We start from the raw sequence: 576,716 nt of genomic DNA on the forward strand, positions 1-576,716 counted from the left end.
TTGTGCAAATGTAAAAATTCTCTCACATGCAGCCCTGCTGGGTTTTTGTTTTTCATATGGTTTGCTGGACTAAACTGGTTTATGCTGGTCTTCAAGCTTGTCCAAGCTAGTTTTAAAGATGTGAAGCTGGTCTTCAAGCCTGACCAGCTAAAACCCCTTTGAAAACCAGCACACCAGACCAGCAAACCTAGGATTTTTTATATTTTTTTTCCAGCAGGGAGAGTTGTCTACTTAATCTTTAAATTATATTTATTGACATGTTTTTAGTTTTTTCATGTTAACTGAATATTATCACATTTCAGAGTTTTCTGACTTTCCTTTTCTTTCCAAGGATCATTTATCAGCCTTCCAGGTGAGTAAAATACAGATGACCTTAAGAACTTCATCTACCAGCAGCCCTTGCCTTGCAGAGATGAGCGCAAGGTCACTTCTAAGGTCGCATCCAGTGGATCATACAATTATTCCATATCTTTGTTTCTATACAAACCAAAAAACAAAAAACAACCTAGAGCATATGAACCCAAAAACAGATCCTCGACTCTCCGGTTTCCTTATTTCCTTGAATTATTTGAGCACCGGCAATGAAAAGCCTGTCTTAGGTCAAAGAACCAGTAGACAAAGAATGAAAAAATAAAAAACAAAGATCACACTGAAGGAAAATAAAAAAAACAGAAGACAGTCCATTATGATTACGGTTTATTTCTTTGTTCCATAAATACTGTTTAGGTCTACTGATCAGTGCTTTGTGCCTAATGCTCTGTTATGGTTTATTTGTCATCCTTACTGCAGTGGGACCACACCAATATGCTTCGACAGACACCAATGAATGATTTAGAAAGCAAGACGTGATTAAAGTTTAAAACAAATATATAATTGTGAACTTTCCACTTTTTTAAATCCTGAGATTTAAAAGATTTGACTGAGATGGGTAAAGCCCTAGTGTGCCTCACTCACACACATACTAAACATTAAAATATATTTTTAATGTAAGCAGAAATAACCTTCTTGACCTCTTATGTAGAGCTCTGCACTATCTTATATTTGCATGTGTTAGGTTTTGCCTCACAGAAAAAACAAACCTTGAAATCTTATTCTATCTGAAAGAAAAATATATATTCTATGAATTTTTTTTTTTAGCCATGGAAAGATGAAACTATAAATAAAGTGAAAAATAAAAACACACATAATAGTTAGGCAAAATATTTTTTTCAAAGAATCCAAAAGCAAATTCTCTAAGAGAACAGATTTTCTGATACCGAGTGTAAGATCATATCAAAACAATCTTTTCTTCCTCATTAACAAACCTATAACAATACACAATTATCAATCTATCATTTATCTAACACCAACACATTTCAAAACAAACATTGTATTTCCTTGATCTATGAAAAAAAATTAGATTGCATTTTGTAAACATTCAATGTTAAATGTTAAATTCAGGCCAATAACATTTCAACAGCTTTTACCTGGAATTAATTTCCTTCAAGTACTAATTTAAATTCAACATTTCCATGATAAACCAGAAAAAAGAAAAATCAGCGACCAAAATCAAAATTATTATATGCCAACCAAATGACAGCACCTGGAAAACATTTTGCTTAAAATAAATAAGCCTGACCAGTATCTCAGAATGGAACATCCAAAGGACCAATAGGTGATTGTGAAATAAAAATAAAAAAGGTACTAAAAACGACCAAGCAGCAGAGCAAAATGTAACACTGTAACAAATCAGCTTTTAAACCCAAAATCCATTCAAAACAGAATACTGAGCGCATAGAGGTACATCTGGTTGCAAAAATAACACTTTGGCCCTGAAATCATCACAGTATTCCAAACAGTACACAGCAATAGTTGAAGGCACATGCACATGCATACATTTGTCCATACAGGGCTAAACCTTGTGTGGGTTAATCTCATTAGATGTCCCAGATCATATGTCATCATTAGCCTAAAACACACAATAATGCAGTTAACCAGAAGGCATACACACTCTAGAGAATCATCCCTCTATACACACACACACACACACACACACTCTTCTTCTGTTTGTGTTGTGAGCTTTAATGATTGTACAGTATATGCATGCACTTATGGATGATTAACGATGGCTGAGTGTGTGTGACGTAACTGCACAATTTATCATCTAAAGTCATTTATTGCATATGATCTTAGAACACTCAGCCCTGCATAAATGCACAAGCACTAACACACAAATGTGAGGTCTTATTGTGCCTTTTACAGGGCTTTCAAGGCTTTGATTCATGTAGTTTGTTCTCTTTTAGTTGTAGTTTGTTCTCCATCCCACTGTAGTGTAAAGTCTCTACATCTTGCAAATACAAGTGCTGTGCAAATACACACAGCATGCTGTTCTTTTTGGAGGGGGTGTGATAATAAGCAGGATAGGCTTTAGTGACCAATGGTGCACCCACAGACACCCTGGATTTAGAACCCGTAATCATCATCTCCCTCAAAGCCATAATCTATAGAAGATAGAAGAACACAGAAAGGTTAGCACACTTAATGCTCTTTTCTAAATTACATATAAATTCAGTAAAAAGTGTAAGTGATAATGTACAGTCAGCCGGTCACATTTGAAAAATAAACTCAGACAGGGTGATCAGGAGAAATTTATTTTGCGATTATAACTCTGTATTAACCAGATGGCTGTAGATTATCCTGCTTATTACACAGCTACTTGCCAAATAGATAAATAAATGGAATGAAATATGTATTTGATTGTTGGAGTTTAAATTATTTTAAGGAACTAGTGCATATATTTATGAAATCGGTTGCCATGGTCTATTATACAGTTCAGTGGTCATTCTGCAATAATATTTGACTGCAGAATGATGTGATTGACCAATCAAGAATTCCAGGGGTAATTTAAATAATTATTTTTGCTAATCTACAGACTTCTTCAATCAAAATGCTCAGCTTTGTGGTAAAAGTCTAGTCTCGCATAGCCGTATTCATAGGTCTGGGCTCTATAGGAGCTTCAATTGGACAAGAAATACATATTTAGTCAGGAAAAGACATCTAACGGACATGTTAAGCAGCCAATCACAGTCGGTTTTGTCATTTCGTGGTGTTTAGGGTTAAGGTTATCAGAGGTGTATCACAACAAAATAAAATTATAGAGAATTTCACAGACAGAACAAAGAAGAACTCGCAACTCTGCTCATGGATATCTGCTTCACTTTCTGCTCCGTGACTCAATGAAACTCTGAATATCTTGCTCATTCTATCAACATGGAACCTTATGAACACAACTTTGCTTCCAGATAGACTGATAAAACGGCCAGTGTCCGTCTACTCACCGGACATTCCATCGAACCAGCCAATCAGATGTGTGCTGAATTGGCCAAGAAAGCATTTTCCAATTTTGTGTTCTATATGCATCAAGCGGTTAGAGAACAGGCTATCTGAGGCTGACACTAGTAAAAGTCTAAAGGAATACAGTAGCTAAAAGGTGAAATGGTCATCTTACAGGCCAAAGTAAGATTTAGTTGCATAACTTACCACTGGTGCCCATTAACTGCACGGCACTGACACAGTGTTCGTCCTCCTCATCGTCATCTTCCTCATCCGCAGGGTCTTCGTACGCCACTGGTCCACTCTCTACAACAACAGCATTCTGGGTAGGAGCAGCAGGGGTGGCCACTGGGGTGTCTGACCCTTTCTGGAGGTAGAGGAGACGAGAGAGTGTGAATGAATAAAGGGTCAATTTTTTACAAATCTTCAATATTTAAACTCCTTTAAAAACATCCATTATTAACTCCTTGACAATGTCTGATTGCTCGAGCCTATTGTCGTGCGCCTGTTTTCTGATTGTCTATGGTGTCGCATCGTGCAGCAGTTTTACATTCAGTGCTGTGAACAAGATTCCTACAATAAGCAATTTACTTGTCAAAACTTGCCTGGTTAGAAAACGGAATAAGAGGTAACAAATAATCTTGTGATGAACTGTTTATTTTCCAGAGGGATGAAAGGAATGCTGACAATTACAATCCTTCATATCCCCGGTTGCCAAGCGATGGCAAGGGGTTGCCTAGTCACAGTACTGAGTTTTGACCTCTTATGACAGTCTTTTTGCTGTGGGTTCAAAATAGAGAGATTCTTAACTTTTAACTGACAAACAAGAAGTTTATAGGTAGTTACACAAGACAAGTGTGAATATGAAACTTTGGATCAACATCCAAATATTAATGTAGTCCTTCACTACTGATACTACATTGATACTTTAGGCAACAAATAAATGACATCAGACGACTAATGACTAGTGCTGTCAGTCGATTACCTTTTTATAATCACAATTAATAGCATTTGTTTTTAGCTAATCACGATTAATCACAGATTTCGAAAGTGCTTAAATTTGACACTATATAAATTTATTTTCCTGTCAAAATGCATTTATTTCCATCTTAGGAAAGAAAACAAAGCAATATTTAACAATATAATGCTTTATTAACATTTTCAACTTTAATTAATCGCATGCGTTTATACACACAATTATAATTTTTGTGTGAACTATGCCTTTAATAACAGACACATTAGGCACTTTAATAACAAACATACAGCCAGAGGAAGTGACAGAGCCAATAGGAACTACAATAGTCTATGGGCCAGAATGAGAGCGAGGCATCAGCAAAGAGCACGTGTCATCAATGACTACTCGCACCCAGAATTAATTAGCCACCGTTCTGTCACATTCTGAGGCAGTATATTAACTTATGACACGCCAACTCAAACCAGGGCCATAGAGTAATCTAGGACCAGGGGCCGGATTCACAAAATGTTCTGAAGAAAAAATTAAGAAAGTTCTTAGGATACTTTATAAGAAAATCGTTAGAATGTTCCTAAGTGCAATTCTTTAAATATTCTTAAGTTCTCAAATATTTTCTTAAGAACATCTTATTTTTTTTTAAGAATAAAAAGACAGGATTTGACATTGTCTGATCTGCCTGCTCATGGGCTTGCCTTGTCTAACAGCCTACAACAAATGCAATACTTCAACACTGGTAAATTGTAACAATAAATGTATCTATTAACCTTTTTTTTTTTTTTTAAAGTAGCAAATTTTTACTGACTTTTATTTAATCTAAAGTGCATGAGATGTGTTAGTTTAGCACTATCCGTCATAGGGAATTTACTTGCTTCTAACCATTTGATAACTTAATTTAACATGAAGGAAAAAAACTAAATATTCAGTAGACATAAGATGGATGTTCTTGAGGAAATTACTGCAAGGAAAAAGTTCACCTTGGGAAGCTTGATATCACTTCGAAAAGAAAAGGCGGGTAAATGGGAAAATGTGGCGGAGGCTGTCTCCGCTGTGCCCAACTCCGCTTTCTAATGTTATAATTATTATGTTTCTATGAACTCTAAAAATCACGGCAAGAGCACGCTATGCAGTGCATCCATTTGTATAAGCATGATTGGTCACCACATTAAGAAGCTTCAAAACAACATTTATGTTTGAATTTGGTGATAAAATGTACATGGTTTGAAAGCTGAAAATAAAAATATCATTAAACAAAAAACAAAACAAAAAAAGTCAATATTTTTTGGTCTAAAATCACATAATTTCATTGTGACTTCAAACTCAACATGAAAATTCAGTTAATTCATAAAACATCTTACCTTATAGAATTTAAGACAAATGTGAGGTTATCCTAACTATAAGATGTTATTTACAACAATGTTTTTAATGTTTAATTTTCTCTTAAGAACAATATTTACAGAAAATATAACAACTTCCTTAAGAAGTTTTTTTGGGAATACAAAATGGTAGAAAATGGTAGTTAAGATGAAATTTCTTCAGAAAGTTTCGTGAATCCGGCCCAAGCTCTCTAGCTCAAAATAATTATTTAAACTTAAACATTAAAGGGAAAAACTTGCTTCTAGGTCAAATTAATATACTTCGCTGTGAATGAACTAAGAGCTGAAGCTCTGGGCCAGAGGGCCATGTGAGGGTTAAGGAAAATTGGTTTAATATATGGAAAGGCATGCCAATATTCTGTCCTAGTGTGAAGGACTGAGATTTAAACTCACTCACCTGATCGAGGGCCAACTTCTTAGAGGGCTGTGTACTTATCAGGGGCTGTAACCTTGGAGACAGCAAGTGTGTGTGTGAGAGAGAGAGAGAGAGAGAGAGAGAGAGAAAGAGAGTGTGAGAGAGAGAGAGAGAGAGAGAGAGAGAGAGAGAAACAGACAAGATTATTGAGAGAAACTGGCATTTTTCTTAATAAAAGCTTCTAAGAGCTTGTATTCAGGATAAATTAAAGTTTATTGGCTTGTATGAGCTGACATATATTACAGATTATTCAGGCAGAAAAATAAAGTAATATTTACCTCACTTATTCTCAGTTCACTCCCTGAGTCACTGATTCATTATGCAAATCTTGAAACATTATTTAAATTAATTCCCTAAATGTATGCAATTTAAAATCTATCAACCCAGAAAAGCAAGAGTTTACAGACCCACAGAGATTTTAACAACCCCCCCACTTTCTAATGAAGGTATTTCTCCATTTTCAGTAAAAATGTATTTGGTCTCTTTTTAAAAAAGCACAAGCATTAAGCACACATTTATGGGTGGTAGACAGGAAAGAGATAGAAATCCCCTGTCTTGAATTACCATCAACCTCAAATCTCTCACTGCAAAATTCCGACAGGAATAAACATGGCATTTGAGCTCAACTAACAACAGAAAGTGGGGGGAAAGGGGGAGAGTTAGACAAAGAGATATGGCAGGAAAGGCATAGAAGAATCCAGAGAGTGAGAGAGAGAGCTTTTTCACAATATCAAATTTTTTTTGGCAACACTGCAGTGGCACAGTTTGAATAATGAGTTTACTCATTATTTCAAAGAATGTAAGATATGTTAATGAGGTATGGATGTGATGCACAAAACCCGCAGCATAAATACACACTAATCAGAATCATATGATTCTCCTGATGATACATCTACATTTGCAGAAGAGATTCTGCTCTCATGGGAGAAGTTCTATCTTTATATAACCACAAGATGCCCCAAATGTACTCACACACAACAAACTAAATTCAAACAATTCTCAGACAGACAGATTAGTAGATAACAGTAGACGGACTGATATATGATAGATAGACTGACAGATATTTGGATATATACAGTAGATAGATGGATGATAGATAGATGGATGCACGGTTGACAGTCCTTCACAGCCCAGCATGAGAGTGTCCTATTGATATTGCAGTACATTCTGGGATAGGGAGAAGTGCTTGGCAAGGCAACATGCAATCAGTGCCAAAACACAGCGATTCCTGCTATTCCTGAGAAACGGTCTGTTCCACTCACATACTGTATACACATATACAAAATTCACACATATCAAGGGCTGTTAATTTGTACATGCCACTGAATGAGTAGAACTGGGTTAAATATATCGTTTTTCCGATGCATCTTCATTTGAAAGATTTTTATATCAATTCTCTTACATTCCAAGATCGATCTTTTACTATATGCACAACTCTATACACAAAAATTACTATGAGATCAAATTTTGCACTATGCGACTACAAAAAAATCATTTGATTAGCCACTGGCTGGTAAATGTTCTGATTTCACTCACCAATTATTGAATAGTAAATTTGCAAAGAAGTTCAGCATCATTTCAGTGCAAGTTGAGTGCTAAAGTTTGATTCGACTCGTTCCGTGTAATAATCAAAAACTAGAAAAAATAAGCATTTATAGCATGGATGAGGTAAAGATGCCATTCGTGTCCTCATTTATATGTGCTCATTTACAGACAGTCTTAACAAAAATGCAGGTTTTCTTAAAGAGACATTACGATTGTTAGCACATGGTCTACAAACCAATGTAAATAGTATAATTTATGCCTTAAACCATAAACGTGTAACAAAATATAATATTTGAAAAATAACATCATATTTATCGATGGAATGGATTTTTTAAAAGCTCAAATGCTACCAAAATGCTGAAAAACGAATAAAATATAATTAGTAAAATAAATATTTTGTACCTAGTTAGAAGGTCCCCTGTATAATTAACAGCATTAGCTGGGAGAGAATTTCTTTCATATGTAAGCAATATGGACATCATAACTGAAATATACCCATATGAATCATTGAATCGGATGGAATTATTATCTAATCGAATCAAAACTTGTGAACTGGAACTAAATAGAATCTGAAAATCTGTATCAATACCCAGCCCTATGAAGGAGTCAAATATTTAAAAATAATGTGTATGGCCTCATTTCAGAGTGATTGGTTTGTGGTTTGAATAGCTTGGACTGCTTTCTTACAGAAAATGGCGACATCTGTACATTTTTCCATATTAAAATACCTTATTGTATGAGTAAGCTTGTAGGTTGTTTCCCTGAAAAGTGTAAGCAATGTGTACATTGAAATCTATGATTATTTTTGAAATTTTTTAAGGTGAAGCAAGTGGTGGAAAAATGACATACTCACCTTTAATATTTAAAATCATTCACCATTTCCTCTGGCCATCTATATCACTTCTTCACATTTCAGACACTGCAGTATTCTCTGAGTGTGACTAAATGTCAAAAAAGGGTTTTAATTTTATTGAGTTGGTGTGTGACATCAGGCTGACACTGTCACTGCTGAACACTGCCTTGAGGCCAAAGTATACTTCATTTATCTGCATGCTGTTATATTTTGCACACAGTATGTGTAACGTAAATTTCATCATCAGCAAATTGTGCCGGCACTGTCCACGTGCATTTTTTCTAGACACATGGACAGTCCATATATGAAAGCATCGAACACATCTGCATGCACTCACGGTCAAAGGAGAATATTCTGAAAGGCTGAGCACTCTACAATGCGTGAAAGGGAACAGCACTAGGAAAAACACGGTATACCCGAGCCTGAAGAAGACCAACTCAAAAGCAAGCTTATGTCCCAGGCAGAGCCATAAGGCGCTCTCTTTTTCACAAGGAAGACGATAAACTTACTCCCCTTTTTGGATCAATTCAGCCTTGAGAAAATCTTAACTTTCTTTCATCTCCCAGACAGCTCATCTCTCTCTCACTCTCTCAAGAGATGCCGGTTTCCTGCCAGTAAGGTGATTAAGAAAGAGACTTCGAGCCCACAGCAGAATTAATCTCAGAGGAAGAGGGGTGGAGAGAAAGTTGAGGCTGAGTCTATAGAACAAGACACTGAGGTAGAAAGTGAGAGGGGGTCGGTTTAATTATCAGATGTGTGATGTGTGCGATGGCGATTTCTAGCACTCCAGGTGTGAATGTCTTCATGTGACAGTCCCAAGTTTGGTACAGAGGAAGTGTTGAAGAACAAAGAAGTAATGCGCCACAAAAATAAGAACAATCCAGTGTTATTATTAACGAAAACTAAAAAGAAAACGAAATGAAAACTGAAGCCAGATGACTCCAAAGCTCACCAAAATAAAACATATATTGACCATGAAGACACATGGTATATTTAACCATTTGAAACCTTTACACCTTCTTTTAACACAAATATGCAGTGTTTAGCTTCTCATTTTTTTAAACCATGTCAGAAGACATATCCTATGGTCTTGGAAAAGATGTTACCGTGTTTCAGAAGGGGCAAATTATTGGCCTTCATCAAGCAAAGAAAACAACTAAGGAGATTGCTGAAATCACTGGAATTGGGTTAAAAACTGTCTAAAGCATAACTAAGATCTGGAAGGATAGTGGTGAACCGTCAGCTTCACAGAAGAAATGTGGTTGGAAAATAATCTTGAATGATCGTGATTGGAGATCACAAAAATGCTTTAAGTCACATTGTAAAAAATCATCCGTAGAACTCATGGCTACTGTATATTTAATAGTGAATGTAAGAACATTTCCACATGCACAATGCAACGAGAACTTACAGAATGGGACTACACAACTGTGTGGCCACAAAAATGGCACTTGTGACCTCACAAGTGACGCCATGCGAGGAGCAGACGTGTGAACGGCGAGCACTTTGCTAGTTTTGATAATACGGTAATGGTTTTATAAACCGGTGAGATTCGATACACACGGATTCTTAACTGTTCTAGGAAGACAATATGACAAAAAATTTAAAATCCTCAGGATCTGTGATCACACCCACCAGCAGAGCACGCCATTCATACGATAATTTGCTGGTGCACACCCAGACGGTGTTCAGAGGTTTAATGTAAACGCATATATATATATATATATATATATATATATATATATATATATATATATACACACACACACACACACACACACACACATATATACATAAACACACACATATACAAACGATACATTTAAAAAAAAGCAAATGTCCCAATTGTAACCATTCAATTTGACAATGATGCAATGATGATATTCTTGGATATTTGAGACAATCTACATAATTTAAATAAACCGTATCACTCTGAACTGAATTAGAAATGGCTCAGGAGACAGCTTAAAATATAAAAATGTATTTGCAGATATGTCAAATTTAATTTAACATAGTACCAATCAATTACATATTGAATGCTATAGGCATACTGAAAAATCAGGCCATGACTGGAAAAAAAGCCATTATGTTTCTGTTTGTGTAAATTGTACCGCCATCGAATACACGTGACCTCCTTCAACTATAACCACAAATTCTATTAGTCTGGGACAGTGAAGGAAAAACTCTGAAGGAACTTTTTAAGGCTGGAAATTAATGTATGCAAAATTAAAGTGCTACAGAAATTACATAGTTTTAACTTTGTGTAAATAAGATAATTAATCCATGTGCCTTAGTTCGCTCACTTTTAGTTCCAACTCTGAGTCAACATTTTTCAATTAATTTCATTTGTCCTTGTATCTCCTAGTATCGTCCAGATTTTAACTATTTATCTGGAGGATGTTTTAACTTGTGCATTTTGGCAATGGTCAGAAAGTTATTCTTTCCATTTTCACTCAACCAAGCCTTCCATCAAACACCAGACTAATGCTGGGAAATTTGTCAGCGACTGTGTCATTTTAAATAAATCAGTAGTCAATTATCTTGTTTGCGTTCTTGACAATAGCCTAAGTGGCACAAGTATGGCCTAAGAAATTTCTAGGCAAGGTTAATGCCAGACATGCAACTTGCTAGACATGTTGGTTTTCTGGCTAGAGAATGCTTAAGATTTTCTTGCATTTATGTTTAGTGCATTGTTATTTTAACAAAGCTTGTAATGTCTAAAGGTGTCTTGGATGTGGATGGGAAGGTTACAAGCATCTCAAAATAAATAAATTTGATTTATTTTAGACATCTTGGTTGGTTCCCAATTTAATGTAGAGCAGTTCACCTTAAAGTGGACCTATTATCAAAAATGCACTTTTACATGGTGTTTGTACATAAATGTGAGTACACAACCACCCTACAATGTTAAAAGTCTACCCACTCCTCTTTCTTATATTTCTATTAATCAACAGTGCATCAAAATGAATGGTTTACATTTCTGCTCTAACGCAACTTCAAGTTAGAGCAGGCTTAGCCCACGACTGGTGACAGACTCCACACTATTATCATAGATCCTCCACTGAGTGATCTACACACAGTCCAGCATTTTTTTCTGCACCGGAGCAGATACAGTGAGAAGAATAATGTCTCAGCTTCGTAAGCGTCATAAGTGTCCTGTTGCTGGCTGTAAAAGTTAACATAAGAGACTTCATGTACTCCCGGCATCAACTGATCATGTTTCAGCTTTATATCCTGAAGATGTAAGTATTGCTCTTTCTATATTGTGAATGTTTGCAAATCGCCTTTCCTAATGTGCTTGTTAGCTGATTCCACGGCTAATGCAGCTATAGGGGGCGGGGAGCAGCAGCTCATATGCATTTAAAGAGACACACGAAAACAGCGTGTTTTTGATTCCAACCAAAAAGGGGCATCCATGGGGTATTTTGAGCTGAAACTTCAGACAAATTCTGGGGACACCTGAGACTTATATTCCATCTTGTAAAAAGGGGCCTACTTGGTCTCCTTTAAACTTAATATGGTACATAGAATAATCAACCAAAGAGCTCCAGTTTATTACAGGCAGAGTTTATACTCTGCCTGTAATAAACTGGAGCTCTTATGGAACTTTATGTCACTTTGAAACCACATATGGCCAGATGTCTTTTGAATACTCAGGAGAACAGGAGTGGAATAAGTTACCTATGCATATTAAGTGTATAACCAATATGGCTGATTTTAGTCTGAAAGTTAAAATACTTTTTTTTTTTTTTTTTTTTTAGATAAATTCACTTATTGATGAATTGTGTTTTTAAATATTGAGTATATATATATATATATATATATATATAAAATTGTGACATTGTATGTGTAGTAGTACTATCACTGCCAGTGTATCTGTTGCCAGGAATGTCATCTACATTATGTAATATCAAGGACCACAATGGAAATAAGTTTTTGACTTTGTGTTATCCTTGACAATTTAAGTTGTGATTGATTTAACTTTTTATTGTCAAATAAATCCAATCCAATGGAAGCGTCAGTGTAAGAAGGGAAGTGCATGAAGCAATGCACCTGTCATGCATAGTGCCCAGTGTACAAGACTCTGGAGGCAGTATTAATATCTGGGGTTGCTTCAATTGATCAAGTCTAGGGTCAGCAACGTTATGCAGCAATAAAATTAAGTCAGCTGACTATCTGAATGTACTGAATAGCTAGGTTATCCCATCAATGGATTTGTTCTTCCCTGAGGGTACGGGCATATTCCAGGATGACAATGCCAAGATTCATTGGGCTCAATTTGTGAAAGAGTGGTTCAGGGAGCAAGAGGAATAATACCGGGTATATCAGGTGGTAGAGCGGGTTGTCCACTAATCGCAGGGTTGGCGGTTTAATTCCTGGCCCACACGACTCCACATGCTGAAGTGTCCTTGGGCCAGACACTGACCACCAAGTTGCTCAATGGCAGGCTAGCACCTTGCATGACAGCTCTGCCATCATTGGTGTGAGTGTGAATGAGTCACAGTGTAAAGTGCTTCGAAAACCACTAAAGTTAAAAAAGTGCTATATAAGTGCAGACCATTTACCATTTTCACGCATGAATTGGTCACCAGAGTCCTGAACTTAACCCCAATGAAAGTCATTGGGATGTGCTGGAGATGACTTTACGGAGTGGTTCATCTCTCTGGTCGTCAATACAATATCTCGGCAAAATATTAATGCAACTCTGGAAGGAAATAAATGTTGTGATGTTGCATAAGGTTGTCAAAACAATGCCATGACGGATGCACGTCGTTAAGCTAAAGGCGGTCCAACGAAATAGAGTATGCAACTTTTCTTTTGGCCAGGCACTATAGTAAAATGAACAGTGAACACTGAAACCAAAAATGACCAAACAAAAATAAAATAACTCTGGTGGAGCAATACATCTCACATTCTCACAAACCTTCACTTTGCACACAGAGACTGTAATGCAACTTAAGACCTTTTAGGAAAAAAAAAAAGATGTCTCTCACACACTTTTATAATCTCCATGTGCCGTATAAATGCTGAGCTGCAGGTATTTGAGAGGAAAAAAGGTGGGGTAAGGTCAATGGTATAACAGAAGGGGCAATTATCCAGGCTATTTCTGGAAGAAAGAGTGAGAGAATGTAAGAGACTTATTAAATATAGAGTACAGAAGCACAGAGGTACAGAATGGGTAGATGTTCAGGCAATTGCAGGAGGATGTCAGGAACAGGTTGTAAAATAGCAGAGAGGCAGAAAAGGGAGTTTGCTTGAATGTGTCTAAATATGAATAACGGAATACAATGCAGTGCATCCGGAAAGTATTCACAGTGCTTCACTTTTTCCACATTTTGTTACGTTACAGCCTTATTCCAAAATTGATTAAATTAATTCTTTTCCTCAAAATTCTACAAACAATACCCCATAACGTGAAAGAAGTTTGTTTGAAATATTTGCAAATTTACAAAAAGAAAAAGAAAAATTACATGTACGGAAGTATTCACAGCCTTTGCCATGACACTCAAAATTGAGCTCAGGTGCATCCTGTTTCCACTGATCATCCTTGAGGTGTTTCTACAACTTGACTGGAGTTCACCTGTGGTAAATTCTTTTTTGGACATGATTTGGAAAGGCACACACCTGTCTATATAAGGTCCCACAGTTAACAGTACATGTCAGAGCACAAAACAAGCCATTAAGTCTAAGGAATTGTCTGTAGACCTCCGAGACAGGATTGTATAGGGGCACATATCTGGGGGAAGGGTACAGAAGAATTTCTGAAGCATTGAAGGTCCCAATGAGCACAGTGGCCTCCATCATCTGTAAATGGAAGTTTGGAACCACCAGGACTCTTCCTAGAGCTGGTCGTCCGGCCAAACTGAGCGATCGGGGGAGAAGGGCCTTAATCAGGGAGGTGACCAAGAACCCAATCGTCACTCTGACAGTGCTCCAGCATTTCTCTGTGGAGAGAGGAGAACCTTCCAGAAGAACAACCATCAATGCAGCACTCCACCAATCAGGCCTGTATGGTAGAGTGGCCAAACGGAAGCCACTCCTCAGTAAAATACTCAGTATTTGTATTGGTTTGTTTATGCACAATGGGACGTTTGTGTGCTCATCCTGGATGTCTCAACTGAGAGAAAAACGTGAGATTACATCCTTAACATGTCAATACAAATGTCTCATGAGAGAACGTTTTAACTCTGCCCTCTCATGAGTGTGCATACTGCTGCTGACCGGAAACATTGATTTGTTAAAAAGTACTTAAATATTTATCTGTCTTATATTTATTTAGCTGTCTTCAAGTTCTCTATGGGGAGGCTCACTTTCAACCAATTTGAAAACCCCTTGTCTAGCTGATCCCACAAAATCTCAGTGGGTTTAAGATCTATAACACTCTTTTCCAGTTATCTGTTGTCAAATTTCTGTTTCTTTGCCCACTCTAACCTTTTCTTTTAGTTTTTCTGAAAGTGGCTTTTTCTTTGCAATTCTTCCCATAAGGCCAGCATCCCTGAGTCTTCTCTTTACTGTTGTACATGAAACTGATGTTGAGCAGGTAGAATTCAATGAAGCTGTCAGCTGAGGACATGTGAGGAGTCTATTTCTCAGACAAGAGTCTCTGATGTATTTATCCTCTTGTTTAGTTGTGTACATCTGGCCTTACACATCTCTTTCTGTCCTTGTTAGAGCCAGTTGTCCTGTGTCTTTGAAGACTGTAGTGTACACCTTTGTATGAAATCTTCATTTCAAGCATTGTATAGACTTCATTCTTCAAAACAACGATTGACTGATGAGTTTCTAGAGAAAGCTGTTTCTTTTTTGCCATTTTTCACCTAATATTGACCTTAAGACTTGCCAGTCTATTGCATACTCTGGCAACTCAAAAACAAACCCAAGACAATGTTAAGCTTCATTTAACAAACCAAATTTCAGCTGTATTTGATCTAATGACAAGTAATTTTCTAGTACCAAATTAGCAATATAGTATGATTACTCTAGGATAAGGTGTTGGAGTGATGGCTGCTGGAAATGGGGCCTGTCTAGATTTGATCAAAAATGACTTTTTTCAAATAGTGATGGTGCTGTTTTTTTACAACAGCATTGTCCAGACTATACTTTGTGATCAGTTGAATGCCACTTTGGTGAAATAAAGTACAAAATAAAAAATAAAAAATTAAGTAAAATTTCCTCCCAAAACAGCTAAATCTGCCAGTGTAGGTTTAATTAAATTACATGTACCAGTTAGTTTAAATTGTCAATTTCAATTGCATTTGTGAAAAATGTCTTTATTATTTTTTTTGCTTCTTTCACTAAACATTTAGAATCGAATTAGCTGCAAAGGCTACAAAAAGCCTTTTAAGTAATTTCAGAGCAAATACATACTGACGTGTACTGTATATCGAACATTGGTAAAAAAAACATTTATTTTAGCTATATCACCCACCCCAAGAGTGAGCCTATAAATTAATGAATAAAAAAAAAGAAATCAGGGTCATTTTTGTAAAAGACATGCTACTGAATAATACAGACACTCCCATTCAGAAGGACTGCATTCAGTGCACAGACAGCATGCTGTTATTATTTGTGTGAGAAAAAGAAGAAAAAAGTGGGATAGAGGGGTAAAGGGAAGGGGAGAGAAAGACACCGAGCTGCTCTGGTAACAGCATAATGGCTTTTAAAAGGTTGTTCAGGTTAGGAACTCACCTTTCCATTCAGAAAAACAAAACAGAAAAACTACTTTTAGAATGAATGATTCAACAGATCTATCCTGTTCACCTAAACCATTCATTCAGCAACAGAAAAACACTAGACAGAGATTAACACAGCCACTCAAAGAGAGAGAGAAAGAAATGTTCATTGTTCCATGATGTTGGCATTACTGTCACAAAAGTAAGGTGGAGCACTGTCCGGGGAGAGAAAGATTTTTCTCTCTATAATAATTTTTTTTGGCTCACTATAAGCCAATGGCAGGTCACCTAGGGGAAAGAAAAACACTGAACCTCTCAATAGCCCGTAATTATCGAGCAAAACTCAACACACTGGGGCAATTAACACAGGAGAATTTGCTCCAAGCTCAAGAACGACAGAGCCGGCTGTATAACAGGGGAACTCGGCTGCGGGAATTTGCACTGGGTGATAAGGTAAACGTATTATTCCCAACATCAAGCTCTAAATTACTCGCCAAGTGGCAAGGACCCTTTGAGGTCACACGACGAGTGGGGGATCTCGATTATGAGGTAAAGCAAACCGATAGAGGGGGCGCATGTCAAATATATCACCTCAACCTCCTGAAATTGTGGAGGGAGGCAGTCACTGTGACGTTGGCTACTGTAGTTCCGGAGAGGGCGGAGCTCAGGCCAGAGGTGAATACAAACCACAGTCAGTCATCACACCCCAATCACTTGTGGAGACCACCTCTTGCCATATTAACTCAGAGGTTGCAGAGTTGCAACAGGAGTTTGCAGATGTGTTTTCCCCTCTACCGGGTCGTACGAACATCATCCAGCACTACATAGAAACCGAACCGGGAGTGGTGGTTCGTAGCCGTCTCTTTTGCTTGCCTGAACTCAAAAAGAAAATAATTCGGGAAGAATTGTATGCAATGCTTGATATGGGGGTAATAGAGGAATCCCACAGTGATTGGTCCAGCCGGTTGTTCTTGTTCCCAAGAGTGACGGTTCCGTGTGGATCATAGAAAAGTCAACACGGTGTCTAAATTTGACATCTGAGGGCGGTCCTGAGATCGCTGCGGCGGGCGGGGCTCACAGCAAACCCCAAGAAGTGCGAGATTGGGCGTGTGGAGGTACGGTCTCTGGGGTTCTACTTGGGCCACGGCCAGGTGCGTCCCCAAATTGACAAGACTGTGGCGATTGCAACCTGCCCTAGACCCAAGACCAAAAAGGGGGTGAGGCAGTTTCTGAGGCTGGCTGGCTATTATAGGAGGTTTGTGCCTAATTATTCGGACGTCACCAGCCCGCTGACTGACCTCACTAAAAAGGGGGCTCCAGACCCGGTCCAGTGGTTGGAGCAGTGCCAACAGGCGTTCACGGAGATTAAAGCCGCACTTTGTGGGGGGCCGCTTTTACATGCACCTAACTTCTCTCTCCCTTTCTTATTGCAGACGGACGCTTCAGACAGAGGGCTGGGGGACGTACTCTCGCAGGTGGTGGAGGGGGAGGAGCCCGGTGCTGTACATCAGCCGTAAGCTCAACTTGAGGGAAACCAAGTACAGCACCGTGGAGAAGGAATGTCTGGCCATCAAGTGGGTGGTCCTCACACTCTGATACTACCTGCTGGAGTGGGCCTTCACCCTCTGCTCAGATCACGCCCCACTCCAATTGCTCCACCGCATGAAGGCTACTAACGCCCTGATCAAACCGGTGGTATCTGGCCCTCCATCCTTTTAAGTTCAAGGTGGTCCAAAGACCAGGGGCGCAGATGGCTGTCGCTGATTTCCTTTCCAGAAATGGGGGGGAGTGGTAGGCAGGCCGGATGGCGCCCTGGCCTGAGTTGGGCGGTGGGGGTATGTGGCAGTGGGGGTGTGGTCAAGCGCCCGTCCAGGGAGAGAAAGTGGTAAGGGCGCTTGCACCTGAGCTAAATTATGTCTAACACCTGTCTCTAATTTCAGTGAGCATGGGGAGAGCGGCATATAAATAGCCACAGAACCTCCAGACGGGGAGAGAGCCAGAGACTGAGAGAGCCCTGTTGTGAAGCTGAGTTCTGAAGTTGTAAAGAGCTGAATTAAGTTGTAAAAAGTTACAATTGCTGAGTGACTAATTAAAGAGCGTTACCTTTGTTTGGAGCAACCTGCCTCCCATATCCTCACTACATAATCCTCCACAAGCACATTTTGTGTTCAGGGCCTTCCCTTAAATACAGAATACCCATAACTGGTGACAACCTGGAAGAATCTTCAATTTAAAAAAAGGCTAACAACAAGTGTTGAACGGAAATTACATCTTAAACTCAGGAGTACAACACTCACAGACACACACACACACACATGCACAAAAGAAGGGAGGGTGCTAGGGAGCGGCCCAAAGCTGGGCCTCACTTTAAATTTGTGCTCTAAACATTAATGTCTTCCATACCAGCATTTAGAGACTAAATATGGAGCAGACGGGGCTATTCTAACTGACCATACATATGGGACTTTCTCACACACCCACAGTTAATTTAGCCTTGACTGAGCTATTCTTAACATTCATTCAGACCTGCCCAGTACTTGAGGGCACAGGACATAAAATGAGAGAAACAAACATAAGGACCTTTCACACGTCTAGCCCAACCAACAAACACTCCAGGAATTATCCATTTAGGGGTAATGAGTGAAACCCTAATAAGTTTTTTCCAGGAAAAAGGTCCATCAAAGATTTGGGAAGGCTTGAGGCAAATCAACATGGTTCAGGTGGCAAAAACACACAGAACCTCTACAAAACAGTTCCATGTTGGTTTACCATCATGTTTAGATTACCATCATGGTAGTGTCCAGAAACCATGCTATTGCCATGGTACCATGTTCATAAAAAACAACAACATGGCAATATGGTCTATTCTGGCAGCATGGACCAGCATCACCAAGAAAGAGCAACACAAACACATGTGGTCAGAGTGACTGAAAACCTGCAACACACAAAGCCACAGCAAAGCATATATGGCTCATTTGAAAAAAAATTTTCAATGAGTTTTGAAGGCAAACTCTGTGTAGCAAGTAAGTGTTTGTTCACTAAATCAAACCTTTATGCACCTTGTTTGAATATTATCTAAATGTTAAATCAACAGAAAATCATGTTCATGTGAAAAGATGGTATAAGAAAATGCACAGTTTCAGTCTAGTAATGTACCTTGCCTTTGTGTAATCTATATAGACTACAGTTAGCAAAAGGGAGAGAGAAAAAGCTGAAGTGGAGTCCAGTGAAAAAAAGGTTTGGGCAAACGAATAAAGATGAGGGTGTATGGAGTGAGAGAAGATCTGTTTTAAGACTGAACACACCAACAACCCTTTCTAAGACAGATCTCTCAACATTTGCTACATTTAATTGAAAAACTCTTCACTATAGTAAAGAACTACAACGAAAGTTTGAACTCCTACTCTGAATAAAAATGTGACTGTGAGACTTCTAGACACAATAAACAATAGAGCTTTTGGTGCAGACCTAAAGTAAATCTGTTTGACGTCAAATTTTTTTCAGAATGGCCTTATACATATGTGTAAAAATGTGGTGATAAAATGTAATTCCTTTCAAAAATTACAACCAAAAATGTATTTTGTTTCGATATGCCTTTTTTAACTTTTTCAAATAGCTGCTAAAAGCTGACTGGTCGATGGCGACAATGTTTTTCAAGATATGCGACTGTCCTCATAGACATGGTGGCACCTTGGACAAAGATGCTGAATGCAGTCGATCAGACCAACAGTTCCATAGTTAAGAGCCATTTTTAAAAAAAAATATTATAGCGCCACCAAGAGGCAAAAAAATTTCATTTGTTTTTGTCCTCAGAACAACCCCAAAAATAAGTGTACCTAATTTGGTGATATCAATCCGTTGAAAAGTTAAAACCATTTTAGTAAAAGTTGCCAAACCCACGTTTTGGCATAATGTTTGACGAAAAATCAAAAGTTCAGAATTCCTTTAACAACTTTTCATATATTGAAATATTTCTGCACTGGTTTGGTTCTGATCAGGCGAATGGCCTAGGACGATTTCATTTAGAATTTTTTTCAAACAATCAAAAATAGTGGGAAAATGAGGGGCCGGAGCAAAAATTGGCTCAAGAGTTATGGCCCAAACTGTGATTTTCTTTCCACTAAAGAGCCACCTATGGGCTGATTCCATGTATATGGATTGGCTAGTCAGCCGGAGTACTACCATCCCTGAAAGTTTCAAGTCGCTAGGCCTTATTGTTAGGTCTGCACGATCGGTTTTAGGGCACGAAAAATAATAATAGTAATAATAAATATCCTGACAAAAACAAACAGGTTTCAAACCCTTCAGGCTTGACCCATAACTAGAACAGAATGTGAAGGAACAAGTCTGAGTAAAAATTCCTGCAAGACAGGAAGGATGTGAGAGAAAAAGAGAAGAATCATCCCCATACCTCTTGCCAAAGCTGCTGATATGTGTGCCCTTCTTGGGGGAAAGCAGTTGGGGTTTCCGCTGGCAGGTCTGGGGGGTTCTTTTGGCTTTAGTGGAAGCTTCTTCAGGCTGATGGGTGGGACTTTTGGGGCTTGCTTTATTCAAGTCTTTCAGGACATCGTAGTTTATTTTTGTTGAGATGCGTTTCTGCTCTAGCATCTTTTCAATGGCCTCGTCTGCAGTGCTGGCATTGATGGGCTCACGCCTCCGTGCTGGCTTTTTAGGCTATGAGACAAACCCATATGGAAATGAGGAAAACACACATACATTTGTGACCCTGGCACCCACAACTCTATATTAAAAATCTTTTTACCTTCCGCTCCTTATATATACCCTGCTCCTTTTCCTTTGCTATCCTTTCTTCCTTTTCTGAAGAAAATACAAAGAAAACACTTAGTGCCATGAACAATTAAAAGTGCCTGCTTGGTTTAAATGAATCTGTCAAGGGTAAAATGAACACCAACCTTTTTGTTCTTTGAGGTAATCTGCATTTTGAATCATCCACAGCTGAGTTTTCACCTTAACCTCCTTCTCATTGAGGATATACTGAAAAAAAACACTCACTCTGTCATGGGAGTGCTGAATGCTGTAACTTTAGCAGATTATGTCAAATAGGACAGCACAGAGACTTGCAATTCTGCAACTCTCTATTTCGTATCAAAGCACATTAACATGCCTTTACCATGGTGAGGTAAAAACTCACCCGATCAATCTCGTCGTCATCGATACCACTCAGGTCTAGCTCACCATTTTCCATCTCCACATCTGGTAACAACAAACAAAACACTTAAGCATTTTCATTTTCAGTAGACATGTAATGCTGACTTAAAACTGACATCCCTGTTGAGAACATCAGAAAGCAGCTGATATTTGAATACATTTGTGCACAGATGTTTAACTCTGATATGAATTTAAAAATCAATGTCCTAACTAGGGATGCACCGATACCACTTTTTCTCTTCCGATCAGATTCCGATATTGGAAATCTCTGTATCGGCCGATACCGATCCTAGTGTTGTTTTTTTGCATAATCAGTTTAAAATATCTTTACATTATTGTGTGGAACTAATTGGGTGTGCTCTTTAATATGTAAAGAAACACAAACCTCTAACTGCACATTATATCAATATAAATGTATAGCTTATTAAGAAACACTTAATTATTAACTAGAATACTGGATAATGTAGCAGCAAAATTAACAGTAAACTCAAGTATAAGTCATCAGTAGAAAGTAAGTCATTTTGGCAAATATCTTTCAACTTGTATCTGTACTTTAAAGGATTCAGATCTCTTTTTTGTTCAAATTAGTTGTAAGATATCAGCTCACTTTTCGTTCACAGTTATTTTTTTGGAACCCATTCAACTTAAATATTATTAATATTTGTAAACAAATAATAATAATTTGTAAACATAAAATGCTGCTCCTGCATTTTATATATTTATTTATTAAACACCCTTTTGTGATTCACAGAGGTATCACATGTCTTCAAGTGGCTTTGAATAAAATGGATGAGTCATATTAACTACTTTAAATGTGATTTATGGTTCTTTTATGTCATTTTTTTTTAGCTTGACAGTAACAAACATGACTAACACAGTATCGGATTTGGATCAGGCTTGTCCGACCGATACACAATCAGACTAAATGCTTCAGTATCACAGCCGATACCGATCCAGGTATCAGAGCATCCCTAGTCCTAACACTACACAGCTCTATGATGCAACATCAATATAGTATTTCAAAGCCAAAAAACATAACCATTTTTGTAAAAGGAAAAAACGAAGAGCACTGACTATTTAATCTATCTAGATTGACTTTAAAGAGAAACACATAATAGTTATGCTTCAAGGAATAGTTTACCCAAAAATGAAAATTATATATTTATATAATGTATGGAATAAAGCTGCAATGAAAGTGAATGGTGACTGAACAAAACATTCTGCCTAACATCGCCTTTTGTGTTCTAAAGAAGTCATATGAGTTTGAAACAACATGAGGGTGAGTAAATGAAGACAACATTTTAATTTTTGGGTGAACTACCTCTTAAAAATCACCCTCTCTAAAATCATGTTGAAAGCAGGGCATACGCGTGCGTGTGTGTGTGTGTGTGTGTGTGTGTGTGTGTGTGTGTGTGTGAGTGCAAGAGAGATTCTCTGTGGTCTCTGGCCTGTAGCTAGTCTTAGTGCAAAGTCCTCTGGGCTGCTGGGATCAGTATAACAGAAGCTCTACAGTAGCAACTTCCAGTGTTATTCTCCCTCCTCCTCCTCCCTTTTCCTATTTTCCAGGTCCAGTTCCTCCCTTCCCCCAGTCCAACTCTCTTCTCTTGCTGCCTGGAGATTGTTGGCAACGCTTCAGAGGTTTGCTTTATAGAGCCTCTCTCTTATGTGTCGTAATGGGGATGGGGTTAGTGGAGAGAAAAAAAAAAACTGAATGTGAGGGAAATTCTGGTTTTCTCGCCTTTGAGCAGGGGCCCTAAATGCCAGAAGATCCCGTGAGTCAGGAAACCTGACCTCCTCTTAGCACTCAGATCTTCACACACACAGACAAAACACACACAGAGTTCTCCAACAGCATGCATTAAAACATACTGTGACTGTGTCTATGACTCATATGTGTCTGATGTGGTGAGAATGTGAATAGTGTGGATTAGTTACAACAGGAGAAATAAAACCACAATAGACGGAGACTGTACCAGGTGCAGCTGGATGTAAGAAGAGTAGATGGATAAAGAGAAAAAGGAAAAAAGGGGGTTTCTCATCCCTGTGTAATCTCAATGAAAAACTACAGCTCAACTACAAATCCACCTACCAAATGGGTACTGGTACCCCATCAGACAGAGAGAAAGACAGCGAGAGAGACTGAATTCACAAGTGTTCGATTGGCACATTTGAACACACTGTGAGTGTTGAGTCTATGGGAGTTAAACATTTTTGATCATCCGCTGTGTGAAAACCATAAAGGGGGTCGCATAACGGACGCATCTGGCAGACGACATTGTTCATTCTAAAATTCAAAACAATTGTTTTCTATGAATGTACGCACACTGCTACAACTCCAGGGGATGCTTAAATTTCTACCGCACCACAAAATGCAATATTTTCCATTAAATTCAACCCAAATCATTATCAAAGGACATTATTTCATCTAGCCTTGTTCATTTTTGAAGAAGGGAAAAACCTTGGTTACTTTTGTGTACTGTCTGCCACCTGATCCGCATCGACATGTGTTTGAAATCTGTGCAGTGTCCTAGCTACGATGCGGCGTGACGCTTCTTGTCTGTTGTGTGACTGAAAGTTGATCAGTTAAAAAAAGATCTAAAATGTCTGTGTGGAGTTTGGTGGATGTAGCTTGAAAGCTATAGGAGTTAGGGTGAGTTTCACGAACCAGGATTAATCATAAATTAAGATGATATCAGTTTATCTGAGAAGTTTATCTGATAATTCTGTTGCACCAAACTTTAAACAATGTTTTTTAAATAATCAGGGTTAGATTTTAACCATCGATTTTATCCCGATTTAAATTTCACAATCAATCTGAATTAACTTTAGTCCTGTTGCTCCAAAACTTTAATCTCTTATTTAAATCTCAGTTAGGGATTAACTTTAAACTTGCAGCAGAGGTGGTTTAAATAAAAAACAGACCTATAATTAAACATGAATGACTAGGTAAACGAACAATAGAGGTGCTGTCAGTCCTTTGAGAGACGTTTATCATATTATTTACATGCGGGGACACAGAATAGAGACGGGTCTCTCAAGGAGAAGTGAGAGAAGAGAGTTATTCGGCATTTAACAAGAGTGGTAACAAGCAACAGGTGATCATTATTGCTCCCCTCCTCTCTACTTGTTTCAGTCGGCTGCTAGGGCTGTTCATTTCTGGCAACAACAGTGCTGATGAGGGGAGGTGGTCGATCAGAGACCCGTTTGTTCCTTTTTTCTTAAAATATGATCCCATATTTGTTGTTAGCCTGTCGTAGGACTCATATATTCTATTCTATTTTCAAAATAAATGTTTGGAAGTCTAAAATTTATATTTCCTATTAACACATTAAAGATGAAGATATAAATAACCATTTTAAGACAAATGTTTTTGTGAAACCTCTTATGTGCCCAAGACTTTTGCATAGTACTGTGCCTTGCAAAAGTATTGAGACCCCTGACCAATTATCTCATGTTAGTGAATTACAACTGGTGCAATTAAATTTCATTCTGTTTGATATATTATTTTAAAACACTGGAACTCAAATTAAATTATTTTTAGGTGACATTGGTTTTATGTTGCTTGCATAAGTATTCAACCCCTGTGCTGTGGAAGATGCCAGGTTATACCGATGAAAGAAATTGCCCTAACGAGGACACAGTTGCTCTCCGTTGGCATCCACCTGTGAATCATTAAAGTTGCAATCACATTTTCTGGATAAAAACCCCATTGTTGAAGGATTATTGTTCAGGCTGTGAATCTGAAGGAAAATGATGACCAAAGAGCATTCCACAGAAGTTAGAGATAAAGTAATAAAAATGCATAGATTAGGGAAAGGGTACAAAATAAATGTCCAAATGTTTGGATATCCCAGGGAGCACAGTTGGATCAATTATCAGGAAGTGGAAGCTGCACCACACCATCCAGGCACTGCCAAGAAAAGTCTGTCCATTGAAACTCAGCAGTCTAACAAAAAGGGGACTTGTGAGAGAAGCCACAGAGAGGCCAACAATCACTTTGAAGGAGCTACAGAGTTCAGTGGCTGGGAGTGGAATAATGGTACACCAGTCAACCATCTCAAGAGCACTGCATAACGCTGCACTGTATGGGAGGGTGGAAAGAAAAAGCTGTAACTCAAAGTACCATCCGAAAGCATGTCTGGAGTTTGACAGAAAGCATTTGAGTGACCCGGCAGTGATGTGGGAGACGGTTTTGTGGTCAGATGAGACCAAGATAGAGCTTTTTGCGAAAACACAAAGCTATGTGTTGCGCAAACCTAACGCTTCCTATGCCTCAAGACACACCATCCCTACAGTGAAGTATGGCAGCATCATGACGTGGGAATGCTTCTCATCAGCAGGGACTGGGCATCTTGTTTGAATTGAAGGACTAATGGATGAAGCAAAATATAGGGAAATACTGCAAGAGAACCTGTTTCAGTCCACTAAAAAACTGAAGTTTGTGAGGAAATTCACCTTTCAGCATGACAATGATCCCAAGCATAAGGCCAAAGCAACATTGGAGTAAATCAAGAACAAAAAGATAATTGTCCTACAGCGGCCCAGTCAAAGTCCTGATCTTAATCCTACTGAGAATCTGTGGCACTATTTGAAAATTGCAGTCCATAAGCATCACCCATCCAACCTGAACAACCTGGAGCAAATCTGCCGAGAAGAATGGGCCAAAATCAATTCGTCACTGTGTGCAAAGCTTGTACATATGTACCCCAAAAGACTTAAAGCAGTTATTGCAGCAAAAGGTGGCTCAACCAAATATTAATGTGTGGGGTTTAAATACTTATGCAAGCAAGATATTTCAGCTTTTTATTTTCATAAAAATATTTCCCAACAAAAAAAACAATGTCACCTTACAATAATTGATTTTGAGTTTGTGTTTTAAAATAAAACATCAATCAGAATTAAATTTCAGTGTACCAGTTGTAATTCATCAATATGAGAGAAATGGTCAGTGGTCTGAATAATTTTGCAAGGCACTGTGTATACACAGTTAAGACAGAAGTTTACATATGCCTTAGCCAAATACATTTAAACTCAGTTTTTAACAATTCCTGACATTGAATTGTAGAAAACATTCCCTGTCTTGGGTCAGTTAGGATCACTACTTTATTTTAAGAATGTGAAATGTCAGAATAATATTAGAGAGAAGGATTTATTTCAGCTTTTATTTCTATCATCATATTCCCAGTGGGTCAGAAGTTTACATTGACTTTGCTAGTATTTGGTAGCATTGCCTTTAAATTGTTTAATTTGGGTCAAACCAAAAAGTTGCTGAAATTTTGGCCAATTCCTCCAGACAGAACTGGTGTAACTGAATGGCATGTGCCTCCTTGCTTGCACACGCTTTTTCAGTTCTGCCCACAAAATCACACTGAGGTCAGAGCTTTGCGATGGCCACTTCAATAACTTGACTTTGTTCTCAATTAGCCATTTTGCCACAATTTTGGAGGTATGCTTGGGGTCATTGTCCATTTGGAAGACCAGTTTGTGACCGAGCTTTAACTTCCTGGCTGATGTCTTGAGATGTTTCTTCAATATATCCACAAAAATGTCCTTCCTCATGATGCCATCTATTTTGTGATGTGCATCAGTCCCTCCAGCAGCAAAGCACCCCCACAACATGATGCTGCCGCCCCCATGCTTCAAGGTTGGGATGGTGTTCTTCGGCTAGTAAGCCTCACCCTTTTTTCTCCATAACATAACGATGGTCATTATGGCCAAACAGTTAAATTTGTGTTTCATCAGACCAGAGGACATTTCTCCAAAAAAGTAAGATCTTTGTACCCATGTGCACTTGCAAACTATAGTCTAGATTTATTTATTTTTTTGGTGGTTTTGGAGCAGTGGCTTCTTCCTTACTGAGCAGAATGTAAGGTTATGTCGATATAGGTCTCGTTTTACTGTGGATATAGATACTTGTCTACCTGTTTCCTCCAGCATCTTCACAAAGTTCTTTGCCATTGTTCTGGGATTGATTTGCACTTTTCGTACCAAACTACGTTCATCTCTAAGAGACAGAATGCATCTCATTCCTGAGCGGTATAATGGCTGCGTGGTCCCATGGTGTATATTTTATTGTTTGTACACATGAATGTCATATCTTCGGGCATTTTGAAATTGCTCCCAAGTACGAACCAGACTTGAGGTTTTTTTGAGGTCCTGGCTGATTTATTTTGATTGTCCCACGATGCAAAGCAAAGAGGCACTGAGTAGGTAGGCCTTAAAATACATCCACAGGTACATCTCCAATTCATTACACTGCCTATCAGAAGCTAATTGGCTAATTGCCTAAAGGCTTGAAACTATTTTCTGGAATTTCCAAAGCTGCTTAAAGGCACAGTTGACTTAGTGTATGAAAATGTCTGACCCACTGGAATTGTGATATTATCAATTAAAAGTGAAACAATCTGTCTGTAACAATTGTTGGAAAAATTACTTATAGCACAAAGTAGATGTCCTAAACGACTTGGCAAATCTATAGCTTGCTAATATGAAATCTGAGGAGTGGTTAAAAAATGTGTTTTAATGACTTCAACCTAAGTGTATGTAAACTTCTGACTTCAACTGTATCTATCTATCTATAATAAACATTATACAGAGAGTTTTTTGGTGTAAGCCTAAATGTGAAAATCTCTTGTGCTTATGCCTGGCTGGTTACTGCATCCGTTTCTATGGTTAAGGACGGTGTCCACGTAGTGCTTCGCCAGGCATCTCAGACAGAGTTTGAGTATGATTCCAAGTAAAACTGGGGCTACACATGGACTTTCAAATATAATAGAGGAATTCGAACTATCAGACTCATATCCAACAAAAACACAACTTAAATCGGCTGTATAGGAGAATTTTAATAACCAAGGGTTACTGAAAATTATGGATATAAACATGTAGAAGTCATATAAAAAGGTACACATCCTACAAATGGGACAGGATGTTCCACTAGTCATCCAACAACCAACTAGTGAGTTTAATATTTTTTTAGCAGTGGTGTTTTTAAATGGATGAATTAACTTTTTGGAACGTTCAAGCGTGCAGATCAGCGTGGTAAATTTCGGGAAGTTGCATTTCAATTAATCCTCTTCATTTAAAGCATTGCATGTGTACAAATTCACCTCATTCAACGATTCATTTCAACTTTAGTTATTATCATACTTTAAATCATCTATTGTAAACATAAGCAATGTTCCCATTAAAATGCATTGTTCCCAGATTTATTTGTGAGGTGTAGTGGACAGATTAAAAGACAGTATTTTTATGTATTCTTTATGGTGGAGCGTATGACAATGGATTGCTTAAAAAATTGTAGAAGAAAAATAAATGGTGGATGCCGTAAATACTTTTGAATTCAGAGCTAGCATCTCCCTGCGAATCCAAGCATTCCGTTACATTGCAGCTCATCATTCTGCGCCCAGTGTGCGGATAAGCAGTGTTGTGCCCTATATTGAGGCATCTCTTATTATATTCCTATTTACAGGGGTGAAAATTAACGAATTGCAAATACTCACGTTCCTGTAACTACTTTTTTCCCAAGAATTGTACTTATAGTTTAAAATTTGTTTAAGTGCTGTAACTGTATTTTTACTGCACTATTTTCCATCTGTGTTCACTACTTCCCTGTCCTGATTTTATTTTTATCTATCAACATGATTGGCTAGGGAGAGTCTCGTGACTCCCGTCAAATCAAATCACACACAAAAAACTTGAACGGTGCCAACTGTTATGGATCTGGAGAATGCCTCAAGCATAGTTTACATCTCAGGGGTGCCAAAATTGTCACACTTCAAAAAGCATATAAAGGGGTGCCAAATGTCTGATGCTCCATGACTTCAGAATTGATATGACAGGTGTGGGTGAGAAATATATAAATATTTAAGTCAATTTTTGCTAGAAATTCTTCTCTCTGCCCATCGGGGGCGATATGTATGAAGAATGTGAATCACCAAAAACATAAGAAAGTGAAATTTAAAGTGGAGATTGACTGAACAGGGATGACAATTAGTAAAAAAGAATGAAATATTGAGTTTCTCACCACATCTATCATATCGCTTCTGAAGACATGGATTAAACCACTGGAGGCACATGGATTAGACTACTTTTATGCTGATTTATGCGATTTGTGGAGCTTCAATATTTTAGCACCAATTCACTTTCATTGTATGGACCAAAAGAGTGGAGATATTCTTCTAAAAATCTTAATTTCTGCAGAAGAAAGTCAGTCATACACATACAGAATGGCATGAGGGTGATTAAATAAGAGTACTTTAATTTTGGGGTGAATTATTCATTTTTAAGCGTTATGTAGCCCCTGTACCAAACAACTTTTCCCATGACTGCTCTACCTCCTCTATTGTGCAGGACATGACGTGCCATGTGATCCTGCTTATTTAGCATTTTTTTGCATTCCTTGCATTGTTTGAACATGTTTTATGCACAACAATAACGCTCAGTCGGCATTAAGGGAAATTTAGTCCTTACACAATCTGATTTTAATGTAATTATTTCAAACATTACGATTTAAAATGGTGATCAGTGTATTGAAAATTATTTTTTTATCTTTTTATTTCTGTTACATGTCTCCCTTTTATTTTTTGGAATCAGATTAATGTAGTGTTTGGCATAGTTGGCATACAGTGTTCATTATAATGGGGCATAGGTTTTGCAACTCATAAGTACTTTTAAATGAGCTACTCGTTTACTCTTAATTGAGTAACTTACACATTTTTAGGATAGCTAATTTTACTCCACTCACTCTACATTTTTTGGGAAGTAACAGTACTTCTACTTGCGTATGATTTTTCAGTACACTTTCCACCCCTGCCTATATATTTGTAGTGCTTTTATCAGTTTTCAAATGTTATGGCAGCACATAACATCCATTCAGGTATAGCCCTAAAAAAAATTGCATTTATTTCCAAATATTTTTCCTCAAAAGAAATCACTTTAATGGAACCATTAAGGAATAGTTTAGAGAAATCTGAAAAAATTTGGAACCAGAAACAACCCTAGCTGGCATGACACTGAATTGAAAGACATAATCATAAGTTTCTCTAGTAAGTGGAAAACGCAGGGCCGTTCAGAGAGGGGTACACAGACCCCCCCAACAGAGCAACAGACGAGCACCACCTTGAAACGAATATCAGCATGAGTTTGGTAGAAAAGAGCCAAGTTAAAAAAAAATCAGAGAAGGAAACAAATGAGAGACTACACCTAACACCCATCATTCTTTTTTCTTCATCTATTCCTCTCTCTGTTCTTCAATCAAAAAACCTCTCCACCCTGAGGCCACATTTTTCAATGATGCTGTCAACCCACACATTAGTGCTTCTACGTTTGTTCAGTGTGCATGTTCAAAGGCCATTCTTTTCTCTGCTGTGGTTTCACTAACACCAACACCTGTTCAGCGTCAAGCATCGTGTCCGACTAAAGACATAAAGATACTTCCAGGTAATACAGACAGACACACAATTTCTTTCTCTCCCTGGACAATCTTCACTATTCAAAACAAGCAGGGCTCACCAAATGTAATCATTTGATAACGTCACTCAAACTGACATGGTTGGACAGAAGAACAAGCACTGAATCCTGGGGAAAGGAAAAGATGGACAATGGAGATGCAGAGACATGGAATAAGAGTGGAACGGGGAGGATTGTTTTTGGAGGAGAACAGGCTCATTAAAAACTGACCCCTTCTTACCCCTTTGACTTCCCCAGGGAAACCCCTCGCCCACTCACACACCTGCTACAAACTGCCTATATAGCCCAGAGGCTGGAGAGAGAGAATGAGAGTGCAAGAGAGAGAGAGAGAGAATATGCATGTGCCTTTTCACACTCTACTGTATATCCAAACATGGGGGAGGGCCAGTCCCACACACACACACACACACACACGATAAAATTTAAATGTAATAGTGGAATAGAGAAAATGGTATGAACAGACTTTATTCATGAGCTTTCACACATGTTCATGAGCGCTTCAGGTGTTAAACCTAGACAGGAATTCAGCCTCACAGGGGGCTGCAAGCACAGATTTTTCTGTCAGCGCATGTTATCGGTACAATGAATGTGTCTATCACATGGATAGTGCCTCCTGTATTCATTAGTTTTTTCTCTTCTACACTCCTGTCAGTCAGTCACACACTTATGTTGTCATATTTCACAGAGATCGCAGTAACATCCCTGTAGGATGACATCACTTCACTGTCAGTGCTTTAAACTGACACTTTGGTGAATTTAATTAGGAGAAAACAAAGCAAATAAAATTAGCAAAAGATAAAGAAAACTATGAAGAGCATTAAACAACAGGAAAACAAGAGTAGACAACATAAATCAAGAATTTGTCATGATAATAATTAAAACAAGTAGAAAGTAGCTATGACAATAATTTCTTATCTATAAAAAAAAAAAAAATACTTTCTAAAATTAGACCCATATTATCAATCGAAGTCCTACGGCTTGGGGAAATATTGAATATTCACAATATATTCACAACATTTTGCTGTTGATTTAAAATATTGTAGGTATGTGAGCATTAATACAGATGAATTAATAGTATATCTCCACTAAACTTAAAAATTAGAGTTGGGAAGTGTGATTCATTTTTGTAAATCTGTTAAAATATATCAGATTTAAAAAAATTGTATACGTATACACGTTCAAAAATGTGGAAAATGCCTTGATTTTTGCGTATTTAATTTCTTGCAATGTCAATTTAAACTTACTTGGCTACAATGGCTGTTTTGTCAAGCATACAGTTTGTATGACTGAAAAATAAAAAAATAATTCAGATCCAATACAAATATATTGAGATGTAATCTATATATTGTAGGGATGGGCATTTTACGTACGTTCGAATACTCTAGCAGATAACAAGTAATCGACTACTTGAAATTAGGAATTTAAGTTCAACATTCAGTTTTTTCTTATATAAAAATTAACTATGCGTCAATGGACTTAAAAATGACAAAACGCAAAAACATTTGCACTCATAGAAACACACATTCCAAGCCTTCTGAAGCAATATGGTCACTTTAAATTACAATTTTCTTTTTAGGCCAACTACTGAGTATAACAGCAATTTTTAGGAGAGAGGCAGTTTAATTATTGCCAACGCCAGGCAAAGGCACAAAGGAAAATCTAAATGTAATATTCGAGTAGTACTAATCAAATATTTAAAGCTGAATTACTCTTCTACATTCCTAATATATTGTATTGAATACAGTCAAAAAGGTGCAAAACATATACTGTAGTCTCAAATCACACAAATGGACAGGGCACCTCAAATCCATGTAATCTGTGACATGATTCTAAACATGGTGTTTAAGAACATGGTATAAAAACTGACAAAAGCACATCTGTGTCTGTTATAAAATCCTTATGAATGTGCATTACTGCCACTTTTGGCCCATCTGTCCAACAGCTGTCCTGAGGATATGTTCAAAACGAGCTAAAATAATAAATGTCACTCACAAACTTACTCGGCCTTTCATTCTCTTTTGAAAGGCACCTCTCCCTACCCTCCTCTCTCTCCATTTCCTCCCACTGTATTCCCCTTTCCTATTGTAAATGAACAAGTCTATTCTCTTCTCCTGGTTTGAAGATCCAGGAAGATTGTAACAGATGGGGAGAGTTTAAATAGATCGGGGAGAGGGGGGGAGCAGATCAATCCACTTTCCTTCTGTTAAAAACAACCACAGAACAAGAAAATACTGTGACAGTAACAGAAACCAGAGGGACGAAAAAACAAACAAAAAATTTGTCTAATTTATTGACTAATCAATAAAGTGAAAGGAAAAACTGAAACAGACATAAAGAAGCTCAAAAGGTGAGAATGCTGCACAGTGAGTGACCATCTGGAGACAAACACACACCCACACACACAAACTGCTTTGCCATTACCCCTGTGTATTGTTAAAATCACAGGCCTTCCCAGAATTACAAAGCATTACACAGCAGCACTGGGTCTCTCTCTAAAACACACACAAAAGGGGAATCCCTCTGACAACCTCCATGAACAGAATTTACTTTAGAACAGAGAAAGCCCAAGAAACAAATTATAAAAAGAGAGACAGAAGCAATAGGAGTGGATAAAGAAACACCCATTTATAAATCTATGGTCATGTTTAAACCTGATATTAACATCCAGCTCAGGTGATCCGATCACGAATGCTTCGAACTGGCATTTCCATGCATCACCTTTGATCTGATTTCATCAAGGTTGCGACACGCAAATTTAATCTTACCACATACGTGAGGTTTTTAGCAGAATGCCCATCATTTAAATCGAGTACCTGCATTATGAATGTGGGATGTGCTTTACATGTTCTGTGTCAATGCATTTTTTACATCAAGCATACCTGGGTTGAGAACAAAGAACCAGTTCTTATTCAGAACCAGTTCCATTTTGAAAAATAGAACCAAACTTTTATGACTTTCGGTTCTGTTAACTGTGTACATTCTTCTCATGCAAATTGAAAACCATAATTAAAACTCTTACAGTGTTTCCTGCACTACTACTCATTGGTATTGCAACACTGCTACTAGATCAGCAGCAGGCAACCCAGCACGAGTGTAGTTCGAATCTCAAACGAATGACTGAGCCAGTTCTTTTGAATCTACAGCACGATCAGTGCAGCTTAGTTCCCGAACTATATCAGCTGATGATGACTGTGACATCATGACGATGGTTGTGCCCTCTCATCGTCTCTAGTGAGCAGTGCTGAGTACATCAGATCTGATCTTTCTATGCTGTATTCTTGAATGTTATTATGCCCTGTCCTGCTCTGCACACGTTGCCTCTTTTCCCCTGCATGTGAGTACACTTGAGGCATCACATAAGTTAATGTGGTTCCAGAGCGCCTTTAGACCATAATATTTTTCCTTCTACATTTGGCTTTATTAATCAGCATGTTACAAGCCTTTAATAACAAACAAATATATTACTGTTTTAATTTTGTGAAATTAATCAGATGCCATTATCTCTGACATGGATGACAAGGAAAGAGAAGAAGAGTTTGTAGCCTAGTTTTTACTCACTTTAATGAAAATATAAAAATGGTCCATTCAGACTTTTACATTTTCAAAATTTTCTCTCAGGGAGTTACTCCTAAACCCCTATACAGTATCATTCTTCAGTCACAAGGGCTTCTATGCCCCCATACTTGCTATCTGAATGTAACGAAATACAAAAATAATTTGAATGTAAAAATGATATGCTGTCATTATGCTTCAAAACTAACAAATAATTTTTTTAACATTCATGTCCAACTGCGCTTGATTGATAAACTCTATAAAATATTTTTATATTTGGTAGAAGGTCTATCAGACACCACTGCTTTGGCTGTCTCTGGGTCCTAAATGCAGTTTTGTATTGACTATTTAGTTTTCTTCTTCTGCCAACTTGGAAATTCCCAAACATTTGCAAATGCGAATGTATATCATGATAATATCGATATCGAACGATATAAAAAAGAATATTCTGATAATATTTTTGGCCATAAGAAAATAAAATGATCTTATCATTACTCACCCTCATGCCATCTTAAGACATGTATGACTTTCATTTGCTGAACACAAGCAAAGATTTTTAGAAGAATATCTCAGATCTGTAGGTGATCAGGCCTTTGAAACTCCAAAATTAAATAAAATCAGTATAAAATAACCCATATAACTCCTGGTTTAATCAATGCCTTCTGAAGCATTCCAGATGGATTTGGGTGACAACAGATCAAAATATAACTTTTGTTTTTTCACTGAAGTATAACCATGCTTAACCGTGATCACCAAGGAGACTACTGTCAAGATGTGATCTTATACATTTATTCCTCTAAAGTACTAAAAGAATCGTGAATGGAATGGAATCTTTAAGAAAAATCTAAAATTCCAAACGATTCCCATCCCCAAGCACACCAAATATATTCAGTGAAGTCTCGTGCATGTATTTGGCTTTAAAAATTATTTTTTTGATTGAACAATAATTATTTTAAAGCCACCTGTAAATTGGAATCCTTTGTTTTAACACAATAGTTGATTGAGGAGAGGATGCTTTGCTGCGATCTTCAGTAAGATGCATTAGAATTTACATTACAATTATAAATTGGGTCACATGAATTTATCAGTTGTAAATGTGCCTCTTTTTCTCTTACTGATCCAACACTTACACTGCACATCACACAAACACTGCATTTTCAAAAAAGAACATCCAGCTCTCACACAAACATTCACACACACACACACACACACACACACACACACACACACACACACACACACACAGGAACTTGAACATTTTAACAAGCATCTTATTGTCTGAAGTTCAACAATGAGCCCACCTAAAAATAAACAGTGCGAGCAGACAGAAAAGAGCTAGCCTAGAGCAAACAGCCTGAACACCAACCAGGAGCCCACAAATCTATATGTTAAAGGCCCAAATAAAAAAAATATATTTGACAAGTTTAAATAAATGGCAGATTGCTAGAGATCTTCAACATTAGTTTTCATGTGCAATCCCCTGTATGTGAGAACACATGAGGCGCCACATTAAGTTAATGTGGTTCCAGAGCGCCTTCAGACCATAATATTTTTACTTCTAAATTTGGCTTTATTAATCAGCATGTTATGAGCCTTTAATAACAAACAAATATATTTCTGTTTTCATTTTGTGAAATTAATCAGATGCCATCATCTCTGGCATGGATGACAAGGAAAGAGAATAAAATTACTAGTTTGTAGCCTAGTTTCTCCTCACTTTAATGAAAATATAAAAATGGTCCATTCAGACTTTTACATTTTCAAAATTTTCTATCAGGAGTTACTCCTAAACCCCCCATACAGTATCATTCTTCAGTCACAAGGGCTTCTATGCCCCCATACTTGCTATCTGAATGTAAAGAAATACAAAAATAATTTGAATGTAAAAATGATATGCTGTCATTATGCTTCAAAACTAACAAAAAAAATGTTTTTAAATATTTTGGTAGAAGATCTTTCAGCAGGATTCTTACACCTTTTCCAAAGTCACATTCAAGCACTTTTCAATCATTTTCAAGGTGCATTTTCAAGCTTTTCCAGCACCTTACAACTGTGGTAAATTATACGTTTACATACATATACATACTTCATCATATTAAATCAGATGTTATTGTGCTATTAAAAAAAAAACATCATGCAACAATGTGAAAACTGGTCTCTAGCGTGCAAGCAAATGTGAGTGGAAATTACTTTGTGAATGTGAAAAAGTATTTGGTAAGCTTATGAACTTATACCATTAGAATCAAAACTCCTTATGCATCTAACCTTAAATACAAATTACGTTTTAAACTGCGAAAAAAAAAAAAAAAAAACTAAACTAAAATTGTGGATGACTGATATGTGCGACTCTGGTTAAACAGTGAAGTATTTTACTTGCTATCACTAAGCTATGTCACCTAGCAATGTGCCTGGCTGGCAAAAAAAAGATACTCGTGTAGCAAAAGATTGAGTTATTTCATTGCATATTTTTCTGACATTTATGACAACTATTTTGGTGTTTCTACACTAGAGGGCACACAAAATAATTTTTGCCAGTTAGAAATACATGAACTGGGTTTGAATGTTTTAACCGTAATTTGTATTTTTCTTTCTCAAGCCAACACTCATTGAACACTCAGCCAACCTCCCGGCATGTTGTCATCTCCCACTCTGTTCCATCAGAGGGCGCACATCAAAAAAGACCAGCAGATCACACCATAGCCACACGAGCAGACTTGTGTGGAGTTGTTTTCGTTTTATGCAAAAGGCAAAAGCAATTAGGCTTATTTCATCTAAAAAGTTAACTATTCAGTAAGATAGCAAATTATTATGAAAGCAATGCAATTACAGTTTCAAGCACTTTTTCCAAAATCCAAGCACTTTTCAAACCTTGAAAACACTATATTAAAATGTAAGCATTTTCAAGGATTTCCAGCACCCATACGAACCCTGTATCAGACACCACTGCTTTGGCTGTCTCTGGCTGTCATTGGCTGTCTCTGCATTTTTGTATTGACTATTTTGTTTTCTTCTTCTGCCAACTTGGAAATTCCCAAAAATTTGCAAATGTGAATTATATAGTGATAATATCGATATCGAACGATATAAAAATTGAATTGGGCAACCAAGCACAGAAAAGCCCTATTCTCCTATACAAGTCATGATTTCGCTTCAGAGGTAAGCTCCACTCAAAACCAAACCAAATAAATACACACTACACAAGCTAGGGTCTCGCTGGCAATCAAATCACAACATCCCCAAGTGGGTGGATGAAAGATGTGCGCTAAAGACAAGGTGCTGCGTATAATTAGTACTTCAAGAGCAGAGGGGGGCTTCTACTTACTCCGCCCCATACAAATCATCCACAAACAGCACAGCCAATCAAACACATGACAACCTGTGCACACAGCCAATCACGAAATCTGGCAACCTGCCAGAACTCTATCCCCAGGCACTAACCAGCTCCAGCTCATCTGCCTGAAATTAACAAAGTCTTATTCTTGCTCTTTCTCTAACATTAATGCAATAACCACAACTAAATCTGTAATGATTTCACAACTAAATCTGTAAAGTCACTCTTCTTTTCTGTTCTCCATAGGCTGGGTAAGTGTGAATGTCTGTGTTGGATTGAAAATGGATAAACAGAATATTTTGAAAAGAAGTAACTTCAGTTCCACTTGCCTTCCTATACTCATGTCATAATAGCACACATGTGAATGAAGGGTGAATTTGGAATGAAAGTGCATTAATTGTAAAAGGAGTCAATTCAGTTCCACTCCTCTTCCTTCCTTTATTTGTTTGCTGGTCAGTAATTAAATAAAGTGTAAATGTGGAATAAGCTTGAATGCAATTGGAAAGTGGAATCACTCTTACCATTCTCTTTCTCCTCTCCCATTTTGGTGATGGACTCCGACAGGCCCAGACTGGCCGCAGTGGGCAGTGTCCCAAGCAATACCGCTAATGACGGCCGTTTGGATGGAGAGACTTTGTCTCCATCTCGCTGCTGCTCATTCCCACCTCCATCCTCCCCTTCAACAAATACAGATTCACACAGGTGAGAAGCTGCTGCCCTCAGCTCTTCATCCTCTCCTTCATTATCACCATCAAGGACACTTGAGGATGCCAAGGAAATTACATCATCTGTAAAGAGAGGAGCAAGAAAGATGATTAACACACAAACAAAAAAAGGTATGTCTTTTTTTTGTACAGCAAATCAAAACCCGTCAAATTACAATTATGACAAAGTAGACATTGCCATACCACCTTTTGCATCACAAGCTTAAAAATAAACACCCCTCTGGGAAATTCTGCCATTGATCACATTTAGAATTTACCTTCAAATAATTAAGTCACAGTAAAAGATCAATTTACTCAATACTCAACACAAACATTGCATCTTCTCAGCTGACTTGAACACTTTTGTTACCAAGGGTTTACATAGATCGATATGGCTGCCTGAATAAAAAGAAGGGATTTATTTTTGTAATTATAAAATGAATCATCATGGTAATTAAAACAGGAAGCTCTTTTGCCCATTGATTTTGAGCGTTGCTGTGATCCAGCTGACATGGGGAGAAAATAATTACACAAAAACACGTAACCACACAAGTGCACAAATACAACAAAATGAAAATACATACAGTACGTGCAGACACGCATGAATAGACAAACTCAGATGCGCGCACACACAAACAATCCCACGCGCGCAGTCTTAATTTGTTTCCTCCTGTAATCACTCCATAAGGGATATCACGCACTGGATTGCTGGCACTGTGGGTAGTGCCGAACATGGAGCTAATTGGACAGAAATGTAAACAAAGAATTTTTGCAAGAGGGATGTAACACTTTCTGGAGATAATGCTGTGTTGTTCTTCAGAAGAGCAGCAGTTCTTGCCAAACAAAGAGCAATTCTGAAAACAGGATGATCATTTGACAGCAAATGCTTTCAACAAATACACTTTTTGAATGAGAAAGCTGTACCTTCTTTGCTATGGGATGCATACATTCCCCTGGGTTTGGGCCTACAGCTTTCCAGTTCTACTTCAATCTCATCCTGATATCCACAGATTTCACCTGCAGAACACACACAAATGTGCACACACAGTAACACGTCATTAGTCAATCTTCACATTGCGTTGAGTTTGTGCCAAGATCCATTACGTAAATTAGAGCTTAAAATCCTGTGTGAATTTTTCTATGTACCTTCAATATCATCAACTTTCTTTTCAAGCTCCTGCTCAATCTATGGGATGTTGAGGAAAGCAGAGAACGTTTTAGACCAATGTTTCAGGACACATGGATGGATGGATGGATGGATGGATGGATGGATGGATGGATGGATGACTAGTAAATGCATTTGGATGGATGGATGGATGGACATGTAAACTAGTCAATGCATTTGGATGGATGGATTGATGGGCGTATAAACTTGTTAATGCATTTGGATGGATGGATGGATGTGTGGGTGAGTTTAAAATTATGGAGTAAAAGTGCCATGTGATCCATGACCTGTTTTAGTTTTTGCTTCCTGAGTCCAGCTGTGTAAGACGGCGGGTCACACTCCTGCTCCAGATCAACTCTCATGAACTCTTCAACAGTCAGCTCACTGGTGGGTGTATCCTCAAACTCATTCAGCCTGTCAATCAAACACACCATGGGTCAAGACACAACAGAAGAGCAAAATGGGGCCTAAACACAAGTGTCACAAAAGAGTAAAAAAATGATAAATGATATTACATAAAAATAGAAAGCCATACTGCGATTATGAATATGGTGATTTTCTGAAAAAACACTTGATAGATTCCTATAATTTTAACACACTGCCACATTCTGTGCACAATTTACCCACAATATTTGTAATTCTGAAGATGGAATCTCACCTTTTCCTTAGTGTAGCCTCACACACTTTCACCACACTGATAACTTCCTTAACTGTGCGACAGAACTCATGCATACGAGCGGCAACCAAGAGAGCTACAGGGAACAACAAACACACAAACTTTCAACCAATAGAGAGGGAGAGAGGAGGCATGGTGATATATGAAACTTTAATAGGACTTAAGAAATGTGTGTCCTCTGTACCTGGCCCCCGACTGACTCACCTCAGGCAGAACAAACAGACTAAATGCACCTGTAATACTGAAAAGCTTCTGTTTGTTGTTTCACTTCATTTCATTAAAAAAACATGGAGTCAGATGCACTTCTGAACAAACAAACTGAAGAATGCCCAAAGCCACACAGGATGTGTCTGTGTGTGTGTGTGTGTCCAAATGAATGTGCATAAAACACGGAAAATAGAGGTAGAGTTTGAGATATTGAACACTTTTTGTGAACAAGTATCTTCATGCTATGAATTAAAGTGATTCGTTTACCCAAAAATGAAAATTCTATCTTTATTTACTTCTTCAAAACCCACATGACTTTTCTTCTTTCATGAAACACAAAATCTTATTCAACATTCACTTTCATTGTATGTAAGAAAAGTTGCAATGAAAGTGAATGTGAGTAAAATTCTGCTAAGCATTTTCTTTTGTGGTCTACAGAAGAAAAAGTAATACAGGTTTGAAACAACATGAGGGTGAGCAGATGATGACAGATCTTTTATTTTTGGGTGAATTATCCCTTAAATATATATATATATATACACTCACCTAAAGGATTATTAGGAACACCATACTAATACTGTGTTTGACCCCCTTTCGCCCTCAGAACTGCCTTAATTCTACGTGGCATTGATTCAACAAGGTGCTGAAAGCATTCTTTAGAAATGTTGGCCCATATTGATAGGATAGCATCTTGCAGTTGATGGAGATTTGTGTGAAGCACATCCAGGGCACGAAGCTCCCGTTCCACCACATCCCAAAGATGCTCTATTGGGTTGAGATCTGGTGACTGTGGGGGCCATTTTAGTACAGTGAACTCATTGTCATGTTCAAGAAACCAATTTGAAATGATTCACGCTTTGTGACATGGTGCATTATCCTGCTGGAAGTAGCCATCAGAGGATGGCCATAAAGGGATGGACATGGTCAGAAACAATGCTCAGGTAGGCAGTGGCATTTAAACGATGCCCAATTGGCACTAAGGGGCCTAAAGTGTGCCAAGAAAACATCCCCCACACCATTACACCACCACCACCAGCCTGCACAGCAGTAACAAGGCATGATGGATCCATGTTCTCATTCTGTTTACGCCAAATTCTGACTCTACCATCTGAATGTCTCAATAGAAATCGAGACTCATCAGACCAGGCAACATTTTTCCAGTCTTCAACTGTCCAATTTTGGTGAGCTCTTGCAAATTGTAGCCTCTTTTTCCTATTTGTAGTGGAGATGAGTGGTACCCGGTGGGGTCTTCTGCTGTTGTAGCCCATCCGCCTCAAGGTTGTGCGTGTTGTGGCTTCACAAATGCTTTGCTGCATACCTCGGTTGTAACGAGTGGTTATTTCAGGTAAAGTTGCTCTTCTATCAGCTTGAATCAGTCGGCCCATTCTCCTCTGACCTCTAGCATCAACAAGGCATTTTCAGCCCACAGGACTGCCACATACTGGATGTTTTTCCCTTTTCACACCATTCTTTGTAAACCCTAGAAATGGTTGTGCGTGAAAATCCCAGTAACTGAGCAGATTGTGAAATACTCAGACCAGCCCGTCTGGCACCAACAACCATGCCACGCTCAAAATTGCTTAAATCACCTTTCTTTCCCATTCTGACATTCAGTTTGGAGTTCAGGAGATTGTCTTGACCAGGACCACACCCCTAAATGCATTGAAGCAACTGCCATGTGATTGGTTGATTAGATAATTGTATTAATGAGAAATTGAACAGGTGTTCCTAATAATCCTTTAGGTGAGTGTATATATATATATATATATATATATATATATATATATATATATATATATATATATATAGTATATACACTTTTTTTTTATTATTGATAAATGTCAAGTGGCATCAGCTACATCTAACTGAGAGAAGCTATCTTGGGCTTAGATCCTTGTGGATCATGATGTTCATTAAAAATCATCTGCTCTACTCCTCTACTGTTAACCCTGCAGGACATCAAACCAATGCGCATTCCAGCTACTACACAAGGACCATTCAACAATCTTTCATCGCACTCAGCAGTGGTCTTCGCCTCTCTGTTTGTCTTAATTCTGAGTCTCTCTCATTTTCATTCAGTCTCTTTGTAGGTCTGACTTTCTTTCTCAAGTCTCTGATCTCTCACTGTGGAACAAACTCTTAGGCTCATGCTTCCTCTTTCTCAGCACTGCTCCTAAAAGATTAATGGCAGATTAATTATTCAGGTTTTGCAGTGAAGGGGGGTGGCAGAGACACTCCAGCTGAGAGGCAGGAGGAGTCTGTTATTCTAAAAGCTTAATTACTGTACGGAGTGAAACTCTACCTTAGTGGACTGTAAAGTTACACAAGATGGAGACTGTAGCAGGAAAATAAATGGTTACTGACAAAATCTCATCAAAACAAAGTACAGAAATGTCAAGGCAGAAATTAGGCAATTACAGTGCAAAAATAATTATTTGGCCTCACTGAGTGTGAAACCAACACTCTGCCAAAAATCATTCTCTTTCATCAGGAGTGAGTTGTGACTTGGGAGCTGCATTAGATGAATGACCTGATCTAATTACACATCATTATGTGGTGCACATCAGTGAAGAGGAAGTTAAGCAAATGTGTGAGATGAGACCTTGAAATGTTGCCTATACCAGGTACAAAACTTTTAGTTCCAGATGGGTTTTCAGGAGTGTCAATTCAAATTTAAGTGATTCGACCCATGGATGTTGCACAGTGATGGTGTATGAGTGTTTGCTTTTCCGAATATAAAAAAGCAACCCTATACTAGCTCACATCATTAAAGAGGTTGAACCGTTAGGGGAGGGTTTCCATGGTTACCTGCTCCGCAGAGGCCCGAAGGCCTTCGTCCCGTGTGCATCCAGTCTCTCTTCATTCTCTGCAGAAGACGCAGTGCTGTCATTGAGACCTCATGGCTCTTCTCTCCGAATTCCAGCATTTGTGCAAAACGTGGAATATAAAGACACGGATCTGTACCAAAGCAAATCTTAAAATCATTAAGCCATACAGAGTATATCTAGACCTTTTTTTTTAGCAGGTTGTTAAGTTTACTTAATTAAAATGAACTAAAGCAACACAATCCTATAACATTGTCACAACTTGATTTCATTGCGTTTTATCCAATTAAAATAGTTAAAATGAATTTACTTAATCCATTTGAGTTTGGACTACATTAATACTTTTTGTAGCATTGAAGCTGGGCAGGGGATTTCCATTTTCCAGCATGCTTTGCATTGGACTGGATGGGGTGAACAAATGTTGAAAATAAATGTTATGTTATGCATTTCTTTAATGTTTTGATGATTTGTTAATGTTCTGCTATATTGGTATTTAACCCTTATATTGTGTACCGGGTAAAGCTCATTTTGACCTGGAACTTTTTCTTTTTTTACTTAATCCAATTGGAAAAATGTACTTTGTTCACATATGGTATCTGAAAACACACACAAAAAAATAGATTTATTTGATTTAAAATGTATATATTTTTGGTTTTATTTCAATTTATTACACATGTTGTGTTCCCGGTGAAAATGTACCTGCCATTGGAAATTAATGTATTGGACTACAAAATAAATTAATATTAAGTGTTCAGGAGCATACCAATCCTTTAGATAAGCACATATGTGGATGTTATCTGTATAACACTTCATGTTATAAAAAAATGTGACAAAACACTCCTGATTATATTTGTTAGTCTGTGGGAATTTCATAAAGTACAACTCACTGCAGTTTGGCCTCTGAGTGAAACAAATTTGCTCATTGCATCCTAAATGTATACCATTCCAATGATATATAACACATGGCTCTCTCATCTTTTTAGTTTAAGCAACTGTGAATATAATTGTTGTGATAACAAATTTGCAAATGATGAGAACAAAACGGTTCTTATTTGTCAGCTAATTAAAAAGCATTATTTAAGTATTGGCAGGATCAGCTATTTGAATTGTAAAGTCCATATTGTAAATAAAAAAAAAAATAACTATGTTGGCTGAATGAAACTGACTTAAATTGATCGAAAGAAATTCAAGTAAGGTTAATGAGGTTTGAGTACTTCTAGAACTCTGTCGCATTTTCTGTTCAGTAAAGTTTTTATGATTTGTGTCAAATCTGGCTTACCCACACTGGCTTGTCCTAACCAGCCGTGACACGCGATGAGCAACATCGGCAGGGCTTTGTATTTTTTAAATGGTTTCTATTTCTGCAATGTCGTAACAGTCAGCACAGTCACCAAATGGGTCTAAAATGACTCTTATTGCTGTATATTAAAGTCAGTTCAGAACAACTTGATTTTGGCCACGGGTGTCAGACACCTACGGAATGTTGTGCTTAAAGTCATGCTCTCTTCAGCCAGTGTGAATAAAAACAATCTTAACAGACTACAGGTTGTGCTGAGTGACTCCAACCTGGTCTCCTAAGCAACCAAATTGGCCCAATTGCTAGGGAGGTTTGAGTCACACGGGATAACCTCCTCCTGGTCATTATTAGTGGTTCTCTCTTTCAATGGGGAACGTGGTAAGTTGTGCGTGGATCGCAAAGAACAGCATGAGCCTCCACATGCAGAGTCTCCGCTGTGCACAACGAGCCACGTGATAAAATACGTGGATTGACGGTCTCAGATGCGGAGGCAATTGAGACTTGTACTCCACCACCCGGATTGAGGCGAGTAACCGCGCCTCAATCCGGGACCTACGTACTACGGGACCTACGTACTAAGTAGGAATTGGGCACTCCAAATTGGGAGAAAAGGGGATAAAAATAATAAGAATAAAAAAAAAACACTGCAAATTGATTAGAACAGTGAAACAAGGCGTTTCTCAATGCATAAAATGTTTTAACAGCAAGAGAATTAATGGTAACATGACCAACATTTTCTGATCATTTCCCAATAACACTGGAAAAAAGGATGTTCACATATGTTCACAAAACCGCTTAGATCCCTCTGTACTGTCTGTGAGGGGAAAAAAGGAGCTACAGAGAGAGAGAGAGAGTGTATCATACTGCGTTAGGACATTAATGGTAATCCGGAAAACAGTCGTGCGCAGCAGCATTCCCGAACCAAGTCCATCCCTCGTCCCGTTTTAGACTCCATCACGACCGACATGGACCCTGAAGCCGGAGCAATAAATCGTTGACATCGCTGAGTCGATCACATTGCGTGAGATGAAAACAAACAGCTTGTGCAATACAGGATTTGAAGATATTTCACTTCGACCGTGGTAAGAGCACACGTTGTCTTTTCTATTATTCGTTGTACTATTAAGCCATTTGTTAATGAAATGTTACGTTAACACAGCGCAAGTTTCTTCGTGAACATTTTCAGCGCGCAGACACGCGAATATACAATTAACACGCGAAACATTTCCGGTCATCATTATTAAACTCTATAGGCCTTATGATATTAAGTGATATATTTACCTTAAATACAATATAAACATATTTAAACTAAATTGAAATAGACGGCAAATAAATACAGGAACTTTTGATGTGCAAGAAAACACTCGGATCATTAGAGGAAACGTCGAGATAACGTTTAATGTACACTTACAAACAGACATTGTGTAAAAATAAAGAATAAATATCCTCATCCCCACATAGCCCACAGAGAACCTTAAAGAGGGCAGATGCGATTTTTGGGAGGGATGGAGAGACAACCCTACACTCCTGACGTCAGAGAGAGAGAGAGAGAGAGAGAGAGAGAGATTAAAATAAACAGTCAAACTTCATTTCGTGTGAACACGGCAGAGAGAAAGACTTACTTGGCCATTTTAAAGGCTACAGCAGGAAACATCGGCAGACTCTCATTTCTTGGGGTTTGATGGGGGTTATATTTTTCGATCGGATAAGATGTGATTGAGGAAAAGAAAAGGTGATCTCCGCGAAATGGTAGCTGAAATCCTAAATGTTTGTCTTTCTTTCAACACCTTTTAAGGATCGTGGAGGCTTTTAATTTTTTTTCCTAAAAGGAAGGCACGGAATACTTCGGAATCACGGACTACGGTTGTTGATATCATCGATAAAGCCTGCTGATAATTGTTTTTAGATATTTTGGCAAATTCTTTTTTGTTCTGATGCCCGCTGCGCCGGAATGCAGACTGTCCCATCATGGTCGGATAATGAAATGTGTGTCTTTTTTACTCTTGCTTCCCGAAACGTTAAAGAAGTTGAAAAGGGCAAGCAAGCACCCTGGCAGGCTGTCTGTATGCTATAACATCTTAAATATTTCCCTGAAGCAAAGGATGGCAGCAGAACTATATTCAGTGAACGATTCTACCACTGTGCCGAAGAACGGGACCGTGATGCTGAACTTACCCGAGAAGAAGAGCGTGGAGCCGGTTACGCATACCACCACGTCCATCGCCACGACACCGACGACAGAGCAAAACATAAACAACAACAATGTGGTGATTCCCAGCTGGCAGTCCGCGCATCCCACGTTACGCGAAAGGCATGCCTTTTTTTTTTTTTTAAACAATAAGTGATATAGCCTAAATGTATGAATATTCATTAAAATGCTTTATTATATTTCTTCACATTAAATATATTCTGTTTAATAATGAAATGTAACATTTCGCTATAGTTTTCTACCTATAACATTAAAGCTAATTTTTTTTTTAAATCCAGAAATGCACTAATGTTCAATAATGAACAAATGGCAGACGTTCATTTCATCGTTGGTCCCACCGGTGAATCCGAGAGGGTCCCGGCGCACAAGGTGAGTCTACACATCCTTCCCTTTTGTTCCCTTAAGACCTCATAACTAGTTAAAACACTGACTTCCGTCTCTCTTTTTCAGTATGTGCTGGCAGTGGGGAGCTCTGTTTTCTGTGCCATGTTTTATGGGGATCTCGCAGAAGGGGACTCTGATATCCATATTCCAGATGTGGAACCCGCTGCGTTTCTCATCCTGCTCAAGTAAGACTCACTCACTAATCACATCTGGGCATTAATAACAGGCTGACTCCGCTTTCATGCCATGCAACACAGATGGGTTACAGAGGCCCCGACACTGATGTCGTGGTTTAAGAATTGCCTTCTTTTCAAAGCAATCACAGATCGTTTATTGGATTGTGAATGTGAATGATGTACCATTTTCCCTGAGAAAGCCCAAAGTCGTCACTATTTAAAGAAGCAGAATGTGGACGGGCATGATTGCCTGTATATACGTTAAACAGATTAGCTTTGGTCAAAGGCAGAGTTCACCCAAAATTTTTAATTCTCTCATCATTTACTCACCCTCATGCCATCCCAGATGTGTATGACTTTCTTTTGCTTAACAAAAAAGTTGATTTTTAGAAGAATATCTCAGCTCTGTTGGTCCATTCATTGCAAGTGATGGTGGCCAGAACTTTGAAGGTCCAAAAAGAAATAAAGGCAGCATAAAAGTGATCCATATGACTCCAGTGGTTGAATCCATGTCTTCTGAAGAGATATGATAAGTGTGGGTGGGAAACAGATAAATGTTTCCTTTTTTACTAATAATCTGAACTTTACCTTCCACATTATTTTATTTTTGGTGATTCACATTTTTTCGTGCATATCGCCTTCTGGGCAGGGAGGAGAATTTATAGTAAAAAAATAAATAAAAAAAAGTGAAATATTGATCCGTTTCTTACCCACACCAATCATATCTCTTCTGAGGATATAGATTAAACCACTTGAGTCTTTGAAAAACTTTATGCTCCATTTGTGTATTTTGGAGCTTCACAGTTCTGGTCACCATTCACTTGTATTGAATGAACCAACAGAGCCAAGTTATTCTTCTAAAAATCTGTTCAGCAGAAGAAAGTCATACAAATCTGGAAAAGTGTGAGGGTGAGTAAATCATGAGAGAACTTCCATTTTTGGGTGAATTATCTCTTGAATTATAAACTATAGGAGACCATTACTGCAATAAAACAGATCACCCACCCAAACAAATTTTGTTAACATTCACTCATCCTCATGTTGTTGGAGGTTCACTTTTTTTGAATGGAAAATAGATTCAATGAAAGTGAATTATGACTGAGAACATCCTTTATGGAAAGTCATAACAGTTTGGAACAACATGAGGGTGAATTATTGATGACAGAATTTTCATTTTGGGGGAAATAACCCATTTTGGTGTAAATTTTGCCATAAACTCTCCCTCCTAATCCCTTCTTTCTCTTCTTTATCAGATACATGTACAGTGATGAGATAGAGCTGGCTGCAGACACAGTGCTGGCTACTCTCTACACTGCCAAGAAATACCTAGTGTCTGCACTGGCTCGAGCATGTGTGGGTTTCCTCGAGACGAGCCTGGAAGCACGAAATGCGTGCATGTTGCTATCTCAGAGTCGATTGTTTGAAGAGCCGGAGCTCACTCAGAGGTGTTGGGAAGTGATCGACGCCCAGGCAGAACTTGCGCTGCGTTGCGAAAGTTTCTCTGAGATTGACCTGCCCACGCTGGAGAGCATCCTACACAGGGAGACGATGAATGTGAAGGAGGTTGTGGTGTTCCAGGCGGTGTTGTGCTGGGCCAAGGCAGAGTGTCGGAGGCAAGGCCTAAGCCCCACTGCACACCACCAGCGTTCTGTGCTGGGGAAAGCACTGCACCTTGTGCGCCTGCCTGCCATGACACTGCAGGAATTTGCAGACGGAGCTGCGCAGTCAAATATTTTAACCCTTGATGAAATAAACAAAATCTTCCTCTGGTATACGGCTGCTACAAAACCGTCGCTGGGATTCCCAGTTACCGCAAGAAAGGGGCTGGCACCACAACGCTGTCATCGGTTTCAATCCTCCGCCTACCGGAGCAACCAGTGGCGCTACCGTGGGCGATGTGACAGTATCCAGTTTGCTGTGGACAAATGCGTGTTTATCGCTGGACTCAGTCTCTATGGCTCCAGTGGCGGGAAAGCAGAATATAGTGTCAGAATTGAACTGAAGAGACAGGGAGTGCTCCTAGCCCAACATGTGACCAAGTTTGTCTCAGATGGTTCTAGCTTGACGTTTCCCGTGTGGTTTGAGCACCCAGTACAGGTGGAACAGGACACATTCTACACGGTTAGTGCTGTTCTAGATGGGAGTGAACTAAGTTATTTTGGACAAGAAGGAATGACAGAAGTCCAGTGTGGGAAAGTCACTTTTCAGTTTCAGTGCTCCTCTGACAGTACAAATGGTACAGGGGTGCAAGGGGGACAAATTCCAGAGCTGATATTTTACGCATGAGTACTTGGACTGATCCATTAGAGAAAAGAGAGCAGAGGGATTATCCTCTGGAGTAAATAACTTTTCTAACAATGTAGCTGCAAGACACTACAGAATTGAGCCTAGTGAGGAGGAAGAATTTCCTTTGATCAGACTCTTATATGATTCACATATAAAGGAATGCTCCTCAATATAATTTATTTCTTTAAACATATTGTTTTAAAACATATACAGCTGAAGTCAGAAGTTCACATACACCTAAGCCAAATACATTTAAACTCAGTCATTCACAATTACTGACATTTAATCATAGAAAAACATTGCCTGTCTTAGGTCAGTTAGGATCACTACTTTATTTTAGAATGTGAAATGTCAGCATAATAATAGAGATACTGATTTATTTCAGCTATTATTTCTTTCATCACATTCCCAATGGGTCAGAAGTTTACATACACCTTTGTTAGAATTTGGTAGCATTGCCTTTAAATTGTTTAACTTGAGTCAAATATTTTGGGTAGCCTTCCACAAGCTTTTCACACTAGGTTGCTGGAATTTTGGCCCATTCCCCCAAACAGAGCTGGTGTAATGGAGTCAGGTTTGTAGGCCTCCTTGCTCGCACACAATTTTTCAGTTCTGCCCACAAATTTTGTATCGGATTGGGGTCAGGGATTTGTGATGGCCACTCCAATAACTTGACTTTGTTCTCCTTAAGCCATTTTGCCAGGACTTTGGATCTTCTGCTTGCAAGCCTTACCAATTTTCCTCCAAACATATGATGTAATTATGGCAAAACAGTTACATTTTTATTTCATCAGACCAGAGGACATTTCTCCGAAAAGATCTTTGTGCCCATGTGCACTTGCAAACTGTAGTCAGGCATTTATGGCTGTTTAGGAGTAGTGGCTTCTTCCTTGCTGAGCATCCTTTCAGGTTATGTCGATAGGACTCATTTTAATGTGGATATAGATACTTGTCTACCGGTTTCCTCCAGGATCTTCACAAGGTCCTTTGCTGTTGTTCTGGGATTGATTTGCACTTTTTGCATCAAACTACATTCATCTCCAGGAGACTGCATGCGTCTCCTTCCTGAAGGGTATGATGGCTGTGTGGTCCAATGGTGTTTATACTTGCATACTATTCTTTGTACAGATGAACGTGATACCATCAAGCATTTGGAAATTGCTCCCAAGGAGAATTTTTTTTTTCTGAGGTCTTGGCAGATTTCTTTTGATTTTCCCATGATGTCAGGCAAAGAGGCACTGAATTTGAAGGTAGGCCTTCATAAATTCACAGGTACACTTCCAATTCATTACACCTCCTATCAAAAGCCAATTGGCTAATTGTCTAAAGGCTTGATGTAATTTTCCAAGCTGCTTAAAGGCACAATTAACAGTGTATGTAAATTTCTGACCCACTGGAATTGTGATATAGTCAATTGAAAGTGAAACAATCTGTCTAAACAATTGTTGGAAATATTATGGTTATATATGGTTCAAAAAATTGTTTTAATGACTTCAACCTAAGTGTATGTAAACGTCTGACTTCAACTGTACTTTAATTTAAGCTTATTTTATTTCTAATCATTCATAATCTGCCTGTGTACAGTAGAAAATGGGCAGTTTGCACTTGAAAATAGACAGCTCTGTCATATCATTTAATGGTTATTTGTTGACATTTGTTGATGCTGTATGTTGAAAAACTGAGGCTTTAAGAGCCTGAAAACATAAAACATTTTGCTTCTATACATAAAACAGTAACACCTTTTGTTTGATGTACAGATAAGACTTGTTTAAACGGTTTAAAACTGGGAAAGTGATGTCCTTTTGAGTCTAAAATGTTTTGGCTTTAAGAATCTTAAAACATTAGACGTGTGTTTGTTGTCTGAGCAGAACAACTGAACACTGGAGTTGCACAAATCTATCTAGTGTTTATTTCAGGTCAAAAATATGTATTTACACTGCAACCTAAGCTTGATTTGCAGTTGCACAGCACCCTCCGGATATTAAGAACAGCACTGCAATGACTCTTTCACAGGCTCATACTCAGCACCAGTACAAGTGAAAGAAGCTCTAATTTAGTAAGACTGCAATGTTACCTGTTTGTGATATTTGCAACTTACCAATAGCTGGTGCATTGATGCACAGCTCTCTGGCTAAAACGAGGAAGGTTCTTCCCAATACATACACATTCACCTAAGGTAAAGAAAGAAAGGATGAAATAGATGGACACACATTTTTAGTAAAAAGAGAAAGGAGAAAGACAGAGACAGAATGTTCACTCACTGAGCACTTAATTTGGTACACCTGTACAGCTACTTATTTATGCGATTATCTAATCAGCAAATTGTGTGGCAGCAGTGCAATGCATAACATCACGCAGATACGGGTCAGGAGCTTTAGATAATGTTCTCATCAACCATAATCCAAATGTGGAAAAATGTAATATCAGTTATTTCGATTGTGGCATGACTGTTGGTGCCGGACGGGCTGGTTTGAGTAATTCAGTGACTTCTGATCTCCTTGGATTTTCATGCACAACAGTCTCTGTAGTTTACGCTGAATGGTGCCAAAAACAAAAAACATCCAGTGTGCGGCAGTTCTGCGGATGGAAATACCTTGTTGATGAGAGAGTTCAATGGAGAATGGCCACTGGTTCGAGATGATAGAAATGCTAAGGTAAACCAGATAACCACTCTGTACAACTGTAGTGAGCAGAATAACATCTCAGAAGGACCTAATAAAGTGCTCAGTGAGAGTAAAAGAGAGAAAGTAAGAACAAAAGCGTACAAGATAGAGTAAAAAAACATGAATAAAGAGAAAGAAAGCCGTGTGATAACACAGTATTTTAACAGATGCTCAGGGTTGCTGAGTTCAGAGCTCTGTGGGGATTGGATCAGCACCAGCATCGCTGCAGAGTCTTGACTTTCTCACAAACTTTATATCTGTCTCTTTCACTTAGAGAATGAACTACAATAACAAAATATTTCATAAAACAAGCTTTAAACATCATATAATTAATTGATTTTCTTTTTAGACCACCTGCAGTATTAAAAAGGATATCCATAAAGAATGTGCTTACACACATACACACACACGTCGGCCTAGTTTCTTCCATCTGGGCCCCGCCACATTAAAGCGGACTTTTTTAGTTGATGTCAGAGGTCATGGCCACTGAGAAGTGGAATGACCCTCACACACACCTGACCCGAGAGAGGAGGTGACAGCCTTATATATACCTCAAAAGAGCTCATCTGTCTGGGCAGAGTGAAGGCATTTATGGGTCCTTTCTCTGGTAAAATCCCCTAATGACTCAAAGACCACAGAGGACAGGGTCTGTGTGTTATGTATGTCTGTGTGGGGGGGGGGGGGGGATAATAGGACAGCTGCGAGGGTAAAAATATAAAACGGCCACACCAGCTGGAAGAAAATGCCTTTCACACACTCATGCATGCACAAACATTAATATACCTAAACACTGATGCATGCAGACACACATATAGTTTAATAAAGTGTAAAAAAAAAAACCCTGCACTAACCTGCAGAAGGTCACTCAGGTCAAGCAGCATGTCTGAGAAAGTGCATTGAGGAAATCATACAGGATTATTTATTTACAGATTTGCTATGTCTTCATTTGATGTCTAATGCATTTATAAGTATTGAGGAAAGAGTAGAAGGACCAAAGAAATATAGCAATAATGATATAAAATCCACTGGGGTAAGAGACTGACAGGCAAAAGGGAGAAGGTACAGGCTGTTTGTTTTTAAACAACCTTTAAATTAATGAGATTTTGGTCAGATTTTCTCTCTGAGCAGAGCTCCATTGAAACGCCACCTCCTGAACTCTGGAATTACCCGTCTCCTGGCAACTGAATACTCAGTGTCCATGGAGACATGCTCACCTGTCCAATAAGGTCTTGGGAGTATTAAAAACATCCCATAAAACATAATTGTGGGATTTATGGTCACCCTGGCAACAACGAGAGATAATCCTAAAATGTGGGATAGCATCAGGATTAGATTTACCCTTGGAGGACTTTCACATATTGCAAAATTAGCAAAAGGCCATTAATGTTGTCCTTAATCAATTGACTGATAACAAATATCAGATCTGTGTGGTGGGAAAAAATCTCTTACAAATTATGATTTAAAATATGAAAGATATGATTAAAGGGACATCACCATTTACTCACCCACATCCTATGATTCACTTTCATTGAATGGTGGCAAAATGCTAACTTCTCCTTTTGTGTTCCACAGAAGAAAGTAATTCAGGTTTGAATCAAAAACTCATTCTTTTTCATTTTGGTTCATTCTGAGCAGAAACTGTATTTTTTCATTTCGGTGTTCCGCAGCCTCTTTTCCAATTGGTAACGGGTTAGAACGAACTAAAATAATGTTTAATAATGTTCTTTTAAAATTATAGTACTCTGAGCTAAGGGTGGGGGATATACCAACTGCAGTGTTGCCAGATCTCACAAGAGAAACAAGCAACCTGGTCTGGAAAAACATGCTCAAAATAAGCGAAAATATAAGAAATTATTTTGTTCCACATAGAAATCATAGCAAGCATAGTAAACAAGACTAAATAAATGAATGTCTTTACAATAAATATATTCTTAATATCAAATATATCCCCACAAATATTTAAAATATATATCTGGCCATCTAAAATCAATTAATAACCTAAATCTCTCTCTACTGCATAAACCCACACACTGTGTGGGCTGTTTGGACTAAAAGTCACCTTATGCTAATAATTTTAATTATTGACTAATTGTTTAACTATTTTATTTTACTTAAATTATTTGTTTTAATTACAGATCTGGTACTCAGTCAAAACCCGGAAGCATCAAATCTGAATTAATGCGTCACACTGCAAGCTTCCTTCAGAATCAAAGCATATGCTTGTGTTCTACTAAAAAGAATGAAGTTGTGTAGTTCCAGAAAGTTCCTGTAATAAACTCATTGGTTTTTGGTTTCACAAAATGAACCAGTTAACGGCATTTAAAAATACATGTTTTACTTTTGAACAACTGAAAGTTACTTTGATCTGGTTTTAGACCAACTAACAATGGTTTCCCCCTCTCTCACACACAAACACACCCACACACCTTACCCTCCTGGGCAGAAAGTGAAGGCTCTCTCATGGAGTTCTTATATAACCCCACCAGATGTCTGACTGAACACGTATATTATGTAATCTCTGAGAAATGGAAAGATAAACAGTGTCTGCTTCTGTCATTTTTGGGACAAGTGAATGTGAGCATCATTTGCCATGGATATTCAAATTCACACTTAAAAGAGAGTTGCAGGTGCATTACTGTTAGAAAGGAAGATGAAAGCTGAATAAAGCTAAAGAAAATCACCCTGTATTTACATGTATATTTATATTACAGAATAAACGAGAGTTTATTAACTAAAAGTCCATCCATCCACCAAATGCTATTGCATGTTGTGTTGCTGGACTGCATTTTTATTTACGTTCATGCATTAGGCAAACACGTTTATCCAAAGTGACTTAGTCCATTCAAGGCATTTCATCAGTTTGTGTTCCCTGCAAATTGAACCCATGATCTTGGCCTATTTTATTTGGCAATTACCACAACAGAAGAAACCTGAAGATCACACGTTCACATCCACTCAAAATTAGTGAACTAGTACTTTTCTTATGTAGTTCAAAATGTTTGCTTTTAGACACTTTTTATTAAAGGGACAGTTAGGAGATGACAAAAACTTATTTGGAGAAATGGGGGAATGTCATAAGGAAATGTTGCAAGCTGGATTCAAACTTAACACAAACAGCTAGGCCACATCTTCAGAACTTAAAGGATTATTACAAAACTACATCCTTATACTGTATAGCTAATATATATAACTCAAATCAGGGTGTTCCAGACCACGTTAACATCAACCCAGGCCTAATGCAGTCTCATGAGAGACACACCCTGCCTCATTTCCTGCCTCTCTTTGAAAACACTGAAAACGCCAACTCTCATAGAATCAAGATACTCTCTCCGTCTCAGACACAAGATTAGGTTTTCTTGGTAGAGATGGCTAAACAGGATGCAGACTATTTTATACACATACAGTACATGCTAAAGATAACAACCAGGAGTGAGTCAGTGTGAGAGTGCACGATTACATTTAAACACACAGGAGATTCAAAGCTGTATGACTAAATATCAGACACTGTGTGTGGTGTGGAATGCAGACACTGGAATGAGGAGACCATCTCAAGATGGCTGACTCACACATCCATCCCCCTTTCTACCCTCACAGAGGACCTCTCTTGCTCAAACGTCCTTCCTCTGTTCCCCATTCGTCTCCTTTCCATGAACTGGCCTTAGATCACACTCTTCCTTGTTCTTTTACCCTATTCTGTACATTCTCTTCCTGCATCTATCTTATTATTGCAGGGTAAATCTAACAAACATTTTTCATTGCGAGTAAACCTATTAAACCTATTTTGCATTCTCTCAAAAGGATACGAGGTGTGCCCTCCGTCCGGCAGACAAGGTACAGACAGGCAGCGATGACATGGGAGGATTTGCGCCCTCTGGTCAGATGCTTGCAGAGTGCCATCTTGTAAAAGTTGAAGGCAGTGTCCAAACAGTGCTGATTCATCTGTAGCTGATGACCTATGTGGATTATCTGCCGCTTAGCTGAACAACACACAATCAAAACACAGTTTTTTTGTCATGGTATGTTCACTGAAGGTTCAATCTCCCCAGAGTAGCCAGGAGCTAATAGCTGAAGGCACAATAGTGTAGGTTCACTGATCACCCCTTCTTTAGGTTAAAGGTATATTCCGGGTTCAATACAAGTTATGCTCAATCGACAGCATTTGTAACATAGTGCTGATTACCACAAATACGAATTCAGTTTCATCCATCACTTTCTTTAAAAAAAAAAAAAAGCATAAATCTTGGTTACAGTGAGGCACTAACAATGGAAGTGTATTAATAAATAATTTTTGTTGTAATCAACATTATGCCATAAATGCAGTCGATTGAGCTTAATTTATATTGAACCTGGAATATTCCTTTTAAAGCACTCTTTGACCACCAAGCTATCACCTCCATCACCAGCTGTAATCTTTATTACACTTATAATAACATTTTCCAAATACTTCACATGAAAACAATATCAGACCATGTGGATTACTAGTTAATGTTGTGTCTTAAAAATTTAACAGCCATATTTGAAGCACTTTGTTGTAATTGTTGACCTTGTTTCATTATTTTCAAAAAGACATGCTGGAAGAACAGTGCCGAAACACAAAGTAAAAAACTAGTTACTGTATATTCAATATGAGCACCTGCTGTTTGAAAACATAAAGCCCTTTAGTGGGAGGGAAGTATATTCAAGCTGAAAACAGGTCTGTTTATTCAGACTCGAGATCCCACAGAGAAACTTTTATTCTCTCACCACACACAGACAGTATAAATCTCAAATCAGACATAAGGCCATTAATCACATGTATACATTCCCACACACTCACACACAAATAGAGTGGCCTCTTCATTCCCACCCTGCATACACAGACCATACGGTTGTCTGGCCAAACGAATTCATCGTTTAATACACAAAGCACATAAACCTATCAAACCTTCTGACTTCTCTTTTGAACACAACCATTACCATCTGGCTGAAGCTAACAGACACACACTTAACTAGAAGCCACATAACTAACGCCCACAATTTCCAAAAAGAAAACAAAAAAACACTTTCTAATATACACGATGAGCCAAAACATGATGACTACTCACAGGTGAAGCAAATAAAGTTCATCATTTCCTAACATTTTCCAAAAAAAAAAAAAAAATTTAATTAAAATTTCTAATATACACGATGAGCCAAAACATGATGACCACTCACAGGTGAAGCAAATAAAGTTAATCATCTCCTAACAAGTCAACATTTTAAGGTATGGGTAGATTAGAAGGCAAGCGAACAATCAGTTCTCATACCCGACGTGTTTAATGCAGGAGAAAATGGCAGGAGTAAAGACCTGAGCGACTTTGACAAGGGTCAAATTGTTATGGCCAGACGACTGGGTCAGAGCATCTCTGAAACGGCAAGGCTTGTGGGGTGCTCCCGGTCAGCAGTGGGGAGTTCCTACCAACCGACAGAGGTCCGAGGAGTGACAAACCACAAACCGGCTTGGGCTACAGAGCCCAAGGCTCATCGATGCGCGATGGCAATGAAGGCTTTCCAGTCTGGTGCGAACCAACTGAAGGTCTACTGTTGCAGAAGTCAAAGAAAATGTTAATGATGATTACGGAAGGAATGTGTCACAACACACAGGGCATCGCACCTTGCTGCGTGTGGAGCTGCATTGCCGAAGACAGGTCAGAGTACCCATGATAACCCCTGTCCAATGTTGAAAGCGCCTACAATGGGCTACAAGCATCGTAACTAGACCTTGGATCAGTGTAAGAAGGTCGCCCGGTGGGATGAGACCCATTTTCTTTTACATCACATGGATGGCCGTGTACGTGTGTGCCGTTTACCTAGGGAAGTGATGGCATCAGAGGGGAAGACGACAAGCCAGTGCTCTGGACAATGTTCTGCTGGGAAACCCTGGGTCCGGTCATTCATGTGGATGTCAATTTGGCACGTGCCACCTACCAAAACCACCTACCATTGTTGCAGACAAGGTACCCCCCTTCATGGCAATGGCATTCACTGATGGCAGTGGCCTCTTTCAGAAAGATAATCCACCCTACCTCACACCCTGCACACATTGTTCTGGAATGGTTTGAGAAACATGATGAAGAGTTCAAGGTGTTTCACTGGCCTCCAAATTTCCTAGATCTCAGTCTGGTCGAGCATCTGTGGGATGTGCTGGACCAACAAGTCCGATCCACAGCGGCTCCACCTCGCAAATTACAGGACTTGAAGGATCTGCTGCTAATGTCTTGGTGCCAGATACCAAAGGACACCTTCAAGGGTCATGTAGAGTCCATGCCTCGGAGGGTCAGTGCTGTTTTGGTGGCATGCAGTAGGGATGGGCGGATCGATACTTCCGATTCTAATTTGGTATCAAGAATATCGATCCTCACATAAAAACATTGATTCTAAAGTTGTTGTTTTTTTAAACAAGTGATCTTATTATTTAGATTACATGAATATGAATGCATCTCATAAGCTTCAAAGTGGAAAAAAGTATTATATGAGCAAACAATTTTTTCTTCTGCTCATCTTGACGCACCAGAACTACTAAAATACACTAGCAGTCACAGACAGCACTTACCCTTTCAGCCATAGCACTTGTTCAGATAGGGAGCAGTGCTTTCCTGAGGTAATGACAGAAAAACAGCATCTGGAGTTATTTACACTAAGTAATGACAAACCTAGATATGACATGTATTATAATGGGCTTGTGTGCTAATTTTTACAGGATTAATTAATTTCAGAGTTGTTAAAATATTTATAACGATATTTAATCCTCGGTATTAAATGATAGCCTTATGAAAACTACCCATGGATTTACTGTAGTAATATTGTATTAACAATGACTAGTAACCACGACTGTAGTAACCACGACTTTTTTTGTTTTTTTTTGTGGCAGTAACCAAAGTTTTGATACAATTCACCATGGTTTTACTACAGCATTACTGTAGTATCCATATAGTAACTTGGGTTTAGTAATAGTAACCATAAAATAATAATTATGGTTAATTTTTGAGGTTTTATATGTGGCTTAGACTTACTAATTTTTAAAAGGGTAAACAAAGCAGTCTAATCATTTTCTATTTAGGCCCATAAATATATACAAAATGGAAGTAATAATAAAGTTACTCATTTCATCATAAAGATTTTATGTAATAGGAGGTATTGATATCGGCAATATTGGCCTAAATGTACTTGGTATCGGATCGAAAATAAAATAAGTGTTATCGCCCATCCCTAACATACAGAGGATCAACAGCATATTAGGCAGGTGGTCATAATGTTTTGGCTCATTAGTGTACACAACCAAATAGACCAATGCTTCAGAATAACCTCCAATCTGCGCAAATATGTAATTAAATGAAATTAACAAAATAAATAATTGTATTGCTATATCGAACACACACAATATTCTGAACAAGTTATAAATTGTCAGTGACACAGTACTTTCTAATATTTAGTGGAACTCAGTAAAAATAAAACGCTTTTTGATATACAAAATTTAGGCTGACCCCTTAAATCAATAAAACCCTGAACAAACAGCACATGGTTTCGAATACAAAGAATGCAACTTGTTATTTTACATGATCACTCAAAGACGGAAAGCCAAGTTTACATCATACAGGCTCTAGAAGAACAGAATGAAAGTCATATGAATGCTATAAAGATACCTTAAGTTTGTCATAAAAAGTTTATGTAGGTCTATTTATGGTTGATGTCTGCTTTTTTACAGTGATGAAGGGTATATGAAGATGTTATGAATGTTGTATAACTTAATGAATGCCAAATAAAGAGCATATTTATGAAAACTCACCTTTCTGTAGTGTGGCAGCTCTGGACTCTCTCCCTACACCAGTGTGGAAGTTTCCTCCTAATGATGGAACATTTCCAGATGCTGCAACAACAAAATATTATATATTACATTAGGACTGGATTATGAAGAAAAGTCACTAAGCATATCTTATACAGAAATACAGTTGTGGACCAAAATATTGGTACACTTGGTAAATATGAGCAAAGAAAGCAGTAAAAAAATCTGTATTTATTTTTTATTCTTATGAGCTTTCATAAAAAAAATTCAAATAAATCTAGGGATGCCTGCTGATAGTCGACCAAAGTTTAGTCGATGAGAAGAGTCTTGGTCGACTAAGTTTTGATTGGTCGGTTGGTTTCCACATAAAAACGACGAACAACGGTATTACCGCTGGTTGGACGCTATGTGGTACTATGGGGTCATTTTCATTAATCAGGTTTAGGGTTAAGCCTACACAATAAAGCAACACACTTTGATTTAAAACTTAGGACTTTATTTTTTTATTTATTTTAACAAAAATTAAACTGGAAAAAAAAATAAGTGCAATTAAAATGTGTGTAGTTTTACAACAGTTGTCAACATCTCTCTGGCAAAGAACCTACTTCATCTGTGCATTCTCCACCGGTCGGGCATTTTATTGTCAGGGAAAATGCATCACGTGTGTGAATACATTTTTTTTGTTCCTCCCTCCATGATATATATACACTACCACACCTCATAATCATGGAATTAAGGTTTCATTCAGTCCCATTGCCACAGGTGTATAAAATCAAGCACCTAGCCATGCAGACTGCCTTTACAAACATTTGTGAAAGAATGGGTGATTCTAAAGAGCTCACTGAATTAGAGCGTGGTACTGTAATAGGTTGCCACCATTGCAAAAAGTCAGTTCGTGAAATTTCTTCATTCCTAGATATTCCAAGATCAACTTTAAGTGGTATTATTGCAAAGTGGAAGCATTTAGGAACCACAGCTTCTCATCCACAAAGTGGCAGACCACGTAAAGTTACAGAGTGGGGTCGCCGAGTGCTGAGGGCCATAGTGCGTAAAAGTCACCAATGCACCAGTGTTCCAAACATCCTCTGGCATTAACATCAGCACAAAAACCGTGTGCCGGGAGCTTCATGGCATGGGTTTCCATGGTCGAGCGGCTGTATGAAAGCTTTACATCACCAAGCACAATGCCAAGTGTCAGATGGAGTGGTGTAAAGCACGTAGCCACTCGACTATGGAGCAGTGGAAACATGTTCTGTGGAGTGACAAATCACTCTTCTCTATCTGGCAGTCGCATGGATGAGTCTGGGTTTGACGAATACCAGGAGAACGTTTCCTACCTGCATTGTGCCAACTGTAAAGTTTGGTGGAGGAAGGATAATGATATGGGGTTGTTTTTCTGGGGTTGGCCTAGGTCCCTTAGTTCCACTGAAGGGAAATGTTAATGCCACAGCTTACCAAGACATTTTGGAAAATTCTATACTTCTAACGTTGTGGAAACAGTTTGGGGAAGGCCCTTTTCTGTTCCAGCATGACTGTGCCCCCGTGCACAAAGCAAGGTCCACAAAAGCATGGTTGGAGGAGTTTGGTGTGGAAGAACTTGACTGGCCCGCACAGAGCCCTGACCTCAACCCTATCGAACACCTTTGGGATGAACTAGAACAGAGATTGCAAGCCAGGCCCTCTCATCCAACATCAGTGTCTATCCTCACAAATGCTCTTCTGGAAGAATTGGCAAAAAATCCAACAGACACACTACAATATCTTGTAGAAAGCCTTCCCAGAAAAGTGGAAGCTGTTATAGCTGCAAAGGGGGGACCAACTCGATATTAATGCCTATGGATTTAGAATGGGATGTCATAAAATCTCCTGTAGGTGTAATGTGTGTAGGTGTCCCAATACAGATACATAAATGTTGTTTTGCAAAGTTTTCTGCTTCAGTTGTTGTGGTGTTGATTTGCATTGTTTCTATATTATTGTGAGAGTAATCAGATGCATTTTAAATAATTGCAAAAAGCTTCATTGGCCAAAAAAAAATTAACTATCACAAAAACCAAAATTTCACTGTTTTTTGGCCCTGGCACAAAATGACCAGCTAACATCATTTCACTAATCATATAGCAGCACCTGGGAAAGCACCTTCTGATTGGATTATAAGAGCAGACTGATTAATATAACAGGAGGGAAGAAGTGCTTCAAATCATTGTGTTCTTGTTAGCAAATGGTTACCTCTAAAAGAAGACATGCAGCCATCATCGCTTTGCATTAAAATGGACTCGCATGCAAGCAAATTGCTGTAAAGAATATTGCACCTGAAAGAACCATTTACCGGATCATCAAGAACTTCAAGAAGGGAGGTTCAATTGCAGTGAAGATGGCTTCAGGAAGTCCCAGAGTGTCTAGCAAGTGCCAGGACCATCTCCTCCGGAGGAGTCAGCTACAGAATCGTGTCACCACCAGTGCAGAGCTTGCTCAATATTGGCAGCAGGTTGGTGTGAATGCATCTGCACACACAGTGAGGCGAAGACTTTTGGACAATGGCCTTGTGTCAAGAAGGGCAGCAAAGAAGCCACTTCTCTCCAAGAAAAATATCAATGACAGACTGAAATTCTGCAGGAAGTACAAGGATTGGACAGCAGAAGACTGGTGCAAAGTTATTTTCTCTTGATTGAGCCCCCTTCCGACTGTTAGGGACATCTGGAAAATCAATAGTCCGGTGAAGAAAAGGTGAACGCTACCATGAGTCATGTGTCGTGCCAACAGTGAACCATCCTGAGACCATACATGTGTGGGGTTGCTTTTCATCCAAGGGAGTGGGCTCTCTCACAATTCTGCCCAAAAACACTGCCATGAATAAAGAATGGAATCAAAACTTCCTGCAAGAGCAACTTTATTTTTTCTTCAATATCCAATTACATCGGCAACCTCCGGGCTGAGGGATTGGTGAATATTCTTGCTTTAGTGATTTTGCCTTGAAAATTATATTAATTTATTTTAAAAAAGAAAAACTTAATATATTTCTACATTCAAAATGCACTCCAAACGAAATAAAAAAAGCAATTAAAATAGTGATAAAAAAATAAAAATATGAAGGTGAACGTGAACGTGTTATTGCATTAATTTATGTTTCAATTCGCAGATGTATAGGCTGCAGAGTTGGTCACAATAAACTGCTCTGTGGAAATAAAGTGAACTGAACTCAAAGCACCTTCTGAGATGTCTGAGGTCATTTGCAGCACTCATAGATGATACTGTTCTTGCAACAAAAAATCAGAAGACAGAAAGAAAGAGTGAGAAACTTTTACATGCGCGTGTTCCACGAGACTGAAACACCTAAAAAAAACTTGCAAGCGCATAGACTGCTTTTCTGTCATCTATTCTTAATAATATAATAAAGTCTTTCTTAAAGTGAGTGTCTGTGTGCCACTGAGCAAATTATTTGTCATATTAATTTAATAATAATAGCCTAATAATAATAATAATTATTTAATACATGGGAAATGAGCCAAATATTGTCTTGACACAAAGGCATCAGCTATTGGCAATAACTCTGACCATCGTCAATCCCCAATATCATCATCTGTCGGCACAACCCTAATGTGCATTTCTATCTACAAATTAACAAAATGTTCAGACGGTCTCCTTGCTGGTTTTTCCGACACATTCAGAATCATTACCTTGTAAAATGTACGGTTTAGTATTTCTCTGTAGAGAACAGTGTTAGCAATGATACTTATAACATTCTTTCTCAGCCCTGGAACTCAAACCATTTTCTGAGATGGGTTTGGTGCACACAGAGGTAGCCGCATGGAAAAGTACCTCATGGCCACGGTTACATATGGTGGTGATCTTTAATGTTGTGGGGCTGATTTTATCCCAAAGTCCTGGACATCTTGTTCGGATACATGGCATCATGGACTCCATCAAATACCAAAAGATAAAAAAATCTAAACCTGACAGCCTCAGCCATCAAGCTAAAAATGGGCCCTGGATGGATCTTCCAGCAAGACAATGATCCAAAACACACATCAAAATCAACACAGAAATGGTTCACTGAACACAAAATCAAGGTTCTGCCATGGCCATCCCAGTCTCCTGACCTGAAACCCTTGAACTGAAGAGGAGTGTCCAGGCCCTTAGAATTTGAAGGACCTAGAGAGATTCTGTATGGAGGAATGGTCTCAGATCCCTTGCCATGTGTTCTCCAACCTCATTAGGCATTATAGGAGAAGACTCAACAGCAATCTTGGCAAAGAGTGGTTGCACAAAGTATTGAATAAAAGAGTGCCAATAATTGAGCCACACATATGTTTGACAAAAATATTTGTTTCTTATAAAAACTTGTGTTGTGTTGGCAATTTTTTGATATCCATTAGAGGATGTATTTTTGTGAATATTTTGAATGAAAGATCAAAAGGATAAACAATAAAGACATTTTTCACAGCCTTCTTTCTCACATTTACCAATGGTGCCAATCATTTTGGCCATAACTGTATGTTTTGTGTTTGGATTTATAGACCTATCTTGTTCTAATTACTGTTTCTCAAACAAGTTTAAAAGCAGCGTCTTTTCATTATTGCAAGTCATAAGACCAATATTCCTTTCCTAAATACAAATCAGCTGAAATATTACAAGAGCATGAATAAAATATCTATTATAAATAAACTTTAGAGTACTGCTAAAGTAGATATCCTAATAATTATAACAGATCATATTAACAGAAGGTAAAAATAACACATATATACAAATTAAAGTTTTTAAATTAAAGACTTGCTATATTAAAAGTAAAATGTAACTTCTATAAAAAATCATATTACTACAGGGGTAAAAAAAAAAACAAAAAGAAGCTCGTGTCTAGATGGGGGAAATACTCGACAGCTCTCTGCTGGTCAAAGACAGTACTGCAGTTCAAGAAATGCAGTCTTGAGAAGTAACTGGAACTTGGATATTTGTTGCTAATTACACTAATTCTGTATTGATTATAAACCAACAACCCCACCTTTGATTTATTATACTAAGTCATTAAAAAAATTCCAAGCAATTTCTTAACACAAATTCCTTGAACTGTTTAAAAGGGAAAACCCAAAAAATTAATTTCTGAATAATATTTTCTTTTTTTTTTATATATATATATATTATTTTGTGATCATTTACAGTAAAGAGGAAAAGAAACAGGAACTGTTTGAAATCATACTTTTTAGTCAAGGTTCTGAGTAACCCTATCAAATAATGCCACTGTATGTACATTTGAGATAGTAACTCAACAAATACTGTATATACATATGTAAATCCCTATGTAACACAACATGAGAAGACAGAGAAGGAAAGTGACAGAAACCATAAAAAGAAGATAAACCATATAGCTCCTGTCTGTGTGCTTTTTATTCCGATCTTCTCAGGGACACAATAATATATTACTTTCTCTTAAGCAGGTTTCCCAACTCAAATTACTTGGGTGTCACAAAGTACAGGTGGTGTTCTTCATTGGCGGCTGGTTAAACTGTTAGTACAGAAACATAAGTGTTTTGACAACCACGATTTTAGCTATATACAGTGGTGCAAATACTGTATATAGATATTGTTTAGAGTGATCCTGTACGTATCCTGAGTGTATCCTGTACTTTATGTAGCCAAACTCTTTGGGATTATGGTAATTTATTATTAATATACTACTGTGTCACAATCCTTTAAGAAAACTACAGAATAACATTAAAGGCCAATCCAAAATTCAGAGAGTGAAAATAATTTTTGCAGGCCAGATTTAGGAATAAACTTTAAACCCTTTAATACCTGGCCTGCCAAGAAAAAAAAGAATTATCAAAATATTAATAACTAGTCTTGACCAACACAAAACAAATGTCTTTTTAAAGATTAGAAACTGTACTTTACAATGCATTTAGGCATAATGACCAAAATTGAACAAGTGATTTGAAAGTTGCAGATAAATCATAAGTGTTCAGTTATCATTTTTAATAATTCTGCACTGTATATATGATTGTAATCGGTAAAACATCAAAATGATCAAAAAGCCATCTGTCATTGGAAATTCCTCAAAGAGTAGAATACAACCAGCCTGCTTGGTTATATAATATATATAATATATATATATATATATATATATATATATATATATATATATATATATATATATATATATATATATATATATATATAAAACCAATATATAGTGAGTAGTAGATAACTGAATGTATTTGACAAACATGTTACTTGTAAACAGTGTTGCTTATATGCCGTGTTTTCGCTTAGAAATTCACGAAAAATAAACAAGAACATAAAATATCACATACCATTATTTGAGGAGGGGATTCCCATAAATCAAGTAAACTGGATGCATAGATCATTAGATAATCCACATGAAGCAAAATGTGTACAGAGAACATAATGTGCTATCTGGCTAAAAAGACGTTAGATTTCCTGGAACAGATGACTTAATCAGAAATTATGTAGTATGTTGTCCAGCATCATGGAACTCTAAACCAAACATATGATTCAAATCACAGCAACTGGAAATCATCCAAACATGGGCAGAGAGGATCATTCACTCTAATTATATATGGCCACCAGGTGATGGCACCAAGTACATGACACAGACTCAATGATGGCTCAAATGTCACAGAATGGAACTGAATAAGATCTTGTTACTCATGCCTGCATGATTTGGAAGGAGAACATTTCTTTATACATTGTTGTATTTGCATGTGTCATAAGTTCTTATGTACCATTATTATGTTTTATTTGTTTGGAGAGCCTTTTAGACACTTGGGAGAATTTTTTGGACACTACGATAAATTATTTTTGTAATGCTTTGATACTTTTGATTGCTTTGTTGTATCAACACAAAACATTTTTGGCTCAAGTCATATTTCTTTTTTTTGTGATTTTTTTCAGCAGCTTCTTGAGAGTCTCGTACTTAGTCATAATCTATATCATTAAAAAAATGTAAAAGTTTTCTTTAAAATGATACCAAACAATTGACCCCTTTGGGTTTTTTTTATTTTTTTTTTATAGCTGCTATAAATTATTACCTTGATTAAACATGAACAGCTTAATTCAATCTATTTCGGTCCAGGGAAAATTATCTATGTGTGTTGTAGATGAAGTTTCACTCACATTGATTGGAGACAAACTGGCCAACGGCGGATGATCCTCCTCCACTGTTCTCCACAAAGGTTACCTCAGAAACGATGATGTTGTCCTCCAGCACAGAGCCACAGCCCATGCACACAGCATCACCTCGGGCCTGGTCAACATCGATGTCCGTCCCCCCACAATTCTTACACTTTCTCATGGTGATGACCAATCAGCTCACACAACACAAAGAATGTTCCCTAACTCCATGTAAAAAGACATGAGAGAACACAGAGTGAATCCTAGGTAGCGCTACACATGAGAGTATCCTTAGAGGTAACATTGAAAGTTTTCAGTGGCATTAGATTTACTTAAAACTTTATGCCAGTCTAGCCTAGTTTAGTCAGACATATCCCATTACATACATACAGTTGAAGTCAGAAGTTTACATACACCTTAGACAAATACATTTAAACGCAGTTTTACACAAATCTTGACATTTAATCATAGAAATCATTCCCTGTCTTAGCTTAGTTAGGACCGCTACTTTATTTTAAGAATCCAAAATGTCAGAATAATAGCTGAGAGAATTATTTATTTCAGCTTTTATTTCTTTCATTACATTCCCAATGGGTCAGAAGTTTACATACACATTTGTTAGAATTTGGTAGCATTGCCTTTAAATTGTTTAACTTGGGTCAAATATTTTGGGTAGCCATCCACAAGCTTCTCACAATAAGTTGCTGGAATTTTGGCCCATTCCCCCAAACAGAGCTGGTGTAATGGAGTCAGGTTTGTAGGTCTCCTTGCTCGCACATGCATTTCAGTTCTGCCCACAAATTTTTATTCGGACTGAGGTCAGGGCTTTGTGATGGCCACTCCAATACCATGACTTTGTTCTCCTTAAGCCACAATTTGAAGGTATGCTTGGGGTCATTGTCCATTTTGGAGACCCATTTCGACCGAGCTTTCACTTCCTGGCTGACGTCTTTTGAATCAATATATCCACACAATTTTCCTCACCCTTTTTCCTCCAAACATAACTATGGTCATTATGGCCAAACAGTTTCATTAGACAAGAGGACATATCTCCAAAAAGAGAAGAAGATCTTTGTCCCCAAGTGCACTTGCAAACTTTTGTCTGGCATTTTATGGTGGTTTTTGAGCAGTGGCTTCTTCCTTGCTGAGCAGCCTTTCACGTTATGCCAATATAGGACTTGTTTTACTGTGGATATAGATACGTGTCTACCTGTTTCCTCCAGCATCTTCACGATGTCTTTTACTGTTGTTCTGGGATTGATTTGCACTTTTCGCACCAAACTATATTAATCTCTAGGAGACAGAATGAGTCTCCTTCCTGAGCGGTATGATGGCTGCGTGGCCCCATGGTGTTAATACTTGCGTACTAATTTTTTGTACAGATGAACAAGGTATCTTCAGGCATTTGGGAATTGCTCCCAAGGATGAACCAGACTTGTCAAGGTCCACAATTTTTTTCTGAGGTCTTGGCTGATTTCTTTAGATTTACCCATGATGTCAACCAAAGAGTCACTGAGTTTGAAGGTAGGCCTTGAACTACATCCAGAGGTACAACCTTCAGTTCAGTACACCTCCTATCAGAAGCTAATTGGCTAATTGTCTAAAGGCTTGACATCATTTTTGGAAATTTTCCAAGCTACTTAAAGGCACAGTTAACTTAGTGTATGTACATTTCTAACTCACTGGAATTGTGATATAGTCAATTAAAAGTGAAACAATCTGTCTGTAAACAATTGTTAGAAAAATTACTCATTTCATGCACAAAATAAATGTGCTAAACAACTTGCCAAAACTATAGTTTGCTAATATTAAATCTGTGGAGTGGTTAGACTTTAACCTAAGTGCATGTAAACTTCTGACTTCAACTGTAGAAATGTTACACACACTTTGTAATTTGTAAGCATTCTGCAGCAATTCAAGCACTTGTGCATATTGTACACTGTGTGATGCATGAAGTATTGCATGTATATTGTGAGTATAGTGTGCATATAATGTGGACATTGTGTATTATGCTAGCGCTTAAAATTATACATCTAATAATAATAATTATAATTATCAACACTATTATATTTTAAAAGTGGACTTAGTTCCACAAAAACACCACTAGTGAGACAGTGTGAATGCAAAATGGACCAACCAGTTACAGGTAATGTGGCACAAAAAGTGATCTGAACCCACCTTTAAGGCCACGGACAATGTGATTGCAGAAAGAACTGGCTCCTTTTTCACTTGGCTCACTTTAAAGGTGCAGTATGTAAGATTCAGAAACCCTTATTATTAATGACACCTGTGGCCATTAAATGAACTGCAGCCAGCTAGCTACCTGTTGCTCGTGCACACACTACATGGAGACACGAGCGAGTGAGCATCCAAAACAATGACATAACGTACAAAGAGACAACGTGATTCACCGGCATCATGCGACAGATGAGGTAGCATAATTAAAATTACACAGTTATTATTGTATTACTACAAACTTTGAGACTGTATATTATATTTGATTCTTCAGTGCTGGAACAGGGCTATAGGTGGATATAGGTCTGGCTATGCAATACTGTAGTTTGAAGTAATCACTTTTGTTTGCATGATACATTGACTGCATTTATACGATAGTCTATGTCAGCATTAGCTAGCTAGCCAGCTTTATCAACTGCTGTTAGCTACATTTGGTGGATGATGACAATATTGTCATTTTGCATTATCTTGAACATTGTCTCGCATTAATTTCATGTGTTATTGTAGTTTATCTAAAATTACACGGATAAATCCTTATGGTAGTATAATTCACATGCTTTGCAGTTATGTAAGCTTACCTATCCAACAAGAAGAATGCCTACACAGGGGCGGTTCTGATCCTCAAAAATGAACGAAGGTCACTCCAGAAATCAAATGCCCTGGCGAAGTTCAATCTAGTTTTCGCTTGACTACGATCACGTTCCTGATAGCCAGATGGGATCAAGTAGATAATTTTTTTTTTTTGTGCTTACTCTTTGAGTTTGTGTAGGAGTCATTGTTGTGCTGGGAGCCAGACATTTGCTGGATACCATATCTAAGATAATGTTACCTAGTGTTGCAGACAGCTGTCACTGTTGAATAGCGGAGTCAAGGCTCTCAGAAGTGTGCAGAAAACATCACATCCTTTGGATTTTCCCAGCACAACGACCTGCTCCCTTCGCATGAAAATCAGTCTACAGGCTTTAGTAGGCAACATTTGTTTAGTTGCGTTACAAGCCGTTCCACACGTTGGCAAAAAAAAAGGGAGAATATTACATAAAAATTGTTACATATTGCACCTTTAAGGTGTCTGAGTTTTATTCTTTTAAAGAGGGCTTAAGTGTGAAATCAATCAAGATAATATGCTGAATTACAGGATACACACTAAATTAATAGAGCAGCAGCGCCGCTGTGAGGCCCTAAAGTGAACTACAAATAAAAATAACAATTTTTTTTTTTTTTAAAGCCCACTTTGAACTGATGCCCCAGTACCGATATCGAACAGACTCATATCAAACAACTGAGAGCCTGTATATTAACAAGATACGTGAGAGTCAATGGAAGTTACTCTCTATTATTCACTGCTGTGCAATAAGCAATGTTAAAGCCAATATGCAACGTGGCAATTAGCTTACTTTAAAAGCAACTTAGGACATTTTCGAAATGTTTAGAATACCAGTAAAGTTCTATGCATATGTCTTTGCCCCTCGCTTGTGAATTATATAGATTAAAAATAAAATATACGTTGATCTACAGGAAGATTTCCAAGCACAGGCTTACCTGCCAGCCGAACAGGTTGAGGGGCCTTTCCGTTCCAATCTGACGAGACAACAACTGTCTATACTTTATTTTTAAACGTTTTATATAATGTATCACTGTCTTTAACAATGCACCCATAAAGATGGATATGTTTCTCTACATGACAAGCCGGCAAATGTGGCTCTCATTGCAGTCTCTAAAAAATACAACCACGTGTTTCCAGTCAGTATGAGATATGGGTTATTCCAATGTGAGCTCCGAGGGAGGGGGTTTCAATAGTTTTTGTCTATTAACACAATGTGTGAGACAATATAGTCTAGTTGGAAACACGTATTATTGTTTTATTAAGAATAACTACTAGTGAATCGTTCATATAAAATCATAGGACTAATATTAATTAGCTCCGTGACTGATGAGCTTCACAGTTTTCCCTGTGACAGCGCTGAATAATGGCATGGCCTGAAATGCACCGATCAGTTCACTGACGTAACATGTCAACGTAGCATGCAACTGACCAAATAATAAGAAGAATAGAACCCAATTTAAAGCAAATCAAATTATTACACATTGAAGTACATTGTCCTGCCTAAAACTTAAACGAAGGGGTAAGGCCTGTTAATTTTTACACATATGTATAAAGTAATGTGAACGTAAATTACCATATTTCTTATTATTTCTTATTATTTACTGTATGTTTATAAATCAAGTGACTTCTTGTGGTCAGGTAATCTGATAATGTCATTACAGGGGTTTGCCCGATAAATACCTGATAGGTCGAAACGTTGAATAACGTTTTTGAATAAATTGTGGAGCAATACTGTAATAGTAGGCTACTGTGAAGACGTACTCTATTCCCTTACTGCACTGTGCAGACTTATTTTTTTTATTGTTTTATGAACCCTTAATCCAGGGCCGGCCCAAGCCTTTATGGGGGCCTAATCAGAATTTGATTTGGGCGCCCCTCGGTGCCACCAATACGATTGACTATTGTCAATGCATGATTACGCACACTATAAAGCTAACCCATTATCAATTTTATTATTTGTAGCTGCGTTGCTTACATCATACCAATGTCTGCCTGGCATGTTTCTACCCTTCTACAGTTTTTAATTGTAATGGCAAACACACAAGAATGGTCAGGTGTTAATTTGCATATTAATATTCAAAGTCTTACAGTACTAATTGGCATACTTAATGTGGTGTACAGAAAAGTAGCAAAATAAACCAAAAGACAATGCATTTACTACAACAAGTTAACCACTTTAATTGCTTTTGGTTAAAAAAATAGCAATGTGCAAAAGTGCAGAACAATCAACTACAAGTAAAATAACTTAAGATAAACAGCATTACATTAATAATTATAATTAGAAATATTAATCTCAGGATATTCTACAGTAAACTGAGCAAAGGCTGCTGTGCTATTAACTTACATGCCACATATGCTGAGGTTGAAACAGACATGGAAAGAGCAGTAGGATCAGTGGATGCAAGTGCAGGTAAATGCTCTCCTGCAGAGGATGGACCTGATGAAAGCTGATAATAATAATAATAATAATTATTATTATTATAAAGAAAGCCATGTTAGATGTCATATTAGAAGGTAATGCAACTGTCTGTCAGTTCTGAAGGTTTTCAGAAAACGCATGGTTTATCCATATAGATATATTTATCTGGGATTGTTGAAAACTCTCCTGCTGTTTCCTCATCAGCTTTAGCACTGGCACTTGGGGCAGGTGGCATTGGTTGTGCCCCACCTCCTAAATATTTTAACAGTGCTTCTAAGGAAGTTTCATAAGAGTACATAGTTGACAGAACAGAATATTTAAACAACATAAATTATTATAAACAGCAGCAAGCCATCTGTATACCTACTCTTATAACTAGCTAATTGAGGCATAATGATACGGGAATATAATAGCAAACACCCCAAAATGTTATAGGCTTATGTAAATAATGTTAAGCTGTTGTCAGTACCACGTTTATGGAACAGAAGCTTATTTTTATTACAGAAAAATATACCCAGGAACAAGTTATTTTTACACAGAAGACAAAAACTTTTATCTAAAACTAGCTAAGTAATATGTTGTATTCTAATATATTACGATGTCAAGGCTATTACAGATGTTTAAACAACCCTGAAGTTTCCTAAACTGATAACTAACTAGCCAGCTAACATTAGATCGCAACAAAGCCTAGCTAATTAACATACCTTTATCTTACTGTTTTTTCCTCTTCTTCTGTTTTCTTCTTTTTCCTTTTCTCTGCACCAGAGTGATATGTCCTATTTTGTGACATTACTGTTTTGCTGCAATGCAGCTGCCTCTTCAATCAGCTAACTGTCTGACTGTGCTTGCATCCTGTAGCCCGTTAACATAATATTGCGTTTAATGTTACGTTTTTGTATAATTACCATTGTCCATTGACATAATATACCCCCCCACCCCCAAAAAAAATTTGCAATAAAAAAACATTCACGCTGTCATTTCATGCGATATTGGTGGCCCCCTGGTGGCCACGGGGGCACTAAGCAGCCACTTAGTTCGCTTATGCCTTGGGTCTTAATCACTGTTCATTAGAGGTTCACCGTTTTACTGTTCGTGTCAAACCCTCATGTTGTTCCAGACGAGTATGACTTCTTTCTCCTACAGAATACAAACAAGGATTTTTAGAAGAATATTTCAGCTCTGTGGACCTTTCAGTGCAAGTATGGTGGCCGGAAATCTGAAGGTCCTAGAAGCAGATAAAAGCAGAATAAGAGTAATCCATACCGCTGGAGTTTTATGGGTTACTTTTATGCTGCTTTTATTTGCTTTTTAGAACTTCAGATTTCTGGCCACCATTAATTTGCATTTTAAGGACCAACAGAGCTGAGGTATTATAACAATCTTAATTTGTGTTCAGCAGAAAAAGTCATACACATCTGGGATGGCATTAGTGTGAGTAAACGACGAGACTGTAATATTTATGCATAGGTGGTGCTGCGTCCAAATGGGATTAATCACTCTCCAAAACAAACATGGTACTCAAGCTGTAAGATCTCTTCTAACAGAATTTCCAATAAAAAAATACTTAAAAAGTGACTTCCGAATGACCATTTTGAGCCCAGCAACTCTTAGCCCTCCTCCAAAGCTCTCACAGTGGAAAGTCTTCGAAGGGAATCACTTGATCACTTCTATATGGAACGCAACTAGGGACTTTGGCATTACTGCGCGTTCAGAAAAAAACAAGTTGAAGTCTTTGGATACGTCTACGTATATCAATCTTTATTCATCTAATGGCCGTGATTTTATCAAACCAGTGGGTATGCGCTATATGCGGCGCATAGGGGCGCCGCACCATGGGGACGCCAAAGCGATCGTAAAAAAAAAAAAAACGAAAAAAAATTCTAATTTATATAAGTTTTATAAATTTATATAAAATTTATATAAAAGTTATATAAGTTAAATATAAAAAAAGTTATATAAATTTTAGAGGACTAACAGGCTAGAGTAGGCGCCGGCGCCCTCATAAGATTCCATCATAGAATTTATTTTGACAGAAGGGTAATATCGCGACGCGAGCGCTGAGTGAGCAGCAGGAGTGAGTTGTCGTTAAAACTCAAAGATGGATAAAGCAAAAAAGCTGTCGCGGGCTAGAAACAGAAAAAGAAAGAGGGAAAAGGAGATTGCATGTCAAGAGATACGACAGCAGCTTAATAAGTGGATGGTGAAAGGCAACAGGTAGGATTTATTTGTGACGTCTGTGCTTGGAAGCTTGCAAATATTAATGTTAACAGACTTGCTAGCGTTTGCTAAGACTGGGAATGTAGCAGCCAGAATATGTAGCTAGCTAGCTTAGAATATGCAAAACCGAGGTTGCTGAGCTGAAAACTGAAAAATATAAGGTAGCATAAATGACAAGAATCTGGTAAACAACTAATGCAATATCTCTGGTTTACCATGGAATCATGCATAGATTTGCTAGCAAATTTGGAGGCTTGGAAATATTAATGTTAACAGACTGGCAAGTGTTTGCTAACTTAATGCAAAATAATGTTGCTGATATTTACATTTAGATTTTGGTTAAACCCTATGGAAGGGTCACATCTCTCTCTATCTCTCTCTTTAAAAATCTGTGCTATGTGTGTGTGTGTGTGTGTGTGTGTGTGTGTGTGTGTGTGTGTGTGTATACATATATATATAGCACAGACCTTTAAAGGGAGAGAGTGATGTGACCCTGTAATTACTCTATATATATATATTTGTGTGTGTGTGTGCCAAATTTATACTTTTTAAAATCCAAAATGTTAATGTAATTTCAACAGCAGCACAACCTTACTGCATAATAGTTGTCTTATATGATGCCATCACTAGGCTGATTTAAGAATTTATTTTAGGCTGCTTTATTTAACAGTGAGTTCATTTCTTTCAGGTGTGAGGATGGTGGATCAGGAAAGACAGGGGAAGGCAACAGGTAGGTCTAACATTAGGTGGAAGTGTAGAGGGAGCCACTTGATACCAACAGATTAATTTATTAATATTATTGATATGGAAAAAGTAATATAGAAAATCTATTACATAATGTTTGTTTGACAATGTCTTAGTGGAGAAGAACACAGGCAAGGGGTAAAAGAGACTGACATGATGTCGGCGATGGCATCAAGTATAGAGGAGACCAGTGATGACATCAGGTAGGAGTTATATTAGTTAGACTACACAAAACTAAATGTCCAGTATGGTTTGAAGTTATGTTGACCAACCTATTCACTGTGTCCTTTTTGGGTAAAAATTAGTGCAGACAGATATGGAAAGCCACTCACCACTGAGGAGGAATTGGAGTAGAATGTGGAAAAGGGAGGTGAAGATGAGGTGGAAGAGAATATGGAACAGAGAGGTGAAGATGAGGTGGAAGAGAATATGGAACAGAGAGGTGAAGATGAGGTGGAAGAGAATATGGAACAGAGAGGTGAAGAGGAGAGGGCTGAAACAAGGCATTACTCAGAAGATCCATCTAACTGGCCACCACCACACCAGATTGGGGACTCATTTAGGCAGTGTATGGTTAAGAATGGCCCACAGAAATGTCCTGATGGGCCGTATCCAAGATCAGACAAGAGTAGAAGGTGTTTTTCCAAAGCATACTGTTTTCGTTCAATGTCCAATGGAGAAAAAGATACACGCTTTGTGGTGGGGTACAATAACTGGCAGTGTCTTTCAAAAACACTGCAGCACCATGAAACCAGTGGTGATCACATCAATGCTTATCTGTTGTGGAAAGAATTAGCATCACGCTTACGCCTTGGTAAAACTATTGACAGAACATTGCAAAGAGCCATAGATGCTGAAAAGGCACACTGGAGAAGTGTGTTAACGAGAGTGATTGACTGCATACTCTTCCTTGCAGAAAGGAACTTGCCACTAAGGGGGAAGAATGCTAAGTTAGGAGATCCTAAAAATGGAAATTTCCTGGGTGTCCTTGAGGTCATAGCACGATATGATGTCACACTAGCAGAGCATCTTAGGAAGGTAGCTTCTAAAGAAACCACAGGATATCTGACCTGGTGCACTCAAAATGAATTTTTAGATTCAATTTCAGAATGTGTACTTGGTCAAATTTGTGCCCAGGTCAAAGCCTCCAAGTACTTTGCAGTGGAGTTGGATTGCACACCTGACTTTTCAAAGCAGGAGCAGGCCTCCATAATAATCCGGTATGTTCATACAGACGACAAGAAGAATGCCACCATCAATGAGTCTTTTGTTGGCTTCACAGTCATGAAGGACACAACTGGTAAAGGCCTCACAGAAACACTGACTGGGGTGCTGGATAACCTGGGGTTGGAGTTGGCTAACTGTAGGGAGCAGAGCTATGACAATGGCTCAAATATGAGGGGTATACACAAGGGTGTGCAAGCATTGGTGCAGCAGAAGTTTCCTGAGGCACTATTTATCCCCTGCTGTAGCCACAGTCTGAATCTCCTGTTATGTGATGCTGCATCATCAAACAGAATGTGTCTAACCTTTTTTGGCACTCTCCAAAGACTGTACACCATTTTTTCGGCTTCTGTGAAGAGGTGGGATATTCTGAAAGAATTTGTGGACATAACACTGAAGCCTCTGAGTGATACCAGGTGGGAAGCAAAAATAGACGCCGTCAAAGCTGTACGTTTCCAGTTAGGGGGGATTCTTGATGCTTTGGAAAAGCTTGAGGAAGTGGAAAAAGACGGCAAAACTGTCTCAGAGGCAAAGTCGCTGTCTGGCGAGATTGTCAGCATGGAGTTCCTCATGTGCCTCCTGGTTTGGTATGATCTATTGTCAGAGATCACCTATGTCAGCAAGGCAATGCAAGCAGTGAACATCTCGATGGACACTGCCATTAGAATGATAGACTCTCTTAAAGAATTCTTGCTTAAGTATAGAGTGGAGGGCTTTCAAAAATCCCTTGACATTAAACGCCGAATAGCCATTGAGATGGATGCTTCCCCTGAGTTTAGAGAGAGACGTTTCAGAAAGCAAAAGAGATTTCATGGTGATGATTCCAGCAGTGGCCATTATGAACAGGAACCTGAGACCCATTTTAGGTGCATGGTTTTCAATGCAATTGTTGACACAGTAATTCAGGAGTTGTCTGACAGATTTTGCAATCTTCAGCTTGTGTCCAAAAAGTTTAAGTTCATTTTTAAAATGGAACACATGACAAAAGCTGAGTTGGAGGAATCAGTGACAAGATATGCCCTAGCTACCAATGATGTTTCAAGGGATATCATTCAGGAAATTTACCCAGCGAGCCGTCTACTTAGGGGTCATGAAAAGGCTCTGGATAAATTAAATTTCCTCCTACAGGAGAACCCTGATTTGTTTTTTCCAAATGTAACAGCCCTGAGAGTTTTCCTGACAATGCCTATGACAGTTGCCTCTGCGGAGAGATCATTCAGCAAGCTAAAGCTGATAAAGACATACATTAGTTCCAACATGAGTAATGATCGCTTAACCCAATTAGCAGTCATTTTAATTGAAAACAGTGTGGCACGAACCATTTCATTCGATGCAATACTAATAAGGCACGCCATGTTACAATTTAGTAGAAACTAAAGAGCGCTTTTGAATGTTTGGTAGCAACATTGTTACTTGGATTGGGCATCGAGAATCGGTGACTGACTAGTTCTAACTGTTTATTCTGTTTGTTACTGTTTATTCTGTTTGTAACTTGTTTATTATTTGTTAACATTGTTAATAATATATATATATATATATATATATATATATATATATATATATATATATACCGTAGGCCTACAGTGGCTGTCTGATATACTTTCAAATAAACCTTTATTATTTGAAGCCCATACATGATGATGTCCGGCAAACTTGCAAATGTGTAATTATGTCCTCGCCATGTATCTACATGAATCAAGACTGCAAAACCAAAATGCTAAAAACTGACATTGGGGCCAAAATTATGGAAAGGAAATGAGACAAAGTTATAGTCACATTTGTTTCATTTGACAATTTTTCATGAACATTTTCAACCCTCTTACATGCAGCTTTTAATGAAAACAAAAGATGAACCGTGTAACTCAGAATACACAAAAACACAGGGAACAAATAAGACATCCACGATGGGAAACAAAACATAAATGGGCACGGGCACGGTAGGTCAAATACATTCAACTACATTCAACAACTGACAATACTGAACAGAAATCAGGGCATTAAATACACAAAGACTAATGAGAAAATTAAACACAGGTGAGGAACAATGAGGGACAGCTGGCAGTGATGAGAGCAGGGAATTATGGGAAGTGTAGTCTGGGAACAGATGACAGGGGAGAAACACAGGGCAGACAACAGTGAATCGTGACAGAGGCACTTACAATGGAAATTAACGGGACCATTATTTAAGGGTTTTAAAGGGGAAATATGAAGCTTATAATTGTATAAAAGCACTTGCATTAATTTTTCTGTCAAAAAAGTTGTAAAATCTTTACACAGAAACGGTAGGCGGTTTTATCACAATAAAATCGTGTTAGCGTGTATAATGTTGATGTCTTTTTCCCTTTACTTGACTTTTGAAACAGTGAGTATTTTAAAATGTACGTGTTAGCCCCATTCACTTCCATTGTGAATGCCTCACTGTAATCAATATTTGTGCTTTTTTTAAAGAAAAGGAGAGACATGTTGCAATACATTTTTGTGATAATCAACATTATGCCACAAATGCTGTTGATTGAGCTTAACTTGTATTGAACAGGGTATTTTGTTTTGTTTGTTTTTTAATTAAACACAAATAAGAATTTTCACTTTTGGGTGAACTACACTGTGACTTTATAGTCGAAGGGTGTTTGTGACACTAGCCCAAGAGAGCTGTCCCTGCAGGGTACAAAATGAAACACAACGTTAAAAATGACAACTAATCAAGTTATATTTACACATTTTTTCTTCTTGTAATGATGTTGCTCCATGATTTGAAGTGGATAATTGTGGAAGTGCATATAGGTTTTGTTTCATCAACAAGTAACTGTCAATAATTATTTCTGCCTTCTTCCAGCCTCTTTTGAGGTGAGAGTCCCACATAAGCATTTGGTGGCAATCCGGGATTGTCCAGCTGCACTGGACTGTATATTCACTCCTGATCCCAAGTTTTCGAGCTTGGTGGTTACCTGGCAGCGGCACGAGGATTCACAGGTCGTTCACAGTTTCTATTATCAACAGGACCAATTGGACAGGCAGAGTCCAGAATACCACAATCGGACCTCACTGTATATTTCAGAGCTTGGAAAAGGAAATGCCTCTTTAAAAATAGCAGCAGTAAGGCCAAAGGATAAAGGCTGGTACATGTGCTTAGTGAGCAACAACAAGGGGACAGAAAGAGCCCTATTAGAAGTGACCTATGGAGGTATGCATTTAAACAATATTCCAAAACCATTATTAAAAGTATAAAGCAATTTTTTCAGGAGCTCCCAGCTTCCTTTTCATTACCAAAAAATAGTCTAACTAGTCGACTATAATTTTTTATGAATCATATGTTTTGAGAAATTACTGGTAGTAGTTATTGTTTTTCTGTAACATTTTCTAGTTTTGTTTGAGGATTGAATTTAATTAATATTCAGAGTACAATACAAGTTAAGCTCAATCAACAGCATATGTGGAATAATGTTGATTACCCCAAAAATAACCTTTTGTTTAAAAGGTTACATTGAGGCACTTACAATGGAAGTGAATGGGACCAATTTTGGAGGGATTAAAGGCAGAAATATGAAGCTTATAATTTTATAAAAGCACTTGCATTCATTCTTTTGTTAAAACTTGTGTTATTTGAGCTCTAAAGTTGTTTATATTGTAATATTTACAGTCATTTTAGTGTTTTTAGTCATTTACAACATGGCATCGAAGTTTAAAATTTTTCTATAATTTTACACAGAAAAGAATTGTATGCAATTTTATCAGACTAAAATCATGTTAACATGCATATTGTGTGTCTTGTGGCTATAATTTTTAAACAGTATTTTACCATTTTTGGATTGGCCATATTCACTTCTATTGTAAGTGCCTCACTGGAACACAGATATTTATTTATTTTAAAGAAAACGAGGGGCAAGTCAAAATTAATCTTTGGTGTAATCAACATTATGCCACAAATGCTGTCGATTGAGCTTAACTTGTATTAAACCCAGAATATTATTTAGGTACCAATCTGTTTGTTTGTGTCCATTTCTTAGCTCTTTACTCCGAGGTTGAGCATTCATGTGAACACACAAACAGTGACAGTTCATTTTGAGACAGAGGGATTCCCTAAACCTGAGGTGAGCTGGCAAGGAGAACAAGGTCAGAACCTCAGTCATCACCTGGAGCTCTATGATCATCCAGAAGATGGACTTTATTCCATGAAGAGCAGCTATGAGGTCCAGAAACCAGTGGTTAATGTTACATTTACGCTAAAGAACCACCTTCTCAGCCAGATCCTTCATAGATCTGTGATCATCAGCTACGGTAAGGACTATAATTAACTCTTGTCCTAGAGTGTATTTTACATTAAGTGTCCTAGAGTGTATTTTATAATGTGCGCAAAGTAGAGTGTGTGCGTAGGTGTTCACTGTAGGTTAGAGCTCCTTGGGTAAACAGGAGCAAACTTACAGACCAGAGGAGCACAAGGGGCAAACAGACAGACCAAGGGAGTACAAGGGGAAAACAGGCAGTCCAAGGGGCACAAAGGGCAGAGAGGCAGTCCAAGGATGCACAGGGGGCAGACAGGCAGTCGAAGGGGGCACAAAGGGCAAGGACAGGTTCAGGTGGTCTGGGAGCTGGCCACCGGGCAAGGATAGGTTCAGGAGGCCTGGGAGCTGGCCACAAGTCAGGACAGGTTTGGGGGACCTGGGAGGAGGCCACAGGACAGGGACCGGGTCAGGAGGCCTGGGAGGAGGCCACGTAGGACGCTCCAGAAGCAAAGCCCTGGAAGGCTCGAGAGGCTTGAGAGGCCGAGCTAAGGGAGGCTCAGGGGGCGGAGCCGCAGGAGGCTCTGAGGGCGGAGCTCTGGAAAGCTTGGGAGGCGGAGCTCTGGAAAGCTCGGGGGGTACTGGCTCTTGGACGGTCGAGGCTACAGGCGCTGGCTCACTGACATCGGAGGCTACAGGCGCTGGCTCACTGACATCGGAGGCTACAGGCGCTGGCTGGTTGGCCGTGGTTAGCGGAGGCTGGAGAGCAGAGGCCTTTCTTCTCCTCCTCCTCCAGGCGGATGAAGTTAGCAGCGCTGGTTCATTGACCACGGCAGGCGTGGGGGTTGGCTCACTCACCGTGGCTGGCGAGGAAAGCCCAGAGGCGGGAGCTGGGATCTGGAGAGGTGGTTCCCCGGCAGCGAACTCCTCCAAGATGAGTCCCACGTACTCCCGCCAGGTGCAGTCTCCGGGAGTTCCCACCACCGGTGTTTGGGAACACCGAACCGGTATGCCACCTTCAGAATGTGGTCATCACAGCCGGTGCAACTGGCCACGTTGGTGAATAAATAGGAGAACTCCCGGACAGTCAAGTCCGCCTGTGTCAGCTCCATGAGGAACCCTGCTAGATCCATAGTTGGTCGTTCGTTCTGTTACGAATGCAGACAGCGAAGGCAGACGAGGAGAGTGGATCTAAGTGCGGCTTTAAACTTTATTAGAACACAAATAACACAAAGGAAAACCCACAATGGGGAAATAAACACAACACCGAAAACACAGGCAGGGAAGACACACCGGGCTAACAACATTCAACGAACGACAAGGAGTGAACAAAAAGCAGGGCTTAAATAACCAGGGAGTGATGACTGAATTAGACACAGGTGAGAACAATGAACAAAATGGCAGTGGTGATGGCAGGTGGATTCTGGGAATTGTAGTACATTTAACAATGACAAGTGAAACCCAGGGCAGACAACAAGGGAATGGTGACAATGGCAAACGGCATGCGATAAAAGGTATATTTTCTAAGGTAAGGAGTTTTTGTCCTAACCAGTAGTGACGAAAGACATCCTATCAAAGTGCATTCTATCAATCGGTTGTTTTCACACTATATATTAATATACAAGTATGATACAAGTATTATAATAATATATAAGTATTATTTACTTAAGATTCATGTATTTCAAATTAAGTGCAATATGTACCAAAATTAGCTGTAAAAGATAGGGGAGCACTTGCTTCTGTTTCACACATGACAATTAAAGTCTGAGCACAAGCTGGTCCTTGAATAAATTATTTAATCGATTACAATAATGACAATTGTGCATTTTATGTTTACTCTTTGCTTGTGCATTGTAGGATTGAAATTTATCCAAGTGACTCAAGTGTTGCCCTTGCGATGGACTGGCGACCTGTCCAGGGTGTCCCCCGCCTTTCGCCCAATGTTAGCTGGGATAGGCTCCAGCCCCCCGCGACCCTGTACACAGGATAAGCGGTTGACGATGGATGGATGGATGGAAACAAAGTGTTTTGATTTCGTTAACAAAAATTCATTCAGATCCATTTAGTGATTCGTTCAGTGACCATTTCTATTGATGCCACCTGTTATGTCGAGCAGATTCGGGAAGAGCTCGTCTAAGGAACTGCCTTCTTCATGCTCAGGAATTCCAACAATTGGGATGTTGTTTCGCCGATTATGATTCTCCAAATCCTCCAGTTTTTCCCAAACGCGTTCCAAGTCTATCTTGGTCACTAGGGGATTAGCATCTAATTAATCGACTCCAGATAATCGATCTGTCTCTCGACGTTCCCGATTCTTGTAACTAACATCGCAGTAATCGATCAACGTATTACAGCAAGGTCCTCTAAGTCAGCAACAACTTTCGTCAGCATCACAGACATGTTGGACAGTTGATGTTGAATTTATCCCGCCGCACCGTCCAAACCGAGTCCCTAGTCTGCGGGCCTATCTGAGGTATCAGCTTAAGCATGCAAGTGTCTTTAATATCTCCAGAGCCCGAGGATTTTGAATTCTTTGCCATGTTGACTTCAAAGAACAGATATGTAGCAGGGTGTATCGAATCTCATCGGTTTATGACATAAAAATTATTAAAATCTAGCAAAGTGTGCAAAGCTCGCCGTTTACATATTCACTCCTCGTATGGCATCACATGACTCCTCAAACCCTTAAGCTTTTCAATGCATGTTTTGGTTTCCATTCTACATGATTTCCCAGAGTATAATGTTTTCAAAGGAACGTTGTTCACTCACATTAACGCTTGCATGTAAGTCACAAGTCACTAGTTTGCACATATATTTCAAGCGTAGGATTTAAATAATGGACTTTCGACAACTTTTATACTTTCAACCATTTTCAAAATTCTTCTAGTATGACTAAGTTTAAATGTGTCTGTGCAGTAATTGCAGCCGTATAAGTGATGTACTATATAATTTAACAGTGTATCTGACATTCTCTCAAACAATTACCACATATTAAACTGAACTCTCTTTTTTGTTTTTCAAACCTGTGTGACGTGATCATCGCAGTTGTTGTCCTCTCCATACTTTGTTTTCTCCTGTTTATTGGCTTTTGTTTTTTAACAGTGTGGAGACGAAAAAAGTAGATATCCTACTTTTGATGAACTATTAAAATTATACATTGCTGTTAGAGATTTTACCTAGTTGTTTGTGCACATGCTTCGATGTATTACCTAGTGGTGCTTATGCAGGGGATGCAAGAATGTGTAATTTACCAGATCACTTCCCAAATACTGTCCCCAATTTTCTCTCCATAATTCCCTATACTTTATATGCCGATACAACATGTATAAATGGAAGAAATAAAAAGAAAGGGGAATTTTTTTTCCATTGTATAATTTGTGTTGAGTTAACTGCCCTGAACTACACATTTTGTGATAATAACTGAAACCGTATCTCTTAGACTATGATCTGTACTTTTACGTAGTAAAGTACATTGAAGTGAAGTTTGGCTTCACTATGCTCAGATTCAGAGAAAAGTGATAATGCACATTTGGCTAGGCAATCAAAAAACTTTGAAGCCCTTTTTTTCTTAATTTCAGTGTTAAGTTTTGGCTTTGTAGCCATTTTACATTTCACAGTATTTGTTTTTTTTCCTATTAATGCCATCTTATAAAAGAAAACATTTAAAACACAGGATTAACTACCCTTCAACCACAGGGATCACTGTCCTAAAAAATATTTTTTATTAAATATTTAATATAGGTTTTTTTTATCTATTACAATAATGATTCCATACTGTGCAGAACAAATTCCTTTTATTCATATAACTGATTAAAAAGTAAATTTAACCTTGGCAGTTTGATGCTGATTATAATGTTGATTTGTTTTGTATGACACAGTTTTTTGTTCCTTATTTGTAAATTGCTTTGGATAAAAGCGTCTGCTAAATGACTAAATGTAAATGTAAGCCTAACATGGCATGGTTAATGCACTGAACATTTAACTTAAGCATGACTTGTTAGACAGTCATTGGTCAGCGAGCGCCTAACTCAAGTCTATGTTTGTAGCCTGCTAGCTTTTTTGCATCGCTTATATATCTGTTTTTAGCTTTTAATCTTTAATATCTGCGATTTTTCAGCATGCATCAGGTTTCCCCCCACATTATTCTCTTATCGCATTTCAACTGTGTGCATTTTTTCACGTGCATCCGCTTTCTATTTTTATCGTTATTAAACTGCGTGCATTTTACAGCACGTGTGCATTTTTCCAAGTGCACCCGTTTTCTCCTCTGTGTTGCATGGACATTGTGTATCAATAACAACCATAACAACAAACAATTGTGTGAGAGATTCACATCGATCTCAAACCCTTGCCACTCAGGAACAACCAACAACAACAAACAATTGCAGTAAGTCATGGCATCGACTCATATTATTGCTTCCTGCATTACATGCCACATGTTTACTATAGCTTCTTCCGTCAGCAGTGAGGGATTCACATGTGATAAATGTAAGGAATCAGGAGTCAGGCTGACAGAGAAGGTTAATATGTTAGAGACCCTCATCCAAACCCAAGTGGAGGTCAGTGAGAAAGAGAAGCCGGTAGATACTGTTTTGGATGCGGGTAGTACAGCGAGCAACAAACACACACTTTGGTTCCGGATGTAGAGCCCCCGCAGCAGGGCATTTGGGTGGCGTCTCGGCTGCATACTTGCTCAGCAATGTGGCACCACTCTCCCATTCCTGTTAGGGTTTCCAATCGATTCTCCCAACTCAGTGATGCACCAACTGAGAATCATGTTGAAAGAGCCTTGGTCATAGGTGATTCTATTGTAAGGAACATGGTAATCGAGACTATAGCCACCATCGTTAAATGCATTTCGGGTGCCAGACCATCTGACATCAGATAAAATGGTGCTGGCTAATGCTAAATGTAGATTTTCTAAAATTGTTATTCACGTCAGCACTAACGATGTCTGGCTTCGCCAGTCGGAGATCACTAATGTTAAAGAGGTGTGTGAACTTGCAAAAACAATATCAGACACTGTAATATGCTCTGGCCTCCCTTCCTTCTTGTCATGGTGACGAGGTTTATAGTAAATTAGTGTCACTGAATGGCTGGATGTCTGAGTGGTGTCCAGAGAATAGCATGGGATTTATAGACAATTGGAAGAGTTTTTGGAGGAGACCTGACCTGCATAAGAGAGACCCTCCAGGGAAGGTGCTGCTCTCCTCTCTAGCCATTTGGCTCATAGTCTTAGTAATGATAATATCTGACTAACTGGGGCCCAGGACAGGAAGCAGGAAAACTGGCTAATCCAAACGTCTGCTAGCTGCCTTGAGACATCACACAGGTCACATAAACTATAACCCATAGAGACTGTATCACCTAGATATCATATAGAGACTGTGTCTGTTCCCCGAATTATCAAACACAAACTGCTCACAAAATCATTTAGAAAATATTTTATTAAGGTCAAACTTAAAGATACAACTTGAAGATAAACATCATATAAAGATAGGGCTACTAAACATTATATCTTTTTCAACCAAAGCACTAATTGTAAATTAATTTATCACAGATCATAGTTTGGATGTGCTCTTTTTGACTGAAACCTGGCTTAAATCAGATTAATATATTAGTTTAAATTAATCTACTACCCCAGGTTTATTGTTATAAAATGAGCTTTGTCTGAAGGGTGGAGGAGGAGGTGTTGCTACAATTTACAGTGATGTTTCTGGTGTTACTCAGAGGACAGGATACAAGTTTAAGATTTTGAACTAATAATGCTTAATGTCACACCATCAAATATAAATAATCTGTCGTTGTTTGCCCTTGCTATAGTATATAGATCACCCGGCCCTTATTCTGATTTCCTTGGTGAATTTGCAAATTTTCTATCAGATCTAGTAGATAGAGCTTTAATTGTTGGTGACTTCAACATTCACATAGATAATGAAAATGATACATTGGGATTGGCATTTATTGATATTCTCAATTCTCTTGGAGTCAGACAAAATGTGACTGGACCAACTCATCACCATAATCATATGTTAGATTTAATTCTGTCATTTGGAGTTGATTTTGATACTATAGAAATTCTACCGCAGAGCAATGACATCTCATTACCTCGTCTCTTGTATGCTGCGATCAGCTAATGTTAATCAATCTACACCTCGCTATTTTTCAGGTAGAACAATTCTTTCGACCAATAAAGATAGCTTCACTAATAAACTTCCATATTGTAATGCAGTTCAATGGAAAGGAGGAGGCGAGAACCGGCTTGAAAATATAAATAATAGTTTAATATAAAACTGAAAAAAAAGACAAACACACACACATGACGGACATGTCTGTAAACGATCTCTCTCTCTCCCGCACCACCGTCCGCAATCTGCCTTTATCCCTCTCAGAGGCTTAATTAGCCTGTTAAGGGACCGGGTGTGTATAATCAAGACCCGGCCCCGCCCTCCACCCTGCCACACATATATATCTCATACACTCAGTAAGCCCCAAAGTCTAGAATTACTTGATGAAATAACAGAAAATATAAATACAGTCTTCTCTAGCACTTTTGATAATGTATCCCCCCTTTGATTTAAGAAAATTAAAGAAAAAGGCTCTGCACCATGGTACAATGATCACACTAATGCTCTCAAGAGTGCAACTCGAAAAATGGAGTGCAATTGGAAGAATACAAAATTAGAGGTATTACGTGATAGTGTCTGTAGCTACAGACAGACACTAAAAACTGCCAGCTCAGCATATTTGAGCAAAGTCATTGAAACTAACCACAAAAATCCTAGGTGTTTATTCAGTACTGTGGCTAAATTGGTTAGGAATAAAGCCTCAATTCAACCAGATATTCTGTCGCAGCACAATAGTAATAACTTCTATAATTTATTTACTGATAAAATTTAAATAATCAGAAATAAAATTGGAACAATGCAATCATCTGTCACAGTACCTCAGAAAACAGTGTCTCATAATTTTACACACATGAAACTTCAATCCTTCACTGTCATGGGTCATGAAGAGCTAACAAAACCTCTTGAAACCACAAAAGCCACAACATGGGGGACCTGGGTAGCTCAGCTAGTATTGACACGGACTACCACTCCTGGAGTCGCGAGTTCGAAACCAGGGTGTGCTGAGTGACTCCAGCCAGGTCTCCTATGCAACCAAATTGGCCTGGTTGCTAGGGAGAGTAGAGTCATATGGGGTAACCTCCTCGTGTTCGCTATAATGTGTGGTTCTCGCTTTCTGTGGAGCGTGTGGTGAGGTAGATGCTGCAGAGAATAGCATGGGCCTCCACACACGCTAAGTCTCTGTGGTAATGCTCTCAACAAGCCACGTGATAAAATGTATGGATTGACGTCTCAGACACTGGGGCAACTGAGATTCATGCTCAGCCACCTGGATTTAGGCAAGTCACTACACCACCACGACGACTTAGAGCCCATTGGGAATTGGGCATTCCAAATTGGGGAGAAAGGGAGAAAAAGCCACAACATGTATGTTAAAACCAATACCAACTAAGCTCTTAAAAGAGGTATTCATAATATTATTAACTCCTCACTATCCATAGGACATGTCCCAAGAATCTTTAAAATGGCAGTTATCAAACCCTATATTAAGAAGCCACACAGGATTTAGGCCACACCACATTACAGAGACTTCACTTATCAGAGTTACTAATGACTTGCTCTTATCATCTGATCACAGTTGAATTTCTCCTCTAGTGCTTTTAGATCTTAGTGCTGGCTTCGATACAATAGGTCACTATATTCTCTTGAATAGGCTAGAGAATTATATTGGCATTTGTGGACTTGCATTAGCATGGTTCAGGTCCTTTTTAGCAGACTACTACCACTTTGTCTGTGTAAATGAGGAATTGTCAAATGAAACAAAAGTTAAGTATGGAGTGCCACAGGGATCAGTTTTTGGGCCTCTGCTTTTTTCCTTGTATATGCTTCCTCTGGTAGATATTATCCAGAATCATGGAATAAGTTTCCACTGTTATGCTGACAATTTTTATTATGGCTTGATTGTTGGTGCCAGATGGGCTGGTATGAATATTTCTGTAACTGCTGATCTCCTGGGATATTCAAACACAAGGGTCTCTAGGGTTTACTCAGAATGGTGCCAAAAACAAAAAACATCCAGTGACCAGTAGTTCTGCGGACGGAAATGCCTTGTTGATAAGAGAGGTCAACGGAGAATGGACAGACTGGTTCAAGCTGGCAGAAAGGTTACAGTAACTCTGTATAATTGCAGTGAGCAGAATAGCATCTCAGAAGGCACAACACATCGAACCTTGAGGCGAATGGGCTGCAACAGTTGAAAACCATGTCAGGCACTTTTTTAGAATCATAGTGTTCCTAATAAAGTTCTAAGTGAGTGTACAAATCCAGGATCACAACAAAAAAAAAAACTGTATTGTTTTGGGATGCAATTCATGCACAATTCCATTTTAAATGTTTTTATTTAGTCTCTCCTCGAACTGCTGTTAAACATCAGACTAAAATGAATCACTATGTTCTCAGTTGTATGTCCTCTTTCTGAATCAGCAGTTTTATTCAGATGAGCATTTCCCCATAATACCACAAGTTACTCCATGACCTGAAAGAAAAAAAAACAAGACCAGAAAGTGCTGTCGTAATGTTCCACAAATAAGTGCATTCAGCACACAATTGAAAACAGATTCTTTGGATTTGTTCATAGGTAGGGTGTCTTTATTCATTGTTTAACCTGTAAAAACATCAAGACAACAAACAGAATAACATACAGGCTATTGCGAGAAATATGACTGCAATCATGCTGAAGATAGGACTGTACATAACAAGCAGTTGCTGGAAGACAGAATCCTAATGTTTGGATAAAAGTCATTTGCATAGACATTTGCACTGATAAAGTAATTGCACAGACATGTCTGAAATTCAGTAATAGAAAGAAAAAATGCCCAAGCAGCTTGCGCATTGAATTCTTTGCATGGAAAAAAGGGGGGTTTTGTTGCCTTGGAGCAGCAGGAACACATAAATAGGAGAATTTACTTTTTATTTCTTACTTTTCAAACTTGAAACTCTTGAACAGAGCAGAAAACAGTCTTCACAAAGAAATATTATTGTTACATGTCATATATCTGATTTGCTAACTTAATCCAATGCTAATCAAACAGAAACTTCACTGGCTTGTAGAAAATATGTTGTCCTATGATTTTGTTGAACTTTCTTGTCCTAAATGTGATGGTAATATCTGCAAATAAAGTGCTCAACAATGTAACTAAAAGTATTTCAAAGTGACCTAATGACACAAAAAGAAAAACAAAGTCCTACAGTTGCAATTTTGCACAAACTAGGTTCCCTTTTGATTCAGTTCACTCAATATTGCTGTAAGCACTATGGGGAGTGTCCTTCACCTTGTTGAAACCCTTATAAAATCACAGCAATCCTCTGATTGACAATGGTGTCTGAGCTCCGCCCATTTAGCCACGCAGTAGGCCTATACAGGTGAAACTCGAAAAATTAGAATATCGTGCAAAAGTTCATTAATTTCAGTAATTCAACTTAAAAGGTGAAACTAATATATTATATAGACTCATTACAAGCAAAGTAAGATATTTCAAGCCTTTATTTGATATAATTTTGATGATTATGGCTTACAGCTTATGTTCAGACCCCAAATTCAGACTCTCAGAAAATTAGAATATTACATGAAATCAATAAAAAAAAGGATTTTAAATACAGAAATGTCGGCCCTCTGAAAAGTATAATCATGCATATGTACTCAGTACTTGGTTTGGGCCCCTTTTGCATTAATTACTGCCTCAATGCGGCGTGGCATGGATGCTATCAGCCTGTGGCACTGCTGAGGTGTTATGGAAGACCAAGATGCTTCAATAGCGGCCTTCAGCTCTTCTGCATTGTTTGGTCTCATGCCTCTCATCTTTCTCTTGGCAATGCCACATAGATTCTCTGTGGGGTTCAGGTCAGGCGAGTTTGCTGGCCAATCAAGCACAGTAATACCATGGTCATTGAACCAGGTTTTGGTACTTTTGGCAGTGTGGGCAGGTGCCAAGTCCTGCTGGAAAATGAAGTCAGCATCTCCATAAAGCTTGTCTGCTGAAGGAAGCATGAAGTGCTCTAAAATGTCCCGGTAGACGGCTGCGTTGACTCTGGACTTAATAAAGCACAGTGGACCAACACCAGCCGATGACATGGCTCCCCAAACCAACACAGACTGTGGAAACTTCACACTGGACTTCAAGCATCTTGGATTGTGTGCCTCTCCATTCTTCCTCCAGACTCTGGGACCTTGGTTTCCAAATGAGATGCAAAATTTGCTCTCATCAGAAAAGAGGACTTTGGACCACTGAGCAACAGACCAGTTCTTTTTTCTTTAGCCCAGGTAAGACGTTTGACATTTGAAGCCCATGTCCAGGACCCGTCTGTGTGTGGTGGCTCTTGATGCAGTAACTCCAGCCTCAGTCCACTCCTTGTGAAGCTCCCCACACATTTGAATGGCCTTTTCCTGACAATCCTCTCCAGGCTACGGTCATCCCTGCTGCTTGTGCACCTTTTTCTTCCACACTTTTCCCTTCCACTTAACTTTCTATTAATGTGCTTTGATACAGCACTTTGAGAACATCCAACTTCTTTTGCAATTACCTTTTGAGGCTTTCCCTCCTTGTGGAGGGTGTCAATGATGGTTTTCTGCACAACTGTCAGGTCAGCAGTCTTCCCCATGATTGTGAATTCAACTGAACCAGACTGAGAGACCATTTAAAGGCTCAGGAACCCTTTGCAGGTGTTTTGGATTAATTAGCTGATTAGAGTGTGACACTTTGAGCCTACAATACTGAACCTTTTCACAATATTCTAATTTTCTGAGATTCTGAATTTGGGGTTTTCATAAGCTGTAAGCCATAATCATCAAAATTATATCAAATAAAGGCTTGAAATATCTTACTTTGCTTGTAATGAGTCTATATAATATATTAGTTTCACCTTTTAAGTTGAATTACTGAAATGAATGAACTTTTGCACGATATTCTAATTTTTCGAGTTTCACCTGTATAAGCGGGCCCTCAGTCAACATTTATTCAGAATTTTCTTCCTTCAAGACTGCAAACTTCGTCTTCATCTTGGAACCCTTTATATACAGGTATATATATATAAACAAGAATATAAATTACTTTAGCCTGATTAAAATAATTTTTTAAAGGTGCATTCTCTTGGTCTTGGACGTTATACTGACACGTCCATAATATATCATATTCTGTTATATTGCCCATTCTCTTTTTCTGTTTTTATGGGGGCTGACATAAGTTCACAGGAGCAGCCGAGTACTACTCACTGTTTCTTTGTAATTACACTTTTGCTTGCAGAATAAATTAATCCTTTGTAATATTTATGACTGTGAATACAGTTTCTCTACAATGTTATCAGTAACCAAAAAAAGAATGCTTTGGCATGATGCTGCATTTATGCTAATACTGTATTAAGTTGAAGACCACTGTTGATTCACCCAGATCAAAATATAAATAAAGCATGTACACCTCTGCAGATCATGGACATTGACAGAAATTAGGGGAACAAAAACATAAAATAATATAGGCAACTTAAATATTTAAATACACCTTATTTTGTTAATTAATGTTTTTAAGATTATGAACTCATGTTGATGTACATTTTAATATTAAAATGGTATGTGTATAATATACCTTTTTGAGTGCAGAGTCCGAGTCCTATTTAGTAATGTAGGGAGCAATGTTGTTTGCAGTGGTTGCCTTGATTGACACTTGATTGGAAAGTTACAATAATGCAACACATGTACAGTAGCATACATTACACTGCAATAGTTATAATTGTCCTCTTGTAAAGTTAGGTTTATTTTGCTAAAAGCAGTGTTAACAACATTGAATAAATTAATATGTAAAAATATTTGGGGTTTGTATAACACATATTTATGGAGTGTCAAGCTTTTTGTTTACACACATAATTATTTGATGGAACTAACAAAAATTATGCTACATGTCAATGCTGCATGTGTGTGTGTATTTATCACTTTGTGGGGACCAAAATTCCCCATCAGGAAAACAGCTTATAAATCATACTAAAATATGTTTTTTGAAAATGTAAAAATGCAGCTTTTCTGTGAGGGTTAAGTTTAGGGGTAGGGTTAAGGTTAAGGGATAGACAATATCGTTTGTACAGTATAAAAACCATTGTGTCTATGGAAAGTCCCCATAAAACATTGAAACCCAACATTTGATATTCAGACATTATTTTCCTCTAAATCCGCCGTGCGCTGCTGTAGACGTGAATATAATAACTCCTGTTAATGTTCAGTATTTGTGAATTCAGGTGACGTGGTCCTCCAGTACGTAATTGGTTGTTTTTTCATAGTGACTCTGAGTGAGTGTAATCATTGCTCAAAAAGTTGAAGGCTACACTAGAAGAGTGAAAGCACTTTCATCTTAACCAGTCTGATAGTGAATTTTGTCACAGCAAAGTTTTTGTCAGTTAAATATTATTAAGTTAAGATTTAAATAGTGCTTCAAGATCTGTGAAATGTTTCAAAGTTCAGTTAATATAGGTTAATAAATATTTCAAGTTTCTGAGACAATAACTCATTAGAGAAATCAGTATTTTGGCATTGGGAGGTGATGCTCTTAAAACACTTTGCTTATAATAAGAAATGTATGTGCAGCGTAGTTCTAGCAGGAAGACTAGCAGCTGTACATCGTTGCACCATTAGCTGGGTAATTCTAGCCGATCACATGTAAGCCATTGTTTTATAAGTCTGCTCACAATCTATCACATTGCTGTTTTAGTGTGCTAACACGGCAACCTCCACCACCCCACCACCACCAGTTGAGTCCCGTTCTGCATGGGGATAGGCTCCTTGCCCCTGCCTCCTATCTCTGCCAGGATATGACGGTTCAGAGCACAACTTCTTCGGACCGCCTACGACAAAGACAGACATTATTTTCTGTTTTATATTTATCAAATAAATGTAATCTTAAATTCCACTAAGTCTGCGAGTCTTCCTGATCGAACACTACTTTCAGATAGAATAGCATTTGTGAAAAAAGTCACAAAAGGATTTCATTCATTTAGATGGAATAGTGCATATGCATGTGAAATATTAATGATCTAAGCCATAAAAATAGTAAAAGGCCTATAATTGAGCACTCATACTCATGGCTTAAATTGATCTTCAGGATATATGAAAAATTTCACAAATGTAGTTTACTCTTTTATTTGGCTTCATACATATTGACACTTTAAAATATTTAAATTAAAAGCTATTTAATCCAAAAAATGCTTTTTACTCTTAACAATGGTCATCCATATGGGTCATAGGCTTAAATTGATCTTCATGATTTGTGAAAACATTCATGAATGGAGTTTACACATTTAGTTGGCTTCATATGTATTGATTCAGTGAATTATGAAAACTATAAGCTGTATAAGCAATAAAATGTGTTTTACTCTTAACATTGGTCACCCATATGGGTCATACTAAGTTATTAATCTTCAAGAGTTGTAAAAACTTTCACAAATGGAGTTTACTCATTTAGTTGACTTTTACCTTAGCATTTTATTCGTTTTATGGCTAGATTGTTTTTATTTCAAAATAAGTAAGTAAAGTCGTTTTGTGAAAGTTTTCATAAATTCAGGTTTTTCTTTGCCTATGAAATTTATCAGTGTGAAACAAGAAGTTCATCTCCCATGTCCTGTACCACAAATTATGGTGAGCAGTTAAGCAGACTAAAACAGCTCTATGAAACATTTAATAAATCATGAATATCAATTTAAACCTAGTATGACCCATATGGTTGACAATTGTTAATAATAATAAGCATTTTATGGATTAGCTTATAATATTCATATTTACAGTGTCAATATGTATGAAGCCAACTAAATGCAAATATGCACTTTTCCATCAAAATGAATGAAATCCTTTTGTGACGTTTTTTACAAATGCAATTCTATCTGAAAGTGGTGTTCTATCAGGAAGACTTGCATGAGGATGGATGAGGAACAATCCATGCATTTGTTATGCCCTGTGAGTGTGCCACATGCATACGTTGAGTGCACCGGCCAGTTCAGACTGTCTGATAAGTTGTGTTTTATGGAGGATGCACGAAAGGAATGTCCGTCTCCAAGTAAAGATTTTCTCATTGGATTGTTGATGCGATTGCCTTGGCATCAGGGACGTACTGGGACTGAAATTCAGCCCGGGACTTTAAGATGGAGAGGCCTTTTACGCGAGTGCCCTTGGTGCACGAGCAGAAGGATTTTTTGCAGTTTAATTCTAATAGTGTTTTTATGGTATAAAGAGAATCAGATTACACTGAAGACCTTCAAGAAATTTTAGGATGACACCTGCCTCTTCAGGTTGTATAAGCAAGTCACCACTGCACTGAACACAACCAGGTCAGCAAAACCTAATTTCGAACACATAAGTCACAGTATAGTTAGTATACTGCTAACTACCAGCATGTCATGTGTACAGTCAGTCGGAGTGATAAAATGGTTACAAATACTAACAAATACCCACTCAGATACTCAAAAACCACAATGCAGTCCCATAAAATAGAGATTTGTGTGTGTGTGTGTGTGTGTGTGTGTGTGTGTCCTCACTTTCAACTCTCCCTGGCTCAGTTTCCCCTGTGCTGGACCCTGCCTCTGCTTACTGATTGTACAGCTGAGAAGAAAATGAGAAGAACATCAGTAATAAATATTACTAAGAATAATACATTTTCTAATTCAATCTGTGCTTCAGTCAGGTTATTATCTAGTATGTGGAACTATTGGCATTTTATCCTATATGTAAATATGTAATATTGTGCTGTATTTTTCTATTTTGTGTGTGTGTCCTTAATAAATCTTTGATTGATTGATTGATTGATATGCCTAATATGATTGCCTACCCAGCCTTGCACACTGCCCCTCTACCTGTCTGTTTCCTGGTTTCTGCTGCTCCTCCTCCGCCTCCTCCTCCTCTTCTCTCTTCCTACATTGGAATTCTACCAAGCCATGTAATAAATGCCTATATTTAAATGCAAATATAAACAATTTCAGTGTATAATAAATCACTAATATAACCCTAATCGTGCACCTGTCCTGTCCATGCTGCTGGGTCCTTCCTCATCTGCACCTCCGGCTGCCACAGCACTCTTTTCCACTACGGAAAAGGTCTGTTTTGGCGCATTTAGCTGCCTCTTGTGCCAAAATTTTTTTCTTTTTAATTCTTATTTTTTCGGCCCCACCCATTTCTTTCTCTTCTTTTTGCCATTTTTACCGTTCGTATATGTTGCATTCACACAAACCCGCCAAACATGACCAAAAGTAAACTCCTTTGATCGGCGCCTAGTTTGAGCCAATCGGATGTCAGGAAAAACGAGGATCATTCCAAGTTGGGAGGGGCCGCTCATATCCCCCCTCAGATTGAAAGTATTGGTCTGGCCCGGTCTGAATCACACACACACACAGCGTTCCGCTGCAGCTGAGATGCCGGTTAGGCCGGTCGCGTATCATTAAAAAAAAAACTCTTTGACCACCGGCCGGTCTTCGGCCTGAAATGGACCGGCCGTTCGGGATTGTTCCCGGTATTCCCGATGGCCAATCCGCCCCTGCTTGGCATATAAGTTGCAGGGTAAGATTTGCCCAATTGGTGTTAAAGCACACTCAACTAGAGGCATGGCCTCCTCATGGGAATGGATGAATGGTGTGTCTTTACAAGACATATGTTTTGCAGCAGGATGGTCTTCTCAAAACACATTCGCACGGTTTTACAACCCAGAATTAATGTCTCTCCCTTCACGAGTCCTCTCTGTTTAGAGTGCTTGCTATTTCATCTGCCAAACATATACTTATGCTACTCCCTTTAAGTACGGGCTCCCCATCATTTCCCCCTGCATTCAGGCCATTGTAATTTATCATGAAGTCACAAGCACTTTCATTACAAATTTCATTACTCCCTTCCTGACTGGGTTCGTGAAGGGGTTAATTCATACTATATTACTTTAGTTAATATATTCATTCTGAGTTCTACCCTACTGCCCAACATGAGGGTCACACACTTGCAGCATACTGGTCAGCTGCCATCCCATGGGACAGCAGTGACATATTTCCTCTCTGGAAGGTTATGTTGTGTAGTGCGGCATGATGGGATTCTGTTCCCCATATGCATTAGCAAAACGCAATGTCAAGTGTGAATATTCGTAAGGGAATGTCTTGGTTATGTACGAAAACTCGGTTCCATGAGACGATGGGAATGAGACATTGCGAACGCTGGCTACACTACAAGACTCAGAGTTCTTTTGAGGTGCTAGCGATGCACTCCTTGTCCCTCAATCAGAAAATTCTGAGGAATGGTGTTTGCGCACCAGCTTTTATAGCGGACAGCTTTGCGCTAAAAGGGCTGGGCTCAAACACCATAGCCAATATTCGAATATTGCCGTTATTGTAGAGAGGTTTCAACTAGGTCCTGTGGAAGGTCACTCTCCATATGCATTAGCAAAAACAATGTCAAGCTCCCTTTGTCTCAGGGAACCGAGTTTATATACGTAACTGAGACTTTCCCAATCTTAAGTACAATACCGCTGTGATATTTCCGATTCCACTTGAAGGGCTCATTAGTTCTATTTTATTTATTATTATTTATTATTTATTTTATTTTAAATCCCCACAGAGTTTAGGCTACAGAATAACAGCTTTTTCTTAGCCATGATGTCAATTTGTAGGCTAACCTGGAATTCAGTTCTGCTTTTTATGTTGTAGAACAAAAAGTCCACGTATCGTTGAGAATATATTGAAAGAATATCTCAGCTCTGTCAACTCATACAATGAAAGTGAATAGAAACTTAAATTTGAAGCTCCAAAAAGCACATAAATGCAGTATAAATACAATACGATAAGACTTATAAGACTCCATTGTTTTAATCCATGTCTTCTAAAATTATCTAATCGATTTTGAGTGAGAACAGACTAAAATATAACTCCCTTTTCACGGTACAGCTTGCCATTTCAGTCTCTAGGCATGATTTTAAGCTCAATTACACTTCCTAGCACTAGACGCATGCACTATATGGTGCTAGGAATGATCGCCAGGGAGACTACTGATGTAAAGGTTTATAGTGAAAAAGGAGATATATTTTGGTTTGTTCCTTCCCAAAACCAATTGGATCACTCTAGAAGACATTGATTAAACTGGAGTCTTATGGGTTACTTTTATGCTGCCTTTATGTGCTTTTTGGAGCTTTAACATTTTGGTCACAATTCACTTGCATTGTATGGACCCACAGAGATTAGATATTCTTCCAAAAATCTTGGTTTGTGTTCTGCAGAAGAAAGAAACTGATCTGGGATGGTATGAGGGTGAGTAAATTATGAGAGAATTTTCATTTTTGAGTGAACTATCCCTTTAAGTGGCTGGTGGTCAACCCCCGTATTATCTCAATATTTGCATAGTAGGCCTATTGCATGAAGTACAGAATAATCTTTACGTGAAAAAAATACGTTCAAAAGTACAAAAGAACGGAACAGCATGTTCATATGAAAGATTGTGCAAATAGGTCAATATTATGCACAAATCTATTCTCATCACCTTCACAACATGTCTTTTATTTTGAAATATTCTTGGCAGCGACAATGTGCGCATGCGCTCTTGTACACCGCTGTATGGTGCGGAAATGGTGTCAATAGGTAAGACTCGAATGTATATGTGTATATATATATATATATTTTATTTTATTTCAAAGGCCAACGTCCTTTGACCAATATGCACTGTTGAAGATAAATCGTGGAGCTCGCTGACTTTATTTCGAGTTAAGTAATGCTTTACACTCATAGAGCAAATTAATCGGGTTTGCATCTCAAAAATACATAATTTTGTGTTTTGTTTCTGAGGTGAGTAAAGCAAATGGTTGTTATAAATTAATCTTCTGATCCATGTAAAGCCTTCATGGTGCGTCATTGTTTAATAACGTTGATTTAGGCTATTTTTGTCGAATTGTCTTTCATAATAAATGTTATTTTCAGGCGAGGTGTTTTGTCTGTTGTTAGTCGCGATCTTGTGGGGAGGCACAAACCCATTCTTGAAAAAAGGCACTGAGGGAATTGAACAGGTACAGAGGGGAAGCAAGTTCCTTCAGTTTCTGGGAGAAGTCAAATTCCTGTTTCTCAACCTCAAGGTGTGTATTTCTTATACAGGTGAAACTCGAAAAATTAGAATATTAGAATATATATAGGTGCCTATCCTGGTAAAATAAAGGAAATGTCGTGCAAAAGTTCATTAATTTCAGTAATTCAACTTAAAAGGTGAAACTAATATATTATATAGACTCATTACAAGCAAAGTAAGATATTTCAAGCCTTTATTTGATATAATAATTTGTATATGATTATGGCTTACAGCTTATGAAAAGCCCAAATTCAGAATCTCAGAAAATTAGAATATTACATGAAATCAATAAAAAAAAAGGATTTTAAATACAGAAATGTCGGTCCTCTGAAAAGTATAATCATGCATATGTACTCAGTACTTGGTTTGGGCCCCTTTTGCATTAATTACTGCCTCAATGCGGCGTGGCATGGATGCTATCAGCCTGTGGCACTGCTGATGTGTTATGGAAGACCAAGATGCTTCAATAGCGGCCTTCAGCTCTTCTGCATTGTTTGGTCTCATGTCTCTCATATTTCTCTTGGCAATGCCCCATAGATAATCTATGGGGTTCAGGTCAGGCGAGTTTGCTGGCCAATCAAGCACAGTAATACCATGGTCATTGAACCAGGTTTTGGTACTTTTGGCAGTGTGGGCAGGTGCCAAGTCCTGCTGGAAAATGAAGTCAGCATCTCCATAAAGCTTGTCTGCTGAAGGAAGCATGAAGTGCTCTAAAATGTCCCGGTAGACGGCTGCGTTGACTCTGGACTTAATAAAGCACAGTGGACCAACACCAGCCGATGACATGGCTCCCCAAACCAACACAGACTGTGGAAACTTCACACTGGACTTCAAGCATCTTGGATTGTGTGCCTCTCCATTCTTCCTCCAGACTCTGGGACCTTGGTTTCCAAATGAGATGCAAAATTTGCTCTCATCAGAAAAGAGGACTTTGGACCTGCACTGAGCAACAGACCAGTTCTTTTTTTCTTTAGCCCAGGTAAGATGCTTCTGACGTTGTTTGTTGTTCAGGAGCGGCTTGACAAGAGGAATACGACATTTGAAGCCTCAGTCCACTCCTTGTGAAGCTCCTCCACACATTTGAATGGCCTTTTCCTGACAATCCTCTCCAGGCTACGGTCATCCCTGCTGCTTGTGCACCTTTTTCTTCCACACTTTTCCCTTCCACTTAACTTTCTATTAATGTGCTTTGATACAGCAATTTGAGAACATCCAACTTCTTTTGCAATTACCTTTTGAGGCTTTCCCTCCTTGTGGAGGGTGTCAATGATGGTTTTCTGCACAACTGTCAGGTCAGCAGTCTTCCCCATGATTGTGAATTCAACTGAACCAGACTGAGAGACCATTTAAAGGCTCAGGAACCCTTTGCAGGTGTTTTGGATTAATTAGCTGATTAGAGTGTGACACTTTGAGCCTACAATACTGAACCTTTGCACAATATTCTAATTTTCTGAGATTCTGAATTTGGGGTTTTCATTAGCTGTAAGCCATAATCATAAAAATTATATCAAATAAAGGCTTGAAATATCTTACTTTGCTTGTAATGAATCTATATAATATATTAGTTTCACCTTTTAAGTTGAATTACTGAAATGAATGAACTTTTGCACGATATTCTAATTTTTCGAGTTTCACCTGTAATTATATTTGACATTTATGCTCTAGTGCTCATGACTGTTGGGTTTTTATATATTTCTGTATTTCATATGTCTTAATAGTATCTGGTGCCATTCCTGTTGAACCAAAGTGGATCATTAGTGTTTTATTTCACTCTTGCTTCTACAGGTGAGAAATGTTCTTTCCTCTGCATGTTGTTAGGTACTTTCAGGCTATGTTTAGAGTAACATATCGCTATACTACTCTTGCTGTTGCTACAGTATAAAGTATGCATACTCAGCACAGTATTTACATTTTCTATGAGGATGGAATACCCATCCTGGATTATCTACTACATCTGCCAAGTATACAACAGATCATACACTTGATATACTGTATCCCACAATACAATGCACTCAACTTTAAACATAATTTGATTAAAAATGCAAAATAAAAACTTTTATGTACACAGTGATATCTGGATATCTCTCATGGAGGTAAACGTATAATGTGGCATGACAAATGTAGAGAGTTGATGTGACAACAACTGTAACATACTTCTGTAAGCACACACATAAATTAGCCAGCATTATAGTGAGTAGGGCTGTGTCGATATAGTAAAATATCGATATATCGCAATACTTTTTCTAACAATATTCTACCGATACTTAGATGGATGGATCATTGTGTACCGTGATATTTTCAATTCAATCAGAGCTGCTTCTATGAGGCACGAAAGAGACAAACTGGTCCTGCAGGATTCAGTTTCTCTCACGAACATACATGCTGGAACACTCTCACGTGTTTGGATCTCTAATATGAAAAACTAATGATAATTTACAATTTATATCTGTAATTTAACAAGTTAGGATGTCCCCTGTATAATGAAAAATGCCATTAGCTGAAAGAGAATTTCTTTCATACTGTAAGCAAAATGGACATTATAACTGAACTATACACAGATTAATTGAAATTAAAAGTGAAATCGAACCACAATGTCATGATGTATCACGAGTTATCGAACCGTGATGTGTATCACAATACGTATCGTGAGGTGTCTGGCAATACCCAGCCCTAATAGTGAGTTATTCTAATGTTTAGTTTTAAACTGCTCTTGTATGCTTTATTTTGTAGATCTGTCTCTGGCCGTGCCTGTGGTGAACTCCCTCACGTTTCTGTTCACACTGCTAATGGGTAAATTGCTGGGAGAAGAGTTTGGAGGAAAGAGTAAGAATCTTCAGTATTCTTACTTCTCTTTAACTCTTTCTGTAAAGGCACAAGTGTTTTACTCTGTCACTCTGTGTAGGAGCTGTGCTTGGTATGTTACTCATCATGTCTGGAGTGACTGTGTGTGTGCTGAGTTCTGTGTCCGAGACAGACAGCATGAGCTCCACAACATAATTGACAACTAAAACATGCTGCTGGACTGGACAGTGAATGTGGAGAAAGCTGGGCTTAAACTCCGGATCCGGCCATATTTTTACACACAGTGGCTAACAAACACATCTATGCTGCTGCATTTTCAATATGTGCCCTGAACTCGTGGCCTAAGAAGGAAAATAGGTTGCTTTAAGGAGACTTTGCAGATGTACTTATAATTATTTAAATATATATATATATATATATATTTTACTAATGTTTTGCACTTTAATTGCTTTTACCACAGACTGTGAAGTGTCACTTTTAAGTGTATGTGGATTGTGGAACCTACAAAATACTTATTCATATTGGATTATTAAAGGGATAGTTCACCCAAAAATGAATTCATGTTCTTCATACATATGCCCCCTACTAGGCAGGGAGAAGAATTTCTAGCAAAAATTTACTTACATATTGATCTGTTTCTCATCAACACCTATTATGCCACTTCTGAAGATATGGATTTAACCACTGGAGTTTTATGGATTTCTTTTATGCTGTCTTTGTGATTTTCAGAGCTTCTAAATTTTGGCACCATTCGCTTTACAGAGCTGAAATATTCTTTTAAAAATCTTTGTGTTCAGAAGAAGAAAGTCATACACATCTGGGATGGTATGAGGGAGAGTATATTTTTGGGTGAACTATTCCTTTAAGTGAATTTAAGAAGAATGAGTGTTAATAATGCATTTAATTAAATACTTTTATTTTAAATATCATTTACATTCAGGAGGTCATATTTTGTTAAACTGAAGTAATAATAAAATATCCTATCTGTGAGTTTCTGCATGTGATAATAATTGTTACTACTATGCAGGTTGTAACCTGATTTTATCTGCAATTTATCACCAAAATGTTAAAAAAAAAAAAAAACCCGCCAATTTTCATGTTCAGAGCATGTGTGTAGGAGGGGAGAGTTGTCTCTTAAGGTCCTGCATCATATCCAGCCTGGATAGGTTACTAAGGAACCCCGTCTGTCTGTTCCTCATGGGAACCCCCAGTCTGATAAACACATACAAAGAGTACACAGTGTTTAGATGGTTAATATTGACATGCATGCCACAGAAAATAAAAATATACAAGTATGATAGGGCAGCAACATCTAATTTCTCCTATCTGTGACATTCCAATATTGGACAATAAAGTAATATCAGTTATTATCACTATAGCTGACAAAATATTGATGTCAATGCAACAAATTGTCAGAAAAAACATAGGACTGAGAAAGTTAGAGTTGTGTCTTCATTGATTGACAGTGTGTGTTAACAAAATCCTCAAGGTTTAACTGCTATCTCACCAGACCTGTGATGCAAATTGCATTACTGTAAGAGGGAAAGCAATTTTCTACATACAGTAGTATCATTTTCAATGGATTATACACTATCAGGTTTCTTGCTGTGTGTCCTCAGTGACCTTGGGTGGTGGTGGTGGTGATGATGATGAAGATCTGGAATGTTGTATGACTGACTCCTAATTGGAAATAAAACAAAAGACCCTCAGATTACAAATGCTTTTGCTATTATATATGCCAAACCGTTTATAAAAAGCATGATTTGATTAGATAATGCTATAATTCATTCTGAGCTGCTTCTGTCACTGAAAACACAAATTGTAACATAGAACTACAATAAATGGGAAAAAAAAAAAGGCAATATTGAATGCATCGTATTTCACCCTGTTATGTTTGTTTGTATCATGCTGAGACTCTTGTTTGGAAATATATCCCTTTGGTGTCTCTCTCGCTCTGTTCTCACTGGAAAGATCAGGTGGTGGTGTGTGTTGTTTAGGTGTTTGCATCTGAAATGGATTAAATAGAAGGTTACTTCATTGCAAAGTCATCTATATTGGGTCAAGAGATACGTTTAATCTTCAAACATGCATTTCACACACTCACATGATTTACATCTGTGTCAAAAAGATTATTTTCAGGAAGCTCGTCCTCAACAATTTCTGCTTCTCTCTGAAATTATAAACATAATGTATCAGTTTAGATTATTTTAGTTAACTTGCTGTAGAGGAGAGGACTACCTGGTCAATGGGGAGCTCAACAGCTGTGTTTTCATCCTCTGCAACCTCCTCGGCACCTTGAACCTCCAGCCTCATCCTGCTATCAGAGACCTTAAACACACTGGGCTCATCTAACACACACATGCACACAGATAACTGTGTTCGGTTTACATACATAATACACACATGTACAATGAAAGTCATCTATACAGCACCTTTTACACACTTTTCTGGTCTGAAACACACAAACAGTTTGAGTGTAGCCAAATTCACCTGTTGTTGGCAGTGGATGTCGGTGTGTTGGAGGGTGTCTGCGGACTCTAACAGGTTTGGCAAAGAAAACAGAATTCTCCTCTCTCTCCCCTTTCCTTACCCTCCTCTTAACAGGCTGAGGGGAGCTCTCGTTCTCATCTCCTGTGGACTTCACACGCCTGCCCTCCCTCTGAAAGCGCACATCACTCAAGAATCACAGAATGTTAGCAGAATGATTGTGTCAGGTTGAATATTGTGTAACACAGGTCTGAAGCTTTAATGTTTTGGTTGAAGGGTTATGGAAAAACTATGGAACTTTATGGAACATGCTATAGCATGTACTGTAGGTGAGAGTATGAATAGAGAGCCTCCTTGTGGATTTAAAAGGAAATATAGTGGCAATAGAAAATCATCATACCCCCTTTGGAACAGTCAGGGTTTGAAAAGTGATCATACTCCCTGGATTTAATAATTCGTAGAGCTACCTTTCACTTTAACAACAGCCATTATTCTGTTTGGATATGTCTCTACTGCTCTCTTCAAGTCTTTCCACATGTTTTCATTGGATTTATGTCAGGACTCTGACTTAAGGACGTTGACCATCCTATCCTTAAGCCACTGCATTGTTTTGTTTTTTTGGTGGTGCTTCACAGTAGGTATGGTATGTTCTGGGTGGATTACGGTGTTTAGTTTTCTTCAAATATAGCAAATTTAGATAAGGGAATTTAGAAGAATTAGATCAGGGCTCTGACTTAGGTACTCAAGGACTTTGAACTTCTAATCTTTAAGCCGTTTTTGTTCGTTACATGAATGCTGTAAGGCACAATTTGTAAAACTTTTTAGGCAAAAAAATGTGATTTATGTAGGGATATGAAGATTTTCTATAGGCACTATACATGTTTTAACAGAGCTACAATCTGTAAAATGTATTGTATCATTTAAGTAAATTAGCAGGCAATGCATTTATTATTTTGAAAAAAATATGTGAAAATATACTTTGGGACTGAGTGTTTAGTTTTTACCTCTGGTGAATCCAGGAGGGTGGAATCACTGTAGCTGTCCTGAGGAAACATCTTCCTACTCTAAGTGACATCATCACAACAGAAAATAAAGAACTCCAATAGAACATATTAAATTCTGTCTAATAGAACATCTCTATTTCAGAACATAAAATTTCAATGATTTGATTCAATGAATAAAAAATAAAATAAGTTTCAATAGTACCTCAATTCTTCTCTGTAATCCTCTGTCCCCTACGTAGTGTCTATGGTTAAGATGGAAAAGATGATGTTTAATGTGGTTTAAAAATATATATATATATATACACACACATCAATGACCTTATTGTTCATCCCAATTAACCCCTATCATCACCTGTCCGCACTGCTCCCTGTTGCTTTGTTCAGGAGAATCTCAACATATGGAAGTTTCTTGAACCTTTCTGTTCCTACTGCAACATAGCACTGCCCACTTTCCAGCTCTTCTGTGGAGGTCACTGTTATTCCTTCCAGAGTACAAAGTCTATGAGGTTAAATGTAAAATGTTAGTAGGAAAGGATGGCTGATAAAACCAAAATGAGTTGGTTCTTAAACAGCTCAGCTGCTCCGACCCCAATAACCAACATCTGTCTGACCTCATTGATGCCCTTGTGTTTGAATGGGAACAAATCCCTGCAGCCCATCATCCCATCAAATGGAAAGCCTTTCCAGAAGAGTGGAAGCTACTATGGCAGCTAACAGAGGTCTCCCTATTACTGCCCATCGTTTTGAAATGTAATTTTCACAAGCATATATGAGTGTTGTATTCGTGTGTCCACATACTTTAGGGCATGTACAGTATGTGTGATTGATGTATGTTTTACCTGCGAACGGCTCCAGTGCGAAGCATGGCTTTTTCCGAAATGAGGCTCAGGATTTGCTCTAGATTTTTCTGCATGTGGCGGGGAATGATCAGACGCATGGTAGGACTGAGGATGTCCCCATTTCTAAATACACTACAGAAACAGACATAATGAAAGAGACAGAGAAAAAAGGGAGAATGTGTTTGTAGAACAAGTGTTGACTTCTGTGAAAGTAAACTGTAAAGTTAATCTGTTTTTACACAGGAAAAAATTAAAAAATGTATCCATATGTATAAATGTCTGAGCTCTCACTTTATGATGCAGGGTAGAGTGATGACTTTCCTCCATTTTGCTGACACGTTAAGTCTGACAAATGCTTTAGCCTGTGGAAAGATGGTTGATATTATTTATTGATGATTATATGTATTATTTAAGTTTATTACATGGCTCTCTGAAATTCTTGTTTCTGATTGGTCAATTGCATCATATTTATCAACACATATTTAAACAAAATACACTTATATTAAAATTTATAACTTTTAGACATAACAATCTGCTTATTCTAGAGATAAATTCAACTGGGATCACTTGATCTCTTCTTTAATGTCTGATGAATATGACTTTTGCATAGATCACAAAAGCATGGATAAGTCAACTTTAAGATTGGTGGGGGGGTTCCAGCTTTGACATATTTCCCCATGATGAAGAGTTATATGGTATATTTTAATTAGTGCTGTCAATCGATTAATTTTTTCCCAGTAAATCGCATTATATTTTTGTAGTTAATCGTGATTAATTGCAGTTTCTGAAAGTGCAGAAATTTGACACTATATACTTCTCTTCCTGTCAAAATGCATTTATTTCGTTCTGAGGAAAGAAAATAAAACAATGTGTAACAATATAGTGCTTTATTACAAGTTTCCCCAAAAAAGAAGCCTTCCACAGTATAAAGATAGAAATGCACTAAAATAGCATTTATTCAAGTAACATTACATGTTTCCCAAAGTCTAAGTGGGTGTTTGACTAATTGAAAAACTATTCTCCCCCATAGGTTGCAGCTTTATTGCAATGGGCATTAAATCTCTTAAACTCTCATCCCTCACAATATTAATCAGCTGGCAGACTGTGTCTATCCGCTTTCCTACAGCAAGCTTGAAGCACCAATTTAACATGAAAAGCGTTTGCAGACAAAAACGTTAAAACTTGAAGTCCTTCTGTGGTATTGAAATCGTGCCTTGCATAGGCTGAATAATACTTGATTTCTATCAAAGCCCCATCTGGGCTTGTTTTGTACATCAAATAGCATTAAGAGGTCCTTTCTCCATCATTATATCACTGACACCGAAGTGCTGTTGTGTATGTGTTGTGAAGTTTGCGTAAGCGTAATGACTTAAGGTGGACACATCGACGCATTACAAAATTTCTGCCCGTTCAACCAATGTTTTTGCTGGTTTATGCTGTATTAACGGTAAATGCGTTAATTGCAATTAAGAACAATTAAAGCGTTAAAGCTTTTTAATTAATCGCATGTGTTAACTCTAATTTATATACAACACAGTACGGATCCTAAAGTCTATAATGTATTTATAAAGCTCTGTCTTACTTTTGGGGTTACAAGTGGAAAAAAGTTATTTGCTTCAGTATTTCTTCTCAGAGTGTGTGTTAATGCAATCAGTCTGCGCTGCTTATAAAGTTATCAACAGCAGTTTTAGCAGCGCTGTGTGCAGCATAAGGGGTCAGGCACTAAAACATGCCCTAACAAGCTCTCTAATCTGATATCACTAACTGCGTGTCTCCCCTTGCCTTCCTTTGTTGGAAAGGACAATACCACACCCAATACTCCCTCGCCTCCGCTCTTTACGACACACATTGAACAATAAATAGGCTTCGGCTAAGCATCCACAGCAACAAAACACAACACATAATACACAAACAGGACACACTGACTGTATCTGGTACAATTTTAAATGGCTAATTACGTTTAAAATTCTAACTTCAGAAAACAGCGAAATGTTGGTGAATAGCATAATCAAATTAATTCAACATTCTACCAATAAAAATGGTCACAAATCAGTAATTAATTCTCACAGATGTACCTGTTCTCGTTCCACAGCTCTAGATTTTGGAGCTTTCTTCAGTCCTGCACTCAAATAACTAATATTAAACACATGGAAAGAAAAAAACAAACAAACAAAATCTGTTGCATGTGTTTTTCAATTCAAAATATAAATTTTAAGATAACTTTGAATTTGAGTTGACAGTATTCTCCAGAGTGTGGACCAGAAATCACATCGAGTGTTAAATCAAAATAATTTACCCATTAACCTCACATGATAAACACAATTTAAGATTAATTCTCGAAGAATGTATCTCAGCATCTAATCTGAACAGACAGCATAATGTTAGTTTATACTTCTTTTTAATGACTCCCCACTTACTCCAATTTCTTGAACCTCTCAAATCCTGCGGCCACATACTGCGCCCCCTGCTGGAGGTCAGTGAGGTCCGCAACCCGGTGGCCATAGTGTGGTGTGTAAAGACTTCGAACAGCCAGCGGAGCTCCAATATTGAGAGTGACGTCGTTAAGGAAAGCATCCATGGTGGAGATTTGCCTCTGGTTTACGACAAATCTCCTTCCTGATCCAAATACACACACATGTAAAATAAGGCACATGTAGTATAACTTCAGATGGTTTTTGTTTCGTTTTTTTGTTTGCCTTGATAGTGTTTGGAAAACAATAGTTAACGCATCGATATTGCACATTACCAGAGGTGGAAAGTAATTAATTAAAACTACTCTCGTTACAGTACTTGAGTAGATTTTTCTACTTTTGAAGTATAAATAAATAATAGTACTTTTACTTTCACTTGAGTTGATTAAAAATTAAGTATTCACCTTTGCTAGTTATTTTTCACCACAATTACAAAGTAGAGTTAAAAAAATACATAATATTTCGGAATTTTTGGGAAGAAATCAGCAAGTTATTAGCACTAAATCTGTTTATAAGATAACGCGCTGTGCACGGCACTACGGAATCCCATGGGGCACAGCATCATGAGCTGCAAGAGGTTTCTTGGGCCAGGTTAATATCAGTTTTTTCAAGTAGGTCTTTGGGGTTCGGGGCGGGTTTGAAATTAATAAAAAAATAAACAGGCTTACTGAACTTGTTTCGCTCGCATGCTCTCACTCACAGACACGCGCGAGTGGACAAGTCAGAGGCCGTTCACATCGAATGTGTTTTTGCTCACGTCTGTTCTGTTTTCCCATTGTTTAAACACATGCTGGACGAATGTCTTTGACATTCAGTCTTTCGGCATATTTGAAACACCATGTCAAGTTAAAAAGAACTTAAAATGTTCAAAAAAGAATGTTGAGACACCTGCGCTCTGTTTCATTCTTTGTGCTGCGTCAAGATTGTTTTTAGCGCAGTTTTCACAAAGACTCAAAATCCTAAACAAGTTCAGGCTGCATAGAGGGGAATGTTGCATTGTTTCATATTATTCAGCACTGCACAAGGTGAAGTTTAAAAAATTAAACACAAGTCAATGCTTTTTTCCCTTCTGCTTTAGTGTTCCAAGTGGCTGCCATGCCTTGTTAAAACTGTGTATTTTAACTGTTTCAGTACTGTTCACAAATTACATAGTAAGCAATTTCGGGTACAGGCTTAAAATCTGATGGTATCGTCCAGCCCGGGTAGGGTCGGGCCACACGGTCTCGGGAACGGGTCTTGTTTCATTTTAAGGCCCGTGCAGACCTCTATCATGAGCACAGCAGCTTGCATAAACTGCTGCTGGTGTCCTCTCTTCGCCAGCTTCTACAAGACTTTTTGCCCTGTCACTTTACAAGAACTGTAATACTGTGATTTTCTGCAATATCATAAAATATAATAAAATATTTAATTTTATTCTGGTTTCATTCATTCATATTTTGTTCATTCAGGTAGGAGGGAACCGTCTGAAAATGTTTAAACACTGATCAAACTTCACTTGTTTTTAAGGTAGGCAATGTTTTAACTGTCAAACATTAACACAAGGTAGTTTTACATATATGTGGTGATATCTTTTTTACTTGCTACTATGTCTACAATAAACTTTTTAGATACCTTAGAAAGATACATTGCCAATAGTGTCGGAAAATAACGGGGACCCAGTGGCAGAAATGTCACCGAAATTGTCTAAAATATCCCAGAAATTCTAAATATGGGGGCAGAAAATGCCCATGAAATGAGTTACCATGTTTTAATAATATCTGATATAGTTACAATTACATACATTGTGATCTTCTTTTGACTTCACTGAACATAATTGAAAATAACACTGAACATAATAATGCCGTCCCGTTCCTCACATCATCGCACGCACAGATGGGCTCTCTGATTCTATCAATCCGCATCAGTTCGGTATTGTACTTCTGTGATACATTCTGTAGCCATTCACCCCTCTTGTTCAAATTAAACTGTCCTAGTGGGTAACACTCTCACTCACAGTGCTGTACAGCACTTCCCTGCCATGTGCTGTCATTTATCATTCTGAAAAGCCTCACCAGCTAGAGGCCAAAAGTGCGCAAGGAATAATGTTATATAAAGAAGGTATAAGAAATCACAAAACATAACGTAACCAAATGCTACAATTTACTTAATAATATCTCAATATCATACGAGAAAAAGAATAAAACCTGAAATTGTCACGGCCCTGTCAATCTTTCAGTCTGTGTTTTTGTCTGACAGGAGCGTGACATCATCCCATATTTTGTTTGCTGCCTTTGAGTGAGCACATGGGTCTGGTTGTGAGTTACCGCCGTGCACTATTCGGTCAGTCTTGTTCATGCCCAGAACATGGTGTCTGGATCCTGACTTCCTGTCTTGTTTGTTTTCGGTCTGTGTCAGGTTCTGGACACTTATGCTCCATGTTCTGTCTGTTATTGACGTGGATGCATTTCACTTATGTCATCTTGGCGGCATGCACACGCGTCAATAGTTTGTCTGTCTCTCATGAACACGGGGGCGCCTCGCGTTGCGTGCCAGGGTTGCGAGTTGTCTTGTGTTTCATGTCCGGAGCATGGTGTCTGGATCCTGACTTCCTTGTCTGGTTTCTGGTGTTGGGATCCAGACACTCATGCTCCATATTCTCTGTGACTGTCTCTTGCGTTGCGACCACTTTGATCTGTGTGCCCGGGTCGTGACCTGTCTTCATGTTGTGCTGAGGTTCGGTCACTTCGGTCTTAGATGTCAGGTGTGTGTGTGGCCACGCACAACTCGCACAAGTGTCCTGTCTCATTTTGCCCCGTTTGCCTCGCGATGTACGCTCAGGTTGTTTAGTGTGAGAATGCGTGGCATCACTTTGTTTAGCATTGCTACGCATACTCTTGTCTGCTGTTTAGCATGTGCGTATATTGCCTTATTGTCTTGGCGATGTGTGTTCATGCCATCTCTGCATTGCCGCCTGTCTCTCTGTCTTAAGTCATACCCTGCCTCCTTGTCTGCCCATTATTAGTCACACCTGCCCTGTCTTGTTAACATGTTGATTTCTCTCCCTATTTTAGTCTCCCCACGTGTGCTGTCCAGGGCCAGTTCGTCTTGTGTGCTTGTATGTTCAGTCGATCAGGTTGTTTAGTGTGAGAATGCATGGCACTTTGTTTGGCATTGCTACGCATTCTCTCGTCTTGTCGGTCAGTTGGCATGGGCGTATATTGCCTTCTTGTCTTTGCAATGTGCGCTCATGCCATTCGAGTGTTTTGGTATCTTGTGAGAGCATGTGGCTTTGTTTCGTTTCTGCATTACCGTGTGTCTCTCTGTCTTACATCATACCCTGCCACCTTGTTTGCCCATTATTAGTCACACCTACCCTGTCTTGTTAACCTGTTGATTTATCTCCCTATTTTAGTCTCCCCATTTGTGCTGTGCAGGGCCAGTTTGTCTAGTGTGTTTGTATGTTCTGTCGGTGTGGGACTTGTGTTTCCAGTCGGTCTTGCTTCCAGTCGGTCTTGCTTCCAGTCCCAGTCAGTCCTGATTCCCCGTTACCCTCTGCCCCAGCACTGGATTATTCATTTTCCCCCTTGTGGGAGTTTTGGTTTGTTTTGTTTTTTTATTTATTTTTGTATATAAATCAATTCCTTGATTTTTTAATCTCTGTGCTTGGGTCCTGAGCCTCATTCTTCCACAACTCCGGTCACAGAAATAGGAATGTGTTTCAGTCACAATGCACATTATGTAGTTTAGAATGATTTAGAGGCATTTAGAGTGTGACAAATGGCTATTTCTATTTAAATGTTGTAATCTTAAATTCTGTTTGTCCAAGAATCCTCTTGCAGCAATGCATGTCTTTGACATTTAGAAGCTGCTAGTTTAGGACCTGTGAGGAGTCTGTTTCTCAAACTAGAGACTGTGATTTACTTGACTTTTTGTTTTGCCGCCCACTTCCCTCTCTCAAAACAGTAATGCGTGGAACAGCTTTCTTCTATATAAAACAATAGACTTTAAGAGAAAATAGAATTTCAGGAGAAATGTGTTTATTTTTGCCTATATTTAAAACCAAAATTTGACTTGCAAGTGTAAAGCAACTTGTAAGAACTCAATACCTCAGCAAATGGGGGAAAAGACCACTGTATTGTGATTTCCACATGACAGCACAATCATTTTCAATTGTACTAATAATAAGAACATTTTCTTGAGTACCAAATCAACACTTTAGAATGCTTTTGTAAGGAATAGGTGACACAGTATATGTTTGCCATGACAGGTAAAGAAAAAATGTGATAAATACCACTTTTATTTTCAACAATTATTTAAATTATTTCTAACCGTAATAATTTGCAATTAAGGATTTTGGCAGTATTTTTGATCAATTTAATGCATCCTTGGTGAAAGCATCAATTTATTTCAAGAACAAAAGTGTCTGTGTTCTAAAAATGGAAGTGCATATACTACATATAATTTTCATAAAGTAACTTGTAACGTCATTTTGAGTAAATTACTTGAGTAGTCTTTTTGGCGAACTACTTATTTACTCTTACCCGAGTCATAATATTGATCAGTACTTCTACTTATACTCAAGTGAATTATTTCTTCAATAGCAGCACTTTTACTTAAAAAAAAAAAAAAAACAACTAAAAAAACAGTACTCTTTTCACCAAAGCACATCACTGTATTTATAGAGAATATGAAAGTTTCTATATTTGAACACTGTATATGCAACAAAACAACCCACCAAAAAAACTTCTCTAACCTGAGTAGAAAGGGTCTCCATTTCTGTACACAACCACACTTTTGACTGGAGGAAGGTGAGTAGTCATACCAGTGGATGCCATGACCCTAAACCAGGCACATTAAAATAAACCAGGCACCTGTGAAATAAACACAAACACACAGTAACACGTATGTGTAATTAGTTTCTCCCACTACACAATAGTTAACCATAAGCTAGTTAATGAAGTCCAAATCTCTCCATCCCCACTGAAAACAAAACTTAAAAAACAAAAAACGTACAAACTGTATCACTTTCTGCTCAGAGACATATTCACATGCTTATTCAAATCCACAAACACTCACAAAAAACACTTACAAAAGGAAGATTACGTTATCCAGTGGATCACCTGGAAAAAACTCATAAGTTCATCTGATCTGTTATTTCCAGATGATAACTTTTTCTGTAATTATTTCAAAATAGAACACTGTGTGTGATATATAGCTGAATATCACTCAAGCACCTCGTACAAACTCCCTCCCTCTAGCTCACACACGAGAGTGTTTCCTGGTTGCCATGGGAGCATTACTTACTATGGCGGCGGCCTTTGTGGGCCTTATGATCAGCAACTACACGAGAGAGGGGGGTGAGGAAGAGAGAGGGTTGGAGAGAAGGCAACAGTAAACATTTAATTGTCAATGTATTTGGAACATCTAGTTAACTTCATGTCTATTCATAGAGAAGTTACAATTAATGTATACAATTTGAACAAATATAGATTGTGCAAAAAAAAATAGTAAGGCAATTTAGTCTTACATTTTAAATAGCTAAATCCAAGATTCTGCATACAAAGCTCTGAATGTGTGTGTGTGTATGTGGAGATTTATGTGTTTTCAGAGAATAATGTACCTTATCACCACCCAGCAGACCAAAGAACAAAAATATCACACATCCTGGATCACAGGGATGTAAAGAACCTCTCAAGATTGTTAAAGAGCAAAAACTGTCTGCTTTATTTAGCTTTTAAACAGCAAAAATAGAAGCCTGTCACACAGTATGACTTGCGCCACAAAAGGAATTAAACCATTTACTGATTGGAAAAATCTAGAAGAAACAGTTTAAAGTAAAACAGTTTGATTTGATGTATCTGAGAAAGGTTTATCTTGATGTTTTGTGGATTGTCTACTGGCTTTATGTTACATAAAAATAAAATCTCCATTCCATATTTGTTCATTTTATATTTATTTATTTAAAATGTTTTGTACAAAACTAAATAATAATTATTTAACAAATATACAAAAAGGAGCCCAGAATACAGGTTCATAAATATACATACAAATAATTCACAAACATTGTGAATAACATTAAAAAATATTCTTCCCTCCCAGCAGAACAGGAAATTTTACACAGGCTTAAAAGAATATTCCAGGTTTAATACAAGTTAAACTCAATAGACAGCATTGGTGTCATAATGCTAATTACATAAATATATTTAAACGGTTCCCTCTTTTTTTTACAGCGAGGCACTTAAAATAGAAGTGAATGGGGCCAATTTCTGGAGGGTTTAAAGGCAAAAATATGAAGCTTATAATCTTATTAAAGCACTTACATTAATTCTTCTGATAAAACTCATGTATTATTTTAGCTTTTTTGCGGTAATCAAAATTATGCCATAAATGCTGTCGATTGAACCCGGAATATTCCTTTTAAACTATTAGAATAAGATCTCTCATCACACAGTGGTGGATTCAGCTGGTCTAGCATCAGTGTGACACATCCATTCTCTGCTTGAGGGTCAGATACTACAAAAGAGCAGAGCAGCAGATTATGAAATGCCAACAGTATAACAGTATATAAAAATACATACATTTAAAAAACTTACAAATCATTTTCATGATTAGGATCTTTTTCTGTCATCTAACATGGTTTTTTGCAAGGATTTTAGAACTACCAGTGGCATAAACAAGCTCCAATAGCTTGCTGGTTTAGAGAGAGCTATTCTCAGTAAAATCAGTCTCTTTTAATTTAATTTATAAATTAGAAATGTTTCTCACTTTCTTTCTACTGCTAATGGCTTGCTGGATCCACAGAAGTTCCATGGCCAAAGCACTCCTCTGCTGTCTCAAAGAGTCAGAAGTATGTGCTCCATCTTTAAAAACAGAATGCACACGGGCTCCTGCCAGGAAAGAGGGTACAATTTAATAATAACAATAGTAGTAAATCCACAAGCAATGTTTCTTAGGAAAACCAAAACTGTATATGTATTGTTGATCGACAGTATTTTATAATTAATGTTACATCACCCCCAAACATATCCTGGGGGTTTCAACCCCCAATTTCTACTCAATGAATTTAAAAAAATATATATATTTATTGGCTTTTTGCTTTAATTATGACAGTGAATAGCTGACAGGAAAAGGAGAATGAGGGTGAATGGAATCAGGATATGATGGAGGCTGAATTCATCCCTGCAGATCCACACAGAATCTGTTGCAGCATAATCTTGCATAAGGTGCCACATATTAGAACGCTTATCATTACTATCATCAGCTAATGGGGTGAAAGGTGGTAATGATTCTAAGGGTAACAGATACAGTGGGGGCTACAGCAATTTCTAAAAACTTTTTTTTTAAGGATTAAGGGACCAAAGACACAAATAATTTTCTTTACAAACTGCATTCCTCAGAATTCTGCAGTTTCCCCCCAAAATAGCACAGAAAATGCCAAATATTCAGCATTTTTAAGGCCTGGCCATGTGTATATCCAACTGTTCCATTTCTCTGAAATCCTTTTACTCCTTGTTTTGGCCTCTCTTTCAAACACACCTTTCTGAAGTAAGCTACTGTGACTAACATCTGGATTCACAGCACTACAAAGTGTAGTAGAATCATCTGTCAGATTTTCACTCTGCTCCACATCACCATCCAAAATTGTAGAAGCTTCTGCACTGGCTGTTTTAGGAGCTTCGTCTCTCTCAGGTACCAGAACTTCAGATCGTAAGACAGATTTATCACTGGCCTCATAGTCTACTTTCAGTTCATTTGCTGAGTCATCAAGATGGTCATTGCACTGGATCCTGGAGCATCCATAATTCCGTAATAGGCTTTTCTAAGGGGTAACAAGACACCCATATTAAAATGTCAATTTTAAAAAGATATAGCCTATATAAATAATAAAATAAAAAAAACAGCACATGTTAATGTAAAATAACAGTAGACAGTTACAGATATGAGTTATGATAGGAGCTCACAGTGTCAGTAAAGTGAGGTTTGGGTATGATGTTTCCTCTCCAGTGCAAATGATCCAAATTTCCATCAATCTCTCGCACAATGTCCTCAAACTGGGTGCGGACCGAACTCAGATCTTTCCTCATTAAATTACCACGACAGTAAGCCTGGAGAGGACAAAACGGAATTACAAAATCAATATATAGCATTTTTTTTTTTTTTTTTTTTGCAGTTACAGCAAATATATTGAAAGAACAGCAAAACAAAGAAAAACGTGACATATATCTACATAAAAAGAAACCCACATATATGAAAATGACTCCTAAAACACAATAAAAGCACATTTAACTGTAAGGCGACGGTAAACAAACACAGCTTGTCAACTGTCAGCTTAGTTACTGATCTAAAAGATGGCGGGATAAACAATATCTAAAATCTTTCTGGAGAAAATACATAAAAAGAAATTCTACAAACTGAATCCTGTCAATTAACAAATAATACCTGAAAGTGAGTTAATTTCTGAATCCACTCTTGTTCATTCATTGCGCCAGTTCTAACTTTTTTTCAAAAGGCTGGGCCTGTGTATTTCTTCCCTAAAGACACACCGAGGATCAGACGAGTTTATAACTCACTACCGCCACCTGCTGTTTTAGGACACCTAATCACGACATCAAGTGACAGCCGATTTCAAGTTAAGTCAGTCCACTCGGAATACATCTTTGCAACGCACCCACCCGGACAGGCTGGGTAGCTACTTTCAATGTAAACACTTGGCATAAAATTACAGCTACTATCTTCTTGAATGGGGAAAGACTGAAATCTCTAAAATGGATGTTTAAGATTAAGAACAAAGAACATATTTCAAATCAGCAGTACTGTCTGACAACAATGCTTTCATAAAGTGTGCTTCTTTTGCTCAAATAACACTAAATATTCTAATTTATTGGGTAATTTCATAGACCCTGTGCTAACCAGCTGACCCCATCTTCACACTGATCTTCAATAGATCACTGGAGCATTGTGAAGTCCCATGATGCAGTGCTTTAAACGCTTAATCATCATTCCTGTCCCAAAGGAACCCAAAATCACATGACATAATGACTAAAGGTTTGTCGCCCTGATGTCTGTGGTCATGAAATAATTTGAGAGACTAGTGTTGGCCCACCTGAAGGACATCACTGGACCCTTTCTAGATCCCCTTCAATTTGCTTATCGAGCAAACAGGTCTGTGGAGAATGCAGTTAATATGGGATTGCATCATATCTTGCAACATCTAGACCAGGGACATATGCAAGGATCCTGTTTGTGGACTTTCAACACCACCCCCCTCTGGGAAAACACTTGCCAGTGTAAATATATGTTTAGTCTCCACATACACTCACCCTATTTTAAATCTCCAAACATATATATATTTTACACTCAAACAGATGGTTAGATTATAAGTATGACATAATTGTCCAACTTCAAAGAAACCTAACTGTTTTATTTATTTATTTATTTATTGCTTGCTTTAGTGAGACTCCAGAGTCATGTGAATGTAGCATTTAATTTTATTACTTAAAGCACACATATCAAAAATGCATTGTTAAACTAAAAGAGACATGGACAATAAAACAAAACATTTGTATATATTTGTATAAAAAAAATATATATATATATTTAAATAATGGAAGTTCACAGAAAGAAAACAAATGCAATTTTTTGTAAATTGACACAGCTTGTATATGCTGAGCCAGACCCAGACCCTTGCCTGGATCCATCCCTGTCTGATATAAATTGAAACACAGACCGCAGATTTGAATCTCTACTGTGAGAGTTGGAGGTAGGATAGCAGAGGTCAGCTGCATTACCGGATCATGAAAGATTAACTTCAAATTTGTGCAGATATTTTCCTGTCCATATATTGTGCTGATCAAGGCAGTAACCATGTCTTGAACATTGGGGGGAGGACCAAACCATTTTGGGGGTGGGGGTCATGGGTGTTGAGGTCACAAATATAATTGTCCTCTGTCCTTTAAAATAGTAAAGATGATACAATTTTCTGAATAAAGGTTTTAATGCATTTAAGTTTTTTTTAAATGCAACCAAAATTTGATAATTTTTGGTTTTAAAAGATATGTTTGAAGTTCACATAGTACAAGACAAACACTGTGTCTGTGTTTCAGTCATCTTTTGTTTCTTTTTTATGCTGTATCAAAGAAAATACGAATATAATTAGAATTTCTTTTCTTCACTGATGTATCTGTAAAATTACATGACTTGTCAGCTGGCTAGCAAAAATAAAATACACACAATTATTTACTGTCCTCAAGTTGTGCCTCATTGTTTTTTCCCCCATAGATTCTTAAATCAGTCCTTTCTTCAAGAATCCTAACGCTGCTCTTTTCATACAAAAACACTTAATTTTTACCACTGCTGTCAAGATCCAAAGAGAAAAAAAAATCATAATAAAAATACCATCAAATTAGTTCATACAAAACATAGCTGTTGTATGGCCCCAGAAAGCTTGGAATATAGTACACTTGTCATATGGACTACTGTTATGATGTCTTTATACTGAATCTTTAATAATGCTTTTTATATTATTTGTCCTTTTTAAGCTCGACAGCTCCTGCTCACTATAAACTGTTATTCTATGGAATAGAGCTGCTTAAAATATAAATTTTTATGTTCCAAGAAAAATTAACAGCATATGGGGTTTGAACAACATAGGAGTGATTAAATGAGTGCGTAAAAGTACATTTTTAGATGAACTACTCCTTTAACTGGTGGCTCATTTTTTGAGCACAGACCTGATAAGGACATAGTCAAAGTAAAATGGTCTCTTTTAAAAGCCTGCCTCTGGCCAGGTTTAAATTATTCCTTCACTTAGACCTAGACTAGCTCTGATCCTCTTTTTGGAAATCAAACTTTAAAAATCAAGATTAGGGAAAGTCTGAAACTATTTTAAACCATGTCTGAGAAATGCTTTTTCAATTAGTCCAGTTTAAATATGCATTTTTGTCTAATACTAATGTTAATCCCTGTCTGGGAAACCACCCCTAAAGTGTTAAAAATATAAATCCTTTAAAATATTAATTCAATTAAAAATTATTTAATACATTAACGTAATGTGAAACCAAATGAATGCCATGGGAGATTTTGTACAATATAATATAGGGTATTCATTTATGGTTTGTCCTCCTAAGATCATCTAATATGATTAATGTTTTATTAAGACACTATCTGTACTACTGATCTTTTGTAGTGTCTAGTAGTGGGTCTGTAATTTGGATCTGCCTTGATTCCATGCTTATGCGAGCACTGTGACTGGTTCCGCCCTGATAGTAAAACGAAGCGTGATTGGTTGAAAATAGTACGTGATACGATCCGAGTAATGTGGCCGTTATCTGATTGGCTTGAGTAGACGATGAGGGGAGTCCACATATTTGTTGATTTATGTGCATATCTTGATGCTATTTCAAAATCGACAAATGCGTGTAGCGATCTGCCAATGCACTGGAAGCTATCCACAAATAAATGTGCGCTATCCACAAATAAATGTGCGCTATTCACAAATGAATGCTGGATAGAGTTGTGCTTGTGAGTTAAAAAATATATTTGTAAATAATGTTTTTTATTTGGAAATCAAATTTTATTTATTTGTGAATTCACTTTATTTTTGTGAAACTCCTAACATATATTTATAAATCTCATTCTTTTTATTTGTGAATTAATTTCCTTTTTGTGAAACTCCTTACAGTTATTTGTTGATCTCATTAAATTTATTTGTGAACCAACTTTCTATTTCTGAATTACTTTCCATTTGTATGATACTATGTAATAATTCCATCTCCAGTTTAGCATCTTAAACTTGAGTCCTGCCTTCATCAATTTGATTGGTCTCATATGATACTGACCAGCAGTGTTAGACTACTGAGTGTGGTAAAAATGTAACTTTTTATGTTATGTTATGGCAATCTGGCCATATATGATTATTGTAGGGGACTTGTCCCCCTCAAAGTATATTGCGGTTATGGCCCTGGTGCTGATGTTCTATCGTTTAAACTGTTGTAAAATGTAAAGAATGGTTGTCATAGTTGTATTTGTGAGGTTGTACTATATATAATGTCCTACGCAGTGCTGTTTGTGTCTGTCACAGCAGTAGTTTTTAGCTGTTGTATATCTAACTCTGCAGACTGTCAGAACCCCCTGACCTACAGTATAGTAGATGATACTGCACTGCAGGGATGCCCTATGTTTGAATGTGCTTTGGTGAATTTCTAGTAGGCTGAAATACAAACTTCAAATTGTCTACAGTTCCATAATACCCCGCAATCCATGTTCTAGAATGAACTTTAGAAACTGAAATCCGAATGTAATTACTCTTTTATTATACAAATATAACACACACAAATACTGTATTTCCATCAGCGTCATCAAGAATAAACAAATTCTATCAGATTGTTTCTTGATCAAAATTAAATAGCTCTTTTAAAAACAACTAGTTTACAAACATGGTATATAACATATAGTTTAAAATTACTGTACATCTATTCCAAGTACAAACATCTACAAAAAGGTCAAGTTCTTTCATTTTGAGGGTCCCATGGAGAGTTTACTGTAAAGCAATCATTGTAATCTATATACTGAGAAGAGGCACTACGATCAATGGTCTCAGCAGTCCTGAGTGAGTTTGCAGTTACTCCAAAGTCATTTACAATAGGGCTGTTCGATTTCTAGTTTTTTTTTGTCAAATCCGATTCCTGACGACAGCTGCTGGAATCGACTCTTTGACTTCATATTTTCACCCCCCAACCTTGAAAATCAATGGAATTATAAAAATTATAGTTAAATTTTCACTCGTGTATAGCTCACTCAATCCACTGCTTACTGTGTCCGATTGCCTCCCCGTGATAAAGTTGAATTTCCCTTTTGTCTCAGTACACTTGACATTGCGTGCTAACGCATATGGGGAGTTGTCCTTCCACATGACCTAGTTGAAACCTCTCTAAAATAACACCAGTATTCTAATATTGGCTATGATGTTTGAGACCCAGGTGCATGTCTCGAACCAAGGTTACATACTTAACCGAGACATTTATCTGTAACAAAAGGTCAGTTTCTCCTACCCAAATCCAAACACTAACGTTAGTGGGACGGGAGAAGCTTACCTTTAGTCTAAATGGGTTTCATGCTGATGGAAAAACAAATCGCACATATTTTCTTGCTCGATTCACTTTAATAACTATTAATAGGTATATTATGGAGACGTAATAACATACAAAAATAATTAATTTGCTCCATTGTTTTTAAATGGAACATACAATATGGTACGTGAAATCTCTTTTTTATGGAATATATGCTGAAAATTTTCTGTGGTGTCACCACATTGGGCTATAGCAGTGGGTTTAATTAAGATATATTGGTGTGGTTATTGCTTTGATAAAATATCACTAGCTTATCTGTAAGTTAATAGTGCTTCCTGTTCCATATGTTCTGGCGATGTCCCTGTGAAGATTGCAGTCTTTAATCGCACACTAAATCTTTTTTTTTTCTCTTAAGAGATTTTAAAATGTGTGACATGAAACTCCTGCTATTATAATTAGAGACATTGCATAACTTTACCTTAAAATGACTATGTCATTCCCTAGTGGCTGCTCATATCAAATTTTAAGAGGGAAAATGACAAGAAATGTGCTGGGTCGGGAATAATTTCATCGTCATATAGAAACTAGACAATTTGGGAGAATCCACTTCTCCAACCACTGTCCCTTGCACTGATGAAATACTACACAAACTTCTGAAAAGTCACACCCTCTCTCTCTTTTGCACGCATGCACATAACCTCTCACTAAAACGCACATGATGAATGAGGTGGTGTCTCACCAACCAACAGGTGTTTTTTTTTTTTACCAGGGCTGAACCTATAAAATCAGCCTATGCAATTCTTAACTAAACTACAATTAGCATCTGTTCAAACAAATGTATGCTTTAAAGCACTGCAACAAAAAATTACCTTTTAGGTATAAGGACCAACATAACAAAAATCTAAGTAATCTCAAAGTAAGATTTCATATTGAAATGCAAAGATCAGAACGTTCAGAAAAGTGTCAAAAGAAATTAAATTCAATTTCATTCAGATTGTGAATGTGCTTTGATGTTGTTGTTGTTGTTGTTGTTACTTAATATAGCATTTAGACACCGATAACTATGATGGCACTCATTTTAGCTCTTGCAGATAAGTTTTAACCATGGCAACTTGGGATTTGGTTTGCACAGTGTTTTGATGGTCAGCTGAGTTTGGCTTTCCGCTCAGGTGTTGGAGGTCTTGGGCAAGTCTTGATTTTCTGCCAGGTGAAGTTTCTGTCTGGATACTCTGGATTAAGGAGATAGACAGCTAAATGTACAAGCATGATTAATCTCACAAGCACTCTGGAGAGCCAACTGTGTATAAAAAATCTGGCTTCAGATCAATTCCTTTCTACACTTCTAATCCATACATCCATTAATCTTTTAAAGAACACAACTGCTCGCACGTCAGCACTCTCAATCGGACAGTTTTGAGACACAATCCCTGCTTTTACCAACTCTAAAACTAAGTGCACTGGAGCTCTTAACTTTGCAACACAAACGTCTCTGGATAAACAGAACTTTCTGGAATCACATCATGTAATATTTTACAGTTAATACTTGAACAGGATTGATTAAGATTACCTACAACTTTTGACCATGACTTTTACATTTTTAGGGGTTTTATAAGTTATTTTAAAGAGATTTTCCTCAAAAATAAAATTTCTAGCAGATGAGATATTTTAATGCAAAGTTTAAAAACAAATTGTAGGAATTTAGAAATGTCTAATGACTTTTTAAGATTTTATGACTTTCAATGGCTTTCCCAGGCCTGGAAACACAATTTTAAAATTCCCTGATATTACCAGATTTTCCATGACAATGGAACGCCTGAAGTTTAAAAGATCTTTACAGCTCATTAAAACATTGTATTTAAGTATTTCATATAAACACCAAGTTCGCTCTTTAACCCTCGAATCTGTGTACACCTTTAGTATTCCCGAGTCAGTTTTGACCTGGTCGAATTCAAGCTTATAAATCATTCATAACCTGATGGTTATTAATAAGTTATTAACTATCCATACATGTAAAAAGATTTATATTTTTGGCATGTTAACAGACAAATATAAAAGTTATTAATTAATATGCCTTTATTTTTTAAATAATAAAATGTAGAAATTATTTGAAATTTAAAAAAACAGTGTGATCTTTTTTATCAACATTTCTGTGAAACTGAATCTAAATACATTATAATATAATATACAATTTATATTAACATCTAATGTGGGAATTACTAGTTATTCCTATTTTTTCTATTGCTCATAATTGCTCAATACAACTTGGTGGTAAAAAATTATGAAACTAACTTATTCTTTTTCAACTAAACTTCATCAAAACAACTGTACAACTTAAGTATACACCATTAATACTTATTTTCTTTGTTTTTAAGCTAAATCTATTTTATTTACCTGCATGAATAGCCGAATGTTGATGTGCAAGTATGCTGCAAGATGGTTCGGCATCAGATAGCTGCAGAGTAAAATGTGGACAATTTTCTCTTATAAGCCCTATTTAGACTAATGTTTGTATAAACTGTGTGTGTTTGTTTGACTGTGTGTGTGACTTGTATGTGTGAGTGCATGTTTGTAAAAAAGATGCAGTTCCAGTCAGAGACAAAAAGTGAGTGAGAGAGTATGAGAAAGAGGTTTTTAGTGTTTTTAAGTAAAAATCTTATTCATAGATGAAAAAAAAATCTACATAATATCATATGTAAAGCCTCAATTAAGGCCAGGGTCAAAATTGACACGAATATCCAAAAGTTGTTTTTTAAAATGGTTACTTCTCTTAAACAATTTTATTAAAATCTGATCTGTATTCATGTGTATTTTGTATTCGTAGAGAAACTCAATGATCAACTTAAGCTTGCGATGCTGTTGGGAAACACTGCCCTGATCTGTTAACAGTTTAAGAGATGCTGGATAGCTTGTCTGTGTTTTAAGCTGTCACTATCTCAGGGACTCTGGAGGTGAGTGGTCACAGTTACAAAAGAGCAGTAAGGTAAAATGCTGTAAATATATATAAACCACAGTTTGGTGAAGGATACATTGAGCTGCTCAATTCTTCCAGCTAGGGGGAGAAAAAAGAGAGATGCTTTCAAAACAATCTATATAATTTAAAAAGCCCAATCTATAATTGCTGATCTGGCAATGTCAATACAACAACAAAAATCCTGATGGACTGAATTGCAGCTTGTATATTGACAAACATAGAGCTGATTTGCATGGTACATGGGGTACAGATTCAGAAATCATTTTTACATCTTCTTGTACAGCATAAGCCCAAATATTAATTTAGTATATCCTAGATATTTTATTTTTTCTTCTTATTCAAATATATACACTTCTGTAAATTTCTGGACATCAGTAAATCATAAAATAGCCAAGGAAATATCTTACAAAAATCATTAAAAAGTGCAAATTATTAAAAAAAGGTCACAGTGCAAAACTATATATATATATATATATATATATATATATATATATATATATATATATATATATATATATATAGGTCGTAAAAGGCTAAATTTCCTAAAAGCAAAAAATAAATATATATTTTTTTCTTTTGATTTTGGGGTGAAATGATGATGACATGATGTAAACCACCCACATGTGAACTGGTTACATACATTATATTACAGTGTTCTGCTGGAATCTCTTGCACATACCATTGAGCTGACAGCTTGAAGGGAAATACTATCAATAGCAACTGTCCAGCCCTTCACAGACTGATGAAAGAATTCAGTCAGATAGTTGGATGTGGATGATAATGCACAGGAAGTCCTTGTATGTGTGTGTGTGTGTGTGTGTGTGTGTGTGTGTGTGTGTGTGTGTGTGTGTGTGTGTGTGTGTGAGCGTGTATTTATCACTTTGTGGGGACCAAATGTCCCCATAAGGATAGTAAAACCCGAAATTTTTGACCTTGTGGTGACATTTTGTCGGCCCCCATGAGGAAAACATCTTATAAATCATACTAAATTATGTTTTTTGAAAATGTAAAAATGCAGAAAGTTTTCTGTGAGGGTTAGGTTTAGGGGTAGGGTTAGGTTTAGGGGATAGAATATAAAGTTTGTACAGTATAAAAACCATTATGTCTATGGAAAGTCCCCATAAAACATGGAAACACAACATGTGTGTGTGTGTGTGTGTGTGTGTGTGTGTGTGTGTATGTGTGCGTGTATTTATCACTTTGTGGGGACCAAATGTCCCCATAAGGATAGTAAAACCCGAAATGTTTGACCTTGTGGGGACATTTTGTCGGTCCCCATGAGGAAAACAGCTTATAAATCATACTAAATTATGTTTTTTGAAAATGTAAAAATGCAGAATGTTTTCTGTGAGTGTTAGGTTTAGGGGTAGGGTTAGGTTTAGGGGATAGAATATAAAGTTTGTACAGTATAAAAACCATTATGTCTATGGAAAGTCCCCATAAAACATGGAAACACAACGTGAGTGTGTGTGTGTGTGTGTGTGTGTGTGTGTGTGTGTGTGTGTGTGAGAGAGAGACCGAGTGTTTGAAAAGAGGAGAACAATTGGACTGGTGTTCCATCTACATTAGAACTACAATACATTCATTTTATGATAAAAAGTTGTACAAATTTTTTTTTATTTTTTAGATTTAAAATGTACCATTTTTCCATATAATTACTGGTAAAAATGTATATTATGTTTAACAAGAGAATGTACTTGTACCTTTTATGGTAAACTATTGTTAAAATTACAGTGAAAAACAATCATGTTTCCTTCCTCCATTTTAAAGTAAAAAGCAGTCTTTTATAGTTCCAGAATTTAAGTATATTAAGTTTATTATATTAAAATGTATTAATATAAACGCAGTGAACCGTAAAATATACAGGAATCAAAATGACACTCTGTAAAGCCTGGAACATGGACAGTATTTTTTTCAACCTGGTCTCATAGTGAAAATGTGACTATATGTTTTTGCAAAAGTTGTTATGCGTGTCTCCAGGTACAATTCCCTGCAGTTTCCAGGTGAAATGAACTCTAGAGGTGCTACAACAACTGTGTGTTTTATTCACTTTCACTCATATCATGACTTCAATGGCTGATTATGACTTTATAAATACTTACTTTTCTCTCTTTTACTCAGGACCTGGTATTTTATGATATCGAGACATTTTCACTCTAACGCATCTTTTGAAAAATTATAAATGTTAACGCTTGTATTACAGACCCACCAACATACTGTATATACACTTATTCCAATATGATTAGCTTGTGCGGTACCTCACCTCAAAGAGCATTGGACTTTAGACTTGGAGGACCGTGGTTCAAAACCAGACAAGAACTCAAGCTGACTCGTGAAATGACAGAGACATAGAAGTGACAAGAATTGACATGGTTGCTTCAGAATATGTGCTTTTCATTTCACTTCTCATAAAACACAACCGGTTAAGGTTAGTGTAGGTGTCTGTTTTGTTAAACTTTAATTTCTCATTTCGGACACTATTGGTTAAGTGTAAGGTAAAGTTTTAGTTTAGGGAGATACATTTTATTAAATCCTCCATCTAAAATTCACCTTAAAAACTTGTCTGTTTACAACCTCATTTAGCTCAGGTTTGGCACCCCCTGCTGGACATTTCACTTGAAAAGTACAGTAAAACGTGTTATGAAGCACGTACTTTCAGTTTTTTTGAAATGTTGCAATGCTCATGTAAATTTCATTAGACCAGGCTGGTATTTTTACCGCATATTCTGTATGTGCCAGAATTTTACCTTAAATTTATCAGAATTCAAGTGGTGTTCAAGTGGAGTATAATGTCAAAAACTTTTTGGTGTGTAAAAGACCTGTCATATGAGGTTGAGTGAAAATACACAAAAGATGCATGAAAATAGTGGGTAGAATACTGTAAGTGTGTGTGTTTGTGTGTGTGTGTGCGTGTGTGTCTTACATTAGAGAGCAGGTGTTCCAGATTGCGATCTGATGCAGTTTTTCTCTGGTCCTCTGACAGCTCCTCCACGTGACTGTCCAGACTGAAGTGTAGTCGGGCCAGACGTTCCTGCATCTCCCTCACATGCTCTAGCTGTTCAAAGGAACACACCTTACCTACACACAGAATTACATGAATATATAGTTTCAGAATGTATTACGCTTTGATTAATACATCTACACACGTACATCGCAACAAAAACATAGAAGTGTTGCCATAGTGTGGCAGATCTCATGTAAATGCAAATTAAATGCATTGCTTGTGGACACTACATTAAGTGATCCGACTCACATAATTCAACATGAATGAATCATTAATCAATTCTAACCACCCTCACCAGTTTCTGAACCATCAACCTACTTATGAACTGGGTGGTGCCGTCACACACTGAACCAAAAAATATAACCCTAGTTTGTGTGTCAGTGCATCATACCAAAAGCCTGCAGTTTTCCAGAGTGAAAGTCATTGAGCAGGTTGAGGAGACCTCCTTCCATATCTCTCACATCAGAGACGTCTGTGAGAAATGAGTGCTGGAGGGGTGAGGAGGACTGTGACACATGGCTGGACCCAGCAGGCTGAGGAGCTCTGGGTTTCTCTCTGTGAGGCCTGAAATCGGTACCACAAATAGAATCAGAACCACTAAGGTTTTATAGAACAAGATACTACATTTCTCTTCTATGCTAAAATACCATTTAGTTTTAATTGATTTGAAAATATAGGAGAAAAGGTACTATGAAAAGGTACTACCTTGTATTTTTGGGGGGAACCATGGGAACAGCAAGGGCTTCTTTAGATGGACCCATTGCCCCCACCGATCTCTTGTACTTGCCCCTGTGTTTGGGAGAGGGAGGCTGCGGCAGACCCAGCGTGAATGTGGCACTCTTACTCGCCGGGAGAACAGAGAGTTTCCGAGGGTTGATCGGAGGAGGAGGCGGCTGGGGAAGGGACACTTTGGGACTCCTTTTCTTCCTCTTGTCCTCCATTAGTTCAGTGGCACTTTCTAAATGACAGTATCAAGAGGTCAAACACACTCACTAACATGTACAAAGATTGATATGATCTTATCCTTGACAAAAGTGGAATCAGTGGAATTCGAGTGATATGAGCGATCGTCTGTGTTCCGCAACTGCTTTCGGATCCTTGAATAACGTATAACGTGCAAGTAAGGGCAGACGGTGGACTTTCTGGTGCCCTCCTAGGGTAAGATGTGCCAGGAATAATATTTATACTTTTCATCAAATCTTTAGTTTTCTTCAGAAAAAAATACAATAAAAAATAGCTTTGCTGGGAACCGATGGCATATGATGCAAAACATTACTGAACATTTCTAATTTTCAACCAATACTTCAACCGATCCTTAAAAATTATAACAAGTTCCAATCCAAATGTTTAAGTTTCAAGGCATAAAACCAAATTTACAAAATCAAAATTTCAGATTTAGTAGCTCGATAGTGCAAGTGGCAGTTCTATCAACTGACTCAAAACTCTCTTGCAATGGTCCCGGGCCAGCGAGCCATGCTTATTGTTGAGCCCTGTTTTGTCCCAGGCCCAAAACATCTTATAGACATAATTGTTTCCAAAAACTGAGCTTTGGAATAAAAAGATCAGTTGAGTCATTACAGCAGGTTAGTGAGAGGCAGGCTAAACATTCACAGGTGAGGCAGCAATTATTCATATCTGACCTTGAGCTACTATGTGAAAAATGTTGTAAGTTTTGTGCGACTAGATGAAGGCACTTATCAACATCAGAGGTAACATGCTTGGTAAATATATTTATCAAGGCTACTATCTAATTAGCATCTGCAATCATTAAAATGCTAGACAATCAACCTGTTAAAAGTTCTGTTTGTGCAAAGTAAATAGGCATCATTCTTATATTCTGATTCATATTCCCATTCTGTTTCTCAGTCCTGTTTAAAGAAATACCTTGTTTGCATGCTGCGCTCCTGTGCTGAAAAGTTTTTAAAAGCTTTATAACTCTCTGGGACTCTTGGGTGTCTGATGTCCATATGCAAATAATACACTGATTTATGACCTCAGCCAAGTTTTCTTTTTAAATTAGAATATCAGATTATAAATGATAGATAAGTGCTTCACTGTAGTTGCTTTATCAGAACAGGTGAGAATTATTATTTTTTTCAATCATATATATTCTTAAAGGAATATTACAGGTTCACTACAAGTTAAGCTCAATCAACAGCATTTGGGGATTAATATTGATTACCACAAAAAATTATTTCAACCTGGCCCTCCTTTTCTTAAAATATAGCAAATATCTGGGTTACAGAGAGGCACTTATAATGGAAGTGAAGTGGGCCAATCCATAATTGGTTAAATACTCACTTTTTCAAAATTATAGCCACAAGTCATAAACTATATGTGTGTTAACATGATTTTATTGTGATAAAATTGCTTATTAACCTTTTGTGTGTAAAGTTATAGCCAATGTTACAATGTAATTGCCAGTGCAATGTAATGTCAACAAAGATGACTGTAAAAATTAAAGTTAAAAAACTTTAAAGCTCAAATAATTTATGAGTTGTAACAGAAGAATTAATGTAAGTGCTTTTATAAAATTATAAACGTAACATTTTTGCCTTTAAACCCTCAAACAATTGGCCCCATTCACTTCCATTGTAACCTCCTTTTTTGCTTTTTTTTTTTTTAAAGAAAAGTGGGACTAGTTGAAATTATATATATATATATATATATATATATATATATATATATATATATATATATATATATATATATATATATTTATTTGTATTTTTTTTTTTGTTTTTTTTTTGTTTGTTTGTTTTTTGGTTTTTTTGGTAATAAATATTATGCCACAAATGCTGTCGATTGAGCTGAACTTGTATTGAACCCCGAATATTCCTTTACTGCCTTTATAGTATCGCACAAGCCATGTTATATTATGATTACACAAGCATTAAATAGTTTATTCTGTTCTGTATAATACACGCTGTATAAATAATTCTACATCAATAGTAAATTATATGTATAGCCTAATGAATTAATTCTGAATATACAGAATTAAAATATGTAGAATATAGCGAGCTATTCTTAAAAGATATTGATAAGGTCATCCATGCAAATAGCTCATCTGTGTGAGCGCGCGGAAACACGGCAATCTGGGTCAAACCGGGTGTACATACACTATAAAGAATCAGCCTCTAAATCTCACATTTATTTAATGCACCTTATTTTATAACGCTAAAAACGACAATTGGTTTTTATTTGGTGTCTTTGTTTCATGCGACAAGCGATTTAATAATACTAATAAAATGTATGGTGCAATTTTAGATTTGACATATTGTATTTGACAAATACGCAAAAATTACAAAATTTCTCTTTGTCGATAAGGTTTTAAATAGAAAAGAGTGGTTTGAAAGGGATTTGCACAGGATGCCCCATAAAGCACGATGCGCACATCGTCATATGGGTGAACAAAATGATTTACTCACCGGCTAGCGGATAAATGTGAAGCTCTCTGAGCTTTCCAAAGCAAATTCAGCGCGCTCGTGTTGGTTTTTCCATTACAATTATACAGGAGTTTTTAAATGCAGATATCAAATGCGTTTTGTTTCCAGTGAGAGCTATCCTACTTCCCGACCCTAGCGCGATTTAGCAAATAGTACGATGGTGGAGCTTTGTTATTAATATTCATATATCAAGCTTTCGCTGGATACAGCGTTCCGAAAAGCTAATTAATATTCATGATCCACCCCTTCGCCATAGGTAGGTTAACAAGTAACGTCACATGATAGTTAATATTCATGAGATAAGCCTTCGCGCTAGTAGGATTTGAAATTCTGCCCCACCGCGGTCACAGTAAAAGAGCCAAAGAGAGACAAGTCCTCACGTTTACAGACACAAAACCTCACATTAATGGATCAGCGCAATAAAAACCTCAACCACACAGTTTACTGTTAGCACACTAGATTTAAATAAAACATCACACTAGAAAACTAAACTCAGCAAAAAAAAAAAAGGAACGTCCCTTTTTCAGGACACTGTATTTTCAAGATAATTTTGTAAAAATCCAAATAACTTTACAGATATTTATTGTAAATGGTTTAAACAATGTTTTCCATGCTTGTTCAATGAACCATAAACAATTAATGAACATGCAGCTTACAGAAGGTAGGCAATTAAGGTCACAGTTATAAAACCTTAAAGAGACCTTTCTACTGGCTCTGAAAAAATTCAAAAGAAAGATGTCCAGGGTCCCTGCTCATCTGCGTGAACATGCCTTAGGCATGCTGCATGGAGGCATGAGGACTGCAGATGTGGCCAGGGCAATAAATTGCAATGTCCGTACTGTGAGACGCCTAAGACAGCGCTACAGAGACAGGAAGGACAGCTGATCGTCCTCACAGTGGCAAACCAAGTGTAACAACACCTGCACAGGATAGGTACATCCGAATATCACACCTGCGGGACAGGTAAAGGATGGCAATAACAACTGCCCGAGTTAAACCAGGAAAGCACAATCCCTCCATCAGTGCTCAGACTGTTCTCAATAGGCTGAGAGGGGCTGGACTGAGGGCTTGAAGGCTTGTTGTAAGGCAGGTCCTTATCAGACATCACCGGCAACAACAACGCTTATGTGCACAAACCCACCTTCTCTGGACCAGACAGGACTGGCAAAAAGTGCTCTTCACTGATGAGTCATGGTTTTGTCTCACCAGGTGTGATGGTTGGACTCGCATTTATCGTCAAAGGAATAAGCGTTACACCGAGGCCTGTACTCTGAAGCGGGATCGATTTGGAGGTGGAGGGTCCGTCTGGGGCGGTGTGTCACAGCACAATCGGACTGAGCTTGTTGTCATTGCAGGCAATCTTAACACTGTGATTTATAGGGAAGACATCCTCCTCCCTCATGTGTTACCCTTCCTGCAGGTTCATCCTGACATGACTCTTCAGCATGACAATGCCACCAGTGCATGATTTACTGCAAAACAGGAATGTCAGTGTTTTGCCATGGCCAACATAGAGCCAGAATCTCAATCCCATTGAGCACGTCAGGGACCTGTTGGATCGTAGGGTGAGGGTTAGGGCCATTCCCCCCAGAAATGTGTGGGAACTTGTAAGTGCTTTGTTCAAGGGCACATTATTCAATTTCAGTTAGTCACATGTCTGTGAAACTTGTTCAGTTTATGTCTTAGTTGTTAAATCTTTTTATATTCATACAAATATTTACAAGTTAAGTTTGCTGAAAATAAAAGCAGTTGAAAGTGAGAAGACTTTCTTTTTTTGCTGAGTTTACATTGTCCTCATTACTTGTTGGCCTAGATGTGTAGCCATTCAGTAAAGTTTGTTGCCATCTGAAGGCGACTGAGGATTACACTAATAAGAAATACTACTATGGTAACCTTTTACAATAAGGTGACTAATGCATTAGGTATCAAAATACAACAGTTAGTTCTGGTCCTCCAATCTGATTGGACGAGAGATATTCCATCAGCACTCTGTTACTTCACTGTGTATATCACTCTGCTTGTGTACGTGCCGTTTTAAACTAAAGTGTAAGAGCAGTGCAGATGTGTTAAGAGCCACTGTTTGTCTTTTTTTACATGTATTTTTTGACAGTATATGTTAGTCAGCAGGAGGTGACAAAATATATTTTTTATGTGTAATATGAGCCAATTGGTGATGTGATGTGAATCCCTGATACTATTTTTGAATTACTAATGAATGCTTGGACGCATCATTTGGTTTGAACCAGCAATGGCAGATACTGAACCGCCATGTAACAAAGTAGTTCCATGCACAAATGCGTTTTTATGACCGTACTCAGTTTTTTCAAATTTTTTAAAATTTACTTGTTAATTGAACCGTTGAATATAAGCAATATCACACTCACAATCATGCTATATGGCCCTAAATCAGATGTAGGGCCATATCTCACTCTTGCTCATGTGAGATTGCTTAATTAACTAAGAGTGAACTAATATATATATATATTTACAGCATTTATTAATCTTTGTTAATGCTAGCTAATAAAAATACAATTGTTAGTTCATAGCGCATTAACTAATGTTAACATATACAACTTTTGATTAAAAATTGTATTACTATGTTGAAATTAACATTAAGAAAGATTAACAAATGCTGTAAAACGATTGCATATTATTAGTTAATGTTAACTAATGTTAACAAATGGAACCTTCTATTGTATACTGTTACCACTATTATACAGCTTGAGTATTTGATTTCAAATGATATTGAATTAAAAATGAAAAAGTGTAATTTTATCATATAACACCAAATGTATGACTAAGGCAGATGATTACTGTGGTGCATATACAAAGGAGGAACATACATAGTACAAAAATATTTTCCTTTTTATTTCATGGTAAGTCAGAACATTAACAGACCAAAACAAAAAAAAATGCATTTGTAGAAAAAATAAACGGCTCTCATGCATGTTTTCTGCTCATCTGTGATGACTTACAATAATTTATCCTTGCCTAGCTGACTTTCTGATTGGAGGCACTGGCTGAATACGAGTAGGCCTTTCCCAGAACTATTCTGTCTCGGAGTAGTTTGAAAAAGGCATAATAATTACTGAATAATATTAGAGCTAATGATATTGTCTGATGCCATTTCTCTGAACACATCAGTGAATATAGCTGGTAGAATATCATTGCACCCTCCAGGATTATGAGAATGTTCAATATTCGAAGAGGTTTATTGAAGAAAAACTGTAAGGAAAGAAAAAATAAGGGGAACAGTGGTTATTGACATATTGTTTATTTTTTTTTACCATGAATACATTGTGTTATTTCCAATAATGTTTCTAAAAAATACTTTTTATGAATGAACAAACTCCTGCAATCTTTAGAAACTAAAGTATTTTCTGTATTAAAAGTTCTGCTTACTTACATAGAAACGATAATGTGAGACATCTGAGGGAACTGCTACATTATAATGGCCCATGGCCTTATAAACATTTTTATTGTGTTTGACCAAAACTCCCTGTGGCCACATGTACTCTTCTGTCCATCTGTGGAAACCAAAAAGGAAAAGAGAAAGGAGAAGATTATACTATATAGAGAGTATATTATACTCTACAAATGTAAAAAACAAAAGCAAAAATATTTCAACAAAATATTTCAGCACAATTTAAGGAGCATATCACACACCAACATTCCAAAGAGTAAAAAAAAAAGGGTTTAGATAAACAGATTCAACTTTTCTGTATTTAGTCATATCCTTCTTCAATCTTGAAGCCACTAGAACTTCAAGCAGGGCCAGTACTAAGATGCAATCTTTGGGGGGACATTTTGATCATAAGGTTGGGCAAGTGTTTGTCTTTCATTGAAAAGTGAGGAGGGTGTCAGAAGTTTCAAAACTCCTAATTTTAGCGCTAAAACAATATTTATGAAGAACAATCCTATAATTTGTTTGATTTCATGAGAAAAAACAAACCATTTCAAAGTAATTTAGTCATAATCTTGCAAAAACACAAGAACCTCTACACAATACAAGTCTATGACTTCTAAACAGCTCCATCAGTGACCACAAGAAAGACATACATGTGCTGCAAGACGTTCGAGCAGAGGGAGGGGTCCACCTTCTGCCAGCAGCCCAGGTGAGCTGCAGCTTTGTGGAGCAAATCGCAGTAACGTGGAGGTAGAAGGTGCCGCATCAGAATGATAGATGTACTGACTGACACCAGGATGAACAGCTCACAGGACCAGCGTTTATCAACATATTGTGTGCTCTATACAAAAACACACACACAGAGAGAGAGAGAGAGAGAGAGAGGTGTAAAATAAAAGTAAATGCAGATGAATAATCTTCAGGCCCAAGATAAGTGTTCTGTGCCAGGGTTTACACATTACAAAATATGTAATTTTCTTTAAAACTCACAATCATAGGCAATTGCTATACACTTTTTCAAATTATAATGCTTATATTTGACATTTCTTTTTATGCGGCAGCTTGCACTTAAAACCTTAATATGCTGTCTCTGCCCAACACAGGACATGTTAACAGAAGATCACATAAAACTACATCCATTTTTGCTTTCAGACAGATTACTTGATACTAGAAACAAGTTACATCATGACACACCTTGTTAGGACACAGTGTAAGCCAATCAGGTCTGAATTAACTGACTTACTATACAGAAAGACATGCCATTCATTAATTGAACTAAACCTGGTCTCCCTGTCTAAACAATGTATGTGCTTATGCATATGCTTATTAGTGTATAAAAGACCATATGTCAGTACACTCACTTTGACGAACCAAACAGGCACAAATGCTACATAGTAGGCACTGAGCATAGAGCTAACCAACACCTCCTTCATCCTCCAGTTGAAGTCCATCTTCAGGTACTCCACCTCTTTGCGGATGAGGTCAGGAGAGAGACAGCAGGCATGGGTGGGGATGGGCTGAACACTGTAGAGCTGACTGGTGTGCTGTTTCCATGTTTCCTTTAAGACAGAGAAATAGTCCCGCCCCCCACGTCCCAAAGCCCCAGTCATCTCTTTTGTACCCACAGCACTTAAAGGGGACATGGACCCAGCCCTCCGAAAATCACAGCTGAGTCTGAAGAAAGGAATATACATTCCGAACCTGAGGGGGAACACAAGATAGATTAGGATGTGAATAAAGATGTGTATGCAAGGGTCATTAAAATACAATTAGAAAATAAATAGTTCTGACTCTAAATTCTGAATAGATAAGATGGATTCAAAGCCACTGCAAATGCACACTTCTGACAGCACATTCTATATTAATGAGCCAAGTTGCTATGTTGCTTGTCAACTTTAAACACCCTACAGTTAGACTAAAACTATATTTCCTGGTAAAATAATTTTGTATTCCAATTGATATTAATAATTAATGTAACTAGTTCACTACAAAACATTGGTGTATTTTATCATATTGTGGTTGCTGCAGCATAATTGCTTTAAATCCCTTGTTTTTATAAATCAATAAGCCACAGTAAGTGATTTTACCACAGTTAAGAGTTAAGCTTCTTCACATCGTGCCTAATAACAGCCATTAACCTTAATAAAATCACTTGTGGCTTGTTGCTTTATTAACCCCTTAAGGTCTGAAGGTGTTTTTAAAGAGTTCCTGTTTCAGTGGAATGCCTAAATTAAAGGTTTATAACTCTACAAAAAAAAAAAAAAAAAACAAAGAGGTTCATTATTTGGTATAATTTTCAAGACAAATATAAAAAAAAATCAATTATGATAACGATTATAATCAATTATGAGAATCTCAGCCAAAGAAAAACTTGTGTAAATACAAATACCAAAATATTTAATTTTGTTTCCAATCATGTCACCTGTAGTTAAGTAAAGTTTTGTGTTGATACGACAAAGCAATCAAAAGTTAAAGCATTACAAAAATAATTTCATCCAAAAATATCTCCAAGTGTCCAACAGCCTCTCCAAACAAACAAACAATAATAATAGTACATAAGAACTAATAAAACATGCAAATACAACAATGACTAAAGGTATGCTCTCTCTCCCTCAAACATACAGGCATCAGTAACGTGATCTCAGTCAGTTCCATTCTGTGTTTTTTTAACCTTCATTGTGTCACATACTTGGCGCCATCTCCTGGTGGCCATATGTAATTAGAGTGAACGATCCACTTTGCCCATATTTGGATGACTTCCACCTCTTGTTGCAGCTATCTGAATCCTAATACAATTGGTTTAGCCTTCCACGACACTGGACAACATATTACATAATTTCCGATGAAGTCATCTATCACATTATGTGCTGTGCACAATGTGCTTGGCATGGATTATCTAATGATCTACAATTACTTTGCATGCTCCTTTTGACAGGAATAACCTGCTCCAAGTAAAGGTATGTGATATTTTATGTTCTGTTTATTTTTTGTGCAGTTATAAGCAAAAACCCGGCTTATAAGAAACTCCTCTTTACAGTAGAAGTATTAGAGCAGTGGATGGGTAAAATACTACTCACGGATAGCAGAGGAAGAGGAGGCTGAGTACGGAATATGTCTTGAAGAGATAAATAAGTGAACGACACAGACTCCACCCTACAAGAGTCAGGACAGCAAAACGTGCCGTCACCAGGAAGACAGAGTGCGGGAAGGACAACTTCCCACTTTGTGATGCCTTGAGAGGGATGGGCAAAGAAAAGAAGAGAGATCAACAGAGAGAGTGCAATAGTAATTAATGGTTTAGGAAACTTCTCAAAGTTAAAAAACTATGAAAATGACATGCAAAGAAATGTAGATATTGAGCTAAGAGATAATTCACATTACCTCTTTTACGATAGCAGAAATTAGCCTGCGTGCCAGTACGATGATGATGAATACCAACATATTATAGTCAATGAGATGGAAGTTCTGTAAGGAAAAAGAAATTCAGGTGTCAAATCTACATTTTGAACAGTGACAAAAAGTTGCAAATAAAAAAAACTCTCTCAAAAAACAGAACATAAGGAAAACATATGTTGGCAATCAAAACATTATGGTAGCAAGAAGTTGCTTTAAGGGCGTTAGTTTAAAAATTAGTTTTGTTTTGGAGCACAGAATACTGCAATGGAGTTTAATTGTAAACTTTAATTGTGCAAACCTTGTGACATGAGACTCACCAGAGAGGTATGTGAAGGTGGGTGTGAAGCGGGGTACCACCACACGGTTTTGTAGATGTTGACGTAATGCACAAACAGAGCTGTGAGATGGCACACAAACAGATGAAGCTCAAACAGGACGTTCCGGTCCATGGAGAGTTCTGGAATTTTACAGTGCTTCAGTGGCACCACTGTCTGAGTGGCCAATGGAGGGCTGGACATTCCCGGTCCGGATCCATTCCTGATTATCGCACAGATTTGAAAATGTTTTCAATGTTACGTTTCTACATGGTTGAAACTGCTACTATAGCAACAGAACATCAGTATATTATGTATAGCATCATCCTCAAATGTTGCATTCACAGATTTCACGTTGCACTCACCTGGTCCGTGACCTCACACCTGTCACAGGTGAGCTGGTGGAGTGGTTGCCATTGCCTACAGAGCCTGTCTCACTGCTCAGTGGAGAACGACAATACGTCGTTCTATTTGCTCCTCTTCTTCCTCCGGCCATTACAGACTCTCTCAGATCCTAAACTGTAGATACCTACTGGAAAACAAATCCCAACAATTAAATTCCCAAATTATCCTCCCTACCCAGACAAAAAAAAAGAAGACGAATGTAGAAGCATAAAGTAAAAGTGGAGATTTATAGTAAAAAAAAAAAAGGACTTAAATAGTGATCTGTTTCTCAGCCACACCTATCATATCACTTCTGAAGACATAGATTTAAACACTGGAGTCTTATGGATTACTTGTATGCTGACCTTATCTCCTTTTTGGATCCTCCAAGTTCTGGTCGACCGATATATCGCCGAGGTTGATAAATCGGACAATATTCTGAGTTTTTTTAATTATCTGCATCGGTCGATACATTTTCTCGTTTGGTTCGTTTTTTTTCTTGAGGGTGCTGAAAATCGCCTGCTTGCGTGTGAATCATGAGACATGTAAACAACCAGTCGCGGTTTGTTTTGTTGTTACTTGCCATCGTGTTACTACAATAATAGACCGGTGTGTAACAGTCTTATTTAAACGGTCTGCATATCAGAGCTGTGGCAGACGCATTTGTGTTCATAATCAGGGGTGGACTGGCTGTCGGGAGCACCGGCCATTTTCACGGTGGGCAATTTAGGCCAGCCCATTGCTGCGAAAGTACCGGCCTGTCCTACAGGCGATAAAGGCGGCTGCCCTGGGCTCCAACATTCCTGCACGGACCCCATTACAGATTGAATATTCAAAAGACACTGTAAACTCAATAGACTGGCATTTATTTTGAAAAATAAAATGGCTTATATTTTGAAACAACTTGAAAATGTAGCGTATTTCCGCATGTACGCATTAACATCGTACCTCACGTGGACCTCATTATTTGACATACAAATCACAATAATGGTGACAACCAAAGACAACATATTAAGTATAAGATGAGCTCTGAATAAATCACAAAATGACAAATAACTGCAAGTTTCAGCTAATAAAATAACAGCAGTGGATATCAAATCTGCAAACTGTAAAGCTATGAGCAGTATATAGTAATTTGCATAATTTATTCATACTGCAGGGAGCTGAAGTGCACCTTGCTGAAGAATGCAAAATATGAAAAATATTACTTTGTGGCTATTTTAATCTTTTTTAAAAGGAGAGCAGAAACAGCGCTTGTCAAAGCAAAGGATTTTTCACTTTTTCAAGAATAATCTGGGAAAGGAATTAAAACACTGCAGATATGAAGATGCAACAAACTCACACAGACTGAAAATATGAGCAAATAATCTGCTAAATATCTGCAAAGTTCTACATTTTAAGAGGTATGTTTATTTATTTATGTACATATTCTGTCTAACTTTCATCAGTGTCCTGCTGTGTGACACTTTCTTCATCTAACGGTTTTAAACAAATTGTTATGATCTTGTATACACTCACCTAAAGGATTATTAGGAACACCATACTAATACTGTGTTTGACCCCCTTTCGCCTTCAGAACTGCCTTAATTCTACGTGGCATTGATTCAACAAGGTGCTGAAAGCATTCTTTAGAAATGTTGGCCCATATTGATAGGATAGCATCTTGCAGTTGATGGAGATTTGTGGGATGCACATCCAGGGCACGAAGCTCCCGTTCCACCACATCCCAAAGATGCTCTATTGGGTTGAGATCTGGTGACTGTGGGGGCCATTTTAGTACAGTGAACCCATTGTCATGTTCAAGAAACCAATTTGAAATGATTCGAGCTTTGTGACATGGTGCATTATCCTGCTGGAAGTAGCCATCAGAGGATGGGTACATGGTGGCCATAAAGGGATGGACATGGTCAGAAACAATGCTCAGGAAGGCCGTGGCATTTAAATGATGCCCATTTGGCACTAAGGGGCCTAAAGTGTGCCAAGAAAACATCCCCCACACCATTACACCACCACCAGCCTGCACAGTGGTAACAAGGCATGATGGATCCATGTTCTCATTCTGTTTACGCCAAATTCTGACTCTACCATCTGAATGTCTCAACAGAAATCGAGACTCATCAGACCAGGCAACATTTTTCCAGTCTTCAACTGTCCAATTTTGGTGAGCTCTTGCAAATTGTAGCCTCTTTTTCCTATTTGTAGTGGAGATGAGAGGTACCCGGTGGAGTCTTCTGCTGTTGTAGCCCATCCGCCTCAAGGTTGTGCATGTTGTGGCTTCACAAATGCTTTGCTGCTTACCTCGGTTGTAACGAGTTGTTATTTCAGGCAAAGTTGCTCTTCTATCAGCTTGAATCAGTCGGCCCATTCTCCTCTGACCTCTAGCATCAACAAGGCATTTTCGCCCACAGGACTGCCACATACTGGATGTTTTTCCCTTTTCACACCATTCTTTGTAAACCCTAGAAATGGTTGTGTGTGAAAATCCCAGTAACTGAGCAGATTGTGAAATACTCAGACCGGCCTGTCTGGCACCAACAACCATGCCACGCTCAAAATTGCTTAAATCACCTTTCTTTCCCATTCTGACATTCAGTTTGGAGTTCAGGAGATTGTCTTGACCAGGACCACACCCCTAAATGCATTGAAGCAACTGCCATGTGATTGGTTGATTAGATAATTGCATTAATGAGAAATTGAACAGGTGTTCCTAATAATCCTTTAGGTGAGTGTATACTGTACATATATATTATTATTATAATTGTTGTTTTCACAACCTCATATTAACTAAGACAATAGTCGTAGTTATTTATTTGCACTTCTAGAAAAAAGTTGAAAAGTGATTAAGATCTTTAAAAACTTTGAAGAAATCCTGACTTGTCACAGCACCTAAAATACACATTTTCCCTTGTGCTTTCAGGTACATTTTAACCTAACATCTGTATGTAGGGAAAAAGGTTTTCGGACATATTATTTGTCTGAGCTATATAGTGCTTTCTCTAAAAAAGTCCACTCATCACATTAACAGTGGATTTATATGTTTTAAATGTATGACCATTTCTGCACATTGTCATGACTAGCATTTTTCAAACACAAAAATTATGAAATTGAGCAATAAAATTAAATCAAAGAGCTGGTATAGTGTGTTGCGGACCGGGTTTGGTGGGCCGCTCTGGGCTAGAAAGTCCAGGGCCACACTTTAGTGCCCTGGATAATGCTCATAATGTTAAAAGTGCTCGCCCATTTCATTCTTCCTCCTGTCTCCTCAACAGTTCCCTGTAACATTTAACTGTCTTGTCTAATGATAAAAAGGCAAATATCAATAAATACAATATAATATACCGTCTGCAAATATGTGCATATCTCGTTTAAACAGATGTAATAAACCATCCTCACACATCCAGCATCCTGTGAAGTGCTCATAAATCTTCCTCTGAAGCTCGTATTCTAACAGTCTCTCCTCAACAGTTCCCTGTCACTTTTCTAATGATAAAAGGCAAATATCAATAAAACGTATATTATATACCATCCGCAAATATGCATAAATCTTGAGAAAACAAAAAATAATTATGTTAGTGGTCGAGGTCAGTTGTTGGACGACTAGTCGACCACCCAATCACATCCCTAATTACCATGGTACCACCATGTCCAAAAAAAACAAATACCTATTTGTAAGTGTGTATGGAGAGATTTAAAAAGAATCTTATTTGTTATAACATCCTGGACACTCTGCTGTCAACAATACTAAAAACCCAAACACCCAGGGCCTGGGTAGCTCAGTGAGTACCAACCCTGGAGTCGCGAGTTCGAATCCTGTGTGCTGAGTGATTCCAGCCAGATCTCCTAAGCAACCAAATTGGCCTGGTTGCTAGGGAGGGTAGAGTCACATGGGGTAACCACCTCGTGGTCACTATAATGTGGTTCTCGCTCTCTGTGGGGCGAGTGGAGTTGTGTGTGGATGCCGCGGAGAATAGCGTGAAGCCTCTACACACGCTAGGTCTCCGCGGTAACGCGCTCAAGCCTCGTGATAAAATTAGCGGATTGACGGTCTCAGACACGGAGGCAACTGAGATTCATCCTCCGCAAACCGGATTAAGACGAGTCACTATGCCACCACAAGGATTTAGAGTGCATTGGAAATTGGGGAGAAAAAAAACAAGAACCCCTACATGAACCCTTGATCTTAAACTCATTGAACATATTGATTATGTTTTCTTCCTGAAGTCGGCTACTTTCACTTGTGCCCTAGGCTCACTTGATTGGTTAAATTCCTCTGTTTAGACACATTTTAAAAACTTTTATAGCTGTAATTGTGAAGGCAGTGAGAAGACGCTTGCAGTCACAAACTGTGACTCCCAGATACTATCCAATAGGCATAGACTCGTGATCTAAAGACTTGTTTACATGGAGTCAACATGGATTGAATCACACCGGTTTGCCTAGAGTTATCAAATCTTGTACATAATCTTGAACTGCTCACTGCATTAGCAGATTGCAAAAAACAAAAGACTTTAACAGATTAATGACCACTGGTCTCACATATGCCAGATGAAAGCACAGCACATTTAAAAGGAAGAGCCACATGCACGCAGCACTACTAAGTTTAAAGCTTGCATACAGGCGGCTCAGTATTTCACGCAAAAAGAATGCATTCTTGTTATGGTGTTTGTATACTCGTTTGTTTCTAACGGATATTTGTTTTGAAACGGGAATAATGTTGCCTGTCCGCCCTGAGTAGTGTAGAGATTTACATTCCTTCCTATATTAAAAGGCAACATTTGCGGAAGCGTTGCGTTCTAAACATGTAGGTTGAAAGACATTGTTGCTTTTTTGTATATGAAACCAAACTGCATTATAAGACACCAAGGTTAAGTCTTGCCGACCAAAGCAGTAAATGCATGCTTAAATATAAGACTGCGGCCTAGTGCTTTTACATTTGCACCTTGTCTAATTTTAAGAAGTCACAAAAATATATCTTACCAGTTTAAACCACGAGGTTTAGTCCAGATAAGGCGACTATAGGACTGACGTTGAAATGAACTTAGTATTCGGGAAAGGAAATAATTACTTATGATCGTAAGTGATTTGTTACATTTCTGACAGAAAACGCGGAGGACTCATTCTGTTGATGTTGTACCGCACAGGCGCACGCACGCATGCAAGAGCGCGCGGGGGCGGAGGAAAGCGTGCGTGCTTGCGTGTTGAGTATGTGAGATTAAAGCACATCACGTAGTTACGCCTCAGGCACATACATGACATTACACAAAACCAGTTCGCATGGAGTGTTTTTATTCACATGTATTTAACTTAAATGCATTGTTGTTTTATGCATGTTCTTTGTTATGTCCAATTTTAAGGGCTGTATTTTCTGGACCTTTATAAAATAAGACAAAGCAAGCTTTAGTATGACACAGAATCGGACTGACTAGACCAAAAAAGGCACTTGAACCAAGCTGAAATAATTTTGATTAATAATAATTGTCCTATCTCTTCAATGCCATTGTCATGGTTTCTACAAACTATAAAATAAACAATAAAAAAAACATGGAAACATATTTTATGAGCCCTAAATTGTTAAAAATAACAATTAATACATTTTCAATTACCTTTATATGCTTGCCCTTTTAAGGGTTAATAATGTCAAGTTTGTAGATATGTATCACTCTTTAGATATTTGCATTTACACATTGTGTATTCATTCACGTGTCCTCATTTCTATGCAAAAAATAGCCATATCTCATACCATCAGTAGGCTACCACATATCAACATTTGTTCCAAATCAAGAAACACTCAGAAAAAGCCTATGCACATTATATTTAATAATACCAGTCTTAAGATTTAGATGGAAACCTTTTCAAATATGAAGACACGGAACTGAAGACTTATGAAAACCGTGAAACTTCTGAAGTTTATTTTATCATAGACTACATATTTATAATACTAATTTAAGATGTGTAATAGAGCAGACAGAGGAGTAAGTTTGAAGCAACAGAAAAATTGTCATGTGAAAATGTAGCTTTATGCTAAGCTAAAATGCTATGTTTAGCCATTTTACATGTAACTGTTACCAGGAACGATCATGTTTTGTTTTTTTTTTGTTTAATTAAAAAAATCCACGTTAGATATTTTATTTTATTTTCTGGTGAGACCTTTGATATCAGGGCAAAATCGTATTCTTTATGATAATGTTTGTATTGTTTTTCTGTAAAAATATCTCAGAATCCTTAAGACAATATCAATTTGCTTTATCTTGTTATAGAAGCAACACTGCATAAGATATTTAGGCTTTTTTTCAGCTAATGTATTTTTAACGTGTATTTTGTCTTACTGTACTGGCACAGTTTTATACTCAAAACAAGTGAAAAACATCAACCAGTGCTGAAGAAGTAATCCAAAGTATTTAGATTACGTTACTGACTTTAAGTACTCCAACAAATTATATTTTACAGCATGTATTCTGTAACCTGTAGTGGAATACATTTTATAACCCTCCCAACACTGATTGTTACACACAAGTCATACACTCAGCACCTCACATTTCTTCTTCACTATGACCCATTACTGGGCCATAATTCATGTAGCCTATTCTACATTAATACTGTATTAGAAATAAGTATAACATACTTAAAAGTAATTAAATTAATTGAAAGTCACTATTGGTAATCTGAGTATAATCATTTAAAATAAATGAAACGAATTAATTACCCTTCCCCCTCGCTAAAAAAAAGTAATTAGATTACAATATAATATTACTTTGTAATTGAATTATACAAAACACTATTAAAAAACGAAGGGGCGGTGTTACTTGTCTGACGGATTGTTCGGTTGCCCAATCAGAGCACAGACACCGAGACGCACGCGTGCTCACCGGAAGAGCGCTGCTGCAGAGCTCCTTGTTGGAAGCAGCAGCGCTGGAGAGAAATGGCGTAGCGCGTTGTCCACCGCCACAGTGCAACGGGGCCAGGCTCACGAGCCTACGAGAGCCTGGCCATGGTCCCTTCAATAAGCACGATGGAAATACCTTTGGGACACCGTTCCAGTTTTCTCGTTTCCGGGCCAGCACCAGATCAGGGGAAACGGTAGGTGCACGAACAGCGTTGACATGTACAGCAGCAGCTGTTGTGCTTGTGCCTGTCTTTGTCTGATCTTTGTGTTGCAGTTTCGCATTCCAGCACTTGAGTCACGTCATCATTGCGGTGCACATTATTTGATCGTGCAAAATCTTCATTAATGTCGTTTTATTATTATTTCTAGCCCCTTATCCATTACAGTCAGCACTGTTGTGCATTGGCAGTTAATAAACCTTGCGTGCTAGAACTAATGGCTAATGTCAAAATGCGGACCTTAATGAACTTGCAGTGATTCGTTTCATTTTATCTACACAGTGCCCCTCATATTCCATTTCAAGAAAAGTCACAACATCTTTAATCCGAACACGAGAAACTCGTGACCAGGTATGTCAGTTTGTTACATTGGACAGACCACAAGATATGTTCTTGCTTTATCTGATTCGTTTCAAATGTTCTTTCTGTGCAGATAAGAGACCATACTGTCTTGGTTCTTCAAACTACCCTCCATCCTGATTCTCTGCCCTTCCTCCAGCATTATGTCAGGGAAGTGTTCAGTCAACACACCAATTGGCATTGGTCTATGGGGATATCATCTCTGCACTTTGAAGATAACCTAAAGAAAACTCCTTTTTGTGTCCAAGCAAGTCCATAATTTTACCACAGTCTTCACCAGAGCAGTTATCTGGTAATTTTTTGTACAAAACAAAAATCCTGATAATTCCACTTAAGTATAAATATGATAGCTGGTTGTATTAATAGGAAGTGAACATTGAATTAGAGACAGACTGTACATCTCAATTAGCTCCCTATTTCGTAAATCAGTATATAGTGTACATGAATTCGGGCACTGCCAAGGGTGTGCTTCCACTAAGCATTAGGACTCTTATGACTCAAATACCTGCAACAGGATTAGGAGCTCACACATTAAAACACAGCTGGTATTAATCAACAACATTGCTGTTTAAATGACACTGTCAGGCATTTTCATTGTAGATATTCAAACGTAGTGTTATTATAAAAGATAAGTGAAGAAATAAATATATAAAGTTTGTTTTAAACCTTCTTCTTAAAACTCTAACAATTAAAAGATTGTTTCCCCTTTAATGTTCATTATGGATGAAAGACATTACAAACAATATCTCTTTTAAAGAGGAAATAAAGCTTTGACTTAATAGTTTTACACTTGTGCATGACTTGAAGGACTTCAGAAGACATAACAATGTTTCCAGAAAGAGAACATTGTGAGCAGCTATGCTCCCTGGTTTTTATGGTGCATTCTGGGAGTTTTTAGGCAGAGTTTGTTTCAGTACACTGGAACGATTTTGTGCTTGAGACCACCCTGGAAAAGGCTGATTCCCTGATCAGTGCCCTGACTACTGAACTAGGAGGCTGATTGAGATGCACACATAGCATACAGCATGCAGCACTTGCTTTGCAGGTATAAAGTTTGTATGTTAAAAAGCCAAATCGTGCATGCAACCTGCATTTCAGCTGAAGTAGCTTCGCCTAACTGTTTTATTACCTGCAGATTAAGTGCCTAGGTATTGTCTCTTTATAACAACTTGTGTCTCGAGTCTGTTGCCATGGTTTAGAACTTAACCCTACAGTTAAAACACTGCTTGGTCATTTAGTCTTTGAAATTGACAGTAAACTGTAGACAAATAACTGTTCTCTTAATTCAGATCTCATAATGGTGCTTCAGCAAAATCACGAACCATGTACTTTATGTACTTTCCATGTTCTGAACAAACCAAGACAGACAGGCATGTTGACATAACCCAAGCATACTTAATAGATTCCACTGGTAACCTTTCTATTTGGGGTGGGGTTCTAATGAGATGCAAGTGCTAATGATGACATAGAAATATTTTACTACCTCAGATGAGTAAAGTTACCACAGCTCAGACCCACACAGTGAGTACTTTAATAATCAGACAATATTCACCTGTTTTTCTTGCTGTAATACAAAAAACAACAGTCCTTGTCTGTCAAATGGTTTGGTGATCTGAGACCATGTGTGTTAAAGAGTAGTGAGTGTGTTTTGATTTTATGTAAATAGTTTTTATTATAAGGGTTGATGGAATACATTTCACAATATTAGTATAGATACCTGTTAGATTACTGGTGGCATATTTGACCTGGGTTACAGTGTGAGGATGCACTACAAATTAGACATGTGTCCCATTTTCATCCAAAATGGTAACATTCTCAAGTTTATTATCCTCAGTGAATAGTAATAGGCCTGAAGAAAGGCAGTAGAACAGTTAGATATTAGGGTCATAATGTGTTTCAACAGAGGTGTATGTCTTTATTCGGACATCTCAAAAAGAAAAAGGGGCCGTTCATACTGAATGCATTTTTTTCCCTGCATCCTTTTGTGCTATTTTTTTTTTTTATTGTATTTGCTTGTAATACAAAGACCGATGAATTTAGCTGCAGGAGTTCCATGTTTTTTTTTTTAGATGCAATGACAAATCAAAAAGAACTTCCAACTTCAAAAATGCATCTTGAGACACCTGCGTTTTGTTCTAATTGTTGCATTGCGTCTAGCTTTTTATAAGTGCTAGAATGTGTTCGTTCTGATCAGTGTTGGGTAAATTGCTTAAAAATAGTAATCCATTACAAATAAATAATTATTTTTCTATAAATTGTAATCATATTACTTTACTATTTACTTCATTGATAAATTAATCACATTGCTAATTACTTTTAAGTTACTTTCTTAAACTCTTTTATGCTCAACAAATATATTTATTTTTCTTTGTTAAACACAAGACATTAGAACTACAGATTAGAACTACTTTGTAATTGGATTACTCCCAACACTGGGTCTGATCAGCCCCTAAAATGGTCTGAATTTGTGACGGATTAGCTTGCACTGTGAAAAATAATTCCGCTTTTAAAGTCAGTTTAGCCCAGGACATGATTTAATGTATGCTATGAAAGTGTTCCCCAATGTTTTCCTAGTTAAAGTTTTGTTGAATAGGTATTTTTTATTCAAGGAATCGTTGGACTGCTAGAAATGAGTGTCGTGTACCCCATTATATGAGATGACTGAGTATGATATAATACATAATAGTAGTCAGGCCTCAGCATGGGAAATGTGCAATATTCGTTTCTTCCCTTCTGGTCTTGTTTTGAGATGAATATGTATATTGTACAAACAAGTGACAAGTTGTTCGCAAAAACAACAAAATCACCAATGTCTTCCATTAAATGATGTATAGTTTCATCCGCTTGCTTTAGGGTGGCGGGATTTGTAGTGCCAGCATTAAATGTGGCCATGCATGTACGGTAGCGATGCTTGCTGAGTTTAGTAGTCGTAGTGACATTCAGTATATGGTATAAAGTTGTTTAGAAAATAAATACAATTAGGCAGACAAAGATTTAGTTAGTAACCACCATGGATGCAGCATCCATACCTTGATCGATTTGATTCTGAGGCAAGTCATCTTCACTTGAACTGAGAGGTCAAGCTTTGTTCGAGGAAAGTTTATTTTCTGTTTTGCGATAAAGCAGTGGTTTATTGTTTGGGTATTCATTAGTTAATAATGTGTTGTAGCATCCTGAGGATTAGAAAGATGGCGGTTTGTATTAACGTGCGGCTAGCCATCCTAAAGTACATGTTTATGTTTCATATGCACTGTGTGAGTTTGTACTGTGCAAAATGAAGTTCTCGGCCCAAAATAGGTGACTCAGATTAAAATGCCTGTCAAAGGTATAGTTCACCCAAAAATGAAAATTCGGTAATTTACTCACCCTCATTTTGCTCCATACTTGTATTACTTTTTCTACTTTGGAACAAAAAGTAGATGAATGTTAGGAAACGTTTTTGTTGTGCCAAGGTATTTGTTTGATGAAATTTCTCCTGTTCACGCACATCTCTAAATTCTTGACCTAGGAGAACTCGGTTGGTCGAATAGCATTGAGGATTGGTTAAAACTTATCGTGGGTGTGGTATGGATGTGATATTTTAATTTTTTATAAACTTTCAATCACACGTGCCAATTGAGGGGTAGTTACCTAGGTTACAATTGTTAAAAATTGATAACTTTGAAGCCCGTCCCTCAGAGATAGTGCAGAAGTAATTTTTTTTTTTTTGTATGTGCTGTTTTTATGAAGTCAGATCAGATAATTTGTCTGATGGGACAGTATGAAAAATGCTAAAATAAAACAAAAATGGGTGATTTGAAAATAATTATGATGTTTTACACATATGATGTTTTAGCCTGTGAATTTAATTGTTTTTGGTTTTTAAATGTACATTAATACCAACCCACTCCAATAAATTGGGATATTTGAGAATTTACCACTGTGAAACATCACCATTTCTTCTAATAATGCTTATTAAGCATTTGGGCACTGAACACACAAGTTTGATAAGTTTAGAAAGTGGAATTTTCCCCCAATCATCCATAATGTATCCTTTAGCTGCACAATTTTACGGGGACTTCATTGCCATCGCTTAAGAGGATGTGCTTAATAATTCGCCACACATTCTCAATTGGAGATGGTCAGGAGGCAGGCCAATCTAGCATCTGCACTCTCTGCTTACACAGCCATGGCTTCTGCTTTGCATAGTAAAGTCTTAACTTGCATCTGTGGATGCAGCGGCGAGTGGTGTTTACTAACAATGGTTTCTAAAGTAATCCCAAGCACATGCTCATGATATCCATGTTTTTTTAAGACAGTGATGTCTGAGGGATCCGAGATAACGTGCACTCAGTAGTGGTTTTCTTCTAGCCCTTTACGCACTGCGATTTGACCAGATTTCTTGAAACTTATAACTATATTGTGCACTTTAGAGGGTGAAATGCCCCAAATTCTTCCAATTTGTCTTTGGGAACATTGTTCTCAAAGTGCTGGATTTATTTACTGAAGCATCTGTTGGCAGATTGACAAGTCTTGAACGATCCTTTCTAGGACTAGGCTGTTTTTGGAGGCTCCTTATACAGTTCTATGACACAATTGCCTCACCTGTTTAACATCTGTTTCACACCGCTTTATTTCAACTCGTCATTACATAAATTGTTATTAGTCTTAAATTGCCCGTCTCAACTTTTTTGGAGCATGTTGCAATCATCTGATTAAATTACTGTACATTAAAAAGAAAACTATACAATTCACAAGGTAAACATCAGGTTATGTGTAGTTGTAGTTCTTCAATATAGCAAAGGGTGAATATAATTTACAAATCACTTTTTTTTTTTTTTCTTTTTTTTTTATATTGTCCCAACTTTTTCGGAATTGGGGTTGTATTTGTGTATTGGCTTTGTTCGCCTAGGATGCTTTAGTTCATCCAGGAGAAAAAAATGTGGCTTCTTCCATAGTATAAATTAGGCTTACGTCATCATTCACTTTCTTTCTTTTTTCAAACATTGAAAATTAATGGCCACTTAGGCTAACATTTTGCCTAACATGTCCTTTTATGTTTCATACAGCTTTGGAACAAAATTAGGGTGAATAATTTATTAAAATGTTGGGGTGAACTATCCATTTAGCATGAATCTTATTAAGAAATATACTGGCCTCCATTTATAAGAAGATATTACAGGTATAGTAGAGACATTTAGTGTAGTCTCATTCTAGACCTATTTCATGGAAACAAAGTATTAACTTTGTTAAATCTTTTGCTAAAATGGAACATCTTGATATAATGTTTGAGCTGATCATGTTGTGACCAGACACACAGGTGAATACAGTAAGCTACTCCCTGATAAGATAGGGTAACTAAGAACTGTGTTTGTATAACTCATACCTCTAAAGTTGCATTCTCCATCAGGTAATGTTGTCTCAAACTAGAGTTGTAGATAGATTATACAAAGTAGTTTAAACTCTAGATTTTAAAACAAAGTGTAGAATAGTAAATGGCATAAAGCAATTATCAAAGCATTGTAATGTAGATAAATACCTCAATGACTTGAATGCAAACTATATTTTAAATATACTCTGAGATATGCAAGCCATAATGTGTATTAAGTTCATCGTTTAGTAGCAATAATAATTTTATGCATGAATTATAGTGTCAGGATAGTTCAGTGGTGTTTGTGAAATAGAAATCTGTAGCATTAGTGACAGTGGTAATTGTTTGATCCAGAACATCCCATTGCTCATACTGAAATATATACACATAAAGGCGTGAACTGGCTGTTAACAGCCTAATTTCATTACTCATTGACTCATCAAGTTAATTCACAAGGGTAGCACTTAAGGTCTTACAATTATTAAAAAAAAAATTGTTTTTTTAACTGGTGGGAAAATTAATGGAAAATATCTATATATGCAGGGCCTGTGCCCTCTTATTGACTTTGCATGTTTACATACAAACCATTGTGGAAGGCACAAGCTGTAAGGTGATTTGCAGTTTATTTCCATTAACAGCAATATAAGCAGTGTTCTGAGTGGCCGTTTGTGACACTCTGATGAATCATTATCTCCATGAATCCAAATTAAACAGGACACAACACCTTCACAATATTGAGAGGATTGTGGTGGAATCTTTTCATTCAAAAAAAGTATTTTTAATAGGAGTCCAAAAAACATTTACTGATGCATGGTAGAAGTGGGTAAGAAATGTTTTGTGCTGCATGCAATAATTAAGCTTTGCTTAAACATATTTATGCAGAAATGTGATGTACATAAATCTATGAGTGAACCATTTTTGTGATTTTTATTTTCAAATGCATGAAATCCCAAAGGTTTGTTTACTGTAAATTATTTACAGGTGAATATGTGAACTCATTAAGACGTAACTTTTTTTTTGGATTTGATTGTGTAACGAAAATGTTATGAATATGAAGAGGCAAAGTCAGATTCTGACAGATGCAAATGTTTTAACCGGAAAATACACAAATATAATTTGATTAGTTTTGATCCATGTTCACTACTAATGATACAAAGATAAAAGGCTTTGCTGGCCTGTTATGATTTGCATTGCAGATTTTGCCTCTGAATGTGAAACTCTATGCTTGGTCTGATCTATGCACTACAGATGCGTCCCGCATGATTTTGTACTATACAAAAATATGTATAAAATTTTAGCAATAAAAAAGCAGCATGTGCCAACAATTAAACTATTTGTTGTTTCCTTTGTTATAATCTTGGTGAAAGGGATTAGATTACAGGAACTTTATATAAAATGTTTTCAGTTATCTATAGTCTTTGCTTCAAAATAGGTAAAATAATGGTTTTATTTTACAATAACATTTTCTGAACAATATAAATAAAACATTACAAATAGAGTAATCAAGCTAGTCACTATTACATATGTCGTTACATAAAAATAAGAAAAATTCTTACAAAAATAGTTTTATTTCAACACCATTACAAGAGAGCTGAATTGTATTCAGTTTACATTTTGTATGTGCAGAATTTTTCCATCATTTCATCCAAAATCTTCACCTGCTTCAGCTGAGCTTCTAAATCCTGTTTCAACTTGAAAGATAAGAGAGAAAATACATAATGTCTAATCCAATTCCAATGAGAAGTAAAAATCCAAAATGAGTGAGTGCATGAAGGCATCATTATTACCTCTTTAATTTTTTTGTCCACAAGTCTGGGTTTGAAGGTAATTTTTGAGGCTTTAACACAAGTGCCACTTAGTATGTAGCTAAAATGTAAAACAAAACACATTTGTCATGTTAAAGTGAATGTCATCACAAAAGTGATGAAACCAGAAAAAACATTTACATGAGTTATGATTTACAATAGTTAAAATTTAGAATAAATTTATATTCCTTTCTGTTATTGTATGTATGCAATGTAGTGTATGATTAAAAAAAAATAAAAAAAATTACCAATTTAGCAGTTCTTTTCGTAAAAGGAAGAGATTTCGTAAAGCAGACAGGTGCTCTGGAGTGGAGTGAAGAACCAGGCCAACACGACCACGGCAACCAGCACAGTGAAGGCCTTGGTAAATGCTACACACACACAAAAATATATTCTGGTCAAAGTACAAGATGGGACATCCAAAAGAACTGAAGCCGTAGAGATTTCCATATAGGATCACTTACGATGAAGCCAGTTGACCATCCAAGCTCGTCTCTAGCTTTTTATCCACCCTCACATCCTCAGTAACTTCTGCAGGAGGACAAAAACAAGTTTTAGTGCATAGAATAGGACTCAATTTCCATTGAGTTTTCAGAGAACAACTTACTCAAACAAATTACAAACTGGTGGTTCTGGACTTCCCCACAGATACCGAGAGAGTCTCCAAGCACTGTGTTGCATGTCGTGCACTGAAAAACACTGCAATTCCTAAAGTCTACTACACATACTTCTCTGTCCTTCACTGCTCTTATCTGGTCTTCCATTGAACTTGTCTGTGACTGTGTCGAGTCACATGGACCGATATCATAAGAGCTTTCCAGTGAACTTGGATTTCTGGTCGACATTTTTACAGCAGCACGTTTTCGTTTTCTCTGCCCAGCTCGGAAAGCGCAACAAGTTCAACAATCGTATTATTTACGGTTTATACAAGAGGTGGCGTCTTAAACTGCACACTCAAACTCCACCTTTAAGCCTCCAAGCCAATCAAAGCCAATGATGAGTCAACGCTGCTTCTTATTGGATATAGGACAGTGTCGTCATAGTCTTCTCAGCCAATCATTTGGCGGAAAGGGATATTTTTGAAACGGGGTATTTTTCAAACGTCAAACCCACCTAAATAAACCGCTCAGTATCTTAGGGATAGTAACCTTTAATAGTAATAGTTGTTCAGTTTTCTGATAGTTTGTTATTACAATATGAATTTGGAGTCACTTAAATATGCGGAATTGCAACGCCTTGCGAAGGAAGTTGGTCTGAAAGCGAATATGAAGGTAAATGTAAAAAAAGAGCTCCCGTGCAGTAATGTGCTGATTACACTGTTCTCGCGTGTAATATGATGCTGTATGTGTAAAAATAAATTCAACATGCATATTTACTTACCGTTATGATTTGACTAGGGGAAATGTCTAATCACGAAATCAAATCCTTTTGTCGTTGTCTCTTTTCTAAATGCTCGGTTTTATTTTTCAATTAGGCTGATAAGCTGTTGAAGGCTTTAAAGCATCACTTTTCACAGCAGCATACATCTGAGAATGTAAGTAATACAAGCAATCTTGGTTTACAACTGTAATTATTTGGCTAATATTTGGCCACTGTCATTCATAATCTATGTGAAGAATACAGAACAGAAAAGACCCTGCATTGTTTGCAGGGAAATGATTCAGCCACTGCGGACGCGCACTCCGACTCCGTGCCCGTGGACGCGCAGAATGCTCACACTGCAAACTTTGTGACCGACCGCCGAGGGAAAGGCCGCACTGCCAAGAGAAAGCTCAGTGAAACCGCACCAGTCATAACTCAGGTATACAGGAGCATATACGGAATATTTCGTATGATATGGAAACAACAGCAGACTGTAAGATCTCATTGCACAGGAATGCACCTTTGTCAAAAGTGATGTCTTTTTAAAAACATACAAATTTGTATATTTAGATTGAGGAGAAGCTGGCACAGTCGGAGGAAAGCCGAAGGGGCTCCAAGAGCAGGAAGGTGTCCTCAACCAAGGACACACAGACAACAGTTCTGCCTAAAATGTCTACTACAGAGGATACTTTGGAGAAAGGTCGAGAATCTGGTGAAACCAATAAAGATGCTCATGTAGAGCCAAGTGAGAAAGGTGAGGCTTTGTCCTGTCCAGCCAACAAGAGTGTCTTGTACACAATCTGGACTTTTACTAATGCATAATAGTGATTATTAATCGTGAACACTAAAAGTCTCACAGGAGACTAGGCTGACTACAAAAACTGAATTTAAAAATCCTACAGGTACGGGAAGAAGGACAGTAGGTAGAATACCCCGTCATGAAGGTTTGATGAAGAGGAAACCTGCTCTGCGGCCGACAACTCCAAGTAATTAGATCCTTTCAACTTTATACACAAAAACAAAACACTAATTGTCCAGCTCAAGAAATACAGAAACTTGGGACATTGACATTTACTTGTTGACTGTTTAATCTGAGGAAAAGCATGCCTTTCATAAGCACACACATGCAGGGTTCTTCAAGCCAATATGATGTCTTCTCTCTGCCCCTGTGTAATGTATTTCTCCCCCAGACTTCAAAAAACTGCATGAGGCTCACTTCAAAAAGATGGAGTCCATCGATTCTTATGTTCAGAGAAAGAACAAGCAAATAGAGGTAATCAGGAGTCAAGGAACTGAAAGTAATGAAGAGAGGGGAACACTGGACTTTCAATTATTTATTTTTTTACAATGAATAATTCTGGGATTTATTCAAGAGTGGGTTGAACTGTTTGATGAGGTCCAAGTATTATCTCCCATTAGAAGGCACCTGCAAGCCGAGCAACATTCTTTAGTCCTGGAGTGCAGGAGAAGAAACCAGTTCCTGAAAGACGAAGGATCACTCAGCAGTCTGCCAGCAAACCTGCTTTGAAGGACAGCTCCACCTTCAGGCCAACCGTCCTTACCACCAGTAAAATCAATGTCCGGTAAATACATCAGTACCTCTTTAAAAGCATGGGTGTCAATTTAATGGGATAGTTCAACCCAAAAAGAAAATTCTTTCATCATTTACTCACCCTCATGCTATACTAGATGTGTGTGACTTTCTTCTGCAGAACACAAACAACCATTTAGTGAATGGTGGCCAGAAATGTAAAGGTCCATAAAGCATATAAAGGCAGCATTAAAGTAATCCATAAGACTACAGTGGTGTAATCCATGTCTTCTGAAGCAATGTGATAAAAGTGGGTGAGAAACAGATAAATATTTAAGTAATTTTTACTGTGAATCTCCACATTCACATTCTTTTGTTTTTGGCAATTCACATTCTTCATGCATATCGGCACTTACTGGGCAGGGAGCAGAATTTATATAAAAAATGACTTGGATCTGTTTCTCACCCACACCTACAATATTGATTCTGAAGATGTAGATTAAACCACTGGAGTCTTTAGATTCCTTTTATGCTGCCTTTATCTGCTTTCTGGAGCTTCAAAATGTTGGTACTCATTCACATGCATTGTATGGACCTACATATCTGAAATATTCTTCTAAAAATCTTAATTTATGTTATGCAGAAGAAAGAAAGTCATATACATCTGGGATGGCATGAGGGTGAGTAAATGATGAAATAATTTTAATTTTGGGGTGAACTATCACTTTAAATCCATATTCAAGTTGAACAAATGTGTAGAGACAACTGGCTTCTTTTCTACTGAAGATTTTTACTGTTAATTGCTGCATTATTTAAGAGAATATTTAATTTAGTTATTTCTTAATAGGCTAAAATGTTTTTTTTATATAACTGCACAATTAATTATGCCTAGTTATATGTTTTTGTTTCTTAAAAGAGTAACCCAGTCAGCTCCAAACAGTGAGGTATAGATTTTCAAAACTGATTTAGAAAAAAACAACTGGTATCGGGTCGGATGATACTGAGAGTTCAGTTATTTGAGTCGGGAGGAAAAAATGGTTACAATGAAGTTACCAAAGATGCTAAAGTCAAAGAACTAGAATTGCCAATTAAAGCGTCAAAATAGAAAGACCGATCAATGAACTGCTTTTTTCTTGATCTAGGTTCACGCAGGCCACTCAGGATAACGAATACAAGCGTTCCCTGGTAAAGACTCCAGCTCGTATGTCTCCTCTCGTCCCCCTCCCTTCCACTCCAGGGAGAAAATCTGACATTTACAGCAAACCAGAGCTTAATAAAACTATCAGCACAGTCAATAATACACCTGGTATGGGTAAAGCTATTTTGTTGCACTAATAATCTTTAATAACAATGTCTGAAGCATTGATTTCATGATTTTTAATTTTTATTTGCAGCAATAACTCCATATGTTTTTAGTGGAAACAACAGCATGTCAGCCACACCTGGCACCACCAAGAACACATTTGATCTGAAGGCCAGTCTCTCTCGCCCATTGAACTACAAACCACACAAGGGTAAGTCTATGCTCTAACAAAATTAGGCATGAAATGCTTTGTGAAAGAAGCAATTAGGAAATATCTCTGCCAGCTGTTAATTGCTGTGAATGTTTCTGTCATCCCCACAGGAAAACTGAAGCCTTTCGGAGCTGCACAGGAGAATACAGCACTTAATAAATCTCAGACGATTCCTTCTCACCAGAAAAACTATAAAGAGCACCAAGTTCAAACAAGGTAATATACTTTTTACTTTCATCAGATTTATTGTCTCCTATGGCTAATCAGCCATAAATGTTTTTTTTTTCTGGTTTTCTGAACTGAAACCCACATTGAATTAGCTTTTTTTTTTTTATTAACCTTCATTAAAGAGAGGAACGACGTGCCAAACACACAGATAACCGAAAACAGAAGAAGGAGAATATGTTGGGTGCCAGACGAGGCCTGGTTCTGGCTTAACTCCTGTGTTTTTTTTTTGTGTCTCATTATTGTCTCAGACACTCACTGTAAGTGTTTAGCTTTTGTCTTATTTTTCTGTTAAATTCCAAAAATGTTTACATTTCTACTCTTCTGCGAATGTCTGTTTTTTTTTATTTTTGCTAGGTAAGACTTCACAAGTCATCCAACAAGTTTCTATTTTTTAATTAATTGATTTATGTATGAAGAAGAGCAAGTATGTCTGCTGATAACTAGAACTTCATACATAAGATTTAATATGTAGTTGGCTTAAATCTATTGTAAAGTCAAAACTGTAAAGCCACTCTTTGGCACAGTCACACAAAATGTTTATTTGATCTTACAGCAATATGCATAAATTATAATTTTGTACATATGTGTCTTTTTATGTGGTTGTTTTGTGTGTGTGTGAGTGAATGGGTCTTCATCCACGTTTCTTTGTTTGTATAAAATGAAGCCATAGATTGTTTCTGTCATCCATTTCCTGAGTCCAGTCAGACCTCTGGGTTTCTCTTGTAAAGCTCATATGCAAACTCCTCTGTGTGGGCATGGTCATTACACAGTGCAATTATATCAATTTTAAGCTGAAATGGGCCATCAGCTTTGTCCCCCAACGTAAAACCAACACGGTTTACCTAAATAAAACACAAATTTTAAGACTTTGATGTACATTATTATGAAATATCTCTACAAAGCTCACATAACATTTAGAGAAAACAAGAAATATAAATTACTAGATGAACTGTAGAGCAAAAAGGAAATCATGCAAACCTTCTCTAACAAGAGGACGTGCTTATCATCTTGTATTCTTCCCAGGCTAGAAAGAAATAACTTAGAGAATGAAATCTGTAAAATAGATTAAATGTTTTACAGAAGCAATTTAGACTTTTCACATTACTACAACTACATAAGTATGTCCCAGATTATTGTGGATGCAAATGTTTTAAGACAACTTGACATCCTGCCAGTAAGGTCCACCTCTGGTGTAAAGAAAGTAGCTGTCAACTCTCAGATCAGAAAATAATGTCTTGTCTGAAATGTTTACCATCCATGGTCTTCCATCCTCATGGATGTGCATGTGTAACATGTTACAATTTGACCAATTATGGTGCTTTTTCTGTCAAAAGAGGCCTGTTGCAGATCAGATTTTAGAGGTCAAAATTACATGTTATTGCCCCTATAATGCTTATGTAAATATATGCAAATAACAGATCCTCTAATATAGAGCAGTGATTTTCAATGCTGCTCCCATGTAAAATCTCATTCTCAATGTAAAATGACTACAATACAAGATTGTGTTATTCCTGTCGAAATGCCAATTTTTTATGGCATTTTTACAAATCAGAGGGAGGTTTATATGAAAAGAAATTGTCTTGATGCTCTTGCATTATATATCCAAATCAGCCCTTTATTCCAGAATCCAGAGGCACATTAGGTGAATATCATAACTGGTATCAGATTATGGATAGTGACATTTTCAGTTGCTGAATCTCTGCTGCCCAGCAGTTGTTTGGAGTGCATTGTGCAGTATCCACTGTATCGAGTCTCTCCATCACGGTGACGTGTGGAGCACAAGGCACCATACAACAAACAGGTGAAATTGCTTTTTCCCAGTTTAAGATATGCCACACTGCGGCCCACAATTTCCTGATCGGATGACACGATACACTGATTTAGACTCTGGGGTCCACAGAACACCCACTGGACCCGGGTTTGCTCCAGAATGTGTTCTATTAATGGCTTTCCCACTGGCCCAGTCCAGTGCTAGACAAATTCATAATTTAACAGCCCAAACTGCTTCTTAATACCATCCACACCTTTAGAGAAATCAAACCATATTTTGTGGCTGGCCATGTCTGCAGTAATCTCGTTCATAGACACACCTGGTGCTCAGATTAGAGCAGGTGAGGATGGGTAGAAATGACTGTCTGCGAATGACACTATGAACTCCAAACAGTGTTTTGAATATTGTCCTTTATATAGCCATTTGATCCGTTACTCTTGTGATCAGATCAGACATCCACTGGTATGCTAAAGAAAAGAAAGCAATTTTATTAAATCTCTGCTTTTTCATAAAAGGTTTTGTATCCTGGAGGAACATTTGAGAGGTTGGGGAGAGGAACAATGAGTAAGTCAGTCAAATGTTTGTTAAAAATATTGAAAAGGAGGTCCCTGCAAATACTGAGGTCACATGACTGTCTATATAACTCCAGGATCAACTTGCAATCTTAAAGGGATAGTTCATCCAAAAATGAAAATTCTCTCATCATTTACTCACCTTCATGCCATCCCAGATGCATGACGTTCTTTCTTCTGGTGAACACAAACAAAGATTTTAAAAATCTCAGCTCTGTAGGTCCAAACAATGCAAGTCAATGGAGCCCAGAACTCCAAAAGATCCAAAAAGGAGATCAATTCAGCATAAATGTAATCCATAAGACGCCAGTGGTTTTATCAGTCTTCTGAAGTGATCTAGCTGGTTTTGTGTGAGAAGTTTCCAAATTATAACGCCTTTTTAATTGTGCATCTTGTCATCGCAGTCTCTGGGCAGTATCATGATTTCAAGCTTGATTACACTTCCTAGTGTTTTGCACATGCGCAGAGTGCTTGATGGCGCTATAGGAAGTGTAATCGATTTTAAAATCATGATTGCCAAGGAGACTGCTGTCAAGATGTACAATGAAAAAGGCGTTATATTTTGGTAACTTCTCACACAAAACCAGCTAGATTACTTACATTTACATTTATGCATTTGGCAGACGCTTTTATCCAAAGCAACTTACAGTGCACTTATTACAGGGACAATCCCCGGAGCAAGAGTTAGTGCCTTGCTCAAGGACACAATGGTGGTGGCCATGGGGTTCGAACCTGCAACCCTCTGATTAACAGCCCTGTGCTTTAGCCACTACGCAACCACCACTCCAGAAGGATTAAACCACTGGAGTCTTATTTTACTGTACATCTTGACAGCAGTCCCTTTGGCGATCATGATTTCAAATTCAATTACACTTCCTATAGAGCCATCTAGCGCTCTGCGCATGCGTGTACTGGTAGGAAGTGTAATAGAGCTTGAAATCATGATTGTCCCTAGAGATTGCAATGAGTGAAAAGGGAGTATTGGTCTGTTCTCACCCAAAACCAACTAGATCACTTCAGAAGACATTGCTTAAACCATTGGAGTCATATGGATTACTTTTATGCTGACTTCATCTCCTTTTTGGAGCTTTTTGAGTTCTGGTGATCACCATTCACTTGCATTGTGAGGACATACAGAGCTGATATATTCTTCTAAATATCTTTGTTTGTGTACAGTATAAGAAAAAAAGCCATACACATCTGGGATGGCATGACAGTGAGTAAATGATGAGAGAATTTTCAGTTTTGGGTGAACTTATTAATCTTAAAGTGCCATGGCAAATAGATTTAGATGGCAGGTGACCTCAATCAAATATTGCTCTCTCTCGCTCTCTCTCTCTCTCTCTCTCTCTCTCTCTCTCTCTCTCTCTCTCTCTCTCTCTCTATATATATTAATTACATCATTTTATACCAGCTATAAAACGTAAAACAAAAGCAATATTTTGAAGAAAAACATAAATTAATAATATTATTTTGGCCCTAATGTAAGTTCTGTAAAATAGCAACAGATTAATTGTCTGAGTTATTTTTATGTTCTTTACCTTTTTAGGGTTGATCATTACATATGATCAACCCTAAACAAATTATATTTGTCTTCACTAATCCAAATATAATTCTAAAGCAGTACAATTAAACAAACAATCAAACAAACTTTTCGTTTGCAAAAATTAACATTATCTCTTTCGCTAGTCGGTTGTTTAAATACACTCTGAATTATTATTTGATTATTATTGGAGTGAAGTGTACGCATGCGCAATACAGCTGTAGCGCCTTTGTGTGGAGGAGTGCGGCGCTGCTGTTTAAACACACAGGGAGCCAGGCAGGCAGCTAAAGATGGTGAATGTAAAGAAACGGAAAGGTCGGGTCGTGATTGACTCCGACTCCGAGGATAGTGCAAGCGACGATAATTTGGATCAGGTATGAATATCATTCATGCGATCCCAAAAATCTCTATGGTGTCATAATTGTCTGTGTGTGTTGAAGTCCCATGCTAAGTGATGTGGGAGAGCTAGCTGGTTAGCAGGGGCCTGTGTGGTCACATCGCTTTGGATTTGGGGCTCTTTCACCTGAAAATGTGGATATTTTATGTGCTTTTTAGTGTCACGTGCACCACATGTGTATTTTAGCTGCATGAAAATGGCCGCGCTTGTTTAGAACCTATTCTGGTTTAAGACGTTAAATTGCCGCGGCTAAAGTTCGTTTTCGTTTGTAGCTGTAGAATTATGACTTGAACCTAGAGCGGACAGGCGTTACTAAAACAAGGCTCTTCAGCCCTCCGAGAGAGTGGCATTTTGATTGGATATTTGAAAGTCACATGATGAAGCAACAAAGTGTACTGTTTTTGTTTTTGATTTATCAGCATAAATTATATTCGCTTTTGACATTGGCCTCTGTTTTATTGCTGTAGGTTTAGATTTGATAACAAACACTACGCTGAACTGCATTGTTACATTGTAAACGAATGCATGCTTAAATGTGTTATTTATAATATTAGGGGGTGTGCATACCTTTTGTATTTATAATACAACAAATTAAAAAACAAATGTGCATTTCAGTTGGTCTTAGTGGTGAAAATACTGTATTTGTTTGGGCCATTGGGTGCCCCTAATGAAGGTTCTCTCTCTAGCCCACAGCATCAAACAACCTGTGAACATCTTTGGTGTTGACAAATTACAGTTGGTGTGAGCTACCTAACATCTAAGCAGAACACAACTCAAACACTCACAGCAGTGTAAATACTGAAACCCTCAATTTCTCGTAGCCAGTATCTTGTATTGAATTAGGCCTGTACATAATTCTAAAGTTCTGCTGGGAATTTTAAAAGTGAAAAACTGAAATATCATGAATACTAAAGATTCAGTCACTGAAACCAATGGCTTGCCAATGTTTTTATACCTCAATGTGTTTTGACATCTCTCTGTGCTTTGAAAGTGTATAATTGGATAGTGGATGTCAGAGCATTGAGACTGTTGGGTTAAAGCTATGCCAAATCCCTCTATGTTATGTGCTAATTTTATCCTGCAGTACTAGAACACAAACAGTCACCCCACAGGCCTTTGTGTACATTTTCATTTTGTTTATCAACACTAGTAAGAGGGTCCACCTCATTTTAAATCTTGAGGAATTGCTGTTTATGACTGATACTGAGCCCGTTTACATGCACACCATATTGATGTGCATGTAACTCCCAAAAATCAGCTTATTTAAAAAATCTTGAAAGCAAGAAAACCACGTTTACATGATATTTTAAATAATCAAGTTATTATTTTTTTGAAGATTATTGAAGAGGCATGTGTGCAATACTTATGTACATTGGATAATAAGCTGCTAAAGGTGGTAAATTTACATGCAACGCGAAATCGGGGTAATGTGCTCAAATCTAGCATAAGAATGTAGGGGTAATGTGCTAAAATCCTTGTTGATCGCTTTGTTGTTATGCCGTTTATGACCTTACACTGATAAAGGAAATCCATTGCATTTACATGAACACACACAGTGACCAGATTGGATACGTTTACATGTACACCAATACTCTGATTATTTGCGGAGAATGTGTTTTAATGCTTTATTTTATAAATTAATAATTATTGCAAACAAACATCTTGTTGCAAATATGTATCTAAATACTTGGTATAAGGAAAATTAGTCGGTTTGTGAGTCTTTTATAATGATTTTTTTAAAAGAACTGGTTTATAAGAGTCATTTTCGTCGACACTAGAAGCTCCGTCTGTTTTTGATTCACTAAAAAGAATCTGTTCATAAGATTAATTTGTTTGTCAAACTACACTGGCTGCTCGTATTTTGATTCACTAAAAATAATCGTTTATAAGAGTCATTTGTTTGTGAATCGGAATACACACACTGGATAATGTTGTGTTCCGCCCACGAGGACAATCTCATTTGAAAGATGTGTTTCCTTGCCATTTATTTTTTTGGTATTTGGGCTTTTTATCTTGCTACCATTCAATTCAGACTGCAACCGGACCTTCACAACTCTGGAAAATATTTTGTTTAGTTTTTTTGCCATGGGGCTGTAGATTCTGCAGCAGGGGAGCACCACTGCTGGGAAATGGTTCAAGGAACTGCTGTTTTGTGATGCTTTCGAACCTGTCAGTATAACATCATCCGTCTGCAGCACTGGTGCAGGTGCACTTTGGTCAGAGTGGAAAAAATGCAATTAAAGCTTTTACATGCTTGTTTAAAGCGATTTAAATAGGAGTACTCCACCTATCTTAATGTGATTATCATTATTCTGATTATTAGCATAATTGCTATATCATAATCACGGCATTCTGTTTACATGAGCAACAGTTTACATGAGCGCAGTATTGCCTTAATAGCGTTGTATTTGCATTTTGAGGCACAATCACATGCACCCTCATAATGCCTTTATAATGCGATTAAGGCAATACTGCAATTAAACTGTTGCTCATGTAAACTGAATACTGTATTTGTTTTATTGCAATTATGCTAATAATCAGAGTAATGATAATTGCAGAAATATACTGTATGTAGAGTAATCCTATTGACCAAAGTGCACCTGTGCCAGTGCTGCAGACATTTTATGTTACACTCAAGAACGTGTTCATACACATCTTAAAACGGAAGAAACTGCACTTAATTCTCAGCTTCTCATTAAACGCCAGTTCCTTGCACCATTTTACAGCAGTGGTGCTGCCGCCATGCAGAATCTACAACCCCACAGCAAAAGAAAACATATTTTCTCATGATGTAAATGACCGTTTGCAGTCTGAATTGAATGTTTGTGAGATAAAAAGACTATATACCACAAAATAATGTAAGGAAACACATTTTTCTATTGAGGATGTACTCGCAGGCTGAACACAACAACATCTGGCACACCCAGTGAACTTTAGTAAATCAAAACAGACAGAGCAGCCAGTGTAGTCCAACAAACAAATGTCTCTTATAAACCGATTCTTTTTAGTGAATAAAAACAGACAGAACATCCAGTGTAGTCAAAAATAACTTTTAATCAATCATTCAAAAAGACTGACGAAATGACTGACTCATTTTCCTTATGCCAAGCTGTAGTTAAAGATACATATTTCACATTTATTATGTTATTTTTTGTTATAAATATGAATTTATAAGAAAACATAAAATTTCTCAGCAAATGTGAGGTTTGCCCAAATCATGCAAACAACTTAATCTAATTATTACTAATACTCTGATTATTGCAATAATGAGACTATTGCTGTGCATGTAAATTTAGCCATTGTCAGCTTATTCACCGGTCTAAGAACGTGCATTGAAACACGCTCAATGAGTCAACAATGCATTAGGGATGCTCCGATTAGGAGTTTTTTGAGCCTATACCGATCTTCTTATCACCTGATCAGACGATCCTTATCATTTGACCTTTTATCAGGATCTCTGTCATAACTGGCTATATCTAAGCTTTCTGCACACATTAATTAAATTTTCCTCTTCCCAGTAATATTGCTTTTCCTAGTTTTTGCTGAAAAAAAAAACTTCTGATATAAACGATTTCAAACAAACTTCTTTCACGTTGTCATTATGGGGTATTGTTTGTAGAATTTTGAGGAAAATAATGAATGTAATACATTTTGGAATAAGGCTATAACAAAATGTGGAAAAAGTGAAGTGCTGTGAATACTTTCCGGATGCACTGTATAAATCCGGCTGCTCATACTCTGGAAACTCCACAGACATTGAGAATAATTCACATTGTTTGAGATGAACCATGCAGCACATGTAAACTATATATTTATATAATTCAATCACAGCGTTTGCACTTTAATCTCAACTTTATTTATATTGCATTTAAAACAACAGAGTTGACCAAAGTGCTTCACCGTATTAATATTTAAAACATAACATTTAAACATTTCCTAAAATACAATCACTCAAACTGTGTCCTACATTTCATTTGTCAGACTCAAAAGACAGTGTAAACGGATGAGATTTCAGACATGACTTGAAAAGTCTTCAATGATCACACAAGGCCGTGTCGCTGTTTATCCGGAAAAGTGAAGCTTCTGGCAAAACACACGTCGTCATAAAAGCACAATTCAAAGTAAAGGCTAGATGCTTGAAATTGAAAAAATATATTACAACCCCAATTCCAAAAATGTTGGGACAGTATGAAAAATGCTAATAAAAACAAAAAGTAGTGATTTGTAAATTATATTCACCCTTTGCTATATTGAAACACTTAACTACACATTATACAACATTTTACTTTGTGAATTTCAAAAGAGCAATTTAAAAGAGCAATTTAAGACTAATAACAATTTGATGAGTTGAAATAAGGCAATGTGAAAAGAAGATGTTAAACAGGTGAGGCAATTATGTCATAATATATAAGGAGCCTCCAAAAACAGCCTAGTCCTTCAAGAGCAAAGTTAGTTCGAGACTTGTCAGTTTGCCAACAGATGCTTTTGCAAATAATCCAGCACTTTTAGAACAATGTTGCTCAAAGACAAATTGGAAGGATTTGGGGTATTCAAACCCTTGACAGTGTAAAATATAGTTAAAAGATTCAAGGAATCTGGTCAAATCTCTGCGTGTAAAGGGCAAGACAAAAACCACTTCTGAATGCGTGTGATCTCTGATCCCTCAGACATCGCTGTCTTAAACATCATTCATCTTTAATGGATATCATGAAAATGGGCTTGGGATTACTTTAGTAAACCTCTGTTAGTCAACACCATTCACCAGTGCATCCACAGATGCAAGGTAAAACACTATTCAAAGCAGAAGCCATACATCAACACTGTCCAGAAGTGCTGCCGACTTCTCTGGGCTACTTTCATCTTAGATGGAAAGTAGAACAGTGGAACTGTGTTTCTTGGTCCGATGAGTCCAGCTTTCAAAAACACAGCTCTCTGTGCCAGAGGAAAAAGACCATCCAAGCTGTTATTAGCGTCAGGTCCAAAAACCAGTGTCTGTATGGGCCAGGGGTGTGTCAGCGCCCATGGCCATGGGTAACTTGCACATCTGTTAGAATACCATGAATGAAGACCGATATGTACAGATTTTGGAGCAGCATTCACTGCCATCCAGCACCAGCTTTTGATGTGAGCAGGACAACTTTAAACCACATACTGGCCAAATAAGCAGAGAGTGCGTGTTCTAGATTTGCCTCCTTGCAGTCCTGACCATCTACATTTGAGAATGTGTGGTGATTCAAATGATTATTAAAAATAACTGAACTTATGTGTTCAATAGCACATGATTATATTAGCATATTTTTGCTGTGGTATCAAAAATAGGTATTGAGAACCGTGAAATTTCACTGGTGTTGGTACCGTGACAACACTACCTACAATGCATGTAAACAAAGCTTATGGGATATGTCACTGATGACATAATGACATGCACAATAACCCATGTACAACTGCATAACTGTCTTCACCTGTGCTCATTGCTCTAGGAGCTGCTGTCTCTGGCAAAGAGAAAGCGTGTGGATTCTGATGAACAGGAAGAACCTGTTAGTAAACCTGCCGCCTCCACTGACTCCGAGACATCAGACAGTGATGATGAGGTTTGTCCTTACTTTTAAAGCTCTGGCTATTGAAATATAGTCAAGAAATTATCTTAAACCATCTTGAAACTTGCTTTTGATTTAAACATCATCTTTTGATCTGTTAGTGGACTGTTGGAGGTACTAAAACCAAAAAGAAGGGAAAGCCAAGCAAAGGGCCGGAAAAAAAGAGCACAGTGAAGATAAAAAAGGGCAAGGCGGCTTCATCCGGCAGCTCAAATGGAGATGGTTCAGCAGAGAGTTCAGCTCCAGAGGAGGGTAGGGCAGCTGTCTGTGCTTTTTCCACATCTGTTATTTTTTTTATTTCTGTGGTATCACAACCAAGAAGTGAACAATTGGGCATCTTTCACATGTGCCAGCACTGTTTTTTCAGGCTGGGATTCGGCAACTACCTCAAAGTGCCCAACATGATCTTCTGCTGTTGTAGCCCTTCTGCTTTAAAGTTTGAAGTGTTGTGCGTTCTGAGATACTATTCTGCTCACTACATTTGTACAGAGTAGTTATCTGAGTTACCATAGCCTTTGTCAGCTCGAACCAGTCTGGCCATTCCCTCCGTTGACCTCTCTCATCAACAAGACGTTTCTGTCTGCAGAACTGCCACTCACTGGATGTTTTTTGTTTTTGGCACCATTCTGAGTAAACTAGAGTTTGTTGTGTGTGAAAATCCCAGGAGATCAGCAGATACAGAAAACTCAAAACAGCCTGTCTTGCACCGACAAACATGCCACGGTCAAAATCACTGAGATCAAAAATTTTTCCCCATTCTGATGGTTGATGTGAACATTAACTGAAGCTTCTGAATCGTATCTGCATTATTTTATGCATTGGACTGCTGCCACAGAATTGGCTGATTAGATATTCACACGAATAAGGTGTTCCTAAAAAAAAGTGCTCACTGAACGTATATATATTGATTCAATACATTGCAGTATTATAGTTGTATTGTGAATGAATCTGTACTAAATTGCAGATCCAGATTGTCTACAAGAGTGAATCTGGGACATCAGTTTCAATTTCTTTAGTGTAATTTTCTTCAGTTTTGTCCAGTGTGGTGCCTTATAAATGTGGCTCTGACTACACCAATATGAGTATTTTTCGCTCTTCATTCATTTTACAAAAAAATTATATGAATGCACAGATCATTAAAGCATTGGATATTTAATAATGTAACATTGTGAGGAAAAAGAAAGGTGATTTATATAGTTGTATTGCTTCGTAGGGCTGGCCGATAGGACGATGTAATCAGATATTGACGATATATGACAAATATACTGATGATCGACAATATCGGGAAATGACAAACCATGGAGCTGGGAAGTCAGCAAATATATAAAATAGTAGCCTGTAGTTATCATGCACTTACGCTTTTAGATATGAATCAAAATATAAACATTTTAAAAATCATTATGGATTAAATAAGACGATTGTGTCCATTTTCACTGCCAAAATTCTGAATGGCATGAAACATTTTCCAGTTATAACCTACTCAAACAGAAGGAAATGAAGCCTGTCGGGAAAAAGACTTGAGATGTCATTAAGGTGAAAATAATTAGTGACGAAACATCGGCCATTGTGAAAAACGTTTATTCAAAAGTTATTCAAAACATATTGCTGTGTGACAGCAACTTGTATTCATCATCCACTCCATAAAGAAACGTTTTTGATTTGTTGGTATGGAATTAAACAAAAGTTTTCTTTTTAATTATAATTATAACGTGCATAGGCCCCATTAAACAACCTTATGATTTATATAGAGAACGCACAGTAAAGTTTTCTTTTTTCTTTAAGCAACATAAACTGCATTAACGAAACACTATATAAACACAAATTCGATAAGATCACAGTGGAAATTATAAGGCAGTATTAATTGGGGAACACAAGGGAATTTATTAGGCTTACACCTAATAGGAAATCTGGTGTTTTCTATTTGTTTAAGCACAGACTGTGAAGTAAACAAACTCTTGTCACCATTTTATGAAAGTAGAAATTATGTGAGTTGTGTTAAACTTTCTAGAGGTAATGGTTTACTTATATTTCAATTATTATTATTATTATTATTATGTTTACATTTATAATTGTCTTTAGATCTTAATTGTATTGGTCATTTTCCACTTGTTATCGTGGGGTTGACGATGTAATCAGATATTGCAATTTTTTTTTTAGAAATATATTTTTACAATATTTCCTGCATATTGCCTAGCCCTATTTTAAGTTTTTTTTCCTCTTAATTTTTTCTTTCATTTCAAAATTGAAACTGGAAAAAATAAACAAGATGAAACGAATACAAATAAACAAACCGTTTCTCCCTGCCTTACTATTTCTAAGGTGAGGTGTCAGACTCCGAAAGTAACAGCTCGTCCTCCAGCTCGGATTCTGACTCCTCATCAGAAGACGAGGTTTTCAGGGATGGATACGGTGATGATCTGATGGGGGACGAAGAGGACCGAGCCCGTTTGGAGCAGATGACAGAGAAAGAGAGAGAACAGGAGCTGTTCAATCGAATAGAGAAGAGAGAAGTTCTCAAGAGGAGGTGAGACGGGATTCTAATATTGAATAAGGCATTGAATGACAGCATAATTAAAGTTTCAGTTATGTGAAATGATTAGAATGCTCAAGCAAGTTTCTTCAGAAATGTGTGGGGGGAAAAAATTTCTCCAAAAAAGACATTCCTTGAATCACCATTAAATGAATGGATGGCATTTCACCTCAAGTCCATACACCTGTGCATTAATTTACAGTGTGGAACTGAAGCTGTTAGAAATCTTGTGTGGAAATACACTGATTAATTTTGCATCCTAGAATGGTACATATTTCTGTTCTAGGTAGGGAGGCCATGCAGTATTATTTTTCTGTATTATTTTCCCAAGATCACAAGATTTGTTTGGTTGTGATATTGACATGACTATAGGTATACCGACAAAACAAGTGATCTTTATCAAGTTTTTATCTCGAGGCAACAATACCAATAAATAAGCGTTGGAATGCATGGCCTACAGATCACAGTATTATGTACTGTATAAAATAATATGGCCTCAAAGAGCATCTTTACCAAAATGTGATCGTTAGCCTAATATAGAAATTAACTGAAATTACATGATTTTTAATCAAATAAAATATTTGTAAACAATGGTTCTGTAAATATGGGTTGGCATGTGGGGAGTTTTTCTTTGTTCTGCTCATTTGAAAGGAAATGCATTTGCTCAGCAAGAACAAAAATTTGAAGGAGTCAAGAAAAGATGTTCATCCACACAGATGTTTTTGTCCCTCTAAGGTTTGAAATAAAGCAAAAATTGAAGACTGCAAAGAAGAAAGAAAAGGAAGAGAAAAAAAAAAAGCAGCAGGAGGAGGAGCAGGAGAAGAGGAAACTGTCTCAGGTCCCAGACCCTCAGGTGGTGAGTAAACCGTACAGCCAACAGGCCCATCCTTTAAAAGAAACGCAAATATGGTCCTACACACGTGTGGTTCCTGTCTGTTTATGCAGGTGATGTCACATAACAAAGAGAGACGGATCAAGAGAGACGAGAAGCTGGACAAAAAGTCACAGGCCATGGAAGAGCTGAAAGCAGAAAGAGAGAAGAGGAAAAACAGAACTGGTACCTTTCTTATCGTAGTGATATTTCACTTTCCAATCAACAGACAACTGTAACTGTGTTACAAGAAATCGCTATTATTTAAACGTTAAACTTTCAGCTGAGCTCCTAGCAAAAAGGCAGCCACTGAAAACCAGCGAGGTCTACTCGGATGATGAAGAGGAGGAGGAAGATGATGATGACAAATCTTCAGTAAAGAGTGACCGCAGCTCAGGATCTTCATCTTTTGATGATGAGGAGGAGTAAGTATAAGAGGATAACATCACATCTCCTTGGTTCGTAACACATTAATTACTGCCATTAAGACTTAAATTATCCCAGATCAAAACTCTAAACACACAACCTGTAAATCTCTATTTTGCTGTATTTTATATATTGAAGAATTCATATGGACCATTTTTTAATTTCTCCCACCTGTAATAAACCTATTTATTAACTGTGCACTTGTGCTTAAGAAAAGAGGAGGCTCCACCCAAGTCCCAGCCGGTGACATTACCAGATGAGCTGAATCGGATCCGGCTGTCCCGGCACAAACTGGAGCGCTGGTGTCACATGCCATTCTTTGCTAAAACTGTAACTGGATGTTTTGTTCGGATTGGCATTGGAAACAGCAGCAGCAAACCTGTTTATCGGGTCAGTGAAAAATTAAACTCTCTTGTTCTTCTGTTCATTTTATAACACCCTTTGTTCTAAAATGATTAATTGATTTTTGATTGCCAGTAGAAAGATTAAATGTATAAAATGAAATCCCACAGGTGGCTGAAATCATTGATGTGGTGGAGACGGCAAAAATTTATCAGCTGGGGACTACACGGACAAATAAAGGCCTTCAGCTCCGGTGAGTAAATGCAGAAAAAACAGATCCTGTGCATTCATCTTTTCTCTTTGTGGTACATTATTGATGTCTTTTGTATGTGTATTGTATGTTTATGCTTGCAGGCATGGAAATGACACACGAGTGTTCAGACTTGAGTTTGTGTCTAATCAAGAGTTTACTGAAAGCGAGTTTATGAAATGGAAAGAGGCGGTGAGTTTGAAATGTGTACTTCAACAAAATAGAAGAGTTTAACCAAAAGCAAATTAAACATAGAAATATGCTTATCTTATTCTTATGCATCTCTTATTTGGGCTTAACTATTCAGCAGATTAAAATTTTATGCCAGCTAAGTTTATTTGTTTCAGCAAAATTGAATTGGGGGTTGAATTACATTTTTGCCCTGTATTTGTTAAGTGTTAGGTTTATTTTAGAACTGCTGTCATACCAGAACGTAATGGGATGTGCATGTTTAGTAGTAACTTTTGTAACTGTTGCACCATAGATGTTTTCAGCAGGAATGCAGCTTCCTAATCTGGATGAGATCACCAAAAAAGAGCAGTCCATCAAGGAGGCAGTCAACTATAAATTCAACGACAAAGACATTGAAGATGTGAGTCCCACTGATGCCGTTTCTTGTTGTCCTTAATACATGAAACTGTAATCAGTTTTAGCAATATGTTAATAATGTGAGATTTTTGTTTGTTTGTTTATTTCAGATTGTCAAAGAGAAAGACAGATTCCGAAAGGCACCACCAAATTATGCCATGAAAAAAACGCAACTTCTCAAAGAGAAGGTTGTAATCTTTTTGTAGTAGCTTTTTCCTTGTGGATAGAAGTCTATTTATGTGCATACTTGCGTATGTTGTCTTCTGCTAATATGTGTAACTTGTGTTTACAGGCCATGGCCGAAGAGAGTGGTGATGGCGAGAAGGTGAAACTACTGCAGGATCAGTTGAATGAGCTGGAGGAGAGAGCAGAAGCACTTGACCGACAGAGAACCAAAAATATCTCTGCCATCAGGTTAGAAATGCACAAATGCTTTCATGAAAACGTGCTTTTGTGCACATACACAATAAATCCCTGATATTTCCAGGTTATCCATGACTGTGGGAACCCTGATGACTATTAAGAGGAGAGATGAGAAGATTTGTATGTTGTTAATTTCAGGCTTGAGAGTTCTGAAAATGTAATAAAACCCTAAACTCATGGAAATTTTATAGTGAATGGTACAGTATTTAAGTTACGTTCAGCTCTGAAATATTTTGTTGGCTAGAAATTGCTCTTTGTGAGTGTAATCTCTTTGGAAATTGGAAAAGTCATGGAAATGTATTGGTCGAATGGAGTCAGAACCCTGAATAATGTTTTTTTTCTGCCTAGCTATATCAACCAGAGGAATCGGAGTTGGAACATTGTGGAATCTGAGAAGGCTCTGGTGGTGAGTGATCTTGTTAGACTGTTTTTGAGCTGTTTGTCTGTTAGTCAGAGTTTGGGGGCCTCCAGGAACAGGGTTGGGAACCACTATGTTAGGTTTTCATATTGGGCACGTTTGCTGTGGTCCCAATCAGAGTGCGCTTGTTAGAACAAATCACGGTCCGGCCACGCCCTCCTCCTCGTCACACAGACCTACACCTACACAGATCCATAACCACAAAATATTTTTTTTTTAAAGTAAAATCATTAAAAATACAGCAAAATAAATGTTATTTTGAATTAAATCGCCTAGTACCTAGTATCACTATGTGGCGATTGTGAGTAGAATTTAATGAAAGTGACGAGGAGAAGCTAGCGGTATGGTAAGCTAACAGGCTAACCAATTAGCTTGTAAGCTAACTGGAGAAAATGGAACAGATAAATGTTTATCTTACCATTTATATATATTTTTTTAATATTGAAAAAGCAGATGCGGTTAACTAATTTGAACAAACGCAACTTTATTTTAAAGTATTACAGATACTTTTTGGTGTTAATGGATGAAAACTAAAATTTTACAAAAACTAAATAAAAACTAAAAAGTCATTTTCAATAACTTTTTCATCAAAATTAAAATTATTTATGCAAAATTTAAAACAAACTAACACTTTTTGGAGAAATGTCCTCATCTGATGAAACAAAAATGTAGCTGTTTGGCCATAATGACCGTCATTATGTTTGGAGGAAAAATGGGTGAGGCTTGCTAACCGAAGAACAACATCCCATCCTTGAAGCGTGGAGGTGGCAGCATCATGTTGTGGGGGTGCTTTGCTGTAGGAGGGACTGGTGCACTTCACAAAATAGATTGCATCATGAGGAAGGAAAATTATGTGGGTATATTGAAGAAACATCTCAAGACATCAGCCATGAAGTTTAAGCTTGGTCGCAAATGGGTCTTCCGGACAATGACCCCAAGCATACTTCCTAAATTGTGGAACAAAGGACAACAAAGTCAAGGTATTGGAGTGGCCATCACAAAGCCCTAACCTCAATCTGATAGAAAATTTGTGGGCACTGAAAAAGCGTGTGCGAGCAAGGAGGCCTACAAACCTGACTCCGTAACACCAGTTCAGTCTGGAGGAATGGGCCAAAATTCCAGCAACTTATTGTGATAAGCTTTTGGAAGGCTACCTAAAACATTTGAACCAAGTTAAACAGTTTAAAGGCAATGCTAGCAAATACAACAAAGTGTATGTAAACTTCTGACTGACCGGGAATGAATAAAAGCTGAAATAAATAATTCTCTCTATTATGATATTACTAAAGTAGTGATCCTAACTGACCTAAGACTAAGCAATGTTTTCTACAATTAAATGTCAGGACTTGTGAAAAACTGAGATTAAATGTATTTGGCTAAGGTGTATGTTAACTTCTGACTTCAGCTGTATGTAGCAAATTGCAGTTTAGTTGTTTAATTTTGCCCCCATTGATGAATGTTTTTTTTTAAATAAGACTCTTATTCCATAATGCCCGGTTTTTATTTATTTATGTAAAAGCACTCATAATGAACATATATTTAGCATTCATTTGACTTGACAGTCATTATTAGCCTATATCGCATTATTATGCAAAGTCCATCGTGTTTACAGCACAAAATAAAAACAGAAATGAGATGACCAGATTTTATCCAATTTGTCCAGCAAACTTGATCATTTCCGGACACATTAGCTGCCACCAAAATTTCTTAGCGGAAATTCTGGTGCACGTGTGATTTTTATTTATTTATTTATTTATTTTTTTAATAATTTTTTTTTTTTTTTTTTTATATATTCAACTGATGATGTCTTCATGCTTAAATCATCCAATATACATGCACATGTTATTTTGCTTCCTGAATAACTGCAGATCCGAGTAAAGATTGCTTTCTTACTCATGCAAACCATGTCACAGTTCCATTGTGACCAAAACAGCTTTCATATGACCACATTTTTATGTGAACCCTGCTCCATTTCGGACTAAATTGCCAGTGTGAAAGCTCCCTTAAAAGACATCTAGAATCTAAAACATCTTTGTTTGTCAATCAGGCAGAGGGACAGAACTCCAAGAACCAACAGATGGATCCATTCACCAGACGGCAGTGTAAACCAACCATGGTGTCCAATGTAAGGCTAGCATCTACTCTTTACTCCAAAACATCAAACACACACATAAGCTCCTAAGTTTCAGACAGGTTTTGGGTAGACTGCAAGCTCACTAACATAGCTATAGTAACTTTCACCCACACACATTCACACTCGCACACAATTAGCCTCTCTCCTCACAAATGGAGAACATATACTTTAATGCCTCTGTTGGCAATCCTTCAGTCACCTCCTGTGTTCTTCTTTACTCCTACGCCTATTAGACTATCTTTTATGTTTCTTAAAAAACGATATTCTCTCTTTCTCAGGCAAGAGATCCCTCAGTCCATGCAGCTATTCTGGCACATCTTAACCAGAAATACGGTTCAGGCTCAGGCCAAGATAACAGCCAGCAGGCTAACAAACAGGTAACATGCAAAGACACAAACAAGCCCAAAGCAAGAAACATGAGCCTGTTCTGATACTGAATTGTGTGACCCTGTTTATAATGCAGGGCCCGGGTAACCAGAAAGACAAAGATGCTACCAAGCCAACCAGCGACCTCTCAGAAGACCTTTTTAAAGTTCACGACTTTGATGTCAAAATTGACCTACAGGTTCCTAATGCTGGTAAGTGCATCTCAAATGTGGAGAGGACCTCAATTTAGTGATGTGGTTGTTCCTGCTGGTCTGGAATTAAGGAATTTTTCAGGTTCAATATAAGTTAAGCTCAATCGACAGCATTTGCAGCATAATGTTGATTTTAAAAAATATTTTAGAGTCGTCCCTCCTAAAAAAAAAAATTTTTTTTTTTGAGCTGTAAAGTTGTTTAAATCATAATTTTTACAGTTGTTTTAGGGTTTTATAGGGTTTGTTGACATTATATTGTCATGGTAAAGAAGTTGTAAAATTGGCTATAACTTTACACAGAAAAGGTTAGCAATAGATTTTATCACACCAAAATCATGTTAAAAACACATTGCTTGCATCTTGTGGCTATACTTTTGAAATTAGTGTTTTAATGTTTATGTATTGACCTTTTTCTTCTCCCAATTTGGAATGCCCAATTCCCAATGTGCTCTAAGTCCTTGTGGTGGCGTATTGACTCGCCTCAATCCGGGTGGCAGAGGACGAATCTCAGCTGCCTCAGCGTCTGAGACCGTCAACCCACGCATCTTATCACGTGGCTTGCTGAGCATGTTACCGTGGAGATATAGCGCGTGTGGAGGCTTCACGGCATCGACCGCGGCATCCATGCACAACTCACCACGCGCCCCACAGAGAGCGAACCACATTTATAGTGATCACGAAGAGGTTACCTAGTGTGACTATAACCACCCTTGCAACCAGGCCAATTTGGTTGCTTAGGAGGCCCGGCTGGAGTCACTCAGTACGCCCTATCGAACTCCAGGGGTGCTATCCTTTGTCTTTACCACTGAGCTACCCAGGCCTGATTTTTGCTTATTTTAAAGAAAAGTTGGGCTACATCTAAACAAATTTTCGTGGTAATCAAAATTGTCCCACAAATACTGTAGATTTATCTGATATTGAATCCAGAATATTCCTTTAAGTGCAATAATAAATCTCAAATCCTTTGTTTAAACAGTCATTACATTTTGTTTGTTGGCATTTGCAAGTGCCAAACTTTTGGGTCTAAAAATGGTTTGTATCAAACTTCAGATTAAAACACTGTGTAGTGGGAAAACGGAATTTAACAGTGTATGAATTAATGAACATATGAATTTGATCCTCAAAATACGGCCTGACATTTGGTAGGATGACTATGTAGGTCTTGAATGGACCATTTGAAATGTATTTTCTATATCCTCCACAGAAGCAAAGTCTTTAGCGGTGAGTTCAAACTCATTGCCTGTTAAAGATGGAGCACCACGCCGATCTCTCAACCTGGAAGACTACAAGAAGAGACGAGGACTCATCTGATCTCTGACTCCACCTGCGATTTTGTTCTCCCCTGAATGATTGGCCACCTTTGCTGGGGGGTCTGGGTCTAAAGCTGTGGCCACCCCTTGTGTGTGTGAGTGTGTTCAGGAAGTGTGTGGAAGTATGTGTGTGTTATATGTGTGATACAGAGAAAGAATAAGTGTGTGTGTGTGTGTGTTTGAGAGATTTTGAGTACTTGTATGATCGTTTCACCTGTACGTGAGAAGAAATAACCAGAAATATTGATAATTTTCAGGTGTTTTCCTGCAAAGAGTCGCATTTTGAAAGATGAAAAAGTCTACATTATTTACAGTGTGTGCAGACATGAAAGCAGGATTGTATTACCTCCTCCCGATTCTCCATTTCATACTGATGTATGTAGCACATTCTCTCCCTCTCAGACCCTCACAGAATTAACCTTTTTTTTTTTTTATACAAGTTTGTGAATAAATATCTCAAAGGACACTATTAAAAAAAAAAGACAACACAAATCTAGCTTTTTCTTTGGAAGTTGTTATTAGTTTTGAATAATGTGGTTCGGTCTGCCCCACTTACTCAAAAAAAAAATTTTTTAAACCAACGTTTAATGGTTCCAATGACAGCCCTACTAACTCTGCTTGCTGGCTAAGAGGCTGAGGGGAGGACCAATCAGAGGGGAATTGACAATGACATCACACTCCCTAAAGACTCTATTTAAGACGGTGATCAAATAAACGTATTTGCCATGGACAAAAAAAAAAAAAAATGGAGAATTGATGTTTTCTTCTCTTTCTTCCACATCCCTCTGTCTCCATCAGAGCTGATGTAAGTGTTATTGATCATAATTATTGATGATGTCTTTTAAGTCCGTTCTCGTATCTATGTGGCATGCCTTGTAAATAAGCGATCTCGAGTGAGTGCGGCTGAATAAAAGAGGAACCTTTTCATACCCTGTGTGTTTGTGTGTATCTGCTTGTTCAAGCAGCTGTTGTTTTTTGTGTACATTCAGTAATTTACAGTTGCTCAGATTCCTTGTTTTATCAGAGATTATTTTGCAGAGACTTATGTTAAAATTAATGGTAGAAATTGGAACGCTGAACGGATGTAGATACAGACATTGCTTGTCAATCAACTCAAGAACGTGCATAAGAATTAGCTATACAAGAAGGGAAAATTTTGTTTTTTAAGTGTAATCTGAGGCAAAGAAGAACGAATTATGAATCCAGTGTTGTCAGATTTTACTGCTGATTTGAAATGCGTTCTTTGATCATAATTTTGGCGAACCGTTTTTTGAGATTTCGGTGATCCAATCAAGTATATAGTATATTTTCAATATTATAGTATGTTTTTATATCAAAGTACTTAAATGAGTTTCCTGGCCTTTGTGTGACCCAGGAGAGCGAGCATATGAGGTTACTAAAAGTGTTGATGCTGCAAAAACCACAAAGAGCACCCAGCTGTAACAAAATAATGAGGCTATGGGCCTTGAAACACAGCTGAAGATAAAGAGTAAAAACAACCAGTGGTCAAAGTAATTAAAAAGATAGACTAAAGCCAGGTTTCTACCAGTAAAAAGATATCAAAAGGCTCTGTGAGATAATGGTGGCGAATAGTATCCATTGGTTACAAAAATAACGAAGGGGCGTAGAAATGAGGTAATGCCAGATAACAAACTGTATAGAAGATGAGGTTTTGGACTAAGAGAGTCAGAATGGACAGCTGACCTTCTCAAGTTTGTTGGTGACACAATAACCTTCAACTTTGGCATCTGAAACCCTGGACTCCGAGAGTTTTCTTGCATCTTAGAGATTCTTCAAAGATTTTCCACAACATAATTGGCGCCCAACGTGGGGCTGGATCGAGGCTGAAAGGGTGGAGAAACTGCTGAGGGTCCGCTGACACAGATTGCACAAAATCACTGGTGCCAAAACTGAGGTAAGCATTTAGCTTAGAAGTGTTTTTGTGTGATCTGATGTAAGTCTGACCTAGTAAGTGGTTACCCTGGAGGCCTTGCCAGCCCGGACATCAATATAGGTGGCCCAAGGAGGCAAAGAAAATTCCTATATAGGTGGCCCATGGAGGCATGGAATGAGTGAAAGTCCTACATAGGTGGCCCAAGGTGGCAGTAAGTAAGCAAAATTCCTGTATAGGTGGCCAAAGGTGGCAGGGAATGAGTAAAATTCCAGTTTCGTTGTCCCTGAAGGTGGCAAGAGAAAATTCATTTACAGGTGGCCCAAAGAGGGCATGGAGTGAGTGAAATTCCTACATAGGTGGTTAATGAGATATTTAAAAAGCCCGGGCTGAGTATAATATAGAGATTTATTGAAAAATGTATGCATGTGGTAATGAATTATGTGTAAAATCGTCTGCATTGTTTGCATATATAGGTGCTGGTCATATAATTTTATCGTCAAAAAGTTGATTTATTTCAGTAATTCCATTCAAAAAGTGAAACTTGGATAATGCATACATTCATTCCACACAGACTGATATATTTCAAGTGTTCATTCCTTTTAATTTTGATTATAACTGACAACTAATGAAAAACCCTAAAATCAGTATCTCAGAAAATTAGAATATTGTGAAAAGGTTCAATATTGAAGACACCGGGTGCCACACTCTAATCAGCTAATTTACTCAAAACACTTGCAAAGGCCTTTAAATGGTCTCTCAGTCTAGTTCTGTAGGCTACACAATCATGGGGAAGACTGCTGACTTGACAGCTGTTCAAAAGACGACCATTGACACCTTCCACAAGGAGGGCAAGACACTAAAGGTCATTGCTAAAGAGGCTGGCTGTTCACAGAGCTCTGTGTCAAAGCACATTAATAGAGAGGCGAAGGGAAGGAAAAGATGTGGTAGAAAAAAGTGTACAAGCAATAGGGATAACCGCACCCTGGAGAGGATTGTGAAACAAAACCCATTCAAAAATGTGAGGGAGATTCACAAAGAGTGGACTGCAGCTGGCGTCAGTGCTTCAAGAACCACCACGCACAGACGTATTCAAGACATGGGTTTCAGCTGTCACATTCCTTGTGTCAAGCCAATCTTGAGCAAGACAAAGTGTCAGAACACAAAAAGGACTGGACTGCTGCTGAGTGGTCCAAAGTTATGTTCTCTGATGAAAGTACATTTTGCATTTCCTTTGGAAATCAAGGTCCCAGAGTCTGGAAGAAGAGAGGAGAGGCACAGAATCCACGTTGCTTGAAGTCCAGTGTAAAGTTTCCACAGTCAGTGATGGTTTGGGGTGCCATGTCATCTGCTAGTGTTGGTCCACTGTGTTTTCTGAGGTGGAGCAGGCAAAAGGAGCCCCAACTAAGTATTGAGTGCTGTACATGCTCATACTTTTCATGTTCATACTTTTCAGTTGGCCAACATTTCTAAAAATCCTTTTTTTGTATTGGTCTTAAGTAATATTCAAATTTTCGGAGATACTGAATTTGGGATTTTCATTAGTTGTCAGTTTTAATCATCACAATTAAATGAAATAAACATTTGAAATATATCAGTCTGTGTGTAATGAATGATTATAATATCCAAGTTTCACTTTTTGAATGGAATTACTGAAATAAATCAACTTTTTGATGATATTCTAATTATATGACCAGCACCTGTATGTGTTGCTGGCTTTAACTGTGCTGTGTTTACGATGGCTGGGTTGTGTGCTTTTGCTGACAGCACTGTATTGTGTTGTATGTGTGAGTATACAGTGGAGTGTGCTGTGATATAAAGAAACAGGTGTATTAGGTTCTGTGGTTGGTAAATGGAAAATGAACAATGAAAGTAAATGAAGAGTTTGGAAAAAATCATTCCAAGAACTAAAAAGTGTTAAAAAATATTGGCTCTGTTGTTTATTTGGACACTATCCAAATCGTAGTTGGTGTGATTCAGATAAATAAACACAATTGTTGTTTGTCTTTTTCTCTCTCATACAGTACGCTAGAGACTGAGTGCTGTGAAGAGCTGTAGGGGAGGGGCTGGCTGAGCAGAGATGGAGCAGTAATGGGAGGGCTGTGAGCATGCACAGAAACGGAGAAGCCTTTTATTTTTATTTTTTTCTTCCCTAAGTTTTCCTCCTGAAACAGAAATCCTAATGTGGAAGCAAGCTGTTACTGAGTTTGAGAGGAGAAAAGAAAGACCAAGATTAATAATAGGAACACAGTGAGTTAGTGATCATTTCTGGAGAGAAGTTATGAACAAATGAACTACAATCAAAAATGTTAAGGTGATTTTGTAATAGAGAGAGTAAAGGAGAATTAGCACCAATGTAGAAATTGTCTTTAACAGAGACTCAAAATGGATGTGACAGCTGTGGGTGGAAGTACATGAGTTTTCATATAAAAAGAAGTAACAGATATAGCTATCAACCACTGTAAATAATGTGTTTTTTATGGAAATAAAGGAGGGAGAGGGATAAAAAGAGGAGAGCGAAAGGAGGGGCAGAAGTAATAGTTTTGTTTTAGAATTGTATCATATTTTTTGAGAGCTCTGTTTATAAAGGTCTTGTGTTTGTAAAAAGTGTGAAAGTTTCTGTGTTTGTCAGAGTATCTGTATCTGTGTTTGAAAGTGTGGGAAGTATGACTGAAGTGTGATTGCTTATGGAACTGTTTGATGAGTCCTTAACAATAAAAGGAAAGCAGAGTGTATGTTACATTATATGAGCCCAATAAATAAGGGGACAAGTGTGAATATAAGCCCTAAAAAGGATACGATGAATGGAGTAAATGTTGTCTAATAAAGAAAGATTGTCTTTTATATTGAATGGCTGTTGGGAATGAAAGCTGTCTCGTGAAACTTTGAAAAGGAATTTCCTTTGTTAATATAGAGAAAAGTTTACAAATTTTCAGAAATATTGGCTTTGTGGGTTTGGCCATTCTTCAAAAATTTTAGAATTTGTTGTCCAGATAGAGAGATTGAGCATTTGCTGCATAACTAATGAGGAGTATGTATGCAATTTACAGCAAAGAAAATCTGTTTAGGCTATTTTCAACCTTCCATCAATATAAGAGGCAAAAGAGGGCACTTAATAAATATTCTGGTTGTATATATATATATATATATATATATATATATATATATATATATATATATATATATATATATAGGATAAATATAATACAGTATAAACTAACAATAGGAAAAAGAATAGCTTTAAAACAAAAATGTGCATGAAATCAAAAAGTTAACTGGACAATATTTATTATTGGGCTGTTTTTTCATGCCATGCAGGAAGCCTGATGTAAGATTAACTAAACTGAGAAAGAGCAGCTGTTGAATGGACATGTGCAAGATCATAACTCCTAATCTAGAGTGTAGCATAGAAATTTATTTTACTTCATACAGAGAATTTATACATTCAAGAGGTATAACTGTGCTTAGAGTTAAAGTCTATATCAGAGTGATGAGTAAGAATATTTAGATTATAAAAAAGTGATCACTTTAAAGTGATTGAATTGCATTTGTGAAATCACATTATCTGGACAAACAATAAAGCTTTGAGTCTAGTTTATTGCGTTAAACTAAAGTCAAATAAGTAATTGGATTTTAAACAAAGGTTGTATTTAAGATAAGTGTTGTTATATTCAAGCAAATGGCAAAAGAGGACCAAAGATATGATGATAAAATAACTAATAAGAAAATTATATTTTGTAACTTATGAAAGTAAACCTTAAATGTGAAAACTTCACATTCACGTGTCTGTTTTATGTTCTGTTTGGTCCAGTTTATGAGAGAATGCTATTTTAACATTATTAAATTAAACACTAGAAAGTTGTTTTTGATTTTTCTGTGTTTAAAAATGTCTGGAGAACAATTTAAATGTGAGTGCAACGTTATCTGTGTAAACTTGATCAACCAACAAAAGATGTCTGATGAAGGGATTGAGGATGGCGGCAATGATACTCTGCAGACTTTGAGGGGAAACAAGCCTCTCTTGATGTCTTCAGACAGACAGAAATGGGCCCTGACTTTAGAAAAATATAGATAGCAGATAGATATAAAAAGATTATTTTATTTATTTTTAATTTGGTATACACAGAATAGGCCTTGTTTGATCATGGGTACACTGAGAAGCTGCCTTTGAGGCTAAAATGAAAGGAAAATAAATTTAAGAATGATTTGGATCATTTAAAAATTGGTCTTGGGGGCAGGTGAAGCCCATGGAGAAAGGTTAAGATTAAACTGAACATCATAACTTTCTCAAATATGAGAAAAGTTAATAACTTAATATTAATGCGTCTATTCTGTGTTTATTTTGTTATCATTATGTGTATGTTGTTTCACTAACTCATTCTGGAACTAGTTTCTCACCATTGCAGACGGCTGGGCCGTCCGAAATCCGGAGACAAATAAGACTGATTGATCCTCCTGCGCTCATTACTGCTGGTAATCATTACTGATTTGCCATTTATAATGTGGATTAAAATTTCTCTGTTTATTTCAGTCTTATACGATTACTTTATGATTTTCCAGAATGCCATCAATGGGGTTCAATACCCGTGTCTAAATTGTTCTGAGGGTCAAAATTTAAATCCAGCAGCTAACCACTGATTTATTGATTTGAAGAGTAAATATTACAAACTTATGGCAAAGTTATAGAGTTACCTATTGGATTGGTTACTCCCCCAAATTTTCCAGAGAGTACCCTCATTAAAAAAGAAAAAAGGTTAGTGGGTGCTACAAAGAGTTGATTGAGTGTCTATTTCTATTACTACTCTTTCCATTTGCCATAGTTAATATGTGAAAGTATCATTTTAGAGGTATAATAATGATTATTGTTAAATGATGCTGAAACATTTGGATAAAAAATAAGTCATGAGACATTAAATGTACGTAGTGTATTTTACTGAGCAATTATTTCAAAACACAAGTATGTTTGAATTTCCATTGTGCCTCTTTACGACTTTATTCTTTATTTTAAACAACTTTTCTGTTAGTTTAAAAACTTGATTTATATTATTTTATTAGAATGGAAGTTCCTTCACCTGAGAAAGTGTAAGAAATGGAGAAAGTAGTAATAATAAATTATTACTTAATAATAAAAAAGGGATTATAATAGATTAATAATAAGATTGTTGCGTTGTAAATGTAAAGCTCTGCTTGAACGGAAAGCTAAAAGTAAGTTGCATTGATTATATAGAGAATGTCGAAAAAGAAAGGTAAAGCTTCTGTTTTATTAAAGATTTGAAGGTTCTATGTATGTTGTTAGAATGGACAAAAGAAAGTAAGTTGAGAGCAGTTTTTTGTTTTTAAATGGTGTGGGATGGGATAGTTTGAAAGCCGTTAATATTTATTGAATTTACTGAATTATTATAAATAGCCTATCACTATTTTTAATGTTGAAGAATAAATTAAATATTTTATTGTGAGATTCTAAAATGAAAAAAGAAGAAAAAAGCTGCAATGAGATTAGATTAGAAACAGTACCACTGGAGGGCCAGAGAATAAGACATTGCAAAATAAAGAAAAGGATCGACGAGCACCACAGTGCTTAGCAGCAAGAGCAAGACTCTACTGGTGGTTTAAAAACCCGCTGTCTGCTCCTACGCACCACCAGATAGCGCTCCAAATATGACAGCCAGTGGACTGACTTGGTAGAAAGACTTGGTTTTATTAATTCTGGTTATTTGATTTTAACATCCATGTGAAGACCGACTATATGTAGAATAAAACTGCTTTTATATACTTACTGGAATGACTGGAGTCTTCATTTTAATGTGAGTGGTCATGATTTCCTAAATATATTGCAAAATTACAATTAATTCCTTTAGGAGCTAAACATTTTTTAATGAGGAAAAACTGACAGAGTGAAAAAAATATATATGATCATCATAATTGACTAACAAGGTCATTGGCTAAAAGGAGTGGGGATCCTGTATATTAAAGACTAGAATATTTCAAATACAGATGTGGGATCATATTAACAGCTGTATGGCACTGATGTGTTCAGTGAACATTTACATTCAGGCAGCGCGTATGACACACATGCAGATTTACAGTCAGGCGGCGTGTTAGGCGCACTGTTATGGGCCCTTCATGTAGTTCCTGGTCCACGTCGGACTGGATCAGAATGAGAAATAAGATCAAATAAAAGATCGATAAAAGATTTGCTCCACTGTTGACATCATTCGCTCCAGTATTCTCCAAAAATGTCCTTGCAAGATTTATTTACTGCTTTCTAAGTGACTGGAGCCCCTTCAGGTACTAAGAAATATGTCATTAAATGCCATTATTGGCTAGGTGAAATTAAACTGAGCTTGTATTGCTTAGCAGATTACTGTCATCATGTTTTTTATTATGATTTATTCGACACCTAAGCTAATTATAGTGGATACTGATGTAACTTTGACAGTTTTGTGTATTGAAAACACAGTGACTAGTTAAGTTACACGATTAATGCTATGCGAAATGCAAAGAATCCTTTTCAAGAAAGAATTGTGAGAGCTTAAGGCAAATGTCAATACACGATAGGTATAAAATGGTTCAAAATTAAAAACATGATAGATTTGTAACGATTTATACGATTGATATACGGTGTAATAAAATGTCATTTGTTTTTATACGAGGCTAAAATGATAGTTTAAAAGAGAATGAGTTGTACAAACGCTCTGTGGATGGATCCAGATTATACATTAAGGGATTGGAGGTGATGTCAGCTCATATTTGCTTTGAAGAAGTCAAACAATCATTCAGACATTTCCCGTTTACTACAGATCTGACTTCTCAATGCTTCATGTTGGAGGCTAGCGCTAATCTCTTTCTCTAAAATGTAATGTACTTTTGGAGAATGGAGAATTCATTTGTGCAGTTGTATATAAATGAAAATTCAGCAGCACTGTAATCTAATGTGACAAATCATGTTAAGCATTACAGGCTCTGTTTTGTATAAATTGATTGCAGTGTCATCTCTGCATGTGTATGTTATTCCATAGGATCTCAGGATGTCTTGGATTGTTGATCTTGCTGGGAAGGCAGAGGACTTTCTGAATAAAGTGGACAAGGGTGCAGCCACTGCTTTGACTCAAAATTCAGCTCCAAAGTCCTTGCTGCCCTACAACAGTTCTGACAGCATAGATTCAATCCAGTACGACTCTGCAGCTTACAGCTCCGCCCATGACCAGCAGCAGAGGGACTCACTCTCCACCTCATCCCATGGAACCTCAGCTTTCATCTCCACAGCCGCTGGGAACATCAAGAAATCCAAAGCCACAGTTTTGGCTGGTACAGCTAATGTGTCCAGCACCACGCCATTGGGTTCTAGCAGCAAGGCTTCAACCAATTTTGTGCGGCCTATAAAGCCCGAAGTGAATGATGATTTGCTCTTTGATTTCCTGAACAGTTCAGACCCACCGCAGAGTGAAAGAAAGGAGGTTAGGAGAGAAACTGTGTCTGAAGTGTTAGGCCCTGCATTGGGGTCAACTCAGACCCAGGTGTCACTCACATCTGTGGCCAGCGACCTCCAGATGGGCCCCTCTGTCACTGCAGCCTTGTCCTCCACACAGGGCCTGTCCAGAAATTCCAGCCTCAGCTCTCTCTCCAACAGCTCACACAGTGTTAAAACAGAAGATGGCACCACTCGAGACCAAAGCCACGGTACAAAAGATATATCATACATTTTTACATTATACAATGTGTGTTTTCATATTGGGCTTGTGTCAAGAGGTCTAAGAGCAAGAATTATGACTTATATGTAACGTTTATAACTCTGTTTTGGATTACTATTCTTGTGTAATAATATCCTAATATTAAATGTAGCAATAGTATGAAGATAAATTAATATTATAATTAATGTATAACTAAGAACAGTTTTAAATGCACCTTATTTTAATCCTAACTCCAAGTAAAGCCTCTGAAAGCAACATTTTCCAGCTTTTGGATGAACCCATTGATTCTCAATGTGAAAATGTAAATATAGGATATCTAAGGAAAAAATGCGCTAAAGTACACATTAAAGTACATTGTGTTGAGCATCGTGGCGTTTCGTGATAAATCACTCAAATTTAAAAAATGGCATGTTGGATGAAACTGGCGACTAATCTTTGACTCAAACTGGTTTCAATGTGAAAACTTAATTAGGCTTCTCACCAGATGTAGTTTTGTTTGCATCTCTCCCAAAGACAAACTCCACTGTGAAAGGCGCAATGTTGTTTTGTCACATGACTCTGTACGTCAAAAGTTTAACCCTTTAATGACAGCCCAGATTCTTATGAACTGAGATTAATTCAAATTAATTTAAATGCATTGTGTATAGCGAAGCTAAAATACAACATCCACTGATGTGCACACTGTGTAGCAGGGGGCTAAAGGCCAAGGACAGTTAAAATGCAAAGAGAATGGAGTTCTTTTTCATTTGGTTCACATTTTTGTCCTATTAAAGTAGTCTGAGTTTGGTTCATTTAAAGAGGATTTGAGTGTGATAGCACTCTGATTTATGGAAAATGTTTAACATAAAAGCTGCAGGTTCACACCTCAGTAGGACTGACCCATGACTGTTTGATAAAGTTTGATATATCCAGACAACTACGTTTTTAGACTCTCTCTTTGAACCACTTCAATCCATGTCTCCTTCCCAGCTGATGCTCCAGAGAGTTTGAACTTGGGGCTGGATGCTCCTGCAGAGCCCCAGGCAGCACTGGAGATCCCACCTCAAGAGCTGCAACAGCAGCAACAGGGCCAAGAGCAGGTCATTTCTAATCTTCGTCTGGAGAACCAGCTGTTGCGCAACGAAGTGTCTTCTCTCAACCAGGAGATGGCCTCTCTAATCCAGAGAGCCAAAAACATGCAGGAGGGTGAGTCAAAGAGATTTCTGGTGTGTCTGTTGAACTTTATGTAGATCTGAATTGTGTTGAATTGTACAACACCTTGTATACAATGATTAACGTTACAAGTGAGCACAAAAGCAAAAACAGACTTTAAATGAGTTACATTACATGCTTGTAGAAGTGAACCTCGCGAGAGCTCGTGCTGACAAGTGGAATTCGGACCAGTCTCACGTTGATCGCACAGTTCGAGAGCTGAGTGCGCAGGTTGATGACCTCACAGAAGCTCTGTCTGCAAAAGATGGTCAGCTGGCAGTCTTAAAAGTGAGACTGGATGAGGCTGATCAGCTACTGAAGGCCCGAAATGCTGCACTTGAGGAAGCGCACAACGAGAGGAGCAGGTGGGACTCCGTGACAACTCATGAAAACTGAAAAACACTTCTGGTTTAAATGAGGACCGGTTTATTGGAATGATGATACAAAATATTGATCTCCATACGATTATGTTTAGTGAACTTATTATATGTTACATGTCACGTGGCATTGGCTGATAATCATGTCCACTTGGCAAAAAACACAAGTGTTACATCCCCCTTGCCAGTTTCAAAATGTATAGACATCCTGTGTCTGTATCAGCCATTAAATAACTTTATCAATCAGCTATTACTACAAGGCCCAAATTGGACTTATTTACTAAACTTTCTCCTATGCCTTCACTTCTGTGAATAAACAAACCTCAATGCTGTATTGTATGTGTTTCAGGATACTGAATGACCACAGTGAGGGCAGCAGTCTTCAGTCTCAGGCTTTACAGACACTACATGACCGAGGAAGAGATGCAGAGGCTGCTCTAAAGAGAGAGCAGGAAAGCTACAGACAGATGCAGGTGAGTACACACACATGCGCATACTCAAGATAGATGCTACAAATTAATTTACAACATTACATACAACTTTTCTGCCATGTAGATGCACACAGAAAACCACATAGCTTTATATGAGGAACTCACTGAAATTGAAGTTATTTACTGACAATCCAAAATACTTAACTCATGTAATGGTCATGTAATTTAAAAACAAAGGAGACTAAATCATTAATCATGTGTTTGGTGGAGCCAGATGGACCAAACACCATCACTTCAGTTTTTGATGCATTTAGGTGAAGAAAATTCATTGCCATCCACTTTTTGAAATCATTAATACACCAGATAAGGGAATCTAATGCAGAGTGGTCCCCAGGCTTTAAAGGAAGATATTGGTCAATATATGGGTATTGTCAGCATAACAGTGATAGGAAATATTATGCCTTTAACAGATTTGGGCCAAAGGAATCATGTATAAAGAAAATAAGACTGGGCCCAAGATTGAGCCTTGGGGAACCCCACAGGTTATGGAAGCCAGGGATGATAAGTCCTCTAGTTCAACAGAAAATGTCCTATCTTTAAGATAAGTGGAGAACCATTTAAGAGCAGTCTGCTGAATCCCTGCCCACTGTCTTAAGTGCCTCAAAAGGATTTTGGGATCTATGGTGTCAAACGTGGCACTGAGATCAAGGAGAACTCAAATTGCATGACAACCTGAATCAACAGTCAGCAACAGGTCATTAAATACTTTTAAGAGTACAGACTCTGTGCTGTGTTGTGCTCTAAACCCTGATTGAATTATAAAAGGAGAGAGTTGATGGTAAACAACCTTCTCTAAACATTTTGATAGAAAAGGCAATTTTGAGATTGTTCGATAGTTTATTAATGCTGTTGGGTCAAGGTTGGGCTTTTTTTAGTAGAGGATGCACCACTGCATGCTTAAAGTAAGATGGGCTAGACTGCAATTCACTATTGAGAATAAACTCAAGACAACTACATCTAGAACCTGGCTGAGGAAGCAAGGAGGAACAATATCTGGTTCAAACTCACCAAAAGGACAGCAGAGGGAGGGGGATTCGGGGGGTTTGGTTATGGTCAGAAGATTAGATGCTAGCTCTAAAAGCAGCAATTTTATCAATAAAAAAAACTCTGAGCTGGAAAGTACTAATAACTGGATTTAGCAAAGTATTTATTGTGCTAAATAACGCTTGAGGCTTACTAGATGAACTGTTGATATTTAATTATGCTGTCTTTTAACATGTCATAAGACACTTGGAGTCTGTCCTTCTTCCATTTCCTCTCTGCTATCCTCCACATTTGCCAGAGCCCATGAGTACCATCATTTAGCCATGGCTGGGGTCTAGTTTTAGGTATTATGTTTTTAAAAGGAGTGCAGTTATCCATAATAGCCTTGCATGTAGAATTAAACATGAATACCATGTAATTTATGCCCAAGCCATAAGACAGTGACTCGATTGTATTAATCAGAGGGAAATGTTTATATGCCTCAGAGAGTTTGCTACCTATTGAGGGATTTATGTAACAAACTCGTTTGTCTAACAGTTTTGAATTAGTTTGACAATTCGGAAAATAAGAGGTAAAGACATCTGGCTTATGATCAGAGTGAAAAAAATCATCTATGTCCACATACCAACTCAAGATCATGATGGACCTTGTAAATCATACTAACGCTTTTATATCTCCTAGAATGAGTTTGCCATACGGATGGAGAAGGTGGAGGCAGAGCGGCAGACATTGGCAGAGTCGTTAACAAGTGCAGAGCGTCGTGTGACAGAGGAGAAACGGAGAGCTGATGAACTTCAGCAGCAGGTCAAGAGTGCCCGCTCCGCAACAGAGTATGCCAAACAAGAGCTACAAGACTACAGAAACAAAGCCTCACGCATATTACAGGTTTCATTCTCTACTACTTTCTTAATTTTCTATCCCTGTTTGATAAGTGTATGAAGTGTACTTCATATGATAATGCGTGTGTTTTTCCCCCAGTCAAAGGAGAAGCTGATCAGCAGTCTGAAGGAGGGCTCAGGTCTGGAGGTCCTGGAGGGGTCTGGGGCAGAAATTGAACTAGAGGAGCTACGACACGAGAAAGAACTGCAAAGAGAAGAGATTCAAAAACTACAGTCCCAAATACAGAGCTTACGAACAGAGATACAGGTACTACAGATGCACTCACATATAACAAAATTTATAAATGCAGATTTTAGGGATAAGAAGTACACGCAAATTCAAATATCCTCTGTGTCCTGTAGGATCTGGAAACTCAGGCACTCACGGAGACAGAGAACTGGAGAGAACAATTGGCAGAGGTACAGGAACAACATGCCCAGCAAATCAGAGCCAAACAGGAAATAGAGGCAGAGCGGGAGAGATCCAAACAGGTATGTGAGTAATGGAGAAGACAGCATTGGCGGATGTAGCACCATTCAGATTTTTTGCTGTGCACACATTTATTGAAAACCTGAAACTATCAGGAAAGTTAAAGAATTGATTTATCCAAGCCTGGAAATGTCAGGTGTTAGACATTTTTACAGACAATATGAATTTGACTGTGTGCTCACCATCTGGCTATAAATTGCTCATGTAAGTGGCATCTCTAAAAAAAAATGCTTAGCTAGAATTTAGGGATGCACCAATATTTGTCCATTACTGATTTTAACAAAAAACAATAGGCCGATAACTTAACTACCTAATTTTGTCATCAGATTATTCTAAAATGGAATTCTTTTCACTGTTCCTAAATTAATACATTTTCATTGAAGTTTGGATCTGTTAAACATATGACAGGTCAACATTTTAAAGAGAGCCGCTGTGGATTCAAGATAAAAAGATACAAAAATGACTAAATATGATAACATGATTATTGATATGAAAATAGTCTTTTGTTTTTGCAGCTTAAAACACAGCCTTTTAAGGTTTAGTAATTGCACAAAGCCATATTGCAATTGAAATCTTAATTCAATCAATCAATCATGCACCATTAATGGATATCATACCCATATCTCAGAACTCAGTCTGTTGGATTCAAAGCATTTTGAATGGTTTCCCTCATCATGTAGCCTATAGGTAAGTGCGCTTTCACAACTGCCACGTCCATTTATGGCGTTTTTTCCGTATTCACTTGAGAATGAGACAGAACAAAAACTTAAATATTACATGTTCTGAGTAGTGCCAACCCTTCTACATAGTGTTGCAATTATTATTTCTGGATTGTGCATTTGAAATCAGAGTTTATTTTTTACAAATTATGTTATTAATCAGTTATAAATAAACTATCGCTTCATGCATGTTTTCATGCCAATGGTTTTAATTTGGTTAATAATTGGCTGATAAATATCGATAGGTTATAGATACATCGGTGCATCTCAACTAGTAATCATGAATGCTTGAACAAGTCATAGAAGTTCATTGGTCAAAAGGGTGGGAACCCAGGCTGTATTGTTTTCTTTTTAATAGGATGAGTAATGAGTGAAAGTCTGTGTATTTTTACTGCAGGAACTTCAGTACGTTGAGGAAGAGCATCATCGCACTAAAATCACCCTACAGGGCCGCGTCAAAGACAGAGAGGAGGAGATCCAGAAGCTTAGAAACCAGGTACCACAAACACATATTTGTAGGAAAAGAGGTTTTTAAATTTGAAAGATAAAACAATTAGGGTTTTTACACCAAGTGTTCTTTTAAAAGAAACTTCTTTCCACCCTCTCCAAGTTTTCAGAAATTTGTACAATGCTAGTTTATTTGTAAACATGTTTTGCACTCATCTCTTCTAGCTGACCAATAAGGCTCTGAGCAACAGCAGTCAGACGGAGCTGGAGGGCCGTTTGCACCAGCTGACAGAGACCCTGATTCAGAAGCAGACCATGTTAGAGGCCCTGGGCACTGAGAAGAACTCGCTGGTCTTTCAGCTGGAGAGGCTGGAACAGCAACTGAAGAACCTGCAGGGTGGTCAGAACAGCAGCTCAAATATCAACATGGCTGCCTTGGAGGGACCAGGTTAGTGCAATCAAACCAAGCTTGTTTATTGTGTTGGAGCTGTTCTATTGGTGACAAGGGCTGTGAATAGAATTTCTATAACCATTTTGAAAACATTATATATCATTTTATGTATTTTATCTGACTAACAGAGCTTGAGGTCTCCACTTTTTATTCTGTGCCGATACTACCTACTTTATTCAGAGGGTGGAACAATTTATTTTATAAAAGTTGTATTCAGACAGACAATCTAACTTTTATTCTGTTTTAACGTTTAGGCACTAGGCAGAGGAACACACCAATCCTGTTTAGTTCTGCAGAAGGCCCAGGTACAGGAGTGTATGGGAAGGTCCGTAATGCAGCCAGCACCATTGACCGTTTCAGGTGATGAGTCCCTTGAAATTCTTTTTTGGGAAAACTTTACAATAAGGTTACATTTGTTAACATTAGTTAACATGAAATAACAATGAACAATGCTTTTACAGCATTTAATAATCTTGATTAATGTTAATTTCAACATATAGTAAAATGTTTTTAAAATCAAAAGATGTATATGTTAACATTAGTTAATGCACTATGAACTAATATGAACTAACAATGAACAATTGTATTTTTATTAACTAACATTAACAAAGTTAGTTCATGATACAAAAGGACAAATTTCAAACTACAAAGGACAGTCCGGTCTGCTTAGCAGATTATTGGTTGCCACCTTGCCCTCTCTTCAAGAACTGCACACTTCCAGAATGAAGAAAAGGGCTGGAAAAATCACTCCGTACCCCACTCACCTAGCCCACTACCTTTTTGAACTGTTGCCTTCTGGCTGGCACTACTGAGCACCAGAACCATCAGGCACAAGAACAATTTTCACTCAGGCTATCATCTCATGAACAGTGAAAACTATACTACAATTACGTGCAATACACTGCCTTGTCAATTATATTATTTAACATATCCTACCTCTTCTGGATTACGTTCCCTTTCACTGTATATAACTGATTTGTATTTGTACATACTATCTGTATATAGTTGTCTTATTGTGTGTGTGTGTGTGTATATATATATATATATTACTATTCGCTCTTTATTTTTATTCTATTTTCTTTCTATTTCTTCTGTCTTGTTGTTGTTTTGTTTGTGCACTGGAAGCTTCTGTCAACAAGGCAAATTCCTTGTATGTGCATGAATGTACATACATTACACATTATAGTATGGCTATAAATCTCATTCTGATTCTGATGATACCTAATGCATTATCTAATGTTAACAAATGGAACCGTATTGTAAAATGTTAACCTTTTTTTATATACTAAATGTCTTTAACAGTGGTCTGACAGAAAATTGATTACGTTATGCTGTTGTCTTTATCCTTCCAGTATACGTCTTGGAATCTTTCTCAGACGTTATCCCATGGCAAGGGTCTTCGTTATTATTTATATGGTGAGTTTCACAGCACATCAAGTAATGTTTGACAGTTAACTTTTTTTTTTTTAAGTTAAAAGTTAAACTTCTAGGGAAAAATTTAATGTTCTGAGATTGTTTATGGATTTGTTTGAATTTTTGTTTTTCTCTCCAGGCACTACTACACCTTTGGGTAATGATTGTGCTTTTGACGTACACACCAGAGATGCACCACAATTATCCTGATGGGAGATAAAGGACTTTCTGTAATAATACTTAATAATCTGTTTCTGATTAATGAAGGTTAAACTTGGGGAGCTCTCAGGCTGCTGTACAGTTGCTCAGTATGCATTCACCGTTGAGCTCAACAATTTGCACAGACATGCCATTGGGCAGTTTTTTCTCATTCTCTCACTCTCTCTCAATTTCTTTTCTGTCTTGGCCCAATTGATTGAATGATTTCAGTAAAGTGTGGTATGCGTGTTAAGAGCAGTATAAAGTGAAATATTTAAGGTATAATTAAAAGGTGTGGTTTAACTCAATTAAGAATCTTAATTTAGAATTTGTTTTATTAATCTTTTATTTCACATAATTTAATCATGATTATTTTTGTTACATTAAACGACAGATTGTATTTCTTCACACTGTAAAGCTGATTTATCTTAATAAATATTAACACACATATTCAATCTGTTGTCTCAGCTTTCCTCTCTCTCTCTCTCTCTCTCTCTCTCTCTCTCTCTCTCTCTCATATATATATATACAGCAACAAATTCATGAGCAACATTCATTTTACAAATAGAATATAATGGAAGTTGAATAAAGAGTCCTGCTACTGATGGGATGCCCTACAAAGAGCCAGAATCTCAACAGCAAGTCAGTCTAAGATTATATGAAGAGACGGAAGCAATTGAAACAGCCTAAATACATAAAACCATGGTAAATTATCTAAGATGCTTGGTACAACCTATCTGCCAACAACCTTGAAAAACTGTGAAAGTGTACCTAGGAGAATTAGTGCTGTTTTAAAGGCATACTGTGGTCACAAAATGTTTTTTTACTGAAATGAAATTAATTTATAAATAAAAAGTATTTATGCCTTTATTTTCAATACTCTATCTGTCCATTGGCGTCGCTGTTGTCCCGTGAGAAGTGTGAGTTGGATTAATGTTGGTCCTCCACCGTCCCACAATCCCTCAGTGCTGTCCACGTCCCCTCTGACGGATGATCAGCCAGGCTGTGATGGCCACGGTCGAGCTGGCACTTTATCGTCGTGAAAAACACAGCGAACCAAAACAAAACAGAATCCGAAACACACCCGACAATATATCGCTATAACCTGGTGACCAGCTCTTCATATTTCCCGTGAAGTTACTAGTATAATTCGGCGTTTCGTCGTTGTTTATGTCATGATGCTTTAAACAGCTGGGATCCGGACCCACTACTGATTTAGATTTATTAAACTTATTAAAAATAAACCAGTAGTTATTATTAGTTATTTTGGGTACATGATTCCCTCGTTTACTATAGTCTGTGCTGTCATATATTGTGTCTTTGTGAAAGGCCTGGTTCGGTGATTAAAGTTTAGATCCGGTACGGTCCGTCATGTCTTCCTGGCTAGGAGGATTGGGCTCCGGCCTGGGTCAGAGTCTTGGCCAGGTCGGGGGAAGCTTGTCTTCGTTTACCGGGCAGATCTCTAATTTTACCAAAGATATTTTACTGGAAAGCGCCGAGGAAGTAGGAGGTGAGTTCATATCAGCCATGAGAATTATATCAGTTGCCGTACAGGCTTTTTTTTGCAACTTCTAAAATGTTTAGATAATGAATTCGTGTGTTGATATTTTGTGCATTATGTACTGAGCATGTCTTTGTCATTTAGAATAAGATTATAGTGGTTTACCCATGACATTGAAATGTCATTATGCATTATTTACATTTGATGAGCACAAATGATTGTCGTCATGATTAGTTCATGAATGAATATATATATATATATATATATATATATATATATATATATATATATATATATATATATATATATATATATATATACACACATGCATATGTCTTGAGAATCTGGATAAAAGTGATTCCTTAAAGTTGTAGAGTTGGAGGTTTTGTTTGTTTGCGTACAGACATTGAATCCCCTTTAGATCTGCAGTTGTAGTTTGTTGTTAAGTAAATTATTTTATAGCAGCAGAGCCTGGAAGCTTTATTTTTATGTGAATGAATTTATGAATGACTTTGGTGGGTGTCTCTGGTTGTCCCTTGTTGTGTCTTCTCTTGAAGTTGACTGCTTATGTAATAACATAACTACCGGTGTTTGTTAACAGATAAACAACTTGGCTTTTTTGGCTGTTTGTGTAGTGAGCACACACAGCACACAAAAGAACTTTGATCACCAGCTTCCAGCAGAGCAAACTGACCCATAAGACACGTCTCAAGCCAATCAGATCTCCAATTCAAACCATCAAGTCTTAAAAATTTTGTAGAAATAGTTCACCCAAAAATGATAATTCTGTCATTAGCTACTCATCATGTGCTGTGGTTGTTTTTTTGTGGAACACAGGAGGAGGATTTAAAGAATCTCAATGCAGGTCTTTTCCAACAATTCATATTGACTTTGGGCTGTTAAGCTTCAACAGGACAAATCAGCACTATAAATATAGGTTAGTTCAGTTCATCCAAAAATGAAAATTCTCTCATAATTTACTCCCTCCTCATGCCATCCCAGATATGTATGACTTTCTTTATTCTGTAGAAAACAAATGAAAAACTTGAGAAGAACATCTCAGTTCTGTAGGTCCATACAATGCAAGTGAATGGTGGCCATACCTTTCGAGTTCCAAAAATCACATATAGGCAGCATAAAAGAGTTTTAATAAGATGAATCCAATGATTAAATCAATGTCTTCAGAAGCTTTGGAAGTTCTGGCCACCATTCACTTGTATTGTATGGACCTGCATAACTGAGATGTTCTTCTAAAAGTCTTTTTTTGTTGTTCTGCTGAAGAAAGAAACTCATACACATCTGGGATGGCATGATGAGAGAATTGTCATTTTTGGGTGAACTATCCATTTAGTAGACCTTATTCACAGTAGGACCATCTTTGATTTTTGACAGAAATAAAAATGTCAATGACGTTCGTATTCTAGAAGTTCTTTTGTATAAGGTCATATTGATGTGAATCCATCACTTGTTTTGTTTCACAATTTTAAGTAGTCTTTTAGCAGATGCTTTTAAGGAATTTACAATGTGACGTGATGACTAAAAGTCAGGCCATTTCAACCAGAAAATAAATAACTCTATGCTACACCTCCTTAATTGTGTTTTAAAGAGATGTTCAGTCATTTCCAGAGAGGTTAGTGAGCTGTCAGTTTCTTAATGGCCCAGTGTAGTGATGTGAGACTCTGGATGTACACTGACTCTGTTGAAGTTCACGGTTTGTAGAAAGACACTCTTGCTTTTGTGTAGAGGAGTTTAGCACAACTCTGTTTTACGTGAGATTCACTGAACTTTCCTTCCCAGTCTTGTCGTGCTGGATATCAGGTGAGCTGAAGTGTTTGTAAATTCATTCAAGTGTTGACAGTAGTAAATATGTCACCAAATAATTTTTATTGGATTGCTTGTTTTGTTTCCACAGTATTTGTCAGTCATATAGATAACTGAACTTGAGCCTCCACACTTCCTGTCCTCTGGAATGTTGGAATTTAAAGGGACAGTCGCCCAACAATTGACTTAACGCACGTCTCTCCAAACTATAGCCATGAACATTTCATACAGGCATAGTGTGACTGTTTGCTCAGGAAAAAATCTTAACAGAATATTTACCAGTGTGCACTTGGCAAAGATTGTTCACCTTTAGCATATTTATTCAGTGAGGCCTTGTGGTTAGGAAGTGTATCGCCTTCATCAAGAGTTGGAAGTGTTTGACAATTAACAGAAGTGCTTTTCGGCTATTGTTGCCATCAGCATTATCATCACCTACATAAAAAGAAAGTGCTGCTGAATGGCTCACAACTGAGATTGAGTGGCTGCTATGTAAAAATATAGAGCTGTTTGAACAGAGATATACTCCGCTTTTTTTTCTTCTTTCTTTCTTTTGAAACTATAGCTTTGGTGATTAGCAGTGTGGTGGTGTTGTTTTTTTTCCCTACAGATGCTGCCACTGTGTCCGGCTCTAGATTGCAGGAGCTGGAGACTTCAAATGCAACACAAAAATCTGAGGTGAATAACTGTGCACACAGTATCCAGGCCCAAGCTACATCCTCCTGGTGACATTGTCACCATGATCCATTTCTTTAATCACGAGACCAGATGTTTTGTGTTTTAATATGGAAAAGTGCCTGACTTTTTGTTGAAAAGTCTGCCTCAAATGTTTCCTGCTATTTACATTCTTTGAAAAGCCACGTTACACAACATTTTTTGTTACATTTTTCAAACTGTACTAAGAGTATAATTGTGCAAAGCACCAAAGTACAATGTAGATAAAAAGAAACAACTGAATAAAAGATTGCTATGTATGGGGGGGCCTGGGTAGCTCAGAGAGTATTGACACTGACTACCACCCCTGGAGTCGCGAGTGCAAATCCGGGGCGTGCTGAGTGACTCCAGCCAGGTCTCCTAAGAAACCAAATTGGCCCGGTTGCTAGGGAGGGCAGAGTCACACAGGGTAACCTCCTCGTGGTCGCGATTAGTTGTTCTCACTCAATGGGGCGAGTGGTAAGCTGTGCGTGGATCGCGGAGAATAGCATGAGCCTCCAGTACTTTGAGTATCTGCGGTGTCATGCACAGCAAGCCAAATGAAAGATGCGTGGATTGACTGTCTCAGAAGCGGAGGCAACAGTCCTCCACCACCCGGATTGAGGTGAGTAACCACGCCACCATGAGGACCTACTAAGTAGTGCACTGTAAAAAAAAATCCTGTTATATATACAAAAAAAGAAAACTGGCAGCTGTGGTTGCCAGAATAATTATGTAAAAAATACAGTAAATATGTAAACAACTTTACAGAACAACCTGTACATTTTACAGTTTAAAATAGTTGTAATTTACACACTGGCACTGTAAAAAAAAAAAACATTCATCAATAGAGGCTCTTCCACAAGCAATGACCAATAATTATGTAGAGACAGTGCTCAGTGTCACTCACACATACACTAAACACCATCATGGTAACACATGTGAAATTTAAATAATGCATTAACTAAATTACATCAAATATAAAACAGAACACCCCAGTGTACGTAACTGATATTAAAAATAAGATGAAACATAACTATTCCCATAAAATATAATGAAATGTAATGGATCACGCAGGGAATTCTGGGAACGCCCGATTATGTTTTTTTTACTGTAATTTTAACTATAATGTACTGTAAAAAGTACATGTACTCTCTTGTTAAACATAATGTACATTTTTAACATCAATTACACAGAAAAATCTTTTTACATCTAAAAAATAAATTTTTTACAACATTTTATTGTAAAAACTACTGTATTGTATTTTAAAATATATATAAAAAAATTTACTATATATTCTACAGTTAATATTCGTTAATCAATTAACGTTTTATTTCTGTAGCATTTTTACAGTATTTTACTGTTAAAATTACAGACATTTTTTACAGTGTGGGAATTGGGCATTCCAAATTGGGAGAAAAAGGGGATAAAAAAGAAATATTGCTATGTATTAGTTTTGAAAAACAAATACACAAACATAAAAAAATTCCAATTTGTTTGTATTGTGACCCATTTGTAGTATTTTATCGCCAGGTCGTGTCAGCTTTCCGCCAGCTACTGTTAAGACCTGTAAAAGAAACTTGGTGTTTGTGTGTTTGGTTTTACTTGTTTTAGTATGAGCGCTTGCTGAGTATAAACTCTGAGCTGGAGGAGAAATTAGAGGCAGCAGAGATTCAGATCAAACAGCAGTCAGTGGAATACAGAACCCTCCTGCAACAGAAAGAGGTTTGGACTCAAAATTACCTTAGTCCTACTACACACAGACAACAGCAGTGCTCACTGCTTACCTTGAAACCTCTAGTTTTTAATGGTGATAATGTGGTATTTTGTGTGTTGTTGTTGTGAAGGTTGAGATCAGTCACCTTAAGGCTCGTCAGAGTGGCCTGCAGGAGGAGATGCAGAAACTCCAGTGCTCCACTCAATCTCTGACCCACTCTTCCTCTTTCGACGCTGCTGTACTGCCTGTCACCGCTGCTGTCACTACCACTACTTCGTCTTCCTTCATGCATCAGCCCTCAGCTGTCCATCAAGGTTTCCATGGTGATGAAGTGGACATCAGTGATGTCCTGTGGTCACAACAGGAAATTAACAGGCTGTCCAGTTTGGTTCATCGTCTAGAAGCTGACGTGTCCCATTGGAGGAGAGTGGCTCAGGTGGAAGTCTGCTAGCGTGTACACAGAACCCAACAACAATTAAAGTTGAAGTGTGTCATTTCTTTGGCACTAATGGCACTGCAATTTTCAAATGGCTGTTTAATTGCTGTATAGAAACGCATTTCAAATAATCCCCCCGAATGACTTTTGTTTGTAAAAAATAAAAAATTATTTCGCCCCAAAGATATGCAGTTCGTTGAACCAATGTTATGTCCAGCCCATTTGGACCAGTTAAAAAAAAACATTTGGTTCCATTAGTGGTGCAGAAATTACACGCTTTTGTTTTAACTATTCGATGCATTTCAACATTGTAAATATTATATAATTGTAGAAATATTAATTTAGAATTCGATTTATTTATTTTTTACATTTTAACTTACTAGGCATCTAAGATACAAGGTTCTGATGAAAATGGAGACCAGGGTGAAGTTTTGAAACTGCAAAGAACGATCAAGGTGAAAAAACACAGATTTGTCATATGAACTTTGCTATTGGTGAGTTCTTGAAATCAGGTTCTATATTAAACCCAATTGATGTGCTCTGACCCAATCAGGAGCTGAGAGAGGAAATGGCACGGGAAGTGGATGAGCACCAGCATGAACTGGCAGCTCTGCAGGATGCCCAGCGGCAGAAAATGGCTGATATCTCAAAACGGCACAGAGATGAGCTGGCGGAGTATGAGGAGAGAATTGAGGAGCTTGAGGAGCAGCTTCAAAGTGGTAAGGAGCACTGATGGTCATTAAGAAGAGTCAGGAACTTTTTCAAACGGGATATGCAAAGGATATGTTTTTATTTTAATAGTTAAGTGATTGTTAGAATGGTTAGAATTTTACTTTATAATAGGCATTCAATGTTTTTCCTCGTTTCCACAGGAGGGGCAAACACAGTCAGCACACCAACCACAATGCAGGACTCAAAGCTTCAAGAGTTGCAGTCCACCATTCAGTCTTTACAAGAGGAGGTGAAGCTTCAGCACAAAAAATACAGTGACCTATTGGCCAGCTTGGAGAAAGTAGAGCATCATAAGGCTGAGCTAGAGCGGGAGAAGGAGGACGCTACAACAGAAAATGCAGAATTGTTGCAGAATTACAGTCGCCTTCAAAAGTCTGTTAACGAACTTCAAGCTCGAGTCCAGGAACAGGAGGGGAAGTCTATGTTGAAAGCCCAGCAGGACAATGAAATACAAACCCTGAGAAAAGCTTTGGCAGGTATACAGAATGGCAGAAATCATTATAGCTCAGCTTGCACCTGAATCAATCAATGTAAATGCAATTAATTTTTGTTATTGGATCTATATAACCCTGATTCTACTACACATGGTCTATCAAAGGTGTTGGATGTCAAATTCTTAAACTGCTCTTTCATATTTGGTTTTGTGTTTTGCATTTTTTAGCTGCAGAGCAAAATATTGCTAGGTTGAAGAGTCTAACTGAGGTACATTTGCTGACATCTTCCTTAAGCAGTTTATACACATTCAAATAAACATTGTAGTGTTGCAACCTTTCGTTCAGCACAGTTCATGAAATGCTTTTTATTTTGACTCAAGAGTGGCCCGCAGGAAGAAGTGGAACATGCTGACATCCTGGAGCTCAACACCATCATAAACACCCTCAGGAAAGAAAAGGAAGAAGTGGAGAGAGACAAGGTTTATATTGATTAACAATACTATACACAATAATATGTATTTCTTGTTTTTGAATGGAAATTACAGTTTGTCTTTTTAAAGGATTATTGTTATCATGCAAAGTTTTAATATTTTCTTAGTTTCCAAATTCTTTTCATTCACTTTTCCAATATATATTTTTTCTCTATCCTCAGTTTGTGCTTGTTGAGAAACTGAGGTTGTCTGGGGAGAAACAAAGTGCTGGTGAGTCAGAGAGTATGGAAGAACTGGCACAGGAAGTATCAGACTTAAAGAGCCAGCTGGATAGACGAGACCAGGCGCTAAAGCAGGCCAACCTTGATGTAGAAGCACTCACTGCTGAACTGGAAGAACTAGATGGGCAGAACCAGGAGGCCACACAGGTAACGATGCCTCTTTTAGACCAGTGTATTTGAACCCTGTTTCTGGAGGCACACCAACATTACAACTTTTGCATGTCTCCTTGATCTGATGTATCCATTTCAGGTCTTGGAGTCACTACTAACAAGCTAAAGATATGTGTCAGATAAGGGGGACATTGAAAATATGTACTATTCATGTGCCTCCAGGAACAAGGTTGAGAAACAGTGCTTTAGACCAATGTAGGTTTTCATGTGTATTAGACAGAATATTATTAGCAAAAATGTGATATTTTTAGTGTGCTTGATTTGCAGAATTGAATCAAGTATGCATCATGTTCTTATCTTGTGTACTTAATCTGTTTTCTTTCTCCAGCATCTTATTGCAGTTAAGGAACAGTTGTCCATGCAGAAAAGCCAGTCAGAGGCAGAGGTTGCCTGTCTTCAGTCAGATCTCACTGCCTCTCTTGATCAGAGACAGACTCTTCAGCTGGAGCTGAAAGCCCAGGGAGAGAAGCTAAGTCAGAGTGCTTTCTCCTTAAATGAACTGCACATGGCCAAGCAGCAACTGGAAACCACAGTAAAGGAGTTGAGGGAAAAGTTGAGCAAGTCTCAAGATCTGGGCAAAGAGCTGCGACAGAATTCCTCCGACCTTAAGAGGGTGCTGCAAGAAAGGGATACAGAAGTTACTGCACTTCGAGAAGAGTTGAAACAATCTGGGGAGCGAGGAAATGAGGTAGAGGGACACAGAAAGGTACTTGAGGCAAGGGATAGAGAGATCCAAGACTTGAGGACTGAGTTGGCAGAAGTGAAATCTTCCTATGAGAAGGCAGTTTCGGAAGGTTTTGAATTGAAAATTAAAACCAGGAAATTGGAAGAAGATAGCTCTCAGGCTTCGGACAAGATAGACTATTTGGAAGGGCAGGTCCAAGATACACAGGCCTCTCTAAGCAGGGTGTCCCTGGAGAAAGACACTCGTATTGACGCCTTGAAATTAGAAAAGAGTCAGTTAGAATTTGAGCTAGGTCAGTCTGAGAAGCGACTATCAGATCAAGACAAGCAGTACCAACATACCATTGACGAACTGAGCAGAGCACGCTCAATGGATGCATCTGCACTGCAGACAGAACATGAGCGAATGTTGAAACTCAATCAGGAGAAGGATCTCACGATTGCAGAGCTCAGGCGTGAGATGGAGCAGATAGTCTCTGACCACAAATACACCAGTGAGATGCTGGACATCACTGTGGCTGGCCAAAAGCAGCTCACAGAGCTTCTGCAGGAGAAGGACACCTATGTTGAAACACTGAAAGCTCAAGCTGTGGAAAAACAACAAGAGTTAGAGACTAGTGTCTTGAGGGCAACACAAGAGTGTGACACTCTTAAAAGGTCAGTGGAGGAGAAGGACAAGCAGCTTGGAGCAATGAAGGAAGAAAACAATCATCTCAAAGAAGAGATTGACCGTCTGAGTGACCAACAAAGCAGGCCTCAGCCGATGTCAGAGCCGAGGACACTGGATATAATCACCGAGCTTGAGACAGAGGTGAACCAGCTCAAAGCTGAAAGAGATCGACTTGAAGAAGAGGTCCAAGCTCTGAGGACAGTATCAGATGAACAACAGGCCACAGTACTACAGTCCCAGCATTCTGTACAGGTACTACAGAGTGAACTAGAGCAAGCACGGTCAAGACTCGACCAAAGCTCACTCAATTATGAAAGACTTATCAGTGCTAAGGATGAGGAGATCACACGGCTTCTGTCTGAAGTGGATGGGCTCAGCACACAGGGACAGAGTCAAATGCAGTCCGTAGAAATCCTACAAGAGGACAAGACCCAATCGCTAAATGGTGAAAATGGAAATGAGAAACATGACCTCTCCAAGGTGGAGATTGAGAGACTTGTGAAAGGCATTAAGGAAAAAGAGACAGAGATTAGCCAGCTAAATGAGAAGAACCTTACTCTTACTAAACAGCTCGATCAGCTTGTAGTCTCTCAAAATGAGGTGGGAAAACTCTCAAAGATTGTGCTGCAAAAAGATCTAGAAATCCAGGCACTTCATGCACGAGTGTCTGGTGGGCACAGCCAGGATGTTATGTTCCTCCAGCAGCAGTTGCAGGCCTATGCAGTGGAACGTGAACAGGTCCTGGCCGTGCTCAACGAGAAAGCCCGCGAGAACAGCCAGCTGCGCTCAGACTACCATCGAATTATGGACATTGTTGCTGCCAAGGAAGCGGCTTTGTTGAAAATTCAGCAAGAAAACCAGCGGCTCTCCACCATGAGCGACCCTTCAGGCAGTCAGGAGATGTTTCGTGAAACTATTCAGAACCTATCCCGCATCATCCGAGAGAAGGATATCGAGATTGACGCCTTGACTCAGAAATGTCAGACCTTGGTCTCTGTTCTCCAAACATCTGGATGCAACGATCCTGTGAGCGGCAGTTCAGGGGGTGTCAGCAGCAACCAATTTGAGGAGGTGCTACAGGAACGCGACACTCTCAAACAGCAAGTGAAAAAGATGGATGAGTGGAAGCAGCAGGTGATCACAACGGTGAGGAACATGCAGCATGAATCTGCTCAACTACATGAGGAGCTGCTGAAGCTACAGGGGCAGGTGTCTGCCGACAGCGACTGCAGCACCAAGCTCTCAGTGGATTATACCAGACTTGTTCAGAGCTATGAGCAGAAAGAGATAAAGCTGGGATTGTTGGGTCAGGAGCTGGCACAGGTGCAGCAGACCATCAGCCAGCTGAACAGCACCAAAGATGTCCTCCTTGGAAAGCTAGACAGTGTCAAGCAATCACCAGAAGTTGCTGCTACAACTACCACCCAGTTCTTTGCACCTCTAAACCTGAAGGGGGCAGCACCACCAGACCAAGATGAGAGTCCACATCAGGAATTACAGTCATTGCGGAGAACATTAACAGAGAAGGAGTGCACTATAAGAACTCTCCAGGAAAACAACCACCGTTTATCGAATTCTGCATCTCTTTCTGAGAGTGACCAAAGAAGCCATGTAGAGGAGGTCAAGCAGGCCCGAGACAAGCTAGAATCCTTGCAGCACTCCCTGAGAGAGAAAGATCTACTAATTAAGACCAAGGGAGACCAGCTCAGTCAGGTGGTTTTACAATTTTGTTTATTTGAAAGGGTGAAAGGGAAAACTACCATATGTACAATACAGATTGACCTGCAGTGGGAGTTAAATCTCAGCTTTGTATGAAAACTTGCAGTGAAGCATGAGCTAGATTTAGCCTGTTTTTTGTTCCAAAGATTGCACATTTAATTTCTGTGTCTAGTCTACACCATTGATTGGTATGCTTGAAAAAAAAAAAAAGTTAAATTCTGTTAATAAGGCACTATTTTTATTGACAGAGTTTCACTAGTTTTATTTAACCTTTGTTTAATAAAAAAGTATTTGTTGTGTACACTCTAGGTGAGCGAAAGTTTACGAAACCGTGAGAATGATAACGAGGTCTTGAAGCAGGCTGTCACGAACCTGAAGGAGCGCACGCTGATCCTGGAACTTGACATGAAGAAGCTAAAGGAGGAGAATGAAGCGATTGCTGCAAAAGCTCGTGAGAAAGAGACTGAATTCCGCGCCCTGCAGGAAACCAACATGCAGGTGTCGATGTTGCTTCGGGAACGAGAATTTCAGTTCAGTGCTGTGAACGAGAAAGCCTCTGCCATGGAGAAGATGCTAAAAGATAAAGAGCAGGTTTGGCAACTTTTTTTGATTGTGCGGTTGTATAGGCTAAACATTATACATAAAAAATCAGTCATCACCTACAGGTTTCTAACAGCTTTTGCTAAGTCTGTCATCCCTTTACTTTTCTTAATGATTTTATATGAATTTAAGTTAAAAAATAAATATAAATTTTTTTTGTGAAATGTTGTAAAGCATTATATACTGACTAATTGTAATCTTTACTATAAAAGTAAATATTTTGATTTGTTTAACTAAAATATATCCCCCTCCCCCTTAAACAAGCTGCAATGGCAACAATGCACTTGCATAATGTTTATAGACTCTTAACTTGTAAAATGTGTTCTGTAGTGCTCTGATTTTACATTTGGTGCTCTGTTCCACCTTCTTACTGTTCTGTAGGGTAAATCTGGTGAGCTAAACCAATTGCTGAATGAAGTGAAATCCATGCAGGAGAAGGCAGTTTTGTTTCAACAGGAAAGAGATCAAGTGATGATGGCCCTCAAACAAAAGCAGATGGAGACATCTGCTCTGCAGAGTGAGGTAGCAGAGACCAAGATTACACTTTCCGGTGCTTTACTGCATTTTAAGAAGTGCTTGTGTAGTGTGGGACTAAATGTTTCCTATCTTCCATTTCTCTATTGCATAGAACCCAAGATGTACACTTGGCAGACATGAATGTATTGTATTGAATTACTGTCAGCATTGACATGAACACAAACTCACTCCTATTTTCTTTTTGTGCATAGCTGCAGCACACACGTGATAAGGAACAGCGTCTAAAGCAAGAGCTGGAACGTTTGCGTAATCACCTTTTAGAGATTGAGGATTCATACACACGTGAGGCTCTGACGGCCGAGGACAGAGAGGGCGAGCTGAGACGCAGAGTGACACTCCTTGAAGAGAGGCTGGCATCGTCCTCCAATGCAGTGGAGAGTGCAAGGTGGGAGTTCAGTTCAAGGACTTGGTTCAGATGCTTTGTCCAAACCCAAACTTAATTCCACGCCCTGCCCCGCTGGTGTCTTTTCACACTTTGACAACAACCAAACTGATTTGAAATCTAGTCCGCTCCAAATTATGTTTTTGAAATGTAGTCGGCATATTGATTTAGCCTCCCTAATATATGTGTGTGTGTGTGTGTGTGTGTGTGTGTGTGTGTGTGTGTGTGTGTGTGTGTGTGTGTGTGTGTGTGTGTGTGTGTGTAGTCAGCAGGCAAGTCTGCAGGTGGAGTCTCTTCAAGAGCAGCTGAATGGTGTGGTGAGACAGAGAGATGAAGCTCTTATTCAGCTACGGGCTGCTCAGAATCAAATCAACCAGTATGCAGTGTCACTCTCTAACCTGCAGATGGTGCTAGAGCAGTTTCAGCAAGGCAAGAGCACAAACTCACCTTCAAAGATTCTTGGGGACATTTTATTTTCTTTGATATGTGTTACTTTTACTGTATTGTTTTGGGAGAATAGACTTTAGTATTTAAATGTGAAGTGTGTCATTTTTTCTGATGCTTTCTCCTATCCCAGCTTAATATGCATAGACAACTGTAAGTATTTTCAAAACATTGCTCTGTCCCAACCAGCCTGACATTGCAACATTAGCTCAACCAGTGGAGTGAGTTTGGGGTGGCATCTGTTTGTAAGAACCAGTGGCATACTGGGGGTGCAGAATTTACATACTTCATGTTTAAAATTTGAAGATTATTATTTATTAAAATGATTGAAGAATATATTCTTTCATGTATGGATTGATGACTGAACATAATTACAAATGTTAATTAGACTTTAATAAAGAGAAATCTAGGTATGTTTGTCTTAAGGGAGAAATCCAGAATAAGTCCATGTTCTTTAAAAGTTGACATCTGTGGGGGGCCTGGGTAGCACAGCGAGTTAAGCGACTACCACCCCTGGAGTCAAGAGTTTGAATCCACAGCATGCTGAATGATTCCAGCGAGGTCTCCCAAGCAACCAAATTGGCCCTGTTGATAGGGAGGATAGATTCACATGGGGTAACCTACTCATGGTTGCTATAATGTGGTTCTCGCTCTAGATGTGGTTCGGGGTGAGTTGTGCGTAGATGCCGCAGAGAATAGTGTGAGCCTCCACACATGCTATGTCTCCGTGGTAACGTGCTCAACAAGCCACGTGATGAGATGCACGGATTGACTCTCTCAGACGTGGAGGCAACTGAGATTCGTCCTCCGCCACCACGAGGACTTGGAGCACATTGGGAATTGGGCATTCCAAATTGGGGAGAAAATAAAAAACTTTGACATCTGTCTCTTTTCTTACAGAGGAAAAAGCCATGTACTCAGCAGAGCTGGAAAAGCACAAAAGAGAGAAGGCAGAGTGGAGAAAGAAAGCAGAGTATCTTGAAGACAAGACCGCAGCTCTGCAGGTCAGTACAACACAAAACAACACTTTATCCTCTGTCTTGCATTGGACTGTGCTCGACACAAGTGTGTTTTAATTCTGAATCTCTGTCTGTGTAATGTTAGATAAACCTGGATGAAGCAAACGCAGCTCTAGAATCAGCCTCTCGTCTCACAGACCAGCTGGACTTCAAAGAGGAACAAATAGAAGATCTTAAGAAACAAGGTGAGTTAACTGCCTTAACCACCTTACAGAATTTCAAGAGTTAAACCAGACCAGGTTAATTTCCTGAAAACCCTGCAGTGTTTAAATCAAAGCATGAGAACATTTCTCATCATTACCCTTCATTGTTTAACTAGGATCAAAATGAAGACATTGGTTTTTGAAACCAGTGCCCTAAAGGTCTTAATGCAATTTAAACATTTTACTTGACAAAAAGAGCTACCACCAAGAAGAGGTCACAATTTGTATAGGGAATTATAACATCAAGGACAACCATAGAAAAACTAGGGCTTGTTATTGGCACTTATTTACTGATTTGATTTGATTTGATTCTGATTCACATGCTCTTGATTTCATTCAATTTAGATGACATTTTCCATACATCCATAGATAGAAATGCATAGATTAAAAGATTACTCTTGGTATTTTAAGAATTAATATCAGATCAAGCCAATGAAGATTAGTTAATCTATTTATTTACCCAGTCTTAAAATAAAGTCTGAAACCAAAGTGACTGAATTGGAGCAATTTGATCCAGTATAGGCCTGTCGCTATAATTAAATAATCATCTGGCTATTTGATCTAACTGATTACTGTGAACTTCCAACTCCAATCACATTTTAATGCTCGAATAAGGGAAGTTTAAGTGAATATTTGAATCCCATCATTCAGTTGAACTCATTGAGCATCACTGAGCCACACAGCGGAAGTCAACCTGGGCAGTCTCTGTCCGGAAGAGCACTTGAAGCGCTTATTATGCGTACTGATGCATGCTCCTTTAGCAGAGGCTTGTGGCATACTCCCACAAAAATAGAAATGAACAAATTTAAACTTAGTAATATGCAAAGCGCTCCAGCTTCACTTTAAACGATTGTGTAATTGCAAAAGTTCCTGGTCATATTGGGTCCATACACGTGTGTTAATGACACGCAGTGACACAGAGAAGATGCACGCTTACTCTATTTCTGTGGACTGTGGAGTGATAAAATTAGAAATGGGAATGAGAAATAAGGGCTCTTGGTTTTGATCAAAGAGCATTAAAATAAAGTGTAAAAGTGATTAAATTAGGACAGAAATGTTTTACTATTGCATAATATTATATAATAAAAATATACAAAAAAATATATATTTTATAAAAACAAGTCTAAATGTAAAATTGACAAAAACTAAAGTTGACCAAAAAGAGAGAGATATTTACGTATTTAGAAATATTTTGATATTTAAAACATTATTTTTCATGTCATTTATATGTTTTTTAAGCCTTAAAAGGAAATCCTACATCCCCATTTTTTGTTTGTTTTATATATTTGAAGTTAAATATGTAAAAATTACTTCTTAAATATGACAGTTTAAGCCCTAAAAAGACAATTAATTGTCATAATTATTTGTTTGACTGTTAATCATCTTCAAATTTCATAATCGGGACAGCCCTAATCCAGTAAGAGAATGCCCTTAAAATCATTGTCTTTTTGTGCCGTGCACATTCCATTTGTTGCGCAACGGCACTTTTGTGAAAAAAAAAAGGCATGTACCTACAAAATTTTCTTTAAATTTAACCTTTTCGTGAGTAGGGTCTAAATTCCTCTGAAGTGAATTATTTTTGCATGTAGAGGGGGGCAGAGTGTCGACTTGTATTTTATTATTTATTATTATTTACATTTTCATGTCATAAAAAAAATACTATGTATAACGTAGTAAACATGTGAACAAATGGGTTATGTCTGCTGTACTATTTTTGTTTTGTTTTTATAGCTGTTAAAAACAAATCAACGAATAATATTAGCAGTTCGATGTGCGTGTGTGTGCGTGCGTGCGTGCGTGTGTGTGCGTGCGTGCGTGTGTGCGCGTGTGTGAGAGAGAGACACACAAGCGCTAGCCATGGCTGCCTGCATGGATAATCGTGATGCTTTTGTGATAGTTTTTCTCTTTCAGAAAACAAACGTATTATGTGCCTGAAAAGACTGTTTGAGTTGCTGTTTGTGTGAATGAAAACCAAATCTGCACCTAATCGGCAGACGTGGCTGCGTGCATGGGAAGATCCCGTTTAGATATGATGGCTGTGCATATACCTGCTGTGAACTTTTATCGTGGTACTTTGGTGAAAATGTGGCTTTTTGTTACATAAAACAAACCTATTGTGTGCTTGAAAAGACTCTTTGAGTAGCTGTTTGTTTAACAACCACTAATAATGTGAACAAATGGCAGCATGAATCAGAGGAAGATAGCCTTTGGTGTATATACTGTGCGTATAAGAGCTGTAAACTTTTTAGCGTGGTATTTGGTGATGAGATGGAAGTATGTATATAAACATATGCATATATAAACGTATTCTTTGGTTTGAAATTCTGTATGAGTATCCATTTGACCTAATATAAATAACAGACGCTTGAGCGGCACAACCTGTGTCGGCACAAAAGCCGATTTGAAACTGGCAGCTTGTAACGTAACTGGCTGTTGCAGGAACACATATGTGTTACACTACTCTTCGGGGCCCAGTTATTAACCGTCACTTATGTGTGACGGTACATATGAAAGGGTTTAAATAAACTGATCTGCACTTTTAAAAAAACACTATCTGCACATATATATGTGGCTCTTTAAACCATTTTTCTAAAGAAACATTCGTATGTCAATAGGAATAGGAACATTTAATCCACTAAATTATATTAGACTCTATGAAATTGTGCATTCTAATTTATATATAGCTCTTTAATTGTTATTAATACCTGTGCAGGGATTAAGGAACATGTATGCTCTATATCAGTGTGTTTGTGGGGGAGAGAAAAAGAGCAGCCAGGTCTGTAGTTGGTATGGATATTTTACATTCCTTCAACTCTCTGTCAGAGAGGTGATTTTTATGGCACATCAGAAGAAAAAGATTCTCTTTTTCCATCTACCCTGTCTCTCATTACCTAACTCTCTCTCTCGCTTTCACTATCTCAGCCAATCCTTTTCTTCTCCCTCCGATTATTTCAGGCCCCAAATCAGCAACATGGGGCTGTCTGTCTGAGAGGGAGAGGAGGGTGAGGGATGAGGCTGGGATTTTTACTGCATCTGTCACAGAAATGACTGAAGAGAACGTAGACTGAATGATAGAGAATAGGCTCATTTTGCTTAGCAGAGCACAAGTGCTGCCGACAGACATTCCTGGGTTTTTAGCACAGACAGGAACTCCTTCACTCGCTCTTATCACTCTGCTAATGTAGTGTGGTCTCTAGAGGTAAAGTCTCAGAGGAAAACAGTTCTCAGGAGAAAAAACACTAAACGGTCTGGACCAGCAAAAGGGTGAGATAAAAGCATTTAGAACAAAACACACACACACACACACACACACACACACACACACACACACACACACACACACTTCTCTCTTATTATTACATGAGACATTCCAAGACCCACTTAACCCCATAACACTGTTATTACTGCTTATGATGTTAAGGTGCACACACACATACTTGCTAGTCTTATTCAAACAACACTTCTCTACTGATTGCATTAACATAACAAAGTCATACCGCTGTCTTTTAAAAGGCCTTTCTTCATCTCACACTCGCACACATTTCTTGTTTTCTGCACTAATTTGGAGTGGAAAGCAACAGAATTCTACAGAATGGATTAAATTTGATAATTTTTTTTATCTGTTAAATGGAGCTGAGCTGACAGTACTACACTTTTAAAGGTAGCTAACAGTATTATTTAATTAGCCAAAATATTTAGTAAACAAACACACAAGGCAGAGGATGTGTAGAAATATATGAATCTGCAGAGCTCTTCGGCTGTATATTCTGGTCATGATCCTCACAATAACAACAATGATGAATGAAGTACCTGAGAGTGAGCGGTTTTGGAAACCACTAATACTCACACTTTGTGTGTATGCGTTTTACAGTGGATATGAGGCAGGAGATGTTGGAAGAGGCTCAGAGGAAACTGATGAACCTTCTGAACACCACTGAAGGCAAAGTGGATAAGTGAGTCCAAAACACTTTCCTTTGAAAACATATTTCTCGTTTATTTAAATAAAGATATTTTTAAAAGGGTGTTCCTGTGAACAATCATTAACTAACATGATTAACTCCTCATGCAGAGTTCTGATGAAGAATCTTTACCTGGGTTATTTTCATTCCCCTCGAAACAAGCGCTCTGAAGTGCTGAGGCTTATGGGTAATGTGCTTGGATTGGACAGAGATGGGGTTGACCAGGTAGGTCACAGCTCTCTCCATTGATTTCCTTTTTATTCTCCCCCATGCATTCACTCTTAGTAAATCCGCATAGCCACTTTAAAGGGATGTTCACCCAAAACCATCATTATTTGTCATTATTTACTCACCCTAATGTCGTTCCAAACTTGTATGACTTTATTTATTTCGTGGTACACAAAAGGTGAATTTCTGAAGAATATTTTGTCCTTATCCTGGTGAAGGTGGACTGGTAACTCCATAAAGGAGAAAAAAAACCCACCATAAATGTTATCCATTTGATTTAGGGGCTGCATATTGAAAGATTACAGAAGCCATGCAATAGCAATTGTACAAGGAACAGACCAAAATTTTACTTACTAACTGAAAATCTTAACTTAAGCGTGCTCATGAGAGAAGTAGCGATGTCCAATTACTGAATAAATCTCTCATTGGAATTTGAACTTTTCAATAACTTAATCGATCCAGTTCACAAAACCTTACCGAATTTGTTCACAAATCAGTTCATTGACTCAATAACCACGTTTCCACTATCGGGCCAGTGCGAGCCAGAGACATCAACTGGTCATCTGGGGCCAATAGCCTTTGACCTCGAGCCGCAAGTCCAAAATCAATCTGCATTCCCACCATTGGTCCAATAGCCCTGCAGCGTTGCCCAAAAACCCACGATTAATACGCTACCCTCATGCCAACGTCACACACACCGCCCATTTCACAAGCAAGAGGGAAGCTCAAGCTCAGCTATCAGAGACTGGAGACTAGATAGCCCTCGAAATTAACATGGTGGAGACTGAAGCTGCCGTTTGTATGCTTATTTGGTCTTTGCTTGGTGGAAAACAAGACCTGACTGAGCAAAAATTGGCCTTTGACATGGAACCTGCCTCAATCCCCAATTGGCCTACTTTGGCCTAAGGGTAATTGGCAGGCTAGAGATGCTCGGCTATTGGCCTTGTGGAAGCACCAAGGAGGAACGATGAAGCCTCAGAAGTGACAGTGGGAGCGCAACTTGCCCTGGCATGCAGTGGCGTGCCCTCATTTGGCTTGATAGTGGAAACACAGCTAATGATCTAGTCACAGTGGTTAATAGCTCTCTGGAAGGGTGATTATCAGTGAATGACAACTTGAATTTCAGTCAATTTCATCACACAATCACTGTCGTTTAGCTTCAGAAGTGTCACCAAATAGAACATGAGTCAGATGGACTTCCTTTATGATACTTTGGTGCTTTTTTGTAATTTTGGAGCTTGACAGCCCCTCACTTTTATTATATGGAAAAGAGTTGTTATGATATTCTTAAAAATGGAACTTTTGTGTTCAATGGAACAAAGAAAGTCAAATGGGTTTGGAATGACATGAGGGTAGATAATGACAAAGCATTAATTTCTGGATTAAACACAAATATTCTCCCTCACACACTCACGTGGCTGCAATCTTACATCATCAAACATCTTTTTCCAATTTGTCAACAAGGAGGAGCAGCCTACTTTGCTGTTTATCATTTCCTCCTTTCTATCTGACCCCTTTTGTGAAATTCCTCCCACCTTTCATCACTCTCAAATCTGGCTCTTCTCCAGTACTTGTTTCACCCCTGAAATGTGACAGAATAACAAGTGTGGCTTTAATACTTGACCTCTATGTTGTTCACTTCTTTCCGGCAAGATCCTTTAATAGACTGTAATCACATACTTTTCAAATTATCTCTTGTTTGATGACAGTGTGAGAGTATGGAGACCTCTGCTCTTGGCAGAACGGCCTGTACTAAATGAAACATCAGCTTCCCTGAAAACCTTGTTCACATAACACTGTTCATTTAGCTGAGTGCTAATAGTGCTGAATTGTTTTCTTTTGAATAGCTGTTTTTCCTTTTGATCCTGGGTTGAATTTTGGCCTGGGGGGTCAGACAAACAGAGGGTGAATGGAGAATTTCTCAATAACAGTGACTGATCAGCTGTGATGAAAAAACTTCATTCATTCTAGAGAAGGCCATAATGCTTTTAGGTGTGATCCTGGAAGATCACAATCAACACGTTATGGGATTCCTACATCTATCATGATTTGTGTGGTAATTGTCTAGAATTTATGTAAAATATGACCTTGTTGCAAAGGGTCATACCTCACGCCAGCAGATTAATGATAGTTTGTTTGTTTTTCATATCTTCTATATTATAAACTAAAAAATACACAATTGGGTTTTCCAGGCAGTCTTTGTTCACCTATTTGTATTGTTGCAAGATTGCAAATATGTGCTTGGCAGAATACAAATGTAAAATACAGTATCTCACAAAAGTGAGTACACCCCTCACATTTTTGTAAATACACTCAACTAAAGGATTGTTAGGAACACCATACTAATACTGTGTTTGACCCCCTTTCGCCTTCAGAACTGCCTTAATTCTATGTGGCATTGATTCAACAAGGTGCTGAATGCATTCTTTAGAAATGTTGGCCCATATTGATAGGATAGCATCTTGCAGTTGATGGAGATTTGTGGGATGCACATCCAGGGCACGAAGCTCCTGTTCCACCACATCCCAAAGATGCTCTATTGGGTTGAGATCTGGTGACTGTGGGGGCCATTTTAGTACAGTGAACTCATTGTCATGTTCAAGAAACCAATTTGAAATGATTCGAGCTTTGTGACATGGTGCATTATCCTGCTGGAAGTAGCCATCAGAGGATGGGTACATGGTGGCCATAAAGGGATGGACATGGTCAGAAACATTGCTCAGGTAGGCCGTGGCATTTAAACGATGCCCAGTTGACACTAAGGGGCCAAAGTGTGCCAAGAAAACATCCCCCACACCATTACACCACCACCACCAGCCTGCAGAGTGGTAACAAGGCATGATGGATCCATGTTCTCATTCTGTTTACGCCAAATTCTGACTCTACCATCTGAATGTCTCAACAGAAATCGAGACTCATCAGACCAGGCAACATTTTTCCAGTCTTCAACTGTCCAATTTTGGTGAGCTCTTGCAAATTGTAGCCTCTTTTTCCTATTTGTAGTGGAGATGAGTGGTACCCGGTGGGATCTTCTGCTGTTGTAGCCCATCCGCCTCAAGGTTGTGCGTGTTGTGGCTTCACAAATGCTTTGCTGCATACCTCGGTTGTAACGAGTGGTTATTTCAGGCAAAGTTGCTCTTCTATCAGCTTGAATCAGTCGGCCCATTCTCCTCTGACCTCTAGCATCAACAAGGCATTTTCGCCCACAGGACTGCCGCATACTGGATGTTTTTCCCTTTTCACACCATTCTTTGTAAACCCTAGAAATGATTGTGCGTGAAAATCCCAGTAACTGAGCAGATTGTGAAATACTCAGACCGGCCCGTGTGACACCAACAACCATGCCACGCTCAAAATTGCTTAAATCACCTTTCTTCCCCATTCTGACATTCAGTTTGGAGTTCAGGAGATTGTCTTGACTAGGACCACACCCTAAATGCATTGAAGCAACTGCCATGTGATTGGTTGATTAGATAATTGCATTAATGAGAAATTGAACAGGTGTTCCTAATAATCCTTTAGGTGAGTGTATTTGATTGTAACTTTTCATGTGACAACACTGAAGAAATGACACTTTGCGGCAATGTAAAGTAGTGAGTGTACAGCTTGTATAACAGTGTAAATTTGCTGTCCCCTCAAAATAACTCAACACACAGCCATTCATGTCTAAACCGCTTGCAACATAAGTGAGTACACCCCTAAGTGAAAATGCCCAAATTGGGCCCAAAGTGTCAATATTTTGTGTGGCCACCGTTATTTTCCAGCACTGCTTTAACCCTCTTGGGCATGGAGTTCACCAGAGCTTCACAGGTTGCCACTGGAGTCCTCTTCCACTCCTCCATGATGACATCACAGAGCTGGTGGATGTTAGAGACCTTGTGCTCCTCCACCTTCCGCTTAAGGATACCCCACAGATGCTCAATAGGGTTTAGGTCTGGAGACATGCCTGGCCAGTCCATCACCTTCACCCTCAGCTTCTTTAGCAAGGCAGTGGTCGTCTTGGAGGTGTGTTTGGGGTCGTTATCATGCTGGAATACTGCCCTGCGGCTCAGTCTCCGAAGGGAGGGGATCATGCTTTGCTTCAGTATGTCACAGTACATGTTGGCATTCATGGTTCCCTCAATGAACTGTAGCTCTCCAGTGCCGGCAGCACTCATGCAGGCCCAGACCATGACACTCCCACCACTATGCTTGACTGTAGGCAAGACACACTTGTCGTTGTACTCTTCACCTGGTTGCTGCCTCACACGCTTGGCACCATCTGAACCAAATAAGTTTATCTTGGTCTCATCAGACCACAGGACATGGTTCCAGTAATCCATGTCCTTAGACTGCTTGTCTTCAGCAAACTGTTTGCGGGCTTTCTTGTGCATCATCTTTAGAAGAGGCTTCCTTCTGGGACGACAGCCACGCAGACCAATTTGATGCAGTGTGCAGCGTATGGTCTGAGCACTGACAGGCTTACCCCCCACCCCTTCAACCTCTGCAGCAATGCTGGTAGCACTCATACGTCTATTTCCCAAAGACAATCTCTGAATATGACGCTGAGCACGTGCACTCAACTTCTTTGGTCGACCATGGCGAGGCCTGTTCTGAGTGGAACCTGTCCTGTTAAACTGCTGTATGGTCTTTTCCACTGTGCTGCAGCTCAGTGTCAGGGTCTTTGCAATCTTCTTATAGCCAAGCCCATCTTTATGTAGAGCAACAATTCTTTTTTCAGATCCTCAGAGAGTTCTTTGACATGAGGTGCCATGTTGAACTTCCAGTGACCAGTATGAGGGAATGTGAGAGTGATGAAACCAAATTTAACACACCTGCTTCCCATTCACACCTGAAACCTTGTAACACTAACAAGGCGCATGACACCGGGGAGGGAAAATGGCTAATTGGGCCGAATTTGGACATTTTCACTTAGGGGTGTACTCACTTTTGTTACCAGCGGTTTAGACATTATTGGCTGTGTGTTTAGTTATTTTGAGAGTACAGCAAATAAACACTGTTATACAAGCTGTACTCTCACTACTTTACATTGTAGCAAAGTGTCATTTCTTCAGTGTTGTCACATGAAAAGATATAATCAAATATTTACAAAAATGTGAGGGGTGTACTCACTTTTGTGAGATACTGTACATGTTTAATCTGAAAAGATAATTATATTAGTTTATATTCAGAATGTATGAAAACTGCAATGGAAATGTGTTTTTCAACTCTGTAAGATAGATTTAGTTGAACAGGAAAGAAGGGGGAAGATAAATTAAGTAATAAGAGGCAGAGAGATCAACAGACAGTCAGAAATCATGAGTTCGACATGCAGTGGAAGAAACAATTAGACTGGAAGACAGACAGAGACTGAATTCGATGACGGCTCCATGCCAACCCTGCACCAAAAGCATTTCCTTACCCACAATCCTGTAGAAGTTGGATGGAGTCTGGCAGGAGACTCTCTAACTATTCCGCCAGTGGTGAGCTGTTACCCTACAGCCCAGAGAGAGAGAGAGGGAAGGAAAGTAAATATATGTGTGTTTCTGGGTCATACAGTCCATTTTCCATTTCAACCCAATTTTTTTGCCTTTCCTTACTCCTCCCTGCACCTTTCTCACATCGTTTTCTTAATGCTGCAAATTACGTTTTCCACTCAAAACCTCTGTGTTTACAACCCTAAAGACTGAAAATAATCCTGCTCTCCTTTTTTGTTAACATTTTAAATTTGAGTTTGTTGAGGTAGTTTGCATCATGGGGAATAAACTGGGGTCAGATTCTACAGTTCTACTTTAAAGAAAGCATTAGTTTAAACCCTTCCAAGATATTTGAGGACTTTTAAGAGGAAGTTTCTGTATCAGTTACTTTCTGAAGCACTTTGAGTTATCTTGTTTGATTGTATGTGGGAGAGTTATAGTTTTCACTTACTCAAAAGATAAACATCCACACATGCACATACACAACCCCACTGAGAGCTGACTTGCTGACTATTTTCTCTGTTTGTTTTATTTCCTTGCAGTTGTTGCAAGAAGAGGGAAAGAGTGGGATGACCGGTTGGGTCTCAAGTTGGCTTGGTGGCAGAGCTGTTCAAAGTGTCCCCAACACCCCACAAAGACCTACACATGCACAGAGCCTCAATTCGGTGAGAAGTTACACATGCACGCACACACATTTATTGCCCACACATTATAAATTTGCACCTTTCACTTACCTTACTCTTGTGTGTTTTACAGTCATTCTCTGAGATGTTTGTGAAGTTTCTGGAGGTAGAGTCTAGTCCCGTACTTCCTGCCCCTAAACTCCCTGTTTATGACATCAAGCCACTGAGTGCGCCCCCACCTGGCCGGAGTACTGCTAGCACACCTGCATCAGGTATGAGCTCTTAAGGTCTGCTTGGGCCTTACAATGTAGCCTGTACACAAGACTGTGTGTCCCAACATGACTCATACCATCAGATTTTAAGCCTGAACTCGACCCGAACCCACTCTCTTTATCATTTCTTCCCCAAGCAAGTAATTTTGTTGCAGTAGGCTGTTGTATGCATTGTAGGCAACATCCGTAACAGTATAGTACATGGTCAGAAATGAACGTGCTTCGGGCAAAAATTCCACCAAATGTGACAAAAACAAATGTCATCACATTCCCAGTGGGTCAGAAGTTTACAAACATTTTGTTAGTATTTGGTAGCATTGCCTTTATATTGTTTAACTTGGTCAAATATTTTAGGTAGCCTTCCACAAGCTTCTCACAATAAGTCGCTGGAATTTTGGACCATTCCTTCAGATAGAACTGGTGTAACGGTGTCAGATTTGTAGGACTCCTTTCTCTTACAGTATTTTTCAGTTCTGCCCACAAATCAGATTGAGGTCAGGGCTTTGTGATGGCCACTCCAGTACCTTGACTTTGTTGTCCTTAAGCCATTTTTCCACAACTTTGGAGGTATGCTTGGGGTCATTGTCCATTTGGAAGATCCATTTGCGACCAAGCTTTAACTTCCTGGCTGATTTCTTGAGATGTTGCTTAAATATATATTCATAATTTTCCTTTCTCATGATGCCATCTATTAAGCACCCCCACAACATGATGCTGCCACCCCATGCTTCACTGTTGGGATGGTGTTCTTCGGCTCGCAAGCCTCACCCCTTTTCCTCCAAACATAACGATGGTCATTATGGCCAAACAGTTACATTTTTGTTTCATCAGACCAGAGGCAATTTCTCCAAAAAAGTAAGCTCTTTGTCCCCATGTGCACTTGCAAACTGTTGTCTGGCTTTTTATGGTGGTTTTGGAGCAGTGGCTAAACATTTTTGTTATTGACTTCAACCTAAGTGTATGTAAACTTCTGACTTCAACTGTATATTACTTAATATTCTTTTCTAGGTTAGATTTACATGTTATTTCATGAAACAAAAGGTATAATTAATCAGATATAGAATGCATTTTAATAAATAGATTAAATTGGGAATTTGACATTGTTTATGGTTAGAAAACATGAGCCCTCATTAAGGTAAAAAATGCCCCTACAAATCAAATCCAGGGGGTAAACATTGCCCCTTAATGTAAAAATTAAATTTCTGACACTTGTATAGTTAAAGTAAACATACAGTTTTAACAAAGCACAGCAGTGCAGAAGGGGAAAAACATTGGCTTACCATTTATCAAGCACTCTAGATATTTTTTTTTTTAAAAGTACGTTCTTTTTAACTTTAAAATGGCGAGTCACTTTGCCACTGTCAAAGATGTCTGTCCAGCACGTGTTTACATAGGAAAACAATTGAAAAACAGCGCAGACATGCTCAAAACATTTCGGTGTGAATGGCCTGTAACTCATCCGTTCGCGCATGTTTGCGCATGTTGTGAGTGAGGGCGTGTGCGCGAATCATTTATTAATTAATTACAAAACCGATCCGTACCTGAAATCGTACTTTTAAAAAAATTATTCAAACCCAGCCTGAAACCCTTCGGGCTCAGGTTGGGTTGCAGACCTAAGAGTTCAGAGGTAAAACACTGTGTCCTAACCAGTGTTGTGTGTACACTGATTACAAAGAAATTAGTTACTGTAATCTAATTTCTCTTTAATGAAAAAAAAAAAAGGTAGTGCAATGCATTACAGTTTAAATTTTTTCAATCAGAATACTAGTAAATCAATTAATTACATTTAATTATATTAAATAGGTTACACAATTCTATAGTAATATTTATGTAAAATACATTTAAACAAATGATGTTCATATGAATGTCTGTTTATGTTTCTGCGGCTGTTGAAGAAACAACAATACAATTTCAAAATAATCTCTTCTCTAATCTCACTGCAACAAAATGTTCCATACATTTTTTTTGGAAAGTAACTTTAGTCATTTGTATTGTGATTACTTTTCCTGAGAAGTAATCAGCAAAGTAATCTTATTACACTTATAGAGAGGTAACTTGTGTGGATTAGTGGATTAGTATTTTTGAGTAATTTACCCATCACAGGTCCTAAACAGACGTGACACAACAAAGCGACAAATGATAAGTTGTCTGTTCCCTTGTAATCTGAGTCTCCATCCAAACTACTGTCGAGCAACAATACACTACAATTATTTTTCGATATTGTGCTGGGTAGCCCATCCCACATAGAGAACTCACTGGGCCTTTTTCATGAAACACAAGCAGAACAAATTCAAGTGAAAATTGTTGGTAAAATTATTCTTGCATAAATTGTCCTATTCAGTTCAATGGAGAATGCATTTATACACAATTTTGTTCTGCTCATTTTTCATAAATAAGGCCCATTGGACCAAAACTGTGCTCATTTTAAACATCAAACATGTATGAGGGTTGATTGTAGAAGTTTAGAAACATTGGGTATTAATTGACAAATCCCTCATATTCCGCAGGGTAAATCATATAAAGGATGCCAAATGGACAAGTCTTACAGAAGTCATGAAAATACATGGTTCCTATTTACGCTCTTCAGCTGTGCAGTACTCTGAGAGCATGCAAACGGAGAACTCATCCACACACTGTTCTAATTGTCTGTTTTGCTTTAAGTGTTTACAGACAGTGCTTGTCGCTGGAAACCTGTTACATCCCGTCTTGTTAGGACACTGTGTAACTATGACTGTTTCTAATGCTGCTCATGTTCTGTCAGGTGTTTCAGGCTCTGGGAAGCGTGCTGGGGATTCAAACCCCTTCCTGGCGCCCCGTTCTGCAGCCGTACCCTTCCTCAATCCTGCTGGTTCAGGCAGTGCACAAGGTGCTGGGGGCCACCTGCTCATGAAGCCCATCTCAGACTCCCTGCCCTCCTTCACACCTGTGCCAGTATCTGCTGAGGCCAGTGGTGGTGCCGTGCTGAAAGATCTGCTCAAGCAGTGATTGTCCATCTGTATTGCCACTCAAAGCACTTTAGCTTATCAGAACAGTCAAGACACTATAAAAGACCTCAAGGATGGCACAGAAAACCAAGCCATGTACAAGAGTCATGGGTTTAATGATTTACTCAAAAAGATGTTTGCCATCTAGCACTAAACTGAGGCCTAAAAATGGACAGAATCGAAATCAGTTTGCATACTGGGAAGGAATATTCCTGTGACCTCCTCAACGTTTGCTAATGTACTACAAACTTTCAGCTTGTGATTTTTAGACAGAGAGGTGTTAAATGTTTTTCTAGTGTGTTGAGAGATTGTCTCATGCTGACTGGCTTCCACTACACCAACAGATTTATTAAACCTTTTCCGCTTCTGCAAAAAACCTTACAGCTTCTTTTTCAAAATCCTCCCATTTTTGAAGGCTATGAATGGTTGGCTGTATGGTGTGGCCGGTATAGTACAATAGCAGTTAATCAAGGAGTGACATTTTATCTCTGATTTAGACTGCTGCACTTACTCCCATACAGATTGAGTGTGCAGTTGTTGTATTTATTTGTACATCAGTCATATTTTCCACTGTTTGGGCCCTGGGGAAGAGCCAAAAATTATTTGCAATATTCAAACCTCTCTACAGTAAAAAGAGAAAATATGGGTATATACAATTTGGGGAAAAAAGGTTGCACAAATAATAGAAGTGTGAGATGATGAAAGTATAATTCAATGTAAAAATTACCTGTATATTAAAACATTTCTTGTCATTAATCAATTTATTATTTCGGAGGACCTCAAACTAAACTTTAGCGTTCCAACTAAATATTTAAGATGAATTCAACTGAGGCCCAGTATGAAGATTTTTCTTTGGAGTGAATGGCTTTAGTAATTCTCCTTTTTGTTGTTATATCTTTCATAACAGTTGGGTGCATTTGATTATACACATTTAGGGTATATTTATACATTTAGGTATATATTTTGGACGGGGGTTTATTTAAAGTTGATTCATCTTTTTGAGGTTTGAAAGACAGCTCTTGAAAGTGACATTCAACTAACAGTGTTTTTCTTTTCTGCAAAATAAACTCTTCTTTTGTCATATTTATGTCTTATTACTTCTGTCCAATCAGCAGCCTGAGTTGTCTTAACCCTTCTACAGTCTTTGTTACAGGTCGACATACTTGGTATTCCTGGTCAAATTTTATTGAATACCGTAATTGTTTTTTATTTTATTTTTTTAAAGATATAAAACTAACTTCACTGAAACTTATGCTTTTCTTTTGGAATTTTATTGTATTTAGACCTAATTTAGAGCTGAATTACACCATTTATTTTCATGTTAAACACATTTTATATAAATTTCAATTAATTAAGAACAAAAACTTCATTAAACTGAAAAATAAGAAAATATCTAAATGTGTCATGCATTTGGAGCATCTGCTGCCATCTGCTGGAGAAAAATATACACAGTAGATTTACATGAAATGACAATTATAACCAGTAGATGCTGTAGCGATCCACACATGCTGCAAAGTCGCTGTAGAGCAATGTAGTAAGGTTCATTTCTAAATATTAAGTTAGGAATTTGGATATACTATATTTAGATAATATCAAAGACTATTATTTGTTTAGCCAAGTTTAGCTTTTTTTAAAAATGTTTTTAAAGACTAAGAGTTAGTATTTTGTTAGAAATTCTATTCAAATTCAGTCAGTGAAGTAAATGAAGTATACAATTGCTAGATAACGAACATCAATAAAAACAGTAATAAACAGCGAAGAAGAATAAAGTCTTATACTAAATAATAAAGTAAAAAAAAATCACAGGCTCAGAATCAAGTTGGCATTTATTTGTGTGTGTGTGTGTGTGTTTTGAGATCATGAGAAAAAGTCACCATACATTGGACCATTCAGATGAAGGAAACAAAAGTCATATCGGTCAAAAATAACCATACAGTAATGTAAGGCACACTATTTCATCATTGTGCTATTGAAATAGAATTGTGAGCAAGGCCACAGAAAGCCAAACGTATAACTTAACCTATGATGAAAAAAAATAATTCATGTTAAGTGTTTTGTTCTGGATGGTGTGGCTCCCACACCTAAGGGTGTGTGAGTGTGTGTGTGTGTTTGTTCATTCATTCATTCTGAGGCTGCTTTAACAATATCAAACGTCTATGATCAGATTTATCATGATCCATCTTCATTCTAACAATTCAAAAGACTGGATGGCCCTTTGTCTAGTAATTTCAATAAAAGTAGTAGATCATCTAATTCTTAAATTGCATATCTCTCTTCCCTAAATTTTATGAAGCTGTTTTATAAGGACACAGTACATTTGTGATATTTTGCGTCTGTTTTCTTTTTTCCTGCAGACTATGTAATAGTAAGGCTGTAATTTAGAAGTGCTTGTGGAGGCAGTGGTCTAGAGTATTATTGGACCAGATTAACCTCAAAAGGGAATGTCCGTCTCTATACCAGTTGCTCTCTGGGGAAAACTCTGTCTGGAATTCCAACCGCTTCAAGTCTGTCTGTTCACTGTAATATGGTGCATAGATTCCTGGAACATTTGACCAGTTTAAATCTGTATTGACAGTTTTTGGATATACATTGGATGTACTCTTTCTTCCTTGGAACACAAAAGGAGATGTTAGGCAGAATGACAGACTCTGTCACCATTCACTTTCATTCCATCATCTTTTTTTTTCATACATGTTGTGGCTAACGCTGTCATATTGTTGACACCTCCTTTTGTGTTTCACACAGGAAATAAGGCCATACAGGTATGGAACAACATAAGGGTGAGTAAATGATGACAGAATTTAAATTGTTGCATGCATAGGCGGAAATCGCGGGGGGTCGGGGGGGTCAGGACACCCCCTATCTGAGGGTTGTCCCCCCCCCTAAAATATCATTAAAATATGTGTATTGTAAATAATATAATGATATATTCATAAAATAATTGTTTAAGAAATAAAATAATACAAACGCAAACGGGGCAACAACAAAAAAAAAAAACCTTGGTGTCCCCTTCAAAAATTGCTCTTGAGAATTGTTATGTTTATTGTCCCCCCCCCAACATTTTGATGAAATTTTCGCCCCTGGTTGCATGAATAATCCCTTTCAGTGTTACTGTTGATTCTTCTTGAACAAACAGGGACTAAAAACAGTTTAGGTAGTGAAAACAGAAACCGAAAATAAACAAAAGTTTTCTTGCAGAATGTAACCGAAAATGGGAACAAAGTTCCTTTCAATTGTTCCGGAGTGAAAACGTTATTTTTAAATGTCTATAACTGGTTAATAACCGGTTAGGTTCGTTCCGATTATTATTATTATTATTTTTTTTTTTCACGAAACCAAAGGCGGAAGGATTTATCAGTAATTTTCTTTAGAAAAACACCACTACCTGTTGCCCAAAAAATGGAGCTTCACTCTTTTTAGTAGAACATGATAAACATGTGCTTTGATCCTGAAGGAAACCGCTTCATCACACATTTCTTTGCCTAACTGCAAGTTGTCAATGTAGTGGTACATGATGAAGACCTTTAAGACAACTACATTACTACAAGTGTATACATGCATGATTAATTCAGGTGCAAGGAAAAATATTGAGGGGAAAAAGTACATTTCTCAGTTGCTTCCAAGTCAGGTATGATGCATTAAACAGATCTGATGATGACGGGTTTTGCCTGAGAAGCAGATCTGTAATTAAAACAAATAATTAAATTAAAAGAATTAAACAATTATTAAATTATTAAAATAAAATGATTCACACAGATGACGTTTATTCCAAACATGTCAACGCTGTGTGTGTGTGTGTGTGTGTGTGTGTGTGTGTATGCAGGAGAGAGATTTAAGCTATTAATTGATTTTAGATGGCCAGATGTATATTTGAAATATTCTAAATATTTTTGGGGCTGGATTTAAAATTAAGAATACATTTATTGAAAAGATTTTATTTTACATATGCTACTGTATACTATGCTCACTATGATTTCTATGCTGATAATTCTCAAACATGGGGGAACAAAAATAAATTGCTTATATTTTCACTTATTTTGGTTGAGGCAATTTCCTTATTTGAGATTGCTTATTTGACCAATTGGAAAGGAGGCTGTGGAACGCCGGAACCGTAGCAAAAAAATACAGTTTCTGCTCCGAAAGAATCAGAATGAAAAACTATTTTTTTTAGTCCCTATGTAGGAACGTTCATAATTGGATTTGATATTTCAATGAAATTCTTGTATGGATTATATAATATTTACTATTCTGTTGCAACACTATTGAATTCAAGCAAGTACATTGGCAAGAAAAAGTATGTGAACCTTTTGGAATTACCTGCATTTATGTATAAATTTGTCTTAAAATCTAGTTTGATCTTCATCTAAGTAACAATAATGAACAAACACAATCTGTTTGAACTGATTACACACATTATTGTTTTGTTCTTGTACATATTGAATACGTAATTCAAACATTCACAGTGTAGGTTGTAAAAGGTATGTAACCCCTAGGCCAATGATGCCAGCAAAAGCTAATCTGAGACAGGAGTTTACAAACCTGGCATTCAATTAATGAAATTAGATTAGGAAAACATTAAACAGGCATGGTGTCCATAGCAGGACACCACGAAGGAAGCTGGTGCTTTCCAACAAAAACATTTCTGCACGCCTGAAGTTTGCCAAAGACAAAGAAAAAGAATCATAATTTGGGGCTGCTTCGGGGCCTGGACAGCTATCATCGAGGGAAAATTGAATCTCCAGTATATCAAGATATCCTACAGGATAATATCAGGGTGGCTGTGCGCCAGCTGAAGCTCAGTAGAAGTTGGGTGATGCAGCAGGACAATAACCCAAGAAAATCTGCTACAGAATGGCTTTAAAAAAAGAAAATCCACCTTTTGAAGTGGCCCAGTCAGAACGCAGCCCATAACCCAATAGAGATGTTGTTGAATAACCTCAAAAGAGCTGGTCTGCACACCAGACATCCTAAGATTATGGCTGACCTGAAGCAGTTCTGTAAAGAAGAAGAATCCAAAATTCCTTCTGAACGTTGTACAGGTCTAATCCGCAACTACCAGAAGTGCTTGGTTGTTGTTATTGCTGCCAAAGGAGGATCATCCAGTTATTAAAACCACGGGTTCACATACTTTTCCCACAGTACTGTGAATGTTTGATGGGATGTGTTCAATAAAGACACAAATGATTATTGTTTGTGTGTTGTTATCTTAAGCACATTTTGTTTGTCCATACTACACTGATGAAAATGAGAGCACATTTTATGAGTAATTATTGCAAAAGCCCAGCTAGTTCCAAAGGGTTCACATACTTTTTCTTGCCACTGTATCTCAGCAGATCTGTTGTACTGGCTGGTGGAAACACTCTTGGGTGTTGGAAGTAGTGAATGTAAGCATGTGTCACATTTTAATGCAAACTCTTCTAACGCACCACCACAAAGTTAGACAAAATAACCCTGCCCTCAACAGGGAACACCTGCTTCAGACTCCCACATTCCTTGCAGCCGTTTTACTCCTGTTAGATTGTGTACGTTTGAACCTTAATAACTCTGCTGTCTGTTTTATCAGCGTCTGATCAAGCCTTAACCGCTTTTTTAAAGCACATAATCTCCATCCAGATGGCCTTTTGCCTTGAAGGTGTGTTAATCTGGCAGAACACCTGAAAAATGTTGAATTTAAGAGGCAAATGAATGTCTTAATTGTCTGTAACATTCTGTTGATTTATTCCATGATGAATAGAACTAGATTAGATACATATTTGCTGATAAATCCAGACTAATTACAGAAATCAGAACCGTCCTCCTTTTCTGCCACTCTGTAGTAGACCTACTGCCCCAGTTCAAACAGTTGGAACTGCAAAAGGCCAGATTTGAGTTTTGTTGAGAGAGCAGAGAGGGAGAGTAGCAGTGTGTCTCCCTGATAAAGTGTTTCAGTTTCCAAGTATTACAGTCTCCCCTTCTGCATTCAGAACATCTGGCCTGCTAGATGCTGCCAAACAAAATCTAATTCAAATTAATCAGTAGACAAAAACAAAAGCAACCTTACTTGACATACAACATTTGTTTGTATTGTATCCTTTTGTATGTAAGCAGCCCTCGCTCAACTGTGTGGGCAAAGTGTGTCAACAGCACAAAGGTTAGTGGTACAAGGATACTGCAGTATATTTACACTGGGGAACAGCTAATAAGATGCAAGTCAGAGCAACACTTGCTTGTGGCTGTTCTATAGTGCTATGCGAGTATAGTGTATATGTTACCATAATTTCAAATGCTACAATTGAAAGGCTTTAAGCTTTTTATAGTGCAGCTGAATAATCTCTTTCTTGCTTTCCAAGTAACATAAAGGACTCATTTTATGGTGGAGGTGGTTGGCAGGATCTGATACCCTTAAAGGGATAGTTCACCCAAAAATGAAAACTCTCATTTACTCACTCTCATGCCATCCGGTGTGTGTATGACTTACTTTCCTCTGCAGAACACAAATTAAGATTTTTAGAAGAATATTTCAGCTCTGTTGGAGCTTTTTAATGCAAGCAAATGGTAGCCTGAACTTTCAAGCTCCAAAAATCACATAAAGGCAGCATAAAAGTTATCCATACGTCTCCAGTGGTTTAATATACAGCAAGTCTTCTGAAGAGATGAAATTGATTTGGATGAGAAACAGATCCATATTGAAATCCTTTTTGAATATTAATCTCCACTTTCACTATCAGCATTGAATAGGACTTAAGTATTGATTTGTTTCTCATCCGCAATTCTCATATCACTTCTAAAGTCATAGATTCAACCACTGGAGTGATATGGATTACTTTTATATTTCCTTTATTTGATTCTTGGACCTTCAAATTTCTGGTAATCATTCACTTGCATTGCATGGACCTAAAGAGTCAAGATATTCTTCTAAAAATCTTTGTGTTCAGCAGAAGAAAGTCATACACATATGGGATGGCATGAGGGTGAGAGTAAATTATGAGATAATTTTCATTTTTCAGGGAAGTTTCCCTTTAAGTGTATGACAGGGCTACATGTGATGACTGGAGATATGGGTGAAGGCGGGTTTGTATTTGATAAGTCTTTCGAATTTATTATAGGCTACGTCATTTCACAGATTCTTTGCAAGTTTTTTCTCATCGTCGTCTTCATTCTCCTTTTCTTTGGGACTGTGGCAGCTCCCTGCGCGCGCTTTCGTTCCAAAGGGGGCTGTCTGTGTTTGATGGGATCCAGCTGTTGGCCAAGTGCTCCGGGGGCCCGTTTATTTGCATTGCTAAACAATCCGTGGAGTGGGCCGAGAACGCAGAATTACATCAAGTTCTCTCTCTCTCTCTCTCTCTCTCTCTCTCTCTCTCTCTCTCTCTCTCTCTCTCTCTCTCTCTCTCGCTCTCTCTCTATCTTTTTGTTAAAAGACCTTCACTTTACTATTGGTAAATGTTCTCACACGTTATTGCCCGCAGCGCGTGAGCAAAGCCAAGTGACTTACAACATTCAAGTGAACGCGCGTACGCGGAGGGGGCGGTTTGGGCACTTCGTTTTGCGCACTGGGTTCTGCGATCCCGCAAAGGTAGTAAGACCACAAAGATACAACTATTTTCCTATTGCGAGGAGTTTACGGCAAGGGAACCACAAGTATCCAAATAATCATGTTATTTGAACTAGGTGGCTTGAGTTGGTCGTACAACAAAAGGTGAGTTAAATTAGTCAGCTGGTGCTTTCAAATGGAGATGTTAATTTATTTCGGTAATGTGTGCTTTCGAGAATATTAATTTTAGAGCACACAGTGTTTGTCAGAATTTTTGGTCTTCAATGGGCATGTGTAGTGTTTATTTGAATGAATGGACCTGATGGATTTTGATGTCTTATATGGTTTTAACATGTTTGACAGAGATTGTTTTGTTTCTTTTTATAGAATGTTGACAGTGTTAATATATATCCTGTACTGCATTCACTCCGTGAAAACTCAGGTAAGTGTCTTTCTATTTAAAGGGATAGTTCACCCAAAAATGAAAGATTTCTCATAATTTACTCACCCTCATGCATCCCAGATGTGTATCAATTACTTTCTTCTGCAGAACACAATCAAATATTTTTAGAAGATTTTCTCAACTCTGAATGGTGACCAAATCTTTGATCTCCAAAGAAAACACATAAATGAAGCTTAAATTTAACCCATATTACTCCAATGGTTAAATTTGTAAGCGACCCTAACGGTTTTGGGTGTCATTACAGTCTCTTGGCACAATCATTATTTCAAGCTTAATTACACTTCCTAGTGCTTGATGCATGCGCAGAGTGCTTGATGGCGCTATAGGAAGTGTAATCGAGCTTAAAATCATGATCGCCAAGGAGACTGCTGCCAAGATGTACTGTGAAAATTTTTACAAAGTTACATTTTGATCTGTTCTCACCCAAAACCAACTGGATCACTTTAGAAGACATTGATTAAACCACTGGAGTGTGATGGATTATGTTTCCTGTATCTGCTTTTTGGAGCTTCAAAGGCCTGATCACCATTCACTTTGTAGCTTTTTCAGCCATTGTATGGCTGGAAAATTATTCTAAAAATCTTTGTTTATGTTCTGCAGAAGAAAGAAAGTCATGCACATCTGAGAATTTTCATTTTGGGGTGAACTAACCCTTTAATCCATGAATGAAAATGTCCAATATTAGGGTTTTTAAATTATGTTAAGCGAGTAGTATTCAGCTGGTCATGTGATCCTAACATGGCTGCCCCCATGAGGCACCCTCTTCATGTAGAATAAAACAGCTTTTATAAGGTTAGAGAAATGACTGGAGTCTTCATCTCATGTGAGTGGTCAGGGTTTTATACATATGTTTAAAATGTACTATGCATTTTTTAGGATTAAAACTTTTTTAAAGCCAAAAATTACAGAGTGCATCTTTAAGGGATAATAAGCACTATACACTCACCGACCACTTTATTAGGTACACCTGTACATCTACTTATTTTTGTGATTATCTACTCAGCCAATCGCGTGGCAGCAGTGTAATGTATAAAATCATTCAGAAATTGGTCAGGAGCTTCAGTTAATGTTTACATCAACCATCAGATTGGGAAAAAAATTAGATCTCATTAATTTAGACCATGGCATGATTGTTGGTGCCAGATGGGCTGGTTTGAGTGTAACTGTTGATCACCTTGGATTTTCATCCACATCAGTCTCTAGAGAGTATAGAGAATGGTGCAAAAAACAACCAGTGAGCAGCAGTTCTATGGACTGAAATGTCTTGTTGACGAGAGAGGTCAATGGAGAATGGCCAGACTGGTTTGAGCTGACAGAAAGGCTACGGTAACTCGAATAACCACTCTGTACAACTGTAGAGAGCAAAATAGCATCTCAGAATGCACAGCATGTCAAACCTTGAAGCGGATGGGCTACAACAGCAGAAGACCACATTGGGTTCCACTTCTGTCAGCCAAGAACAGAAAACTGAGGCTGAAGTGGGCCTACCATTTGTGTACCTCAGCAGAAATCCAGTTTTGTCAGACCAGGCAATGCTTTTCTAATCGTCTACTGTCCAGATTTGGTGAGTCTGTGCCCACTGCAGCATCAGTTTCCTGTTCTAAGCTGACAGTAGTGGTACCATGAGGGGTCTTTAGCTGCTGTAGCACATTCGCCTCAATGACGTGTTGTACGTTCAGGCATGTTTTTCTGCATAGCACTGTTGCAACATGTGTTTAATTGGGTTTCTCTCACATTCCTGTCAGCTTGGACCAGTCTGGCCATTCTCCTCTGACCTCTGTCATTAAGAAGCCATTTTCGCCCACAAAACTGCCACTCGTTTGATGTTTTTTGTTTTTCACGCCATTCTTTTTACACTCTAGAGAATGTTGTGTGTTAAAATCCCAGGAGATCAGCAGTTACAGATATACTCAAACCAACCCGTCTGGCACCAACAATCATGCCACTGTCTAAATCACTGACATCACATTTTTCCCCATTCTAATGGTTGATGTGAAAATTAACTGAAGCTTCTGACCCATATCTACATGATTTTATATATTACATTGCTGCCAAACGATTGGCTAATTAGATAATTGCATGAAAATGTAGATGTACAGGTGTACTAATAAAGTGGCCATTGAGTGTATATGATAGGAATATCAAACTACTTTTAAACACTTTAAAAGTAGTTTTCGAGGGTAAACGAATATGTTTAGTAACTGCTGTTTATCTATTGAAGTGATTATGACATGCCTGTTTCTTTACAGACATGCACAGATGGATTTACTTATGACCACCGCGCCAGACAGTGTATTGGTTAGTGGCTTATCTGCTGATATAGTCTTAATATTTTCATCAAGAACTTAGGCTGTAAATGCCACCTGTCACATATATTTTCAGACATTGATGAGTGCAGGACGCTGCCAGACACATGCCGGGGTGACATGCGGTGTGTAAATCAGAATGGTGGATACCTGTGCATCCCTCGTGGGCTCTACTCCCAGCCTTACGCCCGGAACAGTCAACGCTCTGAGCTGTCTTATCCCGAAGAGCCCTACCCTGACAGATCATTGGGATATCAAGAACCATTTCTTCCTAATCCTCCTCCAGTGGCAGCTGGCCCAGGCCCCGGTCCAAGCTATCCAATTGTGAGCCGGTCCACACCCTGCATTCTTGGATACACACTTGGAGCTGATGGCACTTGTGTTGGTGAGTTCGCCTCTTATGTACTGTACATTTCAGCATCCTGTACATTCGTAAACATTGATTGTGGTGGTGTTTTCTATAGCCGTTTCCCAAATTATACATATACACTGTGTACTTGCAGTATACACTATGTACTCTGTCAACTTATTATAAATTTTCAATGTGTAGTATCATCCCAAATGGAACACTAACTTTTTTTTTACTACGCTGAACTTGCTGTTTTTCAGCTGACGGATGTTTTGTTTCAAACTCTTGCAGTGTGTTAGCGCATTAGCGAAAACTCAGTTCAAAACTTATATCTCCAATAAAGTACATATTCACACATAGTGGGATGATGGTAAAGCACACAACTCACATTTGCAAGGTGCTGGTTTCAGTTGCCACATTTACCATTAATTACATTTGTTTGGTCTGACCAGAATCCAGGTAACTCTGACACCTTCAGCTAATAATGAAGTGTTCAACATTCCACATCATCCGGGTACTGGTTGTACACGACTTTTTGTTGCATTTTCAGCATGAACATACCATAATACTCGCACTACTTAAGACCAAAGTATACTTCGTTTGGACATGAACGCTTAGCATCTGCGTACAGTCAAACGCAAGCCTGTGAAAATATATTTAATTTGAACATGCGCACATACACAGGAGGTCGCCGCATGTTGCTACGATTGATATGAGATACTGGACTATTTTTCATCAGGAGTTTAGACACATAAAGATGTATGTTCTCCAGACTCGAGTTATATAAATGCAGGCATCTCCTGTCCTCCTCATAAACACACTCTTGATGTGTACATCTACTGTTGTTGTTTCCACATTCATCTCCTGTTTACCAGCAATTACATCATCTGCTTCGTGACAACAACTGCTCAGATGTGAGTGTTGTATCTTGTGGTCCCACTAATTAGTGTAAAAAAGTTATTCATGCACATTTTGCACTTTTAAAGATGCGTGCTTAGAAAAATCGTTAGTCTTTACACTACAAAATGGTGTAGAATAGTGCCAAAGTGTGCGATTTGGGATGCACCTTCCGACTGGCAACTGAAAGGATGTTGGTTCAAATCCACAGGGGTGATACATGAGCTAGGCTATTCATGATATTCCAAGTCTTCTGGAACCATGTGATAGCATTGTGTGAGGAACACACTTAAATTCTTTCAAGCTGTTATACGGTGAAAATCTTGTCTGAAAGCCGTGGTCACCATTCACTTTCATTTTATGGAAAAGAGCATTATAAATAACAATTTTCTTTGTTTCCCGAAAGACAGTCATATGGGTTTGAAAGAAATGAGGTTTGGTGAATGATGTCAGAAAATATATATTTTTGTAGATTACAGGTCAGACTAAGATTGTGGTTAAGGTTCAAGAAGCAATTTCAGGTGTAGACCAAAAGAAAATCTTCATGAATTTTGGCATTTGTAAATATAAATGCGCTCACTGAGCACTTTATTAGGAACACTATTGTCTTAGTAAAGTGCCTGATGTGGTCTTTTGCTATTGTAGCCAATCCACCTCAAGGTTCGACATGTTGTTCATTCGGAGATGCTATTCTGCTCACTATAATTGTGCAGAGTGGTTATCTAAGTTACCATAGCCTTTCTGTTAGCTCGAACCAGTCTGGCCATTCTCCGTTGACCTCTCCTGACCCATATCTGCATGATTTTTATGCATTGCAATGCTGCCAAACGATTGGCTGATTACATAATCACATGAATAAGTAGGTGTACAGGTATCCCTAATAAAGTGCTTAGTCAGTGTATATTTTGTTCTTTACAGTACTGTAGTACTTTGTACTACTAAGCAGAAATGTTGTTACTCACTCTGGGTCAGATCAGGTTGTGGTCTTATGTTTACTTCATTTTCTGCATTGGGCCATGTGTCCTCTTTTTCTAAGATGAAGCAAAGACCCAGTTCCAGGCTGAGATGTAATTTAGTAATGGCTGTTGTGGGCTGAGTGGCATTTTAAAGACTTAAGCAGAATGAATCTCATAATTTGGAATGGATCAGTCATTAGTGTGGATCCCCAAAATGCTTCAGAACCCAATAACAAACTACATCTCCTGATGGGAAGTTTAAAGCAGGAAGACACACAGGAACTGGAATTCAGCCATGCTTACTGGGATCCAACTTTAAAGTACTAAAAGATCATTTTAGAGGGTCTTATTCACTATAACAAATCACAGTTTGTAACTAACTATATGTGGTCTGCTTTTAAAGTTGATGAGCATAAGGTGTCACTAATATCTCCCATGGATAATTGCTGGATCCTAGACGTGTGTTATATATGAGTTTCAGTGTGGTGACCTATTTCACGTGCCATTTGATAAATGCTAGCACAAATGACTGCATGCTGTATTTTTCGATATGGTCTGCAGATTTGTCTAGAGTTGGTGCCAGCCTTTGCAGTTAATGCATTCTCCAGTCCCCTTCTACTCCTCTGCAGAGACACACAATGATAGATTTGTTACCCTTTGAGCCCATGAGGGTCATGTTATAAAGAAGATCGACTCACAGATACACTCACAAACATGTTTCTGCACACTTATGAATGTAGATGTTGTTCTAACCTGAGATCAACTTCGACTGAGTAATTGGAGATCATTTGAGATGAATAGTTGCCTTTGACTTGTGTTGGAGTTTTGATAAATGAATCGCCAAGTATGTATTATTCCTCTTTTATAAATCACTTTGGATAAAAACTTCTGCCAAATGAATACATTTAAATTGTAATGGACAGAGATAATGGTCTTGTAGAGGCACTGAAAAGTTTAGTAAGGGGCTGTTCACACACAACGTGTTTTTGCGAAAACATTTGCTAAACTGACTTCTTTGACTGTTGCTCCGTGTCTCTGTTTTTTCACTGTCTTGTGCAGGAGAGACACTTTTTTAGAAGACGTGTCAAGTTTAAAAGAACTGCAACTTAAAAAATGTGTCTCGAGGAATGTGTGTTCTGTTCTATTTGTTGTAATCAAATAGACCGAACCGTCAATAACACGGTTCGGTCTTTAAGGCAGTATTTTAAGATTTGTTTGGTCAAACCATGAAAAATCCTAAATTCAAACCATTGCAATCTCGGCATCCATTGTTGCTTGTTCCAAATGTGAGATCATTAGTTGTTGATCATTGGTCTGTCATTGACCAGCTGTGCTTTCCATCATAGGACTAAGGGGTGGTTTTGTGATATTCATTTGAGGGGTCTTTGTACAGTGTGTATTTTATATTTATGTGTGTATGTTAAGGTATTCTGTTATGGAACAGAATCTGTCAAGAAAGTGTGTGTTAAATCATTCCATCATTCGTCTGACATAGATTGCTTTTGTGTGAGTGTGTGCCTGTTCCCTGCCAATGGCACCAAAGCGTGAAGGACCAAAACAGTTGTCTCAGTCAGAGCCTCACATATGCCCATCATAACTCCCTTCAGCCCTGTGTTCCATCACCTGCCCCAGTACAGCTACTCACGACAGCTAGTCATTTCTAGAATTCATGCAGTTCTCTCAAATAGAATTCTAGAACCAAGTTTGTTTCTGGTGAAATTCAGAGGTGGTTGAGCAATCCAGAACTGTTTTTTTTTTTTAGATTTGAGAACTAAAACTGTTTTTCTAGAATGTGCATCAAAATCTAAAATTGTCCTTTGCATTCAGGAACTTGAATCTGATCTTTGATCATGGAATCTTTGATCTTTGTCTGGGTGGGTGAGCTAGAGTACTTGGGATACCAAAATTATCTTATTTGACAAGTTTAGACTTAGGCTGTGGGACTGTAACTGGTGTCTATCAGCAAATGGGGAGTGGCTCTAGACCTGTAGACTAAATGTGTTCTAGCTTAGTGGGATGTCTGGAAATTGAGGTATGAAGTCATTATTATTACAGTCATTACAGGAGTTTATATGTAATGCTATTTTTAAAAATATAGCAAATAAATAATTCATTCATTTACTAGAATTAATCTTGTGATTTTATTTTCTATGTGAAGATATACTAACTGTAGGTTGGTGTAGGTGGTACTGAAATAGTGAAGCAGCCTATCAGACCTTTGCAGCTCTTTTTGGATAGACTAGTTTGCCCCAAAATGAAACTTTTGTCATAATTGCTGTCCCTCCTTTTCTTTAAAAAGGCAAGAATTTGTGTTGCAGCCAGGCACTTGCAATGAATGTGAACAGGGCCAATTCGTAAATGTAATTTCCATTCCAAAAGTATAGCCATAGCACTCAGTAATACAAAGTTTTACTTCTAAAGAAAATATTGTAATTTTGAAACAGATGTATAATATCAAGACCACTCACACAGATGAAGAGAGTTGTCCCCTCATGGGGACTGCCATTTTCCAGCCGATTACTACTCACTTAAACTCGATAACCGGTATGTTATTGGACACTTTAACTCAGGGATTAAATTAATTCTTGCTGTCTGTGAATTGTACATTTCTACAATGACATCCATAACCAGGGTTGGGAGGGTTACTTTTTAAATGTATTCCACTACAGATTACAGAATACCTGCTGTAAAATGTAATTTGTAATCCGGGTTGGAAGTAATGGAATGCATATAATGTGATTACGTATTTAAAATACAAAATATAAGTAACTGTATTCCACTACAGTTACAATTTAAATAATTGGTAATTAGAATACAGTTACATTCTAAAAGTATTTTGATTACTGAAGAGATTACTTTGCAATTTATTGTCATGTTTCATTTAATATTTAGTCCTTTCAGATGAAAAACATTTATACATTTAAATTATGCGATCCTAAGTGCATTTGAACAGTGATGAAACACTTTCATATGAGCAGACAGAGATGTAAGTCTGAAGTAAGTTTGGAGCTGAAGAAATAGATATAAACTTTGTGTAAATTGTAATTTGATATTAGGGCAAAAATCACATTCTTTATAATAATTTTTGTGGTGTTTTCCTGTAAAAATATCTAAAAATCCTTAAAACAAGACCAATTTGATTTATCTTGTTTTAGAAACAACACTGCATAAGCTATTTAGGTTTTTCAGATAATGTATTTTTAACATGTGTATTTTGTCTTACTGTACTGGCAGAATTTTTATAGTCAAAACAAGTGAAAGAAATCTACCAGTGCTGAAGAAGTAATCCAAAGTATTTAGAATATGTTACTGACCTTCAGTACTGTAACAGAATACATTACAAATAGTGTTAGGAGGGTTACGTTTTAAATGTATTCCACTACAGATTACAGATTCAAATGCACATCTTTCCATCAGAATGGACAAATATTAAATGAAACAAATTACAATAAAATGAAAAGTAATCTCTTCATTAATCAAAATACTTTTTGAATATAACTGTATTCTAATTACCAATTATTTAAATTGTAACTGTAGTTGAATACAGTTACTAATATTTTGTATTTTAAAAACATAATCCTGTTACATGTATTTTGTTACTCCCCAAACCTGTCCATAACTGAATACTATTGCGTTTGAATGATGCTGCATCCAAGCCACTAGGTGTCAGTGTAAGTCCAATATGACATATTAAAAAAATTACTCAGTACACCTTTAAACCCTCCAAAGATTGGCCTCATTCACTTCCAATGTATGTCTCACTCTAACCTCGATCTTTGCTTTTTTGAAAGAAAAGGAGGGATGAGTCAAATAATTTTTTTCATTCAACATGATGCCACAAATGCTGTCGGTTTAGCTTAACTGGTATTAATCCTAGAATATTGCTTTAAGAGGTTGTGATCTTCCTGCAAAACTGGTTAATTTCAATTATTTCAAATGCTGACCTGATAATAGGCACTGTTTTATTGTACGTCTTCTCTCAAATAAGACTTTCATTACCTTTAGTAGCTGTGATTATAAAGGAGGATGATTTTCCAGGGGTGGTGGCAGGAGGTGTGGCGCATAAGCTTTTGCATTATGCAGATTATATTTTACTATTTGTCTCCGACCCTACTAGATCTATGCCTTGCCTCAACAGTATTATTAATCCCTTTTCTTCTCGGGATACGGAGTTAATTGCTCTAAATCCGAAGCTTTGGCTCTGACAGTGTATACTACCTGTATACTACCTACGTATATGTGTGTGTGTGTGTGTGTGTGTGTGTGTGTGTGTGTGTGTGTGTATGTACAGTATATGTGTGTGGAAGTAATTATTTTATTTTTTTATTTTTTATATCTGTGTACTATATCTTGGCCATATAGGGATGTTTGTTGGGGATTGGGGGGTGTAAGGGAAATAATGGGGTTTAAGGGGGATAATTGGTTGATTTTGTACATACATTTTTGTATTGTTATGTGTCATTCTTGAGGAGCAACCAATAAAAATGTAAATCGGAAAAAAAAAGACACTCATTGTCGCTGTCTTTTTACGCTAGACATTCCACACTAAACGTTATTTCTATCCTGGCATACTGTACACCTCACTTACTATAATGACTCTAGCAAAGTTACCTAATCCACAAAAACTGTGGAAGTGTTGTTTGACTGGAAGTGTAGTGGCTGCTTGAACCACCAGAGTGCTGGATTATAATTGTCTCTATTATGGATAGTGTGATACACAATGTAGATGTTTATTCATTGTTGTACTGTACACATAATAATTTTTCAGACAACCATTGCATGGCGAGAGATCACAGGATTTTAATCTCTGGAATAATGTTGTGCATAGAAGCAAGAGGTGAGTTGGTGCCAGATTCTTGGGTCCTGGATTAACCCCAGACTACTATAGCACTCCTGACTGTGTTTTTATACAGATCTTTGTGATTTTGTGGATCGTATGATGAACCGTTTTGTTGTAATAGGACAAGGATGTGTTGACTAATGGGCAATTGGATACATTTGATGTGAAGATTATATTTAATGACCTCATTAATGTTTGGTATCTGGAAGTTTGTTAATGAAATGTGACTTTAAAAAGTGCTGTAAAAGTCATCACTCTAACCACATGACTGATATTATCTGCCAACAATTATTACTACCCATTAAAAATGAAATAACCCTTAGGAGTATCCCTCTGCCCTCTTTAACATGCAGAGACATCTGATCTCTCAATTTCAACACCATATTTTTGTTCTCTGATACTCATCTAAATCATGTGTGAAGATATTGCACAGTCTCTTTGTCTTTTCCTGGATCAGATCTGATCCCAAAAGTGTTGGCATTCCCAAATTGCCCCATATCCTTTCACCTCAGTTCAGACATGTGCCTTTGATAAGACACATGGAAACCAGATGCTCTCCTTCTCTCTAGGGCCTTTTGGCAGGGTGCAATCCTAATCATTAAGCAGGGACTGGGCAGGTTTTCTGTCTCAATGTGGCCCCCATCTCTGCTATCAAACCTGGCACTATGTAGAGATGTAATGTTTCCAAATCACAATAACGCAACAAAAATAACGTTTAGAATATAAAATCTCTTTTTCACTTAGAGTTGAGACAGCGTAATGGTAAAGGATCTGGGCTGCTATCACAAAGTTGTAAATTAAATTCCAGGTTGGAGGTCATAGATTACTTATTTAATGAAAGTTCAGCTTTCCAGGACCCATTGCATCATTACAATCCATAGTAATGATGGGACTCTTGGCTACTTAAACCAAAAGAAACAATAATTATGTGGGTTTCACACAGTTTCACACAGTCCTCGTACCACCCCCACCCCATCACTTTCGTAGTATGATTTGCTTTCTCTTAAAACATCTGACTTCATTGTCTGAGAACCAAGGGTGCTTGTTCGGGTATTTTTAGGGATATGATGTCCTCATAAGGAATTGTGTTGATAAAGACTGAACAAGAATGAAATAGGGATGAATTCCAGTTTAGGAATAGTGTTGAGTAGTGTAGATTTGATAGTAAAGTAAGACTTATTAGTTCAGGGATGGATTTAGAGTTGTCACAGGTCTGCTAACACTAATGGTTGTGTCTTCGACTTTTGGCAATTTCATGTCCAAGGGGTTTATTTTTATTAAAACTAACAGATTTCATCTTTTTTCTTTGCGTTATTTAGGTCACGTTAAAACTGACATTATACCATGCCTTCATATATTTTTGGTACATTTCAAGTTCCTTTTATATATAGATTTTTTTTTTTTTAGCCTTGTCCCAAACCCAGACTTTCAATATTAAACTGTGAAAATCCATTATAAAAAATACTTCGTTTTTTTTCTTTTTTTCAACTATGATAATCTAAACAAATAGTGAAATAAACATAAACCATTTAAAAATGTAATGTGTGAAAATTATTTTTTTCGACAGTCATTTCCACCACACCAAACTTTCTTGCTCCTATTAAAGTTTTTAACTTTAAAAATAATAACTTAAATTTTTTTTATTTTATTTTTTTTATTTAGTGTACTTGTTAACCAAGCTGACAAAAATGTCACTGAAGATCATTCTTTAGATGAGACGTGATGTGTGAAGAAAAATAATCAAGATAAATATAACTTTTTTGGCTATCATTTCCAATCAAGCTGTAATTGTCAAATTATGCAAAAAGTATGAAAATATAATTTCATTGTGTGTGTTTAGGATGCATAAAATTATAGCTATTAAACTAATCTTAGCAAGACAAAAGAGTCAATCATTTTATTTCATATAATTTGGTGATGGAAGCAGTCATGAAAATTCCTACCACATCTCAACTTCTGTATTGTGTTTCAAAGAATTCCGTGTTGGGAATTTTCATGACTTTCAGAAAATAAAAAATGGCATTATCTCCTGTGATGCAATGTACATAAATGTTTGGACATTGTTAGTAGACATATTAAAATAAACTAGTGAGTGTTTTAAAACATTTTTAATGAGACTTTGCGTTCTAGAATTCCACTGTGCTAAAAGTGCCAAAACTCCTGGATATACTATATTAAAGGGGTCATCACATGCCTTTTTTATTATTTTAAAATGTTCCTAAAGGTTTGTTTATAATATTAGTAATGTTTTTTGCACAAAAAACAGACATATATTAGTAAAACATGATAATTTTCCACCCTCATTCTGACCCTCTGTCAGAAACGCTTGGGTTTGTTGCTGATTTTCCTTTAAGATTGACAGTACAATCGCAATGTTATGATTGGCTCTCTGCTCATGACTGACCTGCTCTCTCTACTTGCCATCTCACTGCTCACCACTACTGGGTGGGCTACGGAAGTGATTAAAGGTAATGTATGCATTGATGTGTTGTTGTGGAGGCATTCAGATGAAAATTTCTACCACTGCATGACATCACAATGTGGAGGAACTAGAGATCGAGTTGTTTTGGCAGATTGGTTTCTCAACAAAAGCTATTTTTGCAGTGAGGAGGAAGTTTTGAGTTCTGAAACTTACAGTATGTTTAATATGGTACAATGACCTCTTATATGACAAAAGATCAAAGAAACTTTGATTCCTTATGTCATGACCCCTTTAAAGGGTCATCCTTTATCAGTACTCAATCTGATGTTCTTCCAAACCTGTATGACATTTTTTTTTAACCCTAACTGAAAGGGAAATTACGTTGTAATGTTATCATCAGTCACCCTTCACTTTTATTGCATAAGATGTCATGGATGCACTGTTACAGGTGAGTTCCTAAAGTGGACAGTGGTGGGAACAACACATGGTGTGAACTGACAGTGGCTTTCTTTCTTTATTTCTTTTAGATGTTGATGAATGCGAAACAGAGTCACACCAGTGTAACCCGACTCAGGTTTGTTTTAATACGGCTGGCGGATATAGCTGCTCATGTACTGAGGGGTACTGGCTGGTGGCTGGACAGTGTCAAGGTAAGATATTACAATACCTACAGACATTGATGTTACATGCTTGAATTACTGCAGTCTATAGAGCACAACAGTGCTTGCCTACTTTTTCAGCTGTCTGGGTTCCGGAAGTATTTTCCCCATTAATTTTTTCCATAGACTTTTAAAAAATCCTTCATATAAGAGTTTAAAGCCATGAACCAAACCAACCAGCTCCGAGGAGAATCACAACTTCACAAACTTTGTTTTGGCGAACTTTAGAAAAAAGTATTTCAAAATCGGACATACTAACAAAGGTACAAGGCTGTAGTGTGTACTTACTGTCTTTAATGAGGTCATGGACTACAATCCCATGAAGCATTGCGAATGATGTAATGGAATGAAAAACGATGGGAATATATAAAACTACAGATTTTAGGTTGTTGATTATAAGTTTAAACAATATATTAACAATAAATGTTTACCTTTATTGCAAAATATGCTAATATGTACAAATAAATAAGTAGTTTAAGAGTGAAGGGGACTGACTCAATTACGTCACGGGAGTGCGCGGTTGCTCAGAGGCACGTTTTGAGGGTTTCGTTGGCCACGGTTCTCTGATTTGTGGATCTTTCTCTCCTTTAGCATGGGTAATGTAGTTGTTTACCTTGAAATCAACTATCAAACATGATTTTTAAACAATAAGGTTGAAATAACGCAGACGGATGGCTTCGACGGAAGCATATACCACCGATGAACAGCCTCGTAGCTGATGGTAGGTCTGTCTCTGAAAGGTTTTTAAGTTATCAATGTAAATCAATGCATCTATGGGATAAATTAATGGTATTTTTTCTTCTGGAACCAGACTGTTGTGCTCTATTGACCAAGAGAAACAACAATAATCCAGTGTTGTTATTTGCCATGAAATAATGCAATATTCTTTTTTGTTAGTTTGACGTTTATATAATGCAATAATCCTGTTGTTGTTATTTGACAATAAATTATGAATTTGTGTATTTAGTGCTTTCAAATTCATTTTTTTTTTTTAGACATTGATGAGTGTCGCTATGGTTACTGCCAGCAGCTGTGCGCTAATGTCCCTGGGTCGTACTCATGTTCTTGTAGCCCTGGATTCCTTCTTAATACAGATAGCAGGACATGCCAAGGTGCACACTTACACACAAATACAATAGCCCCTACTGATATTGCTCTGCTAAATATCAGTATAAATCAGATTAAAAAGTGAAAAGGTATGTCATCTGAAAGCCTACATATAAATTAAAGGCAGCACTATACTGTATACAATTATGATATCCAAGTAAACCCCCATAGCATGTCCTGCCTTTTTTTTATAAACATTTCATTTTTCTACTTTGTAAATAACACTACTTTCAAGGATGACGTTGACTTTGTCAGGCTCAATGTTTTCAATGGGTGTGAACTTGATAATTTTTTAACTTTGCAAATGTTTAAAATCGCTGCTTGTGTTACACAGTAGGCCTACACATGACCAGAATTCTGAGATTATTTATCTTTTGTGCTGATTTTGGTCTTGTTTTGATTGGCCATATAGGGATGCATTTGTCACACAGACCTGCATAAGACCAGTTCTAGTGGCTAATGCTTTTTGATTATCTTCTTGCTGTCATCTTCCTTCTATCCTTGCTTCCTCCTGTTTTAATCTCTCTCTCTTTTCTCTCCCTCTCTTTCCAGATGTGGATGAATGTGAAACAAACCTCTGCACTCACGGCTGTTTAAATACATACGGCTCTTTCATGTGCACCTGTGACGAGGGGTTTGAGCTCGCCTCTGATGGGACCACCTGCAACGGTAATCAGGGGACGGGAAAGAATGAGAGATGATTGCAGAGAGCAGAAATAGACAGAGCCTGAGAACATAGGAGAGGACTTGTACTTCTTGTCTTTTGAAAAATCAAAGCAGTAGACAGGGGACAGAGAACAGGAAGGTCCAGTTTACAAATGCATGTTACCTCTGTTTTTGTTTTCACTTGGGTTATATTGTGTGTAATATATTATTCGTTACCACTGCTTGTACTCAGATCTGGACGAATGCAGTTTCTCGGACTTTCTTTGTCAGCATACATGTGTGAACTCACCAGGATCATATTCCTGTGTGTGTCCACCTGGATATTATGTTTATGAGGATGGAAGGAGCTGTGAAGGTATCAGTACATTTTTAATTCGTTTTCTGATTATATGGTTTGTATTTGCATGTATTTTATAAATGTTCCTTTAAAGGTGCACTCAGTCATTTTTTGTTTATGTTCTGCTGGACGATACAGTAGAAAAGGAATTTGGGACTTTATACTGACATCTATCGACATCAATGCAGCATTACATTTACAGTACATCTAATGTTTTAATGCATTTTGCATTAAGCAAAAGCAAATGTTTTCAATCATTGTAGAAATACCCTATTTGCAGATGCATTTTTCACCTATTATTATTTTATACTGCAACAGAAAGTGACCGATACCAGGAGGGGTTACCGAGATACAATTAGGTGACCTGCCCTATGTAGCATAAAATAACTTTGTCTCATGTGAGCATACATGAATCTAATTTCTTTGTGTTCAACTTTAAAATGAAGAAAAAAATACAGAGTGCACCTTTAACTTTGTAGGTGACATTCAAGAGCTAATCTATAAATTGAAAATAAACCATAGCATACAACAAGCATATTTCATGTTTACTTCACCATTTATCATTCTTTATTTTATTACTGTTGTTATTGTTAATGCTGCTGATTATGAAGATGATAAAAAATAATAACTTGACTTCTACCTGTGTGTTTTATTTTGAAGACCTCAATGAATGTGAGTCTGGTAACAACACCTGTACAACACCACAAGTGTGTTTCAATTTTCGGGGAGGTTATACATGTCTGGACCCCCTTACGTGTGATTCACCGTACATTGAAGTCAGTGACAAGTGAGTTCATGAATCATGGCAAAAGATATCCTGTTTACTTTTAAGCAAAAAACATGAAATCAGCTATATGACTTATTACTGTAATTTGAGCAGTTGTAGCATGTTTGTGATGAGGAGGAGGGAGTGGCCAGGCAGTGAGGGTACACGGCTGGTGCTGAATCAGCTGATCAGCGGGAGAGTAAGATAAAGGGGAGCCGGAGACTCCAGTTCGAGAGAGAGAGAGAGATGCACGTGGCCTCGCTGCATGTGTCTGTGTGTGTGTGTGTGTGTGTGTGTGTGTGTGTCTGTCCATGTTTGTTTTATGTTGTTTAAAGTTGAGTTTTACCATTAATGGCCTTTATGTTGACTGTTCAGCCGGTTCCCGCCTCCAACTTGCCAACCTTTACCTGTTACAATGTTGTTAAAGGAATAGTTTGGCCAAAAATTTAAATCTGTCATTATTTACTCCCATGTCGTTCCAAACCCTAATGTCTTTTAGGGCCCTATGAGTTCAGCGATGCTGAAAACATGGACGGAATGTGAAATCCAGTCATAAAAACCGAATTAACTATTAAACTCTGAATTTGACATACTTGGGATAAAATAAATGTATTAATGCTCAATCAAATTAATATCATGATATGTACTAGTGTGATGATTAAACCACAATAATTTTATTATGATTATTATTATTATTATTAATAATAATAATAATGCAGTTTAAATATAAAAATAAATATACAGTCTGAATGTACTGCACGCTTCAATGAAAATGTGTGAATCTGGCCACTCATACAATATATACACTCTGTGTTTTTAATAGATTACAGAAGCATGCATTAAGCTTGAATCGCGCAGCACATGCAGACTATATACTGTATTTATGTAATTCAATTGCAGCCTATTGTGGTTTAATAAGCACATTTAAGCCATCTAGCAAACTGCTTATCCAGAGATGTGAAGTTGTCGTCAAAAACATACAAACTCTTGCTTCATTCAGCTTTCTGTCAAAATAAAAGCTCAATTTAAATATACACATGAAATTGGAGAAATTTCGACTGAATATTACATTTTACTATACAGTAGTAGTATATTTCTATGTTGTAATAAATTATAATAAAAATAATATATCAATAATAATTACATTATATTCAAGCAACAGTACTTTTGTACTGAATAAAATCTTTTATCAATGATATCATTAATACTGTGGTGCTCTACTCTGCAGCACTTTATTTGACAAAATATTGTTATTTTGCTGTGAGGATCTTTTTTATGTTTGATCAAAATAATGTAATGGTATGTTAAAGAATAATTGTTTTGTTTTCATTTGTTTAAAATTCTATAAATGTATTTTAATTAGACCGTTTTTTATGATCAAATGTAATTACATTTTAAAACACGGAATTCAGAAAAAAAATTATAAACAAAATAATAATTTGAAAAAAAAAAAATTGAATTTTGAAAATAAAACATTTCATAGGGCCCAAGTCTTTCTTTTTTATGCATAACACACAAATAGATGTTTTAATGAATATCACAGGCTGTTTTAGGTGTTTTAGTGACAACAAATCAGAATTGTAGTCATTATTCAGTGAAAATCAGTTGTGCGACCACGAGTGCTCTTAGAGAAGTTTGTTCACAGTGGCACATATGTTCATGTGAGAACTTATGTTGCTTGAAGTGCTGAAAAAGATTTTTAAGATTTTATGATTCAAGATTATAACTGTAAAATAACTTGCACCGAAAGCCTTCAGAACATTTTAAATAAGACACTGAAGTTGCATGGACTGCTTTTATGATACCTTTGGTTAAATCTTTAAAATTTTTCTCTCTCTCAGTCAGTGTATGTGCTCTGCGGAGATCCCCGCCTGTCGTGAAAGACCCTTCACTATCCTGTACAGACATATGGATTTATCTTCTGGCCGCAGTGTTCCTGACGATATTTTTCAGATGCAGGCCACCACGCGTTATCCCGGAGCATTTTATATCTTTCAGATCAAGTCTGGCAATGAGGGGCGAGAGTTTTATATGCGGGTAAGTGGGCTTCTGTCTGTATATGAGATTTTCTCTGGGTAAGCTTCAGCAAGGGGTTCATGACTCCCGTTGCGATATACCATAATGACAGTGTAAATGCATTAATATGGTACTATTCCTATGTTATTATGGGCTTGGCTTAACAAGCAAACTTCTGTTTTAAACATTATGTAATAGGTGGTTCTTATTCGGTCTCTCTATCCACCAAGGGGTTCCCTTGCCTGAAAAGTATGAAGACACTTTTCGATTATAAGTAACAAATATTACTATACCAAAATTGTTTGTAAAATGCTGTCTTTCATTTTTGGTTTATTTGCACACTTGCTTTGTTCATAAAGGACCACTGCAAATTCAGTGCCTCTTTGTAAAGTATCCACTAGAGGGCACTGTTGGCATGCTGAGAGGGGCACCTAGAGCAGAAGTACTCTGGAGACAAATCAGAAAGACTTTATTGGAACTTTGAGTCCCTTAGCTAATGAATAGCTACTTGAATAAAAAAAATTACAAAAAAGCTGTTGTGAGTATAGAATTTTTTTGCACACAATTTGTCCTGGTGTGTGCAAACAACGATTTGTCTGTGCCATTGAGGAGGAAGAGTGACGTAATCAGCATTAATTAATAAACATGAAGGACCGTATTTATTGAAATTTGATTGTGTGCTGTGAAATAAAATATTTACCTTATTAAAGATGTTTTTTAATATCCTCTTTTTCTTTCTTTCTCTTAACAACAGCAAACCAGTAATGTAAGTGCAACATTGGTTCTAGCCCGACCCATTAAAGGACCAAAGACAGTCATTCTAGACCTAGAGATGGTTACCGTTAACAACGTCATCCACTTCCGAGGCAGTTCCATTATCCGCCTCACAATATTTGTCTCCAGACATCCATTCTGAGGCTTTTCAAATAAACCTCTGACCTCTCACCTCTTCATGGCCCCTTACCTCTATCATGGACTTCCTGTTACTGCTCTACCAATCAGGCAGCTGCATTTCTTAATTTTTAATTTCTGGACTCCCATGTTGTCACCGTCCTTTCTGTCTGTTCTCTAGTGGACTGCAGAGGATATTTCATAATGCAGGTTTTTGATGATGCTGTGTAGCTGTCATTGTCATCCACATGTACTCATACAAATAATATTTATGTTGTGTTTCTTTGATTTTGAGTGAATTTGTATTTGCCATTGTGTTTTTGTCACCGTTTGTAATCATGAAATTGGATATTCTGTTTTCTTTTTTTCTGTAAATCTGAATTTGTTTGCTGATAGTCTTAGTGGCACTTATGTCATGTTTTCTCACTGTGAACGTGAGCTTTAATTTGTCGTTGACCTTTGAAAACCCAAAAGAGAGAAGCTTGCATATGCTACAAAACCTGTTTTAAAGATGTTCTAAATAACTATGACAGGAGCTTATTTGTAGCACACTCTTAGCAACTGTTACTTTTGGATGTAATAGGGCTGTTGTAGTCCAAAAACCCAGAGAATTAGCATTTTTGAGCCATAGGTTCCCTCTGGATTTCACTATGTTTTTTTTATAATAGTAGTTTTGGATTTCTAACATTACTTGAAAATGCGTGGATGTTTTGTTCGACAACATAAATTACACACAGTTGTACCTCAAACGTAAATTGTCAAGCCGCATTGAAGCAACATACTTTTTTTAAACACACGCCGGCTTCTAAATTCACATATGACGTATGAAAGTAGAACAAAACTTCCACATATCTTCAAGTAATGTTAACCATATACCTTATTTTACTCATAAATTCAAAACTGCAATTATAAAAACCAATAGAAAATTATTGTGGGAACCCATTGCGAATTAGCCTTCCTGATTCGCCTATAAATTGACGTCACAGCTGAACAGCACTATTGTCTTGTCATTGTATCTGTTCAGAATTTCCTCAGTTGTGTATCTGTTTTTATAAGTCAACAGAGCCTGGTCAATCAATAAACACAAATTTGTTGACCTGAACATTTGTGGGGTTGTATTTACTTTTAGTGAGCTCAATACTATTCAAAACTATTGAGAACAATAGTATTTTTATGAACTAACATTAACAAAGATTAATAAAAGCTTTAAAAATATATTGTTCATTTTTAGTTCATGATACCTAATACATTAACTAATGTTAATAAAAGGAACCTTGCTGTAAAGTGTTACAGAAATGTTATGTATACTGTATACAGTACTGTGCAAAAGTTTTAGGCACTGAAGATGTTTGACAAAAGCATTTGTCTTAAGATGGTTATTTATATCTTCAGCTTTAGTTTCTCAATAGGAAATATAAATTTTAGACTCACAAACATTCATTTTGCAAATAGAAAAGATTAGAATAGAAGATCAGGGCGCTCTGCAAGAGATGGCATTGCCCCGAGAAATCCCCCCACTGAATGTTGTGTCCATCTGAGATTACATCAAGAGACAGAAGCAATTGAGACATTTGTTTCTGAAATGTCAAACATTGCCAAAATAGATAGAAGAACTGTGGCAAATCTCCAAGAAGCTTGGAACATCCTATCTGCCAACAACCAAGAAAAACTGTGTCTAGTTGTGCCTAGGAAAATTAGTGTTGTTTTAAAGGCAACACTAAATATTGATTTAGCTTTTTTATGTTTACTGGACTTTGTATGAAGTTAATTTATAAAGGAAAACTATCGCAAAGCGATCATCTCCGCAACTGCTTTCGGGTCCTTGAATAACATATAATATCTGGTGCCCTCCTATGGGTAAGATAATGCCCCCTTAGGGAGTTGGTGCCCTACGCAGACTATGTAGTCTGCTTATTGGTAGTGGCGGTACTGCTAAATGCTATAGCCCTGCTTAGCATCAGTCGCTAGTGCACGTCTTCAGGTCAGGAGAGTGAAGTTTATACACTGTGCACATCTGCCTATTAGCTGGCTCCCATTACTCTTGTTCATTGATTGTTTTATGCTTAATTTATATTAACTATTTAAAGTTTGCAGATAGTTTTGTTTGTTATCTTTAAAGTATGAAGGCTACAAATACTGAAATACAACTTGGCCTGGTCTCCCCTATTTGTTGACAGATGCATACTTATGTACACAGGCTCTTCAAAGTGACTATTATGATTAACTTAACAGTTGAAATGTGTGTTGAGAAAAGAGGTTGTAACCCGGCGGACACTATGACCCAACAGAGGCAAAGCTTTTACTCACTGGAGGCACTGAAAGTTTTCACTCGGATGCACCTGCAGTACTCAAGACAGCTCTGAGAGCTTTCACTTCCCCGCGAACAGCAGCACAGGTATGTACAGTACAACAACCTGATTCAGCAGACATAATTTGTTTCATTTCTGAGGTAAAAATCAAGCAAAAATAGATTTTTTTTTTGTGGCACAAGGCATAGACGGTATTTAATCTTATTCCAGTTATATTACGCTAAATTTATATTTACTTGAAGTAACACAATGCTTAATTAAGAGTTCAAATGTATTTTCGTTTCAAAAAGACTTAAAGGTGTAGTTCACCCAAATAGGACAATTCTGTCATTTACTCACGCCCATGTTTTTCCAGACCTGTATGACTTTCTTCCGTGGCAGAGAAAAATCATGATTTTGCACAATGTAAGTCTCATTCATCATGATTCACTTTTATTGTATCTTTTTTCCATACAAAGAAAGTAAACGGTGACTGTGCTAAAGTTCCGTCTAATGTCCCCTTTTGTGTTCCACGGAAGAAAGTATGTCATATGGGTTTGAAACAACATGAGAGTGAACGATGACAGATTTATTTATTTATATATTTAATTCATTATTGAGTGAACTATCCCTTTAAACACTCTTCCTTGTTCTAAAGATTTATGAGTGAGACCTAATTAAAATTGAATGTTCTGTTATTTTATGTGACCCGTGGCACAGTTTATGCTGGAGTTAAGAATGTTTCAAATGACTCCAAGAATGACTTTTTCTGAATTTTTTTCTTCTTTTTATGATGTTTATAAATTGTTTTGGAGATCCACAACATGACGGAATGTATCAAAAACTGCTGCAGGACATTTATGTCCCAGCAGAAAGAACCAGAGATTCAGAGTGAGTCTCTCTCTCCCTCTTTCTCTTTCTTTTATATTTATTGTTTTCATTATGCATAGATAAAATATGAAATATATTATAATAGCATATTTCCAATGGATCTATTTACAAATACATTTTTGATCAGTAATGCATGTATTTTGCAGTGATTAGAGTCCGACCTCCCGGTAAATTATTAGTTGAGTCTAATTTGAAGAAGAGTGTTGGAGTATCAGAGGATTATCTCCTTTCTAAACTGCCCCCGGATGGCAAGGAGGTCCCCTTTGTCCTCCCAACCTTCAAGCCCTCCTACATCCAGCCGAGAGGGGCACATTACTCTGGCTACAACATTGAGCAACAGAGTAAGTTAGGAGTTCAATGTGTCATCTTAAGCATCACATTTTTAGCAGTCAATCGGAATCGTGATATATAATATTTTTTAACTATATATATTTTAATGAGATATTTTTTTGGCTCTGCTGGCATACCTAAGAACATCTAACCTGTAACTATAATGTTCTAATAATATAGGTCACAGTTGTCACCTGAACAAATGTGACTTTTTGATTTTAGGCTGCACTAGAACCACTTATGCTGACAGGAAGGCAGAGCTTGCGGGAGCCAATCAAATCGTGTATGACCCTGATTTGACATTTAACACCAGTCAGATCATCAGCTTCGTGTCACCAGGTTCAGTGAGACGCCCCAGTTTGAAAGGCAGACACAACATCAGCCCTGGCACAGGTGAGATTTCCTTCTTATTACCTGTGTTTTATGTTTAAGGTGTGGATTATTGTACTATGTTATTTCCTCATAGCATCATTCAGTACGTAATTTCACCTAAAATATTTACCCTTCTATCCAGCTGTCCTTAATCCTTTCGTTTTATTCCGCCCCTAGATCCCCTATTGTTCATGGCAGATTTGCATTAACTATGTTGTTGAGAGACCTCATTCAGATGATTCAATTAGGGTTTACATTTTGTGTTTTTGTAATAGTTGATTTAAATGGCTCATTCTATACTTCCTCCGCATTGTGATGTCACACTGTGGTAGACATTTGCATCTGGCTTCCTACACTACAGATCAATGCCTACTTTACCTTTAAGCATTTCTGTAGCCCGCTCAGTAGTGGTGAGGAGTGAGATGGCAAGCAGAGAGCAGGTCAGTCAAGAGCAGAGAGCCAATCATAACAGTGGGCATTTAGTCTTTAAGGAGAATCAGCACCAAAACCTAGCATTTCTGACAGAGAATCAGAATGAGGGTGGTAAATTATTATGTTTCACAAAATATTTTTTATAGAATAGATCAGAAAACTACAGAATGTACAGAGAATTTCACCATCTGAAAACCTCTTTTGTTATTTCTTTACCTAGTAATATTCAAATTTACAATCAGCTGCAACTCACTTTGGAAACTGTTTCAGACTCAAAAAATCTGTGAATTTATTTGTTTCTGTCTTTTTACAGGTGTGGAACACAATGGCAAACAGAGACTCAGTCACTCCATGTTTGATTTGTCAAACCCTCAAGGCCCTGTACAGGTCAGCTGGCACACACATACCACACTTAACGGCCCGTTCAGTCAGACTTAATTGCAATTAAAGATTCAAATTTTACAGTAACATGCATGTGACATTCCAAACACTTTATAACATATGTGAGATATTTTTCAACAAGTGTAATATACATAATATATAATAATTATTATTATAAGATGACATAGATATTGTAGGGATAATATGCATAATATATGAATTACTATACACAACCTAACAATTATGAAATGTCTAGTTCTTTTGACACTCTTTAAAATGTATTTTCCAGAACTTTTTTACATAAATCAAAACAAACAGCACTTAACCACATCTTTTTTTATTGAGGAAGTGAAACTTGAAGTGTACTGTAAATGATTAGTTATAAACTTGATATATTAATCTGAAACATTGTTTTGTTGCTTTTATTTTTGGAGTTACCCCTACAAGACATTTAGTCATATATTACTTTAATTGGCCTCCAGAAATCATATCTATATTTGCATTGTAAGTATAAATTGCAAATTATTCATGCTGCTATTGAGCATTTACAATGCAATACAAATATGTTTGGTCTGAGCAGGGTGAGGTTTCTATTATTATTTAAGTTAAATAAAGACACTCAATTTGTATTCTCAATCCTATTAATGATGGTGGATTATTGGATGGCCACTCAAGTGTGTACGAATGCAACAGAGCATACCTCAACCAATCAGAGCAAGCCTGACGATCATCTAAATTCTTGAAAGAAATTTGGTGTATATATAAGTTCATACTTTAATGTTTAATGATTAGCAATGCTGTCAAGCATTAACATTGCTTCCTCTCTTGTCCCTCCAAGCGTTATGATTCTGTATCCAGTGTTCAGAGCAGCACATCTTCCATTCAGGATTCCTTTGGGAGTAGCCGTAGTCTAGGTAACCATTCATGACGGAACACTCAAGTTGTAACTGCAGACAACCACATTCCTAAAGAACCCTCAAAATTTCATTGCAACGGAACTCTCTGGAAAGGGTTACCTGGAATTTCCAATATAGTTTCATTTGTTTGTTTTTTCTTCTCTATTTTTCAGGGTCTTTTAGGACTCTTTATTTCCCAACAAGCTTACCCCCCTCTTCCCACCCAGTACACACATAAACACAGTCTCTCAAACAACCTCACACATACACACTTGACTGATTCAGATCCATGCAGATTGTGAAATCGTGAAAGAGTAAATACTTCCAAATGTTTTCCCTGAGGTCCAGCATGCAAGTCCTTAGATAACTCTCAGAATGTAATTAATTGGTTTTCCAACTGAGGAGGTCCCAAAGGGAAGTTTGGTCAGATTATCTCCTTTTTGGACAATCTTGTCTCCAAACAATATCTAAGTACACCTAAACACACACACAGACACAAAGTGTTTTAGAACAAATTTAGCAAACTGGAAACATGTTATAAAGCAACTGGCATGTAGTGTCCACCACATTATATGCTTAAATACATCCTGCACACACATCTACTGATAGACATTAAGGTTATATCCACTATCACCATTTTGAAGGCATTATTCTTTAGCATGCTGACATTTATGTGTTTGCATATGTTTGTTTGTAGAGTCCATTACGCTGTCTGGCGATGAGAGGGATTGTGAGCTTGGAAAGGTGTGTGTACACCTGAGGTACGAGGAGGCGGTGGAGCAGGTGTGGATCACCTTGGTGAAGGTACGATTTCATCCAGGAAGGGATAGAACAGGCCATTGTGTCCCATTTCTACTCCAGCTGAATGGAGCCTCTGTGTCTCAGTAAGAGTCTAAGGACCAAACCTTTAACAAATGATCACATCTCTGACCTTCTTTTATAATCTCTCTATAAAAATATAAAATAAAAATCAAAATACTCTCCAAGTTTGTATTGTCTACACCTCTTTGCATAACACATCAGTTCACATATATAAGCTTTAGTTGGTGTAAAAGCTCTTAAACAGCTGCATTGTTCCCATGCTGATGGTTTCTCTGTTTATTCACCTTTCACTTTGATACTTTCTCTCCCTTAGTGTACAGACATGAGTATTTATACTGAAGGAGTGGGGCCGCAGAGGATTGGGGTCAAAGGGGTCATCACCATGACAAAGCTAGTGCGTTTCAAGAGCACAGTCAAGGAAGCAACAGCAGTGAGTGAAATCCATCAGTCATAAAACTATAATAACCAAGATTAAATTCAAGCTTCACCATTGTGGATATAAAAAGAAATATTTATTGCGATTGGCTATGATGATGCAAGTAATCATAGTGGATCAGTTAGCCTCCCATTAAAATTGTTTTTTTTTTTTGCATGTGCCTGTGGCATTTCTTGAACAATGACCATTTTGATGATATGCCCTGTCATGTAGTAGATAGATAGATAGATAGATGGATGGATGGATGGGTAGATAGAGTAGATAGATAGATCTAAAAACTACGTCCCCAGCTAGATAAAAACAGCATGTATTATTTTATTTTGCTTTAATAGCATGTTCTTCATAGATTAAGTATCTTTGTAACAATTTTCCCTCTCAATATTTTTCTCTCTCTCAGGACACTGAGTTCATGGAGACATTTGTGTTCACTCTTAATTTAGAGCAAATACGCAGGTCTGCACTGGTACTGCATCTGCAGGCTCATACACCACGCAAGCGCACACTGGGAGAGTGTGTGTTATCTTTCCGAACACTCGGCCCACAGGAAACACAGCACTGGCTGGAGTTCAGGCCTTACTCTAAAACTCACGTGAGTCTACACCAGTGTTGGGTGTAATGCATTACTAAGTAATTATTTACTATAATTAAATTACTTTTTCATCAAAAAAGAAAGTAGGGATTGCTCTTAATTTTTCAGTAATTTAATTACTATTACTTCTGATGTAATTGTGATAAATACTGTATACACTATATAACAGTTCTACATAAAACAATAGTGAATTTAAAATCAAAACTAAATGTCCAATGTTAAAATGTATGTTTTCTTTTCAGATTAACATTTTTATTGGTTGCTCCTCAAACATGACATAACAAAGCAAAACATTAATATACAGAGTCAACCATTATCCCCCTTAAACCCCATTGTTTCCCTTCCACCCTCCCCCCTCCCGATCCCCAACCCCACCCCCAACAAACATCCCTTTGGCCAAAACCCTCACAAAAAATACACACGTAGATAAAAAAAATTAAATTATAATATTTTTTATATACACTCACCTAAAGGATTATTAGGAACACCTGTTCAATTTCTAATTAATGCAATTATCTAATCAACCAATCACATGGCAGTTGCTTCAATGCATTTAAGGGTGTGGTCCTGGTCAAGACAATCTCCTGAACTCCAAACTGAATGTCAGAATGGGAAAGAAAGGTGATTTAAGCAATTTTGAGCATGGCATGGTTGTTGGTGCCAGACGGGCCAGTCTGAGTATTTCACAATCTGCTCAGTTACTGGGATTTTCACGCACAACCATTTCTAGGGTTTACAAAGAATGGTGTGAAAAGGGAAAAACATCCAATATGCGGCAGTCCTGTGGGCGAAAATGCCTTGTTGATGCTAGAGGTCAGAGGAGAATGTGTCGACTGATTCAAGCTGATAGAAGAGCAACTTTGCCTGAAATAACAACTCGTTACAACCGAGGTATGCAGCAAAGCATTTGTGAAGCCACAACACGCACATCCTTGAGGTGGATGGGCTACAACAGCAGAAGACCCCACCGGGTACCACTCATCTCCACTACAAATAGGAAAAAGAGGCTACAATTTGCAAGAGCTCACCAAAATTGGACAGTTGAAGACTGGAAAAATGTTGCCTGGTCTGATGAGTCTCGATTTCTGTTGAGACATTCAGATGGTAGAGTCAGAATTTGGTGTAAACAGAATGAGAACATGGATCCATCATGCCTTGTTACCACTGTGCAGGCTGCTGGTGGTGGTGTAATGGTGTGGGGGATGTTTTCTTGGCACACTTTAGGCCCCTTAGTGCCAAATGGGCATCGTTTAAATGCCACGGCCTACCTGAGCATTGTTTCTGACCATGTCCATCCCTTTATGGCTATATATAGGGGGTCAAACACAGTATTAGTATGGTGTTCCTAATAATCCTTTAGGTGAGTGTATATAGAGCAAAGCGACCTTCTGTTGATGTAAGAGTTTCTTGCGTTCCTTGAATAGATCACATTTATTTCTTGTCGAATTTGCAAAGTCTGGGAACAAGAAAATGTTGTGGTTCTTCCAAGAAAGCATTCCTTTACTCCTCACCTCGCGTAACATGAGATCTTTATCAGATGATCTCACAAATTTGGCCAGGATTGATCGGGGCCTGTCTCCCTCCGTGGATCTCCGAGCCGGGTCTCTGGGAGCTCACTCGATTTCCAGCTTATAACCTGTTATGTTGAGCAGACTCAGTAAGAGCTTTCCTCATGCTCAGGAATTCCAACAATTCGGATGTTGTTTTGTCGATTATGATTCTCCAAATCCTCCAGTTTTTCTCAAATGCATTGCAAATCTGTCTTGTTTGCTGGCGGTTTAGCAGCTAATTCGCTCCCCGATGACTCCAGATAATCGATCCGTCTGTCAACGACCGACAATCTTGTAACCAACTCATGGAAGTGATCGATCAACGTTTCACAGCAAGATCCTCCAATTCTGCAACAACTTTCATCAGCTTTGCTGACACATTCATCAATTCATGCCAGATTTCTTTCAGTTCACCGTCAAAATTGAGTACCGATCTTCCGGCCTGCCGCTGCAGGGAATCAGCTTGAGCATGTAAGCGTCTTTTAATGTCTCCATAGCTCAAGGATTTTGAATTTCCTACAACAGTTAAGAATCAGGGTGCATCAAATCTCACCGGTTTATGATACAAATAGTATTAAAACTAGTAAAGTGCTGGAGAAATGCTCCCCGCTCACACATCCGCTCCTCGCACAGCATCACGCGACTAAAATGTTTTTATCTTTTCTAAGTAAATGCAGCCCCCTTAAATTCTTTGGCCAGTTCATGAATAATTTATTTGATTTGATATTATTTATTTGAAAGAATTAAAAGAACAATTTCATGTCTATCCTTGTATTGTTCATCTTGTCGATGTTGATAAAGGTTTTAGAAAGCAATTAGTAATTTGGGTGAACTATCCCTTGAAGAACATTATAATATGATATTTATTGTGCACACCGTTTTATTGTTGTGACATTTTATAGGCCAGAATTAGAACTGTCATCTTCTGTACGTTGTTGTAAAATTCAGAAATATAATTCCAAAGTTACTGTAAAACAATATATATAATCTTTAAATCTGTTTACATCATTTGGTTATAACTTCCGACATCTCACTATAAGGAAATAGGCCCTTTAAAACATTGTTTGACTTTGTGAAAGCTGCCATACACACACAGGCATACACACATACAGATGTAATAAAAAAAAATTCCCATAACTTTGTACTCTTTGTGAGCCTGTGTCTGATGATTCTGTGTGTTTATCTTTGTGTGTGTGTGCATATGCCTGAAATCAAACACTTTAATGGGGAACATGGCTTTTTAAATGAAAAGGAAAGACTTTCTTGATAGACAGAAGGTCAGTGGAATTGGGTAGACAGGAAGTTTTTTAAATCTATAATGACTGTGTGTGTGTGTGTGTGTGTGTGTGTGTGTGTGTGTGTGTGTGTGTGTGTGTGTGTGTGTGTGTACTGTTGCAGAAATAGGTTTGTGTCTCAAACTATTAATCAGTAAATGAGTCACAGCAGGGAGTTTGTCCTGAAAAACCACAAACACACACATACTGTATGTACCATTACACAGAGCTCTGACTGGGATTAAATTGTGTGTGTATGTGTGTTCCTGTAGGTATGTCATGCTGAGCTTCAGCTGGCTTTGTGCTTTCAGCCTGTGAGCAGTCGAATGCAACTACAGATCCTCAGTGCTCAAAATATTCCGTCATCTTCCTCTCCACTCACACACAGTAAGTCTTTCAGCCTTGAGAACATAACTGGATAAGAAAACAATGCTTCATTAGTGTAATGCCAATCATTAAAGAAAACAGATATATTGTCAATTTTGGTATTCAAGGTACATTGTCACCCTTATTTACGTTTTACTTCCTTAATTAATCTTAGAAGATTTTTTAATACATTTTCTCCTTAATTAATTTATTTTAGAGTTTATGTGACAAATACAACACAATGCGTTTTGATAAATACGATGTTGATGCAAATGGATGTTTTTTGAAGGTTTCTTTGTGAAGGTGGACATGCTGAGAGATGGCCAGTTCTTACTGAAGAGGAAAACGAAGGCGATGAAGTCATCAGGGGGGCTTGTCCAATGGGGTGATGTACTTCTTTTGCCCATCAGCAATCAAGACCAGAATCTGCAGCTTTCCGTCAAACTCTACAGCCGTGGCTCTGTTCGAAGGAAACACCTTCTTGGACAGGTCGGTTTGAAGCAGAATATGTCTACCTAGTATGCATATCAACACACATTTAATAAATATTTCCAGAAAATATTTGGTCTTATATATGTTATATATGTTTGTGCTTTAAAGGTAAATGTAATGTTGCAGGTTCAATTGGCAGTATTTGTTAAGGAGCCTTTTAGAGGACGGGGATATCCGCACAATATTTTTCGTTCCCATGCAATGTGTTTTGTGTTCCCTTTCAACAGTTTGCATTCCCTTGCAATACGTTTTGTGTTCCCTAGCAATAGTTTGCATTACCTTGCCATATGTTTTGTGTTCCCTTGCAATACATTTTGCGTTTCCGTGCAATATTTTGCGTTCCCATGGAATATGTTTTGTGTTCCCTTTCAGCAGTTTGCATTCCCTTGCAATACCTTTTGTGTTCCTTTGCAATAAGTTTTGCGTTCCCTAGCAATAGTTTGCATTCCCTTGCAATAACGTTTGTGTTCCCTCAATAGATTGCATTCTCTTTGCAGTAAGTTTTGCATTTCATCTGCAATATTTTGCGTTCCCTTTGTAATAAGTTTTGCGTTTCCTCACAATAGTCTGCGTTCCCTCGCAATATGTTTTGTGTTCTTTTGCAATAAGTTTTGCATTCCTTCGCAATATGTTTTGTGTTCCCTTGCAATAAGTTTTGCTTTTCCACACAGTATTTTGCATTCCCATGCAATAAGTTTTGCATTCCCTTGCAATATGTTTGCATTCCCTTGCAATACGTTTTGCAGTCCCTTTCAATTCCATTTCATCACAATATTTTGCGTTCCCTTTGCAATACGTTTTTCTTTTCCGCGCAAAAGTTTTACGTTCCCTTTCAATATGTTTTTCTTTTCCTCGCAATAGTTTTGTGTTCCCTTTGTAATAAGTTTTGCATTTCCTCACAATAGTTTGCGCTCCCTCGCAATATGTTTTGTGTTCTTTTGCAATAAGTTTTGCGTTTCAACGCAATATTTTGCATTCCAATGCAATATGTTTTGTGTTCCCTTTCAACAGTTTGCATTCCCTAGCAAAAGTTTACATTCCCTTTCAATAAGTTTTGCATTCCCTCGCAATACGGTTTGTGTTCCCATGCAAAAAGTTTTGCGTAACCATATTTAAACCATGATATTCATAGTGAAACCATAGTGGTAATATAGTAAAATGAAAACTATGGTAATAAAAATCAATTTAAACCATGGTAAATTTATTGCAATGACACACAAAACTTATTGTGAGGGAATGCTAAAAATTCCTGCCTTGTCCTCTACAGGGCTCCATAATTTGTGGCATAATAATACATAATAAATATAATATAAATAAATAAATAAATAATATATATATATATATATATATATATATATATATATATTTATGTGCCACAAATGCTGTATATTGAGCTTAACTTGCAATAAATTTTATTTTTATGTTAAACTTCCCAGAGGCAATAGCTCTTCATACTTATACAGTGTAAAGTAAGTATGAGTGGTGTTAAAAGTGACTATGGGTGTACTCCTCCATTTCTAGGTCCTCTTGGGTTTTGACAGCTGTTCTCCAGAGGCATTGGAGCAATGGAGAGATTCCATCACACATCCTGAAAAAGTGGTGACTTCATGGCACAGAGTTAATCGACCCTGAAAGAGAGAAGGTGTAGAAATGAGAAAGAAAAACTTAATGATGAAAAAAGGAGCCTTTGTAGCTTTGGGATGGTGGAGAGGGGTGGTGAAATCACCAAACACTGTCTTGTATACGCTTCAACTTCACTGGACTTAGCAGTAGAAACACTAAACTTTTTTAAATTAATGTCTTTGCATGTAATTTGTCATGAATGTGTGTTTTTTTTAATGACGTAACCCTTTGGAAGAAGATTAAATCTGCATTATGGCACACAGTAATTAATTTTAGAGGTACTGTAGTATTGTGTAATTCAGAGGTTTAATCTGATCTGTAGATAGTCACAAGGTAAATAGTCACAATCTAAGTTCTTTATTGCTAACTTGAGAACATGAAACTACCCACAGAAACAGGATATATGCAAAATAGACATTATGTGTAATAAAATATACGTCAGATTGCAGCTCTTGATAATTTTAACCGTGTGACAGCATTTTAAACAGCATATTATATTAACAGAGTCGTACTTTTGTCAGTCAAATAATGTATTTTCAGAATTCAGAAATGAAGTATTTATGTTCAGTATTTTCTCCAGTCATTGATTTGGTGATAATAATTTCACTTGCATCAGCTGTCAAGAGTGCAATAAACCTATTTTTAAGTGCAGTAGAAACGCTTGTTCAGAAGTGTGTGTTAGTGTTTGGGTGAACACTTTGAAAAGCTTTTAATTTTAGAAGTTAAGAAGGTTTTAGGTTACATTCCCATCAAAATGGAATTCAATCTGTAAATTCGTCCCCTATGTTCTTTCATGGAGAAAAGGAGAACAAGAGAAAGGGAAAGACCACAAGAGAGTGCAACAAAGAGACTTTTGTTAACACAGGCATTTCTCTTCCCCGCATCCTTTGTGTTGCCCTTAATTCAAGGTGACCTAAATCTCTGGCAATCACCATTTCTAAGAATATATTTGCACCCTGGTGACAGTATAGCTTATTTAAGTGTTCATATTTAAACAGGTATATTGTGTTAAGTAATGCTGTAGTTAAGTTGTCACGTGGTATTATGTAAGAGGCTTTTTCACAGATATTTAAAAAGCAAACATTTTGTTCTTATCGACTGTATTTTGTGCCCATGCACACAAAGATTTGTTTGATCAGAGTCTGGTAGCCTGATGTGACCGCAATTACAGTTTTGATCAAATAACACTGGGAAAGAAACAGTTGTTTGAAATTAGTTTATGATGGGACATTCTAAGTTGTAACAGAACATGAAACATTTTCATTATGCTGTTTCATTGTGTAAACAGTGACAAAACCGAGACTGTCATAACAAACCCATTTGAACTAAACAGTGAATTGTCATACATGTTTCTGTTTAATACACTGTAAAAACTTTTGGTATTGTACTGTAACTTGAAACTTTTGATTTATGTGGTAACATCTACTGTATATCAGCTGGTTTTATTATTTAATATGACTGAATCAAACTGTCTTCCATTAAGACAAACCAACTAAACTAATTGTCACGGGTTAAATCAATTAAAAATAACTCCACTCATCTACTTTCCAGATTCAACCTGGAACAGGATGGTAAAGTTCTGATGTTTGATTATGCAGATTGCGGTTAGTTTGCACTGCTCATCTTCTTGAGGTTTTTGTTTTAACTACCCAAAAACCTGTTCAACCTATTGGATCACAGCACTACAGTTAACTGCAAACCCTAATAAGTTAGCAGAACTCAAAAAATGTGAGTTACATCCCATTTGTTTCATTTAATAAACTCCCAAGTTTAAGTCAATAGAACTTTCAGGTTTTGATTACACAAGGATATTTGTTGCTCTTAATTTGAAATGTTGAGTGAGCTAAACCAATTTTAATTGTCCTTAAGTTTACATTGACCTTGTAAGCTCATCTTAAATACTTCTATAAGTAGAAGGAACCCAACTAACTAGTCCTAGTCAATTCAGTGAATGCTAGCATGATATATTCATATTAATTGGTAACATTATGGTTTAAGTAGCACAGTAATTGCTGTATGAATAAAACAATATATCAGAAATTAGCCTTGAATCGTACCTGCCCTCAACCTAAGCTCCACTGTTCACCTTAATGGTAACCTCCAAAAACGTAAACATAACAGAAACTCTTCTAAATAACAGAACAACCCATTAAACCCTAACATGCCTCCCCTTTACATTCATCTTGTGCAACACATTACATGACACGTAATTTTAACAATTACTCTCCCTGTCGAGTGCCATTCAAAGCATGATAGGAGCATTTATGTTAAATAAAATTTGGTTGCTATTCCGTACATTACATACAAATCCACAGGAAATGCCATTAATGGCTGTAAACTGACGAAGGATGCCAGCATGAGTCTGATTGTTTGTGTTCCTTAACCCCTCTGATTGTGCACTTTCTTTAAAGGCCTCTTAGAGGAGTTTCTACATCCGGCTGTTTGATTTCATTTACGTCATAATTTACGCGATTTGCTGTTTGAACAGTGTTAATGGTTATTCTTAAAGACACACCCCCAGCACAATCCTAGAAAAACAGCTGATCTTTGTGTGTGAGAGTATTTGTGAGTGCTACTGTGTGTGTTAAGTGTTGTGTTTGTAGCAACCACAAAATCAGTTGCTAAAATTGGTCCTTGAAATGTGAAATTACCTATTGAAATAAACCCAAGGTCCACCAAAAGTAATATGTTTTTTTTTTCACACTGTGCAAAATATTATATAGGGAGACAGAGAAAGTAACTATATAAAGTAACCTGAACCTGAGAAGCTGTTCTCATATTAGCAGTCTAAGCCTTCATCGGACAATGAAGTTCATACAGTGTAAAATGTATACACTTTGTTGGCCATTACACAATTGATATATGGCAAACTTGTAAAATAAAAAGAATGGTTTAAAAGATTGAAAGAGTTAGAAGCTTTGAGACGTGTGAATGGAAAGTCCACTTCTTTACCACACAGGCAAACAGTTGCAGCTGTGACCATGAGATGTGTGTCTTTTGTGTGTTTTCGGTGTGTTTTTAATTAAAAAGGATCAACAGATCCTGGATTTCGGTGCTGTGTCTAGGATCTGAATTCCTAAAAATCTTCACCAGACAGAGTTATACTGTGAATTCACTCATCTGCATCAATATCCCAACTCCATCAACCTCACCCACCCAGCTCAACAAGTTTCAATAGGGCCCTTTTAAACTGATATTCAATAACATAAAAACTGAACTGCAGTCAGTATTTTACATGTGTTTAACAAAGTTGGGTATTACAGATTACGTTTTTGACCTGTTTAAAGGGATAGTTCACCCAAAAATGACAATTCTCTCATCATTTTCTCACCCTCAGGGGTGTTGCTAATGGGGTGAAAGGTGGTAACGATTCTATGGGCCCAAAGGTCCAGGGGCCCACAACAAATTCTAAACTGTATTTTTTAATAAGAAAGGGGAATAGTTTTAGTTTGGTCAAACTACTGTAGCATGAATCATTTAAGTTTCCATTGATAATTGTATAAATAATGTGTGTGATTATCAGCCAATCATGACATCAACCATCAGAATGGGGAAAAAATGTGATCTCAGTGATTTCGATCATGGCATGATTGTTGGTGCCAGATGGGCTGGTTTGAGTATATCTGTAACTGCTGATCTCCTGGGACTTCAGCAGCTAAAGTTCGGCGGAATGTACAAAACATCGAACCTTGAGGCGAATGGGCTACACCAACAGCTGACGTGGTCTTCTGCTGTTGTAAAAGTATTGAAAACTAAGACTAAAAATATTTTATGATAATTTCTATTTCATTTTAGTTAGTTTTGAAGCAATGCATGACAGTTTCAGTTTAATTTTAGAAAGTTTTAGTTTTTTATTTGTTTGTCCAAGTTATTTTTTGGAATTTCGTTTCAGTTTCAGTTAACTATAATAATCTTCTCAGTTGTCAATCAAAATTCCTCAATTCCACAATCAAAATCACTATTAATATTTATTATACTACTAATAGATTTTTTACATATATAAATGGATCAGACAACTACTTGTGTGTAGATTAGTCAATTTTATTGTCTATTAATGATCTAGTAATATCACTACACATAAGCCCAATTTTGTTTATGAGAGGGTCAAAAGTGTAGGCTATGTCATTAATCTCTATGAGGGGCCCCACCTCGTCACAGAGCCAAGGACAACATTCGACAGCCCTGCGTATTTTCCATGCAATGTGTTTCAATTTATTTTATGGGTTTTAAAGCAACTATCACAAGCATCAGAACAGTAAGTTATGCTAATCAATCTCAGTTTTGATTCTTAAGATCCTAAATATTCAATTGCAGCGAAAGTACACCATCTAGTGGTGTACAGGGAACACTTAGAAAAATTAAGACGTGTTATTCACACTGCGGTTTGGTATCCCCACCCTTTGCTTAACAATCACATCGTTCATGTAAGAACATTGGCCGCTTCATTTTACGCACATGACATGATCCACACAGATTGGGTAAGAATGTCTCTGCTCAACTTTGTATGCAGGGTTGGGAGGGTTACTTTTGAAATGTATTCCACTATAGAGTACGTGAGGTAAAATGTAATTTGTAACATATTCCGTTAGATCACTCAAGGTCAGTAACGTATTCTAAATACTTTGGATTACTTCTTCAGCACTGGTTGTTTTGACTATAAAAACTCAGTAATGCCAGTACAGTAAGACAAAATATAAATATCTTATGCAGTGTTGTTTCTAAAACAAGATCAATCTAATTGCTACTATATTTTTTTTACAGGAAAACAATACGTAACTATTTTTGCCTTAATATCAAAGGTCTTACAAGAAAAAAATTATTTATAATCCAACGTGAACTTTCTTTATAAAAAAATATGATCGTGTTTGGTAACGTGCATGTAAAATGGCTAAAAATAGCATATTAGCTCAGTGTAACTCTGACAATTTACACAAGGTTTATTTATATTTCTTCTGCTCCAAACTTAATTCTCTGTCTGCTCGTATGAATGTAACACATCATAAGAAAGTGTTTCATCACTGTTCAAATGCGCTTGGGATCACATCATTCATGTGAATAAATGTTTTCCATCTGAAAGGAGTAAATATTAAATGAAACAAATGCAAAGTAATCTCTTCAGTAATCAAAATACTTTTTGAATGTAACTGTATTCTAATTACCAATTATCTAAATTGTAATTATAGTGGAATACAGTTCCCCTTCTGTCACTCACTCGATGTTGTGTCGAATGAAGTGACACAAGGGGTCTTCTTGGGATGCCAATCGTACCTCTGAACATGAGAAAAGGCCAATGTCAAGTTGGCAGACAGAATTTGCATGCCCCGCCCCGGACATACGGGTATAAAGGGAAGTGCAAATGGTTGTGCAACAAGCAAGATGAAGTTCACCACTGTTTCACTCACCTCTGTCAGCGAGAAGCATTGCTGTTGGATCTACGGCGCGTTTCCAGCTGGCGTTCTCTCTCTCTGCACTCTGTGCAGTCTACGCCCCTGGGCACTTCGACAGCGCTTTTCACTGTTAAAAGAGTGTTCTCCTCCTAAAAGAGTTTGAGTTTTCCACTTACAAAAGAGCAATACACAGCGGCGTTGAACGTCCTTTTCAGGACGCGTCTTTTTCAAGATGCCTTTCCGCCCCAGTTTTGTTCCTGGATGCGGTCGATTTCTCTCCAAGACCGACAGCTACAGACGCTGCCTAGTGTGCCTGGGCAGCGATCACACTGTGGCGGTGTTCGTGGATGGCTCATGTACTCATTGCGAGAACATGACCATGGCAGCGCTGCGGTCGCGGCTCTCCTTCCTCAAGGTGAATGCCACTTCAGCCCCCCCCCCCGTGTCGCTCCTTCTTCCCACGGGATTGACAATGGCAATGAAGTTGATATGGGGATAAAGACAGGATCGGTTTCGCCGGGTAAATCCCCCTGAACCACCCGCCCACTGACACGCTCGCTTCTGTCCGAGCTCGAGATGAGTGCGGCTCACCTCACAGCCAGCTGGCATTCTCCCTCGAGCCCCTGGACTTGGATGATGACATCGCCACTGCATTGGAGAGCATCCAGGCATCTGACGCGGAAGACTTGACTGGGCTGCCGCCTTCGGGAACGCGCAGATGGCCAACATGCTTGCCCGGGCTACTGTGAGCGTGGGCTTTGACTGGAACCCTCCATCTTCCCCACAGCCTTCACAGCTTGATGACTGGTACTTCGGCTCCATGTGTCACTCACAGCCACAAGGTACCGTTCTTCCCGGAAGTGCATGATGAGCTGACACCGTCGTGGAGGGCTACTTTTACTGCCCTTAACAGACCCCTCTGCACGTCTGCACTAACTACCCTGGATGACAGGGCGGCCCACGGGTACACGGAAGTCCCCCAGGAGGATAGGGCAGTTGCGATCCACCTGTGTCCCGAGAACACCGCCACACTGGACCGCGCCGCCGGACAGGCCGCCTCCACCCTGCATGCCATGGCTCTCCTGCAGGTCCATCAATCCAAGGCACTTAAAGATCTGCACCTGGGTAGTCCCGACCCTGACTTGCTGCAGGAACTGCGCTCTGCCACCGACCTCGCTCTCAGAGCCACGAAGGTCACAGCCTAGGCACTCGGGCAGGCGATGGCCACACTTGTGGTCCAGGAGTGCCACCTCTGGCTGAATATGGTCGAGATGTGCGACGTTGACAAGTCACGATTTCTCAACGCCCCCATCTCCCAGCTCGGCCTCTTCGGCGACACTGTTGACGACTTCGGCCAGCAGTTCTCGGCAGTGAAGAAGCAGACGGAGGCGATTCCGAGGGCGTCCCCCTGCGACCAAACATCAGGTAGCTCCGCCTCAACCTGGGCCCAGCTCTCAGCACCAGGACGGCGGAAGCGCTATCGCGGCACGTTTCGCTGGCCCCGGGGGCTGCGCAAATACGCATTTCCCCAGTGAACCTTCTTGCACCGGTGCTGTGCAAGATCAGGGAGGACGAGGAACAGGTCATCCTGGTGGCCCCTTTCTGGCCCACCCGGGCCTGGTTCTCGGATCTTACGCTCCTCGTGACAGCACCTCCCTGGAAAATTCCCCTGAGGAAGGACCTCCTTTCTGCAGGAGAGGCTGGAGGGGAGGCTGTCCCCTTCCAACTTAAAGGTGTATGTAGCTGCTATCGCAGCCCACCACGACGCAGTAGATGGCAAGTCCCTTGGTAAACACGACTTGATTATCAGGTTCCTGAAAGGCGCCCGGAGACTGAACCCTCCCCGGCCTAGCATATTCCCCTCCTGGGATATCTCAGTGGTCCTCTCTGGCATCCAGAGACCCCCCTTCGAGCCACTTGATTCAGTTGAGCTCAAGGCCCTCTCCCTGAAGACGAGCGTCCTGCAAGCGTTCTCTGTCAGGGACACCTGCCTGAAGTTCGGTCCAGCACATTCTCACATTATCCTGAGGCCGTGACCGGGCTACGTGCTCAAGGTTCCTACGACCCTCTTCAGGGACCAGGTCGTGAACCTGCAAGCACTGCCATGGGAGGAGGCAGACCCAGCCCTTTCGTTGCTGTGTCCGGTACATGCTTTGCATATCTATTTGGGCCGGACGCAGAGCTTTAGATGTTCTGAGCAGCTCTTTGTCTGCTTCGGCGGATGGCGGAAAGGGAACGCCGTCTCCAAACAGAGGTTAGCACACTGGGTCGTTGATGCTATTTCTTTAGCTTATCACACCCAGGCCGTGCCCGCCCCTTTGCAGGTTCGAGCACACTATACAAGAAGTGAGGAGTCACAGGTGCTCTGTACTGGGGTCGGGCTCCATGGGCTTAGTTCCCTTTTCAGGCAAACTCCCCGTGATGTATTCCCCACGGTACGGTCCCCCTGTCGGTGGACCCGTGTTTCCCTTGGGCAGCCCTGCTGCCCCGGTCGCCATGCTTGTAGAGTCCCCCCTCATTAGGCTGGACCTACCATCGTGCCGTTTCCAACGTACGGCTTCACAACCCTCGTGGTGTATTTGCCACATGTTACCTCCCCCTAGACTGGGTAGGATGTGACCTCCACAGGGTCTTTTCTCCCTAAAAGAATAGGACCGGAAAAGACCGCCTTCCCCGACGCATTTCATAGCGTTAAGATAGCCCCAGCCGCTTCACGTCCTATGTGAGAGACATAGTGAGAGAGAAGGCCGCGGCTGCAGGGCTTGCTCCCTTGATAGTCATGTAGCACCTGCCCCCCTCAGGGATGCGGGGATCCTAAGGTCTGTATGTGACATCTCTTTGGGGGCATTGGGGAGGGCTACATGCAGCCGACACAGGTGCCTCTAGCACGCAGTAGCCTGCTTGCACCTGTCTCGACAGTTCACGTAACATGGTCAGTGCGTGGCATTTTTATATGGGACCCCTTGTGTCACAACGTCAAGTGAGTGACAGAAGGGGAACGTCATGGTTACTGTTGTAACCTCCGTTGTAACGAGACGTTGTGTCCCTCCTGCCACAGCACTAGACCTATCACTGTAAACGGCCGTACCTTCTGTTTGGCTCCTCAGTGCAAAATCCTGACTGGCACTCGCTGACCCGCTTCCCTTTATACCCGTATGTCCGGGGCGGGGCATGCAAATTCTGTCTGCCAACTTGACATTGGCCTTTTCTCAGGTTCAGAGGTACATTTGGCGTCCCAGGAAGTCCCCTTGTGTCACTTCATTCGACACAATGTCTCATTCCTTCCCTCGGGGAACGGAGGTTACAACAGTATTCTGTATTCTGTTTCTCCCCAACAATACGATTTCGAACAGTCATTCTGAGCAAAATATTTTCAGATTCAAAACTAACATTCTGAAATAACATTATACAGTACAATTTTAAATTCTGTGTACAAAGCAGTGTGTATATCATTAATCTTTTATTCAGAATAAAATCCTATTTTAAAGAACAGTAAACAGTCGTTGACAAATTTTTGCTTGCTGTTTAAAATGCTGAAAATTATTTATTTTTATGCATCTGATATAAGTATACAACTTGTGTTTATTTATGCTTTGGTACTGTTAACAAACTTTTCTTCAAAATGAATAAACATACTTGCGCTGTCATAAAAACTAAATGCTGAGATAAACATATTGATTCTTTTGGAAATAAATTCTAATTTCTTTCATTAATAGGCCTAAATCATTAACAAATATTAGGGTATATTGGAGCTAATGGCCCCCCAGGGTAAAAAGAAAACTTTATTTGATTTCCTCCCAAAACACTAAATAGCATCAAAAACTATACCACAGTTCTTTCCCTAACACCTGTTTGTCACTATGCACTGCAAAATTTGCCTGATCCATGAAATCATTCTTAAAATCAAAAGTTGATTTTGGGTAATTTTATCTACTATTTAATTATGTTTAAAATGTTGCAAATGTATGTAGCTAATGAAAATCCCTGAAATTATCACATTTATTTTTAGACAAAATACTTATTTGTCATTTTTAATGGTGTAACCTCCTCGTGGTCACTATAATGTTCTCCCTCTTGGTGGGGCACAAGCATGGATGCCCTGGAGAATAGTGTGAGCCTCCACATGCGCTGTCTCTGCAGTAACGCGCTCAACAAGCCACGGGATAAGATGCGCGGATTGTCTCCATCCGGATTGAGGTGATCACTACGCCACAGGTCCGGTTCCAGATCAAAATCACTGAGGGTGCTCTAATAAAGTGGAGTTGTACCATAATTACAAATTTTTTAATAGATTAAATCATGTTTAAATGCTACATAAACAATGTAAAGAAAAGTTGTTGTTTTTTCCATGTACAAAACGTTTATTGTTTCTGGGGTTTATTTCCCACATGATATGTCACTGAAAATGACAGCAAAATTCTGCTCCTGCAGATTTGGACATACTGATTTGCAAAATCATACACGTTTATAAGTTTTGATGCAGCATTTTGTGCATCCTCTAAATGCAAGGATTTTGTGTGTTTGCTGGTATTCAAGAAAATCTGCTTGCCAATTTACAGTATTAGACTTAGCCTATATATTCAATTGAGCAGGGGTGTGCAATTATTTTGGTACTGGGGCCACATCAGCCGTTAAGTAGAACATGGAACAGAGAAGTTAAAAAATTCTGCATAGTTTTATTTTTTAAGCCCAGACATGCACTCCATGCATGATGCACATTTTAACCATAAAGTAGTTTGCCCTGGTCTGCAATTGAGTGTGTCTAAGTTTTGTTTGAGGGTGCTTAAATGATCACATTAAAATTTTTAAGCCCAAACATGCACATATTTATGAAGTGTACACAGACTGGGACCATTCTGCAATTGCTTGAAATTTTGCTGCTATAATTTCTATCATGTGTTAGTAAAACTGAATAAAGTCTGAATAAAATTGATTATTTTAACATACTTCAATGCAATTATAATTTAGTATTCAATTTAACACTCTCTATATAAATAATAATAATAATAATAAATAAATATATATATATATATATATATATATATATATATATATATATATATATATATATATATATATATATAATGAAATATTTGTATTAAGTATGACATAAGGCGAAATATTTCCAATTCCTGCAAGAATAAATCTCTGATTTTGGTGTTGCATATATCATCTGGCAACCCAGCGCATATTAAAAGCTTGTTTATGCGCGATAGGTCCCAAAGCCAGATAACTGAAAGATCTAATAAAAAATGTTCATGATAAATCGACCCGCGGGCAGTAGTTTGCCCTGGTCTGCAATTGAGTGTGCTGTAAGTTTCGTTTGAGGGTGCTACCCCCGTAGAACCGGGACTGCTACGCCACCACAAGGACTTAGAGCGAATTGGGAATCACGCATTCCAAATTGGGGAGGAAAATGGAGAGAAAAAGATGTCTATAAGTCTTCAATAAGTGAAAGGATTGTATTTTGGAGTAAAAAGTCACTCTGTTACAGGGACTTTACCCGATAAAACACATTGTTTTTCTTAAGTGGGGCGAATAGATTTGCTATGAAACATTTTCAAAGTGGGCTCACATTGATTTATCAAATCACAATGGAGATTCATTAGGTTAATGAATACTTGAGACTGCCAAATGTGTTTGAATTTAACAAGAAATTATACATCCTTTTTTAAGTACGCATTATTTTAATTTGTTATTTAAAAAAAAGCATCTTGTTGTCTCAAAAGTATTTGCAAGTTGACCCCCCCAAATTTTGTGACCAAATTTTCCTTATGGTGTGCCGTTAGCCTCGTACATATAACAAAGCTATTGTTTTTCTCAAATGTGCCTTCTGTGTACATGAAAATCAAAATGAAATGATTTTATTATTATTATTATTTCCAACTCTAAACTGCCATAGCAACAAACATCCGGTCATGTTACTGATGATTCTCACCTGAAGTCTATGCGTCAGTGACTCAGTTTTGTCTGTCTTCTTGTTGACTCATAACAATAGAAGAACTTCCTAACTGTATACACTAGCCACAGGAACAGGCACAATGTATAATATAATTTCATTTTAACTCTATCTGACATTCATAAAACCTTACAACCTATTCGTTACTTCTTTATTTTATCCCAGCTGAAACAAGCCCTCCAGGCAAACTTGTATTGCTTAGTGCTGATAGCGCGTGCCCCAATCATTAAGCACGTCCGGAGGCGCAGAATCTGGCGCGGGGTGTGTAGCCGCGCAATGACGCATATTGTAAGGAATTCCACTGCGGCTATAAAACACTTGGAGCGCTTACTTACCTGCCATCAGTGACTTTCACACTACAGGAAGACTGTTGAAGTTAACATGGGCACAGAGTCAGAAGATATACCCGTCAAAGAGGGTTTTTTGGTGAAAAGGGTAAGATCATTTATTTCCCCTCCATGACCATATAGGCTATCCATTTTTTAGCAAATGAATTCCTAATCACTTGCAATTGAATTTATAATATGCAATTGAATAATGTTCAAAATATTATTTTTAGGGTCATGTGGTTCATAACTGGAGAGTTCGTTGGTTTGTGCTTAAGCTTGACAGACTTGTGTATTATAAATATGAGAGTGGCAAACGAGATTCTTGCCATCGAGGGACGATACCCCTAAACAACTGCAAAATCATCTGTCCTTACCTGGAGTACGAGAACAGGCCGGTAAGTGAAAATGTATTATGTAGTATGTATAGCCTACAATATTATATATTTCTTTAACAACAATACAAAACTTTTTACATGATTGACAATAGGCCTATAATTTCATAACGAAGATGTTGTGGCTACTTCATTAGTTGTCAAAGACTGACAGGGCCATAGCAAGGAATTCTGGGCCCTGTGAATATATATTGCTCTGGGCCCCTTACCTATTTAAATAATTCAGTTTCAAATTTGTTGTGGGCCCCCCCATAGAATCATTACCTCCTTTCACCCCACTAACTACAGCCCTGAAGAGTGATATATAGTTATTTTATGGTTCTGTTATGTAGTCCTCACATTAAGGGGCTTGATGTGCTGAAATCACGAAGTGCCCCCAGAAGTCAAAACTAAAGTGTTCTAGCTATACACATGCTGTTGATCCAAGCTTTTATTTAATCTCAAGATACAAACATTGGAAAGTGATATGAGTAAATGTGGTATGTGTTCTGATTGGTGCTTCTCCACACACATAAACTCTCTATTCTTCCACCCTTACTATCAGGGGTTTTGTTCAGAGTACCGTGAACACCTTTACTGGGAGTGTCTCTGTGTGTGCTTTAAATGTTCACAGCCTCAGGTTGTAGATGTTCCTAACATGTCTTATATGATTAAACCCTTAATTATTATATTTTGTAGCGCTTACATGCACTAGCTTGTCAGGAACACCGACTTTTGTTTCCCCCAGTACATCTTTGATGTAACAGCTGCAATCAAACTTGGGTTTGGAGTGGAATGTTAGTAAATGTTTTTTGGCAATTTCAGGTCACTATGATATTAAAGACTGTGCTGCACTTTACTTCACAACCCACAAAGTTTGTTTAGGGCCATACCTGCTTGTGTTTAAAGGAATATTCCTGTTTCAATACAAGTTAAAGGGACAGTTCACCCCAAAATTAAAATTCTCTCATCATTTACTCCCCCCTCATGCCATCCCAGATGTGTATGACCTTTTTGCTTCAGCTGAACACAAACAAGTATTATGGATTACTTTTATGATGCCTTTATTTGCTTTTTGGACCTTTAAAGTTCTGGCCACCATTCACTAGCATTGAAAAGACCTACAGAGCCCAAATATTCTTCTAAAAGCATTTGTTTGTCTACAGCAGAAGAAAGAAAATTATACACATCTGGGATGGCATGAGTGTGAGTAACTGATGAGGGAATTTTCATTTTCATGGGTGAACTATCCCTTTATGCTCAATCAAGAACATTTGTGGCTTAATGTTGTTTACCACTTGTCCGTCCTTTTCTTTAAAAAAAGCTAAAATTAAGGTTATAATGAAGCGCTTACAGTGGAAGTGAATGGGGCACATTTTTGCAGGGTTTAAAGGTAGAAATCTGAATCTTATTATCTCATCAAAACACAAATGAATTCTTCTGTTAAAACTTGCGTATTATTTGAGACGAATAGTTGTTTAAATCATTGTTTTTACGGTTGTTATGGTCACACTAAATCATTTTAACACGCATATTGTTTTGGTCTTGTTGCTTTTTTAAAAAAATCACATATTTTCACATTTACAGATTGGCCCCATTCACTTCCATTGCAAATGCCTCACTGTAACCCAGAATTTAGCTTTTTGTAAAGAAAAAATATTTTTTGTGGTAATCAACATTATGCCACAAATGCTGTCATACTGACATATTGAGATTTCACTGGCTTGTGAAAAGTGGTCTCTATATGACAGGTGGTTTGAGGGGAGGAGTAAAAAAATAAGTAACATTTTTATGGAAGATTATGAAGACAAAATAATTTTTTCTTCTGAAAAATGTGCACCGACGAATAATTCATGATAAGATTTACTAAGAAAGTACATATAGTGCCAATTTTGATTTCATGTTGACAAAGGCATTTCTCATAGTAAGTGAATGTTTTACATCGTGCAGCTGGTGCTGAAGTTGCAGACCAACACTTCAGAAGAGCACTTCCTTGAGGCTTGCACGAGGGAAGAGCGTGATGAGTGGGCTACAGCAATTGGTGCAGCAGTAAAAAATCTCAACCCAAAAGATGCTCAGACCCCGTCCCCATCTCAAAATAAAAGTCCCAAATCTCTCCAGCTTCACAATGTCAACCTCAGGTGACTATATGCACATAGTGTATCAGTAAATGTGTGTACTGTATGTGTTTTTGACATTGTTACATCTAAAGATGTGTGTCTGTTTATCAGTCAGGTGGTGGACTCCATGTATGATGTGCACACTGGTATTCGGCTGTGCAGTCATGTTGAGCAGGGCAGCTCTTACACCAACTGTTTCTCAGGTCAGACAGTAAAAAATGCACTGATTCCAGACAAGAACCCATTTTCATGTTATATGTGTATAATTTCTGTGTCTCTAGTGGCACCAAACAAAATCGCAAAGATAATGACTGTTTTCAACCAAGTTTCAAACATTCCCCTCACCCCAAACTCGCACCACTGTTTGAGCCAATGTTTGCCAATCATAAGCAGTTTGCAATTCCATTTGGTCCCACTAGTAGTGCAGAAATTACTTACTACATACATATTTCTTACATTTGAATGATGTATGATGATGGACAACTATGTATATACTTATGTATGTGTGTGTTCAGGCTCAGCAGTGGTGGATTGGCTGGTTTTTAACAAGCTGGCTCTGACCCGTGTGGAGGCGGTAACATTAGCCTCCACGCTCCTTGACGAGGGCTCCTTGCGGCCCATTGGGGTAAGGAGCGCAGATGCTCTCCGCAATGCAGCTCTAGGAGAGCAGTTCCTTGATGACTCCACTGCACTCTACAGCATTGTAAGTACTCAATCCCCTTCTCTTTTCTGTTGGTATTGTTTCCCCATCCTTTTCTAATCCTATCCCAACTGAACTGAATGAATGTGACTTCTCCATCAGTCTCAGAGCTTCCAGAAGCGAGGTAGTGTGAAAGCGGAGAAGTCTCTGACTGCGGCGGAGCTCAGTGGCAAGGTGGTAAAGAGGGGATACCTGCTCAAACAGGTGAGCACTCCACTATAATCAAATAGAGTTTCATCAGTCTGTGGTGTATTATTGCATTATAAAACATGAACTGTTAAAATTGGTACTCTACATAGCCAAGAGTATGTTTGGAAGTTCCAATTAACAGGTTTGGCTATCTCAGCCATGTAATCTACTTAAACAATTTGTTTTTGGTAGAATGGGGGCATACCTTTTCTGTTCCAATATGCCCCAAAAGTGAGGTCTATGAAGAAATGGTCCCTGACCTCACTCAGATCCCTGCAGCCATGTTCCAACATCTAGTGGAACATCTTCTTAGAAGAGAGGAAGCTGTTATAGCAGCAACAGGGGCCAACTTACTATTAATGCTTATGTTTAGGATAATTAAATGGTGGTGTTTGGGTTTCTACATACTTTTGGCCATGTAGTATAACAAGCTCAGAATTGTTTTGAACAACTCTAAGGTAGAGAACCACAGGGCTGGACTGAAATGTTTTTTTCTGTGATGTCACATGTCTATGTGTGTGCTCACCTATGTATCTGTGTCAGGGGCACAAGGTGAAGAACTGGAAGGTGAGATTGTTTGTACTGAGGGCGGAGCCTGGCTTTCTGCACTACTATGACCCCAGCAAGGTGAGACTGAGAGCGCTTTCATAGTTTAGGCAATTAAAAACGTATGTCCCAAATCAAGTAGTTATACAAATTTTGTAAGCGATGTCAAAGCTAAAACTAAAGTTAATGTTTGTGCTAACTTGTCTACTTCCTGCGATGATCCCCCTTTTCAGGATGACATCATTCCAGTTGGCGGGATATCTCTGCGTGGCTGTTTGGTGTCTGCCCTGGATGATAACGGCATTCCAACAGGTAAGTCAGACTTGCCTCATGCCTCTACTATGAAAGTCTTTGAGGTGTGATTACTACCTGTGTGTCTGTTGTTCCCAGACCAAAAAATATTTACATAGTAATTACAGATATTAATCAGAATTTGCCAATGACAGAACATTTTAAATATAGCAATGATTCAGGTCCTGCTGTAAACAGAAGCTAATGGTCACTTTCTTGTTATACAAGGTGTTAAAGGTAAAGTGCAGGGGAACCTCTTTAAAATTATCACTCAGATGGATACGCACTATTACATTCAGGCCCCAACACATAAGGAGAGGATGGACTGGATCCAAGCTATTAAACTAGTGACTTGAAAGAAACTGCACATTTAAAAATCTTATGTTTTCTTAATTGCAAACTGTACACTGTTGTTTTTACAAAACATTCTGGCAGCTGTGGTTTCCAGAATAATTATGTAAAAAATACAGTTAAAATGTAAACCACTTTACAGAACAACCTGTACATTTTACAGTTTAAAATGGTTGTAATTAACATGGTGGCACTGTAAAAAAAAAATATATATATATTTTGTTACATTTACAGTAATAAAAATTCATAAACATGCCTTGTGAAACTGTAGAAATCTGTTGTTTACTTTATAAGGTATTTGTTAATAACCGTAGTAACTACAGAAGTGCACATGAAGACATGAAGTTCATCAGTAGTGGCTTTTCTTCAAGCGATGACCAATAATTATGTAGAGACAGTGCTCAGTGTCACTCACACATACACTAAACACCATCAGGGTAACACATGTGAAATTTAAATAATGCAGTAAACATTAACTAAATTACATCAAATATAAAACAGAACACCCCAGTGTACGTAACTGATATTAAAAATAAGATTAAACATAACTATTCCCAAATATAATGAAATGTAATGGGTCATGCAGGGAATTGTGGGAATGCCTGATTACTGTTTTTTTTTTTACTGTAATTTTAACAATAATTTACTGTAAAAAAAGTACATGTACTCTCTTGTTCTTTTTTTACCATTAATTATACAGGAAAATCTTACTTTTTACATTTAAATAATTAAATTTTTTACATACATTTATTGTAAAAACTACTGTATTGTCTTTTAAAATATATTAAATATTTTACTGTATATTTTACAGTTAATATTTTTTAATCAATTAACATTTTATTTCTGTAGCATTTTTACAGTGTACCATTAATTAGTTCTCTCATCTCATAATTTACTCACCGTGATGCCATCAGAGATGTGTATGATTTTCTTTCTTCTGCAGAACACAAACTAATATTTTCAGAAGAATATCTCCGCTCCGTAGGTCCAGATGAGGCAAATGAATGGTGACCAAAACTTTGACCCTCCAAAAAGCACTTAAAGGCAGCATAAAATGAATCCATATGACTCCAGTGGTTTAAAATATAATTTTCTGAAGTGATCCAATTGGTTTTTGGGTCAGAACAGACCAAAATATAATGAATTCAGAATGTGGAAGTGAAAGGTTTATAGTAAAAAGGATTAAATATTAATCTGCTTCTCACCGCTATAGAAGACATTAACCACTAGATTTGTGTGGATTACATTTATGTGGACATTATGTGCTTTTTGGAGTATCACATTTCTGGTCACTGTTCACTTGCATTTTATGGACCTACAGAGCTGAGATATTCTTCTAAAAATCATAAACAAGAAGAAAGTCATACACATCTGGGATGGCATAAGTAAATGATGAGGAAATTTAAATTTTTTCATATCCCTTTAAGGGTTTTCAATTAAGGCTAGTTTTCTCAGTGCAGATGAAGCCTTATCCTAGTCAGCAATTATATGTTCATATAGAATACAATTTAAAAATGAGATCAGCCTTTTCCTTTGTAATGTTGGGTTGTATGTCCCTGTCTCTAAGTGCTGAAGGTTACCTTTGAGTGACCTATGTTTGATCTATTAGAATATACAGGTGGAAATTTTCTGTTTATACATTCAGTGAATGTAACTGTGAAAGAGATAACGTTGTTTTCAGTGTATTGTAAATTTTTTTCTTTTGTTATGTTACATTTGTACAATAAAGGTTTTATTTAAATAATTATCCTTTTTGAAGAATGTCTCTAATGTGCTTGCCTCCAGTTTTGTAAAGAACAAGCTGCATGTTTTTACCTGTTTTTTTTTTGTCTGCCAGATAATTAGGTAACAGAACTGCCTTTATATTGCACAAGTCTGTAAGCTTGTTGCTATGGTTCAAAACACACATTATGCTTATGTGTGTTTTTTTTTCTAATACTTGCCCTAACACACACACACACACACACACACTCACTCTCTCTCTCTCTCTCTCTCTCTCTCTCTCTCTCACTCTCACTCTCACTCTCTCTCTCACACACACACACACACACACTTAAAAACACAACTCAAATCAGATCTGTAAGAAAGGTTAAGAAAAGTTTACTGTTTACATATTGCGATTATTAGATGTAAACATTGTTATTGAATACATGCTAAATTGCAGCATAAGACTGTAGATTGACAGCACCATCTAAAGTACAGACAGAGCACAAGCCTTCAGACTTTGAGTCCATTTTCTTCAAAACAATACAATTGCATTTTAAAGAGAACATTCGGGAGACAATGCTTAGGTTCTTAATGCAACAGCGCAAAAGGCATTTCATTTCTCTGATTTCCCATCAAGCTGCTCAGCAGTACATTCAGATGAAAAAGAAAGAAAAATGATTCTCTTCTGATTCTCAGTTATACTGTTCATATTATGTTCAACAAAATAACATAACCATTTTTTTATGTAAATGCAAATCTAAGACAGGCAAAAATATATCATGTTATTACAAATTAATTTGTACTACAACAGTTAACTACCAACACACCCTCTTTTGTATAAGTGCATCTATAAGAACAAAAAAAAGGCACTTGCTGCCGAATCGAAGAGCCAAATTAATTGACCATACCTAAATCACAAAGCAAACAAAAACATTTAGGTATTAGGTATTTTAAAGATGTATAAGATTAAGATATCTCGTTGGGCCTCAATCTGAAATGATGACATGAATACCTTTACTAAAGAACAATAATATAAGCACAAGAAGACAGAATAACATGGTGCTCAGAAAAAAAAAAAAGAATTTTGGTTGATTCACTTACGAACATAAAATACATTATCTGTCTCAACTCAGTGAGTTGGGAGGTTATAGTACTGGAATGGATTGAATTGGGTTTAAAATTGGTTGTACATGAGTTAACAAAGCTTCTTTATAGATTCCCTAATACAAATGTTTCTAAACGTACAGTAAAGCCCTTTGTAACCATTTCACTGCAAATGACAATCACTGGAGAAATTTAAAAAGTTCAGTTATCCTACCAAAGCAAACCCAGAACCAACTGAAAAGGAGTTCTAGAAGTTTTATATCAACCGAGAGAGTTCTGGAACTATAAGACTTGTGTACATTAGGCTCAGGGGTCTAAAACCTCAGTTGAGTTGGTTACATGAAAAGTCTGTGTCATCATTGCAGGCAAATCCCATCTTGCTCAAGCCACTTTGGTGAGCTGTAGATCTCCATAGACTCTAAGAGAAGTGAGAGAAGCTAGCTGAGTCAGTCTGTGTGAAAAACCACACAAGGGCTGCCCATCCACCAGAATACGGAACTGCTGGTGCTCACACACAATCTCCATCTAAAAGATAGAATAAAATAAAAAAAAATTGCTGAAGAAAGTGTAATGCATGCTATATGAAACATCAGCAAAGATTTACTTATCAGCTGTGATCAATCCTTCCAAACACACACACACACACACACACACACACACACACACACACACACACACACACACACACTAGTCTACCTTAAAGGGCTCTCCTGAAGCAAAGGGGAAAAAAGAGAGGGCGGTCTCTGAAGCACCCCACTCCCCAGACAGACGAGCATTACGACGCACAGACTTTTCTGGAAAGTTCACCTTCAGCTCCAGCCCCACATCACCCTCTGTTTCCTCATCCCCCTCTCCTTTAGACTGGCATGACACTAACACTACCATACTAAGGAGACAGTCACACATTGAGAGAGAGAGAGAGAGATAGAGAGAGATAGAGAGAGGGAGAGAGATTTGTGCATTTAACACTATTTTGTGCATTTATAACAGAACAAATTGATTGAATTTGAGTGAAAAAAAAATTCCATAGGGATTTCATAAAACCTTCATAAAAGAGTTCTAAGCCATGAACCAAATAAACCAGCTCTGAGGTGAATCACAGCATCACAAACTTTGATTTTAAGTAAAAACATATTTGAAAATTGTCCAAAAAGACAAAGTTACCAGACTGTGTACTTTAATGAGGACATGAACTACAATCCCATGAAACACTGTGAATGACACAATCAAATTAAAGAGATAGTTCACCCCCCCAAAAAAAATTTTCTCATCATTTACTTTCCCTCATGCCATCCTAGCTGTGTAAGATTTTCTTTCTTATGCAGAAAACAAATATTTTTGAAGAATATCTCAACTCTTTGGCCAGACATTTAAAGTGCCAAAAAGCATTTTCTTGATAAAAAAATATGAATGGGACACAGTGTAAAGCGCTTTTGTAACCGCTAAAGTTAAAAAAGGTGCTATATAAGTGCAGACCATCATAACTATGGTTCCAATTTTCAAGGCCTTCGTCTCAGTGTTCCATCTTTGGCATGACTGTAGTGCTGGCAGGTAGCTGCAGATTAAATGTTTCCAGAAATTGTTTCCATCTCCATCTACTCAACATCTCAGACTCTGGATACACTACTTGGGGTAGAGAAGAGTCTGGCCGCCCCATCAGCAGCATGTTTGGGGTGACCGGATCAAGGTCAGCAAAGTCTGAGGAGGTGTAGCCGAGAGGGTTTGAGTTGAGAATGCCCTCAATCTCAACCAGTGCAGTCCGTAAGACATCTTCAGTCACAATCTGATCAGCAAGAGTAACACAGTGGGCAGTTCTGAGGGACTGTATTCCCTCTCAGGGTGGAGAGCTGCAAAGGTTTCTCAAATCTCCCGATCACCACCCTGGAGGTTTGTCCCTTGGTCGGAAATTATCTCGAAGGTCTTACCCCTATGCCATCAGATACGAATCAGCATAGATATTGCTCTAGGTTAGATTGTATTGTAAAAAAACTTAAATATAATGCCCCACCGTTTCTAATTTTTGCGTCCAATCTTAATTAGTTATGGTCCAAAACAATCCAGTGGAATAGAATGCTGGCTGAAACAAGCACAGTCTGGCCTTGGGCATACTGGGTTTACCCTTCCATGTTCAACAGCCTATGCATACCCTTTGATGCTGTTCCCTCTGAGTATCCAGTACTTGTGTTGCATTTCTGCAAAGGCATGTTCTGAACTTTGTGAGGGGTGTTGTGCATCAAGGACTATAGGTTGAATGGTAAACTCATCCAAATGTTCTGACCTTCTGAGACGACCACAGACTGTAATGAGTTGTGTAGTGCCATCAAACTCTGAAGCGAGGTGCAGGAGATAATTGCTCTTTGGTAAGGACTTTCCTGACTTGGGGTAGGCGAATTCTGTAGGAAAACTTTGATTTTGTGATTCACGGAGGAGAGCTAATTCCTGAAAGTTCTCTGCCATAAGAACATCTGTGGTTGAGGCTGCCCGTGCAATATCCTGGCAGTGGCTGCAACCAAGTGATCGTAGGTTTGAAATTGACTGCTATCAGGTAACGTGGGAATGGAGGTAGGAACTGAAAGTCTGCAGAAGATTCTTTGCATCAGCTCTTCATTCTCGCACTCTAGGTGGAGAAGAAGACTCTTAGGCCACTGACCAGGGGACTCAAGGAGGAATTTTGGACCACACATAATATCATCGGCAGGATTTCTTTTCAAGTCCACGTAGTGCCAGATTTCTGGGTCAGTCAGTTTATGGATCTCCGCCACCCGTGTTCCGACAAAAACTTTAAAGTGACACGATTCAGCTCTGATCCATTTTAACACATGGTGGAATCTGACCACAGGGAAACATGCCATATGGGAAGACTGAGTTCCAATTTCAAAAGCTTAGCTAGCTGGGCACCGGTTAAAGTAGCACACAACTCTAGCTGGGGAATCAACTGATGCTTCTTGGGGGCAACTCTAGACCTCGCTGCTAAGAATGCTACCTCTATGTGACCCTGAGGACCTTTGGTGTCCAGGTAAGTGACAGAGCCATAGGCTTGCTCTGAGACATCACAGAAGATGTGAATGTGTCTAACACTCTGGGAGGTATCAAAATCAGGAGTAACAGAAAGGGAAGAGAGATCAGTTGGAGATCTGGCCACTCTCTCTCATGCTTGCCAAGCCTGCAGCAACTCATTTGGTAGCTGGGGATCATCCCATTGCCGTTTCTTGTCCCACAGGAGCTGGACTAGAACATTGGCCCTTGTGGTGTAAGGGACAATATAACCAGAAGACTAGCCAAGACTTTAAAGATGTTTTGCATTGTAGGGACAGAACAGTCGATGGGACAATACTTGTAGGACAAGGTGTCCAAACAACAGTGCAAGTGTAGCCCAGTATTGATTCTTGAGGATCTGGTTGACCTTATGTTATTTATTTATTTTTTATAATTATTCTCCCAATTTGGAATTGACCAAGCCACACAACTTACCACATGCCCTATTGAAAGCGAGAACCCCTAATAGTGACCACGAGGAGGTTACACCATGTGACTCTACCCTCCCTAGCAACCGGGGCAACTTGGTTGCTTAGGAGACCTGGGAGTCACTCAGTTTGCCCTGGATTTGTGTGTTTGTGCATGTGTGTGTGTGTGTGTGTGTTGATCTACTGTTTGCTGCATAATTAGCAATAACATATGCTAGCAAGCATTGCACTTACACAAAGTAGATTAATAGAATAATTCTATTTCCAGGATTAGAGAGTAACAATCTCAAAATAATATTGTCATATTCACACAATGACTTCCTAAATCGCCACAATATGTAATTAAATACAAATTAAATGTTTAACTAGAATATTTAAGAACGTTCACTCACATATGAATAATGTACCAATACAATGGTGTTCAGTCAGAAATGAAACTATCTCATGTAACATCTGTAAAACTATATCTTCTCAATAATCAAAGTCAAGAATAATCTCAAATAAAGGTAACTTACTAGTGTATATGAACACACAATTTCTTAAGAACAAATCATGCAGCACAAACTCATCAGAGATCTACATCTGCTTCTTCACTGCTCCCTCAAAATAACCATTATCTAGGGATGGGCGGATCGATCCTAAAGTATTGATACTTCAGATACTAAAATATCGATCCTCACACAAAAATATTAATTCTAACTGTGGCAGGGCGGAGAGCGGGGCCGGGTCGTGATCCTACACACCTGGTCCCGTATTAGGCGTGTAGGATCACGACCCGGCCCCGCCCTCCGCCCTGCCACACTAACATTTTTTAAATTATGGATATTATTATTTGGTTACCATGAACATGAACAATAATCATAAGCTTCAAATGAAATAAAAAGGATTAGGCTATATCAGCAAATACTTGTGCAGGATGGGAACTATTTCTTCTTCCACTCGTCTTAACATGCATGCTGAAAGACACAACCAGACAAGAGCTTGCGCCTACACAAGGCTTGTTCAAACAAGAGGGATCAGTGCCTTGTAGAAGTAATGATAGAAAATCAGAGAATCAACTTCAAGACAGTAGTGTAGTCTAGGGAAAATGCAGGCACACACCGTATGCCCACCTATCTTTCTTAGGATTTTGCTTATGCCCACCTGAAATAAGTGATGACACATATGCCCACCAGAACAACGAGTAGTCTTTTGAACCAAAACTTTTTCAATGTACTAACGTGATGCCACAGCATCGTTGATTGGAGTGTGTGTGTGTGTGTGTGTGTGTATATATATATATATATATATATATATATATATATATATATATATATATATATATATATATATATATATATATATATTTAAAAAGATTTTTTTGTGTGTGTGTACAGAGATTCTCTCTAAATGCGCACAGAGCTGCTGGAGGCGCAACTGATGGCAGACTAAGCTGATCCATCAATAAGAACGTTAATTTCAGACACGATTGAATATTTGTTATATAATATATATATATATATATATATATATATATATATATATATATATATATATATATATATATATATATATATATATATATATATATATACACATACATACATTTAAATGTAACTTATGCAATTAAACTTGTTGCACGTGCTACACATATACAAACTGTTGTAATTCCTACACCGTTCACCTGATTTGGATGTAAATACCCTCAAATTAAAGCTGAAAGTCTGCAGTTAAAGCACATCTTGTTCGTTTCATTTCAAATCCATTGTGGTGGTGTATAGAGCCAAAAAGATTAGAATTGTGTTGATGTCCCAATATTTATGGACCTGACTGTATTTTGTCAGTGAATGTGACAGTAAAATGAATATTAGGTGATATCTTCCAAAGGTTTTTTTTTAATTTTACAGTTATTTTTTAACTTTACAGAGTTGAGATAGCACCAAGTAAACAAATTACATTTTGTATTACCAAGAAAGATATTTTATTGATACTGAAGGTCAATAAAATTAGTTTTTTTCAAAAACAGACACTTTTACTCATGCTGCTTGGTCTGAGCATTAAACATGTTTACTGAATTCCATAAGTTAATTTGTAGAGCTAATTGTTCTCTAAACTTTAAATACAGCCCTTATAATAAGAATTATAACAAATATTATATTTTTAAAAAGTGGGCTAGACAAAACATTTGTGAATACAAAATGGACTGAGACCATGTAACAGGTTAAGTGGCCCAAAAGGAGATCTGAGCCCAATTTGAAAGTTACGAACAGTGTGAATGCAAAGAGAACTGGGTCCCTTTTCACTCGGTTCACTTTTTGGTCCACTTAAAGGGAACTAATATGCTAAAATCGCTTGCTAATCTTTTCTTTGTAAGGGTAAATCCAATTATTGATATCGGATCGAAAAGAAAATAAGTGGTATCACCCATCCCTACCATTATCATTTAAAAGGGGAAATTCCAACCCAATCTCATGAAAAGTTGGCTATTTCGTATGGTCTCGCACAATGTTGTTCGCATAAACTCGTACGAATTCATAGTGTGAAAATTCCCTGATGTCTAATGCGGAAGTAAGAGCGAGTTCCGTGCACAAGGTGTTAAGGACATATTTATTAATATTATAGCCTAACCCAAATCCTTTATACATGTATAAACTTAACTGTGGCAGCAGGGGCGTGGTCAAGTGCTCATCTGGAGGGAGCGAAGCGGTAAGGGCACTTACACCTGAGCTAAATTATGACTAACACCTGTCTCTAATTCCAGTGAGCATGGGGAGAGCGGATAAAACCACCCACGCCACCAGCAGAAGGGGGGGAGAGAACGAGTCCACTGTTGGCATCTGTCGATGTTGTGTATTCTGCTGAGTGTTTGCCGAAATGTATGTTTATTTTGAGTGTCATTGGACTGAGTAAAAGCACAAGCGCATATGCAAAGGAAATAAATGGCCTTACCTGTCTCACTGTTCCCGTCTCCTGATTTACCTTTACACTGGTGCCGAAACCCAGGAGTGGTGGTACGTAGCCGTCCCTATCGCTTGCCCGAACACAAAAAGAAAATAATTTGGGAGGTATTAGATGCAATGCTTGATATGGGGGTAATAGAGGAATCCCACGGCGATTGCTCCAGCCCAGTTGATTTAGTGCCTAATAGCGACGGGTCTGTACAGTTCCGTGTGGATTATAGAAAAGTCAACGCGGTGTCTAAATTTGATGCGTACCCGATGCCCCGCATTGATGATTTGCTCAATCGGTTAGGTACTGCTCGATTTTATTCGACATTGGATTTGACAAATGGTTATTGGCAGATCCCCTTGACACCCATTTCCCGTGAAAAAACAGCCTTCTCCACACCGTTCAGATTGCAGCAATTTGTGACGCTTCCGTTCGGTTTGTTTGGGGCCCCGGCTACATTTCAGCATCTCATGGACCGAATCCTCAGACCGCATACAGCTTACGCCGCTGCTTATTTAGACGATATCATCATTTATAGCAATGATTGGCAGCGGCACATGCAACATCTGAGGGCGGTTCTGAGATCGCTGTGGCGGGCGGGGCTCACAGCAAACCAAAAATTCCAGTGAGCATGGGGAGAGAGGATAAATCCAACCTCGCCACCAGCAGAAGGGGGGCAGAGAACGAGTCCAGTGTTCACGTCTGTCGATATTGTGTATTCTGCTGAGTGTTCACAGAAATGTATGTTTATTTTGAGTAACATTGGACTGAGTGAAAGCACAGGAAAAGTGCATATGCTGTGCACAGGCAAAGGAAATAAACGGCCTTACCTGTCTCACTGTTCCCGTCTCCTGATTTACCTTTACATTAACCAATCAGTAGAGTGTGGGAACATGATGCTGAGGTGTGTGACAGAAGCAAGTAATTCTTGTGTATTAGATGGAAACGATGTCCAACGACATCATTGGCTGTAGTGGAAGTCATAATCAAACGAGTGCAGTCGCACAATATCATACGAATTAGCCAAATTTAGAAAAGTTGCATGAATCCTGACGATTTTGCAGTTTGAGTGTGTTGGGAAATTCCCACTATTGAAGTAATAAGCTCCAAAGCCATACTAAAGAGGAGCCTTTTCTACAGAAAGTCATTCACATCTGGGATAGAATGAAGGTGAGTAAATGATGAGAGAATTTTCATTATTGGGTGAACTTTTCCTTCAAAAATGTAAATTTTATTTATATAATTTTAAAAATATAAAAACTATTGTTTTAAATTAGCTTATTATGAGTGTATAGGAACAATATATTTGAATTGTATTTCAATTCAAATATACAAAATATTAAGATAAATGCAGATAGAAGAAGTATGAGAGTGTAGGGATACCGATGATGTGTCTTTCACATCGCATCTTGTTAGTGGGCAGTTCCTACCAGGCTCATCTGGCACACTTTGTTCTCAGCGATTCTCTGATTGGTGGATTGTTTCCCTTCAGGATCATGGGCAGTGAAGTGGTTCACCAGAAATTACACTATACATTTATTTATTTATTTTTAAAAATGAAGATGACATAATGCAGACTGTTGGCTTCAACAGAAGCTTATGCCATTGATGAACATCCTTTAGAGCTCACAATAGGTCTGTCTTTAAAGGTTTATAAGTTATTGTTAAAAATGTATTCCCCTATAGAGAAAATCTATACGATTTTTACTTCTCGAACCAGACTGTTGTGTCCTCACAGCCCTTGTCATTTGTGACATTCCAGATTAAATCACATTACATTATAACTATTATGAATAAGCAATTGATGGGTTATAGGTTATTTTGGCCTTCCTAAAGGGAAATAGATATGTAGTATTAGTCAGAGCAGTAATCACCATTGATAAGGACGTATCAATGCCCTCCTCAATAAGGGTTTTTATAGCTGATTTGTAAAATATAACATTTCCTCAACCTTGAATATTAAAGAATATATAAAGAAATTCTAGAAAACTAAAACATCTTAGTCACTTTTGTTTTTGTATACTGACTTTAACCCCTTTGCCAAATATGGCCAGAATTCTCCTATCACTTTCCCTGATCTGGCCGGCTAAGCCTTCATGGGAACTGATCCTTTCCCACGCTGGCAAAATGAAAATGGACAGCAACTGCTGGAAAACCAAATACTTTTCTCTGTAAACATAACATTGTTGACCAGTGCATATTTTTTCACCGGAATTATTTGACGCAATTCAAATCAGTTTGTTATTCTCAGTTGGCATCCATGTTTTCTTCTCGCCCTGTGTGAAGTAGAGACGTTAAAACTGTTTAATCCCGATACAACCGTCTCATTGTTTTACCGTAGAGGCGCGTCTGTGGTCTCATCCTCAATGAACACAGTCATTATGAACGTGCGATGTGACAGTAGATAAATGAACGCGAGTGTTGGCGAAGGCACAGACAGGTGTGTCTGATACGAACCTTTTTGGCTGCTTATGAACAATACCCATCACTATCATCCTCATGGTTGGCCGTAAACCCCCTTTGATCTCCCCGACATAGTCCTCCTCCTGCAGGAATAGTAATATAACTGTCATGCAACTGTCTGCTGCTGTACTTCCCAAACAAATGTATCAGTTATAAAAATGCACTAATTTAATAATTATCACGAAATCCCAAACCCTCGTTGAAGCATTGCGTGTTCAGAAAAGAATGGCTGTGCTGTGAGTAAAACCTTTATCCTTTGCTCAGTTTTTGATTACTGATTTACAATGCAGTTAAATATGACAATTTCTCTAAAATGAATTATTACTATGATTTAACATTGTAGCAGTCAAATTTATATGATTTGTAATACTGAGATATTATATTTTCCCAGTGCATAAGACATTGTTCCTAATTCAATCAGTTGTAACTCATGAACTCTAAAATCCTCGTCATCATTCTTACCTCTCGGATATTTCCCTTATCTGTCATGCTTTCCTCAATCGCAGTGGCTTTAGTTCTAGTCTTGTAGGTGTTGCGTTTGAAGCGCGAGGACAATAGCTGTCACGTACGGCACTGATCATCACAGTGCGCGAGACCGGCGTTGATTTCGAGAACCCCACCTCGCGCCTTCGCGTTTCCATAGAAACCGTCTCAGACAGGGCAGTGACGCTGTCAAAATACAACAGTGACTTGCGAATTATTTAAAAAATAAATTAGAAAATGAATAAATCCCCATTTCGCCTGTTTTATTATATTATTTTTGGTAATGATTTTATGACCTTATTTGATCTCAAACTTGAATAATATTGAGGTGCCTCGGTTTCAAATTAAACTTTTTAAAAAAATTAAGACTTATTATTACAGAAATATGCTACAAATAATTTTAAACCGGGTACGTTTTTATTTCACATCTTTGACATTGTTCTGGGTTTGAATACTCATGACTACATGTATCCTCATTCATTAATTAAAGATGTAATTTATACGAAGATAAAAACTATTTTATCTGAGAATAGGTTCATATGGTGGAATCACAAACAAGGACTACATACTCAAGAGACATAATTATCCCCAACAGGTGTATTCAGGGGCATAGATTTCAGGGGGGATAGCCCCCAATAATCAAAACAAGCAATTACAACACCTTTTTTTATGTTCAGTTAAGAAAATTAATTTCAAAGACGTGGGGGAACTGTCCATGATTTAATCAAATTCATCCAAAAAGCTATTTTTGATTTAGTGTAGACACATTTAGAAAATTACTAGATAATTATTTTAGATAATAACTAAATAATTTTAAGTAAATATTATAAGCTATTATAAGAGTTATTTTTTGTCTATGGAACACATGCAACCATCCTCCAGAAATATTACTATTGAAATAAAGAGGGAGAAATTACGTTTTGAGTCCACAAATGTCCACCAGGGGGTCGATTTGCGGCTCAGAAAGGTGAATCATCCTCACCCGCATTTCCCTCATAGGATTTTTTTTTTTTTTTTCCTTTACTGTGCAAATTTGTACACAATAAAGCACAGTCATTAAAATCTATAAATCATAAAAAAGTATTAACTGATATAGAAATCCACCCCAGTATTTTTTTAATAAAATGTATTAAACAAAAATACAGAGAAAAGTGTCAGATACCACATTATAACACCGTAATTTACACCCGCAAAGATCCGCCTATTCTTAGCTGGAGTGATGCTATTTTGCCATTCTACCCTATTAGTTTATTTCTATTGTTTTGACCCTTGAACTGACAGCTCCTGGATCAGCTGATCAGGTCACATGACTCGGCTCGCTCATGGCAATGTACAGCTGATGGAAAGCGCGAGCCACTATTTCAGAGATAAAGCCAAAACCCAACTCGTAAGTTCTACTTTAATTAATGCATTTTGCAGATCGGTGCAAAAACGATGCGCAGAGTTCTGAGAGTGTAGTTGGCTTGTTAATTAAGCTAAAATAAAACAAGATGACACTAAACCGAGAAATGAAGATTCATGTTTTCAAATATAATGCTTGGTAACCAATCAGTATGTCTTGTTTTGGGGCAGTTTTGTAACCTAAAAAAGCTGTTTTGCTATTCTCACATAGAAGTAAACCTATTAAAACTATTGTCTTTTAAATGATAGGCACATATTGTTCTAAACAATGTGTCTTGATAATATTCACATTAGAATACATGTGATTTCTCTCTTTCATCATATTGAGACAGTTATGAAAAAGGTAATGAGCTGGGAATCTGTTGCGACATCACATTAGTTTTCAGAAATGTTCACTAATACGTTCCTGCCAAAACAATTTGCATGAGACTAAACATGAAACCTAATCGTTGACCTAGACCTATTATATTTTTGTATTTCTTTTTTTTTATTAGATGTGGAACTCCCAAGAATACATATGAGGCTATCATCTCGCCGTGGACCGCAGACTGAACAAACAGACCGTTGAATTAAGCGGAATATCATGCATCCGTTTGGCCGTGAAGAGGAGACCTCCAGGAAGGACCTCTTCGGTTTTTTCAAGCAGTGTTTGCAACGCGAGGAATGGGAGCTCGCGGCAGCCTGCGTGGGTCAGCTCGGCGATGCGCGCGGCGGTGATATGTACAGTCCGCTTGACATCGTTAAAGCCATCGTCACACACCCGTACCCGCTCAGGTGAGCAAAGTGAACCCTTGAGGGAAGACTCATTCAGGGTCGGCATAAAAACACGTCAGCCACTTTTCGAGGTCAATTTTTTCTTGTTTTTTTTCTGCTGTGAATGTTGATAATGTTATCGCTTACAAATATTTACCAAGGTAACTGTTAAGTTTCTATGGGAGCCCATTTCCACCAGATAGGAACAAAAGAGCTTTAGTAAGTAAAATATTGTGATAAAGTCAATTTTAAAGAGAAAAAGTCATATTTATGAAAATAAAGAAATTCAAAATTATGAGATGAAAAATGTCTCTTATGATTTATTATTTCATAATGATGATTTAGTAACTAATAATTATGACTTAGCATCTCAAAATTATGAATTGGCATCTCATAATTACATCTTTTTATCTCATGAATTTGACTATTTATCGTATAATTTTGACTTCGTATCTCAGAAATATGACTTGGCATCTCATAATTATGACTTACCAAAGCACAATTTTGTTTAATATGGCAGAAATGGGCTTCCATATGTTTCTGCAAATAACAGTCTATATATTCACTAACAAAAACGTACCATGTGACTATTGTGTATTTTTAAATGATACCATAGTAACACCATATTTTTAGATGTTTACCATGTAGTGTGTTTTTCTTTAAAGCACCTGTGATGATTTGAGGGACACATATGTTATTCCTTATGTACTTATACACAGGTGGGAAACAGTGGGCAGCCCTCACAGACTGGCCTGGTATTGGCTTCAAGTCCTGGAGAAGCTGACTAAAATAAAGGTGTGTTTGCTGATGAATATCATTTCCCATCAGTGTTCCAAGTAGCACTGAACACTGTAATCTGTACTACTTTTTCCTGATGCTGATTTAAGTATGGTTACCTCTCTGCAGGTGAGCGGGTCTGTGAAGAGAGAACTGGAGTTCCTGTTGCTTTTAGAAGAACTGGGAGATGTTCCACAAAATGTGCTTAAGGTAGCACTTACGCAAACCAACAATTTTGTCTTCCACATGCATGCAAACCAAGTGAAATGATAAGCCCAGTCACTGTTTCAGGTGCATAGAGGGCTTCATTGCTTTCTATTGAGGAAAGAGTTTATTTAATTGCAGAGTGCTTTGAAATTTCATAAGGTTCCATTCTATCAGTTGCTGTTGTGCACCTGGACTCAGCTGAGCAAGACATTTAAATGTTTTGCCCTTTTTCTTTCAATACAACAAATAACCTTGTGTACCCTTGTTAAAGGAATATTCTGGGTTCAATACAAATTAAGCTTATTCGACAGCATTTGTGGAATAATGTTGATTAACACAAAAAACTATTTGATTCGTCCCTCCTTTTCTTTAAAAAAGCAAAAATGGAGGTTACAGTGAGGCACTTACAATGTAAGTGAATGGGGCCAATTGTTGGAGGGTTCACAGAAATTTGAAGCTAATTCTTCTGTTAAAACTTGTATATTATTTGAGCTGTAAAGTTATTGAAATCATCATTTTTACAGTCGTTTTAGGGTTTGTTGACATTGCAAGTGGTAAAATTGGCTATAACTTTACACAGAAAATGTTAGTAAGTGAATTTATCGTACTAAAATCATGTTAACGCATATTGTTTTTGTCTTGCGGCCATACTTTTGAAATAGTGAGTATTTTAACATCTACAGATTGGCCCCCATTCACTTCCATTGTAAGTGACACTCACTGTAACCTAGATTTTTGCTAAATAATATTTTTTGGTATTTAACATTATGCCACAAATGCTGTTGATTGAGCTTGATTTGTATTGAACCCAGAATATTCCTTTAAATACTCTAAATAGAGTCATCTCTGTCACATTAGATAGCAACAGAGACCACCCACGTTTTAAGCAGCCTTGGTTCAGTAGGGTTTTCCTGCATTAATTTAATCCAGTAACATTTCAGAAAATTGTTTCAATAATCTAAGTCTTAAATGAAACCATCAAGCTCCTTTATGAATCGCAACATTATAAAATTTTATTTGAAGTTTATTGCAAATTGCTGAAAGCGTAGTGTGACTGACTTGCTTACGTTGTTGGCAATAGTTTATGGGAGAGTGTTGTCACTGCTGAGATCTTTTGCCCCGATTACTGTTTCCTCTATAACAGCGACTTCTCTGATTGGTGGATCTCTCTTCAGGATTATGGGTAGTGTAGTTCTTCACCGAGTGTAGTTCTTCAGCAATTAACACAAGGTTTAAAATAAAATACTTATAACTGGTTTTCTACTTTAGAGCCCCTGTTACATCTGAAAGATAAGCATACGAAAATTACAAACAAAATAGAGTAATTTCCACTCTTGTTCCTCTACTTTATCCTCTATCCTATATCTTCCATAGGAGCTACATGACGCTTTCCTGAACTCGGAGGAAGTGAAGGCAAAGATTCCAGGTCATTCTTGCCGTCCGCTGAGTGCTAGCATTCTATCTAGCCTCTGTAACCTCTTATCCAGGCAGCAGCCGCACCTCGTCCATTCTCTAATTAGTTTCCTTCAGAGCGCAGACTGCTCCAGAAACCATGCCTTACAGGACGTATTTATCCAGCATCTCACTGACCGACTGAAAGTGCCTGTGGAGGAGAGGAATGAGAGATGGGTCGAGGAGATATGTGCAGCTCTTGCCTTAGCACCGTGGGGGTCGGAGAGATCGGGCACTCACCTGGAGACACTGTGGGAAGGTTTGTGGTCTGCGAGAGAGGGGCCCTTGACAGAGGAGAGGATCCTAGGATGTCTGCTGAGACCGCAAGGTCAGGCTTTGTTGATGGCTTACAGCTCCACAGCGCTCAGACTGCTTAAAGAAAAATTACTGACAGAAGCTCCACACTCAGAGGGTGAGACAGAGGAATTTTACTGCACTCATATAAACAACCAAATTGAACCTAATAATATGTACAGTTGAAGACAAAATTATTCGCCCCTTATGAAATTTCAATTCTTTTTCAAATATTACCCAAGTGCTGTTTAAGCAAGGGGATAACACAGTATTTCTTATTATATTTTCCTCTGGAGAAAGCCTTATTTATTTCAATTTGCCAGGAATAAAATAATTATTTAAAGGGGTCATATAATGCCATTTTTGTACAAGTTAATATGAATCTTTAGGGTCTAAATGAAAACTTTGTAATATACTTTTATTAAAATTTCTCATTAGTATTTTAAGAAAACACTAATTTTACCTGCTCAAAAACAGCTCTGTTTTCAGCACGCCATTTCAGAGCATATGACTTTAAATGATAATGAGCTTTGGTCACCCCGCCCCTCCATTCTGGAGTCATTCTCCGTATAACTGTTTTTTTGACATTACTTCTTAATCAGTAACATACAAGTAAACCAGGTGTAACTTAGTGTTACCATGTTAACTGTAACACCTGCGTACACAGTTTTTAATAACACAATAACCATAACGCGTTTTTCATTATAAACGTGGGATTATGAATTATATTGAGAACGTCGTAACGTTATGGAAAACATGCCGTAATGTACCCGGAGTGTAAACATTAGCCACATTCATTGTGAAGCGTGCAAGCGATTTGCAAAGATTAATATAAAGGTTAATAAAACGTTACACTTACTTCTGGAGGTGCAGAGGGAATATAAATAGTTGGTACCGAATCTTTTTTCAGCAGCAGCTTCTTAGCAAAACCAGCTTTATACTGACCCTCGTTTATAAAGCAGTCTGGTGAAAAATGATTCGCGCAAACATGAACGCATTGACGTTGCTCATGGGGAATATTCCCATCGTAAACAAAACTCAGCCACTGCGTCTTCAGCGGTTCAGATTTAGGAACATCAAAATGACTGCTGTGTTCGTTATTACACCGAAGAACAGAACACCACAATCACTTAGGCGCCATTCTGCTCCAGTGTATCAACAATAATGACGGACTATGATTGACAGCTCGCTCATGAGCGAGGGCGGGTCTGTGTTGAAACACTGCTGTCAATCAACAATCCTGGGAGGGGCACGATTTGAAGTCACACGGTCGAACGGCTCGATTTGAGGCAGGGGAAAATATATAAGGAGATTAAAACAAAAACACTGGATGGATTTTTATCATAATAGGATGGTTGTGTACAGGCACAGCCAACACACATTTCAGTACAATCAACTTGAAAAAGTGCATGTACCATTATATGACCCCTTTAAAAAAATGTAAAAACTGCTAAGGTAAATATTATTAGCCCCCTTAAGAAATTATCTGTTTGACTGGCTACGGAACCAACCACTGTTATCCAATGACTTGTCTAATTAACCTAATTAATCCCCCAAGCCTTTAAACTGCACTTCAAACTGAGGATTAGTATCTTGCAAAACAACTAGTGAAGTAATATAAAAATGTCATCATGGCAAAGACAAAATAATAATATTAAAAATAATGCTTATAATTTTGTTTCTATTTGTATTATAAACACTCTAAGTTGCCTAAATAAACTTATGTTTAGAAATACTGTGTTGACAAACATCTTTGCTCCATTAAACAGCACTTGGGAATTATTTGAAAAATAACTAATTATTTCAAAGGGGGCTAATAATTTTATATTCACCTGTATGTATGTAGTGCCGCCTTTGGATCTTATAGCCAAATCCTAACATTGTAGCTCTGGCTCTATTTTCTTTATTTTTTTTTGTCTGTTTTGTTAATTGTATAATGTATTTGGGCACTAAAGCTACACTTAAAAATGTGTTAATGGCAAAATATCGAGTCAAGTGGCATTTAAGCTAATTTAAAGAAAGATGGCACAAGTACACTTTTTAAGCAGAATGTTTAATAAAAAGAAGTTTGTTAGGTTTTAAATAATAGATAATACTGTACATAAAAAAAGGAAATCTCAGACACCATAAAGATACACTTAGACAATTTCTTTGTTTTGTGATTGCTTTCAATTCGTGTGCCAGTCTAGGTTTTAAGGAAGTGAACAAGACAGATGTTCAGTTGTGTGTGTTCACCATGTCCTCGTTTGCTCTTGACTACTCGTACTTCTGCTCATGTGGTCACAGTTCCCTCCCAAAACATTCTTGTTCATCACACCATTTGCTTGTGATATCATTTTTGTGTCTGACATCATTGTTTCAGTATATATCTGAAACTCATCTCTGTTCACTCCTAGTTAACTTACCTGATCTGGAAAGGGTCATGCTTGGCTTATGTTGTCATGATGACAAACGTCTGGTCTGGAAAGCCATTTACTTTGAATGTTTGAGCAGTGGAAAGCACTTTCTGGAGCAGGTCTTGGTAGGTGTATACAATCAGGCAAACAGTCTTGTAAATAAATGCCTGCTTTTTTAAAAACCTTTTCATTAGTATGTAGTTTGTCTGCCACACATTGTCTTGTGTCATATAGTTAGTAAATGAGAAGATGGCAAGTTAATCAAGTTTAATACATTTAAAAACACAATTTTTTTCATAAAAGTCTAAAGATGAAAGCAACACAAATCTTTCTCTAGTCTTCTTATGGGAGTATCCATCCTCTGTCCATTTAATAAATGCTTGATTGCTTGTTTTGCTGTGATTGCAGCTTACTGGTTTAGATCTCATAAAGAGAGAGGAATTCTCCAAACTGGAAGCATTATTGGAGTCAGAGTTTCAGCCGTTGTCTCGACTCTTGTTGCTGTTAGGCTGGATGTATTGTCAAAGCCTGGATTCTGCCAAGACCCTACTTAGAATCCTACATCACCAACAGGTCAGTAGTCTAGGATTGTCAGACTTTTTAATGTCAATATAAAGTCTGGTACACTTTGCAGCTTATTCTGGCCAAGAATGGACCATTTGCATTTAAATTACGTGTTTATCTGAAATAGTTTATTCCACAATAATAGATTGGTGAGGAACAAAGTCCTTGCACAGAAATTTCATTCATTTACAGACTGTAGAAAACACTCCAAAATATATAATCCACCCAAACATAATAAGCACTTATTACTTCACAGATCTTGCTCTGAAAATAAAGTGGAAGAGATTAAAGCAGTGGTGAATTCTCAGGGCCAGCAAAGCCTTCTCTGCTGGCCGAACATGCCAAATAAATACATATTTTTCATCCTTTCATTTTCAATCACCTTTTTGCATGTATTTTTAATCGCTTTCCACTCTTCATTAATCTACAAACAAATAGAAACAAAAAGTTTATCCAGTCAGAATTTATTCCTTCATGCGTACAAGCAATGTGTGACAACTGTTTCACAAATCGCATAACCGAAGCTGAGTTCATTAGCCAAAGTAGCGTGTGAGTCTGAGCTCCACCGCCTCAGACCTTCAGAATTTCCACAGAATCCCTCAACAGTGTAAGAGAATAGGCATCTAAAGTCAGATTGTCAGATTCATCAGCCGAATCAGATTGAATTATTTGTTCCTGGTGGTTGTGATCTTTATGATATGTCCCGGTCGAGGCCTTCTAGCTGGCCTTGAGTGATGCAATCACACTTTAAGTGATGTAACTTGAAAGCGAAGTGTGCGAGATCATGATCACTGCCACTATCTCCATTCAGAAAGAGATCCTTGTGCATTTAAAAACACGAGATGCTCTGCATGACCATGTGATTGCTTAATTTATTAAACAGGAAAAGAGGACTGATTTTCACTTCAAGTAAATTGCCAAGTCAATTGTTTCAAAAGTGCTTTTTGGATTGTTATAGGAACATCAGGAGTTTTCTAAGTGTAAATTAGGCTGCTTGAGCATTCAGTATCAGTTTTGAGAAGTAGTGTAGTGCTTACATTCATCTCGGAAAGTCGGATTTTACAACTTCCTGCTAGGAAAAGTGCAAAGGAATGCTTCTTGAAGTCAGAATTACAACTTGTAGGCTTGTGCAGACATTCTCAACTCCAAACAATCACTTTATTAAGTAATATCAATAAATGAGTTAGTTTCCACATTACATGATATTAAAGATTGTTTAACAAACGCCTGCAGAAACAGGTGTATAAAACATTGTAATCTCTTTTGATAATCGTACACCTGAAGCACAAATGCTACCGCTGCAGCATAATTTATCAGTTGGGATTGCTAGGAGACATCTCTAATGAGAGACAAACCCCTGCTAAGCTGACGGGAGCATTGCAGTTCCGAATATTGGGGAATGGAATGCATTTATGGTTGGAGATATCAAGTAGGAATTTCCCACATCCAGCTTGAATGGAAAGTAGCATAGCCATGTACCCTGATGAAATGAAATTTATTGCAAGCAACATTTAAATCGCAAATATTATTAGATATATTTTCCCAGGTATTATAGACCTCCTTGGAAGATTCATATGAAAAATTATGATTTTTGACTTTCATTTCACAAAACAGTCATGCTGCAGTTAAAATTAAGCTTGCTTGAGCATTGAGTTTCATTTCAAGTTCTGGCTTTCGTGCGTGGATATGTTTTTTTTAATTGTCAATTGGTATTACTAGTTGACTGCCACGTAATGTATGATGGGCATAAGGTGTCTTATTCATTGTGAAACTGTGTTTTCTTTATGGCATGAATAACACTGAAGGCCTAGACTTAAAATGCATGGCCCGCGGCTGACTTAAAGTATTTTTAAAAATAATAACCGCAGAAACTGTAACTTCCGGAAAGGCTTTACCCAAAGCCCTAAAGTTAGAGAGTTTGCAATACAGCTGCTTCGTGGTATCTGATAGGGGTTGCATATGCTCAGTACATTTGTCATTCTGTTTAATGAGTCCAGTGTGAATAATCTAATCTTGCGAGCCACGTTAAAACATTTACTTAAAAAAAAATAAAAATCCCCCTCCAGCAAAGGTGTGATCATGAACTCTGCTTGTGCATTTCTAAAACATGTTTGCCCACACAACACCCATGAAGTGTGATGCTTAGTTTGTTGGAAAAGTTTAATCATTAGATATGAGAGACAGCATTCAAGAAAAGTTTTTTTTAATGTATATACATTTAGTCTCATTTTAAATGAAAGCTACAGAGTATGAGGGCCTGAGATTATCTATAAACTCAAATAAATATTTATGTAAATCCATGAAGCCTTTCTCTTTCTCTTTCTCTTTCTCTTTCTTTCTTTCTTTCTTTCTCTCTCTCTCTCTCTCTCTCTCTCTCTCTCTCTCTCTCTATGTGTAGCCCCAGACCAGTGATTCAGTATTAAGCGAAGTGGCTTGCATTCTGTCATCTCAGCTGGGTGTTCTGGAATGGTGTGACCAAAACAACCTGTGAGTAAAAACACCTTCATACACACAAACTCACACATGCGCATTTAACTCTCATGGGGTAAAAACCCAACTGTGATCCAAGTTAATACTGTACTAACACATCTTTGATCTGGATACGTAGGTAAATGTATATTCAAATCTCCTGTTTTTTTTAATTCCAACCACTAGCTAAACTTCATAGAAAATATGTTCTAGTCACTATTAAAAGCGATTTGTAAGATATTGGTTTATGATCTATTATTGATGATTGCTTGAAATTCAAGCTACATCTAACTTTCCATGTATTTGTGTTTGTTGGTATGTAAATGTACAGAGGGATATCCCATAATGCTTTGCTGAGTCAATTGCACATGCTGGACCATCATTCTGCCTTGTATGTGCTGCACTGCTTGACACCCCTCGCCAAGTATGAGGACTGCCGAGTGCTGGAACTTTTGCAGAGAACAGGTATAAGATACACACATGACATGGGGGACTTTCTAATACACAAAGCCCCTGTCAGACCCTGTGTTTTTCGTTTTTAGGAGATCATTCATTAGTGGACTCTCCCAGCATCTCTGTCCAGCGGAACATCACTCTTTTTCGAGGCTTCTGTGCCATGAAGTATGCTCTGTATGCTATCTGTGTGAACTCACAGACTCATACCAGCTGCCAGGATGGTGAGTCTCAGCATCAGCAGCAGACTGAAGCAAGTCAAGGGGAGGAGCCAAATGAAGGTAACAGCTCTGTTGTATTTGTTTTTGTTTTATTTTGGGTTAGGAAGGCAAAAACAATATATCTGTTCCCATTGTGATTTGTATCAAATTTTATGACAAAACGTTTCTCCAGAAACGTATCTCCAGTGGTTTAATCCATATCTTCAGAAGCCATATGTGTTTTTTTTACTATATTTCTCACTTTCTCTGCCCAGTACGGTGCGATATGCACAACAAATGTGAATCCCCAAAAACAAAAGAAGAATGTTTCTCACTAACACTTATCATATCACTTCTGAACATATGGATTTACCCAATGGATTACTTCTATGCTGCTTTTATATGCCTTTTGGACCTTAAAAGTACTGGCCACCATTCGCTTGCATTGTATGGACCTAAATAACAGAGATATTTTTCTAAATATCTTCGTTATTGTTCAGCAGTAAATGATTAGACCTGGTTTTCACCATGAAAATAGCCATAGAAGCTGGCATGCCATTTAGAAACAAATAAACTTAACTTATAGGGGACCCCCCCCCCCTTAGTTGCTTCATAATAAATAAGAAACAAAATTGTATGACTTGGTTTACCATTCATTCCTCGCCTTTCCTAGGATGTGCTGATCTGTTCCAGCACTACCTGTCTGAATGTCAGCTGTACCTGGAAGCTGTTCCACCATTATTCCGTCTGGAGCTTTTGGAGAACATTTTCTCCCTCCTCTTCCTTTCTGACACAGACTTCAACCCACAAACAGATCTGACCAACACCGGCACAAAAAAACAACCAGACACTCTTAATAACATAAGCACAGAGAAGAATCCAAACAATACCAAAGGCATGAGCAAGGATGAAAACTTAATAGCAAAGGAGAAAGGTGAAAAGATGGAGGGTGTGAAAAAAGACAGCAATACTCCAACAGACTTTGAAGCCTGGGAGAGAAAGTCTAATCAGAATGCCCAGCAGGTGAACCTTGAGCTGGGCCACCTGATGTCAGGGTGCCGGGGGTTTTTGGTGGATATTTGTGTGATGGAGGGGATTCTGCGGCTGGTGAGGGAGGGCTTGGAGGGTGTGTGCGGGGTCGGGCAGGAGGACGGCAGGGCACTTGCGGCTGATGTGGAGTTAGCGGAGAGTCTTGGATGCTCAGTTACCGCAGAAACATTCAGTGCCCGGTTACAGAGACTGTCCAAATACACAGCAGAAGCCCAATGGAGACTGCAGATTGTTACCAGTAACCATAACACTGGGAATGGTGAGAGATGACACCGTGTGATGAAGGATTTTGAAGGGATCATGCTGCAAATGTTTAATGCACATGTATATTTGTACATTTGTGTGTGTTTAGAAGGCGTGTGCCTCCCATCTCCCCTTCCCAGTCCGGCTCTCCCTCTGAAATGTCAGGGCAGTAGCATCAGCAGTTCAGGTCTTCGGAGGAGGAGAAAAAACTATCGGCATCGCCCCGAACGTCAAGTCTCTCCTGAACTACAGAACGGGGAGGTCAGCACCAGCGCCTCAGGTTAGTTTACACACACACACACACACACACACGTGCAAAAGATGGCCATCTCATAGCTGAACTCTTGCTGTTTGTGATTGGCTTTGCTGTCTTGCAGATGGTGGCGTGTGTATTGGAGCCATATGTCATGGAATTGAAGTCTGTCTGTGTGGTGGACCTCACAGCTGGCTGGTTCCTGCAATGCTCTCCCCTCCTGAGTCTCTCCTCATTGCCTGTATACGCAGAGGGAACTACATAGAGGCCCAACAGGTGAATTACAATATGACATCATATCATAACACATCAGAGAGATCATGTCATTCTAGTGATTATTATGTCACCACTTTCTTTTGATATAGTGATGCCCCTATCGAGATTTTATACACAGACTCATAAACAGGTCCAGGCTGAATCTCTTGACTATTTGCATTTGTGTACCCTGATTGTTAATACAAATCTGCAGAATTTTGCAGATTGGATTTAAACATGGTAAAATGTCAGTTTTGTTTCAGATCCATGTATTTGTACTAATAGTATTATTTGAATCTACAAATGATCAATGTTATTAGAAGGATCTTTAATGGTGATTGTGTGTTTGTTTGTTTGTTTGTTAGGTCATTGCGATGTATGGTTTGGAGAACTCTGTGCATGGAGGTGAGCTGGTTTTTATGGACAGGTACCAGGATGTTCTGACAGAGCTGGCTCAGGTCGAGCAGAAGATTGAGAGCCAGTCACTTTCTTCATCATCCTCATCTTCAGAGGGGCTTGCTGCAGTGGGTGTTGCTCCAGGGAACAGGACCAGAATGGGCAGCAGCAGCAGATTAACACTCAAGAGTATCGGGAGTGCAGCAGCTGCAGGTATGGCACACACATGTATTAGAACCACAGCAAGTCCAGATCCAACAAACACATGAATACACTGATTCTATATCTTAAAATCACAAGATTAATCTTTCAGGCTATGCCTTTTTATGTTATTTGTACCTCCCATCCTGTGTATGTCAGTGTAACATAGCCAGATGTTACGTGATAGCTGTGCAGTTTGTAAACCTCACACTCCTGGCCTTAACAGACACACTAGCGACTAAGGCTAGAGGCCATGGCTTTATAGCCTTCTTGCTAGTGCGTCCGACTCCCATGCCAGGGATTGCTGGTTTGAATCCTGCTTGGGGTGGGTTGAGTAGGACCGGCGACATAATCATCCTACACGTCCCATGCTTGCCAATATATTAGTATTTTTAATGTACACCAAGTTCAAATGCACCCTGACTGTGCAATCCTCTTCAATTCTATATAATTGCTTTCATATATAAGCAAAATTGACACTATTACTGAAATGTTCTTTGAAATCATTTAAACTGAAATCAATTCTCGAATCAGTATGGAACAATCAATAATGAAAAACTGAATGCACATCAAATCGGAATGGGAGCTGAATCGAAATAAGACCATGTGATTCGGAGTTGATTTGAATTGAGAAATCAGTGCAAATGCCCAGTACTCAACATTGCACCTTCCCTTTCTCTTTCACTGCCTGTCTCTCTCCCCAGGAATGGCCTTCTATTCCATCTCTGATGTGGCAGAACGTTTGCTGAGTACCCAGACCCATCCAATACCCTGTCTAGAGGATGGCTACTGGCTCTCCCTGTGCTCTGTAGACTCCTCTGACCTTCTGTGCCCCCTGCTAGATGAGTTGAGCCCTGCTGCTATGGCAACCTTTGACCTCTCCTGCTGCCATTGCCAGCTGTGGAAGACTTCTCGGCAGCTCCTCGAGACTGCAGAGAGAAGACTCAGCAGTTTTCTGGAGTCCAGAGGTGAGAGAGGATGTGGAGTTACATCAAATGTCTGTATGTAAAAGATATCCAGTTTTATAGCTTTTTGTATCAGCTATTTTTAAATGAGACCCAGTTAAAAACAATTTAGAAAAAACTTTGGATGTTTTAGAAAGATGTTTTTTTTTTTTCCATATCAGGTGTACAGATAGATCCAAAAGTTCCTCACGCCAATGGTATTAGAGGCTTCCCTTCAGTACTACAACAAATCAGCAAGATTCTTTGCAGAACTTCTGCAAGCAAGGCCACAAGTAAAACAGGTCTGCAGAAACCACAAACACTAGTGTTCATGTTTATATTTTGAGTTTTATATTAAATCGTTTAGCCTCTCTTTCGTTCTCTAGACTGTAACGGAGAGGAGAATGTTGTTTTCAGCCCCTTTGGCTGTAGTGCCCAGGAAGTGCTGCTGTGTTGTCATCCAACTTTAACAGAGGAGAGTATTGCCTCCCATCTAAACTTGTACCAGCGCCTAGAGGTCACACTTCAAACCCTGACCTCTGCCACCAACATCTCAGGTATTAGCAAAATGATCTCCATGTATTAGCTTTATACAATCTAAAGCAGTTACAATAATATATATTTTTTTCTTGTGCTCCAGCAGTAGACAGTCTGACAGGTAGTTCTCTGCTGACAGCGCTAGTTGAACAGGCTGGTCTTAAGCAGTCTGAACTGGATTCCCACCCTGTGCGAACTGCTATGAAACAGCTCCTACATTATTTGGACCAGCTCTGCACCTTCGAGCCTAATAGCACCCCCATCAGGCCAGATTACATACGCAACTTCCTTGATTACATCAATGTGCTGGCTTCAGTATTGGTGCGCAGTTTGGGCTCAGAGGGTAAGATTTCAATAATCCAATTATTTTTAAATTGCATGTGTACAGAATGATATCTGACAGTGTATCTGATTTTGACATTTGCAATCTGGTCTTAGATCAGTCCACAGATGTTAAGTTGGGCAATCCTCTTTTACTGTTGCTGCAGTCGCCTACCCAGCTCCTCTCTCTCCTTCTGTTTGACAGACAGGTGTCACCTGACAGGTAAGGATGGATCTCGCCTCTCTCTGGCCCTTTTTGCACCTGGTATTATCATTCATCTCAGTTGATCTGCTTCCAAGTCGAGCAGCTGTAATAACTTACTGTTTCACATGATCTTCATTTAGTAGATGCTTTAATAATAATTCATGTCATTGCATTTAGATTCCAATTATATCTAACTCCTCATATTCTGTGAAGTGTTTAAGGGATATTTTACCCAAAAAAGGAAAATCCTCTTATCATTTACTCACCTTCACTCCTTCCCAGATGTGTATGAGTTTCTTTCTTCTGCAGAAAACAAACAAAGATTTTTTAGAAGAATATCTCAGCTCTGTAGGACCATACAAAACAATTGAGTAGTGATCAGGCCTTTGAAGCTCCAAAAAGGAGATAAATCAGCATAAGCATAATCAGTCAGACTCCAGTGGTTTAATCAATGTCTTCTGAAACGGTCCAGTTGGTTTTGGGTGAAAATAGATGAAGCAGAAGTTAGAAAGTCATACACATCTTAGATGACACGAGGGTGAGTAAATTATGAGAGAATTTTCATTTTTGGGTGAACTATCCCTTTAAGCATGTAATATTGGTCAAATATTTAGATAAGACATTTTTGTTGTTGTACTTATTCAGGAAACAGTTAAGCACTGTTTGATTGGCAGGTGTATTGGCTATTTTCTGTTGTTTGGGGTGTGTTAGGGCAAATAAATGGTTACACTAAAATCTGATGTATTTACATATCCGATGTTAATACCAGTTGTATTCTCTCCTTCCCATACACACACTGAAAATTCAAATGTATTGGCCATTAGCCATTTTTACCAGTTCACCGTAATCCACACTTGAGTGACACTGGATTATCAATTGCCATGTTATGTCTATTAAAATATTTACAATAAGTCTTATGTTTGTATCTTTGTTTCTCTTTCACTTTCTCTCTGCCTCTCTCTTTACAGGGTTCTGTCTCTCCTGCAGCAGGAGGGATTGCGTTTGAGTGTGCAACAGGTTGTAGTTCAGCGCTGCTGTGAAGCTCTCCCTTTCTGGAATTTTCGGGCTGTGACCTTTTATCAGGGGCAACCGAAAATAACAGGGCTCAATGGAGGGGCATTCTGCCCAGCCAACATTGCCTCTCTCCTCCAGCAGCATGTTCAGGAGTGCGCTCCTTCCCTTTGCCTATCTGACTCCACCGCAACCTCTGACCCTAGCTCTGAGTCTGAGGTCTCAGTGGAGGACATATCTGCTACATCCACCAACCTCTCCACCTCTCCACCCTCCCCGTCTTCATCCCCTCCCTCCTCTTCTTTTTTACTCACTCCATCTGCATTGTCTTTCCTGAAATCCTGTTCTCCCCTTGTTGCCGCCCTGGCGTGTCTGAGTGCCAGTAGGGGTGGAGTGACCAGGACAACCTCCTCAGGCTGGTCAGGGATACCCTCATATTTTCGCGGGTCTGGGCGTAAAGAAGGGGTTCTGGACGGAGACCAGATTGCAAAGGAAGGGGAAGCCCTGCTGAAAAACTTTCCTATCCTCAAAGTTTACCTGCGGGCAATGGCAGAGCCAGTTCTGGGGGTCTCTTTGGAAGCAGATGAGGGTCTTGGTCTGGCTCTTTGTGGGAAGCCTGTGGTGGGGATGCTGTTTTCTGGCCTTCAAGGCAATGTGGGACAAGCCATGTCTGCAGAGGCATTCCAGCAAGCCTTAAACAGCGGTGATTTGAACAGAGCATTAGACCTACTGGATCTGTACGCTCAACCCTGCAGCCAGGATTGGACACTCAGGGACAAAGTACTGGCATGCACTGCAGTGCAAGGTAAGATTCACCAGGGTTATTGCTGCCTTTAAGTTATGTTGAAATGATCATATTTAAGAGATGCGCACATATGAATGCCACAAAAATCGTATTACTGTTGCATCAATTATAGAATAATTTGCTTGATGAAGCGAATTGGTATTGGTCATAATTATCAAGTATAACTGTTATCTTTACACAAAATGCATACAAAATAAATTGTAAAGTACATTTAATGAAGAATGGCACTTGAGTTTTCCAGAAAATACTACCGATACATATTTAGATGGTGTGTAAGGTGACAAGACTGTATTTAGACTAAATACAAATTAATCATCAATTAGACAAATAATGTACATTCCTTAATTTTCATATGGTTATATTAGCTCTAAAAGCATGTGCCTTCAAGTCTGTCTGCTACTGATGAGGCTTTCAGATTTACTTGATCGGCAATAATCTGAATGAATAAGATGAAGCTGAGAAAGGTCATAAATAGGAAAGTATGAAAGTGTGATGAATTCGGCTCTTTCTATCTGTCTCTCTTTTTGTGAAGAATGCAGCAGTGTGGAGCAGTTGTTCCGTGTGAGGGACTGGGAATTGCGTGGTCGTGTGGTTCTGCAGGGTTTGGATAGGTGGCCTTTAAAAGTCTGTTTAGAGTTACTGCAGTTCTGTCTCAGTGACCAAAGCACTCAGGATCCGCTTAGAGAGCAGCTTCAGCTGAGGAAACAGGAGCTTGACATGTACCAAAGGGTCAGTCAGAACCCCTATTTCCCACTTTCTTGTAGATTACACTCAATGCTAGCATGGCTAATGGACAGATAAAGTGTAAATTACATATTCTAGAAGTTGGCTGAAGACATCACCTTGTAACAGTTCCTTGTTGTCATGCATTGTACAGATGTTGAGTTTGCAGCGACCGTTGCCATGGGAGGCGTGGCAGGATCTGAGAGAGGAGTCTGCAAGGAATCCTGAGTCTATATTCACTCTGATGTTGGAGGCCAGGGTGAGTCTATAGAAACTTAAACCAGCACACAATAGTCTAGTAATAATGGTCGAAAATAGAAACAGGGTGGCCGAAGGCTGATAATATACAGTGGATTCATCTGAATTCTATTTAAATTAATATATTACTGACTTTAAGTAATGGTGCGTGTGTGTGTGTGCATGCGCGTGCGTGCGTGTGTGTGTTTTCAGGAGTTTGAGTTGTGTACCTTGTGGGTGCAGCTGTACTCTGTCTCTGATCAGTCTTGCCTGCAACTGAAGACCGAACACCTGCTACACCTCCTAGAACAGGGTCACACAGAAGATGCCTTCCAGGTGTGTGTCTACATGCGTGTGAGCACTGTAAAAAGTTATTTTATGATTTCCTTTGGCTTCCAATGTATGAAATCATGTCAGTGATCATGTTAACAAACCAAGTCAATTGATCTATTTACTTCATCTATATTAAGTTGATAAGCCTAATACTAGTTATGTATATTCATTTGAGTTGTTTTCAAACAGACAAGGGGTTGGACATGATTTGAGTCCTGGTCTTTTAATTTGAATAATGCCACATGCTTTTGACTGTTATATTCTTTTTGACTCAACCTCTCGCCATATTCCTCCCCCAGCTCCTGGAGGCTCTTTCTGATTCAGTGGGTTTAGAGGTTAGTGAGCGAGCCCTAGATCGAAGGCCTGGATTGGCTGCCTGCCATTTCCTTTCTGATTACCTCACCCTACATTTCCAGAGTAAGATGACCCCAGCATGCAGACGCCACATCCATGCCCTGCACCTTGGCTCAAAGGTAACTATATGTCTGAGCTGGATCTGGGAGAGGTTTTCTTTTGATGATAGAAAGTTACATTCGGTCAGGCCAGTGGTTTTATGATTTCATGTTATTGGCAGGTAACTGTGTCTGCTTAGCCAATTAACAAAAATGCTGTATGTCACCTTTGTGTCAGTTCCAAAATCTAACACACATACAAATGTGTATTTTGAGTAAGTAATGTGTAAAATCAGAGTTAATTATTTAATTTTAGCAGTTTCGATTAAATTCCAATTTCGATTTGATTCTATATCTGTTTATTTGGAAACGCAGGAGAGGATTCAACACTGACTCTGCAACTTCTGCAGGACAGGTGGCGTAATGCATATAATGTTCAGCAAAAATGTTCATCCTTGTTGACCCATTCATTGTTTTCTTGGTATGTATACTTGTCACAGGTGTTACTGACTCTGCCAGAAGCATCTCGTCAGGATTATTTTTCCCTTCTGTCTGATCCGCTTCTTATGCTGGAGCAGCTGCTGATGAATCTAAAAGTGGACTGGGCCACAGTTGCTGTCAGTACGCTCCGGAACCTTCTACCGGCTCAGGACGCTGGAATCACCAACCAACACATAGACACTATACTGGAAGATTATGCACGGAAGGCTCTTGATTTCCCCTATGCATCCAGAGAGTGGTCACGGTCTGGTGAGTTCAAACCCACTGAAACAGACAAAATATCTGTCTATCTATCATCTATTTTTTTTTTTTTTAATTGTACAGTTTCTGGGTATTTTGTACATCAATTGTTTATAGAATTTTTTAAGTGAATATGTATGTGTGTTTAGGAAAATTACCACACATGGTTAAAGGTTTTGTACGGAATCCCATTTACAAAACAATGTTTCTTTTTATTCATTTTTATTTATTTGATAAACCAAAATTAGGAGATACAAAGTCATAATTTTGAGATACTAAATCAGAATAATGAGATTACTTTTTATCTCATAATTGTGTCTTTTTATCTTATAATTTGTACTTCATATCTCATTATTTTGTCTATTTATCATAATTTTTACTTTTTATCTAAAAATTAGAACTTAGTATCTCAACTGACTTTTTATTAGGGATGTCATCAAATATCGATATAGCAATTATTGATCTGCACATTATTTTATCGATATATTTTTGAGGCATCAAAATATTAAAATTAGCCGACATTTAAATTAGAAGCCTAATTTGCATGCTTTCCAATACACTCTAACCAAATAATCCCATTCATTTACCCTGCCGCTAACACTTTACCAAAGTTGTGTTGAGAAATATGTTTGACAAGACGGACTATTGTGCAAAGAGCAGCCCAATTTATATCTGAAACAAATCCAGACAAATATTTACAATTTTCTGATTATTGATTTGTGAAAAAGGCATCGATCCCAAGCCGCCACCTTTTTTATCTCGTAATTTATTTATTTTTTAATCTCATTATGATTTAGCATCTCATAATTCTGACTTATTATCTCATAATTTTGTCTTGGTATCATAAACATGACTTTTTATTTTCATAATTATGACTTTTGATCATAAAATTATGATTTGGTATCCCATAATATATGAACATGTGGCGGAAATGGGCTTCCATAGTTTTGAGAACATTATATGTAGTGCAACTCTTCACTTACAGTATGTATCTATGCCTTTCTCTCTCACTCTCTCTCACTTTCTCTTTTTTCGGTCTCAGATTCTGTCATTAGTTTGCAGGATGCATTTCTACAGTGTCCAGCCCAGGAGAGTTGCCCCTCCTCCCCAAGCCACACCCCTCCTCCATCAGCAGGTATTAGCCACAACTCTGCACACCCCATGGGGCCACACCCATTTTTCATGTAACAGTGATGGAAAATGCATTTAGTCCTTTAGTCGCATTTTTCAGGTAATAACAAAAACTGATGTAACACATGACATGCATTTCTTTTCAACAGCTAGATGAAGAGCAACAGAATTGAACAGAAGGCACATTTACAGTTGCATTAACTCCATTGCACATATAGCTAGACAAGGCACAATTGCCAAATATATCCATCTAGATCCTGTGTGGATAGACCAACAATAAAAATAAATAGAGTAGACACAGTGTTTAAATGATTTGTTATCTAACCTCATATCAGTTTAGAAGTCATGTTTGTAGTGGCTTTTTCAGGTAGCACACCCATGCACACGCCCTCCAGTGAGAGGCGCCCCAGTGCTAAGAAGATCCGCCAGCTGACCACACCTTTCACTCCTCCTGAGAAAACCCCTGAGCGCAAGGACTGGATCCCAGACCACAAACGGCACATCTGTATGGTCTGCCAGAGGGAGAGATTCACCATGGTGAGAGATGCAATTTAAGTGAAGGATTGTGAATAATCTGATATCATAAGATAAGGTTCCTGCCATGTTTTTCCCTTAAACTAAATTCAAGAGTCTTAACGTAAACCTTCTCTCATTTTAGTTTAACAGACGGCACCACTGTAGGCGTTGTGGCAGGCTGGTGTGTAATTCCTGCTCCAGTAAGAAGATGGCAGTAGAGGGCTCTGAAGAGCCTGTCAGAGTTTGTGATCAATGCTACAACTTCTTCCATCTGGAGTAAGACCCAAGAGCACACTTTTAAAAGCAAAGTTCATAAAAGCACAAGGGGTTGATTGTTAGTGATAGTACAAGTATAGTCATAGTATTTTTTCTTTGCCACAGTTCTAACACAGTTGTCTATTTTGGGCTTTAGTTATAAAAAAAAAAAAGCTAATCAGGAAATTTGATTTTTCTTACCCTTTTTCTCACGTTCAGGTCTTATATACCTTGCTCTGATGTTTTTATATTTTGTTTATTTGCAGCTCAGATGAGGATCTTGAGGAGGGGGGAGGTAATATATATTCTTAATTACAGTATCGCTACTCTGCTAATGTTCATGCTTAATTTTTATCCCATGAGGTTTAGAGGTTCTTTCTTTTGATTGTGTGGCAAAACATATGCACCTTTTTTGGGTTGATGATTACAAGGTTATAAACAAAGCTTTTCTCAGCAGCTGGCAGCCCTGAATCCATTGACCGAGTCTTGAATGGGCTCCTGAGTCTACCTGAGGTTCCACGAAAGCAGTACCGCCTGAGTCCAAACCCAGCTGAGAACCAGCAGCTGAAGAGCGAGTTTTACTATGAACAGGTTTGGTTCTCTTCTGTCACATTAGCAGTCCAAGCATTAAGATTTTTTTGAAACTACTTTTATACACAATGAAGTGGAAAGAAAGAGATTTATTTAAGTGACATCTCTTAGTTTATGTTTCTCACAATAATCTGTTTGTCAAAGGCACCCAGTGCATCCCTGTGTGTTGCCATACTGACGCTGCACAGCGATCATGCAACCTGTGGGCAGCAGCTGGTTGGCCACTGCCGCTCACTCTCCCGCAAACTGACCAATCCAGAGGTGGATGCACGTCTACTGACAGATGTGATGCGTCAGCTGCTATTTAGTGCCAAACTCATGTTCGTTAATGCTGGATGCACTCAAGAGCCAGCACTCTGTGACAGGTGAGGCAAAAATGCGTCATAAGAACTTTAATTCTGTATTAATATTTGTTTTGCAAAAAGAAGTAATGAAAAGAAAAAGTAGATGTTAGACTTTTTATTTATTTATTTTCTCTATACATAGCTACATCAGTAAGGTGGATGTGTTAAAGATCCTTGTCAGTGCAAACTACAAGTACATTCCATCTTTGGATGATATTCAGGAAACGGCTGCGGTAGCACGTCTACGTAACCAGCTGCTAGAGGCCGAACATTACCAGCTGGCCGTGGAGGTGAGAGTATAAACCTTAATCGGGGTAGATGCAATATTTTCACTGGACAACTCAGGGGGAAAATGGATTAGAAATTTAAATGTCACCTAGGTCCTTTAAAGGAATGTTCCAGTTCAATACAAATAAAGCTCAATTAACAGCATTTGTTGATTTTCAACTTGTCCCTCACTTAATAAAACAATTAGGTTGCCGTCAGAGACGTAAAATGGAAATGGAGACAGTCCATAAATGCTAAAATACACATAGTTTCAGAAGTATAGCTACAAGATGTAAACATTATACAGGATGTGTTAGTGTGATAAGTGATTATGTACAGTCAGCCAGTTGTTATCGCAAAATAAACCCTGACAGGGTGATCAGGACACCGACGTGAATACGACTGGCTTTTCCTGCTTATTACACGGCTACTAACAAAATAAATAAATGGACATGAAATGTTGATTTGTGTTACAATTATGCTATAATTTTAGAAAGAAACAGTTGAACAGCTGAATTTCACCTCTGGTGTTCAGTTGGTGTTTATTTATCAACTGACTGCTCATTATCCATCTTATTATAAGCCTACATGCCAAATAAATTAGTAAATGGACAACATACATTGATTTGCATTAAAATTATGTTATTAGCTTTGTTGTAGAGATTGCAGTGATATGAAAAGTAAGAAAGTCGACTCGCAATTCCCAGATGGCCGATCTGATGTGACTTAACCCCTGGATATTCGGTTGTTACTCAGACATATTAGACCGCAAGAGTATTCCAGAGAGACGTGTATTAACATAACTTACCTTATCTGTGTAAAGTTATATCCAATACTGGGATTGAAGAGTTTTATTGAGTATAGCTTTACACAGATTTTTGAAATTGTGTATTTTAATGTTAATGGACTGGCGCCATTCACTTCCATTGAAAGTGCTTTAAACAGACTTTACATCTTTTCCTCACAGACTCATACTGGATGGCATCTATCCTGACTCCATATGAAGTCTATTGCTCATGAGTTATGAACTGCTTAGTTGTTGGAAAAACATTTGATGCTATTTGGTGGTTACATTTGTTTTGCTACAGTTTCTTGTTCTAAGTGGTGTGGTTTCCTACTCTACTAAGTGTGATACGTATAAGAAACAGCTCAGGGACTCGATTCCCTATTTGTAGACTTTTTTTTTGTCCCTAGGGACATCTCAACTATTTAAACAACTTATTAATCTGCAATAAACAGTTGCATGACATGTTGATTTTTTTTTTTAAATTATTATTTATAATGCTTAGTTTCTCTCCTCTAGGTGTCGACTAAGAGTGGACTGGACCCAAGCGGAGTGTGGCAGGCTTGGGGTGTGGCGTCTTTGAAGGCTGGACTTCTGAGCGTGGCCAGGGAGAAGTTTGTCCGCTGTCTGAAGGCACCAGTTGATAGGAACCAGCTAAACCATGGAGCAAGACTTCTGCAGGAGATCGTTCAGCACCTGGAGTCCACAGTCAAACCCACTCTTAGCATGGTAATGCTACACATATAAAGATGGAAAACCGCATGCTTATTTCTTCAGGGTATGCACCATGCTTTGTCTAGCTATCACAGAGGATACAAAAAAAACAAAATGCAAGTTTGCTTGTTTATGTGGTGTCAAAAATGTGTCTGTTTTGAGAAACTCCAGACTTTTCTGCCTGATGGTGGCACTCTTTTCCAATGTTCCAATGATATTGAGTACATTTTGAGGAAAACAAGCATACACCTCTGGTCCTGTGAGTCTAGTGACAAACAGATTGTTTTGTGCCCTACGGTGCTTGGCATTAGAGCAAGTCTGGCACAACTGTTGATTGACTGATTACCCATTTGAATGCTTGTCACATTTGCCATTTTCAGTGAGTTGGCCTTTTAAAGCCATGTAGGGTAGATTTATTCACCAATTTCACATCACAGTTACTCTGGACAGTTTTATAGCACTGAGGACACTGGGATTGTGTTGCAGAATTTATAACTTCACTTGAAATTTCACAGAGGCACTGTTACATAAGCTACTGGAAAAATAGGCAGAAAAGAAAAAGGTTGTGTTGTGTTTTCTCAAAGCTAAAAGCCTTTACATACACATACATATCAGCCACAACATTAAAACCACCTGCTTAATATTGCATAGGTCCCCCTCGTGCCCCCAAAACAGCACCAACCCGCATCTCAGAATAGCATTCTGAGATGATATTCTTCTCACCACAATTGTACAGAGTGGTTATCTGAGTTACCCTAGACTTTTTCTGTTCAAACCAATCTGGCCATTCTCTGTTCAAGTCTGACCTCTCTCATCAATAAGGCATTTCCATCCGCAGAACTGCCACTCACAGGACGATTTTTTGTTTTGGCACTAGTCTGAGTAAATTTTAGAGACTGTTGTGTGTGAAAATCCAGGAGATAAGCAGTTACAGAAATACTCAAACCAGCACATCTGGCACCAACAAACATGCCACGGTCCAAATAATTGAGATCACATTTTGTTCCCCCATTCTGATGGTTGATGTAAATATTAACTGAAGCTCCTGACCCTTATTTGCATGATTTTATGCACTGAACTGCTGCCACATGATTGGATGATTAGATAATTGCATGGATGATTGTTGGTGCCAGACGGGCTGGTACATTTGTTTTGGTGGGATAAGGGGGACCTACACATAGGCAGGTGGTTTTAATGTTGTGGCTGATCGTGCATATTAACCCTTTAAGCTTGGATGAAAAAAAAAATATTGTCAAAATATAAATAACTTCAGTCTTGACCAACACAAAAAAGGTATAATTTGAAAGCATAGAAACTCTACTTTTCAATGCATGTAGGCATTATGACTGAACAAGTGCTTTGAAATTTGCAGACAAATCAGAAGTGTTCTGTTTTGATAATTTATGAAACATTTTGCACTGTACAATTTAACGTCAATCTCATCAAATAGCCATGTGTCATATGTTGTTGGAAAGCTATCAAAGTGTGGAATACAACCAGCCTGTTTGTTTTACTCACAGGCAAAATATAGTGAGTAATAGCTAAGTAAAATCTTTGCCATTTCATGTGAACAGGTGTTGCTTATATGCCGCATTTTGCTTATAATTTCAGGAAACCAAACATAAAATATCACAAACCATTACTTAGAGGAGGCAATTATCTTTCAACCTAGCCCACACACAAGGTAATCAGATACATATATCGTTAGATAATCCACACAAAGCACAATGTGCACTCCGTATTTGGCATCTTGCAGTCTGGCTGAAAACACATTAGCTTTCTTGGATCAGATGACTATCCAAGAAATGGACTTCTCATTTGGAAGGCTGCAGCCGAGTAAGGCTGTGTACTTCCTAGACTAGTCTTTCTAAGGCTGTAAACTAGGCTCCTTCTCAGCATTCAGCGCTAGAATGAGACAGTCTAGTAAAATCAAGTGGTAGTTTACTTTTAGAAAATCCATATACTTCAAAAATGAGAAAATATGCCCTTCATTTTTCAACTATTTTAGCAAAACATTTTATTCACAAAGCTAGTCACATTCCCCTTTCTTTTTATTTTTTTTTAGATTTGTGCCTTCTAATTAGTTTTATTGTCTTAAATATTATTTTCTACATATTGTCATTGCTGCAAATGCAAACAAAAACTTGAAGAGAGAGGAAAAAAGTAAGCCCACGTGGCTGCGTGATAAAGGTTTCTGCAGTCACTCGGCTCATTTTCCACCTTTTTTTATGATTTGGAACATAAGCAAGGGATTGTGTGTGATTGAAGGACAAGAATGATGCACTTAATGCATCCTCCAAAATATGGCAAACAAAGGCTGCGAAACAAGGCTGCCTTCCTCACAATTGAAACGGCCTTCGACGGTGCTTGATGACGTGACAGCCGAGAAATCAAGCCTATCGAGGCTGCAGCCTTCTGATTGAGAAGCACCCATAAACGTAAATGATGTAGCATCATTGAACGCTAAATCAATCGGATTGGGTTTAGATTGCTCCAACATGTGGTGATAGTCCTCCATATATGGACAGAGAGACATATGAACAGCCACTGTAATTACACATGGCCACCAGGAGATGGCACCACGTGTATATAACACAGATTCAAATGGCACAGAATGAAACTCGTTCTATAAAATCTCATTACTAAAATCATGTCTGCATGCTTTGCAAACCTTTAGTCATTGTTGTGTTTGCATGTATAATTAGTTATTATGTACAATAAGATCTTATGTTTAGAGAGGCTATTGGACACTAGGATAAATAATTTTTGTAACGCTATAACGTTTGATTGCTTTGTCATATCAACTAAATTTTACTCAAAGTTGACATGTTTTTTTGGAGCCACCTTATTTACACCAAGAGATGTATAAGGTTAAGAAAAATTATAATAATAAAAAAAAAAATTACAAATTATTATTATTTTTATTTTTTTTATTTTTTTCAGCTGTTTCTCGTACCGTGTATACACCAGATGCGAGCGTCGCTTCAAAAGCATTATAACCCATTCTAATCAGTGATGCTGTCTACACTAAAAGCGTCCGTTGTGACGCACCGACATTAAACGGTTGTCCCGTTAAATGTAACTCTGCACGCGGCGGCGCTACTACTCCCAACAACACAAATAAATGGTTTAGAATGTTTGCGTTGACGCGACCGCTGAAGACAGGGTGCAAGGCTGTGAGTCTCAGATTTTATCATAATCTAGATCCTTGACCATCCTTGTTTTGTTGTTGAGTTATAAGCCTTTAATTTTGGGTATGCCACTAATGCAGAAAATCTTCAAAAACACCCTCATAGCTTAAACTATACAAACAAGCTTTGATTCAACAGCACATAAAAACCCAGAAGGTAAGGTTAAGGTAACAGGAAGAATAGGCAGATGTTTCTAAACACACTTTGCATTTATTGTTATAGACAGTGAATGAGGACATCCTGGCCTCTCTGTGTGAGCTGGAAGATGCTCTGTCTGACTCTGCTCCTCTGGATGCCGCAGAGAGCAAGGTTCAACAGGGTGGTTATTATCAAGAGTGTCTGTTTTACCTGCTCACCTATGGCACACATCTGAGCCTCATCAGCTTTTACCTGCGCCATGACTGCCTGAGAGACGCACTCACCCACTTACACAACAAGGTGCTGCTCACACTCTGGCATTACAGAACACTTTATAGTGCAAAATGCTAAAACACCTAATGTATAAATTATCAAATTTTATTTAAAGGTATACTACATGACCAAAAGTACTATATGGGGAAGCCCAAACATCATACCCATGTCTGCTTGTTGAATATTTCATTAAAAAAAAAAAAAAAAAGTTTTTCCAAAAATTAAAGTTATTTCATCATTTTCTCACCGTCAAGTTTTCTGTCTTCTATCGATCACAAAAGGAAGTGTTTGGCAGATTGATAGTCTCCCTTTTTTATGGTTTCTAAAAATGATGGTGGTGGTGGTGGCTGAGGCTAATTTCCTAACATTCTGCCCAACATCCTCTTTTGTTTTCCATGAATGAACAAGTAAAATGGGGTTTGGAAATGATAGAATTTTCATTTTTAGGTAAACTATTAAGATTTATCTTCACTAGAATTTAGGGGCCTAGTCAAACCGTTTCAGTAGAGTACGTATGTGTAGTGTACACATACTTTTGGCCATGTTGTGTAAAACATATGGTAAAGGAGCTTGAAGTTTATGTTAATCAAAGTGTCTTTCGCTTACTTGCTGTCTTTAGGAGTGTACAGAGGATGTGTTTTTGGAGGGTGTTTTTCAGCCCTGTCTTGAACGTGGACGGTTAGGAGCATTGCAAGGTCTGTTAGAGACTCTGGACCCCACACTGGAGAGCTGGGGCCATTACCTTCTCTCAGCCTGCCAATTGCTGCAGCGCAAGGGACACTACCACTCTCTATACCAACTCCAACAGTTCATGATGGTATTGAACACACACACACACAGCTTACTTCAAAAGTTTGTAAAGTTACAGAACCCATTTTCACATTTGAAAATAATAACTGTATTTTCTCCCTGCAGGATCTTGTTCGTGCCGCTATGACGTGTATCCGATTCTTTTCTCATGGTGCTCAGTCTTACCTGCAGCTGGGAGAACAGCAGCGCTGGCTGATTCGAGCCAAAGAGCACCTGAGAACTTACCTACAAGAACAGCAGAGTCGTAGGAAATCAAACAGCTCTTCTTTCAGGAAGAAAATGAGCTCCACTGAAGTCTCCAGGTACTACTAACCCTCACCTACCACTGTTTCAAAGAGGTCTTACTGTATTAAAACTTTCACTTTTCAGCCTTGTGTAAAAATAATAACATACTATTTGCATTTTGTCAAGTTAAATACTGTATCTTGCAGACACATACACACAATTGAGCTGCAACTGGAGGTAACACGCTTCCTGCATCGCTGTGAAAGCTCATCCCCTTCCAAGTCAACTGTAGTCCCTGCCCCCACAGTGAATAGTGCCCAACCAACTCTGTTTGGGAACAGCCCCATGAAGGTGGATGTGGCCTGCAAGGTAAACATCCTGATCTTTTTCTAGTCCCTTCATCCTTTTCTATATCTTTTTTCTCATTGTGTAAATTGCACTTATTGAGATTTCTTGAAAAAACTTGCATTTATAGAATATAATATTTTATGGTGAGGGGAATATGTCCATATATACTCCAATTAGAATAGGATATATACATTATAACAGGATATATACATTATAACATGTAAATATATGGTACAGTATTAATTAAAAAAATATAAGTAAAAAGTATATTCTAAAACATTTATATTTAAATAAATTAATACATTTATTTTTTTCTGGTCTGTGTGTAATGTACGCACTGAGCACTTTATTAGGTACACCTGCATATCTACTTATTCATACAGTTATCTAATTAGCCAATCGTTAGGCAGCAGTGCAATGTATAAAATCATGCAAATACAGGTCAGGAGCTTCAGTTAATGTTCACATCAGCAGGGCCTGGGTAGCTCAGCGAATAAAGATGCAGACTAACACCCCTGGAGTCGCAAGTTTAAATCCAGGCTGTGCTAAGTGACTCCAGTCAGGCTTCCTAAGCAACCAATTGGCACATTGTAGGGGGGTAGATTCACGTGGTCACTATAATATGGTTCTCGCTCTCAGTGGGGCGCATGGTGAGTTGTGCGTGGATGCCGCGGTGAAGTCTCTGTGGTAAAGCACTCAAAAAGCCACATGATAAGATGTGCAAATTGACAGTCTCACACGCGGTGGCATCTACCACCTGGATTGAGGCGAGTCGCTGTGCCACCACAAATGCATTGGGAATTGGGCATTCCAAATTGGGAACAAAAAGGGAGAAAAAGTAAAAAAAATGAAATAAAAATGTTAACATCATGAAAAATGTGATCTCTGTGATTTCAGCTGTGGTATGATTGTTGTTGCCAGATGGGCTGGTTTGAGTGTTTCTGTAACTGCTGATCTCCTGGGATTTTCACGCATAACAGTCTCTAGTGCAGGGGTGCCCAATACGTCGATCGCGATCTACCAGTCGATCGCAAAGGCAATGCTGGTAGATCGCACAAAATTTAATAAAAATAAATATAATGTCTTTCCATCTTTTAGTTTCTGTCTGACTTGCACTTGACGAGTAAATATTGACCAGGCGATGTTTTGTTTATTCAGTTGCCATGACAACTATGTTTGTGCATACGCACCTTCCAAGGACTTCTGAGAACATAGCTGAATAAACAAAAACCTCGCCTGGTCAATATTTACTTGTCATCAGATTAAGGTAAATGCCCTGGCTATTGTAATCTATTGTGCTGTAGGTGTTTTGGGTTTAGTGTTAAAACTGAATGATATCAACATTGGACATTATTATATTTTATTTTATTAATTAGAAGATGAATTCCATGTAGGGATACATGGAGTAGTCCCAACAAGCATTTTCTTATTTTAAATGAAACTGTGTTTTTTTTTAGTTGGTAGATCTTATTGATTTGGTAATTTAAAAGTAGATCATCACACAAAAAGTGTGGCTGCCCTGCTCTAGTGTATAGAGAATGGTGCCAAAAACAAAAAACATCCAGTGAGCAGCAGTTCTGCAGACGGAAACGCCTTGTTGATGAGGATAACCATTCGGATAACCACTCTGTACAATTGTAGTGAGCAGAATAGCATCTCACAATGCATTACACATCGAACCTTGAGGTGGATGCGCTACAACATCAACTTCATCCTAATTGCAAAAAGAGCATTTATTAAAACCAAGCTACCAAAACAACTCATTCTATACTTCGTGAACATTGTGATGTCACACTGTTGTAGACATTTACATCTGACCGCCTCCACAATAACACATCAATACCTACTTTACCTTATCATTTCCGTCATAACACTGGCTGTTTACTGTCAAGGCATTAAGGAGAATCAGCTCTAAACCTGAGTGTTTCTGACAGCGGTTCAGAATGAGTGTGGATTTACACCGTGGGACATTTTTTTTACTGGTTGACAGTGGCCTAAATCTAAAAGACACCAAAGATAAATAATGTATGTCTGATTGGAACAAGCTATAAACAAAACTCACAAACTCTGTAACCCCTGTCTGTGCTTTGCACAGGTGATGTTGGGAGGGAAGAACATTGAGGAAGGTTTTGGGATTGCATATCGGGTAATACAGGTAAGAAGGTATGACACAGCATGTACAGAATTAGACCTTGCTCTGTGCACAAGTGGATCTGATTCTCATTTTCTATTATGTGATACAGGACTTTCAGCTGGAGGCACTGGCGGTATACATACGGGTTGGACAGCGCTTGATCCGGCAGCATCAGTATGCATCTGTGCGGCAGCTGCTGAAGTGTGTAGGGGAGTCTGGCACGGCCTCTAAACATGACTGTGATGCCATTGTGCTCAGCTGTGTGTCTGTGGCTGATAAGACTCCTGCCGATGTGAGTTTACACTTACTGATCTGAGACTAGCTTTGCTTTTTCTTTCAGGTCAGGCTTTGAGTTCATTGTTGTGGCTTGATGCTCATAGATCTATGTTGGTCACCCTAAGAGGTTCCAACTCACAAAGGGGCAATTCATAAATTACTAATAGTAATAATTTACTATCTAGGCCTAGATGGAATCTGATGATTTCTTAACTAATTTTGGCTGAAATTTTGTAATATGGATTTTACCACCTGAGACCCGAGCATGACTGCTGTTTGCATTTTCCATTTTACCTTTTTGATTCATAACTAGTAGCATCCATTAAACAAGTGAAAAACAAAAAAGCTGTAGAGCATATAGTTTTCCTAAACATGTATGTCCACATATGTGGACAGTTGGACTAATTTGTGAAATTTTAAATTATACCAAGTTAAATAAAGTCAAAAAAAGATTTCATCAAATTATTTATTATGTTTCCAGGAGTGTTGTTTATTCATGCTTTTGAGACATTACAGACATTACATCAGAAATGAGCATAATTTATTCTAATTTGAAGTAATGGCCAGCATCATCCAATCAATGCCTACCATGTTAAAATAACATTATGCATTATAAATTCTGAATTTATTTACTGATTACTTTTGTCCCATGTCTGCCAAACATGTTGAGTGGTTCAAACTTCATCTGCAGCCAGAAACTGAACTTTGGTTGGATTTTAGGTGTGAATGCACTTAGCTGCATAGAGAGTTATAGGATGCTCCCTTGCTCCCTTTTTAGTGAATTACTTAACCTTCAGTGTGCTCTGTCTGCACTGGTATCATAACAGTTTGAAATGCCCCTTATTTTCATCCTAACTCCCATATAAAGCCTCTGAAAGCAACATTTTTCAACTTTTGGATGAACCCATTGATTCTGCAAATATTCATGCATTTACTAATGTTAATAAATAAAGCGTATTGTACAGCGATCATAAAATAAAATAAAACAACATTTATATTCAAATGAAGCAAAATGACCCAACAGATGTTAACGTTAAATGTTATTCAAAATAGCTAACATGTTTTTTTATCTTTTGAGGGAATAATGTCCCAAAATCCACCTATATGAACATTGTTTATTAGCGCCCTGATATGCGGAAAATTTATGAATTTTTTAAAGCGGCATATCAAACGAAACTTGAGACACTACTCTTTATACCCAATAAGGTTTCAATTAAAATACATTTGTTATCAGAGGCACTGTGCCCATAGAAGTGCTTCACGGAAATCTATGTCATTTTATGTTACGTGACTGGGTGCGGCAGAAGTTTGAACTTTAAAGCATATTCAAGCCAACATGTTTAAAACGCTTATTGAAAACATTTGAGATTGAAATGGAAAGATGTGCTCCAGCTCAAATCATTTTTATGTTGATTGCAGTTTTGGTCTGATTTAAAAATTGCTACTTCTCTCTGCTCAGTCTAAAGAACTGGAGGCCCTGATTCTGGAGTCTAAGAGTCCAGAAAACAAGGTGAGGTTTCTCTCTATCTCTGTCTCGATCTGTATCTTTCTCTCTTGAACTCACCCTCACACAATTTTCTTTGCTTCTCCATGTAGATAAAGGCATATCTGCTGTGCAGTAAGCTGCGGGCAGCGTATATCCAGGCTGTGAAGCTGGAGCTGCTGAAGGCAACTCCTTTAGTACAGGACGTGATGCGGGCAGCTGAGAACTCAGGTGACACTGTCATGCAGAACATCTGTCGCCAATGGCTCTCTGAGCACCAAGACCAGTTGTCACAGCAACCACTACCATCACTTTCATGAACTCTAACTCTTAACTCTGGTCATTGAGGCATCCAGATCTGCTCTGATTGACTGGATTGGGTTTGTAATATGCAGCTCTTCGATCAAACAGGAAATGATGTTCCATTATGCCTCAGTGTGGGGCCAGTTCAAACCCCTATCCAGAATAAAAACTCCATCTTTCTCTTGAAGCTGATGTGGATCTGAGATTGTTAAAACAATTTCAGTTCTTAATGAGTGCTGAGACTGTGGATGGAGAGTCTGTATTATAAGATCTCATTGCATTCAAATTAATAATTACAGTTCTACAGTTTACCTTCCTTTTGGACGTATTTGTCAAACTTTATACTTAGGGATAGTTCACATTTTCTCACCCTCATGCCATCACAGATGTGGAAGACTTTCTTCTGCAGAACACAAAGGAAGATTTTTTTTAAAAGGATATCTCAGATCTGTAGGTCCATACACATCAAGTGAATGGTGACCAATATTTCGAAGCTCCAAAAAGCACAAAGCAAGAATAAAAGTAATCCATATGACTCTAATGGTTAAATCCATATCTTCAGAAGTGATATGATAGATGTGGGTGAGAAACATATAAATATTTAAGTCCTTTTTGCTTTAAATCTCCACTTTTACAGTCTTTCACATTTTGAAATTGGAGATTTATGGTAAAAAAAAAATATATTGATCTGTTTCTCACCCACACCTATCATATTCCTTTTGAAGATATTCATTTTACCACTGGAGTCTTATGGGATACATTTATGCTGCTTCTATGCAATTTTTGCCCCATTAGTTCTTATCTTTTCAGTATTAGATGGATTATTCTCCTACCTCAGAAAAAGGGACTTCTCTTTCTCCTCTCGTTTATAAAGACTAATATGTCTAAATCTCACCCTGATGGAACAAGGTCATATGCCAGTGAAGTTTGTTTGCAATGAAATTACGTTAAAACTTCTGTGAGATCATGGTAAATTTATAGTGGCATCACCATTAATTAATTGTATCTGTATAAGGAAACAGGGCTGTTTTTTAGTTGTCACTGAAAGTTGTATTTTCACTACAAGAGACATTATTAAAAGGGAAGACATGTGATCTGCCGAAATTATTATTTGCACGAAGTGTTCAACAGAACAACCGTAAACAATAGAACAACTGTAAACAGTTACAACTGGCTGGAAATTAAGGGAAACGGGGTATAACATGGTTCAGCCTTGCAATTTATAAGATACTGTATCAGTGCAACAGTGCTTACTGTACATGTTTGTCTATTACCTTACACTAGTAATTCACATTGTATAATTATTTGCTCTGTTTATGAATGCAAGAGGTGTTTTTTATGTGATGAGTGTATCAAATGGATTCAAATGTCTCTGACCCTCCTGTAACAAATTTATCTTAATGTGGAATCTCTATGAATGTGTGTGTAAATGTTTATATATGTTCTTGTGTTCAGTAAATCAAAGATTAAAATGGGAGGGTACAGCCAAGGGATCGTGTGGACAACATTTTCTCAACAACTGTTGTGTTTACAGGGCCTATGCACTTGTGAAAATGATAAGACTGTTACAGCTTGGTGGTTCTTGGTACTGTCTCTCTCTAATATGAAGTTATAAGCTTGTTGATTACAGATTGTATGTTTCCTTCAGTGTGTTTTCAAAGAGTGATTGGGAGATTTGTGCACAAATTTCTCAAACCAATTACTGTGAAACAGAAATGCATGTGTTTGTTCATACATATCTATACATTTCCTGAAGTGACATTTTGGTAATTATTAGATTATAATAATAAAATATGTTTATAGAAAAATGCTATTTTCTAAAAAACATAATGCTGACATTTAGTAACTTAATTATCACTGTCACTTTAATTTTCATAAAAATCTCCATATTCATAAACCTCTGAATTAATAATGAACCTCCTGATATAGTTTCAATAATTTGCAAATATTACCTGAAAACAAACCTGGATTTAAATGTGTGTTTGTATCTTTTAGCAAATAAAGGAAAATGCAATCATTATAAATCTTTTTTTTTTATTTCCAAACGTATATATTTAAATCTACATCTCTGGTCATGAATGTACCATAGTAGTTAAAAGCATGTTTACATCTGTATAAATGGCTTCAATATGCAGCTTCAGGTGAGAATACTGAGATGGGAATTAAAGCAGTGTTCAAAATAACAAAATAAAACCCAGTGAGTTTTAAATGGTCAACAGATCTGTAGTTAAATAAAGTTTATATTTGCTTGTCACAAAGGCATCTGGGAGAAAATTAACAAAACGGCAGAACAAGGTGGACTGACTGTGGGTTGTGTAGTTGAAAGTATAGATTTGAGAAATTGTACAAACTAAAGGAGATAAGTCTGATCACGAAGAATTTCTACAACAAAAGGATGAAAAATGACATGGATTGAACAAAGGAGAAAGGGTTTAAATAAAAGGTCAAAAGGAGGACTCGATCCCACTCGATTCCTAATAATTCACAGCTTACGCACCATCTCACTCCGACCCTGAGGGGTCACAAAAGCAGGGGCACAGTCACTGAGAGAGACAGAGAGAGTGATGTATCATAATATGCCATAACCAGTTTAAAAGAACCATATTTAGTCAAATATGGCACAGTTTGACATGTTGCATAAGGTTTGACGTCAGTGACAAAGGTCATTGGCTCTCTTGACGTCAAATGCCACCATATTTGATTTGAGGGGTACATTAGAGGGCAAGATTTTCAAGGACTGAAATTTCAGTCTGTTCAGACTTATTTGTGAATTTATTTGATGGACTTATTAAGACAGACCTACCAGTAAATCCCAACATTTATTTACTAAAAAATTAGGCTTACAAGCAAATTTGAATCTTAAAAAAAATTGCAATTTCTAGCCAAGGAAATATTTTAGAGCTAATCATAACTAGGAATGTTATGAGTGCATAAGTGTATGTTTGGCAAACGAAATAGCAAGCGCTCTAAACAGAGAGGACTTGTGAAGAGAGAGACGTTACGTCTAGCTTGTAAAACCTTGCAAATGAGTTTTGAAAGTACCATTCTGCTGCAAAACACATGTCTTGTGAAGACACACCGTTCGGCCATGCTCATGAGGAGGCCATGCCTCTAGCTGAATTTGTTTTAACACCCAGTTTGTCCCACCGCTGAGTATGCTCTTCCAGCCAGTGCGGACTTTAGTCAACACGGCTTAGATAGATGTTACTCGCCAGGCAAAAATGTGCCGCTACCACCTCTTCAGGGGGGTAGTTGGGCATAACAGTTTTCATCCACGTGATCCACATTGGAGAGGATGTAATCACTGAGGGAACGAGCTGAATTGGGCGCACGCCAGGATTTTGACAGTTCGTTATTAACTTCAGGGAAGAACAGGACAAATCTACAAGATGTGGTCGCTTGACGCCAGCAGGACTGCAGGAACCATTCATCAAGGTGAGATTGTGTAGGTTCCTCTGGAGGAAACCACTCGATATCAAGCTCTTCGACCACCCTTAAAGGACGTGAAGCCCTCGCTGGGTGGAGGGGCGGCTGCATCATCAACTGACCACTCGCTTATTTTAGAGAGGTTTCAACTAGGTCGTGTGGAAGGACAACTTCCCATATATGTTAGCACACATGTCAAGTGTACTGACTCATAAGGGAACTGATGTGTGCTGTACCTGAAATGTTTGCCTGAGATGGACTGGAGCTCCTCAGCAATGGTGCAGTAGATGGATGTCTGAGCTCCTTCTTTCTTTGTCTTCAGGAACATGGAGAATACAGCAAATAGCAGCGAAATCACGGAAGAATGGCGCCCCAGCTCTGACTTCACCGTTCCTGGGTGCAAAGAGTTTACAGTCACATTTGACCCTGATGAAATAGAAGTCAAACTGAAATTGTGAGAGATTTTTCCAGATGTCTTTTGTCATAGATTTTCTGAAAAAACAACAACAAATACAACTCACCATGGAGTCTGCATGCTAGCTCGCGTGTGAAAAGTATGTTAGCCAACTTGCTCTGGCAGTAGGTGAGGCCTCTGTTGTAGGTACCTGACTGCACTAAATAATGCACCAGTGAGGACATCACCACGATCTGCGCTGGCGCACTGCGCTTCAACAGACCAATTAGAAGATATGTCAACAAGAAGTGACCTAAATTAGAAGAGACGATGCAGAGGTGAGTTGTCAAATATCTATTTTAAGAAAAGACACAATGGAGATGTGGATGTGAATAAGATGTTTTAATTAATTTTCAGTGGTTTCCAGACTTACCCAAATGATTGACTTCAATTTGCATCTCAAAGCCATTGTCAGTTTTCATACAAGGACACATCATGGCACCAGAATTATTGATGAGAATGTGCAGATGATCAAACTCTGAATAAATAAACAGAAATAATTAATCTACCCCCAAACATAATTTATCCCATTAAATTTAATTTAGATTTATTTATTGCTTTTTGTCAGAGGCGTAGATTACAGGGGGAAGGTAACCCCCCAGAATCAAAAGAAGCAAGTACAACCCATTTTTATACAACGATCAATGGAAACATGTAAATGCTTCACACTGCTTCAAGTCTTTCTCTTCTGGGACTATGGACCAAAATATCCATGAATTACTAAATAAATATCCACTACATGGAACTATGTCATGTTAAATGCTCTCTAGAATGAGAAAGACACCCACCCCCTCCACTATGCATCTTTTATTTCTTTTTATCGGAATTGATTATGTTTTTGGGTCTTGTATAAGTTATCATAAGGCAGTACCTTGCATAAATCTATTTGATGGAGCAGGTGTATGCCATGTACAGCTCTCTCACCTCCACTTTAACTCCACCCACTCGTGTATGGTTTTCTGTCACCACCTCTTCACCTTTTTCCAAATCATGACATGCCAGAATCACAAGTGCACCTGTCAGCAAACAGGTCTCAAATGTAACTTCAGCAGTAAACCAACACTTGGTCACTGACACACATCTGATTATTCTGAAGATATACAGTATTTATTAATCCCCAAGAATATTTTACTATGGTAAATAGAGTTGGAGTGACCATGAGAGGCCAGGTCTAAAGCCGTTTCCTTCATGATTCCTGTATTTGCTCCTGTGATAAATGCAACCTTTCCATCTAACCGTATTGTGGATTGACACAGCATATATCCTGCTGCATATTTTCTGCACATGACATTCAACACAAAGACCATCACAAAAATATTTAACACAAGGAAAAGTAAATCAATAAAGACATCTATCTGAAAAAGCCTGGAATGTGTTCAGGTTAGGTGATTTGTGGCTTCTATACATTGGGGGGGGAATCACTGGATGTTTACGGAGCTCTGTGAAGCTTTCTAAATGGACTTCTTACTAGTAAAAATGCAATTATGGAGCTCTCTAATTTGAACTTTTACTAGTAAAAATACGAGTAAAGCTGGGAACATTAAAGGGTAATTTGGCATTCTGTATTATATAGTCTGGGTGTTATGAATTTAACATCATCCTATGTGCACTTCCTGTTTAATTGTATCCAGCTCGATTTTGTTTGAACTTTTATTGACACATGTACAGATAACTGAAATGTCTCATAACAAGTGTTTTGGCTTTGGTTAGCAAACATCAGTAAAACTTTTTTAAGGTTTATAAATAAAAACAAAATTTACACCACCTTTTTTCGCATCCCACAAGTACTTCAGCACCAATTGCACTGCATTACAGATGACTTTTTAGATTCTCGTTCGAGGGAACTGTGTATCAATTTAAAGTCCTTTATTTCAGTCTGTCTCTGGCTCCCCGCACATTCACGAAATGCATCGATGTGGCGCTTACCCCATTGAAAATGAACAGTGTGTGTCTTTTACCTCAGCAATTGTTATTACTAGCCAATCTGAGGCACTACTGAGCGAACACAGAGACTTGCTGATTTGCCATTTGGAAAATCTGGTCTAATCTCAACTGAGCAAAAGCACACTTTTCCCCAGCCAGTAAATATCCTTTTTAGGAGTTCATGGGTGTGCACCTCCTGAACGAGTGTGTACAGACCATTCTTCAGTGTCTGTTTCAGTTTAAACTGAAAAAACTTTACCAATGAAGCATTCTATTTTCATGCACATCGTGGTGACTCACCACTGTCTGGCTGGTCTAGCACCATGGACAGCGCCAGCCTTCTACCAAGAGGGTGTTGTGTTGGGTCAAGAAGGAAAGTGCTGACAACAATTGCATCCAACCCAGGTTGGGTCACAGTGTGTAATGGACGCCCGACTTTCAACACTTGGACAGGTGTGAAACGGCCGTGACTTGCCAACCGCTTAGAGCTACTGGCTGTCTTTCTGGCTTTGAGAGCTTTTCATTCCGATATTATGAATCACCACATTCTGATTAGTTCGGACAACACAACATTAGTGGTGTTTATATGTTGCTATGACGTGGGTTTGCGTTTACCCCAGTGCACCTCATTCATTCTGTCTTCAGCAAAGTCAAAGTGAACATGGAAACAGTTCTGTTAATTGCGCCGAAGTGGCCCAATCAGTCCTGGTTTCCGGAGATGGTAGGAATACTGGACGGGCCTCCATGGGAAATACCGATAAAGAAAGAGCTTCTCTCTCAAACACAAGGCATGGTTTGGCACCCCCAGCCATAGCTGCGAAGCATACACGTGTGGCCTTTGATCGGATCACAGCGGAAGAGCCAGAATTGGCTCGTCAGTTATGAACACCATATTACAGACTAGAGTGCCGTCCACGAGAAGCCTTTATGCACTGAAATGGAACGTGTTCACTAATTGGTGCTTTTCACATGGCAAAGACCCAGTGAACTGCCCCATACCTGAAATTTGTACATTTCTTAAGAGTGATCAGTCGCAAGGCTAACTCCGTCTATGCTCAAAATGTATGTGGTGATTATATCTGCCTATCACACCTGAAACCAGCACCTCTATTGGAAAACATGATTTAATCATAATTCCTAAGGAACAGCTAAATCCCCCTCGCCTGGCTACAGCCCCGACTTGGGACCTAACTTTGTCCTAAAAGTGCTTGCAGGGCGTCCCTTCGAGCCTCTGGACTATGTTGAATTGCTTGTGCTTTCTCTTAAGAACGCATCACTGCTGGCTTTGGCCTCAGTAATATGGTATGGTGATTTGCAAGCACTGTCAGTTGACAATTCATGTCTGAAGTTTGGTCCGGGTCTTTCTAAACCATTGTCAAACACAGAAAAGGCTATGTGCCTAAGGTTATAACCACACCCTTCAGAGAGCAGGTGGTTCACCTTCAAGACTTTTTTCCTCCTCCATTTAATTCGGATGAAGAACAGTCCTTGCATTTGATATGCCCTTTGCTAGCGCTACACACATACGTTGAGCACACAGGTTAGTTCAGACTGTCTGACCAACTCTTTGTGTGCTATGGATGATGCACGAAAGTAATGTCCATTTCCAAGCAAAGACTTTCTCACTGAATTGTTGATATGGCCACGATGGCTAGGAGTCACATGGTGCGAATTGCCCAATTGGTGTTAAAGTACACTCATCTAGAGGCATGGCCTCTTCATGGGCATGGATGAACAGTGTGTCCTTACAAGACATATGTTTTGCAGCAGGATGGTCTTCTTAAACCATATTTGCAACGTTTTACAACCTAGACATAACATCTCTCTCAAAAAAAGTCCTCTCTGCCTAGAGCGCTTGTTATTTTATTGGCCAAATATATACTTATTCCCCTCTTTTTAAGTACAGACTCCCTGTCAATTTACACAACCGCCTGCATTTGGACCATTGTGTTTCCAAAGTTACAGGCACTTCATTATAAATAAACTGTCCCTAAACCAGCCACAACAACAGCAAGCATCAATATCATTGAACTGTCTGTTATTATGCCATGGTTACTGGACACTCTCTGCTCTGCTGGTGGAAAATGTGTTCCGCCTCCAACTGACATCAACAGCTGCTGAGAGGAATCAGTTTTTCAGGGAAAACAACTTAACTTATATGCACCAGGCTGGGTATTTCAAATGCTTTTTAATGGCATATGCCATTATATATCACATTCTTAAATGCATATTGTTGCATGAGTTTTAAATGTTCATAAACCCATGATCACATGCTTAATGTTATGCCAATATAGTTTGGGTAACAAGCGTAATCTTCACAAGTTGTTAAAAGATTCACAATAATTGCACAATAATTGCAGATATGTGTGCTCTTTTCCCATGTCAATTTCCTAGAAACAACTAGCAAAACTATATATATATATATATATACATACAGGGTTGGAAGGGTTACTTTTTAAATGTATTTCACTACAGATTACAGAATACATGCTGTAAAATATAATTTGTAACCTATTTCGTTAGATTACTTAAAGTCAGTAATGTATTCTAAATACTTTGGATTACTTCTTCAGCAGTTGTGGATTTTTTTCACTTGTTTTGACTATAAAAAGTACAGTAAGACAAATTACACATGTTAAAAATACATTCTCTGAAAAAATCTATAAATATCTTATGCAATGTTGTTTCTAAAAAAAAAAGATAAATCTAATTGATGTTGTTTTAAGGCTCTTTAGATATTTTTACAGGAAAACAATACAAAAAATATTATCAAGAATATGATTTTTGCCCTAATATCAAAGGTCTTACTAGAAAAAAGAAATTGTGATCCAACGTGAATTTTCTTGATAAAAAAAAAATGATCATGCCTGGTAACATTGTGCATGTAAAAAGGCTAGAAATAGCATTTTATCTTAGTGTAAATCTGACAATTTACACAAGGTTTATTTCTATTTCTTCTGCTCCAAACTTACTTCAAACTTACTTCTCACAAGAAAGTATTTCACCGCTGTTCAAATGCACTTTGGATCACATAATTTATAAACACAGCAGAAAAAGAAACGTCCCTTTTTCAGGACACTGTATTTTAAAGATAATTTTGAAAAATCTAAATAAATTTACAGATCTTTATTGTAAAGGGTTTAAACAATGTTTTCCATGATTGTTCAATGAACATAAACAATTAATGAACATGCACATGTGGAACGGTCGTTAAGACACTAACAGCTTACAGAAGGTAGGCAATTAAGGTCATAGTTATAAAAACTTAAGACACTAAAGAGACATTTCTACTGACTCTGAAAAACACTAAAAGAAAGATGCCCAGGGTCCCTGCTCATCTGTGTGAACGTGCTTTAGCCATGCTGGAGGCGTGAGGACTACAGATGTGACCAGGGCAATAAATTGCAATGTCCGTACTGTGAGATGCCTAAGACAACACTACAGGGAGACAGGAAGCACTGCTGATCATCTTCGCATTGGCAGACCACATATAAGGACACCTGCACAGGATTGGTACATCTGAATATCACACCTGCGGGACAGGTACAGGATGGCAACAACAACTTCCCGAGTTACACCAGTGTTCTGCCATGGCCAGCGAAGAGCCCGGATCTCAATCTCATTGAGCATGTCAGGGAACTGTTGGATTGGAGGGTGAGGGCTAGGGCCATTCCCCCAGAAATGTCCGGGAACTTGCAAGTGCCTTGGTGGAAGAGTGGGGAACATCTCACAGCAAGAACTGGCAAATCTGGTGCAGTCCATGAGTAGGAGATGCACAGGAGTTCTTAATGCAGTTGGTGGCCCCACCAGATACTGACAGTTACTTTTGATCCCCCCTTTGTTCAGGGTCATATTAGCTGTGTCTCGTTTGGAAGGATGCGTCCTTCGGAGGTCACATTTGTCGCCCGCATACGTCATCGAGGCTGTCTCATTTCATTAAAAAAATACATATAAAATAATTGGGAATGCAAATAAGGTTAACAAATTTATAAATGTAAGTGCATATACATAAAAGACATTGACAATAGATACAAAATAAGAAGAAAAAAAAAAATGAAATTAGACAGCCTCAATGACGTATGCGGCCGACTAATGCAACCTCCAGAGGATGTATCCTTCCAAACGAGACAGCCATTATTCCATTTCTGTTCATCACATGTCTGTGATACTGTGATAGTTTATGTTTAGTTGATGAATCTTTTTATGTTCATACAAATATTTACACATGTTATGTTTGCTGAGAATAAAAGCAGTTGAAAATTAGATGTTATGTATAAACGTTTTTCCATCTGAAAGGACTAAATATTAAATAAAACTAATTACAATAAAATACAAAGTAATCTCTTCAGTAATCCAATTTTTAATGTAACTGTATTGTAATTACCAATGGTTTAAATTGTAACTGTAGTGGAATACAGTTACTTAGAATTTGTATTTTAAAAACGTTATCCCATTACATTTATTCCGTTACTCCCCAACACACACACACACACACACACACACACACACACACACACACACACACACACACACACACACACACACATATATATTTATATATATATTTTATTTTAAATGAGTGCATGTAAAATTTTAACTACATATCCCACAATGCAGTTATCACGCAAAGATGCTGTATGCTTGCCTGTTAAACTATTTCACTATTTTTGTGTATTTGGTTTCATGACGTACCTTCAAGTATAAGTAATATAAATAAACATTATTGACTGAATGATTTAAGGTGTAGATTCTTTTTAATTATGTATTAGATTTTTCTGGATCTTTTTATGTTAGGCAAATATAAAGCCACTGTAAAGGTGCTACACGGAAACATCGGCTGTCCTGAGGAATGTTTTGCCCGAAAAGCCGATTGTTTTCATGAATTTAAGACCATAACACATGCTAGGCAATCTGTTATTTTATAAACACTTCATTTGTTTAAAATATAGTATTTATTTGCTTTAAATTAATATCTTGAAAAGAGTGGCTAATTCATCCTCATGAAGGTGTATTAGTGTTTGTGCTTGGATTAGTTTAAGACACCAGGTGGCAGTAGTGCTTCGGAAAACTAGTGACGACCTCTGCAGTAAAACAGACAAACCAGTGTTCCAAGTGTCTTTAATCAGATGCATTGTGTGTGCACATTAATGTACACTTGTCCTCCTGTATTAGAGACCTGTGATGTTTCAAACCTATGATTTTAAAGCACAGATTTTCAGATTTCCTTTGTAACTGTATGACCAATGACAGGTCAAAATGTTAAGATAATTAAAATAAAAAAGACATCATCAAAAAGGTAAGTCATACATTTTTTTTTTTTTTTTTTTGTTTTGTTTTCTGACTCTTTTGTTTTCTGACTAGAGTCAGGAGTTGGCAAACCTGGCACCCAAATAATGAAACTAGATTGGAGGTGTGGATTAGAGCTACTTTGACTTATAAAAAACATTTTGAGTTTGCTATTCACAAGAAGCATCTGTTGACATAGACCATGAATCGCAAAAAAGAGACCACAGAAGACCTATGATTAAGAATTGTTGCTTTGCATTAAGCTGGAAAGGGTTACAAATTTATTTTGAAGAGCTTAGGTATTCACCTGTCCACAGTTAGACAAATATTCTGTTAATAGAGATGATTTGGTACTGTGGCTGCTCTCCCTAGAAGTGGCTGTCCAGCCAAGTTGACTCAAAGGGCACTCCGCAGAATGCTCAATAAGGAATTGCCACGGTATATAACACCAGTTATTCTGTGTTTTTGAAAAAATTAAAGGTTCTGTCTCTAAATATTTAAATGTAAAACATAATGCAAAATAAGATCAGGGGGCCTAAGTAGCTCAGAGAGTATTGTTGCTGACTACAACCCATGGAGTCGTGAGTTCGAATCCAGGGTGTGCTGAGTGACTTCAGCCAGGTCTCCTAAGCAAACAAATTGGCCTGATTGCTAGGGAGGGTAGTCACATGGGGTAACCACCTCATGGCCGCAATTAGTGGTTCGCGCTCTCAATGGGGCACTTGGTAATTTGTGCGTGGATCGCGGAGAGTAGCATGAGCCTCAACATGCTGGGAGTCTCCTCGGTGTCATGCACAACGAGCCACGTGATGAGTTGTGCGGAGACTTGTCCTCCGTCATCCGGATTGAGGTGAGTAACTGTGCCACCCCGAGGACCTACTAAGGCTGTGGGAATTGGGCATTCCAAATTGGGAGAAAAGGGGATAAAAAGAAAAATAATATTATAATATATAATGTTATAATAATATAAAGAGTTTACATTAGTTTTTTTATTTTTCATTTTAAAGAATTATTCAGTGAGATTCAGAGCCTCTTACAGACATTATATGTTTTCTGAAGTAATTAGATGATACAATACTGTTATATACAAGTTAACACAAGAAGCATTGTCTAAGTGAATCTGTAATTTATAATATTTCTTTCAGCTTCAGGGCATGGAACAGGAGCTGTTTGGTGCTCCAGCATCCTTCAGGAACGCCATGTCTACAAAGATTTGACTGTACCGCAAAGATCTGGCCAAATTGCAGAGAGACATAAGGAGCTCAGATGGAGCATCAGGGTTCTCCGGCTACGTTAGAGACAGCAGACAAGTGATTTACAAACCAGTGAATGAGCAGAATGTGAGTGGTGTCTTACCAGCCTTTTATTTACGACAGTGGAAAACATGATCACCATGATGTGAGCTCAGTGTTACTATTCAAAGTCATATTTTACCATGGCTTCTAGCTTTGCGAAAATTTTATTTATACAGAAGCACAGTGGCCTGTATTTTGAATACATTTCATGATTCTTCTGTCCCCTTGAATGATTATAAAGAAAAAGTCATTTTAAAATTAAGCCATTCTAGTTCTAAAGGATTATAATAGATTATAATAGCTTTTATAGTTTTTTCTTATGTTTAAGAGTGTTGAAATATAGCATTTGCCAGGATTCCTCTATTTTAGCATTATCCCTAGCCAGACTTTTAACTTTTAATTTATTTTTCCGACGAACAAAAAACATATTTTGAATTTATTTGGTGTTTATGTGCAATTTGTCTTATTTATTATGTTTTTTTTTTTTTTGCAAGAAAGAATCTCTGACCCCAATACTTCTGTCATTTACATTATGCAAGTTTTACCAAAATAATTTGGTTGTCATGGCAATGCGAATTGCCAGGGCAGCACAGTTTGAAGAACAGAAATGTAATTAATTATATTTTTTTACATCATGACCTAATATTTATTTGGTGTCATTACCAAATTGGTTCATACTTAAAACAAACAATTACTGTTTTATTTGTATAAATTCAAAGTATATTTACTGCTAAACAACTTTTATTTGCAAGTCCAAGTCTTATTAACATCAAACACAATATAAATAATGAACACCATCATATTATACCAAACTCCATTTAAGCTGATCAAGGCCATAATCAGATCTTTATTCCAGGACATGTAATAAATATTTTGAATATGGATGAAACATGGCTCAGTTGGTAGAGCGTTTCGGCCACTAATCGCAGGATTGGTGGTTCGAATCCTGTTCATCCCATGGATCTAGTTTCACTCAGGCTAGAACTGGTTTAAACTCCCATCTACACCAACGCAGATAGGAATTCTTACAGGAAGTGCCTGTTAAGTGAGTAGTTGTTTTTACACAACCTTATTGATCTCTATGTTTACTGTGTGTTTCCATGAACGACACACCTTAACCTGCATTCCACAACTGTTATGTGTTTTCACAGTACCAAACTGTCAAGGCTACACTTAATGCTAAGATGAAATGAGTTCATTGAATCTGGCTGCTTTTTCTCTGAATGTCTGTGACTCAGATGGTTAAAAACATGATTAGTCAGTCTCAGTTTAATAACAAAGAATCTTACTCCTGCAGGCTTATAAGCTGATGTACAGTGATATCTGACATTTAGTATACAGTGTGTTCTTCAATTCTCTAGTTAGAATGTGATCTGTTATGTAATCTTTAATGTAGAAATGCTGGCAGGTCACGGTTCATGGTACATCATCATCATGCGTGTGTTGGGCAAGTGTGCAAACTCTTACTCTTGCGTCAGAAATGCACTGATGTGTAAAGAAGAGATGTGTGAAACACTTTTGATTTGTCCTTTGTACTGTTCAATAAAATGATCCTGTAATTTCACAGAAAATTAGACTTGTTATGTTAGGATCGAAAGGTTTATCATTATAAAAGAGGAGGCTGGGTAAACTTCAACAGGAGATGACTGTCATTACTGTTGGTAGTTTGAATGTAACAAAATTGGAAGGATCAAGTCATGAATATTGATGAACTTTGCTTGCTCTGTTGATTGATGTTAGTCTTGTTCTGTTCATTTCTTTAGTTGCACCTGTGCTATCTAGTCATGATCCTTAAAAATATGTTGCCAAATTTTGTCATGATGGACATACACCATCAAAAAAAAATTTCTGGCCCTCTAAAAGTATGTATTGGTAAACTTGTATAGGTTAAACCCTACCAGGGCATAGCAAGGAATTCTGGGCCCCTGACTGTAAATTGGTTTGGGCTCCTTACAGTTTCAAATTGGTTGTGACTGCCCAATTTTTCAGCAGCCTTGGTTTCAGAAGTATTTTTCCTATTCATTTTTTCCATAAGCATTTAAAAAAAAAGTTCAAAATCAAAAGTAACTGTCAGTATCTGGTGTGGCCACCAGCCATCTCATCCTCATGGACTCTTGCTGTGAGATGTTTCCCCACTCTTCCACCAAGGCACTTGCAAGTTCCTGGACATTTCTGGGGGAATGGCCCTAGCCCTCACACTCCGATCCAACAGGTCACATAAGTGCTCAATGGGATTGAGATCCAGGCTCTTAGCTGGCCATGGCAGAACACTGAAATTCTTGTCTTGCAGGAAATCATGCACAGAATGAGCAGTTTGGCTGGTGGCATTGCCATGCTGGAGGGTCATGTCAGGATACCACATGAGGGAGGAGGGTGTCTTCCCTGTAATGCAGTGTTGAGATTGCCTCAGTCTGATGATGCTATGACACACCGCCCCAGACCATGACAGACCCTCCACCTCCAAATCGATCCCGCTCCATAGTACAGGCCTCAGTGTAACGCTTATTCTTTTGACGATAAACGTGAGTCCGACCATCACCCCTGGTGAGACAAAACCACGACTCGTCAGTGAAGAGCACTTTTTGCAAGTCCTGTCTGGTCCAGCGAAGGTGGGTTTGTGCCCATAGGCGACGTTGTTGCCGGTGATGTCTGGTAAGGACCTGCATTACAACAGGTCCTTAAAACTTACCCTGGCCACATCTGCAGTCCTCATGTCTCCATGCAGGAACTCTGGGCATCTTTCTTTTGGTGCTTTTCAGAGCCAGTAGAAATGTCTCTTTAGTGTCCTAAGTTTTTATAACTGTGACCTTAATTGCCTACCTTCTGTAAGCTGCATTTTCAAAACATTGTTTAAACCTTTTACAATAAAGATCTGTAAAGTTATTTGGATTTTTACAAAATTACCTTTAAAATACAGTGTCCTGAAAAAGGGAAATTTAAGAGTTTATTAAAATAGGGATATACTGTATGATTTACTTTTAAGGTTTTAAAACTTTTTTTAAATTAAAATATTACTAATTACTTAAAATATGTCTCTTTTTGGTCAAAGTTAATTTTGTTCAGTTTTACATTTTACTCTTTTGTTTTAGGAACTGATAAAACATATATTTTATTTATTAAAATAATATAATATAAAATATATATTTGTATTATTTATATACTATTATATTATATAATTCAATAGTAAAATATTTCTATCCTAATTTTTCACTTTCATATTTATTATTATTATGTTATTTTAATGTTCTTTGATTGAACCCCTGAGTCCTTATTTCTCATGAAGCAAAACCTTTGAGATTTCTTTTCATCATTTTATCACACCACAGAAATAGGACATTTTCCATTGCACGATCAGTGAAACTGGAGCGTTTTGTGTTCACTATCAAATTTGATATTTTCACGGGAGCGTTTGAGAAGCACTTTATGCTCTGGTTGAAATCAACTGTGAGGCTCAGTGACACTCGGAGTCTGAATGACACACAAACTCATGGTTCATTGCATTTATAATTTTGCTTAAAATTCCCTTAGTTGGGCATTAAACTGTGATTGGAATTTGAAGTGCTCTATAATCTCAGTTATCTTATATAACAGTGGTTAGATTAAATAACTGAGATCAGATGATTATTTAATAATCGCTAATAATCGCATAATTACGAATAAAAAATCAAAGCTGACAAATAAATCAAGAACGATAATAGTTGTTTATAAGCATACAATATTATACTTTAGAAGCTTATTACAAAATCAAAAATCAATTTGCCACAGCTTCTTTGATTGGTGGATCCCATTTTAGGATTGTGGGTAGTGTATTACTTTTCTGAGAATTTGCAAATCAAACATGATTCTTTTAAAAATGAAGTTGAAATTACACAAACTTCTGTAGATTCTGCAGAAATGTGTTCTATCTCCTAACCTTGAACCTTCAGGCTGCAGGTGGCATACACTGTTTTATTGTCAGCAAATATGTGTCAGGACAATTACAAATGGCTCTTGTGTTTGTTTGTACAGACACATCTTCAGTCCCAGCGTGCATTGCTCATCCAGGGGACAGAGTCTCTCATTAATGCCTCAAAGAGCATTGAACAAAGCCAACGCATCGCAGCAGAGACGGACCAGATTGGCACAGACATCATTGAGGACCTAGGAGAACAGAGAGAACAATTGGACCGCACCATTTACATTTATGCATTTGGCAGACGCTTTTATCCAAAGCGACTTACAGTGCATTTATTACAGGGACAATCCTGTAATAATGACCAGAGTCAGAGTAAACAAGACCAATCTAGATTGCAACCAATCACTGTTTGTGGTGGACAAGCAACTAAACATTACACAAGCTACATGCCTAGAATGTGCTAACTTTATTGTCTCTTCTCTTTTTGCTCAGCTGGTTCACACTGGAGTGAACCTGAGCCGCAGCAGAAAAATCCTGCATGCAATGTCCCAACGGTAAGGCATGTGAATTATGAAATGGATAATGATGTCATTATTTTACATAATTTGAAGGATTTTCAAATCTCTTCCTGTCTTATTTGTTTTCATTACAGGCTGATGACTAACAAACTGCTATTGGCAGTCATTATCATCATGTAAGTGGTCATCCTAGGGGCGGTGGTCTACCTTAAGTTCTTCCGCAAGTAGGCGATAAGGCTGTAAAATACAACTCTACATCTCCCTTTTCTTCCTGATGTTCACTGGTGTCTGTCCTGGTGACTATGTGCTGGAAACTTTTGTGATGGTGTCACATGTATGTGTATGGGTGTTTATTTTAACTATGAAATATGTATATGAACTAAACTGTATTAGCATAAGTACTGCTCTCAATGGGGGGGGGGGGTATGGTGACCATGCCATCAATGGTACTTTCAGAGTGCTAGGGGATCAGGACCTGATCTGAAGAGAAGAGGTGGCGTAACCCTCCCAAACTTAAATAAACCTGCCTGATGTCAAGTGGATAGACAGATGGATGGGATCCTGTGAAAGGAGAGAAAATATATACTGTATATATGTAACTTATCTGTATTTTTACTGTACCTCAACCACTTTAACTAATGAAATCTTTTTTTTAACTGAAATAAAATTTAGAAATTTCAGCAGAATATGTTGTTTATTTGATCTTTTTATAGTTGTCACATTGTATTAAATCAACAGCTACTGGGTTACGTACTTTTAAAGAGACTGGTTGTGTATTTGCCCTTTGTTGTTCCCTTATCAATCAAAACAGAGCTGAATACACTCTCAGCAGAGAGAGAGCGAGAAAGAGTGAGGGAGGGAGTGACCGCAATAAACAGTCAAGTCACTTGCTTCATAAGTCCTGGTTGGAGGGGAAAGGGGTGTGTTTGGCCATTTTGTTAGACTGTACGGTAAACATCACTGAGAACAAAGTGGCAGTAACACCTGCTACAGCGTATATAAACCAAAGCCCACCGCTTTAAGGTCACCTTGACATACTGACCTTTTGGCAGCTGTCTGTTTTTATTTATTGTAATGATAGGGCAAAACATCAGATGTATCAGTGGAGGCATCAGCTGTCATGCGCAGCAAGGTGGGACACCACTGGGGCATGTGATGTCATAATGAGGATTATGAATAGTGCATTGCAGGTGAATCAAGTGTTCAAGCCTTTTCAAATCAATTACATTCCCAAGATAAACAAGTACATTTAAGTGTTTAAAGGAATATTCCGTTTAATATAAGTTAAGATAAATCAACATCATTTGTGGAATAAGGTTGATTACCACAAAAAATATTTACAATAAGTTATAAGCTGATAGTTATAAGTTACAGTGAGGAACTACAATGGAAGTGAATGGGGCCAATTTTTTGAGGGTATAAAGGTGAAAATGTGAAGCTCATAATTTTATAAATGCGCTTACATTATTTATTGTGTTAAAAGGTGTGTAAAGTTTTTCAAATGGATATTTTGTCATTTTAGGATTTTATGGTATGTTGACGTGTTGCCATGGCAATGCAGTTGTAAAATGTCATACTTAAAGTTAAAGTTAGCAAGTGATTGTATCACAATAAAGTCATGTTAACACTCATATTGTTTGTCTTATGGCTATACTTTTGAAATAGTGAGTATTTTAACGTTTACAGATTGACCCTCTTTCACTTCCTATGGAATGCCTCAATGGAACCCAGATTTGTGCTTTTTTTTTTTTTTATAAAAGGAAGGACAAGTCAAAATAAATTTTTGTGGTATTCAATATTATGCCACAAATGCTGTTGATTGAGTTTAACTTGTGTTGATCTTGGAATATTTATTTAATATCAAATACCTGTTCAAGAGGAGTGGGTTTTGTGGTTTTCAGTTTCTGCTCTCATTAAAGGGATTGTTCACCCAAAAATAAATATTCTCTCATCATTTACTCACCCTCATGCCATCCCAGACGTGTTTGACTTTCATTCTTCAGCAGAACACAAAGATTTTTAGAAGAATATATCTGCTCTGTAGGTCCATACAATGCAAGTGAATGGTGATCAGACCGTCCAAGCTTCAAAAATAAAAAAGGAAACATAAAAGGAATCCAGACCAGTGGTTAATCCAGATCTCCAGAAGCAATATATGTGTGGGTGAGAAACAGATCAAAATGAAAGTCCTTTTTTTACTCTAAATCTCCACTTTCACATGTGAAAGCAAAACTAAACAGGCACCACATGTGGCTTTCAGATATAAATGTGAATGTGGAGATTTAGAGAGAAAAAAAAAAAAGGACTTAAATGTTGATCTCCTTCCCAACCCCATCTATCATATAGCTTCAGAATATATGGATTTAACCACTGAAGACAGATTTTTGGAGCAACAAATGTCTGATCACCATTCACTTGCATTGTATGGATCAAAAGAGCTGAGATGTTCTTCTAAAAAAAATGTATTTGTTTGCTGAAAAAATAATTCTATACACATCTGGGATGACATGAGGTTAAGTAAATAAGAGAATTTTCATTTTTAGGTGAACTATCATTTTAAATAAAGCATATTTTTGGATGACCACCTTAAACAACCTAGCAACATACTTAACACCTAATTAACAAAACATTTTCTTGTTAAAGAATATGTAAAAATATAGCTTTATAAGTGGTTTAAGGCAGACAGCCTGAATAAAACTGGAACAATGTAACACGTTTCTATGTTTAATTACTATAATCCAGTGTTTAAAGCATTATCATGCTCTCAGCTCTGACATGTCTCCTCCAATCTGTCTCAGACTGCATGTACCTGGGTAAGGTCATCAGAAGCTTTACCATGTAATGAGTCATGGACCATTCAGAATCCGTCTTCAGTACAATCGTTTATTGCGCAAAACATTTTTAGAGAAATAGGAAAATGCAATAAATCAAACTACACTTACTTAAAAAGATACTGTTACTGGTGGTGCAATCAAATCTGAATGAGTGTACAAAATATATTATTCATACATTTATTGTATCCAGATTTTCAAAGAAAATACTAAGTTTAAATATTAAGCGTATTCAAATAACTTACTTTAAAATCACTCAGTTTTAATCAAATCTTGGATTAGATTAGCCGTTAAAAGCAATTCTACTATATAAAAATACAGAACACAAACAAATACAATTAAAACCAGATCTGGTCCAAAAGTGCTTAAATTTAAGGACAATTCAGTCTGCCACTAAATTCCACCCACAGTCAAGGGTCACTTCAGCCTTCAAAAATATTTCTTACACATTTTGTTTGTCACCTTTTTTCTTTTTTGCGTAGCTGAAATTAGTGGTAGGTTTGTGCACTTAGCCCTCCTAGGGCTTATTAGAACAACAAAATAAGTGTCACCCATGCAGTTAATGCAACAAATTTACCAATGAGGATTTTTGTTTTGACCTAGACTACAGTAACCTTCATATTAAAGCTTTAGTCTGGGGCTTTGTCTCTGCAAACCTTTCATTGTTTTTTTTAGTGGAATGCAAAGTGGTTCATTAGTCAAAGTCCTCAAAAGTGGTTCATAGTATTTTGTCAAAGTCAATGTGCTTCACAGCCGTAGCTCAGTGTCCTCTTTTTGTTCTGGAATCTTCTGGAAGGCGACATGTGCCCCCTCACGAGTCTGACCGAGAGCGGAAGCGATGACATCAACAGCTAGGCTAGCTGTAACCTCAACAGCCTCAGGTGTTGCTCCCAGTGTGGGGTTCACTTCAACCACATCCATCACAGACAGTAAACCTGTATAGACCAGACAATTAGATTGTAATATTAGATTATACATTTTTAGAATTTGTTAGAACGGGTTGAACATATTATACTATTAGCACTTGTATTTGTAGAGCAAGCATTTGCTTGCGGATAGTGTTCCAAACTGCATGCTTGACATCTGTCGATTACAGTCTCACACATACATTGCTTTGGAAAAGAGCATCTGCTAAATCCCTTAAATGTTTCAAGCACATAAATTCTGTGAATTCTAGACCTGTACCTGTGTTGTGAATCTCCTCTGTGATGTAGATGCCTTCTCTGTAGGTCAGTCCTCCATTAACCGGAGTTCCAGTGGCAGGAGCCAGGGAGGGGTCAAATGCATCAATATCAAAACTCAGGTGGATGGGCCTTTGCTTCCTGAAATAAACCCAAAAATATTGAAATTACACCGGCTATTTTATTGTACGTTATCGTAAACAGATTAAAAGAATGACTTGAAAACCCCCCCAAATGCGTCAGCGCCTGAGATAAAGTGCCAAGTTGTATTTAAAAGGTGACCTCAAACATGCCACAAGTCCCCCATTTACATAATTCTAAAGTACACAGATCTACATTGAGCATACACAGCTACAAGCATGTTAGTGCTGGTTGTTTACAGAAGCACCAATACTAGTTATATTAGTGTGGATTATCCTGGAATATTACTATACCTTGCCAGGAGGTGATCCAGTGTGACCTCCATTACTCTTTGAATGCCCATTCTGTCAATGTCACGCATTGAGAAGTACTGAATTCCAAGGTTCTTCAGAATTATACTTAGAGAGAGAGAATCATCCTGGTTAGTACCAAAAAGCATTTAATTTAAATTGCTTTGCTCTATTTTGTCAGTAATTTCAGAGTACACCATTCACCAAATTACAATAACAGAAATGTATTTGAAGTGTACACTTTTTGACCAATACATTTCCGTGACTTTTCCAAACCACAATTTTAAAATTCCCTGACATTTCCAGGTTTCCATGATCGGGGGAACCCTGTCTCATACTGTCCGCACAGTAAACCTTTTTATTTTGATGCTACAATGCAAAACTTATTGTCCTGTTGGCAGTTATATTTATAAATAGTATTATACAAACATAAATGGGCCACGGAATGATACAGTTGGTGATTTAGCTACTTGAGATTGAGTGAGCAGGCAACTGGTGCCAAGTCCTAGGTGTCATTTTGGACAGGGACGGAACATAATTTGCTTACTGCTCTCCTGGATCAACATCTCGAAGGCCGATGTAGACCAGATCTCTGGCCGCCAGGAAAGGCTTCATCCAGGAAAATCCAGGAACTTCCGGCATCTGCAGTAAAAACATGAGAAATAAATGTTTTTAGAAGTTCTTTTTTTTATTTATTTTTTTTATTCTTTATTTTTGAAACATTGGGAACAATACAATAGCCAGATTTACATTACCTCATGGTCACAGGTTTTTAGAAATTCTAATGAAAAAGCTTATCAGTGTCTGAGTGGAAATATTTTTTTTCTGGGGCACAAATTATTTGCAAATGTACATACTATCGTCACAAATACATACTGGGATCTTTTGAGGAACCACATCTTTCTGAGAAAAGATTGTTCTCATTAACACATTTCCTGCCAGAAACCATGTCAGAGATTGCATCAAGCCAACTTAAAGTTCTGTCACACGTTCCCATCATGTAGCGGACTTAGTAGTAGGCATAGGAATTTAGGTAGAAACAATCAGACGACTGATAAAGATCTGGGGTCGAATTCACAAAACATTTTATCTTACCACTGAGAGTTCTCATAAATAGCAGTAAAAGTTAATAGGTAAGAGTTTCCTCTTAAAACCTATTCACAAAGCTGCTGAGACCAACTTTTACTAAGGAATGGGTAAAAATCTTAAGCTAAGAGAAAGGGTGAGGTTTGCATCGTTGCTATGGATGTCAAAAACCTTACTAACTATTCCCACAGTGACAGGAGATGGGTCTCTGTCAGTATTTTGATAATAGAAATATTGTAGAACGAGGTATCATGTTGCCATATTCACATAAAGATTTTAAAATGTAGGCCAAGTGTCACTACTTAAACAAGTATATGTTCAGCTAATTGTCAGCCTCTTACATGTCTGCATCTCGTAAACAATTAGCAGATATGCATATAAGCAGCCTTTTAATTATCAGACTAGAATAACCATGGCTGATAGTAAGACGTAGTGCAAACGTAAAAGAAAACCAAACTGGACGCAAGAACAGCCGTTACTTCTTGCCCAACTTGTACATGAAAATAAGGACATAATTGTTTGCGATTTGGTCTTAGTGACTTGGTTAGGAGTCCTTTTGACAACCCCTAACTTTTCACAGATTTAGGAGCTAGTTTTAGCACTAAAATGCTTTGTGAAATACTCTTTAGAGCAAAAATTAGTCCTAAAATTAGGACTGACAACCATTATTTGTAAGAGTTTGTCCTAAATCGGCAAGTTAGGGTAGCCTTAAACAGTTTTGTGAATATGGCCCCCCGAGACCTAAACTTAGTAAACTTGTTTACATATCTTTGTACTGTTGACACAATGCTGTGAATGGATGCTATTCACCTTATCCTGCAACTCCTTAAGCATGAATGCCACAGACTGGCCGTGGAGGTTTCCAGAAGGTGACGTCAGAGGAGTGTTGACATCAGCATGGGCGTCAACCCAGATCAGACACAGGTCAGGGCACTGCTGGGTGTGGCCTTCCACTGAACCAATTGCTAAACTGTGGAGATGAAAGCATCACAAATGCTATAGTTGTACTTCAGTTTTGATAATAAAAAAAAAAAAAAAAAAAAGCATTCTGAGATGCAATTCTTCTCACCAGAATTGTACAGGGCAGTTATCAGAGTTACCATAGACGTTGTCAGTTTGAACCAGTTTGGCCATTCTCTGTTGACCTCTTTCATCAAAAAGGCATTTCCATCCACAGCTCACTTGAAGTTTTTTGTTTTTGGCACCATTCTGAGTAAACTCTAAAGACTGTTGTGTGTGAAAATCCCAGGAGATCAGCAATTACAGAAATGGTCAAACCAGCCCATCTGGCACAAACAATCCCGCCACACTCCAAATCATGGAGATACATTTTTTTCCCCCATTCTAATGGTTCATGTGAACATTAACTGAAGCTCCTGATCCATATCTGCATGATTTTATGCACTGCAGCCACAAAATTGGGTGGTTAGATAATCGCATGGATGATTGTTGGTGCCAGACGGGCTGGTTTGAGTGTTTCTGTAACTGCTGATCACCTGGGATTCTCACACACAACAGCCTCCAGAATTTATTCAGAATGGTGCCAAAAACAACATTCAGTGAGCAGCAGTTCTGTGGACAGAAATGCCTTGTTGATGAGACGTCAACAGAGAATGGCCGGACTAGATCGAACTGACAACGTCTACAGTAACTCGGATAGCATCTCGGGTTAGTGCTGTTTTGGTGGCACAAAGGGGACCTATACAATATTAGGTAGGTGATTTTATGTGGCTGATCGGTGTATATATATATATATATATATATATATATATATATATATATATATATATATATATATATATATATATATATATATATATATATATATATATATATATATATATATATATATATATATATATATATATCTCTGGATTAAGGCTGTCAATTTAATGTGTTAATTCGGTGTGAATATATACAGACATACACACACACACAATTTATACTTCATCTTTAGGGTGTCAATATGAAATATAAATGTTAGACTCCCAAACATTACTACTGCAAACCTAGGAGAATTGGTGTTGTTTTAAAGGTGCCAAACAATACATTGACATCTTTTTTGTGTGGTCCAATAAATGCTTTACTCAACTGCCACAAAAATATATTCTTTGAACTATGAATTATATTTATTTGATAACATATTGAATTAGCTTTATTTGGAAGCATATTTCAGCAAATATTAATTAATTAATCACAATATCATGTAATTAATTAGACTTTTTTTTTTATTTATTTATTGCCTGCCCTAATCTGGTTACAAGTACTTTTTTCTTTTACAAGTAATAAGTATACGGTAGAAGTATTTTTTGTTGTAAAATGGTTGTCGTAAAAATAGCTGGGTTAAAAGGAATATATAGGTTCAATATAGGTTAAGCTCAATCGACAGCATTTGTGGCATAATGTTGATTAACTTGGATTTGTACTTTAATTTTTTTGTGGTACAGTAAGACACTTACAATGGAAGTGAATGGGTCCATTTTAAAGGGTTTAAAAAGCAGACATGTGAAGCTTATAATTTTATAAAAGCTCAAATTAATTATTCGGTTAAAACTCATATACCTGTATTATTTAAACTGTAAAGTTATTTAAATCATAATATTTACAGTCATTTTAGGGTTTGCTGATATTACATCATGGCAACAAAGTTAGTAAGCGATTTTATCTTGTGGCTATACATTTTAATGGAATATTGCTTCAAGTAAAAAAAAATAAAACCTGCTATCTGATAAATTAGATCAGCTTGTATGAAATTGATATGAAAAATTCACAATTTAAATTGGGTGCGCACCTGTGGTCTCCCCCCAGCATGATGCAGGTGTGTCCAGCCCCTACTGCGCCGCTCACAGCTCCAGACAGAAGCTGATTGGCTCGTCCGACTGTGCGTGGGAATGGGACGTGCATAAAGTGCTCATCCTTATCAAGGTGCTGGAAGCTCAGGTCTCCGAAGTCATGCAAGGGGTAGTCTGCAACAAGACAGTTGACCAGGACATGTAGTAGGTATATAGGCAGAAACTATCAGACAACTCCTATTAGGAAGACATTGTTGAAGATCTAAACAGGTGATGGGGCCCAGCTTGATAGAACCAGAACAAACTCAGTGACTTGTTGGTGGTGTTGAATTACTCAGCAGATCTTAAACCTACCAATGATGGCCTCCTTTACCATCCAGAGGCCTCCTAACAGAAATAGACTCGAACATTGCAGCCATGTTAAGGCTTATAAAATAACTTAATTCTAGATTTGTTTTCTGCTTGATTACAAGCCACAAAGAGAGTATTAAGGAATAGGATCTGATAAAAACTCAGCCAAAATGTGTTAAGATGAGGAGATAGAAGTTAGGGCTCAGATTTAACCATGTTTTAAGACTTTCAGATCTTGTTTTAGATTTTGGACCACGCAGAGTTTACGATTATTGCTCATTTGCACTTACTCAAAGCCTTGTGGTTTTGTAAGCAGAGCATCAGTCAGTTACAAGTCAGAGCAATTTCCTCTAATTAGTTAACAGTTTTGCCATATGCATTTGGCATTCATAATCAGCACTTAGAAAAGGGAGTAAGACATCTATATTTGTTGCAATGGATAAGTACTGATATAGTTTGGTCAAGAATTCTTTCCATATAAGGTGCAATGGAAAGGATTATTTTCACAGCTCCAAACACTTGATGCCAAACGTTTGTCAAAGGGATGCAACAATATGTTACTGCTTCATTAGGCCATGAAAAGACATTTGGTAAGCAACGAAGACATGTCAAGTTCACATTAAACCCCAAATAAATTAAAAACAATAAGATAAATTATTTTGAATAAAGAATATTACGCCTATTTTAGGACCTTTAAGATTTTTTACACTGTGACATTTTTTAAGGGCAATTAAGCAAGAGAGATGCGTTTGTGTAATTCTCATGGAAATTCGTAGTAAATTCTTACTATGTTATAGTATCAATACAATAAGTACAATAGCTGCATACAATATTTTTCTGTTTTAATAACAATTTTAAGTTACATACAGTACTAATGATGTGTGAATAATTTACAATTTAAATGTCATTATTTTTAAGAATTACATTTACCATGAACCCCATAAGCATTCAAACATCCAAACATGTAAACAACAAACATCTGTCCTCAATAGATAGAACTGGCTCCTAATAGGGAAGCCAAAAAGACAAAAATATACAGTGTTCCATTTTCAAGATAACAAGGGAAAATCCTCCACATCTAAGGTGAAACAGGGTCATTCAAAGCGATGTCAGAAGTATGTCACTTGTTCATATCTGCCGAAGGAAAAAACCTCAGGCTTAAAGATAGCAGGAACTATCGGATTACATGGAGAAGATGATGTTACGTAACCAGCTCGGCTCTATGTTTATGTGAATAACAGCAGACTGGCCGCTGGCGAGACTCTGAGGTGACTTGCAAATTCCAAAGAGCCACTAAGGACATAAGCTCAGAAGGAATTAGAATATTGCAACACTTTCTACTCCTTTATTCAATTACCATTATAAAGAATTAGTTGTCATATAGTAGCAGGGTTTCCTGTCCATCTAATTCCCTCCTGTCATTAAAAAAGTATTTTGCATTCAAAGTTAATTTACTTTATTAGGACCGATATATCGCTGAGACGATGAATTGACCGATATTTGTAATTTTGTTAATTATCAACATCGGCCACAAATTTTCCCCTTTGGCTGATTTGTTTCATGAGGATGCTGAAAATCACCTGCTTGCATGTGAATCAACTGAGACATGTAAACAACCAATCACAGTTCATTTTGTTGTTACATTCTATTGGGTTTCTACAATAATAGACCACGGTGCAACACGGTCTCATTTAAACGTTCCGCATATCAGAGCCAAGACGCGTTATATTGCTCGCCGGTTTCCTTCTCCATCTCTCTTAACTGTCTTGTGTAATGATAAAAAAGGTAAATATCAATAAAATGTCAATCATATACCATCTGCAAATATGTGGATCTCATTTAAACAATGTAATTCACGAACTTCACAAAAATCCAGCGTTATCTTCCCGTCCAGCGCTCATCTAATATCTTCCTCTTAAGCGTGTATTCTATCAGCCAGAATCAAAATCTTCAGAATAAGGATCAAATGTTCCTCAAATAAGTCACAAATCATGATGGTCAGTCCGTGACAATCCAAGCAGGTGATCCGGACCATTTAAATGGTCAGGAGTTTGCTGCTCGCCCTAGATCCGCACAAGCGCCACTTCAAAATAAAAGCACTTCACTTGTGCTATAAGTAAATGTCTAATTCACCATGCACTGTGCAATTGGTTTGATTTGGTATTTTTGTTGTAGTTGAGAAAATGCTATTGCTAACATGGACATGCCACCCATGGCTGTTGGACTACTGTGTGTACTGTTATTTACTTCTACCTAATATAATAAAAATGTCTTCATGTGCAAATAAATAAATAAAACTTGATGAATAAACAAAAATCAGAAGAAACTTCTATCTATCATTTAAAATAAAATATTTTTTTAGATTCTATTTTACAAAGTTAGTTTTGTGTGAAATTGAGTAAACATAGTGCTAAATAAGAGTTTATATTTTTTTTTAGCAATTTTATGTTTATGTTGTTTACTATATTAAATTGTGTGATATATTGGCATTGTATCGGCCAACCTGCTCTCTGGATATTGACATCAGCCAATAAAAAACCCATATCGGTCAATCACTAATTAGGACTACCTAATTAAATGGAAACTAGTCATTTAAACCACAAAGGCTATAGATGTCCTGTAATCTGAAGCCCACTGTCCCAAAGCTTTTGTCACTGACTTGGTGGGAACTGCCTTTCACATTACTGGCAGTGGTTAAACCATTAAAACACCACAGACATCCCATGACGTCATCACTTCAATTTCTGTCTAGCAGAATGGCCAAAAAAAAGAAAAAAGAAAAATCTGCATCTCATTCCATTTCAGAACTGTATTTAGGTCCACCCAATTTTTATATAAACAAATGTCTTATTTACCCAGATTCAAAGTCTTTTTAGTTGAAACATCTTGTAATATACACTCTCTTAAAAAGTAATATTCCAGGTTAAATACAAGTTAAGCTCAGACAGCATTTGAGGCATAATGTTTAGAGTACAATTAGCTCTACAAATTAACTTATGGAATGCATTAAACATGTTTAATGCTCTTAAAAAGAACTAGAAGCATGAGTAAAAGGTGTCTGTTTGAAAAAATAAAACACATTTTATTGATTTTCAGTATCAATAAAATATATTTTGTGGTAAGGTGAAACATAATTTGTTTACCTGTTGCCATATCAAAACTGTATAGTGAAAAAATAACAGCAAAATTCAAAAACCTTGGAAGATATCACCTAAATGTTCATTTAACTGTAAAAAGTTACAAATTCACACAAAAGGTTAATTTTCATCTCAGTTTTTATTGTTAATTTAAAACAAAGGCAAACTTGGTATCATTTTAATCTCCAGTCTGTTAGCAAGTACCTTACATAGACATTTAATTATTATCTAGCCAAGTTTAAATCCCTGTTGCACTGATGGGGCACATTGTAACTGCATTACATCTTGCCCCAATAAGAACAAACTATCTGTATTTCCATGCAGTCAGATATGTAATTTACATAATTCCCTTTAATGTGTTTGTGTGTTGTGTCAATCAATGCATTACTCTGGCCAATGCTGTTTGTTGTGCATTTATTTTTGTGACAAAATGATTGCTATAATATATGACAAAATTAATAAATGGCTTTTATTTACCTAATAATTTAGTTTATATCCTATTTATTTTTAATTAGACCAGTGGTGGCTCAGCGGTTGAGGCTCTGGGTTACTGAACAGAAGGTCAGGGGTTCAAGCCCCAGCACCACCAAGATGCCACTGTTGGGCCCTTGAGCAAGGCCCTTAACCCTATCTGCTCCAGGGGTGCCGTATCATGGCTGACCCTTCACTCTGACCCCAGCTTAACTGGGATATATGAAAACGAATACATTTCACTGTATATATGAAAACTAATACAATTCACTGTATATATGCAAAAAACTGTGTGTATAATGTGTGACCAAAATAAAGGATTCTATTCTATACAGTTGTTAGAGGGGGATTTACGTGGTCATGTTACAATGTGTCCCTCACCCGTTTCAACGTGCCCTATCAATATTGTATTCAGAATAGGCAATTTGATTTTACTTTCCCTCTTTCCAGATAGATGGTGTAAAAAGTTTTAATTTAATGAAATTAATGTGAAAAAGGAAAAACATTTTGAACCAAGTGCATTTACACAAACTTAAGAAAACCAAAGAGTATTAGTTTGTGCCTTGCTCTCCCTTAATAAGTGTATTATAGATATACTATATAATATTATTACATTTAGTTTTATACATTAAAGAGAAGAGTAAACCAGTAGACCTAAATGCATTGTATTTTTATGAAAATAGGCCTACTGTATCTAGGAGGCAAAATTAAACTTTAAAATTATGAAAATTAGTCATTAACAATAAAAAAAATAAGATTGATCACAATTAATGTTTAATCTACTTACAGCATGGGGCTACATCCATTCATACAGTAGTAATATATTCCTGTTGTAATCTATTAATGTTCAGCATTCCAAGCCAGTTAAACTCAAATCTTTATTTGCAGAGAGAGAATACTGAAAAAAAAAGACCTTTGGAGTTTGTGTTGTGTGGAGTTTCCATACATTTCATTAGCTAATGTATGCTTCTCTAAAGGCATAGATCCAAAAATGAGGGTGAGTAAATAATGAGAGAATTTTCATTTTTGGGTGAACCATCCCTTCAACGTCATAGAAACCATGTTGTCATTACCTGTGGGTCTTGTTTTTTTTTCCCCTCCCTCCTCAACTGCAGTGCTTACTCTTCTGTTTATGTAATGTTCCCATTTAAAAAAAATAAAAAAAACAGGCCACCTAAAACGTTATTTGCAACCCAGTTATTTACATCGACTGAACCAACCGTAACGATACTTAAAATAACTCTTTATGTGATGTCGCAAGTCTAGTGGTCAGGTTGTCTCGTGGCATCTCTGCTGAATGTGCGGAGAGCTGCAGTCTCAGTAACGCACGTTGGTTCAACGTGGCCAGACGCAACATCCAAAACTCTTGCATTAGGTAATCAGATCTTTTTCCACTGAATGTGTTTTTTTCTCCATTTAAAGTGTTTACATCTTAGAAATCTCACAAAATTGCCACATCCGCAATTATTGCTACGTGAAAGAGAATGTGAGCTTTGAAATGTATCGTTTTTTTTAAATAAAACATCCCCTCCTAAACCGGGAGAGTTGGATGATGTAACCTATGCAGTAGCCTACGTTGTTTCCGATTCACGTGCGTTGCATAAGAGCATGCGAGCGCTGATTTTACTTAATCTACAAGCACGTTAAATTAAATAAAGGACAAAAAAAGTACAATTATGTACTTACCAAGATTTGAAAGTCTGTCCACCAAACCCGCATCCCGAATGGCTTTGGGTCCATGCTCCACCCCTCTCCTTTTCTAAAGGAGAATCATAAAAATAGGCCTACCATCATAACACGGTTCACAAAATCAACTTTCCAAGTGCTTGACTTCTCAGTGAACAAACACGTGTTTCTCACCTGCCCTTTGGAAAACGGAGCACCCAAAATCGCGACAGAATGCGATCGGTTCTGTTGACAAAAACTCAACGTGGACCTCAATAATCTGGATAGTGATCCTCTCAGGGCCATGTTGCGAATGCAAAAATACAACGAAATAGAAGGAAGGCTTGATTTAAATAATAGACTGTCTCTTGGTGTTGCTTTCACTCGTCTAGCTCAAATGGCAGTAGAACCTCAAATCACTGGCGCGTCGGTTTTATTTCAAGTCTTCCACTTAATTCATATTCATGAGCCGGTGAAAAGCGGAAGGTGAAGCTAAATTACACGCTTTGTGTGAAACCTTGAGGTCGCCCCACAAAAAATCTAACAGTCCTCCACCATCCAATTGTTTGAAATAAATTAGATTATTTCCGCTCGCTCACTGCTGCGCGAGCCACGTTTTTCTATTCATGGAGCGACCAACCTGCGTCAGACCCGATGACACACCTTCCACCCGGCTAATCAGAAACGAATAGAGCGTGGGTTTGTTTTGAGGGGCGTGGTTTTATAAAGATCTGGCAGGAGAGATGGGATGCCTTTCTGCGGTGTTGGAAATTTCCATCTCTGCACTATCGCTTGGCTTGTATAAGTATTTTGGCTTGCCCGCTGTATCGTCAACAAATTCCCATCACACCACCATGTTGAAAACAGATCCAGTGTCCTTAGCATGGCTGTATGACAGATTATTTATGTTCTATAGAAATATCTGGAATACCAAGATCCAGTGTCCTTAGCATGGCTGTATGACAGATTATTTATGTTCTATAGAAATATCTGGAATACCAAGATCCATGATGAAGGATGTTGTACCAAGCTGTTGACTTCTAAAACAGTTGTTTGGCCTTATTTCTGTGTTTATTTCTACAGCTCTTGGTAGGTTTTTGGTTCCATAGGAGTTGTGGTAGGCCTATAAGGAAAAAATGCACCAGTATTGAACAGAGGCAGATTAGCTCTTTTTCGTGATGCTAAATCCTATTACGAGAGCAACCAACCTGCGCACAGACACCACGTAGATACACAATGATATTAAAAAATCTAGGCCCGACAAGGTAACAAATGCAATTATCAGAACCAAGCAAAATATTATTTTTTTTATTCATTTACATGTTTTTTTTTTAAAATTATTATAATTTTTATTATTTATTTATTGCACGAGAGCTTAGTTATTAGTCCATATTAGTACTTTGGCTCCATCTGGTGTTTTGTGAGATTAAGTCCGTCTCCATAGTTCACTACATGGGCTAATTTTAAATGTAATGCCATCCAGACATAGTGTGTTTATATCAAACTGTATTGGCAATGCATGATCTGGGATATATTATTGCGCCTTTAAAATAACTCATTATGTTTGCTTAAAGGGATAGTTCACCCAAAATGCCAATTCCCTCACCATTTACTCACTCTCATGCCATCCCACATGTGACTTTTTTCTTCTGCAGAACACAGATTTTTAGAAGAATATCTAATCTCTGTCCATATAATGCAAGTGAAATAGGTCCAAATTTTGACAGCACATAAAGACAGCAAAAAAAGTAATCTAAAAGACTCCATTGGTTTAATCCATGTCTTCAGTTGGTTGTGGGTGAGAACAGACCAAAATGACTCATGATTTCAAGCTTGATTACACTTCCTAGCGCCATCTAGCGCTCTGCCAGAACCATTCAACATAGGGGAGCCTACAAGTTTAGCATAAAATATCATTACGGGCGGTCCCACAGACATTCAGTGGGAAGTACACTGGCAATGGATGAGTTGCTTTAGGAACTTCTAGGAAGTGTAATCCAGATTGAAATCATGATCGTGCCTAAAGACTGCAATAGCAAGATGTAGGCCTACAGTAAAAATTTTGTTACTAAATACTTTGGTCCGTTCTCACCTAAAATTGATTGGATCTCTTCAGAAGATATAGATTAAACCACTAGAGTTTTATGGATTACTTTTATGCTGCCTTTATGTGCTTTTTGGACCTTCAAAGTTTTGGACCTCATTCACTTGCACAGTGTGGACCCACAGAGCTGAGATATTTTCTAAAACATTTTTGTTTGTGTTTAGCAGAAGAAAGAAGGTCATACACATCTGGGATGTCGTGAGGGAAAGTAAATAATGAGGAAGTAAATTCATAAATTGGCGTTTCACAATCTGTGAGCGTTTTCAAACGGGATGGGCGTTTTTCAATTTTCAAATGAAAATAGGGAATCTCAATATAGTAGGCATATCGTTATAGTAGGCATATATATCGTGTAAAGCGGTTTAAAAATGCACATCTCGGTTTGAAAATGCCCACTGATTTGTTCTGCAGAGACACAAGTGTCAAGTGATGGAAGAACTTAAAATTTTGGGTAAAATAGTCCTATAAAGCTGCACTATGTATCTTGTGCTCTCTAGCGCCATCTGTGTTTGAAATTTAAAATTGCAAGCAATTTATGGAAGAACATATTAATAAGTCAGTAGTGTTCTGGCACTGCTATTTTGGTGGATGAATCTCATGATTTGAGCTTAGCTGGACGTAGTTGCGTGTGTTATCATGACATGAGCCGGAGTCAGAACGTGCTATTTTCATGTTGATATTATTACATGGAAATATGACATGCTTTGATGAAGATACACTCTTATTTACATATTTAGAAAGAATAAATTAAACACTTCTGACACTACACTCAAAGCACTTTTATATAGAGAACAGGGGACTCTCCTCAGCCACCACCAGTAGATCTTAATATGATTATTCAAGTGTTTTATCTACTATTAATGTTTTAATTGTACTACAATTATCCAATCTCATTTACTACAATAGCATGTCTATGCAAAGCACACAATAAACTAAAAAAATAAAACGAGGATTCAGTAATGATGGGAATAAAACATACTTTATTAAACGTAAAAATAATATGCTTAAATATGCAATATATCAATTTCAAGAAGTAATTATCAGAAGTTATTTAAGCTTCAAGAACCCTACCAGACAACAGATCCAAGCATTATAGCAGGTAATCAACTTCGCCAAACAGATAACATCCATCTAGACCAGTGTTTCCCAACCTTTTTTTCAGCCACGGCAAATTTTGGATGTTCGATATTCGGCTATGCAACATGTCACGTTAGCTACTCTGTGTGATGTCACTGGTGGCAAAAGCGCTATGGGTAATGAAATGGGCTATTTTCTAATTTGTAGATTTGTTATTGCAATGCTACAACAAATTACAGGGATGCAAACTCATGAGTGGCGAAAAAGGCAAGACAATCACTGGTCCACGGATTTTTTTCTGGGAATATTGTTTTAAAGAATAGGGCTAAAAGCACCAATTCCGCTATTTTAGTGATTCTAGTTTATTCAAGTTTACAATTGTGCAGTATTAGCGGCGAAATAAAGAGTATTTTGGTGAGGCTTGCTTCTGTTTCACAAATTTGTTCAATTTTATTAACTGATTAGTTCAGTGACCCCTTCTGGAAATGTCACTAGGTGGCGACAAATGAGCGTCTTATGTGCTATGAGTGAGTCAGTGAATCATTTTGAGTGCTTCATGACTGAAATCTACCAAGAGATTTTAATGTTAAAGCATTAAAAGAACAAAGCAGATCTATAGTCTTCCTTCAGTCTGAGCATTATATTTAATCCAAAAAGACAACAATAATAGTCTAATAATAGTGTGTTTCAATAACATATTTACCTTCTCCTTTATTAAAACTTGCATGGCTACAAATCTACTGACTTCAGTATAAGAAATATAACACAAAGCAGATCTACAGTAGGCTATCATATATTCCTACAGTAGATATTTAAACCAGTAAGCCTGCTGAGCATGGCTTTTATCAGAAAAGACCACAATAATAGACAAATAATAATAATTTTGAGATTCAATAATGTTTTTTGTCATTGTAAAGCGCAGGCTGTTCAACACCAGCAAGCGCTTGCAGAAAGCGTCACAGAGGGGCGATTTTACCACTTTGCTGCGTAAAAAAGCAGGAGGTGCACAATAAACATTGAAAACATGTATTTGGAAGAGAGAAAAAAAGCTTGCAGTTGCTTTGATAGCAGAAGGTAATAAAATGACTGGTTTATGTTTAGGTCTAAGCGTTTTCTTGGTGAATTTAAATTAGTTCAATAACTGGGGTCTCTGATATAGGCCTATGTAAACGATAAGGTAATATTTAATTAAAATAAATTATGAGACATTCAATGTCTCTTCACAAATTTGGAAATTTTGTAAATATTTCTTGTTGCTTAGTACTTTCAAAGACATTATTGGTGAAGTAAAAACGTGTGTGTGAAAAACACTTTGGTGTAAAGTGACGTCACTTCATAGACTTCAATGTATTCTGCTGCGCTGACGCGAGTCGTATGAAAGACCCTTATAAATGTCAGTCACTCACTTTTGCACATTAATCATTGCTCTTCACAATCACAATTATGGTTTCAAAACGGCGAATTTTCCCGAAAGGTGAGGAGTTTGGATTATTATTTTTTTTGATGCATTTATTTATTTTGTGGAATTTTATAATTTTCCACGGCACACGTGACAATCTTTCACTGCAGCGATGCTGTCCTGAACTGTGTGACTGTTACTCAACTGAGCTGAACAGTGTAGTTAGTTTCTCCAGATGGTGTTATGGATTAACTTGATCGTGATGTGTGCGTGCATGTGAATAATTTTACTTGTCTTTTCAGCTGATTAATTCAATGTGAATTGTCAATGAGGAGTGATGTATTAACTGGAGCTGGGATGCTGGTTCAGTGGTTAAGTCACACTGGTACGTCACTCAGCGTAGCGGGTTAAAAACCTGGTTCATTAAGTGCAATTGTATCTTGCTGAAGGTTATGATGTACTTTTAATAGGTCTATTGAGAACTATTTTGTAAAACACAGACACAATTTATTACTTGTTTTAAACAAATCTATCAAAATTGCAACCGAATCTAACAGCATGACAGTATAATTTTCTGAGAATGGTTGAATCACAGAGAAGAAAATTAAGAACTATGCGGTCTATAGTTTGCATTTTTTTTTTTAAATGTTAAACAATTTAGAGATTTAAGATACAATCTTAAGAGCTTAATATTTTGCCAAACAAACACAATCATTGTTTCTGAAGAACTTTCTCATTCTTTCTCAGAGTATCATTTATCATTGGCCAGTTTGGCCTTTAAAATTGCACTTCTGAAAGATCATCTTTTGGCATGAGTAATCATAAATATATGATTTTTATTTTTTTTTTAAAAGTAAAGGATATTTTTATATCAAATTATTTAAATATGAAGATGTTTGCTGGGGAATTGAACCCAGGTATATTATTGTGGAATCAAACTCACTACTGCTAGACCAACCAGACTTTGAGCAAACAATCACTTATACTAATACTAAATGTATTATTATTATATATAAATGGAAGTAATTGAAGAGTGTATGTCTATTATTGGCACAATTTTCCTCCTATACTTTAGTTTTGAAAATAAAAAAATATAAAAAAATATATATATATATATATATATATATATATATATATATATATATATATTTTGATGTTCGATATTCGTATATATATATATATATTAGGCCTATATAATGTGCAATTTCTATACTCATTGACGATTCACATTGAATGAATCTGCTGAAAAGGCAAGTAAAATTAATCACATGGACGCGCACATCCCCAGTTGATCCATAACATCAGTACTGGGCGGATTGTAACATGCATGCTGAAAGACACATGCAGACAAGCGCATGCGCAGTTGTTGTGCCGAATTTTTTTCTGACTGTACATCGCGTGCACGCGAATGACGTAATTTGATCACGCTGGTGCGGCGAGTTTAGCACTCTTCTGTCTTCAAATTCGATTATAATCGATGTTTTCCACACAACTAACACTAAGACAACATAAACAAAGTGTTGCGGACGAATATTTAAAAGCATTCCCAGATTGCGCACGTATGTACTCAATCAATAATGGCAATTTGTTCATGTATAGACCTGTCCAGGGTGTCCCCTGCCTTTCGCCCGATGTTAGCTGGGATAGGCTCCAGCCCCCCGCGACCCTGTACACAGGATAAGCGGTTGACGATGGATGGATGGATGGATGTTCATGTATAACCAAAAAACTCTTACATAATGTATCTTAAAGAAGGCCAGCTAGACGTTTGGTGGCGCTGTAGCAATAATGTGACATTGTGCTGCCTATCGGAGGAGTTCCGGGAGATGGCTGTTTCTCATTGAGTGGCAAATGCTAATAACGTTACTCGATTGTGCATCCAGATTCTTCCTCCAGGGGGCTTTTGTCGGTTCAGATTCCCAATTCAAATCTAACTTCTGTTATTTGTTTTTTACTGACCACATTTGTACACTAAAAAGTGTATTATTTTTACTTCAATTAGATCAAGCAGTGTTAGCTGACATATAGGTGAAAATCCTAATGAAGTAATCTAGATAAATTACTAGATGCATAATGGAGTAATAACAAACGAAGCTGAGAAAAGCACAGGGTACAAAATAAGGGGCTGTTCACACCGAAACGTTTTTGCGTCTGCGCTGTATTTTAAAGTTTTTCTATGCAAACATGCGCTTGACGGACGTCTTTGACCATTGCACCACATCTCGATGTTTTTTGCGTGTCGTGCAGAAGCACCGCGTTTTTTTAGACACAGTGATATAATCGTTGTGCTACGCATAGCATTTTTTTAAGCGCAAGGACGACTTTGGTCTGAACGGCCCCTGACAATGCCGTCGTATTGACTACTCTAGCAACGATCTTGACGATATAGTTGCTTTCAAGTTACAATTTAATAAAAAATCCACTCTGAAACGTTAAAATAAGATAATTAGACCCACCGTAACAGAACAATTAGAGACAATGTTTGGGCCACTGAGCCCCGCCCATTTCTAAATTCTGTCTCATGCTGAAATTGCCATTCTACCCGTTTATTTCTTTGATTTTTCTCTGGACCCTCTTATTATCAGAACGCGTGACCAAAATCAGAGGAAAACACTGAACATTTAAGTATTTAACTAAACGTGGCATTATCTATACATACCTGCAACGGATAGAAGATCATAATTATCAGCAGCCTTAATCCTAAAACTCCTAATTTGGTGAGTCTTGATCAATAATTTAGTTAATGTAGAGCAATACATGTATTTTGAGCAATACATGTATTTTCCAGCCGGCCCTCTGCTTCAGGTTGGCTAAAATGCATTTATTTGGATCGCATAATGTGCATGTGATGCAGTGTGTGCTGGTTCATTATAAAATGTTGGATTTATCCAGCCCTGGAAAAAAAAGACCTTTTGCTTTGACCTCATAATGCAGAGCATTATGCTCAGATGAGGTTCTTACTGTTTTGTTGCAGAAACTGATACACCAATACCAATATTCACTGCATTATTATATAATTAAGACTATCTCATGATTTGCCCTCTGTAAACAAATGTTCTATTATTAGGACAATCATTGCTGGGCAGTTACAATGACTTTGCATGGCCAGACTCTTTGTTTATATTTTACTTTTCTGTGGAACTTCATGAGAATCTATCTCACAGATCGGTTTGTCAGAAGATGTCATTCCCTCCTCATCTGAACCCGATACCCCAGTTACCCCCTGGCATTTCTGCCACACAGTTTGGAGGGTTTCCCACCTCTATCCCTACAGGTATGTCCTAAATATGATTTAATCTCCATTTTCTCTTAAGAAATCTGAGAATTATATTGTAGTGTCATATTCAGAGATATGTAGCTGTATTTAAAAAATTGGAAACAAGCCCATATTAGATGGATATAGACATTTTATGATTGCCAAGGAGAAATTCAGCTATACAGAGTCCAGTTTATTCCTGATCATTGTATAGTATAAACAGTACAGCCACGTTACAGCTCAACTATGTTGTTCAATATTTCTTTTTTCCCTGGTCAGCGAGTCCAATAATTCCAATGCATATGGGAATGATGCCTCCATCCCCAGCGGTATGTACAGAGAGTTTCTAGTTTCATGGGTACTTATTGTGCTGTGTTTAATTCTCAGCGGCTATTGTATATTTATAGATGCTGTTAATTAGTTCAGAGCTGAACACGAGTGAATCCTTTTACTTGGGAATTACCTTTCCTTGATAATCAGGCTTTTAAAAAAATTATTTGAAAGATTCACTTTATTTTTATTTAGCCCAGTTTTTCTAATTCAATTTTAATTGGTATATAATTAAGTTAAAATCAACTTAAAGATGCTGTCAGCAATTTTAGCAGTTCTTTAATTTCCACAAACTGAGCCGTTGGATTAGCCAAGCCCCTTTCAAAAAAACTCACACTACCAAATGAGCTTTATTGAGACCCACACCAAGCAGAATTGTGTGTCAAATACAACAGCAGCAAAATAGCGCTCTCAACTGACAACTGTTATGAACAACATGGACTAAATATGGCATTAAGCCTTAATAATTTCCTGGAACTGCAAAACTATGAGAGTGCGCAAAATGAGCCCGCAGCCACTTTTTACAGAGTCTAGGGTTGTCACAGAGACAGGTGGGTTATCTCCGCACACTTATATCATTAACATCTTTCAGGGAATAGGTAATATTTTTGCATTTTTCCATGAAAAAAATCGCTTACAGCACCTTTAACTTTATGACATAATATTGATTACAGTGAGTACATTTAACTTAGACATTTCAGTTAATACAGTTACTTTTACTTACAAATCTGATGTACATTTAAGTAAAAATTTTATAAAAATACATTTTTATTGGAACATTTCACATTTTGAACTTTCCTTATAAACCCGTTTAATCGTGTAACACTTAGGAAGCCTTCCACAGGGAAGCTTAATGCATGCCATGTAGTCTATTTAAAAGCTTCTAAAAGTTATGTCAAATGTACTTATTTTTATTTACCTGTGAAATTTACTCAAATTAGAAAATAAATATGACAGGGTTTTCTACTTTAAGATTGATACATGACACAATATAAAGATAACAAACAGTCATGAATAAGCTAATATTTACTGGTAAGATAGACTACAGCATTAATTTTACATGTTTAAATGTAAGTACAAATGTAGAATTTACTTAGTATTTTAAAATGTATGCATTAACTTCTTAAATGAAGAAAGTACGTAAACGTTTCTGCTATATTTACTTCACCACAAAATATTTTTTTTCAGTGTGTATGTAATGTCTTAACTGGTACACTTGAAATGTAATTTTTTTTTTAAATGAACACCACAGGTTTTGGTACCAACTACAGTGCAATTAGTTCAGAAGCCACTGGGGCTGACTAGGGAGGCTATTGCCACCTGTACCAAGGAGCTAGAGGAAGGTACCGGTGCCAACACGGGGCCGACCACCACAGTGTTTGTGGGAGACATCTCAGAAAAGGCCTCTGACATGCTGGTGCGGCAGCTGTTGGCGGTAAGTTTATGTGCCGTAGAGTGCAAGGACATCAAGTGTTTTATTCATCCATTTATACCTGGCTGAGAGCTTAACATCTGGTGTTTTGAGACTCATTAAAATGTAAAAAAAAAAAACATTGCTGAAGAATTAATGCAAGTGCTTTAACAAAGAGCTTCACTTCTCTGTTTATAAAGCCTCTGGAACACTTGCTCGCTAAGCATTCATTGCAAGTGTTTTCTAGACCGCTTGTCACAGATTTAGCCTAGTACTTATTTTCCTTCTGTTCTGCAGAAATGTGGTTTGGTCCTCAGCTGGAAAAGAGTCCAGGGGGCTTCTGGAAAACTGCAAGGTAAAAAGTAAGACTAATAATCCTCAGGGTTAAGCCTGTCAGTCGTTTTTAATCCACCCCAGTCTCTAAATGTCTTATTGGTGAGCTCTATCTATGTCTGTTTTAACAGACTTTTTTTTTATTTTGTTTGATTACTTAGGCCTTGAAGTAGTTATTTATGTTTTTGAGACATTACAGACATCAGAAATTAGCATAATTAATTCTGATTCAAAGTAATGGCCAGCATCATCCAATCAATGCCAGCCATGTTAAAATAAAATTATACATTATAAATTCTGAATCTATGCACTGATTATCATTCATGTTGAGTGGTTTAAACATCATCTGCAGTCTGAAACTGAACTTTTGTTTGGATTTTAGGAGTGAATGCACTTGGCTACATAAAGAGCTATAGGATGCTCCCTTGCTCCCTATTTAGTGAGTGGCTTAACCTCCAGTGTGCTGTCTGCCTGCACTGATCTCAGAACAGTTCGAAATTCACCTCATTTTCATCCCAACTCCATATAAAGCTTCTGAATGCAAAATCTTTCAGCTTTTGAAAGAACCCACTGATTCTCAATGTGATACTGCACAGTAAATATAGGATTTCTATGGAAAACGAATTCCTAAAGTACACATTCGTTTACATTGTGTTTAGCAGCATGGTGTTTCGCTATAAATTGCAAAAATAAAACAAAATTGCATATCAGGTGAAACTAGAGACTAATCTTGACTCAGATGGATTTCAATGTAAAAACTAATTAGGTTTATTACCAGATGTATTTTTATTGGCATTTTTCCCAAAGACATACTCCGCTGTGGTCGGCACCATGTTGTTTTGTCACATTACTCCGTGCATCGAAAGTTGAACCCTTTACTGACAGAACAGATTCTCCTGAACTGAGATCAGTCAGTTTTAAGCACTTTGGATATAAGCTGTAGCTGAATGACAACTTTCTATATTTGCATACTTCACATAAATATGAACATGTATTTAACATATATTTAAATACATGACATTAATTAAATCAATGGATTCCAAAAATAACACCAGTGTTAAATGTACTGAATACCATACACCTATGTGTTATATAGGACTCATATATGCATTCAAGGGGTAGTGATGCAAATTGTCTAATAGTAAAAAAAAAAAAACCTATTAAACTATTCTGAAAATCTGTTTGTTTGATAGAAGACACTGGAGTGGAAGATCTTAAAAACTGGGCGCTGGGTAATTTTTTATTCCCATATGCGTGCGTTCCAGTGTTAAAAAAAACTCTATCTTCAGATTTTAACAGATGTTGTGACGCATATTAAACTTCTACTTGTGTTTGTGTGTAGCGTTTGGTTTCTGTGAGTACAAAGAGCCTGAGTCAACACTGAGATCTCTCCGACTTCTTCATGAGCTGCAAGTGGGAGATAAGAAGTTACTTGTGAAAGTGGATGCAAAGACCAAAGCTCAGCTGGACACCTGGAAGGCCAATCAGAAGAGATCAAATGGGGTAAATAGGCCTCTATGACTCCTGAACTGCTAAATCAATCAATACAATATGTCCTATAGTCCATAGAGGAGTTTGTAAACTGATAAATGTAAAATTTAATACAAAAACATGCCCCCCATATAGACTCCTCAGTTTAGAGAAGATGCTACAGCTGAAGAGGTTCTGGATGATGAGACAAAGCGACGTGATCAGATGGTGAAGGGTGCTATCGACAGTCTGATCCGGGAGTATTCCAGTGAGCTCACGGCCTCCTCACAGGATGCTGAAGCCCATCAACGCAAGAAACGTAGAGAGAAGAAGGAGGTATATTTTTACTTTTACCATGGTATACTGACTTGAGAAAAGCCATATCATGGAATCATCACTTTAATTACTGCAGCTTTCTCCAGAAAGTTCCAATTAACCTTGTGCAACCCTGCGCACACATGCGTGGATGCTGTATTCTGGCTTCGCTATATGAAACGCGTAATATAATTTTTTTAAACTGACTGATCTCAGTTCAGGAGACTATGGGCAGTCAGTAAAAGGTTAAACTAAGACGTACGGAGTTATGTGACAAAACAACATGGCACCAATCACAGCAGAGTTTGTCTTTGGGAGAAACACCAACAAAACTACATCTGTTAAGAAACCTAATTAAGTTTTAACACTGAAACCTGTTTGAGTCAAAAGATTCTCTAGATTCATCCGATATGCCATTTGAAAGATTTTGGGTATTTATCGCGAAAAGCTACGTTACTAAACACAATGTACACTATAGTGAACAATAGCACAAGGTTTTCATTCAAATTCCTATATTTACTCTGCATTTTCACATTGAGAAAAAAAACTGCTTTCAGTGACTTTATATGGAGTTGGGATGAAAATAAGGTGCATTTAGAGCTATTCTGAGACCAGTACCGACAGCATGCTGGAGGTTAAGTCATTCACTAAATGGGTAGCAAGGAAGCATCCAATATCTTTTCTATGAAGCCAATTGCATCTTCCTATCAGAAGTTCAGTTTCAGGCTGCACATGGGACAATGTTAATCTATATTTAGAGTCAGAATTTATAATGTATCTTTATATTTTAACATGGTTGGCAGTTATTGGACGATGCTCTCCATTACTTGTATTAGAATTAATTATACTAATTTCTGATGGATATAAAGCTTCAGCACTGGTTATCACTTGTTTCTTTGACAGTGCATTGAGATTGTGTTGCCAAAGAAGCAGCAATTATTGAAATATAAGTCACAAAGTCAAATTATTTTTATTTGTATAATTTATTTGCTTTCCGAATACACATTTTTCCAAAGCAGCTTTACAGAAAATCAGCTGTAATGTCTGTAACTTCTCAAAAACATGAATAATCAACACTCCTGGAACATAATAAACAATTTGATAAAACTTTATAAAATAATTTCTATAGCTTAGAATTATTTAAAGATTTCTCAGCTTAGTCCTGCAGTCCACATATGTGGACATTAGTTGTTAGGAAAACTATTTGCTCTTAAAAAAATGTTTTGTTACATGTGTACTAGGTGCCACAAGTTACAAATCAAAAAGGGAAATGAAAAATGCAAACAGCAGCACACTCTGGTCTCAGGAGGTTAAGATACAATTAGGCAGTTGTTGGACCACTAATGCTAATTATTGTTCTTAAAAGTCCTCTTCTACTATGGGTTGTTTTTCTGAAGTTACTGATATGGTCCTGTGTGTGTGTGTGTGTGTGTGTGTATATTAAACATTTTTCCAGAATGATATAAATGCCATGGAGATGGAGGATGACAAGCGAGACCTGATTTCCAGAGAGATTAGCAAATTCAGAGACACGCACAAGGTAACGCACTTTTGTTTTCTCCCCCCCTCTCTCTCCCTCTCTTAGCATAGTCTGTGGACTGAAGATGGCCACATCTAGAGATCTGTATTCCCACATAATTTTAATTGAGACTTCAAGAACCTAAAGAAAAGGCAGAGCAAATTCACACAAAAAAAATCAGTAGAATCATATTATATAGTCTGATGTATATACTGTCACTTTAATACATCCTTCCCATTTTAGACAGCTGCGTAGGAAACTTGTCTAAATCCAGAAACACCTAACAATCTAACTTATTTTAGTCAGGCTGCAGCTTTAGAAGCTGTTCTCTAGAAGAAATCATGGTTGTAGAAAAGGTAACATCCAAAGAGAGAAGACAAAAACCTTGTAGATTGTTCTCTGAGTGGGAACAATGACAGCAGATTGACAGAACAAGTTCAAGCTAGATTTACCACAAAAACAAGTGCATGAACAAACTGTAAACCTCCCTCTAAAGCTAATCTGTTCATTAAACCCCACCGTTACGGTAGAGGTCATATGGTGACTAAAGCAAGATGAATCTCAGAGCTTTGGAAAAAGTTGCTGGAATAGAGCATGTAAGTATGAGACTCCATTTCTACTCTACATATGTTGGGCGCCCCCTTCGGGAGGATCTGCAAAGGTGCAACTGGCTCTGCGCCTCGGTAATGTTGCACTTCAATGACAATACACTAGTGTTAAAAATGACCTGATGAAATATAACTTGTTCAGCAACAAGTTGCTTGATAAACCACATTTGAGATTGGAAAGTGTTGTGTGCGCAGAGCTGAGTGAACCATTGTGGGTCTTCTATGTCCAAAAGCATTTTGGTGAGGAATGCAGTACTGAATAACCACTGCAGTATTTTTCACTGCAGTCGGAAGGGGGCGCCCTTTCACAGCACGTGCAGAACTGAAGATTTCTCAGGTAAGATCATCATATTTCCAATTTTTCCTTTTCTATCTCTTTCTATCTCTTGCTTGTGTGTTAGTGTCCGTGGTTGTATTACTAATACATGTCGGCAGGTGTAATCTGCTGAAACCTGAATGTGTGTTTCTGAATGTTTGTAGCATCTGCTGCTCTGCATATCCTTCATTCCAGTGTTAGAAAAGAGTGGCTGAGTTTTATTTTTAGGAAGATCCCGGAGCATTTCAGTCTGGTCTTAGCGGTTTATGTATTACATTTAGAATGGATTGTTTAGTGAACATGTCACAATGTATTTCTGACTGCAAAAGAGAGGGCAGTTAAAAGCTATACTGAACCAGACAGCAAACTCGCAGGTCAAGAATAAGTATCTTATTTCACATGCGGTGAAGGCATTTAGATAGTAGTCTTAAAGACACAGCAGCAAAAAACAAACAAATGAAAAGATATTTAATTCTAAGGATCAGGGAGGGCTTGGAAAGTGGGACTTTTTGGCCCATAAAACTTAACCTCAGGGAGAAAAATACAAGCAATATATTTTGTTACATGCATAAAATAAGAGATGTAGTAAAATACATAGAACTGCCCAAACTGGTGTTTATTTTGAGGTAAGTTCACACAAAGTAACTTAAGTTATTAGACCTTTTGGCTCATTAAAATTAATTGAAATTAATGTCACTCCCATACTATCCAACCCCTTATACAGTATACGCATCTTTCGGTCCTGCTTCTCTTTATTTCTTTGGGTCTGTTTGCCTTGCATCTTATCTTTTCTCGGCGTTGACCATTCAGAGCTGAAAGTTGCTGTCCACAAGTTTGTAAAGAAAACATTTAGTAAAGTAGACATTGTCTCCTATCGTCAAAGTTATTTTAAAAATGTTAGTTTATTCTGTAGCCTCTCTGTCTTTGGATGGCCAGCATCTGTTTGTGTTCATGTTTACATTTGTTGGGTCAGCTGAAGCCTGAAATACAACAGAAGACGACGCTTTGGTGAGACTCCACCTCTCTGATTTCATTCATTTTGCCAAAGTCAATGTATTTCAATGGAATACAGTGTATTAATGTTTGTTGGAATATGTCTGCAGAACTGCTCTGTAAATAAATTGGTGAATGAAAATGATGAATCTTGCTTATAAATCTTATGTGGATTATGACTTAAAGAGACTGTATTTTTTTGTGGTAGGGTCCTTTGATACCAAGTTAAGATACTGGATGCTTTTGCACACTCGCATACATATCTTTGCAGTTGGTTTGTCTAAAGCCACGGTTTTCAAACTGGGAGGCGCAAATTATTGATGATAAATTCCCCAAGTTAAATCAAAATATACATAAAATAAATACCATCAAAATATTGATGGCAAATTAAAACGATTAGCTTAATAGTCCATAGTCCAGCTTAATACACCCTAGCTCTTTAGAGTTCTAAGTGAATGCACTATTGTAAATGTCGTGAACGCAGGCATATCATGCGAGAGCGCATCCATCTACCTGTTGCGTGAGCGCGAATCTCTTTTCTTGCACGCAGATGTCCTTGGCTCTCACTAAAAACTGGATGCTGCTTCATGAAATCTCTCTGCTCTCGCTCAGAGAGTGCGTGTGTGTCATATGCTTTCTTTAAAATGTCTATTTTAAAGCCACACAACTCTGACTTTGTTCATTCATACAAATATTCTGCCTCTGTAGACGTGTTATATCAAGGGAGAAAAGATACCGGAGTTTGAGTAATGTACTCGCCATTTGGCCGGCAACATTGTTTGTGGGAAATGCAGCATAATACATGGTTAAATTCGTATTGAAAGAATGACAGGCTACTGTGATGCTCGCTGATGATGCAAGTGTCTAGGATGCTGAAAATCCGAAACTAAATCACAACATGTCCATTATAACGTGTTCAACATGATATCGAGTCGACATGTTTTCAACAAGTGCAGCTTCATATTTGGACAGAGATTGGCTCATGTGATGCAAGTTTATCACAGATAAAGTCTAAAACGGTTAGGTAATCCCATTGTCATGAGGACAAACTGTGTTTTTAAGGAAAATAAGGCAAAATATGGTTTCATATTATTAATGGAAATAGTTATAGCCATTAATCACGCATCGGTGTAAAACACTGTCAGACTGAATTGGAAATGGACTGAAAAAAGTTATTGATCATCATTGGTGAATTTCTCCAACAACTGAAATATGAGAAATTTTTATATTACACAAGAGGACAATACCCAAAATAACTTCAAATAAATGTCCAGAATGTACCTGCTGTTTTATTTTTAGATTTTTTATTTTATTTATTTATTTTACATTTTCATAGGCTAAATTTGGGGGCTTGCTGTCCAAGATTTGAAAACCCCTGTTCTAAAGTAAATGTAAATTACAGGCAGGACAAAGTATCAGATCCGTTTAATAAGCCTTGCAGTGGAAATGCAGCCGCATAGACCTACCACTGTCTATTATGTTGTTAATATTATTCAAACAAAAATATTGACAAAAAAAGAGAAAAACAATCACTGCTTGTTATTAATTTATTTTGTTCTTTATTAAAAAAAAATTCCCCTTTTCTCCCAATGCGCTCTTAAGTCCTTGTGGTTGCATAGTGACTCGCCTCAATCCGAGTGGTGGAGGAGGAATCTCGGCTGCCTCCACGTCTGAGACTATCAACCCATGCATCTTATCACGTGGCTTGTTGAGTGCGTTACCGTGGAGACATTGCGCGCGTGTGGAGGCTTCACGCCATCCACCGTGGCATCCACACACAACTCGCCACCGAGAGCGAACCATAGTATAGTGTTCACAAGGTGGCTACCCCGTGTGACTCTACCCTTCCTAGCAACCGGGCCAATTTGGTTGCTTAGGAGACCTGGCTGTAGTCACTCAGCACGCCCTGGGATTCGAACTAGCGAACTCCAGGGGTGGTAGCCAGCGTCTTTACCACAGAGCTATCCTATTTACGATATATATTACGAATTATTAACTTAATTGTTTGAAAAAAAATTTATTCTGCGACTGCGTTTACTTAGTTGAGAAACACTTTAAAGCTACATGCCACTTTTTCATTTCATAAATCAGTATTTAATTAAAAAAAAAAGTGTGTTTAATAGCATAATAGTTTTTGCTGTGGTATCAAGAATAGTGAAATTTAACTAATATTGCTATTGAATAATGAAATTAGACATAACATGGTTTTATTATTGCAGAGAACATCATCTGATTTGTATCGTGCTGAGACACTGGCTTCCTGTGTTTTCAGCGAGATTGTAAAACTTTGCCCTTGTTCTATATGTGTGTTCTTACAGTTATATGAAAAAATGTCTCTCTTTCCCCATCGGAACCCTACAGAAACTGGAGGAGGAGAAGGATAGAGAACGACAGCAGGTTGAGAAAGACAGGGGAGACAGGGACAAAGAGAGGGAACGAGAGAGAGAACGACGTGATCGGGAGAGGGATAAGGAGCGTGAGAGAGAGAGGCAGAAGGAGAGAGAAAAGGAGCGAGAGAGAGAGCGTGACCGCGAAAGAACGAAGGAGAAAGAAAAAGAGCGGGAAAAAGAAAGAATTCGTGATCAAAGTACAGTCCGAAGCAGATCAAGGTGTGTGTCCATAATGTTTTTTAAAGATTACATGAAATCAATATATCCTATTTGCTGTCCAATAATTATTTTAAGCAATAATATCATAGATTATTTATAACAATCCAATTCAATCTTGAAAAAGGAATTGGATTAAATCCTGCCCTAAAATTTGTTTTTCCCATATTTCATTTAATTCAGAAATGTAACTTAAATGCATAGTGCACACCGTTTCATGTTGTCTTTAAAGAGAATGGCGCCTGCGCTTGTAAGACAACAAAAGAATAGTGTCAGATATTACAATGATGTAATCGCTGTCAGTTACATTTTGAATGAACATTGCTGAAAATTCTATCAATATAAGTCAGCGGGAGATTTTAATCTTATATTTCTTGAAAAGCATAAAGTTTACAATAACCAAAAATGGATGACACACCTAAGGCTGAAGTACAATAGTCTAACTCAAGTGCAGCCTTGCAAGCACTGTAACAGACTTCTCTGTTAAGAACATTTGAGAATCTTCTAATATGTTTGTCTAAAACCTTTGTCTTCCTTTGTAGGTGTTGTTTATTAGTGTAATTGCTAGTTTCAAAGGTTGTGTGGGCGCATTTGTGTTTTGAAGGGAGAGAAGTCGAGAAGAAAAGAAAAGAGAGCGAGAAGAGGACGAGGAGGAGACTTACGAACGCCGCAAGCTGGAAAGAAAGCTACGTGAAAAGGAGGCAGCCTATCAGGAGGTTTGGAATCTTTAACATTCTAGAAGATATAAAGGGATAACAGGATCTTTGTATTTTAGAGAATCTTTACATAGTGGATCAAATTCTTATTTCATACTCATAATCTTTTCTAATGCATAGCCCCCTCCCCAGTCTACCCAGGCCATTTCTGGAGCCACATCCACATTAATATGTTTTCTTTAGAAAACAACTTTTTCACTACGTTTTGGGCTTCCGTCCACAGTTTTTGAAAATGCTCTCAAGTGGATGCATTTGAAAACCCTGTCTTTGCATTGTAGTGTGGACATCTTAAAACGATGTATTTGTTGTCATGTGATGTATTAATGTCATCTTTTCAACCCACAACAATCAAGATGGCAGTCCATGTTGAAGTGCCGTTGTTGTACCCGTTATTCACTTTGATAGCGTTGTTAAAGATAAATGTTACTTTGTACAACCTTCAGATTGCATTCCTTCAAAGACGATGGGAAGTTTACTCAGAATTGCTTTCCGGCAATGGGGACAACTGTGTTTCAGACTGTACATGGAACAGCGATACTGCGTGTGTGGAAAAAGAGGATGTAAGAGTTTTCATACGTTTCAGTGTGGACAAGCAACTAATGGAAAACGCTTGAAAACAGCAGTGTGGACGGAGAGCGTTTCGAAAAAGCAGTTTTCAAATGTATCCGGATTAATGTGGACGTAGCCTAAACTTTAATAAGACGTTTTGAACATATCATGGTTGATGATGTCAGAACTATGCGCACATTAACATACGATCAGCCACATTTACTGTATATATCAATGTCTATTCAGCATTTAGCAGCTTGGCTTGCCCAGTAATGAACGAGAACTACGTTGATTTGTTTTAGCATGCAAAAACGTTAGTCAGTTATTGCAGAATTCATTTACACAGGGTAGTGTTGTCAAAAGTACTGGTACTTTGGGACCAAGTCAATACTAAAATAAAAAGATGTAACTATACCAGTGTTTCTGCAATACCGGTAGTACCAAGCATCGACTCTGTCCAGTACCAGCGTGCAGTATTACTGACACACGACTGCTTTAAAATGCTCACAGGCTTATTTTGAACGCATTCTCTGTTACTCCTTTTACACTGAAATGGAAAATGTATAAAAATTAAAATCGTGATCTGTGATTTATTAAACTGCTAATGGCTGCGTTCTTATCTTATACTTTTAATGTATAAAACTTACTGCTCAAACACTGGAAACTCCACAGACATTGAGAATCATTCGCGTTGTATCAGAAGACAGAGTTGAGCACTAATCCACTGGGAACCATGCAGCACATGTAAACTACATATTTATATAATTAAATCATAACATTTGGGCTTTAATCTCAGCCAGCTTTATTTATATAGCATTTAAAACAACAAAGGTAACCAAAGTGCATCACAGTAATAACATTTAAAACATAACATGTCCTACATTTAATTTGTCAGACTCAAATGCCAGTGTAAAGAGATGAGATTTCAAGACTTCTTAAAGTCTTCAATGATCACACTGGGCTGTGTTGCCAACTGTTTATCCGGTAAAGTGAAGCTTCCGCCAAAAAACACACGTCATAATAAAAACACGATTCAAGATAAAAGCTAGATGCCTGAAATTGAAGACATTGTGACAAAAATAAGTACAGTAAAATGTAATATTCACTGTGATAATAAGAATTAATATATCACAAGCAAGACAGCTGTTGAATAAAAGTTTGAAAAACAAATGCAATTAAATTTTTAAAAGTTCCATTTTCACTTGCTAAACGTTTTAACAATTAATTGATTAGACACCATTGTGATGATTAAAATAAATTAAACATCAAAACATGGAGTTCTGGAAAACAATTATAATGATTAAGTTATTAAACTGGTGTGTTCAGTAGCACATTATCATATTTTTGCTGTGGTGTCTAAATTGGTATAGAGAACTGAAATGTTACTGGTATCGGTAACGACTACTGAAATATTGGTACCGTGACAACACTAACACAGGGAAGTCTGAAAGGTATAGCTTGTAACAAAAACAAGTTTAAGCTTAATTACAAGGGTCAGAGAGAGAGAGTGAGTGGAAAATGGTTGTGTAAACCTAAATTAAACCTATATTATGTTAATACGTTTGTTTTGGTGCAGGAAACTTTGATTAACATTTCAAGTGGACTTTATGTGGCATTCTACAGCTCTGCTCTGGTGTCCTGTTTCTTGATCATCTGCCCTCCTTTATTCTCAAATGCATGACAAACAGAACTGCATTTGATGCAGAACACCGTAAGGTACTGTGCTTTTGTCTTTCACAGCGCCTGAAGAACTGGGAGATCAGAGAGAGGAAAAAATCAAGGGATTACATTAAAGATGAGGAGAGAGATGAGGAAAGATGCAGGGAGATGGTGAGAAATGATTAAAAAACCTGCCATTCAAAGTACTGTTTGGGATGATGCAAGGAAAACTTTGTATGTGTTCTGCAGAGTAAAGAAGCGAAGCGATTGAAAGAGTTCCTAGAGGATTATGATGATGACAGAGATGATCCTAAATACTACAGGTACAAACCCATATTAACAATGCTGCTCATTAACATTTAATTTTACAAGTGGTCATTTTACAGTTGGATATATGTGCTACTTACTTGCAGATTTTGAAAAGGAAAGCATGTATGGTTCTTGTGGATAAGAAAGAGAATATCTCTCACTTTCTCTATTATGCTTTTTCTCTCTCAGGGGCAGCGCGCTGCAGAAGCGATTGAGGGACAGAGAGAAAGAGCTGGAATTCGATGAGAGGGACAGAAAGAGAGAGAAAGATGAACTGGAGGAGATCAGACAGAGACTTCTAGCAGAGGGACACCCAGACCCTGATGCTGAACTTCAGAGGGTGTGTGAGCGTGTATTTATCACTTTGTGGGGAACAAATGTCCCCATAAGGATAGTAAAACCCGAAATTTTTGACCTTGTGGAGACATTTTGTCGGCCCCCATGAGGAAAACAGCTTATAAATCATACTAAATTATGTTTTTTGAAAATGTAAAAATGCAGAAAGATTTCTGTGAGGGTTAGGTTTAGGGGTAGGGTTAGGTTTAGGGGATAGAATATAAAGTTTGTACAGTATAAAAACCTTTGTCTATGGAAAGTCCCCATAAAACATGGAACCACTACGTGTGTGTATGTGCGTGCGTGTGTGTATGTGCGTGCGTGTGTGTATTCGTGTGTGTGTATTCGTGTGTGTATCTTAGTTTGTGACTGTTTCTAACTTACAGATGCAGCAGGAGGCCGAGAGGGTGTACCAGCCTCCTCAAAAGCAGGAGCAGAGCGAGGAGGTGAATCAAATCTCCTGTGAGGAGCATCAGAGAAAAGGATGCACCGAGCAGGAGGCATGCTCCTCAGACAATAATGTCACAGACCAAGAGGAAGATGAGGACAAAGATGATGACCGAGAGCACAAGCCATGCTTGAAGCCCACGCTCAGACCTGTTACCACAGTGCCCTCCATCTCTTCTACCAGCGGCAACGGCACACCACTTACACCCGAAAGTGAATCACCACAATGTGTCAACACTCTGCATGAGAACTCTTCACATGAGGCTCCGCCCACAGAGGAGAACAGGCCTAAAATAGGCCTCAGTCTCAAACTGGGTCTGTGTGCTGCTAAAATATTATCTCTTGGTGCAAGAAACTGACATTGAGTACAAAAAAGTGAAAGAATATTTTTTCAATTCAGTATTTCTATTCAAAAGGAAGACATTTTATTGCAATTGAGTTCTACATTTTGTTCCTATGAGCTCTCTAAATGTAAAATATATAATTTCTGCACCACTAATGGCACCAAATAGAATTGCAACGTTGGCTCAACCAATAGTGTGAGCTTTTGGCAGAACTACCTGTTTTTATGAACATTAGATGATTGGGGGAAGTATTTGAAACTTGATTGAAAAGTCATAATTTTTTTTATTTTCCTCCACTTTTCTCCACAATTAGGAATACCCAATTCCCAATGCAATCCAAGTCCTCATGGTGCCATAGTGACTTGCCTCATTCCGGGTGACGGAGGACGAATCTCAGTTGCCTCCACTTCTGAGACCATCAATCCACGCATCTTATCACGTGGCTTGTTGAGCGCGTTACCACAGAGACGTAGCGTGTGTGGAGGCTCACGCTATTCTCCATGGCATCCACACAACTCACCACACGCCCCACCGAGTGCAAGAACCACATTATAGTGACCACGAGGAGGTTACCCAATGTGATTCTACCCTCCCTAGCAACCGGGCCTATTTGGTTGCTTAGGAGACCTGGCTGGAGTCACTCAGCAAGCGCAGGATTCGAACTTGTGACTCTTGGGTGGTAGTCAGCCAACTCGCTGAGCTACCCAGGCCCCTTAAAGTCATTATTGCAGTGCTTGCAAACCGCTCTGAATTCATGCTCTGCATTCAAAATATAACATCACTGTAATGTCTTCTATAATCGTAATCTTCTGTCTTGCATCTATTTGTAGGGGTGGGTAAAAATCTAGATTATCCGATGCATCGTGATCTTCATTTGAACAATCTCGATATCGATTCTTATATACCAAGATTGAACTTTCACTCTATGCGCAACCCTCTACAATAAAAGGATATCACTTTTACAACCAAATTTCACGCTATGTGGAAACTGGCTGGCTAATGTTCTGATTTCACTCACCAGTGATTGTGTAGTAAAGTGGTGAAGTATTCAGCAATGAGGTCCTTTCACTGCGTGTTGAGAGTAAAAGTTGTTCCGTTTAATGTGTGTCCAAAGATGAGATCCACGTGAGCCATTTGTTATTGAATAATGTCTCTTTTAATAAAATTTCTGTTCTTAACAGTCAGTTGTTGATCAAAAACTATTTTTTTTGTTAAATTGTAATCGTAATTGTGCATAGCACATATGAGATAAATCCATTCAAGTCTCTCGTTAACATGCGCTAATTTACTGATGCTCTTTACAGTACAGCCGGTTTTCTTAAAGAGACGGTGCCTTTTTTTAAGCACATGTTCGACAAATCAGTGTAAATACTTGTAAATTATTGTAAATAAGACAAATTATGAAATTAAACAATAAACATGTAACAAAATATAATACATGCCATATAACATATTTATGGATTGAATACATGGATTTGTTCTTTTAAAAAAAACTCAAATTACCAAAATGATAAACTAATGTTCAAAAAAAAATGTTTTTTGTAACTAGTTAGAAAGTCCCCTGTATAATTAAAATCATTAGCTGGGAGAGAATTTCTTTCATATGTATGCAAAAGGGACATTATAACTGAAATATACCCATGTGAATCATTGAATCGGAATCTACTCGAGAGCTTGTGAATTGGAATCGAATCAAAATGGGAAATCTGTATAAATACTCATCCCTATCTATTTGCACACTAAACTGTGATTGGTCGTGTCTTCCTTGCATACAGTATATTTAACAATTTATAGCCACCATTACACTTCAAATACGGTGTTGATTCTTCTGCAGCTGACTGACAACAAGACATATGCTCAGTGTCATGACAACATCAAAGTGACACTGATGCAGCATTTTATTTACACTGAGCAAAAGCCTAAAACCTAAGGGTACCAAAATTATTTAATACCATTTTCTTTCGTCCTAAATCTATTTATTTTTGCAATTCTCTTTGGTGCTACTTGTGGTACAGAAATAAAAGAAAGTCTTTCATTTACCTTTTTCTTTTTTCTCTTCCCTTAACTTTAAACTGCTCAGGTGCTGCGGGCAGTCCAAAAATGCCCCAGGCAGTAAGACGAAAGGCTCTTGCTGCAGTGGACAGCGTCTTTAATAAGTTTGCTGAAGAAGAGGCAGAGGAAACACCCAAGAAGAGGAAGCTGGTACCTCTGGACTACAGTGAAGATGAGAAGGGAGGCCTGAGCTTGGATGGGACAGAGGTCACGGGGTCACAGCCTGGTGTAAACACAGAAGAGAAACGAAAACATATCAAGAGTCTGATTGAGAAAATCCCCACAGTCAAACAAGAGCTGTTTAACTATCAACTGGACTGGAACATGGTGGACACGGTGAGAGAAAAAAGAGAAAAGTGATTATACTTGGAGTATAAAAAGATATTGGTGTTGCAGTTTTAATTGGTAAATTGTGATGTGTTATTGCTCAGCCTAGATACTGAACAATAAGGGTGTAACCAAATATTCAGGATTGGTTTGGGCCAAATTTAAAAGTTTACGAATCAATCATTGAAATCCGCTTGTTTATCAACCACTGTTCTGTATATTGGCAAGGATATTTCCCCCTCAGCGTTTATAGTGATAACTCTTTTCTCCACACAGACGTTGATGGACAGGAGGATCCGCCCCTGGATTAATAAAAAAATTATAGAGTACATTGGAGAGGAGGAGGCCACACTAGTCGACTTCGTCTGTTCTAAGGTGTGTGTTGGTGTATATGGCTTGGTATTTTGTCTGGTCTACTTTGTCAGTATTAGTTTGTGATCTGTTTTATTGCAGATTATGGCTCACAGCACACCAGAGGGAATTCTGGAAGATGTTGCCATGGTAAGTAGCACGTTTAAAGATGTCTTGATATTTGCATGCACACCTTATTCGGAGTCTGAATATGCTTGAGCTCAAATCATTGGGTGAAGACCTTTATTCACATTAGCGCCATCTTTGATTTTTAATAGGAATGACAAGGAGGCTGTGTCATAATGCAAAACATAGGTTTAATTTTCTTCAAGCAAAATATAATTAGTAATTTTTTCTTTTGAATTTTGGGGTGAAATGTGACCTGGACAGTTTTTGTGAGATTTACCCTATCCCTGTGTAAATATTAAGCGATATTTGTGTGTTTTCGTGCAGGTACTGGATGAGGAGGCAGAAGTGTTTATAGTGAAAATGTGGAGACTTCTGATTTATGAAACAGAGTCCAAGAAAATTGGCCTGGTGAAATAACATGGAGTGCTGAGCTGGACTGAGAGGGATAGAAACGAGTAGGAGAGAGGATAGTGACCTTGCATATCTCTCCAACTCTTAAAGCCTTTAAATTAAAGTATGGTGGGTGAACACCACAGAGATACAGACTGCTGCACTTCCACTCTTCCTATATTCTCCAGGGAATGAACTGCACATCGTGGTGTGTGTGTGTGTGTGTGTGTGTGTGTGTGTGTGTGTGTGTGTGTGTGTGTCTGTCTGTCTGTCTGACTGCATTTCCAAAATTAAAAGGTTGAAAATGCTGCTTAAAAGGAATATTCCTGGTTCAATACAAGTTGAGCTCAATTGACATAATTTGATGCATAATGTTGATTAACAGAAATAAATATTTTGAATTGTCCCCCCCCTTTAAAAAAAGCACAGGGTTACAGTGAGGCACTTACAATGAAAGTAAATAGGGCCAATCTGTAAATGTTAAAATACTCACTGTTTCAAAAGTAAAGCCACAAGACGTAAACCATATGTGTGTTAACATGACTTTATTCTGATGAAATTACTTACTAACCTTTTCTATGTAAAGTTATAGCTAATTTTACAGCTTTGTTTCCATGACAATGTAATGTCGTAAACCCTAAAATTACAGTGAAAACAACATTTTAAACAACTTTACAGCTACAACAGAACACTTAATGTAAATACTTTTATAAACTTATAAGCTTCGCATTTCTGACTTTTTTTAACCCTCCAAAAATTGGCCCCATTCACTTCCGTGTTAAGTGCCTTACAGCCGTAATTTTAGCTTTTTTTTTTTTTTTTTAAAGAAAAGCAGGGACCAGTCAATAATTTTTTTTGTGCTAGTCAACATTATGCCACAAATGCTGTTGATTGAGCTTAACTTGTGCTGAACACAGAATATTCCTTTAATGTACAGAATAAATGGGGAGTCTAGTTTGGCTGGCAGTTTTCCTTTGATTCAGTTGTCTTAATTCATTTAGATTGTTATTTAATTCTGTTCTGTCTCCAAATATTTGCACAACCAAGTTCAATCAGAAGTTTTTCTTTAATTATTTAAGTGAACTCAGTTGGGTTTAACTGTATGCCTGCCTCATTACAAGATAGTATGAAGTCATTTTCTGTGCACTGTATTTACAAAAACATTGTTTAAATAAGAATTAATATTTCATAGCCTCAATAAGTAGGCTCAGTGAAGTCTTACATGGGAGTCTGTGATGTGGGATTTTCTGAAGGTTTTTGCACCAGTGGTTTTGAATGTAGAGTACTTTGCACATACCAGCCCAGTCAAAGATTTGTTTCCATGGTGATTGATTTGACTTTGAAATATTAAAATGTTTGATTTTGTAAACAAGTGGTGTTTTGGCTCATCTCCCTTTTGACTTTTATAGTTTTTAGATCTAATAAGCTTATTAGTAAAGCCTTGAGATTTTACACTCATCTTGATCACGTAATTCAACATAGACAGATCAATTGTATTAAAACTATTCTATTCTGTGCTTACATGCAGTACAAAAACTTAAAAAAAATAATAAAAATTAAAGTAACATTACATAATATATTTTAACAACTTATCAGTATGCAATATGCTAAGAGATCAGTACATTTAAAAGAATATACACTGATGAGCCGAAACATTATGACGACTCACAGGTGAAGTGATAACCTTGATCATCATCTAACAAGGCCACATTTCAAGGTCTGGGTAGATTAGATGGTAAGGGAACATCAGGACGTTTTGAATGCAGGAGTAAAGACCTGAGCGATTGTGAAAAGGGATAAATTGTTATGACCAAACGACTGGGTCAGAGAATCTCTGAAACAGCAAGGCTTTTGGGGTGCTCCTAGTCAGCAGTGGCGAGTACCTACCGACAGTGGTCAGAGGAGGGGCATCGATGTGCGAGGGCAACGAAGGCTATCCGGTCTGGTCCGAACTGACAGAATGACTACTGTGGCACAAGTCGCAGAAAATGTGTCACAAAACGCATTGCACCCTGCTTAGAATGGGGCTATGTAGCCTCAGACCGGTCATAGTGCCCATGATGTCCCCTGTCCACTGTCAAAAGGAGCAGTGGAATGTCGCCTGGTATGATGAGTCCCATTTTATTTTACGTGGACGGCTATGTTCGTGTGCACTGTTTACCTGGGGAAGTGATGGCACCAGGATGCACTGTGGGAAGACAACAAGTTGGTGGAGGGAGTGTAATGCTTTGGGCAATGTTCTGCTGGGAAACCCTGGGTCTGACAATTCACATGGACATCAATTTGACATGCACCACCTACCTAAACATAGTTGCAGACCAGGGGTACACTCCATGGCAATGGTAATCTCTGATGGTAGTGACCTCTTTCAGCTGGATAATGCACCCTGCCACACTGCACACATTGTTCAAGAATGGTTCGAGGAACATGATAAAGAGTTCAAAGTGTTGCCCTGGCCTCCAAATTTACCCAGAGCATCTGTGGGATGTGCTAGATCAACAAGTCTGATCCAAGGTGGCTTCACCTCGCAACTTACAGGACTTGAAGAATCTGCTCCTAATGTCTTTGTGCCAGATACCTCAGGACACTTTCAGGGTCCTTGTAGAGTCCATGCCTCGGCTAGTCGGCGCTGTTTTGCCGACCAGCAACATATTAGGCAGGTAGTCATAATGTTTTGGCTCATCGGTGTATATGAATCAAACTCATAACATTTTGAATGCTCAGTAGTCGTATTGTGAAATAAAAAATGTTTGTGTTACGCTATTATAACATTTATCAGCATGGAAATATTATGAATAGGTAAGATTTGTGTCAGGATTCGTACCTGAACCTTCAGACACTACTTGTAATTCTAATGAAATGACTAGAGGTGGCGCAGTTATCCTGAGATACAGATTTACGGTGGCCGACTCTCCCCAACAGTGGAAAAGGGAAATGTCGAATGGCTTCTACAGTATCAAATGCACTGTATTAAGTGTTTTGTTTTTTGTTTTGTTTTTTGAGCGCATACATTCTACCTGTGATTAATCATCGTGGACTTTGCTGAAAATATCGAACTTCCTGTCATCATTAAATGCTGGAAGTAACTTAAGGTTAGTGACGTAAACACAACTGTAGATTATCCGGTGTGGGAATGTCTCTTCGCGTTTTCGCTCAAATTAGTCTGTAAATGGGTTGGAAAGGGCAGGTAGACACTAAAAAAAAAAAAAAAAAAAATACTAGTAGAGATAAACTAGACAGATGCCCCATAATTACACTTATTGGAATAACGATCACTCAAATTCCGGACACACCTAAATTGAAGTTCACCTAACACTGCATCTTGAAGACTTAAAACCCAAGAGTTGAAGCCTAAAACCAGTCCCCTTTGTTATTATTTGTCTTGCCATTATCTGTTTTGTGTATTAATAGTTGGCAAGATTGTTGTTTATTATATGTATGTAAACACAATCATGCTAATAAAGTAATTTAAAGTGAAATTGAATTTAAAGAGAGAGAGAGAGAGAGAGAGAGAGAGGGAGGGGAGACCTCTTACTGCTGTGCCAACTGCGCTCTTCCACTGCGCCAAAGCGCACAGAAATTGAATCTACTCAAATCAAGTTATCATTCTTCTAATTCTTCTTATCAAAGAATTTACAAGAAAAAAATGATTTCATTTGACTTTTCAGTATTCAACCAATGCGCATCGTCTTCTGACATTAGTGGATCCTGCATCTCCATGCGTCTTGTTTCATAAAACTGTCCATTTCTAACATCTGACGCGATTTAGATGTTTTGATACTGGAACTGCGAGGATGTGGACGTTACCGAGGACTCGGTTCGCGCACTGTAACGGCTCGTCGAACAGCGATGAGAAAGAAATCGCAGTGAATATCGGCGGCGTGCGGCTGGTGCTCTGTGGGGACATTCTGAACCGCTATCCGGAGAGCAGGCTCGCCGAACTTGTGAACCGTTCACCTCGGAGTTTTGATGCCATTTCTTCACTTTGCGATGATTACGATCCCGGGAAAAGAGAATTCTACTTTGACAGAGACCCTGACTCTTTTAAATGCATCGTTGAAGTGTACTACTTTGGAGAGATCCATATGAAGAGAGGAATCTGCCCTATTTGCTTTATCAAAGAAATGGAGTTTTGGAAGATTGACTTGAGCTGCTTGGACGAATGCTGCAAGAGTAACTTGAACGAGAAGGAGGAAGAGCTGGCAGAGATTGCGGACAAGGTGAAACTGATCCTGGATGATCTGGACTGTGACCCTGCCGTGAGTCGCACGGAGAGGTGGCAGAAGTTCGTTTGGAAATTCATGGAGAAACCGGAGTCCTCGCTCCCCGCCCGCGTAGTTGCAGTCTTGTCCTTCCTCTTCATTCTAGTGTCATCTGTCGTAATGTGTCTCGGGACCATACCGGACCTACAGGTCGAGGATTCCGAAGGGAACCGAGTTGAGCACCCGAGCCTGGACGCAATTGAGACGGCTTGCATCGGTTGGTTCACGGTGGAGTACGTGCTGCGCCTCGCATCCTCCCCAAACAAGGTGCGCTTCGCTCTCTCCTTCATGAACATTGTAGACTTCATGGCCATCATGCCGTTCTATGTAGTGTTGATTCTAACGTGTCTCGGCACGGGAATGATGGAGCTGGTCAACGTGCAGCAGGCGGTGCAGGCGCTCCGTATCATGCGCATTGCGCGGATCTTCAAGCTGGCGCGCCATTCATCTGGACTGCAAACTCTCACCTACGCACTCAAACGAAGCTTCAAGGAGCTGGGACTGCTCCTTATGTACATGGGAGTAGGCATCTTTGTGTTCTCGGCCCTCGGGTACACCATGGAGCAGAGCCACCCGGAGACGCTGTTCAGAAGCATCCCGCAGTCCTTCTGGTGGGCCATCATCACCATGACCACCGTCGGCTATGGTGACATCTACCCAAAGACCACCCTGGGCCGATGCAACGCGGCCATCAGCTTTCTGTGCGGGGTGATCGCCATTGCGCTGCCCATACACCCCATCATCAACAATTTCGTAATCTATTACAACAAGCAGAAGGTGCTCGAAACCGCCGCCAAGCACGAGCTGGAACTCATGGAGCTGCGGTCGCTCGAGCTCGCAGTGAGAAGCGCCTCGCGCAGGTGTGACGCATCCGGGAGAGCGATGGAAGGTGCCATGCGCGCATCGCGTAGCGACACATACATTAATCTCCTTTCGGGAGCGCACAGGACTGAGAAGAATGTGAAGAAGAAAAGCCTGACTTAGGACAAGAATAAAAGCAACTCGAAAAGCACTTTAGAATTCACGAGAGATTGCGATATAATGGTCATTGTGCGCTATAAACTGCTGTGCTGAACCGTCCAAAGAGTTGGAATGTGACAGTCTAGCTGCCTGTATTGTTTTCACTGGAAGTCGTTTTTTTCATGCGTTTCTCTTTAAAGTGTTATATTGTCTTAATTAAATAAAGTGCATGTCAAATTCCAAATGCCTGTTTGTTTCGGAGGGGTTAAGCCAAGCGCAGAGACGTCCATTAATTATATCTTCACTAAGTTTAGATAGGGTGCATTAAGGAAATCTGGGACATTGTTTAATGTTGGACAACTAAAATCTTGTGTACATTTTTGCTCCAAAAGCAACAGAAGCATGTTAACATTGCTGTATGTATAGCCCTGTTGCTTTGTTGTGATAAAGTCTAATTTGTTTGTCTAAAGTTTTGAGCAGAGTCAAAGGTGCAAAAATGTCCCACATACCCTAAACCTACACTTTCCAACACATGTATATACTGTATATAGCCTATTTAATCATAGGCTAACCAAAATGCAGGTTTTTTTGGTTGCCAGGAAGCTGTGAGATTCTTGTGAACATAAATGACCTTACATTTTTTTTAATTGATTTGTTTTATTTTAATTTGTTCTATATTCATGATGTAGAAAAACTGTCATTCTCTCTTCTCTCGTATACACCATTTTCCTTATCCAACTTCTCTACTTGCCTAAAGATAGAAAGAGGGAGGAAGATGGACAGGGTGATTGCAGAGCTACAGGTGAGTCTTGCCTTCCAAGTACTCTGTCCTCAAATTAAATAATTCACACAGTCGTTTTTTGCTCTCTCTAGCTGTCTTGTACTCTTTCGCTACTCACACACTCCCAATGCAATATTTGCCCTCTTACAGTTTCGAGTAAAAAAAAAACATTGCCATTTCTACTACGAAGTGCATTTTTCATGTCCCCATCATAAATGGCTTAATATACACTCACCTAAAGGATTATTAGGAACACCATACTAATACTGTGTTTGACCCCCTTTCGCCTTCAGAACTGCCTTAATTCTATGTGGCATTGATTCAACAAGGTGCTGAAAGCATTCTTTAGAAATGTTGGCCCATATTGATAGGATAGCATCTTGCAGTTGATAGAGATTTGTGGGATGCACATCCAGGGCACGAAGCTCCCGTTCCACCACATCCCAAAGATGCTCTATTGGGTTGAGATCTGGTGACTGTGGGGGCCATTTTAGTACTGTGAACTCATTGTCATGTTCAAGAAACCAATTTGAAATGATTCGAGCTTTGTGACATGGTGCATTATCCTGCTGGAAGTAGCCATCAGAGGATGGGTACATGGTGGCCATAAAGGGATGGACATGGTCAGAAACAATGCTCAGGTAGGCCGTGGCATTTAAACAATGCCCAATTGGCACTAAGGGGCCTAAAGTGTGCCAAGAAAACATCCCCCACACCATTACACCACCACCACCAGCCTGCACAGTGGTAACAAGGCATGATGGATCCATGTTCTCATTCTGTTTACACCAAATTCTGACTCTACCATCTGAATGTCTCAACAGAAATCTAGACTCATCAGACCAGGCAACATTTTTCCAGTCTTCAACTGTCCAATTTTGGTGAGCTCTTGCAAATTGTAGCCTCTTTTTCCTATTTGTAGTGGAGATGAGTGGTACCCGGTGGGGTCTTCTGCTGTTGTAGCCCATCCGCCTCAAGGTTGTGCGTGTTGTGGCTTCACAAATGCTTTGCTGCATACCTCGGTTGTAACGAGTGGTTATTTCAGGCAAAGTTGCTCTTCTATCAGCTTGAATCAGTCGGCCCATTCTCCTCTGACTTCTAGCATCAACAAGGCATTTTCAGCCCACAGGACTGCCGCATACTGGATGTTTTTCCTTTTCACACCATTCTTTGTAAACCCTAGAAATGGTTGTGCGTGAAAATCCCAGTAACTGAGCAGATTGTGAAATACTCAGACCGGTCCGTCTGGCACCAACAACCATGCCACGCTCAAAATTGCTTAAATCACCTTTCTTTCCCATTCTGACATTCAGTTTGGAGTTCAGGAGATTGTCTTGACCAGGACCACACCCCTAAATGCATTGAAGCAACTGCCATGTGATTGGTTGATTAGATAATTGCATTAATGAGAAATTGAACAGGTGTTCCTAATAATCCTTGAGGTGAGTGTAGTTGGATGAAATATTAAACTCACTTTCAATCTTGGTAGTCTTTTTCAATATTCCTTTAACTAACAAAAGATGGGTATTAATGACACCATACTCCAGGTCATTTTGGAGGAAAAAAAAACAGCACATACTAGTGTTTTAGCTTTGGATTTCATGAATTCAGTTATGTTTTATGGTATTAGTTTGTTTGTCTTACTTTTATACATTCCATCCTGTTTGATAATATTATAGAAATTTGTATACATTTTGTTTTAAATCTAGGTCTCTATTTTCATCCTTTTAGGCTTCCCGTTAATATTCTTCCTATATTTTAATTAATCAAGTAAGAATAAATAAAGATTAAAGGTGCTGTAAGTGATGTTAAACGTTGTGAATCTTCCACCAAACCAAGTTAATGTAGCAGTTAAGACACCCCCCTCTTTCCAAAACCCCACCCTCCAAATATGGTCCAGATGGTGAGAAGGATATAGCTGCAGGCAGAGCTCCGAAAAGGGGCAGGAGCTCCAAACCACCAGCAAAGATATAGGGAGCCCCTTGCCCATGAGAGGAAGTTATGCCCAATTTTGGAGTTGGCGCAACCCCATTTTGGAATAACCCTGCCCACTTCTCCTTTTGGAGATTCTGCCCCCATTTGGAGGTCTATACTTGCCTAACCTTACTCTTTTTCCTAAACCTAACCTTGTGTGGTAGTGAGATTGCTGTTTTCAGAGAAAGAGCAGTAGAGTATCTCAGTGTCACTGTTAAGAAAAATAAAGTAAGAATGAATGATGTCAACAAACCTGAATAGTTATACTGACCTATTACAGTTATTATGGATAGTATGTAGAAACACTTATATATTAAAATAATAGAGCTGTCAAAATTAACGTATTTCCGTATGCGATTAATTAAAAGATTATCACGATAATTTTTTATAATTGTAATTAACACATTTACAGTTAACACAGCATTTCAACCAGTATAAACACTGGTTGCAAGGGCGGAATCTTTGTAATATGTCTGCCCAGATTCATTACACTGATGGACACACCACAAACACACACATCAGTGATTCAGTGTCAATGATAAAAGGATGGGGAAATGAGCTCTTAACAATATTTGTTGTACGAAACAAGCCTAGATGGAACAGGTGACAGAAACCAAGAATTTTTAAGTCTAAGTAAAGCGCATTTTAATTACAACAGGAGCATGTCAATTCTTAAATCTCACCAAAATGTAGATTGAAACGTTTTTGTCGGCAACTGCTTTTCATGTGGAGTTCAAAGCAACATTTGACGCTGGTGCTGACACACTGATGCTAATTACGAATGCAGCTTCAAGATTGTTGCAGCAGATCTGTAGCCACAGTCTACCGGCAGATTAATGTTGTTGAGGATGAGAGTTTAAGAGATTTAATCCTCATTATTATTTACATGAATCAGTTTAGTGCATTTCTATCTTTATGGAAAGCTTGGAAAATGTTTATAAATTGTTATTGTTACATATTATGTTGTTTTCTTTCCTAAGAAGGAAATCTATGCATTTTGACTGGAAAATAATTATATTTGGAGTCAAATTTCAGCACTTTAAAAATCTGTGATTATTCACGATTAACTACGAAAAACAATGTGATTAATTGTGATTACAATTTTTTGTAAAAATGTAGATTCAAATGTAGACCACTGCATAACAGGAATCTTCCTACAGATCTTGGGAGTGTGTGAGAGGGTAGAACAACAGATGATTGAAAAGAGAACTGAAATTTTAAAATATTCCTTGCTTTTTTTCACCATTTTGCTTCATATCTAGGGAGAGTTGTGTTTCTCTGATTCTTGATTTGCTATTTCATGTTTACCATTTCCTGACTCAACATTCCAGCACAGAGTTTAAAAACAAATGAGTCACAGATCCACCTAAACATGCAGGAATATTGAAAACAGCTACTGTAGGCTAAGAATAGGACCCTCAGCATGATGTGGGTTGGTGTCAGTCATGTGATACGGTGATACGGAGCGTTATTGAGAGAATGTGTGTCTACTTGTTATATAGAGAAGCTTGGCTGCATGGCGGGGGGTTCTCACATACACCCTCGAAACGCTCAGACAAGATGGCTGCCCTGACACTTAAAAGCGTGTTGAGATAGCTGACACAATTTAGATTTGTGAGGAATATGGGTGTACATCTGCGTGGGTTTGCGGGAACAGCTTTAAGTGTGTTCCTTACAGTTATGTTTTTTTAGTGTCTTTATGTCTAACTTTATATTGAATATTGTTGATGTCATCTGCATGCAGACTCAGGCTGTGTCCAAATTCCTGCCTGGTATATATTTAATTTTATGTACGAGTGTTGATGTACATTCTGTAGGTATACAGGTGTGTAGGATAGCCTAAATACATTCCTGGATATAGTACATCCACCATGTTGGAATTGTCCTTTGACCCATGTGTTCTTTGATCTATGGCATACTAACTATTACAACAAAAATAATAAATCAGGTCTTGGTAAACAACAACAATTTAAGCAGAAGTCCAACTTGAGTACCGTATTGAGTATTATTTTTATTTATATTTATTTTTCTGTAGAATCTTTCAGCTCATAAGCTCTCATGGCCTTGTAGGATAGCAAAGTGTCCACTGGCTGCACACTTAATCTTAGCAGATGCAGTACGCCATCCAGGCATTGTTTGCCTATTTTGAGTATTTGGACATCCTACTCATTTGACATACTGCTTATTGCATACTGTTTAGCATGGAAGTATGCATACTCAGACAAAGGGATACACACATGCATTTCCTTTCCACATATGTGCATGTTTGAAGCTTCAAGTGTTTTGTTGTTTTCTTGCAGAATTCTAATATTGTTACTGACACAGAATCCAGACTCACCTCCACCATTCTGAAAGTTGACGTCTCCTCCCAACTTGGAAACTTGTATCAGGTAGGCGCCCTGAAAGTTTTTGATTACTCCATCTGTCACAACTCTCAGCTATGATTGGCAGTAATGCTGAAGCTATTAGTTTAACTCTATTTATCAGCTGTAGTGTAGTAGTAATCCGAGCGATCACAGAGTGAGAGACAATTCTGGGTGATTTAGTAGAAACTTGCACACTTACTGACACACCCTGCCTTCGAAACCGCCACTGTCACAATATACAGTATACTGTATTTGGTGAAGCGCACACTTCTTGGCCAGTAAAACAGTGAGTTAAAGGCCCCTGTTACTCAGGTTCAATATTCCCCCTGGTCCAACGCCCCTGAATATTATAATTTCATCAGTCATGTCAAATTTAGGCTTCCGTGTATAAAATAGAGTCCACCTGTATGGAGGATCTGATTGGCTGTTCTCTGCCTGGGTATTCTCTAAATATCTATTCTGCCAGTCAGCTCTCTTTGGTCTCCATCACCATGGGAACATGGATGACTATGGTTAGCTTCTGCAGAACATCTATGCCAATTAAGAGGAGCTAAACAAAGTTAAGCCCTGTGTTGGGTGTATATGGTGTACAGATAGAGCTATTAACAATAATTGGTGTGTGTTTCCTATGAGTGAAATTCATGTATGCAGGGTTCCTACGGTCACAGAAAACCTGGAAATTGTGGGATTGCAAATTTAAGTGTTACTATAAGATCAGGCTGTCTACAATCTGCCAAATCGTGATTCTGTGAAATCATCTACACCTGCTGCATCCTGTTTGTCAACTTGAACAAGAGTGTATGTGAATGAAAACTTGTTTCTCATGCTAACTTTGTGGTGGCTCTAGGTGCCCCAGCTCCATTCTGTGAATTGGCGGCCACTGTTCTTGATTCAATCAATGTCAATGTAAATGCATTGCCATAGCTGTGGACCCTTCCTTATGTCTATAATAATGAAGTTGTGTGAGTGATATAGTTATGCTAATTGGATTAGGGCTAGTATGATTCAGTCTTCACCCATTGGATGTTATGGTTTCACCTGAATGCTTTGTAACCACCTGGAAGTACAGACCCCTGAATGCCTGTAAAAAATTTATGCCTCACTAAGTTAGACTTGATGACTTCAGCCTGAGACAGCACCCTCTGATTTGTAGACTGATTCTCATAAATTCTACAGTTAAGAATTCTGCTGAAGCATTTCCTGAGTTTCCTGGTCCTCTCTGAGAGTTTCCAACAACATCATGGACATTTCTATAGTGAATATATATTTTTTACCAGTTATGCTCAACTCTGGGAAAATATTGGCTAATTAGTTTTAAAATCCTAGTAATTACGAGTGACTGGAAAAGTCATGCAAATCTATTCGTCAAAAGGTGGTGAAAACCTAACTGCCTGAGTCTGTGCAGTTAAAAGAGTCTGAGTAAGCTTCATTCTGCATTGTGTAATTATACTCGGAAGTATGCATTTGGCTGAAGGTATGTGCATTATATGTACTGTATGAGAGTAGATGTGTGTCTAGGTGTGAGTGCCTTGCATGTCTGAGCTGTGCATTGGGCTGTGAGATTGAGTGACAGTGTTCTTGCGCTCTAATTCCTGTGGACACAAGGGCATTCACACATCACTCCATCCTCATAGAGGGAGTGCTTCTATGCTTTATATAAAGGTTTAACTTTACTTTTAATGCTAACCTGATTACAGCTTCAAAATATGAGTGTGTGTGCCTGCATGCTCACTGCATCCTCATTTCTGAATGTGCACAGGTGAGAGACACGGAAGTGTGACTGTATGAAAAGAGAGCAGCTGGGAGCCCTTTGCAATAGAGTCACTCACTGAAAGCCTACAGGAACATCCGCACACATTCCAAATGTCATCTATTTTAAAAATAAGAATTTTGCTCATGAATATTGATATAATTTTAGATATTTCTGTTACTCTTTGCTCATAAAATATTGGTAGTGTAGCCAAAATCAAACTTTTAATGATGTGTTAGTCCATGTCACAACTTTGCCATCGGATTGCGCAAATCCGGTGCTTCTATACAAATTTTGTGAGACAGAATTACACAGCAACTAAATTAGTCCATGTGACAACTTTGCCATCAGATTGCTCAAGTCCGGTGCTTCTATACAAATTTTGTTAGACAGAATTACACAGCAACTAAATTAACTTTTGCTCAGTTCAGTCGTACATTTAGTTCAGTCACAGCAGGATGTCTCAGGTGCTTCATGCAAAAACCTCCTGATGGTGATTGAGACCAAATGATGCCCTGCAGGAACATTTAACAAGAAATTTGTTAATCATTTAATTAATGTCACAACTACAATCCAAACCATACCACTCGTTTATCTATGCAATTTAATCATTCCATAATTATTTTGTCCTCCGGCAGCATTTACCTACCATTATGGGACTCAAGTGTTTGTTGACATTTAAACATGTTCAATTCCGTGTACTCAAGCACTTAATGGCTTTTAACATGTAGCTATAAACAAAACTTTTTCATGTTTCATGTGTGTTTTGGAATTACTCTGGATAAAGTCGAAATACACCAGTTTAGACATTTTATATCTAGTTTCTGGACACAAACTTTCTGAGTATTCTGTGGTAATAAGAATTCTACTATATCTGAGAAGGAAATGTTTCTTATATAACATATATACATTGAGTTGATATTTAACATTTAACCCCTACTATTACCCCTCCCCATTCACCAACTCCAACCGACCGTCAACGAACACCCCTGTGGTCACAAATAGAATATACACACACAAATTTGTTTTTTAATTATAAATAAAAATTGTCCCCCAAATTCATGACCGCAAAATGAAATTCGAGTACCCAAATGTTATATATAAAACTTTGAACCTTCAACCAAAACTCTTGGATCTTAACACCCCCCAAAAAACATGGGTTGTGTATCCATCTTCTGATTGGCATCACTGGCAGGTGGGTGTATCTTTAAGACCAAGCCTATACAATCTAGTAGGTGTCCAATAGAATCTATGCAAAAATTTAAATTTATAAGGTGAACCCATGCATCTCTACATCCAGACTTGACATTTTTTAGAATCTTAGCCCATACTCCCTTCTCCAATAGCAAGTTTAACTCTTTCTCCCATAATCTTTTAAGAGAAGTTGAGGTTCCGTCCCCCAGACTCTGAATTAGCAGGGAGTAATACACTGATGCCTCATGACCTTTTCCAAAAGCGGTTATCACCTCTCCCAGAGTATCTGCCACTTTAGGGGGTATATGCTACTCCCAAAAACAATACAGAGGAGGTGGCGCAGCTGTAAATACCTATAGAAATTAGATCTGGGAATCCCAAAATATTTTAAAAAAAAATTCAATATCTCAATACTTCACCCTCATATACACCAAGTGTAGTAACCCCTCTCACAATCCGGTCTGGCCAGCAGAAAGGGGACTTATTAATACATAATTTAGGTTTCAGCCATATGTATGTAGCAACATTTAAATAAATGTCAGAATTAAACACTCTGGACACTTGTCCATACCGAGTGCAAATGCGAGATAACAGGGTGTAACTTAACCTCTTCAGTTAGTTTGATAGAAAGGCTTTGCAATGGTGAAATAGGGGTAAGAACTTCCTGTTCAATACAAAACCAGGCAGGGGCTCTCTCAGGTGGATGCGACCAATGAGCCAAATGCCTGAGACTGAATGTATAATAATAAAATAAAATCTTGGGTAGGCCTAGCCCACCTTTGTCAGTTGGCCAGTGCAATTTACTGAAGTGTAATCTGGGACGTTTACCATTCCAAATGAAGGACTTCGCTATGCTATCAAATTGCTTGAAGAGAGGGGGACATCTACAGCGAGAGATCGTAGCAGGTAGTTACATTTTGAAATACAATTCATTTTAATAACATTAACCTTCCCAATCATACATAAATGTAATGAAGCCCACCTGTCCACATTGCTCGAAAAACGTTTTATTAAGGGGTCAAAATGAACTCTAACTAAATCAGACAAATTTGCTGGGAATAAAATGCCCAAACACTTAATGCCCTGTTTGGGCCACTGGAAGGTGCCGGGCTGGAAAGCCATTACTGAGCAGTACGCTGTCAGAGCCAAAACTTCGGATTTAGACCAATTGATTTTGTGTCCTGAGAACTTAGGAAAGGAATGATTAATTCTGTGGAGACAAGGCATAGATCTAGTAGGCTCGGAGACAAATAATAAAATATAATTGGCGTAAAGCAATGATAAAAAAATTAACCCCACGCACGACAACGCCAAACGGCATCCATTCGTCTAAACTCAAACAGTCCATGTACCCTGTGACAACTTTGCCGGTGCTTCTATACAAATTTTGTGAGACAGAATTTCACAGCAAAACATTTTCTATAAAACAAACTCCAGCCAATAAGCAAAATAAATACCAAAAACTTGTTGATTCATCCACATAACTGTCCCAAGGTGTGTTCCTCCACAGAACAAGCTCCAGCTGCTAGCGGAACCAGCACAAAAAAAAAAAGATCTGTTCAGTTCTTCAGGCAGTTAAATGAATGTTCAGTAAGCCGGCCTATTCGGCCAATACATGAGTGCAACAGATGACCCAATCACTTCAATGTCCTGCAAGAGATATTCCACAAAACAAACTCCAGGTGCTAGTTGGAACCAGCACACACTAAAAAGGCACTCAGCTTCCTCGGACAGTCAAGTGTATGTTTAGTGAGTCAGGCCCACTAGGCAGCAACATGAAAATCACCAAACAGCTTACTCGCTCCATTGTCTTTATGAAGGACAATGCTTGCTGTGGGCATATAAATTCTCTATGGCCATCCTTAGTATCTATTCTATGTTTGGCCACAAAAATCAGAGCAAAAGCGAAATGCATATAACACGTAATTTCAATATTTTTACTCTCTTCGTCAAGTTCCATTGCCCAAATCCCCTTGCCCATGTAAAATATTGGTTTATATTCACCCTACATAATATAATCTATTAAAGTGCATATTTTAGAGAATTACATTAATCAAAAGCAAAGAAAACAAGTTTATAAGAGAAACACAATTTTGTTGTGTAGATCACAAATTATATGACTTAGTAAATCAGACAACATACACCAGCCATTTGTATTGCATAAATAAGAGTAACCAGATTTATTCACAGACATCTCCTTTCTTGAAATAAAATGTTTGATTGTAGGCTAGCTAAAATTTGGTGCCTGTTTTGTATCCAGTTTGTGTATTGTTAGTCTCTATGGGAATAAAAGTTGCACTTTTCATACGAGTCATACGAAATCTTATAATTTCTCATCTCGTACAAATTATTACGGGTTGTCATGAGACTATGTTGAAATCTTCAGAGATCAAATGAATTATCTGAACTATATTTGAATAGTAACAAATTTGCTCTATACTGTATGTTAACAATTGTCTCAATGTATGTATGCCTCATAAGGAATTTTGAATCTAGGAAGATAAGGTGGATACAACCTGATAATGAAAAGAACTCATTAAATTTCCTCAACAATGAAAGAGCAAGCTTTCATCTATAAAATCTTGCTGTGGTAGTGAAAGATTTGTGTGACCAGACTTTAGTTCAACTACAGCTTGTCCTTGCAGCAAAGGTGACATTTCAAGCACTGTTGTGTGTTTATTTTTGCAATTTAGAGTTTGGCTAAATGTGTTTTCAAGGCAAAATTGAGGGAAGTATCTGATTATTAGTGATCATTTGTAACCAGTGATGGTGTTCTTTAAGGAGCTGCCAGCTCACGCCTACAATTCTGCTGCTCGTTAGGGATCTAACAGCAAAAATAATTAGCCCAACACTCTGGCAATTTCAGTCCAAGATAATTACTCAAACACAGTGCAGTCCTTCACACAGACAGAAAAACTTGACCTTTAACTTCAAAGAGTGCCAGAAGAGAAACAAGTAATCGTTGTCTTTAATGAGATAAAAAACCCTGCTTTTTCACATTTTGCTCCTAACCACCTCACCCAATAAAGAAATAATTAAATAGATGAAGGGAAATATGGAAGGGAACTCTTTATTTTAATTTCTGTTACTCCAGAGCGATGTATATATTTCTGTCTACTCTGTGCCTAAGGGAGAGGGAAAAAGGTACTTCACAGGGCCATTATGAGTACCAACTTTATTCAACCTCGTCTCATAGAACCACGTTTCTATACCTACTTTTGTGCAAAAGGATTTGTATGTGTCTCATTACGCATCCGTACTGTGACATTCTCCTGAAATGAAACTAGAGGCGCTGCTGACAATTAATTTTATTCACTTTCAAACAAGAGTAAAAACACATAAACACTTAATTTTCACCCTGTTCCTCACATAATGCTATCTGATGATAACAAAACACTTGTTCTATAACGTATAACTTGTTAGGCAATACATTTTAATGTTTGTACTATAAATAAACTACATTTACAAGCTTTTTAGAATGCAATCAATTTGTGCGGTAGCTCAATTGAATGGAAAGGACCGGGGTATGAGTCCTGAAGAGCATGTTTGTCGATGCACGAGGCAAAAGCGACATAAACGTGCCTCGAAATGATGTGGATACTTCAGCAATTGCATTTCTCAAGTCAGAATATTTTGAAAAGAATATATTGAAAATATTCTGTCAGATATTATGTAATTGTAGGCCTTTAATATTTGTTCACAATATACTGTAAGTAAAACATCGAGAAACATTTTCCAGAAAGAAATTCTGAAAAAAAAAACAACTAAAAGTCTAATAAAAAGTGCTTAAAAATTGGTCAACCAGACTGATACAAAAAAGAGCAAACAATAACAGTACATTTTGTTATAGATGCAATAATTTTAACTTTTGACTTTTCAAATAAAATGTTTTCTTGATCAAATAGATAGAACTTTTCTTTTTCTCAGAACTCAGGCTTGTCAGTTGTCCATAATTTTAGTTCTTTAATCTTCCAATTTACAAAAAAATATGGATCATAATTATTTGAAGCGCAACCTCTGAAACATCTAAAAACACGGTGCTCCTGCATGAGACACTGTAGAAACAACTTCTGTCTAGAGCAAATTTACATAGGAAAACAATTGGAAAAACAGCGTGATCAGACACAAAACGGGTTAAGTGTGAACAGCACCTAAAACATACTGTATGACAACCTCACGCGGGCCACTGAAATTTCAAACAGGATGGATTTGGCCCACGGGCCGCCGGTTTAATTTTCATTAGATCAGGCTTGAATTTTGCCTACATTGTGAGAAGCAGCACAACTGTCCTCACAAGGAAAATGGCTTCATATACATATTCAATAATGTCTTAATTAACGTTTCTTTAAATGCATAAAGTAGGGTTAGGGAATTTAAATTTTCATGAGCTCTGTATAAAAAAAGTCAATGGAAAATCCCCACCATGATAGAATAATGTGTGTATGCTTTTGTTGTGAAACAGAGATTTGGATGCATGATAGATGGCAAGATAGATGTGAGTGTGTGTGGGCTGTAAGAGAAAAACTGTCAAAATGTTCAACTCGTGGATTTATTGATTGTTTTCTGGACAGACAGGGCCTGAATAGCAAGCAACATTTCAATATTTATCTATTTAATCTGGTATGGTAAAGAGAGAGAGAGAGAGAGCGAGAGAGAGAGAGAGAGGATGTTATACACACTGAGATAACAATGAATAACTCTCTGATCATTTCCATTAACCTGTTTATTGGTGCATGAAGTGAGACTTTAGGGAGACTGATAGTAAGTCACATTTAATTGGTTCTGAGGACTGTGTGATTACTTGCTTCAGTTACCAGATGACAAGAGACAGTGAACAGTCTTGTCTGAATTCACTTTGACATGAAGATTCTTGTCTCTGGTATAAAAGAAATGACAGAAAACAACAGAAGTCTCATTGAACTGTCTAGACTTGGCAGGGCATCAAATAACAATGCATCTTTTAATATGAACACAGCCACAGGGATGTTTAGCTCTTCTTTCTAAAGAGGCGGTTTTGGAAACCTTTGTGCCATGAACGCTCAGAGAGGGCTGGGCTTAAACGGGAGGTGGGAAAGTGGGTGGGGCAATGGGAAAAATACATAGGGGCCTTGTTTATAAATGTTTGGGGCTAATGGATGTGCTTACATGTATCTGTTTCTCCTTGCTTGTATCTGTATCTTAGCAGTCCACATGGGAAGCAATTAATCCAGGATGATCAATATAACCTACTAATTAATCCCTAAATTCTTGGGAATTTCATCAAACACTCGGGTATATAATATTTCTTCCTCACAAATAGAAATCAGAGAAACAGGAAATAAAGACACAAAAGAAAATAATATAATGATGAAATCTATAGTTGTCTCTACAGGGCTGTTAAGGGACAAATAGTTAGCCTCATTTGACAATGCAATCAATAAGTTATATAGTAGTTACACATACCTGAAGCATATTGCGTTGAAGTGCTAATGCCTGCTGATGCTGTTTTACTTCTTTTTCACATTTTTATTTCAATATTCTAATAAATCTCCTCACCAAGACAAGTGCACACCTACGAACCATCTGTCTTAAAACAATTGAGTTAATTACATTAAAAATATCCAATCTCATTGGCTTGATCATAATATGTAACTTCTTATCGACAATTGGCCAGTTTACATGTCAGTCAGTACTTCTTGTTTTAATGTGTGGTTCTTGTTAGGAGTAAATTAATGTAAAAGGAGACACTGTTTGATGTGCGGAGAGCAGAATAGCGGATCTAATAGATTTTATTTATTTTATAAAAACTCTGTGATAAGTACATGGTTATAAAAACATTCGGGGGTTTTCCTGAAACATTTGGGGCTTAAGCCTGGTAAGACCACCCCTAGCTGGCCTGGTCATATCATACTGTTCATGTGTTGTACTTACTATAGTTTACTTCCACATTGCTTCTTTGTCAAATGTAAATCAAGTCATTCACAGAAACAACAGTGCCACATTGAGTAACAAACAGCATGTATAATATTTATATGCACACGCATATGGGATACTGATAATTCACCATTGTCACACAGATGGATTATGTACGGGGGTGGAATAAGGTCCCCGGTCACTAAAGACCTGAGGTATGTGTTTAAGGGTTAAGCATGCACAGACATATAACATATACGTACATGCAAAAACTCTCTGCAGTTTGTAACCTGCATCGTTAATTATTCCTTTGACTTCCTGGGCTTGAGGAGGGGAAATATTGAAATGAATTGAATGTTTGTTAATTTTGTTTTTCTGGTCACTATCACTTATTTTGAGTGCTGATTTAAGAACTTTTAATTGGTCTGTGTAGTCATGGATTATTAAATGCATAGGCTAGTTCAAACTCTAAACAATAGTGTCTTTTATGCATTTCATTTGCCACCATTTTATAAAAGCAACTTTTTAAAAAGATGTAGCACCCATTGTGTGCTTTCTTTGGATTTTTTGTGTATTATTTATTTATTTATTAAGAGATGGTTATCTGTACTGTTAATGTTGAGACTATAAATGGTCATATAATCATAATTAATATTGCATCAGACCACAGATTTAGCTATTGGCAAATTGGTTTAAAATGCCAAAAAGCCATTTTCATTGTTTCAGTGGAACATGCTGTTAAATTGTTGAATGTTAACTAAAAACTGAACCTGAGCCACATCTCTACTCTGCTCTTTGAGTCTGAGTGGAGTGGGTGGCCTCCCTTAAGCACTTTTTAGATTGTGATCGGCATCTTTAATCTTTTTTCAAAGATTACACATGTGTGAGTGTGAGAGAGAAGGAGGTTTGACAAGCTTTTCTGGGTGAAAGGTCATTTCTGTTGTGAAAGTGGAACATTGTGAGTTGACTCTGTCCACTGCCTTGATTGATTGGAATTGCCTCTCTGAGTCACCTCTCTCCTTAATCTCCTGCTGCAATCCAGACACACAATCCCATGCCCTCTACTGCATTGTAAGCAAACAGATCAGTTTTTAAAAGCTTTGTACATGAAAAGAAAACCTGAATATTACAGCTTTTGCCTTTCAGAGAAAAAAAACTCCTGTGCATCCCAAATGGTAGACAATAGAACAATTGTCTACCATTAGCAATTTATTTCATATTTGAGCAATTTATGTTGTTGAACCTAAAGCTGTTGAACACTTCGAAAAAAAAGGATTGTGCAAGTTGTAGGGCTGTCAATCTATTACAATCTTTAATCAAATTAATTATATGGTGTTCTGATTAATTAATCGCAATTAATCGCGTATATAAATATTTGCTGAAAGTCGCTCATATAACAATAATTCAATATATAATGATGAAATAATGACACATAGTTATCTTTAAATATATATATATATATATAAATAAACAATATTCATATATTCAAAATGCATTACATTCTTGTGGCAGAAGAGTTAATCATTGATAAAACAATATAAAAGTGGCTTTAGAATACAATGTATTGTTTATTACCATATTATTGATCATAAGTCAATCATTGGCATACAGTTCACAGCAATCCATTTCACAAGTGAATTTGTCAAACAGTTTGAGATTTATTATGAGGGCTTGTTTAAGAGCCCCTCAATGAACATCTGCGTCAGACATGCTTGTGTAGCGTCTCGGGTGTGTTGCGTCGTAAACATATAATCTTGAGATCCCTTAGTTCGAATTTGCGCTCCTTCAAGTGTTTTGAACGCAAGAATGTAACGAGTTTTCTTCACTGTATAAACTGCGCGTTGCCACACAGCTGAAATTTCACTTACTGCCCTCTGGAGTAAACAGGTGGTACTACAAGCTTGCATTTCTCAGGAATCATCCGTATTACGGTCCGGGGGAAGTGTGATTAATTCCGTAAATTTTTTAAACGTTATTTTTCATAAAATTAACCGCACTGAATTAATGCGTTAAATCGACAGCCCTAGCAAGTTGTAAGTAAAAAATAAATATATAGATAAACACACAAATTAAATGAAATAGTGGGTGCATCATATACAGTATGTAAATAGCTTGTTGAAAAGTAACGTGTAATAAATGTAGTATTGGTAAACTTAATATGTAATACACTCACCCTTGCCATTTTAGGTCTATACAGTTGCAATTCAATCCTCTGCATCCTACCAAAATAACAGTATAGTTTCAGTAACATTTGCTACAGATATTTTTGAAAAACCTATTTTAAGCAAATTAAGTAAAATCCCTTAGGTAGTTTTGGGGTTGGAATTGTATGTAAAATAGATCCAATCACATACCATTGACTAACAGTAGTATGTACACGTCAAATAAAAATATTCACAAAATAGATGTTTTTAATTTCCTTTTTAATTATCACATACCTCCGTTACAATACAGCCTTGTTGTTATGAATGTAACATCAGCTGTTTTTATTACAATTATCCCTGCTTTCACAGTATCAGTAACGTCTTCCATTCTCCAAATCTTCTATTTGCATTCTAATCTGCTGTGTAGATCATTTTCTGACTGTTCACTGAAACAATTAGATCCATTTGGGAGCAAAAATGCATCTAGAATTTTGTAAACTGGTGTCTCATTCTCTAAATGTGTAATTTAGAGAATGAGTGATGAAAAGCATTTACCATCTGGTCATTGTTCTGGTCTGGTCATTTGTTGGTATTTCATTTTATCTGTGATTCACTTGTGTGATCAGCAAACACACTTGACACATGACAGCAGCGGCATGTTCAGGTAGCCTATGTATTAATCAGAGAGTGGAGTTGACAAAGCAGACAACCACAATATGTTTGTGCATGTGAGTGAGTGAGTGAGTGAGTGTGTGTGTGTGTGTGAGTGTGAGTAAGACTTGCATATATCACAACAATTAATGCTGGCTAACAGAGAGAAAAGCCTATCACTCATATTGATTCATATATTAATCACTTTGACTCACACAGAAAATCACATGTCCACACTGAAAAAAAATGTCCTTGCTTCAGCAAATATTGCTCATTAAAATAAACAGATTTGACTGAAAACGTAATCTGTCAACTTTCCTTAATTACATGCTATATGTGTGACACAAGATATTGAGATTACGCTGTACTCATAATAATTAAGAAACTTTGATTGAACAACATTTTGAGTGAAGCGACAATAATCTGAAGTTTAGTAAACCTAGCCTTTTTTTTTAAGATTCCATGGGAAACAATGTGATGTAGAATGTGATTGAATTTTAAGCAAGTATATTTAGGGCTGAATGCCATTTTGGATGAGGAGAGCTTGTGGTGGACAACACAAAGTTTTTGCCAACAAGTTCAAAGGTAAATTACTTTAAACAGAGTGTGAAATCAGTAGAGTTTTTATTTTATTTTTTGCTATCAGTTTTCTGTGTATTCAAGTTTCTGTTTGCTTAAAGATGTTAACTTACATTACGTTTCATTTGCAAATCTACAGTATATTAAACGTTTGTCTGCATGAGGCTAAATAGATGTGTACATTTTCACAGTCGAACAAACACAATGCCCACACATTTTTTCACCAGACAGACTCTTCATCTTCAACCGCTGCTCAAGGGCCTTTACCTACAACCTACATGTAATTCCAGTAAATTAATTGCATTTTTACACCAATTTAAAAAATGTTATGCAAATTTTAAATTGTATATCTTGAAACCAGTTTACATTTTCTGAGTGTTGGTTTATATTCAGCTTCATTAATTGCATCTACACTTTTAGGGTTCTGTTAGTGTTTGAGATGACATGAAATACATCAATATCATGGGAAGAATACATTTCGGTCTCTGTAATGAGTTTCACTGTTGTGGTTGCCACTTGCCTTAAACGACATTGAGGATGTTATTGACAATAATTAATATTCTGTGTGTGGCACTTACACCAAACTTTTCTCATGGGAAAATACTGTGCTTTCTCATTGTTGGGCAGTGGCAGAGAATTCCTACGGATTTTTCACCGGAGAGACGGTTCAACCGCTGCTCAGGCATCACTCACGCGGCAGAAACTCAGCAGGCAACAAGTAAATCACCTTTCTACATGTTTCAATGCAAATGTCCCTTTGAACCCCTTCGTCTTAAAGGGAATCCAGCTTACATTAGCTGAGTGTTGGTGTATGCTCAATTTTCAGCTTATTCAAATGATTTTAGTAGTTCACCCAAAAAATGCTATTTCTGTAATTTGTCCTTCTCACCCCTTATGCCTTCTCAAACTCTTATGAATTCCTGTCTTCTGTGGAACTCAAACAAAAATCTCCACTCAAGTCATATAAACTACACTGATGCTGCCTTTATGGATCTTGAATGTTTTTAACCTCACTGACTTCCATTATGTGGACAAACACACATCATATATCCATCAAAATCTTTGTTTGTGTTCCCCTGAATAAAGTCAAATGAGTTTGACATTGCATAAGAATGCATAAATTATGAGAATTATCATTTTTGTTTTGCCTCAAGGAGACACCCTGATATCATCATGTGTAAGTTGGTTTGTAAAAAAAAGAGTCACATTATAAGTATAGTACTGTTGCAATATGTAGCAGGGTTTGCAGCTGTTGAAAATTGTCTCGCCATCATTCTTAAATGTAAACTAGCCATACATGTTGCTTATCTTGTCAGTCACAATTATACTATTTATTATTATTATTATTATTTTTGTCTTAACAGGATAGGGTAATTTAAATTATAGTCCTGGCAGGTCTACTGTCACATATTCCATGTTTTTTTGTCTTGACTTTTATGTTGAAATTCTTGTTTAGTTCCTGTTAGTTTTGTAGTCCTTCACTCGCCTGCCTCGTCACATGTACAACTATAACTGAAAGAAGAGTCATCAGAAAAAAGGTAGGAAACATATTTGGATGACATTATTCATATTTATATAGCATCATTGTAACATCCGCTGACATTCATGTATGCATTTGGTACAGTGGTTGAATAGCTTCAAATTAAAATTATCATTGTTTACTCACCCTCATGCCATCCCAGACTTTCTTTCTTCTGCAGAACACAAATGAAGATTTTTAGAAGAATATTTCAGGTTTGTAAGTCCTCACAATGCAAGTGAATGGTGACCAGAACTTTTGAAAGTACAAAAAGCACATAAAGGTAGCATTAAATGTATGAATACGACTCCAGTGGTTTAATCCATGTCTTCAGAAGCGAAATTATAGGTTTGGGTTTTAATATGAATTTTCCTTCCTGCCCAGTAGGTGGTGAAATGCTCAAAGAATGTGAATCCCCAAAAACAAGTGTAGATTTATAGTAAAAAAGTACTTTATTATTGTACTTTATTACCACACTTATCATATCACTTCTAAAGACATGGATTCAACCACTGGTGTCATATGGATGTCTTATGCCACCTTAATGTGCTTTTTGGTCACCATATCACTTGCACTGAATGTACCAACAGAGCTGAGATATTCTTCTAAATATCTTTGTGTTCAACAGAAAAACGTCATACACATCTGGGATGGCATGGTGGTGTGGAAATGTAAGAATTTTTGTGTGAACTATCCATTTATGCATCACTTCTCTTTTTACTCTGCAATCATTTATTCTGAGGATATTTAATTGTGCAAATAAATACAATGGAAACCGTTAATATACATTTTGACAAAGATTATTTCTATGCATTTAGGAAGAGGAGCTTGACCAAGCACAGAAAGGAGCAGATGCCATCAATTCTTTGGAGCAGGAAGAGAGAATGTTGTCTTTCAACCCACTGGATGATTGCCCTTAAAAATGAGCTGGGGACATTTGTCAAAACTTGGGTCAGTGCAATTATTTTTGGGCTACTTTATGCCCTTCACATCAGCTACCCAAAGCAGCTGACACTTTTTCTTTCTTTTTCTGATGTCATACAATAAATTATGTTGCATCTTGATGATAATATTTGAAAATATCTTTAGAATGAATAGATCCATTTATAAATGCAAACTTTTTCTGGTGTTTGTTACAGTATTAGTTCAGATATTTGTGCAGTCTGTTAAAATGCATTTTGAATTGTTTATTTAGATTCACTGAAATTCTTTAATTCATTGCATAGCCCACTTGTTTTAAAATGATTGTTACCATTTTTGTATTTGAGAAAATATTTTGGTTCTAGTAGAGCATGAATATCTGTTGTGTTGTAAATTTCTAAACCACAATAAAACCTTTTACATTCACCAGTTGTCTGTTATTTCTTCTTCATTTTATTTTAAAGTAAATTAACCGAACCTAGAATTTGAAGCTGCTAATAGCACTTACAATTGAGCTAAAGGAGCTTAAAACGCATAGTTGGGTAAACCGAGAATCTTGGGGTTAAAAACCCTAAAATGTAATAGCTGATGTGGCACAGTATTTTAAGTAAACATTTTTGAATGGAAGCTTATTAATTTGGCAATTGCACCAGCTATGTTTTTATAAAAATTTTTAGGTATTGCTTAAACTTCCTAGTGAAATTTGCTTAAAAGGTGGGATGCAAAAATGATGCACTATACATTATTTTTCACTGCATGGCTCTCCAAAAACTGGAAATGCATCATCATCAGGGTGAGGGGTGTGAGACTGAGTCTGAATGTTTGGCCAATTTTTGTCTGTTTGATTGTGTGTGCGTAAGCTATGCTGACCACGGACAACCTAAGCAAAATAATTTCTGAATTCTTCCACTTCTGGCCTTTTGTGTGGGGTTACTCTCCAAGAAAATGTGTGTTCACCAAAATTACATTATCTGTGTGTGTGCGCACCGGTAGGTTTAATTCCCTGTACTTGGATATATTCAGGGACAAATATTTCCTTAAGTAGTTGGCAAAATTGTATGAAACCTTCCATTGGGAAGATCCAGGGATGTCCTCAGCTGGAAAAAGTATTCATACATAATTTTTTTATTTCTAAAAAATACGAAGGGTTTTCTTTTAAGGGTGTAGTTAGGGTTAATCTGTGATCATTGTAATTATCTTTTGCATAAAAATGGTGTGTGAGAGAGAGTTTTGGTGAGATACAAACCCTTATCTTGAGAGTAAACTGAAAAACAGTTTTAACACATATACAAATAGGTATGAAAATGACAGTATGGGGGCAGAAAGCACGTCACACACACACACACACACACACACACACACACACACACACACACACACACACACACACACACGCGCACACACACACACACACACACACGTTGGTGTTGCTCTCCATAGATACAATTATTTTTAAACTGTATGAACTATAGATTCTATCCCCTACTCCTAAATCTAACCCTCACAAAGCTTTCTGAATTTTTACATTTTCCAAAAAACAGTTTAATATGTTTTGATTTGAATTATGATGACGCTAGAAATGTCATCATAAACCACATTTGTAGTATATTACCCTTGTAAATACCAGTTTGTAACAAAAAAAATGTCCTCGTAAACCACCCAAACCCGCCCACACACACACACATTCACTGTGAACAGGCTTTGAAGCCGTTTTGCCTGCAGGCTCTCTGTCTGCCCTGATGCACATTTATTTCTTGGTAACAAGTGGTCTGAGTGGTGTGTTTATGCCAGGGTTGTTCAGGCAGTTCATCAGCCTTTCTTTCCCATAACAATAGTGTATTGGTTTACAGTATATTCACACCAAAGCAAATATGATTTGCATAGAAGTCATCTTTAAAATAATCTAAGCTAATTACTAAAGAACAAATCAAATCAGCTAGGGACAAGTGCACAGCATTGTTCAAACATCTGAGATCACTAGTGAAAATGCTATTTTGCATTCTTTTCTAATTTAATGCAACACTTGTCATTACAAATGATTATCAGTTTAACAACTTGGCAAAAAGTCTATGATCAATACCTGATGATCCATGTTATTTCAGCAAGATTTTAGAATGTTTTAAAGAGCATCTTGTGTGCTTCTATGGAAGCAATGAAATCTGAGTTAAAATGGTCAGTGTCACAAAATTGCTTGGTTTTGAGCTAGAAAATAGTACAGAATAACAAATATTTCTACTTATTTTACAAAATTCCAAAACAGATGAATGCAGATTTTGAATCTTCTGGTCTTAATCTTTTTAATAGGGTGACCAGATTCCTGCTTGTGGAAAACAGGACAGACCCGTGCCAGCAAAAATGAAACTGACGTATCCTTAAGTATAGGGTACATCTGCATCTGTAACTGTTCTCACCATGTACTTTTCGCTGGCAGCAATTTTTCTCAGTGTGCGCTTGACTTTCAAGAGTTTATCGTAAAATGCAGATCAGTCCAGTCCAAAATTAAGATGTATGAAAAGCATGCCTTCATGACTGTTACACTGAGTCAACATTTATCCGGTGTCCATGCTGCATTCATTAGTGAGAACACACGCTCCACAGGTGCAGATGTCCCAGGCAGGCATAAAACAAACTCCACGACCTTGGCTAAGACTCCGAGGTTTATGGTCATGATCGCCAGCTCACAAAAAAGTCTGTCTATCTCTCAGACACTGCCATCTTGTTCATGTTCCACTCAGTGATGCGACGAGTGACAATGTTTTTCACTCACGCCCACTCATCAAAGAGCATGGTTTCATCAATCAAACTGAGAGCTGGGATTTTGGAGTAGAAGTGTCCGAGGCTCTGAATGTCTTTCCACTCTGGGATGTCCCTCAGTAGGGCCCACTCAAGTTTGAGTTCAAGAAATCATCCGCTTGCATGTCACCAGCTTCAACAATGGCATCCAACTGCTTTTGAATGTCAGAAGGTATGAATGATTCCTCCAGCCTGGCTTGACATGAATGTGCAAATATGGCTGTGTTTAACAGAATGATAAGCAAAAATTCCTTCACTTGCATGCACCTTGTCAGATTCTGAACTTTGCTTCACAAACAAATCGCTAACACTTGGTGTGGCACACTTACTTTCAGCAGCATCCAGATGCTTTTTTGTATGAACATGCTACACGATGTAGGTGCGGCCTCCATGGGTGATGGAAAAGTGAGCTCCACAAATCTCACACCTCACTTTACTAGGCTCTGTCTGTAACTACATTTTTTAGAAATTTAAACTAGACTGCAGTCGACCTTTATCCCTCACGGAGGCTTAATTAGCCTCATACGGGACTGGGTGTGTAGGATCACGACCCGGCCCCGCCCTCCACCCTGCCACACCTCATTAAATGTGCATGCACGCTTCCTTGACATTTTACAAGCCACAATTTCATCTGTGTGCTTTTTCAAACTGACTCTTCAATCAGTTCACTAACTGAACATCTACTGATAGGAGATTGTGATTGGATAGTTTAATCAAATCATGTACTTCAAATAACACAGTGTGATTTTATTTGGTTTTGCAATTCGTATTGTTGGCTACCTTTGATTAGAATACTCATGTGACTTAGAAAGCTGCATAGGCGAAAGAGTCATTTTAGGAGAGGGTAAATATGGGACAAAACACAATTTTTTCATTTTTGGCCACCCTATTTTTGACCCTGCAGTTCATCATCATTCACAATTCAGAAACATGCAGAAATCTACAGGTTTGTTTAAACGAAGCCCTGTGCTGAATAATTGTTGCTCATTGTCCTATGCTCTCTCAGCAGGGAGCAGCAGATCTCTGCCAGATTGTTTGGTGGCTCAGTGGGGTGCTAATGTTTTTTTTATGGGTCCTGGCTGATCCCTGGTTCTTCTGAGCAGGGTATGTGTGTGTATATATATGTGTCTGCCTTTTCAAGATAATGTGTATGATCAACCCACAGAGCCCTGGGAAGACAGCACAAGCTCTGTTGTTGGCAAGCCCGAATCAGATTTACTAATGTTTTATTTATATAATTATATTATTATTATTATTACTATCAGATACTCTTTCTGAGACGCCAGATCCATTAATCTCGGCACAGACTATTACATATGCAACACGCAACATAATAACCCATCCTGCATCACCAGCTGAGACTGTGCAGAAAATCAAATACTATTTCAATGTTCTTAACCTCCTGCCTGCTCCATTGTAGCCCCCTTATCTCTCAACAAACAGATCTCACTGTTTATCATTTGTCATCCCCTCCTCTCTCTCTCTCTTTCTCAACATGACTTTGCATTTGTGTGTTGGTTTGTGTGTTTGGCTATGTTCTCTGTTTTTCTATCTCAGTGAATGTGTGAGTTTTGTATGTAAGTGTGTATCTGTCATTTTCTCATTTAATGAGGGCTTGTTCTTTTCAGTTCCAATGGTAATGTCAAGATTTTGACATTACCATTTGTCTTGTTAAGATATCTGACAACCCAGTGGGTTGTCGGTGACATCCCAACTTACACGACATTGTGGGTCCCACGCAAACTTGGGAGGTGCAACCTCACTCATCAGTGAGGTAAGTAGAAACTCCAATATATCTGAGTGTGTTAAAAAGACAAAACAGAGATAGACAGAAGTAGAGACAATAAGAGAACTAGAGAAAAAGGTGTAGTAAGTCATATTCATTGTAACTGGTTTCAGTCTCACTGAAAGCTCTTCTTTGTAACTGCAGACTTCACTTTCAGTGTACCGCTAATACCTCTGTCCACATATGTGGACATTCATTTTTAGGAAAATTTCTCTAGAAATGTTTTTATTTTTTGCTTATTTATTTGGTGCTACTAGTTTAAAATCAAAAAGGGAAATGGAAAATGTACATAGCAGTAACACTCGGTCTCAGGAGGTTAAAGTGAGTCACTATCAGCCACTATTGTATTCAAAAGATGGATGGCAGTATTCATTCAATATACCTCCTAAGAAGGTCATACAGGATTGTAATGACTTGAGGGTAAGGAAATTATGACATTATCCATTATATATTATATGTATTATTAATTATGTCATAATTGTCAGTTTTGGGTTAACGATTATTATAAATACAAGTCAAAATAAAAGGTGCAACATCTACAAGAATAAAAGTACTGCTGTTGTGGAAAGTGAGCAGCAAAAATAGAGCATGATATTTTAAAACATGATGTAGCCTACAATACACAGAAAAGAACAAGAGGCTGAGTGATATAATAAGAGAGTAATGAGAGAGAAAAATCACCCACTTTTGTCATCTTTGGTTTTAAACTTCTCATTCATATATAATGAGCCCAGCTGACAATACAAAAATACAAATAGTCCATTCACACAGTCAGGCTGCTCGTACTGATCTAAACATCTGAGAACAAACCAATTCATCAACACACCGATATTAAACACTCTCCTGGGAGACAGAGAAAGAGGGTGAAGAACTCCAGTTTGTTATGAATGAACAGACGCTCAGGCAGAACAGATTGCTGCAAGTGGCCCACAGTAGTGTTGTATCCACAAGAGAATCTACAGTAGTGGCAATTTCAATGCACACACCCACAAGAGAAGAGGGAACATCATGCCTTGAGTGAATCTTTCATGGCTCTCTTCTCTGTTCCTCCTAAATAAAACTCTCTGCTGAAATATTGATGCTGCGACTTGTCACTGCTCCAGTTCTTTCTGAGATCCTCAACAGCCCTTAAAAACTCTTCCCCTGCTCCTTCACATTTAAAGCACCTTTCCTGGAGAAGAGAAAGTATGACTATAATAAAATACTGTAATAAAATCGGGCTAGGGGGTCAAAAACTAAGTAACAGAGTGGAATATTATAAACTGTGTCTTTTCGGTGACACTTTTGAGTTTTTTGAGTCCTTGAAGGGAAAGTTCACCCAAAAATACAATATCTAATTTGCTAAACCTCATGAGGTTGTAACAGAGAGTGCAAGAAACAGTGAGTAAAGCATCATGAAAGTAGTCCAACAATTTGTACACGATATACTTGTATGTATTTCCTCCCTCTGCCATAGCTGTCAAATATCATTAGTTATTGTGGATATTTAAACATGGCTCCATATTTGGCTTCAAGTAGCATTGGTTCACAACATTGAAGTAACACTAGTGTGAATAAGATTGAAAAGCCAAAACAAAGAGCAAGATTTTCAGCGAATCACAAATTAATTTTCTGTTCTGTTGAAATATAGGAAAAGAGTTGTGTGGACCCCTGAACTCATAAAATGCATAGCATGTTGTGAAAGACATGCAAAGATCAGATGGGGAGAACATCAAAATAACAATTTGCTTTATTTAATTGCAATATGGCTGAGAGTGCTACTCACAATGTTATGGTTATTTCCCACAAGTCCTCTTTCATCCTCTGCTTAGAGTGTTTTTAGAGATAAAAGCGTAGAGGAAAGGGTGGATACAGTTCGATGAGGATCAATTTAGTTGCCCATCTGAATACTGCTCAGTTTGATCTAATATTACCACATATATTAATCTGTACAATGAAGCCAGCATCATGTAGTAAGTTTACATTTAATGGAGAGTAAAATATTGAGTCAGAAGCATGATTTTCAGAATCGACGAATCTGTGGCCGGTCATTCATCTGTGTACTCACAGAACGACGCAGACACACCAACACAGAACTATAAAAACAAACCAACACAGGTCAGATAAAATGTCCACTCTATATATTGTGATGTCAGTTCATCAACAGATTAATACTCGATTGTTACTGCATTTCCAACATCACATGCCACACCTGCAGTGTAGACAGCTTTATTAATTATAACGAGAGTGGTTGCATCATTTTTAGTGATATAAATGTAATACGTCTTTTATAGAATACTGCCAGGCAAAGCCTGTTTGGTGTTTGTTTAAACTAGTAGACTAATCACTTATAATCACAAAATACCATGGTATTACCATATTTGGACATGTGGGCTACCCATTCAAAACCATGGTGACGTGGTCAGACTGGAAGCAGCAGAGATAAAATGTTAAAGTTAGGGTGCAAAGATGACAAAAGTGAAAAGAGTGATGAAACAAGAAAAATATTAGAAGAAAAATAGATAACAAAAACAGACCATTGTCACATTATCACAGACCATGTCTGCAAAATATGGTTCTTTTTGTTAGCAGTATAACAGAATAGGCTATTATTTGTCAAAAAAGAAATAATGAAAATAAAATGATGTTTATAATAAAAGAAAAATGCTTAAATACTCAAAAAGCAAAGAATACGTTAATTATATGTCAGTGCTACTCTTTAAAATAAATAAATAAATCAGTTCCCTTTTTTATCCTTTCGCCCCTGTCCTTGCTAACGTCTATGCACGCCACTGGTAATGAGCTTTGTATAAAAACTTGCCCCCATTTAGTAAGTGTATCAGGATTTGCCTAAATTGTGGGGTGCAACATACTAAAATAGTCAAACCTGATATCACCTACATTGTGGGCCCCAGTTAATGGTCCCTGTGAGGAAAATGGCTTAAAGTGATTGTTCACCCAAAAGTGAAAATTCTCTCATTATTTAGTCACCCTCATATTGTAGATGTTTATGATTTTCTTTCTTTCTTCAGCAGAACACAAATAAAGATTTTTAGAAGAATATTTCAGGTTTGTAGGTCAATAGGCAAGTGAATGGTGGCCAGACCTTTGTAGCTCGAAAAATTGCATAAAGAAAACAGTAAAGCAATCCATATGACTTCAGTGGTTTAATCCATATCTTCAGCGATATGATAGGTGTAGGTAAGTGTGGCGAGTTGCCGATGCTTCAGCCCCATTAGCCTCTAACAACTGCCACACTCCAGTATATGCCAGATTGCACACAGCTGAGGAGGATTAGACAATTAAGTGGATGGGAATATAAACACAAGTGGGAAAAACTTGAAAGAGAGGACATTTTCTCCAGAGGGAGCTGACTTTAATGATTCTCTCCTTTCTCCTTCAAAGAGCGACTGCTTACATCGCCCACCACCCTGACACTCACTGGCAAACCGCTGATCCTCATCTTCACCCGGAGCCACACCGCACCACATCGCCTTCGGCACCTCTAATAATTACTTTGAACACTTGCAATAAATGCACCCTCCTGGCTTTCCTTCATTCCTCAGGTCTGTTTTTTCCTTCCCCAAAGCCTGCTCGTTTACAGTAAGAAACAGAACAATATTTAAGTCCTTTTTTGCTATAAATCTCCACTTTCACTTTCACATTCTTCTACTTTTGTATTTGCCGATTTGCATTCTTCATGCATATTAAGGCAATGAGGAACATTTATTGTAAAAATATATATATATATATAGATATGGATTTAACCACTGGAGACATATGGATTATATTTATGTATCCTTTATGTGCTTTTTGGAGCTACAAAGGTCTGGCCACCATTCACTTGCATTGTATGGACCTACAGAGCTAAAATATATATTTTTTTGTGTTCTGCTTATGAAATTCATACACATCTGGGATGGCATGTGGATAAATAATAAGAGAATTGCCATTTTTGTGCGAACCTTCCCTTAAAAAATATAAAATAATGTCTAGAAAATCTAGAAATGCAAAATGGTTTCTGTGAGGGTTAGGAAGGTTTAGGGGAAAAAATATAATTTACTCAGTATAAAAACAATAGATGTCAATTCAATGTGTGTGTGTGTGTGTGCCTGTGTGTGCATGTGTGTGAGAGAGAGAAGAGGCTCACAAAGAAAAAGGCTTGTTCAGCTGAAACATTTGATCTCAGCATGACATTTGAGAGGAACTGTATATTATAATAAGGGCTTATGAATGAGAGCTCATGTTGTTTTTGCTGTCTCTGAACATCCAACAGGCCGAAAAACAAGTTCATCCTCTGCACAACAAAATAAATGAAAAGGACAGGGTGTGGAGAACAGGCCGAGTAATTCCATATAACCATCTTATTTCATATTTAGCAGGATGTCTCGAATAATCTTTGCACTATTCACACTATGTTTGTATTAAGATTTACGTGTGTACATACATGTGACCTCCTCTGCTAACAGCTTTAATCTTCGTAGAGCACCAACAACACCCATCCTTAGTGATCTCCTTTTTTTCTATAAGGAAGAGTTTATTATTAAATTAAGAGCTATTTAACCTCTGCTGGATAATATCTTAATTCAAATGAAACCAAACTGACAAGACAGTGCTTTAATTAAACTTTTTGTTAATCAGGTTGTTTGTGGTTTGTGTTTGATGACCACACTCTTTAAGTAGGAAATGTATCAATGGCATCCATGCAGATCAGATCAATTCCAATTAGCTATTTGACGATTTCTGCACTTTAAGGCCAATAAGATGCCCAGAATCTACACATCTTAATCACACATCTCAAAGTGCCCAACCTGAATCTGACCTCAGAAAAAGAGTTGTAAGTGCTCGCCATCTGCTCTAACCATGCCAGAGGAGAACAGGAGGTAGTGAAAAACACTGAACAATGAAGGCAAGGCACTGGTCATACTTAAAGATCAACCTCTCCTGGAGGACCAGAAGTACATGTTCTTTGTAGAAGTGTATCAGACTTAAATGTCAAAAGGCTGATAGGAATGATTGAAGGAAAAGGCTCTCTTTAATCTCTCTTTTTCTCCTGCATCCTCCTAGACTTCCAACCTCCATATTCACATTGTTTTCCTTTTCTTTTTTTCCCATTGCTTTAATGTCACCCTATAATGGCAACATTAAACAGCTGCACCCACAGCCAGTAGCTACAGGGAAGATACTCAACCACTCTCTCTCTCTTATGAAACTAAAAGGTGGACACAAAATTAAGAAAAACAAACAAACAAAAAAAAAAAAACACTAGCTGTTCCAGAGTACCAACAGCCAGAGGGACCAAACGGAGCTCTTTTTGTTCAGCGATGGGAAGGAGAAAAACAGAGAGAAACACATTAAAGGAATATTCTGAGTTCAATAAAAGTTAAGCTCAATCGACAGCATTTGTGGCATAATATTGACTACCACAAAAATATATATGGATTCAAAAATCTGGATTCCAGTGAGGCACTTACAATGGAAGTGAATGGAGCCAATCTGTAAACATTAAAATACTCACTATTTCAAGACATAAACAATATGCCTGTTAACCTGTTTTAGTATGATAAAATCGCTTACATTTCTTTTCTGTGCAAAGTTATAGCCAATTTTACAACTTCGTTGCCACGATGACAAAATGCAGAAACACCTAAAACCCTAAAAAGACAATTTTAACAACCTTACTGCTCAAATAATACACAAATATTAACAGAAGAATTAATGTTAGTGCTTTTATCAAATAATTAGCTTCACATTTCTGACTTTAAACCCTCCAAAAATAGGCCTAATTCACTTCCATTGTAAGTGCTTCACTTTAACATTATGCCACAAATGCTGTTGATTGGATTGAAGCCAGAAAAGAACAAAAGAATATCTTTTCAGTTCACTTTAATCACAAATTTTATTCAGTTTTAATTATGAAACATGGAGCATAATTCATGGGGGTTCATCAAACACTATTTGTGTAGTAGTGATCATAATAATGAATCTGTTATGCAAATCTGTTGCAGTAAGGAATATGGTATATTTTCTGAATTAGATGAGTATAATTATCCAAGCCAGAGGAAACGTAAATGGCAAAAAATGGTAGAAAAAGACTCTCTCAGCTTTATATATATAGCCTAAAGCTTCCCCCCTTTGTCCCCCTATTAGAGTGCCTGTGACAACTTTGCCATTGGATTGCTCAAGTTCCTGTACAAATTTTATGAGACAGAATTACATAACAGAAAATAATCTAAAAAACAAACTCCAGCCAATAGGCAGAATAAATACAAAAAACATGTAGATTCATTCACAAAACTGTCTCAAAGGTGTATTCCTCCACAAAACCAATTCCAGCCAATAGCAGAACCAGCATGCAAAAAAAACCCAATCTAAATATGTACTGTATGTTCATGATTCAAAAACAGAACCTCTTAATCTTAACGGGAGAGTCAGAAGTATCTTTGACAACCAATTACATTTTCAATTGATCATTTATTAAAATCTTATATAAAAAGTTGTGGAAATTATTATGAATAATTAATACATAATGTTTAACAAAACTATTAATTCGATAAATTATCAATCATTTCTGAAATTTCTGTTCTATTTTATTTTATTGTTGGCATTTGTATGATGAATTGCTTGTTATGTTCCTCATGTGTAAGTCACTTTGAAAGCATCTTCCAAATGACAAAATGTAAATGTATTATATAACATAAAATGTTTGGGAACCATAAAAGACATGGGTCGATTCTAGCACTGAAAGAACTAAAGTTTGTGAGAATTCTGACAGTAAGGTCAAATAGAGATCAACTAAACCACTAAATCAACTAATACGTGGAGTGGTGGTTGTGTAGTGGGCTAAAGCACTAAACTGTTGAGCAGAAGGTTGTCGGTTAAATCCCCACAGCCACCACTATTGTGTCCTTGAGCAAGGCACTTAACTCCAGGTTGCTCTGGGGAGATTGTCCCTGTAATAAGTGCACTGTAAGTCGCTTTGGATAAAAGCGTCTGCCAAATACATAAATGTAAATGTAAACCCACTCCTCCTCCAAATAAACACCATCTCGGGTGGAATATTGTTAGTGACAGTAGGTCAGCGAAACTCTATACATGATTCATTTTCAGTTTCAACAGCTCACAATTCATATACAAATTAAAAGCCTCTCTCCCTCATTCTCAGTTCCCTATCTCTCCTTCAGCCTCATTTATGGGTTTACATTCATAACTCAGTTCTGCCCCATATTCCCCACCGTATAAATAGATTTGAGTTAACTCTAAGTGCTGATCCACCATAGGCTTCCTCCCTGTTGCCATTCATTTGAACAATTCTGAATAGAATGCCATAACTGGTCTCAGATAAAAAAAAAAAAACAGAAACAACAGAACTAGCTGTTCTAAAACATATTCATATCAACTGTGAAGCTGCAATTCCAAGCTTGTATACTTGTTTGTGCTCATCTCATATGGGGCTGAAAGCCTTTCTGATTCACTTTCAAACAGTTTGGACAGCCATCAGTTTGGGCAAGTTCCTTTGTGGCATCTACAGTGGGCTTCCTATCATTTTGGCCACATTGCTTCAATGATTACTGACTCAGCAGTGTCATATATCTGCCTGGTATCAATGCCCAGAAAGCCAACACCACCATTAAATGTCTTCTAAATGACCTGTTCAAATTAAACGCTCACTTTCTAATTTTGGTCTCAGTTTCTGATGAATGTGTTAATGAGAACCTTTTTTCAAGCTGGTGTTGAGAAAGTTCTGTGTGAGAACATTAGCTTTATTCAATGTTTTGTTGTTACAATGACCAAGGCCTTGCACATCACTAACAAAAAAGTACCCAGAAGTATAATAGTACTAACAGTGTTGGGTAACTTACTTAAAAATAATAATATTAATCTTCTATAAATTACTAATTATTTCTCTAAAATTGTAACCAGATTACTTTCAACCAAAATTCCTGAATCTTAACACACCCCACAAAAGCATGGGTTGTGTCTCCTTCTTCTGACTGGCATCACCAGCAGGTGGTGTGTCTTTAAGACCAAGCCTATACAATCTAGAGGGGGTCCAATAGAATCCATGTAAAATCTTAAATTGCATAAGGCACACCCTTGCATCTCTAGATGCAGACTTGACATTTTTTAGAATCCTATCCCACACTCCCTCCTCCAATACCAAATGTACATCTTTCTCCCATAATCACTTGAGAGAAGTTGAGGCTCCGTCCCCCAGACTCTGAAATTACCAGGGAGTAATACACTGATGCCTCGTGGCCTTCCGAAGGACGTAATCACCTCTCCCATAGTATCTGCTGCTTTAGGGGTGTGTGTGCCACTCCCAAAAACAAAACAGTGCAGGTGGTTCAGCTGTAAATACCTATAGAACTGAGATCTGGGAATCCCAAAATGTTGAACCAACTTTTCAAAATATCTCAGCACTCCACTCTCATATAGGTCACTGAGTGTATTAACCCCACTCCCAATCCACTCTGACCAGCAGAAAGGGGATTTATTGATACTAATTTAGGGTTCTGCCATATGCTTGAGGCAACGTTTAAATAAATGTCCGAACTAAACACTCTTGACACATTTGTCCATACCAAGTGCTAATGCGAGATAGCGGGGTGTGATTGAACTTATCTGACTAGTTTGATAGACAGGCTTTGCAATGGCAAAATAGGGGCAAGAAATTTCTGTTCAATACAAAACCAGGGAGGGGCTCTCTCAGGTGGAAGCAACCAGTGAGCCAAATGCCTGAGACCGAATGTAACTTATTAAAATGTAATCTAGGATGCTTACCATTCCAAATGAAAGACTATGCTATCAAATTGCTTGAAGTAAGAGAGGGGACATCTATAGGAGGTGATTGTAGCATGGAGTTAAATTTTGGAATACAATTTATTTTAATATCAATAACCTTCCCAATCATACATAAATGTAATGGAGCCCACCTGCCCACATTGCTCAAAAACCTTTTTTATTAAGGGGTCAAAATTAACTCTAACTAAATCAGACAAATTTGCTGGGTATAAAATGCCCAAATACTTAATGCCCTGTTTGGGCCTATGGAAGGTGCCCGGCTGGAAAGCCATTACTGAGCAGTACGCTGTCAGAGCCAAAGCTTCGGATTTAGACCAATTGACTCTGTATCTCGAGAATTTAGAAAAGGAATTCATAATTCTGTGGAAGCAAGGTATAGCTCTAGTAAGGTCGGAGACGAATAATAAAATATAATCTGTGCAAAGCAAAAGCTTATACGCCACACCTCCCGCCCACCACCCTGTAAAATTATCCTCCTTTCTTATCGCAGCTGCTAATGGTTCCAGGGCAAGTCAGAACAATAACGGGAAAGAGGGCAACCCTGCCGGGTGCCCCTATCCAGAGGAAAATAATCTGAAATTAATCAATTTGTTTGTACCGCCGCTACCATGTATCTTTATAGTAACTTGATCCATCCAATAAAAGTATTCGCAAATCCGTATATTTCCAAAATATTATAAAGGTAATCACATTGGTAGAAAAAGACTCTCTCAGCTTTATATATCTAGCCTAAATCTTCCCCCCTTTGTCCCCCTATTAGAGTCCCTGTGACAACTTTGCCATTGGATTGCTCAAGTCCGGTGTTCCTGTACAAATTTTATGAGACAGAATTACATAACAGAAAATAATCTAAAAAACAAACCCCAGCCAATAGGCAGAATAAATACAAAGAACATGTAGATTCATTCACAAAACCAAAATGCTGTCTCAAAGGTGTATTCCTCCACAAAACCAATTCCAGCCACTAGCGGAACCAGCATGCAAAAAAAAACAAACAAAAAAAAAACAACAAAAATTAACAATTATAATAAAGTTATAATTGTTGACAGACAGTCAAAGGAAAGTTCAGTGAGCCAACTGTTCATGAGTGCAGGAGATGACCTAATCATTCCAATGTCCTGCAAAAAATACTCCATTAAACAAACTCCATCCAATAGGAGGCATAAGCACAAAGAACGAGCAGATTAATCCACAACTGTCCCAAAGGAGTGTTATTCCACAAATCAAACTGCAGCCACCAGGTGGAACCAGCACAAAAAGAAAAAAAGGCGCCCAGCTTCCTCGGACAGTCAAGTGTACAGTATGTTCAGTGAGTCAGGTTACTTGGAGGCATGTGAGAAACACACCTTTATGAAAGACATCACTTGTTGTCGGCATGTAAATATTTTGCAGCCATCCTTATTATCTATTCTCAATTTGGCCAGAAACATCAGTACAAAAGTGATCTTCCATTGATGTAAGAGTTTCTTGCATTCCTTGAATCGATCACGTTTCTATTTTGTCAAATTCGCAAAGTCTTGGAACGAGAAAATGCTGTGATTCTTCCAAGAATTTTTTTTTGCTCCTCGCCTCGCACAACAAGAGATCTTTATCGGATGATCTCAGAAATTTGGCCAGAATTGATTGGGGCCTGTCTACTTCAGCCGATCTGCGAGCCAGACCCTGTGAGCTAGCTTGATTTCCAGCTTATGGCCTGTTATGCAGACTCTGGAAGAACTCGTCTTGGAATTTCACCGTATCTTGACCTTCTTCATGCTCAGGAATTTCAACATCGCTGGCTACGATTCTCAAGGTCTTCCAGTTTTTCCAGAAGGCGTTCCAAATCTACTTTGGTTGCAAGCGGATTAGCAGCTAATTCCCTCTCCAATGACTCCAGATAATTGATCCGTCTCTTGGCGTACCCGATTCTTGCAACCAACCCAGAGAATTGTGTTTCCATCATAGTAATCGATCAACGTATTACAGCAAGATCCTCTAAGTCAGCAACATCTTTCATCAGCATCACAGACATGTTCGCCAGTTGCCGTTGAATTTCTCCTGCCACACCGACCAAACCGAGTCCTTGGTCTGCAGGCCTGTCAGAGGTTTCAGCTTGAGCATGTAAGTGTCTTTTAATATCTCCAGAGCCCGAGGATTTTGAATTCGTTGCCATGTTGACTTCAAAGAACAGATATGTAGCACGGTGTTTCGAATCTCACTGGTTTATGACAAATTTTAAAAACAACAGCAGCAAAATAGCACCGTCAACTGACAAATGTTATGAGCAACATGCCATGTAAATGGCATTACACCTGAATAATTCACTGCAACTACAATACGATGAGAATGTGGAAAATGATTCACTGGTCAAAAGTGTCAGAGACCGTGACCTGTGGACACATTTTGCTTGCTGTTTACAGAGTCTCGTGCTGTCACAGAGACCAGTGAGATACCTCATGACACTTATTTCATTAAAATCTTTCAGGGAGTAGGACCATTATTTGCATACCTTTCCATGAAAAAATCGATTACAGCACCTTTATGTCATACCAGAGACGGGCCACTTCTATTAAAATTATTGGGAGGGATTGGAATGCCCAACGCCAGACAATGCTCAACAGATGTAGAAAGGAAGTCCCACCTTACAGGTAAAAAAGCCAATCACATTTTAGATACAGACATTGCCTGTCAATCAACTTGAGAACAGGCATGAATATTTTGTTGTTTAAAGGTAGAGAAGCACAATTTATGATAGCAGTGTTCTCAAATTTACTGCTGATTTGAAATATGTTTTTTGATCATAATCTTGACCAACCGTTTTGGAGATTTAATTTTATCCATTTAAGTAGATAGGAGCTGCACTGTCATGATGGGAAATAGCCTTGTGAATGCATTCCAAACATGGTCGACAGTGAACTGACTTGCACAAAAAACTTTGGCCATACTTCATGAATTTGTATTTATAGCAAAGTCTTAAACAAATCAAATAAATGATGCTAGAGATTTTCTCTGCACTAACTTTTCTGAGCCTTTGTTTTGTAATTGTATCATTTAATTACTTTAAACTGGCTGGTCCCAAGATATTTTTAGTGGATGTTTATATACACAGGTACCTTAGCGGATTATGACCAAATACTTTTTTGGAGCCACTGAGTACCTAATATGGTTACTGTACAATGGTTGCACCAAAGTAATTCTGAGAATTTAGTTTATAAAATTCCCATTTAATAAATGGGAATTTTGTTTATTGTAACAGTAAGATTAAAGGCTTTTATCTTTTGATGATAGAAACAATTATCCTGTATCAATCCAGTATGAAAAGTGCAAATGTGCTCTGGTACTGAAGTATTATTGAAGGTCTAATTACTGTGACATGCAGTGGAGTGATGAAGCCAGCAGAAGTTTGCTGTCTATTGCAGCAACACTCACACAGAGTGTGAAAGTGTGTGTGTATGTGTGTGTGTGTGTGTGTGTGTGTGTGTGTGTGTGTGTGTGTGTATACGTATGTCTGTGGCCTTTAAAGCACTGTGTGTGTGTATATGTGTGTTTTGGATGTGCCAGATGCAGTTTCTTGCAGTGTATCAGCCTCTCGCATAGCAAAACATGCCGCAATGCAGTGTGTGTGTGTGTGTGTGAATTCAAATAGCATAATCTCTTTCAAATTTATTGCAGAACAAATCTCATTATGACTCTCCAGGCCATCTGTAGATATAATGAGTAAGTCATAATATTTAAATAAAACATTTATTGAAGTGGTCAGTCAATTTCCCCTCCTGCACAATGATTATGATGGTTTTTTAATGGTTACTTAGAGCTGTTTTTGCAACAGACATTTTACTGAGCGCTGTGTTTGTTGATTTTACTTTGGGTGCTTTTCTGTGAATGAGACTGTGGCAGATCTCTGCCTTCCCTTAGAAGGAGGAAGCAGGGACCAGGTGAACAGTTCACAGAAGACTTTACTTAAACACTGACACAACATAATAAGTGCTTTTCAGCACAATAATGCCAGCACACACACAGCTTTGTGTGACGCTCACACTGTTGACCTTCCCAGAGAAGAATGCAACTCAGAATGCAACTTTCTCTTTAGAAATGGCGTCACCGGCTCCTCTGGCACCCGGCACCCGGCACCCATCCTCATGGCACAGCCATGCCCTCCAACTCATCACAGAGATGTTCCATTATGAAGCTAGCAATTGAACATTAACCCATCACGTCCTGAGCATACACAACTAACAAAACAACAAGTTCATCCTTTTTATGAACTCATTAATTCTTGTGGAGGGCAGTAATTGTCTTTTCAAGGTTGAGATAAGAAAAAAAATCAAACATTGGTACCTTAACGCTGTAATTTCATTTAAGAAAATGCTTCAAAATCAAAAAATCTTTTAAAGCAACTACATATTTTTCCATCCATTTGCTATACATTTTTACAATGAGTTATAGTAAATATCTTTATTTTACTTTTTTGCATGTATGTATTTTACTTAGATCCATTTTGAGAAAACAGATTAGTTTATTTTAAATTTTATTTATTTTTAAATAATACATTTTAGTGGAGGAGCATATTCATTAAATCCCACCAATCACAACACAATGATACATGAAATGGCTTCTTAATTTACTCCCAACTGTTCTTGAGGTATCCTCCCTTCATTTTCCTACTAATTAAGAGATATCTGAACGTATTTTTTGCTACTGTGTGACAAAGGGATTGTGGATTGAGGGGCTCGAGGATTTGTGAGAGATGCCATATGGTGCATTATTAATTCAGTATTACGGTAATTATACAATCCTGATAATCAGCTGAGACATGAACACCTTGATAATTTTACATCATGGTCTTTACTTTCCTCTTTTCCTCTCCTCACATTTTACAGCTTCCATTTAGAGCTCTTTGGAATCAGGAATACAAATTGCCACTCACTCTCTCTGCAATAGGAATTAATTTTATTTATCTAAGCTTAATATGTACGGTGCCTTTCATTTTATTTTCAATTATTAGAGTAAAAGTGGTTTAGAGCTGATAGATTAGGATCCACAGCCAGTATACCCCTTTTTCTTGTAGCCTCTGCACTTATCTGTTGAATAATATTTCAAATGTTGATTAAAAAAATTTCCTTTTTATTCACTTTATTAACAGCAATCCCTGATGCAGTAACATAATGCAACTTGAGAAGATTCTAACCACATATGGAGGCTCTGTTGCTTAGAAAACTGAAATAGATCCACATATAGCAGTGAGTCTTATGTAAAGTTCATCTCATCCTTTAATATCCCTGGAAATGAAAAAAAAAAAAAAAAACACTTTTCACCTCACACCCTCACTGGAAAGATGTATATTATGAATGTTTCTGTATCTGTAATAATATAAGTCTAATGATCTACAATTCAAGGTCTTTTTTGTGTGAGAGGGGGCCAAAATGCAATTAAATGAAAGCAAATAAATCACTGAAGTAGTCAGCAGGAGAGTTGAAGTTAGCATGAAGGATTGCTAGCAACCAATTTTAGTTCATTTATTTGAAGTTTTTAGGATATTTATAAAGTTAATCTAATCTGATTAATTTTGAATTACTTTTGGATTACCTCTGACCTAACTCTTGGCTATTTGATGTCACATGCATATGGGTAGAATCATCTTTTATTTTAACAATGTTAATTAAGAAAACTTTCTTAAACTTAAAATACGAGAATTGTTATGTTTTTTTGTATATTATTTGCTTTTATGTGATACTGAGTGAAATAAAAAGGCACTTACTAGGTCATGAAACACAAAAACACATTTTAACTTGAATTATTTTAATTTAGATTTTTATTAGACTATTGTCATCCATGCTTGATTTTCTTTTTTTATCCAGACTTCTAGAATTAAGAATTAGTGAAGGTCGGGGCCTGGGTAGCTCAGCAATTAAAGGCGCTGTCTACCACCCCTGTAGTCGCAAGTTTGAATCCAGGGCGTGCTGAGTGACTCCAGCCAGGTCTCCTAAGCAAACAAATTGGCCCGGTTGCTAGGGAGGGTAGAGTCACATGGGGTAATCTCCTCGTGGTCGCTATAATGTGGTTCGCTCTCAGTGGGGAGCGTGGTGAGTTGTGCGTGGATGCCGCGGAGAATAGCGTGAAGCCTTCACACATGCTATGTCTCCGCGATAACACGCTCAACAAGCCACGTGATAAAATGCGCGGGTTGACGCAGAGGCAACTGAGATTCGTCCTCTGCCACCCGGATTGAGGCGAGTCACTACACCACTATGAGGACTTAGAGCTCATTGGGAATTGGGCATTCCAAATTGGGGAGGAAAAAGGGGAGAAAATAAAAACAAAATAAAAATAATATTTCTAATAATTAGTGAAGGTCACTGGATTTGATGTAGACATAGTATTTCACAGTAATAAATCAGCAGTGTTTTGTAACTTGCATAATTATTCATCAAGAGAAGTCATAGTCTAATCGAGTGCTGCTTTTGTCCAGAAAAAGATCTTAAATTTATGTAAAAATAAGAAGGGTGTTGCATGTTTCCCCATATGATGCTGACAGAGCTTTATGCCCTTTATCAGAGTTTCTAGAATTATGGACAGGTGCCATGGGTTGCGTTAAACAAACGTGGTCTTACTACGGCAGTTTAGATTTTTGTAAATCCAGTGATCAAATGCTGAGTGAGACTGTTCCATCTTCAGTGTAATTATAGCCAACTGGCTAGTGGCTAGTATCAGGTCTGTGGGCTATGTGCAATTTCACAACCCTCCCCCTCTCTTCCTAATCACTCAAAGACTTACTGATTATATAAATCAGCGATAATTTATAATACAATTTTTTTTAAAGATTAAAGAAAAGATTAAAAAAGAAAAAAAGGTGGGTATAAATAAATTATAAACAATTTACCATTTCTTGATTAATATGTAATTATGTAATCCATAAAAAGTAGCTGTAATCTCATTATGACTATTTTAAAATGTAATCTCATCTAATTACAAGTACTTATTTATTATTATCTTGTTACGTAGTTTGGATTACATGTAACCCATTACTACCCAGCACTGGGAGCCTGGTGGTTGAATACTAAGAGGTATTTGTGATGTTATCCAACAAAGAATGTCGTTCCAGAGGCAAAACTAATTATTACATGTTGATACAAAGACCAACTTTTTTTTTTTTTGGAATTACATGCACAAATGAATTGTGCATAATAACACCAGACACATGAATTAAGTAAGTAAATAAGGCAAATTGTGACCATTTTGATTTCATTTGTACAATTTTTTGATAAGGATGGATGTCAAGTGGATAATGCCGACACAAACAAACACACACACACACACACACACACACACACACACACTCCCTCCATTATTTTCTCTCTCCCTCTGTGTTGTTTGTTTGTACATGATCTGTCGGAGGACAGCAGGTGAAATGGAGGGCTATTATATTTTGACCTTTGCATGTACTCTACCCACCTCTATCTCTCTCTCTCTCTCTCTCTCTCTCTCTCTCTCCTTCCTTCCTGCCTCTCTTTCCATTTTTCTCTGTTCAATGGTCTGCTGGCATTTGGAATTTCCTGCTGAGCTGTTGGAGATGGAAAATGTTCAGAAAAGAAAGTGCTTTTTCTTTTCTTTTTTCTTTTTTTTGGAGAAAGGGTCTATATTTTGTGGCCTGTGCTCTTTACATTGATCAATAATCCATGGGCTCAGCGGAGAGGTTGTTGAATGAGTAAGTGTGTGTGGTCCATAAAAAAAAAGGATAAAGACAGAGAATTTCACATTGCAGATGGACGTGGGAAACAGCAGGAAGCCTTCTGCCGGTCCACTCAACCTCACTGTAGGCAAAATCACTCTTCATCTTAAAAACAGAGACAGATGAGTAATTTTACATGTTTTTAATATTTAGACACAGACACATTGTGCTGGTGACTGGTCAATAATTACACTTTCATTAGATAAAAAGTAGTGCCTTAGTGACACTCTAGCAGAAACAGCTGAGACACTTCATGAGAGACTTTATTGTTTCGCTCATCGCTAACGAGTGGATCATCTGCACCTCGTTTATTGAGCACGGAATGGTTTTGCACACAGCCATTTCTTTTTTCACAATTCGAAAGTCATGTGAACAAATAATACTGATATAGTGCTGTTGCTAACTTTAAAACTAGCAGGTTGATTTCACGTGTCAGAAATCCAGTGACTCTTTTAGTGACGATTCTCCCTGACAAATCAGTTATCTGCAGGATTTTTACGTCACATTTAGTATGAACCTCGACCGAGGTGGTACTAAAAAAATGACCAGGTAGCAGGTACTATCCACAGTGGAAAACCCCAAAAAAGCGAGCAGGGTCGAGTTGAGTCGAGTTGTACGTGCAGTGGAAAAGCTCCATCTTTCTCTCTCTCTCAGTTATCAATGAGGCTAATCAGGTTGTTCTGATACTGAACTTTCTGCTCCCACAGTCCACAGCACAATCAGTAATGGACATAAATCTGTGATTAAAGCACTAAATCATGCAAACACGCACATAAACACATATACAGACACACCATCATTAAATGCATATCAAACTTTTAAGGAATGCATAATTGATGCGGGAGCAAGCAAAGTGTATTACTTACCTTCACACACACACACACACACACACACACATATACACTCACCACAAGAGTGGGTGCAAATATGCATATCAGACAGCTGTGACATTAGTGGTCTGTAGTCGTGTTGATTTGCTTGTCAGAGAGATTATTTTTTTTAATAATATCATAAAGTTGTAACCTGCAATTGTTAGCTAAAGGATATTTTTCTGCTTGATCTAATACATACAAATGGCCTTTGTTAGATGTTACCACATGATGGATATTTTTGAGTTAATATTTTTTTAGTATGTACAAGTAAGAATAGATGATAGTCTAAAAGAGTTGATATTGTGAATAACAGGGCTGTGTGGTGGTTATTAGTCCAATGTAATCTTACATTTGATGTTTACACAGTTTCTGGAACAGCATTTACTTTACACTATCAATAAGAAACCATTTCTATAATATTGATGCATTTTTATATTAAAATGCTTTATTACATTAACATGGTGACTGAGGACTGAAAGTCATATGGGTTTGGAACAACATGATGAGAGTGAGTAAATTATGTCAGAAGTTTCATGTGAGCGAGATGAATTTTGGGCAAATTAGATGTTGCCTGCCTCTGAAGACTGTTTGTTTTGAATTATTTTTTAACCATTTATTATTTTCATTTGTAATGTATTTTTTGAGGAGACTCTGTCTCCCTTTCCTTTTTGAAGAAACACCCCTGGTGTATCAATAAACAAACAAGAAAAGTGAATGTATGAATCAATTAATGGATCACCTGAGGATAAACTTTCAAGAGTGTTTGTGTGCATATGCACTTGTGTGAGATAATATGGGTGTTATCCATGTGAGTGAAGTCCAGGGTTTTTAACAGGACTGTCTTTTCTCAGAGGAGTTTGGTGAAGCAGGTCGGCATGACGAGAGGTTAATGAAGGAAGGGAAGACTCATCTAAATTATTCACACCTTCCCCACTCCTTCTTTTCATCAATCTATCCATGACCTCCACCTCCCCTCTGACTGGCCACACAAATTGATACCGCCACCTAAGGGGTTGGGGGTTTGATCTGCATATGATGATTAATTTCTTGTTTGTTCTGATTGACTTCTTTTGTGTTTGTCAATTCAAACAAAACATCAATCCCTCCACCACTGGCTCCTAAGATAGGTTCAAGTCAGGCCTGTATCTGGTTTAGCATTAGTTCTTCGGCATAAAGAAAAACTCTCAAGAGTTTTTGAGGGGAGAATGGACACCTTTGAGCTGTGGAGACAGTGTGGATGTAAATAGTGCATTAAATATGTATTGAATCTGCTCTTCACAGATCGTCACCGGCCTTTGTAGGTACTGCTGGGAGATGAGAGCCATGGGATATGGCTATGGCTTAACAGTAGAGTGTTTATAAGGTTTTCTTAGTTCAGATTTAATCTCTGTGTTTGTTTAGAGGCTCTTTGAATCAGAGCCAGGGGACTCCTCATGGTGATGTGTACAGAATTCTTTGCATTTAATTTCCAACCCACCACCGATATATGTGGCATTACCCTGGTATTTTCATCAGAAGCAGCATTGTTTCTCAAAAACAACATACTGTAGATTCAATGGTTGACAATCTGGTTCTCATTAAGTAGTTGTGTTTTAATTCAAAGTGACTTGCAAGGAACTAATTAACGTCTAGTTTACGTATGTAACCTCCGTACCCCGATGGAGGGAACGAGACGTTGTGTCAGAGAAGCGACACTAGGGGTCTCTCTTGAGTGCCGATATTCACCTCTGAACTATGAAAAAAGGCCAATGAGAGTTGGCAACCAGTATTTGCATGTCCGGCCCCCGGACATACGGGTATTTAAGCGGCGCAAATACGGGAGTTCATTCAGGATTTTTCTGAGGAGCCGGAAATGGTCCGGCCACAACAGTGGCTCGGCTCAGCAATGTGGCAGGGGAGACACAACGTCTCGTTCCCTCCATCGGGGAATGGAGGTTACATATGTAACCTAGACGTTCCCCTTCTGTCGCTCTCTCCACGTTGTGTCAGAGAAGCGACACTAGGGGTCCACTTAAAAAATGCCATGCGCTGAGCCGTGTACGTGAACTGCTGATGCAGGAGCGAGCAGGTATTCCTACGTGCAGAACGACCAACTGCATCAGGCTGCACGTACCCTTCCCCAATGCCCCATTCAAGCCATCAGAATCCTTATCGTTACCCTGGAGGGGGGAACAAGGTGATGGCTGCCAACCTGGGAACGGGCCAGCCTGGCTGGGCCTCTTTTCTCTCTGTGTTTCTCGCATAGAGCAACGACGGCCAGGGCCCTTACACGCATTGAGGGAAGGGGGTCTTAGCCCTTATTCAGGGCGGAGAAGACCCTGCGGAGGCCACACCTACCCGGGAGGGGAGACAAAATTTAGTGGCAAATACATCAGATGGCCTAACTTAGGACCTATGTGGAAAAGTTGGTGCGGTGGTAGATCCAGCCTCGTAGAGGGGGGAAGCATACAGCACGGCGACCGAGGCAGCTGTGACTGCCTAAGGGAGATACGGGGGTCCGCTCGTGAGGGGACAGTACCGTGGCATTACACACAGGGGGAGTCCGAACAGGAGGCCTTACCTGTGGAGCACCTATACCAGTACAGGGTAGCTTGCGGTACCCGCAGTGGTTTGGGTCGGCGAGTTCCTCCGCTGAACTGCGACCCACGAGGGCTAGGGAGGAGTCAACCAGCGTCCCAAAGATGGGATCTCCTGGGAACGACGGCGCACTGTTTTCCCTTGGTTAGGGGGAAAGGGCGCTAGGTGCAAGCGGTTCACCCGGTCAGACTGACAGCGTGCTACCGCGTTCTACGGGCTCGGACCTGAGAAAACACGGGACGATACTGACTCGGAGATTATAGAATCTCGCAAAAGTGTTAGGTGTTGCCCAGCCCGCTGCTCTACAGATGTCTGCTAGGGCGGTGCCCCTAGCCAGTGCCCATGAGGACGCAACACTCCTGGTGGAGTGAGCTCGGACCCGCAAGGGGGGGGCACGGCCTGGGTGTGATAAGCCAGGGAAATGGCGTCGACAACCCAGCGGGCGAGTCTCTGCTTGGAGACAGCGTTCCCTTTCTGCTGTCCCCCAAAGCAGACGAAGAGCTGCTCAGAGCGTCTAGTGCTCTGTGTGCGGTCCAGATAGATACGTAAAGCACGTACTGGACACAGCAGTGAAAGGGTTGGGTCTGCCTCCTCCCGGGGCTGCGCTTGCAGGTTCACTACCTGATCCCTGAAGGGTGTGGTAGGAACCTTGGGCACATAGCCCGGTCGTGGTCTTAAGATCACGAAAGTGTCTGCCGACCGAACTCCAGGCAAGAGTCGCTAACAGAGAACGCTTGCAGGTCCCCGACCCTCTTGATGGAGGCGAGCGTGCAAAGCAGGGCGGTCTTGAGAGAGAGGGCCCTGAGTCCAACTGAGTCTAGCAGCTCGAAGGGGGGTCTCTGGAGTCCCGTGAGGACAACCGAGAGATCCCAGGAGGGGAACAGGTTAGGCCGGGAGGGAGTCAACCTCCGGGCACCTTTTAGGAACCTGACAATTAAGTCGTGCTTACCAAGAGACTTGGTAGGCCGGCTAGATGTTCCGCGTCCCGTCCAGGGGCCAGACGTGGAGGTTCCAGAGGCCTGGGTGCAGATGCCAGAACGTGCCCCGTCCCTGAGAAAGAAGCTCCTTCCTCAGGAGAATTCGCCAGGGAGGGGCTGTCGTGAGGAGCGTGAGATCCGAGAACCACGTCCGGTTGGGCCAGTAGGGGGCCACCAGAGTTACTTGCTCCTCGTCCTCCCTGACCTTGCATAGCACCTGTGCAAGAAGGCTCACTGGGGGAAAAGCGTACTTGCGCAGCCCCGCGGGCCAGCTGTGCGCCAGAACATCTGTCCCAAGGGGATCCTCTGTGAGGGCATACCAGAGCGGTCAGTGGGAGGTTTCCTGGGAGGCAAACAGGTCTACCTGGGCCTTGCCGAACCTGTCCCAAATCAGCTGAACCGACTGGGGGTGGAGCCTCCACTCTCCGCCGGGCAAGCTTTGTCTTGATAGTGCGTCCGCTATCACATTGAGGTTGCCGGGGATGTGAGTGGCGCGCAGTGACTTGAGTCGCTGCTGGCTCCAAAGGAGGAGACGACGGGTGAGCTGTGACATGTGGAGGGAGCGTACTCCGCCTTGGCGGTTTATGTAGGCCACCACCGTGGTGCTGTCTATCATGACTAGGACGTGCTTGCCCCGAATTAACGGAAGAAACCTCTTTAGGGCAAGAAAAACAGCCAGCAGCTCTAGGCAGTTGATGTGCCAGCGCAGCGGGCCTCAGTTCCACTGGCCTGCGGCTGCGTTCCTGTTGCACACGGTGCCCCAACCCAGTTTGGAATCGTCGGTCGTAACCAGAACACATCGGGACACCTGCTGCAAGGGTACTCCTGCCCTTAGAAAGCAGAGGTCTGTCCAGGGTTTGAAGGCTTGGCGGCAGGCAGTGGTAACTTTCACGTTGTGTGTGCCGCGGCGCCATGCTCGTCTTGGAACTCGAGTCTGGAGCCAGTGCTGAAGTGGTCTCATATGCATCAACCCCAGCGGCGTGACCGCTGCGGAGGATGCCATATGCCCCAGGAGCTGTTGGAAACGTTTTAAAGGGACCACGGCGCCTGGCTCGAAGGAAGCGAGGCATTCCAGCACTGACTGAGCACGTTCGTTGGAGAGACGTGCTGTCATTGAGACTGAGTCTAACTCCAAACCGAGAAAAGAGATGCTCTGGACCGGGGTGAGCTTGCTCTTCTCCCAGTTGACCTGAAACCCCAAACGGCCGAGGTGCTCGAGCCTGGTCTCTGTGTGCGCATAGTAATTCCCGCGAGGAGGCCAGAATGAGCCAATCGTCGAGGTAATTGAGTATGCGTATGCCAGCTCCTCAGAGCGGGGCCAGAGCCGCCTCTGCGACCTTCGTGAAGACGCGAGGGGACAGCGACAGGCCGAAAGGGGAGGACTTTGTACTAATACGCCTGGCCGTCGAACGCGAACCGAAGAAAGGGTCGATGTCGAGGGAGAATCGAGACGTGGAAGTACGCATTCTTCAAGTCTATCGCTGCTGACCAATCTATATGCCGGACGCCAGATAGAATTTGTTTCTGGGTGAGCATTTTGAATGGGAGTTTGGACAAGGTCCGATTGAAAACTCGCAAGTCCAAGATCGGTCATAAGCCGCCGCCTTTCTTGGGTACAACGAAGTAAGGGCTGTAGAAACCCTTCTTTGTTTCGGTTGGAGGGACAGGCTCTATCGCGTCCTTGATTAAAAGGGAGGCGATTTCTTCGCGCAGGGACTGAACGTGTCTGTCGTGCACTGTGGAGAAACGAACGCCCACGAAGGGGGGCGGAGACCTGGCAAACTGAATTGCGTAACCGAGTCAAATGGTCCGGTGCAGCCATCGCGATGGGTTGGGCAGTGAAAGCCACGCCTCTAAGCTCCATGCAAGGGGCACCAAGGGGATGGGTTTTTTGGACGTACCCGGCAGGGCTTCGCAGCGGTGCGGAACAGGTAACGCGGCGTCGGGGGGCAATGTGGCATCCCGAGGCTCTGGTGCTGAGAGCAAACTCAAAGCATTTACCTTGCTCCGCGCACCCGGCGGGGGGCGGGTTCGTGACTGAGGAGGAGTTCCGACGCTGGCGTCCTCTGGACTCGTCTGAACCGGCCAGCCGGGGTACATTCGTGGGGCTGAGGGTGGGAGCACCGCATCCAGGGAGCCGGGACTGTTGAGGCCTGAAAGCAGAGTGCCGTGAGAACGGCATTTGCGGGCCATGTGATCCATAGGTAAAGGAAATATCTCTTTTATTGAGAATTTGGGTACCGCAGCCCCTGTTGAGGGGTGCGGCAAATGAAAAAACAAAAGATTCTCCTCCCGGCCCTCCACCGGGGGACGGAGCGGTCTTACCACCTCCGGAGCTAACTTCTTGCGCTCTGGGTCCGATGTCTCAGGAGCGCCTGGGAGCCTTCCGGGTCCTCGATGGGGTCCGTGAGACAGGGGGCATACGCTTCCTGCGGTTTGCTCGACGCCGGGGCTGAGAGCTGGGCCCGGGTTGAGGCGGAGCAGAAGGAGACCGTAACGGCAGGCTTGCGGCGAGGCATGATGTGCGAGATGGCCTCCATCTGCTTCTTCACCAGGGAGAACTGTTGGGCGAAGTCCTCAATGGTGTCGCCGAAGAGGCCGAACTGGGAGACAGGGGTGTTGAGAAAGCGAGTCTTGTCGGTTTCACGCATCCAAATTCAGCCATTACTGACGTTCCTGGACCACCAGTGTGGCCATCGCCTGCCCGAGCGCCTGCGCTGTGACCTTCGTTGCTCTTAGGGCAAGGTCGGTCGCTGAGCGCAGTTCCTGCAGCGTGTCGGGATCAGGGCCACCCCCGTGCATGTTTAGCAGTGCCTTGGCTTGGTGGACCTGCAGGAGAGCCATGGCATGCAGGGCGGAAGTGGCGCGTCCGGTAGCGCTGTAGGCCTTCGCGGTGAGCGAGGATGTTGCTCTACAGGACCGGGAAGGGAGTACAGGGCGACCCCGCCAGGTGGTAGTGCTTCCGAGGCATAGATGGAGCGCAACAGCCCTATCCAACTGGGGAATCGCCGTGTATCCGTGGCGCGTTCCGCCGTCGAGGGTGGTGAGAGCGGCGAGGCCGGATGAGCAGGTGACGGTGCGACGAGCGGAGAGGGGTGCTCTCCATGAAGACATCAGCTCATCATGCACTTCCGGGAAGAATGGAACCGGGGGGCGAGGCTGTGAGCGGCGCCCAGCACCCAAGAACCAGTCATCCAGCCGTGATGGCTGTGGGGAGGATGGAGGGTTCCAGTCCAAGCCCACGCTGTTGGCTGCCCGGGAAAGCATATCGGACATCTGTTCGTCGGCCTCTTCCTGGGCGTGCAAGCCCGAAGGCGGCAGCCCAGAGGAGTCCTCAGCATCAGATCCCACACCCTCCGATGTCGCGGCGAACTCATCTGCTTCCATCGCAAGAGGGTAGGCAGACTGGCTGTGAGGCGAGTCGCCACAACCTCGAGCGGGGATGTGAGTAAACGAACGTGTCGGGGTGCGGGTGGTCCGAGGGGGCGTACCCGGCGGAGCTGCCATCCCCGAATCGCCTCCATCGCCAGCCGCATCGTCCTCAATCCCGTGGGGACAAAAGTCAAAAGTTATGTTGACTGTTCTGCCGGTTCCTGCCTCTTCCATGCCCTTCCCTTACCTGTTACATTGGTGCGAAAACCCAGGAAGGAGGAGGGATGCGCTGTCGTGGAGTGAGTAAACGAACGTGTCGGGGTGCGGGTGGTCCGAGGGGGCGTACCCGGCGGAGCTGCCATCCCCGAATCGCCTCCATCGCCAGCCGCATCGTCCTCAATCCCGTGGGAAGAAGGAGCGACGCGGGGGCAGCTGGAGTGGCTTGCTTACGGTTGTAAGCAAGCCGCGACCGCAACGTTGTCATGGTCATGTTCTCGCAATGAGAACACGAACCATCCACAAATGCGGCCTCGGTGTGATCAATGCCCAGACATACGAGACAACGCCTGTGGCCATCGGAAGCGGAGAGTACTCTTCCACATCCAGGAACAACACAGGGGCGGAAAGGCATCTTGAAAAAGACGCGTCCTTAAAAGGACGTTCAACGCCGCTGTGTTTTTGCTCTTTTAGAGGAAATTACTCTTTTAAATAAAATCACTCTTTTATAAGGAAAAAAGAACTCGAAAGAGATCTTTAATATCTGCACTGTCGAAGTGCTCAGGGGCAGGAATTGCACAGCCGTGCAACCAGGAGAAAGCCGCTGTTGTGCGTCGTAAGATCCAACAGCATGCAGCAGAGGGATAGCAGGAACTTGGTGTGTACACGCAGCAGTTGCAGACACGACCATCGGCTGCAAAGAAATTTTCTGAATGAACTCCCGTATTTGCGCCGCTTAAACACCCGTATGTCCGGGGGCGGGACATGCAAAGACTGGTTGCCAACTCTCATTGGCCTTTTTTCATAGTTCAGAGGTGAATATCGGCGCTCAAGAGAGACCCCTAGTGTCGCTTCTCTGACACAACGTGGAGAGAGCGACAGAAGGGGAACCCAGAATTCTCATAGTTGCCACAAGTTACTGAATACTGAATAGATGTTGTTGATTTATAAATGTGGGAGGTCATGTGTTAAAGGAATGCTATCCATTTCTGCAACAGAAAACAAATTAAGATATTTAGAAGAATATCTCAGCTCTGTAGGTCCATACAATGCAAATGAATGGGTGCCAACTTTTGAAGCTTAATAGTAAGCATAAAATTAATCCATATGACTCCAGTGGTTAAATCCATATCTTCAGAAGCTATATGATAGGTGTGGGTGAGAAACATATCAACATTTAAGTCAAACATTTTTACTCTAAAGTCTCATGCCTACTCAGTCAATCTCCACTTTAACTTTCCCATTCTTCATCTTGTGTTTTTGGCGATTCACATTCTTCATGCATATTCCCCCTACTGGGCAGGGAGATGAATTTCTAACAAAAATGGATCAAATATTGATCTGTTTCTCACCTACACCTATCACATCACTTCTGAAGATATGGATTTAACCACTGGAGTTGTATGGATTACATTTATACTGCATCTATGTGATTTTTTAGAGTGTAAAAATGTTGGCACACGTTAATTTGCCTTGTGAGGACATACAGTGCTGAGATATTCTTATACTATTAAATAAACTAATGTCAAAATAATCAATACTCAACCAGGGGATATGCAATTACATTCTTGATTGATTTTGAAGTTGTGTCAAAGCTTTTAGCATTTGGTGTTTATCATTTTTGCACAGTGCTGCTGTTGTTTTTGCAGTCCCTAAATGGGACGTTAATTTATTTTATCACTGCATATATTTTTCCCTGTACCATAAACAAGTAAGATCAGGTTTAATAATGTTTCCCTGAAACAGACATTTTGATTCTGATGTTAGGACCAGTAGAACGAAGGCTCTGTATTTAAAAACAACCGTTTTCCTAATAATTTTTACAATCATTTTTAAGATTTATTATTTTAAAATGTCTAAATCTGAGAAGTGATTAAAGAAATCTTACCATATGTATTTTTACTTGTTTCACTGCCAAATTGTTTTTAGCTTGTTTGAAGCATAAATCTAGCAAGAAATGTTTCGTTTATTTATCATTTATTATATATATTTTTTAGATATAATTATTGAATTTATTTTGTTTTCCCCATTGAATTGGTCCTTCTCATGTCTATATAATACTGCATTCTCTCAAACCCCTAAATTAACCAATTTTCCTCCTTCTCTCCTCTGTCTCCAGCCTACAAGACTGTTCAGCAGTTTCTAGAATCTACAGAGATTCATTAAAGTGATTAATTTTCCCAGTCTTGCTCTGAAATTGATTAGTCTCTGTACCGTGCCCGGGGACAGCACACATTACACCATAAGAGCAGTGGAAACCAGGTTAAAATGGATCAATACTAACAGAGATAAACATCCTTAAGTATAAAACATGAAATTCCACCATGTTACATTAATGCAGTCTTACAATAGATTGTTGTGTCGAGGAGGAGGGCATGGCCGTGCTGTGCACCCTGCGCTGAGTCAACTAATCAGTGGGAGAGAGAGATAAAGGGAGCCAGAGATGCCATTTCGGGACAGAGAGAGAGAGACATACGTGGCTGCGCTGTGTGTGTTTGTTTGTTTATGTTTGTTTTATGTTACGTTTCAGTTCTTTTAAAGTTATGTTGACTGTTCTGCCGGTTCCTGCCTCTTCCATGCCCTTCCCTTACCTGTTACATTGGTGCGAAAACCCAGGAAGGAGGAGGGATGCGCTGTCGTGGAGTCTTCACTGCTGCCGTCCACCAGGGGAGGAGCCGCGACCGTCCGCCAGGGGACTGTGGATTCGCAGCTGGTTGCCTGGAGTCAGAGGAACCGCTGCCATCTGCCAGAAAGGGGAGGAGCCGTTCTGTCCAACAGGGGTTGGAGAACTCGCTGCCGTCTGCCCATGGAGGAGCGGATGTCGTCCGCCACAGGGCAGAATGGCAGAGGACCGGGTTGAGGCATATCTGGGGACCGGCAAGCAAGTTTTTCTCTCCCCCCCCCCCCCCTCTCTCTCTGTGTCTCCCCCACTCGGCCTTTCTCTCTCCCCTCTCCTCCCCTCTCTCCAGGTTCCCAGGAGGCAGTGTGGACCATCAGCTGGCGGAATGTTCGGAAGTTCAGCGTCTCCCCTCCAGAAATGGGGATGTGTGTGTGTTTATGTTTGTTTAATGTTGTTTTAAGGTCAGTTACGTCATTACAGTTATGTTGGCGTCCTGCCAGTTCCCGCCTCCTCCTTGCCCATCCTGAAGCCGTTACAATTGTGTTGAAAGATTCTTCAGGTTCCAGGTTGCAATTTATAATATAATATCAGTTCCTCTCCAGTTGCTCCCAGAATGATAAGAATACAGACTCTGGAATGAAAAAGCCCTCAGGGAAAATGACTTTCCAGAGAACCTTTTACTAAGATCTCAGTGTGTTGCATGCCTACAGTGGTGGGTTCAAGGTCAGAATAATTTAAGAGGAAATAACAAGTGTGATGCAGCCCCTAAAGTGATTTATTTATTTATTTATATATTTAAACAGGAAAAGATTAAAGAAAATCGGGCCTGACTCAGTATAAAACTGATTTTCAGCAGGTTCCTTTTCTGCAGAACATAAATACCTCATACACAAAGAACTCAAAAACAAAACAGTAACAAACACACAAACCAAGAGAAAGCATCAGAGGGAAGCCATGAAGCCATCTCAATGGTCACAAATATACCTTTGATCATTAAGAGAAGGAGAAAGAAAGGAAACATTCTTTGTCACCCCAGAGGAATAAGCGGAGGTGAGAGAGGATTTTCAGTCTCTGGAGGGAGAGATGATGTTCCACAGTTGACTTTAAAGTGTTTATTTATATAGTAACCACACGTCTGACTTCAGCTTGATGCCACCAGACTGAGATCATAGTTTCTAGAAAGACTGAATTAAACAAATTTGCATGTAAAGTGAGGTGAGAAATTACTGCTTGAACACCATACATTTTTGGGGGCATTTTCACTCTTAAATTTAAAAGCTCACCATTCACACATACTGTGGGCTTATTGTTAAAAAAAAAAAAGAAAAAAGTTCTTTTCAGAGAACCCCCCCCAAATAAAAAATTCTTCCAATTATTCATAAATAATATTGCATGTTTAGAATCTTTTGATAAACAGATTTTGTTGTTGTTGTTGGTGCTTAATTTATAAACGTGTAATTCTGGTGCTGTTCACTCTACCTCACTTTGAAATGTCTAATTTCATTCCACTAGATCAGTGTTTCCCAAACTAAAGTACGCGTTACCCCTGGAGGTACATGAGGTGACAATGGGGGTATGCGACTAACATTCTGAGATGTACCCTTCTTTTAATTTCATCACAGTCTATAACATTCAAACCTAGTTCATGTATTTCTCTCTGGCTTTTAACACAAAAATTAATTACTAGTGTAGACACTCCAAAATGATTGTGTCATAAAGGTCAGAAAAATATGCAATGAAATAACCATATCGTTAAAAAAAAAAAATGCACCTACTCATGCATCACACAAGTATCTTTTTTTCCCCAGCCCAGCCTAGTGCTAGGTGACGTAGCTTAGTGATAGCAAGTAACGACTCGGTTACTAACGTAACCTCGGTTCCCTGAGAGGAGGGAACGAGTATTGCGTAAGTAGCTAACGCTATGGGAAAACTCCGTTTCGCGAGAAATATTGAAGTCTTTATGTAAAACGCATTGCAGCTGCACAGCAGACAGTAATGAGCGAGGCAGCTCGGTCATTGGCTGTGCTGCGGCAACTGCTCGAACCAATGACGGGCGACTCTGAACGCAGCGACCAATGGGCGCGCGCCTCGCGTTCGCACGCTCAGAGCCCGCCGAAATTAGCATAGCCAGGCTATATAATGGGCACCCTGTCATACGAGTTCCTTTAGGTTCAATCGACTGAAGCGAACTGATCAAGCACAAGCACGCCAGCTTACGCAATACTCGTTCCCTCCTCTCAGGGAACCGAGGTTACGTTAGTAACCGAGTCGTTCCCTATCGAGAGGTCTCTCCTATTGCGTAAGTAGCTTACGCTATGGGAACACCATGTAAAACGCCGTGCGTGCTGACTTCGCTCTATAAAGCCAGAGGCAGATGCCTGAGCCTTAAATCAAAGTGATTATTCCACGAGCCGGCCAACGGCGAGCTACATAATGGGATAGTATAGAGCGCCCTTCCAAGGTGGTCCATGGTGGGGCGCTCATAGTACAAACACAAGCACATATCTTATGTACTGAGTTTTCTATGTGCTGATATGCATAAAAAATCCTTAAAGTCAGTCAGAGACGGACCTTGTAAGGGAGGAGATAATGCTCAGCATATACATACTCCAGTCCATTCTACAGTCAGGCTGATAGAATGTTGGAATGCATTTTTCAATGTACTGATATGCATAAAAAATCCTCTAAGTCGGTCAGGGACAGACCTTATAAGGGAGGAGATAATGCTCAGCATATACATACTCCAGTCCATTCTACAGTCAGGCTGATAGAATGTTGGAATGCAATGAGGGGACCTGTAGGTTATAAAACCTGATAAATGTCAGGCTGAGGCCCAGCCCGCCACCGCACAAATATCTTAAATGGGTATCCCACTCGACCAAGCCCACGAGGAGGCCATGCTCCTCGTAGAGTGAGCTCTGACGCCTAAGGGGCATTGAAGGCCCTTGGCTTCATAAGCTAGCGCTATAGCATCCACTATCCAGCGCAATATTCTTTGCTTTGAGACTGCGAGACCTTTAGTGCGGCCGCCAAAGCACACGAATAATTGTTCCGTCTGTCTGAACAGGGCAGAACGTTCCAAATATACTCTGAGCGCCCTGACGGGGCAGAGTAAATTAGCGTCGCTTTCGTCTGCTGGGGACGATAGTGCTGCCAGAGATATCACCTGTGCTCTGAAGGGTGTGGAGAGCACTTTAGGAATATACCCGTGCTTTGGCCTAAGGACAACTCTGCAGTCGTTAGGTCCAAATTCCAGGCAAGCAGCGCTTGATGACAGCGCGTGCAGGTCGCCCACTCTCTTGACTGAAGCGAGCGCCAGCAAGAGCGCAGTTTTGCTGTTTAAGGTCCACGGTTCGGAGAGGTTCTAACGGGGCACTCTTGAGTGCGTCCAGGACCGTGGTCAGGTCCCAGATCGGCACCGAGGGGGGGCGAGGAGGGTTCATCCTCCTAGCGCCTCTTAGGAAATGAATGATTAGATCGTTTTTCCCTAATGAATGTCCTTTATCAGGATTGTGCGACACCGCTATGGCAGCCACAAAGACTTTGAGCGTGGAGGGTGTGCGGCCCGCCTCCAGCAGCTCTTGCAAAAAGGCAAGTACACTTGGTATCTCACACGATTTGGGGTTCAAGCTCTTGGTATCACACCAGTCACTGAACACTTTCCACTTTTGGGCATATAAGCGCCTCGTAGAGGGTGCTCGCACCTCAGTGATGGTTCTCAAAACTCCACTGGGGAGGTTCTTGGGAACCCGTTGAGGGGCCATGCATGGAGGGCCCTCCATAGATTGCAGGGAGCTCAACCTAAGTCCACCCTGGCGATTTATATATGAAACTACCGTCATGTTGTCCGTTCGGACCAGGACGTGTTCGTTTTTCAGGTACGGAAGCAGGGCTCTGAGAGCCAAGGCGACCGCCTTCATTTCCAGACAGTTTATATGTAGGCGCTTTTCCGGGTTTGACCAAAAGCCGGAGACAGGCCTGCCCTCATAAAGGGCCCCCCATCCTATTTTGGAGGCATCTGTCGTGATCATTTTTCTCCGCGTGTTCACGCCCAGACTCGCGCCGGTTTGATACCAGTTGATGGCTTTCCAGGGCGTCAGGGCTTTTATACAGCCGTGATTCGCTCTGATCAAAAAGTGGCCCGAGCGCCACAAGTGAGTGGGGACACGGCTCTTGAGCCAGCGCTGGAGAGGACGCATGTGCAACAATCCTAGCTGGAGTACAGCTGATGCCGAGGCCATGAGACCGAGCATTCTTTGAAATCGTTTGACGGGGGCGCGCGCGCCCTTTCTGAATGATGTTGCAAGGCGTCGAATAGAGAGCGTGCGCTCTGATGAGAGGCGTGCTGTCATCTGCACTGAGTCTAGCACTATTCCCAGAAGAGATATTCTGGCTGGGGGATAGCACGCTCTTTGCAAAATTGATTCTCAGACCCAGGCATTCTAGATGGCTGATAATCCAAGATCTGTGCGTCGTTAACTGACCCTCTGATTGTGCTATGATTAGCCAATCGTCGAGGTAATTCAGTATTCGCACTCCCGCTGTCTCAGGGGAAAGTGCCGCGTCCATACATTTCGTGAATGTACGGGGGGCCAATGATAGGCCGAATGGTAGTACTGTGTACTGGTATGACTGTCCCTCGAAAGCGAATCTCAGAAAAGGCCTGTGATGAGGCGCTATCGGAATGTGAAAGTAAGCGTCTTTCAAATCCACTGATAGAAACCAACCCCCGGGGCAAACTTGCGTGAGGATATGTTTGGTTGTTAACATTCTGAACGAGCGAATCATAAAAGCTTTGTTCAGATGTCTGAGATCTAGGATGGGGCGGAGACCACTGTCCTTTTTCGGGACGAGAAAATAGCGGCTGTAAAAACCCGCCTCGCTCATAGAGGGAGGAACAGTTTCTATAGTGCCCTTCTCTATCAGTTCGAGCACCTCGGTGCATAGAACATGTGACACATCTTTCCTCACTTTCGTCTCGACCACCGCTGAAAAGCGGGGTGGTCTGCGAGCGAATTGAAGTGAGTAACCGTGTTTTATTATGTTCAAAACCCAGTTTGGCATGTCGGGGATTTTTTCCCAGGCTTTTGCTCGCACAGATATGGGCTGAATGTTGGCTGGGGGCGTGTCGCAGTGACGTATGGGCCCCACCGGCAAATTGGCCCATTGGGCCAATTGGGGTTTTTGGCCATGCATACAGTGTTTGTGTGTAGGGGTGCGTGCAGGACAGCAGGCACGCGCGCTACATTTATAGTATTTCCCGCTTTTACTGGGGAAGTGGTTATAACTGTGGGAACAGTGCTTGTGTGTAGTGGTGCATACATGACAATAGGCACACGATCTACATTTATGGGGCGTCCAGCTCGAGCTGGGAAAGTATTCGGCACTGTTTGGACAGTATTGATTTGTGAGAGTGCGCACTTTAGTGTGGACACGTGACCCCTTAGTGACACAGGCAGAAAATTACTCTTATGATTTCTGTGTGTTGCTGTTAAAACGGCATTTGATTGCAGGTGAGCGAGTTCTGTGACTGGCCCATTGACTGCTGTACAGACATTTCCAGCCGCCTGTAAGGGGACTGGGTAATGTTTTACACGTTTTGCTCGCTGCAGTGAAGCGTTCAGCGAACTCTCTTACCGTGCTGGTGCCCGTGCTCGTGTCCGCTAATGTCAACGGCGCGGGGTCGAAGGCTGAGCCCGGCCAGTCGTCGGATGCAGCGCCAATTGGAAAGGCTGTCATCCTTTTCACCGTCGTCCCCTGGCGCGCCGAACGAGATGAGACCCACCGCTCTGTTGGAGGGGTGCTGGTCCGTCTGCATGAATTGGACTGGCGGCGGGGAGTTCTCGGGTGGTGGTGAAGCACGCAGGGACTGGCCCGGCGTGACGTCACTGAAGTCCGCGTGCTCTGGCGGCCTCCGTGAGCGGCGATTTTTCTTGCACGGCTCGAACAGAGGGGACGGCAGCACGGTGGTAGCAGGCTCGTTCACGGCGAAGGCGGCGAAGCGAGCGCGCGGCTCGTTGAGGCCCAGGGAGTCACATTCGGGGCATCCGCCTCGAGTGAAAGCAGCTTCTGCATGGTCAGGTCCCAGGCAGCGAGTGCAGATAATGTGATGGTCCCTATCAGGAAGAAGGCCTCTGCACGAGGCGCAGGTCGAAGGCATTTGGAACAACGCCTCGAATTTGCTCTTTTATTAAATACAAAAAGTGTTGCAAAGGCGAACACTTGCAAAGTAGCTTAGTAAAAAGGATATAGTGATGCGCGCCGGATGGCGTAGCAGAAGGCTTCGAAGGCGGCTGGAGGCGCCGGTGTCCTCTTAGCAGTCCAGCAGTCCTGCTGTAGGCTTGTCAACGGTGGGCGAAAGACTCCAACAATCCGGAGGATCCAGCGAAGAGGAGGTCTTCGCTGAAGGAGATTAAATCTAAAGGAACTGGTATGACGGGGTGCCCATTATATAGCCTGGCTATGCTAATTTCGGCGGGCTCTGAGCGCGCGAACGCGAGGCGCGCGCCCATTGGTCGCGCGTTCAGAGTTGCCCCGTCATTGGTTCGAGCAGCTGCCGCAGCACAGCCAATGACCGAGCTGCCTCGCTCATTACTGTCTGCTGTGCAGCTGCAATGCGTTTTACATAAAGACTTCAATATTTCTTGCGAAACGGAGTTTTCCCATAGCGTAAGCTACTTACGCAATAGGAGAGACCTCTCGATAGGGAAAGTAGGCTACTTCACTGTTTTACAAGACTCATTTTTAGATTTTTTTTTTTTTTCACAGTTTAAAACATAATTTGTATTTACGGTTAGATGCATAGGGAGTTTTGATTCTGATGGTATAAGTTCATAAGCTTTGTGTCAGACATTCAGCACCACCAAATAATTTTCCACATTCACACGCAGTCATTTTCACTCACATTTGCTTGCACGCTAGAGACCTGTTTTTAAGTATCTGCGCAATTGCACAGATACTTACCCTCAATGCTCGAATTCAGCCGGCAATGCCGTATAATGATGTGCAATTCCAGGCTCATTTTTGAAACGCTATTATTGCATACCACAACGCGATGAGGGGGGAGTTTTCAAGTTATACAGTTATATCATATCTAGCATTCCCATCTCAATCGGTAAGCAATTTATTCAGGATGTATATGATTAATATAACATGTACAAAACATGTACAAATATAACATGTTTAATATAAGGGCGCTGTTTACAAAGATAATTGTGTTAAACAGACATATTTTCAAATTAACTTGTGTGAATTGTAGCTATGATTTAGACAGGGGTACGTGAAAGGATGTTAAATGTTTGAAGGGGTACACCACTGTAAAATGTTTAGGAAACCACTGCACTAGATGAAATAAGCACTAAGAAAAAAAAATTCTCTATGACATTCCATCACAATATATCTGAAATGTGGGTGGCACTCTAACGCATTTTAGCCTTAAAGATCTGCTCATCCACAGATGTATATATAATGTAAATATTTATAATATTATATATAAATGTATGTATATATAATGTAAATATTTATAATATTTACATTATATATACATAACTTTTCGTTTGTTGAAATAAAATGTCGCAAGACCCTGTTTTCCCATGTTAGTGACCCCTACCCCCCTCAACAAAAGTTAAAGTGGTCTTGTCCATCAGCAGCACATGGTCCAAATTGAGTTCATGTTATGATGTAATTTGCTTAGTCTGTTAATGTATCTATATAAATTAATAAAAAATAAGTGAGCCGTACCTGTCAATGTAGCTGCTTAGGTAAATATTTGTTTGATATTCATGTAAACATGGTCCAAAATTAACACCCAGCATGCGCCAAATGTGAGAAAACAATGCTTTTGGTGAGAAAATAAAACAGAAATATTCCCAGGTGGTAGGTAATATTATTAGCAACTGTTGAAATGTTGTGGTGACTTTGCCAACAAGGAAACTCATAAATGTATACATGTATCATTTATTTTAGGCCTATAGTAGGCTTTTTTATACAATTTGTATGCCACTGATTAAGTGTCATGAACTAACAATGAACAGTGACTTTATAATGCATTTATTAATCTTCCTTAATGTTAATTAATCAAAATATGATTGTTCATTTTTAGTTTGTGTATACACAATTATATAATTGTATATATTAAAAAAAGTCATTTAAAAAATGTATTAGTATTATGTGCTGAAATTATCCAAGAAATGCAGTAAATGCAGAAAAAGTATTGCTCATGATGAGTTCATGTTAAATAATAGTTAACTAATGTTGACAAATACAACCTTATTGTAAAGTGTTACTGTTGTACCGCTAAAAAGGGGGAGAATATTAATAATAGAAGCACTACAACGATGTTTCCCACTGCAAAATTTATGTGGAATGAGGAAACCTCGCGAGAGCTCCCCCTACTGTATAATCAGGTAAAACTAATCAATCACGAACCTCTTTTTACTTGACCATTGATCTCAGATCTACTGGAAACCATGGAAATTATCTTTGATATCTTTTATCCTTTTTGGATTTAAACAATTATAAACACCTTTTAAACACATTTTCTAAACTATATGAATTTGAAATATTTTGAATGTATCTAAACAGTTAATTTGCATTCATTATGAATTTCTTTATCAAACTCTATGTTGACAGTTCTTAAATTTGAATACATTTCAATCTGTCACATTCCCTTTAAACTTTTATTATATAGAGTATTATATTCCAATATTTAATCAAAGGATGGTCCCATACGTATCCACAAAGGTCTGAGCTAAGCCCCGTATATCCACTGACCCTAGAACCTGGCAAGTCTTCACCATTTAATGAAAGTGAAAGTCATTGATCATTTTTAATTAATCTTTTGTGTTTAATGCCAATTAACTCAAAACAGCACTAGTTTCTGGGGCAATTTTGTACAAAGACACTTTAATGGGTTGTCTTTTTCTTCTCATTTTGGATCTCATCAGCCCCAGTACCGATTCACATTTGATTATTGTGGCAGCGGGGGCGTGGTCAAGCGCCCGTCCGGGAGAGAAAAGCGGTAAGGGCGCTTACACCTGAGCTAAAATTAAGCCTAACACCTGTGTCTAATTGCAGTAGCGTGAGGAGAGCGGATAAAAGCCAGCAGCCACAGAGCATCGAGAGAGAGAGCCCGACAACAAGGCCAAGAATACCTGTCTGTCATAGACATATTTATATATACGTAAATTAAGTGAAATAAAGCTTACCCCTTAAGCTGACGCCTGTTTCCGTCCCTTCCTTGGTCCGTTCTACACTGGTGCCAAAACCCGGGAATAGAAGGAACACCTTTTTTCCAAGTTATGGAACAGAGTCACCCCATAGAGTCCTCCCAGCTGGCGGAAGTCCTCCAGTCCCTCGCTACTCTCCATCAAGGCCACCAACAATCCCTGCTTGAGCTCCGGCAGGATCAAGATCGACGTTTTTTCGAGATCATGCGGGCTCAGGCAGAGGACCGACTCGCTATCCGGAGCCTCCTCAGCCAGGAGACTGCGTCGGCCCCAGCCGCGACCCCGGACACCCACGCTACGCTACCCCCGCCCACGTTACAGAAGATGGGGGCAGCAGATGATCCTGAGGCCTTCCTCCACTTGTTCGAGCGGAGGGCAGAAATCTGGGGCTGGCCACCCGAACAGTGGGCAGCCCGCCTAATTCCTCTCCTGTCCGGGGAAGCCCAACTCACGGCACAACAACTGCCGGCGACAAACCTCCTGGCTTACTCTGACCTGAAGAAGGCCATTCTGCAACGGGTCGGTCGGAGCCCGGAAGAGAATCGCCAGCTCTTCCGGAGCATGAAGCTAGAAAAGTCCGATCGCCCGTTCGCGTTTGCTCATCGGCTCCGGGACGCCCTGTCGGCAGTGGCTGCTCGCGGAGCTACCCAGGAGAACGGCGGAGTGGGTCCAGTGCCACCGCAGGGCGTCGCTGGAGGCAGCTGTCCAGCTTGTGGAGGACCACTTGGCGGTGATACCGAGGGCGGATGAGCCCTCCTCCTCTCTCTCCCCTTCCCCTGTGTCTTCCCCTGTTTTTTCACCTCCCCTCTTCCCTCTCGCTCTGCTCTCTCCCCAGGGTCCGTTCCTGCCCCGCGCAGGCGTGGAGGATTCGTGAGACCAAATTCCCGGCCGTGGGAGAGCCCGCCTACCCCTTCCCCGTCCTTCAGCCGCTCTCCTACTCAGGTGGGGGCGCCCGCCAGCACAGGTGCGGCCGTGGCGCCTGGGCCGGTCTGCTGGAGGTGCGGAGACCCGGACCACTTCCGGGATCAGTGTCCGCTGATGGAAGTAGGGACGGTGGTGCGGGTCTCCGATGTCCCGCAGGCTGCCCCCGATCGGGCTGGAGCGTACCGTATTCCGGTAAGGATTCAGGGGGGTACATACCAAGCTTTGTTGGATACCGGCTGTAATCAGACCACCATCCACCAACGCTTGGTTCAACCCGGGGCTTTGGGCTCAGCTAAATGGGTGAGGGTGAGGTGTGTGCATGGGGATATTCACAAGTATCCCATGGTGACTTTGGCGATCAAATTCCGGGGAGAAAAACATAGTGTGGAGCAGCGGTTAGTTCCCGCCTCACCCATCCGCTAATTTTGGGTACTGATTGGCCGAATTTTAGAAATTTATTGGAGGGAGTTTGTGCGGATGGGTCCTGCTTGAAAGTGAAGAGATGTGTGATGTGCGATGCTTTGGCGGGGGAGGCGGAGCCGGGGCCGTCCTCGGCTGCTCCGAATGACGAGGGAAGGGGCGAGGTTGTCGGCCCTCCTCTCAGGGAATTCCCGGAGGAGGACTTCCCCTTGGAGCAGTCGCGGGATGAAACCCTTAAGCACGCTTTTGACCAAGTGAGAGTAGTCGATGGTCAACAACTCTGGCCGGGTGTCGCCGTTTCATATCCATATTTTTCGCTTATTAAAGATCGGTTGTACAGAGTGATGCAGGACGCTCAAACAAAGGAGGAGGTGACACAATTGTTGATTCCACGGAGCCGCCGGGAAATGATTTTCCAGGCGGCTTACTATAATCCTATGGCCGGTCACCTAGGGGAACGAAAAACACTTCTCCGTCTAATAGCCCGTTTCTATTGGCCGGGCATTGGCGGTGACGTCCGCAGGTGGTGTGCGGCGTGCCGTGAATGTCAGCTGGTAAACCCACCGGCCACCCCAAAAGCGCCATTGCGCCCTCTACCACTGATCGAGGTCCCCTTCGAAAGAATTGGGATGGACCTCGTCGGGCCATTAGAACGGACAGCACGCGGGCATCGCTTCGTGTTAGTCCTAGTGGATTACGCGGCGCGATAGAGCAACATCTCCGCACGTAGTGTTGCAGGGGCACTCTTCAAGATAATCTCCCGGGTAGGGATTACGAAAGAAATCCTCACCGATCAAGGCACGACTTTTATGTCACGAACACTCCGCGAACTTTACGAGCTCTTGGGCATTAAATCGATTCGCAGTAGCGTTTACCATCCGCAGACTGATGGCCTAGTGGAACGATTTAATAAAACGCTCAAGAACATGATTCGTAAATTCGTACACAATGACGCTAGAAATTGGGATAAGTGGCTGGACCCCCTGTTGTTTGCAGTACGAGAGGTCCCACAAGCCTCCACAGGCTTTTCCCCGTTTGAGCTGCTGTACGGGCGACGCCCACGCGGGGTCCTCGACGTCATCTGCGAAGCTTGGGAGGAGGGACCTTCTAATAGCAAAAATGAAATTCAGTACGTTCTTGATCTTAGAGCAAAACTCCACACACTGGGGCGACTAACACAGGAGAATTTGCTCCAGGCTCAAGAACGCCAACGCCGGCTGTATGACAGGGGTGCTCGGCTACGGGAATTTTCACCGGGAGATAAGGAACTTGTATTGCTCCCAACATCGAGCTCTAAATTACTCGCCAAGTGGCAAGGACTCTTTGAGGTCACACGACGAGTTGGGGATCTCGATTATGAGGTTAAACGTACCGATAGAGGGGGCGCGCGTCAAATATATCACCTCAACCTCCTGAAATGGTGGAGAGAAGAGGCGGCCTCTGTGACGTTGGCCACGGTAGTTCTGGAGAGGGCGGAGCTCGGACCGGAGGTAAACGAAGCTCGCAATCTCAACACCCCGGTTACTTGTGGAGACCACCTCTCACCGCGTCAACTCACAGAGGTTTCCGATTTACAAATGGAATTTGCAGATGTGTTTTCTCCTCTACTGGGCCATACAAACGTCATACAGCAACACATCGAGACCGAACCGGGCGTGGTGGTACGTAGCTGCCCCTATCGTTTACCCGAACACAAAAAGAAAATAGTTCGGGAGGAATTAGATGCGATGCTTGATATGGGCGTAATAGAGGAATCCCACAGTGATTGGTCCATCCCGGTTGTTCTTGTTCCGAAGAGCGACGGGTCTGTTAGTTTCTGTGTGGATTACAGAAAAGTCAACGCGGTGTCTAAATTTGACGCGTACCCAATGCCCCGTGTTGATGAACTGCTCGATCGGTTAGGTTTATTCGACCTTGGATTTAACAAAGGGTTATTGGCAGATCCCCCTTGACATCAATGTCCCATGAGAAAACAGCCTTCACGACGCCGTTTGGATTACACCAATTTGTGACGCTTCCTTTCGTTTGTTTTGGGCTCCGGCCACGTTTCAGCGACTCATGGATCGGATCCTCAGACCTCACACTGCGTAAGCCGCTGCCTATTTAGATGATATTATCATTTATAGCAATGATTGGCAGCGGCACATGCAACATCTGAGGGCCGTCCTGAGATCGCTGCGGCGGGCGGGGCTCACAGCAAACCCTAAGAAGTGCACAATTGGGCGTGTGGAGGTACGGTATCTGGGGTTCCACTTGGGTCATGGCCAGGTGCGTCCCCAAATTGATAAGACCGCAGCGATTGCGACTTGCCCTAGACCCAAGACCAAAAAGGGGGTGAGGCAGTTCCTGGGGCTGGCTGGCTATTACAGACGGTTTGTGCCTAATTATTCGGATGTCACCAGCCCACTGACTGACCTCACTAAAAAGGGGGCTCCAGATCCGGTCCAATGGTCGGAGCAGTGCCAACAGGCGTTTACTCAGATTAAAGCTGCACTTTGTGGGGGGCAGCGTTGCGATCTCTGCTTTCTCTCATAGTGAGAGAGCCATTTCAGCCGCCCCCCGTGCCTCGCCTCCTTCCTACGGGATTGAGGCAGGCGCCACGGGCGATGGAGAACGATCTGGGGAGAATAACAGGACGTTTTCGCCGGGTAAATCCCCTCGAAAACCTCCCGCCTCCCCGGCACGCTTGCCTGCTTACCCCGAGCTCGGGATTAGTGCGGTCCGCTTAACAGCCTACCGTCCGGTCCCTCAAGCTCCCCGGCATTGGATGATGACATCACCGCTGCATCGGAGAGCGTAACAGCGGTGTCGGATGCAGATAACTCGCCTGGGCCGCCACCTTCGGGTCTCCGCCCAGTCTGAGCCTGACGCAAGAAGGTCCGCTATGCTTTCCTGGGCTTAATTGGTTCCGCGGGCATGTGCGCCGCTCACAGCCGCGCACCCACCCCAAATTCCTTCCCGGACGTGCATGATGAGCTGAGCAAGCCCAGCTTCCTCGCTCCTCCGCTCTCGCTACCCTCAGTGGTAGAAAGGTCCCAGACCGCTCCCCCCTGCACGCCATGGCCCCCTCCTGCAAGTCCACCGGGCCAGGGCACTTCAAAATCTGCACTTGGGTGGTCCTGTTCTTGACGTGCTGCAGGAACTGCACTCAAACAGGCGATGGCCACTCCGTGGTCCAGAAACGCAACGATGGACAGGCAGTACGGGAGGCAGACAAAGCACGCTTTTCTCAAATGCTCCCGTCTCCCAGCTCCGTCCATTCGGCGACACCACTTGCCGACTTCACCCAGCAGTCCTCAGTGGTGAAGAAACAGACGAAGGCTATTTTCAAGCAAAAAAAAGCATCCTGCCCTGCCGCAAACCTGCTGCCAGGAGCCATGCCCTGTCTGCTCGCCGAAGGCGTCCTCCTGCGGCTTTCAAGAAAGAAAGAAAGTGGTGCTCCGCCTCAACTAACAAGTGAGTGGGCCCAGCTCTCAGCCCCAGCATTGAGCTCCCCGCAGAAGTTGGACGCCCATCGTCTCACGGACCCCCTTGAGGACCCAGAAGGCTCCCAGGCGCTCCTGAGATGACAGACCCAGAGACCGAGATGTTAGCTCCGGAGCTGGTAAGACCACTCCGTTCCCCGGTGGAGGGCCGGGAGGAGAATTTTTGTTAAATTCTTTACACTCTATAGAGCTATTTCCTTGTTGTCTCTGGGGTCACCTGGCCCGCAAATGCCGTTCTCATGGCACTCTGCTTTCAGGCCTCAACAGTCCCGGCTCCATGGACGCGGTGTCCCCGCCTTCAGCCCCACGAATGTTCCCCGGCCGGCTGGTTCAGACGAGTCCAGAGGACGCCAACATCAGACCTCCTCCTCAGTCACGTAACCCGCCTCTGCCGGATGCGCGGAGCAAGGTAAGTGCTTTGAGTTTATTCTCAGCACCAGAGCCTCGGGACACCACGTTGCCTCCCGATGCCGCGTTACCTGTTCCGCACCGCTGCGAAGCCCCGCCGGGTACGTCCAAAAAACTCGTCCCCTTGGTGCCCCTAGCACGGAGTTTAGAGGCGTGGCTTTCACTGCCCAACCCGTCACGCTGGCTGCACCGGACCATTCGACTCGGTTACGCAATTCAGTTTGCCAGGTCTCCGCCCCCCTTCGTGGGCGTACATTTTTCCACAGTACACGGCCAACATGCCCATTCCATGCGCGAAGAAATCGAGCCTGTTAAAGGAGCCTGTCCCTCCAACCGAAACGAAGAAGGGTTTCTACAGCCCTTACTTCGTTGTACCCAAGAAAGAAGGTGGCTTATGACCGATCTTGGACCTGCGAGTTTTCAATCGGACCTTGTCCAAACTCCCGTTCAAAATGCTCACCCAGAAACAAATTCGCGATTCCTACGGTTCGCGTTCGACGGCCAGGTGTATCAGTACAAAGTCCTCCCCTTCGGCCTGTCTCTGTCCCCTCGCGTCTTCACGAAAGTCGCAGAGGCAGCTCTTGCCCCGCTCCGAGAAGCCGGCATACACATACTCAATTACCTTGACGACTGGCTCATACTGGCCCACTCCCGAGAGTTACTATGTGCACACAGAGACCAGGTGCTCAGCCACCTCAGCCGTTTGGGGCTTCAGGTCAACTGGGAAAAGAGCAAGCTCTCCCCAGTCCAGAGAATCTCTTTTCTCGGTCTGGAGTTAGACTCAGTCTCAATGACAGCACGTCTCTTCAACGAGCGTGCTCAGTCAGTGCTGAAATGCCTCGCTTCCTTCAAGCCAGGTGCCGTGGTCCCGCTAATACGTTTCCAACAGCTCCTGGGGCATATGGCATCCTCCGCGGCAGCCGCGCCGCTGGGGTTGCTGCATATGAGACCACTTCAGCACTGGCTCCGGACTCGAGTCCCGAGACGAGCATGGCGCTGCGGCACGCACAACGTAAAAGTTACCTCTGCCTGCCGCCAAACCTTCAAACCCTGGACAGACCTCTGCTTTCTAAGGGCAGGAGTACCCTTGCAGCAGGTGTCCCAACGTGTTCTGGTCACAACCGACGCCTCCAAATTGGGTTGGGGCACCGTATGCAACGGGCACGCAGCCGCAGGCTGGTGGAACCGAGGCCCGCTGCGCTGGCACATCAACTGCCTAGAGCTGCTGGCTGTTTTTCTGGCCCAGCAGAAGTTTCTCCCGTTAATTCGGAACAAACACGTCCTAGTCAGGACAGACAGCACCACAGTCGTAGCCTACATAAACCGCCAAGGCAGAGTACGCTCCCTCCACATGTCACAGCTCGCCTGTCGTCTCCTCCTTTGGAGTCAGCAGCGACTCAAGTCACTGCGCGCCACTCACATCCCCGGCAACCTCAATGTGATAGCGGACGCGCTATCACATTGTTCCCCTGTCTGCAGCAGTTCCCCTGTCTGCAGCAGTCTTTATGAATCACACACTGATTCACTGATGGTAGCTGAAAAGAAATGGAAAGCCTTGATTTCAGACATAAAAATATTCACAGAAAAACAGCTAATAAGAAACAGAACCTACGAGTGAGTCAAAAATGAACGGTTCACAACCATTCCTCATAATTCACAACAGTGTGGCTCATCAAGCTGAGAGTTGAAAGTATGGACCATGCTGACTTCCCCCTGTTTTTCCCTTTTTTGTTCCTGTGCTTTAAATAACAGCTCTTTACAAAGAGGTTCGTGCATGGCAAGAGAGAGAGACATGTTGTGTGTCGTGTTGCCTGGACAACGCCATTTGAGGAGCCGTTAGTCGTCATTTGGACTCCTGCTGATCTTCTATTAGACGCTGTGGTGGTCAGATGAAGGAAAAAAGGTGATAATTTGTCTCTGTTGTCTGAACAAAGTGTTCCTGCTGGCTGTTTTTCTGGCCCTGCAGAAGTTTCTCCCGTTAATTCGGAACAAACACGTCCTAGTCAGGACAGACAGCACCACGGTCGTAGCCTACATAAACCGCCAAGGCAGAGTACGCTCCCTCCACATGTCACATCTTGCCCGTCATCTCCTCCTTTGGAGTCAGCAGCGACTCAAGTCACTGCGTGCCACTCACATCCCCGGCAACCTCAATGTGATAGCGGACGCGCTGTCAAGACAAAGCTTGCCTGGCGGAGAGTGGAGGCTCCACCCCCAGTCGTTCCAGCTGATTTGGGACCGGTTCGGCAAGGCTCAGGTAGACCTGTTTGCCTCCCAAGAAACCTCCCACTGCCCGCTCTGGTATGCCCGGACAGAGGCTCCCCTCGGGGCAGACGCGTTGGCACACAGCTGGCCTCGTGGGGCTCGCTAAGTACGCATTTTCCCCAGTGAGCCTTCTTGCACAGGTGCTATGCAAGGTCAGGGAGGACGAGGAGCAAGTCATTCTGGTAGCCCCTTACTGGCACACCCGGACTTGGTTTTCGGACCTCACGCTCCTCACGACAGCCCCTCCCTGGCGAATTCCCCTGAGGAAGGACCTTCTTTCTCAGGGACGGGGCACGCTCTGGCACCCGCCCCCAGACTTCTGGAACCTCCATGTCTGGCCCTTGGACGGGATGTGGAAGATCTAGCCGGCCTACCATCGACCGTCTTAGATACAATCAATCAAGCCAGAGCCCCCTCTACCAGGCATCTTTACGCTCTAAAGTGGCGTCTGTTCGCGGACTGGTGTTCTTCCCGGGCCGAAGACCAGCAGAAGTGCACAGTTAGGTCAGTGCTCGTGTTTCTTCAGGAGAGGCTGGAGAGGAGGCTGTCCCCCTCCACCCTCAAGGTGTATGTCGCCGCTATCGTGGCCCACCACGACACGGTAGACGGCAAGTCTCTTGGTAAGCACGACTTAATCGTCAGGTTCCTAAAAGGTGCCCGGAGGATAACTCCCTCCCGGCCTAACCTGTTCCCCTCCTGGGATCTCTCGGTCGTCTTTACGGGACTCCAGAGACCCCCCTTCGAGCCGCTTGACTCAGTTGGACTCAGGGCCCTCTCTCTCAAGACCGCCCTGCTGATCGCGCTCGCTTCCATCAAGAGGGTCGGGGACCTGCATGCATTCTCTGTTAGCGACGCTTGCCTGGAGACACTTTCGTGATCCTAAGACCGCAACCGGGCTATGTGCCCAAGGTTCCTACCACACCCTTCAGGGATCAGGTGGTGAACCTGCAAGTGCTGCCCCGGGAGGAGGCAGACCCAGCCCTTTCACTGCTGTGTCCAGTACGCGCTTTGCGTATTTATCTGCACCGCACACAGAGCACCAGACGCTCTGAGCAGCTCTTCGTCTGCTTTGGGGAACAGCAGAAATGGAACGCTGTCTCCAAGCAGAGATTCGCCCACTGGGTTGTCGATGCCATTTCCCTGGCTTATCACACCCAGGCCATGCCCCCCCCCTTGCGGGTCCGAGCCCACTCCACCAGGAGTGTTGCGTCCTCATGGGCACTGGCTAGGGGCACTGCCCTTGCAGACATTTGTAGAACAGCGGGCTGGGCAACACCTAACACTTTTGCGAGATTCTACAATCTCCGAGTTGAGTCAGTATCGTGTTTTCTCAGATACCGAGCCCGTAGAATTCGGTAGCATGCCCACGATCTGACCAGGTGAATCGCTTGCACCTAGCGCCCTTCCCCCTAACCAGGGGAAACAGTGCGCCTTCATTCCCAGGAGATCTCAGGTTTGGGACACTGGTTGATTCCTCCCTAGCCCTCGTGGGTCGCAGTTCAGCGGAGGAACTCGCCGACCCAAGCCACTGCGGGTACCGCAAGCTACCCTGTACTGGTATAGGTGTTCCACAGGTAAGGCCTCCTTCGGACTCCCCTGTGTGTAACACCATGGTTCTGTCCCCTCTGGCGAGCGGACTCCGTGTTTCCCTTAGGCAGTCACGGCTGCCTCGGTTGCCGTGCTGTATGTTCCCCCCTCTATGAGGCTGGATCCACCACCGCACCAACTTTTCCACATAGGCCCTAAGTCAGGCCTCTGATGGTTTTGCCACATAAACTTGCCTCCCCTCTCGGGTAGGCGTGGCCTCCGCAGGGTCTTCTCTGCCCTGAATAAGGGCTAAGACCCCCTTCCCTCAATGCGTGTAAGGGCCCCGGCCTTAGTTGCTTTATGCGAGAAACATAGAGAGAATAGTGGCCCGGCCAGGCTTGGCCCGTTCACTTGGCCCGATAAGGAATCCTGATGGCTTAAATGGGGCAGTGGGGAAGGGTACGTGCAGCCTGATACAGTTGGTCGTCCTGCACGTAAGAATACCTGCTCGCTCCTGTATCAGCAGTTCACGGCTCAGCGCATGGCACTTTTATAAGTGGACCCCTAGTGTCGCTTCTCTGACACAACGTGGAGAGAGCGACAGAAGGGGAATGTCTAGGTTACGTATGTAACCCCCGTTCCCCGATGGAGAGAACGAGACTTTGTGTCTCCCCTGCCACGTCGCTGAGCCGAGCCACTGTTGTGGCCGGACCATTTCCAGCTCCTCAGAAAAATCCTGAATGAACTCCCGTATTTGCGCCGCTTAAATACCCGTATGTCCGGGGGCGGGACATGCAAATACTGGGTGCCAACTCTCATTGGCCTTTTTTCATAGTTCAGAGGTGAATATCGGTGCTCAAGAGAGACCCCTAGTGTCGCTTCTCTGACACAACGTCTCGTTCCCTCCAACGGGGAACGGGGGTTACATACGTAACCTAGACGTTTTCTTTGCTTGATGCAGGCCAATAATTTGCTCTTTCTGAAACACAGTAACATCTTTTCTAAGAGCACAGAATACATCTTCCAACATGGTTGTTTAAGAAATGAGAAGCTACACACTACATCAGTTAGGGTTAAAATAATTGTTGCCATCTGAAACATATTAATCACTGCAATAATTATCCAGTCATAGGCTCTTAAGTATCTGCTTATTTAAACCTAAATGACCAGGGGGGGGGCAGTGTATTTATAGAGCACATTTAAATACAACAAGAGTTGACCAATTGTATTCAATTGTACAACAATTACAGTAGAAAAATATGAAAGGGTTACTATATAAAAATAGATATTCAAAAACACAGTAAAATACAAAATACATTAAAACATCACAGTGTGTCTCTCTACACTGGCTGACAGGTTGCTGCATAAATCAATTCAAGGCTGTGATGATGGCATACAGAACAGTCATTGGGCCTGCTCCAGGATACCTAAAATCATTCCTGCAGAGCTACGTTCCCACAAGAAGCATTCGGTCCTCGAATGAGCCGCACCTTGTCGACAAGTTGCTGGAATTTTGTCCCATTCCTCCAGACGGAACTGGTGTAACAGAGTCAGGTTTGTAGGCCTCCTTGAACTGAGGTCTGGGCTTTGTGATGGCCACTCCAATACCTTGACTTTGTTGTCCTTAAGCCATTTTGCCATGACTTTGAAGGTATGCTTGGGGTCATTGTCCATTTGGAAGACTCATTTGTGATCAAGCTTTAACTTCATGGCTGATGTCTTGAGATGTTGCTTCCATATATCCACATTTTCCTTCCTCATTGTACCATCTATTTTGTGAAGTGCATCAGTCCCTCCTGCAGCAAAGCTCCCCCACAACATGATGCTGCCACCCCCATGTTTCATGGTTGGGATGGTGTTCTTCAGCTTGCAAGTCTCACACATTTTTCCTCCAAACATAACGATGGTCATTATTTCCAAAAAGTTACATTTTTGTTTCATCAGACGAGAGGACATTTCTCCAAAAAGTAAGATCTTTGTCCCCATGTACATTCATCTATAGGAGACAGAATGCTTCTCCTTCCTGAGTGATATAAAGGCTGCATGGTCCCATGGTGTTTATACTTGTATACTATTGTTTGTACATATGAACATAGTACTTTCAAGCTTGACTGACTGAGAGTAAGTATGTTATTATGAAAAGTGCAGAAATATTTTCAGTTCATTATGAAACTGTGGCGGGGCAAAATAGACTGTGGCATGCCAACACAGTCTAGGTAATTAATGCGAAACTTTTCTGATGCAATTGAAACATTATAATGCAGCACTTTTCATGCTACTGTCTCCTTAAGATGAATTGCTGATGTTGTGTTCTTCCTCTTTTGTAAGCCACTTAGGAAAAAAGCATCTGCCAAATGAATAACTGTAAATGTGACTATTCCTTTAACATTTTATCTTTCTATTTCTGTCATTTTATCTTTCTTTTTCATTCAGATATATTGCCTTTCTCATAGCATGTCCATTAGAATGTTTACTTTGTCTGACAGGTAGACAGAAAGGCAAAGACACAGCGAAACAATTAAGCTCAGAGCATGTAGTAGACACTCCCTCTAACCTGTCTGTGGGAGTCAGTTACCTGCTGACTGTACTGTATAAGTTCCCCTGTCTGCAGCAGTCTTTATGAATCACACACTGATTCACTGATGGTAGCTGAAAAGAAATGGAAAGCCTTGATTTCAGACATAAAAATATTCACAGAAAAACAGCTAATAAGAAACAGAACCTACGAGTGAGTCAAAAATGAACGGTTCACAACCATTCCTCATAATTCACAACAGTGTGGCTCATCAAGCTGAGAGTTGAAAGTATGGACCATGCTGACTTCCCCCTGTTTTTCCCTTTTTTGTTCCTGTGCTTTAAATAACAGCTCTTTACAAAGAGGTTCGTGCATGGCAAGAGAGAGAGACATGTTGTGTGTCATGTTGCCTGGACAACGCCATTTGAGGAGCCGTTAGTCGTCATTTGGACTCCTGCTGATCTTCTATTAGACGCTGTGGTGGTCAGATGAAGGAAAAAAAGGTGATAATTTGTCTCTGTTGTCTGAACAAAGTGTTCCCTGGTCAGTTGTCTACTTGAGTCATATTCAGAGAAAAAAAAGATATAGCCTGTCACATAATTGTATAGGTGACACCTGATGCATGTGACCTCCATATGATGATGGATGGTCTTTAGTCTTTTTTTGTTTTTTTATCCTCTTTTCTCCCAATTTGGAATGCCCAATTCCCACTACTCAGTAGGTCCTCGTGGTGGCGCGGTTACTCACCTTAATCCAGGTGGTGGAGGACAAGTCTCAGTTGCCTCCAATTCTGAAACCGTCAATCCGAACATCTTATGTTGTGTATTACACCATGGAGACTCTGCATGTGGAGTTTCATGCTACTCTCCGCAATCAACACACAAATTATCATGCACCCCACTGAGAGCGAGAACCACTAATCGCGATCATGAGGAGGTTACCCCGTGTGACTCTACCCTCCCTAGCAACCGGGCCAATTTGGTTGCTTAGGAGACCTGGCTGGAGTCACTCAGTACACCCTGGATTCAAACTAGTGTCTCCACGGGTTGTAGTCAGCATCAATACTCACTGAGCTACCCAGGCCCCCCAATGATCTTTAGTCTTGTGTATCAAGACCTTTGACTAAACAGCAAAAGATCTGGTCCACATGGCAGCTTTTTCTGGCAAAAAAGCCGCCCACTTGAGACCAAGACCTCTTGACAGAGTAAAGCGAAGTAAAGCAAACAATCACAGTTTGTTTATCTGAAAAGATGAAATAACAATAAACTATACACTGATTTGGGAAATAACTATGGCATGCCAGTTTGAAAATTTTGAAAATGTGTACAGAATTTGTGATAAGAATTTCTGCCTATCCAATGCAAACATCATGCTCATTGATATCAAGTTAATATGCTACGAATTAAATCAAACAAAACTCTTAATTTTTTCAATGTCTTGTTGTATCAGCTTAGTACCTTCTTTTCCAGGTGGACTGATAAAAAATCTTGTGTGCCCGTACTCCAGGATTTAGTTCAGCAGGATCGAGAAAGTACTTTCCAGTTTTGTTTGCAATATGCATGAGACAGTCAGAAAATGGACTGTGGATATAAAACATCAAACATGAAATTAACAAGGTCAGACTCAATATATATATGCTACATGGTCAAATAACATTGAAGTTAACAATATGTACATGTGAAACAAAAGTCTGCAAATGTTGCTCTTTTACTTATGTGCTGTGGTTAATGTACTCTGTGAAGATGTTGTTCTCATAAAAGTTTGATGCACTCGCCTGGACTAAAGATAGGAAAAGTATCTCAGTATCTGTCTTGGTGAGTTTTACTTTTTTTTTAAGCAGGGTTCTAAAATATTCTGAAATACAAAAATAAATGAATAAATGAGCAAAATCAAACAGTAAACAGTGCAGAACCTAACAAGCTTCTTGCTAATTATACACAAACTCATTGCAGAAAGAAGCATATTCAGCACATGAAAAAAGTGCAATATTTATAGGATATCTTATTAAATATTTAAAGTTTAGAGGCTTTAGGTTGGAGCCCTCTTTCAGACTGTAGAATAGCTCAAATTTGAAGGTTTTATTGCATCCAGGCCCCCTTATGTTCAGAACACGAGGTGTTGACCTAATGAATCCTACTAAGACTTGTCTAGTGTTGTGTCCTGCATTTTCAATATATACATTTCTCTGTATTTCATCAACCATCCAAAACAGTATTTTTATTTTAACTGAGTGTCCCATAATCAATCACTGTGCTATCTGAGAAGAATATATGATGCATTAGATACATTTATCAAACAATGTTCTGTCAGAAAGAGGCTTGTTGTGACACTGAAAGGCGTCTGGCAATGCTGATACTCCCACAGGCCCCTGTTCTCCAGTCTGTGCATGAGAAACTGTTCTGCCAGACTCTCTTGGAACATTTGTACACATGTCCCATTTGTACACATGTCCCACGGCCACCACCATTGTGTCCTTGAGCAAGGCACTTAACTCCAGGTTGCTCCAGGGGGATTGTCCCTGTAATAATTGCACTGTAAGTCGCTTTGGATAAAAGCGTCTGCCAAATGCACAAATGTAAATGTAAATGTAAAAAAAATCAGCAGTGGGGAAAAGACGTTTCTGAGTGAGACCCTGAGTGAGTCTCTGAGCCAGTGCCAGCTCACCAGTGTACTGGATATTATAGGCGTAGTTTGCCAAAAAAAATTACATTCTGTAATAATTTCTTTGACCTCATGTTGTTAAAAAATTATTTTGTTCCCCCTGTGGAACACAAAAGGAGTTGTTAGACAGTTTGTTAGTCTCATTCACCATTAACTTTCATTGCATCTTTTTTCATGCAATGAAATTCAGTGCTGACTGAGGCAAACAAACACCTGCTTTGTCACTGTCCATAGTGAGAAACATCAAATAACCTTCAAGCCTATTCTACTCTCCATGAGTTCTTCAAACAGCACATCAAAAGAAATCCTTCTCTCACCCACTAGAATAACATTTGTCTTTTTAGGATTACAGTTCCATCATCCTTCTGTCCTCTATCAGAGCATCGCTTGCTCTCTCTTGTGGGTTAATCTGTTTGCTGTTTGTCTTGGGAGAGATTCTTTCTGTCTTGGAGAGCTGGGAGCAGAGCAGGGTCTGGTATGGAGGTGATAACTCTAAACTGATTAACTTGAGAGACAGAGAGGGGCAAGGGTGGGGGTGGGGGTGGGCTGTTATATCTAATCCAAAAGTCTGAGAAGAGTAGTAACGTCTGTACCATACAAGTCTATTTAGCACTTTTTTAAGGCACTGATCCTACACAGGACAAGTGGCTATAGAAAATGGATGGATGGATGAAAGTGTTGTTAGACATTCTGGAAACTCTGCCAGATTAGCCACTGAATTAAACGCCCCAGCCTTTCCAAAACACCGTTCACTAAAGATACATCAAATAGTATCCTATTTAAGACATTAAACTTCTCATAGTTTGTGAAAAGTTATTTCTTGTAGACCATGGATGGACGGCCAGACTCATCTTACGGTGAATTTGTCTGGAAGTGTTGTTGAACATACAGTGCATCCGTAAAGTATTCACAGCGCTCCACTTTTTCCACATTTTGTTATGTTACAGCCTTATTCCAAAATTGATTACATTTATTATTTTCCTCAAAATTCTACAAACAATACCCCATAATGATACCGTGAAAGTAGTTTAATTGAAATCTTTACAGATTTATTAAAAAAAACAAAAAAAAAACATGTATATAAGTATTCACAGCCTTTGCCATGACATTCAAAATAGAGCTCAGGTGCATCCTGTTTCCACTGATCATCCTTGAGATGTTTCTACAACTTGATTGGAGTCCACCTGTGGTAAATTCAGTTGATTGGACATGATTTGGAAAGGTACACATCTGTCTATCAAAGGTCCCACAGTTAACAGTGCACGTCAGAGCACAAACCAAGCCATGAAGTCCAAGGAATTGTCTGTAGACCTCCGAGATAGGATTGTATCAAGGCACAGATCTGGGGAAGGGCACAGAAAAATTTCTGCAACATTGAAGGTCCCAATGAGCACAGTGGCCCCCATCATCTGTAAATGGAAGAAGTTTGGAACCACCAGGACTCTTCCTAGAGCTGGCCGCCCGTCCAAACTGAGCGATCGGGGGAGAAGAGCCTTAGTCGGGGAGGTGGCCAAGAACCCGATGGTCACTCTGACAGAGCTCCAGCATTTCTCTGTGGAGAGAGGAGAACCTTCCCGAAGGGGAAGAAACCGCGGAGACCACTCCCTGCCCAGAGAGAGGAAGTATGTCATGTGGAGAAGTCCCATGGTAGGTCCTAACCAACGGGGGAAGAGTTTCTACAAACATGGTAGAAAGCTTCATTGGAATTTAAGGAGGCTGGGGGGGAGGACCAACAAAATATTAATAAATGATTACATTGTAGTCAATATGCTTTATTTTTTGTGAGCTTTTGGTTTTTCTATGCATTTTTTCATATTAGAATTAAAAACCCATATTACATGACATGCTGTAGTTTGCTTTTTTGCCAAATAATTTTGACAATTAAATACCTATACCAACTGTAGTGTTTTCTTCTTCCCAATAATACTCCTCATATTTTGATGGTTTATTTGAACCTATTATTTGAACCTGAAAGCAAATATTGTGCATATATTCCCTCCGGACATTACTTTTTTCCACTACTGTAGACACATCGACATGGACTTTGGACTCAGTCAAGTATGCAAGCTGACACATGAGACGAGAGTGTCATAGAAGTGACACCGGATGATGTGGTTGCTTCAGAAATTTAGCTTTTCTCATTTAGCTCATTTCTCATTTTGTTTTTGAATACTAGCGGTTTGGTTTAGGCATTGGTAAAGGGTAAGAATGTCTGTTTTATTCACCTCTCATTTCATTATAGATCATAATTGGTTATGTTGCGATTTAAGTTTTAGTTTACAGAGGTACATTTTGCTCACTGAAGTTCATTTTAAAAACCACGTCTGATTACGACACAATTTCACTAGCTTTTGGCAGCCCCCACTGGACATTTTACTGGGAAATTGCAGCCAGATGTGTAATAAGGCACATCATTTCATTTTGCAAAAATGATGCCACGGTCACGTAATTTTCATGAGACCAGGCTGTTAATATGATATTTTACCTTAAAATAAAGCAAAATGTTGGATTAGCAAATTAATTATATCTTTAATCCAACTAATTACAGCAAGTCAGTTTAATCAAACTTCTCTATATTTGGCTAATTCTTATGATATCGTGCGACTGCACTCGTTTGAATTCCTATGACTTCCACTACAGCCAATGACATCGCTGGGCATCTTTTCCATCTAATATGTGACAATTACTTGGTTGTCACACACACCAACTTCCTATCATGTTTACACACTCTACTGATTGGTTAAGTTCAGATAAGCAGTCTGGGTAAGGACATAATATTAATTAGCATGTCCTTAACACCTCGTGTGCGGAACTCATTAGACATCTGGGAATTTGCACGTGATGAATTCGTTAGAGTTTATGTGATCAACATCGTGCGAGACCACACAAAAAAGCCAACTTGTAAATTATGTATGACTTTTCATGAGATCGGGTTGACTATTGGTGTCAATAGTCAGTATGGTTATGAAATGTATATATATATATATATATATATATATATATATATATATATATATATATATATATATATATACATACATACATATATTGATGATTTTCACAAAATTAGAACAAAAATCAGTTTGTTTATTATAAAAGGATTGTAACATGCTGATTAATTAAGCAAAATTTAGACAAAATATTCTGTATTAAAATATTTATTGGCGCCTCAAACCTGCCTTAGCTTAACCTGCGGAGTTAAATATGACACTTTCCACTTTGCTTCATTTTAGTTTCTGTTAAAATTACCACACCTGCAACTCTACTTATAAGAGTTTATGTGGCGCCTAAATATTAATTAGCTTGGTGTGTATAGCTCCGTAGTTTTGACATGCTGCTCACTTAAACTGTAGAAACAGTAAGATGGGGCAACCATTGTCATGATGTCTCATGGTCCAGATGAATCCAAGCTGGGGTCCGCTGCCTTACACCCTGGTTCCCTATCGAGAGGTCTCTCCTATTGCGTAAGTAGCTTACGCTATGGGAAAACTCAGTTTCTCGAGAAATATTGAAGTCTTTATGTAAAACGCATTGCAGCTGCACAGCAGACAGCGATGAGCGAGGCAGCTCTGTCATTGGCTGTGCCGCGGCAACTTCGACCAATGGGCGCGCGCCTCGCGTTCGCGCGCTCAGAGCCTGCCGAAATTAGCATAGGCAGGCTATATAATGGGCACCCCATCATGTGAGTTCCTTTAGATTTAATCTCCTTCAGCGAAGACCTTCTCTTCTTCGCTGGATCCTCCGGATTGTTTGAGTCTTTCGCCGCCATTGACAAGCTTACAGCGGGACTGCTAAGAGGACGCCGGTGCCTTCAGCCGCCTTCGAAGCCTTTACTGCAAGCGCTCGCCCCCGCAACGCATTTTAAAAGTAAAAGAGTAATTTTCCAAGGCGTTGTTTCAAATGCCTTCAGCCTGCGCCTCGTGCAGAGGCCCTCTTCACGACGGAGATCGGCACATCATCTGCACTCGCTGCCTGGGTCTGGACCACGCAGAAGCTGCACTCATTCAGGGCGGATGCCCGAATCGCGACTCCTTGGGCCTCGCCGAGCTGCGCTCTCGCTTTGCCGTTTTCACCGCAAACGAGCCGGCTTCCACCGTGCTGCCACCTCCGTTCGAGCCATGCAAGAAAAAGCGCCGCTCACAGAGGCTGCCAGAGCACGGCGACTTCGGTGACGTCACGCCGGCCCAGTCCCCGCATGCATCACCGCTACCAGAAATCTCCCCGCCGCCAGTCCATTTCACGAGAGCGGACCTGCACCCCTCCAACAAAGCGGTGGGTCTCGTCTCGTTCGGCACATCAGGGGACGACGATGGAAAGGATGACAGCCTCTCTCTTGACGCTGCATCCGACGACTGGCCGGGCTCGTTCGACCCCGTGCCATCGACATCAGCGGACACGAGTGCGGGCACCAGCATGGACTCGGAAATCGTCCGTATCCTGTCAAAAGCCGTGGAAGACCTCGGGCTCGACTGGTCTTCCCCGGAAGAACCCGCCCGCAGCCGGCTGGACGAGTGGTTCCTGCAGGGGCGCCGGCAGGCCCCCGACAGAGACCCTCTCCTTTCTTCCCTGAGGTCCACGACGAGCTCACAAAGTCGTGGAAAGCCCCGCACTCTGCTCGCCTAAAGCCTTCTTTTTCTTCCTCGCTCTCCTCAGTGGACGGCGCGAGAGAAAGAGGCTACGAGGCAACTCCGCCCCTCGAGGAGACCATGGCCAACCATCTATGTCCACCCTCCACCGCTGGATGGAAGGCCAGAGCTTCTCACCCCTCGAAGCCCTGCAGAACCACCTCAGCTCTCGCCGGTCGCGCATACGCCGCCGCCGGACAAGCTGCGTCAGCGCTGCATTCGATGGCGGTCCTACAATTTTTTCAGGCCAAACTCCTCCGCACCATGGACGAGTCTGGACCTGAACCCGAGGCTTTCAAGGACCTGCGCAGCGCTACGGACGAAGCCCGTAGAGAGAATTCTCTACGGTGAGAGAATTCACTGAGCGCTTCACTGAGGCTCGGAAGGATTTGCAAGCTATGCATCACTTCCTGCCCAAGCGCTCCAGCTCGTCTCAGAAACCGCCCCAGCAGCAGCAGCGAGCCAGGGCAGAACCGCCCGTCTCCCAGCCGAAGAGCAGACCTGAAAAGGACGCTCGACGCCGCTCGCGTTCCGCTGGCCGAAGAAAGCCGCACGAGCAACGAGGTCCTCGGCCCAGAATCACTCTGAACACGGAGCCTCGTAAGTCTTCCTAGCAACAGGAAGAAAAAGAGAGAGTACGTGTCTCGCAAAAGCCGGACCGCTCTCTCTCAAACATCTAAAACATTACCCAGTCCCCTTACAGGCGGCTGGAAATGTCTATACAGCAGTCAATGGGCCAGTCATAAAACTCGCTCACCTGCAATCAAACGCCGTTTTTATGGTGATACACAGAAATCACGAAAAGAGTCATTTTCTGCCTGTGTCACTAAGGGTTCACATGTCCACACTAAAGTGTGCATTCCCACATATCAATACTGTCCAAACAGTGCCAAATACCTCCCCAGTTCAGGCTGGATGTCCCAAAAATGTAGATCGTGTGCCTATTGTCATGTATGCACCACTACACACAAGCACTGTTCCCACAGTTATAAACACTTCCCCAGTAAAAACGGGAAATACTATAAGTGTAGCGTGCGTGCCTGCTGTACTGCACGCACCCCTACACACAGCTATCCATACAGTTTCAAACAGCTCTCTATTTCATGCCGCAAGCATCACAGATGCAATGCGCGAGCAAAGAAACTCCCCGCTAAATGCAAAAAGCTTTATGAATGTGGCGCGCATGCCTATTATGATGTATGCACCCCCACCCCAAAACACTGTTCATACAGTTTCAAGCATCTCTCCGACTCATGCTGTGAGCATCTCGGAGATAGCGCACGTGCCTGTACTCTCACATGCACCCCTGCACTCGGTACTCAATACGGCTGCTCAGCGTGCACCTGCGCCTCTGAGAGCCGTAGACTCTGTGTTAGCACAAAGCGATTTGCCGGTGGGGCCCATACGTCACTGCGACACGCCCCCAGCCAGCATTCAGCCCATATCTGTGCGAGCAGAAGCCTGGGAAAAAATCCCCGACATGCCGAAATGGGCTTTGAACATAATAAAACACGGATACTCACTTCAGTTCGCTCGCAGACCACCCCGCTTTTCAGCGGTGGTCGAGACGAAAGTGAGAAAAGATGTGTCACATGTTCTACGCACCGAGGTGCTCAAACTGATAGAGAAGGGCGCTATAGAAACTGTTCCTCCCTCTTTGAGCGAGGCGGGTTTTTACAGCCGCTATTTTCTCATCCCGAAAAAGGACGGTGGCCTCCGCCCCATCCTGGATCTCAGACATCTGAACAAAGCTTTAATGATTCGCTCGTTCAGAATGTTAACAACCAAACATATCCTCGCGCAAGTTCGCCCCAGGGATTGGTTTCTATCAGTGGATTTGAAAGACGCTTACTTTCACATTCCGATAGCGCCTCATCACAGGCCCTTTCTGAGATTCGCTTTCGAGGGACAGTCATACCAGTACACAGTACTACCATTCGGCCTATCATTGGCCCCCCGTACAGCGGGGAGTGTGAATACTGAATTACCTCGACGATTGGCTAATCATAGCACAATCAGAGGACCAGTTAATGACGCACAGATCTTGGATTATCAGCCATCTAGAATGCCTGGGTCTGAGAATCAATTTTGCAAAGAGCGTGCTATCCCCCAGCCAGAATATCTCTTTTCTGGGAATAGTGCTAGACTCTCATCAGAGCGCGCGCTCTCTATTTGACGCCTTGCAACATCGTTCAGAACGGGCGCGCACGCCCCCGTCAAACGATTTCAAAGAATGCTCGGTCTCATGGCCTCGGCATCAGCTGTACTCCAACTAGGATTGTTGCACATGCGTCCTCTCCAGCGCTGGCTCAAGAGCCGTGTCCCCACTCACGCGTGGCGCTCGGGCCACTTTTTGATCAGAGCGAATCACGGCTGTATAAAAGCCCTGACGCCCTGGAAAGCCATCAACTGGTATCAAACCGGCGTGAGTCTGGCCGTGAGTACGCAGAGAAAAATGATCATGACAGATGCCTCCAAAATAGGATGGGGGGCCCTTTACAAGGGCAGGCCTGTCTCCGGGTTTTGGTCAAACCCGGAAAAGCGCCTACACATAAATTGTCTGGAAATGAAAGCGGTCGCCTTGGCTCTCAGAGCCCTGCTTCCGTACCTAAAAAACGAACACGTCCTGGTCCGAATGGACAACATGACGGTAGTTTCGTATATAAATCGCCAAGGTGGACTCAGGTCGAGCTCCCTGCACTCTATGGCCAGGGAGCTCATCCTATGGTCACAACACCACCTGCGCTCGCTAAGGGCAGCGCACGTGCCAGGTGTCCTGAACCAAGGAGCGGACATGCTATCCAGAGACAAGGTTCTCCCAGGAGAATGGTCTCTCCACCCTCTGACGGTTCAGTGGTTATGGCAAACCTTTGGCGAGGCAGAGGTCAACCTCTTCGCCTCCAAGGAAAACGCGCACTGCCCTCTCTTCTTCTCAAAAAGCACGGACGCGCTCGCCCAAGTTTGGCCGAGGCCGAGGCCATGAGACCGAGCATTCTTTGAAATCGTTTGACGGGGGCGTGCGTGCCCGTTCTGAACGATGTTGCAAGGCATCAAATAGAGAGCGCGCGCTCTGATGAGAGTCTAGCACTATTCCCAGAAAAGAGATATTCTGGCTGGGGGATAGCACGCTCTTTGCAAAATTGATTCTCAGACCCAGGCATTCTAGATGGCTGATAATCCAAGATCTGTGCGTCATTAACTGGTCCTCTGATTGTGCTATGATTAGCCAATCGTCGAGGTAATTCAGTATTCACACTCCCCGCTGTACGGGGGGCCAATGATTGGCCGAGCTGCCCCTTGTATGCTTTTCCCCCGATCGCGATGCTACCTCAGGTCATCAGTCGGATCAGGGAGGTGAAATGTGCAGTGCTCCTGGTAGCCCCACTCTGGAAAAACCAGACGTGGTTTCCAGAACTGATACAGATGATGCAATCTGCCCCATGGCCGATTCCACTGAGGCAAGACCTCCTCGGACAGGCCAGCGGGATGATTCTTCATCCCCGCCCCGATCTGTGGGCCCTCCATGCATGGCCCCTCAACGGTTCCCGAGAACCTCCCCAGTGGAGTTTTGAGAACCATTACTGAGGCGCGAGCGCCCTCTACGAGGCGCTTGTATGCCGAAAGTGGAAAGTGTTCAGTGACTGGTGTGATACCAAGAGTTTGAACCCCAAAACGTGCGAGATACCAAGTGTACTCTCCTTTTTGCAGGAGCTGCTGGAGGTGGGCCGCACACCCTCCACGCTCAAAGTCTATGTGTCTGCCATAGCGGCGTCACACAATCCTGATAAAGGACATTCATTAGGGAAAAACGATCTGATCGTTCCTTTCCTAAGAGGCGCTAGGAGGATGAAACCTCCTCGCCCACCTTCGGTGCCGATCTGGGACCTGGCCACGGTCCTGGACGCACTCAAGGGTGCCCCGTTCGAACCTCTCCGAACCGTGCACCTTAAGCAGCTCTCGCTCAAAACCGCGCTCTTGCTGGCGCCGCTTTAGTTAAAAGAGTGGGCTGACCTGCACGCGCTGTCATCAAGCTGCTTGCCTGGAATTTGGACCTAACAACTGCAGAGTTGTCCTTAGGCCAAAGCACGGGTATATTCCTAAAGTGCTCTCTACACCCTTCAGAGCACAGGTGATATCTCTGGCAGCGCTATCGTCCCCAGCAGACGAAGGCGACGCAAATTTACTCTGCCCGGTCAGGGCGCTCAGAGTATATTTGGAACGTTCTGCCCTGTTCAGACAGACGGAACAATTATTCGTATGCTTTGGCGGCCGAACTAAGGGTCTCGCTGTCTCAAAGCAAAGAATATCGCGCTGGATAGTGGATGCTATAGCGCTGGATTATGAAGCCAAGGGCCTTCAATGCCCCTTGAGCTCACTCTACGAGGAGCATGGCCTCCTCGTGGGCATGGTCGAGTGGGATACCCATTGAAGATATTTGTGCGGCGGCAGGCTGGGCCTCGCCTTCGACATTTATCAGGTTTTATAACCTACAGGTCCCCTCATTGCATTCCAACATTCTATCAGCCTGACTATAGAATGGAATAGAGTGTGTTTATGCTGGGCATCACCTCCTCCCTTATAAGGTCCGTCTCTGACCGACTTAGAGGATTTATTATGCGTACCAGTACATAAAAAGCTCAGTACATAAGATGTGTGCTTGTGTTTGTACAAAGAGCGCTCGCCTTGGGCAAGGACGCTCTGTAATATCCCAGTATATAGCTCGCCGTTGGCCGGCTCGGGGAATAATCACTTTGCTTTAAAGCTCAGGCACCTGCCTCTGGTTTTATAGAGCGAAGTCAGCACGCACGGCGTTTTACATGGTTTTCCCATAGCGTAAGCTACTTACGCAATAGGAGGGACCTCTCGATAGGGAACGACTCGGTTACTAGCGTAACCTCGGTTCCCTGAGAGGAGGGAACGAGTATTGCGTAAGCTGCCGTGCTTGTGCTTGGTCAGTTCGCTTCAGTCGATTGAACCTAAAGGAACTCGCACGACGGGGTGCCCATTATATAGCCTGCCTATGCTAATTTCGGCAGGCTCTGAGCTGCGCGACGCGATGCGCGCTACCATTGGTCGCACGTTCAGAGTCGCCCCGTCATTGGTTCGAGCAGTTGCCGTGGCACAGCCAATGACCGAGCTGCCTCGGTCATCGCTGTCTGCTGTGCAGCTGCAATGCGTTTTACATAAAGACTTCAATATTTCTGGAGAAACGGAGTTTTACCATAGCGTAAGCTACTTACGCAATACTCGTTCCCTCCTCTCAGGGAACCGAGGTTACGCTAGTAACCGAGTCGTTTTTGACTCTCCCTCTGTCCGTGTATGTGGTCACGGTCAGCCTGACTTCAGTTACAATGAAAGTGCGGTTTAGAAAATTCTAAATGGTGCTTCCATTTTTAGGTGGTTCTAAAAATTTGTTGATCTGTTGACTTGGTACTTTGGTTTCTGTGTCTTAAGTCCAATCTAACATGGGTCAGCTTCATGGTGTGTTAGATGATTTAAAAACATACATAAAAAGCAAACAATTTGTTATTGAAGATGCCCCCCAAACCCAATGTTCAAGCCAAATCTACACCCTTGCGTGGGGCCAAAGTGATCATATGCAAGGTCCTTTGCTTCTACGCCTTACTGATTAACAAAATAAATACTCTGGATGCATCTCATTTGGATAGATTAGCAAAGTAATTAAGACGATTTTGAACAGAAAAAATAAGCCTTGTTTGTTTCATCGAATGTGCTATAACTAGGACAGTTTACTAAAACAGGAGGGCTGCCTTTCCTTGATTCGTGACTTTATTCTGTAGCTTGAATGTTTGTCAGCATAGTACTTTTGCGAGGTTATGTGCAGTTCTATGACAGGTCTATTTTTGCCTTTTTCATGAGGAAATCATGAGTTACATGCTGTTGATTAAAGTATGAAAGCTGGCTGGTCAATGTGAATGTTCTTCTTGCTGATACGTGTGCATTTTAATGTTCATATGATTTTGTTTTGGTTGCCTTGACGTCATCTCTTCCCTAATTTTAGAGCGTGGTTGGTAAGTTGTTGCTTAGTTACCAAGCTGTATGATCAAGCTTCCTGTCGCCTGAAGAAACTTGAGGCATTGGGAGAAAAATAAGAGGCAATACTCAACACACAGACAGAGAGCACAAAGGTAAAGAAAAAGAAAGTACTTCATATATGACATAACCTCTTACCTCAGTTACAAATGATACACTATTACTTTTTTTATCTGACAATGTCATCCTGATCTAAATCGTTTGACCGCCCCGTCTCTGTCATTCTTATCTCTCTCTTGTTCTCTTTCTCTTTCTTAATCTCTTAAACTTCTATTTAATTACTGCGTTCAAGCATATAAAAGCCCATAAATATGGAATGATTTTCCGGACATTATTCAAAAGGAATTTCAAATTGTATTTGCAATTGCGTTTTCAATTTGTGGACGCATAAAATGTGACATAATCCAAACGCAATTGCAAATCGCGCATTACCGTTTGCATTTTCGTTTAAGCGAATGCACAGTGACTGCCAGATTTCAAATGGAAAAGCAAAGTCCGTTTGCAACTGTGTTTCCCATATCTTACGAGTTTTGGCCCTGTCATATTTAAATAGCAATTTCAATTACCACGTCTGCTTTTTCACTTTCTCAGCGTCGCGTATGTAGCCAGCCAAAACTCAAATGGAATACTAATTCCCTTAGTATTTCCATTGATGCCTTACACGGAAACCTGTCAATCAGGGTCAAGGGTGGGATTATACTATGGGGCGTGTTTGTCTTGGGAAGAGACGTCACTCACAGTCACCTTTTGAATAATGTCCGGAAAATCATTCCATACATAAATGCTGAATACAAACAGAGGCCTGTGTAATTAAATTGCTGATTAGTCGTATCAAAGGGAAACTGGCAGGGGCTCAATTCAACCACCACAAGTTACAATGCAACACTACAAAAAAAAAAAAAATAAGAATAAATATATATATAGTATTTTGTCTTTGTAAAAAAACAGTACTCTACGTTAACATGGGCACACATGTATTTAATATTCTGTAGTTTTGCAAAAGTAATTAGAAAATCTAGCAAAGACAGAGAGAAGGACATAATGAAACAGAAGGAGAAAGAGAAAGAATAGCGAAATTAGGTTTTACCATCTCCTCTGCCAGGCGGGCAGCAGAAGCTCGCCCGTTTTGTCTGCTTTTCGGCAAGATAATTACAGTCATCATGCCTCCATCTCTCTGAGGAGAGGGTGTGGAGAAAAATAGCAATTATATAACAGCTTTATAGAGGGTCATTGGACTGAAATCCAAAAGACAATCCTAAAAAAAGGAACAGCGGAAGCAATCCCAGACTCATTATTAATCAGGGGGTCAATGGCTTGTGTGGTGGAAGCCTCCAGTCTTTTGTGTGGGAGGAACATCTAAGACTAAGAGAAGGAAGAACAACGTGAAGGGGTCTTTTTGGATAAAGCACCTCGACCCACCTCCTTGTTTTTTGTAATATTTGATAGAAAAGTTCACCACCTTATATTAATCTTAATCTTTTCTCTTGATTTTTCTGCTTGAAAGTGAGCCAAGGCCTCATCAGAGCGGAACAGTGTTCCTGTTTCTAAAAAAAAGGCAAAGTGATTTCCAGTCAAGTGAGCTCTTGATTGCAAGGTGATTTGTGTCACTCTTTGCACCTGCAAAGTTTAATCATAGTTTAGAATTCATGAAAAACACAGCAAGATTTGCTAAATAAATAAATAAATAAATAAAAGTCAGACTTTTCTAGAGTAGACTTTTTTAACAGTATATGTGTATTTGAATCACTGGTGGATTTGAATCCGTTGGTGGAATAGTGTTATCTGTGTATTTTTGAAAATAGCATAGAAAAACAGTAAAGCACAGGGCAAAAAGGAACAAAAGGGATCACTCGTGGCAGAGCTGTTGCAAAAAGATATTGCAATATTTGCCCTCAAAACATTACATATTGTGCATATTTACTCTACATTATACAGTCTGTGCACATGTGTTTGTACTGCTTGCATTTGTTCTAAATGTCTAAATATTATAAAGTTGGTATGAACTGTAAATTAGTTACACAGCTTAGCAAACTAATTAAAACTTCTTCTTCTGCTTTTTCGGCTGCTCCCGTTAGGGGTCGCCACAGCGGATGGTCTATCCGTGAAACACATATTTAACTTGGCACAGGATTTATGCTGGATGCCATTCCTAATGCAACCCCCAGTGGCTGGGGGTCTCTCACTCATACCTACGAGGCAATTTGGAGTTTCCAATGCATTTAACCTGCATGTTTTTGGACTTGTGGGGGAAACCGGAGCACCAAGAGGAAACTCACGAAAACACAGGGAGAACATGCAACTCCATACAGAAAGGCCATTTGAGCCGGGACTTGAACCCAGGACCTTCTTGCTGTGAGGCAAACTCATTAAAACATTGATTACATTTTTGAAGTTTACATATCCAGGTTAAGTCAATGAGAAGCAATTTCAGTGGTTCAGTCAAAAGCTTTATGAATAACACCTGGAAAACAGTGTTGCATGATTCGTTTCTGTGCACATTTCTTTTGTATTTTGCATAATTGTTACATTATGTGCAAATGTAAGTTCCAGAACTGTGAGATTATATTAAATTATAGGGCTGCCAGCACATTCTTTTATCTAGCACACCTGAGTCTGACCTGTGATTAGGTGGAAATGATGGGGGCAGAAGTATGAGCTCCAGGGGTGATCAGTAAATGTTTTATTCTCCATTTATCTCTCTTTTTCAGTGCTCACCTAACTATGGTCTGAGGGGTTCTATATTAAGCCTGTGTGTCTATACTGGGAGCAGAGTGGAGAACCATGTACTGCAGATGTGACACTGTGGTCTCACATAGGAGGTAGTGGTGGCTCAGTGGTTGAGACTCAGGGTTACTGACCAGAAGGTTGGGGGTTCAAGCCCCAGCACCACCAAGATGCCACTGTTGGGCCCTTGAGCAAGGCACTTAACTCCAAGTTGCTCCGGGGGGAGTGTCCCTGTAATAAGTGCACTGTAAGTCGCTTTGGATAAAAGCGTCTGCCAAATGCATAAATGTAAATGTGGTCTCAGTGAATAAAGAGAGAACCATTTACTTCTTAAAGCATATGTCATTAGCAAGTTAATTAAATCCTTGAAAGCATTTTCATGAACAATCTTTACTGGCATCCAGATTGGCTGTTAAATGGTCACTAGATTCAAAAGCATGTAATCTTCAGGACTTATTGCTGCTGTGTTTTTGTCTCTTAGTGACTGTTTTGTTTACTTAGTTTAGTAAATGTTCTGTCCTCCACAACCATTTATGATGTCCCTTGGAACACAAATGGATTGGAGTTATTGTTAAAATGGCAGAGCTGTGACAATAATAATTCATGGTGATCAGTGTCTGTCAAGTTAAGTTGCAAGTTTTAGTTGATGAAATAAGTCAGTTCCCCTCAGGTTCACACAGGTGTCCTGGCAGAGTAACCACAGGTGTAGTTCATCACTAACAATGGACATCTTCGAGTTTAACAACTAGAAAGTGTAAAGTGTGTAAGACAGTAACAGTTACACCTGTCCTGTTTATGTTTGGTTTAATAGCAGATTTTGTCTTGATTTTTAAACCTCTTATTCACTGAACTTTGATGCTGTTATGCTTTTTATTCGGCCATAAGACATAATGACTGACTGCTGTCAGATATGACCACACTGTAGGAAGAGAACCTGTGGGAAAATGCCACACATACACAGGTTGAGATTTTGGTGTATTTTAGTGCATTACATTTACAGATTAATAATAATAAGTATGGATGTTCTGTCTTCATATAAAAAAAACACTCACTCCAGTAGGATATATAGATATATAGGATACATAGATTATTGTTTCAGACATCATGTCTGTGGTCGTTATATGGTGTATTGTATGGTTATGTCATGTGGTTACATAGAGCTGCACAGTGTAGTGTTAAATTAAAATGTCTGAGATATTAATGATACTGAAGAACCACATCTCTTCCAAACACCCACATGCAATTTCTCATGCCAGTGAACATTTCTCAGACATATATTTAAGACCACCCCCCTCCACACACACACACACACACACACACACACACACACACACGCATGCACACACACACACACAAACACTCTATATACTTGTTTGGCTATCTTTTTTCTGCAGTTTTTTTCTCTCTTTTTATCTCACACACATACATACATACACATGCAGTTGGTATTAGCAGTGATTTTTTTTTCTCACCATCTGATCAAAATAAAGTCAGATTGTGAATGTGTAGGAGGTACTTTGAGGATTTAAGGATAAACTCTTTCTAAATTAATTAGCAGTCTCCATAGAGTAGAGAAAAAAAACTACCCAGAGAGCTGTTGGTCTACCATTCTGAATAATAATAATAATAATAATAATAAAAGAATGAAATTTTTTTTGTAATTTTACATTGGTAAAACAAGTCTGAAAAAGTCCTTCTCTGATCATATTGTGCTGAGAGGGATTTAGTCTCTTTTGTTCTATGGCTTCTCACTTTTTCCCACAATTGTCAGCTTGAACGAGGCTGTTGGGAAGATGTGTGTGGGCGTTGCGTGTCAGGAATCGGATATCTATTCATCGGAAAAATTGCCTCTAATCGTTTCATTAAATGCGTTCATGGTGAAAGGCAGTAATTGGTTGGGAATGATGAATAAACTGTGCTTAAAATGGACTCAAAGACGACAGCACCCTACAAGGGTCTTTCAAATCAATATGGAGGTAGGTAGAAAGAATAATTAAAAGCAGGAGCATACAGATGTCTAATCTGTTCTTGTGTTTGTGTGTGTGAGTGGGGTAAGTCTGTGTTAGTAGCTCTGACAATATATTTGAGAAAATATCAGTATTACACTTTATAAAAGATCAAACATCCAACAAACTCGTCAATATTTTCTGTAGGTCCAACAACCTGACAATATTACACACAGTATATCTTCACCAAAATCATCTTCTGCTATGTAATCTGTCATCATCAATACATATTGCATTTCTTGTGTTTTTTTGACTGTGGGATAGTTATGTGTATTTTTTATTTAGTGACAAATGTGTTTGGGTTTAGCATTTTGGGGGGATAAAATCTTAACAATTTGGATCTGTGAATGCCAGTCATTACCATAATGATCAAATCCATTTATTTGATATATAAATTCCAAACAGCTTAATCTTCAAAAACAAATGTATTTTAATTCTCTTTCATATGAAATGGCCAACTGATATGATACAAAGCTGGCCATTTCATTTGTTGAAATACACTGAAAAAAATATTTGTGGTGAAGTAGATATTGCAATAAGATTAAATACTTTCTACATTTTAAATTAGATTAAGTGTAAAATTGAAAATAATACATTCTTGAAAATAATAAATCAATTCTCAATTCAAACATGCAAAAATGTAAGTTCTATCTTATAAGTTAATATTATTTATGATTTTTTGTTGTCTTTAAAATGTGTCATCGTGTATCAATCCTAAAGTGAAAACCTTATCATATTTACTGGCTAATCTGAGTAAATTTCACTGGTAAATAAAATAAGTAAATTTTACTTAACTTTTCGAAGTTGGTGTTTCCAGCATGCACCGGGCTTGAATAATTATTGAGCTTGCATGGTTTCAAGTTGGCAAGTATATTTGTTTATTTTGTTGTTACTGTACACTGTTACTGTTAATTTTCTACCCGTTCATGATAAAAAAAAAAATGTATGTGTTGATTGTTTCCGTCATCGTGTTTTGTGTCTTGTGTCTAGTGTAGCGGTCTGCGTGCAGCTCTGAATCTTCACCAGTAAGTCAAGATGACATATTGTCTATATGAGTACATATCCCACATTATGTGGGAGGCATCGTATGTACTGTGGTATATTATTAAACTTTTGTTTATAAGGAAAGTTAAAAATGTGAAATGTTCACAAACAATTTTAGCAATATTATTTAAGTACTATGTACATCAGATTTTTAAGTAAAAGCCAAAATCATCTCGTATTAACTTAAAAGACTTACTTTAAGTATATTTTATATCATTAAAAATTATGCAAAAACTTTCCAAATAAAATTAAGTCGTTTTTTTTTTTCAGTGTAGTTAAATCAAAGATATATGGAAAAGTTAGAATGATCTATACGGTAAGTCTTAATCAGGTTATTCAAGTCCTGTCACATTTGAGGTTCTCTGTCTGATGTGGACACATCATTTCCATTAGGTGTTCTTCTATGTGCAGAACTGGACCGGTCTGTCACACTGCAGGTATGACATTCAACCCAAAAGCAAAAGTCAGATCTACTGTCACAGTGAATCATAGGCTTTACTGGAACTGGCTAAATTATTAAACACATGCTCAATTCAGTCCACATTCCAAGGCAGAAGCTGCTCTCTGAAAAAAGCCAGCAAAATACATTTGGTGTTACAACTCATAGAACATTTTATTATGAACTTGGATTCAAAAATATTTCTTGACCTTTCTCTCTTACTTTCATTTACATTTGTGTGATTAACCAACCTGTTGTTGCTGCTGCTTATGTGCTGTAAACTGCAAAATATGGAGTATATCGCCCCCTTGAGGGCAAGAGGACAACAAATCGACAGAATGTTCTCAGTGGCTAATTATTGAAAATAAGGTCAAAGACTTTATCTTATTCATCTATACTAAATTCTTATATGGAAGCAACATTACATAATTACATAGTATTAGTTAAATAGTAGAACAGATTTTAAAACAATGTTTTCGGACAGCAGATTTGAGATTCAACACAGTGTCACAACGAGACCCTGCGAAACAGAACAATACATAGCCATAACCAGGGACTAAAATTAGCAAACAAAATTTGCCGAAATCTGGAACAAAGTGATTTTCAATTGTTCTGGAGTAAAAAAAAAAATTTTTAAATGCCGTAAACCGGTTATAACCAGTTAATTTTGTTCTAATATTTTGTTTATAAAACTAAAGGCCAAAGGGTTAGCAGTATATTTTTTTAACTACACCACTTCTTGTTACCCGAAAAAATGAAACATGTTCTTTGATCCTGAAGGAAACTGCTGAATCACACATTTCTTTGCATAAATGTCTGTTATGGATGTCATATTCTGTGAATGAGACCTTTTTAACAACCATGTATAATTACTACATATACATGCACGGCTAATTCAGATACAAGTTGATGTTTGTGGCTAGAGTCTTTTATATTTTTGCTTGTTGATATTGTGCTCGAAATCAACTACTGTATAATCAGAATTATGCAATCATAATCATATATTCTCATTCATGTATTCAGTTTATCATTGTACTTCTGTGCCTTTACATTTATTTTACCAGATGTATATGTGGCCAAACTTTGTATTACTTCATATATACATTTGTGCTATGAGATGCATTCCTTATGTGCTCTTGTATATGTTTTTATGTTACTTTATGACCCAATGAGGTTTCAGAGCTGGAGCAAGTGAGCCTAGTTTATGGTTTTATTATTGTTCCAAGAAATGTACAGACGAAGTCTACAAACACAGGATGTGTCTAGGATACCTGTGTTCGTATCTTGCAGAGATTAGGAAATGTACAAGTACTTTGCAAAGATATAAGTACAAGCTAGTCTGTAGTCTACCCTTACCACAGTTTTTGCACTTCAATAAGTCATAACAATATGACCTGACACCTTGAATTACAACTTAACATCATGCAGAACTTTCTTTGTTTAAAAATGAAGTGCTTTCTGACACAGTCTCAAGAGAGTATAAAGATATAAATGAATCTTTGAGTGATACACTAGCTCTTTGCATATGATCTACAAATTTGACGCCTCATCTTGATTCATCTTTGTACTTTAACTTTTCCCTTTTACTTACTTAGACACAGACAAGACTTCGTGTTGTTAGGTTTATTTTAGGACTTATTCTTTGCGTATTTCCTTAGGATATATCCACTTAACATCAAACATTTATTTTCGTTTTGCATTTATTCGCAGTATTCATCATTTCATTTTTATTCATTTCTTAATTTTTACAAATTAAAGTTGTTATTCCTTCTACAAATCATCTGATTTATTGAAGTGATTTCCATCTGCTGGATCTCGCAGTATCACAAGGAAAATATTATTAGAGGTAATAAGTACTTTTCTCAGTTGTTTCCAAGTCTTCACTGAATTATTGTTAGATATGATGCATTAATAGAGATTTGATGCTGCCAGGTTTTGACACAGAAGCAGATTTGTAATAAAAATTATACTTATCTGTTAATTAACTGCTTGTTATGATTTCTATGCTGATAAATCCATCACACAGGGAAAATAATTATTGCTTATTTTGATGAGGCTTATTTTGGGCTTGTTTTTCCAGACCAGTTTGCTTGTTTCTTTTGCGAAATCTGGCAAAACTCTAAAGGGTATTTCACCCACCCCTTAGCACAGAGTACTGTCATTTTAAAAATAATATTATTAACCATTCTTTTATTTTGTTCTAACCGGTACCCTTTTGGAAAGTAGTCTGCGGAACTTCTGAACTGGAACGAAAAATAAATATATATATATTTTTTGTTTTTGCTCAGAACGAACCGTCATGAAGAACAAATCATAACTACAACACAATAAGTCTTTTGTATAGTCCTTCGTCTCAGCTGGTCTCTGTACTCATGCCTTTTCTTATAACATGTTTAGTGTCCATCTTTATCTCATTGGATCCAGTTTTTGGCCTGCTTCCTGGTCCTGGCTGTGTCTCTGATACCTTTTCTTAAACCTATATTTTAATCAAGCTGTTAATTGGTCTGTCCATTTTGAGTATCACGTTACACATCATATAATCCAAGAACAATACGCAACTGTTAGTTAATGTACTGACATTTTAAATAATACTGCACATGTAACATTGCAACACAAAGCTAACTTGACACTTCGTCTAAAAAAACGCCTGTTTACACAAACGCAAAAACGTTTTTGATGTGAACGCCCCCTTAAATGTTTTGGCTTTTCTTGACCTAATTTGCTGTAATTGTTGCAGCGGATGTCTTGCCTTCTCGTAAATCAACAAAAGCTTGAGAGTATCCCTGTATCGCCCGGCAACGGTCCGCGTAAACAAGAGAGACGAGGAATCTCCGCGCAACCGGGTGGCAGCAGCAGCTGCGTTGTGATTGCTGGTAACTGGCGCGCGCGAAACATCCATGCGCCTCAGACATAACAGAACAACGACAAGTTGTGGCACCGCTTGAAGTTGAGAGAATATTCAGAGCTTAATAGGTAAAAATGAATTTCACAGTAGTTTAATACAACAATGAGTTTGTATTTGATTGACACGTTTAACGAGCTTCTGTAAGTGATGGATAGAAAAGGGAACATGCGGCGCGCCACTTCGGATGGATACCGTTTACCAGACCGACCAAACGGTCCTATTGCCTCGCAGTCCTCTGTCTCAGTGTTCAGGCATTCAACAAGCAGGACACGAAACACCGAGATACAGGCACAAGACGATGACACCCGAGACCCGGTAAAACAGGACCAGGTTTGGAGAGAGTTTGTGCGCGCTGAGCGAACCGGAGTGAAGGAATGTAATTTTATTCACATTCTTAGAAATACAATCGCCGTTTTCTCACTCACTTTCTATGGAGTAACGCGACTAATGTACCATTGTTCAACCCGTTATTTGATACGGGACGGATTGTAGTTGACCAGGTGCCCCCAGGACGGTGTGCGTTACGGTTACTCATCTCTTGTTCTTTACTCACTATATAAAGCCGTGGTTACTGTACACACACAACCATCACACAGTAAGCTACAATGAAAATTCACATCTTTTATCGCAAATTATCTTAATTTCGTTGCTAAATAATTAATTGCATAGTGATGTCTCGAGATAGTAGAATGCATGTTGTAAAAATGCCTAACAATCAATGTTTCATCACAGGGAGAATAACTGGAGTTTCCTGAAGAACTTTGACCAGCAGGTAAAGTTGTCTCTTATGAATGACGACTGTATGGCAATAACCAACAATTATTTCTGCTATATAAGTTTTTTTTATATATATATATGTATATTATTATTATTTCTTTTTAAAAATAATTACAATATGCCTAATGTTAAGGAGATTAGATTATATTGTCCATATTCATATGCGTTACTAGACCCTGTCAGTGAAGTTTAACAGGGAAATGACTCAATTATTATGAGTAAAAGAAAATATTTGAAATACATAATTATGTTTAGGCTAATATAGTTGTTATTTTGTATGGTCTTGCACAGCAGTTCACAAAATGTTTTGTTTTCATTTGTGGGGTAAATACTTATGATGCTTAAACACTCTTCTGTATTATCCCAAAAGAGGCAAATTTGAAAAAAGTATAATTAGAATTGTTTCGGTTATGAACGACCAAAGTATGAATTGCTGCAGCCAAAACATCTCCAAACAGGGGCAGAAACTTCTAAAGAGGGCGGAGTAACTTCAGAAGGGGCGGAGTTACTCCAGAAGGGAGTTGGGCTTATACTTGGTGGGAGAAAGGTATATTTGCAGGCAAAATAACAGAGCTCCAAATCGCCATTAAAGTTATATGGAGCCAGTAACCTAACCCTTTCCCTTCCCCTAACCTTAATCCTTTTGGAGTTGGCGCAACCCACTTTTGGAGGAACCCCATCTACTATTGGAGATTCCACCCCCATTCGGAGGTCTCCAGCTTGCAGCTATACCAACTTGAATCGGGGTGACACTTTCTGTAGCGGCCCTTTGGTATCGAAAGAAGGAGGCAGAGAGTTTCCTACGGGTGCCTTTGTTTATTTAGCTTCAGGTGCAATAAACTTTAATGTTCAGCGATGCCTTTGTTTGATTTCAATCACCTTTATGCATCACATTTCTGCAGCACTGTATTGAACATTGTATTTCGTCGTATCACATCACTTCAAATCTCCTCCTGATACATCGCAAGCGCTTCAAAACACCGTAAAGCACCGTAATGCACCGTAATGCACCGTAAAACTACAAAGAAAGACAAATAAAGAATAAACAAATGTAAATACATATTCACAATATGATATTAAGCGTTCACAGCATAAGAAACATATTATTAGCCAAAGTTTAATAACAAATATTATGCTCGAAATAAGAAATCAAAAAGCACTATGAAATGATCATGAAATGAACATGAAACATAACATACCTCGCTCCGCTTTCCAAAGGGTTACTAAAACAAAATATATTTACATTTTTAATGATAATTAGAGCTTATTGACTGTTGACTGTGAGCTTGTGTAACACATGTGAACTCTCTTCTGTGTTGCAAAAAAAATTCCCTTGCATACCTTACGCCCTCTAGTAGAGATGTAAAGAAAAACAAATTAAAGGGGCCGGTCATTACACTCCCACCAATCATGTTATGATGAACAAACACATGAAAATAGAATAAATCATACATGATTTCAACCTTGATGACCGCTCTTAAATTTTGATTTAAGAATATGCATTGACAAATCTAAAACCAGTTGTCTGATACAAGTGTGTCACCTATGCCAGTCACTCACTCACTCTCAAGTAGCACCACTAACTTCTGAATTGGTCGCTCAATAATTGTAGGCATGGATTGCTCTGGCTTACTTTTTGATTTTCGCTCACTTGTTTGAATCTTTACTCTTCGAACTAAGCCATCACTCCCCTGAATTATTTCAACAACTCGACCTAACTGCCACTGCTTTCTTGGCAACATGTCCTCTTTGATGATGACTATGTCATTTACTTTGAGATTGCGTCGGGGCACATGCCACTTCTGCCTTATAGAGATGTTCATGAGATATTCTCTTTTCCAACGACTCCAAAACTGTTCAATCAGGTATTGGACTCGGCGCCACCTTTTCGTTGCATACATGTCTTCCTTCACAAATTTGCCTGGTGGAGGAAGAGCAATCTTTGACTTCATCAGAATTAGATGGTTAGGTGTCAAGGGTTCCAGTGACTTGGGGTCATTGATACCATCTACAGTTAATGGACGACTGTTGACGATAGCCATTGCTTCATAGAACAAGGTTCTAAGAGAGGAATCATCAAGTCTGCCTGGACACTGAGAAAGCGTAGCATTCAGTACATTTCGCACAGTCCTGATCTGTCGTTCCCAGACACCACCAGTGTGACTTGCTGAGGGGGCATTAAAGATGAATTCGCATTGTTTTTCAATTAGGAAAACTTCCAGTGCCTTGACATCACATTCTTTGAGAGCTTCTTTGAGCTCATTTCTAGCTCCCACAAAATTGGTGCCACAGTCACAGTGGAGTTGACGAATGGCTCACGAAGACTGATGAAACATCTCAGGGCATTGATAAATGTGTCTGTTGACAGATCTTCAAGCATTTCAATGTGCACAGCTCGAGAAGAGAGGCAAGTGAAGATTAGTCCATACCTCTTGTACTCTTTCCGACCCTTCTTTACGATAAATGGGCCAAAGCAGTCCATACCAGAGTAGGAAAAAGGGTCAGAGACTTCAACACGTTCTTTAGGAAACTCAGCCATTCGCTGTTCCTCTGTTGGCCGTCTGAGCTTTCTGCATTGAACACATCTGTATATCAATTTAGCAACTGATTTACTGCCACCGAGGACCCAAAATCCATTTGCTCTGAGCTCTATTAGTGTTTGATACCTCCCTTGATGGCAAGCTTTGGCATGGTAGTGGGCTAAAATAAGTCTGGTGATGTGGTTGTCTTTAGGCAAAATGACTGGGTGTTTAGACTCTTCACTGAGAGATGATTGCTTCAACCTTCCTCCAACACAAAGGAAACCACCTCTTAAAATGGGATCAAGGTGAAAGAGTGTACTTGAGTTCTGAAGAACTTTTCCTCCTTGAATTACCTTTATCTCTTGGGAGAAAACTTGTTGTTGGAGGAGATTAATCACAATCTCGGAAGCCCTTTCATTTTCTATCACAGTCACAATGTCATTGGGGTATTCTTGTTTTGAAGTCAGCCGTTTTATTCGAGCAATCACCTTAATGAGTGTTCTCCAAGAAGAAAAGCGACTGAATCGGCTAAGAAAGTCCAGATTATCATTACTTTTGCTTACAAGTACTTGAGCTGATCTGACTTCAGGGTCACCCACAAGTAGGTTATTTGAAGGGTTAAGCATTGGACACACTTCTCGTTCCCATAGGAATTTGGGTCCTGATATCCAGGTTGTTGAGGTTATGTCTGAGGCAAAAAGACCTCTTGAGGCGTGATCAGCAGGATTTTCACATGTGCTTACATAATACCACAGGTTTGTATCTGTGAGTTCTCTTATCAGCTGAACACGATTTGCAACAAACACATGAAACCTTCTTGCTTCGTTATTGACATACGCCAACACAACCTGTGAATCAGTCCAGAAGAACTCCTGATCGATCTTCATCTCCAGCTCAGCCTTTAACATAGCACTCATTTTTGCAGAAACTACAGCTGCAGTCAGTTCCAATCGTGGAATACTTTTGATCTTTGTGGGTGCAACTCTAGCCTTGGCCATCACAAGACTGCAGTGTATTTCATCTTTGTCATTTTTGAACCTAAGATAAGAACATGCACCATATCCCAGATTGCTTGCATCTGAGAAGTGGTGCAGTTCCGTCCTGACTACGTCACCAAAAGACTGAGGGTGGTAGCATCTTGGAATGCTGAAATCTTTCAGCTCCTGGAGACTACCCTTCCACTCCTCCCACCGTGGAAATAGATCATCAGGAAGGGAAACATCCCATCCAATATTTCTGCGGCACAGCTCCTGTAGAATACATTTTCCTTTCAGAAGGAAAGGGGCGATGAACCCAAGAGGGTCATACAATGAAGCAACGATCGACAGGATACAACGACGTGTTGCTGGCTGGTCTTTTAGCTTGACATCAAAGCTCAATGTATCATCTTTCGTGGACCACTGAATGCCAAGAACATGTCCTATAGCTTCAGTAAAACTCGACGCTCGACTAAATTCATCGCTGCTGTTACATCGCTTGAGTGGGACTTGACGCTGCATCTGAAGCTTTCAAAGCAACGCAGTTGTTTTCATCGCGTGAGAAAGAGACGGATTCCCCGCGAGGATTGTGACATCAGACAGTCAACTTGGAACGCCGAGCTCTCATGAACGATCAGAAAAAACACGACAGCAAAATAACCTACTGTTTGAGGCAGAGTTGAACTTAAGCTACAATGAAAGATAAGTGAATCAAGATCACAAATAGAGCTTAATTTCCCTGGACTGTGTGAGTTGAAATTTTCAATGACAGACTTTGGATGTTTTATAAACATCATTTTTGAATCTTGCAGTAAGATATTTGAAAGTTACACGTTTTAAGTGAAAGTTATGCAAGATTTGATCACCAAAGATTGATAGTATTGACATGGTGCATTTGATTTGCAAGGTACAGACTATAATAGATATAATAGTCAATGCTGGGTTGTATTCACTGTATTTATGCAGTATAAATCTTGTATAGGAAATTGTTTGAATGTCAATTTTATGGTGTTGTTGCATATAAGATTTGCCTAAATCCTGTTTGCTAAATATTTGAGTGTCTAAATTATAGATGTCTGATACGAGTAGGTCACTGCTCCCTAAGCCTGAAAACAGACAAATGGAAGACACAACTATGCAAACGGAAATACAAGCTAGTCAAATGTCAGCCTCTGCAGAGAAATTGAGCATTCCCTCAGAAACACAACAAATCAGATCAAGTTCACGGAAAGGAAGTCTTACAGAGAAAGGCCTAGAGATGCATAACCAGGAAGCAAAGAAGCATGAGAAAGCCTTTAACAAAGCTTACGACTCCTGGAAGCAGATAGCTAAGGAAACTAGGTCAAAACTGAAAACTTTCTGCTCATGTGAAGATCTTGACCAAATCCAAAGAGACATCCAAAGCAAACAAGATATAGTTAGTCAGCGTTATGCCCCTTTGCTGCGCAATCATACTACAACGCCAGATATTGTTAACAGAATGGATACCTGTACCACACTGACTACAGAGATCTGTGATTTGGCGAGCAAAAGAATGGAAACCTTCGTTGATATCCATAATGAAGAAATTGTGAAAGAAAGAGTGAGACAAGTACTAAATAAAGACGAGTATGAATCTATCTTTGGTGGAACAAACACGGACACGGTCATGTCAGAGTCATCCCAAAGTACAGAAAATAAGTCAAGGACCTCCTCCAAGGCTTCCAGTAAGCTGAGCTGATGCAGAAGCAGAACTTGCAGCCAAAGTAGAGCAAGCAAAGGCCATGCAAAAAATCTATGATCAGCAAGCTGAGACTACGCAAGATGGAGACTGACTGGAAGCTGAATGAAGCAAGAATGCTATCAGAAATGAAACAGAGAGAAACAGAGATGTGCCTAAGACTTGAGGAAGAGAGAACAAAGCTGCAGATGCTACAAGCAGATAAGGAAGTCAAAGTAGCTGCAGCTCGTGTGAAGGCATACAACGATTTTGAGAGCATTCTTGAAGATCATGAGGAGGGTGGAGAAAATGCAATTGAGTTCGATGCAAAGGAGGCTGAAAACAGATTCCAGCTAAATCCTGAGGCAGAGTCATTCCATCCAGAGGTGCAGACGTCTCAAGAGACTGCAAGCTTAGCTCAAGTATTAGTAAATTCCTTGAGTATAAGTCGACTACCTGTCCCAGAACCAACGACTTTCACTGGTGATCCTCTAAAGTTCATTGACTGGAAAATGTCCTTCACAGCACTTATTGATCACAAATTGATTCCAGCAAGTGAGAAGATGTTCTACTTGAAAAACTATCTTGTGGGGAAGCTCGAAAGGCTGTGGAAGGATTCTTTTATAGAGACTCTGAAGATGCATATCAGGGTGCCTGGAAGGTTCTTGAAGAAAGATATGGAAATTCATTCATTGTTCAGAGAGCCTTTCGTGAAAAACTTATGAAGTGGCCTAAAGTCGGAGCAAATGATCCTCTGTCCTTGCGAGAGTTTACAGATTTTCTACAAGGCTGTGTTGAAGCAATCCCTCATGTAAAAGGATTGTCTATTCTGAATGACTGTGAGGAAAATTACAAACTACTGAAGAAATTACCTGAGTGGATTATACGAAAATGGAACAAAATTGTAGTGGAAGAGTTGGATGTGTCTGGTGACTATCCAAGCTTTAAACGCTTTGCAGAGTTCCTGCAAAAGGAATCTAAGATAGCTTGCAATCCTGTAACCTCTTCACTTTTGATGAGCTTTAAAGTTTCAGATGAGAGATTCCCCAAAAGATGCAAGGCTCTCAACACAAAGGCTCAAGTTAAGGATTTTACACCAAAGAGACTAGAGTTCAAACCAACGTCACCATGTTCTGTTTGCAAGTGAAACGCACAACATTGCCAAATGTCCTATCTTTGCAGCAAAGTCTACAGATGACAAAAGGTCTTTCATTCGTGAGAACTCCCTTTGTTTTGGATGTCTAAGGAAGGGACACATTACTAAAGACTGTAAAAGAAGACACACCTGTAGCACATGTGGTCTGCGACACCCTACTTGCTTGCACGAAGAGAGGGGCAAAGGGTCTGTGAAAGCATCAAGATCAGACTCCGAAGTACACACAAGTCAAGAAGTCCAAAAGGTTATGTCTTATGCACTATCACAACGTGCTTCTGCTACTTCCAGCATAGTTCCTGTCCTTATCTCAACAGCGGAGGTGCCAAAAAATGAAATTTTGACTTACGCTTTACTTGACACCCAGAGTGACTCTACTTTCATCTTGAAAGACTTTCTTGATGAACTACGTGTAATCAGTCAACCAGTGAAGCTGAGACTTAGCACTATGACATCTAATGATACCGTCACCACAAGTTATAAGGTCAGTGGCCTGCGAGTTCGAGGACTCCAAGGTGAAAACTACATTAAAATGCAGCAAGCTTATTCTTGTGACTTTATTCCTGTTGACAAGTCTTATATACCAACCAAAAAGACTGCATTGCAATGGCCTCACCTCAAGCACATAGCCAAAGAGCTGTCACCACTCCAGAGCTGTGAAATAGGGTTGTTGATCGGATATGATTGTCCTTCAGCATTGGCTCCCTTAAAGGTCATTATTGGCAGTGAAAATGAGCCTTTTGCTCAGAAAACAGAGCTTGGCTGGAGCATCATAGGCCTTTGCAATCCCCATCTGGACCGACAAGGAGGCCAAAGCTTTGTTCATCGAGTCTCGGTGAAGGAAATGTCAGTCCCATCTGCTAATGATGTCTTAAAGGTACTGGAGTCGGACTTCAATGAGAGAAATTATGAGGACAAACATGTGTCCCAAGAGGATGTTCGCTTCATAAGTCTTCTTAGCGACAAGATCGAGCATAAAGATGATGGACATTATCAATTGCCTCTGCCCTTCAAGAGCAGTAGTCCTCCTTCACTACCTAATAACAAGAAGCTAGCCACTGCACGATTGCATCACCTAAAGAAGAGGCTGAACTCCAACCAACATTATTATGATAGTTATAAGGCTTTCATGGAAGAAATGTTTAGTAAGGGAGATGCAGAGCCAACCCCTACAACATCTGATGGAGAAACAGCATGGTACATACCACATCATGGTGTCTACCACCCTCTAAAGCCAGACAAGTTGAGGGTGGTATTCGATTGCTCTGCAAAATTCTGTGGCATTTCTCTTAATGATACTCTTCTCACTGGTCCAGATTTGATCAACTCCTTGGTGGGAGTACTTTGCCGGTTCAGAAAAGAAGCTGTTGCTGTAACATGTGACATTGAAAAGATGTTCCATCAGTTTCGTGTTCCTCCTGATGAAAGGAACTACCTGAGGTTTTTATGGTGGGAGAATGGAGATTTGGAAAGAGAACCTCAGGAGTATAGAATGGCTGTCCACCTTTTTGGTGCTGCCTCATCTCCTGGATGTGCCAACTTTGGTTTTAAGTACTTGGCAGAACAGTACAAGTCTGAGTACCCATCAGCTTCGTCATTTGTGAAGAACAATTTCTATGTAGATGATGGCTTGATCTCTGTTCCATCAATCCAGGAAGCTAAAGAGCTAATCATTGAAGCCCAAGCACTGTGCAAGCGTGGGGGTCTACGACTTCATAAATTTAATTCAAATGAGAAAGAAGTTCTACACTGTGTAGATTCTTCAGAATGGGCAATAACCACCAAACCGCTCAACCTTAATACTGAAGCTAAATAAACAAAGGCACCCGTAGGAAACTCTCTGCCTCCTTCTTTCGATACCAAAGGGCCGCTACACTTTCACACACCTCCAAAAAGGAGCAGGAGTTCCAAACCGCCAGTAAAGACAAGATGACATTTTTTTTAATGGATGTCTATGAAGGAGACGCTTCATCACCTAATGAATTCACTGCATGTCTGGTTATTTTCAACATGTTTTACATTAAAAAAAAAATCCTTTTAACAAGTTTACCATGATAAAGTTGGTGTTTTATAAGAAAAGACAGAGTCAATTTTGCGACAAGTATGTGTAAGTTAACGGATCTCCCCATTAATTTCTATGGTATCCACAGATGATTATTTAGCCTACTGCCTTAACACGCAAGTTGAGCATTACCTTCTCTCCTGGTAAAAGCGCAGAGGTTGTTATCTCGGTATAGGGGAACTCTGCCCTAACCTAACCCTAATGGAACTTCTCTTTCCGCCATCAACCATGGCCGATATCACAATGACTGCTGCTCTGTATCTGTTGTGGAAGTCCCAGATATGTCGAAATACCAATTGCCGTCGTGTTTGGGTGCATGATATTATACAATTATCCAGATTTCTTCTGCTACTACGTCAGTACGTCAGTGACATCCGGACAATCTCAATGCTGATAGGCTTTCTTGACAACGCATCATGTTGATATTTCCCTCGAGTTGAAAAATTTCAACTCTGGTGAACACGCAAATGAAGCGATTTAGCGTTTTCGCTTCACGGCATTTGCTTCATTAGCTTCATTCGCACAGCCCGCAGCGAATTTGCGTCTATTCGCATCTTTGCATTGACTTTGTATGTAATCGTGAAATGCTCGATTCGCGTTGTATGTGAACGTACCATAGCAGTGTGTGGAAGTGATGCCTCCTTTTGGAGTTGGCACAACTCCCATTTGGAGTAAGTGCCCTTATTTTGTGATTCCGTCACATTTGGAGATTTCCGGCCTGCAGCTACACCTACTTGCACATGGTAGGATTAGGGAAAGCATTATTAGGGGCTCTGTATATCCTTGAGATTCAAAAATACAAAAATAGTCACTGAATGCATCAGTGAACAAATTTAAATCTTTTTTTAGTTAACTAATTCAAAATACTCGAGTAACGAGTTATTGGCAGATAGAGAAACATCATTGGGAGTTAAAGGAATAGTTCAACCAAAAATTTTAATTCTCCCATAATTGACTCACCCTCATGCCTGATGTTCTTCTTCAGAACAAAAATTAAGGTTTTTAGAAGAATATCTTATCTGTAGGTCCATACATTGCAAGTGCCAAAATTTGTACGCTCCAAAAAGCACATAAAGACAGCATAAATGTAATCATAAGACTCCAGTGGTTAAAACCATATTTCAGAAGTGATATGACAGGTGTAGGTGAGAAACAGATCAATATTCATGTCCCTGCCCAGTAGGGGGCGTATGCATGAAGAATGTGAATCACCAAAAACACAAGAAGAATGTGAAAGTAAAAATTAGGGTGCTTCTCAGTCAGAAGGCTGCAGCCTCGTTAATCAGGATATCTTGGCTTCTACGTCATCAAGCACCATTGAAGGCCGTCTCAATTGTGAGGACCCTTGGAAGGCAGCCTTGTTTTCTAGCCTTTGTTTGCCATATTTTGGAGGATTTGTTTCCCCCACATATTGTCATTGCTGCAAATGCGAATAAAAAGTTGGAGAGAGAAAAAAGTTAATGGTTTCTGCTCTTTTTTTTTTTTTTTAATAATTAAGGGATTAAGAACATATTTCACATTCCTAAGTAAAATATCACTTGGTTCTAGGCATATAGTTTGCCATGCACACTTACTAGACCGTCTCATTCTAGTGCTGAATGCAGAGGAGGAGCCTAGCTTACAGCCTCAGAAAGACTCGTTTTGGAAGGACACAGCCTTAAGCTGCGTTCACACTGCCAGCTACTTTGTCACTGCATTTCGCCAGTGGCTGGCAGTTAGGTCGCTAGTGGTGTGTAAAGAGTCTAAACAGCACGGTTTTCTTTTCAATTAATATTATTGTTAAAGTATTAGGATCACGTGAGATCTACCATCTTTTCTCATATTGGTTGTTGCTCCCTATAGTCGCTCTTCAGTTGAATAAAGTTAAACATTTCTTGTGTCGCTGGACATGCCCACATCCGGTCGCCAACGGTAGCCACCGCTCATGTTGCCAGAATTCACCAGCTCTCATTGAAAATGAATGAGAAATTTTGTCGCTGCTTGTCGCTGGTAGTGTGAACACAGCTTTACTAGGCTGCAGCCTTCCATTTAAGAAGTACCCTCAAATTGGAGATTGACTGAGCAGTGAGGAGAATGTATAGAAAATGTTTTTACCAAAATTTTGATCTGTTTCTCACCCATACTTATTGTAACAAGGCAGACAAGGAATGAGGATCTAAATGCAGATTTTAATGAAAAACAACAGATAAACAGGGTAACTCAAACAAACGGAAACACAGAGAACCAGGCACAGAACATGACAACACATTAAGACTGACAAAGAAACCAGGGGCAACAAGGGCTTAAATACACAAGGGCAAACAAGGGAATGAAAAACACCTGGGGAAAACAATCAGGGGAAAACCAATCATGAAAGCAAACTACAGAGGACCACAAAACTGACAGGAAACAGGAACAGGGAACTAAACAAGAATTTCAAAATAAAAGTCTAAGCACAAATACAGGGAATACGTGACATTATATTGCTTATGAAGACATTGATTTAACCGTTTTTGGACCTTAAAATGTTGGCACCCATTCACTTGCATTGTATGGACCTCCAGAGCTGAGATACTCTTCTAAAAATCTTAATTTGTGTTCTGCTGAAGAAAGAAAGTCATACACATCTGGGATGGCACAAGGGTGAGTAAATGATGAGAGAATTTTCATTTTTGGGTGAACTATTCCTTTAATTCACAGTGTTTGATATAACTTCAAACTAAGAAGTTGCAAAATTATTGATTTGTGTTCTAAAATTGTAGTTAATAAATGAAGAACATAATGGAACGATTAGGACAGATTAAATTTGTTGCCAATAAATGGAGAGTTACAATAATATATGGAGTGTCTATATTCTTCAAGCTGGTTTGTAATATACTTTGAACTTTATAAATGTTTACCATAGAAAATGACAATATTCTGAATGAATATTAGCTGGCTAGCTTGAATGATGTAACAGTTAATTAAATGAAACACCATCTATGCAACAGAGTGGAATTCATTAAATGTGCACATCTTTGTGTCATTTGGGATTGAGCCCCAAGATTGAAATCCTAGATTTGCCCCTGGTCCATAAAATAACTTTAAGGTCAAACAGAGGGAATGGAATGAAATCTTGAGTTTGGAGCTCAAGTTTAATTGTTTAATTAGCTATTATAATTTATTTTTCCTGTTTTAATGGTGTCAATTAATGTCAGTTAGAGAAGATATAAAAGGAGGTTGAACTTAATTTATATGGCCTCTATATTAACATTACTCAATTAAAGTTTTATCTTAATTTTTATCTTATTTTTATACTTTTTATTCTTTTTATAATTTATTATTATTTTAGGTGAATATTTTCATGGTGAATTTCTATAATCGGAGTACCACATTATGAAGCCTATATGTTGTTCTTGTTAATTTATTTTTATTTTTACTTGTCACTCTCACAGGGTCATCCACGAATAGAGACTCCTCTACCCAGCGTGGAGTCTTTGCATTCAGATAGAGTCCCAAACACTACTAACCAAATGTTCGGCAGTGGTTTGTACACTGAGCTGGGCAAGGAGCTGATTCACATGGACAGTCTGCTAATCCTGACAACAAATTGCCGCAAGACCAAAAGAAATCCAGAGATTCAACCTTGTTGATGTTTACCAGGCACATGGTCTCTTAAGAAACACTCCTTAGCGTCCTAGTTTAGAGTTGTACCATTCTTTAGAGACCTTCCCCTGGGTCCTTCTGTTTGTCTTCTTGCCTCTGCCCATGCTTAGACAAACTCACACTGATGTGATGCTGCCAACCTCTGTTGTGTATGTGTAAGTGTGTTGGGAGCATAGCATAGGTGAACGTTTTGCATTTATATTCGATTTTGTGTTGTAATTACCATAGAAATACACCTACGTATGCCTCATTCGGCTGGTTCAGATACGTCAACCGCAGCGCCAACTTGGAAAGGTCAGTATGGAGTTTCCTTTGTGTCTTTATTATTCAATCAAACATACTTTGTTTGAGAGTAAAATTTATTATTTTGTAATTAAAAAAAATAAAAGAGTGCAAAAAGTCTTCTAAATGCTCAAAAATAAAGAAGTTGATAACAAAATTATTTGCAGTGCGTGTAATCTTTTGAAAACTTTTTTTTTTTTTTGTGCACTTCAAAAACTTTTCATCACAAACCCACACATTTTGCTCTCTTTTCTGCTGTCTTTTTTGCCGCTGTAAATATTTTGCTTGCGAGTTGAAAAGTTTTGCTTGCGTGTAAAGCTGTACCTCAGTGGGCGGTCTCTAACAACCAGATGAAAGGCCTTTTTCTATTGGTCACCCTCGATTGAAGTGACCGGTTGGCCACGCCCATTACAGTTTCCCGCCGCTGCTGCTGCTGCCATCATCGTCGCACTGCGGTCAAGCCAGCCGTGGTTTGAAAATACACGGTCAAGCCAGCCGCCAAAAAAAGAAGTGTGTGCGCCTATTACTATGAATACGGTAATTTCAGTAACAGCACAGAAAGAACGCGCTTTCAGAGCACTTGAGTTGCCCAGATCGATCCGTCCGTCTGTCTATCTATCTTTTTCTTTCTTTCTATGTCTTTTTTATCTATCTATCTATCTATATCTTTTTTCTTTATTTCTATCTATCTATCTATCTATCTATCTATCTATCTATCTATCTATCTATCTATCTATCTATCTATCTATCTATCTATCTATCTATCTATCTATCTATCTATTTCTAAAGGCCAAATTTCTAATAAGTAGAAAAAACTAATGGTCAGTTCTTGTAGGGGACGTCCCATACCATACAGTATACTCACCTCATATCAAACCAGTTTACTGTAGCATTTTGGAGAAATGTCACATTATTTGACTTCAGAGGCCCATTAATACCTCATTTCTAATAAGTAGAAAAAATAATGGTCAGTTCTTGTGGGGACGTCCCATACAGTATACACACCTCATATCAAACCAGTTTACTGTAGCATTTTGGAGAAATGTCACATTATTTGACTTCTGAGGCCCATAAAGACCTCATTTCTAATAAGTAGAAAAAACTAATGGTCAGTTCTTATACGGGACGTCCCATACAGTATACACACCTTATATCAAACCATTTTACTGTAGCATTTTGGAGAAATGTCACATTATTTGACTTCTGAGGCCCATAAAGACCTAATTTCTAATAAGTAGAAAAAAACTAATGGTCAGTTCTTATACGGGACGTCCCATACAGTATACTCACTTCATATCAAACCATTTTACTGCAGCATTTTGGAGAAATGTCACATTATTCGACTTCAGAGGCCCATTAATACCTCATTTCTAAGTAGAAAAAATAATGGTCAGTTCTTATACGGGACGTCCCATACTGGGCTGGCTTGACCGTGTATTTTCAAACCACGGCTGGCTTGACCGCAGTGCGACGATGATGGCAGCAGCAGCGGCGGGAAACTGTAATGGGCGTGGCCAACCGGTCACTTCAATCGAGGGTGACCAATAGAAAAAGGCCTTTCATCTGGTTGTTAGAGACCGCCCACTGAGGTACAGCTTTACGCGCAAGCAAAACTTTTCAACTCGCAAGCAAAACTTTTCAACTCGCAAGCAAAATATTTACAGCCGCAAAAAAGACAGCAGAAAAGAGAGCAAAATGTGTGGGTTTGTGATGAAAAGTTTTTGAAGTGCACAAAAAAAAAAAAAAGTTTTCAAAAGATTACACGCACTGCAAATAATTTTGTTATCAACTTCTTTATTTTTGAGCATTTAGAAGACTTTTTGCACTCTTTTATTTTTTTAATTACAAAATAATTAATTTTACTCTCAAACACAGTATGTTTGATTGAATAATAAAGACACAAAGGAAACTCCATAGGTCAGAAGAACATCCTCAGACCGCTGCATTAAACTGCTTTTGTGAAACAGTTCATTATGTAATGAACTGACTGACTGGGTGCAAATTTTCATGTTTGACATGATAAATTTATTTTTAGATCACTTTATTTGCAGTTTGCTATGTAAAAGAAAAATAGTTTTAGAAGTGAAGTAAGGATTTTTTAATATCATTTAAAATATTGCCCAGTGTTTATAGGAATATTTTGGCTGGAAAAGACAGCAGACTACTGCAGACTGCAGCTGTCAACCCTGCAAACATGCCAGTGCGGGCCCACTGTGGGTAAGTGTGGGTTTTCTGTGGGACAGTGTGGGCAAGGGCAAACCCTTTGGGGCCCCATGTGGGCATTCTGAAGAAAAACCCACACAGGCCCCCAGTGGGTTAGTCCATGCGGGGCCCATAGTCGTTTTGCCCATTTGGGCCCACATGAGGATTTACTGTGGGCAACCCACAGTGGGCTTGCCTACAGAAAACCCACACAGGCCCCCAGTGGGTTAGTCCATGCGGGGCCCATAGTCGTTTTGCCCATTTGGGCCCACATGAGGATTTACTGTGGGCAACCCACAGTGGGCTTGCCTACAGAAAACCCACACAGGCCCCCAGTGGGTTAGTCCATGCGGGGCCCATAGTCGTTTTGCCCATTTGGGCCCACATGAGGATTTACTGTGGGCAACCCACAGTGGGTTTGCCCACAGAAAACCCACACGGCCCCCAGTGGGTTAGCCCATTCAGGGCCCATAGCAGTTTTGCCCATTTGGACCCACATGAGGATTTACTGTGGGCAACCCACATTTAGCATATAGTTAAAAATAGTTACATTTTTAGTTAAAAAATTGTTAAAAAGTTAAATATTTTATGTGGGTGTTTTTTAATTATGTGTCTTTATGGTTGCCAGATTTTGTCACAAACCCAACTAATCTCATATGGTATAGCCTACAATTTTTTGGGTGGGAGATATAGTCCCATCCAATGATCATTAAGCTGTAAAATAGATAAAATCAATTCCCATGATGTTTTTTTTTATTATTATTATTTTGCTAAAATAAATGTTATTGTATCTGTTGTTATTAAAATATACAATTATAAACTCAATTATGCTCAAGAAACATTTCAGTTGTGCTGCTTAACATTTTTGTGGAACAATGATGAGGTAAGATTAAAAAAGACAGATATTCATATTTTTATTCATCAAGGATGCATTAAATTGATCAAAAGTGACAGAAGACATTTATAAAGTTACAAAAGATTTCTATTCAATAAATGCTTTAATAAAATTAATAAATGCTGTTTATTAAACTGAAAAAGTATAAATTTCTACAAAAATGTTAAGCAGCAAAAACAGTTTTCAACATTGATCAATTGTAATAATATTTCATAATTTTTACTTTACTGTTTGATGAAATAAATGCAGCCTTGGTGAGCACAAGACTTCTTATAAAATCTTAACTTCATACATGTTTAGTAAAACTTATGTTAGGTAATTGACTTCTTTGTCACAGGACAAAAATAGCCTTGACTGCTGTCATGAATGGGCCTACATATGTAGTATGAGAACTTAATATTAAAAGCCTAGTTTATGGGAGACAAAGAAGCAAATACAATTTAAAAATACAAGTATAGTAATATCTTCCACAATAAGAAAAAGGGAGGGGCCCCCACCACCACCACCACCAGGAGTTTACCGTTTAAAGAATTAACATGGATTATGGCAGTTAAAAAAACACTAGACACTTGCAGGCTGGATAATTTAAATTTATTAATTTAATATATTCATTTAAATATATTTTTTATTTTTCCTTATGCCAGGTAGACATAAAAGGTAGGATATATATATATATATATATATATATATATATATATATATATATATATATATATATATATATATATATATAATACATTAATATTGTAATATTATAATAAATTAATTTTTAAAAAATGATAAAAATATACTTTACAACTTTACACCTCGCGTGCAAGGCCCGCGAAAGAACCTGGAAGTCGGTATAAAAGCTCTGATCAACGGCAATCAAGTGCACAGCACGTCGACGACTCCATCTGTGGACATCCTGACTGTACTGAAGACATCCTGAAGAAAGAGGTTTCCTGAGGTAAAATACTTTTTAAACTATTGTATTCAAATAACTTAAAACTTATAACTCCAATACAAATATCAATGACAATTAAAATTATTAAGAAAACGTATATCAAATCTTGAATTATGAAAAAAGGACACAGGTGGTCTGAGGGAACAATTTGTTTTTCTTAGGCTATTGCAGTTTCAAACACATTAATAATAATAATAATAATATAACCCCTCTTCATATTTTATATAAAACCCAATAAATTATCAATTGACGGACTACCTTTTACCAACTCTAATGTTCACGTAAACGGGTTTTGCTACCGTCTACACCGTCAATAACCGTTAATGTCGTTATATCTGTGTGACGTCATTTGGGCATTTGCGCTAATGGAGAATATCTGGTCAAATTTAAAATATCATATTTCCAAATTTCACTAAATTAAATGTCAGTCATTTTTAAATACCAAGGAGTTGTTGTCATGGTGAAACCTCCAAACATTTACTGCGGTCAAGCCAGCCGCCACTTCGAAATGAGCGGCCGCACCTATATTTCGTGGTGCGCGTATACACTGGTTATTGCGGTATGACCGTCAGAACTAAAACAGGTTAAATTCCTGCGAAGGCAATTTCACATGCATTCATTTATTCTGTCTGTCTGTCTGTCAGAAAGAAAGACAGAACGAAAGAGAGAAAGATTTTAGCACACCTCACAACCTGTCACTGCATGATATATTGAATTCAAAAATAAGAACCCCCCCCAAAACTCATATATTACCTTTTTTGTCCATACATTCAGAAAATCATAAAAATAAAAGTCCTAGCTTCCACAGATCAATTTCACCTCATATGGGGAGGACACCTTCTCAAGGTGTGAACTACAATGTTTCAGGACATTCTGATGTTGTATTCCAAAATAAGAGCCCCCAAATCTCGAATATTAGATGTTTTGTTTACACATTCAGAAAATCATAAAAATAAAAGTCCTAGCTTCCACAGACCAATTTCACCTCATATGGAGAGGACACCTTCTCAAGGTGTCAACTACAATGTTTCAGGACATTCTGATGTTGTCTTCCAAAATAAGAGCCCCCCAAAACTCATATATTACCTGTTTTGTTCATACATTCAGAAAATCATAAAAATAAAAGTCCTAGCTTCCACAGACCAATTTCACCTCAGGTGGGGAGGACACCTTCTCAAGGTGTGAACTACAATGTTTCAGGACATTCTGATGTTGTCTTCCAAAATAAGAGCCCCCAAAACTCGAATATTAGATGTTTTGTTTAATAGTTCCAAAATAACGCCACAGCCAAGCGGTTCTGCGCCTGCATCTCCAGACAATAGAGTGGTGCGAAGAGTTTGAATTTGAACGATTCAGTGAGTCACTCCTTAACACACATATTTGGTATTTAACACCTCTTTAAAAGCCTGCTAAATTAATAAATGCATTTAAATAAATAAAGTTTTGTACTTTTTCACTACAGTTTCAGTATAGCTGTACTGTGAATATACTAATGTGTTACTGCTTTAATTTAGGCAAAGTATCTGGCAACAGTTGGGGGTACAAGCCCAACCTCCAACACCAGACGTATCCTGGTCTGCATGCTGACCACCTCACTTGCCCAGCAACTGTGCTGGAAGGGCTCTGGCCAGAAGATGGCCTTTGGGCAGATGTTGGTCTGCAAAGCAGTTAGGTACAGTATATAATGTTTATATGTGATAAGCCCGTATAACAGTAATACAAATGAAAAAAATTAATAAATGGGAAGGAAAAATCAGTAGTCAGGTGTAAATGTACAGTAAATGAACAATGTTTGATCTGTCTCCATGTTTCCTGTAGCCAGTAATCCTCGTCAAAGTGCAAAGGAGGTTGAAATGGCGTAACAGTACTTGAACAACCCTTATTTTGTTTTTAACATTTGTATTTCAATTGATCCTTTCTCACTTAGATGCTGTGACAAAAAGCAGCCAAGCCACTGCATGCGAGGTGGAAGCGTCCATAAAAACGTGGCTCCGTAATGCAAGGGACAGAGATGGGGGAAGGCAAGGAAGGGCCAGAACTGCAGTGAGGGAAATACCTGAGGGGATTGGTTTTTAATTTACTTTCATATGTGTTTTAAGTATTCTGTGGTTCAGTTTTTGTGTGTTTATTGCTGTTTTAAACTGCTCTATTGCTTTTTTTATTGCTGGTTAAAAATAAATCTCAATGTATTATTATTAATTATAATTATTATTAATGTCTGTAAATAAATTATTTAAAAAAAAAACATGACCCTCGATTTATTGCTGCTACCTTTAACAAGTGCAATTGTTCTGTATATAGTAAAGTACCCACACTCCGTGTGCTCAAACTTTGCACCTACACCCACAGTGTGCCCACATCCAGCCCACATGAGGGCCCACTCTAATTTGGGCTGTCCCACTAGGGCCCCACCTGGACCCCATAGTGTGGGGCCCACGCATGCCCCACATTTCACGCCCACGTGGGCCCCTAAAGGGTTTGCTGTGGGCCCACAACTGGCCCCAATGGGGGCCCACTCTACTTACTCTGGGCCTGCCCACAGTCAGCCCACACTTTGGGGTGTACCACTGTGGGCTGACTATAAGTGCGCGCGCGTCAACCGGGCTTCCCGCGAAACGCGAGCTCCAGACAAGTGGCAGGATCAGCGCGCGTCAACCGCAACTGGAAACAATACTTTGAATTTGATTAAAACTGAAAAATAAGTCAAGCTGTAATAAACTGTAATCAAACGATTGATTGTTTCATTTGAGGGCAAAAAAATTGCAATTGATTGTGTAAAATAGGCACATAATATCGGAATATCGATCGCAGGGCCCTGAATCGAATCAAATCGATATCGTCGTGTTGCGGCAGACTTTGAAGTATCGGCAAATATGGGACTGCAGGCCAAAATATCTATATAAGATCGTATCGTGATGAAACGTCCGATTCACACCCCTACTGCTAATAAGGCAGCCTATGTATAGATAGATATATATGGCAATTACAATGTAACTTTCAGAACTAAATGCCCCGGATTTGAGATACCTGCTGTATACCCTAATAGCTATGTCATATTTCTATGTGGAGGCAAATATTTTTTTTAGAATAGCCTAGTTTGTTTCAATATTTTTAGAGGAACACAAATGGTCTTCAATGTACAATTGCAAATTAGTTCAGGGTAGTTAAAGGTGCTCTCTTTTTATTTTTCTGTAGGCTACTTACATTAAGAGAATGTGTTAGTTAATTGTTCAAAACGTGTTAGTTACAACATAAAAGTTACGTTTACAAATAGCCCTAGCCAATGGAGACATTTTATCCATGGAACTTTAGGAGGAGTAGAACTGGAATATTTTGCCAAGACCTTCTAATGTTTGAAAAAATCTTGCCAAAATATGTTCCAATAAAGTTATTTTGTTCTTTAAAACTCTGAAGTTTTGTGTGCCTTCTTTTGAACTGTGTTTGTGCTTAGATTCAAAATAGGATTTTATCAATTATTTATATTTGTCTCTAATTTTTATTAAAAGTCTCCCATATTTCACACCCATTTCCCGCCCCCATACCGTTTTTGTTATATCTCCCGGGAAACTCCCGTAATTTGTATGGCCCAAACCGTTATATGAATAATCACACCAATATATACTTCCAAGGTTGTCCAGTTGCCAGATCTTGTATGAAACGCATCCTACTCACACAATCGACATCAAACAAATTTAAACGCATTTGTGACCTCAACCTGGCAACCTACAACCCAGTTGCAATGAATTGAATCCAGGAATTGAATCCCAGATTTTGGTACCCAAATGTTGACAGGTATGTTTTTTAGGCCTTTATTGAAGAGAAACAGGAGGGCAAGAGAAACGGGTGAATTGGATCAGGAAATGACACAGACCGGATCACTGCAGGTTCATTGTGTCTACATGTAATCAGACTTGCTCAGCCCACTCCAAGTGGGATTCGAACCAGCATCTGCGGCATTGGAGATGCGGGCACTAACGAGGAGGCTAAAGGTGCGTACACACTGCCAGCGACTTTGTCGCTGCAGGTCGCCAGTGGCTGGCGGTGAAGTCGCTAGTGGGTGTTCCCACTACTGGTTGCCTAACGTTTATAAATGACATTCACGGATGTCATTCCATTGCTGTTGACAGCGAATCTCTTTTCTTGCCACTAAAAACAAACAATTTGGAGGGAAAAGACTAAATATAAATGGAATCAGTACATAAAATGCTTTATATAAAAGATGAATGAGAAACAACGCGTGCTGTTTGCCATAGTGGCTGTTTATCTGCGGCGAAAATGCAAATGCCGGTCTGTCTGGGTCCATAAAATCCCTGCGATCTCAGATACACCTTTCCACGCAGTATTTTTTCTTAAAAATGTCCTTGTACGTGGGAAGAGACATATCATAGAGCACTGGAAAATTTCTAACAGCAAGAATTAGCTTTTCATCCATCTTTCCGTTACTGCAGGAGCTGAGAGAGAGAGAGAGAGAGAGAAGGATCACGTGAGCTCTCCCGTCTTCTCTCCTATTGGCTGTCGCTTCCGTTAGTCGCTCATCATTTGAATAAAGTTGAACTTGTCTCAACTTTGTCGCGTCACTGGACACGCCCACATCTAGTCGCCAACGGTTCCGACAGCTCGTGTCGCCGGAAGTCGTTGTGTTCTCATTGAAAATTAATGGTATGGAGTCGCTGTCGCGCGCGATGTCGCTGGCAGTGTGTACGCACCTTTCAGTATACAGCCTCTAGTGTCAGTCACTAGTGCGCCTCATGAGGCTAGAGGAGAGATGTTTACACTGCACAGAACATACCAGCTAGCTACCATTACACTAAACCCCCTAAACCTCACTCCCATCCGGGACACAGCACCAAGTAACTGGTCCTACTCAACCTGCTCCGAGCAAGATTCGAACTGGGTCTCCAGAATGGGAGGCAGGTGCACTAAAAAGGAGACTAAAGGCTACAGCCTTAGGTATGAGTTGCTAGTGTGCCTCTTGAGGTAAGGGGAATGGTGTTTACACACTGCACACCAAAAATGAAGATTCTCTCATCATTTACACAACTTCATGCCATCCAAGATGTGTGAACACAAACAAAGATTTTTATGAAATCTTTGTGAATAGTGACCAGAAGTTTGAAGGCCTAAAAAGCACATAAAGGCAGCATAAAAGAAATCCATACGACCACAGTGGATAAATCCATATCTTCAGAAGCTATATGAGAGGTATGTGTGAGAAATAGATACATATTTAAGTCCTTTTTTACTATGAATCTCCACTCCAGAACAATGTTCTTCTTTTGTTTTTGTTGATTCACATTCTTTGTGCATAATGCCACCTACTGGGCATGGAGGATTCTGATAGTGGGTGCTTCTCATTTCCTAATTTGTGCATCATCATTTCACTGGGTGTGTGGATTACTTTTATTTGCCTTTATGTGCTTTTTGGACCTTCAAAGTTCTGGTCACTATTAATTTATATTGTATGGACCTACAGTGCTGTTTTATTCTAGGATTGTATTCAGCAGAAGATAGAAAGTCATACACATCTGGGATGGCCTGAGGGTGAGAAAATGATGAGAAAATGTAACATTTTGGGTGAACTATTCCTTTAAAAAAGGAATAAGAAAAAAAAACACCCTCTAGTGGACAAATCGCCTCTCTCCAACAAACTTGAACTTAATAATTTACTAACTAGTCCCACAAGAGGTCACTGTAAGACTCCTAACGTGCATCAAATGCAGGAAAGGGCTCGACGTCTTTTGGAAGAGGATACTAATTTATGAATAAACTAATAATCAATTTATAGATATCAACTTAGCCTACTTAATTATTTGATAAAAATCAGAAAACAAATTTACCAGACTTTCGTCCTCTGCTTTGCCGCATGTAAATAACAGATTCACCTATTAAAAACTAATAAATAAACAATAAAACGTGTATTTATTTTGTGCAAAACTCATGTTCTAACAAAAAGTAAGCATTGTAATTATCGCATAACCTTTATTCCTTTTGTTTTGGCAATTACGTTAAGCATAATAATGTGACTAAGCGCTGATGAGTGCCATGTGGTGGGTGGCGAGAGCGTAAACCGGAGGGTATTTGCATTCTCCCGTGTGCCGCCGTGTTCGTGGGCGAGACATAGGAGAAGAGAGGCTTATGGGTAAAGATTGTCGTCGTGTTGATGTCAGAGCAACGAACTCGAGCTGCCTGCTTGAATACCGAGGAAGCGACCTAGTGTCGCTGAGGCGAAATGCAGAGGAGACACACTCTTGCAAAGCGCTCGCGAGGAACTTAAAATAATGTTCTCTGTAAGAAAATAATATTGAAAGTAAAATAAAAATCGCTGGTTTGGTTTCGTTTGGAGTTTGTGGTCTGGTTGATTCAATATATGCTCGGTTACGAAAAACTGCCTGGTTGTTTATGAACGGGGGAAGATTTGAAGTCAAGCACAGCCAGTCCAGAGAGCCCGGGAGAGGGGCGACAGGAGGGGTGGAGAGAAAGAAGAGAGGGGGGAGAGGGGCGCCCAGAAAACGCCCTGCTGCTGAATCCTCTCAAAATTAAAACTTTATCGCGCCATTACGGTACGGTACATCTCTCTCATTAAGGGATGTAAAGTTGGATGCCGCTTAGTTGTTTAAAATAAACACTCAGTACATTGTTTTGGGGGAAGTTTGAAAAATCTCCACTGTTCCCATTGGATTCTTTTCTTTTCCGCTTTTATTCTGGATAAGTCCGTGGTACTATTTTGGAGGGCGGCGAGTCGGAGGTTGTCTAGGCCCACGGCCACTGCTCGACAGCAAGAAAGAACATCTTGTATCTCTTTAATGTGAACCAGAAAAGTAGTGCACATCGCACTTTTCATTGCTCAGACTGGCGCCAGGAGAAGGCAAAAATGTCGCTGGGTGCGGAGAGAAGGATGGAAAATCGGCTGAGAAAACTGGAAGCCATGATCAAAGACCCGCGGTCTGCGATCAACTTGGAAAGTTTGCTGGTAAGTTCACCGTCCTTTTCATGAATGTTTAATGCGCCTCAAAGCTCCGTTGCCTGGTGCCACGAGGGAAATAAAGAGTTAGCATACGAAGGCTGCGATGTTGCATTGCAGCAATGAACGTGTAGTTAATGTTGCAATGCAGCTGTCACGTACAGTATGTCTGTTGGATTCCTTAATTTCAATATATTTGTATTTAAATATCGGTCACACTTCCTAGTTTATTGTAAACAACCCTTGGTCAAAATCTGCCCGTATTAATCTATTCTCCCATAGACTTGCCATATTTGAAAATCAGTGGTGCGTCAAGTTCTGACTTCATCTGTTACCTCACACCAAATATAGTAATATTGTTGGCCTGCAACATGACAATTTCGTAAGTCCCCCTTCCTGCTGTTGCAGGGTTGTTTGGTTCTGGAACGAGAGATTGCTGTTAACTGGCCTGTTCGTGCAGGTGAAGTCGTTTGACACATACTTGATATCAGAGCAGGACATTCACAGATTGATCTAATCTTTGGAAAGAGTAAATTCATATTTTTGTTGATAGGTGCATTGTTCTGTGCCCCTCTATTTTGTGGGCTCATGCACAACATCACTCTCCTCAGAATCGTCTGTGCCAAGCGACCGACCGTTCAGTGGTTGATTCTCACAAAACCTCTCAAGAAAAGGTCTTTGTCCTAGTCAATACAATTATTCATATATAATGAAAATGGAGCCTACATTTAAGATTTTGTGGCACTGTGTAATTTCTGCGCTACCAAACGGAATTGCAAAAATAATCATTGTTTTCAAACAGCTTTCTCTCAATACTTGCTCCTTCTGCCATTGGTCAAACAAACTGATAGTCCCTCCCCAAATTTCACTTCAAAGGTGTTGTGTCACTCAAACAGAGCAATATTTTTTTTAGTGCCACTGAGACGCAATGTTTACAGTTGCCCCTACATATAAAGCTGGGATAGGAGAAATTATTTTAACATCGAAAAAGTACACACTTAAGCTCTAAAGCTGAAGTATGTCATTTCTGCAACACAAAATGGAATTGCAAAAATAAAAAAAGCAGCTTACTGAATACGCCTGTCTACCGCTGGTCAAACAAATAGGTAGTCCCGCCCCAACACACTGCCATTGGTTGAGTAATGTTGTTGGTGTGGGTCTAAGTGGATCTCTCAAAAGAGAGCAATTTTCAAAGCTGGTGTGTGCTGTTTTCGAGAAAATTAAGATATAAATGGCTTATTTATAGTTGTCTCTGCATATTAAGCTGGTAAAGGAGAAAGTATGTTAATGTAAAAAGTTACATACTTCAGCTTTAAGTACATTCAGTTTACCATAATACTTTTACCATTCTATTGGTTTCAGTGGTGATTCTCTTTACGTGACAGTCTTTTTTTAAATTGTAATACAGTTAAGATAAAATCAGCTAAAATAAATGGCAATACCAAGGGAGTACTACTATGATGCGTAAATACTTTACAATTTTAGTATTAGTCCTATATAATGTTTTTTTTTACATTGTGGTTATGAGAATACTATAATGACCATCTTTATTCGCATTGCGGTGATGAACATTGAGGGGTAAAATGTGAGGAACTGTCATGAAAATAATATCACAATGTAAAAATTCTTAATTGCCCTAAAACAAAATATTATTTATTATTAGTTTCTTTTAATTTTGGAGTAAAATAGGACCAGGATATTTTCTTGCCTGGGTTCCATGAGAATGACCCCAGCTGGTTTATTTCCATGGATGCAAGTGTGTTTGTGGTAAGGAATAGTTGTGTATCTGACCTAGCTGTACTTTTGTGGACACAATAGCAGAAAAGTGTTCTCAGAAGTTAGGTAGATCTTCAATTTGGGGACCCACTGAAACAGAAAATTTGCTCGAAAATAGACGTAAGTAAATATAGACGTAAGAAAACGAAAAGTGTCCATTTAGGGGTCCGATTGGTTTTTCGATTAGTGTCTGTAGATTATAAATGGCTTTAATTGAGAAGAACAGAAGTCAGTGGTAAGTCCCCTTGTAGGTAGCTAGGTAAGATTATGTATGTATGTATGTATGTATGTATGTATGTATGTATGTGTGTACTCTACACATTTCATAGCAGATACACATGATTGAGTGTGAAAACCCCACAGTTCACAGATTCACAGTTGTTGGGAAGAAACATTTGAGGCAGTTACGCCAGAATCCTTTTAATGCATCACACAGGTCATAAATATGTATATTGGTAGCACATGTCTAAACTATATGTAAAATGAACTGTCAGATTTGTATGATTGATAAAAAGTACATATTGTTTAAAACCTATTTATATTCAGCAGAGGCTTGATGGACCATAATTCAACTTTCTGTATCTTTGCAAGCGTGTGGTCTAAACTCTGATTGACGAGAGGGAGAGACAGATGTGGATCATCCTTTCTGAGAGAAACCGTGTATATTTTCATCAAAGAAGTGTGTTGTCCAGAGAGTGTTGGTGACAGATTGAGAGTTTCTCCACAGCTGAAGAATGTATGCGTTTCCTGTGAAGGAGATGAGCAGAGAAGTGGGAGTGAGTGGAGAGAAAAGGCCTCTCTCCTCCTTTTTGCTTCTCTCTTTTTGTGCCATTTATAGCTCAAGTTCCTCTTCGGATTAGCTCAGGGCAGGAGATAGCTCTACGAGTGCGTTCAGCTTTATTGAGATACTGAGACACTTCTAGAAAATACAGCACTTAGAAACATTACATCAGTGCCGTAAATGAATCTACTTGCAGTAAGAAGTCAAGAATATCTTTTTACACCCATGCAAACACCAAAATACAAAACTCTTAACCTAAAATGCTCAATCTGTCTCTGCCTCAATGCTGTATTTTTCTCTTTGGTTCTCAACCCCTTATGAACTCATTTAACTTCTCATTAACTCTAGCTCAAGCTGATTACTGTCAGTTATTTAGAATAAAGCGCATGTTTTCAGGCCATTAAACCAAGCATTTCACCCTTAGATCATTCAGTCTTTGGCCAGTGTGTTTGTGTGTGTGGTAGTCTTGTGTAGCCAGCCCTATGACTGCTATGACTATAGCTGCTTCAATTAACCAATATCGGCCATTTAGACAGGAAAAGCCATCTAACTGACATGTAAGTGACCAATCAAAGTCGGTTTTGTCATAACGGGTGTTTAGGGACGGGGTTATGTATAATACCATAATAAAAGAAAACACAGATGACAGTTGCACAGAAAACACATGGGATAATACCAGAAAATGTGCAGAGAGTCCAAGTACAGCACAGAAAACCTCATTATAGAGAATTTCACAGACATAATTAAGTAAACAAAGCTGAAATGCAGTTCTGCTTGTGGATAGCTTCTTTAATTTCTGCAACATGCCTCAAATGAAACTCTGAGTATCTTTAAAAGAATTGATGTCACTAACCTGGCAAACTTGGACAAATTCTGGGATTATTTTGTCCTCAAAAGTGCTCATTCTATCAACGCGGAACCTTGTGAACACAACTCTGCTTCCAGACGGACTGATAAAATGTCCTGTGTGCATCTATTCGTGGAAGTTCCATCGAATCATCCAGTCAGGTTTGCGTTGAGTTGACCGAGAAAGTGTTTTCCAGTTTTGTGTTCTATAAGAATCATAAGGTTAGAGAACGGATTGTCTGCGGTACATGGGCATACCGTCTGAGGCTGAGACAATGTATGTGGTAGTGTGATGCCAAGTGAATTCATTAAGAATTTTTGGAATTTCCCAGGTAAGCTTCAAAAGGCATTTTTCCGTATTTTCATTGTAACAAAAACCTCAGTTTTGACCATGGTATGTGCCCTCTCCAAGAACAGTTCCTTAATGCCACATTGCTGCGGCACTACCTGGTCCATTAGGACCTGCACTTAGGCCTGTGAAACTGCTGCCCAAGAGCTGCTCTCAACAGATCTTGAATCAACTCCACAAATGAAATTGAGGTCAGTCTAAATTCAGATATGCAGTGTTCTAAACCAGATGTGACCTGTTGCATGGAAAATTCTGCAACCCCCATTTTGTTGTTTGTAGATTTAGTTAGACTTCTTTAGTTTGCAGAGGTCTAACATTTCCCTTCAAAAAAGGTTCCCTGCAATAATCAATTCCAGGCAGATTTTTCCACCCCTTCACCTGAAGATGATGTAATATACCCAGCTAAATAAAGAGGACAGTATTTGGAAAAGGAGCTACATTTTTTCAAACTTAGTCACCAGCTAAACCTAACTGCTTCCTCTGAAAGATAGTGATACTACTCCCTTTCAAGTTTATAACCGTGTTTGTTACAAACACTTACATGTTTAACAAATTGTCTTTTGTAAAACAGCATAATGGGCTGTATGCTCCGTTAAAATGGCCAGGTGGCAGCATGGCCCAAGAAAAAGGCCAAAGGTCAGGCTGAGGAGTCAAGAGTTAATGAATAACTTGTCTGCCATTTATTTAGAGACAGGTAATTCTTATTTGGAGAATTCTGTCACACACAAACCTACTGTAGGTCCAACAGCTTACACAAACCCAACCACAACACCACACGTCTGTTATTTATTCCTAGAAATCATCTCTGGAATGGGTCAATGTGGAATGTGTCTTAGCAGCTGTTGGGTGTTTGTTTTTTGTTTTTTTTTAGCCACTTGGTTTGCAACCCTGAACGGGTCTGGCTAAGATAACCAGCAGTCACGTTGCTGGCTGGAATGTTGATGGGTCTTATCTCTGTTCCTTTCTTCCCTTGAGGTGTGTGTGAATAGCATCTGCTCATATAGCTTGTGTAGTTTATGTGGTTGCTGAAGGTAAGAGATGCTGAACACAGTGTTAAAATTCCACCCTTATTACATACACACACACACACACACACACACAAAAGATGCAAGTTCTGTAATGTAAAACTAGCAAATAAACCAGGTTAAAAAGCAAACCAGGCACCTCTACTCTGAAACATAATGACTTTAGATCTTGTCTGAGCAGTCTTTGAATTGTCACTCTTGTTGTAAATGTATCTATCTGCTGTTGTTTAACAGTTGCATATTTTAAGTGGTGGTGTATTAATTAGAATTTATCCCCTTAAAAGCACCTTTGCTACAGCCATACACATTCAGATAAACCTCCTTTGTTGATGCATCACGTTTCATGCCGTTTTTATTTTTGTCCTGCAATGAGCATTGGATTGTTAAGATGGAATGTCAAGTTAAAAATATCCATTTGATAATGTTGGAAAAAATTAATCTTGAGACCTTGCATTCTGTTGGTGAACCCTAAATTAGCCTAACTATACAGAGCTTTCTGAAGACTGATTAGTTGATTCATCATTCAGAAAATTTGCACATGGCTATTAATAGAGCCGTAGATGATGGATCCACACTGTGACACAAATTTACACTCCTGTTGATTATCCAGGAACATCTGGGATAAGCAGATGTGGACCCTAATACTGTTATTATGTGTTTTCATTTTTGGATCTTATCAGTCCACAGCAGGTTTAATCTCATTTGGAGAGGATCTGTTCTGTAGCACGATAGGAGATGTGATTTCATACAGTAGGTCTAGCATCCATGATGTTCCTGTCCAGTGTTTTTCACTGTGTGTTGGATAATGGATGCTGTACTGTACAGGCCTTCTGATAAACTTCCTGTGATTTGTATTGGTAGAGCTGCATATCATATTATTTATGTCTCAACACTTTTAGCAGATGCTGCTGTATTGGCTCTACTTCTCAGACCGAGAGAATCATAGAAGCTCTTTCACAAGATCTGGTCCAATTTTGCAGTGTGTGTGCATGTGTGTTTTCTCTGTGGAGATCATGTTCAAGGTAACTTTGGCTGGTTAGTATGGTCCAGTAAGCGCCTTAAGATGGATGGTAGAACTTAACCATTCTGCTGGCAAAAAGCATCTTTCTGTTTGAAAATGAAATAATGTAAACATTTCGGAGCAAACAGTCTTTTAACCGAGCACGCAGAGACGAGCGAGCATGATTATACTGGGTGTGTGCATTTGCATGCTGCAGTGGCATAGTCGTGTGAGCACAGAAGTTCATGCAGACAGACAAGCAAGAGCACTGAGAGCGCTCTCCTAGTTCCAAGTGTCTTATCATTATCAATTTTCATTAGGTTGAAAATTATAGGAAATTATATAGGATCATTGTTTATAATTAAAAGTTGTGTTATGTACTAATAAATAAATATATAATATAATATATATATATATATATACACACACACACTCACCTAAAGGATTATTAGGAACACCTGTTCAATTTCTCATTAATGCAATTATCTAATCAACCAATCACATGGCAGTTGCTTCAATGCATTTAGGGGTGTGGTCCTGGTCAAGACAATCTCCTGAACTCCAAACTGAATGTCAGAATGGGAAAGAAAGGTGATTTAAGCAATTTTGAGCGTGGCATGGTTGTTGGTGCCAGACGGGCCGGTCTGAGTATTTCACAATCTGCTCAGTTACTGGGATTTTCACGCACAACCTTTTCTAGGGTTTACAAAGAATGGTGTGAAAAGGGAAAAGCATCCAGTATGCAGCAGTCCTGTGGGCGAAAATGCCTTGTTGATGCTAGAGGTCAGAGGAGAATGGGCCGACTGATTCAAGCAGATAGAAGAGCAACTTTGCCTGAAATAACCACTCGTTACAACCGAGGTATGCAGCAAAGCATTTGTGAAGCCACAACACGCACAACCTTGAGGCGGATGGGCTACAACAGCAGAAGACCCCACCGGGTACCACTCATCTCCACTACAAATAGGAAAAAGAGGCTACAATTTGCAAGAGCTCACCAAAATTGGACCGTTGAAGACTGGAAAAATGTTGCCTGGTCTGATGAGTCTCGATTTCTGTTGAGACATTCAGATGGTAGAGTCAGAATTTGGCGTAAACAGAATGAGAACATGGATCCATCATGCTTTGTTACCACTGTGCAGGCTGGTGGTGGTGTAATGGTGTGGGGGATGTTTTCTTGGCACACTTTAGGCCCCTTAGTGCCAATTGGGCATCGTTTAAATGCCACGGCCTGCATGAGCATTGTTTCTGACCATGTCCATCCCTTTATGGCCACCATGTACCCATCCTCTGATGGCTACTTCCAGCAGGATAATGCACCATGTCACAAAGCTCGAATAATTTCAAATTGGTTTCTTGAACATGACAAGGAAATTCGGAGAGTCCGAATTTCCACCTTTGAGCTGGAGAAAGTGCAACGGAATGACACTTTATATCGGACATTTAACTTGGAAACATGTGCGAAGATCTTCATTTCGTCGAGATGCAGGTGTGTGTTACGTCACACAGGGCAGGGAGGTTTACAGTCAGTGACAAACATTCACTTTTATTAAATAATATCCATTAACAAGTCAAAGTTCTTACATTAAATGATAATAAAACATGTTTAGCAAACGTTTTGCAGAGACAGATGTTCAAAACATGATTAATTACACTCTTTGTTTTGATGATTGTAACGATAGCATTGCAGCGTCATATCAGTTTGTTTGCTAAGAGAAGTCTCTGATAATACATTTTGGAGCTTTCACAACCCAGGGTCTGAAATAAATTTTTGATAATCTGTTCACATGGTTCACATCAAAGGGATTTACTAAATCCCTCCCATGTGAACTGATTTTCAAAATATATTTGTTATTATATATATATATATATATATATATATATATATATATATATATATATATATATATATATATAATATTTACAGCCTAAAATTCACTTTAATAGTCTACTCCAAGTTATTATACAAATGTAAATTAACATAATGACCTAGGTTTTTGTGGACAGAGATTGGAGCATTTCACTATATTTGGAATAAGATGCTCATTCAAAGGATGTTGTTAATGCGAACGCACACAGAAAGTTCCTGCATTTTCTGCCAAAATAAAGGTTGAAGGATTTAACTAGTCAATATTGCAATGTCGTGTACAAGTTAAGAAATGATTAAAAAATATTGCTTGTATAATATTAATACTAATTAGGGCTGGGTGATTTAAAAACAAAATAAAATAATCAATATTGATGATAAACTTGAGTAATTTTCAATATTTTTCCAGTTTTCTACATCTAGACAAATGGTTCGGGTGCGTGTTGCTTAAAATTATACACACAACTAGCTAACTGAATCACTCTTGAAATCAGCCTGTTAGGAAATATTTGCAGGCAGCCCTGCTGCCATGGGAACTGGCAATGATGCTCAGCATCCGCTAGCTAGCAGCTAAGCTATACGGCTAAGATTATATCGTTGTGTACTAGGGATGTAAATGGTTAACTGACTGACTGGCATTAACAATTTGTTCCGCTAATACTATCGGTTAAAAATTTACCTAGAGGTTAAATAAAGTAACAACAGAGTTACATACTGTAAAAGGATTCAATGGAAAGGAGGAGGCAAGAACCGGCTTGACAATATAAATAATAGTTTAATGTAAAACTGAAACCAAAAGACACAAACACACACATAGGAAAGACAGCTGCCCGTAAACGTTCTCTCTCTGTCTGCAGTCGGCCTTTATCCCTCTAGGAGGCTTGATTAGCCTGATAGCCCTCCGCCCTGTCACATTCCTCCCTCATTCTTTCAGGCTGGGGAGCCCCCGGCATGACGTCAGGTCACCCCCGTCTGCTGTGCAGGTCATCCACCTTCCTGAATCTGGGAGGGAAACAATAATGAAAAATAGGGGGGTACTCCCTGTAACAGTGCAGTACCCCCCAACAAAAAAACAGTACAATTTAAAAGAGTGTGAAAAGGCCAACACGGAGTGGCAGTGGGACAGAGGAGAGGGAGAGCGAAAGAAAGGAAAAAAAACTCTTTCTCGCCGGTTCTCCGATACACCGTAACTTGGTCCTCGGCCACTCCTCCACCCTCTATCCGTGCCTCCCCGGGTGGATCTGAGGCAGTCCTCCAGCCCCTGGTGGACATAACGCAGTGTTCTTGGGGAACAGAAGGGATCTCCCCGCTCGCGGTTGGCAGTCTCAGATCCCGCAGCGTTTCAGCGGCTGGTAGGGGTCTCCTCCAGGTGATTTGTTAGGAGCCCCTTCTCCCCTTGCGGTCTGCGGCCGTTCCTTCGCTTCCAGGCGGCCGCGGCTGCTCCGTTGGGGTGGATAGTAGCGGTGAGCGCCTTTTGGTAAAACGGAAACCAAAAGGCACAAACGCACACATGGGATGGACAGCTGCCCGTAAACGTTCTCTCTCTGTCGCACCACCGTCCACGGTCGGCCTTTATCCCTCTCGGAGGCTTGATTAGCCTGATAAGGGGCAGGGTGTGTAAAATCAAAATTAGTTTGTTACGAAATATAAGAAGGATGTATAAAGTTGTACATTCAAATGTTGATGTAATAACTATTACTAAATATGCACATCTGTGTTGTTTCAGCCAGTATAGAGCTTTGTCATGCCTGTTTGGTCACTTTGGTTTGATTCATGGCTTATTGGTTAACGGGTTAACTCGTGGTTAAGTGGGTTAAAGAATTTGCTAAAATTTGACAGGACAGCACAATGCAATATATATATATATATATATATATATATATATATATATATATATATATATGTAAAAATTTCACAATTCTATCAATTTATATGATGCCATGAAATCACATTTTTAATAATGATACAAGCTGTTGTCATTGTTTGAAATTTCGTACACATTTTTAACAAAACAATTCACAAGGTAGGAACCTAATAATGAAAATTAGGGGTCACGATTGTGAAATTTGGCTGACAATAAATTGTCCAACAAATAATTGTGATTATTGCCTGTTTTAGGTGTTTAACAAATAATTACCATACAAACTCACGATGTGTGCTTCATGCACACAACAAAGTCATTTATACAAATTTAGCTTGGTGCATATAATAAAATAAGGGTATATGATTTATTTTACATAGAACTATGACTTTTTAAATGAAATATTATTTTAATTATCAAAATATGCCTAAATATATAAAATATTTCTCTCTTATTTGTCCGATTTACTTTTGATCCATTGGACTTTTTCAGTGTTTTTTTTTTTTTTTTGGCTTCTTTTGTAACCCAGCCAACCTGTATAGCTATTATATTATATTATATTATGCAATAGTAAAACATTTCTGCCTTAAATTTTTCACTTTCACACATTATTTTAAAGCTCTCTGATTAACTCACAAGCCCTTATTTCTCATGAAGGAAGACTTTGAGATTCTGTTCTTGCATTTTATCATCTCCTCAAAAATAGAGCAGGACATCTCTTCTGTCTCACTGTGTGAATAAAGCCACAACGACCATGGATATTTGCAATCACATGGTCGCTAAATGAAACTAGCACTTTGCGTTCACAAAATTAATAAGTTTATACCTTGTTTATATTTTTGCGGGAGTTTGGCGCAAGTCTCTGTAGACGTGTGTATATCAGAGCTCTTGAGAAATGGTTCATCTTCACATGCTCTCAAGAGAGCTGCTCTTGTTATGTCTTCCCTGAGATGCTCGGAGTTCAACTGAATGAGACACAAGTGCTTTTTCCTGCTCACATGAGACAGCATGTAGGGAAAGAGGAGGCTGAATCCAGCTTCTTAATCAATTGCTTTTTATTCAGTAAAAGCGCCTTGGAGCTTCGACACTACACAACACTATCACTGGCGAATGAATTGCTAATATTTACTTGCCAGAGGCTAATAACCAGGATTGGGTAGTAACGAAATACATGTAAAGGGATTACGTATTTAAAAAACAAAATATAAGTAACTGTATTCCACTACAGTTACAATTTAAATTATTGGTAATTACAATACAGTTACATTCAAAGTATTTTGATTACTGAAGGGATTACTCTGCAATTTATTGTCATTTGTTTCATTTAATATTTAGTCCTTTCAGATGGAAAACATTTATACATTTAAATGATGTGATGCAAAGTGCATTTGAACAGCAGTGAAACACTTTCTTATAATGTGTTCATTCATACATTCATACGAGCAGACAGAGAAGTTTGAACAAAAGAAATAGAAATAAACCTTATGTAAATTGTCAGCTTTACGCTGAGCTAAAATGCTATTTCTATCCATTTTACATGCACATGTTGCCAGGAACGATCATATTTGTGTATCATGAAAATTCACGTTGGATCATAATTTCTTTATTTCTAGTAAGACCTTTTGATATTAGGGCATAAATCATATGTTTTATAATAATTTTTGTTGTTTTCTAGTAAAAATATCAAAAAATCCTTTAAACAAGATCAATTTGATTTGTCTTGTTTTAGAAACAACACTGCATAAAATATTTAGGTTTTTCAGATTATGTATTTTGTCTTGCTGTACTGGCAGAGTTTTTATATTCAAAACTAGGGATGCACTGATCTGATACCTGGATCGGTATCATCTCCGATACTGAAGCTTTTAGACGGAGCAGGTATCGGTCCGACGAGCCCGATCCAAATCCAATACTGTGTGTTAGTCATGTTCATTACTGTCAAGCTCCAAAAATGACATAAAAGAACCATAAATACACAATTAAAGTAGTTAATATGACTCATCCATTTTATTCAAAGCCACTTGAAGACATGCGATCGCTCTGTGAATCACAAAAGGCTGTGTTTTATAAGTAAATATATAAAATACACCCACAGCTCCAGCACGTCAGTCAGCGTGCTGCACTGTTTACACACACACACACACACACACGCACTCTCACAGCTATTTTTAGCCTTTACGTGGTGCAAAATGTTTGAGCGCTACTCACTTATCACTTATATGCATTTAGAATGGTACTGGAGGTGCATTTTATCAGAATTTTAATAAGAAGCGTAAGAAGTGTAGGCACTACTGTGTATGTGCCTACAAACAGATACACATACAGGACTTCCTGGAGAGTTCAGAATGTCAAAATAAAAGCATGAGGGTTTAAGTTAAGTTTAGTTAAAGGTGCACAATTGAGATTTATTATTATTATTTGTTTACAAATGATAATAATATTTAAGTTGAATGGGTTCCAAAAAAATAACTGTGTGAATGAAAAGTGAGCTGATATCTTACAACTAACTTGAACAAAAAAGAGATCTGAATCCAGATAAAAGTTTTAAAAAGTTTGCAAAAAAAAAAAAACATTTTGCTGCTACATTATCCAGTAGTTAATAATTAAGTGTTTCTTAATAAGCTATACATATTGAAATAATGTTTAGTTAGAGGTTTGTATTTCTTTACATATTAAATAGCACACCCAATTAGTTCCACACAATAATTTAAAGATATTCTAAACTCATTATGCAAAAAAACAACACTGGTATTGGATCATGATAGGTATCGGCCGACACTGAGATTTCTGATAACGGAATCGGATCGGAAGAGAAAAGCGGTATCCCTTGTCAAAACAAGTAAAAAAATGTACCAGTGCTGAAGATGTAATCCAAAGTATTTAGAATACATTAATGATCTTAAATAATCAAACGAAATACGTTACAAATTAAATTTTACAACATGTATTCCGTAATCTGTGGTTTAATACATTTCAAAAGTAACCCTCCCAGCCCTGCTTTTGGTCGCATAGTGCGAAATTTACTCACAATGTAGAGGGCTATATATATATATAATATATATATTAGTTTTATGCAAAAGTTTGGGCACCCCTGATAATTATTATAATTTCAGTTTATATCTGCTGGGCTTTCGAAGCAGCAACTTCATTTGGATATAATTTATACCTTATGGAAACAGTAACATTTCAGTTCTGAAATAACATTTATTGAATGAACAGAAATTATGCAATGCGAGTCATAACAAAAACCGACAGGTGCCAAAATTTGGGCACCTCAATGAAATTATCACTAATCAATAATTAGTAGAGCCTTCTTTTGCTGAAATAACAGTCTGTAGTCGCTTCTTATAGCCACTGATAAGTCCCTGAATTCTGGCTGCAGGTATTTTGGACCATTCTTCCTTGCAAAATGTCTCCCAGTTCAGTCTGGTTTGATGGTTTCCGAGCGTGGTCAGCCCACTTCAAATCATTCCATAGATTTTCGATGATTTTTAAGTCTTGGGACTGCGATGGTCATTTTAGAACATTGTATCTGTGTCTGTGCATGATTTGGAACAATGCTTTGGATCATTGTCCTGCTGAAACAACCAATCCCGCCGTAACCTCAACCTCTTGACTGATTCTTGAACATTGTTCTTAAGAATCTGCTGATACTGGGTGGAATCCATGCAAGCCTCAACTTTGACAAGGTTTCCAGTACCTGTGCTTGCCACACAGCCCCATAGTATGATTTACCCTCCACCAAATTTTTACAGTAGGGAGCAGGTTCTTCTCCTGGAACGCTTTTTCCGCCACACAATGTGCTTCTGGTTGTGGCCAAATAACTTTAACAAGTTTAGTTTCATCTGTCCACAACACATTATACCAAAATAATTCTGGCTTGTCCAGATGCGCCTTTGCATACCTCAAACGACTCTGCTTGTTGGCAGTATGCAGAAAAGGCTTTTTCCGCATCACCCTTCCATTGAGCTGTTCCTTGTGCAAAGTGCGCTGGACTGTGGAACAATGTACAATGACACCATCAGCAGCAAGATGTTCTTGGAGCTCATTGGAGATGGTATGTGGTTTCTCTTTGACCATTCTAACCATTCTTCGCCTTTGCCTTTTCAGATATTTTTCTCGGCCTACCACATCTTTCCTTCACAAGGAATGTTCCTGTGGCCCTCCATTTTCTAACTATATTTCTGACTGTGTAGACAGAGACCTTAAACATTTGGGATACATTTTTGTATCCTTCTCCTAATTCATATTGATGAATTACCTTAGTTTTTAAGTCATTAGGGAGTTCTTTTGAGGTTCCCATATAGCTGCTTTCCAGTAGAGAATAAAAGAGAAGCACAACTAGCAATTGTCTACCTTGAATATTCTATTTCATGATTGGTTGCACCTGTGTTTTCAGTCTAATGTTCATTGAGCCAATCAAATAAATGTTGTGTTGCAGTCAATCAGAAATTGGCAAAATGTAATCAAAAAGAGGTCACACACCTTATGTAGGATTAAATCCTAAACTGAGTGACCTTACCCTCTGGAGTTTAATTGTAAACAAACAAGTTATGTTTAATTCATTCTTGAGGTCCAGCAAATGTGGAATGATTTCCACCACCATTAATGGTATAAAATGTATATTGTGAAAAATATTGATATTGAACGATATTTTTTGGGGGGGCCATATCGCTCAGTAGGCTGTCAAATTAACATTTGAATATTCGTCAAATTTTAAGAAACAAAAGGCACGCATGCTAAAACTGTGTATTCGAATTTTGGATGTGTGCCAAGCACTGACAATGTCTATGGGTCAATCAAATTCTTGCGCTAAAAAATGCTAGAAACAGTGCAACAAATACACTAAAAAGCATCTTGAGACACCTGCTTTCTGTTAAAGTTATTTTTAATTAGACACAGCATCTAAAAAACAGCGCTCCCACACGAGACACTGAATAAATAAAAACAAAGCATAACAAAGACGTTCATCTAGTGTGTGTTTACCTCAAATCTTGTGGCTTGTTGGGGAGAGGTGTGAGATTTTGTTAGTACTTTTTTAACCGGTTAGACTTTTTATGGCTTGCCAATGTTTTTTTGTTTTTTTATGGTGCTGCCAAACTTTTCAAAACCCTTGTTGTGCATTGTCATTACATTTGATCTGATTGGCACGCTGGACACAAGTTATGCCCTTTTTTAGTGAATGTGTGTGCCATAAAATGCTAAAACTAATGTTTAGAAATAATCTTTATTTATTAAAATCTTTTAAATATATTTACTTTTTGAAAAGAAAAATGTATATTTTAAATGAATGTTTTCTGGAGCTGTTTCTTTGCAAGTATAGACTACAATGACCTCTAGTAATTTCTGTTTGATTAGTTTTGTAAAAGTTTCTAAAATTTCACAAGCTCTTTCCCATTTTGACTGACACTGATTGTTGCAGATGTAATTGACCAGATGTTTTGACTGTTCCTTGTCTGTGTCTTAATTTCCACTGACTTATAGTGCTTGCGACATGCTCTGTTTTATTGTTTTGTTTATTTGTGTGCAAATGTGTTAAAAGATGAGGCGCAATTTAACTGTACTAGTGGCATTAGGAAACTCGACTGATTAAAACAACATAATTGAGGATGTTGCGTTCATTCAACTTATGTGATCTGTAAGGGGTGCTATGTGATGCTGGTCTGCTTCATGCTGTTGAGTTTACAGTGTTGCGTTAGAATAGGATGTGATTCATGTTCTTAGCATATGATTCATGATTAATGGGAAACGTTGCATTACCTGTTAAAACCAGCTCTATATATTCTTACTGCGGTCTGGCTTACTGAAATGTAAAATAAATAGTTCACCCAAAACTGAAAATTCTGTTATAATTCTGTATGTACTCAGCCTCATGTTTTTCTAAACCTTTTTGACTTTCTTTCTTCCATAGAACACAAAAGGAGTTGTTACGCTGATTCTTTGGCACTGACAGTTACCATTCACTTCCATTTAATCTTTTGTCCATACAATAATAGTGAATGGCGACTTAGACTGTCTTTCTGACTGTCAGTTTGGTGCCTGTACATTTATTTAGGTGTGAGAGAGAGAAAGAGGGAGAGGTGGCGGGGGCGGCGTATCTCTCACGTTCCCATAAAGCCTTAAGTTAATGCATGTGCATTCATCTCTGAATCAGAGGGAGAAGGGTCTCTGCTGACGCTTGTAAATCTGCAGTAAATTGTTAATTAGTTGTTTATTGTTCTAATGTAGCACCAGTCACTTTTCATAAATAATGCAGCTGATTTTTAAGGGGTTACTGAATCTGTCTGCATTGAAACTGAAGTGTGGCATCCCCTCACACAGTGGCTCTGTTCCAAAACCTTAAGGCTGCAGCGAAACTTAAATAGAATCTCATAAGAGACAAATTGGGAATGGTCTGCCTATTTGCTTCATACAAATAGTGCTCTAGACTCGACTGCATTGACTATAGATATGCTTAGCTAACAATGTGGTAATCCACTCTTAGATTTAAGTCCAATTTTAATTAGATTTTACTATATTCCTATTAATTCTAAATATGATTAATAAAATATAGTTCAAAGTATATTTGTAAACAATATTTATATGCATTCACTGTCTTCTCTGCAAAGGATACATGCAATGTTGCCTTCGAGTTTGGCCAACAGAGTATCAGTATCTTAGGCCACATCTACACTAGAGCCCAGCGTATAATTCGGTCAGACGCGAACGCTGGACACGCATGAGGCGTGATGAAATTTAAGCATAGTGCTCGAGCACTGAATGCACACAGCCAGATTTGTCTTTGAACAGGAATAATGCCCATGTGCCTGGAATTATTTGCTCTTATTTGTAGGTCCACAAGGTGGCAACAGTACCATCTGAGCCGCTGAGGTCACGAAGATGATGTAATTGCCGGTAAACAAAATGAGACAAATGTAGGGAAAAAAATAAATGGTTGATGTGCACGTCAAGAGCATGTTTGAGAGGAGGGCAGGAGATACCTGCATTTGTATAACACAAGTCTGAAGAATATAAAGACATCTTTGTGTCTAAACTCCTGAGGAGAAATGGTCCATAGCAGTCGTAACGCACATGCGGCAACAGCCTGTGTATGCGCGCACCGTTATATACTCTGTGTATACTCTGACAGGCTCGCGTTCGACTGCATGCAGACACAAAGCATTCGGGTTAAAACCGAAGTATGCTTTGGGCTTAATACATTTTTGGTTGAAAACACATTGATGTTGCAATGTTTATGCTACTCATCCAAACTGGAATGGGGTTTTCCTCCACCAAAAATGGAGACTTCCCAAAATGCACTCCAGTACCACATACTTTGGAAAACGATGATGTTTGAGAAACATATTAGTGTGGCCTTAGAAGCTGGCATGCTTATTTTTTACAGCCTTTACATCAGGATGCAGTTATGATACCTTAAAATGAACCCTTGATAGGGAGCTCATTAGGGATTGGAACCAATGGTCTGACTTATCCCTTTCACACGTGAGTTTTTCCTGTACTGACGGATCCCCCAGCATGAGTTATTTTAATACATGCTATAATTAAAACAAAATCGTATCTTGCATTTCACAGCAGATGCACTGGAGGACAGATTACATATGATCAAACCTATAGATGTTTATAATGATTGTTTATGATAGATTAGATGCGTTGTGATTGCCGGCTATGCGCCACCATATTGTTTGCATTGCAATGCAGCGTGGGGTTCTGAGGACAAAATGGGAGAAGGCTCAAGTGGACTAACTAGTTTATTCTTTGTTTGACACTTAAAAAACATGGTCCCATTGCTGCATCAAAACCATCAGCTCTGATGATAACGGCTTTAAACTTTATTTAGTGATTATTTTGAATGTGTTTTTTTTTACATAAAAATAAAGATATGATGTTGAAAAGACCGTTTGAGCAGCTGGTTCATTATGACAAACACTTCAATCTCCCTTTGCTGGTAAACAGCAACACGAATGCAGATCGCAGCAATTTGATTGTACGCCTCTGAGCCCAGACCAGTGTAATCACATCAGTTTGATCGTATGTGCGAAAGGGTTAATTGTGCTGCACCATCAATAATCTAAACTTCGGAGCAGGAACCCTGCATTCAGTTCATCATCAGTACATTTTAATCCACTAAAAAGTCACTTCACGATGGATGGATTTAATTAATGAGTGGACCACTTTATTTCCATTACCTGGCACAATTGTATTTCACTTTCAAGAGAGACCCCAGGACAAGAAGAAATGGTTTATTGGACCATTTTCTAATTATGTTCCAAAGACATCAGTTACAGGAACCATTCCCATTTCTTGTCCTAAATGTGCTTTCTCACTACAGAAAAGTCTGATGAAGAGTTTGATGGATATGAATGTGTAAAATTCAGTAAAAGGGTTTGGAAAGAGCTTGGTCAGTTTTAAATAAATCGGGGCATATGGCGAATTGGATTTCCAAAAGCTCTGGAACCACCTTTCTGTAATTCCCAATGAATAACGGATGCCTACATCACAGTGTGTTGCCGCAAAAGTTTTATCAACTTTTCCACCTACTGATTTAGATAAACATTGATAGAAATATGCATGCAGTGTTGGAAACATGAACAAGCATCATTGACACCATTTATAGATCAATGTTGTAGGGCAAAACATCATTAAATGGTGTTTAACTAGATTTCAAACCTTCTTTTAGTTCTGTATGTCTTAATCAAGAAGAATAAAATTATTTTGTAACTTTTACTTTACAATTCTTTCCAGAACTTATTAGGTGCTTCCTTCCCTTAATACACACTCACTCACTCACTCACTCACTCACTCACTCACTCACTCACTCACTCACTCACTCACTCACTCACTCTCTCACTCACTCTCACACTCTCTCTCTCTCTCTCTCTCTCTCTCTCCCTCAGATAGGAGAAACACTGCCATATATGGTGGTGTGATAGTGGCTTTGTTAAATTTTACTCAGGAACAGCAGCTGTCCCTCTCGCCCCCTCAGTCAAAACAACTAGGAAACGTTTAACCAATGTTCTCCTAACGTTACAGAAATGCTGCCTTCTGTGACACTTTCTCCACTTATCCTCAGCTAACCAGGAAACATTAGGCCAGATTCAGGAACATTCTTAAGAAAAATCTTCTTAACTACAATGTTCTTCTTAATTTACAAATATTTTGTATTCCTGAAAAAACTTCTAAAGAAAGTTCTTATCTTTTTTCTTAATATTGTTCTTAAGGAAAAACTGAAAAAGCATTCGACTGCTCAAATTTTTTCTTTAAAATTGCCGTAAATAACACCGTACATTTAGGATAACCTCACAGTTGTCTTAAATCATAAAAGGTAAGATGTCTGATGAAATTACTGGGTTGTAAAAGGTTAACAGATAGATAGATTTATCATTACGATTTACCAGTGTTTAATTATTGAATTTGTGGTATGCTCTTTTTGTCCTTACAATGAAATGGACAATTAATCAAATTAAAATTGTGACATGTCCTTTTGTGGTTTATTAAATCGAGAAATACTGCAATCTTGGTGTGGAAGAGATGCATGCTTTGAATGTATAAATCCAACCGCTCATTCACTGGAAACTCCATAGACATTGAGAATCATTCAAATTGTATGAGATGACAGAGCAGAGCACTGATCTACTGTGACCCATGCAGCACAAGTAAACTACATATTTACATAATTAAATCACAGCATTTGCACTTTAATATCACCTCAATTTTATTTAAATGTCATTTAAAACAACAGAGTTGAACAAAGTGCTTCACAGTAATAACATTTAAAATGTAACATAAACAAATTACCACATAGACAAACACCAGTACTCTAAAATAATAACAAAAAGGAAAACATGATTTGGTAAAGAATAAAACAGATTTCAGTAGGGTGCTACTTGATAACACTAAGACAATGCATCCTTGATTGAGAAACACTTGAAGGAAACATGCATTTCTTTGAATGTATTATATACATTGAAATGTAACTTTTTAAAAAGGCTAAACAGGTGTGTTCAGTAGCACATTGTCATATCAGCAAATTTATGCTGTGGTACCGAAATTGGTATCGAGAACTGTGTCATTTCAGTGGTATCGGTACCGACTACTGAAATTGTGTTACCTTGACAACACTGGAATGAAATGCACAATTTTCCACACTATTCAAATAAATAAATTGGACATTGTTTAGGCTATTATTCATTGACAAGGCTGTTGGCTGTTTCTGGAAATGACACAAGGAAGAACTACTACTGAGGTTTTGACTGAAGCATGGATGGTAATTTGTCATTATTGCAGTTAGAGTTGGAGGTTGTTGTGTGTTTGTGGGTGGGAGTGACTCAGAGAGAGAGAGAGAGAGATAGAGAGAGAGTGTGTGTGTTGAAGTACAGAGAAATGCAGTATTTTTTTTTCTCCCACTCTTCAGTGTTTCCTTCGCCTATACATTCATTAGCATTTCTGTCTTTCATAACAATAATGTTTAGATATTTTTATAGTTTCATTAATGTGCAAGTTTCTCAACTCTAAAGTGATGATTAAAACCTAAGAAATAATGAGACTAAAATCTGTCAGGTTATTTCTAGAATTCAGCCATTTTATTTTTCAGTATGGCTGTAGTTTGTCAATTATTTGTTGACCCAGTGCAATGGGCGATACAAGGACTTACATGACTTATTGGGCCAAACACTCCATACTCCATGGAGGAGACCCATCTTCACATCTATGTTTGAATGACACAGAAACTGTTTTTCACCCCACCATCTGGATGCTCAGGGAGTCTGTCCAGATATTTTGGTTGTTTCAAGGCAACTTAAGTTTAATGTTCCCAACATATTTTTACTTTTGTAATGTGATTTACTTCTTTTTACTTTTTAGTAAAACAGAATATTTAATGAGAAAAAAAATGTAGGCTGAGACCTTTTTTCAGGATTTGATTTGGATTGTGAAAAGTAGGTGTTCCACTTCAGAATAGACCAGACCAGACCAGACCAGAATGCTAGTTTGCTGATGATTGTGGAGAGGAGAAAACTTAGTCCCAGGAATCAAGCCATATTTATTTTACACATTTCATAATTTGCAAATTGTGGCATCTGTAATCTTGAACATTTGATTAATTGCACAGCCCTATTTGTTGGATTAAAAATTGAGAAATAGTGTCTTAAATTAGAAGATGCATATCTCTGCATATTTCTTTGCATGTCCTATAAGGGTGTTTGTACAGGTGGACCACATGTGAGAATGTGTTAAAGTTCACATGGCCATTTTAATTTTGGAGAACACCTCACACCACGTTTTACAAGTTTAGTTTGGTGTGTTTTTGTACGCCATTATTGATGTTCTGTTTCATGTCTCTGAGATGGGTATTCAGGAGAGGGGGCCACAGGAACAAATGATGTCATCACTAAAACTGCACTATGACATTACAGCAATATCTTTGAAGCCTCTGGAAGCAGGTGGCATTTTCCGTGTTTGTGCTTTGAGATAAAAGGAGTGTTTTTTTTTTCCATAAATAGAAGTTTTATATTTAAAATGATGCCATTTATACTTTTTCTTGAATTTATATGAATTGACAGAGGCCCAGATGTATGCGATCAAAAAAAAATCTCTATTTTTCAGTCTTTTGACAATATTCAATTTATTGCTCAATACGTGTGTATTTGGTCTGAAATGCCTTTAAAATTATGTTTTTATATCATTGTAAGCATCTACCAAACATATTCATATGCATATTGAATATACATATAGTAATCACATTCAATATATCACCCAGACCTACTATAGTTAAGAGACACAGAGAACATTGGACTTTTAAAGAAGGAGACTAGTGAAGCAAGTGTTCAGAGAGATTTCACATCATGCAACTTCCAGTAAAGCTTTTGAAAGTTGAAGAGAGAGAGAGAGAGAAAGAGACAGGAGAGGGAGAGGTGTGGCCGTTAGACATATGGAATGCTTTTCCGGTTTGGGTTTCCAGCGAGACCATGACTGGTATGTCGGTCACATCAGACCTGGTCTTGCTTCAAACCACCTTTCAAGTGCAGCATTGCAGTAACTAGCAGCCCTCACACTGCTCTGCATGTGCAGGTACAAATCTACTGGCCTGGTGATCTTGTCCATGTCTGCTTAATAATTTTAAATGCATTTCTGTTATTATATGCAGCATTCCCTCAGTAGAGTACTTAGCCCTAATTTGTCATCTAGATGTCCAAAGAAGATGAACTATGTTCTGGGTAACAAAGGCTCTAATACTGTACAAAAATATATGAATGACTTGTCAGATTGGGCTTCATTGGCAGAAGTGGAAGTTCTTTTATAATCTACTGACTTTGTTTATATATATTTAACCTTGCTTGACTTATCAACTTTAGGAATTCTGCAAGCTGGAAGTTGTGCCTAGCCATGTAACTTCCTTTCGTCAGAGGATGCCTGCAATGGGGTCATTGTTCCTCCCTCATTCCAATTTATTGAGTCAATTGAAATAAAATGTAATGTACGCAAATAAAATGTAATGTTGAGTATGACTATACATTAATGAAGATTATTTTAAAGGCTTTGCAATGTAAGCATCTAATAGTATAAATCATAAGTGTCAATCCATTTATGGAACTATATGCATGATATTATAGGCCAGGCACAAATTCTCAATTTTTTACAATATGTAATGGGGTCCCTGCACTCTCTTTGTCCACCACGTTTTCCTTGGCCTGATAAAGGTTTAAGACCACTGGTTTTACTCTTAATTGTTTTTACTCTAAATGTTTATCTTTGTGTTTCAGGATTCCATGAATGCTCTGGTCTTAGATCTGGACTTCCCATCCCTGCGCAAGAATAAGAACATTGAGACGTTCTTAAACAGATGTGAGTATCTGCTTTTAAGAGGACACTGATTTTGTCTCTGGTGTTTGTTGCTTATTCTGTTAGTAAGGGAAGTAGCATCATAGTACCGTAAGGGAAGTAACATCATGTTTTTACAATTAGGCTGCTTCCTCTCAAAACATCAACAAAATGTATTTAAATTCAGTTGTGATTGGCTCTTCCTAATTTGGGCCCCTCGCAGTACAACATTTAAGGGTCATGAAACACTAAACTACATTTTCTGAGATGTTACCAGATATGTATGTGTTACACATGATAGAAGACAAAGTATCCATTATTTTTAATGACAAGACAAAAGAGGTTAATTTAGGGATTTTCTTTGCGCTATTTTTGTCTTCTGGCTTTAAAGTGAATATCGAGTCAGTGTCACACAATGTTACGTGTCCCTGCACTATAGTGCATCATCACGTCATCAGTGTCTCATAAATATAAATGAGACTCTGTGGCCTTATCCTATGAGAACGGGCTTTCTCATGATTATTAGCCTCGGTGTCAGTTGACAGAATTGATAGTACTGACGTGAGTCCCCCCCCCACGCACTGCTGACAGAGGGACAGGATAGTCTTTCAATCATTGCCAAAACCTTTTAAACGTTCGTGCAGCACACATTTATTAACATGAGTGTTTTGAGATATGTGGTGAGGTGGACTGTCTCTGACTGGGGCTCATTTGAGACGTGGTTTACACTGAATGTCCCGGACACACAAACTCTGTCCGTCCATCCATCCATCCATCCATCCATCCATCCATCCATCCATCCAATATATATATATATATATATACACACACTCTCACCTAAAGGATTATTAGGAACACCATACTAATACTGTGTTTGACCCCCTTTTGCCTTCAGAACTGCCTTAATTCTACGTGGCATTGATTCAACAAGGTGCTGAAAGCATTCTTTAGAAATGTTGGCCCATATTGATAGGATAGCATCTTGCAGTTGATGGAGATTTGTGGGATGCACATCCATGGCACGAAGCTTCCTTTCCACCACATCCCAAAGATGCTCTGTTGGGTTGAGATCTGGTGACTGTGGGGCCAATTTTAGTATAGTGAACTCATTGTCATGTTCAAGAAACCAATTTGAAATGATTCGAGCTTTGTGACATGGTGCATTATCCTGCTGGAAGTAGCCATCAGAGGATGGGTACATGGTGGCCATAAATGGATGGACATGGTCAGAAACAATGCTCAGGTAGGCCGTGGCATTTAAACGATGCCCAATTGGCACTAAGGGGCCTAAAGTGTGCCAAGAAAACATCCCCCACACCATTACACCACCACCACCAGCCTGCACAGTGGTAACAAGGTATGATGGATCCATGTTCTCATTCTGTTTACGCCAAATTCTGACTCTACCATCTGAATGTCTCGACAGAAATCGAGACTCATCAGACCAGGCAACATTTTTCCAGTCTTCAACTGTCCAATTTTGGTGAGCTCTTGCAAATTGTAGCCTCTTTTTCCTATTTGTAGTGGAGATGAGTGGTACCCGGTGGGGTCTTCTGCTGTTGTAGCCCATCCGCCTCAAGGTTGTGCATGTTGTGGCTTCACAAATGCTTTGCTGCATACCTCGGTTGTAACGAGTGGATATTTCAGGTAAAGTTGCTCTTCTGTCAGCTTGAATCAGTCGGCCCATTCTCCTCTGACCTCTAGCATCAACAAGGCATTTTCGCCCACAGGACTGCCGCATACTGGATGTTTTTCCCTTTTCACACCATTCTTTGTAAACCCTAGAAATGGTTGTGCGTGAAAATCCCAGTAACTGAGCAGATTGAGAAATACTCAGACCGGCCCGTCTGGCACCAACAACCATGCCACGCCCAAAATTGCTTAAATCACCTTTCCCATTCTGACATTCAGTTTGGAGTTCAGGAGATTGTCTTGACCAGGACCACACCCCTAAATGCATTGAAGCAACTGCCATGTGATTGGTTGATTAGATAATTGCATTAATGAGAAATTGAACAGGTGTTCCTAATAATCCTTTAGGTGAGTGTGTATGTGTATATATATATATATACTTTATTTTCTTTTTGATATTTCTGTATTGTTTTTTATTTTATTTGTTTTTTTATTTTTTATTTTTTTGTCTTGTTGCTGTTTTGTATTGTTGTGCATTGAAAGCTGCTGTCATCAAGACAAATTCCTTGTATGTGTAAGCATACTTGGCAATAAAGCTGATTCTGATTCTTCTGATAACTATCGGTATATATTTTCTCCGATCACTTATAGTTCCAAAAAGCAACTTTTGGCACAGACTAATTGGTAAAAACAATCTATCGGTCTGCCACTAATAATTTAAAGTTGTAAATATCCTTATCTGGTATTTGTATATGACCAGAAGGGTTATGGAAAAATCATGGAAATTCATAGGCCAAAAGTGGGAACACTGAAATGTTTCCATAGTCTTTCATACATTTCAACTGTGGTTCATTGTTTTTTTTTGTTTGTTTTTTTTTTCTCTACCCTTTTTCTCCCCAATTTGGAATTCCCAATGCGCTCTAAGTCCTTGTGGTGGCGTAGTGACTCGCCTCAATCCGGGTGGCGGAGGATGAATCTCAGCTGCCTCAGTTGACAAATCTGGAGTTGTCTCCACCGTGGAGACATAGCGTGTGTGGAGGCTCGCGTTATTCTCTGTGGCATCTACGCACAACTCACCACGCACCCCACCAACAGAGACCATGAAGAGGTTAACCCAACGTGTCTTTACCCACCCTAGCAACCGGGCCAATTGGGTCGCTCAGGAGACCTGGCTGGAGTCACTCACCACACCCTGGATTCGAACGTGCGACTCCTGGGGTGGTAGTCAGCGTCTTTACTTGACGATTTACCCAGGCCCCTGTGGTTCATTGTTAATGTCATGGTAACATAATGTAATTTGTAATGATCTGATTTTGTTTCTGATTCTACCTGTTGTCATGGAGACCATAGGGCCATGTGGCCGTTATAATGTGCAGTTTGGAAAGGAGAGTGTGACTCAACAATCCTCTCATCCAGACTGTGAACTCTCTCTGAACAGACCTTTAATCACTGTAATTGTCTGATGTAGACGTCAAACTAAAACATGCTCTGATTGTTTTAATGAATAACTAAACTTCACATACTGATATGAATTCACTCATGAAGTATGGAGAAGGTTTGTAGGTTTTTTTTTTTCTTCTTTACAGTATGTGAGGAAATTGACTATGGAGCAATGTTTTAATTAAACTTAATTGTTTAAACCTATTTAGTAGTTGTCGACCAAAATGGGTTTTTCATTTGCCAATGCTGATGTGTGTATATAGAAACCGTTGTGGCCAAGGGCCAATATAATCCAGAAGTATATAAAATGCATATACATTTATATATATCTTTTGACAAGGTTGCTGGTTTATTTTGCCATTTGCAAATTGGGAGTAAACACTTCTGTTAATCTGGCAAGTGGAATGTTTATAGGCTGATGTCGTTAATGTAAAAATGTCAAAATATTGGCCAATTAATTGAGCTGGCTGATTTATCACTACTATTAAGTCACCAGGAAGGTAATTTAAGAACACATTGTAGTTTATCATTGGCATGAAAAAGCAAATGGAGAAATTTGATTTTGGTGTTATTTTGCTCCGTGTACAGATGAGAAGGTTGTGGATTATATTCAGGAGATCCAGATGAAGCCCGAAGATTTTGACCGAGTGAAGGTGATCGGTAGAGGAGCATTCGGAGAAGTTCAGCTGGTGAGACGTGTGTGTGTGTGTGTGTGTGTGTGTGTGTGTGTGTGTGTGTGTGTGTGTGTGTGTGTGTGTGTGTGTGTGTGTGTGAGAGAGATTGAGAAAATATCAGGATTAGACATGCACTTTTAGGTGTTTACCTTTGAATAAAGGAAAAGTTCACAGAAAAATTAGAATTGTCTCGTCATTTACTCACCCTTATGCCATTTTAAACTTGTATGACTTTCTTTCTTATGCGAAACACAATCAAATATATTTTGCAATGCAAGTCAAGGGGGTCCAACACCTTCAAGCTCCAAAAAAGAACATAAAGGTAATACGTACGACTCAGATTATTTAATCCATGTCTTCTGAATCGATACGATCAGTTTTGGGTGAGAACAGATACAAATGTGAAATTGCCATCTTAATTACACTTTCTCACGCACAAGATTTATAGTGTATACAAATTTGTGATGGCATAAAGATTAAATATATTTAGTGCTGTTTAATGTTAACCGCAGTTAACACATTTACCTCATTTGATATTCCAACTATTTAATTCTGTCTGATTTCACACAACCTGTAGCTTGTTTATCAGTAAATTATGTAGAAAGACTAAAATTATTTATAAATCAAACCCAAATGGGACTTGTATCAAGAGTAAAGACTTTTTAAGTGTAATTTAATTATCATCAAAGCAACAAATTGGTTGAACTAAAGCTGGAGTCACCGAAGCAGACTGTAAACAATTTGATTTTGGCCGAGGGTATCACACTTACCGACCGTTTTGCTAAGATCTGGCACTCTTCAGTCGGAGACACACTTGCCGATTTTTATTTATTTATTTATTTATTTTATTTATTTATTTTTTTCTTCTCTCCGTTTCCTGTTACTTGGAGCTCGGCAAAATAAGAGCAGGAGTACCGCTTCAAGTTAAATAATTGAAATAGACTGATTTAGGATGCGATTCATGGAGTAACTTTACCTTGTGAATGTGTGTGAGTATTTATCCATGGATGTCCATTTAAAAGAAGTATGTCCATATGCAGCTTTCAGTTAATCATTTATTTATGTTCAACAAAAACAGACTGTTCTGCCTCAACTTTCTGATTTTATTAGTCATTTTTGTGTAGAAAAACTGCAGAAAAACACTTTGACAGAATCACTATTACAATCTGCGTTTGTGATGATGTGCATTGTGAGTGTGATTGCTAATGAAAACGTTCAGATGAACACGATGTCTTGTCGGTTCTTTAGTAAAAGAAGCTCACTAGTAACTTGACTGCAAAAGTTCACCCTGCAAAAAATTACAGAATATTTTTTTTCTATCAATTATGATGTTCTTTTCTAGTTCTCCCATTAACTCAGCAGGGAGTCCTGACGGTCAAGGAATTAACAACCTCCCGCTGGTAGATGCTAATGCACGTTCTGTCACTCACCTACTGGCTGCCAATTATGTAAATAAAGGTTACGCTTGAAAATCAGTGGAAAGACTGGCTAGTGTGATGCCGGCTTAATGTTACCGAATGCATTAAAGCTAGATGCAATACAATTTTAATGCAAAATGGGATTTATCATTTTAACCACAAAAAATCATGAGATTATTTGCAATAAAAAAATTTTTGTATTAAGTGCTGCCACTCTACATGTCTGTATGGATGTGCAGATGTAGTGAAGACTGCAGACAGTGCTGTCTTTTTTGTTAAATTGGTCTTTGTGTATTTGTGTACGTCAGATATATAAAAGAAGTGGAGACTGCATGTAGTTTTGTATTGTGTAGTTTATCCGGATGTGTGTTTGTGACAGACAGAGGAGAGATGCAGTGGGATGCGTCTGGACAAGCTTGCAGACACAAACAACATGATTACCCAGTATTCTCCTCTGTCAGTTTTCTGTCATGGGCTGTGTAGGTGTGTTATGCTTAAAGCACAGGGTTTTAAATGTGGCTTGTCTGTGTGAAAGGCAAAATGCCTCGGCGAGCATGTTTATTTGTTGTATTTTTACATTTTTGGGAGGGAGTGAGGCACAAGGCCTGCCAAGTAGAAAATTTGGTTTCTGTGTGTTAAGCTTTGTTCCCATTGACAGCGACTTGCAACGACAAAGCAACCGGAATTCATTCATTTTCAGTGATCGGTGGCACAAAAGCAATGAAACCATTGGCAACAAGATGTGGCTGTGTCCAGTGACAAGTCCAACATTATGCAAATGAGCAGTGACAGGATGCAGCAAAAACCAATGACAGTGTAGAGAGTGGAGAATATGTGAGAATTAGGTAGGCACAATGGAGAAGTAATATTACAATGAGCAGTTTCACTGTTTTAAATTATTTGTAGGATATAATAATAATAATAATAATAAAAATGATCCATGAAAAAACATGTCAGAAATTGTCATATTCTGAATTAGTTTGATTCGTGCATGGATAATAATATATCTTGATTATTTATAAGATTATGCATGGCTGCATTATATTATATTACGCCTTTCTATAGATTAACATTTTGAATCAAATTAATTACATGATATGCAGATTATTAATCACAATTAATTGCAAATCAATATTTAAGGCTCCAAAGTAAAGATAATTTAGTATATACAAATTTAAATAATTATTAATATAATAATACATTATAAGTAATATTATAATGCAGATGGTTCAAATACATTACAGCATGTACATAAATTGTGTCAGCAGACCTGGAAAGCAATTAGACGATACAAAAAGTGGCTTTAAAAATCAATATTGTTGGTTTTATTTGTATGTCATTGAACATAACCCTATTACTGGCCTAATTCTGTGTGCTATTTTTAATTGTTGGTCTGTGTATTCATGCGTCAGACAGAGACTTTTGGAGCATCTCGGTTTGGATGCATCACATCTTGCATCATAAAGCACTGTGTTTTTAGGATGTTGTTTTAAGTTAAAAGGATAGTTCACTCAATTTTAATTGTCATCATTTGCTCGCCGTCATGCAATCACAGATGTGTGTGAATTTCTTTCTTCAGCAGAACACAAAGATTTTTAGAAAAATATCTAATCACTGTCAGTCCTTTAAAAGCAAGTGAATGGTGGCCAGAAATCTGAAGGTCCAAAGAGGTTTTATCTTTTATCTTTGTTTGTGTTTTGCTAGAGAAAGATAGTCATACACATTTGAAATGTCATGAGGGTGAGTAAATTATGAGAGAATTTTTGGATGTACTCTGCCTTCAAATGTAGTTTGAAACTTTGAAAAATGCGTCTCAAGATCCCTGCGTTCTGTTGTACTCAGTCCAATTGTCTTTGAGCGCAAAAGCGCTCGAATTGCTCGGATGGTAGGAAAATGCTTTATTACGGAACAAGTCGGGCATAATAAAAAAAAAAAAAAAAAAAGTCTTATTTTTTTATATAATTAATCATAATAAATTAACGGTGCAAGAAAGCGTATTCCTTGTCAACGCCTATAAGTGACCAACAGAACGATCACCTGGTGACCTTAGCAATTCAATTGGTGTCAGTGTGAACTGGGCTTTAGCAATGAATTCGGGTGTCTCAGAAGTTGTGATGTAGTTTGAATTTTTTTGTTTTTTGTGTGTGTAGGTGAGGCATAAGGCCTCTCAGAAGGTGTATGCAATGAAGGTGCTAAACAAGTTTGAAATGATCAAACGCTCAGATTCAGCCTTCTTCTGGGAGGAGCGTGACATCATGGCCTTTGCAGACAGCCCATGGGTCGTACAGGTGAGATTTGCGGATATCAGCATGAACATGTTCACATCTCACAGGCTTTGGAGGAAACGACTTTAATTTCTGTGTGAACTATTCCTTTAAATAGATACAGCAGATTTTGTAACTGTTTTTTTTTTTTTCACCCACACTTTTTCCTTTCCCTTGATTCCCTCTCTTATGGCCACCGCTCCCTTTTGCCCGTCAGCTGTGCTGTGCGTTCCAGGATGACCGCTCTCTTTATATGGCAATGGAATACATGCCAGGAGGAGATCTTGTTAATCTCACAAGCACGTACGATGTACCAGAGAAGTGGGCAAAGTTCTACACGGCTGAGGTTGTGTTGGCTCTGGACGCCATTCACTCTATGGGCTTCATTCATCGAGACGTCAAACCAGACAACATGCTGCTGGACCGCTATGGACACCTCAAACTCGCAGACTTTGGGACTTGCATGAAAATGGATGCGGTAAGGGAAATATAACCCACAATATATCAATAGCAATTGTGATAAATTCAAAAACTGAAATGCTGTTGAACATTTATTGCAGAAGTTTGCATAAATATGTACACATACAAAGAGCTCCTGTCTAAGAAAAAGGAACTGATGCCAGAGACATAGTATTGCATGGCAGCAAACCTGCATATTTTTCTGTTGAATACGATGTAAAGAAATTAAAAGCAGCTAATTACATTGTGATTTCCATGTAAAGTTTGGATTAGAACATTTGTGTTCTGATGGTGTTATATACAGTATAAGGTCATGAGTTTGATGTCGGGTGTGCCCAAATACATTTCCAACTTCATGCACAGTTATTTTTGAGCCTTGCCTGGGTGTAATTGGATAGTAAATACCTTCAGTGCATTCCAGTTCTTGTCCAAACTCGACATCAGGACTTGACGGACCAAGAACGACTCGACCCTCCTCTCATTCCTTAACTCAGTACTTTGTTGAAGCACCTTTGGCAGGGATTACAGCAAGAAATTTTGGGTATGATGCGACAAGCTTTGCACACCTGAATTTGGGGATTTTCTACCATTCTTCTCTGCAGATCCTCTGAAGCTCTGACAGGTTAGATCGACAGCCATTTTCAGGTCTCTACAGAAATGTTCAATTGGGTTCAAGTCCAGGCTCTGGCTGGGCCACTCAAGGACATTCACAGAGTTGTCCTTAAGCCAATCTTGCATTGTCTTTGCTGTGTGCTTAAGGTCATTGTCCTGTTGGAAGGTGAACCTTCGGCCCAGTCTGAGGTCCTGAGTGCTCTGGACCTGGTTTTTATTAAGGATATCTCTGTATTTTACTGCTAAAAAACACCCCCACAGCATGATGCTACCACCACCACCATGCTTCACCGTTTGAAGGGTATTGCGTAGGTGATGAGCGGTTTCCTGGTTTACTCCAGACACGATGCTTGGATTTGAGGCCAAACAGTTCAATCTTTGTTTCATCAGACCAGAGAATCTTGTTTCTGTCTGCGAGTCCTTTAGGTGTTTTTTATGTGTCTTGCCCTGTGGAGAGGCTTCCGTCTGGCCACTCTGCCATAAAGCCCAGATTGGTGGAGTGTTGCAGTGATGGTTGTTCTTCTGCAAGTTTCCCCGTCACCACACATGATCACTGGAGCTCAAACATAGTGGCCATTGGGTTCTTGGCCACCTCTCTTACTAAGGCCCTTCTCCCCAATTGCTCAGTTTGTCTGGGTGGCCAGCTCTAGGAGGATTCCTGGTTGTTCCAAGCTGCTTCCATTTAAAAATGATGGAGGCCACTGTGCTCTTGGGAACCTTCAATACAGCCAAAAAATTTTTGTAGCCTTCCCCAGGTCTGTGCCTTGACACAATCCTGTCTCTGAGCTCTGAAGGCAGTTCCTTAGACCTCATGGCTTGGTTTTTGCTCTGATATGCCTTTCCAAATCATGTGCAATCAATTGAATTTGCCACAGGTTGACCAAAGTGTAGACACATCTCAAAGATGATCAAGAGAAATGGGATGCACCTAAGCTAAATTTCAAGTGTCATAGCAAAGGGTCTGAATACTTATGTCAATGTGATATTTCAGTTTTTTTTGCAAAGTTATCAAAAATCTTTTTTTTTGTATATATGTGTTTTTATATTGATTGACATCAATAAATAATTTAAAGCTTTTGAGTTTAAGGCTGCAACATAACAAAATGTTAATACTTTCTGAACAGACTGTACATATAATATGTGGTTATTATTGACCATTAACTGTAAGATCTCGTTGTGACCCAATGGTTTATGTTGTGACAGGTTTGATTAATTTCTTATGCTACCACCATTGCACTTTTAAACTAGACACAAACAGGGGATGTTCCAGGGGAACTGTCCCTGTGGTTAATGTACTCACAGAATGACAATGTAATTCAAATAGTAAATGTGCTATGAGCTGCAGACTTGTGATGTTGGTATCAGTTTTGTCATTTGAATATGTTCCTCATTAAACTCCTGTTCTGATGAAGTAGAGATCTTCCCCCTCAATTTCCAGATCTGTTGACTTCTCTTTCGTCTAGTGCCACGAACAAGCCATTGTGCCATCTAGAGTCGATATGCAGCACTACAAGCTGAGAATATAAAGTTGTTTATTAGAGTTGAATGCATGGTCAAATCAGGTTAATTTCAAAAACAATATTGATGTGACATTAATATGTAAGGTGCTTTTGGAAACATTTAATTGTGCTGCTTGAATTATGTTGCTGTGGACTTTACCCTTAACAGAAAGTAGAATTCAGGGATTTCTCCTATTGATTGATTGTTTGATTGATTACAGACGGGGATGGTTCACTGTGACACTGCAGTCGGGACCCCTGATTATATCTCACCAGAGGTTCTCAAGTCTCAAGGAGGGGATGGTTACTATGGACGCGAGTGTGACTGGTGGTCAGTTGGAGTCTTTATTTACGAGATGCTAGTAGGTGAGTCAGGAGTATAAGTGTGAGTTTTTCTGTTAAGTATGGGTTTATGGTATTATTTATTTAACAGGCTAAATGGCTTTGTGGTTTGTGTGAATTAAGGTGATACACCGTTCTATGCTGATTCTCTGGTGGGGACCTACAGTAAGATTATGGATCATAAGAACTCCCTGAACTTCCCTGATGATGTCGACATCTCACAAGAAGCAAAGAACATCATTTGTGCCTTTCTGACTGACAGGTGAGCTTATAAAGGCATACATGCATTCATGCACGTGCAGATAGAGATACAGTGGGCTCTAAATTTCTGAGATTGAAAAACAATTTATTTTAACCTGGAGTAAAAGAATAAAAAGTAAAAAAATATAGTTACTGTATGATGTTGAAATATATAAGATTTTCAGTCACTTAATAGTTGTAAGATTGTAACATTGACCTTGTTTACATCTTTGTATTAAAGGTCAGATTTCCTTGCTTCCATTGAAGCACACAAGATGGATAATCAGGTTTTGCACAAACTTGTGGAATTTGTGCCAACTCAAGTGCATGCTGTAATTAAAGCAAAGGCTCTACCAAATTCTAATAAATTCTGACTCGCACAAAATTATTTTTTGCTGACAACATAATTAGTCATTCAAAAATAAATAAATGAGAAAATACCACTTTCTACCTGCACAAGAGTTCTCAGACTCATCTTTTTTTAGAATTCACACCAGTTTTACAGTGTGTATTTGTGTCTGTGGATGTGTTCCATTTCATAGAGGGGTTCGCCTGGGTCGTTGTGGCATAGAAGAAATTAAAAGACATCCTTTCTTCAAAAACGACCAGTGGACATTCAGCACCATTAGAGAGAGTGAGTAAAACACACACCTCATATTCCAAGTGTTTGCCAACTGGTGTTAAACCAAAGAGATCTCAACAGGATGTTAACATTTCTGAGCAATGAGAACTCTGCTGTTATACAGTGTATGCACCTAGTATATAGTAAATCTTGCTGTTTTTTCATTCTTACTCTAGCTGCTGCCCCTGTGGTTCCAGAGTTGAGCAGTGACATAGACACCAGTAATTTCGATGAGATAGAAGATGATAAAGGAGAAGTGGAGACCTTTCCAACTCCCAAAGCCTTCGTTGGCAATCAGCTGCCCTTTGTGGGCTTCACCTACTTTAAAGAAGACCAGTAAGATTATTCTACATTCCTCCCAGAACACTATTAACACAGTGAAAAGATGATGGATGAATGGATGGATTCACCTTATTGATCCCATAAGTGACATTAAGGAAATGTGCTGCTATATGCTAGTTTTTTGTTTATCCTGTGTATTTTGTCATAGATTATCGGATATGTGTTTGTTGCAGGTTGTTGAATGATGTTAACAGTTCAGCAATGAAAAATGATCATCCCACATCCAGCAAGATAGAGGTACGACACAAGTACACACCATACGGATTTAAATTATTTGATCTATGCTTAAAAAGATAGTTCGCCCAAAAATGAAAATTCCCTCGACATTTACTCACCCTCATGCATCCCAAATGTGTATGACTTTCTTTGTTTTGCTGAACACAAAGATTTTTAGAAGAATATTTCAGCTCTGTAGGTCCATACAATTCAAGTGAATGGTGACCAGAACTTTGAAGGTACACAAATCACATAAAGGTAGCATAAAAGTAAACCAAACAACTCCAGTGGTTGAATCTATGTCTTTAGAAGTGATACGATATGTGTGGGTGAGAAACAAATCAATATTTAGTCCTTTTTTTTTTACTATAAATCTCCACTTTCGCTTTCACTTATTTTTGGGGGGTAATTCGCTTACTTTGTGCATATCGTCAATTACTGGGCAGGGAGGAGAATTTATAGTAAAACATGACTTAAATATTTATCTTCTTCTCACCCACATCTATCACATTGCTTCTTAAGACATAGTTTTAATCACTGGAGTCGTGTGGGTGACTTTTATGCTGCCTTTATTTGCTTTTTGAACCTTCAAAGTTCTGGCCACCATTAACTTGCATTGTATGGACCAACAAAGCTATGATATTCTTCTAAAAACCTTCGTTTCTGCTCAGCAGAAGAAAAAGTCATTCACATCTGGGATGGCATGACGGTGACTATATCATGAGAAAATTAATTTTGAGTGAACTATCCCTTTAAGTCTCTTTAGAGACTGGATTTCATGTTATGAGCTGTTACATAATACTATATACAAAAGTCCCTCAGTTGACCGGTTAAAGGCTTCATATCAGACTCTGAAAACAACTGAAGCTGTTGTAACATCAGAAATAAACTGATTAGTTGTTCTTAACATCTGTTTACTTCCTTGTAACTGTTCTTTTCTTTCTTGTTTTCCCCACAGGACAATTTAGCTGTAAGTGCTACTACTCTCTCTCTCTCTTCTTAATACACCATATCACACCATTTTTATTTTAGAGTAGGTTTAATTTTACTGGGGTTTACCCACTTCAATCAGCTCACGTTCGCGCACACACACACACACACACCCACACCCTAGAGCCCTGCTCAGATAGTTCTGCTAAATACATAATGTTTGATTAAGAGATTAATAGTTTGAGTGCAGAAGTTCACTTGTTTAAAGAAATTAATGTTTCAACTGGCTGTGGTAATCTCCTGTGAGGATATTAGAGTTATTTATTATGTGTTATTTTCCGCTCAGCTGCAGAAGAAACTTCACTCTCTGGAAGAGCAGCTTAGTAATGAAATGCAGGCCAAAGATGAAATGGAGCAAAAATACAGAAGCAACTTCAGCCGCCTGGAAAAGGTTGCCAAAGATCTGGATGAAGAGGTGAGTATTACACCTCCGCCCCTAAACTGCCTTTTCTGTGGTGGAAATGCGTGGAATGGTTCAAGAATTTGCACCAGCCCCGAGCCATGTTGTGGAAAAGGGGAAACGCTCTTAAAAGGGAACCATCCATTTTAAAATATGTGTTTGCATATGTGTTTGTAGATAAATAGCAGAAAAGCATTGGAGACCTCTCTGAGACAGCTGGAGAGAGAGAAAGCCCTGCTGCAGCACAAGAGCGTAGAGAGTCACCGCAGAGCCGAGAGTGAAGCTGACCGCAAACGCTGCCTAGAGAATGAAGTGAGCAGCCTGAGAGATCAACTGGATGAAATGAAGAAGAAAAACCAGAACTCGCACATCTCTAACGAGAAGAACATCCACCTGCAGAAACAGGTGTGTTTGAGTGTGGAATGTGACATCACATCTTGGACACACTGCAGACATCTCTACATCATTCAGACCAGAAAAAAATGTCAGGCAGATTATCTGAGCTGGTTTATCCTTTATTATTTTTTTAAGACACCAGATTGCCTTCATCAGTTTGATTGAATGGATTTATTAGCGCTTAAACTTTTTCACACCCAGAAATTTCATGAGATTCACAAATTACTATGGCTTAAAAGAAGGTGTTAATTATTGTTAAACTGCTGTTAAAGATCTTTGAAGGAAGGAGTTTTTTGGTTTTGTTGGTTAGCACAAAGCTTGAAATAGAGAGAACTTCATGATCTGTTGAAATTCTGGCATGAAAAACAAGCGCAACAATATTTTAAAACAAATAATGCATCTCTGCCCTATTAAACGAAATCTGAAATATTACTGCAGTGATCTGTTATTTTTCATTCAGACGCTAATATATAATATTTGTGAATATTTTATACTTCTGAACTTTTAGTCGCAACAGGCCTTGAGTCAGATCAGTGCAGTTAAATGCAAAAGTCTGTTACTTGAACTTGGATGCACATAATTGCAGGGACAATCTTCCAGGAACAACATGTGGTGAAGTGTCTTGCTCAATTGCGTGATGTATGATCTAATTCAAGTTCATGGATTGTTGTGCCTGGAATCAGAACTGGGATCCTTAACAGTTTTGTTTACAACTTGTGTCTCTCTCTCTCTGGCAGCTTGATGAGGCAAATGCATTGCTGCGAGCAGAGTCTGATGCGGCCGCACGTCTGCGGAAAACTCAGTCGGAGAGCTCTAAACAGCTGCAGCAGCTGGATGCTCACGTGAGGGAACTGCAGGATAAATACTGCATGCTGGAGAACAGCAAGCTCACACTGGAGAGGGAGAACATCAGCCTGCAGGCCGCACTGGACTCAGAGAAACGTGAGCACACACAGGGATCTGAGACCATCTCTGATTTGCAGGGTAAGACTACTATGAACATCTCTCTTTGCCTTAACAGTGTTTCATGCATCGCACAAGACTCTTCCCTAAATGATATCATATTTTATCCAAGTTGTGAGCTTGTGGCCTGAATTGGATGTGATGAGATCAAAACAGAGGGTACCAAATAATGCTAAGACAAAGCATCTTTATTTACCTTATCTTCACTGGCTGCATAGGAAAAACTAAAATAAAGCGTGACTAGTTTTGACCGATTCACAAACAAATGACTCCAGTGTGCCAGTGCCTCTTTGGACCTGAAGCAGTATTCAAGGTTCAGACTTAACAATATTTCCACATTCCCTATCTGTTTGTAGCACGAATCTCTGGTTTGGAGAAAGAAGTGAAACAAGTGAGGCAAGCCCTGTCTAAAGCTGAGACAGAGAAGAGGCAACTTCAGGAGAAACTCACAGACCTGGAGAAGGTAAACAAACACACACTCATTTCCATTGTTGTAGAGACATTCCAGACGTTATTTCGAGCATACATTGGATGCCTGTACATCTTCAAATTCAAACATAATTTCTTTCCTCTCAGGGCACGTTAATCATAATTTAAGTCCAGTCACGCATTCTAAAGGGGAATATTTTGCACAAAATGGAAAAACTAACGGGTGTGACATAATTTTGAACTTACTGGCCAAAATTAAGGTCAGCACAAAACTTACTGTAATACTGCATTTTGGCTGCTAAACACCTTACTGCCATTGGTCCTCATCACTAGGTGTGACCTGGAGCTCCACCTACTTTTTGCAAATTTTGTTTATGTTCTTTAGTCAGTCAAAATCGGTCAACATGAACACACCGGCATGTAGAGTAATTAGCGAGCTGGTGCAAACTTGCCTATAGCTGGATGCTATACAATTCATGCTAAAATGTATTAGTCTACAAAAGGAATCAAATCTACTCAAATACTCTTAAGTGCCCATTCACTGTTTAAAATGTTGCTTCGCCCATGTGCCATATTCAGCCGAAAGTCATTCACACATCTGCCTAAAGTAAGACGTCATTATTCTGCTCATTATCAATCTTCCATACACCCATCTTTGCAGTAGTATCCGTGTCATAAATTACAATAACAGAGTGTAACTGGTGCATAGCATGAATTCAGAATGTAAACCTGACAAATTACACATTATCTTCTTCAAATATATTACTTGAAATCATCTTTGAGTGGTTAAATGGCTTCTTTTACTGATCTCATGTAAATTATACTCCTAGAATGAGGAATATAGTCATTGATGACATATTATGTCACATTAGTTGATGTTTTACATGTGATCTTGTGCTTCCTCATATTTGCTCCTCCAAACGCCTGCCTCAGCAGCATGTCCGGTATCTGAATGTTCGCAAACAGTATGTGTTTTCTAAGCTGTTTCGAGCTTCTTTTTGGCTGTGAGCGAAGAACGAAGAAGCCCTTCGCCGTGAGTATGCCAGGCCCTTAATTTTCCTCTCCCTCTTTGTGACTGTCCAATAGGAGAAGAGCAATAAGGAGATTGACATGACCTATAAGCTGAAGGTGTTGCAGCAGGGTTTGGAGCAGGAGGAGGCAGCACACAAGGCAACAAAAGCGCGACTTGCCGACAAGAACAAGATCAGCGAATCCATTGAAGGAGCAAAGTCTGAGGCTGTGAAGGGTATGAGATATTACATTTTATGCATTTAGTACATGTTTAGTACTTGTTAACATGTTACTGGCCAAAGAAAGAGACAGTTTTGTCTCACATTTGGTGCTTGTGAATGTTAAAGGAATGTTCCGGGTTTCAAACAAGTGAAAACAATTGTGGCATAATGTTGATAACCACAAAAATGTATTTCGACTCGTTCCTCCTTTTCTTTAAAAAAATGGAAGTGAATAGGGACCAATATTTTTACATTAAAATACTCACTTTTTCAAAAGTATAACCACAAGACATAAATTAAATCCATGTAAACATGATTTTAGTGTGATAAAATCACTTGCAAACCTTTTCCGTGTAAAGTTATTGCCAATTTTACAACATTACCATGCAGATATAATGTCAACAAACACTAAAACGATTGTAAAGTGATTATTAAAATGACTTTACTGCTCAAATAATACACAAGTGCTTTTATGAAATTAGAAGCTTCAAATATCTGTGTTTAAACCCTCAAAAAATTGACCACGTTCACTTCCATTGTAAGTGTCTCACTGTAACCCAGATTTTTGCTTTTTTTAAAGAAATGGAGGAATGAGTTGAAATAATTTTTTGTGGTAAACATTATGCCACAAATGCTGTCGATTTAGCTTAAATTGTATTGAACCCAGAACATTAATTTTGAACCCTGTCTTTGTATAGATCTAGAACAGAAGCTACAGGAGGAACGTTCTTCTAAGCAGCGTGTGGAAAACAGGGTGTTAGAACTGGAGAAGAAAAGCTCCATGCTTGACTGCGACTACAAACAGTCACTGCAGAAACTCGAGGAACTGCGACGACACAAGGAGAGACTCACTGAAGAGGTGTGTATCATGTGTGCGTGCTTAACACTGTTTAATGTTTGTTCTTTAATTACACATTCTCTGTCATTCTTCTGTAGGTGAAGAATCTGACTCTGAAGATTGAGCAGGAAGTTCAGAAACGCAGTTTGACTCAGAATGACCTGAAGGTGCAGAGCCAGCAGCTCAGCGTTCTGCGGACATCGGAAAAACAACTCAAACAAGAGACCAACCATCTGCTAGACATCAAAAGGAGCATGGAGAAACAGAACATGGAACTGCGCAAGTATGCAACACGTGAACACATACATATGCATTCGTGTAACATTCATTACCATATAACAAACCTGTATCTTCAGTAGTGCTGCACGATTAATCATATCGCAATCGCGATGTCAGCCTGTGCGAATATGATGGCAAATGCTGCGATTTTATTAAATAAATAAGTGCATGTGTGGACGTGACAGCCCATTCTCTCTGAGAGCTGTTTGCCCATTTTCTACACCGCTATTAAAAAGATGACCAGTCAGTCTCAGTTTAGGGAGTGGCACGTGTGGTCATTTGAGTTTCCGGTGTTCAGCATGGAAATCAAGTGAAGGTGGATGCTGACCAGACCGACACTGAACTGGATCACAGCTTGGCGATATGTCTTTATTTCATCAATAATTAAAGTTAATATAATACGGGAGTGTGACATGTAAATAAACACAAACTCCAAAATCGTCATTCTCGGTGCGGTCAGAGCCACTTCAACCAGTCGCGGAAGAGACCCAGTCTGCAGCTTGCAACGCGTTGCATCATTGATGAGATCATCATAAGATCAATCTTATGTGAAAAATAACAGTAAATTACAACAACAATAAAATGTGTGTGTGTTTGTTTGTGTGTGCATATATATATACATATATATAAATAATATATTAGGGCTGTCGATTTAACGCGTTGTTAACGTGCGATTCATTTTACAAAAAATTTACGCATTTAATCGCAATGCTTTCCTGAGAGATTCACGCTTGTAGTAACACCTGTTTACTCCAGAGGGCAGTAAGTGAAATTTCAGCTGTGTGAGCAATGCACAGTTTATTACAGTGAACAAAACATATATATTTAACTTGACACAGTGACCTAAACATTTTACTTTTATGACGCAACACACCCGAGACGTGACGCAAACATATCTGACGCAGGTCGTATGGTCTTTACCTCACAAATATTTAATTACCAACAAGGTTAAGGAGGTGTGCTTTAAACTGTTACACCGTTTTTACCCAGACAATCATTATTTAAGAAACATGCTCCCTTAAATAGATCCACTTTGCTCCTTCTGTAATGCTGTAGATTAATCTGTCCCTCACGTTTTTTGGGAATGTGTCCACGCTGTAGTGTTTTGGAGAAAATGTTGTTTGTTTGTACGTACCTCTAATTTAACTTGTTTTTCTTTGCTTTATAAAGACGTTTTATTTGGTTTTCACAGTTTTTATAACTTAAGTTAATATTTTCTGATTAATCTGTTTATTTTTCTTGCCAAGTTGTTTTATACATACGTGTACATTTATGTCTATAAAGCCCCTATTTGCACTTTTTTGTAAAGACTTAAAATATTATTTAAATACTCTTTGTACCTCAAACAATTCCAAAGCATTGAAAACCATTGCACTATGTAATGAATATAATGTCTTGGCATGATTGTAAAATATATCTGTAGTATTGTAGATACTATGTGTACCCCTGGCTTGTTTCTAAAAAAAATTAAAAAAATGTCTGACGCAGGTGTACATTGACGGGTCCTTAAACAGGCCCTCATAATAAATCTCCAACTGATTGACAAATTCACTTGTGAAATGGATTGCTGTGAACCGTATGCCAATGATTGACTTATGATCAATAATATGGTAATAAACAATACATTACAGCCGCATTTTGAATGGTCTTATCCATGATCAACTCTTCTGCCACAAGAATGTAATGCATTTTAATTATAAATATTTGAATATATGAATATTTTTTATTTATATATAATATTATATATATATATATATATATATATATATATATATATATATTTCATCATTATATATTGAATTATTGTTATATGAGGGGCTTTCTCAGCAAATATTTGTATATGTGATTAATCGATTAATTAATCGGGACACCATGTAATTAATTTGATTAAAAAATGTAATCGATTGACAGCCCTAATATATATATATATATATATATATATATATATATATATATACATATATATATACATATATATATATATATATATATACACAACAACAACAGTTTTAGTGGTTTGGGCGAACCACACTTTTATATCCAGTTTCCTTTTCAAAAGAGTTTATACAAAGTTCATGTTACATCTTGCTTGAATGTCCCTGTTTGTTTGGACAATCGTTCATATTTATTGTTCTACTTTATTCAGGTGTAATATTGAGAAAATAAGTTTGCAGTAATGCAAAGATATTTAATTTTGTAAATATTTTCATTTGAAAACACTGTGCATTTATATTTGTTGTTGCTTGTTTGTTTGTTTGAGTTGAAAAATACACATTTCAGCATTATCAGTAATCTATCTGTGCATTTTCCTTGATAACCAAGCAAGTTGACTCATGATACCATTTGTTTATTATATCGTAATCGCATATCGCAATATTAACCTCAATAATCACAATATGAAATTTTCCCCAAATCATGCAGCCCTAATTTTCAGTGTGTGCGTGAGAACCATCTTTATTCCTTTTTTCCAAAAAATGTAAATTGCTTGTATGTTGAATAATGAATATACACTTCTAATATAGTTTTCCATCTTCTGTGTGTGTAGGGAGCGTCAGGACTCTGATGGACAGATGAAAGAATTGCAGGATCAGTTGGAGGCAGAGCAGTATTTCTCTGTAAGAGCTCCAAACTTAAACTCCTGTAACAAATCAAAAACACTTTTAAGATCTAAAGAGACTCTCTCTCTCTCTCGCTCTCTCTCTCTCTCTCTCCCTCACACACACACACACACACACACAAGACTCTGTATAAGACACAGGTGCGGGAGCTGAAGGAAGAGTGTGAAGAGAAGAATAAACTCTATAAAGACATGCAGCAGAGTCTACAGGAGCTACAGGAGGAGAGGTGAGATGTGTGTGCATGCATGTATATGTGTGTCCATGGTCATGGAAATTTGAGGGAATTAAAACGGTGACTTTCAGGTCTGAAAAAGTTATGGAAATAATTAAAAAGGTGCAATATGTAATATATTTACTGTACTAAAGCATAACATTATCATAATATGTTATCAGAGATTTAGGAAACATGCTAAGTTGAAATACTGGCTTATCCCAATAGTGTTTTGACACCACGGGTTGCCAGATTTGAAACAAGTTAGTGGGCAAACACAGCACGCTGCAGCCATGGGAGCCAGCAATACATCTAGATAACATTGACAGAGTTATAAAGAAATCCACATGAGCTGGTTTATAAATGGCAAACAATAAAAACATTGCAAACGTATACATTTAGCTGATCAATTAGTGTAAGGCTCGTCGCTTGCCATTGTCAGTTTGCTCGTTCCCGTTGCGTGTCCTCAACCTGGCAACACGTGAGCTTCAAGTCTGGGGAGGGGGGGGGGAGACAACTCTCTCCAATATTTAGAATTTGGTCTGCAGTAACCATTTTAAATGCTTGATGTCATTGCTACATATTGCTCCTTTAAAAAGTCAATCAAAATTTTTTCATATGAATTTCTCTGAATTCTCTCTCTCTCTTTCTCAGGGATTCTCTTGCGGCTCAGTTGGAGATAACACTTACGAAAGCTGACTCTGAGCAGCTGGCACGCTCTATTGCGGAGGAGCAGTATTCTGACCTGGAGAAGGAGAAGATCATGAAGGAGCTGGAGATCAAAGAGATGATGGCCAGACACAGGCAGGAGCTTGCTGAAAAAGATACCACCATCACCTTAGTGAGTTACATGCCACTTCTAGTACCAGCTCTTAGCTAATGTTGCAGAGACCACGTTTAGGGGGCTTTCACACTTGGTTCGATTGCCTGTTCCGAACCCGAGTTCGATTGCTCCCCCCTCCCCCCTGCCCCCGATGGACTGTGTTCACATTATATATTTGTATCCGAACCGCGGTACGCTTGCGTCATCAAGCTGCAGCTGGTGCGTAATCGTGTTGCTTGATAACCGCGAAATGAAAAGGCGTCAAAATTCAATGAATAGACTTGCTCGGTTCACATTTGTTGTTCTTTTTTTTAACCTTTGGTTTTGTTTTCAACATCAAGATACAGAAACACACTTGCGAAATCGTAAAATACTGAAATCGTTCAAAAGACAGCGGGCTGTCCGCCGAAGACAATTTTTGCGAAGGCAAGCAGAAATCATCTCTCTGCTTGCAGTGCGTGTGCGTCAATCCCGCTTTTCGTCAAGGTAAGTGTATACACACGCACGCACGAAAGTAAACTCTTTCCGCTCATTTTGAAAGTGACGCGTGTGAGACTGACGACCACATTATACGTCATCAATAGCGGTTCACTTCCGCGGTTTGGTTCGATTGCGTTCATATCTGCAGCGAACCGTACTGGAGTTCACATGAACCGTACCCCAGACCACCTTTTTAAGCGGACCCGAGTACGGTTTGCGGGTGTGCACCCGAGTTCGGAAGACAGCGTTCACATCATCCAAACGAACCGAACTCTGACGTCATTCGAACCGGGGTGCGCACCAAAAGTGCTAGTGTGAAAGCCCCCTTAGTCTATTGGTATTAATTTAGATGAGAACTTGGTGATGTTTTTGAGTCTGTATTATTCTGTCTCCTGTACAGTTAGAGGAAGCTAATCGCACATTAACTACTGATGTGGCGAACCTGGCCAATGAGAAGGAAGAACACAACAACAAGCTAAAAGAGGCACAAGACTGTGAGTTTCACAGATGTTTGAGACCACTAGTGAAATTTTGGTGGCAATTTAGTTGAAAACTGGAATTAAAAAATTTACATGAATTTCTTGACCTTATATTGTTTTGTCTTTATTTAATGTCATAATGTTAGGGCAATTCTAAAACTCCCATTACATTTTGAATCACAAATTTTTTATGTGGTCTCAGGCTTTTGGACCCCACTGTATGTCCAATCACAACCCCCATATAATCCATAGCAACTCATGATAATCAGATGAAACCTGTTGGTGATTTTGCTAAAACTCCTGTTTCTAAGTGAATAACAGCATTCACATTCACGGTGAAGTTACTGTGGTTTATTGTGCCTATTATTACTGATTTTCTTTTTCTTTTCAGACCTGCAAAATCTGAAGAATGAAGAGCAGTCCATTACGCAAGTAAAACTTGCCCTTGAGAAACAGCTGCAGTCAGAGAGAACTCTCAAAACACAGGTACACCATACTATGGCAAGCATGAAGTCATTGAAACTAGGGCTGAAATGATTAGTCGAAGTTATCAGCAATAAAAAAATTGTGGGGAAAAAATTAAGTTGTCGAATATTCCTTTGATGTCATTTAACGGAACATGAGATCATATGAAACTCTAATGATGGCGCACGAGAGGAAGAAAACAGCTCAGTCCAGATGCACTATAACATTTACAAACAGCTTCAGGTTATGTAGATTGCAAAGGATGAGGGAATTATACAAAAATACCAAATAGGAAAATACAGAAGCACTTTATTTGTGGGATAAGGGTTCCACAATATTGCCCACCTATTTCCTGGCAACCGTAACCTTAAAGATGCTGAAACTGTCATCCATACTTTCATACCTCTCGTTTAGTTTATTGTTATTCTTTGTTTGCAGGTTCACCCACTAAAGCACTTCACCACTTACAACTTGTGCAAATCTGTGAATCTCTTGCACATAATAAGAAATCAGCTCACATCACTCCTATCCTTCACAAACTGTACTGTCGCATACAGTTCAAAATTCTTGTTTTAGCCTGTAAGGCCTTTCATGGATTAGCACTCTCATATTTGACAGAACCAATGCATCCTTATTTTCCCATCTGCACTCTTAGATCTAGTTCTGGAAACGTGCTTGTCATACCTAAGTTTAGACTGTCTAATGTTTGTGGTAGGGCTTTCAGTATTACTGCACCAAAGCTTTGGAAAAATTGCCCCAAAACCTTCGTGAATCTACATCGCTCCCGACCTTTAAGATTTGAGTTTCTCAAGTCATGTATTTAAACTATGTTTTTCTCTCTGATTGTTCTTCAAACAATTATTATCTCTGTATTGTATTGTACATGTCTCCATTTTCATGTTTTTATATTTTATGCTTGTTAGATTGCTTGCTTACTTGCTTAAAACTACTTTGTATGTTGATCTCTGTTTTTGTCCTTGAAATGCACTATAAAAACATTATTATTATCATTATAAGTGGAGCCGGAGATGCCGCTCCGTTTAAGCAAGACTTGCTTTAGCGTCTTTAAAGCAAACACCCCGGCATTACATCTTTAATGCAGTTATATTTAATGCATTATAGCTTTACTAAAGTCCAAAAAATAAGGAAGCAGATCATGTAAATAACTGCAAACTCCAAAACTGTAATTTCTCTGTGCGGTCAGTGCCTGTTCTATGAGTTGCGCAAAGTATCTCGATATAAATGGGAGAGATTGAAACTGCACCCGGCTGATGCACACCCAGTCGCAGGGATGCTCGTCCCTCAAGCGTGCACGCTTAATGCAGCTAGATTATATAACGTGATGCTCGTGACTATATGTGTCACTGGGCATTTCTTATTGTGAAGAAAATTGGCAATACGCAGCTTTATTAATGAGAGAGAGTTTGTTTTTTGTGAGTTAAATATGGATTGAAGTGAAAAGAAAGGTGAGAGAGGTTAGTCTTCGCCCCATTATACACTGCAACAAAATACATTTTTGATTCGGTTTGGCTTGTTTTCCAATATAAAATCTAAAACTCCTTTAAAATAATGTACATTTTCTTTAGCAGGTATTCTGCAGAAGGAAAAATTGTTTCTGAGAATGTTGAATATAATATAAAAAATACTAATATTTTAAAATATCTTAAAATCCTTTAAAACAAAAAGATGCATTCACCTGAGAAGATGAATATAAGATATTTAGAATTGCTTTTAGAGAATAGATGTTGAATATAAGTATATTTTGTCTTTACTGCACTCGCAGAAGAATAACCAAGTGAAAAAATACACTTGGATACAAAATACACTTAAAGCAAGTCTAAAAACCTTCTATGTTGCTTCTCAAGTAAATGTATCTTGTTTTAAGAATTTTAGACCATTTTAAATGGAAAAGACAAAAACTCTTTATAGCAATAGTGTTTTTTTTACAGTAAATGTTTTACTGATTTAATCTTAATAAAAAGTATCTTTTCCTTTAATTCATTGAATGTCATTTAGAGGTATTTTTAAAAGATGATTTTCTCATTATTGTTAGTAAGCACATTTAATGCAACCTTTTAAGTCAGGGCACAAGCTGAAAAATCGATTAATCGTTGCAATAATCGCCGAATAGTCGAATAATCATTCTAATAATTGTTAGGTCAATTGTCAAAATAATTGTTAGTTGCAACCGTAATTGACACAAATTTTTCCATTTGGCAATTCTATTGGTCAATTTAAGTATGTTATTTCCAATATTTTCTCAGTTTTCACTGTTTTATTCAGGCCGTGAACAAGTTGGCAGAGATTATGAACAGGAAGGAGGTCCGTGGCGGCGGCAGTCGTCGTGGAAATGATACAGATGTGAGGAGAAAGGAGAAAGAGAACAGGAAGTTGCAGCTGGAGCTTCGTTCAGAGAGGGAGAAACTCAACAGCACCATCGTCAAATACCAGAGAGAAATCAATGACATGCAAGCGGTATGATCACTAATCACTATTCCCGTAGATCTAGTGGAATTTCTTTTGCTACAGTACCCAGATTATACATTGGACATCAAGTGTACCATAATAGACCATGAATATCAAGTGAATTTAATACCATAATTGTTATGGTACGAAATTAAATTTGATAGGTATCTTACGCATCCAATTCACTGCACAAAACACTGTGGTCGGCAACCATGTTTATCACTTTTTATGATACTTCTATGGTGAGTTTTCATAATTTTGGCAGCTTGGAAGGTCCCTGATCCCCATCCACTTTCACTTGTTGCAGATTCATTTGTATTTAATATGGCCTGGGTCATATTTTCTTTTACCTTGCATAGTCCCCGTGGGGACCCGGGGTAGAATAGGTCCCTAGCACCCCCTTGCTGATCGTAAGAGGCGACAAATGGGGCAACTTGTATGCCGTGAGTTGTGACTCGTGTCAGTGGAGGAAGAGATCCTGGTGCTTGAGGATTTTGGCCTGCTGCGGCCGCCATATATCCAACACATCACTTTGGCTCCTACTTCATTCAGACGAGAGGTTGGAATGGCCCATTCCAATCAATCGGCTTGTCAGGATTTGCCCTGGACTTGGTTCAGAATTACAACCAACTATTTAGTTTTCACCTCTTCCAGAAGGCACTGGCGTAGGGTCAATTGAGTAGTATAAATCTTGTATTTATATGCTCAAGTATATCATTTCTCTATCCGTGGTGTGCATCCGGTGGATTCCCACGGCACTGTACATCCCCTTGTAGGACTCCGAGGTGGGTGAGGAGCAGAGATGATTAATTTATTCTTTCTAAACATGGCAAATAAACAAAATACCAAAAAACGGATACTGGAACAAGACTTGGAAGTCGAACTAACCACTAACCTTTTTTCTTCAAAAGAAGGAAGTTGGCAAAGATTTATTTTACTTGAGTCTCTATCAGTTGACAGCCCTCTCACTAAACTGTCTCCTTTTGCTATTCAGAAAGGAATCACAGGAATAGCAGGAACAGTCAAGGATATTAAAAAGCTGCGATCGGGACAAATTTTGGTGGAGTGCTTCGGAAAGCAAACTCAGAGAACTTATTACGAGCAACAAAACTGGCTGGAGTCACTATGAGAGCATTCTGTCACCCTTCTCTGAATAATAGCAAAGGAGTGATCCGCACCAGAGAACTGCAAGACATGGATGAAGCTGACATAACCTCAGAACTGAATCATCTAGGTGTGATTGATGTCAAAAGAATAAATATCAAAAAAGATGGACAAATAATTCCAACAGGAACATACATTCTGACTTTTCACAGACCTCTCCCGCCAGAGAGAATTCAAATAGGATACCTAAGTGTCACTGTAGATATCTACATACCAAACCCGTTGAGATGTTTTAAATGTCAGAAATTTGGTCATGGTTCTGCTGGATGCAAAAATAAGGATGACCATGAAACAAACTGTACTAATTCCGCTAAATGTAAAAACTGTCTTGGTGACCATGCAGCCTCATCAAAGAAATGCCCTGCTTGGATTAAAGAGAAGGAAATACAAAAAATTAAACATACAAAGAAGGTGAGCTATCCTGAAGCCCGAAAACTTGTTGAAAGTCTCCCTGCCTTCACGCTGAATAGATCCTACTCTGCTGTGGTCAAACCAAATATACGAGAAATTAGTACTCAGACGGAACTGACTTGGATTTCTACAGACAAACCTCAAGTTATTAGTAGTAATAAGAATTCATCTCCACAAAAAGCAAGAATGTATGTATCCAAACTAATCCGACTCAAGATACCCAGTTGGAACAAAGAGAACCCAGAGAGAAAAAGAAATCTCAAAATTCAGTAACTCGACTACCAAACCAAGATAAAAACAGAACTTCAAAACATGACAACCCAAAAGATGTCGAAATGTCAGAAACTATGACTAGTCAAGTCGTAGTCTCTCCCCTAAGTGTAAGAATAAAGGACTTGTACCTATCCTTCCCACTTGAAGATGAGTGATCTTTTAGTCCAGTGGAATTGTCGGGGTTTAAAAGCTAATTTTGCAGAGCTGCAACGTTTAACTTCTGTTTTGAACCCCCTTGCCTATTGTATTCAAGAGACTCACTTATCTCCAAATGATCCCCTGACTGTTAAAAATTTTAGACTGTTTAATGTTTATGGACCAAACGCACAAAGACCTTCTGGTGGGTCTGCCATTTTGGTTAAAAAGGATATTATTCACAGTCACATTGTACTGGATACCCAAATACAGGCAGTAGCAGTACGTATCACCTTTCATAGAGTCATTACATTATGCTCTATCTACATACCTCCCAGCGAAGTTATTACATTGAAAGAATTGGACAAACTTGTAGCACAATTGCCGACTCCATTTATACTTATGGGTGATTTTAATAGCCATAATCCTTTATGGGGAGAAGATCGATGTGATGCTAAAGGAAAGAGAATGGAGGATTTTATACATAATAATGACTTGTTTACTAAATGATGGAACCAAAACCTACCTTCATCCAGGTCATGGCATGTATTCTGCAATTGATTGTGCTGAAATCTTTTTAGATTGTACATGGCGGGTCTGGGACGATTTATGTGGGAGTGACCACTTTCCACTTATTACCTCATTTCCTCAATCGGATGTCCAGCAAAGACCTTCAAGATGGCAACTTAAAAAAGCAAATTGGCCTTCTTTCGAAATGATGTGTTATGAAAAATGTATTTCAGCAACTCAAGACAATCAGGACTCTATAGAAACTTTTACTGAACAGTTAATTGATATTGCAAATGAAACAATTCCAAAGACATCCTCTAAATCGCACTGTAAAGCTAACCCCTGGTTTAACGAGCAGTGTAAAAAAGCTATCGGGGCACGGAAAAAGGCGGAAAGACTTTTTAATAAACAGCCTTCAACGGCTAATTTTATATCCTTTAAAATTTGTAAAGCTCAAGCTCGCAGAATTTTAAATGAAGCAAAAAAGCAAAGCTGGAGACAATTTGTATCAAGTTTAACATGCTATACTCCCATGAAGAGGATCTGGAACATGATTCGCAAAATGAAGGGCATTGGAAATAGATTTTAATATCCAACATATTAAAAAACTAGATATTCTCCAGACAAAGGAAATGGATATTGCAAATACATTAGCAGAATCTTTTGAAAAGAATTCGTCCATAGAAAACTGCCTCCCTGAGTTCCAGTCAATTCGAATACAGCAGGAAAGGGAAAAATTGAACTTCTGTTCTGATAACAAAGAAGTACATAATCAACCCTTCAAGATGGATGAATTAATACACTCTTTAAAATGTTCCCATGACACTGCTGTAGGGCCAGACCAAATTCACTATCAATTCTTAAAGCACTTACCCTAAAGCATATTATCTCTTCTTTTAGATAATTTAAACTCTGTCTGGTCTTCTGGACAAATACCACCCTCCTGGAAAGAAGCAACCGTAATTCCTATACCTAAACCAGGAAAAGACCATTCAGATCCAAATAACTATCGACCAATCGCTCTTACCAGTTGCCTCTGTAAAACGATGGAAAGAATGGTAAATAATCGACTCGTTTGGACTCTGGAGTCGAAGAAACAAATAAGTGACTATCAATGTGGCTTTAGACGTGGAAAGTGCACCTTGGATCAATTAATCCGACTGGAAACTTATATTAGAGATGGTTTCATTAGAAAAGAACATGTTATTGCCGTCTTTTTTACTTGGAAAAAGCATATGATACAACATGGAGATATGGGATTTTGAAAGATCTTTACCACATGGGTTTTAGAGGACGATTACCCATTTTTATTTCCAATTTTTTGGCTAGCAGATATTTTAAAGTCCAAGTAGGAAACACTTTGTCGGATATGCACAAACAAGAAATTGGAGTTCCTCAGGGAAGCATTCTTTCTGTCACTCTCTTCAGTATTAAAATAAACAGCATTGAGAGCATCATTGGATCTAATATATTCTGCAGCCTATATGTGGACGATCTCTGCATCTGCTATAGAGGGAAGAACATGAGTACAATTGAAAGACAACTGCAGTTATGTATTCACAAAATATATCAGTGGTCAGTTGAAAATGGATTCGAATTCTCTAAATCAAAAACAGTCTGTACCCACTTCTGTATCCAGCGATCCCTTCATCTTGACCCAGAACTCTTCATTAATAGAGAACTGATTAGTGTCGTTAAAGAAATTAAGTTCTTAGGACTTCTTTTTGACAACAAAATGACTTTCATTCCCCATTTGAAAGCACTAAAAAACAGGTGTCTTAAAGCTATGAATATAATGAAAGTACTGGCAAAAACAAAATGGGGAGCAGATTACATGGTTCTTTTGAGACTCTATAGAACACTAATTCGTTCCCGGCTGGACTATGGAAGCATAATTTATGACTCTGCCAGAGAATCATATAAGCAGATGTTGGACTCAGTACATCATCAGGGCTTACGACTCGCCTTGGGAGCATTTAGAACTTCGCCGATGCAAAGCTTGTACATCGAAGCCAATGAACCTTCACTTCAAAACAGACGATTGAAGCTCTCACTCCAATATGCTATCAAAATAAAGGCAAATAAAACCAACCCCGCTTATTCTTCAATCTTCAACCCACAATTTACTCCTTTGTATGAGAGCAAACCTAAAAGTATCAGATCCTTTGGTATTCGTATTAAACCTCATTTGGAGAACTTGAATATAAATTTGAGCATTTTAAACCAAATACAATTCAATTCTATATCTCCCTGGAAATTAAAGAAGCCTAATATCAATTTGGACTTGACTCATCAGAAGAAAGGGGTGACCCATCCAAATGTATATAGACAGCAATATTTGGATATAAGAAACCAATTCCCCTACCATGTACCTATATTCACAGATGGCTCGAAGATGGAAAACAGTGTAACGGCAGCAATGGTGACTGGAAATCAACACTATGGAATTCGTATTCCAAAACAGTGCTCAATTTTCTCTGCTGAGGCACGTGCTTTACTTTTAGCTCTGGAGCACATTGAAAATTCTCTGCAAAAATTTTCTATAATTTTCACTGACTCTAAATCCTGCCTTCAAGCAATGGACACTTTAAAAATTGATCATCCTCTAGTGGACTGCATCTTAACCAAAGTGGATTATCTACTAAATCAGTTCTTCAGCATTATTTTTTGCTGGGTTCCAGGACATGTTGGTCTTTCAGGAAATGAACAAGCTGATGCAGCTGCTAAGGAAGCTCTTAATCAGGAAGTTAACGATTGTCAAATCCCTCCCTCAGATATCAGACCGATTATTAACCGATACATTTTAATTAAGTGGCAAGAAGAGTGGAATTTGTGCAAGAACAATAAGTTGTATGTAATTCATCCGGAAATTTCAAACAGACTTTTTATCAATTTTAAAACTAGATTTGATCAAGTGGTCTACACCAGATGCCGTATAGGTCACACAAATCTGACCCATGCCTTTTTGCTTAAAGGTGAAGACCCAACCCTATGTGTGTTCTGTAATATTCCCTTATCTGTCAAACATATTTTACTAGATTGTCCTGGTCTTAACGCAAGTAGAATGCTCTTTTATGAGGTTACCTCGTTAAAAGACTTATTTAATGAGATTGTGCCTGAAAAGGTTTTGGATTTCTTGTCATATGCTAATCTTAAAAAACGTATTGTATAATATGACTTGCTATCTATATTTGTTTTGTTTTTATTGTATTTATATGATATCTGTATTTTTGTAATTGAATTCTTGCCATGAAAATAGCTTTGATTGCTGACATGGCATTAAACAAAACATACTACTACTACTACCTTGCATAGTAATTGTTCTTAGTTCATGGTTATTAAGGATGAGGCCATGACACGCAATGCGTCCTAGTGATTAAGTAACAGCAACATACTGTTGACTTTAAATGAACTCCTGGTCTTTGGAAAAGGGAAAGCGTTTTTACCTTTTTACAAAAAACTATTTCATGCTGTCTGTGACCCAAGTCTATTCTGATGGGGTCGTGAACAGCAGGAAAAACAATGATTAATGAAAATAATAAAATGCAATCAAGCTTATAATCATGCACCAGCTGAGATACACTGTACTGTAATACTTCAGTTAAACCAACACACAATCTCTAAAGAACTGCACACAGCTTGACACGTAACCAAGAATGCTTGTTTCTTACTCTGGTTTATCTGCTGCAGCAACTGGCGGATGATTCACTGGTGCGTGTTGAGCTGCAGATGGCTCTGGACAGTAAAGACAGTGACATTGAGCAACTGCGCAGTCTGCTGAACTCTCTCAATGTCCAGTCACTCGACTCAGCCAGTATGAGCAGTGGTCCAGACATAGACACTGACGAGTCACTATCAGGTACCGTGTTTCATTCTTGTCCAAACCTGATTTGTTTCAGAATTGTTGAGGGTAATCTTTTCCACACTAGTCACCAATACTATTTGAATTCTTTTGCTCCTTTTCCTTTAATCACAGTCCTTTTTATTCACCTTTCTCTTTTGTTTCTCTATATACTTCCATGTCACCCTCCTTTTTCCTTGCTTAGCTTTGGTCAAGTTCTCAATGCTACACTTGACCTTTCACCCTTCACCTCACTGCAGAGCCTGACAATACAGGTGACCTGCATGGAGTTCCGTGTATTACATTTTCACCTCTTTTGACTGCAGGCTTTTCTCATGAGCTGGTGTATTTGTATAAAGCTTGTCTGTTTTATAATGCATTTCTTCTTCTGTGTTGTGTCCTCTTGTACAGAGACAAGGCTGGAGGGTTGGCTGTCTTTACCAGTGAGGAACAACACCAAACGTTTCGGATGGGAAAGAAAGGTATGCTTTAGATTAGCATTTTGCATTTATAGTATTTGCAGAAACTTTCTTTCCAAAGAAACAATAAAGATGCTGCAATAAAGTGCATTTTGTTATAATGACAATAAAGTAGTTCACTAAATATATTGTGATGACACACTATTAATAACATTCTAGATCATAAAAAGCAGAACTAAACCTCAAGTGGATTTGCAAGCACTAGTGCCATTAGAGTTGCAAAGCTGCACACATTTACATTTATTAAATGGTTAGTTCACCAAAAATGAAAATCCTCTCATCATTTACTCCAGGGTTCCTCAAATTATTTGCGAACCCCTGCCCCACCACCACTAACACAACAAATATGATATTATTTACTAGAAGTATAAAAATACGTTTAAATACATATGATATAAAGCTTATAGAATGGTTGGGCACTGCTGTCCTTTTGTGTCAGGCTTCTGTGTGCAAAGTATTTCAATTAATGTACATTTACATCTAGCGATTGTACAGCAAATTACAATGGAGAAATACAACAAATCAAATGATTCATATCAAAGACAGTACAAATAAACACCATAACATGAGGTTAGGGAGACCATTGCTCAAACAGTCAAAGCTCCAACAGTACTGATTTTTTCATAAAGATTAGGATTTCCCCCTATAGTCCAAGCAAGAGTTTACACATAATTAAAGCACCATATTCATCTGAAGGTTGTGGATTGATACATTTGTTTTTATTTGTTACTATAGTATCACATTATTGTTGATAATTAAATAACAGTAATGATAAAATAACACAATTTAGTAATTATTTAATGTTTCAAATTATGTCATTGTTAAATTTCACTATTTGCTTTTCGGCAAATAAAAAGAAGAATTGGAGAATAAAAACGGTTTATAAGTAGGCCTATTCATACATCTCTCCCTTTCGGCAGCGGATGGGATGCAATATATATTCACATAAATGACAGTTATACTGAAGTGGAAAATGATATATAAATAAAATGAAAAAATGAACACTGTGTGAGGAAATGTATGATTACATTTGACGTGAAGCTGGATCGTCAATTGTCATATTATATTGACTTATAATATGCCAGTAGCATACTTTAGCAAAATTATGCAAAATAATTATAAGTATATAATTTCAGAAACAGGGATTTTGCTAATCCAGTGCTAGCTCTCTGGCTATTCGAAAAGGACCCCCAGGGGTCTGCGGACCCCAGTTTGAGAAACGCTAATTTACTCACCCTCATGCTAGCACAGTTGTGTATTAATTCTGCAAAATACAAATTAAGATTTTTAGAAGAATATCTCTGTAGGTCCATATAATGCAAGTAAATGGTGATCAGGCCTTTTGAATCTCCAAAAAGGAGATAATCCATCAGTCTCCAGTGGTTTATCAATGTCCTCTGAAGCAAACCAGTTGGTTTTGGGTGAGAATAGACCAAGATATAACCAATTTTTCACTGTACATCTTGACAGCAGTCTCCTTGGCGATCATGATTTCAAGCTCAATTACACTTCCTAAAGCACCATCTAGCACTCTGCACATGCATCAATCTCTAGGAAGTGTAATAAAGCTTGAAATCATGATCATGCCTAAAGACTGCAATGGCAAAATGTACAGTGAAAAATGTGTTATGTTTTTTGTTGTTGTTTTGTTTCTGTTCTCACCCAAATCCAACTGGATTGCTTCAGAAGACATTATTTAAACCACTAGAGTCATATGAATTACTTTTATGCTGACTTTATCTCCTTTTTGGAGCTTGAAAGGCCAGCATTCACACCATACAGAGCTGAGATATACTGAGAAAATCTCTGTTCAGCGGAAGAAAGAAACTCTTACAAGTCTTAAATTGCATAAGGGTGAGTAAATGATGAGAGAATTTTTATTTTTGGGTGAACTATCTTTTTACTATCAGATGATTTTATCCAAAGTGACTTACAAATGAGGAATACAGCAAAAGCAATTAATTCTAAGGAGGCAATAACATGAGAAGTGCTGCAATACAAAGTTTAAAATTGCTCTGAGAAGTACAAGTGGGGAGAAAGGTGAGAGACAGTTGTGAAAGAATTGAGTGAGAATTATTTTTTTAATAAACTTTTTTAGGAAGAAGAAGATCATGCATTAGTAGGATTGAGTCAAGTGCTCATGAAAGAAATTGACCTTTTAGATGTTTCTTGAAAATAGTTAAGGAATCAGCTGCTCGAGTGAAGTTCAAAAAGTAATTCCACCAGCGAGGAATGGTAGAAGTGAAAATCAGAGAAAGGTTTTCGACTCTGTGAGATGGCACCATGAGGTGCCGTTCAACCACCAATCGCAAGCTTTTGGAGGGCACATAGACTTGAAGTGGCTAGTCTGTGAGTAGCAATGCCTTGAACTTGACACAAGCAACCAGTGTCAGCCAGTGCAGTTTGATGAAGAGAGGCATGGCATTCACTATTAGGCTTGTTGAAATCCAAACGCGCCTGCTGCCTTCTGGATTCATTGCAGAGGTTTGACTGTATGTGCAGGAAGTCCTGCCAGAAGAGCATTACAGTAGAGCTTGGACAAAAATGTGCGTAGCATCCTCAGATAGGAAGGGTCTAATCTTTCATAATGCTGCACATTGCAACTCTGCATGATCTTTGCGATGTGGTTATTGAAGTTCAACTGATCACCAAACACAACCCCAATATTTCTGGTTGTCCTGTATGTTGATCGTTGGCGAGTCTAGCTGAATAGTGAAGTTATATTGTTATATTGGGCTCACTGGAACAATAAGAAGTTCGGGCTTTGCTACGTTAAGTTGAAGGTGTTTTTTTTTTTTTCCAATCAAGCATGATATGTCTACCAGACTGGCTAGGATCCATACAGATACCATAGGATCATCAGGCTGGAATGAAAGGTTGAGTTGTGTGTCACCTGAATGACAGATCCCAGTGATGTCATGTATATGGAGAAGAGGAGGGGCCCAAGCACTGAACCCTGAGGTACCCCGGTAGTTGGTCTGAGTGACTTGGACACCTCTCCCCTCCAAGTCCTGAAGGACCTTCCTGTGACTTTAAGACTGTGATGCCCATTGTTGAGAGGATGGAAAGGAGTATCTGGTGGTTAACCTAAGCAGCAGACAGATCCAGCAGAATAAGAACAGACGATTTGGACGCTGCTCTTGCCAGCCAAAGAGCTTCGATGACTGAAAGCAAGGCAGAATCAATTCAGTGTCTGCTTTTGAAGCCAGACAGGTTGGCATCTAGCAGGTTGTTATGGGAGAGAGAAGAGCAGACCTGGTTGAACATGACTCTTTCAAGTGTTTTTGCATGAAGGGTAGGAGAGAGACTGGTCTGTAATTTTCTGAGAGTGCAGGGTTTAATGTGGTTTTCTTAAGCAATTGGGTTACCTGAGCATGCTTAAATGTAGTGGGAACGGTACCAGTGAGGTGAGAAGCGTTATTATGTGTGAGCAAATGTAGGATAGGAGTAATAATGGCCTGGAGGTGATGGGAGTGAAGAGGATAGATGAGACAGATGGTAGGGTGGCTGGGGAGGAGAAGTTTAGATGTCTCAGCCTCAGAGAGGGGAGAAAAAGACAGGAGTGGGTTGAGTGTTGGTGATGGGTGTCTATGGGTTTGTGATGTGTAAAATTGACTGCTGCTGATTGATTTTTTTTCTGTGACAAACTTTTTACACCTGCCTATCTTACTTTTAAGAAATCAAAGTGTTGCTTCTTTTCTCCCCACTAGTATGTTGTGGTGAGCAGCAAGAAGATTCTTTTCTACAACAGCGAGCAGGACAAAGAGCATTCCAATCCTTACATGGTTTTGGACATAGAGTGAGTAATTTTCACACTTAAAGCCCATTTCTTGAACATTTATGCAATATATTAAATTTTGTCCCCATTAAAATAGAAATTGCCCTTCATCATGGATGCTTTTTGTTGTCAAAGTTCTAGGCCAGGTTTTCTCTTTTATGTTGTTTTATCTTTTAGATTTATATTTTTCTCCCTTTCTCCATTTTGTTCACAGTAAGCTTTTCCATGTTCGTTCAGTAACGCAGACAGACGTTTATCGTGCTGATGCCAAAGAGATCCCCAGAATATTCCAGGTACAGTCAACGACCCATTTTTTTAACCAATAATTGACTTCTCTGCCTGTGGTGGCTTGTGGTAGCACACTGGCAACTTCGCAATTTGGTAGAGCATTGAATTCATTAGGATAGCATCTGTAATCAAAGGTCTATTCTCTCATCATCTATTCCCCCAGATCTTGTATGCTAATGAGGGTGAGAGCAAGAAGGAACAAGAACTGGAGCCTCTCCCTGGGGACAAGTCCAGCTACATTTGCCATAAGGGTCATGAGTTCATCCCTACCCTCTACCACTTCCCCACTAACTGTGAAGCCTGCACCAAACCCCTGTGGAACATGTTCAAACCACCTCCAGCTCTAGAGTGCAGACGATGCCACATCAAGTGCCACAAAGACCACATGGACAAGAAAGAAGAGGTCATTGCTCCTTGCAGAGGTAAGAATAGGGGATCTTTTCTTACCTACTGTACTACCTTACCTAATTAATTAGCAAATTAAATACAATTTGATTGGGTTAACATACATTAGTAAGAGACCATTATATCAGCCAATATATAGTTAATTATTTTATAGCCATTTTGAGAATATCTGCAATGCTGATAACTATGTCTGCTTGCCTTATTAAACAAAACACTTTATATTATGCAACACTTAAGTTAAAAATTGAAGTAAAATTAATATTATAAAACAGCAGTTATGATTGGATGAAGCCATTTTGAAAAAGTACATCAGTTTAACTCTATATTAATGTGTTTCACGGTACATATCTTCATACCACCAAGCCCTAATTTGGACTTTGCTCTTCTTGCTTTATCCCCAGTGAACTACGACATATCCACGGCTAAAAATCTGCTGCTGTTAGCCATGTCTCAGGAGGAACAGCAGAAGTGGGTTAGTCGACTAATGAAAAAGATCCCCAAAAAACCTTCAGCACCTGAAGCCCCTCACCGCTCCTCTCCCAGAATTCCTACTAAAGCACAAGCCAGTCAATCCATGAGGAGACCCAACCGACAGATGCCCCCCAGCAAACCTAGGTGAGGATTAAGTATTCTTCTCGTTGCCTTTGTCTATCTCTTTTAATGTGGCAATTCAATTATATTGTTCAGAGGTTAAAGGTTAACATAAAGGGCATTATATTTTACAGCTGGGACCAGATCCACTAAATTTCTTGATGGGATAGTTCACCCAAAAATGTAAATACATTTTTTTAAACCAGTATGACATTCTTCTGTGGAACACAAAAGGATAGAGTGAAGTTTAGCTGAATGTTCATGCTGCTCTTTTTCATGCAACAAAATCAGACAGATACCAGGGGCTGTCAAAATCCCCCAGAAAAACTAGTACACTAGGTTTGTCTTCAGTAACATCAAATGACATGATGTGTCTTGCCCTATTGTGACACCCATTTTTGAATACATGCAAGTGTAAATGATATGGCAATGTCAAGATTTCCGTTAATAATGACTTAAATTGCTGTCTTTTCCTCACATAAACCTAATTGTAGTAGTATTTTGATTCCCAAACAATTGATTCTTATCATTTTTATCTATACACCACGAAATATACGGCGCTTCCGGTACAGTATGATTCCCAAACAAATGACTTTTATGAGCCGGTTCTTTTTAGTGAGTCAAAAACACATGCATCAGTCAGAGTGGTTACTGAATTTTTCTTATACTGATGTGCAAGTTATGACTGGCCAACTTGAAATGAAAAAGAACTGTTGAAGTCTCGCAAGCTTGAAGTACAACATTAGACTACATAACAGAACTGTCTGTGGAACTGTTACTGTTATGTAATTTTGTATTTCAGACCTGCTGTGTTACTGACTGCTTGTTTATATGACAATGTGTAGTTGAAGATACACAAGTTTTGTGGAATAAGTGGAATTTTATAAATGCATGAATTAATTTTGCTTGGGAAAAAGCAGATTGGACCTTTTGCTAAATATCTCCTTTTTGTGTTTCACGGAAGTATGAATGTCATAGGTGTTTGGAACAACATGATTGACTAAATTATAACAATTTCATTTTTGGGTAAACTATTCTTTAAACAAAGTCTGATTCCAACATACACACTATTGTTAATAGCACACACTATTGTTTCTACACCAAAAGCTGTCAAGACATTAAGTGTATTTGGCACTGGTTACAGACTAGAGTACTACTCTATATGATACACAGGTTTGTGCACAACGTAAAGGAACCTACTGCATGTGCGGAGAAATCTGGCTTCATCTACCACAAGGGTCATGAGTTTATCCCTTTATTCTATCACTTCCCTGCCAACTGTGAGGCCTGTACCAAACCTCTGTGGAACATGTTCAAACCACCTCTGGCTCTGGAATGTCAGAGATGCCAAATCAAATTGCACAAAAAGCACATGGACAAGAAAGAGGAAGGTCTCAGACCCTGTGCTCCTGACCAATTCAACCCCCAGTTCACCACGGGCTGAGAGACAGAACATAGCTAACATGGAAATCGGATGGAGAATGCATTGCATTTCAGTGCCAAAATGTCAAGAGCATTAAAGGTTCAAAATGCAGTGCTTGAATAGCAGAATAACTCATTTGGTCATTGCAAATGTTGGCTAACCAGCTTGAACAGTCTTGCGCTGGTGTGAATACTCTGTTTTTGTCGACTGGGGAACCAAGACCATGGCTTGGGCACTAACAAAGCACTTTCCTTTTAGTGTTAATGTTTTTGTTTGACTAGTAGCGCTTAATTTAAAGGTATGCATCATTCGATCTGGGTTAATTAAAACTTAGAGCTGTTTATTTTAGCAGATAAAGTCTTTCTGTAATAATTTTTTGCTCCAGTCTCAATAAGATGCATACAAATGTAGAGCCTTTAAAAGCAGCATATTTAACGAACCGCTTGGTCACAACTGAGGGGGCTTCAGCAGACATGGATGTGGCCCAATACTTCTTTTAAGGTTAAATGTTGTTCTATAGCGACTACCTCTAAGCTGCTTAGGTGTATCTTTACTTTGGTGAACTACCTCCAGACTGTGCCACTAGACAATCTATAGGGAGACTGGTGAAAGCTTGGCTTAATGCTCTCTACTTCACCTGCAGGCCTCTGGATTTGGAGCTTCAGGACTGGCACTGGGCTCTGGATGACGTGGATGATGTAGATTATGACCATACATTTAATTTCTGAGAAGCATGTGTAGGGTTAAATCAGAATAACCAATCACAATGGTGCTCTGTTCCAAATACCAGTGTGCTGCTTACATAGGCAGCATTTGTAGGCAACGTGGCCTTCTGACATAAAAAATATCCATTCAAGATGGTGGATGAAGCAAGAAAAAACTTGATTAGACTTAAAAATAATTTATCATAATTGTTCAAAAAAAAAAAGTTCAATCTAATTAAAAATTGACAACAAATTTGTGTAAGAAACGTATATTTGTTTTTTAGAGTAGCTTAGCAACATGCTAACGGCAAACTATTAAAATGTATTATGTGTAAAATCTCCCACACACTTCGCATGAGGGAGTGCTATTTGTACAATTTAGAGTTGCTGCCTATGTAGGCAGTAGACAGCTCACTAGTTTTTGGAGCAGAGCCAGGAAGTGGTAGCTTATTGTTGAGTGCAGTGGGATTTGGAAGCTGTTAAAGCAAACATAAGCATGCGCGTGTTTTGATTCTGTTTGTGTGAAGAATTTGGCCAAGATGGGAAATAGATAATTTGCAGTAACCCATCAGAAGTTTCTGTACCAATTCCTCAAATCGGAAACATCCTCTCCACCCTCCAGGCCCACAGGTGCACTCTTGAATTCAGAGCACAATAGTTCATCCAATCAGAATGTGCCCATATTTCTCATTTGCTACCAAAGGAGAGGAGGTTTGCATAGAGAATTGGTGCTTGGCCTGCTTGTGTTTCTTGTTTGACCTTTGACCCTCTTGCCCTAGTCCCCCCCAGATTGCACACTCTAAAGATGAGGCAAGAAGACTCCAGCAAAAGCATTCTGAACAAATAAGTGTGTCTGAATGTGTTTATTACAATTTCCTTGCCGTGTTTTATGAGCTGTTTGTCAAGAAGACATTTCAACTGTACTGGAAAAAGATACCGAATGAGAGTATGTTTATAAAAACAGTATTTATATTTTTTATTTGTAGGACTTTATTGTTAACTTTTGCAATAAAGTTGTGCGGCCCTGTTGTTGTGTGATTTTGCAGGTGTATTAATCTGCTTCTCTTGCGCATGATGGCATGCATGCTGTGATTTGTTTGTATTACGGAAGGATTTTTCTTTCCTCTGGGGTTGTTAAAATATAGTGAAACTAACTCTCTCTCTTTCTTTCTCGATTTCTCCCTCCTTCTCTAGTTAACCTTATTTTGGGAATCTGGTGCTGCTACATGGTGATTTGGGGTTCTTCCTGTCACACCAACAAAAGATCTTTTGTCGTAACTTTTCGCACATTTTGGCAAATCCAAAAAAGTGAGAGATGCACAAATGTTATGAAGGTTTTGCTGTCGAATGGCATTTATTCTTTGGGCAAATGGTTGTTTCTACTCAAGGGCACAGCAAATTTACACAGAACAGAAAGATCGGCATCAAACCAAACATCTTATTCATTCAAGGCCAGAGTTGACCTGAACCCAGCTTGAACAAGTCTGCTGGACTGTCTTAGGGATCAGCCAGAGAATGTGGACAACAGCTGCACCCCATCTGATCGGACTGTAGTGTCTTTTTTGATTGACTTCGATGGCTGAATGTAGAATGTAGTGTGACACCACATAAACGGCTAGAAACACCACTACATACGTTTTTCATTCCTTCATTAATGCAATGAAATTTGTTTTTCCTATTATAGATTTCAACCGTATCTTTTTATTTTATCTTTGTTTACCCCATTATGTGATCAAAGCTTGATTTATCTATTGTTTACCCTCTCTCTTTGAAAATGAATGCATCCCATACCACTCTCTTGAACACCTGTTGCTTCTTACATAATGATTTGAAGATATATCTGAGAAGGGAACTGTATGAACTGAACATGATTTGACATGATTTTAACAGCAATCTAGATTTGAGCTGTTTATATGGTCATTTTAGTCAAAAATTGTGAATTTGATTTTGTTAGGCATGGTTGACGCCAGATCAGTGCTGTCCCAATTTTAAAACGATTTCATATAGCCATTTAAAATGTGTGAGCTCATTATTGAGCTCATCTGCTTTTACAAGGTGAGATTTTTGAGTCTCCCAGAAAGTCATTCAACTCACGAGTACATAACTGAAATATTCGTAAGACAGGAATGTTTGAAAAACTACATGCATGCATAAATTCACTAGAGAAGTATTTAAAATAATTTTTGTGATTTGAAGTGGGTTAAATTTGTTTTTGTGCCGTGTGTGTGTGTATTCTCACCCTAGCAAACGATGTGTATCTGTGGGTGTGCTGTGAATGCATATTCGTGTTCTTTTACACTTTTTATATATATATATATATATATAAATATAAATATGGCGTATATTTGACCTGCCATCTTACCAGTCGATTTGCTATTTAAACAGGTATGGGCACTTTTTTTTTATTTTAAAGCGCTGCCTCCAGATTTGCATGTTTTATTTTGATGTTCTGTTTGACCATAAAATGAAAAGCATATGTAGCCGTGTTGTTTGGAGACCCTGTATAACATTTGCTTATTTTTGTAAACAAAAGTAGTCAGAAGTATATAGCTGTGAATGTAGTAAAGGAAGTAAAGTTTTAATATAAACCGTACTCTCTGTCTGCTTTAATTATAGGAATAATATATATGCCTGTTTTTTATGTATATTGACTATGTACTAATGATATGGTTATTGCACAAAAATGTTGAAACATATACACAGGTTAAATGAATACTCAGGGTTAAATAATCAGGCATGACACATACTACCAACCATGCAAGAGGAATGTTTATTGATTCACAAGTTTATAAAATGCTAAATATGGAAGATATATTAAAGTATTTACAAAGTATGGTTGTGCTAAAAGTGTGGAGATCAGAGGAGTTATACGTATATATTTTTGGTTTGTTGTTTTTGCATTAATATAAAATGAGTATCACAACTCGAGTATATGTGAAATGTGTCCAGTTAAAAAAAAAAAAAAAAAAAAAGAAAAGGGAAACCGGGAGAATTTACATTAAAGAAAAAAAGGACTTACTGGTAAATATTCTGCTTCTCCCCAACACCCATCATATTGATTCTGAACATATGGATTACTTTAATTCTGCCTTTATGTGCTTTTTGGTACCCAATCACTAGCATTGTTTGGACCTACCATGCTGAGATATTCTTCTAAATATGTGTTCAGCAGAAGAAAGTCAGTCATACACATCTGGGATGGCATGAGGGTGAGTAAATAAGAAAATTATAATTTTTGGGTGAAATATCCCTTTAAGGAATATAGGAACATGTATTCTAAATTCAATATACTGGTACTGATTGATCACCAGCAACAGGAAATACGGAGGCAAACTGAACCCTCCCTGGAATGATTAGGAAGTGTGAATTAGGGAATGACACGGCTTACTAATAATCAGTATCTCTAGGAATGTATTGTTTCATAACACTGTTTGGTCAGAAAGAGGTTTCATAATTCTGATTGGTAAATAAAAAAAGCACTTTTTGCATCTAATATTTTGTGGCCACATTCTGCACCGCATAATTACAACACATTGCCATTTTTGATAAATAATTAAGATTGTGATAGTACGTTATAATAGTTACATTCAATTTAATTACTATATCATGTTTATGCAAAAATGCCATGTTACTGACACTGAAAAACTTAGTTCAACTACAATGATAAACCCTGAGTTTAGGAGCATTATGATAATTCTTTTCTATTTTTTAAAGGAATATTTCCAGTTCAATACAAGCTAAGCTCAATCGACAGCATTTGTGGCATGATGTTGATTACCACAAAAAATTATTTTGTTTCATTCCATCTTTGAAAAAAGTGAAAACGGAGGTTACAGTGAGGCACTTACAATGGAAGTGAATGGGGCCAATTTTCGGAGGATTTCAAAGCAAAAATGTGAAGCTTGTAATTTTATAATAAAAACACATTAATTCGCATAATTTAAAACTCTTGTATTATTTGAGCTCTAAAGTAGTTTAATTCATCATTTCTACAGTCGTTTTGGGTTTGATGACATGATATCGTCATGGCAAAGATGTTGTAAAATTAGCTATAACTTTACACTGAAAAGGTTAGTAAGGGACTTTATCACACAAACAAAAATGTAACATGCATATTGTGTCTTGTGGCTATACTTTATAAATAGTGAGTATTTAAACATTTATGGATTGGCCCCATTCACTTCCATTGTAAGTGCCTTAATATAATACAGATTTCTTTTTTTTTTAAGAAAAGGAGGGGCAAGTCAAAAAAAGAAATTGTGGTAATTAATATTATGCTACAACTGAACTTACCTTGTACTGAACCCAGAATATTCCTTTAACTGTAGTATACACTTACCCAAAGTCAGTAAATCTTAAAATCCTTTACATTGTAAAATAGAAAGTGCTACATCCAAACAGCACCAGACCTGATACAGTTCAGTGTGAGTTATGTTTCCTTTCTTCGAAACCTCAAACCCCACACATGGGAAAAGGGGAACCATCACATCTAACAGGAAGTGATATACCCAAAGCGTTGGATCTTAATCCCGCTTCACAGCACGAGGTTTGTAGTGGATCACTGTCACAGTCACCCACATGTTCAGAATGCTCATGACGACAAACCGAATGAGAACTGGAGAAGAAAGAAGAGTAAGTTCATGTCCTAGTCGACCAAACCATCAGTACTTTAATTCAAAAACGTCCAATCAGGAAGCTCTGACTGACCTTGTGTGTCTCCTGTGGTGATCATGGTAGTGAAGATCCTCGCTGACAAAAACAACACAATATCAGGTTTAAGAATTCCAAGCCCAAATGCTTGTTATTTAAGTCATTTATCTTTAATTTCCCTTCATGTGTCTGTGTGTCACTTACTTAGGCATGTATATGTGGCTAGGCTCCAGGTGAGAGTGCTGACCTGTCCAGAATTCTTTGAACGCCACATACACTGAAGCTGTGCCAGTTTGCTGCCTGCACTAATGAATGTGCACAGACTCTGAGAGCATCAAAAACAGAATAACCTGTAAATAAATTAATACACTAATCCAAGAACATATAGAAGCAGTAGTAGAGTTTCTCACCATTGCCAGATCAATCACCCATTTCTGTACTGTCAGCAGCTGCCATCCACCAACAAACCTGATACTTGTAGTTAAGGATAAAGGAAATGATCATATAGGCTGCGTTACATATTGTTGTAGATTAAATTAAATTAAATTGGGACAGTCCCCACCAATTTTGTTTTATATTGGTTGTTGTGTTTGTGAGAGAAAGGGGTGCAAGGATACACTGCGGCGTAAATGAGGCTGTGCTTCATGTTCTTGTTGTAATACAGAATCAAAAGGAGCACAACGACATCTGTGGGAACAGAGATGAACACTCAAACTCAAGCCTCATCATGTGAAAAAACAACATGCTGCTCCCTCAGAAGCTCCTCTGTAAACCAAACTCACCTTGTGCTATGAGGATCGGATACTCCAGGTATGTGAGAGGTGGATAATCATAGTACATCTGATAGGACATGAACACTATAAACCTGCACACACAGAGAGGGAGAATAATAGGTACAGAGTTTGAAACAAAAGGAAAAGATTTCCATAGGTTTTGCTTTGGCCGTAACATTCCAAACTTGTTGCCAATACTTAGCATACCTTAAATATGATAATAATGCTGCATGCTATAATGTTATGCATTTGACAAATAAACTTTGATTTGATTTAATACATTGTGAAAATTACACTAGAATATATTCAAAACATTTACTTATAAGCAAACATCAGAACCTATCAACCCACATACATTGAGCACATCATGTTGCACTGGCAAATTCATGTAGGGGAATATCTGTGACAGTCTGATGGTACTGGGTTTAGATATTATAGACTAAAAAGCTATCAAGACATTTAATATTTGTGAGTTTTATATACATACATAGTGTTCCTAAGAAAGTACTCTGTGAGTCTAAGGTCCTAATGACGTTCCCGGCGTGGTCTTCTGCTATGTTAGCCCATCCGCCTCAACGTGTTGTGCATTCTGAGATGTTATTCTGCTCTCTATAATTGTACAGAGTGGTTATCTGAGTTTCTGTAGCCTTTCAGTCAGCTCGAACCAGTCTGAACATTCTCCGTTGAACTCTCTCATCAACAAGGTGTTTCCGTCTGCAGGACTGCCGCTCACTGGATATATATATATATATATATATATATATATATATATGTATATTTTTTTTGTTTTTTTTTGCACCATTCTGAATCAACTCTTGAGACACTTGCATGTTAAAATCCCAGGAGATCAGCAGTTACAGAAATACTCAAACCAGCCCGTCTGGCACCAACAATCATGCCACTGTCAAAATAGCTGAGATCACATTTTCCCCATTATTAGCTGAGATCACATTTTCCCCATTCTGATGGTTGAATTATTGGTTGAATGGTTGAATAATTAATTATCATTAACTGAAGCTCCTGACCTGTATCTGAATACCTTTACTTATTGCACTGCTGCCACACGATTAGCTGAATAGATAATCGCATGAATAAGTACAGGTAATCAAAAATCTGGTATCTCAAAATATTAGAATAAAGAATTTAAAACACAGAAATGTCAATCTTCTGAAAAGTATGTTAATTTATGCACTCAGTACTTGGTCGGGACTCCTTTTGCACGAATTACTGCATCAATGCGGTAATTTTTTATTGCATGTGTATTCTTTATTGTGCGTATTGTTTACTGTACATTGTATATTATTATTGTGTAGTGTAATTATGTGTACATCTGATATGTAAATTGTGTTGTGTAAATATGTGGTTTAGTGTAATTAGTATATGTCTCATTACTGTCATGACTGCTATGTTGCTCGGACCTGCACACAAGAATTCACCTACTGTTGCACTTATGTACATGGTAGTGTGACAATAAAGTGATTTGATTTGAACTTGTATTCTGTGCCTCTCCACTCTTGATTTCCTTGATTTCCAAATGAAATGCAAAATTCACTTTCATCTGAAAAGAGAACTTTGCACCACTGAGCAATAATTATTTGCAGTAATTCGTGCAAAAGGAGTCCCGACCATTATTGATTGCATAAATTAACATACTTTTCAGAAGGTCGACATTTCTGTATTTTAAATTCTTTCTAATATTTTGAGATACTGGATTTTTGATTTCCATGAGCTGTAAGCATTAATCATCAAGATTACAACAAAAAAAGGCTTGAAATATTTCACTTGATGTGTAATGAATCTAGAATATATGAAAGTTCCACTTTTTTAATTAAATAAAGGGAAAAAACTTTTCCACGATATTCCATTTTTTTTAAATGCACCTGTAGGTGTGTAATAAAGTGCTCAGTGAGTGTATATTCTAAGTAGTGCACGCAACACGACAAACTAGAATGCACCCATTATAAACAATGAAGCTGTCTAAAATAGCAGCATTGTTGATTACAGTGGAAATGTTGTAGTTTTGTGCATCGCAGTGTAAATAGATGGATGCTTTTCAGTGATGTGCACACTGTCAAAGCTGTAGTTCTTTCTTACCCGGTAAGCTCCAGCAGCAGACTGTTCAAACTGACTCCAGTTGTCGCTTTGGCCCGCATCAGTACGACTATCTGCGGGAATTTCAGCACCATACATACGAACAGAGTACTGAAGTTGGCGAAATGCAACGTCATATTACCGTCCATCTCTGACAGCGTTCTCTTAACTCCTGGCCCTTTAATCTCGGTGTATACTCTGTTTTAGGGAGTTGGCACGAAGTCTCTCCAGCTGTTTCGGTCTCGGATTCTGTGGTACTTCCGCACACGACACATCAGCGCAGCGAGATTTGACCCTCTACAGCGCCCGTAGCACTCAGTGGTTTACGGGTTTAGGCGTTTGGCTGTGATCCAGCGTCACTGTGGTCTTGAGTGATGACATTTTTATAATACATCTCAACTTTAGCGCCAAAATCAGAGCATAGGATGACGTTGCATTGTTCATCATTGCATTAAATCTTAAATCTAAATACAGGATTTCCACACTTTTTTACCAATTGATTTATTGATTTATTGATTTTTCCAGTCGTTCAGATCACACACACACACACACAAAGCTCTTTGGCTGAACTTGATTCAATCATGGACAGTGGTTCCATGTGTTTGAAATTAGTTTTCTGAACTTAAAATTACTATGTAATCTCAACACAAAAAACTTTAAACCTTTGAATTGGGTAATCATAACAAATGTAGATGTGTTAATGCAACTCAAATAAATCTGTTTTAATGTACTAACTAGTAAAAGTAAATGGTAGCATGCTAAATACATACTGGTTGGAAGCACTATTTAGAGTGTTGTTAATTAAATGTACTATGGTTAGTACAACATTTGCTCAAAGAAGTGATACAATTTAATGCGTGACATTCACCTGTCCCCATCCTTAGCTCAAGCTCCTCTCTTCACCATAAATATATCCACCAAAACCCCAACATAAAAGAAACTCTTCTAAATCTCAACATAACAAAATAATGAAAAACTAACAAGTACCTCTTTTGTATTCATAGCACAAAAACACATGAAAAAAAAAAAACACTTAATTTAATATTCACTCCCCCAATGAAGTCCCATGCAAAGCATGATGGAAATGGTTTTTGCTACATTAAAGACACAAAAAGTATCCATGTAGTCCAACTAATGGATTAAGTATACTTCCATTTTACAAATTTAGGTTGATAGAATGCAATGAAATCAAGTTGTGACAAAATGTTCTATAATTGTGTTGCTTTAGTTCATTTTAATTAAAAAAAATTGCATTATTAAAATGAAGACGACTCTTGGAGAAGTGAGAATTGGAGAGTGCCTCTATTTATTTGTTTTTTAATAAGCAATTCACTGGGTTAAACAAATACTGTTACAACACAAAAAATGATACATAGCAACAAGTTTTATAACAACTGCATAATCAAAGGACAACTTTATCTTTTTTTATTTTAGTCTTGCTGTTTCCTTCTTTAATTTAGAAAATAAACAAAAAACTAAATTAAACAGACACCCATTTCATTGGGCAGTTTTGCTGCCTCTTGCTACCCTGTTCAAAGAACCATCTTTCTTTTATTATTTGCAAATGTAAAAGCTTGCCAGTAATAAATAATACTATAAAATGTTCTGCAAGTACACAAAAAGATTGGAAAACAACAACAAGGGCAAATGTACAAGGATTTTGGGGTGAAGGGGTGGGGCAAGTGAGAGGTGGGCAAATTTAGCAAAATCTCAGATTCATACAGGACACTGATAAAGCATCTATACATCCACACTAGCCAGATAACAAAGTTGATTTTGTTATTTGTGTTTTTTTTTTGTTTGTTTTTTTTTTTATTTTTTATTTTTTTTACAAAGTGGGATATTTAAACAAGCAGGCGTTCTTAATTACAGAGCACAAAAAGAATTAAGGCAGCTCAAAATTTTTAACATTAGAACCTTAAAAACTGCTTTTCTTTTTTTTATTTTAGACTATTGACTCTCACACAGAGTGCAGATATAAGAATTTGTTGTTGCATAATTTTTGCTGCTGACAAAGACATTTTATTCCGACAACAGGAATGGTAGGAAAACATGTTTCTTACATGGCTACTGCTTGACCTCTTTGAATCACACGTTGATTTATGTGAAAATTCATACCCGCCTGTTCTATTGATTTTACAGCATCAAAGCAGAGGTGAGGTGGGGTGCAAGTGCTTTGATTGGATTGTACCGTTTTGTTTTAATCTGTATAACATTGCTTGTGAAAGATGGTTTTGCTGGTATTTGGGCATATGGGTTTCTGTACCTCCATGTTGTTTCTGCTTGTGGCTTCGCCAAAGCAGTGCTCATGTTCCCCTCTTTGATTAAACAGAAGATTTCCAACTTTTCAGACTAATTTTACTGAATAAAAAACCTAAATGCTCTGTCTACCAAGCCTTAGGGCTGAAAGTCAGTTTGGCCACTAAAACAGGCAACTCTCTTCTAGATCCTTTGAAACACTATTGGATTACAGTATTGCACTCAAGCAAACCCTCCTCTATGGTTTGTTATTTCAGGTCATTTAACTCCAGGGGTCTCTTGATTGCACTGGTTTGAGCTTGTTAACAAGACGGACTTCACTTCCCTCTAGTGGACACACTGTTTGCCACTGACTCTGTAAATCAGTATGGCAACCCTATATTAAAGTAAGTGCCAACTACTGCATAGTGGCAATTTGGACCCCTGTTAAAAAACAAAAAACAAAAGCATCTTAAACCAGCCTAATCTAGTTTGCTGGTCTTAGCTGGTCGCCCAGGCTGGACAAGCTGGAGCTCAGCTGGTTTAGCTCCCAGAATGACCAGCTGAAAAGTCCTCCAAAACCAGCCATCATAGAAGCTTGATCAGGATGGAAGACCCCCAAACAACCTCAGGCTGGTTTAAGCTGCTTTGGAACCTTATGAGGGACATTATGCTTGTTTTGAATATTATGCAGAACACTGTGCCTGTTTGCAATAGAGTTTTACAGTGTTTACCATAAGTGCAATGATCTCTCCCATGCAACACACAGAGACACACACAAACACACACGCACACACGCACGCACACACACACACACACACACACAGGGAAGTATGTGGTGTTTGTGTGGCGCGTGCAGCTTTATGCACAGTAATTTCAGTAAGTCCAATGTGTTTAAAGGGACAGTTCACCTAAAAACTAAAGGTCTGTCATCATTTTCTCACTGTTGTCGATACAAACCCAAATATATTTTTCTTCCATGGAACACAATGAGAATTTTATTTTCAAATATTGATGCTGTTCTTTTTTCCATCCAATGAAATTGAAATGTGACTGAGGCTGTTATTTTTCTTCCATCTCCTGGCTTGTTCCAGGGAAGAAAGAAAGTCACGTGTGTTTGTAACAACATAAGGAAGGTTAAATGACAGAATTGTCATGTTTGGGTGAACTATCCCTTTAATAGTCATTTCAATTTAAGGAAGTGAACAGAAAGAGAAATAGAGAGGGAGAGAGGGAGGATATTTGATTCAATAATGAGAGCAACATGCAATGCTGTTGCTGGCTCCTCTCAACCAATCCAGACACGTACGTTTGGTTGCACCACACACACAGTGTAAATAATCTCAGATCCCAAGACTAAGCCTCTGTGTGTCCCATGCAGCCCTTGATGTGCCTCCCCCTACACACATAGACACAAAAACACACAGTGATTCATACACCAAACACATTGAATAAGTGACTGAGCTTGGTTGTTTAAGTGTGTGTGTTTCTCTGAAATTTTGCCCTTTTTAGCAATCTGTTCTCTGTAACACCTCCATCCAGACAGATGGTCAGTCAGCCGTATCAGCACTGACAAACTACATTTGACACAGGAATGTGTGTGTGTGTGTGTGTGTGTGTGTGTGTGTGTGTGTGTGTGTGTGTGTGTGTGTGTGTGTGTGTGTGTGTGTGTGTGTTAAAATCTGACACTGGAATGAAACCCAGGCACATGCAAACCCAAGAGAGAAATACAGTACTTACTCTAACCAGTCACAATTAGACCTCTGAGCCTACTCTTAAAAAAATACACCACTGCGAAACTGAATCCTGTAGGAAAAAGTACAGAGGGATAGGGTAGGATTTCACTCCTCTTTGTACATCGTCCAGGAGCAGAGAGAAAATAGTAAGGGGGATAGAGAGGGAGGAAGAGGGATAGAGAAGAGGTAAAGGTTAAAGGCAAAAGTGGGGAGATTTGGGTCATAATTTGACAGTTAGATTTGGGCAGATTAATCAGAGAAGAAACATGATGAACTGAACAAAACATAACATAATATAAAACAAAACAAATATCTTGTATACAGATTAAATTGTCTTCCTCTTTTCATGTATAACTGAAATATTTGGCCTTTTAGAGTGTAGTAATCAGTTTTGTAAAATCATCTGATTATTTTGTATACCAGGTGGTGTATTTTTTAAATCCT

At 38.7% G+C, this 576,716-nt stretch overlaps 25 protein-coding genes, 2 long non-coding RNA genes and 2 pseudogenes across 34 annotated transcripts in view; 17 read left to right on the forward strand and 12 right to left on the reverse strand.

The window, feature by feature from the left end:
* Nucleotides 1-700: 700 nt before the first annotated feature.
* Nucleotides 701-71,134, reverse strand: brf1a (BRF1 RNA polymerase III transcription initiation factor subunit a). 3 transcript variants are annotated; one of them, XM_052150987.1, is made up of 20 exons: nt 70,957-71,134; nt 70,247-70,377; nt 67,186-67,407; nt 60,061-60,141; nt 56,060-56,233; nt 53,108-53,139; nt 51,692-51,764; nt 43,225-43,374; nt 40,192-40,285; nt 39,821-39,947; nt 39,515-39,554; nt 39,293-39,385; nt 38,186-38,452; nt 21,297-21,358; nt 21,058-21,139; nt 20,907-20,962; nt 20,556-20,818; nt 6,056-6,107; nt 3,520-3,679; nt 701-2,480 (listed from the first exon to the last, which is right to left on the reverse strand). In XM_052150987.1, exons 3-20 carry the CDS (start codon nt 67,361-67,363, stop codon nt 2,443-2,445), a joined length of 2,022 nt encoding a protein of 673 aa, XP_052006947.1. In that variant the 5' UTR covers nt 67,364-67,407; nt 70,247-70,377; nt 70,957-71,134; the 3' UTR covers nt 701-2,442. The 3 variants fall into 3 exon arrangements, with proteins under 3 accessions (XP_052006947.1, XP_052006948.1, XP_052006946.1); XM_052150988.1 differs by lacking the exon at nt 70,247-70,377 and having other exon boundaries at nt 67,186-67,403; XM_052150986.1 differs by lacking the exon at nt 70,247-70,377.
* btbd6a (BTB (POZ) domain containing 6a) lies at nt 45,487-51,503 on the forward strand. Of its 2 annotated transcripts, XM_052150993.1 has the most exons (5): nt 45,487-45,620; nt 46,635-46,849; nt 47,026-47,116; nt 47,198-47,316; nt 48,561-51,503. In XM_052150993.1, exons 2-5 carry the CDS (start codon nt 46,641-46,643, stop codon nt 49,591-49,593), a joined length of 1,452 nt encoding a protein of 483 aa, XP_052006953.1. In that variant the 5' UTR covers nt 45,487-45,620; nt 46,635-46,640; the 3' UTR covers nt 49,594-51,503. The 2 variants fall into 2 exon arrangements, with proteins under 2 accessions (XP_052006953.1, XP_052006951.1); XM_052150991.1 differs by lacking the exon at nt 45,487-45,620 and having other exon boundaries at nt 46,105-46,849.
* Nucleotides 71,135-74,555: 3,421 nt separating the features above from the next.
* Nucleotides 74,556-75,776, forward strand: LOC127660660 (uncharacterized). The gene is made up of 3 exons (XR_007972665.1): nt 74,556-74,654; nt 75,346-75,387; nt 75,518-75,776. It is a non-coding gene; the product is annotated as an uncharacterized LOC127660660 (long non-coding RNA).
* A 3,911-nt stretch (nt 75,777-79,687) lies between these two features.
* On the forward strand, nt 79,688-103,695 carry tmem234 (transmembrane protein 234). Its single transcript, XM_052151006.1, has 6 exons — nt 79,688-79,806; nt 80,630-80,900; nt 98,875-99,026; nt 100,735-100,801; nt 101,747-101,839; nt 101,919-103,695. The coding sequence occupies exons 1-6, from the start codon at nt 79,801-79,803 to the stop codon at nt 102,011-102,013; spliced, it is 684 nt and encodes a 227-aa protein (XP_052006966.1). The 5' UTR covers nt 79,688-79,800; the 3' UTR covers nt 102,014-103,695.
* Nucleotides 103,404-113,841, reverse strand: dcdc2b (doublecortin domain containing 2B). The gene is made up of 14 exons (XM_052150998.1): nt 113,688-113,841; nt 113,352-113,469; nt 108,566-108,764; nt 108,224-108,281; nt 106,440-106,510; nt 106,149-106,280; nt 105,662-105,808; nt 105,512-105,551; nt 105,310-105,369; nt 104,309-104,477; nt 104,057-104,166; nt 103,923-103,988; nt 103,703-103,825; nt 103,404-103,498 (listed from the first exon to the last, which is right to left on the reverse strand). The coding sequence occupies exons 2-14, from the start codon at nt 113,431-113,433 to the stop codon at nt 103,412-103,414; spliced, it is 1,344 nt and encodes a 447-aa protein (XP_052006958.1). The 5' UTR covers nt 113,434-113,469; nt 113,688-113,841; the 3' UTR covers nt 103,404-103,411.
* Nucleotides 113,842-114,620: 779 nt separating this feature from the next.
* Nucleotides 114,621-117,125, reverse strand: iqcc (IQ motif containing C). Its single transcript, XM_052151008.1, has 5 exons — nt 117,038-117,125; nt 116,560-116,703; nt 116,135-116,417; nt 115,364-115,485; nt 114,621-115,111 (listed from the first exon to the last, which is right to left on the reverse strand). The coding sequence occupies exons 1-5, from the start codon at nt 117,077-117,079 to the stop codon at nt 115,073-115,075; spliced, it is 630 nt and encodes a 209-aa protein (XP_052006968.1). The 5' UTR covers nt 117,080-117,125; the 3' UTR covers nt 114,621-115,072.
* A 3,772-nt stretch (nt 117,126-120,897) lies between these two features.
* On the reverse strand, nt 120,898-131,211 carry ccdc28b (coiled-coil domain containing 28B). Its single transcript, XM_052151007.1, has 6 exons — nt 131,069-131,211; nt 128,346-128,598; nt 128,032-128,204; nt 127,560-127,714; nt 124,692-124,714; nt 120,898-122,885 (listed from the first exon to the last, which is right to left on the reverse strand). Exons 2-6 carry the CDS (start codon nt 128,579-128,581, stop codon nt 122,831-122,833), a joined length of 642 nt encoding a protein of 213 aa, XP_052006967.1. The 5' UTR covers nt 128,582-128,598; nt 131,069-131,211; the 3' UTR covers nt 120,898-122,830.
* A 2,739-nt stretch (nt 131,212-133,950) lies between these two features.
* Nucleotides 133,951-143,734, reverse strand: tmem39b (transmembrane protein 39B). 2 transcript variants are annotated; one of them, XM_052150995.1, is made up of 9 exons: nt 143,564-143,734; nt 138,568-138,731; nt 138,206-138,425; nt 137,874-137,957; nt 137,570-137,724; nt 135,854-136,193; nt 135,146-135,333; nt 134,493-134,613; nt 133,951-134,311 (listed from the first exon to the last, which is right to left on the reverse strand). In XM_052150995.1, exons 2-9 carry the CDS (start codon nt 138,696-138,698, stop codon nt 134,078-134,080), a joined length of 1,473 nt encoding a protein of 490 aa, XP_052006955.1. In that variant the 5' UTR covers nt 138,699-138,731; nt 143,564-143,734; the 3' UTR covers nt 133,951-134,077. The 2 variants fall into 2 exon arrangements, with proteins under 2 accessions (XP_052006955.1, XP_052006954.1); XM_052150994.1 differs by having other exon boundaries at nt 138,568-138,734.
* Nucleotides 143,735-145,493: 1,759 nt separating this feature from the next.
* On the forward strand, nt 145,494-152,716 carry LOC127660658 (uncharacterized). The gene is made up of 3 exons (XR_007972664.1): nt 145,494-145,663; nt 145,970-146,038; nt 146,121-152,716. It is a non-coding gene; the product is annotated as an uncharacterized LOC127660658 (long non-coding RNA).
* Nucleotides 152,717-152,946: 230 nt separating this feature from the next.
* On the reverse strand, nt 152,947-154,137 carry oip5 (opa interacting protein 5). Its single transcript, XM_052151009.1, has 5 exons — nt 153,810-154,137; nt 153,667-153,733; nt 153,451-153,573; nt 153,185-153,263; nt 152,947-153,088 (listed from the first exon to the last, which is right to left on the reverse strand). The coding sequence occupies exons 1-5, from the start codon at nt 154,045-154,047 to the stop codon at nt 153,005-153,007; spliced, it is 591 nt and encodes a 196-aa protein (XP_052006969.1). The 5' UTR covers nt 154,048-154,137; the 3' UTR covers nt 152,947-153,004.
* A 186-nt stretch (nt 154,138-154,323) lies between these two features.
* Nucleotides 154,324-158,524, forward strand: nusap1 (nucleolar and spindle associated protein 1). Its single transcript, XM_052150999.1, has 11 exons — nt 154,324-154,473; nt 154,677-154,736; nt 154,854-155,003; nt 155,135-155,318; nt 155,467-155,550; nt 155,755-155,837; nt 155,984-156,147; nt 157,238-157,401; nt 157,490-157,609; nt 157,720-157,825; nt 157,960-158,524. Exons 1-11 carry the CDS (start codon nt 154,399-154,401, stop codon nt 158,045-158,047), a joined length of 1,278 nt encoding a protein of 425 aa, XP_052006959.1. The 5' UTR covers nt 154,324-154,398; the 3' UTR covers nt 158,048-158,524.
* Nucleotides 158,525-158,538: 14 nt separating this feature from the next.
* On the reverse strand, nt 158,539-160,031 carry ndufaf1 (NADH:ubiquinone oxidoreductase complex assembly factor 1). Its single transcript, XM_052151003.1, is given in 5 exon segments — nt 158,539-158,679; nt 158,816-158,892; nt 158,999-159,161; nt 159,530-159,881; nt 159,883-160,031. Coding segments are annotated over 5 exon segments (882 nt in total).
* Nucleotides 160,032-161,958: 1,927 nt separating this feature from the next.
* Nucleotides 161,959-178,516, forward strand: rtf1 (RTF1 homolog, Paf1/RNA polymerase II complex component). The gene is made up of 18 exons (XM_052150985.1): nt 161,959-162,097; nt 167,601-167,711; nt 167,819-167,969; nt 170,037-170,241; nt 170,983-171,103; nt 171,193-171,304; nt 171,402-171,543; nt 171,757-171,934; nt 172,057-172,139; nt 172,241-172,328; nt 172,621-172,728; nt 172,835-172,912; nt 173,017-173,138; nt 173,496-173,553; nt 175,613-175,690; nt 175,978-176,076; nt 176,163-176,277; nt 177,482-178,516. Exons 1-18 carry the CDS (start codon nt 162,014-162,016, stop codon nt 177,586-177,588), a joined length of 2,040 nt encoding a protein of 679 aa, XP_052006945.1. The 5' UTR covers nt 161,959-162,013; the 3' UTR covers nt 177,589-178,516.
* Nucleotides 178,517-185,602: 7,086 nt separating this feature from the next.
* golga5 (golgin A5) lies at nt 185,603-195,273 on the forward strand. The gene is made up of 13 exons (XM_052151182.1): nt 185,603-185,766; nt 186,498-187,158; nt 188,139-188,354; nt 188,506-188,725; nt 189,087-189,210; nt 190,894-191,097; nt 191,191-191,358; nt 191,454-191,582; nt 192,697-192,795; nt 192,972-193,194; nt 193,452-193,557; nt 194,550-194,613; nt 194,750-195,273. Exons 2-13 carry the CDS (start codon nt 186,507-186,509, stop codon nt 194,828-194,830), a joined length of 2,286 nt encoding a protein of 761 aa, XP_052007142.1. The 5' UTR covers nt 185,603-185,766; nt 186,498-186,506; the 3' UTR covers nt 194,831-195,273.
* Nucleotides 195,274-195,804: 531 nt separating this feature from the next.
* trip11 (thyroid hormone receptor interactor 11) lies at nt 195,805-223,978 on the forward strand. The gene is made up of 22 exons (XM_052151206.1): nt 195,805-196,318; nt 198,738-198,805; nt 200,435-200,545; nt 200,668-200,973; nt 201,357-201,428; nt 201,527-201,692; nt 201,846-202,181; nt 202,367-202,407; nt 202,520-202,618; nt 202,792-202,998; nt 203,351-206,089; nt 206,405-206,686; nt 207,077-207,217; nt 207,424-207,617; nt 207,880-208,043; nt 208,959-209,062; nt 209,163-209,262; nt 213,152-213,233; nt 213,350-213,464; nt 219,466-219,588; nt 219,680-219,818; nt 222,580-223,978. Exons 1-22 carry the CDS (start codon nt 196,180-196,182, stop codon nt 222,801-222,803), a joined length of 5,952 nt encoding a protein of 1,983 aa, XP_052007166.1. The 5' UTR covers nt 195,805-196,179; the 3' UTR covers nt 222,804-223,978.
* Nucleotides 223,979-229,905: 5,927 nt separating this feature from the next.
* On the forward strand, nt 229,906-250,078 carry LOC127660834 (fibulin-5-like). Of its 2 annotated transcripts, XM_052151261.1 has the most exons (12): nt 229,906-230,354; nt 230,450-230,477; nt 230,700-230,754; nt 233,025-233,073; nt 233,158-233,466; nt 243,073-243,195; nt 244,200-244,316; nt 244,864-244,980; nt 245,210-245,332; nt 245,975-246,101; nt 247,922-248,117; nt 248,851-250,078. In XM_052151261.1, exons 3-12 carry the CDS (start codon nt 230,701-230,703, stop codon nt 249,010-249,012), a joined length of 1,377 nt encoding a protein of 458 aa, XP_052007221.1. In that variant the 5' UTR covers nt 229,906-230,354; nt 230,450-230,477; nt 230,700; the 3' UTR covers nt 249,013-250,078. The 2 variants fall into 2 exon arrangements, with proteins under 2 accessions (XP_052007221.1, XP_052007220.1); XM_052151260.1 differs by having other exon boundaries at nt 229,911-230,477.
* A 1,236-nt stretch (nt 250,079-251,314) lies between these two features.
* Nucleotides 251,315-264,603, forward strand: LOC127661166 (tandem C2 domains nuclear protein-like). Its single transcript, XM_052151765.1, has 12 exons — nt 251,315-251,382; nt 252,091-252,166; nt 252,313-252,507; nt 252,719-252,889; nt 253,614-253,687; nt 254,520-254,595; nt 255,275-255,381; nt 255,713-255,829; nt 256,233-256,424; nt 259,521-259,635; nt 259,904-260,103; nt 261,628-264,603. Exons 2-12 carry the CDS (start codon nt 252,100-252,102, stop codon nt 261,736-261,738), a joined length of 1,425 nt encoding a protein of 474 aa, XP_052007725.1. The 5' UTR covers nt 251,315-251,382; nt 252,091-252,099; the 3' UTR covers nt 261,739-264,603.
* Nucleotides 264,604-273,320: 8,717 nt separating this feature from the next.
* Nucleotides 273,321-279,713, forward strand: LOC127660320 (pleckstrin-2-like). The gene is made up of 9 exons (XM_052150450.1): nt 273,321-273,510; nt 273,635-273,799; nt 275,726-275,916; nt 276,007-276,098; nt 276,411-276,598; nt 276,698-276,799; nt 277,328-277,411; nt 277,564-277,642; nt 277,850-279,713. Exons 1-9 carry the CDS (start codon nt 273,457-273,459, stop codon nt 277,975-277,977), a joined length of 1,083 nt encoding a protein of 360 aa, XP_052006410.1. The 5' UTR covers nt 273,321-273,456; the 3' UTR covers nt 277,978-279,713.
* Nucleotides 279,714-280,063: 350 nt separating this feature from the next.
* Nucleotides 280,064-290,247, reverse strand: LOC127660876 (galectin-related protein A-like). The gene is made up of 4 exons (XM_052151333.1): nt 290,101-290,247; nt 289,633-289,721; nt 281,480-281,669; nt 280,064-281,308 (listed from the first exon to the last, which is right to left on the reverse strand). The coding sequence occupies exons 1-4, from the start codon at nt 290,125-290,127 to the stop codon at nt 281,165-281,167; spliced, it is 450 nt and encodes a 149-aa protein (XP_052007293.1). The 5' UTR covers nt 290,128-290,247; the 3' UTR covers nt 280,064-281,164.
* A 1,189-nt stretch (nt 290,248-291,436) lies between these two features.
* LOC127661048 (zinc finger FYVE domain-containing protein 26-like) lies at nt 291,437-325,479 on the forward strand. 2 transcript variants are annotated; one of them, XM_052151599.1, is made up of 41 exons: nt 291,437-291,508; nt 292,017-292,296; nt 292,995-293,070; nt 293,182-293,262; nt 294,634-295,123; nt 297,402-297,526; nt 297,810-297,974; nt 300,364-300,452; nt 300,766-300,899; nt 300,977-301,168; nt 301,761-302,396; nt 302,490-302,660; nt 302,758-302,909; nt 303,254-303,497; nt 304,190-304,453; nt 304,612-304,731; nt 304,816-304,986; nt 305,073-305,309; nt 305,405-305,510; nt 306,461-307,308; nt 307,841-308,037; nt 308,186-308,290; nt 308,482-308,604; nt 308,901-309,074; nt 309,494-309,743; nt 310,777-310,869; nt 311,233-311,402; nt 311,524-311,657; nt 311,903-311,931; nt 312,091-312,227; nt 312,372-312,592; nt 312,714-312,861; nt 314,142-314,351; nt 317,750-317,965; nt 318,558-318,755; nt 318,854-319,050; nt 319,180-319,342; nt 321,417-321,476; nt 321,565-321,747; nt 323,191-323,241; nt 323,328-325,479. In XM_052151599.1, exons 2-41 carry the CDS (start codon nt 292,106-292,108, stop codon nt 323,532-323,534), a joined length of 7,758 nt encoding a protein of 2,585 aa, XP_052007559.1. In that variant the 5' UTR covers nt 291,437-291,508; nt 292,017-292,105; the 3' UTR covers nt 323,535-325,479. The 2 variants fall into 2 exon arrangements, with proteins under 2 accessions (XP_052007559.1, XP_052007560.1); XM_052151600.1 differs by having other exon boundaries at nt 312,094-312,227.
* Nucleotides 325,480-325,899: 420 nt separating this feature from the next.
* LOC127660323 (retinol dehydrogenase 12-like) lies at nt 325,900-331,347 on the reverse strand (annotated as a pseudogene).
* Nucleotides 331,348-335,319: 3,972 nt separating this feature from the next.
* On the forward strand, nt 335,320-340,953 carry LOC127660324 (vesicle transport through interaction with t-SNAREs homolog 1B-like; annotated as a pseudogene).
* Nucleotides 340,954-343,170: 2,217 nt separating this feature from the next.
* Nucleotides 343,171-354,908, reverse strand: arg2 (arginase 2). Its single transcript, XM_052151610.1, has 8 exons — nt 354,455-354,908; nt 354,281-354,353; nt 348,635-348,809; nt 346,654-346,813; nt 345,305-345,399; nt 344,761-344,865; nt 344,331-344,467; nt 343,171-344,080 (listed from the first exon to the last, which is right to left on the reverse strand). Exons 1-8 carry the CDS (start codon nt 354,563-354,565, stop codon nt 343,893-343,895), a joined length of 1,044 nt encoding a protein of 347 aa, XP_052007570.1. The 5' UTR covers nt 354,566-354,908; the 3' UTR covers nt 343,171-343,892.
* Nucleotides 354,909-361,411: 6,503 nt separating this feature from the next.
* On the forward strand, nt 361,412-380,977 carry rbm25a (RNA binding motif protein 25a). Its single transcript, XM_052151065.1, has 18 exons — nt 361,412-361,556; nt 362,004-362,113; nt 362,375-362,424; nt 363,678-363,860; nt 364,134-364,191; nt 365,512-365,672; nt 365,796-365,975; nt 367,411-367,494; nt 371,752-371,999; nt 372,601-372,712; nt 375,002-375,091; nt 375,170-375,243; nt 375,419-375,569; nt 375,952-376,327; nt 378,437-378,744; nt 379,012-379,110; nt 379,189-379,236; nt 379,540-380,977. The coding sequence occupies exons 2-18, from the start codon at nt 362,020-362,022 to the stop codon at nt 379,630-379,632; spliced, it is 2,409 nt and encodes an 802-aa protein (XP_052007025.1). The 5' UTR covers nt 361,412-361,556; nt 362,004-362,019; the 3' UTR covers nt 379,633-380,977.
* A 2,422-nt stretch (nt 380,978-383,399) lies between these two features.
* Nucleotides 383,400-385,160, forward strand: kcnf1b (potassium voltage-gated channel, subfamily F, member 1b). Its single transcript, XM_052151627.1, has one exon. It carries the CDS (start codon nt 383,400-383,402, stop codon nt 384,849-384,851), a length of 1,452 nt encoding a protein of 483 aa, XP_052007587.1. The 3' UTR covers nt 384,852-385,160.
* Nucleotides 385,161-479,679: 94,519 nt separating this feature from the next.
* On the forward strand, nt 479,680-492,333 carry LOC127660358 (uncharacterized protein C2orf50-like). Its single transcript, XM_052150491.1, has 3 exons — nt 479,680-479,908; nt 480,264-480,304; nt 492,136-492,333. Exons 1-3 carry the CDS (start codon nt 479,680-479,682, stop codon nt 492,331-492,333), a joined length of 468 nt encoding a protein of 155 aa, XP_052006451.1.
* Nucleotides 492,334-502,833: 10,500 nt separating this feature from the next.
* Nucleotides 502,834-567,393, forward strand: LOC127660553 (rho-associated protein kinase 2-like). The gene is made up of 32 exons (XM_052150872.1): nt 502,834-503,641; nt 525,896-525,977; nt 529,614-529,714; nt 533,268-533,405; nt 533,599-533,859; nt 536,173-536,317; nt 536,417-536,555; nt 537,076-537,167; nt 537,332-537,491; nt 537,671-537,734; nt 538,672-538,683; nt 538,990-539,118; nt 539,281-539,508; nt 540,237-540,483; nt 540,819-540,925; nt 541,978-542,137; nt 542,822-542,982; nt 543,060-543,244; nt 545,786-545,855; nt 545,981-546,084; nt 546,724-546,910; nt 547,773-547,866; nt 548,243-548,337; nt 550,600-550,791; nt 556,966-557,134; nt 557,528-557,598; nt 561,306-561,394; nt 561,588-561,666; nt 561,825-562,083; nt 562,468-562,681; nt 563,831-564,179; nt 565,979-567,393. The coding sequence occupies exons 1-31, from the start codon at nt 503,543-503,545 to the stop codon at nt 564,099-564,101; spliced, it is 4,404 nt and encodes a 1,467-aa protein (XP_052006832.1). The 5' UTR covers nt 502,834-503,542; the 3' UTR covers nt 564,102-564,179; nt 565,979-567,393.
* A 168-nt stretch (nt 567,394-567,561) lies between these two features.
* Nucleotides 567,562-572,545, reverse strand: LOC127660551 (solute carrier family 66 member 3-like). The gene is made up of 7 exons (XM_052150871.1): nt 572,302-572,545; nt 570,217-570,299; nt 570,052-570,121; nt 569,845-569,902; nt 569,639-569,759; nt 569,492-569,533; nt 567,562-569,399 (listed from the first exon to the last, which is right to left on the reverse strand). The coding sequence occupies exons 1-7, from the start codon at nt 572,445-572,447 to the stop codon at nt 569,308-569,310; spliced, it is 612 nt and encodes a 203-aa protein (XP_052006831.1). The 5' UTR covers nt 572,448-572,545; the 3' UTR covers nt 567,562-569,307.
* Nucleotides 572,546-574,086: 1,541 nt separating this feature from the next.
* The window catches only part of sobpa (sine oculis binding protein homolog (Drosophila) a), a 55,025-nt gene continuing 52,395 nt past the window's right edge, over nt 574,087-576,716 (reverse strand). For both annotated transcript variants that reach the window (XM_052151726.1, XM_052151725.1), the window contains one exon: nt 574,087-576,716. This exon is cut by the window's right edge and continues 2,035 nt beyond it. The gene's annotated coding sequence lies outside the window, so the exon portion shown is untranslated.

This window comes from Xyrauchen texanus, chromosome 20 (genome assembly GCF_025860055.1).
Source record: "Xyrauchen texanus isolate HMW12.3.18 chromosome 20, RBS_HiC_50CHRs, whole genome shotgun sequence".
NCBI classification, from domain to species: domain Eukaryota; kingdom Metazoa; phylum Chordata; class Actinopteri; order Cypriniformes; family Catostomidae; genus Xyrauchen; species Xyrauchen texanus.

What these genes read in the sequence shown, in the direction of transcription:
- arg2 (XM_052151610.1), bottom strand. Translation starts at nt 354,565, where the DNA reads ATGGCCCTGAGAGGATCACTATCCAGATTATTGAGGTCCACGTTGAGT. An exon ending in CTCCGTTTTCCAAAGGGCAG is followed by an intron (nt 354,354 to 354,454) that starts GTGAGAAACACG and finishes ATTCTCCTTTAG; the next exon opens with AAAAGGAGAGGGGTGGAGCA. An exon ending in GGACAGACTTTCAAATCTTG is followed by an intron (nt 348,810 to 354,280) that starts GTAAGTACATAA and finishes GTCTTGTTGCAG; the next exon opens with ACTACCCCTTGCATGACTTC.
- LOC127660553 (XM_052150872.1), top strand. Translation starts at nt 503,543, where the DNA reads ATGTCGCTGGGTGCGGAGAGAAGGATGGAAAATCGGCTGAGAAAACTG. An exon ending in CACTGACGAGTCACTATCAG is followed by an intron (nt 557,135 to 557,527) that starts GTACCGTGTTTC and finishes CCTCTTGTACAG; the next exon opens with AGACAAGGCTGGAGGGTTGG. An exon ending in GTTTCGGATGGGAAAGAAAG is followed by an intron (nt 557,599 to 561,305) that starts GTATGCTTTAGA and finishes TCTCCCCACTAG; the next exon opens with TATGTTGTGGTGAGCAGCAA.
- golga5 (XM_052151182.1), top strand. Translation starts at nt 186,507, where the DNA reads ATGTCTTGGATTGTTGATCTTGCTGGGAAGGCAGAGGACTTTCTGAAT. An exon ending in AAAGCTACAGACAGATGCAG is followed by an intron (nt 189,211 to 190,893) that starts GTGAGTACACAC and finishes TATATCTCCTAG; the next exon opens with AATGAGTTTGCCATACGGAT. An exon ending in TCTTCGTTATTATTTATATG is followed by an intron (nt 194,614 to 194,749) that starts GTGAGTTTCACA and finishes TTTTCTCTCCAG; the next exon opens with GCACTACTACACCTTTGGGT.
- tmem39b (XM_052150995.1), bottom strand. Translation starts at nt 138,698, where the DNA reads ATGGCCGGAGGAAGAAGAGGAGCAAATAGAACGACGTATTGTCGTTCT. An exon ending in TGCCTGTTTGGTTCGTCAAA is followed by an intron (nt 135,334 to 135,853) that starts GTGAGTGTACTG and finishes GTTTTTGTATAG; the next exon opens with AGCACACAATATGTTGATAA. An exon ending in TCGAACGTCTTGCAGCACAT is followed by an intron (nt 134,614 to 135,145) that starts GTATGTCTTTCT and finishes TGGTTTCCACAG; the next exon opens with ATGGACAGAAGAGTACATGT.
- LOC127660551 (XM_052150871.1), bottom strand. Translation starts at nt 572,447, where the DNA reads ATGGACGGTAATATGACGTTGCATTTCGCCAACTTCAGTACTCTGTTC. An exon ending in GGGTGATTGATCTGGCAATG is followed by an intron (nt 569,760 to 569,844) that starts GTGAGAAACTCT and finishes TGATGCTCTCAG; the next exon opens with AGTCTGTGCACATTCATTAG. An exon ending in AGCCACATATACATGCCTAA is followed by an intron (nt 569,534 to 569,638) that starts GTAAGTGACACA and finishes TGTTTTTGTCAG; the next exon opens with CGAGGATCTTCACTACCATG.
- btbd6a (XM_052150991.1), top strand. Translation starts at nt 46,473, where the DNA reads ATGCCCGCTGCGCCGGAATGCAGACTGTCCCATCATGGTCGGATAATG. An exon ending in CATCCCACGTTACGCGAAAG is followed by an intron (nt 46,850 to 47,025) that starts GCATGCCTTTTT and finishes TTTTAAATCCAG; the next exon opens with AAATGCACTAATGTTCAATA. An exon ending in AGAGGGTCCCGGCGCACAAG is followed by an intron (nt 47,117 to 47,197) that starts GTGAGTCTACAC and finishes TCTCTTTTTCAG; the next exon opens with TATGTGCTGGCAGTGGGGAG.
- rtf1 (XM_052150985.1), top strand. Translation starts at nt 162,014, where the DNA reads ATGGTGAATGTAAAGAAACGGAAAGGTCGGGTCGTGATTGACTCCGAC. An exon ending in AGAGAAGTTCTCAAGAGGAG is followed by an intron (nt 170,242 to 170,982) that starts GTGAGACGGGAT and finishes TGTCCCTCTAAG; the next exon opens with GTTTGAAATAAAGCAAAAAT. An exon ending in CCTACAGGTTCCTAATGCTG is followed by an intron (nt 176,278 to 177,481) that starts GTAAGTGCATCT and finishes TATCCTCCACAG; the next exon opens with AAGCAAAGTCTTTAGCGGTG.
- oip5 (XM_052151009.1), bottom strand. Translation starts at nt 154,047, where the DNA reads ATGTCGACCAGAAATCCAAGTTCACTGGAAAGCTCTTATGATATCGGT. An exon ending in GATGGTCAACTGGCTTCATC is followed by an intron (nt 153,574 to 153,666) that starts GTAAGTGATCCT and finishes GTGTGTGTGTAG; the next exon opens with CATTTACCAAGGCCTTCACT. An exon ending in CGAAAAGAACTGCTAAATTG is followed by an intron (nt 153,264 to 153,450) that starts GTAATTTTTTTT and finishes TTTACATTTTAG; the next exon opens with CTACATACTAAGTGGCACTT.
- LOC127660358 (XM_052150491.1), top strand. Translation starts at nt 479,680, where the DNA reads ATGGATAGAAAAGGGAACATGCGGCGCGCCACTTCGGATGGATACCGT. An exon ending in GCGAACCGGAGTGAAGGAAT is followed by an intron (nt 479,909 to 480,263) that starts GTAATTTTATTC and finishes TGTTTCATCACA; the next exon opens with GGGAGAATAACTGGAGTTTC. An exon ending in TGAAGAACTTTGACCAGCAG is followed by an intron (nt 480,305 to 492,135) that starts GTAAAGTTGTCT and finishes TCACTCTCACAG; the next exon opens with GGTCATCCACGAATAGAGAC.
- dcdc2b (XM_052150998.1), bottom strand. Translation starts at nt 113,433, where the DNA reads ATGGCATCCACTGGTATGACTACTCACCTTCCTCCAGTCAAAAGTGTG. An exon ending in ACAGGGAGCAGTGCGGACAG is followed by an intron (nt 105,552 to 105,661) that starts GTGATGATAGGG and finishes TCTTAACCATAG; the next exon opens with ACACTACGTAGGGGACAGAG. An exon ending in GATTACAGAGAAGAATTGAG is followed by an intron (nt 105,370 to 105,511) that starts GTACTATTGAAA and finishes GATGTCACTTAG; the next exon opens with AGTAGGAAGATGTTTCCTCA.
- brf1a (XM_052150988.1), bottom strand. Translation starts at nt 67,363, where the DNA reads ATGAGAAAGTGTAAGAATTGTGGGGGGACGGACATCGATGTTGACCAG. An exon ending in AGCTGCCACACTACAGAAAG is followed by an intron (nt 56,234 to 60,060) that starts GTGAGTTTTCAT and finishes TGTGTTGTTCAG; the next exon opens with CTAAGCGGCAGATAATCCAC. An exon ending in ACCTGAGTGACCTTCTGCAG is followed by an intron (nt 51,765 to 53,107) that starts GTTAGTGCAGGG and finishes TCTTTACCTTAG; the next exon opens with GTGAATGTGTATGTATTGGG.
- kcnf1b (XM_052151627.1), top strand. Translation starts at nt 383,400, where the DNA reads ATGTGGACGTTACCGAGGACTCGGTTCGCGCACTGTAACGGCTCGTCG.
- LOC127661166 (XM_052151765.1), top strand. Translation starts at nt 252,100, where the DNA reads ATGACGGAATGTATCAAAAACTGCTGCAGGACATTTATGTCCCAGCAG. An exon ending in TGTGGATCACCTTGGTGAAG is followed by an intron (nt 255,382 to 255,712) that starts GTACGATTTCAT and finishes TCTCTCCCTTAG; the next exon opens with TGTACAGACATGAGTATTTA. An exon ending in GGCCTTACTCTAAAACTCAC is followed by an intron (nt 256,425 to 259,520) that starts GTGAGTCTACAC and finishes GTGTTCCTGTAG; the next exon opens with GTATGTCATGCTGAGCTTCA.
- trip11 (XM_052151206.1), top strand. Translation starts at nt 196,180, where the DNA reads ATGTCTTCCTGGCTAGGAGGATTGGGCTCCGGCCTGGGTCAGAGTCTT. An exon ending in AAGAAGTGGAGAGAGACAAG is followed by an intron (nt 202,619 to 202,791) that starts GTTTATATTGAT and finishes CTCTATCCTCAG; the next exon opens with TTTGTGCTTGTTGAGAAACT. An exon ending in AGAACCAGGAGGCCACACAG is followed by an intron (nt 202,999 to 203,350) that starts GTAACGATGCCT and finishes TTCTTTCTCCAG; the next exon opens with CATCTTATTGCAGTTAAGGA.
- rbm25a (XM_052151065.1), top strand. Translation starts at nt 362,020, where the DNA reads ATGTCATTCCCTCCTCATCTGAACCCGATACCCCAGTTACCCCCTGGC. An exon ending in AATTCAGAGACACGCACAAG is followed by an intron (nt 367,495 to 371,751) that starts GTAACGCACTTT and finishes GGAACCCTACAG; the next exon opens with AAACTGGAGGAGGAGAAGGA. An exon ending in AGGAGGCAGCCTATCAGGAG is followed by an intron (nt 372,713 to 375,001) that starts GTTTGGAATCTT and finishes TGTCTTTCACAG; the next exon opens with CGCCTGAAGAACTGGGAGAT.
- iqcc (XM_052151008.1), bottom strand. Translation starts at nt 117,079, where the DNA reads ATGAATGAACAAGAGTGGATTCAGAAATTAACTCACTTTCAG. An exon ending in AGAAATTAACTCACTTTCAG is followed by an intron (nt 116,704 to 117,037) that starts GTATTATTTGTT and finishes TGTCCTCTCCAG; the next exon opens with GCTTACTGTCGTGGTAATTT. An exon ending in AACCTCACTTTACTGACACT is followed by an intron (nt 116,418 to 116,559) that starts GTGAGCTCCTAT and finishes GTTACCCCTTAG; the next exon opens with AAAAGCCTATTACGGAATTA.
- tmem234 (XM_052151006.1), top strand. An exon ending in ATCTGTGATCATCAGCTACG is followed by an intron (nt 80,901 to 98,874) that starts GTAAGGACTATA and finishes TGTTATTTTCAG; the next exon opens with GCGAGGTGTTTTGTCTGTTG. An exon ending in TCCTGTTTCTCAACCTCAAG is followed by an intron (nt 99,027 to 100,734) that starts GTGTGTATTTCT and finishes ATGTCTTAATAG; the next exon opens with TATCTGGTGCCATTCCTGTT.
- LOC127660834 (XM_052151260.1), top strand. Translation starts at nt 230,434, where the DNA reads ATGTTATTTGAACTAGGTGGCTTGAGTTGGTCGTACAACAAAAG. An exon ending in AGCTGATGGCACTTGTGTTG is followed by an intron (nt 233,467 to 243,072) that starts GTGAGTTCGCCT and finishes TATTTCTTTTAG; the next exon opens with ATGTTGATGAATGCGAAACA. An exon ending in GGCGAGAGTTTTATATGCGG is followed by an intron (nt 248,118 to 248,850) that starts GTAAGTGGGCTT and finishes TCTTAACAACAG; the next exon opens with CAAACCAGTAATGTAAGTGC.
- LOC127660876 (XM_052151333.1), bottom strand. Translation starts at nt 290,127, where the DNA reads ATGACAGATAAGGGAAATATCCGAGAG. An exon ending in ATAAGGGAAATATCCGAGAG is followed by an intron (nt 289,722 to 290,100) that starts GTAAGAATGATG and finishes CTATTCCTGCAG; the next exon opens with GAGGAGGACTATGTCGGGGA. An exon ending in CTTCAGGAGAGCCCTTTAAG is followed by an intron (nt 281,309 to 281,479) that starts GTAGACTAGTGT and finishes TCTATCTTTTAG; the next exon opens with ATGGAGATTGTGTGTGAGCA.
- LOC127660320 (XM_052150450.1), top strand. Translation starts at nt 273,457, where the DNA reads ATGGGCACAGAGTCAGAAGATATACCCGTCAAAGAGGGTTTTTTGGTG. An exon ending in GGGGATACCTGCTCAAACAG is followed by an intron (nt 276,800 to 277,327) that starts GTGAGCACTCCA and finishes TATCTGTGTCAG; the next exon opens with GGGCACAAGGTGAAGAACTG. An exon ending in TGATAACGGCATTCCAACAG is followed by an intron (nt 277,643 to 277,849) that starts GTAAGTCAGACT and finishes TTGTTATACAAG; the next exon opens with GTGTTAAAGGTAAAGTGCAG.
- LOC127661048 (XM_052151599.1), top strand. Translation starts at nt 292,106, where the DNA reads ATGCATCCGTTTGGCCGTGAAGAGGAGACCTCCAGGAAGGACCTCTTC. An exon ending in ACTTTCTGGAGCAGGTCTTG is followed by an intron (nt 297,527 to 297,809) that starts GTAGGTGTATAC and finishes CTGTGATTGCAG; the next exon opens with CTTACTGGTTTAGATCTCAT. An exon ending in CAGTTTTCTGGAGTCCAGAG is followed by an intron (nt 304,454 to 304,611) that starts GTGAGAGAGGAT and finishes TTTCCATATCAG; the next exon opens with GTGTACAGATAGATCCAAAA.
- ccdc28b (XM_052151007.1), bottom strand. Translation starts at nt 128,581, where the DNA reads ATGGAGGACAAGAGGAAGAAAAGGAGTCCCAAAGTGTCCCTTCCCCAG. An exon ending in GTTCCCCCCAAAAATACAAG is followed by an intron (nt 128,205 to 128,345) that starts GTAGTACCTTTT and finishes TACCGATTTCAG; the next exon opens with GCCTCACAGAGAGAAACCCA. An exon ending in TGGAAAACTGCAGGCTTTTG is followed by an intron (nt 127,715 to 128,031) that starts GTATGATGCACT and finishes TTCTGTGTGTAG; the next exon opens with GTAAGGTGTGTTCCTTTGAA.
- nusap1 (XM_052150999.1), top strand. Translation starts at nt 154,399, where the DNA reads ATGAATTTGGAGTCACTTAAATATGCGGAATTGCAACGCCTTGCGAAG. An exon ending in GTCTGAAAGCGAATATGAAG is followed by an intron (nt 154,474 to 154,676) that starts GTAAATGTAAAA and finishes TTTTTCAATTAG; the next exon opens with GCTGATAAGCTGTTGAAGGC. An exon ending in GAAAGAACAAGCAAATAGAG is followed by an intron (nt 155,838 to 155,983) that starts GTAATCAGGAGT and finishes ATCTCCCATTAG; the next exon opens with AAGGCACCTGCAAGCCGAGC.